The 576,716-nt window shown below is 34.3% G+C and overlaps 21 protein-coding genes and 1 pseudogene across 31 annotated transcripts; 10 read left to right on the top strand and 12 right to left on the bottom strand.

Annotated features, from left to right (window-relative positions):
• Positions 1 to 19,345: 19,345 nt before the first annotated feature.
• smog (G-protein coupled receptor 158 smog) lies at positions 19,346 to 91,569 on the top strand. The gene is made up of 12 exons (XM_077429114.1): positions 19,346 to 19,549; positions 22,927 to 23,148; positions 25,050 to 25,222; positions 27,979 to 28,081; positions 30,760 to 30,902; positions 65,703 to 65,865; positions 67,927 to 67,995; positions 74,476 to 74,667; positions 80,284 to 80,508; positions 80,580 to 80,774; positions 89,795 to 90,055; positions 91,153 to 91,569. The coding sequence occupies exons 1-12, from the start codon at positions 19,376 to 19,378 to the stop codon at positions 91,198 to 91,200; spliced, it is 1,968 nt and encodes a 655-aa protein (XP_077285240.1). The 5' UTR covers positions 19,346 to 19,375; the 3' UTR covers positions 91,201 to 91,569.
• LOC143910243 (ubiquitin-ribosomal protein eS31 fusion protein pseudogene) lies at positions 70,828 to 71,228 on the top strand (annotated as a pseudogene).
• Positions 91,570 to 121,507: 29,938 nt separating the features above from the next.
• On the top strand, positions 121,508 to 144,148 carry LOC143910677 (uncharacterized). The gene is made up of 6 exons (XM_077429257.1): positions 121,508 to 122,033; positions 140,734 to 140,900; positions 140,972 to 141,197; positions 141,290 to 141,548; positions 143,447 to 143,643; positions 143,721 to 144,148. The coding sequence occupies exons 1-6, from the start codon at positions 121,937 to 121,939 to the stop codon at positions 143,996 to 143,998; spliced, it is 1,224 nt and encodes a 407-aa protein (XP_077285383.1). The 5' UTR covers positions 121,508 to 121,936; the 3' UTR covers positions 143,999 to 144,148.
• On the bottom strand, positions 144,144 to 147,917 carry Tango6 (transport and golgi organization 6). The gene is made up of 5 exons (XM_077429256.1): positions 147,768 to 147,917; positions 145,573 to 147,680; positions 144,935 to 145,151; positions 144,576 to 144,727; positions 144,144 to 144,493 (listed from the first exon to the last, which is right to left on the bottom strand). The coding sequence occupies exons 1-5, from the start codon at positions 147,829 to 147,831 to the stop codon at positions 144,185 to 144,187; spliced, it is 2,850 nt and encodes a 949-aa protein (XP_077285382.1). The 5' UTR covers positions 147,832 to 147,917; the 3' UTR covers positions 144,144 to 144,184.
• A 2,342-nt stretch (positions 147,918 to 150,259) lies between these two features.
• On the bottom strand, positions 150,260 to 151,195 carry Nedd8 (Nedd8 ubiquitin like modifier). Its single transcript, XM_077429258.1, has 3 exons — positions 151,068 to 151,195; positions 150,533 to 150,663; positions 150,260 to 150,446 (listed from the first exon to the last, which is right to left on the bottom strand). Exons 1-3 carry the CDS (start codon positions 151,083 to 151,085, stop codon positions 150,362 to 150,364), a joined length of 234 nt encoding a protein of 77 aa, XP_077285384.1. The 5' UTR covers positions 151,086 to 151,195; the 3' UTR covers positions 150,260 to 150,361.
• A 3,994-nt stretch (positions 151,196 to 155,189) lies between these two features.
• LOC143910306 (ubiquitin-conjugating enzyme E2Q-like protein 1) lies at positions 155,190 to 213,619 on the bottom strand. Of its 2 annotated transcripts, XM_077428716.1 has the most exons (6): positions 213,337 to 213,619; positions 161,438 to 161,866; positions 158,831 to 159,014; positions 156,505 to 156,706; positions 156,182 to 156,410; positions 155,190 to 156,097 (listed from the first exon to the last, which is right to left on the bottom strand). In XM_077428716.1, exons 2-6 carry the CDS (start codon positions 161,581 to 161,583, stop codon positions 156,094 to 156,096), a joined length of 765 nt encoding a protein of 254 aa, XP_077284842.1. In that variant the 5' UTR covers positions 161,584 to 161,866; positions 213,337 to 213,619; the 3' UTR covers positions 155,190 to 156,093. The 2 variants fall into 2 exon arrangements, with proteins under 2 accessions (XP_077284842.1, XP_077284841.1); XM_077428715.1 differs by having other exon boundaries at positions 156,093 to 156,410; positions 213,337 to 213,515.
• A 7,079-nt stretch (positions 213,620 to 220,698) lies between these two features.
• Sf3a2 (splicing factor 3a subunit 2) lies at positions 220,699 to 222,871 on the top strand. 2 transcript variants are annotated; one of them, XM_077430276.1, is made up of 4 exons: positions 220,699 to 220,788; positions 221,275 to 221,441; positions 221,514 to 221,777; positions 221,847 to 222,871. In XM_077430276.1, exons 2-4 carry the CDS (start codon positions 221,288 to 221,290, stop codon positions 222,242 to 222,244), a joined length of 816 nt encoding a protein of 271 aa, XP_077286402.1. In that variant the 5' UTR covers positions 220,699 to 220,788; positions 221,275 to 221,287; the 3' UTR covers positions 222,245 to 222,871. The 2 variants fall into 2 exon arrangements, with proteins under 2 accessions (XP_077286402.1, XP_077286403.1); XM_077430277.1 differs by having other exon boundaries at positions 220,739 to 220,810; positions 221,847 to 222,321.
• Positions 222,872 to 224,673: 1,802 nt separating this feature from the next.
• Positions 224,674 to 226,321, bottom strand: RpL27A (ribosomal protein L27A). The gene is made up of 5 exons (XM_077428967.1): positions 226,236 to 226,321; positions 225,792 to 225,855; positions 225,414 to 225,511; positions 225,034 to 225,192; positions 224,674 to 224,836 (listed from the first exon to the last, which is right to left on the bottom strand). Exons 1-5 carry the CDS (start codon positions 226,236 to 226,238, stop codon positions 224,708 to 224,710), a joined length of 453 nt encoding a protein of 150 aa, XP_077285093.1. The 5' UTR covers positions 226,239 to 226,321; the 3' UTR covers positions 224,674 to 224,707.
• A 2,268-nt stretch (positions 226,322 to 228,589) lies between these two features.
• On the top strand, positions 228,590 to 234,238 carry LOC143910529 (membrane metallo-endopeptidase-like 1). Its single transcript, XM_077429037.1, has 13 exons — positions 228,590 to 228,863; positions 228,967 to 229,242; positions 229,345 to 230,275; positions 230,728 to 230,835; positions 230,907 to 231,364; positions 231,520 to 231,612; positions 231,696 to 231,817; positions 231,885 to 232,254; positions 232,324 to 232,430; positions 232,887 to 232,954; positions 233,237 to 233,451; positions 233,555 to 233,683; positions 233,772 to 234,238. Exons 1-13 carry the CDS (start codon positions 228,699 to 228,701, stop codon positions 234,009 to 234,011), a joined length of 3,282 nt encoding a protein of 1,093 aa, XP_077285163.1. The 5' UTR covers positions 228,590 to 228,698; the 3' UTR covers positions 234,012 to 234,238.
• LOC143910530 (waprin-like protein) lies at positions 234,230 to 236,289 on the bottom strand. Its single transcript, XM_077429038.1, has 4 exons — positions 236,241 to 236,289; positions 235,171 to 235,239; positions 234,932 to 235,093; positions 234,230 to 234,537 (listed from the first exon to the last, which is right to left on the bottom strand). Exons 1-4 carry the CDS (start codon positions 236,242 to 236,244, stop codon positions 234,437 to 234,439), a joined length of 336 nt encoding a protein of 111 aa, XP_077285164.1. The 5' UTR covers positions 236,245 to 236,289; the 3' UTR covers positions 234,230 to 234,436.
• A 3,599-nt stretch (positions 236,290 to 239,888) lies between these two features.
• ZnT77C (Zinc transporter 77C) lies at positions 239,889 to 259,415 on the bottom strand. Its single transcript, XM_077428569.1, has 9 exons — positions 259,173 to 259,415; positions 246,939 to 247,429; positions 242,392 to 242,490; positions 241,999 to 242,269; positions 241,739 to 241,927; positions 241,534 to 241,659; positions 240,516 to 240,694; positions 240,219 to 240,449; positions 239,889 to 240,137 (listed from the first exon to the last, which is right to left on the bottom strand). The coding sequence occupies exons 2-9, from the start codon at positions 247,128 to 247,130 to the stop codon at positions 240,087 to 240,089; spliced, it is 1,338 nt and encodes a 445-aa protein (XP_077284695.1). The 5' UTR covers positions 247,131 to 247,429; positions 259,173 to 259,415; the 3' UTR covers positions 239,889 to 240,086.
• A 2,077-nt stretch (positions 259,416 to 261,492) lies between these two features.
• On the top strand, positions 261,493 to 262,922 carry LOC143910541 (RING finger protein 141-like). The gene is made up of 3 exons (XM_077429052.1): positions 261,493 to 261,806; positions 262,013 to 262,438; positions 262,638 to 262,922. The coding sequence occupies exons 1-3, from the start codon at positions 261,634 to 261,636 to the stop codon at positions 262,804 to 262,806; spliced, it is 768 nt and encodes a 255-aa protein (XP_077285178.1). The 5' UTR covers positions 261,493 to 261,633; the 3' UTR covers positions 262,807 to 262,922.
• A 1,772-nt stretch (positions 262,923 to 264,694) lies between these two features.
• LOC143910550 (protein SPT2 homolog) lies at positions 264,695 to 269,930 on the bottom strand. The gene is made up of 7 exons (XM_077429065.1): positions 269,755 to 269,930; positions 268,750 to 269,275; positions 268,301 to 268,576; positions 266,704 to 267,714; positions 266,495 to 266,621; positions 266,267 to 266,352; positions 264,695 to 266,158 (listed from the first exon to the last, which is right to left on the bottom strand). Exons 1-7 carry the CDS (start codon positions 269,815 to 269,817, stop codon positions 266,073 to 266,075), a joined length of 2,175 nt encoding a protein of 724 aa, XP_077285191.1. The 5' UTR covers positions 269,818 to 269,930; the 3' UTR covers positions 264,695 to 266,072.
• Positions 269,931 to 273,715: 3,785 nt separating this feature from the next.
• LOC143910946 (TBC1 domain family member 19) lies at positions 273,716 to 276,384 on the top strand. The gene is made up of 11 exons (XM_077429599.1): positions 273,716 to 273,817; positions 273,895 to 274,032; positions 274,130 to 274,301; positions 274,383 to 274,470; positions 274,600 to 274,660; positions 274,761 to 274,994; positions 275,070 to 275,207; positions 275,291 to 275,453; positions 275,530 to 275,639; positions 275,710 to 275,801; positions 275,871 to 276,384. Exons 1-11 carry the CDS (start codon positions 273,716 to 273,718, stop codon positions 276,124 to 276,126), a joined length of 1,554 nt encoding a protein of 517 aa, XP_077285725.1. The 3' UTR covers positions 276,127 to 276,384.
• Positions 275,040 to 282,167, bottom strand: eIF2Bepsilon (eukaryotic translation initiation factor 2B subunit epsilon). Its single transcript, XM_077429597.1, has 11 exons — positions 282,094 to 282,167; positions 279,067 to 279,295; positions 278,872 to 278,996; positions 278,600 to 278,791; positions 278,340 to 278,520; positions 278,003 to 278,247; positions 277,798 to 277,920; positions 277,417 to 277,724; positions 277,091 to 277,297; positions 276,721 to 277,001; positions 275,040 to 276,638 (listed from the first exon to the last, which is right to left on the bottom strand). The coding sequence occupies exons 2-11, from the start codon at positions 279,190 to 279,192 to the stop codon at positions 276,435 to 276,437; spliced, it is 1,992 nt and encodes a 663-aa protein (XP_077285723.1). The 5' UTR covers positions 279,193 to 279,295; positions 282,094 to 282,167; the 3' UTR covers positions 275,040 to 276,434.
• Positions 281,407 to 287,348, top strand: LOC143910944 (uncharacterized). Of its 2 annotated transcripts, XM_077429596.1 has the most exons (5): positions 281,428 to 282,007; positions 285,209 to 285,367; positions 285,441 to 285,607; positions 285,688 to 286,015; positions 286,103 to 287,348. In XM_077429596.1, exons 1-5 carry the CDS (start codon positions 281,777 to 281,779, stop codon positions 287,219 to 287,221), a joined length of 2,004 nt encoding a protein of 667 aa, XP_077285722.1. In that variant the 5' UTR covers positions 281,428 to 281,776; the 3' UTR covers positions 287,222 to 287,348. The 2 variants fall into 2 exon arrangements, with proteins under 2 accessions (XP_077285721.1, XP_077285722.1); XM_077429595.1 differs by having other exon boundaries at positions 281,407 to 282,007; positions 285,688 to 287,348.
• A 286-nt stretch (positions 287,349 to 287,634) lies between these two features.
• On the bottom strand, positions 287,635 to 297,866 carry LOC143910943 (uncharacterized). Of its 2 annotated transcripts, XM_077429593.1 has the most exons (11): positions 297,663 to 297,738; positions 297,341 to 297,472; positions 293,050 to 296,703; positions 291,447 to 291,616; positions 290,833 to 290,944; positions 290,285 to 290,442; positions 290,056 to 290,193; positions 289,739 to 289,973; positions 289,386 to 289,663; positions 289,127 to 289,309; positions 287,635 to 289,046 (listed from the first exon to the last, which is right to left on the bottom strand). In XM_077429593.1, the coding sequence occupies exons 3-11, from the start codon at positions 296,513 to 296,515 to the stop codon at positions 288,963 to 288,965; spliced, it is 4,824 nt and encodes a 1,607-aa protein (XP_077285719.1). In that variant the 5' UTR covers positions 296,516 to 296,703; positions 297,341 to 297,472; positions 297,663 to 297,738; the 3' UTR covers positions 287,635 to 288,962. The 2 variants fall into 2 exon arrangements, with proteins under 2 accessions (XP_077285719.1, XP_077285720.1); XM_077429594.1 differs by lacking the exons at positions 290,833 to 290,944; positions 291,447 to 291,616; positions 297,341 to 297,472 and having other exon boundaries at positions 297,478 to 297,866.
• A 4,237-nt stretch (positions 297,867 to 302,103) lies between these two features.
• pns (DENN domain containing pinstripe) lies at positions 302,104 to 314,625 on the bottom strand. The gene is made up of 23 exons (XM_077429592.1): positions 314,227 to 314,625; positions 312,010 to 312,119; positions 311,771 to 311,941; positions 311,159 to 311,394; positions 310,496 to 310,640; positions 310,261 to 310,405; positions 310,054 to 310,188; positions 309,769 to 309,959; positions 309,570 to 309,678; positions 308,783 to 308,980; positions 308,396 to 308,577; positions 308,102 to 308,313; positions 307,816 to 308,031; positions 306,378 to 306,540; positions 306,021 to 306,288; positions 305,609 to 305,804; positions 305,290 to 305,540; positions 305,073 to 305,212; positions 304,851 to 304,969; positions 304,219 to 304,439; positions 303,960 to 304,142; positions 303,614 to 303,845; positions 302,104 to 303,500 (listed from the first exon to the last, which is right to left on the bottom strand). The coding sequence occupies exons 1-23, from the start codon at positions 314,384 to 314,386 to the stop codon at positions 303,311 to 303,313; spliced, it is 4,173 nt and encodes a 1,390-aa protein (XP_077285718.1). The 5' UTR covers positions 314,387 to 314,625; the 3' UTR covers positions 302,104 to 303,310.
• Positions 314,626 to 319,503: 4,878 nt separating this feature from the next.
• On the top strand, positions 319,504 to 323,596 carry LOC143910474 (membrane-associated progesterone receptor component 1-like). Its single transcript, XM_077428966.1, has 3 exons — positions 319,504 to 320,012; positions 323,024 to 323,173; positions 323,255 to 323,596. The coding sequence occupies exons 1-3, from the start codon at positions 319,658 to 319,660 to the stop codon at positions 323,362 to 323,364; spliced, it is 615 nt and encodes a 204-aa protein (XP_077285092.1). The 5' UTR covers positions 319,504 to 319,657; the 3' UTR covers positions 323,365 to 323,596.
• Positions 323,597 to 332,198: 8,602 nt separating this feature from the next.
• Positions 332,199 to 344,551, top strand: nej (CREB binding protein nejire). Its single transcript, XM_077429969.1, has 18 exons — positions 332,199 to 332,397; positions 334,215 to 334,426; positions 334,585 to 334,777; positions 334,922 to 335,109; positions 335,187 to 335,628; positions 335,717 to 336,159; positions 336,236 to 336,377; positions 336,479 to 336,885; positions 337,005 to 337,123; positions 337,410 to 339,021; positions 339,108 to 339,265; positions 339,383 to 339,463; positions 339,585 to 340,521; positions 340,630 to 340,866; positions 340,978 to 342,090; positions 342,168 to 342,440; positions 342,533 to 342,697; positions 342,815 to 344,551. The coding sequence occupies exons 1-18, from the start codon at positions 332,316 to 332,318 to the stop codon at positions 343,319 to 343,321; spliced, it is 7,311 nt and encodes a 2,436-aa protein (XP_077286095.1). The 5' UTR covers positions 332,199 to 332,315; the 3' UTR covers positions 343,322 to 344,551.
• Positions 344,486 to 351,993, bottom strand: Oseg6 (intraflagellar transport protein Oseg6). Its single transcript, XM_077429340.1, has 17 exons — positions 351,979 to 351,993; positions 351,690 to 351,847; positions 351,363 to 351,587; positions 351,043 to 351,253; positions 350,613 to 350,899; positions 349,421 to 349,680; positions 349,080 to 349,339; positions 348,888 to 349,010; positions 348,619 to 348,815; positions 348,259 to 348,459; positions 347,967 to 348,178; positions 347,799 to 347,886; positions 346,720 to 346,914; positions 345,413 to 346,635; positions 345,056 to 345,333; positions 344,696 to 344,772; positions 344,486 to 344,620 (listed from the first exon to the last, which is right to left on the bottom strand). The coding sequence occupies exons 1-17, from the start codon at positions 351,991 to 351,993 to the stop codon at positions 344,506 to 344,508; spliced, it is 4,125 nt and encodes a 1,374-aa protein (XP_077285466.1). The 3' UTR covers positions 344,486 to 344,505.
• A 3,613-nt stretch (positions 351,994 to 355,606) lies between these two features.
• Positions 355,607 to 440,800, bottom strand: Prosap (SH3 and multiple ankyrin repeat domains prosap). Of its 7 annotated transcripts, none has more exons than XM_077428511.1 (20): positions 440,305 to 440,798; positions 410,006 to 410,051; positions 382,429 to 382,510; positions 365,825 to 365,992; positions 364,510 to 364,635; positions 364,251 to 364,431; positions 363,847 to 364,166; positions 363,508 to 363,769; positions 362,274 to 362,537; positions 360,862 to 361,059; positions 360,544 to 360,775; positions 360,259 to 360,463; positions 359,853 to 360,186; positions 359,549 to 359,774; positions 359,045 to 359,165; positions 358,780 to 358,951; positions 358,452 to 358,702; positions 358,206 to 358,364; positions 357,957 to 358,129; positions 355,607 to 357,871 (listed from the first exon to the last, which is right to left on the bottom strand). In XM_077428511.1, exons 4-20 carry the CDS (start codon positions 365,972 to 365,974, stop codon positions 356,866 to 356,868), a joined length of 4,380 nt encoding a protein of 1,459 aa, XP_077284637.1. In that variant the 5' UTR covers positions 365,975 to 365,992; positions 382,429 to 382,510; positions 410,006 to 410,051; positions 440,305 to 440,798; the 3' UTR covers positions 355,607 to 356,865. The 7 variants fall into 7 exon arrangements, with proteins under 7 accessions (XP_077284637.1, XP_077284640.1, XP_077284636.1 ...); XM_077428514.1 differs by having other exon boundaries at positions 360,862 to 361,038; XM_077428510.1 differs by lacking the exon at positions 382,429 to 382,510 and having other exon boundaries at positions 440,305 to 440,800.
• Positions 440,801 to 576,716: the final 135,916 nt, after the last annotated feature.

Genomic DNA, 576,716 nt, shown 5'->3' with positions numbered 1-576,716 from the left:
TTCGGGTGAAGAGGAAGCGGAAGTGTCTCTTTCCGGTTTTGACGCTCTCTCGCACCGGAAGCGATTCTTTTCGAAACGGTGGTGGCGCCACAATTGTAAGAGGGAATGCGGTCATCAAGTGGACCAATTTATCCACGAAGAAAAGTGTATGCGCATGTGATGCACGTTCCGAACGGAATGCACCCGTTCTCGGCGTGTTGTATACATATATGTAATTGTAATCGGGGTATCGATGGCGATAAAACCGCCTATTTATAATTTTATTGAGCCGTCATTAATTTTATGATGGCCACGCTTTGGACTGTGTTTACATTTTATTATTGTTATACGGCGCGTAATCGGAAACCACCAGTTGCCGAGCCCCTATAATGCGTGCGATACCCGCGAATTGTCAATGATGCATCACACGCGATGCTTGATTTTTAATGTATCGTGCGAATATTTTTTTTAATTTAAAATCAATTTGTGTTTTGTGAACCAAGTGTAATTAATTGGTTATTGAAAAGTTTGTTTTATTATTTTAGAAGTCGCCTGGGGAATTAGTTATCATCCTATCGCGATTTCTACATAGAAAATTAAAAGGAAATCAGTCCTCAAGGTTTTTTTTTGATACAAAGGAAATTTTGACGAAGGGCGACGAACAAAAGTTTGTTAAGTTCACAAAGTAATAAAAAGAAGACTAAAGAAAACGTGAAAACGCTCCTCGCCTTTCCTCGGAAAAACAACGACGAAAATTCGATGTAGCTAACATACGAAATTTTCCATAGATTCTTGCAAACTTTGCGAAATCGATAAGCAAACGGCAACGGAAAAGCTTCAAGTTTTTACTTTATTTATTTTTGTATGAAATAAGCTTTTTGCCATTCAAACAATTAGATGAAATGATATCGCATTTGTAAATGATAAAAAATGGTTTGATTTTGAATTAATTTACTTAAATATATGAAAGAAAAATATTTTAATAGAATAATGTTTTTTGAAGCAGGTTTTCTCAAACTGTTTACTGCAATGGAAACTTCTTCATCTACTTTAAAATTTAATTCATTTAAGGCAGGAAAACAATAAAAAATTTTAGATACAACTGATGAAATCTAAAATTGTAATTTTTTATCAAACGATTCAATACTTTTTCCTTCTCTTTTGTAATATTTTAATATTTTTTCCACAATTTTTAATTCCGTAACCAATTTCTATTCAAAATCTCCGCCTGTACTTATGTAGATACTTGATGCTATAAACATCAATGGAGATTGACCTTTTAATTTAATTTAATTTTACATAGAATATGTTTTAATATGTTGCGGCCTATAAAAGCATTGCAAATTATTCGCAGTCCGGGAACACCAGTCTTCCGCGGAACATAGTTTGGGAAACCCTGCCTAAAATTATTCTACAAAAAAATATAATTTTCAGATAAAGACATAATTCGATCAACAATTTTGTCATTACGTTCTTTCACTGGGATTTCTGATACTTTTAATAATTTCTCACAATAGTATCATTAGGGCTAACTTCAAAATTGCCATTGATGTTATACCCACACAATTATTATATGGAGAATATAAAATCAAAATATAAACCATCCAATTCAGTCAAACATTGAATAGAAATGTAATTAGCTTTCATGGCAATCTACTGATCTTTTATTCGCTTTATATTCGTTAGCTGAATTTTTGATACACACCATACATTTGATTTGTTTATCCATACAATTTTGATGTGTTATTTTAATACGTAGTTGTTTTTGTATTCTGTCGACTTTTACTAATTTAGACAAGATTGCCCGATGAGTACACCGTTGACAGGAGATGGATGTTGAACACGTTTTCATTAGAATGGTCTGCAATAAAATATTATGGCAACAGCACTAACATATAGCAAACATCCATCAGTGGAAACATCACATTTGAACATGGTCAATTTACAATCTGTCTGCCGCATTCGCATTTAGGCAATGGGGTTGTTGGGACAATGTGTGTGCGGTTAGTATGCACCTTTAGCGTGGAGCACAATTAGCATCAGTCGACTACCCTGCATGCAAATCGCCTATCAAATCGTCATTTCGTGATAGTCCTTGACCACAACTCGGGACCAGGACGTCTCTTGATCCCATCTGACAGCACCCACCGGGAAAATCGTAACCGCGTTATAAATACATATCTAATCCATCTTGAAAATGTATTTAATACATAAATATTTTATATATTTGTTTATTTCTGTCATAGATTACAAATTTAAAGTCCTTCTGACCTTTTGTAGACCTGTGATTCTGAGAGGGTCATAGTGTAATTTAATGTTTTAGATTAACGATCCAATTTGAATGATAACATTTTTGAAATCTGCAACTTCATGTATCTCTTTTGTACAATACATGCAACAAAAATTTTAATTTTAATTTTAGTAAACAATGTACTATGTAGTATTGTTTTTGGTCACCATTAACACATTTTTATGGATATATTAAATATTAAGCTCACTTTAAAGGGCATATATGTATATAGCCAAAGTGTAGCTCACTGGTTAATACCGGGTTGTCATGATACGAGTGCACTAATTTGATCATTCGGGCGTTTCTCGGACATTGCCATTACTCGGAAATTGGCGTACTCGGTCTGAGTGCACTCGTATCGTGTCAAACCGTGGTTGTGGCTTCAAATCCCGGTTGGAATCGAATACATTTATTCGATTTTCTCAATGATAAAGAGTACGTCTATCCAAATATTAAACCCAGATCGACCGTCTCTTGTTAGGGCCGGGCCGCACCGTCCAACTTTGTCGGCCGACTAGTTGCGCGACACGAAAAAATGTATGGAAATGTGTGCGACAAATAAGTTGACGGGTGTGGCATGTCCCATCTACCTGCATGGATTGGTCTGGTCGCCCTCAACCAAGTAGCTCGCAAGTCGCACGGTGCGGCCCGGCCCTTAGAGTTTGCCAATTATTCTAACTTAACGTAGCGTATCTAATAAAATTCCTTCCCGTTCTCAGAAATTAGGCTAGTCTGAGTTTGTTGATTGTTGCAAACATATTTGCTTATGCGTTGTAATTAATATCTGTATACCTACACGATTTAGGATGACCTTTCATGGCACTATGATATGAAATTGTGTTTTTTATTGTCTTTTTCATGGTTTTTATAACTTTTTTTTATTCTTTAATGGTTTTGCTCATGTAAAATTGATATTATATTTTGGTATATATAGTATTTTCAAATCATAAGTGTACACAAAAAAAAAATGAGAAACGAACTAGTTTGTTCACGCACAAACTATTAGGCATAAGTTTAATTATTCTCAATCGTTTGTTTTATTCTCTATGTACATACATATATTTATGTATATGTATTACTCTGTATAGGAAATTTTATTAATATTAAAATGGGAATTATAGCAACGTTGCTATGTGATTTCCATAGGATTTCTATTTTTAATATGGGGCGTTTTGACATTTCAAAGGTTTTGACAGCTAAAAGTTTCATGCGACACCTGGTGAGTCTATGTACTTGAAGATAGCTTTTGACTATCAGCATTTAAACTGAAACCAATAGTTTGTGATAGTTTGTGAATAATGAATAAACTAGTGTGTTCATGAACGAACCGGTGTGAACACATTATTATGTACAAAAGATTAATATGGGTCAAACCTTGAATTCAAACTCTTCGTAATTGCATTTTGTGATAATTTTTTGAGATAAACGTACATCATTTTAATAAAAAAAATCTTATTCTTAATCGTGAAATCTTTGAGCTTCGGTTAAATCAATACTTAGATTAGATTGTATTAGATAATTGGCTTATTAGAAACGGTGAAATAAAACTACGTTTTATATCAAAAAATCACAGTTGGAAACTTGAAGATGGTATCGAAATGACGTGTGGTATCAAAAAATGGTGTCTTCGAGCATAAAAAATTCTCATATTGTTTTTGTTTTCTATTGCACTGAATGATTTATGAGAATATTATACAACCGATGTATTCTTTTCGCTCGAGCGCAACTCGTAAATATAAACCGTTCCTTTCTGTCTTTTCTGACGGGAAGATGCATTTATGAACGATCCTGGGATTTGGAATCCTACTCCGCATGCCGAATGGGTATTTTTAGTCACGCACCGCTCCAGCACTAGATCACGTACCCCTTTGAGTATTTTTGGTCACGTACCTGTCAGGACTTCGATCTAGAGATACAGCGTGCCCCAAAAGTGCTAATGTTACAAAAGTGGGTATGAGCACGTAAAAATATAACATGAAATGAAAAAAAAGGAGAAAAATCTCGTCGCTGAGAAACAGTGCCATATTCAGAATATCGGAAATGAAATGAGGAACGATATCTGCAAGCGAACGAATATCTACACATTTCGATATCAATTCTGTAGACCTTTTTTATGTTATTTTTATACATATTCCACCTTTGTTTTAATTTAAAAAAACCGATTTGCTTTTTTCTTTATCCAAAATTAATCTTTCTTATTAGCATACATCTTATGTACATCGAATGCGAAAATAATAATTTTCTTTTTAAACTTCAATTAAGATTAATGTTTTTGATCAAAAACTATTTGTATACACGTGTTACATGTATATAATATGTTAATTTATCTAGATAAATTTGAATGGGCAAATAGATGGATCTGCATAATATAACATCTATAAACTTGTTACGTTTATAATTTTATGTTAATTTCTTATTTTTCCTCTGCTTGAATTTCTATTGACATTTACAATCTCGGGATTATTTAATCTGCTTTACAATTATGTATTTTAGCCAGTAGCATAGTTTGCTCCGTTAATGATAACTACCGAGAGGTTGCCGGGTTCGATCCCGTGGGTTGACTACAATTTAAAAGAATTCATTCTGGGTATTATCTGTAGTGCTGCTGGTCAGACTTTAATATTTGTGACTCCAAGTCAATTGTTTCCTATCAGAGTTTGCCAATTTATGTGATCAAATTGGAAAAAAACCATCCTACCCATTATATCACCACTAATTGAATATGAATTCAAATTTATATACATATGTACAATTTTAATACCATATATATATATCGCTCAGGGGTAGGATTATCAAATATTCGAATTGAATATCGAATAGTAGGCTTACATTATTTAAATTAAGTTTTGGAAAGGTAAAGACATTATTAAAATTTTAAGAGAATCCATTCTGGTACATCAAAAAATATCAAATGTGTTGTAGAATGAAAAAAAAAAGGATCTCTACTCAGGGGCAACCTGAAAAATGTTATCTTGGGGAAATATAAAATTAAGTCCATCGGCTATGCCGCCTCTCCCAATTATAAATAAATAAAAAATAGTTGAACTATAGGTTCATTTCATACAAATGAATTCAATTACATTCGAAAACTTCTATCTTTATATCTATGCCTATGTATTTACATAGATATAAATGAATAACTATTTATATACGAGTACGAGTAAAATGCGCAACATCTGTCTGTGGTCATGAAGCATTTTAAACAAAAGCGGTGAAAACGATTTTAGAAATTTCATGAAAAGATTATATTGTATATCTCCATATATATTATTTTGGTATGATAATAGGAGGATGGACAGTGAAAAAGGGCTATTTAAGAGGGCTGGATACCCGAAACCTTAATTTTGTTGCTGTTCCTTTCTTCGATATATATATTGAGTGAATGCGACAATATATATCAATATATATGTACATATATGGAGTGAATGCGACAGTTGCGTTTCGACCAGATAATACCTATTTTAAATCGACAAAATCGAGGTTTCGTATTCTCCAGTTTTTTCCTCCGAAACTGGACCAATTTAAAAAAAAAATTCATCATCGCTATAAGAAAGATATTACCTATGTTTGTGTCTTCGTATTTTTTTTAAAAATCAACCGTTAAGTTAGCACGCTGGACTCTTTTCGTGGGTGTAAAAACGAGGTGATTTTATAGATGTTTGGTGGCTCTTAGCTCCTATAAAAAATAATAATGGATAAGTGGATATCCATAGCATATTAAAAAATAATTTCTCTAGTGCCATAATTGAGGAAGGGAGAAGTGTAATACGTTTGTATGGACAAGGCGCTGGTGTCCAGCCCTCTTAACGAAGATTTCAAATTATAAAGAGAAGAATGCCCTGAAGAATAATATATACAATGATGTAAATATGTGTGAGAGAGATGCAACCAGATTGCACACGGCCATAATACAAATCGATTTTTCATTTTTCAATTCTTCAATATTTTAAAAAGCTTTTCACTATTTTCAATTTCATATATGTCATACATACATACATACATACATATGTACATAAGTGGCGCATATAATCAATGTTTAATAATAGCTAAAATAATAAAATAGTCTTGTATAATTTTTAAATATACATAAACATACATTTTACTGTAAAAAAATCTACTACATATATAAATTTTCAAATAAAAAATCGGAATATCATTCTTTTGTTTCAGTTTTTTATTTGAAAAATTCAACAGTAGTGATGTATTTTGCTTGGTTGAAAACTCTTGAAATGCACCACAAACTTATTCCTCGAGTGGAAAAATGGTATTTATGACTGTTTATAATAATTTAGTATGTTTTCGTTAGGAGCGTTTTGCACCGTTACATTTAACATACATAAGTCCTTTGCAATTTTCACTGATGAGGGAGCATTTACAAGAAGCGTAAATTTATATACCATAAATAACACTCATACACAGTGCGATTTCGATGCAAATGAATCGAACGAATCGAAGGGGAAAATTTATTTTACGGCAATTTTATCGGTACATCTTTATTATAATTAATACACAAGCTGGGGCATCTCCAGAGCGCGCGCACGATAGGAGTCTTGCATAGTTCGCAATACGGTTTTTTTCATTTAATTTGTAACGGTTCATCATAAATTGTTCACTGACCTGACGGTGGACCGTTCGCTATAAATATTATTGCTAATGATACGTTTACGAGTCGGAAAAATAAATAAATAAAGCGTTTACATTCGGCACGTGTATATGTATATTGCCGCGAGAGCGACCAGTGGCGGGGAATATTATTTTAATTTTTTAAGCGAAATGCGATCGCTGAAATATTTATATGGAAGTTTTCCGTATGATTATTGCACGCTGGAGTATGCCAACGATGAAAATATTCAGATGTCTTCCGGCATTTGTAGGCTGCGGACGATCTGCGCGCCTACCGCCCATGAATATATTATATTAGACTTTGCCGGCGAAACTTATCCCCGCCGGTTTTGCTGTCGTATAAATATTATATTCGCATGGCTTTTAAATTATGCCATGATAAATAGCCGCACATTATCTAATGCAAAGATTGCGATACGCAACCGCTTCGGTGAAATGTCAATCACAATACAAATAATACCCAGACTGGCTGTGACGTGCGTCACGTTCAAAACGTAGCGCAACTTTGAAATTTTAGTCTTGAATTGTGATGAAATCTAAATCTAAACACTAAGCGATAGTTTAATTATCAATCGCACAAGAAAGGATTTAATTTAAATTTCGGCAACAGTTTAAAGTTCAAGTAAATTACGCACAAAAGGCTAGGAAAGGTAGTGCTATTGATCGATGTAAACAACGGTGACTTGACAAAGCCGCGCTGAACTACAAAAATTAAATAAACATAATAAAATTGCAGGACCGGGTTTTCCGTTATATACATATATATATATATATATATATATATATATATATATATATATAAATATATATATATATATATATATAATTACGCACAAAAGGCTAGGAAAGGTAGTGCTATTGATCGATGTAAACAACGGTGACTTGACAAAGCCGCGCTGAACTACAAAAATTAAATAAACATAATAAAATTGCAGGACCGGGTTTTCCGTTATATACATATATATATATATATATATATATATATATATATATATATATATATATATATATATATATATATATATATATATATATATATATATATATATATATATATATATATATATATATGTTCAAAATTCGAAAACAGATTTTTAAATTTGGTAAGCCAGTTATTATACTAAATATTATACTGCAATATTTTTTGTGGAAAAAAAAGTTTTACGCCCAAAAATGGTTCTTATGTACATATGCCGCTCAGGGGCAACCTGATGACGGCATCATGGGAAAATTATAAAATTGGGTCCATCGCCTGTCCCAAAATATAAATAAATAAATAAATATTAGTAGAATTAGTTCCAAGTTGGCAAAGAACTTAAAATTAATTCCGAGATTAAAATGAGTTCCGAAAGTCAGACTTAAAGAATTCCGAGCAGGAATGATTAAATATTGTTTTAAATTTTTATAGTCATTCGTTGCCACTTGTCAATAAAAATCCACTTTAAAATAGTAAACAATCGTTCAACATCGAACGAGGTTGTTATGGCGAATATGTAAAATAGTTGAAAAGCAAATTAATTAAAACAAATAAGGCTCTTGCAAAAACCTTTTCTTGTTAATGTTGCGCCCACGTGACTGATATCTGTTTATGAATATGTTTCAATTTTTATTATACGTAAAATATAATACACAAAAATTTGCTTTTGTTCTACGCGGCATTGTCGTATGCGGCATTATCGGGGTGCAGTAAATAGCACATAGTACACGTGTCCGGACATTTCATCGCGGTGACAACTCGTTGACAGATTCCATACAAATATTTACTAAACAGAATACTAATTTTTAATTTTTATGTTGACTGTACATTTTGAAATGTACATATATTAAAACCGTTATTCTAATATTTGAAACAATAATTTTTTGAATCATACACATACAGTTTTTAAATAAAATTTCTAGTTTTATTTTATCAACAAAACAATAAATTATATATTTTGTTTGAAAATTTCTATTACCGTAACATATTATAATTAAAATATATGTATGTAGTTGTATGAAATGTCCTAGAATCAATAATACAATAAGCGCTAGTTTGTTGGTAGGACATTGTCGTGCGCGGTTTTGTTGGCACGGCATTGTCGTGCGCGGCTTCGTTGGGGTGCCGTAAATAGCACAATATGTATATATGAAAAATTATTTGCATTTATAAACACCCATATTAGATACTGTGCAAAATTAAAAGCACACCTTTCTACCATTCTTGTTTGAAATAAAATATATGGGTTTTGTGAGAGCTTTAGCGGATTTTGTATGTGTCCAGTTACAAGTACGGCGGCTTTCGGTCGTGTTTTATCGTTAAGTTTTGGGCATAAAAGATTAAATCTTGAGTCGACGTCTGGACTACCGTTTAATAGTGTGGAGGTGTATACGGCTTTTTATAAGCTCTTTTTTTATTGCTTTCTTATGACTATTTCATAATTATGTATTTTTTTTTTGTAATTTGGCTTGTTTTTCCCGTGCGCCCATCAGAGTGTGAAAATTTAACGCATGCATGTGTATTTATTATACATTATAGTGACGTGTTTGTGTGTATTTTTTGCATCTAGATACGATCCAGATATTCTCAGCGGCGTCGCAATAAAAACATATCCGAACCGATAAAATAGCGCCATCGACAATTTCGCGAACGTTCCGATTTTATCACTTCCGATATAGTTTCATTCACCTATCCGTAACCTATCCAATATTCGCATGCTATCATTACATTGAAGAAAATGATACATTTTTTGGGTTTTTCAACTCAATATCTGTTCCCTTCGTGTATATTGAGTTAACTGCTAAGTTAATAGTCAATTATTGTTGATTTGGTCATTGGAACTATGTATGTATGTATGTATTTTGAAGTAGCATAATGAATGTAATAATGTGTCAGTAGGCTCATATTCGCTTCAGTGAACAAACACTATAAGAATTGTTATAAATATAAAATTATTCTTGTGTCAGATTCGAAATTGTTATTCCTATGTTGAAAATGGTATTTATGTACATTTTATTGAATGAATACTCGCGGACTTTCCGTATAAAAGAATCAATTACCGTTGATTTAATAATGTCCAAACTAACAATTGATATCATTAAGTAGTTTTATAGCCCCCTTATGTGGATCATTACTGTTGACTTAAGGACTTTTCCGATAGATTTTTATGGCGGTGTCACCGGCATTTATTTTCTGAATAGAATAGATTGTCATTGGTGGTACGGTATAATCATCGATCGTTTCTCATTCTAAATTATACTTAGAATACCATCAATCAATACGCTTTACGAATTATTAAATATTTATGGTAAGGTTTGAGTAACGATACGACACCGTAACGATGCTTATCGCGTATTTAGATCGGATAATCCGATAGAACATCATTAGTTCAAATGTACTTCGATATTCAGAATCGTGTTTAATGGGAGTGTATTTTTTTTTCTTTTTTTCTGGCCCGGAAATAGTTTGCTTAATTAGTGCTTGAATTTTAATTTCCCCGTACGGAATACGTCGAATCTTTCGAGGAAATTACATAGCATTCGACAAACGAAGGTAGTTATCCTTTCGATAGACATTTCGCATAATGGTGTTAGTTAGAATCTTGCAATGTGCCATCTGCTTGCAAACTTGTAACGTAAGTTTGAAGTTGTTAAATGTGTTGGTAGATTAGTTTCAAATTTGCGACTATACTGAGCGAAATCCATTTACGTCTTCTCCGAGACAATATTTCCCCAAGTAACTTTATTTTAAATCATTGCCGTACACAAGACAGGGTGGTACAGACTCCATTTTAACGCTATAAAACACTGTTTTTCGAAAGGTGGAGAAAAGAGGGGATGAATTTATCAGGGCTGTATCGCCGCTTCAAAATTTACCGACTCCGACTCCGATTTTTACCTAATGTTTAGACTGCGACTACGAATTGGACGATTCTAAGTAAGATCGACTTTTCTTGTGAACGTATAAAATTTATAGTAATAAAAATTATAACGGTTTTCAAAATATAAAAAAATAAAGGAATTCAAAAAATCGCCAAAAATTGATATGCAACCTAATGTATTGAATTATTGGTAATGAAATAGGTATAAATAAATTGTAAATACATGCGGATATACAAAAAAATCAATATTATATAGTGATAAACTTAAAATGGCTTTTTGTACACCGTTTTTTTTCTTTCGATATATTATGTATTTTATTAAGCTGGATCAAAAAACAGTAAAATGAGAATAAAAAAAATGTATTAGACGGAGGAAATAATCGGTTTTGGCCACAGGGCATCAAAATACAAGCTGTATGATGATTTTTTTATAATGTAAATTAAATTCACGATTTTCATAAATAAATTATTAAATTGCAATTTATTGGTGGATTTACTTCAATAAAGTTGGAGTATCTAAGAGTTGGCATATACCGTAATAATATTAATTAAAGAAAATAATAAAAAGGAGTCGGAGTCGGTTTGTTTTTTACGACTCCGCGACTTTGACACAGACTCTGACTCCGACTCCACAGCCTAGAGAATTTTGTTCATATGAATACGTATAAAGTATTTATTTATTTATTCATTCTCTTTTTTAGAACACATTATATGTACATATGTACATACACATAGTAGAAAGAAAACGGTGAACAAATTCCATTTTCAGTTTGGTAGTGAATACATATATGGACATATGTATTTTGTATGAATTTTTTACAAGCTTTTTATTAGTGTAATGATTATGTAGAAAACATGGTTCAATTTAAACTAGGAATTAAATTAAAATGAAACTGGGGCTTTAAATGAATGTCACATATTTATTATTATATTATCTATTGAATCGCGTTATTTATTATTTAGATTATAAATATTTTGGATTTCACGCAGATTTACCATTTTTATTATATTTTTGGTACTGTTAGTAATGCGAGTCTTTATGTATTGGTATATTGTGTGAGGGTGAATTGTTTTTATAAAGAATTTGACAACAGCTTTGTCGAAATATCACGTCTAATGGAGGGAATAAAAAGCTTTAGCTCTATGAGTGATATTCGATACGATCATCATCAATGTAATAAAAACGTGACTCGACAACATATGCGCGTCAATCGTGCAAGTGCCATCGTATGTGACGGTGTCTTTTGAGAGACATTTCAATTTAATATGATATTATTTTATCGTATTTAACCAGCAGTGTTAGATGGTGACCATCACCTCGAACGATAAATACAGTTTCGTGCTGGCAAACGAGGAGCATTCGACCGTGGATTCCTATCACGAGACTGACCGCAGAGTTGGCTCTGACGAGGATCGTGTGCTAGTCGAATCAGTGATCCGTGGTCAGCTCGGGTCTGTCCGTCTGTCCGTAATTGCGATACCATCCAGAGCGAAACCCCAGCAAATATACATATATAATACGATGTAGGTACTGGTCGGTACCGACGCGACGTTCATAGTCAAGGTACGGAAAATCTTCCCGAGATCGTTCAATGAGATGTGTTCGACGTTCTGATAATTGTTTCGGTGAAACTCTGTAGGTTGATCTTTCTCCCTCTCTTTCTCTCTCTCTCTCTCTCTTTATCTGTGTCCCTAGTTAGCCGGTGTTGTATTATATAATAGTTAATCGGATGTTTAAATGCAATGTGGATGCAGCTATTTCAATTACCATAAGACTTTCGCAGCTTTCCTCTTTCAGCCGACGTCGGTTTAAGTCAAAGTTTATGAATGATTAAATTGGTTCGCAACCCCAGCTGAAATAACAATGAGGGACGACTTTGAATGAGGAATTTTGTTATAAGCCGCATATTAAAAATGTGATGTAACCAATGATCGTTCTCATATTGAATTCCTTATTCAATATTAAAATAATTTTTGATGTGAAATTGACTAAGGGTATACATACGTACATAGAGCGGGTAGTGCTTTTTGTATTTTATTCTATTCAAGGGAATGTTATATTTCGTATACATTAATAGGCAGTATAATATACGTATTTTATATAAAATTAATTTATATTTTGAATATTTCGCTTGTTTCAGGCTGGTGAATTTTACATTTCTTTTTATTTTGAAATTTTTTACAGTCTTCTTTGAATGCATTTATTATTCTCGAGAGAATATCTAAGATAGCGTTAAGGATCAGCAATTTAAATAATTGCCTTTGTTGTTCGTAATTATTCTTGAAAAATACTTACCTATATTTTTATATTTATTTATGTATGTATGTGTGTGTGTTTATAAAAAAATGGCTTTCATTTTCCATTTGAATTTTCTTTTGAAATCGCAATAATAATATCACGTGAAATTTTTTTATTATATATACATATATTTTTTTGTATATCGATATTTTGAAGAGAAATTGTTTGTTTGTTAGTAAGTTTGGCTTAATTTGATTTACGATCTCGTCCAAATTAACTAATTCGCTTTTCGTTTTCGGCAGTCGGAAAACTCGCTTCGATTTCCATAATTTCTTGTTCGATTCGTGTCCTCGCCATATAAATTTCAATTGAAATAATTAACGTATCGCGCAGTAACTCTCTGAGCCAAACGTGAAGTCGTGTTTTTAATTGGAATGGCTAAAATGAATACCGGAGATGAAAAACATTCAAGTTTGTCAGCGTGAACCACAACCTAGATCCAATTTAAATTTGTAATTTGGTGTTCGTTAATTTGCAGGAGTCACTATCTTTCTTTATGATTTTGTAATATAATCGGAATGTATTATATAATATATTTTTGAAATACAGGTAGAATGTATGCGGACGGTAAGAATGTTAATTATATTATTCTGTTTACAAGAATCTTGTTGTTAATTTATTTTCATGCGAAATGAAAATCTCTGCAAAGGGGAAATTATTGATGAAAAAAAAACCGAGCCTTAAAGGGAAATTTCAATAGAAAACTTGCGCGCCTCGGGGTAGGAAAAGATCTTTCACTTACCCTAAAACCTGAACAAAGGGTCTGCTTACGGAAAATATCGACAAAAAAAAACTCCGAATAAAGGCTTTCCTGCGAATAAAAATACCGATAAAATATTGTGTCCGACTTTTGCGTGTGTTTGTATATCGCCAGTAACATAATGATATGGAAAATAATATACGAGCCTAATGTTTTCTTTGTCGATATGACTGAAACTTTTTCCTTTTCACATTATTGAATATGAGAAAAATACTTTTGTACACGCTTTACACTCGATATTGAATGTCTTCAGTTACGTTTTCCATCGAAAGTCTCATATTAAGCACAGATACAGTGTCGCGACAATCGGGCTTATGATTGAAAATTTAACAGGTTTTCTGTCGAGTAATCAATAATGGTATTTATGTTTGTACGGTAATTGGAACGGTTCGTGGAATTTGACGGAGACGAACGAAAATATGGCCATAATTCGTACAAATAACGAAAATTTTTCAGATGTTCGCGAAATTGTTTTAAAAATTTATATCAAAAGCTTTTTGTCTCACTAAAAGCACGTCATGCTTTTTTTGCGGAAAAAAGTGAAACTAGTAACCTGTCGGGAGAGTGATAAATTGGCGGAAAATAGATTGGAGTGCTGGAAAAAAAACTTGGTTACTGAAAAGGCAACTTTCGCGTCGGGTTGAATTCATTCATTTTTAAATCGTTCGTGTTTCGGTCTCTGAAAATTGTAACGTTTGAAATAAGCTGGCATTTTTTTGTATTGACTATTTGTTAAGAATGTAGTATATGTAGCACTCCCAATCATTACACTATTCAGTAATTCTACTACGTATAGGTATATTTTGGAATATAATATACATAGTAATTAATTTGTTTTTTATCGTAAGCTAATTAAATAATTGAGAAACAGTTATATTTGTACGTTGTTCGATGTTTTTCAATCTACATATGTAAATATGTATGTACATTAGGGCAGCGTTTCTCAACCTGGTTCCACATGGGAGGCTCAGACCATCTCAAGGGAGGCACAAACCAAAATTCTACTTTTGGGGAGGCAAACCGATCTCTAAGGGAGGCACATTCAGAATAAAATTATACAATTTTTATATTTAACAAATATCGAAAGAATAGCTTAAATATTTTATTTGCCATCAAACTGAAAATACGTTTGCATTTCGGAAAATATACTAGTAAGCTTGTGCAACCGATGGGGCAGCTTCAATGGTTGGCAAATGTCGAGAATCTATCGCATATCTGAAAATAGATGTGCCAAATATTTTTTAAATAAGGTTAGGAATGTGTTTAAATATGTATTTTTATATTATCTAAATAAATATAATAGTCTCTTAATTAAATATAAATAATTTTTGGAGCAGCACTGAAATAGCAAATATATTTCTACAGCTTTGGGAAAAGGCAAGTTTATATTTCACTGCATTTCCTACATCTTATCTCGTCAAATCTGGATTTAGTCGAGTTATGCATCTTCTCTTAAAAGCTCGTAACCATTTTGATGTTGTAAAAAAATATGCGTTCTCCGTATGTCACTAACAATATTTGAGTCGGATATAAATTAGCTCGCTAGTTTATATCAGGCACAAGGATCACTTTATTACTTATTTATACTTATTTTTCAATTTATTACTTATTTTCAATGTATTGTGTTTAAAAAAAATATTACGCGTGTATGTTCTAATTTGTAATTATAAAATAAAGTTTATATAATATAAATTTAAAATTTTTAATATGCACTTTTTTTTCAAGAATATATGGGGGGAGGTACAGACAAATATTTAACGCAAAAGGGGGCCACGGTTCTCAAAAAATATATATCGAAAACAGTGAATTTTGGGATTTGAAACACCTCTAGTTGGAAAATTGTTCTATATTATGGGAAATCCGTAAAAAATAATATAATAATTCTAAAAAATATATTTGCACTGCCGCCAGCGCTTTCAAGTTTGTGAAAATCGTAAATTTCACCGATTTTCAAGGTTTTTTAAAATTTAAGTTCAGTTTTGTTAGTTTATTTTTTTCAATTTACCTCATCTTATAAATGAAATAATTTTACATAAAAAAACACCTAATATGGGATGTTTCGTCAGAACGGCTAAGGTACGAAAAAAATCGAAGACTTTGTCGTGCATACCTTAAACGCCAGTATTTTCGCGTCTCCAGTATATTGTCGATGTTTCTTAATTAAACTTCGTTTCTCACGTCTAGTATTTACTAAAAATGATAATATTTTGAAATAATTTTATATTTAAATTAAAAGACAAATTAAAATTAAAAAAATGAATTTCTGTGACACATCGTAAGTATTTTCCGAATAATGTATCTTTTCTTAGTGAGACTGTAGTAGTTTTCATATATAGTTTTTATAAGGTGCGCGTTTTAGATATTTTTTTCCTACCTTAATAATGTGACGAAGCATCCAATATCAGGTGTTTTTTTTATGTAAAATTATTCCATTTATATGATGTGGTGAATTGAAAACAATAAACTACTAAAACTGAGGTTAAATTAAAAAAAAACCTTCGAATTCGGTGCAATCACAAACTTAAATAAGCTGGACCATGCAGTGCAAATATGTATATTTTTTAGAACTTACGCATTCCCTATAATGGAAAGAATTAGTTTTTATGGATTCCCCATAATACAGAAAAACTTTTATAGCTAGAGGTGTTTCCAAATTTCAAAATTCGCTGTTTTCGGTGCACCCCAATGTACGTACGTATATGTATGTATGTACATATGTATGTACATATCTGCGCACGCCACTGGATGGCTTGAATTTAATTTTCCAGTTCATTTTGCGCCCGTTTCATCATCAAAACGTAAAACTCGTAAAGTGCAGATGTAAAACACCACACTCTCTCTCTCTCTCGCCTTCTCCCAAGACGCAATTTTGCGCTCATTCCGCGAACGAGTCCGCGGCAGGCAAAAGGTTAATATCGGCATAAATTCGGGTGCGAGGCGTCAAGAATTCCGAGCATTGTTGGGCGGGTCGTCGCAAAACGACCCTCGCAGTCCCGGGAAACGGGTCGGGTCGGTTTCGGGAAATCGGCGTCCACACTTATTGAAAATAAAACGACCGGCGCGGCCTGATCGGCGATATTTATCCGGCGAGACCGCACATTTTTAATGCCGCAAATTGCGTGCGAAAACCCTTTCCGACGCACCTGCAAAAAGCGTTATCGGGTCGTTACGATATCAATAAATAAATAAATAGCATGAATGCGAACGATGACATTTGAGGTCGATCCTTGTTTATTTGTTAATTTATTATATTGTAGAACGGCGTTGAAGAGTATACATATACGCACAATACGCGAAAGTTTGGAAAGCTGTGCGTTTAGGGATTTGAAGATCTCTTCTTGTAGGTTTTCCTTTTTCATATGTACAATACAACTTACTTTTAACAAGTTCTCTAAGAGACCAACAAATTCGAACTTCACACTAGACCGAACTTTTCAACACATTTCTAAACAATGTTATTTATTTCTTTTTTTTCTTTATCTATTTCGACTATGTAGAATCGATCTATTTTATTTCGTTCTCGTAAACATCGAAAATATTGACGAAAATTTACTACACACAATTGAATTGTAGAAAATACGTAAAAACGTATGCCATTAAACTGAACAATTATTATTTTAGGTGGGGCGAATATATGTTATGATGCTTATAAAATAAAATATTTGGCCTTATGTGTGAAGTCACTTGTTAGCTGTATCCTGTCTAACCTTTCATGAGTTATTACGGTGTCCATTTTCTTGCACGTAGACCATCTACGGTCAGCAGTTAACAATTTATCACACGTGAGGTATAAAGTGTTTTGGAAATCTTCGCCTAATTTACGACAGTGGGCTTTAATCGTGGTCTACAAATCCGCAATACTAAATTGTGAACATAAAAAGACTTATTTTCAGTCAACAGTTCCTCAACATGTTCAAAACCAATCATTCAAAATCGAACGACTCGAAAAAAAATAGCATGTATCGCTTTCTAATTATGAATATTATATATATTATTTATTTTTATTTTTACATACATATGTACATATGTACATACATATATGTATGTACATATATACCAAGAAAGCCCAAGAGGTAAACCCCAATGCGCCTTCCAGGCCAATTACAAACATCTATACACAATTGTTAGAATTATTTTAAAAAGCATCATAGAAACATCTATTGATATATTTTTGATAAACTTACATTTCGGAGCTTTTTTTTTAATATACATATGTATAAATTGCCAAATTTTGAAATGAAAAACTTAAAATTTGCGAGACATTTATGGACAAATTTGCAGTAGTTGTATACGAATCAGCGAAAATCAAGATGCTGAAAACTCGAAACTTGCGATAAATGGGTAAAGGTTGCTAATTTGTTGGAATCGTTTCAATGAAAATTAGATAAATTGGAAAATCAGAAAACTCTGGTAGGAAACGATTGACCTGGAGTCACAAATCATGGTCTGGCTAGCAGCAACTAGTGGGACTAGAACCTGTGACCACTATGTTCGAAAGCATACATACATAATATGGGTCTACGTGACGAGACAGAATGTTAAATGACAGAAAACGCAAATATCGAAAGGCAAAGATCGAAAATCGAAAGATCTTAAGTCGAAAGATCAAAAAAAAAAAAATGGTGCATGGTAAACGGTACATATGTACTTACTTAATTTGCGCGAGCAGGGTACAACAGGAACAAGAGGAACATGCTTTTCCTCCCGTATTCTGCGCGCGCACATTAATACGGGAGGAAAAGCCTGTTCCTCTTGTTCCTGTTGTATCCTGCTGGCGCAAATTAAGTGAGTATGTACCGTTTACCATGCACCACTTTTTTTTTATCTTTCGACTTAAGATCTTTCGATTTTCGATCTTTGCCTTCCGATATTTGCGTTTTCTGTTATTTAACATTCTGTGTCGTCACGGAGACCGACATAATATATGCTAACCATACTCCACGCTGCTAGTTATATATGTATATATATATATATATATATATATATACATATATATTCTTAAAATGCATGTGCATACTATTCGCAAGCTTACATATGTATATGTGGAATGTTTTCATTTGATTTGAATCACAATCCACATATTATATTTACAAACTGCATACAGTTACAACATCCGCTACAACTGGAGCTAAATCCGTCGCTTTCCATATACATACATACATGTATGAGTTTCTTTATGGGAGATATTCTGACTCGGCTACATTGACTTTTTGAATACATTCAAGGACTATGATCTAGAATGCAATATCCAGAGCTACATCACAAAATTTCCAACATGTCCGTCGAATGGGAAAAGAATATAAATCCGTCGTGCAAGCACTTATGAACGTAAAACTCAGCTTCGCAGTTCGATGCACATGCATCGAACGTTCGCACCTTCGTGCATTCTTGTGCCAGTGCATACCGATTTCACGCATGTCGATCAGTGATTTTATGTATAGATATACAAATACCGGAAATTGAAGAATCTATACATATGTACATATTAACGATTAACTATAATTTTTTTCTGTAATTAATTTTTAATTAAATTACAGTGATGGACGATGAGGTGACCTGAGGTGGCAATGTGGAGAGTGTGGCTGTTGCTGGTGACGCTGCTGGGTGCTGCTGGGGCTCAAGAGGGCAAAGTGGGCCCACAGAAGAAGCCCTCGCCACAAAATGCACCCTCTGGAGCTCCGCCCGGTGCTAAGAACCCGTGCGAATCTCCCGTGCTCGATGTCACACCCAAACCACCACCCGTTAGTATCGATAACATTTATAGCAATATTTATTCATCAGACTACAAAGAATTTCCCATTTCTTCCTAATTATCCAAAAGTGTACGGGTGGTTAGTTAATGAAGCTTCTTTTGAGAGTGCATTGTACATGTGTAGATAATACCCGTGTTATTAATTGTAAGTTAAAAAAGTGTTACAGGTTTTTTACTGCTATTTATGTTTGTGAATAAAAAAGTTGTACAGTGTATTAAATTTCGAAGCGAATCTCTCATGCTTTCATACTCAATATTTGAATAATGATTAATGATCAAATGATTGAAGGAGTTTTTTTTATCCAATGTTATACATACATATATCAAATTGAATTTACTCACGATCGATTCGATGCGCAGACATTTTAATCAAGTGTATATGTATGTACATATATATATATATATATATATATATATATATATATATATATACATATATACAATATATATTTTTTTGTGTCTATTCAACGGTTTCATTTGTGTTGACATATTCGATTTAGATTGTAAATTTTTCTATATTCATTGAAATGGAAAGTGTGATTTAAACCGATGCAAAATGATTTATTTATAAGTGTAGCTATTTTAAAAATTGACATATAGAAATCGAAATTGGATAAAAAAAATTGCTGAGCATTAATTACAAAAATTTAACATAAATTGAAAACTTTATTTTTTTTAAATATATGTATTTACTTTTATATGTTTTAAATACATATATGTACGTATATGGTTATTAGACATTTCCATATAAACCATATATGTATGTAATATGGATTGCAATACCGGTAAACAGGTTTACCGGTAAATCGGAAAAATTTTGCCATTGGTAATTATCGGAAACTATTTTATCGCGAATACATATACAGACGTATTTTTAAATTATATTACATTAGAAATCGGTGCAAATGGGGTATTATGGATAACTTAGTCTGGAATTTGTTTATTTTCAGTATTATATGTACGTACACGTGTAGCAATTTCAAATTGGCAAATTCACTGGCAAAACAGACCAACCAAATCGTAATGAATGCGAACAGACGGTTGTTTCAATTATGATGAAATCTTTTAAATGGTCCAAACTTTAAATAAATAAATATGATTGGTTAAAAAATATTAGTACGAATTTACATATATGGCACTATACACCTGAGATTTATTTTTAATTATCATTATATCTAGGTTAACATTTCTAGGAAAAGTAACCACATACAGTAATTTAATAAAAAAAAAAACCTTTTTTCATTTACTGGTAGTAGTAAAAATCATTTACCGTTTACCGGTTTATGATATTTGACAATAAATTGCAATCCCTACTACGTATTCCACGTACTGCCGTTTTAGGATTTACACTCGCTCTACTATGTCTACAAAAGTAACCACATACAGTCTAAAAAGTACTAAAACTATATATACACAGTAATTTAATCCACGGAAAAAAAGCTTTTTTTCATTTACCGGTAAATACTGGTAGTAGACACCAGTAGTAGAAAAAAATTGCTAGTGAAATTTGACGATAAATCTCTAATATGCATTTTTTTAGTATGATTTATTTTTATTTACTTACGATTCAATTTCGGTCAACGTTTTTAGGAAAAGTAACCACATACTATGTAAATTCACGTATAAAAATTACATTTACCGATAAATACCGGTATACCGGTGATTAAAAATTATTGACCGTTGATTGGTCATAGAAATTTTGACGGTAAATTGCATTGCAATCTAATCTATAATTTGGAAAGAGACTTTGTATGTATCCTTGGTCGTCGTTTTCGTCGTCGTCGTCGTCCGTAGATCGGTGACGTCATCGAACACGTGATTCGATTTTTTTTTTTTCGATCCATGGGCGCCGATTTGTTTTTTTCGTTTCAATGGATTCACCCCCGCGGGGGCGCAAGGCGAGTAGCTTCATGGGGCCCCGCCAGGGGCGCCACAAGGGGCGCAGCCCCGTGGGGCCCCAGCCTCATGGGGCGCAGCCCCATGGGGCTCAAAAGGGGGCGCCACAAGGGGCGCAGCCCCGTGGGGCCCAGCCTCATGGGGCGCAGCCCCATGGGGCTCAAAAGGGGGCGCCACAAGGGGCGCAGCCCCGTGGGGCCCCAGGGGGGCCCAGCCTCATGGGGCGCAGCCCCATGGGGCTCAAAAGGGGGCGCCACATGGGGCGCAGCCCCGTGGGGCCCCGAAGGGGGCCCGGGGGGCCCAGCCTCATGGGGCGCAGCCCCATGGGGCTCAAAAGGGGGCGCCACAAGGGGCGCAGCCCCGTGGGGCCCCGAAGGGGGCCCGGGGGGCCCAGCCTCATGGGGCGCAAGCCCTAATAGGCATTAACTAAGGGGGGCGAAGCCCTAGACGGCAATTAATCATGGGGGCGCGGAGGGGCGAAGCCCTAAAAGGCAACTGATCATGGGGGCGAAGCCTTAGACGGCATTTAATCATGGGGGCGCGGAGGGGCGAAGCCCTAAAAGGCATTAACTAAGGGGGGCGAAGCCCTAAACGGCAATTAATCTTGGGGGCGCGGGGGGCGAAGCCCTAAAAGGCATTAACTAGGGGGGGCGAAGCCCTAGACGGCATTTAATCATGGGGGTGCGGAGGGGCGAAGCCCTAAAAGGCATTAACTAAGGGGGGCGAAGCCCGAAACGGCAATTAATCTTGGGGGCGCGGGGGGCGAAGCCCTAAAAGGCATTAACTAAGGGGGGCGAAGCCCTAGACGGCTTTGAATCATGGGTCGCGGAGGGGCGAAGCCCTAAAAGGCAACTGATCATGGGGGCGAAGCCCTAAACGGCAATTGCTCATGGGGCGTGGAGGGGCGAAGCCCTAGAAGGCAAAGGCTCAGGGGGGTGCCGAGGGCGAAGCCCTAGAAGGCAAAAAAAAAAAATTTGATTTTTTTTTTTGATTTTTTTAAATTTTTTTTTTGATTTTTTTTTATATTTTTTTTGATTTTTTTTTTTTTTTTATTTTTTTTATTTATTTTTTTTTAAATTTTTAAATTTTTTTTTTTTTTAATTAAATTAGCTTAGTCATGTTTAAGCGGTTTATATTATAAACACTGAGCGAAGCCGGGTAATACAGCTAGTCCTTAATATTTACATATATGTACGTAAATAGAAAATTGTTTGAATTTTCATTAAAGAAATTCATTTTTTTTATTTGAATATTTAATTATTATGATACTTTTGTTTTGTGATTGGTTTGCAAGTCCAAGCACCTCGATAACAATGGACGTTCTATTTACATATGTATTTTCTAATCAATTTGTTAACGTGTTGAATATAAATTTGCATATGTACATATGTATGCATGTGCAAAATTGAAATATATAGTAGTTTGATAGTGACAACTTCCTGTGTGCTAGAAGCGTGTATTGTTTTGCAGACAGCTGTTTTGGATCGTGAATCTGCGTCAAATTTGGCGAGATCCATGTCTCGATTGTTGGCTCACCAGCAGGAGCGTTCGGCACAGGACCGTGCAGGGGCGTTGGCGCCCTCGGCCGCCGCCTTGGCCAAGAAGGTCATCGACGAGAACAATGGGATACACGCAGTCGGCGTAGGACTACCACAAATTAACCTGGGGTTGCTCCACTTCAGACACCACGTGGTATTATAATTTATTTGTCTATGTTGTCTTCTTTAGATCTATTCACCCTTTTTCTGTGCAAATACATTTGATGAGGGGTGCCAAGCCATAATGTTTCAAGTGCGAGAAAATTAAGTTTTCAGGAGAGATTTTTATATAAATAAATAATCCATGAATTCATTCTTTCAACATTTATTAATCAACTATAATTCTTCTGCGAGATATTTTAATCATTCAATGAGCAATCAATAAATCTTAGATATTAGAAAAAAAGTAAATAAAAAGAACAAAACGTTTTAAGTGCCGTCATTTGTGTCATCATTACATATGTAAGTGCCATAACAACGTTGTATGTACCATTTTCATAATAATAAATGGAAAACTTCTATGGACGAAATCACACAGCGGTGAATGTGGCACGTGGTTTTTTTTAAGATAGTTTTAAACATATAGAAAAAAATGTGAAGTTCATGGCACCCATGCATTATACACGACCTTTCAAAACGACACTTTCGACCTATGTCGTTGAAATTTTATGGTAGTATTTATCCTTGCTTGACAGTGATCTATACCAAAACGACCCTTTGGACAATTTTCGGCAAATTTGTATCCTTGCTTGACAGTGATCGATAACGAATATGGAATACACCGTTATCGATAACTGTCAATCAAGGATACTATTTTACCGAAAATGGTCCAAAGGGTCTTCTTATTTTCCTCAAATCCAAAGATAAAGTCATGGGTTGGTCACATCCGGATTTTTTTCATTTCGAAAGGTATACGTGAAATCACTCGAGATATAAACCTTTATCAAGACAATTCCACTACATACAAACACTTGAAATAGAGAAGTATAAATGCACTAACGTCGTCGCAAATACCATTTACTTTTATTGTAGCTGACAATAGCGTTTCTACAAAAGAGTTCTGTATCTTGAAAACTATTGATTATAAATACATATATATTTAGAAATTTATTTGGTTATATTGTTAAGGAAACTTCCTCGTTTCTGTCCCAGTCAGATTTTCACACAATCTGCTAAATTATGCTAGGAAATTAAAACATTTGAATGTGTGTCTCGTGCACGATATATGTAAAGTTTCTTAAATACGCTTACCCAGAACTGCACTTTGAACCTAGTTTGGAGTAGAATGGGACAGTTAGAGGGAATGTGTTATGCTGTTAATTTGCAGAGAAAATCCTCTGATGACAACATTTTAGAGTCGACTTTTGAGTATGAATGCTATGCTTACGTACATAGGTATATCATCACGCCGCTTTAATATATATGCATAAACATATATTATATATGTATAAATTTTCCGTGGACAAAAAATTACGTTGTCGGCGTCGCCGAGACTATGAATATGCTAATGAGATATTTTGATGTTAATTGCTTTCGTTTTGAAAACGTCAGTCGGTTAAATTACTTGCAGGTTCTATTTGGTAAAATTCGAGTTCACACAAAGGGTCCAAATATTAATTGCCCTCTCCTCCCCTACCCTTTCACCCTATTCCGCAAAACAAAGGGGCTCGTTTGTCACTTTACTGTTGTCTCGCGACAACGATGTTCCCCACCGCTTTCATTATTAACACAGACCGACTTTACAAATGCGACGAACGCTTTTCATCGAACGCAACGACTCTTTTTACACTTTTTAATTGTAATTGCGGTATAAAATAGCCGCAGAAATGCTCGGTTAAAGGACTTCATAAGTTCAAACATCAAATTATGGTCGGCGTTGAAGACTTTATTCAATTTTATTAACATTTAAAATGTCCTGGTTCTATCCAACGAGTGCTGGATACATTACGGGGATTGACAAACAAAACATAGATATGTCTGTGTACTTGTATCTGCGAAAAATCTGTCTCGCGGCGAATGCACTCTCATACGCCGTTTTTCATTTTGTTTTTCCAGGTGATATTTCAAAATAACAACACTGCGTATCTGGAGCATTACTGGAAGGCTTTGGCACTCTCGTGGAACCACACCAGTGGCGTGTGGGTACCACCGTTTCTCGAGTGTAATCCTCACAGCACTGAAATATGGTTGCACGGTTTCGCCATCGCGCTCACCGTCGAAAAGCAAAGGTAATCCCCTATTAAATATTTATTCCCCCTCAGGATACTCAAGATTTAGCTGTTATTTTTTTATATCTGCATAAGTCAAGTTGATAAATTGGAAACGGCACTTTAAGTCTCAAATATAATTAGATTTTTTGATGATTACATTTTACCTACATACATATTTGTTTTTACACATTTTATTTGTTTAATAAATATAAAATAGAACGTTTGACTATATATCTTCCTGAAATACCAAGTAGACAAAGGCTGAATCGATTTTGTTGTCGTTTTCTCCCGAGTATTGAAAAATTTTCTGAGAAAGTTTTTAACTGTATATCGTTACGGTGTCTACCCACCCCTAAACATTGGCTTTAAAACATTTCATCACATAATATTGAATTTGATATTTTTTTTCTTTAATACAATTTATAAATGTAGTTGACCTTTTAATAAATGAGATTATATTATTTAAAAGTGATTAAATAATTACTTCGATTTTGATTTATACATGTAGGAATTTTTTCCTGTTTTACCTTTATTAAATATTATATTTAATATACAGTCGTGGACAAATGTATTAGGCCAGGGGTTATCGACTGAACTGTAGGGTTGAAGGTTGAGGACTTCCTAATAAGACTGTCTCAATACCAAGCTTTTGGTCAAACTTTATAAAACCTATGTATGTATGTATTTCAATTTGGAACCCTCATTTAAAAAAAATACGTCGTACATATGTTTAGAAAAAGTCCAACGAAGAATTATTTAAATGCCTTCCGAACTTATATCACTTAAATCACTTTCATATGAAATGATATTGAAAAGAATGAATCTTTTCATTTTGGATACGAGAAGAATGAAAGGTGATCTAATTAAAGTATATAAAATTATAAATAACCATTACATACAATTGTCCTCTGATGGTTTCCTTACGTTTAACGATAACATTCATTTGAGAGGTCATACTCTTAGACTCCAAAAATATATTTACTTAAAAATCATTAGAGAATCCTTCTTTTCAAAAATTACGATATTCTTAAAATAAATGAGTTTTTGTAATTCTTCCATTTTTCAATATTCCTCTATTTTGAGCCCTTCATATTTCTTTTCGGATTTTTGTTTCCGATTTATTTTTATTTTTATCTTATTTGATATTTGCATTTTTGTAATATAAATTTATGTATGCCACTTTTCCCAAATATTCTTAAATAAAAAAAAATTAAAATGCAATGCTGTAATAAGTAGACATGGATACTCATCAGGGAGAAATTCTTCGTAGAAAAACCTTTTTCTTGCCTGTTATTTGTTACATGCATTGTCATTTTGGATTCTCCTAATGGGTAGCCTACGTATATGGTAATAAGTGGTAATAACTGTTTCATATACCTACTCGAGTATTTTTGGTCAAAAGCATTTACATTTGTCCGCATATTTCTAATACATTTTTCCACGGCTTAACATATAATATATGTACTTTTAAATAAGAAATGGAAACATGAAATATTTTTTTTAATTCTGAAATTAATTGTTTAAAGTGATTCGTTCCAAAATGGTCGTCTCCCAGATATTTTAATAAAGCTAAATTCTGTCCTATTATATGTTCATACATATGTATGTATGTACACCATTGGAGGTTTTGTCAAGCGTTGAGCTATGGAGCATTTGAGGGTGTAATTTGAAACGCAAGTTCGACGAGTCGGATTCGCCGCAAAGTTTCCCATGCGAAAGTAGTGTTTTCAGGTCTTTCTTCGGCGCAATTGAAAGTGATTAGAACACAAGGTAAATAATTAAACGTTAGCGCGTTATTACGCATCAACTTCAGGAGTAATTTCGGCAATGACGAGAGCGAGTGGTGGCGTAATAATAAAGGAAATAACTCCCCTTCCGTGCTAGTGTCTCTTTGTGTGTGTGTGTGTGTGTATACATAATTGTGTTTCCCTTGAGCTGGTTTTGTGCCGCTTGACAAAAACGTGAGATACGACTGAAGGAAGTTGGAACCGTCTGTCATACGGAGCGTATGTATGTACTCTGAGTTTACTCCGAGTGTGAGCTTTAAGCTCGCTTAATGGACTGAAGCTTATTGGAAATTACACGGTCTCACTGCTCACAGACGGACGACCGACTTAATGAAAAAATCTTATTATTTCCACGTCTGAAAATCTCTCTCTCACTCTTTTCTCGGGTGAAACTTGGGTCGAAAAGTTTTCGTCGCGCTTGCATACTTCCCACGAACGCACACACACACACACACACACACACACACACACACACACACACACACACATATTCAAACCCCAGTGCGTAAATTGTCGGCAGCCGTTTTGATTTCCGTTTGCGCGAAAATCGCTTCTCAGATAAATCTCTTGGCGTTGTTTGCTCTAATTCTGAGGTGAAATTTATCGTCGGGGATTCGGGGTAGGTCTGTATCAGCGGTACTGTCCCGGCTGCAGCAACTTTGTTGAGGGCGCTCTTCCCACGAAACGGAAGTCCTCCGTCTGGGGAGGGTTGACGAGGGTGGGCGAAGGAGGGGTACGAGCGTGGCGGAACCGCCACAGTCCCCCGGGGGTTGAGCGATGGAATTTTGCAATTTGGCTCCATCTGCAGAGCCTGCGAGATTTATTGAGCGCATTTCATACGGATAAATACGCGCTGCTGCTCAAAGGGGGAAAATGTTATCATAATATCGACGCGCGAGTGTAATACGATTGAGACCCGCCCCACCGCGAACGAGGGCTTTTATATCCAAAAATGTACTTTCTTATTTAATTTAATTTTTGTTACAGAGCCGTAGCGGGCATTTTCCGACCTCTGCGACTGGACCAGTGTGACTCGATGATGGCGAAATTGTTCGGCGGTCCACACCGTTGCGACGAAGAAACCACTAAGGTGAGCTTAGGCTTTAATTAAGGAACATTTGTCTCACTTTGACGTAATAGATATACGGAGCCCTCTTACACTGAATACTATATTAGCGCCTGTTTATGTGAAGATGGATTCTACATACGGTGATTTTTATATATTTGCGATCGGTTCCCAGGGAGTGTGGGTGGTAATCAATTGCATCCAAACTGGATGTAGCCACGTCTAGAATGACGTGCGTAAAACGACAAACGTACACCCCCCGCCAGCGATAAATAATAAATAATCCAGTTGTGTTCGGCGGAATAGGATCGAAATCGAGTCCTCCCCCGCCTCATACCACACGAGAGGGATTTAATTTAACTTTAGTCCGGACCGGGTTTATCCCTGGATTACAGAAGCTCTCCTCTCGTTGACCATGCTCGATAGCGTCTGCCAGTTTTCCCTCTGTCTCCCCTTTTTCCGCCCCCCCTTCCCCTCCCCGCCATTGCCGTCTCGCGCAATTAATAAAAATTCTTTATTTTTTTAAGATCTGAAATAGAACGTTTCGCGCCCCCACGGACGAATTAATCAAAATTCCGGACAAATTAATCGCTTTTAATGCCCATAATTCGAATGCGAAATTAGTACCAAGTTTTCTCATTTGACGCGTCTCATTAGGTGAATTACTTTTTTTTGCGCGAAGCATGGCATATTTTATTTATTATTTATTAATGGTTATAAATGCGTGGTTTTTCGGTATCGGTATGATGTTTTTAAAATTCATATAAACCCAATGATATGGACCCAATGAATGATATGACCAGTACGGAGGTCGTGGGTTCAAGCCCCGGTTGAAATCGAGTAATTATTCGATTCATACACACTACTGGCGAGATCTCGGTGGGTATTAAAAACCAGATCGACCGTCTCCTGCTAGAGTTGCCGATTATTTAGCAAAACTATTTAACGGATCCAATAAATACCTCCACTTCAGTTTCTCGCAAATTGGAGTTTTTATTATTTTAACATCTCAAAACTGTTGATTATTACAAATATGCTACCGACTCTGTAAAAATGTGTTGTTGATTATTCCAATTTGTTCGTAGATGACTATATTGTGTGTAATAGTGGTTTTATTGTAATGTTTTGAATTTTTGGTACTTATGTACAAATAATCTGACCACAGGTGTCGCCTTGGGGCAACCTGTCATGGCACCTACATATGGTCGAAATGTATTTTATTTTTATTTCAACATGTACACTTGCCTTTACAGATCTCTTCAAAGCGGCAAGTGTACTAATACAAGCATTTTTATACAATGTGAATTCATACAAACATCATCCATAGTAACATACAATATGGAGAAATTTTTGCAGCATTTTAATATGGGAATTGGCGAACCTCAAGACGTTGAATAACTTGAGATTATCAAGAGAGATTTGAAAGGAAATGCCAATTCACAGAAATTGGCAGAAAATCAGAGAAATTGGCAAACTCTGAAAGGAAAAGATCGAGTCACCAACCAAGTTTTGGCCAACAGCAACTAGTGAGAATCGAACCGTGATCACTTAACTCGAAAGCATAATATGCTAACCACTAGCCTACACTGCTGGTTAGCATATTATGCTATGTATAAAATTAAAATAAAATCACTCAATTTTCTATGATTGACAGTTTTAGCATTGTGATGTGGTGTATGCGGGGTGATTTTACGATGTTGACGTTTTTTATTTGTTTTTAAGTCGGGCCTAACTTTATACATAGTTGAGATCATCAATTCCGTACGCTCGACACAATAAAATTCGGGATGACGGCCGATATTGAATTTTATCATTGAAAGGACTTCAAGACGTTGACTAATGAATTGTCGATCTTGTTTTTGTAACTCTTGCAATCTTGTCCGCGCTGGAAAAGTGGGCCGAACGAAAGGCGTATCAATTTTATGAAGCTTTTGTTGTTAAGATTCGCAAAAGTTGAAGTGAAAATGTTTCAAACTCAGTGCGTGTACGTTTTATTAATTTTTCACATTTTCCTATATGAAAAGTGGATTGTGGGGTGGAAAATTGTAATATTGTTTTTTTTTCTTCAAAATAAAATACACACTTATTCCCTTTTGTTCAACTTTACGAAGAATATAACAGTAGTAATTCCTGTGTATATGTTTTATTTTGTAGTACTATTATAGTGTTTATTTTGCATATATTATGTACCTTTTTAAAATTTCCACGCATATACAGAATTTCAATAGTTTTAATTCACACACGCGAGGAATATTGAATTTTGTATGTGCATATGTAGTTGCCCTTTTTAGGTGAGAAATTTCGTCGTAGCTTTCATAGTTTATAAGAATTTGCATTATGTTTCGAAGCGAACATCGTGTTCCGGTCTCGTTGAACGCCATCACGCGCTTCCGGTTCGCCAACTTTGTCGTCACAGTTACCATACGACCATAAACAACAATTATGGTTAAAGCTATTCGGAACAATTCTGCCAACAAAGGCGATACCCACCTGCTATTATAATTTAGCGTGCGTGCTATACTACCTGGTAATCGTCGATTGTATTTTCTTCTTTAGACGAATTCATGCCATTTGTATCGTATCGTAAAATTAAAGCTATTACGTACATATATATTTTTTTATTTACAATTAGCTATACTTATGATATTATTATGCGTGTGTTCAAAGGCATGGCTAATTGTTTTTGTACGTCATTGTTGCAGTGTGTGAGTGAAGAGGGTCGAGGCTTTAGGAGGGCTGGTTATAGGTGCGAGTGTCGAGATGGTTTCTACAACCCCGGTGCACCACCCTCTTGGAGGGGATTCCCCGGGGAAATAGTGGAGTTGGACCCCAACGATGTTCACAGGTGAGTTATCTTCTAATACTTTCCAACATATGTATTACTATTGTTTCAATTAAGAACGTGCAAATATTACACATTTTATGATACCTACTATGTCAAGTGTTGTTCGTGTGAACAAATTATTCCAGATAAGATTTATAGGTAGTGTTCTTTATAATTGGCAACTGGGACAAATCAATGTACCTATTCCCATGACTTTGGACTATTATTATATAACTAGTTAACTAAAATGTAATGGAAAACTATGTATGTACATAGTTTACATTTAGGTCATTCATATTCGAATACAATTCAACTAGTAAACTATATCTCTACAAGCGCAAATACACACTCAACAATGTGCACCAGTTGTAATATAACAGTTGAATTTTGACATCTTCGAAGCTTTTACGAATGCTTTAGAATTAAATAATGCTAGATATTAGTATTTACTAGGTATTACGAATAAAAGTAATGGGTGCCGCATTACGATAACTTTAAGAATATGTTTAAAACAGTAATGTAGCTTTTCGACTCAGATTGCTAGTCAAGTAATGTGTTCATGAAAAGCAGCACTGAGAAATAAAATATATCAAAATCAGGTCGCTTGAAAGCCTAGGTTCAGCGAATCATATTCAAAAAGTGGATGAAAGAAACGGAATATAATTTATTAACTGATTCTAACCAGTCAGATTCTAAATCCATTGTGTCATATAAAAAAATAGCTTCGTTGGATAGATGAAACATGTTTTAACTACTCAAAATATATTACAATTGGTAATACAATTTGACTGAAACATGTACATATATAAAAGCAACGTCTGTCTGTCGATCTGATACCATAAAATATGAGAACGGTTGTGCTGATTAATATGATTTTCTTCATCACTTTAAGGTTACTTTACATCATAATACATATGAATATTACAGTATTTATTATATTCATTCTAAACTGTACACAAGCTAACCCAAGCATGGTTACTAGCTGGTATATATTTGCGTTAAAAATTTGTTATGAATTTTAGTTTTTGTGTATTTGGCTGCAAAAACCAAATAATTTTGCGCATTTCACGGGTTATTTCCGATTTCACAAATTAACCATATCAACCAACTCCATTTGTATGATGGGAATGGAGTTGGTTCACTTTTATAATGGTGTCGGTGGAGTGATTCGTTCGCTAAATTACGGTATTCGGGTTTCGATCGGTGCGGCGGTGTCTATCGCGTCTCACTGTATTACTGCATAATTAATGATTTTCACTTTGTCGGATTAGCAAATCTGTCGCTGTGAAGACGAGGTTTCTTTTCTCCAACTCTAGCTTCAGCTTCCACGGGCAATTTGTCTTGTGCCCGGAGGGTTGTTAGTGAATTTGTTATCGTTGACAGCGAGTGTACGCTCGCAACTACTGATACATTATTCAACTTGGACTCGTGTCGTATTCAAATTGCTGACATACACCTATACAGCGAGCACACGTCTAACGCCAACACTCGTGCTAATAAAACAGATTATTTTTTAGCATCAAATAAATTACATAGAATATATATATTATTTGTTATATTAAATAATAGACATGTCTGGCAGTAAAGAAGAAGAAATAAAGAGACGTATTAAATTAGAATGGAGTGCGTTTGGACGAATGAATGTCGTTTTTAAATCAAAAATGCCATATTTGATCAATATATTTTTGCAAGTGATGATGTATAGATGTGAAACTTGAAATGACATTGAACACCAAGATGTTACACAAAGTTCAATGCATTCAAAGAAGTATGGGACGCTGTATGATTGGCATAACGAGGAAAGACAGGAAATGGAATACGTGGGTGAGAATTATGACAAGGGTAGTGGATATTTATTTTAAGTTTGGACCATTGTGACATTACATAAGTCTCTAATGCGCCACAATGGTCGAAAAAATACAGAGATGAGAAAAAAAAATATAGGTACATACATATATGCACAGACAAAAATATATTTGTACATAATCATAAAAAAACAAAATCATTATAATAATAGCAGGCAAAGAAAAACTATTAAATTATAAAATATGTACAAAGTAAGGAATGTCTTGCACTAGCCAGTGCCAATATATGTATAAGAACCAGCCGCAAATACAAAACATCCCTGCGAGGCCCAAATGAAAGATAGAAGATCAAAATTCCACTAATACACCACATTCAATTATGAAAATAATGATGAGCGCAGGCTACCAGACAAATAGGTTTAAATAATCTCCTATAACCTACGCTCACTGGGGTGGAAAATATCACAGCCAGGCTCAGCAGCAACGATTTCATTGAGAAGTCGGATGGCTCTCGGAATAGGAGCCATTCGATAAAGTAGTGTGCGGGCAGGAGGTACAACTACATAATTATTATGATATAAAGACCCAGCAGCTCCAGCAACGACGGGCATGACGTATTAACACGTAGAAGTTGGATAGCAAAATATTATATATAAAAGCTGGATATGGTGGATAGAGTGAAGATATTGAAATGGCAAAGGGTGGGTCACGTGGCCAGAATAATAGAAGAAAAGTAGACAAAATAAGTGCTAGAATGGTACACTAGAGAATGCAAAAGGGTAAAAGGAATATAGTTGCGCAAAACAAAGACGACTGGAGGCGTGTTGGAGAGGCCTTCATCCAGCAGAAGATGGTGAATGGCTGTAGATAATGATGATATAATTTCTATTGTTTAAAGTTTGAAAACGTTCTATTATTGTTTATTATACACTTACACTGACTTTTAAAATGTGTCAAATATAATATAAAAATGAGTTATTTAACGCGTACGAGATTTTTCATGAAGATCCATGTAACTGAATATAAAATACTTCATCACGCGAGACACATGCTACGTAATTTATTATAATGCTAAGGATAGGATGTGGACTATGGAAGAGACACGTCAAATCTATATATGAGAGTGAAAAGGGATCCCATGCCGTGAAAAATGGAAATGTAATATATCAAGCACGTTCCCTCATATTATTGATGACATTTTTATGTCTGACTTGGTTTTTCTTTTCGTTACTTTTATATTTACAACGTGCAAGTATGTGCGTGTTTTTATATTCCATGTGTATGTTTATAGTGTCGGTTATGAATTCTAATAAAAGCTTATCGATGGTGTTGGGGGTTGATGATTGTTCACTTTGTGTGTGAGTGCGTGTGTGTGTGTGTGTGTGTGTGTGTGTGTGTGTGTGTGTGTGTGTGACATTAGTTTGTTTAAATAATAAATGGCCACTTTAGGGGCGGGTTTTCCATCGCTCCGCGAAAATGGGTCAAGTTTTACTTTATATTCGTTTTACGCGCCCCTCTCTACGAAAAGTTTTGCCGGGGTAGCATTAAAAGGAGATAAGGGGAGACGTGGGCCGGTTTGTTTTTACCCTATTAGTTGGAATTGTGAACGCTCCCTATTCGCAAAAGTGTTTGCCGGTCAGATTTATTCGCAATATTCGAGCCTTAACCCATTACCGCTGTAAGGCAAAAACGAAAAAATATATTTATAGAAGTAAATCTATCGCGCTAGAAAATAAACCCATTCCGGCTGTATTAACACGCCGAGTTTTCCATTCCTTTGAATACGTGCAAATGTGTGAATACGCGGTTAAATCGTATGAAAATATTAGAGAGGAGATTTTTTTCCCGTAGATTTTGCAACATTGCTTATGAGAATGTGGAATGAAACGTAATAAGATATTATATTTGAATTTACAAACAATAACATGACTTTATTACATATGTATACTCAAATAGTCCTACTTTGTTTGGCGATTAATTTTAGTTGTTATGAAATATCACGGTCGTGAAGACCTGTAATGACTCTTTTAATGCCTATAAAAGTAGCTTTGCATAGTTTGCATTTAGTAGCATTTGTTTATTTGGTTGACGACTTTTGAAAATATTCAATTGCCTTTTCTATTTTTATTTTGGTAAGATTCACAGTGATTAACGCTATATGTATGTAGCTTACTTTTTTAAAAGATTTTATTTAGGATGACTCCTTTGATTGAAATTCCTTTGGACATTGATATTTTGGATGTTGTGGTGGAAAAAATCATCGTAATAACCCGTAGAAACGTTTTCATCGGCGAAATGACTTCGATTTGGTTGATGTTGCCATAGCTATTATTAGTCGATGTCATACGTGTATAATATTAAATCTTTAAATATTTATTATATATGTACCTATATTGTTATATTTTATTTTATTTTATTTTTTACAACATCAATTAATCAAGCAGACTCGTGCAACAGATTGCTCCAAAGCGACGAGTGTGCTAAAAAGATTAAGAAGTACAAAAGGAAAAAATACAAGTTAAATAAACAAATTATATATAAAATATACAAATTAAATAAAAAAAAGATAACAAAATAAAACATGACATAAAAAAAAGAATTCTTAATAAAATCATAATTAAATAGACTAACTCAACCTTTCTAAATGGTCGCGACTTCCATAACTTAGGAAGTGGTGCAGATAATGAAGAGAGACGTGACAAATGTCAATGGCACCATCCAGTGAATTTAAGAAACGGAGGCCACGAGGAATGGGAGAATAACTAAAAGCCACAGTTCTAGGAGTGTGAAAAAGGGGACTATGGCGGGTCCATAAAAAGGGGACTATGGCGGGTCCATATTCAAGTTTCATAGATAGAGATTTAGTGTAAGGATACTCCTAACTAGAGCATTGTACAGCAATCTCAAAACAGCGGAATTATGGTAGTGTCGAGAATTACGAACGACAAACCCAAGCATTCGTGGGGCAGAGCAACACACAGATTCGATATGAACAGGGAAATTTATGTCACTCTGGAATGCAACCCCAAGATCAACAGTTGAATCGATCCAGTTCAATAAAGAGTTACTAACAAGATATGGAAAGGTACGATCGGGGGTGGATCTGGATCTGGAGTAACACATAACCTTGCACTTAGACATAATATTTATTTTTATATTTAATATCATGCGTTGCTGTATAAATAATCGCAATGATAATTATGTATATATTGATCGGTAAACGGATTATTACGCAAATTGCGATCGCGCGCACGACAATCGTTGCCACAAAAATACAGAATACAGAATATCTGGCACTGGAGTTCTCGTTAGTATAATATTTCGCGTTCGCGAATTAGAATTAGACACTAGAATGCGAATCGATCAAGGACTATGGGGTTGCTATAATAGTTTTTACCCATTAATAAATTGGACTCCATATATTTTAGATTATACCGGTGGATGATGGTTTCTTACATTTCCTGTGTTGGTCTTTCCTAAATTTATTCTGACCTCAAATATGTTGATGAGCGTCTGTAAATGTGTCAAATCTGATCTATAATTGAGCGAGGTGATTTTATTCTTCGACAATAATTCAATTTAATCATATTATATTTTATACCTGTGGAGATTTTAGCATATTACAACCTTGTAATAATATACACATTGTAATAATATTGTTTATTGATATTCTATTGTCTACAAGATTCCATGCTAAAATTTGTTACCAATTAAATTTGCTAAATCATTGACCTTTCCTTGTTTTTTCATTATCTTATTTTCCCTAGTACAGATAATTCACCTCCTGGAAAGGTATTCTAACTGAGAGACTAAGCTTTATCTGTGTTTAAAATAAAATAAATTGGAAAGTTACAAAAGGACACTGCAAAGTTCCCAAAAGACAAATGTGGTGTTGTAATATTTGTTTAAAATATAAATCGAATGGTGTTAAAAATCTCAAATTAATGGTTTTCAAATATACATACAGATATATATAAAATTTTGCGACATTAATTAGCTTGTGATTTACAGGTTGATAGCACACAAATTAGTGGTAACCGCTGTATTTTATATACGCAGTCATTTGCCTTTAAACTTCTCGTCGTAAATTCGACCATTCCGTGCAGCATCGTTATGATCCTTTCTCATATGTATATGTATATATGTATATATATATATATATATATATATATATATATATATATATATATATATACGGGGAGGGAGGAGGGGTGGGTACAGGCTCGCGTCCCATTTTCCGTCTCGTTTGCCGCAGGTTTTACGTCGAAGGTTTTTCCGGCTCCATGGGAGAACGAGAGATGAGGTGAATAAAAACCGCGATCCTTCGGTTTGCCCGTGGGTTGGACCTGCCGTTTTTCCCATATTTTTTTTCCATTCCGAGTTTTACTAGCGTGTTTTCTCGAAGCGAAAGTAATTGTTCGGACGTTTATGAAGAGTCTCCGTTGATATATCTCCGGCGAGTGCTGGCGACTCGGGTATGCGATTTTTCAACGCGAACCGTGAAACGTGGCTGTCGTCGAACGCACTCGTATCTACATAGTTCATGTTGCGAAGTGGCACGACTCCATGTCTGTGACAAAGTTCGAAGGACCTAGAGAGTGGGGTGCCGTAGAATATTCCGTCGGTCTTCTATTTACAGAAACCTATTTACTTGGCGATTCCTCTGAGGAGGGGGTGGCACTCGCTGGTAGGGGGATGAAATTGAAAAGTTTACTGTCAACCTCGGCGCCGTGAAATATGTCTCGAAGATTTTATCTGCCGGTCATTATTTAGCTTTTCTTAAATGTATAAACTCGTTTTAAACTTCCGAGGTCGTATATGTATGTATGTAGGTGTGTGTTATACATAGTTGCGCAAACGAGACAAAAGGTACTTATAACACATACATATGTATAATAGTTGTGCCAGCGTTAAGTGGCCCATATGTGAACACACACACATACTCAATGAGTGTAACGTTTTATTAAATATAAAAAAAATATAACTTTAGTTCGTGCCAATTCATGTAGTTCTACTACAGCTTGTCATTTCACTATGTTTGATTATGAGTGATATTTGTAAATACAAAGGATGGTTAAAAATTAAACAGTACTCCATCAATTATTTGTGTGAAAATTATTTATTGACACAAAAGTAAAAGTAAAAGTATGCCATTTTGAAATGTTTATGTACACAAAATTTTATCACTCAAATGGTGACCTTTTTTAGTAACAGCCGTTTACGGAAATTCGTCTCCACACTTCCCATTGTTTTTATTTGTTCGATTTGATTTTGTATTATGGTCTTCAGTTCTTCCAGTGTGGGTGGCTTTCCTTCGCACACGTGTGCTTTAGGTTAGCTCCAAAAATAATAAAAGGCACACTTGTAAAGGTCAGATGAACAGGTCATCATCACGCTCAAACTGTAGCCAGTGATGCTCTGGCTTGTATGGGCAATATAGCAGCCCCGCCCCGTCTCGCTGGAACAATACATTTTCCCTGTTGATTCCTCATCTTTGAAATTCTGATTATATTTATGATTACTGGTATGACCAACGAATGGAATTAAGTGAGGAGTCAAACAATTATCACCACAGGTTTTTTCTTTTTTAGACACTGAGTACTGTAATTCATTACAAAGACGTCTATTTTTTGTGTGTCTATTTTTTGTGTATTTTTTTGTGTGACATATGTATATTCATCATAGTACCATTTTGCTTCAAACAATATGTAGTATCGTTCTTAAAACAGTAATGGAGTTGTCTTTTTTTGAGCTTTGCGATATGAAGATACGAAAAAACTAACGTTTAACGTTGTTTTATGATGTTTCGTTGGAAAAGACAACGAAAGGGGAATGCTCTGATTACGTTAACCCACTCTCATAACCGGCACTCATCTCGCAGCCGCCAGTGAAGAACGCCTAATTTTATGAGAGACTACAAGGAAGGAAAGGAAGTGGAAGGAGAAGAGGCAGAGTGTAGATAAAAGGATTTTTTAGGGTCTCGTCTTCAGCACACGGTATCCTCAAGTATCCTCGCGCCCTCCCGTTTATTGCACGACCTCGGTTCAAGCACACGCGAACCCTCAAATAAACGACGGGATTTGAGGTTTGAACAAGGCTGCGTGCCACTTTTTTTTTCGTGCAGCGTATGATTTTTTTTTTGAATACGAGAGGCTCGAGTTTGAGTGACAGTCGCGCCGAGAACGGGGGGGTCTCACTAAATCGAATGAGATTTTCAAAGGAACGTTTTCGTACGATCAACTTCTATATTTTCCCAAAAATTATTTATTATTAGAGGGGTTGCTTTGGGGAGAAAAAGGGCGATGTAAATGCGAATCGCACTTACGTATGGATGGTTGGAGCTTTGCTGTCAAATAAGTTCAAGGCTCGAACGCAGAAAGCCGTCTATGTAGGTCGACGTAGATTGAGCTCGGTAAACATTCAACGCCACATCCTCGACGTGGTTGAACGTAATAATGCCCATCGGAGTGTGCTCTCGACCCTCTCGTTTCACTCACACCATCGGTGATTCTACTCTCTCGTTCCTCGCTTCCCACCCTTCGTCCTAATCGTCATCGAGGGCTCAGAATTTCAATCGGAAACGGAGGATTCCTCTCGGCGCGCGGACTCTCCTCTCCGCGTCGGTTTGATTACCGACGGGTATCGCGAAACATTAATTTCCCTTCGAGTAACGATCGCACGTATAGATCGTGCTAATATGTTGATTGAAAGATTCGGTGTTGATTCGATCGGAATGAATCATTCAGCCACAGGTATTTCTGAACAGGATAGTTACGGCACGTGTGGATGTTGTTTGCTCGTCGTGCTTTTGAAATTAATTTGTGAACATTAATTTTATATCCGAGATAATTTAAAAAATGAGGTATTAATGTAATGTCGTCCCCTATTAAAAGTTTATTCACACGTATTAGGGACCGTAGCCCTCCCCGGTGCGGTCATCAATCAAGGGTCTGTCAACAGCACGCGGCACATTCTAATAGGCTGTCCAAATAAATATTTTCTACAGCCGCTATTTCAGCGTCATCCAACTTTTCGAATGTGTCAAGTCTTCTTTGCTTTTTTTCATTTTTAAAATGAAACGTTTTAGTCGAAAACTTGCGCTGTAATAAAACGCGAAAGATGTATGTACGTATGTACATATTCAAAGTATTCGAAGAAAGCGACTGAAAGAATGTACATAGAGAACACTTCACATTTCCACGTAACGTTTCGGTTGCGAGAATTCTCGAAATGCCTTTGGACGTGTTCTGATTTTTTCATTTTTGCATTGTCATCTTTAGTTGGAAATTTTGTATCGGGAAGGGAAAATTCCGAAAATGGATTCAACACTTGTGTTCCGTCAAATTGTTTTTTTTTTTTTTTTTTTTTTTTTTAATTAAACTGCAATAGTTAGCAAATAGTGCTATCAACTGAGGGATCATGGGGTCAATCCCTGGCCCAGTGTTGCCGACCAGACCTTGGATATAAGTATGTATGTATGTACATATGTACATACTACATTTATGACTCCAGATAGATCGTTTCCCACCAGTTTCATTGTTGAAACGGTTCCAAAATATTGGGCAAACTATCTTGAATCTCACGTTTGTTTGAACATATATACAATAATAATGTGACAAATGTATAAAAAGTTCAAAAATATGTACAAATTTCGTTATACATAGGTGTTGACTTGGATCAAAACTCGTAATGGCACCGTGGTAAATATGTACTATATGTACATACATATATACATATATTGAAAAAAAAAAATTGTAATCGTGGTCGTATTGTAGTGGTGTATGTAGGACTTAATTTCTGGATTTTGATTGTTATTTTATTATTTTGAAATTTATTTTAATTTTTATACGAAATAAACAACGAAATAAACGTAAATAATTGTCATTCTTTGACTTTATAATCATATGTAATAAAAGTAATTACATTGGTACATATGTTTGTTGGCATATTTATCACTCAAACAAGGTTAACACGATAACCATTTTTATAGTCATTTTAAATCTTCAGATATTTAAAAATAAATGATGGCTTTATCCATTTATTTATATTGTTTTTATTGCATGTGTTTATTTTACCATTTTGAAAAATTCCTCATATAATGGGAATCAAAACTAAATCACTCCGTTTATTACCAAATACAGGTATTATGTTACATATACATATATGTATATACTTACATATGCATATATATATATATATATATATATATATATATATATATATATATATATATATATATATATATATATATATATATATATATATATATATATATAGCAGTTTGGCTTAGTGATAGCGTATATATTTAGCATCACTGAGGTCATAGATTCGTGTCCTCGCCACTGCTGGTTAGATTTGGGGGTTTTGTGACTCCAAATCGATCGTTTCTCTATCAGAGTTTGCCAATTTTATCTGATCATTGCTGAAACGGTTCCTGAAAATTGGTATTAAATCTAATCCTGTTGTCACAAAAATCTGCCTGTGTATAATTTGTATTAATTATACACAGTAATCTGAAATCCATAGATGTCACTATGATTATTATTTCTGATTAATTGTTATATTCTATATATTCTGATTGTATATGTATGTATTACTGTATTTCTGATTTCTGATTGTTTATGTATTTCATTAACGTACACCCGTCGCATTGGAGCAAATCTGTAATGGCGAGTGTGTATTGATTTGTGACAATAAAATAAATAAATAAATAAATATATATATATATATATATATATATATATATATATATATATATATATATATATATATATATATATATACATATGCATGTACTTTTGTAAGAATTTTATTTGTTAATATTATGGCAGACATTTATTTTTGTACCGCTGTGGTATTTTTTGGATTAATATTTAATATTTTCTACAAAAATATTTTTATATTCTCCTGGAGTATGTATGTACTTCATGTCAGAACAAGTACATACATATTATATGTACATACATATGTACATACGTAATGCATTTACAATATCAAACAAACCCACTTTTATATTATACCCACTATTTATATTTTGTGTTTTTATTTGTTTTGATTTATTAATCGAGTCGAGTGTCACATTTGTCATTCGTGTCTTCTTATCTTCCGCATGTCGTCTGCCACTTCCTGAAGGGGTTCGGCCGTTGTGAAAGTTTGAGCGTCGGCGTCGCGGTAAATCGTCGCGTATTTAACCGAGTGGGAGGGGGAGGGTGCGTGTTACTGGTAATTTTTATCGGCCGGTCGAACAATGGCCGTAAAATGACACCAGAAGTTATGCGGACAATAAACAACAGCCATAAGGTGGCGCAACTCGGCCGCCCCTTAATGGGCCGTAATGTGGGGTAGGATGGGGGCATTTTGGGGGAGGTGGGTTGGGGTGGGATCGATACCGAAGCCCCCCCTGGGTCCCACAACGCCTGTCAACTCGTCCAATCTGCACCGCTTCGATTATTTTCGTTCGCTTTTCGAGTTTTGCCACCGACGTCCATTGTGTCCTCGGCCCGGGTCCATTTTTTACGTTTTATCAGGCGAGAAAAACCCGCCGCGGGACGCGTCTGGGGTGGGCCGGGGGAGGGTGAAACCGCCCGCCCACCCTCTATCTCTCTCTCCCGCCCGTCCATTTCCTTACGGACGTGCTCCTTTGGAACGAACGAGAGCCGTTCGATTCTTATGTGCGATTGTGACCGCACCATCGAATTTCAATTTTGCCACATTACGATTGTGTGCATGTCCTGTTGAAAAGTTGGGTTCGCTTATTGTGTTTGAAAAATTCATTGTTTGGATTGAAAATCATGTGTACGTTTGTATGTATTTGGAATTTATCTGATGGTTTTCTTTGTTATCATAATGAGCCAAAATAAAAATAGGATTAATTAGGATTCATATTTGACGGTGTTACTTTACACATTTTCAAGTGTAAATACATAAATTTGTAATTAGGTAAGATCCATTTTTTTATCCGCTGGAAAGTCCCAAAGTTTTCAGTTAAAAAATAATACTATTGTGATCTATCGAAAGTAATAAGCGTTTTTTTTCCACAAAATAGCTTTCATTGACATCATATGAGCGATGATACAAATTTAGAATTTTAATGGTGTTTATAATGAAAAAATCTGTTGGCTGGAGATTACAAACATTGGTCTATCCGTCAAACAGTAAGCAGTTAATTCGTAGTTGTGAGATAAGTTTAAATCGTGTGGAATAAAAAAAATCGTTAAATGTCTCTAATAGCAGCTACATAAAATGGAATTATTTAGAGAATATAATCGTAATATTTAAATAAAGTGAATAATTGAATGCATGGGTTTAAATATAAATCTGTACACGACGTGCGAAATCAATTTTTCGGAGCTCGTACGTTACGGAGTGTTCCAACAGACTGAGAAAGACCGGAAAAATCACGGGAAAACTTGAAGGTAAATAAAATATGCAATATGTGGGGTAAGAAACGGCTATCACTTACAATGGAGGGTAAACTCGGCATCACACCAGCTCTTGTGTGTATTTGCATAGGACGACCAGTTACATTTGCCCACGTCTTGTTTGACTCGCCAAATTTGTACTGTGACGCCCTATGAAAAACACAATCGATGCTTTCGGAAATACCCATCGGAAAATACGCCATTCGGTATCCTTTTAACAGATCGAAACGAAAAAAGTTCGCTTATACTATGTATGTAAGTTAAACCGCCGACGCTTTCAATACGAGACATAAACGTTTACCGTAGCTTGTTTAATTCAATGTATGGTATGCAGTAGATGTGTTAGCAACAATGTGTATTCGATCACAATACGTGGGTTATTGTTATAGTATCGCGGAAGGGTATGTGTTTCGTTCGAATGTCTGAAAATGTCGCCATTTTATTGCGGCAATTTGCCGGTTTGCGGTGCTCCGTGCGCATTTTTCCCGTTCTTACACACAGTAATATATTTTATGTGTATCGCCAAATAAAAGGGAAAACTCCGATATGAAGGCTCGGAAGATAGTAAACGGGGGATGTTAAAAGGAAAAGCCGATTGGATTTGCGAGGGACTCAAAGGGCACGTTGATAAGTCAGCGGCGAGATACATTCTTGCCAGATACAGAACAAGAAGAAGAAGAAGTAGAAAAAATGTGTATACAGTGTAAAGATAGGTAGGGTGGTGGTGGGTGGGTGGTTGGGTGGGTAGGTAGGTAGATAGGTAGGTAGGCACCCACTTCGCTATTTCACTTTGTCGGTGAAAATGTTTATCTTTGAAGATAAGTTCGAGTGCGTATGCTTTTAATCATTTCTCGGTCGGGTTACCAATTGAAATTCCCCAACTCTGTTGGATCTGAAGAGAGGGTGTGAATCGGCTTTACGGATAAAAATGAGTTTTTTTTTCGTAATTTACATGGAATTTTATTTCATTTAAAATGTCAATTATTTCATAAGAAATGTAGGAATTATCAATATTACATTTTATTGTACTGATATTTCAGACGGAAATATTACTATGTATTTTTCTACAAACATATTTTCAGAAAAGTTATCTTCGGTTTTTCACGTTTACTTATCGTAGTTTTTGAATAGGTATTATCAATTGTCACACTACCGTAAATCTCTTCTATTCTATTCATATCATTCAATGGATTCTTACTTTCTTTGTCCAAGTTTGGTTTCCAGCCGTCATAAAAGATAATGCGAATTTAAGTAGAGGTTTTGCCTTCGGAATGCACTAGAATTTCATCATCGTCATCATCATCTACAGCTGCTCACCATCCACTGCTGGATGAAAGCCTCTCCAACACGCTTCCAGTCGTCTCTGTTTTGCGCAACTCTCATCCATCTCACCACACATATTTTCTTACTTCGACTACCCATCTTCCCTGCGGTCTTCTTTTTACCCTTTTCCATTCTCTCGAGTATCATTCTAGCACTAATTTTTCCATCTTTCGTCCATTCTTCTAGCCACGTGGCCCGCCCATTGCCATTTCAATCTCTTTACTCTATCCACTATGTCCACTACCCTTGTCATACTTCTCACCCACGTTTTCCTTCCTGTCTTTTCTCATTTTGAACATATGAGCGTTATATTTGAGATTGGTGTCAGTGCACTTTTTTTATTTCGAGAAATATCTCGCAGAATATTAAATATAATGTTTTGAAAATACTGGTGGCCTGTAATACGTTTATTTTGCTTTTCCGAGATTTTGGAAATATGGAATAAAAATAAGTAATAACAATTTGTGAATTTGTGAACCGAAAATTGGAGTTCCGCCACTTATATAAGGGCTCATGTATTTAATAAAAAAAATATATTTAATATTTACTTCAATAAATAAAGGTTTTGTGTATTATTTTATGAAAGTAAAAAAAATAAAGAAGAATGTTTCAGAAAAGGGTGAGGACCTATTGTGTAACATGGTTCAAGATTTTTCGTTAAAAAAATGTGGAAAAATGGGTTGTGATTGATATGTAACATGTTTTTTTTTGTGCTGAAATTAAGTCGGGTGGCTCTGTAGTATTCCTTGAGAAAAGGAATTATTTCTAAATGTAGTATTTTCTCGAATCTGCGCACATTGTCCCGTTCAAATAAATTGCGCGTTCGATTTAAATTTACTAGACAATTTCCGTACTCTCCGTAGCCCGATACTATTCTCCTTCGTATCTCCCCCTTTCTTGTTTGTATTCATGTTGATATTTTGCCCTAAACATATGAAGACGTCGACGTTTTCTATCGGTAAACCGTTCACCAATATATTTCCTCCTTCGCGAAATTGATTTCTTATAGATTCCGATTCCTCTTCTGTCTCTCCCACGGTTTTCAATACGGCATTCATTGCGAAAAAAGCGTTCGAACGCATAATCGAAAAGCACTTTGAAATGAAATTGCAAATTAGGCGAAAGGTTGTAAATTTGTTAAACGCAATATCCGACCCGCTCCTGTTTTAAGATATGTTGCCAATAAATCGTGAACGATCGTTTCTGCCATAAATGGGTAACAGGGCTATAAATTGCTATAACCGCGCGCCGTTGGCTATAATTACGGTCCGGCTGAAAACAGCGTTTGCTGACCGGGCGACCCCGTCTGCTGAAACGTTGAAAACACCTGCTTCGGTCGCCGTTCAATAAACACCGCTTTGAAAATTTTCTCATTTTCATATCGCAAACGAAAACACATTCCAAAAGATCAAAAATTCTTTCGAGCTTATTTTTTTGCCATTCAATATACACACACAGGATCTCAATTGGAGTAAGTTTCAAAAGTTTGACGCGGTATACATATAGGTAGGTATAATATCGATATCGATACGCGAAAACATGTATGTACCTATATGTACGATAGGCTGGTAGATACATATGTACGTACATACATACATATGTTGGTATAAGATATGGATGAGATGCGGGAGGGAGCTCTCTGAATATATTTTGTGATTCAAATTTCCGTTCGGATGTCTTCACAGCAATCAGGTCGAAGTGGTGAACGGCCACCTAAAGGAAATGATCGATTTCATTCAGGAAAAACGATATATCCTTTAGAAATTTTTACGCTGTTCGTCAGAAAAAAAGCAGCGGTACTCTATTTATTTTTTAAACGTTCGTGTTCGTTAATTGAAGACGGTTAGTTTCGACTAGTCGGCGTTCGAGGCGAATTCATTTGCCTTAATGTCGACACCTGTTGCTGATAGAGCATAAATTCGGGGCAACTTAAGGTCGAGGTTGTCCTCTAGAGCTTTAGGGCCTCGAGTCTTCAGGTCGTCAACAAATCCGTAAAAGAGCAATGCGAAACCCCACAAATTGGCCGAGTCAACTATTCCCCTAAATAATTATACGGTATTAATTTCAACTTCACTGTTTAAGCAATATATTTTATATGTATACATGCAAGTGACCAATTTTTTTTTCATGTAAGCCATAGTGCCATGACAGATTACTATAAAACGATATTATGGCTATCTGTGTACCTTTGTATGTACACATTATACAATGTACATAGATATGAAAATATAGATTACAATCCGTATGCTTTCAACAATCAATCGAATGGATTTAATAGTCATTTAGATCTTATCAGCAGCGATGAACGTATATAAATATACACTAAATTGATTAATTAATTAATTATTCTTATTATTTATTATTATTATTATTTTTTATATATTTATTTATGTATTTTATTTTTTTTATTTTTCAATAATATTGTATTATATTTATTATCTACATATATATATTATTTATATGGGCGTTGGGAATTGTACTATTCTCCCTATCGTCTGGAATAAAAGTTATTATTATTATATAAAACCCTCAACTTAGGGTACCAAGCACCCAACTAATACAGTCTGGAAGTCGTTGGAAAACGCACCAGAAACCAGAATGCAAACAATCAACTAGCTAGATTGCACCAGATCAATCGTACATCACTGCATAGATGTAATCGTAATCATCAAGAAAATCGAATATTTTTTCGATTTCACCCTATGGTCTTCTTACTTATAAACTATAGGGGATATAAGTGAGCAATGGGGGTAGGAGCCATCCGATAAAGCACTGTGTGGGCAAGAGGCACTTCATCAAATGATGATGTCTACATAGAATGCTGGAGGAAACGAATTAATGATAATTTCAAGGGAATTATATCCAAGCATGCCCAAAAGGAAAATATGTAGTAGGGTAGTGATATGGATAATACCCACACTCTTTCCCATATAGGAAACGACTAAATGCTTTTTGGTCTCGGTCAATCGCTAGAGAGTAATTTGCTTTACGTGGGTTCCATCCAATGGCATTATAGTCTAGCTTGCTTTTCACAAGCGAATTTAAATACAAACGGGAAGACAAAGGGTTGGAGAGCTACCTTGGAGAGTCGATGAAAGGAAACGTCAGCGACTGTCTTAATGTGGTTGTGAAAGGTGAGTTGAGGATCAAAAGTGATACCCAAATCAACCATAGATTCCACACGCTTCAACAAAACGGATCCAATGGAATATCCGTGACAATAGAGCAAATGTGCATGTCCAGAACTCGTTATATTTCGGTACTCCTGAAGAAGATGGCTTTACTTATAATGGATGTGACACTCGGATATTAAAACAAAGGGGGCTAGAAATATTTATGTCTGACGTAATAAAAAGCGTAAAAAAGTAGCAGACATAGTGGATCAAGTGAAAATTCTAAAACGGCAGTACATACATACATGGGATACGTAGTGGGGATTGCAATGTATTGTCAAATTTCATTAACCGGTAAACGGTAAATGATTTTTCCTACTACCGGTATACCAGTATTTACCAGTAAATAAAAAATAAAGGCTTTTTTGTGGATTAGATGTGACTGTATGTGGCTACTTTTTTGAAAACGTTTACCTAGATTTAATCGTGAATAATTAAAAATAAATCTTAGGTGAATAATGTCATATAAATGCATTAAATTGAGTTCGTTACAATATATAAATTTAATTTATTTTTATTTTTAACCAATCCTTTATATTTATTTAAAGTTTGGATCATTTGGAAAGTTTCGATCATAATTGAAACAACCACCTAATCGCATTTATGAAGATTTGGTTGGGCTGTGATGCCAGTGAATTTATCAATTTGAAAATAAACAAATTCCAGACAACCTACTCCATAATACGCCATTTGCATCAATGTTATTTAATTACATATATGCCTATATATGGGCCGTTATATTTGAAAGTGGCGGAAGTCCAATTTTCAGTTCCAAAAACAATATTTCTGTTTGACTTAATTCACAAACTGTTATCACTTGTTTTAATTCGATATGTCCAGAATATCGAAAAACCAGAATAAACGTATTACAGGCCACTAGTGTTTTTAAATATTGTATTTAATGGAAAACATTATATTTAATGTTTTGCGAAATATTTCTCGAAATGAAGAAAAGTGGATTAATACCACTTTCAAATATGGCGACTCATATGTACTTAATTCGCGATAAAATAGTTTCCGGTAATTACCGGTAAATTTTATAATTGACTGAATGCAAAATTTTTCCGATTTACCGGCCAACCGGTATACTGGTATATCGGTATTGCAATCCCTAATAAGACGGTTGAAAAATGGATGATGAAAGAAACGGTCGAATGGTGCCCAGGAGGATATAGAAAATAGTAAAGAAGGCAGAGTACATAGAATAAAATAAAATATGTACATACATACATACATATGAATGTATTTGGAATTCAGTAGATGATAACTAAAATATGTAAGTGTGGAAACAGAGAAAACATAATAGTGATTTTAAATTTTAGTTAAAAAAATGATCCTACAATGTGTGTAAGTGCGTCACGTGTTTTAAAGGAGTTCCAATCGGTGTCGTCAATCGACCGTGACCAGTAAAGAAGTGTAAATGCGTTTAATTTGTAATTTTTCCAATGGGACTGTTTTACGATAGCGCTTCATTTTTATTGTGCGAATTTTATGCGGTCGTTCGCTGCCGGTAAAATCATCCCCTGGCGAGATGGTATGGCAGGCAAGTACGGCTCGTGAGGGCTCCAGATGGGCCACTAAGGTGTGAATAATAAAGGGCGTAATGGCGACGGGCCCGGTCCGCTCTTTACCGAACACTCCTCGGGCAGTAACCGCCGCAAACAATGCAATATTCAGTGAACGTCGTCTGCCAGCCAGATTCCCGCGCCGAAAAGGTTAACACACTACACTACATATTTATTGAGGTGCGTGAGCTGCGTTCGTGAACTGCTCAAGGAAATATATCGTCTATGAGAGCGTAGGTGGATTTTTTCTGGTGTCGAATCTCCTTCCCCTTTTCCACTTCAGCATGTCTAATATTCCATATTTTTAGTATTGTAGTAAAAGAGGATGGCGTAAGACTGGCGATTCATTTTTTTTCCTTTTTATAGACTAGAAGCCAGTGTCAAGTGAAATTTTTTTAGGCCAAAGGTCAATTTTATTACATGATGCCACTACGGATTGCCCTTGAGTGACACCTATTGTATTAAACTTACACATACATACATATATAAATTTACCTATATACGTATGTATGTGTAAGTTTAATACAATAGGTGTCACTCAAGGGCAATCCGTAGTGGCATCATGTAATAAAATTGACCTTTGGCCTAAAAAAATTTCACTTGACACTGGCTTCTAGTCTATAAAAAGGAAAAAAAATGAATCGCCAGTCTTACGCCATCCTCTTTTACTACAATACTAAAAATATGGAATATTAGACATGCTGAAGTGGAAAAGAGGAAGGAGATTCGACACCAGAAAAAATCCACCTACGCTCTCATAGACGATATATATACATACATATATAGGTATATAAAAATGAATGTCTGTTTGTCTGTCTGTCTCGAATAGGCTCCTAAACCACTCAACCGATTACTTTCAGGATTTGTTGTATGTCCGGGAAGCTTATTGTAAAAAAAAATAGCTCAAAAACGGGAAAAACGGGAATGATTGGCATTGCAAGGCAATGATTTTAAATGTTTTCGCGTCGCGACCTGCGTTGTTAGGGTAAAATGAACAAACAATTGAATAATTTCAAATGTATTCGCTGCCTGCATTTTTCCGACAAATGGGAACGGGAACGAGAACGGTAACGGGAACGCAACGGGAACGAGAACGGGAATTGCATGCGTTATTGTGGCATTGCAAACGCATGCCGGGTTCAGCTAGTAGATTATAAATTCGAAATCCTGCTCAAATATTAGTTTGCCAATTTGATGAGGTACCGTTTAATCTTTAATTTAATTATCTTCGTTATATAGCCCTTTTTCGTTGTCCACCCTACTGTTATCATACCACAATAATATATACATATGTATGTAGATATACAATGTATGTATTATATATTAAACCCTTTCCATGAAATTTATAAAATCGTTTCCGCCGTTTTTGTTTTAAAATCTTCATGACCAAAGATATATGTATGTATATTGCACATTTTACTCGCATGTACTCGTATATAAATAGTTATTTATTTATATGTATGTAAATACATATGCATAGATATAAATATACAATAGCAGTTTTCGAATGAAATTGTATTCATTTGTATGATGAAAAGAAGCAACAGTTCAACTATTTCTTTATTATTTTTTATACTCCGGAAAGACGGCATAGCCGATATGATATACCCAATTTTATATTTTCCCATGATGAAATTTTTCGGGTTGCCCTGAGCGACATCTATGGTATTAAACTTGTATATATGTATAAATTTTGAGATCATGTTCAAATAGAGGTAGGATGGCTTTTGTTACTTTTTGATGAGGAGCCGTTTTAAAAATGAAATCTGATAAATTGGCAAACTCTAATAGGAAAAAATCGACTTGGAGTCACAAATATGCAAGTCAACCCAGGGCTTGAACTTGGGAACTTCTCGGTGGTTAGCATTACCGCAACCATCGAGCTGAACTGCTGGCGATTTTATAAGCAAATGCTCGCGAAAATATTGTATAATTGTTTGATCAATTGATTTTCGTAATAGAGTATTGTTGTAATACATTTTAACGATCCATTCTTGAATATTTTAAATTTTATATTGAAAGCAGGTCCAAGGGTTTTGATTTATTTTTAAATGTCTTTTCATATTATGTTCGAAATACATCTATGTACATTTTTTCTAATAGCTACTAATCCAGTGATCATTATCTATCCTGCACATTATTTTTAATGCTAGTATTTATAGTATTATCTTATTTTAACGCTAGTTTATACAACATAGTAATATAAACTAGACCATTGATCGATGATCAGTAATCGATTCTGAGTTCGAATCCGTCAAAATCTCGAGTTTGAAATTTCGCATGATCACAAAACATCATATATTTGCTACTACGTACATTGATAAAGTAAAAAAGTCATAAACAAATTGAACAGTTTTGATTAAATGAGTTGAACTAACGTTTTTGGATGCAAGAAAACGAGTTTCAATCATTCAGGAAGACGCGTTGAATGGTTTTATCATTAAAAAAAATTATCTAAATTTAATCTATGGTCACAATTATTTATTTATTTATTTATTTCATAGTTTTGGACCATTGTGGCATTACAGGAAGAACCTAATGCGCCACAATGGCCTACATTTGAAAAATATATAAAAACAAGTAAACTGTAATAAAGGAAAAAAGCAAAAGCAGAAAACATGGTAAAATAAAATAATAAAAAAAAGTAACAAAAGGAAAATAATACATCATTCAGAGAGAAAAAAAAATAACAAAAGTGTAAAAATTAAAAATAAAATCCATAAATCCCATTCTTTGTTTACACTGAACAAAATTAAAATAGTATATAAAAATGTACAAAGGAGAAAGAAAAAGTAAAATAAAATAAAACAAAATATGAATAAAAAATAAAATCACAGCGAGGCCCAAATGGAAGAGAGTAGATTAAGATTCCACTCATTCATCACATTCAAATTAAGAAAGTAATGATGAGCGCAGGTTACCAGATAAATATGTATTATAACAACTCGAGTAAAAAAACCGAATTATTTAGCAGTGATACGTAGTATTAAATAAACAATGAATCGTTTGTTTCATGAAAGCCTATAGCCATCTGTTATAGCAGGCAAGATGTTAAGTTTAAAAATTAATAGATTAATATAGTATGTGAGATTAAAATTACCCAATAGCGAACAGTTACCAGATATTATAAAATTATGAATGCATTATTCTGTGTAATTTTCAGTGGTGTAATATTATTATATTACAATAAAACAATATTGTATAGATATAATAGGATAGTTTATACAGACTTCTCTGTTATTTGTTCTGTCAGAAGTCATTTTTAAATACGTATACACTGTCGCACATAATAAATTTAAATAATGTATTCAAAGCTTGGTGCTAGGACGTATGTATGCACCTAAAAAAAAGTTATATTTCCGACGAATTTTCAAGAAATAATGCGTCGTTTTTATTCAATTCGAAGTCGGTACAAAGCTGCGGATATGTACCGGAAAAATTTGAACATAAAAAAACGGTCTCAGGTGCGATAATCTAATGGCGCTATAAAGCCGCATGGACGTAATGGCGGGAAATAAATAAATATATACATGTACATATGTATTCAAATTTTCCCCGACGTTTCAGTGTAATTGTCTAAAATTGACATCCGCGTCAAACAAAACGCTTTTACGACCGTTGTTTATTCAAAAATTCAGCGCATAAAATCTCGTACGTTTTTTCGACGGGCTCGAACATTTGGAACGTGCCTACAATGGAAGAGTGATATTGTCGCGTAACAAAAGCAATCAAGTGCTGGAGTGTAGTATAAAACGTTCAACTCGTTCATTTGCAGTAGCGAGAGAGAGTTACCTTATTTTTTAGCTCCTGGATGGTGGAGTGTAGAGAGGATGAAAATAAAACGCAAATGTGCCCGTTTTATGCAGATCTTTTAATAGAATCTCGGTGTTTCGCCAGGTGAGAATTTTCCTCCAACTCTGACACACCTCCGTTTTTCGACTCCCTCTCTCACTTCCTCTTTAAAAAACCCTCGCTTAAATTTTAAGCTCTCTGCTCCTTCACTAGCGGGGTTTTTTCTCTCAGTGTGTGCATGGCTTACATTGCCTTTGTCTCTGTGTATGTATGAAAATTGCGAGGAAAATTCACGTCGAGAAAATTTCCGTGCGAAAAATATAATAATTATTTTTAACCGAGCGACACGCTTTTTTTTCTCCTTACAGACAAATAACGTTTGCTATGTTTAATTTTTAAATATTCGTATAACGAAGTAAGCTCTAATTTTTGAATTTCCTTTTTTTTTACATACGACCTTTTTCCCAACCCTATTTACATCAATAAAAAAAATTCATGGGCAAGAAATTGTAATTTAAAATATGTACATATATAAAATTACATATAGCTTTTCACATAATATATGTATGAACATATGTATGCAGATAATTTGGAAGACCGGATCATCACATAATTAATGTGTTCTCAAATAAGGTTAAAAGATTTATTTAAATTTTTTCAATGTAATTTAAGGTGAAATTTGAATTTTTATTAAATACTCATTTTACTAAATTATGTGTTATGTCTTGTTCTATTTTATCTGATTTATTTTTAAATATATCTATATATCACATAGGTGTGTTTATTTTAGAAATGTGTTTCTTATGAGTTTTAAGAAATGATTGACGATCTTTCTTTGGAAACATTCTCATATACATAGACATATACATTAAAATTTATATTATATTTAGGTATATTAAAATTTATTCAAATTTATACATAAACATTACATTTTTATTGCATTATTTCTTGAGCCTTTTTAACAGACTTCTGTTAAGTATATATTTAATTAAGACGACCATATTTCCCAGGACTCAAAACGGGACGGACGCTCCGAATAAAATCGTCCCTCAAATAACCATTAATATTTTCATGGAATTATATTTTTTTTCTGAATGTGAAATTCTTGCAAACAAGGGAAAAAGAAAGAGGTTAAAAAAAATTATATACTATAAGATGGTCGTGCGCCGCAGGCTGATTTTTTTTCTGACACTAAAATTAGCAAATTTTCTTAAATTTGTAATTTAATGTAATTTTTACTAGAACGTTCATTTTAAAAGAAGAAAATTTTATTTTACAGTTATTTAAAAATAATTATGATGAAAATAATATCACAACGTAATTTTTTTTCCAGAAACATGTAAAATTAATCATATTATCTTTAAATGTTTGAATGTTAATTTAAAATGAAATATTTAATGTAAATGCATATTTATATAATAATATTTGTTTTTGAGAAACAAACTGGTTTCGAAAAACAAGGAAAAATATGAAAATAAAACCATATTGAAAAGATAAAAATATTCTTCTGTGGACGGAGAAAAATTTGTTAATTTTTTTGTATATGAATATATAATTCCACAAATAACTCGCAAGCTAAATTAGTCAACTAAAGTGCCCGGAGGTGTACTACATTATTGCTACTCTAGCTCAAATGCATTATAATAAAGGTGCATACATGTAAAGCATACTTGCACTTAGTTAGTCCACACGTCATTTGCGAAGCTACAACTATAAACAACCACTCCATTATTTAACAATGCTATCTCCATCTCGACATGTCACGTGGAAATATTATACAATAGTTTCACACACGTACTGTGTACAACGTATCGATGAAAGGCGTCCCCGTCAGCTCAATTATGTGCTCAGCGAAGTGGGCCTGCTTTTGTTTAGGCATGTGTGAGCTTCTGAAAGACTCGTGTGTACGGTCCGCTTAGTGCACAATACCAGAAAATTGAATATAAAAAATATATACCGACGCGGAGATTTTTCGAGACGAACTTAAGAAGATTACTTCGGTTTAATTTTAACCCGATCGGAATAATGAGTTCGTACATCAGGTGTCACCGTCGGGGGAGATGTCTCTCACGAACCCGTTTGAGTAGGGTTGCCAGCGATCTGTAATTATTTGGAATTTGGAAAATCATTTAATTACTTTTATGTACATACATATCTACATGTGTATGTATACATATATCGTTCTTGTAAAAATAGAATAAATATATTAAAAACATAGCATATTCAGTTAATTTGGGATCACTAAGAAAAATATGTTACTCATATGATATATAACCAGCAACATATCATCCATCAGTGCTTAACGTATAATGCTAACGATTGAGGCGTCACGCGCTCGAGTCTTGAACGAGTGTTGCTGGCCAAACCTTGGAGATATGTGACTCCGAGTCGATCGTTTCCCAACAGAGCTTGCCAATTTATCTATATTTCTAGCAAATTCGAGTTTCTAGTATCTCAAATTTGTTGATTTTCATAAATATGCTATCCACCTACATACATACATAGATGCCTCTACGATAATAGTATAAATGTACGAATTTATCTGATTTCATTGTTGAAAAGGATCCACCAAATTGGTAACCTGTCTCTGTTTCTCGCAAATTTGAGTTTCTAGCATCTTAAATTTATTGATTATTATAAATATGCTACCCACCTACATACATACATACATAGGTGCCTCTATGATAATTGTACAAATATACCAATTTATCTGATTTCATTGATGAAACTGTTCTTACTAAATTGGCCACCTACTCTCATTTGCACCCATTATTTGAATTTGATTTTAAATTTGTAATAATATTATAAATTTATATATAGTACAAATGTACAAAGTAGGCCACAGGTGTCACCTTGGGACAATCCCGTAATTACACCATGGTAAAAATAAATTTAAAAATACATATGAGCCAAAAATACATACAAAAACACTATTTTAGTTTGACTTAATTAACAATTTCCTATCACTACTTTTAATTTGATATATCCAGAGTCTCGGAGAAGCAGAATAAACTTATTTAAAGCCACCAGTATTTTTTTTAATATTGTAAAACGCAAAACATTATATTATTTCATTTTAAAAAAATTAATGTTTTGCAAAATATTTCTCGATATGAATTAAAATGGACTTGGACTTGCTGAATTGAATTAAAATGGCCAATTTCCAAATATAGCAGCTCATATATAGGTACATATATATGTATGTACATACATATTTACATTGGTCAGCGGAGATAGTAAGAGTAGGAATTAATTCCAATACGAATTGTATATTTTTAGTACTGCCATGTTAAATATAAATGAAATTATTTTTAATAATTATTTATTTTCATATATTGAGGAAAAGGAATATATTATATCTACATATAATCTTTTTAAGACGTTCAGTTAATATTTTTGAAACTAGGTATTTTGAAAAAAATAAACGCAAAGTAATTCTCTACCTTTGATTTGTAAATAAGTGTAATTTAAATTTAAATGAAAGTGTAAAATTTTGTGCGTCAATAATAAAATTTTAAAATATGTACATATAAAATGCGGCAAAGCTTCTTTTGGAATTACTTATTACATATATCATCACCCCGACTTAATAGACATAATTCTAGGGTCCTATACCAGTACTTATCCAAGTTATTATATGTGTTATTATATTCCTCCCAATTAGTCAACTTAATCGAGGTTTTACAATATATGTATGTATGTATGTGTGTAGAGCGGTAGGGGGTTTTTATACAAGTTTCGAACGAAATTTTTGTGCGATTTCGTAATTACGAGATACAGCGGGTCTACCCTCGACACTACCACCCTCATCCCCCGTGGATTTTCCCTCACCATCAATTTATCCGGCCGGTGTGGGTCCGTTTAATAAGTGCCCGAGTCTTTGAGCGCGTCACGACATCGACGGACGGGTGAATGCGGCCGGATATCGCGCTTCATATTTCCGCCAATTTCAATTTCGGTACGGCGAAACTGTCGAATTCATTTAATAAGAACATCGTGAAATCCGATCCCCGTTCCCGGGACCCCTGAATCCCGTTCCCGTCGTTCGTCTCCTTAACGAGTATTAATTTTCCGGCACTCGTAGCCGTCACCGCTCGTCGCGCACCCCCATGCTTTTGTTATGCCCGGGCACAATTGAATGTATGTATTCGTGTCGACGGAAAAGCGTTTATAAATTTATAAATGTTTTCCCAACCGATTAGGCGGCGTGTGTATAATAAATTTGCATGCTCAATGTGTGGATTCGCGTACGGGTGAGTGCGTGTTGGTTTCGATGATTTTTGTGACATGTTTTTGTGAAAACACGCCAATGAAACACTCAGTTTGAATATATGTATGATTAAGATATTGTAGGTTTATATGTAGAATCAGGCTAATCCAAACGTAGAAAATGGGATTAATTAAATTGATATTGTACGCTTGATAGCATTACAATATAGATAATATGCCAACTGTACGATAGTCAGTAGCTATGTATATTTATTTGGGACGAACCATTAACGTCGACGAATTAAATCAGGATAGAGTGCATTAGCTTGAATAAATGTTGTCTTAAAATCAAACATTCCAGTAAGATTTTTTTTATTTATTCTCTTTTCTGGTGTCATCTTATCAACCGTTGATAAATCATCGCCAATGATATTTATACAAAGGCTTGAAGTGGATCTTTTTGTTTTAATTGGAAGATCCGCTACTTTCAAATATAGTGGCCCATATACAAACGTTAACTTTTCTTTAAATGAATAGAGATACGTATCTTAAAAAAAGCTTAGTTAAATTACTACAATAAATCGTCATCGTTATTTACATTGTAATATAATATGGCCGAGAGCAAATCATCTTTCATAATTTGTCTTCTCTCGCTTAGAATTAACAGTCGCTTCACACTTGCTCGAGTAGTGGGCATACTTGATACAATATGATATGCTGCTTGAATTCTTTCTGGATAAAAATTATTGGCTTTTTACTTTTATGTACACAGATTTTACTTTTATGTAGTATTGAAGAAAAATATTCAAATAGTACAAATTTTTCGGGCTCCGCTCCGCTCCTGCTTGAGGCAAAACCTTTTTGTTCCACTGCTGCTTACCCCAGCTCCAAGCTTCACTCCAACCCTCGGTATTCATGCTTTCGATCATTTGTGGGCACTTCGGAATCATTACTACGTCTTCCAATATTACAAACGTCTTCTTAATCTCTCAAATTCGGATTACAAACCAACTCATAATCGCAGATCCTTGTGGATCTTTGCATTTTTATCGAAGCGATAGGCATTGGTAAAGATGCTCAGAAATTGATTTTGGTATCTTTGTATGTATTCAATATTGGATGGCTTACTGCACCCCCACAGTTTTATCCATACTGGCTTCATAATGGTCTAGTATATTAATTTTTTTGTACTAAAGGTCTTCCTATTAGCCAGTATATATCTTTTTGTTTAAATCGGATACGCTTTTTTTTTCTTGATACGATGCCTCCACGAAGAATAAAGAAGAAAGTTTTTGATCAATGCGTTTTGCCAGTATTGACGTACCGATGCGAAATTTTGTCATTGAATGCCAAAATGTTACACAAAATCCAATGCATTCAAAGAAGTATGGAATGTTGTATTTTTGGCACAACGAGCAGGGAGAAGAAACGGAACACATACATATATGTATACATAGATATGACAAGAATAGTTGATACAGTGGAATGATTGAAAATGTTTTCGTAACAATAAATGTAAAGAAATACACATAAAGTATCAATCAAAATCACATAAAGAGATTTATGAAAGGTAGGCAAAACTGTGCTCAAATTATACCCAAGAGAGTGTAAAACGGTGCAAGGAAAGTCACAAGCATGATGATTGAAGTTTGATGTATGAACAGAGGCGAATAGAAACATGTTGGCAGGTTGAAGATTGGTTAAAAACGATGATGGTGATGATATAATTTAAACACAGTATGATTGAAAACAATTGGCTTTACTTTTATGTCGTATGTGTATGTATGTATTGGCCTAGGTAGTGAAATAAATTAAGTTAATCCAATTATATATGGCCCTCAAACTAAGCCCTCAGACGAGCTTATACTGTAAGGGGGATAATTTGTTCTTAGTGAGATTCGAATCCGGAACTTTTGCTAATCGACGAATCGAATTTAGCCACAATAATAATAGGATGAAATTCAATTTAAATTTAAATTTCATTTTATATATTATACATACGTACATATTTATATATAAATTATTATGTTTGGCAGTAGTGTTGACATGCCTACCTACATACTTTGGTGCGTGATTATACGTTAGGCATCTATTATACATTAACATTAAGCTCGGTTATATAATACATTAGTTCTCAACAACTTTTATTTTCAAAATAATGACACGAATTTGAAAAAAATTACGATTTTCTGAAAATTACGTTTCCACCATACAAGTATCCATTGCGAGCGCGGTGCGCTTTGTATGAGGTCTTTCTAGCTAAACAATGACTTTGAATTCTCGTTTATCAGTCAAAATTTATCATAATCGACCCAAATGAACTTGAATATTGAGTGTTTATTTTTTTAAATAGTAAAAATATCAAAACTATTCTCGAAAAAGTGATATTCCTACATATGAAATAAACCTACTTTTTTAAATTTTCGTTGAGATAAATTGATTAGTTGCTGGCAAAGGTCATTGTTTAAAATCAATGAAATATTTTATTTACCGTTCTCTTGGTACGACAAAATTTTTCCATTAGGTCCATCGATAAAAATCCAAAATTCACGTTTTTCGTCCTGGTTTATCATACATTGTATGTACATACATACTGAACTAAAGAGATGAAAAATAATTAGGTTTAGAATATCCTCTATTGATATATTCCTCAAATATATATAATTACATATTTTTGTTATGAAAACACATGACTTTTCAAAAAATATATATTTTTAATATTTAAATATATTGATAAAAGGTTGGCAATATGACACAGAAAGTGTTCCGAGAAATAGATGAGCTCAATTTGTAAAATGATGTAGTGAGAGCAGGCTCCAGTGGTAGCACGAAATTGGTTCTCTTGGAGGTTCCTGGTTAAGAGGTTAGGACTTCGACCCACTCTTAGATAAGGGGAAAAAAATATGGAGAAGAAGCTATTTCAACGCTTCAAATAAAAATATAGTTTTTTATTTAACCTTCGTGAAAACTTGTGACTGCTATAAGTATAATAATAAATTGTTAATGTATGGATGTCAAAATAGTATAAAAATAATCAATCGGATAATATATTGAGTGAATATTTCTCCGTACAGTTTACAAAGGTGAATTGAAGTGGCATTACGAAAGGGCTGTTGTTGTTCAGAAAAGTTGAATTCAGATTCGAACGAATCGCTTTGGAACATTTCCGGTTGAACTTTTTCCATTAGGCGAGATTCGTTAGCATTTTAATTGAGTGCAATGTCCGTGAACGATTATACAACCCCCGTTTGTTTGATTGTTATGAAATTGTATTTGGGCGGGATGATTTTTCCACGACGCGCTCGCGACAAGCCAGATTTCCCGCTAAATTTTCCCGACAATTAATTTCCGCACACTCGTGAGGCTCTCTATGGTGATTAACCATTCCACCACGAGTGCAATTTCAATTTAATCACATTACCTTTGACCAGATTTGCGGGTAACCTGTTCGCGTATCGATTCTTTACGCGGAGAGAGGGAAGCAGCGCGGTAGAAGCAGGGGGGTGGCTTGTCTTTTGATTACGCAGAAAGCCATCATTTATATTGTGCGGGGCTGAGGACGCTTAAGAGATTAGACTAGTATACTTAGCTGAAACTCTAACTGAACCTCATATCAATCAACCGAAAAATCAAAGGAAAGCTCCTTCGAAGCCGCACCAGACTTTGTACAAGTTGGCATCGCATGAGGCTTCTTGCTAAATGAAAAACACAGTATATACATATTTACGTACGTATCCATCCAGTCTGCCAGTATCTGCCACATATCGAATTAATTTCATTTCAATTCCCGTCGCAATATTGCTCTGTTGTCAAATAGAGTACAGGTCTCGTGGTAATGTACGCGTAAGCGGGGTGAACCGCTGGGGGTGTTTTATTTGATGAGTTTTCCATTATTCGGCTCCGCGATAGTTAGGATAAACAACCCTTACAGGATTTTGTCCCTGCGGTAAAACTAATTTCGTTATCGGGCTGCTGTTCTTGCATCCCGTTAGGATGTAATTAAGTGCAATTAAATCCGTTTTAAACAATTATTTTCAGCGGTTAAGCTAATTGAATTTGTTTTGATAAATCAAATCTAATACAAAATAATAACCAATTCATTTCGTAATGCAATGTGTGGTATTTAGAATTATATAATAATATGTTTATGTATGCTGTCGTGAAATTTTGGAAGGAAGTGAGATGGGGTATCGTATGTGTCTCAAACATGTTGTGCTAAGCGTCAGTTTTGATAGATGATGTCAATCTCATTGAGATTCTCTTATGCTCATATTAAATTTTGTCTCAAAAATGCTATATTTATATACATAATTATATAGACATTGTTTTTTAACGGCGTTTTTTCCAAAAAAAAATTTATTCCATTAATTCAATTTATGTATGGTATACATTTACTCGAATATAATCATATAATATATAATTAATTGCATTATAAAATGGATAACTTCAAATAATACAATATAGAAAAGATTGTTGATATTTGGGACTCCTTATCTTACCTACTGGTATTAAACTTGTACGTACATAAATTATAAATTTTGAAATCGTATTTATTTATTATTTTATAATGATAATAACAATAAAATTACCAGTGTGACCTTACAGGTTGCCCCAAAGCATCACACCAGTCTTACAAAAAGGAAAATAACAAAGAAAAGAATAAAGAAAGAAAATAAAAATTACCAATCATTCATCTCATTCAAATAGTCTCGTGTTGAATTTCAATAAACTGACCAGCTCATCAACATGACAATTGAACAGGTCCAAATGTTCATCTATCACATTAAGGAACCGGACAGCCTTTACAAGAGACGAGTTATTGAAAGCAGACGTTTTCGCGGGAATAGGTTGGGAAAGTAAATGATGACGCAAAGCTCTACCGCATTCAGGCGCCGAAAATTTAAATTCTAATAAAATCGAAGGGTTGTCGATTCTTCCCTTTAATACTCTAAAGAAATATTTGGAAATGGCAATAATTCTTCCCGAAGATAGTCAGTCAGAGCCTAGCATAATAGAGAATTTAATTTAAGTTGGACTCCAAATTACAGCAGTATCAAATAAAAAATTACAGACGTATCAAATAATAAACGTGTATTCAATTTTCTCAACTTAAACATATTATCAAAAATTTATAAAACTTTTATCAGACCTAAATTAGAATACGCTCTTAGAATCCTCATTTAAAAAAAATGTTATATGTATCGAAAGGGTACAAAGGAGAATTACAAAGATATCTTCTGAAATTAAATCACTTTCTTATAACGAAAGGTTGAAAATAATGAATCTCACTACAATGGAGACGAGAATAATAAGAGGTGACATAATCGAATTCTTTAAAATAATAGATAATCATTATAATTGTCATATGTCCAAACTCATTACGTTCAATGAAAACACTCATTTCAGAGGTCACACTCTCAGAAAAAAAATGAAATAAATTGCTCAGGGATTCCTTCTTTTCAAACAGAGTGGTTACAGTTTGGCGTAGTCTTACCAATGCAGTAAATTCAGAAAACCTTAATATTTTTATAAACAAACTAGATGTCTTTCTTAAATTTGAAGGATTTTTGTAATTCTTCTTTTCCAATATCTTTTCTTTATTTTTATTTTATTTTAGTTATTATGTTACCATTCCAAATATTTTATTTTTCTTTTTATTTTATTTTTTATCAAAGTCGAACCCCGTGGGTCTATCGACTTTGCTGTCTTCTCCATGTATTTTAAATAAATAGTGGTGACAAATAGTAGGTAGAATGGTTTTGCCAACTTGATGAGGTACCGTTTAAACAATGAAATCAGATGAATTGGCAAACTCTGATAGGAATCGATCTTCTAAGAGTCACAAATATTTAAGTCTGACCAGCAGTACTGCAGAAGTACTCCGAATAAATTCTCTTTAATCGAGGTCAACCCAGGGCTTGAACCGGGGATCCTCTCGGTGGTTAGCATTAACGCCACCACTGAGCTTTAATTATAGCAATCACATCATATTTGGCAGTCATCTCAAAGGCTTTTCTAGAATTAAAAAAAAAACTAATTTAATTTGAAAAAATATATAGTTAACAACGATAAATCTTTGTGCGAGGAAAAAACCAATGGAATAAAATGAATGAATCTCTTGTTCATTACAGTGACATAAGTGGGTTTCAAGCTCAGAGCCGGCCCATTAGTAATGTTGCTTTGGGCCATCTTTTTTCCCGAAACGGGTGGCTTAAAGACAATTTATAGGAAGAGCGGCGTAAACTTTTAGTGTTGAAGGAAATGAACAAGTTTTTGTATTAAGAAACTTGCTCTTGATGGCATACCTCATCCCAATAGCCCAAAGTCCCACCCGTTCCTACCTTTAAAACTTTCATTTCTTCGTTGTTACCTTTTTTGCACAAGTTTTTTCTCTTTCCCCGTTCAAAGTAACCCCCCCCCCCCTGATTTCCTCGTTTTATAACTACAGTAAGTTAAAGTTTTTCGCCTTACACAAATTCACATGAAAATGTCGGAATATAAAGCGGCGGAGTTACGGTCATTCCTACACTTTTGAATACATAAAAATACGTTTTATTTGACTCTTTTTAGTGCGCGCCGTTTGCAAAATGTTGCCAAATGACGTCATAATCATCGTGTACCCACCTACATACATACGTATTATGACTATTATTATCGTTATTATATTTTATTCGGAATCGGAAACGTCGCAGACGGGGCTAAATTACAACGACGCGTGTTTATTGTTGTTTGAAACAGTGGGGTTAATGTAGGTCGGTGAATGTAGGTTTTATGACTTCGCCCGAGCGATTTTATGTCGCCAAGGTGGGTAACGCCGCGTAACTTGCGAAAATATTGGCCACAAAGGCTCGGTCGGGCGATTCCAACCCCCATGTCGTTTGGGATAATTAATTCTTGTCGATTTTACAAATCTGAACGCGGTTTCGGTCAAACACGAGCCGGTCGTGACTGTGTGTGTTTACATCCGCTCGGCCTTGCGGTGATCTCGTGGCCACCCGTGCAAAATTATGCCACTGCGAATTAACCCTGATTTATATTCATTTTGTTCTGGAAATTGCGAGAAAATCCCTCAAATTATCTCGCACACATTTAAACGCTTAACTTTTACATCGCAACGGTATCCTTTGTAGGCGACAAAGCACTTCCGGTTGATTTGGTGAATCTTTATATCGATCTTCCTTTTTGTCCCAAATTTACATATATAAGTACCTATTTTTAAACATCACACACATATGACATCATCATCATCATCATTCACAGCCATTCGACATCCACTACTGGATGGCAGCCTCTCCAACACGCTTCCATTCGTTTTTGTTTTGCGCAACTCTCATCTATCTCACCCCACATATTTCTCTAATTCCATCCATCAATCCTTCCTATGGCTTTCTTTGCACCCTTTTACATCCTCTTGGGTGCCTTTCGAGCACTAAATCGTCCGCTCTTCTAGCTACGTGACCCACCCATTGCCATTTTATTTTTTTCTAGCACACGTATTGCATTTTATATCTCTCCTCGTTATGCCAAGCATTCAGCGTTCCATACTTTTTTGATTCCACTGGACCGTAAACAGCATTCTGTCTAGTTACTTCCTCTTCTTTATTACCGGGCATTTGAATGATTTGACCTAGATGTAAACAATTTTTGACTACTTCTACTGCTACATACAATGTACATATGTATATGTATTGTTTAATGCAATACTATCGGGCATGCAAAATACATATGCACATTAATTTAGTCTCATCTACGTTCATTTTAAGTCCTATGAACTTTCATGCTTTCCCTCTCCCAGCTGTGTTTGTCTGTTAAGTGTGTAATTCAGCTGGATCGCGGGATATTAGTACACATGAAGATGACACAAGAGGTGATCGTTAATGTTGAGACCTAATTTGTTCCATTCCAAGTTCCTAAAGAGGCCCTAAAGCACCGTATTGAATAGCTTGGGAGAGTTATTGAATAGCTATGTTATATCTATCAGTATCATTATTTTCCTTTCTAATTGATAAATAAATGCTAAGAATGATCGCACAATGTTTACATGAATTGCAAAAAGTACATATGTCAAATAAAATAAAATTGACACGCGGAATTTTTGCATTGGTTTTTCCGCATTCTAATCAATTATATTTAATGGAATCAATAAAATATATAATAATTGACAGTGTTAGAAAATCAAACGAGGTTAACAATATTGGAGAAGTTCAAAATTTGCTATTGAAAACGTATTTGAACTATTTCGCAAGATATTCAAGTATTTTAATATAAGATATCTATTCATCAACCTAAGATTCAATAGAGAAGCTTAATTAATTTTCAAAAGCTTTGCGAGTATCCGGACCGAATTTATTGAATTTGAACAGATCAGTCTCTTACTGGGCCGCTTACTACGATCACGTCAAACTGAGCGAAGATATGCGAGCAGACATTCCGCAACCACGTAGTATATTTACATATATGTAGATTTCACGAGAACTTAATATACATTTTATTTTAAACGGAATCTTTTAAAATTGTCAAATTTTTGTTGCAGATGCACAGCGTGTCCAGAGCAGTGCAACACCTGCAACAGTGCTGGGAAATGTGGCGTGCAACGAGATCCTCTCGTGCGTGGTGCACTTTTGGCCACGCAAGCAGCATGCATGCTCATCACAGTCATGATGGCCGCCATAGTATTCAAACAACGCAAGTGCAAGGTACATTATGGTTCAACACTATCTGTCAATCAATATACATACATGCATATATATTTGCATGATAGGATATTGCGTCGCAAAGATTTGACAGGTTGATCATTTATCGTGTCAAAAATTTACAACGTCAAATCTCGGTTGTTGATAATATTTTGATTGAAATTTCAACTCGCACTCCATTTTATTTATTTATTTATATTTTATCACGATGCCATTACGGGTTGCCCCTGATTGTAACCCACGGTATTAAACTTGTACATATATAAATTTATAGATTAAAAATTTGAAATCATATTCAAATAGCGGTGACAAATAGTAGGTCGGATAGTTTGTAGACCTGTTTCAACGATGTAATCATCAAAATTGGCAAACTCTGATAGGAAATGATCGACTTAGAGTCAGAGATATCCAAGTCTGACCTGCAGAAATACTCCGAATAAATTCTTTACAATCGAGGTCAACCCAGGAATCGAACCCTGGAACATCTCAGTGGTTTAAGCTATAATGTTGATTATTTGTATTTGATAGCTTGTAAGGTTCTCGTGGGTTTTTTTTGTACAATAGATATACTGGATTCATTTAAAGTCTAAATATTTTAAGTGTACCATATAAGTGATCACTTGCATCTGTCGAGTTTCGAACGTGGGATTTTTTGCTACAAGATGCTACATTCTACCCACCTATGCTTAAAATATTTAAATCTTTCATGTATGTATGTATGTACATACATACTCATAACGTACTTTTCTTCCACTTGAAACTCATATTGTGCAATAAATTATAAATATATTTTCCTAACGTAGATCATACGAAGTGGCTACTTCGTCCACCACTTGAGATATTCGTTATATAAATACTAAAGCTTCATTTTGTATATTTTTGACATGAGATGATTTAGAATTTATTATGGTTCATAATACAATATAAAAAAATAAATTGTATTTCAATTTTCAAAAATACAGATAATGTATACAGATTTCAAAAAAATTACGGGAAAAGAAATTATAAAAAAAAATTGATAAAATACATATGTATTCGTTTGTATATACATATGTTTACATACAATTTATGTGTAATCATAAATAAAGCACACAATTAGTTTTCATTTCTCTCGGGTAATGTCGAATGGTCGGATATTGGAAACACTTTAGAATGCATGTACGAAAACACTTTAGAACGCAATACTGACGCTATCCAATACAATACAACGCTAAGTTTTTGATCAGTATTTTTTTTATAAAATTTTTAATAAAATCAATAAATCGTAACCAATTCCGTTGTATTTCAGCAACATGGTTCAGTTGTTAGCGTGTAGTGCTTTCTACTGAGGTTTATTGGGTTCAACCCCAGGACCAGTGCTGCTGCCCAGACCTTGGGTATATGTGACTCCAGGCCGATCGTTTCGTATCAGAGTTTGCCAATTTATCTGATTTCATTATTGAAACGGTTCCACCAAATTGACGACCTATTCCCGCGTCTCGCAAATTTGAGTTTCTTGTTTCTAGATTTTTATAAATACTACCCACTCCACTCTGTAAAAATATGTATTTCCCGCGGATCCCTCTCTCTGGTAATTACATTCTGTAATATAAAATTAAGCACGATTCACTTGTGTGTGTGTACGTGTGTATGTATAGTCACTGTAATTAAAATCTATATTATTTTGCTCAACGCGGCTCAATGTTCACATGATATTCATTTTCAATTTAATCCCAACTTACGAGCAGATTTAACTTGAGAGCAAGGCAAGTAAAGTGTCTACTTGTTCAACGATTATTATACGGAGTTGTTAATATTTAAAGAGGGGGATTCAACTCGTGAATTTTCAATCAAAGATCCGCTTCTAGTTTTATCGAGCGGTTTCAAAATTGTAATTGTAAATTCGGTGCCGATTTACATCGCACAGTAATGAATCCGAATGATGCTTGAAAATTCTATGCATGTATATCATTTATGTGTAACGATTGCTAATCTATACGGTCAATGAACGCGAACGTAATACACCGTAAGTGGTAATGTGTGATTTTTTGTATATTCTATTCAATTCTGTACTTCTTGTTGCAGACGATCGCATCTGGAATGTGGACTATACTCGAGACCATTCTTCTGGGAACTTTTTTGCTCTATTCGACGGTAAGCACGCCATCGCATTTCTTTGTCGTACATTTCTTTCGATTTTTCTTTCAATTTTTTTTTTGTTCGTTTTCGTGAAGTAACCAGCTAGGTTAACTTCCTCGTCCGAGCGTGTAGCGAACGGTCATTAGTTCTGAATTAGTTACGACCGCACCGATCGTATTGATTACAACAAACCTGTAAACATTTGTGCTTACGATTCGTTAAATTCGTACATGTACATTCAATATAACGCCCGAACTGTATATTCGTATATGTAATTACTGTGATTACGATTCGCGGGCTTTGATCGGCGATTTTTACTGTTAAAACGTGATGGATGTTACGGTGGTACCGTAAAAACTATAGATCATCTTTTTGGAAAGGTATAACGTCGAATGAATTTCAAAATTTTATTAAAGAAAATGTGGAGCGTATATAATGTATATTTATGTATGTACATACGTTGTATGTGTGTCTGTCAATCTTCGAGTTGTTAGAATGCGATGGGAAGTGTCAGTGTTGACAATACTTTTCAACGGGTGAAAGATTGAATGAGGATATGATATGACATGGCCATTGACATTTATTGACAAGGTACGTACGTATTTTTTTAATGAGAATATCGAATGAAAAAATTAAAACATTTACGACTCGGTGTGGATTTTGATATTGACAATGATAATTAAGCACACTTATAATATTTTATACTCACCTGTTCAACTACTTCCGTTTGGAAAACTAAAAACGGCTTCGTTTCAAGTTAAATAATTTTATTTTATACATTTCATTAAGAGGAGACGGTCAATCTGGATTTATATAACCATCCAATTCTACATATATACATATATCCGTATATAAATCGAATAATTACTCGATTCCGGCCGGGATTTGAACCCTCGCCCTCTTTATTGTACAATGGCCTAACCAGTGAACTATGCTGTGGCTATGTATTGTATGTATATTTATATACCCATTCAGAAATGTACAAAATGAAATTTTTTAAAGTCAAAAATATAATTTCTTCACAATGACGAAATTAATTTTAAAACTCAAAAATATGTTTTTCACTTTTAAAACTCGCTAGATTATTGATTATAAGTATTTCAAAACAATAAAAAATCACAATCAATACGAAAAACTTCTGACTATCGATTCCAACACTCACTTTTGGAAAAGAAATACTAGATTTTGAATTAAAGACCACAAAAGCCAAAAATCTGAAAAACTGCCAATTTTTTAAACGATCATATACATTAAACGAGAGCAATCCAACAAAAATCATTGTCATATTCAAATTCAATGGGTCAAATTTAGTAAAGATTGATATCTCCGCTCCAGTAATTTTTACTTTATTTTTTTTTGTTGTTCAGTGTTATTGGTCTTATTGCACATGTTAAAAATCGCAGTCTGTTTTTTCTATTCAGGGTATATCTTCCAAAAATAAAAAAAATATATACGACATTATTGATGATATTTTTATATACCTATGTATGTACATATGTAAATATTGTAATGCTATTCTGAAGGCCACTCTAACAAGCATAAGTACTTATTCATTTAGTAATTTTACTAAAATAAACGTCAATTCAAAAACCTCAAGTTAATTAGTCGACCTTTCGAATTTTTTCATAATGAGTATCTTACGAGGTGATTATCAAATATATGTACCTAATCTTTTAAACATGATATATACGTATATGAAAGTATATATGTATTTAGCTGATATATGTACCTTCATACATATTATATTGTATATAACTTGTGTGTTATTGTACGGTGACACGTAAATCAACCTGTACGAAAGTTCCCATTTGAGATAATACGAACAAGAGTGAACCACCTGTCAGGCAGCTAAATCCACACGAACGTCAGACGACACTGTAATAAAGTCAACGCTAGATTATTGTCATTATGAAGGAAATTTTTTAATACAAAAACCCGGTAATTTATCATGTTATTATAATATTATCATCTAGAAAAACAGACGTTGGACGTGGGTCGTTCGGCGAAATGTGGGTCGCCGTTTCAGTTGCATCACAAGGTCTGCCTACAAACACACATAGATACATAGTCAGGATGCACGCCTCGAAGATCACCAATGTCACGCGACTATCTCTATCCGAGCCTGAGTTAAAGAGTCGGTTTCGCCAGCGTTCGGATATCACAAACACACCAATAACGAACGGCCCGAGGAAGTGCGCGCGCATCTGATAGCGCTCCACTTCCGGCCGGGCTCAATGGCGGATCCGAGGAACCTTGGAGGACCATTAATTCCCGCCAAAGATGTCTATCTGCCACCGTGCCAAAGGCGGAGGCCCCCTCCGTTCAAAATTTAACGAGCAAATTAATTGAAAGTTACGCCAGGGTGTTGTTTTGTTCGCGACTGTGTTATGTCAACGACCATCCGCCAAACCGTGCGTTCAACCGATTCAAACGTCATCATTGTTGAATGTTATGAATTTATCGCTATCGTGTGTGAAGATGAGATAAGGAGATAAATTCAATTAAGAGGAAGTGATTTTGGGCGAATGAATGGTGATATTAAATAAAAAAATGCCGCTTTGCTTGAAGAGGAACGTTTTTGATACATAACTGTCTTAGAAAATTATAGAACGCTGTATTCTTGGCATAAGGAAGAACACGAAGCTCACGTTTGAGATGTATTAGCTGACATAGTTGAGCAAATGAATTACTTATTTATTTATTTAAAAAAAAAATACAGAAACAAACAGCATTACAACGTATAGTATAACATTGACACAAAAAAAGTTTCTAAAATTAATAACAAAAATGAAAAAAAAAACCAAAGAAGAAAACCATTGGATATACATACGTATCTAGGTACTTTTTTTCCTGTGAGCGGCTGCGCCGAGCTGCCACCATGTGGATCTTCGTTAAGACCCTCACGGGGAAGACCATCACCCTTGAGGTCGAGCCTTCTGATACTATCGAACATGTGAAAGCTAAGCTATCCAGGACAAAGAGGGAATCCCCCCAGATCAACACGTCTGATCTTCGCTGGTAAACAACTCGAAGATGGACGCACTCTTTCAGATTACAACATTCAGAAAGAGTCCACCCTCCATCTCGTATTGAGACTGCGTGGTGGCAAGAAGAAGAATTACGCTACTCCAAAAAAGATCAAGCACGAGAAGAAAAAGGTCATTCTTGCTGTATATTATAAAGTTGATGAAAATGGAAAAATCCATAGATTGAGGCGTGAAATAATGAAGAATTACTTAAGGATCTGATTGGAAATTGGAATAGTATCTTACCTAAATAAATAAGGACTATATGTATGTACATGGTGAATGGTATTTTTTTTTTATAAAAAATGTCACTTTGTCTGAAGTTGAAAGTGTTTCATCAATGTTTTGACAGTGTTAATGTATGAATATTTAAATACAAGTCCAATTCAATTATTCATTAGTTAAAGTTTGGACCATTGTGGCATTACAGGCATTCCTAATTATTTTATTATTTTTTATTACATATGTATGTATGTATGAACAAGAACCAGCCGTGTATACAAAACATCACCGTAAGACCTAAATAGAAGAGAGAATATCAAAATCTCATACATCACATTCAATTATGAAAGTAATGATGAGCAAATGCTACCAGACAAATAAGTTAAAATAATGATTAATCTTCTTCTTCTTTTTTATTCCTCTCCTCGTAGGAGGTTGGATATCATGATACATATACATATATCTTCTCTCTATCCATGGTTGCCCTGAAAAGTGTTGTGGAGTCACATTAATAATGATTAATAATAATCTCTAATTATGGAACTCTGTATGTTCGGGGCAACGGAAAGATACAGGAAATCATACAAAAATTTGAAACGTATACTTTCCTTAGCTGAAATAATCGAACAATTAGTAAGTCATATTATGCCTAACAGCAGGAACGATGAAGTATTCAAATGATACCCAAGAAAATGTAAAAGACCATAAGTGAGGTGTATGAGTGTTGCTCATTGAGATGAACGGAGAGGTGTTGAGAGGATTTCGTCCTGCAGTGGATTGCAAACGGCTGCAAATGATGATATAGAAAATTCATGAAACTAAGTACATATGTATGTGTGTGTGTATTATAATGAGTCTATTCTAACAGTTTCTTAGACGCTGATGTGAGTGAGTGAACATCATTACACTAAAATTTCCCGTTTGAATTCGTATTGAATATTTGTGTTTGTTGTTGATACGATACCCGCTTAATCATTGTAAATTGAAATTTCTTTCGTTGTGATTTGTAAATATTTTTACTGTTTACCATTGGTCTGTATGAAGACAGTTTCCAGTGGATGATCAAAAATAGTCTTCGGTATGCATGAATCTTGCTGTAAAATCAATGCGTGAAGTTTGTAGGTACATGCATAGATATTTAATGTTGTGCCAATTTTTTGTAAAGGTTCGATCGCGGTGTCAAAGTTGCCGCGGAACGTTATTTTAATTAGGTTATCACCTTTTTCGATGGCCGCCGTAGTAATTGGTAAAGTGCTGCTTAATAATCGTAATTGGCTTGTGACACGAGCCGTTGCCGAATCGTTCGCCTCAAAAGCTTTTAAGGCCCTGCAGGCCCTTACGAAGACCTTTCGCCCACGTAACGGTGCCCTTTCCGCTCAAAATTCGCATTAGCATTTTGTTTGCGGGGGGTTGAAATTATTGAAACGCAAAAAATCTAATTAACCCCATCAAGCGTGCCGACTTTGTATTTTATGCGTCGATTTGATCATAGAGCACTTTTTCTCTTTTAAGTGGAGTACTTGATAATTTAATTTTTTACTTTGGACCTTGATTTTTTTTTATACTAACGAATCTCATGTCATATATAATATATATTACAGTCAAAGTGTATTTTCACTTGTAATATATGTATTCCAATTGGCGTTTAGGTCATTCATATTCGAATACAGTTAACTAGTAAATTATATCTCTACAAGCGCAAATACACATTCAACAATTTGCCCCAGTTGTATGTAATATAACAGAGTTTTGACAATGTTTTTACGAATGCTTTAGAATTCAACAATGCGTTAATATTTGCTAGGTATTATGAATGATGGTAATGAGTATCGTATTACGATAACTCTAAGAATGTGTACAAAACAAAAACGTGACTTTCCAACGCAATTTACTAGTCGAGTGACATTTTCACGAAAACCTAAACAGCGTACATATGTACATAAACAACATCCGCGAAGACACACACGCACACATACACATTCATTCATCATTTCGAACGAGTGAACGGGTTGGATCGGTGAGCGTGTAATGAGCGCACTCAACTTTTTCTATTGATACGTGCACGCGCGCGCCTATAAATTATCTTACATTATATTTATTTTATTTTACATAGATATACATATATACAAGGAAGGCTTGACAGGAAGACCCCAATGCGCCTTCCCGGACAATTAATTATAAACAATGCAGGATTTTATTATTACATAAATCACTGTATTTCCAGAAGCTGAAGAACACGAAATAACAATTAATTAATTAATCAAAGAATTAATCCATTGAGACATCTATGGATTTAGAGTTTTGTACATAATTTTTACAAATTATACACACAATTGATACAGAAGATTTGTGACAACCGGAAAGACGATTTTTGCCAATTTTGAGGAACCGTTTCAACAATGATAAGATGAAATTGGCAAACTCTGATAAGAAACGATCGATATGGACAGTGCCGGCCTTACACCCAATGGCGCCCTCGGGCAATTTTTTATAAACACCCTTAGAACGAACTTTCGCCTTTGGCGCTCTAATCTAAAATTTTGAATGGCTTTTGGCGCTCTAATTTTAAATTTTAAAGCGCCTTTGGCGCATCGTTCGACGCCCTAACTTATTTGGCACCCTCGGGCGCCACCCGACCCTAAAACCGGCACTGGATTTGGAGTCACAAATACCCCCAAATATAACCAGCAGTATGGGGGATCGAACCCACTGATCACTTGGTGCTAAACATACACGCTACCATTAATCCAAACTGCTGGCTATAACTTTACATATAACTTTATTTTAATTCGTGTATCAATTCCATTCCGAAACCACCCGTTGAAATTAACGGGCACAACACTAGTTATTAAATAAAAAAAAAGTTCAGCGTGCCAACCCTGTGCCGATGACTCACGGATGATAAACGAGCGCAATTTTCTTTTATTCGTCGTTCCGGTTTTATTTTGTTAATCATTGTGTCCGAATTATCGACCAGGTGACGTACCGCAATTAAACGTTTCGAGGGTAAACCGAAAACACGATGATACAACGGATATTCGTCGTCCCTTCGACGTCCACCTTCCAACCCACGTCATGATTGATGACCTTAATTACTCTTCCACTCTACACAATATCCCCCGCACAACACGTGTTTTCCATACGGAAAATTCCTATTTTTCTTCTGCGATTTTTTTCCAAGTCTATTTCTTTCAGCTGTTTCCTACGAGGCTTGAATATGATCATGGTTTGTTTTGATTTTTTTTAGGTCGTAGTTAGATTTTTTGAGCCGTCTGTGGAACAATGCCTGGTCGAGCCGTGGTTTCGAGAGTTGGGCTTTGTCGTCTGCTACGGAGCCATCATTCTCAAACTGTACAGACATCTAATCGAGTTCAGAACGAGAAAAGCTCACCGGTGGGTCGTCAAAGACGTCGATCTTCTCAAATATCTACTAGCGATGGTGAGTAATCAAATTCTTATGAAATTATCTTTATGTGTGTCGTATTAAATCTGCTATGTGTGGGTTTTTTATGCTGAAGTATACATACATACCATTATATTTCGTGTAATTTATTATTTAAATGTGTAATAAGGCTCTTTAGAAGAGAAATTATCAAATTAGCGACTGCAAATCTGTGTACTTGTTGATATATAAATAATTCTCGTGATAGGTGACGAGCGAAATGTTTTACGACACCGTTAGTCGTAACCCTAAATTAGCTTTGCGGTGTTCAAATTCGGACAATTTTTTCGTGTTACAACATAAATTAAACGAAATCTTCGATGACGTCCCATATATTATAATGTAAGGGACGCTGGATAAATAAACGGGAGGGAAAAATGTCCGGAGACATTTTTCATTAAAATTCGCTGTTATACAGGAATTTTAATTCAATTTTACGTGACGTGGCATAACGTTAACGCATTTTCGCTGTTCAACACGACACGTGCAACGGACTCGCGTTTTTTCAGGTAGTTTTTATTAATAGAAATATTATATACATAGTTTATTTTCCGGTACATTAATTTTAGCATTTTATAAATATAAATAATTTAGAAATCAGCATTCAACGTTTTGTTTGTATAATAAACTTACTTTTACTGCCGTTGCAGCGATGCCGCTGATATGGTTCATTTGTCGTTTAATACTTTATCTCATGCGATTTAGTCTGGTTTTATGAGTTCTTCCAAACATTACAATCCATGAATACAAATACACATGGAAAAAATCACAACTATGAAAAGTCACAGTTGAGAAAAATCGATTGTTTTTATTTTAAATATTTTTAACATTATACAGAATGTTCACGAATACCGGCTGGTTATAAATTAAACAGTGCTCTATCAATTTCAAGTGTTAAAATTATTTATTCACGTAGAAATAAAGATGAAAGTATGCCATTTGGAAATATTTATATGCGAAAAATGATATTACTCAAACAATGACCGTTTTTACGAATGCATGTTTGGAGTCGTTTTCGGAAATTCGCCTCCACTCTTCCCAGTGTTTCAATTTGTTTTTGTCTCCAGTTCTTCCAGTTTGGGTGACTTTCCTTCACACATTTAATCATACCTCTACAAATAAAAGTCACAAATGGAAAAGTCAAGTGAATGCCCAGGGGATATTACCAAAGTGTGAAATTGGCCAATTAGGTAACAACGTTCAAACTGCAGCATCGCTCAAAGTTCCGGCTGTATGGGCAGTAGCCCTTTTTACTAACCTCTTCTTAGTTCAGAATCGATTTTGTCGTCTGACGAAGCTTGGGTTCTTATCCGATCGTTTTCAAACTTTGCCATTTTGCTCGGTTTGGTTATAAATATAAGTGAAAATGACGTCCGCCATTACCATGATGAAAAATAATCGTAATAGACACGTTTGAAAATACTTCACCGTTGTCGGTGACATCTATCGTCCAAACTGTCCCATTTGTCCACACTGTTTTGATAGTTATTTCCCTTTTCGCCCCCCTCTCGCTATGGCAGATTGAGCCCTTTGCCATATTCATGATCAAAGTTTACGGAGAGAATCGGTGATTTCTTAATTTGGTTTTTTATATATTGTCTTAATTTTATAAACAAAATATAGAAGAGGTTAGTTTTTAAAAAACATTTTTTTTCCTGTTGATTTTTCGTCTTCGAAGTTCTAGATATATTCATGATTACGGGCATGACGAATAAATGACATAAAGTGAAGAATCAAACAACCATCACCACAGATTTCTTCTTTCTCCAGACGCCAAGTACCACTCATTACAAAAACGTATGTTTTTTTTTGACCATTCTGTGTATGTATGTATGCCGAAATTTCATTGATAATTGCATTGAAGAAAATTTTATTATTATATTCATATACATACATATATTTAATGGCGGAATTATAAATTCAAATCGGTATTGACGTAAGCTTTTCCCCTATTTACAGTTTGTAAAATTTTCATTTGTAAAATTTACGATGAAACTCGATGCAAATAGAATCTTTTAAACCACATTAAAAATTCCAATGATTTCGATGTTTTTCAATATACAATGGCATGCTATTAATATTGTTTATACTACCTGCCATATTTTGTAAACGGTTTCTTTCACGGGAGTGCCTACATAAAACACATACCGAAAATAGGATGCAGCGGCAAGAAACACACGAGAAAATTTCATTTTACGATGCTTTTCCGATATTGTGCTCGTACTTTACATATTTGTCTACTCCCCCAGGATGAAATATAATTTATTACTGTTATTATAGCAATACATAAAGTGTGTTTATGACCCATTTTAATCCTTTGAAGTCTGGCAAAGTAAAAGCTGCAATGTTGTTTTTATTTAGTGTTAAAATTGAACTATCGAACGTCAAAAGATTTTACGCGTCAATTTCAAGTGAAATAAGTAGTTTTTTTGTGATCGATTAACAAAGTGGTAGCTTTATATTATATTAAATATACATACAATACTATATTATTATTCCCATTGAAATACTGTGTTTATTATTGACGCAACGATTAGGATGTTATCATGTATTCTCGATTTTGCCAGTTTTTCCATACCACGCCGCAGTTTCAATAAATATTTATTTCAATAGGTTTTTAAAAATATATGAAAATAAACATTTTCCATTCAATACACACGTGTACAATACAAACGGATATATATTTATAAGATAAAACGCACGGTAAAAAATACATGCTTTTTTCAAAAATATAATAATTGAAATCATAACACCGAATAATAACATCGATTATTAAAATTGTTCTACTCGTGTTTTCCTTACTGTGTACAGATTACACGGTTGAACTAACGCTGACCTGAAAAATCATATTTTTTATGAATCAATTGAATTTTTATTCGATGTAATACGTGTTATTAATTAAATTTTGCATATGTATGTATTCTGATAAACGTAAAATGTTATGCGCAATAAGATTTAACTGAAAGTGGCGTTAGCGTGTTCTAAATCTATTTGTTAAATTTTCTAACAGCGATTAAGTTAAACACGCAATTCACTGCTGAAGAGAAACGAAAGCGGTCACAATATTAGAAACAATAATTCAAAAAGAAACATTCATTATTACTCATTTTTCTAATGTTAAACAAGCATCGAACAAATGAAGAGGAAATGCGTCTCTTTGGGAACACGCTGTATTGGAAATAATGTGTTTAATTATATTATTAAAATTAAATTATGATAACTTATACTATATTTTATTTTATGGTGAAAAGTTACGATGCCTATTGTTAAATCGTGGATCGGCAGCGATTCGCGTAATTCGCACTAATCGAAAAATCTGAAATCAGCACAAAAATAAAAGCTCGATTTCGCTGAGGTTTCTCGAACTTTACGCAGTGAAAACACCTTCATTATTGTTCAAGTCGGGATCTTTTGTGTAGATGGCCACGGTTAAATTTAATTTTGCGAACCGTTCGAGAAAACGATGGTGAAATTTTTCTTTTATGTAACGATTGTTGGAAAACCTTTAACGTCGATAAACGTTTAAGGCTGAATGGTAATCAGTTTGATTGAAGTGTGTACTTCTTGATGTACATATGTACATACATACATATTATACATACATATGCTTTCATATTGAAAACTTCAATTACACAGAACAATGTCACAGTCTTGACATTCACCCGAAGGTTTCGCTGAGGGAATTCAGAATTACTAACTGTTATTCAATAGCATTTAATTGGCTGCAGCGTTCTAACTATATAACGTATTTCATTCATCTATTCATCATAATTAATTTCAGCAGAGTTAAGAGGATATTTCCAGGAACGTCTCCAACTTTACATAAAAAAATTCTCCATTTTTTTCTTTAATTCAATTTGCATTCATTTCAGTCTGATTAATGAGAGAATAATTTAATTTACACCGTCGTACTTGAAGATAAACGACCTTTAAATTAACTTGTCTTAACCTTTTTTAAAATAAATAATACTCGTATATTATTGAGTCTCTATAGTTTATATAAATTAAGGCAAATATATCATTATAGAGAATCCACATACGTATGTATGTATGTATGTATTTGCACATATGTATGATGCTACAGAAGCAATAGTTCTATTACATATATGTACATAAATATATTCCTTTACAAAATGTCATTTCTGATGAATGGGATGGGTGAATGTTTATTTTTAACATTTGACAGTTTTAAAAATACATATTTTTGAAATGTATACCGTTTATATTATCAAGCACTGCACGTCAATAGCTCAGCACAACACTTCATGGAAAAGACTATTTATATCCATACTATAGAGCACTGCCCACTTTCAGCACGTTCATGCTTGTTTGGAACGAGTGAAAAGCAAAATCCGCTTAAATATACATATGTACATTACAAAATGCAACTATACAGCCAGAGAGATGTAATAAGAATAGAGGGGCCCTTACGAATAAATAATTGTTATCAATTTTACGCGGTACGTCTCTATAAATACGCTACATCGCACGGAATACAATCGGATCAATTTACTTATAAAAATGTATCCCATGTTGTTTATTGTGTGTTTTTGAATGTATTGTGCAATTTTTACCGATGCTTGCCCATCTTGCGAGTAATATAAACAAACAGAGATGTTTTTATCGGACATACGTCGAGCACCAAGCCTCAAATACGACTGATGCTAAAATTATTTAGATCTGTCCGTGGACAACTGTCACTTGACAACAATATAACACCTAAAGCCACTTCTATTAATATTGCATTTCTCTGGATACGGCAAAATGTTGCTTGCGTCGTATCACGAGTCAATATTGTCACAATATGTAATTATTTATTTATTTATTTTACACGACATCTATGGTCAAATATTGTTCATAAGTATTGTAGGTATTATTCAAAGCCAATAACAGACATCGATTAATAGTCATAGAGCATTTTATAAATCATCGAATTCGATATGCTATAAATTCGAGCTTCGCAAGAAATAGGACAGGGTTACCAATTTGTTGGAACCGTTTCAATGCAATCAGATAAATTGACAAACTCTGATAAGAAACAATTGACTTTGGAGTCACATATTCAAGGTCAAACCAGCAGCAGAGCTAGGGATTGAACCTGTGTGACCACACAATTGAAAGCATTGCACGCTAACCATTGATCTATGCTGCTGATATGACTTTTCTGGAAATATTCGCTAATACGGATGCACTCGCCACTATCATGCGTGAATATTTCCAGTGGCCAAAAAAAAGCCGGTTCTGCTTGACACGTTTCGGTGAACTTGAATAGATCGCGTCGGTTACTGCTATTACGTATCGCCACGTACATATTACGGAACATATGAATGTGTCCATATACATAGATTGTACAAAATAATATTTTTCGTACTCCTGTTTATGTGCAGTTGCTAGCTTGAGCGGTACTGATATAAACGAACTTTGTAATGAGTGCAACGATGCAAATAGCACTACTCTACTAAACCAAAACTTCCGCAAACGAACTGTCATTCATCATATCAAGTATCTGCATAAAATATGTATTTTCTCTTTTTTTATGTATTTATGTTCTATTTAAATAAAAGGCGTATGTTATGGTTATTAATCTAATATATGTATGTTGTAAATACACAGGTGGTAGCTGTACTCTGTTACCTAGCTGCTTTCACCGCATCAAGTCTGAACTTCATTCGAGAACAATACAAATTGGTGAGGACTGAAGAGACATCTTCGGGACAATTATTCTTGGCTTGCAAGCCTCTCTGGTGGGATTACGTGACAGAAGCTGGTGAAATGCTGATCTTGGTCTTCGGCATACATTTGAGCTACGCCAGCCGAAACGCCTTCACACAATTTCAAGTAAGTTGAAAATTTAAAAATTACCACTGTAAAATAGTTACACATATCTTGAACATATAAAATCTTCGCAGGAGAGGCGTTTCTTGTGTGCTGCGATCTGCGTAGAGGCCATCGTATCTGGTGTATTCTACGTGTTACGAGCCTTCTACGTCACCACGCTACATCCAGACTACATGTACCTGGCCTACTTCGTACGCTCGCAGCTCACTTCTACAGTAGTCATCCTACTCATATTCACGCCGAAGCTGTGGTACCAGCACAAACAGGTGATTTCCAGTCGATTCTCATTCCGTAGAGGTGCCTTTTTCAGAGGCGAGGGGAAAAATTCCGAGATAAAACGGCGCAGGCTGCTTATCGAAACGGAAGTTACGCAGCACGCGTTCTTGGCGTATATTCCGCAAATCCTATTGCCGCGTGTTTCAGATAAACGCAATGTTTGGTTACTGAATTTAAATCACACGGTCGGCCTCGGTTCAAAATATAATATTAATGAAATCTTCTGAATATATTCAATATTGATTAATATTGTGTGTATTCAGTAGATGTCAAACTTGATGTATAATACATAGTGTTTTGGTATGCAAGCCGTTCAAGCAGCTCAATTCTGGCCTGTAAATATGTACATACATATATGTAGACTTTGAATTTTAATTAGATTTTATGATAACTAGAAAAGCTTGTTGCTAGTTGCCATAATATTGTTTTGGGCGCTGGGGGATCCTGGGATGTTCTTCTTCTGAATAATTGTGTAATAATAATCCACGTAGATACTCTTGAAACGTTGAAATTTGGGCCACGATAATTTGTCGACGAAAGGGTATTGAAGAATTTTAATCGGTTGACAATTTTATTTACATATGTATACACAAAAAAGGCGACAAAAGCGATATCAAGAACTACCGACCCATTAGTTTACTTTCAGCGGTCTACAAGCCCTTCACGAAGGTTATTACAGAAAGGCTGAAGAATATCCTCGACGAGAACCAACCTATAGAGCAGGCAGGGTTTAGGGCAAATTTCAGCACAATGGACCACCTCCAAGTAGTTGGCGAACTAATCGAGCGCACCAACGAATATCAACGGCCATTGTGCCTAGGTTTCGTCGATTATGAGAAAGCCTTCGATACAGTTAGTCATAATGCAGTACTTAACGCTCTACAAACACAGGGAGTGCCGGAACCCTATGTGGGACTGTTAGCTGCAATATATTTTATTTTATTTTTATTTTATTTTACATATATACCAGGAAGGCCTTACAGGAAAATCCCAATGCGCCTTCCTGGCCAATTACAAATACAAATGCAGCATTTTTTATTATAATTCGTTGAATTGCAAGACACTGAAAAAACTCGCAAATTAACGAGACATCTATGAATTGTACATAAATTCTTATTGTACATCCATCAAATTTTCAAATAGTGGTGACATAGTAGGTAGGAAGGATTTTTAGCCAATTTTTTTTTCCGGGAACCGTTTCAACAATGAAATCAGAGAAAATTGGCAAACTCTGATAGGAAACGATCAACCTGGAGTCACAAATCCAGGTCTGACCAACAGCATACTCTGAAAAATTCATTTTCATTCAGGGATAGAACCCGGCACCTTCTTGACGGTAAGCAGAAGCTTAACGTCCGAGCTATGCTGCTGGCTATAAGAATGCCACAGCTTCGGTTAAAATTTTTTCAGGTACAGATAGATTTAGCATAGGAAAAGGAGTAAGACAAGGAGATACAATCTCGCCCAAGTTATTCAATGCGGTGCTTGAGGGAGTTTTCAGGAACTTGGATTGGGATACAGCCGGAGTAAGCATCAATGGTCGCTTTTTGAGTCACCTTCGGTTCGCAGACGATATAGTTTTAGTAGCTCGTGATTCAGCTGACCTACTTATCAGACTAACACAGCTGGACAGGGAAAGTAGAAAAGTAGGATTAAAAATTAACGTAGATAAGACTAAACTAATGTTCAATAGTTATTGCATGCCTGATAGCATCCCCTTAGATGATAAACCAGTAGAAGTAGTAAATAATTATTTATATTTAGGTCAAATAATTGACATGTCTGGTAGTAAAAATGAAGAGATAAAGAGACGTATGAAATTAGGATGGAGTGCATTTGGACGGATGAATGCTGTTTTTAAATCAAAAATGCCACTCTGCCTGAAGAAAAGGATCTTTGATCAATGCGTATGCCAGTGATGACGTATGGATGTGAAACTTGGACACTGAACGCCAAGATGCTAAATAAAATCCAATGCACTCAAAGAAGTATGGAACGCTGTATGCTTGGCATAACGAGGAAAGACAGAAAGCGGAACACGTGGGTGAGAAATATGACAAGGGTAGTGGACATAGTGGATAGAGTGAAGAGATTGAAATGGCAATGGGTGGGTCACGTAGCTAGGAGGATGGACGAAAGGTGGACAAAAGAAGTGCTTGAATGGTACCCGAGAGAAGGCAAAAGAGTAAAAGGAAGACCGCAAGGAAGATGGGTGAACGAAATTAGGAAAATGTGCGGAATGAGATGGATGAGTGTTGCGCAAAACAGAGACGAGTGGAAGCGTGTTGGAGAGGCCTTCATCCAGCAGTGGATGGCGAATGGCTGTAAATGATGATGATGATACGTACCAAAGCTTCAATATATATATATTTATATATATATATATATATATATATATATATATATATATATATATATATATATATATATTTTTTTTTTTATTTTTTTTTTTATTCAATCAATTATATACACTCGTCTTACAGATCGCTCCAAAGCGACTAGTGGGCTATACAGATCAAGAAACACCAAATTATATATGTATATATGTAAATGCATAATTATTTTATATTTTTACATTATGCACTACAACTATGGTCAAACATTGCAAAGAAGTATTGCAAAGAAGTTTTTTTTATACAATACGATCAATACCAGCATTTATACAATATGAATTTATATGATCAACATCCACAGAGACATATATAGAGAAGTTTTTGCTGCATTTATACAAACCAGCGTAAAATCTAAATCAGCGTAAAAAATAGAAGATCCTGAATACGCCCAAATAAGTAAATGATTTAAGCTACTATCAAGAATATACTAAAAAAAACTAATGTCTTAATAAAGTCGTGAATAAGAACACTACTTCAGAATGAAGCAGTGTTCTTATTCACGACATATTCTATGTATGTATGTACATATATTAAAATAAGATTCTGATTCACGACAATCTGATACAAATTCATTAGAAACGGCATATCACCATAAAATATCACTTAAAACCATAATAAAAAGTAGGTATAATCAATGACCGATTATGACAGCAAGAGAGGCGCATATCTGTGGCCTCAAAATTTAAAAGGCTTCTAATTCCTTCAAAGAAAAATTAATTATATTTCGGAAATTTACATGCATTTTGCCATAAAGCATTCGAGTTTACGAATACTTTTTTTGTTTTCAAGTACAGAGTTTTATGATAATTGTTCTAGTTATATGTAAATTTGAATAGTGAAAGCGGAAGCTCCCGCGTGGATTAACAACTTGCGATATCGTTTTTTATACTTAAGTAGCTGAACGTGCAACAATTACAAATTAGGAAAAGCCCAATTGAATTTCTGAAAGGCCTTTTGTATGTTATTATAATATTATAGTATGAAACTACTGTGAATAATATTTTATTGGTTTATGACCTGTTCTTTGTCTATTACTAAATCTAAAAGCCACCGGTAAGTGCTGTATCTTTTTTTTGTTGTTCAAAGAAATATACGCCTATTCCATAAGAAAGTGTGGATATATTTTACACATTTTTTTTGATCTTTCATAGAAATTTGAAATTCATAATTGTTAGATTTGAAGAAAAAAAAACATTAATTAATGAAAACCTTAAAAAAAGCCGGTGGCTCGAGCTCAAAGGGCGGTTTTTGGTTTTTTGAAAAATGGTCAAAAAGCCGGTTTTTCGGTTTCGGTTTAAGTCGGCTTGGAAGCCCTTATATGTATGTACATATATATTTGAGTCTGGAATGCAATTAAAATAAAGTAAAAATTCAAATGAAAAAAGGTCTGCCTTAATTTATGGCATTCATTGCGAATGACATCAAAAGATTCTTCGAAAATTTATTTTCAATCGACATATACATACATATGTATGTATATGTCGATTGAAAATAAATTATCTAATACTACTACGCGCTTAATCATAAATTGTTAATATAATATTATATATACATACAATGTGTATATGGGTAATTGTTTTGAAAAAATTAAATCATATTACATATGTTTATATATAGCCAAGGGATAACTTACTGAAAGATTTATTGCTTGTCAGTAGAGAGATCGTGGGTTCAAGTTCCGACCAAATACACTGCTGGCGAGATTTTGATGGTTATCGAAACACAGATCGACCGTCTCCTGCTAGAATTTTCCAATTTATATAGCTTAACTGTTGTGACGGATTTAATAAATATGTATCTTCCCCCCAAGTTTCTCGCAAATTACTCTGTAATAATGTATCAAATTTGCTATATATCAATTTATTTTTGATTTTACCATAGATTATTATCTATCGTATTATATTTATTTTATCTTATTTTATTTCATACAACATGAACACTCGCCTTTACAGATTGTTCCAAAGCGACGAGTGCACTTAAGATACAATACAATCAATATACATAAGCATTTTTATATAAAACAATGCGAATTCATAACATCCAGAGTGATATTTATGGAGAAATTTTTATTGCGTTTTATAACCAAATTGGCGAACCTCAAGAAGCTGAATAACTTGAGATTAGCAAGAGAGATAGGGAAGGAGATGCCAAATTTACACGAACCCTTTCAATAAAAATTAGATCAATTGGCGAACTCCGATAAGAAACGATCGACCTGGAATCACAAACCAAGGTTTGGCCAGCAACGGGACTCTAGTGGGACTCAAACCCGTGACCACTATGCTCCTTGAAAGCATAATACGTAAGGGCCGGGCCGCACCGTGCGACTTGCGAGCGACTTGGTTGAGGGCGACCAGACCAATGCATGCAGGTGGATGGGACATGCTGCACCCGTCAACTTGTTTGTCGCACACGAATATATTTCATCAGGCACAACACGAGTAAAATATGTATAATATTTTCAATTTTTGGTGAATTACCGATTTTGTGACACGTTCAAAGTCGCGTTATTTCGCGTGTCTGATTACCTCATCGTTGACTTTATATTGAGAAATAACTCGATATTCTTCAAAGTGGGATTCCTTCTAGTTGTATGTACCTATTCTCGCACCGATGAATGGTCCTTAATTTGTAGTTATTCTTCGATTCATCGTCGATTTGAATGAGCATCGTTATGGGGAGAACAAAGGCGGCGCCAATTTGGCTTTTTCGGAAGTCTTTTGTCGTCGCCGTCGGCCATTACGTCTGCTAATTCGACATGGCGACCAGGTCGCGTTGCTAATCTGTCATTAGGGCGAAGGGCGAGCACTCGTTTTGCATAACGACCCGGCTGCGTCGAGACAACGTATTAAACGCTACCGTGAACACTTAATTAAATACATAGACTTCACTTGTTAACTTATATCTTGTAGCGTTCACTATGTACATACATACATATGTATTTACAAGCCCTTATTCACTGTGTCCCATATTGTAACATTGGTAATCGGTTCTATTTGGCGAGAGCTCGCAAGATCGTTTACCGCCATTAAGGCTGAAAACACACTGAGTGTAGTGCTTCCAATCCCGGAAGGTTACTTCAGCACCGGGATTGCGGTGCTGGGAATTTCCGATCCCGGGATTTCAAATGTATAAGAAAAAAAAGTTCAATTGCATGTTTTCATATTTCAAAAACGTTCAATTGCATTTTGCAAACTCTCCCGATCTTTCACGCAAAAAATACTCCCATATTGGCCCATATTAGTTGAAATAATCCACCCAATATAAAAAAAACTCCAATTACATTTACTTTATGTAAAAAATTCGGATGTGGCCAACCGAATAAATGTGTATCGATAAAAATTTCAATAACCAATACTAAGTTTCAGTTCGATAGGACGAACAATGTTCAAAAAATCCCCAAAATACATTGACACACAAAAAACATACAGACACTCACACAGAAACACAGACATACACACATCACGAAAACGTAATCAGTCGTCGATTCTGAGTTCGAATCAGTTGCGGTTGAGTACAATATCTGCGACAAAATACAGGCCGTTCATACCATTTCGTGGAAACGGCAAGCCGGCGTCGAAACGGGTGGCAAACAAATGGACTATGTATGACTATGGTTCATTATATAATGTTGTTTTATGTTTTTTCCATATTATTTTTGTAAAAATAATATTTTTAAAGAAATTTCTGCCAGCACCGTAATCCCGGTTTTCAGACTAGTTTCAGCACCGGGATTCACGGTGCCAGAAAACACCGGGATCTCGGGATCCCGGGATTGGAAGCCTTAACTGAGTGGTATGGGACGTCACGTCCCTGGCTTGTAAACAGTCGGTGTTCTGTGACCGTAAACATCAAGTGTTCCCCAAACCGAATTCGGGTGTAGTTGCACGTGCAGAATGCATATGTTTGGGAGGTCGCACGTGTATGCATATTCATATGCAACCGGAAAGTTTCTTCGACCTTTCTTCAAATATAGAATTAGATAGAATCTTTTATCCAATAAAAATTTGTTTCGTCAAATGCACAAATGCTACAATAGACAAATTGCTAGGCTTGTCTGCCGATTTGTCTGTAGATAAATTTATATTTGCAGCACTCTTTTTATATTGTTCTTTTATTTTTATACTTTTATTATTATGGTTCTTTTATTATTACAACCATATATTGTTCTTTAATTTTTTTTAAATATCCACTTTATGTATGAATCCGTTTTTTTCGAATTTTAAATTGAGTTATGTACTTCGCCAGTACTCTTATGAATTAAAATTTCAAACACGGGTTTTTCACTATATTTTTAACTCTGTATTAAACAACGGATGAAGATTGAAAATTTTAACGAGAAGTTTTTCCTTTTTTTTTATTTAACTTTGTATCTTTATATTTCACGTAATTAATATGAACTTGTCAGCCACATCTTGGACTATTATAATATAATTATCTATCCAATGACTAGTATCATCCTTTGCTGTTTACATGTTTCTTTTACATTTTTATATTTGTGAATTTATCTGAACATATGTACATATTTTCACATCAATGAATAGGTACATACATTCGTTATTTTTAATGACCGAAGTTGCTCATGTAAAAGTCCCTATATGAAAACAAATCTCATTTAATGCACGTTCACATTTGTAATGTTGTGATGAGCCGAATCAGAAATAGTTTCTTGTGTAAACACAATCTTTCGAAAATCGTTTCGATCAGATTCGGGATATTTCCCGAGGACTTAATTCCCGTCCATTTCGAGCCTATGTATGTATGTATGTAGCTTGAACCGTTCAATCTGAACCAATTTTCCCATATAAACAAACATCACAGAATGTGCACACGCGTCCGTGTATGTACACAAACACTAGAAACTATGGAGAGAAGTAATTTGTATTTTGAGAATTGTTTGTTTTGAAACAGACGACTCTGGTCGACGACTGGCGACTGAATCCCGTCGTTTAACCCAATGATTCAATTACAAAACCTTCGCACCAAATCGAATCAACTACTGGGAATGGCATAGCAATGCTAAGATTTGGAATATAAAATTTAAATCTAAACGTTGTATATTTTTTTCCCAAAAAAAATTTGACGTAGAACGAGTGGGGAGCTAGAAGTGGAAAATTGCGGTGGGTGAAAAGAAAATTTTAGAAACACCTAAAAGCAAACCAACAAACAAGTTGCGCTCTATTTGATACGGATTTTATTTGTTTGCGAGTTGGTTCGCTAAGCAAACGCCCGTCGGAGGGGAAAACGGGGAGACGCGAAAATTTCTGTTGTTTGCTTATCGCGAACTTATCGCGAATTTCCACGCCTATTTATTTTCCGGCCGTGCGTCTCTGACCCTCGACAAAGAATTTCCCGGTGCGGAAAAATACCGATTCGCTAATTCGACCGTCGTGTCGCGCCCTTTGACCCACGACGATAATTCGAATCGTATTTCTCTCTATTGTGCAACCACGGACGTTTCCGTTAACGAGGGTCACTCCGAAGGTACTTCATCTCTCATTTATAGAGGACTAAATGCTGACACGAGAAATAATATGAGAGGAATTCGGCATTCTTGTTCGAGTGAAATAAGGGAGCGGGCCAATAATTTTCAACATTTTCCTCTAATATAATTATTTATTTTCAGTTGGCTGTATGGCAATCTAATATATTAAAATTTTTATTGAGCCTTATTGATCAATCAAAAAATAGTTTATTTCACTTTCATCAAGGACAAAGTGCATTTATTTGCTCATCCGTTCTAGTTTGACATTTCTTGTAAAAATAAAAATACTCGAGTTGCTGTTTTAGAAAGATCCAGCAATTATCTTGTACATTTTCTTTATGAATAAGGTTGAATAGTATATTAAAATACGGACGGGATGTTTGTGGGTATGTTTGTATGTGGCGAGTGCATCGAAAATTATATTAAAAGATATTTCAAAAATACAAATTTAAGAATTAATTCATTTAAAATTTCGATTTCGATTCCAGTTTCGATTACGATATCAATTTCGATTCCCAATTCCTACTTCAGTTTCTATTCCCTATTCCTACTTCAGTTCCGGTTTCAATTCCGATTCATATTACTGTTTACCTATTTTTTTAAGATCGGAAGATCTTAAAAAAGATCTTTCGATCTTTCGATTTTCGATCTTTGCCTTCCGATATTTGCGTTTTTGGGCGTTTCACTTTCGGGCCCGTGAGGGAGACCGTCTCTGTACATATGACTAAAGCCCGGACCCTGAGGAGGCCGTCCATTGTTCAAATGTTGTAAATGCATTGTTAAATGTTTGCCGAACCTTTTTTACAAAGCATTTACAACAATCGAACAATAGACGGCACGCTTCCGGTCCTACCTCTACATATGACATGCAAAATATTAAAAATTATTATTAATTAAGTTTTTGCATTAGTTAATTAATTTGATTTGTGTCTTCCCTCATCTTACCGTTCACATGAATTTATCCATTTTTTTTGAAATTGCAACGGAATAGTATAAAAGCCCTCCAGATGCTCTAAAAAATAATATTCTCGAAAATTCTCGGTTTGGAGAATATTTTCCAAAAGATTATTACCGAGAATTTTACAACACTAATTGTAGATATATTGATTTTTTAATGTTTATGGGTGCTTAGGTACGGTCGCTAGCGCAAGAATTCTCTTGTCGTCTGCCTGTGGACGCTTTCCGAGCTGGAGAAGCAGGCGCTCTCACAGCCGATGGAGACGTGGCTGAGCTGAACCTGGCTGACATGAACCCCGAGGACATCAGGGCCGAGCTGAAGCGGCTGTACACCCAGCTGGAAGTGCTGCGCAACAAGACGCTGAGGGCTGACAATCCGCATATCTCCAAGAGACGCGGAGGTCGCAAGGTCGCCCATCGGCGCTTCAGCCTACAGGTAAAACCCACAACACAACACAATGCTCACAAATATGTAAACTCATTGTTGATACTTAACAACAAAGAAAACAAAATCAGTGAAGACCAAGGAAGCAAATTTTAGAAGTCTATATATAAATATAATATATAATAAGTGTTATAATCACAGGTTGACTGTGTATGATATGCTAGATGTGTGCTTGATAGAGCTCTTGATTTGCTTCTACGGCTTCAGTTACATGTGTAATAACATTAAGTGGTGTCCTAATTAGATTTTTAAATTTATATTTGATTTGTACTTTACAAGGTTGAATAATAATACCCCTTGATAATTGTACTTTTATAAAATAATGTGAAATATTTTAATATAAATTAAAACTAGCAGTATGCAATTTGAATATTATAGAATAATGTATGATATAATTGAAGCTTAATTTCAACAGTAAATAAAATTATATTTTATTCTTAGTAGAATTTGGGAATGATACATTTATAGCTGATACAAATTGTATATTGTTTATATGCAACAACACAATTTTCGTCTATTAAAATGATAAATTTATTTATTGTAATAATTTACACAATAAAATTTTTTTATTATTATATTTTAATTACAACTAATCGATATGATTGTTAAAATGTTGAAAGATATATTTTTCAATATCGAAATTATTGTATGAAAATTAAATTGTATAGCGAATTTTAGATGAAGGTTCTTGTTTATCGTTCGACAAAAATATTCTGCTTATGATGATAGCAATGCTGCAATTATTTTACGTAAGTAATTATTATAAAATATGGAATACTCTATATTGTTCGTAATGAAATGTGAAATTATAATATAATCAACATTTTAACATGTGAGAATATTTAAAAAATAATGTACAGGCGAAACCTTTTATGTAGTACTTGAACGTTCTAGTAGAGAACGTTTTCCGACTATATATAATACATACTCGTAGTAGCATTGATTAGATTAACCCGAGTCAATGAAACCGCCAAGAGAGGTGCTCTTGTTCTTTCAATTGTCTACAAATCCTTATCCTCTAGTATGTAATGAGCACTTGTGTTTTTTTTCTGTTCCTTGCGCTACGTTTTCTACTTCCTGTCCGGTAGAAAAAGGGAAGCCGAGAGAAGGTAAGGAGACTGGTTTCATTACCATAACAAATCTGACACAATGGCCCCAATCAAACAATTAACGCGCATACATGCATGGTAAGAAGTCGACTTCCTACCTTAATTTTTGCATAATTTCAAAATCACTTGAAATTGAAAAAATACATGCCAAATCCTACTTTTCCAATCACAGTAATAATGACTTTTTTTAGTGATTGCTTCAATTACAGTTTATCGTGTTCAAACTAAACTTAAATGAACTAAGCATGAGCTCCCCTTTGAAAATCCTGCGTGTTGAATGTTTAGATTATGTAGAAATTTTCACTCACACTATTCCTTGAAGTATGATCTCTCATTTGAATACATGTGTACATAATTTGTTTTTATTTTTACTATAATAAATTTTATTTTTCATTGAAAAGTTGGTTTTAATTATATATATATATATATATACGTTTTGAGCAAGCATGGAATCGTATTAATTATAAAGTAATTCGACAGAAACACATCTTTATGCTATAATTTTATATATTGAAAACACTTTCAGTTGAATGTTCATTTTGTCTATGTTGCATACAACCACACAATCCTAATCATATTTGCAAACACACATTTAATTTTATCGGTTAATTTTATTGCGTATTTTTTGATTTTAATTGATTTTTCAAGCAATTTTCATGCTAATTTTTCAAAGTTTTCATTTCAACATTTTATAATGTTTATTTGCTTTGCATTCTCATTCAAAAGTTCTTTATGCATTTGGATTTGGTCAGATTATTTCATTTAACAAAAACAATCACCTACAAAAAAAAAAAATATTATATATATATTTGTTAAATAAAATAATCTCAAACTAAATTACATTTCTTATTTACATAATTTTATCATTGCAAATTCACTGATGCTATACACACTAACTAGTATTATTAGATATTTAAAAAAAAATTAAACAATTCAGTGGAAATTTATATGAATTTACTTGAAAATTCAGTCACACGACACCGAGATTGAATATCAAAGATATATACATTTAAAATATATCTATTAATACTATATATAATAGCTATCGATTGTGTAAAGCATCAGTTCGAATTTGCAATGGCACTATAAATGCACTGCATCCCCGTTATTGTTACGGTGTTCAGGCTCTGCAGCACAAGCAGCGGCAGCAGCGGCATGAGCAGGAGGTGACCGAGTGCGAGCCATCGCGAACTCCTGAAGATTCCGTGTGCTCAGCCGAGGGGCCCTCTGCCTACACTGATGGACCTTCTGTCGCCTATAGCGAGCCCTGCTTTGGCACGCCCAAGCAGGCCAAGTGACGACAACATCGTCCAGTGCGGTTCGCGCCGTCTCCCGATTGCGCTTGATTGCACCATGGCTCGCACTATGACCGGACGCCGTGTTAACAATGTGCAAATGTTTACCGTTTATAGATCAGTGGTGCGCAAATATGCCATACATATATCATAATTTTCATTGTTCACTATTTCATAAACATAAGCGAGTCGAGAGAATTTTAGCTTGTTCATGAAATGAACGGTTCGATCCGTGGTAATGAATTCTTGTTAATTGACAAAAACAGCTAATATTATTTCAACAAGTCTCTTTCAATAACATTATCTTTACATACAAGTACATAAATATGTATGTATGTATAGTAATCAATTTAAATAAAAATTCTGAAAATTGACCACTTAGATTTTTTTTAGGAATACATACATATAATGTCTATTAAGAACATGAAGCAATATTAGTTATGCAAACAATTAAAATCATTTAATGGTTATGTTTCATTTTCAATTACAATACCTGATGATGATTGTCGTAGAAGCATTTATGTATTTAAAATTTTGAATACACTTAACTTATGAAATTCGATACACTTGTAAACATTGCTTTCTTTTCGGATCAGTATTAAAAATACAGTTGTAATTAATAATTTTCAATATTTTTCAAAAATCAGGATACACACAAATGGATAATAAATCCATTGGATTTACATCAAAATATTTATATACAGTATTTATACGCCTCCTCTATTTGAGTAAACTTGTTGAAAAGTAATGATTTAAAACAGCAGCTCATCTACATAATGTTTTAATGCAGTTCATTCATTTTTTTGTTTTTTTTTCTGCTTATACTTCTGTCATAGTGTATGTAGCTAGTCACTAAATATTGATTCAATATGAACATAAACTAACATTATAAAATAAATTGCGCGCCACTGGTTAAGAGGAATAACGCTACTGTACTTTTATATAAATGTGTTTTATATATTAAATAATTACAAATAATAATTCCTATACAATATTGACGGATTCTGTATGATTAAACAAAAAGAATTTAAGTCAAATCATTATTCTAGTCATCTTTTGTATACATTTTAAAGTTGAATTTACTCGACATACGACCAAAGATAGGTGAAAAATGATTGAATTTCATTATTGTGATATAAATTGGAATGCAGGATTGTCTTATTTTAATTTTTGTTCTTCGAGAACATTCGACCACAATTGAAATCACATTTCAATGTCGTTGAACAATCTTAAAATGTGTGAAAATTTTAAAAATCATTAAAAAATTCCATTTTAAACTAAGGGCGATATTATATAAAGTGCCAAATATGGTTTTAAAACATGGTTGTGCTCATATAAATGTGAATCGTAAAAAGTTCACACATAGTGTTTTGAATATTGTCACATATGTATCATCATTAATCGAAATACCCCCACAGTGATTAGTTTTTACCACAGCTTTGTGCCAAAGCACCATTATCACAGCTATTTTTTTATTGTTTTGATGCTGACATTACATGATTATGTTATCCTCACAGTACGAGACTGATATAAATTATCGTTTACTGTTATAAATTAGTATTTTTCAAGTAAATTAGTAAGAAATTTATGTCTCTTCTCTACTTTAGATCCATGTATTTTTCATAATTTTTTTTTAGTCTACAAAAATTCATACACATCGCGAACTATAAATATGTTGTCCGACCATGTTTTCTGGTATGTCATAAACAATGCTAGTCTGAATGCAAAAAATGCAAGCAAATCATTGCATCACATACATACATATATGATAAATTAATTGATTAGTGTAAAATATATATTATAAATAATTTACAATTTGTTATTATATTGCTGTTCATAGTTTAGATGTATTATTTAAATGTTGAGCTTCCCGGTGTGTGTAGATGTCACCATATTTGGGACAATGGACAAATGATAACTGGTTATCTATATTATTTGTTATGCCTTGTAAAGATTATTTGTTAAATTTTTACATAAGTTTGATCAGTGTTTGACATAGTCATTTTTAGATCATAAATATATTTAAAAAAATATATAAATATTTATGATTTTATACCAACATTGCACGTTTTTAAACTTTGTAATATACATACATAATATGGATGTTCTCAACGGGATATTTTTATTTTTTAGCAAATTATTGTAACAAGAAATGAAAATCCGATTTTTATCATTCTTCAAACAATATCGCTTTATTAATTAGTAAATATGTGAATTTCTTTTGTATAATTACTATACTAAAATCTTTTGCTATAATCGTTTATAATAATAGTATTAATATATAATTCGAAAATCATGGTTAGTTTTGAAGTGAGGAATTCATTTTTAATACAGTAGGTATTCCCCCGAAAGCAGTACAAATAGATGAATGTGTTTTAACCGAAATAAGTATATTTGGATATTAAAATAAAAATACATAATTGTCATAGGTTAGCTATCTTAAAATTCACTTACTTTTTATTGTTTTTTAATGTGCCAACCGTCATTTCCATTTTATTTGATGGAATATATATCATAATTAGTATAAATAAAAAAAATAGCACAATTTTTCACAATTAAGCACGTTGTCTTAATGTGTAGCATCTGAACAGTAATCTTTCTCTTAACTATAATAGTTTATATGCCATGAAGTTTAATCTACTTTTATTTTTAACGATTTTAGTTACCCAACGTAATTTATATACATACACGTAAACATTTGTTAAATATTTAATTTTCAATATAAATTTAGCTGCCAAGTAAAATATTTAATATTTTACTAGAATTTTATATTTTACTTAAATATTTTAACTAAAATTGTTTAATTATTTAAATTTTGACGACATTTTGTTAATTATTTTTAAGATATGCATTTTTCATTTTATATACAATTTTTTTATACACAAAAATTAATTTATTACTGTCCATTTTTGAATACTTTGAAGTTATTATTGGTGTGAAAATATATGTAAATGTATATTTGTGCAAATTTTGAGCGCACAATGCCTTTCATTCATCATCACATTGGGACCAAAATCTGTCCTTTCGCTCACTCGCCATTTTATTAAAATATTGGAACATTTGAAAAAAATCTTTTTTTCTTCAATTTGGCGAGATATTTTCTTCAGTTTATTAAAAATAATCTTCACAAAATTACGATTTCTACTGTGGTCATAAAACTATATGATTTTGAAATACAAAATACGTGTGTATAGTAAAAATCTAATTCTTAACATATAAAAGATCGTTTTCAATATTGGATATCAAAATACGCACAGGATTTAATCAATATATTGTGCACAATTATGTGTAACAAATAATGTTAAACGGCCACTGATTGAGCATGACCTTTACATTTAATATTAGTATGATATTTTAAACCCACAATTTCATGAACTGATCATATATAAATTCATAACTATTAATGGCGATATTGTAATGGAATTACTCAAATTACTGTGTATTTATTATTATTATTGAGTGTAATGTTTGTCAAAACGCCACATGTTTGTTCAATATTCTATAATGTTGGGATGTCGACATAAAGAAAATTTTAGCTTAATTTTTACTGATATGTAAGTTAAATTACGATATTTTCAAAGGAAAAAAAAAAGAAATATAAAATATATAAAGCATAAATATGTCAGGTAGCCTTTGATACGGCAGCCGGTGTGTAAAATATAAAATTTAATTAAAAATAAATAAAAATGAAATGTGATAATTCATAGAACCATGAATTCGTAATATTACACATGTAATGTAAGCATATTTATTGAATTCCTATATATTTATTGCTAATATGCGTGCACAATGTTGTTATTGGTAATTGAAGACTTACATGGTCTCGTGTGGTGGTAGTTTTATTAAAACATGTATTTCGATACATTTATTATCAAGTAAGTATACATTTACAACACCCAAATATATATACATACATATATATATGAAACCAAATTTTGAAAATATTTTCAATGATCGCCCGCTTTATGAATTGTTTTTATAAAACATTTCTTTTAATAATATGTAACATTAATTAATGAGTATGTTTTCGCGATATCCCAGCATTTTATTGAATTTTTCGATGTTAAATAATCGTTTCATATTTTGTACATATTTTTTAAATTGTTGATACTTTCTATAAAACACATCATTCTTGTAAACTTAGGCAAAAGTGAAATATTTTTTAAATTTCAAAAAAAAGCTGTAAATTTATGTAAGTGTAAAATTATCAGTTCTCCCACGATGTTAACAAAGGCAATTTATGTTGAAAAATACCCTGTGTTAAAAAATATATGTATATATATATTATAATTGTCAATAAAATGAAAATAACAAAACGTCCATAAAATCAACAAGAACAAGCATGGCCTTTTATTTTTGTTTTGTCATATCTTGCAATTCCCCGTCCTATTTAATTAATTGATTCAAGAAGAACGAACGCAAAAATACAATTTTGAATATACCCAATTTTCATACAAAGAAGCGAAATAAACGACTAATAGAAATTTAATTTGACAATTGAAATAAAACCAGTTATTAATCATTCAAAATTGTATATTTCAACTGTATGTCGACACAAAATCAGCGACAAAAATACACACCGACTAATCCATACACCAAAAATATACAGACAACTTTTGTAATTAATTAGACCGGGTTCTGATTGTTGCCCACTAATTGGGTTAGCCAACTGCGCCCAGATAATATATGTTAGATAGTGGTTAGTGGTGGAAATATCCCTTTTCAATTTTACTTCTCTTGTACAATATTTATACGAATACAAATTTATATAAAGGAAAAAAAATCATAATAAAGATTATTTATTATTATTAAATATAATAACGCCTGAATATATGCAATATGTTTTACCCAACTGATATATCTATTGCTACTATCAGGAGCTACTGTCAACTTACATACAAATGTATTGAGATCAATCCACACACAGGGTATAACAATGGGGTATACCTTGTTCCATCAACTTGCAATGTGTCAAGACTCGAGACAGGAACAAAAGGAACAGACTTTTCCTCCCGTATTCTGAGCGCGCACATTAATACGGGAGGCACCCTTTTTTTTTTGATCTTTCGACTTAAGATCTTTCGATTTTCGATATTTGCCTTCCGATATTTGGTTTTTCGTGCATTTCACATTCGATCCCGTTGGGTAGACCCCTTTAAAATATAATAAAAAACATTTAAAAGTGAATTCTTACTATATTTATGAATAGTTATTACTATGTGAAATATTTTTGTATACGTGTTTTGAATAAATAAAAACTCAACGACGAAAAAGTTTGGAAAACGAGTCTTGAGACATTGCAAGTTGATGGAACAAGGTATACCCCATTGTTATACCCTGTGTGTGGATTGATCTCAATACATTTGTATGTAAGTTGACAGTAGCTCCTGATAGTAGCAATAGATATATATATATATATATATATATATATATATATATATATATATATATATATATATATATATATATATATATTTATATATATATATATATATATATATATATATATATATATATATATATATATATATATATATATATATTTGCTTTTTCGACCTTTTCACTTTCTGTCCCGTGAGGTAGACCCGATCACAATATGCCTCGTATAATAAAGATATAACATACATGTATACAAAAAACATTTGCTTATACAATAGACAAACTCCAGTTTAAGCAGACGAAAAGTTGAGAAAACGTGTCTTGAGATACTACGAGTTAGTAGAACGGGGCGCACCGCTGACGATGTACATACATAATTATAAAACTGGGATTATGAAAATCATACTGAAAAACTTAAACCAAAACCACACTGAAGTTCACTAATAAAGTGAGAAATTTGTAGCAATGTTTCAATTTTCAAGTCTCGTTGATAAAATATCTTGGGATGGAGATGTGACCCGCATACACGCAGCCGTTCCCAATTTCCGGCCTTAATCAATCGTCCTTTTGTTTCATGCCGTTTTTCTCGTTTTATTTTCACGTCTTTTCGTCGTAAATTCAATTTAACAAAGATATTCCACACCCCTCTCCGCCGCGGCCCAAAGAGAAAGCCATGTTTTTTCTTCTTTCGGGGACCCCCATTCGATTTGAATAATGAAAATCGCTAGAGATGCATACGAACTTTGCTCCGCGTATTTACATAGAATCTTTTGAAAGGTCGGAAAAATAATATTTAGAAAATATTATAACGAAATAATGAAAATGCTTTTCTTTGATCAATTCGGACCGGGATCGGGTCTTACATACACACATTTGTATAATTCATGGCTGATTTTAGTATCAATGAAACAATCTAATTTTCCTAAGTGGTCCCAAAGTACGATTTTCGAGGATCCGTGACACATCACCGAACATCATTTGATGCTTACCGATGACGTCAATCATTCTATAGGCTCGACCTTGACACAATCAAATTACCGACAATTTTTCAAACACAAATTTGCTCACAAGCTCTAAATTCGTCATGTATAAATAAACTGATAAAAATAAATAAAATAGATAAAATGGACAAAGGTAACAAGAGCGATGGGCGATGTTGATTGCGCATACCTGAATTTGGGTGCTATTAATTAAACCGTGAATATGGTAATGACTCTTTTGATGTGCATTCTGAATGGTCGAAACGCTATGGTGGGGTCTCTGACAATAGGGGTATTATGTCGTTCAAAACGGATCCGATTTGGATCTTCCTTCCACCCTCTCTCTCTCTCTCTCTCTCTCTCTCTCTCTCTCTCTTTCTATCTCCCTCTCTCTCTCGCTCTCAATGTTTGTAGGAGTGTACATAGGTGTGAATAGAATAATTAGAGCTCAATCCGACAAGTGTAAATGGTGAAACCACACTCTAAATTAACGATAATTCTATACATCTAACCACTTGCCCAATGACGTTCAATATTTGCGACATCAAAGGAGAATGAGATCAAATACCGTGAAAATGTGAAAATTAATATCACCGAATAATTACACACTCATATTATATCTGATTATATACCTACTCATATTATATATGTAATATTAGTCTGCATCACTTATGTATGTATGTAGTCAAAAGTCAAAAATATATACATATATACATAAACATAAGAAAGTTTCAGGAAATTCAAATGAATACAGCGAAGATATCAATTTACATATGTATATTCAAAACTGTACTACGGTTCATTTTCATCGATCGAGATGAGTTTTATTAAAAATGAGGAACAAAAAAAATTATCCGAGCGGAAACTTATCAATCGTTACTAAATTTGACCCACTTAATTCGAATATGACAAAGATTTTTGTTGGTTTTCGCTAGTTTAAGAGATATGAGCGATTAAAAAAATGGGCACTTTTTATAGATTTTTGGCTATAATTCAAAATGTACTATTGCTGTTCCAAAAGTGATTATCGGAATCAATATTCAGATTTTTTTATTGCTTTAAAATACTTATAATTAATTATCTAGCGAATTTTAAAAGTCAAAACTATCCTTTTTTCTGTAATATTTCGAACTTATATCGCTTATTTGTCACTTAACCACGTTTATAAAGATGGGTGAATAGAAATCTGGAAAATCGGATATGAATCAGTGTCAATGGAAAACTCATTAATGATGTGATATGATTTTCGGTGTTTTGTCGGTTTTTTCATTATTTTTTTTATTATTTAAACGCAATAGTATCAGCAGCAAATTATTTTCAATTGAGTTTCATGATTTGATTGAAATTTGAATGATTTCAATTGAAAGAATGCGACGAATGCATATCTCAAGAAAAATAATAGAGAGCGCATCACTCCATCACACTCGCTCACGCTCGCACAAAACTTAAATCATTTACCGCATGAATTTGTACGTTCAGATAAAAGAAAAAATACTGAGATTGAAAACCAACCCTTAAAAATTGGTAAAGTGAAAAATTAACGAAATTAGCTCCTAGTATAACGGAAAAAAATATTTTTGACTTTTAAAATTCGCTTGATAATTAATTATACGTATTTTAAAGCAATAAAATAAAATGTATAAGAACAAATAAAATTAAAGTATGATGCGATCTCTATTCTTTATCTCGCTCTTGACATATAATATATGTATGTATATGCGTATGTACGTCGCATCTTTCATTTCTTTCTTTCATTTTCAATTGAAATCATTCAAATTTCAAATTTTAATCAAAATCATGGAACTCAATTGAAAATCATATAACATTCAAACTAGTGCGTTTAGATAATAAACAAAATGTATCGAGATAAAAAAAAACAATCTTTATATGTAATCGTGGTTAAGTGACAAATTAGCGAAAGAAATAAGTTCGAAATATTACAGAAAAAAAGTTACATTTGACTTTTGAAATTCGCTAGAAAATTTATTGTTAGTATTTTAAAGCAATAAAATATTACCATCAATAGAAAAAACATTTGAATATTGATTCCAATACTCACTTTTGGCACAGTAATACTAGATTTTAAATTAATGACTACAAAAGCCAAAAATCGGTAAAAATTGCACATTCTTTAAATAAGAGTAAGCCAACAAAAATCATTGCCATATTAGAATTAAAAGGGTCAAACTTAGCAAAGATTGATTATTCTCCGCTCCGGTAAGAAGAAAACGTGATTTTTTGTTGCCCAGTGTAATTGAACAAGCCTCAGGGTTCTGTTCTTATAATTTCAAATCCAATAGACTAATTCCATTATCAATCCGAACGGTTCAAAACCAAAACTACCGAAAAAAGGGACCGAAAAAAATTTAGCACATGGCAGAAATGGTCGTTTCAGAAATGAGAGGCCATTTTTTGCATCAATGTGACTGGTAAGCGCCTTAGTCGTTTAGTGTGCCAGAGCTCCATTGTTTCTTTCAGCTGAAGCACCACTATAGCGACAAAGGCTTCTTACAATGTAGCGTCTTCGTTGTTAGCGACCCAGACCCTTGACAAAATATGGACACTTCAGTGCGTTTTTTCCAGCCACTCGCGACGAAGCCCTTTGTCAAGTTTAATTAACGCCCCTAAGAATTTTTCCCACCTCTTTTTTTAATAAAAAAATCTCTACGAAAAATTATTTCGGAATATGTACCTACTATAAATGTAATATGTTATATCATCAAATTTTTTTCAAAATCAAAGTGGTTCCGTAGCAAGTTTTCAAATTCTACCTCACTCATGTACATATATTAAAATTTTATTGAATTAGCATTTCAAATCTCACGACATCCTTTCCTTGCTTAGTTCATATGAATGTACATATGGGTAAACGGATTATTGCGCAAATTTCGCACGACAATCGTTGCCACAAAAATCGCGTATACGGAATATCTGGCATTTGAATTCTCGTTAGTACAATATTTCGCGTGGGTTACTTTCGATTGATAGAGTTTTTGGGTACCGGATGTTCCGTGATCGAGATTTCAGTGACGTGCGCGAGATTGCTTTTTGTATATATGGAATAATCACCGAACCGTACATATGTATGTACATATGTGGAATAAGTAATATAGAATTGTATAAAAAAAACACTGATTGTAATTGAAGCATTTTCAAATTCATTTAAAATACTCGAATTGTTAACCGAAATCACATCTACTAATAAAAAAATGGGTTTGGGGCAAACGATCGACAAGCGCCAGACAGACTGAACCACAGATTAACTGGATGGCTGCTTTAAACGCAATTCTCGACTTCACGAATGAAAAATTGCACATCAGATGACGAGTAACCTTTCGATGTGCACAGATGCAATTATTAAAATGGTAATTATTAAAATTGAGTTGGATCTTTCTGGCGAGTTTAATAAGGCAAAATTCGGAACTAAAGTATCAGAAGCACAGAACGTATACAGGGTAGGTATGTCGGGACTTCGGGTAGATTTTGCTTAGTGTAAGTGCGAGCAGTGCGCACGCATAAGGTACACGTGTCGTTAATCTGTGGTTCAGTATGTCTGGCGCTTGTCGATCGTTTGCACCGCATCGTAAAAAAATATACGTATTTCTATGTTCAGTAAAATAAGAATTATCATCGAGACCATACATATGTACATACATATATCATAAAAGCACAAGGCTTGCGACCAATTATATCTACATATGTACGTACGAGTACATAATTTAATTAGGGGTTACATCTTTACCGTTTCCCATACGAACTTCAATGAGCTTTAATATACATAGTATGTAATGTCTTGGCGACCGGAACTAATTCTTTTTGAGATCGTTTCAGATAGTGCCGACTTCTTAGATTAAAATAGTACCGGTATTAACTGGCCCTAAAACGGATTTCAATTTAAAATATACCATCTGCATAAAACGGAACAACTTACGCAGACAAACGGCATGGGTTTATTAAGCGTTTAGGTCAAAGAAAAACGATAGCGACTAGTGATAGCGCGTGGGACGATCAGGAAATGCAACTGATTAATAACAGATAGGTACATACATATATTGCGAAAAAAAGCAGTTTGACATCTTGAACTTGTTCCAAATAGGAAATGTAGTTAGAGCAAAAGAAGATATGATTTTTTTTCATAAATTATAAATAGAAAACGCACGAATGTACATAATAGTACATACAACCGCAATATGATCCATAGCAGTGGTATTCAAACTACATTATTATTTTTTTAAATACGTATTACTGTTACTGTATAAACGCACCCCCCAAACTTAAGTCCATGTACATATATTATTTATTTATTTATTTTTACATACATATATACAAATATACCAGGAAGGCTTAACAGGTAAACCCCAAATGCGCCTTCCTGGTCCACATAATTATTACATAGATACATGTAAATCTAAACAATATCTGACATTATCGTCAGATATTACAAATATCGTATTAATACGATAAATAACGATGAATAACTTTCATGTAACAATGCGAATTTTTATATTCGATAAACAACCACAGAGACATCTATGGTGAGCAATATGGCGAAACCTAAGATATAACAATAACTAAAGGTTCGCAACAGAAAATTGGGAAGGAAACGCCAATTTTACAGGAATCGTTTCAATGAAAATCAGAAAAATTGGCAAATTCTGATAAGAAATGATCGAACTTGACAAATCAAGGTCTGGCCAATAGCGAGACTTGGCGGGAATCGAACTCGTAACATCAAGTACGAGATAATTCAACATACACCACTAGACCACGCTACTGGTTAATTATTATATGTATATAGTATTGGCAAATACCGAATGTCCCAATGAAAGCCATGATAATTCATTAAATGAAAAAGTAGATATGTTTATTGATAGATAAAGAATGCAAGAAACACAATGGACCTTAGATGATTATGTCTAAAAAGAAAACAAGATTGAGGTTAACACTTTTATTATATTTTATATTTGACGCAAAATTTCGGCGAACTAGAAACTTTTTTAAACTAAATATATATTATGAAAGCAGTTTTAAAGTATATATAATATTTTTTTACATAGATATATACCAGGAAGGCCTGATAGGTAGACCCCAATGCACCCCCCTAGACAATTAATTAAAAGCATTGCAGCATTTTTATTATCGATATCACTGTATTTCGAGAGGCTGGAAGAACACGAAATTAACATTTAATTAATTAATTAATCCATTGAGACATCTATGGATTTGGACTTGTACATATATTTTTAAATACCTTACATAAATCAAATTCAGATATTTGTGACAGCGGGTAGGATAATTTTTGCCAATCGAAGAACCGTTTCAATGAAAATCAGATAAATTGTCAAACTCTGATAAGAAACGATCGTCTTGGAGTCACAAATATCCAAGTCTAACCGGCAGTATTAAAAATTAGCACGAGATCGAACCCGGAATCTCTCGGTGCTAAACATACTGCTGGATATAAAAATACGTATCTACAAACCTATGTTACAGTCAAAGTGTATTTACGTTGTAATATATGTATTTTGAACAGATAAAACATGTTTGATCTATCCCACGTACATACATACATATGTAGTTATTTCATATGACACAATGGATTTACAATCAGACAGGTCAGAATCAGTCAATATGTATTCTGTTCTTTGTTGTGTTCCGTTCCTTATGTAGCTATGCCACTGATCGTGGCACGGGCATGTTCTTGGCCTCCTGTGGTGAAAAATCATGTCTCACACTGCAGATAGGGCCGCCGAGGGGGATGGGTAAGCTGGGGCTAAATTTCTAGGGCCCGGACTACTTGAGGGGCCCCGTGCCGGGACATTGGACTATAGAACATGTATTGCTATAATGCTAAATATTTATTATTTTTCGATCCGCGCATTCTTTGTGTCCATGTGAAATCGTACCTGTCATATCATACTTTGTTATTCGATTATTTAAAAAAAAAATAGCATTTAACATATATGTAGGTATTTTTCTAATAGTTCTGATAGATTTTTCGCGTATTAAAAATATATCTATAAAATTATTTTTTTACTTTATCTACATATGTACGTAGTCACAATAGATGAAGTTTTGTGATCATGCGAAAATTCGAACTCGAGACTTTGACTTATTCGATGAATCAATTACTGATCACGTTTTCATGATCTAGAAAAAATGTATGTGTGTGTCTGTGTATTTTGGGGATTTTTTGAACACCGTTAGTCCTATCGAACTGAAACTTAGTATCGGTTATTTAAATTCTTATCGACACGACGTACATTTTTTTCAAATTTTTAAATTGACTGGAAATGGTACCTCCCTTTATAGGTATCCTCTTTTTTTAAGTTTTTGAATTCAATTATCTCCCAAACCGCTAAATGAATCGGACTGAATTTTGTTACATGTAATAGAAATAATAATCTTTATAACCTTATATTTTTTATTTTGGTTTGTCACAGGGTATGGAATTATTTTTCCAGGGCCCGGGATTCTTCTCGGAGGCCCTCAATGCAGTGGCTATTTTTTCTCGACAAGTACATATCTCCTACATTTCTTCAAATATGGGAATCACCATTATCGATAACTGTCAAACCTATTTCAATACAAGGATTTTTAGCCAGGGTGCCATAGAATAGATCAGGCGTGCAAGCGCTTTTTTTACATGTCATTTTTACACCTCCCTGTGTGTCTGCGCCTTAAGTCTTGCATTTATAATTCACACATATACAGTAGCTGAAATGCATACATCATGCAAGAGACTACATTAATCAATGAAAATTTGCACCACAAAACTATTCACATCAGAAATCTTGAGAACCACCGTTCTATAAACTTTATAATACAAAGTAACACATTTAAATACCGATCGATTTGTAGAACAAACTACCTTTAGTACACGCATAGCTATGTACCTACATATGTACGAGTATATCGTATATCGAGCGTTCCACACTGAACCGAGTGTAGAGCGCACCGTTATCGTACCAAACGCGCTGTTATTGTTTATTATTGCATTGTGGTGCATTACACGTCGGAGACCGACACTTATCTAATGCACATGCACCGCAAACTAGTTATTTGCCCGGAGACGGATATTTAAAAGTCTCGGCGATATTCGCAAGTCATTTATTTCGCCCGCATTGTACATTTGTATGCGCAAAGTTACCGTAAATGCTGGGTTGCACCGGACACGCGAACGCGCCATTACTATGTACTCCACTATAAACGGCGAAAAGGATCGAAAGTGTGCATTTTATTAAATTGTTTAGAATGTGCGATGATGCGTGAACGTAATGGACGTGATGTTAAATTGATATTTGTTGTCGATAGGTTTCAGATGTGGGAGATTTCACTTTAGAAAGTATGAAAAGCGCCCGTGCTTTCCGGTTGATTTAAACCGACCGGAGGTTTAATATGTATGTATGTACTTAACATTTTATATCGTATTTTTGATATTCGTTTTTACTTTCTATGAATTGTAATGTGTACCTATGTATGCATAATAATTGTATTTAACAAGCATATTAAACAGTGTATTCAATAAGTAACTTTTACATTACCGAAAGTGAGCTCAATATGATTGCATATGAAAAATTTGATATGAAAATTTGTTTAAATTGCTCCAATTTTCGAATTTTACACATTGTTCCGCTTTTGGTGAAATTGAATGAATTTGATAATTATTTCTTTATATAAACCAAGCCGATGAAAAAAATACAATCATATTTTTGTACTTGTTTATTTATGCACGAACTATTGGTTTTAGTTTAAGTCCTAACAGTCAAAATTTATCTTCAAATATAATAGATTCACCAGGTGTGGCATGAAAGTTTTAACTCTCAAAACCTTTGGAATGCTAAAACACCAAGTATTTGTATTAAGAAATTTTAAGGAAACTGCATTACAAAATTACTATTAAAAAAACTACATCCCAGGGAAAGCATTCATACATAGAAGATGAAACTAATACTTAATACTTATGCTTGATCGTTTGTGCATGAACAAACATGTTCGTTTCTCAATTTGTTATTAATTTATTTATTTATTTATTTATTTGGAAAATTTACAGTTTATTAAGTTACATAGATTGATTGTAAAAAAAATATAATTATGTTAAGTAAACCATTAATAATTTTCACATATAGGTAAAAAAAAAGAAAAGCTCAAACATTTAAAATAAGAAACAAAAATGATAATAGAGTAAGATAGTTAAAGAAAACAAAAAAAGAAAAAAAAAAGAAATAACAGTATAATAAAAATATCAAAATAATAAGAATAATAATATGATAAAAATTATGAAATAATAAAAAAAATATAATATATAACAAAAAACAAAAAGAAAAAATAAATACATCAAAATAAAAATTCATAATCACAATCGTAAATTTTCATTAAAATTAATCATCGAAAAACAAATTTGCAATAATTACTCTAGCTTGTATAGCATTAATATTAAATAAGTCAAACATAGAAATTGTTAAGATTAGTGTGTTGACGGTGGAGCTTGCACGCCAGATGAATGAGCTTCTTCCATAATTAGAAAAAGTATTAGGTATGTAAAGGAGCTCATTACATCTAGTCATTCTATTTGGTACACGCAATGATAGTCTGCTCAATAATTGAGGACAGTCGATCGAGCCGTTAAGGATGTTCAAAATTGTTGAGATGTCAGCTATCTCCCTTCTTTTGATAAGAGGAAGTAGATGCTGACACCTACAAGCATCTTCATAGGAAGTATAGGTTAATCCAAAACGGCTACTGACGTACCTCAAGAATCTCTTCTGAATGCGCTCCAATCTGTCTCTTGCACCAGAGTACTCTGGGTTCCAAACTTGGGATGCAAACTCAACAATACTTCTTACGTATGCACAATATAGTATTTTGTATGATTTTATAGAAGTAAAGCATTTGGAGGACCGGATGACGAACCCGAGGGCCTTCGACGCTCGAGCTACAACATTGTCAATATGTTTACTAAAGGATAGATCAGAGTTTAAAAAGACTTAATATTACAGTATAACTGTCCAATTGGTTCGTGTGTGAACAAGCTAGTATTTTCATGAACTAACGGAATGTACGCTTGGACTGTAACATAGACACATTCAAATTCATCGAAGAAAGACTCGAATAATTTAATAATCTCATCATAAACTAATTTAAAAGCTATACAAATAATAAAAAAACTAGACGATAAATTAATATTGCTATAATTCCCGTTTCCGCTAATGATACTAAAATAATTACATCCCAGGGAAAGCATGCATACAAAGAAGATGGAACTAATACTTAAACTTATGCTTGATCGTTTGTGCATGAACAAACTTATTCGTTTGTTAATTTGTTATTTTATATACAGCATAAATGGCCAATTGGTTCGTGTGTGAATAAGCTAGTATTTTCATGAACCAATAGAATGTACGCTTAGGCTGTAACATAGACAAATTGAAATTCATCGAAGAAAGTCTCGAATTCTTTAATAGTCTCACCATAAACTCGTTTAAAAATTATACAACTTTAAAAAAGCTACACAATAAATTAATCATTTTGAATTTTATTTTATTCGACAATAATTGATATGCATAACTTATAAAATAAATAGTCACTTTCTTACTCTTTGGATACTACAAATGTATACTACACAATATTAAAAAATCATTCGTAATCCTTATATTGTATGTACCTATATATGTATAATGGACGTAGTTTTATCAAATAGCCCAGTACATTGTTCATGATCAATTATTATGGGTACCATTAAATTTATCGGCCCGGAAAATAAAAAGAATGCCCTTCTCTAAAATAGCTCGCACGACAGATTCGGCTTTCGCAAGGCAAATCAAACGTGAAATGGGTTGCCAGTAACAAAAATAAAATTTTACAAAAATAAATACCGACCCTAAAAACCCAATCTCAAATAAATAGAGCCAACCTTAACTTAACTTAACCTAACCTAGCCCTTAAATAAATAAGTGTTGGCTGCTAAGATATTACGATTACCCAGTGAAAATGTAACTGGTGATGATTTCACTGAAACGTCAAATTTTATTTTTGTTACTGGCAACCCGTTTGACGTCGATTCTGTCGTGCGAGCTATTTTAGAGATATTAATTTGGCTTTAAATGTCGTCTTGACATTTTTCGTATAATTTATTTTATTATTTGTATGCACTTATTTGATTATTATTTGTATGCGCATTAAAGATTCACAAAGATGCAATTGAAAAACGATTTACACATTTTTCGAATCATTATAGTACAATAAAATACAGACTTTGGTTTATTTTGTGGAAAAACTTGCACGGGTACAATTTTCATCCGGTGAGAATTTTTTCGCCAAAATATTCAAATTTTCTTGCAGATAGTAATTGTACGGATGGGCACATTACAGATGATGATACGTATAAGACTTCACTTAACGCCCAAAAACACACGATGACAGTGCGAAAATTTCGAAATGCTTACAAAAGAAAATCACTTTGCGCAAATTGCTTCACACGTCTGCCGACCGGCCGACCGGTGAAAATTTTAATTGCGACCGATTCGCCGCGTACACGTTTTATTTTAATTGCTATCTATAGGCGATTGCGATTTTAGCGTCAATCACGACAAGAAAATTGCTAGAGACATACAACCCGTATAGTAATCATACCTAAGAGTATTGTATTATGTGTATGTATGTATCTATGTATGTACCGAGAATGCGGAGCCATCCTCAAACAAAAGTCCGATGGAGCGCGTCTAATGCAAATAACTCGGATAACGGATTCACGTTGCATAATATATAATATTTATACGAAAATTTATTGCGGAAGCTGTTCATCGCATTTGTGGGAATGTGACCGCACGCGTGCCGAAGGTTGTCGAACGCGAAAATCTTCCGACGTATTGATTCGCGCTCGCTGGATGCACGCGAGGAGTCAAAAGGTTATTTAATTACAAAATGTGCGACCACCTCTGAATAGAGTCGCCTACTATATATGTATATATGTACAATGAAAATATGTACATATAATACATATATATGTTGTAAAATAGGTATGTGTCTATATGAAACTTCAAGTCGCACAGTTATTCGCGAAATGTCGTTTGACGAAACTTGAACGAGAGATTCATTAATGGCTGTGTGGGTAGCTTCTTAAAATTCACTCGACATTTCACAAGTATATAATAATATTTTGTATATTGTGTATCGAGCAAATACTTACATACATAGTACATTTTTACTGCTTTAGAATTTTGTATTAATAAAAATGTTTCGCATAAAATATACATATGTACGTGTACTCTTTCTGTATGAAAAGTACTTATGAAAATAGTCCATTATCTATCAAACTACTCAATATTTATAATTGTGTCCAAATAATAGTAACATCTGTCATTGATGAATTATTAAATTGTTGTTTGTATATGGTACAGTGAATCTGTATTTAGAAGTACACTTTCGCCAACTCAGTCAGTGAAAGCCAGTGGCGTAGCGTGAATTCCAGGCGCCCCCCGCAAAATATTTTAAGGCGCCCCCCCGCCATATATTCATATTATTTCCTTACAGCAAAATAACTCTCTAAATTAATAATTCATACCTTTTTTACGTAGAAAAACTTTTTTCTGGACTCATTGGCAAACACGACTATTTTGTTAAAATTTAATACTAATCATTGCTAAAATCTTAAGCTTAGGCTCAAAATCCAGAGGTCTTCAAACGAGATATATCATCATTTTTATATAAAGTAAATAAATATTTAAAGAAAAATAAACTTTGAACTCCGGATCTTCAAAATTATAAAATAATCGTAAATTCTTCATTTGCGAATTGACTGATTAAACATAATTGGGATTTACGTTGGAATTGTTTAAAAATATATGTTCATTAAAAATAATAACTTGGGCAATACTTATGTAACATTATAACACTCCATATAAATACATTCACATCATCCCAATCCATTAAATAAACGATTCATCTCTGGCTCGCCGTTTGATATTGGACTCTTTATACCATATAATATAAATTCGTTGATTTTTTTTGTATGCCCAAAATGTATCAAATATTTGAACTAAAAGACTATTGGAATTAAAAGGAAAAGATTTATATTATTCTATTTAGAATTTAATATGAAGGAAACTTGAACATTAAGTCCATCGAGTAATATGCAGTCCGCTCATATTCCAATCTGGCCCATCGGCAACTCCTTTGATCTATGAATTTGAATATGAACACACATATACATACATCAGAATTTCCCACATGGGCCTCATCTGCATGAACAGCCATCTAAAGCACACAAAGCGAACGTCAAACGTCAAGTGCATTCAAACTCAAAGTCCCTTAACCGAAACGCAGCCCGTTAACCGAATCAATTGTCATGTAAATTAAAGAATGGAGAGAAAGAAAGAAAACAAAAAAACACAACTAGACCTCTTTTCCAAATGAGTATTTCCATCGCTTTTGTCTAATTTGAGTCGTCGTGTACCCACTGCGCTTAAGATTGTACGAGCAGATCCAGTTCGTATGGCACCACATGCGTGTCGCCGTTGCAGATGCGTCTCCGAGATAACATTCACTCGTGTGAGACCCAAATTGTGACCCAACTAATGGCCGACATTAATGAAATTTTACAAAAAGCACCTAACGGACCCCCGACTACAACGAAACGACACAGTTTGGGTCACTCACCGTTCAATTTTCAATTAGCGTTCGACACTCGTAAAGATGTCACAAAACGACAGCTACATAACTCCTACCGAGAAAAACCGTATGAAACGGAAAATCTAATTTCTTTCGGGAGCAAGAAAAAAAAACGTGACACTTCTACGTATGTCGACAATTAGTGTGAAATCACAATATTATAAAAAAAATATTAAATCGCAAAATTGACTATGAATCAAACGCGAACTATACATACACTAGTGTTGTGCCCATTGGTTTCAACGGGTGGCTTCGGAACGGAATTGATGCACGAATTAAATTAAATTTATATGTTATATATCCAGCGGCAGACAAAATTTATGATAGTAGATAGAGTGAAAACAGACACCGGGAATCTAACCTTGGATGGAGAGGTGATAGAAAGAGTAAAAAGATTCAAATACCTGGGTACCTGGCTGAATGAAGAGATGGACTCAGATGAAGATCTAAGAATCCGCATCGAGATGGCTAGAACAGCATTTGTAAAAATGAAGGCGGCGCTTACAAACAAGCATCTCAATCTTCATACGCGGTTGAGATTCGCGAAGAGCTACGTCTGGACAGTATTACTACACGGATGTGAGACGTGGACTCTGAAAACCAAGATGATCAGCCGCATTGAAGCTTTTGAGATGTGGGTCTATAGGCGTATGCTGAAGATTCCGTGGACCAAAAAGATATCAAACGAAGCTGTCCTCGACATGATGGGGAGAGGCAGGGAACTTGTTTCTGTCATCAAGCGGAGAAAGATGGAGTACCTCGGACACATGATACGGGGTCCAAAATACGAATTTCTCCGTTTGATAACCATGGGGAAAATAGAAGGAAAAAATGGATTGGCAGGAAAAAGTTATCTTGGCTTAGAAACATGCGCATGTGGACCGATATGAGCGCCGAAGAGCTGTTCCGAGCCGCTGAAGACCGATGCGGATATATTCAAATAATCGACGAGGTGGTCGCCAACGTCCGGATGCGGACAAGGCATTAACAAGAAGAAGATCCAGCAGCTCGGCTTTTTCCTAGCCCCAATAGGCGTCGTGTTAGATCCCGTGAGTTGACCTCGATTGAAAATAATTTATTCCGAATATATCTATAATGCTGCTGGTCAGACTTGGATATTTGTGACTCCAGGTCAATCGTTTTGTGCCAGAGTTTGCAAATTTTTCTGGTTTCATTGTTGAAACGGTTCCTCGATTAAATTGGCTAAAAACCTTCCTACCTACATACAATATCACTACCATTTGAATATGATTAATGTACAATAAAATTTATGTACAAGATACAATTTGTAGATTTCTTATCAATTTCAAGTTTTCAGTGTCTTGTAATTCAGCAAATTGGGTAATAAAAATGCTAAATTGTTTGTAATTGGCCAGGAAGGCCCGTTGGGGTTTATCTGTTGGGCCTTCTTGGTATATATGTATATAATAAAATAAAATACAAATATACAAATACAGTGTAAGGTAATTAATAGGCTCGCGCGCGTAATAATTGTAAAAAGTCGAGCGTCCATTAAACTCTTCCCGTTCGACCGCATCGAAATGATGAATGAATGTGTGTGTGTCTTCGTGGATGTGTGTACGTTTGTACGCTCCCCCGCATCTGACGCTGACATCACCCGTTTCACCGCAAGTGCCAAATATCAGGAGCACATGTCAGATTCTCAAATCCCCACTTCCCCGCTTCTCCTCGATACGTATGATAACGTACATACATATATTTCTGGAATTCGAAAATTTGATTTTTGAAATCTACATATTTGTCGGTGCACTCGCACATATGTACATATATACATACATACATCGCGTCCATTTTTATATATGTATTATATAATGTATATTATACACAGTGGCGGCTCGTCCATACGCACTGCGGTACTGCAGAAATATCAATATTATTAATATTATTAAGCCTGCCCGCACACCGATACATCCAATAATGATCATACATCGCTGTACTAATATCAGAAAGTGAGGCATCGTTTATGATTTTGTGCAGTACGGTTTTCGATGGAATATGCCGAGTGGGCGAAGGAGGGGCGCGGGGGTAGCTAGAAGCTTGGTGGGGACTGCACTACCAACAGCACAATACACATTTCTTGTTGCATTCGTGTGCGCGCCGCGCCGCGCGCTCGACACGCTTCTACACGTCACTTTAAGTATTTAAGATGGTATCAAAATCAAGAGAAGCTGAGCCAATGTTTTCAAGAACCTAAATATTCTTCCGAAAATACTGATAAAACAATAACAGATTCTACCAATTTACTGAATACAATTTTTTATTTTAGTGAGAACTTTTTCACAAGTTAATGCCGCATGTAGAAATTATTTATAATCAAATGCAATCTAACATAGTAATATCGATGCATTTTCAATTAAAGAAAACTTAAAAAGTTTTACTAATGTCATTATACAAATATGAGATTCCAAAAATATTTGATGCATATATTATACGCATATATTATCGCACATATTATAGAAGCCAAAAATATGTGTGATGTTATTATTAAGGATATAAAAGAAAGATATACTTTTTCTAATCAATTAATAGCTGTGAAATTATTTAATAAAGAAAATTTTGAAAAGTACTGAAAGAAAATGCCAATGGAAGATCTACTACTAACCGTTGAATCATATCCAATGTTAGATAAAGAAAAACTTCAAACTCAATTAGAAGTGTTTTACTCAAGGAAAGAAATGCATAGTATTAATGATTTATTAATATTTTTAAAACTTATTTTTGCAATCAATTTATGCAAAGTTCGTGTGGAAATAACAAAACTTATTCAAATTCTGCTTACAACTTCAACTACCACTGAGCCAGAACGGTGTTTTTCATCAATAAATAGAATAAAGACATACATATATATGTAAGAAACACAATGGTTCAGGAAAGATTGACGGCTTTGTCTATGCTGTCAATTGAAAAAAAAATGATGAACAGTGAAAAATTTAACGAAAAGGTGATAGAAGAATCAATTTTATAATGAAATAAAATACATATAATGTTTAATTTTCATCATTTTGATGTTAATAGTAAAATATAATCCAAAAAAACATTTTTTTTATTTTTAATCAACCGCAGCACCCCCAGATATCTTATCCACGAGCCGCCACTGATTATACATATATCAGTGTTATTAGGTTCAAATTCGATTCAACACCTGGACGTGGCGTATTAATGAAAACGTACGATGCTCATTAAATGAAATTCAATGAAATCGTCTTATTTACGCTTTCCTCTGATCGTTTCAAAAATTAAGGTGACCAACTTTTTCTCACGACCGAAACCAAGATCTTTTGTGTTGACGTTCCAATTTTACAGCCATTTTAAAAGAAAAACACAGTTATTTATGTTGCGCCGTGTGTAATTTGTTACCTAACGCCTGTAAACATATTTTTCTCCGCCATTTAATTACTTTATACGTACACGTAATACAAAGAAACATTTCAAGATTATTATAGCCGCAGAATGGTATGTATGTACGCCAGGTGCAGATCAAAAGCTCTTTGATATCATGAGCAAAAGTCAACTTCTTGTTGACCCATCTATGTACATATATATGTATGTACATACATACTAAATAGCATGTGGTCTTTTCTAAATACTCCTTTGGGTATCTCTCAATATCTTCCCAGAGACGAGTTTAATAATCTGAAATTAATAAATAAAAACTTCTAATACCATAATATGTTTTCTAACGACATACTTATTTACTTTTACATATAGATGGTTTGAAAACTACCATGTACACATACATACATATGTGGTATATTAAAATTGTTTCAAATTTTGTCATAGTGGCATTACAAAATTACTCCAAGTCATCACTATGGCTAAGCAAAAAATGATATAAGAATATATGTGGATGCAAAATTAAAATAAAAGATGAAACAAATAAATCAATATGTACATATGTAAAAACGAATACAATATTAGAACAAATTTACGATCTCGAATTAAACAATCCTCAACCAGATCAACATCATCATCATTCACGATTCCATTCGTCTCTGTTTTAAGCAACTTTCATCCATCTCATTCAACACATTTTTATGATTTCATCCACCCATCACTTTGTGGCCTTCCAGCACCCTTTTACATTCTTTCAAGTACCATTCGAACTCTTCCTTCGTCCTCTCGAAATACAGCGATTTATGTAATAAAAATTGGCCATGTTTGTAATTAATTGTCTAAGAAGGCGCATTGGGGTTTACCTGCTAGGCCTTCCTGGTATATATTTATGTAAAAATAAAATAAAACATCAAATCAAGTCTAAAGATGTCGACGACCTCATCTTTAGAAACACCAGCTATGTAGGATATATGGGTATGAAAAATGACGCACGTGCCACATACGACCCTCATCCTATGCATTTTTATGCGGCCTGCCACCTCTGCCTTTCAAATATATTGAGATTTATCAAAGTTAAGATATTCGAGATGGATCGTATCATACATATGGAATTACAGTATGTAAGTGATTGGTTGTATAAAAAGTAAAATATTAATATACAATTTTATTGTAAGGCCTCAAATCATATATTGCGCTACAGTGCTCAATTTATTTAGCTGATCGTGTATTGACAAACTGCATAAAGTGCAGAATAGAGCAATGCGTGCAATTTTGAATGTGAGGAAGCGTAAAATTGTTAGAAGTGGGTCTACGTGACGAGCCAGAATTTTAAATTACAGAAAACACAAATATCGGAAGACAAAGATCGTAAATCGAATGATCTTAAGTCGAAAGATCAAAAAAAAAGGGTGCATGGTAAACGGTACATACTCACTTAATTTGCGCGAGCAGGGTACAACAGGAACGAGAGGAACAGGCTTTTCCTTCCGTATTCTGCGCGCGCACATTAATACGGGAGGAAAAGCCTGTTCCTCTTGTTCCTGTTGTATCCTGCTCCCACAAATTAAGTGAGTATGTACCGTTTACCATGCATCCTTTTTTTTTGATCTTTCGATTTTCGATCTTTGCCGTCCGATATTTGGGTTTTCTGTAATTTAACATTCTGGCTCGTCACGGAGACCGGTTAGAAGTATGTTAGATGAATTGAAATGGTTGGATATTAGAAATAGTCGTAAATTAAACACTTTAAAATTTGAATATAAGCTAGATAATAATCTATTACCCAAGTATTTTAATAATTACATAGTCAGGAATAGAGATTTGCATAATTATAAAACTAGAAATAGGAATAAATTAATTATAGGAAAAGTTAAGAAAGCAAGAACTGCAGGAGGTGTTTTCCACAGAGGTGTTCAAATATACAATGCCCTTCCTGAGAGCATTAGAGGTGCTTTCTTGAAGGGTGTTAATGCACACCTCTGTTGAAGATGACGTAATTCTATATGTATAATAAGTTTGATAAAATGCTATGTTGATTTGTATTATATTATTTTTGATCAATTTTGTTAAGTGTGTGAGTATAGTTGTTAGTAAAATTGTGAAATAATTCATTAGAAATTTGCTATATAATAAATAAATAAATAAGTAAATAAGTACTATGCAAAAGTACCGATGGATGCATACGCCTTTACGAATGCGACCGGAAGTAACGTTTATGTCAACTTCCGTTTGATCACATGTTATATTATAATTACGTTATACTCGTACATGTGCGGGTGCGGATTATTCTGCTCGGTTTCCCGCTCGCGACATTCTAATTGAAACGATATTTATTTACGTTCCGCAACCGCGCTAACGTCGAAAAATTCGAGCGCATCTCCGTGACGAAAATGGTGTCCATCCTCCACGTTTCCAACGGGAATTCGCATGTTCCAACCGTGTAAAAAGTGAGGAACATAAATTTCGGAGAGCTTAAGACGGCATTTATCGCGGCCGTTTTGGAAATCGCCGACTTATAGGTGACTAATAGCATGAAAGTGCTAAAAATGGCAATCAATAAAACTGACCTCGTCTGAATGGATTTCGATGACATGTTAAAAGTATTGATTCATTTGTGCATTTTTGGAACGCAACATAAGCAACTAAATTCAACAACTAAAATTCATATCCTATCCATGTTTGTATAGCTAACATAGCTCTGTACAATATGTGTAGGCAGTGCTGTCACCCCAATTTCGGAACAAACGGTTTCCAGAAATACTGTATTAGTTTTGTAGAAAATATTTATTTGCGCAAATAGCCAGCAGCATAGCTCGGTCGTTAAGCTTCTGCCTAACATCGAGTGGCACCGGGTTCGATCCCATGAGCTGACCTCGATTAAAAATAAATTTTCTGAGTATATTTGTAGTGCTGCTGGATATTTGTGACTTCAGGCCGATCGCTTCCTATCAGAGTTTGCCAATATCTCTGATTTCATTGTTGAAACGGCTCCCGATTAAAATTGGCTAAAAACCTTCTTACCTATTATGTCACCACCATTTGAGTATGATTAATGTACAATAAAATGTATGTACAATTCATAGATGTCTCGTTAATTTGCGAATTTTCAGTGTCTCGTAATTCAGCGACTTGTGTAATAAAAAAATGCTGCATTGTTTGTAATTGGCCAGGAAAGCGCATTGGGCTTTACATGTAAGTCTTTTCTGGTATAAAATGTAATAAAATAAATAAATATGTATATGTGAATGACCAAAATACATTGAAATATATACATATAATAATAAAATTTAAAAAAAATCGCCACTGGAGATTTTTTCATCAAGACATGCCAATATTAATTGAATTCAAATTAATAAAAAAAAAGTACGTAAAAATATACGTCGTATCAATAAGAATTTCAGTAACCGATTCTAAGTTTCAGTTCGAGAGGACTGACGGTGCTCAAAAAATCCCCAAAATACACTGACACACACTCATTTTTTTCTAGATCATGAAAATGTGATCAGTGATCGATTCTGAGTTCGAATCAGTCAAAATCTCGAGTTCGAATTTTCGCATGATCACAAAACTTATATTGTATCTATTATTACTACGTACATTGATAAGGAAAAAATATGGATGTCCTATTCAAAATAGAAGAATTAGACAGTAATTTTTTTATGGATTTTATACCAATATTAGTGTAATTACATATGAAAAAGTGATTTTTTCATTTATTATTACCGAAATTTGCGGAAAAAGAACTACGTTCAAGTTATAAATTCATTGATTTAATAGCTTTTTGTAATACAACATAATATCAGCGTCATAGGTGAATTTTTTCCTGAAAATATTTTAATTTTTGGATATTCTTTAAGTATTCGCAGCCTTCCAAAGGAGCTCGCAGTTTTTAAACCTCGGAACTAAAGTAAAATGAACACATACATATGTATATATATATTAGAACTATTTTTCTGTAAATATTCAAAAATATTAGTATTAAAAATAAACCAGTAACTTAATTATTTGATGTAAATCTTCATATACTATTTTTTTTCAAATGGAAATAGCTTTTCTTTGTTAGTAACGTTAAGAAACGATTTTTTTGCTGGGAAACCTGAGTCCGTTAGTGCATATTTCATTTACTACCTGCCACGCTATCAATTGTGAATCTATCTAATCTCAACTATAGATTTTTTCGAAGCTGTAATGCATTTTTTACAAAAAAAAAATTACGGTAATTTTCTAATTGGAACAACGGGTTTTTAACAATGGGTGTCTGGAAACCTTTGGAAAACCGATGAGTGACAGTATTGTCAGATAGTATTGGTATGTATGAACCATAAATAACCTACATGAGCCTAGATATGTATATACTGATACATATTTGCTTGAACGAAGTTTGGAGGTTTCAAGTTCTGAAGATGAATGGTCACAACATCAGCGGATGTTCATTAGCCAAGGCTTGACAAATTGCTTAACGTATGTACGTATCTTTTTTCTCTCTTTGCGAATACTCAGACTGACACTTTGAACGGTCGATACTCCTAGCATTTTTCTAATAATGCACAAAATTAAAAATAAATAGAAAGTTTTTACGAGTGGTTTCGACCTAGTACATAAAAATTAGTAGATATATCAATGCAGTGTATTATTTATATATATGTAATGCTACAGTCCAAGTGTTCACTCCGGTTCATTCATGAAAATTTTGGTTTGTTCATACACGAACTACATACTTTATTTAATATCTTAAAATAGACTAGCCAGGTGTCGCGTGAAACTTTTAGCTGTTAAATCTTTTGGCTGTCTAAATCTGGGAGATGTCAAAACGTCAAGTATTTAAAAGGGAAATTCTATGGAAACCACAGTACAACGTTGCTATGTATAATTCCCGTTTCTGCTAATATTAAAAATATTGCAACCCAGAGTAAGCACACACACATAGAGCATGGGACAAGTAATTGGAAATTCTTATTCGTTCGTGTATGAACAAACTAATATGTTTATGAATGAACGAAATGTAACATATCCATCCAATATACATAAATATGTATGTACTACCTTCCTGGAGGAAAATAAATACTACATGAATAAAGAAAGGACAGTAGAATTTGCATTATCAACCAAATCATTAAGTTGTTAATTCATTATGTTTATCGACATGGTTGTCAACTGTTTACTTATATAGAGAAGGTCTTCGTGATGCACTTTCTAGTGGTTTTCCATTACCTTATAAAGAAGACGGGAAGCAAAAAGAAGAGGTCATTGATTTGCTAGGTGGAATGCATATTTTTTGATGCTAATTTTGAACCGTTTTAACAACTAAATGAGATAAAATCAGCAAATTTTACAGAATTTCAATAAACAGGAATTGAACCCGGACTTTCAGTACAAAGTTCATCCAATTTATTACTACAAGACATGCTCTAATTTATTCCATTATTATTGGTACAATATACCTATAAATATAGCATACTCGATTTCAACATACTGCATCGCGTGAGAAACATGTAAAATCTCTTGGGAGAGGTACTTCTCCAATAGATTTATATAAGAGATTAATAAATATGGTATAAATATTGAAATGGCTACGGTGAAAATTTTATCACACCAATTTTTGTATGGAACTCGTTCAAACTAATTTTGGTTGATATTTAATAAAATATTAATAGGAATGCTTTGACCAGCATTATTTGATATTTACTCTTGTTTGTGTCGAATACAGCAAACCAAAAATATAAAACATTGTTAACAAGACTTTGTGAAGATCAAATAATAGCCTTTTCAACTTAAAATGCACCTGAATTTCCTCATAATTACGTAATATATAATATCAAATATTTGATTGAAGAAATGGTATATCTTACGAATTTATTTTAAAACTTAATATGTACTTTAATTCAGAGGAGTAATATCATATTTTCATATATCCAAAAATTACTACATATTTTCAATACATCTAATATATAATTTCGAAAGAGACTTCAAAAATCAAAGTTTCTATGACATCGATTCGATATATTTTTTTTCGATTCAAATAAGTTTAATAAAAAAACAAATGAATATTTACTATTAGATTCGCCATGTTTACGCTGTTTATATTACAAATACTGAGCGGAGCCGGGTAAAACAATAGTAAAATAAATTACATATAATAGATGCTATTATGTACTATGAAATTTTTTACAGATTGTATTTTAAAGGGAAATTTTGAATTATTTGCAAATTCTACTTAATATTTTGGAGTCAAACTGAACTAAAGTTTATTTTCCGTAATATTTATAATATTTAAAAAATATCTGGAATATTTCTCCACTCGGCAAGAAAAATTAGCTTTGTTTCAAAATCTTAATATCCTATTATAACTATTGCGACTGATACTAATGTCTTATCTCTAGAGCTTTCATTATGTAAACATGTATCATTCTACCGATTGTCTTTATGGATAGGTTAGTAAAACAGAATCTAGAACAAGTTGACTATACGAATAAAATTTTTGCAAGTAATGTGTATGCATGCATGTGGATAAGTTACATGCTATCGAGTTTCATGATTACTAGGGCGAAGATTAAGCAGCTTCTGGTTGCTTCAGAATAGGTCACCGTTGAATGGTAGATGCAGCTTATCTTCAAAACAGGAAGGAGACGTAGCGAGAACTGCTTATACCAGTAAGCCATTGCCGTTCAGAACGTTGAGCGGACAAGCCGCTAGCTAACTCATCTAATCGCCAACACCGAACGAACTTCGATAGAAAATGTGACTGTAAACATTGGACTATACATTGAATTTCGGAAAACAAAGGATTGCGACAGTCATTGGACAGTGGACAATCGAAAGCCGGTAACGTCACCCACTTCCGAATTGAAAGGACACGGTTCGGTGAGCCCGCACGACCATCATCATCATCGTCGAGCTCAGCTTCCACGGCCACAGTTCGCATTTCAGATGACTGTAGGGCAGACGCATACGGTGCGTGCCCGGTCAAATATGTAAGAGTTAAATGTGTGCTTGTGATCGAAATTCATAATACACTCCGCTTCGGGTAAAACGTGATCAAAATACCGACTTACCGACTCGTGAGCTGACAAACAATAGAGAAGAACAATGAAGATGGCTTTTCAAAGGCAGTCGTTCTGTGTTGCGTTGTGTTTGGGATTGTTCGTGGTGACATCGACGAGCGGACGCAGGGAACCCTCGCAAGGTAAATACATAATGCCTTTTATTGTTCAATTTTTTAGTATACAGTCATTGAACTTTTGCTCAATGGATTCCGATACTAGAACTAAATTCGTGTATTGTAATTCTAAAACGGAATTATTGCCTTTAGCCGCTGAAATAGTATGCATACGTGAATACATTTTTTATAAATTAAATTTATGTAGTCATAATTAATAAATATACATATGAGCTGTTATATTTGAAAGTGGCAAAAGTGCACTTTTCTTCATTTCGTGAAATATTTTGCAAAACATTAAATATAATGTTCTGCGTTTAATAAAATTTAAAAATACTGGTGGCCTGTAATACGTTTATTCTGCTTCTCTGAGATTCTGGACATATCGAATTAAAAGAAGTGATAACAATTCAAACAGAAATAGCGTTTTTGGAATTGAAAATTGGAATTCTGCCACTTTCAAATATAACGGCTCATATGTATATGTACATGCTTACAAGTTTGCCGTCATCTATAGAGTATGCATATAAGACTTAGAATTCCCATTTCTGAAAAATTATAGCAATAATGATCAAAAGACGACGTGAAAAATGGATTAAAATACATTAAATAAATACAAACATCTCCAACAACAATCGCACCCAAGAAATACAAATAAAAAGCATATTAATCAGAAGAAAATAACATAATAATGAATCATAAATAAATGAACTTAGATTTTGTGAATAAAAAAAGAGCTTTTGTTTTTTTTTTAACAATTTAAATTCGATGCCTTTTTGTTTTGTTGCTATTCCATGTTCTGGATCAATTCGATGAACTTAATGACAATATTACTTAAAGTTTACTGATTCGATTCTCGTGGTAGTAAAGATCTTCAAGGATTTCGCAATATTTTTTATTTTATTTAATTTATACCAGGAAGGCCTAACAGGCCTAAATATGTTAACAACTCCCAAAAACCTCAAGTGTTAGCCCTAAATTCATAAGTCCAAGTCTCGAATATACCTATATTAAATGAATTCAAATATAATATTGTTAAATTTAAGTTAAAAATTAGCGTATTGATGTTTTCTTGTTCAACATTTCACGCTCGCTTGCCGTTTCTGATGCGGCTGTGACGAACATCTCCGCTGGGTGATACAAAAACTTGAAATCTTCAGATGCGATGTGAATTTGAACAGTTATCGTTTGATATAATTGAGTTTACGAAAGAGGAAACAAAAAGTGTACCCGCAATAATGTATGAAAGAAAGTCGTATGATATATTGACGACAGGAAGTGATTGCATTAACGTGACCGACGCTCGTTTCTCAGGATTGTGAGAAAATAATGTCTTCATTTCAAAGACAGTTCACGACAGCTCTGGGAACTCACTCGGTTTCCGTAAAAAAAGATTCGTCTCCCTCAACGATCACCACTCCAAAATCAACGTGATTGATGTGACTTGATACGTCATAATATGCGGAGAGGAAATAGCTTCCGCATTAACGCTCCGACATTTTGTTTAATCTAATTTTTCTTTGGTAAATTTACGATGTAAAAAGATTTTATTTGTATAGCGACTTTTTGAATTCGTTGAAATTTAAGATGTGTATTAAATAAATTAAATTAATGAAGACAAACAACATATAATAGATATATGCTACAGTCAAAGTGTTTGCTCCGATTCGTTCATGAACATACTAGTTTGTTCATACACGAACTATTGGATTTAGTTAAAAGCTTTTAAAAGTCAAAAGCTTTCTTCAAAAAGACCCTCCAGGTGTCGCATGACGCTTTTAGCTGTCAGAACCTTTGAGATATCAAAAAGCCAAGTATTTAAAATGGAAATCTTATGGAAACTACATACATTACGACGTTGCTTTAATTGCCGTTTCAGTTAATTTTCAAAATATTGAAACCCAGAGTTAGCATACAGACATAGAGGATGGTAAAAACGATTGAGAACACTTAAACTTGTGCCGAAATAGTTTGTGCATGGATAAACTATGTAGTTCGTTTATCAATTTGTTTTATTGTATATGTTACAGTTGAAGTACATTTTCCATTTGTAATATAATTTCACCATTTTTTTAATATATTCCATCTGTCATGATACCAACTACCGTTAAAGTTAATGTTTCTTTCAGCTATAATATATTTTGTTTATGTTTAACATACGCAGTAGCAAATAAAAATGGTACATAATTTATAACGGCTTGTGTCTCTTAAATAAATTGCTCTACAGTAGTGAATTACAAAACCAAGCAAATTCAATTTATCCACTCTTAAAAAAAAAAATATATATATATATACAGTTCAGTGCTGTTTGGCACCAAGAGGCTACCGGGTTCGATCCCGTGCTAATCTTTAATACTGCTGGTCAGACTTGGATATTTGTGACTCCAAGTCGATCGTCTCCTATCAAAGTTTGCCAATCTGATTTCATTGTTGAAACGGTTCCTCCATTAAATTGGCAAAAACCACCCTACCCGCTATGTCACACATATTTGAATTTGATTCATGTACAATATGTAAAATGTATGTATATGGATTAATGAAATAATTAATTAATTTTTCGTGTTCTCTCGAAATACAGCGATTTATGTAATAAAAAATTCTGCAATGTTTGTAATTAATTGTCTAGGAAGGCGCATTGAGGCTGCACCTGTTAGGCCTTCCTGGTATATATCTAGGGAAAAATAAAATAAAAATATAATATATAATGATATTTTTCAAAAAGCTCGAGTACTAAATTTAAAATTATTCATTTGTTTGTTTTATTGATTATTTAATATTTGAAAATATTCGTATTGACACAAATTGAGCCATGCTAATTATAAAAAAAATTATTATTTATATTAATATATAACTTGTGTAATTATAACTATTAATTACACAATTTATAATTGTGAAGATCAGAATTTTCGAAACAGTTTTCTAAAGAGTATGTTTAATGATGTAACATATATTTTAAATAATAACGTTTTTTTAAAAAATAAAACAAATTACAACGGTACAATATTGATCCAAAACATTCGTATTTTGAGAAGAAAAAAAAATTAACTTAAAAATTGCCTTTGGGTTCTAGAGATTACAATAGAATTGATTGTTTCATCAAACAACAAAGTATGGGGCGAGTCGCATACTAATTTTCCGGTCGTATTTTAACAAGCGCTGACATGATTTCCCAGCGGAAATTCACCGTGAAAAGCAGACTGAAAATTCAAACAACGAATTGAAAACACATCTAGTTAATTATATCACCGCTGCGCGCGCGTACCAAATGCATTGGCTTCGAAGCTTCAAAATAAATACCTACACATAACAAACAGAACTATATTTTATTTTATTATTATTTTGAAACGCGGAAATAAATAGAGACGAATTTTCACGATTTATACGATAAGTTTGTACGAGTTCAAACCGTGTCATATGCAAATGCTTGACTCGCCTTGGAATTATTCACGATTCAATAAAACTAACGGCATCTTTACTTAAATAAGAAATAATAATATCGGTTTTTCTTCATATCGCGCACATTGATTATTTCATGCGAAACCAAAATTATGGAAAATACGTAAAAAAAATATATGTATATTGAACTTGCGAGCAGAAATCCACACAGAGGGTTTTTAAAATACATAGAGGCCAGTGAAACTTTCTTAATTTCTATTAATTAATGTACAAATTCGATTTCGAAGCTCTGAAACTTTACTTTTAACCGAAATGAAATTAATTAAACACTGTGTTTGAAAAGTTTCGCTCGAGATTTATTTATGTGATGGCCGTCAGAGCGATGCTACTGATCTGGCTAAGAATTAAATCTCTCAGTATAAATAAATTATGTAGTGTGAAACTTTTTCAGATTTCAGTGGCATTTCAAATCAGATACTGAATTTGAATTAAAAACTCATATTCATTGTTAAGAAGTATATGAAATTTTTCTTCAAATTTTACTACTACGTACTTTTTTCGACTAAAAAAATCGTTTAATTCACTACATTTAAAAAAAATGGTACACATTCACAGCTAATCCAATTACATTTATTTTTTATTCAATTTTTTTATGGTGACATTGTTGCGCTCTACTAGCTTTTATGTCGAAACGAAAGTAATCTCCATTTTACACCGCAAATTCCAATAAAAGTAGTAAAAACACATAATTTGACCGAAATTTTTCAAATTCTAGATCACCACTGTGTGCAATGATTGTTTACTTTCAACCGATTTGCAGTTAGAGCAAATTTAAGCGAATTTCCCACAACATGTGCATCATTGATTAGCATAATTGGGCGATACACAAAATTGCTAATACGAAAAAGAAAAGAAATTACCACGATCCGTGTAATTTATACGTACAATTAAATTAAAACAAGATGTGCTTACTCGATAAAATCAGCACTTATCATTAAGAATTCTTTTAAATCTTTCCAAAGAAGATTATATACAGCGCTCCCTTTGCTTCATTAGCATTGAATGTTTAATCGAATTTTACTTCCCCTTCCAATTTATCGAAACGACTTTGGATATTACAATCGCCTCAAATCCAAATCAGATTGAATCGAGTGCTCTTTGGCGTGAATATGCATTCGCTGCAATATTATTAAATTGCACAGGATGAAATGGTTCACTCCAAGTCCTCTGGTTACTCTTTAACGGTACAGTTAGCACATGCAGTGCCAGTTACTCGTGAGGCTTTGTTCCACACCATGATAATTCATTTTTGCTTCATAATCTATTGCGAATTGAATAGGATGTTTGGTTTTTGGAGATTTTGTTCTCATTTAAATATATGCAGGTGGGTGAGGACCATTTTTATGTCACGCGAAACAATCGACATCAGGTGATGATTCACCATAGTTCACGGCTAATGACATCTCCCAAAACTCACTATTGTTGTCTGCAATGTCAGTCGACGTGTGGCACGATTCATCAAGATCACTCTGTATAAGCAGGATAGATTCGTTTTTAATTGCAGGCCATTTGTCGTATGCCATGTCGGTTTAGATTCCACAACATTCATTTTGAAAAATTGCTCTAATTTCGTTGGATTTCTTCTCCAGATTCATTATTCGCACTACGGTACATATTGGGTTGATAAAATAACGCTTCAATGTTGCTTTTTACTGTTGACTAATGATTAATATCATTGCTTTCATTGTTGTATCATTATAATAATCATAGATCGTTAATCCATTTTTTGTACTTCTTTTAATTATTCGCTTAACGGTAATGATAGAAAAGTCCATTAAGAGTTCATTCAAATTAAAGCGTGCAAATTAAGGTCAAATTCATGCATTCAAAGTACATAGGTACATATGTGATATACAATATGCATTTACCTTTTGAGAAATCCGATACTTTGTATACGTTCGATTGTGTACATACATATGTATCTTTGTATATTTGTACAACGGCTGCTCCTTTTAAGAATGATATAAAAAAATAATGATCACAATAAAAAATATAGCGCTTATAATTCTGAAAAAAGAAGGGTTTCAGCATGACGAAAAAATACAATTCATGACCGGAAAATATTAAAGGGCAATAAGAAAAATTATATAAAATAACTTTAATTTGAGTATTACCCGGCTATCATTCAACTTACCTTCTAAAGCTAACTTATGTACTCGAAATACAAAATTAATTGTGGCTTTATTGTGTAATATTAACCAGCAACATATCTCAGTAGTTAGCGTATAATGCTTTCAACTGAGTGGTCATGGGTTCAATCCTTAGCCCGGTGCTGCTGGCCAGACTTATATATCTGAATATATCTGACTCCCGGTCAGTTGTTTCCTATCAGATTTTGCAATGGACCTAATTTCATTGTTGAAACGGTTCCACCAAAATGGCAAACTATCCCCGTTTCTTGCGAATTTGAATTTATAGCGTCTTGACTTTGTTGATTATTATAAATACGCTACCCACCTACATAATCTGTCAAAATTTATGTACAAAAAAATGATTTAAATCGAATTTGTTCATAGATATGGACAAATTCGATAAAAATAATTATATTTATAATGTTTGGAATTGTTAATACTTACATATGTACAAAAAAAATTGGTTTACCTGTAATAAAAAAAAATAAAGAAATTCACTAGCGTTACTGTCAGTGGTGGCTGATAAGATGCTGTATCTCTATCGCACAGTCCATAGCTGCATGTGTGTGAGCAGTGTTTCCGAGATGCAACTATGTACTGTGAGATACAGCATCTGACCAACCGCCACTGGTTACTATCAACCCAGTAGCTATGTTACATCATCCTTAATCCGATTTGGCTATGGCATGACTCGGAAAATTACAAAAAACATTAATATCAATATTTTTGACACTGCAAAACTACTCGTATGTATATGTACAGAGTATGTAGTTTAAGTAAACATTTATCAGCTAGCGCATAACTCTTCGTTTCATAGTAAATACATATTCTAATTGTACAGCTATATTAAACGGTGTCAACGCCAATTTACGGATGTACTAATACATAAAAATCTAACATGTAAAAAATCTTCTAAATATATATATTTCATACCGGTAATATTCTATTCAGCATGGCCCAAATCCAAAATTGATTGATGTTTACTATTTTTTTTCTTCTCATGACGCCTTCTATCAATAATATGGCTAAGCCGCTTACCGACTGACGTCATCATACATACATATAATTTTTATATTACTCTGTGTACATTAATTTTCAATATAAAAAGTAAATTTATATAACGTTTGTTTTACAATTTTGGTCAATAGACTTGTGTGTGCTTGTCGGCGGTTTTCTTTCTCAAAATTTATCTCACGGAAAAGAAGCAATAAAAACCGGAAAGGCGGATTTGGTATGAATTATGTTGGCACTTAACGCGACGACTGAATAATGGAGTGCACACGTTACGTTTTAATTCGAAAATCTCACGAATGCGCTTCGAATAAACCACTAATTACTACGAAGCAGGTATTGCTCTCGCTTACAGGTACCCGAGTATCAGAGAACCTCTATCCCTATTAATATACGAATGTGACTTTGCAGTGGAAACTATTTACTCAACCCAATTTGAATTTGTATCTCATCGTATTGTATGTCATAATAAGTAAACATTTTATAATTCAGCATTATCACAATGTGTAATAAGAGGGTATATTGTACATATGTACGAGTATGTAACAGTTCAAGTGTTCATGAACATACTAGTTTGTTCAAAAAAAAATGGTTTTTTTTCACAAAAGAACGAATTGACAAACGAACTAGTTTATTCGTGCACAAACTAACATAATTTTAAGTATTCTCAATCGTTTTTACCATCCCCTATGTGTTTATATGTCACAGTGAAATTATATTTCAAGTGAAAATATATTTTCACTGACGCTTTAGTGAAATCATAACCAGTTCCATTTTCAGGGTTCGTTTTATTCATTTAAGATAGGATTGTTAGGGTTGGTATTATTTAAGGGTTAGGATAGGTTAGTTTAAGTAAGAGTTGGCCGTATTTTCACTTGAAATATGCTTTCACTGTAACATATACATATCCTGGGTTGCGATATTTTAAAAATTAGTGGAAACGGGAATTGTACCAATGTTGTAATGTGGTTTCCATTTTTTATTTAGTTTTTTCACTATTGTAGAGCAATTTATTTAAGAGACACAGGCCTTTAAAAATGATGTACTATTTTGTATTTGCTTTAACATTAACAAAATATATTATAACTGAAAATACACATCAACTTTAACGGTAGTTGGTATCAGGTTAGATGGAATATAATCCAAATAGTCAAATTATATTACAACGGGAAGATATTCTTCAACTGTAACCTACCAACCTGTATACCTACCTAACATAACAATAAAATAAATTGATAAACGAATTAGTTTATTCATGAACAAACTATTTAGGCATAAATATTCTCAATCGTTTTTACTATCCTCTATATCTGCATGGTAACCCTGGGTTGCAATATTTTAAAAATTTGCGGGAACGGTGATTATAGCTACGTCATAATGCAGTTTCCATGGGATTTCCCTTTTAAATACTTGGCTTCTTGACATCTCAAAGATTTTGACAGCTAAAAGTGTCATGCGACACCTGGTGGGTCTTTTTGAAGACAACTTTTGACTATTAGCTCTTAAACTAAATCCAATAGTTAGTGTATGAACAAACTAGTATGTTCATGAACAAACCAGAGTGAATACTTGGACTATAACATATACATACATATGTGTACTTTTATAATTGTAACTTATTATTGAACTTGAAGCTGTGTCAATGATATAAGGTCTTAGATAGAAAAGGGAATGTTCATGTTATCTACGATGGCTTTAGAGTGGGTGAAAGATATATGAAGTGGGCAGTTGTTCGGTCTCTTTAAACAAAACTAGTCTTTCATGAGATATATAGCAGTGAATACCTATACCAAGTTTGACCTGAACTACTATTTATGCACGAGTTAAAGTCATAGAAGAATCTATGTAAATCTAACCCTATCGATCAAGACTTGAAATGAAAAATTTAATAAACCTAAACAATACAAAAAATCATTTGATTTATGCCAAATACAAAAGATTTACGAATTAATTTTCTTTCTTGAAAACCATTTACATTCAGCATTTATTTTTTTCATGTAAATGCACCATTATAGGTATTTTCCTTATGTAGAATTCACAATAAACAAAATATTTCCTCGCGCGAAAATCAATATCCCGCAAAATTAACCATGTAGTTTTTTTATTATTTAATTTTTCACGAGCTGAAGCTGTCGTTTTGTGGATTTCGTTTTGTTCCGGGTCATTCCAAACCGTATTTATTTTGTGAACTTGACATCGTATTAAAAAAACTAATATTCAAACATTTACATGTATGTATGTATGTTTGTAGCTGTTAAAAGCTGTGACACTTTTACTAAAATAATATTAGTTTATTAAAACACCACGAATGGGTAGGTATGTCAAGAAACTGTAAAACTCTTAATGAACAATCCGTGATGAAACTATGAAGATTGTTACACCGCTTTGTTGAATTGGTTATAAACCGACCATTATTATATAACTAACTACATAAACGTGAAATTCCCTCCCCAAGAAATTGCGCTCGCGTTTAAACACCTGACTATTTTATTATGATCTAACATGTCAAATATTTTATATAAATCTAAAATTGCATGCATCAATTCTGAAGAATCATAACGGACACTTTTTTTTTACTATACATTGGCAGTGACACGCCGATTTCTTTTTCATTTCAATCACGTATTGATGACACTATGACCAACATTATGTATAACGGATACTGCATGACTTGACGTATGACACCTGAAATATTTAAAATGACAATCACGAAAGACGCATACATTAGGCATGCATTATATTTAGAACCGAAAGATCCCGTGCTAATATTTAATGCCGCTGTTAGACATGGATATTTGTGACTCCCAAGTCTATCACAGTTTGCCAATTTATCTGATTTCATTGTTGAAACGATTCCTCTCAGAGAGATGTAATAAGAATAGAGGGGCTTTACGAATAAATAATTGTTGTCAATTTTACGCGGTACGTGTCTATAAATACGCTACATCGCACGGAATACAATCGGATCAATTTACTTATAAAAATGTATCCCATATTGTTTATTGTGTGTTTTTGAATGTATTGTGCATTTTTTACCGATGCTTGCCCATCTTGCGAGTAATATAAACAAACAGAGAAGTTTTTATCGGACATACGTCGAGCACCAAGCGTCAAATACGACTGATGCTAAAATTATTTAGATCTGTCCGTGGACAGAATGTCACTTGACAACAAAAGAACACCTAAAGCCACTTCTATTAATATTACATTTCTCTGGTTCCTCTATCAAATTGGCAAAAACCATCCCACCCGCTATGTCACAAATATTTGAATTTGATTAATGTACAATATGTAAAAGTTTATGTACAAGTCTAAATTCATAGATGTCTCTATGGATTAATTAATTGTTAATTTCTTCAGCCTCTCGAAATACAGCGATTTATGTAATAAAAATGCTGCAATGTTTGTAATTAATTGTCTAGGAAGGCGCATTGGGGTTTAATGTAAAAATAAAATTACTATATGAACTAGTAAAAAAACATTTTTCGGTGATTTTCTACTACGACGTGTGAATTGTTGCGGAAACAAAAACGATTCGCGCGTCACAATCAATTTTTTGACGTTTAAATTCAAAAGAGAGCGAGCAGCGCGCGGCTACCGCGTGAATTAATTTCCAGCCTGTCGAATCGGCATCCTGCCATACATACCAACACGCCGGAACAACGCAATGCCCAAAAATAAATGTATAAGTAAATCCTATATAGGCTATAGGCGTAGAACATGCTTGCACATTGTCGATATGTCCGTTGTTCAATATTCACCCCCTAGTAGCATCCCCTTCTCTCGTCGGACACGACAAAACAAAAAACTCATCGGCTCCCTCCTGTCTACCCATCCCCCCCCCCCGCCCATCCCCCCATCTAAAATAATTGAAATATATTTTTAGACTCGATAAAAAGCGCACATTTTCGAACGACCTCCATCATCATTGTCATCGCGATGAATGTCAAAAAAAACGAAATAAAAAACACACACACACAAAACTAAATAAATAAACAAACGAACACACGGGAAAACACAAATTCATATGAAAAGGTTCCGTCCTTGAAAGTATAATGGCGCATTACCGATCTCTGAATTATTCAACGTATACATAATCGTGTTTATCCGATGGAGCGGTGTTGCGATCTCGAGACGACAAAATGGCATACACCCACAGGGCTGGCCCTCGACTTTTAAAGAGGAATTTGCAAGGGTGCGTGAAGCGTGAGCGTGTGATGGACGGACGTTGAAATTCCCAAACGTCAAATTTGTGATGTAAAACACCTTCACCTCCACATACTTGTCAGCGTAGACTAGCACAAATGCATTATAAAATTGAGTAACGGAATTTACGAAATCACGGACGTCAAACGGAAAACGCCAAAAATAAACACTTCTTTTTCTCGGATGCGTAATTGGTGACTCTATAAATAATGACATTAACATCACCGATTCTCAAGTTTCATACTTGTGCCGTTTTATTATTTCAGTAGAAAATTAGAATCTGATCCATATTTTGTTAGTAAAATTAGTAAAGCCTATCAGTGATTACAAACCACCATCATTTTAGCATAAAAACAACATAAGTGCTATTTAAATAATCATTGAGTATATTCAGCAGCGGTTTATCATACATAAAAATAAGCGCGCGCTTGGGGGCCCCAATCTTGTGGGCCCCGAAATGGACCTTTTCTACCAAAATTTACAACTTACAAATTATTATCATTGTCCACAATACGTTCGTAAGTCAAGAATAAATGATATTAATACCTATTTTACATAGTATTTTTAAATAGTACCTATTTTATTTTTACCTCTTATTAAGTTCTTCCAAAATCACACAGCGCTGGATGTGCATGTGGTACGTGGAACGTCGACAAGTTCTCTAACATTTTTTAAAACCGTTATCGATCACTCTCAAGTAAGGGTAAATACAAGGATACAATTTTACCGAACACACCCAGAGGGGTCTTTTTTTTGGACGTTTTGAAAGGACTACATATATGTACCTTGTAAGCATCCCATGAACGCGATATTTTTTCTAAATGATTAAAACCATCTAAAAAAAACCACGTCCCACATTCACCGCTGTGTGATTTCACCCTTATTGTTTCAAGTACATATAGTAAATAAATAAAAAAAATATGGTTTTGTAAAATCCTACTTGATCCGCCCCCCCCCCCCCCTTTACTTGATCCGCCACTAAGTATATTTAATTAAAGACGAAAAAATGCACCTTGCGATACATCAATATGGAAACTGATTCAATATTAGGAGTGACTAGCTGTCATCTCCATTTGTTTCATCATCATCACAATTATTATTATATATTCCACATATAACATTGAATTTTTATTCTGAGATTCGTTCCTGTACTTTTGTCGAACTGATAAAAGTGTTATATTAAATGTATATTAAAACAGATAAAGTTTTATGGAACTGTGTGTACACATGTACATACTACATATGTATGTATATGTTTCCTATAATTTGAGCTGTCGTTGTAACACGATCAGGGAAATGTAACGAAATTCGCGTAATACGTAACGGTAAACATATATTATCATACAAACACAGTTCGTATTGATATGTTAAATTTTCACCGTTAATTATGTCGTTTCAAATTCGTTACCGTTGCAATTATTCCGTCGTGAATTTTCGCCGTACGCACTAAATTTCACAGTTGATGCTACGTATTATAAAGCACAGCATCACGATTGTCTATAAACTGTTATTTTTTTAAATATAAAATAAGTTTTGATTGCTCTTAAGTACGCGCATGTGAATATAAACACGAAATGGTCTAAATCGTGACCGAACAAATTTCATATCATACACGTATCAGTGCAGCATGTCTATACAGGGCCGGCTCAAAGGTACAATAGACTAGGCACTTGCCTAGGACGTCATAGACGAGGGGTGCTGCGAGGCGCCCCCCATTTTTCTTTTTTTGATTATTAAATTAAAAAAATAAAACGTAATAATTTGGCTTTCTTTGAACTTATTTAATTTTTCTACTCGAAGTAACAATACTGATTGTAAAATATTATAATTTACGAGGGACGCAGGAAGTTGACTGTCAAATATCAATGACTCACGAATAAAACTTGTAAAACAGCAAACTGTCGTCGTTACAAATAGTAATTTGGAATTGTATTTTATATAAAATACCGTTGAAACATGTGTATGCTCGGTTATTCTCCAACCCTTTGTCTTCTCGCTTGCTTTTCAAATCGCTTGTGAGAAGTAAGCTAGAGTATAATGCGATTGTGTGGAATCCGCATGAACCAAATTACTCTCTGATGATCGAAAAAGAGCAAAAAGCATTTCTTCGTTTTCTTTATAGGAAAGAGTTTGGGTATTACCCATATCTCTACCCTACTCCTTTCCTTTTGGGCATGCTTGGGTATAATTCCCATGAACTTCGCAGAAACTTCTCATTAATTTGTTTCGTTCTCCAGCTACTACGTGGTAATACGTCATGCCCGTTGTTGCTGAAACAGTTGGAACTTTATGTCCCTAATAACTATGTGTGGTAGACATCATCATTTGATGGTTGTACCTCCTACTCGCAGTTATTTTTTGAATGGCTCCTATTCCAAGAGCTATTCGACTTCTCAATGATATCGTTGCTGCTGGGCCTGAATGCGATATTTTCCACCTTGGTGAGCGTAGATTATTGGATACTATTTTAACATATTTGTCTGGTAATCTGCGTTCATCATTATATTCATAATTTGAATGTGATGTATGGGTGGAATTTGAATCTACTCTCTTCCATTTGGGCCTCGCAGGGATGTTTTTGTATTTGTAGCTTGTTCTTATTTATCGGAACAGGCTGTAGGTGCAAGACATTCCCTTCTTTGTATTTTATTACTCATTTAACTCTTCATTTATCCACGATTTTATTACTTTACTGTATTTTTTTATGATTGTGTTTAAATGGTTTTTTTTTCTTTTTTTCGTAATTTTTTTTATCTTTTTTTTTTGCTTTTGCTTTTTGTTCTATCTATTATTTTTTTTTTGTTTTCTCCATCTCTTGTTTTATTATTTAGGCCATTGTGGCCCATTGAGTTCTTCCACAATAGTCCAAAACTTTTTAATAAATATCAGGGATGGATTTGCTTCAAGAAATTAAATATATTAACCAATCATATTCGAAAAAAGAAATGTCACTATAAAATTCTTCAATTCATTGTTGAATATAAATTGATGTCTTCATTACCGAATTTATTCATATTTATCCGTATTTTATTTTATTTTATTCATTTTTATACATAAAACGTGCCTATTTTGAATAAAAAATTTAAATAATTTTTTTTTGTTTTTGTCCTAATATACATATTTTTTTCAACATAAAATTTTAAGAACTTTCATGAAATTTACTGTTAAAAATTTAAGGGGGGGGGCGCTGAAAGCAATCTGCCTAAGGGCGCCATATACCCTCGGGCCGGGCCTGTGTGTACATATATACTTTTTTGCTACAGTAAAAATTTTAATATGATTAATGTTAGTGTGATTGAAAAAAATGTATGCTATACTGTTAGGTAAATGCAATAAAACCAACCCGAATACAATAATATGCTCATAAATAACAAAAACTTTCGATCGAAAGAAGAATAACGGTTAACTGAAAAAACAAATTAGTATTACTTGCTCGTGCCATCAACAATTTATTAGTGCGAATGAAAGCACTTGATTGCATAAGAGCTCTTAACGAAATTTAAGACAAGACGCAATAAAATAACGGTTTTTTTATATCGTGCACGGGTGGTCCATTTAGACAATGAAGTCGTTAGAGGCCCTATTATAAATTCTGAAACCGTTCTGCTCGATCCTGAAAGTGTGAGAGCCGCTGGTCAGACAGTCGATTTAACATTATGCTCTCGTAGCTAACTAACTAGTCCATCGCCTGTCTATCAATTATTTTCAACCGTAACTGGGTAATGTTTAAACCGCTAACTAATTGACTTGATGGGCGAGTTAACGCTTAACTGGAACGCCTCTACCATATAGTACATATGTACATACATATGTAGTTCCTCTGTTAAAAAATCCATTTTGAATACGCATTATGATAATTGCACCAGGAACGTACTATTGTTAAAAGTGTGTAAAAAAATACAGAGCCAACAGTACAATAATATGTGGGTTATTTAGAAATGATCTTCATTTTACAATAATGCGGATGACAATTTTAAACAATTTAATTACCGAAGATCTCGTTTCACAAAAGGTCGCTTAATTGCATTAAATTCGATGCGCAATTGCTTCAAATTCTCCACGCCGTATTATTATCTTAAACAGCATGACGAAAACGGTCTAATCCATTTATGCACGAACGCAATGATGCAACTGATGATGAGCTGATGACTTTGTGAACCGGTTTCTTCGATCTGGGTTTAAATTATATAATAACCCATTATGCTTAAGTCTCAAGATATTTAATAACTGAGAAATGATCATTTTTGTATATTTTAAATAGAGAATTACAATAGTTTTATTTAAAATTATTTTTATTAATATATATTTGATTTTTAGTTGCAAGTTTAAAAATAAAATTGTATTCTCCTATCAGTTAGAAGTACATACATATGTAACTAAGAACACCATTGTGAGTATAAAAGTTTCCCACTGATTTTTTTTTTACTATTTTGGTATTTAATCGTAAACATCTTTTCTGTGCAAAAAGTTATACAATTTATCTTTTATCTATATATATACATATATATATATAAATGAATACTGTGTGTGTGCCTCGAATAGGCTGCTAAACCACTGAATCGATTACGATGAAACTTTCAGGATTTGTTGTGTGCATGTCCGGGAAGATTACTGTGAATAAAAAACGGGATAAACCGGGAACGGAAACGGGAAAAACGGGAATGAGTGTCATTGCAACGCAATAATTTCAAATGTGTTCGCTACCTGCGTTTTTCCGACAAATGGGAACGAGAACGAGAACGGGAACGGGAATTGCATGCGTTATTAACGCATGCCGGGGTTCAGCTAGTATTATTATACAAACTTTATCGTCATATAAATGCATACACCAGTAGGGATGTATGTATACAACTCAACCAGTAGCGGCTCGTGAGATTTCATAGTGGGGGGGCTGCAGAGATTATTCAGGCTGTAGTAGCTCGTTAACCAAACCGGTGATCGAATGAAGAGAAAAATAGCTTGAATATGTACTATACTGGGAGGTCTGCAGCCCCGCAGCCCATGTGGATAACAAAAATAGCATGCATTTGTACTGTACTGGGAGGACTGCAGCCCGCAGCCCATACGGACGAGCCGCCACTGAACGCAACTGTAAAACAAAGATTTTTATTATGATAAAATCATTTTAAAAAAATCTATCATCAAATTATGTTAAGTTAGGAAACATACAAAACCCTGAACCTCTACATATGTCTCAACCAATATATATTCATATGTATGTATGTATATATGCATAGGTCAAGCGTGAACTAGCGATGTGTATGTAACAAGATTGACAATCTGTTGGAAGGCATTATTAAAATTTATCGACACAAATTGACTTCCCGTTATTCCTGAGTGCGCACGCTGGTCTACCGATTAAATATTGTACGAAGAAAATAATTTTCACAAGTTGTTTTTCACTGGAAGATTTTCTTCCTTAGCAAATATCCGCTTCCGGGAGCAAAGGAGGCGATACACAACCAGGGATAGCAATTACGCCTACTTTATGGGGTTTTTATCTATTTCGACATAACTCTAGTGTCGAACGAACACGACGGGACGCTATCAAACCGACTATAAATCCATTTTACAGCCTCGCGAACCCTCGCTTCAAAAAGTATGTAGTTCCTATACATAGATCTAAAAACTTTATTGAACTTGTAATAATATATTCACGTTATGGAGTATTAAAATATTAAAAAAAAAACTTAGCGGTTCACTGTAGTTTGATGTTATTCTCAAGTGAATATTGCTTTGGGTCGTAAACGTCTGTAATTATGGAGAGTAGTGTCGGAACTTCGATAAGCCAGCTAAAATTCAGATAAGGAAAGCTGAAACGATGGTTGGACAAAGCCAGGACTATAGTTTGTCTCGTGTAAGCCAGAACCGGTCTTCGGCATCACGACAAAATGATCTCGTCTCGCACGAGTGTCGTAATTGAATCCCCAGACGTGAAGTACTGTAAGGTTGCCTGGTCAAAATGGGATTTGTCTAGGTTTTGAATGTAGCAAACCGTTAGTTTTATGTGTCGGATTTTGATGCCAAAAACTTCAATGTATTGATGGCGGCTTTTTATATGACATTGAAGAATTTTTCCTTCATACATAATGTGACCATTTATTTTTGTCCTCAAAACGGGACATCTACCAATTTTTACGTAATACAATGTGCATTCAATAAAACGCGTATTTTTCATAGTTTTTCTTTATTAATAAAAAGAACAGGAATGTTGATGGAGAAAAGAAAAGAACAGGAATGAATAATATAAATATAAAATATTTATGTTGTTTTATATTTTTCTGATGATCAAATATTCTTAAGTATTGCTGGGTTTGCTTTTAAATAAGAATGAAATTCTTGGCAGAATTTCTTAAAATTGATTTTAATTAACAGCATCGCTTTAAGAACTGCGACTTGCAATTGCGTTTTTTCGGTCGTCCATAACTTGTTCATCTGTGAAAAGACTCTTTCTATGGGTGCATTAGTTCCGGGCAGGCATAAAATGTATTCAATAACACTGTTCGATACTAAAAATGGTTCCGAGACGAAATATGACTTTTCTTATAGATCTATGCCCAGTAAACACGAATCTGGTAATAAAAAATTTTGATTGGCTCGACATTCGGAGATATATGTGTTTTTTAAATCGCGCGATTTTTCTATATCTTGGTGTTGTTCGGTCGATGTCTCAAAATCTGTCAATTTCCTGTTCAAAATGAATATAGGAATCTATAGTCGGGTATCTAATTCGGGTTTTTGAAAACGGGACATTTCGACGTCCCGAAGCTGTGCTAGGGGACAACGGGACAGGCTACCTAAAAATGGGACGGTCCCGTTCAAAACGGTCACTTGTCGACGTATGGTCACTATATCATTTTTTCAATTTTTGTATAGTACAAAAGTACTGTGACTGAACAATATTCTTCAGAATTTTTTTTTTTTTTTTTATTTTAAATATATACCAGGAAGGCCTTACAGGTACCCAATGCGCCTTCCTGGCCAATTACAAATTAACAAATTACAATTCAGCATTTTTATATAAATCACTGAAATCACGAGACACTGTAAAACTCGTAAATCAATGAAACATCTATCAATTTGTACACAAACTTATTTATTGTACATTAATTAACATATAAGTAGAATGCATAGAATGGTCATTGTTAACAAAAGTGTCGTCTAAAAGCGAGCCATCGAAGAGAGAGACGGAAAGTCAGAAGAGAGACAAGAGAGAGAGAGACGAAGTTTAGCAAACAATGAACAAACTCTGCCGCGCAGAGTTATTGTAGCAACATTTTTGGAGGCTGAGAGCAATTCTATGCATTCTACTTCTATGTTAATTAATAACAAATTATAGGTGACATATCGTATAGGAGGGATTTTTAGCCAATTTTTTTTCCGGGAACCGTTTCAACAATGAAATCAGAGAAAATTGGCAAACTCTGGTAGGAAACGATCAACCTGAAGTCACAAATCCAGGTCTAACCAACAGCATACTCGGCCCGGGCCCAGGGATCGAACCCGGCGCCTCTCGACTCAAAGCAGAAGCTTAACGACCGAGCTATGCTACTGGCACTGCTGAATATTAGATAAATTTGAGTAAATCATCTTCACAATTATGTACATCTGAGAAATAATTTCTTTACAAAAGTACTAAAAAATATCAGTTCGTCTTTGAGCATATGGGAACAAGTGATTTTTCGTAGGAGATAAAATACACAATCAATGAAAGTTCATCCCAGTAGATGCCAATTCAAGTTTCGCGTTAGACCCCACTATAATTGACATGTTAGCAGAGCATCCTAGCACCATTGTCAATTCGAACTCAATTATCTCGATTCCACGGTCACGACCGCTTCAATCCACCACAAAATAACTGAATTTCCTCTGAGAAAATACCGAAACTGTATTTCTAAAATTTGTACTATTTCTTTGTATAGAAGTAATACATTTGATTGGTGAACCAGACTTCAGAGATGTCACGCTTCGCTGGGAGTATGATGAAAAAGCAGAAGAAGTCCCAACTGAAACGCAAATACACCCTCCAGCATTTTTAGTGAATTGCTGCGAGCTGCAAGCATGGGGTTTAGCTCGATGTCGTTCAACCGTAAGCTGCTAACATTTTAATTTTCAAAGTGGCGATTTTACTTCTGTGACTAAAATTTGTTGCATTTATAGGTTGTTACAAAGCCGGAGCAATTGACTAATGAAGTATTCGAAACTCAAAATAAGCGAAAGAAGATCAGGCGAGGTCGCATTTATTCCACAAAGATCAGCGGTCTTCGTATGGCTACGACTTATTCTTTCGAAGTTCATCCAATGAAATCAGCCAGGGAACAAAAATCAGAAAAAAATGATTCCGAATTGAAAAACATAAAGCGCATAGTGCTACCTACCAAAGGATGTAAGTTATTTTATAAATAATATGAAATCGTTTTATGAAACTAATTATATTTTAATTGAGTTAAAAAATAAGTAATTCGTTAAATATTTCAGTTTCTGCTCGAGCTACTCAATGTCTGCCTCACGCCAGCGAAGTGGAAGTGTCCACAGGACCTTACTTTGGAGGAAGAATTGCCGTCGAAGCTGCAGATGGCGAAAGATGTGCCGTCTCAGGAGACCCCACTAGTAGTAGAGACACTTACACTCTCCGAATAGATCATGAAGAATGTGGTAGTGATGTGAATGACACTACTGTTGCCACATATGTAATAGTACAAGAAAACCTGCCTATACTTACACATAGTACGCGAAGGTAAAACTTTTAAAGTATATATGTATGTATTATTTTAAATATATGTATATTATTTTAACATATTCATCTGGTAACCTACGCTCATCACTATTCTCTTAATTTGAATGTGATGTATGTGTGGAATTTTAATCTACTCTCTTCCATTTGGGCCTCGCAGGGATGTTTTGTATTTGTAGCTTGTTCTTATTTGTCGGAACAGGCTGTTATATATGTATATATACATACACAAACATGTATATGTATATATGCATATATGCTCGGTTATTCTCCAACTCTTTGTCTTCTCGCTTGTGAGAAGTAAGCTAGAGTATAATGCGATTGTGTGGAATCCGCATGAACCAAATTACTCTCTGATGATCGAAAAAGTGCAAAAAGCATTTCTTCGTTTTCTTTATAGGAAAGAGTTTGGGTATTACCCATATCTCTACCCTACTCCTTTCCTTTTGGACATGCTGGGGTACAATTCCCTTGAACTTCGGAGAAACTTCTCATTGATTCGTTTCGTTCTCCAGCTACTACGTGGTAATACGTCATGCCCATTGTTGCTGAAACAGTTGGAACTTTATGTCCCTAATAACTATGTGCGTGGTAGACATCATCATTTGATGGTTGTACCTCCTGCTCGCACAGTTATTTTTCGAATGGCTTCTAATCCAAGAGCTATTCGACTTCTCAATGAAATCGTTGCTGCTGTGCCTGAATGCGATATTTTCCAGCTTGGTGAGCGTAGATTATCGCATATTATTTTAGGGTTGCCGTAGTTTTACAGAATTTATTTTTACAGAATGTTAAATTACAGAAAAAGGCGTGGTCAGGGGCGGAGTGATGCTTGGAGTCAACGAATCCCCCCTCATACCCCCCATACCCCCCCAGTTCGAAAATTAATTAATTAATTCGAAAAATATTTTCCATTCTCCTAGGAGTACACGTACAGGAAGGAGATGGATACGATACGATTAAAATACTACGTGTAGTACTTAAACCATATGTTGTAGTATTTAAACATGCGTAATATTGTCGAAATTCGTTGTGTGTGTATCCGGATAGCAGAATGGTAAGAGAGCTAGCCACATGCGTGCGAAGAGTATATCCGAGTATATGTGTGCGATAGAGCGAGAGATGCACCTAAACCTGACCTGCGCACTACAACCATCTTTTACAATTTCGACAATATTACGCATGTTTAAATACTACAACATATGGTTTAAATACTACACGTAGTATTTTTATCGTATCGTATCCATCTCCTTCCTGTACGTGCACTCCTAGGAGAATGGAAAATATTTTTCGAATTAATTAATTTTCGAACTGGGGGGGTATGACGGGGGATTCGTTGACTCCACCCATGACTCCACCCCTGACCATGCCTTTTTCTGTAATTTAGCATTCTGTAAAAATAAATTCTATCAAGACAGGTAGACCCATTATTTTAACATATTTATCTGGTAACCTACGCTCATCATTATTCTCTTAATTTGAATGTGATGTATGTGTGGAATTCACATCTACTCCATTTGGGCCTCGCAGGATGTTTTGTTTTTTTAGCTTGTTCTTATTTATCGGAATAGGCTGCAGGTGCAAGACATTCCCTTCTTTGTATATTTACTTATTTTAATTTTAATTATTGCTATAAAGTTTTTTATGATTGTGTTAAATGCTGTATTATTTTTTACTTTTATTTTTTTTGTATCTTAATTTTTTGCTTTTGCTTTTTGTTCTATCTATTATTATTTTTTTTTTTGTTTTCTCCCTCTCTTATTTTATTATGTAGGCCATTGTGGCGCATTAGGTTCTTCCTCTAATGCCACAGTGGTCCAAAACGTTAAATAAATAAATACATTTTACAGGAACAAAAAGCCCATAAAATGAATAAAACCCATTGTTTTTCTCAAATTCAGATTTTTGGTTTTATGCTCATACAAACCAGAAACTTTGACAGTGAGAGCTGGAATAAACTTACCAGCGAGTGGATCGTCTTCAAACATCAGATATTACAGACCCCATTCAGGCACTATAGAGCCTTACGATGAAGATGAATCAATTAATGAAATAACTCCACCGAGATTAGAAGCGCGTGTGGCTGACAATAGCACTCGTATGTGATGAAATTACTTCATTTAAAATAAATGTTTAAAATTTATATTATATAATATAATGCTTTTCTAATTGCAGAGAACCTGACACAAAAAATCTTGACGGTAATTTTGGTGGTAGCAGGGGTGGCTGGAATAGCTTTTCTTATGTGGAAAATAATCCCTGGAACAAAGGTTGATTCGGATACAATATCAATCGCATCATATGGCTCTTCATATTCCAGAAATTCCGTTGAACTAGCAGATAATCAATCAGATACCGGTTCAATATATTCAATATCGCTGTCAGAATGCGGTCACTGCGGCGACAATACCAATAGCAAAAAAAATAATGATGACAATACATCAGAAGCTTAATTCCTGTGATTTATATTATTAAGTACTCGTAGTTGATATTGTTTGAACATTGAAGCAATTTGGACTTCAATGCAAACTAAAATCATAATTTAATATGTAATACAATGTTGTTTTAAACTATAATAATTTATAATAAAAACAAAATGCTATAAAAAAGTCATGTTTAATATTCGAAAATATTTCAGATTACAAAAAATTGGGTTTATCCAGAACGAAAATTTGCTTTTCCATTTTAATAGGAGAAAACAGTACACCTCTGACTATACTGTTAAGTTCTTCAAGACCAATTTGAGCATGTAGTCTTACTGCGGAATCTTCCGCTTCGTTGTTATACAGCTTTTTAAGTGTTTTATAAATTGGAAGTAAGGTTTCTCGTAAAAAGTACAACGCCTCCCTTCCCAGACCCTTCAATAAACTAGATATAACTAGTACAGAAGCGCGTCGACACTCCAAACATTTATCGGTTTGAATAATACTATCGATGCAATTCAGCAACTATAAAAACAGAAAAAAAAACCATTACACTAAACAATTACATACACATATATTCATTAATAAAGTTATATTATATCATTACCTCATACAAAACAGACCCTAATTTATATGATAGGACCCTACACACTTCAGCTAAATTAGATAAAGACGATGCTCTGAGTAGATCGTCCTTGTCTTTACAACCGACTAAGAATGTGTTCAGCAGTAAAGCCTTGTGTGTTGGAGCTACTTCCCCTGAAAAGAGTATATAATGTATACGCCTGAATCGACTAGCAATTAGTGTGAGGGTGAGGCCTTTCCCTGTAATTAGTATCCAAACACTAATCATAGGTCATACAAAAGAGGTAAATGCACCTATTTAAGCGTGTTTGGAACACAACAGTCTCTACCTATTATATACTGTTCAGTTTTGAGCCACACCCTTAAGAAAATTGGGTATACCTAATGTTTTGGTGACCTTTACAAGAACTTCTCCGACTTTCATCCGTATCTGAACATTTTCTTCTTTGTCAACGGTGATGTCATTGGACGCGTTCTTATCATCCAAATATTCTTTAGTTAAAACTTCAAGTACTTCTTCAGTTTGCAGATTTGCCATAGCTGCTAATCCGTTTATTGCAGTTAAATATATATAAGAATCGTCGCTTTTGAGATTTTGCTAAACAAATTACATATATTTTTACAAATTACATATATAAAATGTACAAAAATACCAATTTAACAAAAAAACATCAATGTTTTTTAAAAACATACCTCTTCTATAATTTGTAAATAAAATTATTATTTTGAATAAAAACAATAATTTTATTATACTACCGCCATCTATGTTTAAAACTTATAAACAAACGATGGATAAACGTCAACGACTATCTCGCCGAGCAGATATCAAACGCGTCTTACACGATATTTTTGCACCATCGTAATGGCGGAGGATCCATTTACTTATATTGATGACCAAAATGAGCAATATGGCAAAGTATGAAAACGATCAGATAAGAGGCTAACTTTTTCCTGAATTGTAATCGTAAGTGAAACTTAAAGGAGGTATGTAATAAAAATATTGCATTTAAATAAATTACCTCAAAAATACACTGGACATAATGCTTCTTTGATATTGTTTCTGCGTCTTTTTGCTCCAATAACTTGGTCAAGTGCATCAATCCGTGGGCTCTTACAGGTAAGAGTGGATCGCAGATTTCAATAACTGCTTGATCGAATTCTGATTTTGATTTGGAAGGATTTTGAAACCCCTTTTGGGTCATAATGTTACTGATTTCTTTACACAAAAAGACAACAGCTGCATCAGAATTACTGTCTATAATCTTTTTCAACGGATGCTCAATCGGTTGTAAGGTCAATTTTAGCATATCACTATCAGAGCTGTTTGAAAGCAATACGGTTATTAAAGTCAAACATATGACAACGCATTCGTTACCGGCAATGTTAGTATTATCCACAGAGTCGACACAATAGTCGTTTAAGAATTGTATTATAAATTTAACTATTAAATTTGGATTCTCTTTTAATGAGTTTAGTATGGAATCCATTGTTGATAACTTTTCCAGAGCTTTCAATAAAATCAATAAATTTTCCGAACTTTTATTTATTAGATCGTGTGTTTCGTCTTCGTTTATCAGAAGTTCTTTAGAAGCGTCGTTTCTTTTCTTACTATGCATACTGAGCAATTTTGTAAGACAATAAACATAAAAAGACAATGACAAGTCATTTTTATCAGGATTTTCATCAATCAATTCCAATATGCAATTAATTACGACTCCTACATTTACATTGCAACCATTTTCTATATAATTTACTTGAACTCCATCTGGCTTGCTTTCGTACGCAACATTTTTATTTACTATTATATTCTTGTTGTCTTCCATGAATATCAATGTATCGAACAATTTATCAGAAGAAAAGCATTTCGATTGAAAATATTTAAATAGAATGTTGTTGAGTTCAAGTCGCATAGGAATGGATGGACAAAACACTCTTAGTGAAAATATTGCGTGAATTATCGGCGTTAAATATTTAGGTGATAGACATAATTTTGGCGTATTGAAACAAAGATCTAAAATCATCACAGATTTGGCAACTTCACTTGATGATAGTAACAAAGGTCCAATTACAGAATTGTCATTGAATAAAAATTTATTCATAGTGGAATTAATCACATCTAAAACGACTTCATTGTTAGGATACTTCTCATTTAAGTTCGCTACGCATGCAGCTGCAACAATGACATAATCTTTCCTATTGCACGACAGAATAATGTTTTTAATTTGGTTGCATATATTATTCAAATATTCTTCTATAGACATTGAACCATGTTTAACAGATATCAAGCGTTTAGCTATGTCGATTTGTTTCCATTGATTTCCAATATCAATAGTATCATCATCAAAGAAACACCTCATTACACACAATACGCCATCTTTTGATATTAGGATATTACTCAACGCTTTGCTCAATTCTCTTTTCATAAAAAAAGGAGGATCCGGTTCTTTGCAACCCTGCAGTATGATTAATTCCTTCATAATCATAGGCTGAAAGGTTTTGGATAGAATAGTATTTAAAATAATCCTATAATTGCTTTGATCTGTTTGTAACTGTGCATACAGTTCATCGTTCATAATGAATTCGAGTGATTTATTCGCTTTAGATATATCCGGTCTCATTATGGGAGCATAACACAACTGAAATAATACTGCTAAATAATCTCCGAGAAAATGTGTGAATATTATTAACTTAACATCTGGTTCTTTGCACAATGCGGTCAACAAATCGCACGTTGTTTTCAATCTAATGTATTTTTCTAGAATTGGAGTGTTTTCTCTTTCATAAAATTGCGCAAATTCACTTCGTTTCTCTATCGGTACTCCGACTCCAGGTATTATATTTGGTAAAATCCCCATCGAGACAATAAATTGTAATGATGATTTTATGCATTTCTTATAATTCACACTCATCGTATAATCCGTTTCACTTTTAATAGTCTCTACCAAAGAGAGCAGCGTGTGAGCAATCGTTGCTATAAACTTCCATTGTACACTATCTTCTTCACATACAATAAAATTTAAATCACTTAGTATATTGCTTTCCGATATGTCATTAAATGATAAATTTAATATTTCTAGGCATTTTGAAATATTGTCATTTAATATCGTTCCAAGATTTGAATTTTCACCTTCAAAATAAAAGGATACAATTGTTACTAAAACTCAATTATTTACTTAATAATTTGATAATAAATATGGAAATAACGGCCACTTACAAACTGGAGATGATGAATGTGTTGAAACTAAAGCATTTAAAGCACTAAATACCGTTTTAGACATGACTAAGGTTATTGCACGACAATCACCAGTTGTTAGTGCTTTATAACCTAAAACTTACTTTGACAGTTTGCCAGTGCCGCCAATATAATATTCTCACGGGCAAAAATTAGAAATATTAAGTATTTTTGGATTCAAACAGACAAATAAACCAATTTAATTGAACAAAATATTGAAAATATATTTTTAAAACATTTTAAATGTAGTACGAGAACACAAAGATTTTGAATTTAGAATTTTTTAATGTAGGCTAAATACTACTAAAGGAAACGCTATAGTCGTTGGCAGTGAATGGTTATTAGTAAAGGCCGGATAACCAAGGTGCCGTCTTGAAAATACGGACCCAGAGGGTGCTGTGTATTGTTCATTGCATTGTTAAAGGTTCGCCGAACGTTTTTTTTTTTGACTCTAGCTTTGTAAATAGAACTAAATCACCCCGATTCCTAGAAAAAGCACTGTGACTATCCGGTGTCTAGTTATTAGCCACTTAAATATTCTAAAAATACACTACAAACGAATGTAAAATAGACAATACAATTGACAGCAAAATAATATATTGTTATCAGTAGGGGTAGGACCGGAAGCGTGCCGCTTATTGTTCAATTGTTGTAAATGCTTTGTAAAAAAGGTTCGGCAAACCTTTAACAATGCATTTACAACATTTGAACAGCCCCCTCAGGGTCCGGGCTTTAGTTATCAGTAAAGGGAAGCGTTAGGACGATGTTTTAAAGTCTGTTCATACCTATCCAGCACGACCCGTATCCTGCAGGTGTCCTGCAAGTGCGGATAGTATTCTTTGATACATTATATGGACGTGTTCATACTCCATCCGCGCATGCACATTTACGCATTCATGCGCGTCCATATAGAATGTACTAGAGAATACTGTCCGTACTTGCAGGATTTGGGTCGTGCTGGATAGGTATGAACAGAACCTTATGCACAAAAAATGGTTCACTATTGTCAACAATGTTTTTTTGCTCTTTTGCTTTGTACGGTGATGGACAGGTCTATTGTAATTTAATGACCTCCAAGCCAACGCTGAAATCCGGTTATCAATTAATTCAAAGAAAGACCTTCAAAATGCTTATAAATAAATAGATTATATACGTTTATAAGTAGGTACTGATTTAATATACATATATCCAAATGAGTAGGTAATTGGACTATTCGTCACATTGGGGTGGTCACAAAGACAATTTTTGTCATGAAAATCGCGAATACACAATATTTGGCACTCAAGTTCTCATTACTATGATAGTTATCGTTAGTATGATGGACTTTTCGGCTGCCAGATGTTCCTTATAGAGATTTTAGTGACTTTGTGACGAGTAATTTGTGACCAGTAATCACCGAACCAAGTGAGTAATATAACAAAGAATCAAATTCAAATAAACAATAGCGACAGTTATCACTATTATTATTACCAAACAAATAAAAATTATCGATTGATTCATATTTGTTTTTCCTTATTTGTAAATAGAACATTCTTTAAAAATAATTCACCACAGAATGTGAATCTATCGTGCATAAAAGGATATTATCCGAGTCAGTCACGTGTACATGCAAATATAGGACTAATGTCTTAACTAGTATCCATCACTGTCAACACAATCGTAAAATATATATTAATGATTTTAACGTAAAATATATATGTATTAACCCAGCGAGTAGCCATATTTAACATGGGCGACCGGCGACAGAATTTTTTACATTCGTAAACCCATTTTAAAAATAGCTATGCATAATTTCGCTCCCTGTCTTTTTACTTACTCTTCCCAAATCGTTCCAGAAGATTCCTGAACCAGTTATTTTTCCTTTTACTTGCATATATATTCATGTTCAATTTTTTTTGTTTGTGCAGTCAAATAATTCCTAATTTTAAAGGTTTCCACTTTATACCTAAAACTTCAGTTAGCGTTTATACATATGCATGTACGAGTATATTTACTTCACACAAGATACAAGACTATCATAAAAATATGTATAGCAATTTAACACGTAGCATCATCTGGTGCAAAAATTCTCATTTACAACCAAAATTATAGGTGTACAATATATGAATGTAGTTACTTATTAGTCAAAATCAGTCAAAGCTAGTGCAAAAAAAAAGGTTGACTATAGAAATTGACAATGGTGAACTCATTTTTTTGTCCAAATAGAAACCGACCACCTATCCTTAGTTATGATCAGAACGCGGATAGAGACCGTGCTTTTTCCAGGAATCGGGGCGGTTTGACTCTATTTATAAAGCTAGAGTTCAAAAAAAAAACGTTCGGCGAACCTTTAACAATGCATTTACAACAATTGAACAGTGATAGGCGCGCTCTGGGTCCGCTCTTTAGTTATGATGGTTTAACAATGGCGTAAATATGTATGTATGTCAATTTCTACAAACATTAAACATTAAACTACAAAAAATAAATAATTATGAAATATTAAATCATTTTATTTGACTTATATAAAATAAACAGACTTGAATATTTATAAATATAAAATTAAAAGATCTTAAAATATTGTTGAATTTACACAATCAAACTCCACCTCTGAGTGCCAAAACTAAATGCAATACTGAGCCACCTTGTACTTTATAATCTTGGGCCGTTTTTTCATCGTTCCTATAAAACATAAAAATATATATAATCAATAATTAGTAAAAATGTACTACTTTCATCGTAAATTTGTTCACCGATATGAATATTACATTTGCTTTCCTGAGAATATAAGCCGTTGCTGTTGTGGGGGTATTCCTTCTTTTTCTTCCACCCTCTCCTTGATCCTTTCTACTTTATCTGTGGGTTCTATATCGATTTCGATTTCTTTACCGGTGAGGGTCTGGAAAATGAAATATAAAACATTAGAACATTCATTGTAAATTCAAACTTATTATAGTTAGAGTATAATTATTGCACAAAAGAAAGCAATGACGCGAAACTATTCATTGAATTGTGCAATGTCGATGACGAATAGCAACACATATATATTATATATATATTGATAATACACTGTAAATATAGAAAATGCATCTCATACAATGTGATTTAAGAATAATTTCGCTATTTGGCTACGTTCGAAGCTTTCCCATGTATTGAGATTAAATGGATATATTCCAAGCGAAAATGCAAGGTTTGATGACAGATGAGTGGGCTGTAGTTATTCCGACACGTTTACCAATTTCGTGACGTCGACTACCAAGAGGTGGGGTGGTGCAGATTGGAGTCCCGAAAGTGTCGTCTTACCTTGACTTTGATGAGCATCTTGAGAAGGGAGGATGGAGTACAAAAACCTAACCGAAACCAAAAGCGAGCTCAGCCGGCAGACCGGCACCGACAGCTGCTAGTGCTACCACACAACCACTATTGCCAACTCTAGACAATGTCGATGACTCATAAAAATTTAAACAATGCCCAAATAAATAATAATATAAACAGTAGCCACTCTTGGGAAATACTCTTGCGATTACTACATGTACGCAGTGGCGTAGCGAAGGGGGGGGGGGGTTCAGGGGGTCTGGACCCCCCCCTTGGCGGAGTGCAGTCGGCGGCAAAATATCCCACTCCTGTCGCAATTGATCGTTTGTACCATTTTTGGATAGTTTTTTATCCCGAATCCATGACAGATTTTTAGGACATAAACATATACTTGAAAATTTCCAATGTTTTAAAAAATAAGATAGAGACTTCGGGGGAAATTTACAACCAAGATATAATTTGATGGCCTTGCATTCTAACTGGAGAGTTGGAAATGTGGTTTGCTTGTGACTTGCTTTATTAGATATTCATAGGGATATAAATGTTAGTGCAGAAAAAATATTAGATAAATACGCGAAGATTGGATATGTGAATTTCGTACTTTTTTAAAGTATTCATTATTTTTATTTTATTTGAATTTCATACCATATGTTTATTACGTATTTACTTTATTTTTATATGTTGTGATTTTATATTAACTAAATATAAATTATCTTGCCTTTTTTCCTGTCAAAACCCCCCCCCCCTTGACAAAATCCTGGCTACGCCACTGCATGTACGTGTCTATAGTTTGTTTCGGTCTCCCTCACGGGCCCGAAAGTGAAACGCCCGAAAACGCAAATATCGGAAGGCAAAGATCGAAAATCGAAAGATCTTAAGTCGAAAGATAAAAAAAGGGTGCATGATAAACGGTACATACTCACGTACATACTTACTTAATTTGCGCGAGCAGGATACAACAGGAACAAGAGGAACAGGCTTTTCCTCCCGTATTCTGCGCGCGCACATTAAACAAGGCTGTATGGCAAAAAGAGAGATAATTTCACCGCATGCCACTCATATATATTATGGTGAACGGACTACTAGTCATATGTGAACTAGTCACAGGACAACCGGTCGCTCTAGATTGGTCACACATGATCACCCGTCACACTAAAACTGGTCACAAGAAAACTGGTCACACCCTAAAACTGGTCACACCCTAAAAACGGTCACGAGAAAACTGGTTGACCGATTTTAGGGTGTGATCAGTTTTCTCGTGACCGGTTTTAGTGTGACGGGTGATCACGTGTGACCGATCTAGAGCGACCGGTTGCTGTGAGCGGTTCACATTTGACTAGTAGTCACCGAACCATATATTATTTATACATACATAATACCGTTTACCATGCACCCTTTTTTTTTTTGATCTTTCGACTTAAAATCTTTCGATTTTCGATCTTTGCCATTCCGATATTTGCGTTTTCGGGCGTTTCACTTTCGGGCCCGTGAGGTAGACCCAGTTTGTTTATACGGAAACAAATTTGGTCGAGGTACTGCAATATCTCAGTCCCTATGTACAAACAGATTATTTCGCACATTGCGCACACGAAAATCGTGAATACGGAATATCTGGCACTGTCGTTAGTATGATAGTTTGCATGGCTAAGGGCGAAAACACACTGAGTAGTATGAGCTTCCCGCTGTGACCGTAAACAGTAAGTGTTCCCCAAACCGAATTTGGGCGAAATCAGACAGCGGTGAATACGGCACGTGGTTTTTTTTAGATAGTTTTAAACATATAGAAAAAGTGTGGTGTTCATGGGACGCGTGCATGGGATAGTCCTTTCAAAACAAAACATTCGACCTCTGTCGTTGAAATTGTATGGTAGTATTTATTCTTGCTTGACAGTGATATATACCAAAACGACCCTTTGGATAATTTTCGGTAAAATTGTATCCTTGCTTGACTATGAATATAGGATACACCGTTATCGATTGAGTGTACTTGCATATGCATAATGCATATGCTTAGGAGGTCGCACGTGTATGCATATCCATATGCAACCGACAAGTTTCTCCTACATTTTTTCAAATATGGGATTCACCGTTATCGATCACTGTCAAGCAAGGGTAAAATATCACCGAAAACACTCCAGGGGGTGATTTTTGGGACTGTGTACCATGTATATGGGATAGGGGTGCTTCGTTTTTTCGCATGTTTAAATGTATCTAAAAAAAACGCACCAAGTCCCACTCAGTATGTTTTCGCCCTAACTATCGATGGAAGGAATTTTCGGGTGCCAGATGTTCTATGATCGAGATTTTAGTGATGTGTGCAAGATCGCTCTGTGCGGAATAATCACCGAATTGTATAAACCGCATCTGAATAAAAAAGTCTACTTAGACGTCCATTTACATAGATGTCCGTTCAAATCTAAAAGATCGAATAAGAAATTTACCGCAATATCTATGGGGACATATGGAGTGAAACGACGGAATTGTTAAGACACGACTATTTAATGTGACGGGTGAGAAGGAAGTAAAGTAGCGATGAACCAACATAACCGAGTTGGTCCCAACTCGCAGGATGGTGACCGAAACTCAACCATATCGTAAAGCTGCCACACATATTTAGTGCTCTCCCTGTTGCCATTTTTACGTGTTGTATTGGTGTTGTTCATCCCCTATAATATATTAACATCGATAAATTGACGTGTAATTAGCAGCTATGCAATTTAAAATTAGTTTTATTTACATAAAAGCTTTACAAATTTACAATGCTTGGGATTATTTTAGAAATGTATGAATTATTTATTTTATTTTATTTATTTTAGAAATGTATGTACTTCGGAATATAATATTTATAACAAAAATTCGATTGTATCATAAAAATTTGATTTTTTTCACGAATTTTATTTGATTTTATTTATCTATTTATTTTCTTTCGAATATTGGACGTTATACTTAAAATATTATTATACCACTATTGTATGTGAACATTTTCATTTTTTATCTATTTAACCAAATATTTTAAGTTGTTCGTGTAAATTTGACCTCACTTTCTAACAAATAATCATACCTTTGTACAGACAATATTTATTTTATGAATCTTTATACACACAGATATAATATTGTAATGACCTGATTTTATTATTTAAAAATTGCATCATATATTTATATTTTATGTATCTAATTGACAAACACTATCACATATTACGGTAAATTTTGTCATTGAACAAATATTTCAATTTAATAAACTCTGATATGTATTTTAAATGATAAAGAAAACGCATGCTTTAGTTAGGAGTAATTTATTATCACTTTTATACATCAACATCATATATATTTAATATTTTACACTTACACATATGCTTGTGTATATATAATATCGAATTTAAAATGGTTTAACTAACTCTAAATAACATCATAAGAAAATTCAACTAAGACATCACAACATTATGTTTACCATAAGGAATGCGTTGATGAATCAGACTTATGAATGAATACATAATGACCAAACACACAAAAAATATACCTTCTTTGTGAAGTATTCATAAAGATAATGAGTTCTTCGGGACTAGAATATGTATGTATAAAGAAAAACTTGGCAATAGAAGTTCATCTCATTATTAGGATGGGTATTTAATTTCATAAGAACTTTATGCAGCTAATTATGTAAGAATACCATTCCATATTATATAGAATAAGTAATATCAAATCAGCATATTTTTGTGTCAATTATTTTGTATTTATTTGCACAAATCGGGGAATTGAAAAAATTATGAGCAATGTGAAAAGATGATCTTGTCTTATGTAAATAGAGGATAAATAAAATAAAATGATAAAAGGAACAGTTTTGATGAAAACTATGAAGCACACGAAGATTTTAGACACTACTATTAAGCTTTAATAAATTAAAGCAATTGATTTTTACATCTACTATATATATATATATATATATACATATACATATAGGGAAAGTTGGTGGTTTAAAACGTACATACATATATAGATATTTTCATTATATTATTATAAAATAATAATTAAGTTTTTTATATGAATTTATTCAAACGTTAAATTCAGCGAGACTTTAATTTCATGACATTTAAAAATTAATTTATATTAATTGAATTTGATTATATTTATTATACATACATGAAAATGTACATTCATATAAAATCTTTATGGCGATAGAATAATTCATAATAATACCATATGACAAAATATTACATGGGATAAAATAAGCGGAGATAAATGTTTTAAACTTTTTCCTACATCACAAAATTTTGGCAAGTTTTATTAGACAAATATATTCTATCGTATATATGAGTGTAATATACTTATATTAATCCAATGTCAATTTAAAATCAAGACGTCATTAACATCAAATTTATTCTTAAATGGGAAAGGAAAATTTTTATGATAATAAATAGAAAGACAAGAAGGATTCACATTTTTCAATATTTTTAAAATGAGTATTGTATTTTCTACGACATCGAATTAGGTATATTAAAATATTAAATTTATTTATGACTATTTGTATATTACATATATAAATAATGTCTCCGTTTTATAATATCTATAAAACATATTGTTATGTTTTTTTTTTTTATAATTTGATTTAAATGGGACGGAAACACGAATCAACAACAAAGTTTTTTTAACAATCCTTGAGTATGTATTAAAAATACCAAATAATGGGTTGTTAACAATAAAAAAATATAAAAATTAAAATGCATTTGTACACATGAATAAACATAATATATGAGAATATACAGCTTACAATAATTTCATTAAAGTTTTCTTTATATTGAAAAAATTGGAGTTTGTCACTGTTTGGTATTTCAGATTCAATACATTTTTAAATTGAGCTCCATTACACAATCTTCACACGCGAAGATAAAACATCACAAAAGGTGAAATCAAATATGTTACACCAATTAGCATTTTTGTCTTACAATTAATCATAAAAATAAATTTAGCTAATAAACTAGGTGGGACGATCATTTAGCCGGGATCACCATGAATCAGTTTATCTGTGAACGAATAAATTTTTATTAATAAACACGAGTATTCATTCCTCGAACTATAAACGTTGGAATATAAAATTTTAAATATACCCATCGCTCAATGCCGGTGTAACCCATCCATATTTTTCGTGAGTCTTGACCAGAGATCTAAACGACTCTTCAGCTGTCCTTTTATTAAAATCTTTTGAACCTTTTGCTTTTCTAGAAACTCTACCATGTCCCTTTACAAGAGACGCAGCAAACTGCATAAGAACGGCTTCTACTGTATACGCACTAGCCCACCCTCGTGGTGTGAGTAACTCCATACAAATTGCTCCACCTGAAAACACCATTAAACGTATTACAATCAAGATTTAAATAAACATATATAGGTACAATTTACTGACACTAAATATAAAGTGTCTCAAATTTACCCTCCATAACGAAGCCTTTCTCTATTCGAGGCTCGATCACTCTCATAAATGGTGGTGCAAATGGGAAATTTTCTGGGAACGTTAAGTGTAGCAATACACAAGGGATGCGTAATTCCTTCAGGTCACCAGCTAGTTCACTCTCGGGATCCACCCGATGGAGACGAACGTGCCATTCAAAAAGGTTGTCATTCACTAATTCCACCTGGAAATTAAAAACATCAAAATTTAATACATGGAATCAATCACATGTGTAGTATCATTAAAATTAATCAGTGGATGATTTTTTTATTAAAAATATATTTTTATTTCACTTAAAATGTTTGGTCACGCAAGAAACGCGGTGCCCTAATTATGTACACGCACGTTTCTTAAAAAATGAAAGATGGCATTTTTTGAGAACGCCTTCAAGGAAACCAATAAATCATGATGAAATAAAATTTTGATTGTATAGATAATTTGATATTGATTTTCATGTCATAAAAGAGTTTTCAGGCAGCGAAATAATGTAAAACAGAATATGATAAGGGAATCGTATGCACAATATTATGCAATATATGTAGATTTTTTTAAATTTAAATGAGGCCAGAGTTTACTTCGTATCACTCACTGTTTGTTTTTAAAATATTTTAGAAATTACTATTCGATTCGTGATTGCATTTATCCCTTTCATCATATGATTAATATTTTGAAAGATGAAGGAAAAATTATGAAAGCCACGTGATAAATATTTTGAAAGATACAAATTTCTAAAACTATTTTCTACAATTCGAAAACATACCTATAAAATTTGGTAATATTAGACGGTGGAGAATCATCATACTATTGATCACCATTGTTACCATTTTAGTGAATAAAAATGTTCGTTATTTTTTAAATACTTGACATGTGGTTTTAAGTCATTTTGTGTAGAGCTTTAGCCAATCATATATGTACATACATATGTATATATAATATCGCAATTCTGTGTGTCTGTGTAGCTCTGTAAGATAACGCTCGCCGTACTATATAGTCGTTTAGATTCAACATACATATGTACGTCACAGCTAAAACACTGCCAACAAAATGTACGAATATAATAACAAAAGAAAAAACTTCTTTATATATTGTTTGCTACCAATTTTTCCTCTAGGAAAGTCTCTGAAAATTTATTTAATTTTTTTTCTATTGGAGTTTTATATTGTTTATATACCTATATAAGTAGGTAGGTAGTTTTAACGATTTTTTTCATATTTAACAATTAAATATAAATATTAAAGGTATTTGAAAAAAATTCGACCGCGTGCGGATCAAACACAGGACCGATGGTTCGGTGATTACTGGTCACAAATTACTCGTCACAAAGTCACTAAAATCTCTATAACGGAACATCTGGCAGCCGAAAAGTCCATCATACTAACGATAACTATCATAGTAACGAGAGCTTGAGTGCCAAATATTGTGTATTCGCGATTTTCATGGCAAAAATTGTCTTTGTGACCACCCCAATGTGACGAATAGCCCAATTACCAGGACCGATATACTTCTTTTAATTTTTTTTATTATTTAATAACTTAATATGCTAACACCCATGCGATGATATTTCATCGGGTACAACACTAGTCATAATATAATCATGCTGTGTTGAAAATAGAATATATGTAAATATTCTGTCCGGATACATTTTTAATACATACATTTATTTAATACTATGTAGCTGAATCCGGCATGCGTTGCAATACCACAATAACGCATGCAATTCCCGTTCCCGTTCCCGTTTTTGGGTGTATTTTTTAAAGAAACCATCGCAGATATGCACACAATAACTCATGTAAGTTTCATCGCAAACGGTTGAATGGTTACCACAATAACGCATGCAATTACCGATCCCGTTCGCGTTTTCGGGCGATTTTTTTTTTTTTTGACAGAAACTCATGTAAGTTTCATCGCAATCGGTTGAATGGTATAGGACCGCATACGTGACAGACAGACATACGTTGATTTTTATATATGTATGTATATGTATATATAGACAAAATATACAATTATGTATATTTTAAATATAATTTAAACATTCTCATATATAATCCTACCTCAATATAAATTTTATATGTTTATTACACACGATGTTAATTAATTTACCCTTCATATAAACTTTTAACGAATAACAAAATCGACCTTTATATTTGGTTCAACCGATTGACGATTAGATCTACATAGCGACCTATCGACCTAATATGACACAATAGACTTGTACTGTATGTCATTCAATGGTCGATTTAAACATTGGAAAACATTGGAAGTAGAAAAAATCGATACTACGAAAAATATAGTATATGTGGGTTCGAACTGTAAATATTGGGTCTGGTCTGCTTTGCTGTAATCGTTGCATTTCCTTAAATTCTTTCATGAGACGACGAGCTCGCACACTTTTTGGAGGTGGTGGAGCCTCAGCCCCTTTCTGCTTGCCAAAAGCAGCGGCTGCTGGACTTGCTGGCATGCTGGCTGCACCCTCAACAGGGCGCACTCCATCTCTGTAAAACAATTTGAAAAACATTTTGAGCATTTCAACTAGGTTTAATACTGATGTTAATGGTATTTATGTAGTTCCAAAACAATAGAATTAACAATTAAAAATTTGAAAGTATAAAGTTTGTTTGGAGTTAAAATTACGAATTTTGTCACTAGGTAGTAAAGCAAAAATGATACTACCTTTTTTATAGCTCTTTTAAGCTTTATGATACCAAATTTTCACAACGTGTACATATGTACAATACTTAAACTGTGCCTTTATATATTCACTTAATATTTTATTAGAAAAACAAAAAGATTTTGTATATATGCCTGTATGCCACAATCCAAGTGTTTACTCCAGTACGTTCATGAAAATTCTAGTTTGTTCATTCATAAACTACGTATGCGCTAAAAATCAAAATTTCCACCAGATGTCGCATGAAAATTTTAGCTGTCAAAGTGCTAAAATAAGTATCTAAAATGGAAACCGCATTGCAACGTTTCGATAATTCCTGTTTCCTAATTACTTATACATATTTTATACACGAACAAACCAGTATGTTCATGAACGATCGAAATGTACATTTAGACTGTCTCCTCCACCTCTGTTTCTTGCAAATTCGAATAATTAGCATTTCGAATTTGTTGAGTATTGAAAAAGCCACCTAAATAATATACATACTGTTACATTCGTGGGTGATGTGTATTTTGTTGTTGTTAATATTTCCGCTGCCACCAAGCGTTTTTGCGGAACGCTACTCCGTAAATAAAACTCACTTTATTTTATAAGATAATTATCTTCTTTAATAGTAGTAAGTATACACGAGATAATTTTGTATTACACGTTACTAGTTAGTGGTTACTAGTTAAGTCGTCTAATCGCGAATCACTAGTTAGACGGTTCAATTGTAAGTCAGTGATTAGTAAGAGACGGTTCGATCGCAAGTCAGACGGTTCGATCGCAAGTTACGGTTCGATCGCAAGTGATCTTCCATATGTTTTACATCAGTATATATTTAATAAAGGTAACAATTTGGACCAATCATAGTTCGTGAGAAAATATTTTTAGGGGGGAACTCGAGTTAAGTAAAACAATATCTTAAGACTTTAATACTTTGACCCTTGAGTGTATCGAGAAATGGTTTACACACAATTAGTTACACAATTAGCTACGCAGCTTTAAAAGGGTTTTTGAGGGAATACGATTCGAGTCGATTCGTGTGAAAAATGCTGGTAAACTAATTTAAGATAATATTTTTAGTGTTTGCATATGTATCCCTTGAGGGTAGATTTCACGCAATTCATTGTGCGTATTAAGAGTCGTGAGAATAATGCAGAAAAACGTTAATTGAAAAACGATATTTTTAGTGTTAACATATGTGTCTTGAATGTATCGAGAAATGGCTGAGTAGATGCACGCAATTTGTTGTGCAGGCTTAAGAAGGGCTTTGATATTTTTGGGGGAAACATAATTCGTCTCGCAGATTGATTTAAAGGTCGTGGGAATAGAATACAGCTAACATAAAACAAATAAAGACTTATGTAGACGTAACAATACATACTTCTCGAAAACTTGTTGTGTATCGAAAATTTGTTGATTGTCCATACATTTCTCTATTTGTATTCTATGAAAAATTGTTAATACTTATGTACAAAAATTTATTTATCACTTTGAAATAATTTATGTTATGGCACATATTTATTTTATTTAAATAGGCACACATACAGAATAAAATATAAAAAGAAAGTTGTATAATGAGACAAAAAATAATAATAAACATAAATAAAAATATAATATTCCATTTACAGTGAGCACCACATGGTGATATAAAAAAGTAAAATTACAAAAACATCAAGATTTAAAAAAAAGATAAAGAAAAAGATACAGATAAAGTAAAAAAGAAAAAGAAAAAGAAAGACTATAAGGGTGAAGAAGCAAATCAACCACATATTATTTTCTTCACATTTGTCCTAAAAATACTAAAAGAGTCACTAAAGAGGTCAGGACAATCATCTAAGCTATCGTAAATACGGCATATACGAACGATTGCACTATTGAAAGAGATGTTGCTTTGACAAATTGGTGGATACAAATTGATTGGATGATGTATGTAAAATAAAATAAAGTATACACAGTTAAACATACTCTAATAAAAACCCATAACCAAAAGCAGACGTTTGGGCGATGCTTTTCGCACAAAATATGGTTTACTATTGTCAACGATGCGTTTTAGCTATCTTGCTTTGTTAACTAATTGAGAGGTCTGTTGTTATTTAAAGAGCACCAAGCCAACGCCGAGGTCTACTAAGTATACATATAATTAAATACGAAATAGCCTTAAGAAATTCTTACAGGAGTACTTATTATTTTGCTTATACATACATACAACTACCCCCTTCATGGAAAATTTCAAAAGTGGTTGTTAAAGTTAAAGATAGTTACCTATGATAACCATGTCTGAGGATTCCCCGACGGGCTGGCGATCCGCTAGGTCCCCCAGCTGCACCTTCGCCATCTCCGATCTTCTCCGAAGACCTGAACAACTTCCTGAAAGCCGCGGTGAACTTCTCCTTTGAGCGTGACGTCATGGTGAGGTCCTGACAGATAACAGGTGCCAACCAGGACTATACAAACCGGTCCTACCAGCTTACAAGTCGGACATTTCAGTGTCGAAACCTCACACTTGCTGAAAGGTTCCGCTCAGTTAGAATACGCGACCGTGCTGGTCGATGACGCCAAGTGCAACTGCACCAGCAGGTTTCACTGATGCAAGCCGTTTAGAAGTTTGTTGTGCACCTCTCTTCAATCGTCTTCCGCAGTGCAAGTTACACACTAGAACCGTGTTCCAAAGTGCAAAATTTCACTGCTCGACTGAAACAAATTAAAAATACCATCATTGTATGTACATGGAAATATATGTGAGAGTGAGAAATTTCGTATATATAATTTAGTGTATGAAGTGTAAATGACCGTAAGGGCGGACACACAGAATCGTACGACACGGCATGCCTAGGTAAACTCCATCTGTCATCGTCCGATCATATTATTTCGACAAGTTTCTCCTACATTTCTTCAAATTTGGTAATCACCGCTATCTATCACTAAGTCAATACAAAGTGTGTGTATGTGTATGTGTCTGCGCCCTAATAAACGTTAACTCCGATGATATTCACAGAGGAAATTTTGTAAAACAACAATACTGGCATACGTTTTCATTTCCACGAGAACCTAATTTTCTTTTAAATACAGCGACCAAATCCACTTCGATCGCCATTTTCAGACATACCTATCGTATATACATATATTTATATTATTAAATTAATTGCTTTGTACAAAATAAACATATGAAAATACATTTCTGGGAAAACTTCTCGAGACCACTTGTTGTTTAGCAAAATATTGTTCCAATACATATTGTGTATACTGAAATCAGATAGCGAGCAAGCAAACACAACAAAAATAACGGCTGGCTTATCTTTATTATAGGAATAAAGCCAAACCTTCACGTTAAATACATACATATGTACCAGTGGTGTGCCGTGAAAATCTCCCTGTTATTGTCGCACAGTCTTACTTACATGTGCGCGAGCAGGATACAAGGGGACTCGGTATGACGTCACCTAGTCTCCTTGTATCCTACACATAAGTAAAGCTGTGCGACAAAAACATGTAGATTTTCACGGCACGCCACTGATATGTACGTAACTAGAGTTATAAGATTTTAAATTGCTCAAGCTAAGCCAAACGAAATTAGATGACAAAAACTTGTATTTTTTTTCCTCTCAAATTATGAATACTAGATTGTTCTAAATTATTATAGGCATTTTAAAATGTACAGTAGACATTTTTTCTTAAAGTTTAATGCAAGACTTAAATTTAACGCAGGATTTGGGAATCTCACTTGGGGAGTGTGACTTAAGTATAATAATAATCTAATTAGGCTCATTTATTAATTAATTTACAGCAGGATGAAGGCCTCTCCAACGCGCTTCCACTCATCAGTGTTTTGTGCATCTCTCATTCACCTCACCACACATTTTTCAAATTTCGTCCACTCATTTTAATCCTTTTACACTTTTACATTCTCTCGGGTACTATTCCAGCACAAAATTTGTCCTTCTAACGTTCGTTCTTCTAGCTACATGACTCGCCCATTGCTACTTTCTTTACTCTCACTGTTACATAAACCATCTTTGTCACATTTCTAACCGACGTATTCTGTTTTCTATCTCTCTTCGTTATGGCGAGCATACAGCATTACATACTTCTTTGAGGACATTGATATGTAGTTTAAAATAAATATTGCCTCACCCTTGCACACATATCAACTTGATTCAATATGTATCGATTAATATCCGACATTTTTGCGAACTATATTTTCAAATTTGCCCTCGAATACGTTGTTTAATTATAACTAATTACTCAGAAGCATATAATGCAGTACAGTTGATATAGACATGTAGTATGTACTTTAAAATCAACACAGTATAAAGAAGATAGCGAGCAAGGTCATAAATGGCTCACACACAAAACGTCAAACCATTGTTTTGGAAAACAAAGAAAGATTTAACATATTTTAAATAATACATGTATCTACATTTACATATATGTATATATATATACGTATAAAATATTATACACTCTGAATATGACGCAAAAGATCTGAAATAAAAACGGAAATGGATATATAAGGAAAACACAGACTGTTTGACAAACAATCATATCGTATTCCTCATAAATGTAATTCAAGATCACACTCGTTTACTTATCGCAACTATTATATTATATTTAGTTTGCTAAAGTACTTATTTTATAGTCTATTTGTTTACTTCGGTTCGTTCATGAACATACTATGTATTTACATATGTATATATATATATATATAGCTTGTTCATACATGAATAATTTGTTTTAGCTTAAGTGCTAACAGTCAAAAGCTATCTTTAAATAGACTCACCAGGTATCGCATGAAATTTTTAGCTGTCAAAACTTTTGTGATGTCAAAACGGCGAGTATTCAAAAAGGAAATCCTATGGAAACCGCATTACAGCGGTGCTATAATTGCCGTAATATTCGATAATATTAAAAATATTGCAAACCAGGGTAAACATACATACATATGCCAACCATACATAAGCCAGCAGTTTGGATTAATGGTAGCGTATATGTTTAGCACCATGCGATCACTGGTTCGATCCACCAAAACTACTGGTTAGATTTGGGAGTTTTGTGACTCGAAATCGATCGTTTCTCTATCAGAGTTTGTCAATTTCATCTGATCATTGTTGAAACAGTTCATCAAATTCGCAAATAAATCCTTTCCTGTTGTCACAAAAAATCTTATGTATTATTGTGTATAATTTGTAAAAATTATGGACAAAATCTAAATCTAAGATGTCTCAATAATCATCTGTATTTATTATGTGTATAAATTGTAATAATTGTGCACAAAATCTAAAATCCATAGATGTCTCAATGGATTAATTCTGTACTTAATTAATTGTTAAAATTAATTCAATGGTCCTTGCGGCCGTATATACATATGTACGTAAAATAAAAATGTCTGACCGTAAATTTCACGTATTGTTTCGAATTATGTAATGATTGAAAATATATATAATTTTTTGATGTGTATAATACACTCGTCGCATTGGAGCGCTCTGTAATTACTAGTGTACTTTGATTGATTGAATAAAAATAAAATATCTACATATGTAAATAGAGGATGAGATAAACGATTAATAATACTTAAACTTACAGTTTGTGCATGAATAAACTAGTTCGTAATTTTTTCTACACATCATAGTTACGCAAAATAAAAAAAATAGTATTATTTCATGTACATATAAACAAACTAGTACATATGTTCATGAACGAACGAAATGTACACTAGTACCGAATCACATAAGTACATATTATACATTTCAATGAAAGCACTGAAAATCCAAGTGTAAAAGTGCAACTTCCGATTGATAAATACAACATTTAACGATGGCTGAGCTAATTTCGAAATACATACATATTTATCAAAGACTATAAAAATATTCACACAGAAAGATACACTCAGCCAAAATCTCACGTAAACAATTTTTTTGATTTGAAAACAATACGTTATAAGTAGAAGTAGGACCGAAAGCGTGCTTTTTCCAGGAAACAGGGAAAACTACAAAGCCAGAGAGCATAAAAAAAGGTTCATCATAAAAATGAACAAAGCACGGCGAAAAATGAACAATGAACTGCGCAAAGTTGGTCCGCTCTTTAGTTATAACTTACAAATAATTAATATACAAGTAAAAGTCGGGCAAATCAAGAAAGCATATAGAAATATTGATCATTTCGGATATCTTTCTCTTTCTTTGACAACGGTGGTGCAACGATCAGCATACGTGCATATTTTAACGATCGAAAACAACTACGAAATAGTTGCAACGTTAGTTTTCTAAGCCAATGCGTAAACATTTCGCAAAGTGTGGTCCGTGTGACCTCAACCACATGTACTGCGATTAACGACTACACGTGTCCGATTAAGTTGACTATCGACAATCAAAACACGTATCAATTTTACAAGACCACAAACTGAGCTCGCCTAATTCTGTTGTCCTATATAATTGTTGGACTATCGCTATCGCAACTATGTATGTACTAAAACCTATACGACGTTTTTACACGTTGAGCAAGTTTGCCCAGCTCATTAATTTACACATACCTACATACATATACATATACATGTAGCTCGAAAGCCATATCACAATATTGTAATATAAAATGACCTACTTAATCATCTTGAACTGGCTTTAAATAGCCTAACGATAATTACTCGGTTAGAAATTCTACAAGACTTGATAGGCCGTCGAAGCTCATAATCGTAGATCGGCGTTCTATGGATACTATTCGCACAAAAAATGGTACACTATTGTCAATTTCTTAAAAAAAAACATTATTTTTTGCACTCTGGCATTGAACACTAGTGGAGTGGGCTATTGTTATTTGAAAATCATCCATCGAACGCATATCTATTATTAATATATCCATTATAATGAGGTTGATCACACAGTTCCGTTTTTTGCGTGCTTTACGTTCGTCCCAACGTTTTCGTAAAATTGTTTGATTTGTCCCGTTATGTTCGTCCACTGAGGGACAGAAGATTTTTTTAATGATATTGATTTAATTTCCATATATTTCTTTGTTTTTTCCAAACCAATTTGCTTCCCAAAAACAAATATTTTTATATAAATATTTCATTTTAATGTATCTGATAAAATCGCTTTCTGCTATCATTTTCATCATAATTATTTTCAAATAACTGCAAAATACAATGTTGTACTATATTTAACTTTTAATCTTATTTCACTTTCTTCTTTTAAAGAAATGTACGTTTTGATAAAAATTATATTACTTAACAAAAGAAGAAATTTAAATTAAAGAAATCAAAACTTTCAGTCGCACATATTATATTTGCGATTAAAAGAAACCGAGAATATACGTTTTTGGAAAATTTGTAGTTATTTCATTTGTTCCTGCGGCACATGAGCATCAAATATTAGATTATTTTAATTGTATATTCCGAAAAAAATTATAATTCTTTTACGATATGTATGGCTATTTGAAGGAAATTATTATTAACATTTTTGGACGTGCAAGCACTGTTTTTTTTTATATGGGGAGACAATTTTTTTGCGGGGCATCCCGTTTTGAGTCCTGGGAAATATGTATATATAATGGACTGTAAACAAGGACTTGTAAAAGTCAGTACGGCGTAAGAAAGCGTTTCGTAAAGATACTTTGTCCTATCTGGTAACAAGAATAAGAAGCAAGAGTTAGAAACTTCGTATGGGTCGCCGTGAACGACAATATCGTATGCCTCATTAGGTTTAGGGAAAGCCTTGCAAGTAAGTTCTGGAACGGTTGGATAGTTGTTACTATGGACGGTTTATTTTGTGTATCTTAATATATGTACATATGTATATACATATGTATGTATATACATATGTATTCCGTTACTAAATTTATTAGTTGATAGTCAGATTAAGGATTCTAATATTTTCCATTGGTCTGGATGATAGTATAATCTATGTAGAACCAATATCTTCACTAGACGTTGCATGCTTGGTACAGAATATGCACAAAAACTTTAAAAAAATCTTGTAGCATTGTCGTCCTGCCTAATTTGACCAATATGTACATATGTATGTATAGATATATGTTGCAGTCCAAGTGTGCATTTCGTTTGTTCATGAACATACTAGGTTGTTCATACACGAGCCAGTCTGGTCAGTTATAGTGAACACAAAATAATAAAAAAAATGACAAACGAACTACATAGTTTGTGCATGAACAAACTATGTATGTATGTATTAGGCATAAGTTTAAGTATTCTCAATCGTTTTTCCCATTCTCTACGTAGGTATGTACATATTAATGCTTATCCTGGATTTCAACATTTTTAATATTAGCTAAAAAAGGAATTATATCAACGTCGCAATGTGGTTTCCATTGTATTTTCCATTTAAATGCTTAAAGTTTTGACTGCTCAAAAGTTTTGACAGCTAAAAGTTATATGAGACACCTGGTGAATTTAATTTAAGATATCCTTCGACTGTTACCACTTAAACTAAAACCAATAGTTCGTGGATGAGCAAACTAGTACGTTCATGGAAAAACTAGAGTGAACACTTATATTTGAAAGTGGGGGAAGTCCAATTCTCAGTTCCAAAAGCACTATTTCTGTTTGACTTAATTCACAAATTGTTATCACTTATTTTAATTCGATGTGTCCAGAATCCGGGAAAAGCAGAATAAACGTATTACAGGCAACCAATATTTTTAAATATTGTTTAAAACAGAACATTTTATTTAATGTTTTGCGAGATATTTCTCGAAATGAAGAAAAGTGGACTTATGCCACTTTCAATTATAGCGGCTCATATGTATGTATAATAGTAGCTGTGCAAAATCAGCCGAGATGAAAAGTTCGTCGATAAGACATGCATCGCAGCAAGTACATACGGATACTGAAACAAAGCCATGCACAATTCCCTAGGTGCCATTAGTTTTAATGTATGTAGAGCTAAGCTAAGAACAGCAAGTGGGTAGCATTCCACTCAGATAAGGAAAACGATAATCTAGGATAACATTCACAAAATATACGGTTCTAACTTCCAACCGTTGCTACGCTGCAGCAGAATGTATATTTGTATGCATACATATACCATATGAAACAAGATTTGATATACCTATAGTCATCACCCTTAATCAATTCAATGACTGTCGACTACTCTCGTAATCACAGTGCTTCGAAAATCATCAAAATCGTCGAATATAAATCAGTTTAAACGAGGCCAGTTCATCTCCGAACGCTTCCCAACTGAATATTAATTCATACGCCGCGATAACGACGTGACATTTAATTTTACAAGGGATTGAATCGGTTAAAAATATGGGTAACTTCATTCTTAACCGCTTAAATAATATCTGTGGCATTATTCAAGTAATTTTAGAACGGACGACGACTACATAAATTTCATTATGCAGATAAGGCGAGAAACGTACGTAAATGCAAATCGTCAACGACCTCCGAAATTACCGACATTCATATCCCTCCTACTCTCCCTCTCCAACCCCTCGTCAACGACTGGATAAATACGCTGGAAAAGGGCCAAATCATATACGAGCACGACCCTGTTTTACTTCCCTACCGTGAAATATTAAAAGCGGTCAAGATACGAGCGCTGAATAAGCAAAACTCTTAAAAAACACACACACACACACACACACACTCGGGTTGGTGGCATTCTAGAAAAAAATACGTTTTAACATGTGAAATATAAAATATGTCTGTTTTTTCGTGGACGTGGAGAGATTTTAATTTTTTAAAGCGTCATAACTAATGGTTACAAAACATTTGTACCCAGCGAAATTTTTTGCTGTCCTAAAATATACATAAATAAATGTTTTAGTATATTTGAATTCGTATCCAAATATTAAGCTATTGATACAAAAAAGTATAAAAGAATGACGAGAGATGCAGATGAGATAAATTCCAATTTAACGCTGAAAAGGATACGTTCCGACTGTGAAAGAGTTTCCACGATTTTGAATCTTCACGATTTTGCCCACGTCAAATATAAATATACATAATACGCAGAAAGGCGTATATTTGAGACGATTTTTTTTACAGTGAAAATGATCTTACAATTTTATTATTTTGAGTATTTATATTAATAAATAATCTTCTTAATTATTAAGAATCAGAGTCGTGATCAGGGCTGTGGAGTCGGAGTCGTAAAATATCAACAACTCCTGTTTATTTTTTTATTTAATTAATAGCATACATTATGCGTCAACTAGATTCCACTAATAAATTTTAAATCCACTAATAAATTTTAATTAAATAATTTCTTTATAAAAATCAAATATAAATTTTCCTTTTTATTATAAATAAAATAGTTTCATTTTTGTTCTCTTTTTTTATTAAATTGTTTGTTTGTGTATGAAACTCATACACATACACTCTGAATGCCCATATGAATTACATGTCAATTTTTAGTGATTTTTTTTAATTCCTTTAATTTTATATATTATATTTTGAAAATCACTCTTATTTTTATTACTGATTTTTTTTTTATTATTTTTTACAAACATACATATATAAAGCAGAAAGACCTAACAGTTAAACCCCAATGCTAATTACAAACATCGATATACAATTTTTAGAATAATTTTAACAAAGCATCATAGAGACATCTATTGATAAATATTTGATAAAATTACATTTTCGGAGCATTTCTTATATGTAAATCGTGAAATTTCGAGATGCTGAAATACTTGCTGGAACCAATTTGTCAATTTGGAACCAATACCAATTTGTTGGAACCGTTTCAATGAACATCAGTTAAATTGGCAAACTCTGATAGGAAACGATGGACCTGGAGTAATAATTTTATACGTTGGCAAGAAAAGTCGATCTTACTAAAACCGTTGAAGTTCGGAGTCAGAGTAGAAAAATAAGATAAAGCCGGAGTCGGAGTCCGTAAATTTTGAACCGACTCTACAGCCCTGGTTGTACATATGTAATATTATACTATATTCACCTTGAAAAGTTGTATTGATGGAAGTGCTTTAGAAAAAGGTTGTCCTTAACGATTAGTTTAATTATGCCAATTTTGAATGAAACCATTGCCAAATGTTGTTTACAGTCACAGAAATACTTCTTAAATAATTAAATTTCTTTTGAAAATATCAACCTGAATTAATCCTCACACTCAACTGAGATACACTGTGGATCATATTATAAAAAAAATATAGGATACATCATTGGGTCTTTTCCAAGTATTCTTTAATAAATAAATCATCCTAGTCCAACGATACGAGGTAGCTGAGCAGTTACTTCTTACTCTCCATTTATCTATTTTTAATATTTTGTATAAAATAAATATAAACAACATACGATGTTTCTTTTATATTACTAAATAATTTAATATTACGCAATAATTCTGCATGAAGTGCTCCACTGAGACTCCTTCATGAATATTCTGAAATAAATTCTGTTTTTATTTAAAAATTGCACCCCATAGTGAACACCATCTCAAAAAGGTTTCGATAAAACATACAGCTTTCGAGGGCGAAATATTTCTTATGCGCATAAAAATAAGGCGAAGTCATGTCGACGAGCTCGGAAGCTAAGTTTTGGAAAAGCGTCGTTGTAACAAAACGTTTGGGAAGACGAAAGTTTTACGAAGAATCGTAAAAACGTAGGAAAACCACACACACACACACACACACACACAATATCACATATGTACATACATATATAAATATGTACGTATGCCAACCGAAAGATCGGAATTGCGGATGAAAAATCCGACATTTGATGTTGGGTAGATATTTTTTGTTTTATTTTCGGTTGAATTTAACATTGGCGGAGAGTTGAAAATCGATTAAGAAAGTGTCATGAAAGTGGAAAGATAGCTCGTTTGAAGTAGCGCCGCTATTGACATTATCGGATCGCGTAGATTCGATTTATCGGCTCGTCGTTATATAGGACGTAGGTTGAGCCTTTAACTTTACGTATACGTATGTATATATGTATGTACACACGTCAGTACTATGTACTTGACCCATATCTTGGGGAGCTAAAGTAACCCACACACGTATGATATCTTGTTTATAGGTAGGTACATATGTGTGCACGGAGACGATGTGCAACGATGCTTCATGAATTCGTGATGCACCGCAAGGACATACTGCATATACATATAATCTTCATCTATTTTGCACATGCACAGGGTGCAACAAACACTATCCAATCCAAAGGATAAATAATACACTTAAAATTTGTAACGATTTATGTATGAATTCATTGTATTTTATTACCAACACGCAACTATAAATCTGCTCCCTGCGACGTACATATTGATGCCGAATCGTGCCTTTTTACATTTAAATAAAAAAAATGTTATAAGTAATTAAATAATTGGAGAATAATGTAAATAAAATCTTTTGAAAAAATGTGAGTGCTTTTAATTATTAAATTTATATTCTTCCAATGATGCAATTACAGGTTGCACCTAAGCAACACAAGATGTTAAACTTGTGCATACCTACATATAAAGTTTATAGATTATAAATTTTGAAATCATATTCAAAATTGGTGAAAAAGTGGGTATGATGGTTGTGCCAATGTTAAGAGAACAGTTTCAACAATGAAATCAGATAAATAGGCAAACTCTGGTAGGAAACGATTGACTCACAAATATCCAAGTCTGACCAGCAGTATTACAGAAATACTTTGGAAAAATATATTTTAATTGATTCCGGGAACTTCTTGGTGGTTAGCATTAACACAACCACTGAGTTGTACTAATGGCTAAATATAAATACATACATAAAGCCTTGTCAAGTAGCACTACCTATAATTGTGATTACATATAACTTTTCATCCGAAAAGTTCAAAAACATTTCATATGCTGGCGATAAAATTCCGTTGAGACATCCTCTCTTTTTCATTGATGCAAATTTCAAATTAACAGCAGTTAAATTATAATTACACTGACATTTTAGTGAATGCATATCCAATTAATTACATTTTCACTGGTTATAATTATATTTTCACTACGGAAATTACATATTCACTGGCCCCTATTAGTGAAATTATAATTTTTGACAGTTTCTATTTACGATGACCCGAATGGCACTTTTACATTCACCACAAATTGAATTAAACACACATATTACTCTCGAGATAATTATGTATTTCATAAAGTAAACGACTTTCTTGACAAATTGCAATTTGTCATATCAGTGTACGATGTGCAATATCTCATGGTGCATTGGCGTTCGAATTGCAAATTCACTGATATTGAGAAGTGAATTTTTAATTCTATTGTTACATCCATACTCACTACGTGAGTGAAATTATAATTTCACTGACAATAACTATTTCACTATAATATATATATATATATATATATATATATATATATATATATATATATATATATATATATATATATATATATATATTGAAAGAGAGTACATATGTATGTATGTATTATATACATATATTTCATTTAAAAATAATAACTACAGGTAATTAAACTATTTAAATTAGGCTGTTTTGAATAATTAATAAATATATGTTTGTAATTTCAATTCAATTCAACGTATTGAAATCAATTTTATTCGTAATAAAATACCTAGTTTATTTTTATTCCATAACACGCTCATTCTTATAAAGTAACTTTAACTCTCATTATTTTATCAATAAACCTACTTAACAAGTTGTCTGTAATATAATCATATTTATTCAATACATGACTCATTGCCTACAATTTCCCAACCAAAAATAGATTTAAATTTCTATAACTTTATAACGATATAAGAAACCATTAAAAGTAATAAGTAAATCTGTTTACCTTATTAAGAATCCGAATTGAAATTCTTAGGCTATTTATTAGACACGCTAAACTATGTCAAAGGTCCGCTATAGAAACTACGAATTGTTAGGTTACATGCAGAGATTTTATCTCCGCAAAACTATGTTTCTGGAACGCGAAACTTTAAGAAATATTATATCAAACACTTACTCGTATAATTCAATATGGCATATATGTATAATATGTAGTATTAATAAAAGAGCAAAATTCAACAAACAAAACAATACATCGGTTAGACTTTACGCAACGACGCTATTCTTCCAGAGCGATTTTGAGGTCAACGCGCCATTACAAAACCGATAAATAAAATTGCAACTTTCCAGTTTGCAACTACATACAATATACATATGTATTATATTATAAGAAGATATATGTACACACATAAATGGGTGAGTACGTGCAACTTCTCGCGCACGAGAGAGTCAACTGGACGCCATTCAAAAACATAAAACAAAGTAAATTTAAAAAAAAAAGCGTAATCCTTCATAAATGGTACTGGCAAAATTAAACATGCATTAAAAATGCAAATGAATCCAATAAAGAGACACTGCTACGAAACAATGGACGATTCTCGGAATGCTACGTACGTAAAAACGGTCACGCGAAACTTTTAATGTGCTAAGATTACATAGCAAAAAACAGCCACTACTCCATTCTGTCTAGAATAGTAAAGTAGTGAGAGCAATTTTCAGCATTTCCATGACGTTGGTTCGACGTAAATATTTATTTAATACTTGCAATTTTCGTAAACGTCGTCGTAAATTCACTTTGAGACTAGCCATACCATATTTTATAGTACTAACCATATTTTATAACATATAACCATAGTGTTATAAAATATGATCAATGAAAAACAAGCTCAATGATAACAATTTGATTTTTAATTAACTAAATTCCATTTCGCCTTAATTGAATTGACTTTCGATCGATTCACACCCACTTCATAGAGTTTGCAATCATGGAATACTAAATTCGGTGACCCCCTATTCATTGTGCTAATCCCGAAATCCGGAGATTGAGAAAGACAGAGTTCGGGCCTCATTTAGAAATATGATATACTATTAAAATAGTGTTATACTGAATACTGAATTAAGATACGGCTTAGCTCACTGATTAAGCCACTGTTTACCTGTACAGAAGTCAAGGGTTAATATCCCGGCCGGAATTATTCGATTTATATTCGCTGCTGGTAAGATCTGGATGGTTATTAAATCCAGATCGACCACATCCTGTTAGATTTCGCCTTTTCATTTAACCTAATTGTTGTGACGGATCTAATAAAATCGACATCCCCTCCCACTCCATTTATCGTGAATTCGTCGCAAATCTGAATTTGTTGATGATTAAATATACATTGTATGATGTGTTTAGTATTGTAAAACTTAGGCCAAGGGTGACGCTTTGAGGCAAACTGTCATGACAAACTGTCATGGTAAAAATTAAATAGATAAAAATAGTAATAAACTGAACGTAATGAAACCTGTTTTCTTTTATCAGGCAGTAGCGTAGCTGGAAATCAGTTGTTCCGATAAGACTCAAATAGCAGCAGCTGTAACGCATTAATTAGACTTCACGCATACTTATTTTATCGCATAGATCAGTGGATAGCGTGTACTGCTTTCAACTGAGTGGACATGGGTTCATTCCCTGACCCGTTGTTTTTGGCCAGACTTTGGATTTTTGTGACTTCAGATCGATCGCTTTGATCAGAGTTTGCCAATTGTTCCACCAAATTTACAAAAATCTTTATTGTTGCTCACAACTTTGAGTTTATAGCATCTCAAGCTTGCTAATATTATAAATATGCTACCCACTCTGTAAAATGTATGTATTTCTTGAAATATTAGTATTATTGAATTTGTCCGTAGATGTCTCTATATATAACTGTATGTATAAACATATTTTTTTTATCCATGTTCGTAATGTACGTACAATACTTATGTACATTTAATGTTAAACCATATAAATAATTTAACCAGCAGCATAACTCAGTGGTTGCGTTGATACTAAGCACCAAGAGGTCACCGGGTTCGATCCCGTGAGCTGACTGCGATTGAAAATAATATATTCTGAGTATAATCTATAATGCTGCTGATCAGACTAGCAACCTAAATTTTCTCGGAATATAAAGCGACTTTTACATTATATGACTGTAGAACTAATATTCATTGGCTATGTCCACACTACCGATATCTACACCCGATATTTACGAATTTTTCCATAACCAGTTCCTAAATAGCAACCACAGGTTGCAATATGGGAACTCGATATGGAAAATTCGAAAATATCGGGTTTAGATATCGGTAGTGTGGACGTCGCCATTCAATACATATAATTCCTACAACGACGCATGACTATAAATTAATGTTTATTTGAAAAGTTAAATATATAATGCCTTTCCCCTCAGATGCCTTCAACGTGCACTTTAGGAAGCTCGGTCGTTAAGCTTCCGCTTAGCGTCGAGAGGTGCCGGGTTCGATCCCATGAGCTGACCTCGATTGAAAGGAATTTTTCTGAGTATATCTGTAGTGCTGCTGGTCAGTCCTGAATTTGTGACTTCAAGTCGATCGTTTCTTATCAGAGTTTGTCAATTTGTCTGATTTCATTGTTGAAGCGGTTCCTCCATCAAATTGGCAAAAACCATCCTACCCACTATGTCACCACTATTTGAATATGATTTCAAAAATTTATTATCTATAACATAGATGTCTCGCTAATTTTCTAATATATAGTATTTTTATTATGCTTATATGTCTGGTCAGAGTATTCTATAATGTCACTGTGGCTAATATGTAATTAAATAAATAAATATAAAATGAAATATCATGTATTCCAATTACTCGAAAAAAGATATTGATATCAATCACTAATACGATTCCAATGTGCAAGTATTCGTTTCCTATACATTTAAAGCTTGCTCAGTAGAATTTTTAAAAAGCACCTTAGTTAGGTGAAAACAGTATATGTACGTTAGTGCTATTACGCACTACGGCTCGTAATAATTTATTGGTAAAACGATTCACACCGAGCCCGAAACGAACCCGGACAAAGCTGGGTGTTATTATATTTTCGTACGCAATGCTATTTTTGTAATCCTTCTTTTTCCACAAAATCCTTAATTTAATCTCACGGAAGGATTTCACGGAATACGAATTGCGGAGTGCTTATTGCGAAATATTGTATATTAATTCTTAATTAAAAATTTGATCATGAATCGCAATATACATATGTATGCCACTCGGTGTAATAAAATAATACATTTTACATAGCAAATGTTCGAGCAGATTTTACGGAAACGTTTGTAGCCAAGAGAGACGTTCAATATCTATAGAAACACGCTATTTACATTTCGAAGCGGTTATCTTCTGAAGGCACGTGTAAATAATTTTCCGAGAATTTCCAAAATAGCACCTCCATTACATTCGCTCGCGTCGTTACCGTGGAAATCCGAGAGCGACATCCCAAGTCGATAAACCTTTTTTCGCAACGATTCTGAGGGTGCCTGCCCGAGTGGATTGGTGGGTCCTTCGCTTCCAAAGGGCGTAAATACCCCGATTCAATGAAAGTGTTAATGCTCCCATAAAAACTTCCTGGATTTCGATTCGGAATGATTGTGTAACGGGAACAAAGGGAAGTCTTTCCTATACGGAAATATTTAGCCGTAGTACACGCGTATGTATGTATGTTCATATATACATATGCATGTACATACATATGTAGGTAATGTTTTTGGAATTATTTTATTTTATAAACACCTTATTTCATTGGTCAAATTTAAAATTACCTCTTACCAGTCTTTAACACTTACATACATATCTCTAACTGTCCTTTGTATACTTTTTGGTAAGATTTTCGAGAGAAATCTAGATAAAAGATAATACATAGAGATATTACATAGAGAATATATTAGCATAGATGTATAGATATCACTTGTAGTACTAATAGTAATAGCCTATACTAAGATAATTGTAAGAAAAGTAATAAGAATTGTAAATATGTAGGTTTTTGAGCTCTTTTTCCTATTATGCTGTACATTAAAGTTAGAAAAATATAATACTATGATTACTAAGAAAATTAAATTAAAATTTTAAAATTGAAAATGATCAGTAGATCAGTAGCTATTAAAATATATATAAAATGTATTATGAATATAATTTTGTAATAATAAAAAGCATTTAAAAATCAAAAAAAAAAACTAAAACATGATCACAAAACTTCATATATTATTACTGCGTACATACACCAAGCAGTATAGCTCGGTGGTTGCGTTAATTCTAACGGCCGAAAGGTTTCCGGTTCAAGGTTCAAGCTCTGGGTTGACCTCCATTGAAAATAATTTAATCGGAAGTATTTCTGCTTAGTGCTGCTGATCAGACTTGGATATTTGTGGCTCCATATCGATCATTTCCTGTCAAAGTTTGCCAATTTGGCAGTTTGAAACGGCTCCTTATCAAATTGGTAAAAAGCATCCTACTTACTACTTATCTCCACTATTTGAATATGATTTCAAATTGATATATGTACAAATTTAACACAAAAGGTGTCGCACAGGGGCAACCAGTATAGGCGGGTTTCTTGGGAAAATAATTTTATTTAAAAAAAAAGTGAAAAAAAAGATTTTGAATTTTTAGAGAAATAAAATAAAAATAATAGAAACAAAGAAAGGTTTACATTTTTAGACATAAAAGAATATCTTTTGGGAAAAAATATTTATCTCGTTTAAAAAAAGTCAAAAACATATTTTGATCCATCACAGATATAAATACGAAAATATTTCAAAAGCAGTAAATTGCCTATTTATACACCCACTCAGTTAATCTAGGTTTTGGTTAGATGAAAACATTTGAATGAAACGAAAATTCAATATCATAATCTCGTTGTGTTACAAGCTCTTGTTATAATATATACATAGACTGAAATATTCAGAGATAAGAAGATTTCAACGAGAGGAGGTAAACGAGCACAATATCAAGGTTGAAAGTTAAAATTTGCAAAAAAAATACTAATAATTAAGACTCCAAATTGGCGCAATGCGGTCGAAAACTTTTTAATTAAAAAGTACGCATGATTCAATAGAAAAAATAATCACGGAAAAGAGTGAAATATGTCCTTAGCACAATCGTCATTTCAGATGTCTGACGCGTGAGGTGAAAATTTCATACTTAACCAACACGCAAAAGTCAAACGCCAAAGAAAAAAAAAGGAAAAATTCTTTCGTTATCTCAATATTATTTCGAGGCTATAAAATCAAAGGTGAATAACCAGCTCAAACTCGTACTGAAATCATATGTTGTGCCAAAACACGATTAGCGCAATGAAATTCAAAAATGACTTGCTACACAAGAGCGTTCTGTTTATCTAATTACACTACAAAAGCGGGCTTAAACGCGTAGACAAACAAATCTCGCGAATCAAATGATTTAATGCGCGCCGACAGAAATGACGATTATGATCAAACGGAGCTTCAGCCGAGGGTAATCATTCGAATCTAACGAAGCTTATGAGCACACAGACGCTGATAAGAGCCTATAAATTTAAATTTGTTAATAACTAGATGGAGAAGATCATAATTTGCCTTTTCAATGCGCCGTAAACATGACATAAGCTGTGGACGAGTTTGCTTTACATACATCAAACAACAAACTATACTATACACACCCATATATATGTATGTACTTCAAATTACTTTCGGAACAACGAAAATTTCCACCAATTTTACTGGTTTTGTAAAACGCAATTTATCCTGAAGAACCAAATTTGAATGTAGCAATGGTAGCAGTGCTCCTAGTCACTAGGACCTAGTGACATACTCGTATTCATCATTGATTCGGTGACTGTGATAAACTAACAGAAAACAATACCAATGCTTTGAATATTTAATATACCTATATATTTGAAAAAGTGTAAGATTCTAAGATATGCTTATATCCAAACAAAATTTTATAATACTAGTGTCGTTCCCGTTAATTTCAACTGGTGGTTTCAGAAAGGAATTGGTACACGAATTAAAATAAAATTATTTGTTATTTATAAATATAGTGTAAGGTAATGTATAGGCGCGCGTGCGTATTAATAGTAAAAATTTCAGTGCGCTCATTCAACGTTCGCCGTTCGCCCACGTCGAAATGATGAATGAATGTCTTCGTGGATACGCATCTGACGCTGACGCCACCCGTTCTAACTCAGGTGCTCAATATCATGAGCACATGAGCGCACACGCTTTCCCACGTCTCCTCGACACGATCGATCGTCACGCCACATCCCTATGCATAATGTATACTCCTAGTATTCTAGAATATACTCCTGGTATTTGTTTTTTTGAAATCTCCATACTTGTGCACGCACTCGGACATACAAACATACATACTGTCATGTTCCAAAACGCAATTTATATATTTTTTTTAAATTACTTGATTAACAAACCAAGATTTCTTTATTATCATAAAAACGTTACATTTATGTTATTGGTAGATACATACATATATTCGAAAACTACATATCTAATTATGGAACGATGATGAATTTAAAATAAGATACGTAGAACTTTGTTTCACTAATTAACTTTGGTTCACGTTGTTCTGCTGCTGTGCTGACCGTCACTTGCTGGGTCGATATTAATGACTACCACTCTCGGAGTCTCGATGGTGATGACTGAAACTCTCACATTCGATGATGATGACTGACTAATGTGATCGAATCATGATCTATATATTATAAATGATTTTTTTATCTCTTGTGTTGGGCAAAGACCGGCATTCTTATCTTATGTGACTATCCTTTTACAGGTTGAGTCGGATGGTAACTGACTGACTAATGTGATCGAATCGCGATCTATATAAATGATTTTTTTTTATTTCTTGGGTTGGGCAAAGTCCGGCACTCCTATCTTATCTGACTATCCCTTTACAGGAATTTTAATGGACTTGTTACTTACGTATATGAATGTGAGAAAGTGAATTCGATTAATGTGGGAACTACATTGATAGTTAGCGAGGTACATAACAATACATACATACATCTCGTCCGTTTTTATATACATATATATTATAGCAAGTAATTGGTTTAAAATTGCATCGATAGAGGAATTGATAGGATGCAATATTGTTATAATAAAGGCCGTAATCATATCAAATTATGATAGATGTGATGCAATTACACCAACGCCGACAGCTTGAAGTGTATTAGTGACGTAGATGACCACAGCGCCAGTGTGGTGGTTGCATGTCATACGCACATATGTACATATATGAGCGTACGTACACTGCAATGTTTTTATCTAGCGATAAAATCTTTGCAAGATTCCCAAAAAGATTTTCATATTTATTAACTGCAAATACTATTACTGCCTTTATATGTATGTACATCAGTGGAGTGCCGTTTAAACATCCCCGTTTTTAATCGCACAGTCTTACTTACTTAAGTAGGATACAAGGGACTAGGTGACGTGATACGGAGTCCCCTTACATCCTGCTCGCGCACTCGCAAGTAAATCTGTGCGATGAAAGCAGGGAGATTTCTAAGGCACGCAATTGATACGTTTATTTATTACTTTATCTATGTACATACGTAGTAATTTTTATCTACGAGCAGGTCTGATATTTTTTCACAGAAGCACCACTTTGCTACGAAATTGCTTTGTTGTATGCACATAGGTATACATGTTCATAACTATCGCATAAATCAAGGAGAGGTATATTTTTGCGAAGAGTTTCAATGAAAGGTTCAAACATCAAACGAAACGTGTTTTGATGTTCGTAAACACCTACGAGTATCATTTCAGGAAAGCACAAATGCGCACCCCCTCAAAGTGTGGCATCAAAATAGCCTCCCCAATCATCTCATTCCACCCACCACTTTCTACGCACGACTTACAATTCATTTGAGACATTAATACAAATTAAATGGGTATAATTTATACAAAGTCTTCTAGCGTTGAAAATTCAACACCAGCTTCAATTATGTATTCAAATCCCACATAGGTATACATTTGCATCAATAGTAAATACTACGTTTATATAGTGAGCTGATTATTCAAATTATTTTTATTTCAATATTTTTTTTATTTATGAATACAAACACGAAACTATGTAATTAAATGTAAGCAGTAGTACAAAAAATATTATTTAGTACATTTTATATTGACACATTCATATTTTCCGTAATGTACATATATGTATGTACATATATTATTAGCCAGCAGTTTGGCTTAATGGTAGCGTATGTATTTAGCACCACTGAGGTCGAAGGTTCGAGTCCTCGTCAAACTGCTGGTTAGGTTTGAGGGTTTTGTGACTCCAAATCGATCGTTTCTCTATCAGAGTTTGCCAATTTTATCTGATCATTGTTGAAACGGTTCCTGAAAATTGGTATTAGTTCATTTCCTGTTGTCACAAAATCTGTGTGTATAATTTGTAAAAGTTATGCACAGTAATCTGAAATCTATAGACATCTCTATAATTTCGTGTTTATTATATGTATAAAAATTGTAATAATAATTGTAGACAAAAATCTAAAAATAAATAATCCATAGATGTATCTATGATTATTATTTCTGTACTGATTAATTGTTATATGCTATGTATTCTGATTGTATATGTATTATTGTATTTCTGACCGTTATCGTACACTCGTCGCATTGGAGCGATCTGTAATGACGAGTGTATATTGATTGTAACAATAAAATAAAATAAAATATATGTGTCGTATCCGAATCGGTAAACGGACTATTTCGCTCATTGTGATCGCACACACGACAATCGTTGCCACGAAAATCGCGAATATCTGGCACTCGAGTACTTGTTAGTATGATAGTTCGCGTGGGTAGTTCTCGATGGAGGGAATTTCCAGGTGCCAGATGTTCCATGATTGAGATTTTAGTGACATGTGCGAGATCGCTTTATGCGGAGTAATCACCGAACCATAGAAACAGCAGCTACCGACACGATATATTCATATTATACACCGATATATAACCGAAGCGTATCAAACAGACCGGTTTCTTTTGGCCATTATTTTGGTGAGTGCCCCCGTACTAATGAAAGTGTTGAATATGTTTTAAAACGTCAGATTGTGACAATATTGACTCACGACACAACGTAAGCAATGTTGCACTGTATCGACGCGCTCTGTAATGTATGTATTTATATGTAAGCCGATTTTGCCTTGCACTCGTTCAAAATAAGTATAAACGTGTCAAAAACGGGCGGTGCTGTATATTATGAATGGTAGAAGTATTTTCTATGCAGTGCTGTGCCAAGCAATTGATGTGCAATGCTGTATAATATAAAGGGACCTATTAGCGTAACGGATATCAAACCACTGCTCAATGAGACCTAAGCATGAGAAAAAAACAAAGATTGAAACACTCAGATCTGCAAACATACATATGTATGTATGTACGTATATTGGGTATTGGTGGGTCGATCTTACTTTAGGGCTGCCATAATTGTCAAGATGCCGACCCGGACGTTTGAAAATTTAATGATAGAAGGTAGAATTGAAAAACAATTAATAAAATTTCAACTACAATCAATAAATTTGCAGCTTTATTTCAATATTCTTAGTCCGCGAGTTATTTTGACTAAACTATGGGAGCATTTTTTTGTTTTGATTTTCTTTAGTTGTTTTTGTCTGATCACTTATGATTAAATGATAGATAGAATACCGGAACACCTGACTGAAGGACCGGGAACATAGATCTTATATGTATGTATATGTATATGTATATATTTATTTATTTATTTTAAACAGACCATTGTGGCATAACAGGAATTCCTAAAGCGCCACAATGGTCAAAAAATATAACACAAAAAAGAAAAAAAACAAAATAACAATTAAACTTAAACATAAATACATCCATACATACATAAAAAATAGCATTTATAATAACAGATAAAGTAAAAATATCAAATAAAATATAGCATAAGGAATGCCTTGCACCTACAGCCAGTTTCAATAAATATGTAAGAAACAACTACAAATACAAAACATCCCTGTAATCCCTGTACTGATATATGTACATATCAGTGGCGTGCGGTAAAATTCTCTCTCTTTTTGTCGCACAGCCTTACTTAATGTGCGCGAGTAAGATACAAGAAGAACAGGCCGTTCCTCTTGTATCCTGCTAGCGCACATTAAGTAAGGCTGTACGACAAAAAGAGAGAGAATTTCACCGCACGCCACTGGTACATATATGTACATATGTATGTGTGTATGTTTAATTGTAATTGGCCAGGAAGGTGCATTGGGTTTACCCTATAGGCCTTTCTGTTACAAATATATAAATAAAATAAAAATAAACCGGGACGTATGGCAACCCTATCTTAGTAATTCAATATTAAGTAAAAACAAATAAACACCAAATCGGTCGATTTTCAACGACTTCGATTCCACAACCCATTTGGAATAAAATTCATAGACATATAATAGGTATACATAGGTTAAGGTTAAGTTCAATATGAAAATCAATAATTAAAAAGACATCAAGTCACTTATCGTCAAATACTAAAACAACTTAAGTGAAACACTGAAGTTGTGGATACAATGTAATAACCTGCTTATGAAACTGCAAAAGTCCATTTCGGCAGTGGCTGAAAGGCTGGGGTTTTAGGGACAGGTCCATAACGAAGACGCACGGTCTACCAGGGCAGTCGGTTCTCATTATCAAGACTCGGGATCAAGTTTTCAGCAGCTGTGTATAGGAAAGCCGAGCGAAACGAACGACCGCAAATACTAGTTCAAAAGCTCGCTTGAACGTCTCGTCACGTACCTACGTACATACCTACATACATATATATGTACACATGAATGGAACCTCCGCAATGACGCAAAGTCGATCCAGCCTCCCCAAAGCTGTATGTATATGGTGTGGGATCAAATAATTCGAGACGTTTTGACCATTTGCTAAATTAGTATGCGCACTTCGAATTATTGAGATGGCTCGGAAAGTTTGGAGAGATACTTTACGGAAGGCTTTCATTGTACAAATTAAAGGCCATATCATTTTGACCTTTTCTCTTTTTTAATTAATTTATTTTATGTAAATTTTTACTATACACATACATAATCCTTTTATATACTTAAATACCTAGAATTTCAATTTTATGTAAACTTTCAACTATATGGGATTTTAAAACAGTGACAAACACGTTCTTCGAGCTAACACGATACGAGTGCACTTAGACCGAGTACGCTAATTTGGTCACTCGGGCGTTACTCGGATGTAACGTCCTAGTGTCGAAATTAGAGGACTCAATCTGAGAGCACTCGTATCGTGTCAACCCGGTATAAAACGTCACTTTTTCCAATTATGCATATACTTACATACATATGTACATATACGCAGGGCTCATAAGAGGGGGGAGGGGGGACAAATTCCTCAGGAATGTTTTATTTGAAATGCCCCGATTCGGGAAAAATATATTACAAAATAAAAACGAATCTACATTCACTAAAGTACCCCACATTGTAACTAAAGTAACTTTAGAAAGGCCTTTTTTAATCCAAAATAAGGAATTTCTTTAAAATTTGTCGGTAAGTAGTGTTTATTTTGTCATTTAAATAATATATTTAATAATAATATTATACATTAATAATATTAAAAAAATGTTTTTAACTACGGCGCATGCTTTTCTTTCGTAATTATTTAGCACCTCAATAAAGAGGAATATTTCATTTTCAAAATTCCAAAATAAGTCTCCTCCAACAAATAAGTTGTAGAACTTTTGTTTTCCAAGGGCCGCATTCATTCTCGACAACCCTGAATATACATTTGTATGTATGTATGTGGGATTTGGTTGTCAGGAGACATAGACGGTAGGATAAAATGAGAGTCGTTGGGTGGTATACAACATTATTTATTACTCGAAGAGCCACAACGAACTTAACTGTTTCGACACATGTTACCAACCTCATAATTCACTCTACTCATGCATTCCAACCTTATCATGCATACATGCATTATTCTAGTTTAAAAAACTAAATCCTGCATGTATGTATGTATGTATTTATTACAATTTTGCCACAGTGATATGACAGATGTTCTCCATAACATCGCTATGTGTACTATATTTTATTACACGCAACATTTATCAAGAGTGTTATACATATAATACAATCAACGAATGCAAAACACATATTACAATAGTTGGGAGGTATGCCAGTTTTGTAAAAAACCATGTCAACAATTCAATCAAATTTATATATACATTTTATTTTTAGAAACCATCTCAGGTTGTTCCAAAACGAGACCTATGACCAAACTTGTACATAAATACTAAGCAGATTCTACAATGTAAGTGTATTTACTATTTAACAATCAACAAAATCGGATTTGCGAGATTCATCACAATAATTAAGTTAGATAGAATGGAATACTCAAACAGGAGACGTATAGAAATCGAATATTTATAATATATACAACTCCGGCCGGAATATGAACCCTCTATCTCTATACCGATAAATAGTGGCTTAACCAGTGTGTTACGCTGTGGCTCAATATGATGTTGACGGTAGATTATTCTACCTACATATACCTATATAATCATTAAAATCTTGCCAGCAGTTTTAGAAACATTCAAAATCATTCATAAAATCAGAAATAAAAATGTCTATCATATCCCATCGGTGGACATCCATCATTCGAAAGAACCTGATTTCCAAACATAGATAAAATATTTAAAAAATCTGATTAAGCACGCATGTCGATTAATCTCAAAGCTGTCTAGATACGAACGCACTTTACTCGATTCTAAATGTCACTTGTACAAGCTAAAGCAATGACGGAAGCTCTTCATTTCTGTTATTGCTTTACACGAAAAAATAACATGTATACGATTGTCGACATGCGATGCTTCACTTAGAAAATAAATATCCTATTCTTATACGTAAAATCGTAACGATCGTCCGCGAAAATACTATTTAATAAAGTGAAATGATTACAATTACAGTGAGTGTCGTGTCATACGTGACGTCGGACATTTATTCACCGGCGTGTTGATTTAATATAATAGCTTGTAATTGCTTATAACGTGTAATGTATTAATTAATGTTGTATAAGCAAACGTTTTGTTAGACAAATCTAAATGAAATATGCTTAAAAAGGTTTTTTGTAACATCATTTTTCGTGTTGGTCTCTTTGGACGTGTATAACAATGTCAACACGCAGAAAGTTTCGTACAGCCTTAACCATATAAAAATGGTGATAAATATGTATGCTTCATACATATGAAAAAATATTGTATCTATTAAGATGATCCATTTATGTATGAAGTGGACTGTTTTATACACATATATACAATTTAAGCCAGAGCGGAAAATACGAATTTTATGAATAAAAAAAATTCATTGATTTTAAACAATATCCTGTGCCTTCAACCGATCGATTTATCTCGATAAAAAATCTCACCTATCGAAGTCTATTTGAATCGATTATGATAAATTTTGACTGATTAACGAGAATTTAAAAACGCCGTTTCGCTGAAAGTCCCATGGATGTTTATATGGTGGAAGCTTCATTTTCAAAAAATCGTCATTTTTTAATGTTCCCGAGATTATTTTGAATAAAAAAGTTATTCAGAACATTCTTGAGTATAACTATATTCACCTTTAATTTGGGTAGTGGATATAGTGGATAGAATGACGACATTGAAATGGCAACGGCTAGAAAGGTGGAACAAAGTGCTAGAATAGTACCCGAGAGAATGCAAAAGGGTAAAAGGAAGACCGCGGGGAAGATGGGTGGTCGAAATTAGGAAAATGTATGGGATGAGATGGATGAGAGTTACGCAAAACCGATATAAGTGGAAGCGTGTTGGAGAGGCCTTTATTCAGCAGTGGATTGTGAATGGCTGTAGATGATTATGATGAATCCGGACACAAAATTTCTGAAAAAATTAAGAATTTTAAGAAATTTCCCTTTTTAAAATCTATTATTGCGTCATCTCATCAAAAAAATCCAACTTGATTTGATAGTGTGTAATGATATAGCTCAACGACGACGGAAATTTGAGAAAATAATCGAAAAAATCATCATGAACGCCTACTACGACAGCTAAGAAAGTATGTATAGGTCTAACATAAACTTTCACTATACACCCATTTTGATTTTACACTACATATATGGTCAAACATTGTACATATGTATTGTAAGTATTAAACAAATTCTTCAAATGTATCTAGGAAAACATCAAATTTGCGAGAAACTGAGAGGAAGGATTTTATTGGAGCCGTCACAACAATTAAGTTAGATAAAAATCGTAAACTGTAACAGGAGATCTGGTATAATTAAAAATCCAGATCTCGTACCGGCCGGGATTTGAACCCACGACCCCTCTGACAAACAATGTCGTTAACCAGTAAACTATACTGTGGCTCGTACATTGTACGTACATACGAAAGTATGATGCATTGAAATTTAGTATGAAAAACCTAGGTATTATATAAAGACATTACCCGTTCTAGAATTTATGGCTTTAGAACAATACAATTTTTATAACATCTTAAACAATCGCCATTGTTTGGAAAAATTCACAAAAGTAATTGATATCATCCGAAGACACACGTAAAGAGGACATTTTTCGTCGCCGTCGAAAAACAAACAGCAGTCGATGAGAGAAAGTGCGTCATCGGCGAGGACGGGAGGAAAATGGGGGGATGCAAGAAGAGTGAGGAACGAAGAGTTTCAAAATTGAATCAGTTTCCGAAGACGTCGGCCGTATTATACGAGAAACTTTATATTCGCGCAATAAATATACGTTATATTCGTTAGAGACGGGAGAAAAATCCAAGAGCGCTGACGTCACGGGGTGGATGGGCGGGTAGGTGAGAAGGGTTGGGCGCGTGAGGGGCGAGATCATCCAAACGTGGTGTGGGACAGCGCGGGGTGGAGATTTATCTCTGTCTCGCACAGCTTTCTTTGTCGACATTACATTATCATGTGTACCGTTATCGCCTTAATGGGCGATCCGTCGCCCTTTCGACGAGAGGGCCAATTATTTGGTCGGCCGCAAAGAGATCAGCCCCGTCCGAAGGGTGCAAATAAATATAAATGAAGTCGTCCGACCGAAACATTGCCAATAATCGAATTCAGTCCGTCGAAACACCGACTGAATCAACGTTTCACAAACTTTATGTTAGAAAAGACGCCCTTCTGTTTACGAATAAAATATCCACCCAATCCCTACATACATACATACATACTTTGTAAATATTTTTATAGGCTAAAGAAAATGTATGGAATATGGTTGGGCAAAATGGCGAAATTTTGATGATAAGACACTCTTCCTTAAATAAAGTTTTTCGGTTTATACGGAATGGATGACGCAAAACGATAGAAAGTGACAAAAAGTCATCGAGCTACCGATGCTATGTACTATATACTCCATGTCAGCTCATTGCTTTGACATTGCCATCTCGCATCTGCAGCATCATTCTGCGGGTAATCGATCTCGATGACGGTTCTTAATTCCGTGTCTGGTTGCGTTTTAATATTCTTTGAATGTCAAATTTAATTCTTTCATGTATTCGATACCTGTGTTAAATAGAGGTCGTTCTATTTACGAAGTCCCGTTCACCAATCTTCGGAAAAATCAACGGTCAGTACACCATATAGTGTGAGTAAGCCCTCGTAAAATAAACGACCTCTGTACAATATGCAAAAGTTTTTGAAGTCGTATATTTTAAATAACCAAATACATATATAAATGTCTAAGCCATCCGTCCGTGACGGGTTCGACATGAATACTTTTAAATAAATAAGTAAGAGTGGCAACACCGACCAACCAGGTCGTAATAAATGCGATCAGACAATTGTTTCAATTATAATTATTAATTACTAGTTGTTTTACCCGGCTTCGCTCAGTATTTGTAACATTAACAGCTTAAACATGGCGAATCTAACAGTAAATATTAATTTGCTTTTTTATTAAATTTATTTGAATCGCAAAAAATATAAGATTCAACCAATTGAATTGTGGTCATAGAAACTTTTTTTTGTTTCCGAAGTTCCCAACCAAAGATACTTACATATACATATACGTACTTACATACAAAGTCTCTTTCGAAATTATATATTAGATTACGAATGGACTTTCTGTATTTAAGTGACTAGGTTATCTTTTATAGGAAAACTAACCACATATTATCCAACCAAAGGAGGAGTGCGAAGTCCAGCAGTGTTTTGTGTACAGCTAACAAACTACAAGCACGAATTGTTTAAATTTATTTATTTATTTATTAATAGTTTTGGACCATTGTGGCATTACAGGAAGAACCTAATGCGCCACAATGGCCTACATTTAACAATGATATAAATACAAGTAAAAAACAGAAAAATTAGAAAGCAGAAAACATGGTAAAATAAAATAATAATAAAAAAGTAACAAAAGGAAAATAATAATACAATTAAAATAGTACATAAAAATGTACAAAGGAGAAAGAAAAAGTAAAATAAATCAAACAAAATATGAATAAAAAATAAAATCACAGCGAGGCCCAAATGGAAGAGAGTAGATTAAGATTCCACTCATACATCACATTCAAATTAAGAAAGTAATTATGAGCGCAGGTTACCAGATAAATATGTTAAAATAACATCCGATAATCTACGCTCCCCAAGGTGGAAAATAACACATTCAGGGACGGCAGCAACGATTTCATTGATAAGTCGAATAGCTCTAGGTATAGGAACCATTCGAAAAAGAACTGTGTGAGCAGAAAGTACAACCATTAAATTATGATATCTACCACGCACATAATTATTAGGTACATAAAGTCCCAATTGTTCCAGCAACAACGGGCATGACATATTACCACGCAGTAGCTGGAGAACGAAACGAATTAACGAGAAGTTTCTCCGAAGTTCGAGGGAATTATACCCAAGCATGCCCAAAAGGAACGGAGTAGGATAGAGATATGGGTAATACCCAAACTCTTTCTTAGATAGAAAACGAAGAAATGCTTTTTGCACTTTTTCGATCATCAGAGAGTAATTTGGTTCATGCGGATTCCACACAATCGCATTATACTCTAGCTTACTTCTCACAAGCGAGTTGAAAAGCAAGCGAGAAGACAAAGGGTTGGAGAATAATCTAGCATATCTCAAGACAAGTCCAAGTCGACGAAAGGAAACGTCAGCGACTGTCTTGATGTGTTTGTGAAAGGTGAATTGAGGATCAAAAGTGATACCCAAGTCGACCATAGATTCCACATGCTTCAAAAATACAGATCCAATGGAATATCCGTGACAATAGAGCGAATTCGAAATAGGTTCGAAATAGGTTTTTGAGCTCTTTTTCATATTATGCTGTACATTAAAATTATAATAATATTATACTATGATTACTAACAAAATTAAATTAAATTTGTAAAATAGAAAATTATCAGTAGATCAGTAGCTATAAAATAGATATAAGATGTATCGAGAACATAGTTTAGTAATAATAAAAAGCAATTAAAAATCAAAAAGCACGAATTGGCGTGCACCGAGGTCGTTAGTTCTTTATATATATATAATAGTACCCATTTTTAAGACAAAAAAAAATTAAATAGAATTTTTGATTTCGAATACTTCATAGATATCAATCTACGTAAGACTCCCACATATAGCACACCCCTTAAACCTAGTCTATAGAAATAGATGACGGTTAACGACACACTTGAAAAACACAAACACAGGTCTAGCAATAAAATCAATACGTATATACATTAAAATACCCAATTATATCAGCCTTTTCCACCCCCCGATACTGAAACTTTGAAACAAATAACAAAAACGTTCTTCATATATGTACATATGCACATACATACGTGTGTATGGAAACATCACGTTTTCCACATCAATCATATGTAACGTATCAAAAATTTTTATTACATTACACCAACACGTGTGAGATACAGATAGCGTGTGCAAATCGACCGATAAATTATCCCAAAGTTTTCTATCAAAAATTGCGCATCGTAATAACAAAATTCGATACCGTTAAAAAATATCGTGATTCGATTACGTAGCTTGTGCGTGGCGTCAAGTTAACAAGCGTTTGATAAACTATTCTCTACGGAGGACAAGTGGTACAAAATACAATAATTAATCGATTAATACGGAGAGTTTGACGTGTTTGCTTAGCGGTACGAGCTCAGCTCTAAAATCTACATTAATTAATTTATGAGAAAATTCAATGTTATACGAAGGGGAAAACGTTGACGTTGACGTGGTGTTATGTTAGGCCCGCAAATAGAAAACCATTGTTGACTTTTAGTTATTATAAAGGATTTTCCAAAATCTGCTCGTACGTATACATACATATGTATACTCAAACCTTTTTTGGACGAGGGCCAGTAATGAAATGTACGATTTTTCGAAGAGCCGCATAATTTTTACAAAGAAAAAATATTTTTATGTACTCTCCTCCCACTCTTTTGAATATTAAAACGAGATACACATACTTTTGTATTTGCATATGTTACAGTAAAATTATCACAGCAGTGAGATCATAATTACATTGACGTTTCAGTAAATTCATATCCAATTACACATTCACTGGGAATAGTTATATGTCCCTACCTACCTAGACCCCTAGTGATATTATAATTTTTGACAGTCGAATGATAGTGAAATTTCAAATTAAGATTATTTTATAGAATGCTTTGTGATTCAACAATTAATTGATATTACGTGCCGTGAAAATAAATTTTCTGATTACGACGACCCGAATGACGCTTTTATATTCACCCCAAACTGAATGAAACACACATGAAAATTTTATTTTCATTTAACATTTTGAGTTTACTTATATCAAAATTTTCTAAAATCTAGTTTTAATAATCAATAAAGCTTAAGTCATATAAACATTCCCCTTTGTTAATATTATATTTTTCAATTTATTAAATTATGCAATAACACTGTTCGACAAATGACGATTTTTTTTTGGTTCAGAGACGAGATATGACTTTTCTTATAGATATGTATATGCCAGTGAACACTAATTGATAACTGGCTTACCTCGATAAAATAAACGAATTTTTGTTATTAAACCACAAGAATAGTCGAAACATGATTTTTCTAAGTGGGATTTTATTTAATTCTCATATAAAGATAATTTAATATATTATCCCTATTAATTAAATTCAGATTCGTTTAAATACGAGTAAATACTAGTACGAGTTTTTGCTCGCAATTTTACCGATTTAAAGTTCAGCACACTTCCAATTAACCCCTTTAAACCAAAACAAAAAATAGTGTGGTCAGAACACTATCCCAATAAACATGTTTCAATAGAAGAAACACAATATAAAATATTATTAACAGTGGGAAAAAATCCCAAGTGAATATACGTACTTTTGACTTTTGATTTAAACTAGACGACTACTTAAAAATATTTGAAAGTTGAAAAGTACTACAAATCGAAGATAAAATACCCGACTATAGATTCCAATATTTATTTTGAACAGTAAATTAGCAGATTTTGAGACATCAACCGAACAACACCAAGATATAGAAAAATCGCGCGATTTAAAAAAACACATATATCTCCGAATCTCGAGCCAATCAACATTTTTTATTACCAGATTCGTGTTAACTGGGCATAGATCTATAAGAAGAGTCACATCTCGTCTCTGAACCATTTTTCGTGTCGAACAGTGTAATTAATATAATTTCACTGAAACTAAGAAGTGAATTTGTAATTATATTGTTATGTATGTACATTCGTGCTCACAACCAGAGTCAGTGAAATTATAATTACAATTTATTTTTATTTTTTAATAAAATTTATATTATGGTGCCATTACAGATTGCTCCAAGGCGACACCTACATACATACATATGTACTATTTGTAAATTTAAATATTATTATGAATTTGAAGTTACATATATTCAACTAATAGTGACAAATAGAGGGTAGGTAGGTTTGGAGAAGAACCGTTTCAAAAATAAAATCAGATAAATTGGAAAACTCTGATGGGAAACGATCGACCCAGAGTCACATACTTTCTATTTATTTTATTTAAAATAGGGAAAGCCTCAAGTAAACCCAGTGCGCTTTTTTGATCATCGATAACTATTAATTTGATAAAATTTTATTTACACAGTATCATAGACACATTTATGGACAATTTTTAAAATACTAATATTTCAAGAAACATTTTACAGACTGGGTAGTATATTTAAATCATAATCAAGAAATTCAAATTTTCAAGCGATAGGTTGTCAATTTCAATTTATCAATTTCGGGTCTTGGCCCAGCAACACCACTAGGTGAGGACCCGAACCCTTGACCCCTCAGTTGTTAGCATTATCCACTAACCACTGAGCTATTTCGCTCGTAATACATACGTACATAAAATATAGTCGTGAGCCAGTTTAAACTTGAAATATTAACTAACGAGTATTCAGTATCGATATCTGATATTTAATGTGTGCGTGTATTTTAAAAATATTACACTGAAATTTCAAATTGGTAAATGAAATGCTATCGTTTAATATTGCAAATTTTTACAAAATTTTAGTTGGCAGGAAGTAGTAACTCCCTTTATTTGCTAAACCACTAAATTGCTTAATTTGAAACTATGTACAAAAACTAATAATTATTGTGAGTGTAAAATAACTTTTTATCCGAAAAAGATTTGCTACGTGAGTTTCATTTTTTAATTAAATAGATTTCTCCATATTTTTAACACCGAATGTATTAATCTAGTACTAAATTATATTTCCGATATGATAATACAATACAATTTAAAAAACGTTTGAGATAACGCGTCAATTGCTGCCTGTACACAAATTCTACTAAATTTTAAAGGTCACATTTAAGATTCAAAGGAAAACCTAATTAAAGAGCTTTAGCAGTTTCAATATGTACATACACAGAAATTGTTTGTCTCGATTTACAAAGCCCACGCAAGTCTTCAGTCGTTGAATAAACGGAATATACATACGTATGTACATACATATGTAGATAGGCATATATAGGTACATAAATACACTACATCATTGTGAGACGGAAATTTATGTACAAGCCAATCCCTTCAATATGAGACATAATTTACATCACATATGTATATATGTATACATATAGAATCCCAAATCCGAAAATCAAACTTATCTGAAAAATTTATTACGAAACAAATTGACAAAACAAAACCCGTCCTCTAAATTACACAACCGTTAAGAGGGCCATTCGAATGTCCCAAATTAATTTTTAGGGCTGAACATAAATACCCGTCGCTTTTGTTCGATAAATTTCCAGAAGAGTGAATCTTCCGAAGTGGGTGAGATGGCACCCGCTCCGTAAAAAGGGGGTGAGTCGGGGGTGGCTTGCCGCGACTGCGGAAGGGAGCGTTTGTGAATTAGCTCGGAAACTGCAATTAATCACAGTATCCAAGCGAACTAATACACCTTTAGGTGGCGAGGTGATAAATATTGCCCGATGACCCTGTGCCAAAGCATTCCTGTGTCAAACTTTTTGACGTGCCGCTAAATGATTACCCGAAACTGTCATGGGGTTAGCGAAACTATATCTATATGTCATTGGATTTAATTTTCACAAATTCACCACCAATATTTGAACAATCACGACTATAATCATAATAATTTTCATATAAACATATGTTTTAAATATTATATGTATATGTAATAATTAATATAATAGTGTGAACAATAACAATGTTCGGTGATCATATATAATTTTCACATTATAAGTAGGTTTCCCCTACATACAATATTATGTAATATGATATATTACAAAGGTTAATATATCTAACAATAATTAGGTAGTTAAATACCTTTTTCGCCCTTCAGCATAATATGTAACTACATATGTTACATATTATAAAGCTGATATATGTATGTACATACATATATAGATCAATCATTATATAATACTAGTGTTGTACACGATGAAATATCATCGCATAGGTGTTGGCATATTAAGTTATTAAATAAAAAAAATAAAAGACATTTTTTCAAATACCTTTTAAATATATTTAATTTAATATTTATAATTATTTTTTTAATATGAAAAAAAAATGCCAAAAACTACCTACCTACCTAGCATATAAACAATATAAAACACCAATAGAAAAAATTATTAATTAAGAAAATTTTCAATAGATGGCGCTAAATGCTCAGAGACTAATAAGCCTAGAGGAAACATTTTGTTGGCAGTGTGTTAGCTTTGACGTACATACATATGTACATATGTCGAATCGAAACGACTATTAGGGCGAAATCACATATCAGTGCATGTGGCACGTGGGCTTTTTTTAGATAGTTTTAAACATATAGAAAAAATGTGGCATGCATGGCACGCGTCGTTTCAAAACGACACTTTCGACCTATGTTTTACAGAAACCATCGCGGACATACACACAATAGCTCCTGTAAGTTTCATCGCAATCGGTTGAACGGTATAGGAATGTATACGTGACAGATAGACAAACAGACAAACATTGATTTATATATATATATATATATATATATATATATATATATATATATATATATATATATATATATATATATATATACATATAATATATAGATAGATTACTGATTGTGAAATTATACGTATGTACATATGTATGTACGTACATAGTTTACACGTTCAATTGAATTCAATTAAGAGGCAAGTTCGAAATACAATTATGATATTCAATCTCGACGGTGACGTGATGAAGGATTTCAAATCAGTCGAGAGGAGGAAGGATGTAATTTGAAAGCAGTGGCGGTCGATTTCCTATATTTAGTCGAGGGTTGAAGACACTACTCCAGAATGGCTCCAGATTGGCCATACCCATGTCAGCAAGGGTCGAATATAGCAGGAAGTGTACGCTCAATTTTCAATTATACGCGATTTTTACTTCAGCGCGGGCTAATAAAATTACCCTGGGTACAAAAGATAAAAATTACCTCGTTGCCCAAATCTTATTGTTCTTTTCAAAGAAAATTTCAACAAGAGAAAAAGTTCACTGCAGTAATATTGCCTTTTGAACGTCATATACTTACTTAACTTATACAACTCGAGACTTTTTCCGTTATTTTTCTCCCACAGAAATTATTTCGTATTATATTTCATAACGACGATAGGGTGAAGGTCAATGTGGCTTTTGTCTTCGTTGTTTTATCCTCATATAATATTATAGAATATCAAAATGAAATACTAACGCATTACACAAACTGTTTCGATTTCGTTTAAATCACTCGCATACATTTAAAACCAAGATCAATTAAAATACAAATGTATTGTAAGAGACATTTGAATACTTCTCAACACTAAGAAAAAACTTATTTATGAGGAATTTAACGATCAAATTTTAATACGACAAAGTGGTAGCTCCGCTTGAAAGTATGAAAATTATTACGGAACGTTCGAGGCAAAACGTAACTACAGAAAGCTAAAAATTTATGGAAAATCCATAAATGTGAGTGTAGTTTCAGATAAAAATGCGTAGGTATAAGTTTTGATGATGCAATATACATACGTATGTACAATATGTATGTAGATAGTTCAAAAGTTATTGACTACACTTAAATCATAACGATAAATGCAATTGGACATTGGAAACACATGCGCCATTTTTTGATATCCGCAATCTTTTTTGCACGTTATACATAGAAACAAATTCATAAAATTTAATGATATTATTTCCATTACTGTCAACTGTAAGTGGTATCTTTTAAGCAGAACCACGTTTAATTATTTTCACATATTCCACAGGAGGCATCTCTGAAATTTAAGTGCCTACTAAATATTCGCATTGGGTCGAAAGGGCCACCATTAATCAACATAATTGGGAATGGTGATGGTATCCTACAACCAAAAAAAACTCGATTAGCAATTTGTTTTTTCCGTATTTTAGCCAAAGTCTTCTACTATTGGGTCTCTACATATACACACATACATACATATACCTCTAAATCCACACCAATTAAAATATTTTTAAATTATTGCCTCATCTTCCTAAGATCTAATCATTTAAGCCTAGACAGTCAAATACATAGACAATCAATTTTTAATAGATCAAAAACTATTCAAAACTGCAACTTGAACTAAAAAAAAGTTCTGTATATTTAGCAAAGACCTAACTAACAGTATACAACGGCACTCAAAACATTCTCATAATTAGACATCGGAGTCACGTTGGCGCAAAATCAACAACAAATATAGTTATGAAGGAGCCTAATTGGACTATTATGTATTTTATACATACACACACACCTACATAAGGCCTAACAGTTAAACCCAAAAGGACCTTATAAAAATCGATAAACAATTTATATAGCAATTTCACAGAGCATCACAAAGGCATCTATGAATAAATTTGACAAAGATTTTTGCAGCATTTTATAAATCAGCAAATTCAAGATGCTGAAAACTTGAATTTCGTGAGAAATGAGACAAGGTTGCCAATTTTTCGGAACCGTTTCAAATAAAATCAGATCAATTGGTAAACTCTGATAGGATACGATCGACCCGGAGTCACATATCCGAGGTATGACCTGCAGACCACTCAGTTGAAAGCGGTAAACAGTAATCACGCACACGACAATCGTTGCCACAAAAATCGCGAATACGGAATATCCAGCACTTGAGTTCTCGTAAGTATGATAGTTCGCGTGGGTAACTCTCGATCGATGCAATTTTCGGGTGTTCGATGTTCCGTGATCGAGATTTTAGTGGCATGTGCGAGATTACCTTGTGCGGGATAGTCACTGAACCGTTGAAAGCACAACACGCTAACCACTGATCTGTGCTGCTAGTTTTATAAAATAAACATGATTTTAAAAGAACAATTCGGGATTTAATACCATTAAAACAAATTGATTGCTCTAAAACTTAAGATATTAATACAATACGAAATTTAGGTATTTTAAATATTCAGCAACAACCTTGGTCATTGTTGAACACTAGTAAATTTCTATCGATAAGCAGTCCTGCAAAATCTAATGAAACCAAAATGAATTTCTGTTCCCTCTCCACTGCACAAGCCACCTTTTAACGCATCTCTCAACACTTTTAATCTTTTCTCATTATGTATTTCAAACATTTTTCCATAAATTTTACATGGCGCTCTTTCGTTTACATCATCATATACATAAGTATCATTGCCAGCAAAAAGCTTTCATTATTCCTCTTCTAGACATCCACTCATACTAACAACCTGACCTAAATATGAATATTCATCAACCACTTCTATGTACGTGAGATGGTTTACAATTACCTACTTCTAAACAAAAAATAAACTTTCCACATCTCACTGAACGGTAGCTACATACATATGTACATATGTACATACATACATACATATTATAGTTTTCAACTCGATGCACCCGCGTCATCATTACGCACACTCGCTCAACTTTCAGCTTGCGGAAGCGAGAGCTTTAAGTGAGCACTCGCGAGGCTTTTCAGTGCACTTTTTGTGCAACGTTGCACCATGTACAAACCTTGGCACAATGGTGAATCGTGGCCGAGTGCCGTAAAGTCGGTTCGACGACTTTACGCGGCTAAAAATAGTCTCGGGAGAAGAGCCTTCCAGCATCGAGAGTGCACTTACCACGAAAACCAGTATGCAACGTGCAGAAAAGTATGCATGACACACTGCAAGAAAATGCGACGACAACAACTAGCATCAGACATCGAACAATGGTCCAGACATCACGCTCTAAGTGGAACACAACGACATGACTGAAAATCGTACGAATGAACAATGAATAATTCAGTTGAATTTAATATCAATATATGTATAATAAAAAGCGTCCGACTGTCCTCTTAAAAATCGTTAAAGATTCAACCGATATTGACGTGATTTTATTCAGCATATTGTAAATTATGCTGCGAAGGTTTTAAACTATACATCAGGCGTCGGCAACATTCTATGGATGCGGGTCAAAATCAACCAATATGTGATTATTAAGAAGATGTTTCGGGTGGATATTTTCATTTTAAACATTATTTTAATAAATAATAATGTTGCGTAGAGATTGGATGATTGGTGCTCGTCAACCACTGATCACCTGATCTCGCGGTCGGGTCAAAAGGCCTCAGCGTATAAACGAGCCGTATACAACAACCAATAAGGTCTCGCGACCCATCGACCAATGATCTCTCTGTGTGGGGAGTACCCGATGGGTATACATATTCGGCGGTTTTTATCCGTGCTTCATTCTGAACTGACAGGCCGACGGGTCAAGAACAGTAAACTACCTCTACCACGACTGCTGCGTCTCTCACATCGACATTGGAAACCCCTCAACACTTGTGAAGTCTTAACCCGTTAACTCAAGTGGATAGACTTTCAATGCGACCTGATTTTTATGTTTTTATTCACAGTACTGCTTTTCATGAAAACATCACATGCATAGTAATTTCTGTCGGAAAGTCACCTTTTTTTAACATATTCTTAGGGTTATCGTAATATGAAAATATTTTCTATCGTTCGTAATACTAAGTAATATTAACGCATTGTTAAACCCTAAAGCATTCTGTGAAAAAATCTGAACTGTCTAAACTTAACTGTCAATGTAATATGTATATGATAAATATCAAGCACCGGTGAAACTGTATTTTCGTTTGTGGAAATATAATTTATGTGTATTTGCTAGTTAATTTCTGTTCAAATATGAATTATCTAAAAGGCCCGATAAAATATATTACAACTGGTAATACACCTTGACGGTAACATATGCATACATATTTATATATGTATATCACTACGGTACGACTTCAATAATGTGAGCAATGAAGATGGACTTGGTATTCGACTGCAGACAAATATCTAACAATATAAATTAGCTTTTTCTGGGCAAATAGCAACTTATCTGCCAAAAAATACCCCTTTTGTTCACAACATAATACGAGAGATTCTAGTTGTGATGGTTGCTACAGATATTTCAAGAACTCGAAATAATATTAAATAATGGCTGAACTTAAAAAAACTTAATACTATCAACCAAAATTATTTTCATAACAATAAAATAAATAAAAAACTACTAAATCGCAATACCATCTTGGCAATGAGCATTATGATTAATTACAAAATCGAATTTGACAAAAAAAAATTTATCCGAAACCGAAATTGAAAGATTTGTCTTTCGATATGACTACGAGATACTCTTTCACACTAGTATGTTAAGACAAAGATTTTTAATTCTTTGAAAAGTGTAATATTTAAAAATACATATATCAAAACGATAAAGAGAAAGTAATGGGTGTGATATTTTTCAACTAAATGTCATCGTTAGGAAATAAATTTTGTATTATATTGGTAAAATGATTTGCACCAAATCCGGACAGTGCCGTCTGTGACCATTATTTATATGTATGTATTAATAATACATCGGCGACAGAATGAGATGGCTGCAAAATATCACACCTGTAAATATGTTGAATTTCAATGCGAATTCTGACACTTAAAATAATCATGTTGTCGAAACGCGCCGCAGTTGCGTAGCCAAACAAAACGTACAGATAAATAATACATGAGAAAGCCCACGATGAGGGGAAGAGATCTAAATAATGTGCAAAGCCTATTTCTAGGTAACGCCCTGTCCAAATTTAGAAACGTTATTCCGACAGCCCACTCTAGGGAGAGAGTATTTCCGAGATGCTTGGGAAAAACCTTTTCTTCGAATTCAACGTTGATTTAATTTCGTAAACCTATGTACATACATATATACATACATATATACATAAATGTACATTTATTATACATATGTATATATAATATATGTACATTTAAACGCTGTACTTTTAATTTTCACATTTCGCATTTCGTATATATGTATACATATGTATGTATGTGCATAGGTCTACATACAAACATATGTATGTATGTACGTTTCAGTTGTTTGAGTTAAACATTAAACGATAAAAATAAAAATTTTCATGTTGAATAATTGTTAGATTATTCAACATAATAATATTCAATTTATATTATTGTAAGATTAAACAGTTCGTTAAAAATAAATCGGCTATTATGCATATGCGAATAAAGACATACATACATATTATATACGGGTCTACGTGACGAGACAGAATTTGAAATTACAGAAAACGCAAATATCGGAAGGCAAAGATCGAAAATCGAAAGATCTTAAGTCGAAAGATCAAAAAAAAAAGGGAGCATGGTAAACGGTACATACTCACTTAATTTGCGCGAGCAGGATACAACAGGAACAAGAGGAACAGGCTTTTCCTCCCGTATTAATGTGCGCGCGCAGAGCGCGTTGAATTCGAAAAATATTAAAAAAACCGAAAAATATGAAAAAAATGAAAAAAAAAAATTGTTCCCCATACTGGTTGATGGTTGATCGTCCGTCACATACAAATATACAAATATATATATTTAGCGACAGTCCGTTTTTATATATAGTATAAATCAAATAAAATATAATAATTCCAAAGCAAACAATTTGAAGAAAATTACATATATTTTTTTTGTTTTGTATGAATTACATACAAATTGGGTAAGTATTCGTCATTTGCCATATTTATACAATTATTTTGTTATTCATGCACTACAATGAACGTAATCAAATATCTATCTGTTTAAATTGAATATATACAAATATACAAATATATATATTTAGCGACAGTCCGTTTTTATATATAGTATAAATCAAATGAAATATAATAATTCCAAAGCAAACAATTTGAAGAAAATTACATATAATTTTTTTGTTTTGTATGAATTACATACAAATTGGGTAAGTATTCGTCATTTGCCATATTTATACAATTATTTTGTTATTCATGCACTACAATGAACGTAATCAAATATCTATCTGAGTAAATTGAATATAAAATTATCATAAATAAATATTTTATCTTACGCAATTGTATATTATGTATCTTTCAACCTATGCATACATACATACATACGTATATTCATTATTGCATAAATAAAAAATGGCTTACCTACTTATCTGAATATTGCCTTTTACATATTACATATTAAGATTATAAATCTAATCAACCTTTCAATAGCATCCCTAGTTATTGATATGAAATTGTAACATATCATATAATCTGAAAGAATAAGAAAAAAGTAATAAAAACGATTTTCCCGAATCTTCCCAACCCATATACAGCCGTGGACAAATATATTAGACCACTTGTAAAAAATGATTTTAACCGAAAATACACGAATATTTGAAACAGCCTCTACTTGCATTGAATCTTACAAGGAATTCCTCTATTGTTTAACCATAATTTCTCTTTATTGAAATTATTATTATTTAATAATAATAATTTATTATTTCAAATACCCAATATTTTCAGTCAAAAGCATTCTTTACAAGTGGTCTGATACATTTTTCCCCGGTTGTAAATACACATATTATACATACACACAGTACAATTTTTCCGACTAAATTCACATGAGCTTTGAGTAATAAGTTACAACATATTGAAAAATCTTCTTCACACAATAAGCAATACGACTTATAAGAAATGTCATTCGGCAAATAAATACAAATGTTAGCACTTGATGACTCCGTGTGGCCCAAATACGCGACACAAATTCAGTCATCCGTTTTATTTACATAAATATAACAAAAACGTGAATCAATATTTGTTTCCTTTTTTTATTATTTGAAAACTTATTTATTCATCAACTGTTTATTTTACCGGCATTAAGGTGGTCAGAAAATCAACAACACCAACAACTTGCAACGTCGTCAGTAATCTAATCTTCAATCAAGGCGTGTGTATAATATATAACGTCGTTCACATTATATTACATTTCAACGCTAACGAATCACTACCATAAAAGTATAAACTAGTAGAATTTATTCACAAACCAAATGAACGATGTAAAAATTCTGAAAAACTATTATTATGTAGGTAAACAGATAACCTCCATTAAATCGATCCCAACTATAATATTATATAATGCACTCCATAAATCAATCAATCAAACGATTTATCTACTGTAAACCATTATAATTGATTGTCTTTTAAATGACCAACGACAATAATAATACATATACTCCAATATTATTATACTTATGGCATTTCACTTGAAAATGTCTGGTTCGATTAGTTTGTCCTCCTTCCCAAAGCGACGCCAAGTGGACATATCCGTCAGTGAATGCATTATCATACATTAGAAACACAACGCCATATTCTCGCCTAGACAATGCACTTTAGAACCACTATTTTTTCAAAGAGTTGCCCACATATAAATATCAAACGAAAAAAATGCATCTCATCAGACCATTTTTATAAACGAACGCTCCAATAGAACGCGTCGATTCGTCTAAATTTAAGCGATAACCTTTTGTGCATCAATTTGTTTCATTTTTATCTAAAAATAAATTTTAATTCAGAGCTATTTTTCAATGCGTACGATGCAAATTGAATTCAAATTCAATTTTGTGCTTCGCATATTTGTACGTACATATACGGTGCATTCAACTCGTTGTCGAGATAAATACGTGCTAACGCCAATCATTTATTAAAACTGTCATCGAACAAAACAAACAATACCTCTTGCAAATTGATATTACATTTTACTCAAACAACGTGACAAAGCATTAATCTAGCAAAGTAATAGATATGAATGAAAATAAAATGCGTTGAAAAAAATAGTGCAGAAGTTAATTGGATTTATCAACATCAATTTTCCGATAGATGTGATCCTACTCGCAAATAAAATAAGCGAGAAAATAAGATCACATCTCTTGTAAACATGTCAGTGTAACAAGAGATCTGATCTGATGTATAACATTCCTATGCAATACCACCCACTAGTTCAGCGAAATGCAGTTTATCTAAACTCGATTGGTCGACACTTTCCTAATCACTAACAAAAACTGACATAATTAAACTTTTCGGAAACTTCAAAGCAATGAATTTACTATTAAAATCCAAAAATAGTATTTCGAGTTTATATCAAGTCTACGGTAATAATTCAAACTATTTCATATAAATAATTAAAAATCATGAAGCTATAAAACGCCAATGAAATTCCGTTTAAATCAAAAGTAACGTATTATATGTAATTACATTACAAACGATGTGTTTTGATACGTCATATGTAGCTATAGGTACAATGTAAGCCATTCTCCAATAAATATTGTAGCAGTGTATTATTTATTTATTTTTATTTGCGTCATTGAGGTAACATGATATTAGCAATTTTGTGTTGCGACTGAAATTTCTGCTTACAGTGCATATTTCAGTAATATCATATAATACATGCAATCGACAGTTCTCTATAATTTTCCCATATGGAAATTGCCAACTCATTACTTTGCCAAGACTTCTATTTCTGAAGATATTGCCTTTTGTATTATATCATGCATGCCGATATTATTAGAAGTGAAAATCATAATTGCATATTTATGTAATCAAAATTACATATACACATGGTTGTTATTACTTGAAAGTGGAAGTACTTACTTACTATGAAGTAAAACACTTTTGCAATCAAAACTAAACCAACAAGGAAGCCCTTCAAGTTTACATACATATATACATACATGCGCTGATAGCCCATATAACATTCTTAGAACAAATCTGCAACCTTCTTATTCCGATAAATACCTATACTATTTATAGGTCTTTCATTGGTTATTGCACCATTTGAGATATGAATGAATGACATTGCCATAAAACTAGATGAAATTCAACCCATTCATACATACTATATGTACATATAAACATACAAACATACATATATACATAAATAGTAAGGTCACCATTTTCATTTTTTGACTTACGAATTTCTAGATAATGTCTTCTCGCATCCTTGTCTATACCTAGTTATAAAACCCTGAACGACACCTATGGTATTATTATGTAATGTATAAATTATATTTTTGAAATTATACCTAAATAGTGGTTACATAGTGGGTAAAATAGTTGTGCAAATTTGAAATCAGATAAATGGGCAAACTATGATAGGAAAAGATTGACTTGAAGTAACAAATATCCAAGTCTGACTAGCAGCACTGCATAAATACTTCGGAATAAATTATTTTCAATCGAGGTTAGCCCGGGGCTTGAACCTGGGAGCCTCTCGGTGGTTAGCCTTAACGATACCACCTAGAGCTATGCTACTGGCTAAATTTTATCCTTCCCGCATCGACATTTCCTTCTTAATTGTTATTACTTAAAAACAGGCTAGCAGCTGTTGACTAGCGCCATACAAAATTGTATATAGGTATAAGCCACCATATTTAAATTCTAACAAAGATCCTACGATTACAAAGATATCTGTTTCTACCGAAAGCTTGTTTCTCCCAGTCCTTTCTAGGTCACCCCACAGGACTTTCGTCTACGAATACTGAAAATGAAATCCTCTTCGATAACCTTTCCTCGGGCATTCTGAGTACCTAACCCGGCCAGATTAATTTAAGATAATCACCTCTTCAATTTAAAGTTCATCTCTGACCCATTTTTAAACTGTGCAAAGCGAGCCCTTCCGTGAAATAATCATATAAAATAATACGAGTCTAATTTCTACATATACATACATATATTATGTCTTGTATTATCAAAGGTTCATAGACATGTACTAATGTTTGAAACGAACCAGACCAAGGCTAAGTGTATGTTATATTTTATTATTATACAAAAATTATCTCGCGGAAGGATTGTCTTTGTGCGAGATTCAATGTCAAATAAAATTTTCGACATATGCATTCAAGGCGAAACGACACTCGGCACAGTCAACGAGAGATACACAGCCAACAATAATATACCAAATTTGCAAACGATCTGAATTCTATCTCGTCACTGAAGAGGGAAATATTGGAAAAGAACCAATATTCAAATCAACCACAATAATATGCGAATAACTTGTGCATTAACCCTGCCCCAGGCCTGGGCGAGGTCAACGCGTCGAATACTAAATTGAAGGTTGCTTCGTTCTTTTACCGATCAGATCTTGAATCTCGTAAACGCTGACGTACTAAAGTGGACTTATTTACGGGTCCACATAGCCAAAAAGTAATCTTTTCGACCGGACGATTTTCCGAAACAAGGTCGACCGTAGTACATAACTACACACATACATTTCCTACATACATACATATACGAACCATGTATATAAATGCTGTTTATGTACAATTCGACTAACTATCAATTAGTCGCAGTTTTAGCAAACACACTGGGCTTTAATATTGTGTTTAAGACGACACGTTCAATAAATTATTTATGATGGAAGTAATGGGACGCTTTGATCCATTAGACTGTGTTTAAGTACATAGATCTTTGTTTACCGCGTCCTAGGTTCGCAGACTTATAAATAATGCATTAGTTTTCAGGGGAAAAAAGTGAATTAATCAAGAGTGCTGAGAAAAGGTTAAAGGCTGAAGATTGAAGCTAGTGAAAGAAAAATAAATTGAGGAAGGAAACTTTGAGGAAAAAAATGGTTTTCAATACTGCGAATACATTATGTGCGGGTAAAAGTGCCAAATTTTCTTTGTAAATGAACGATACGAACATAAAAGAAGATGAAAGGGAAAAATCACATTGTTCGAAAGAGCTGTTTACGACGCGATAAGAACATTACACGCGAAAGCTCATATCTATGAATTTATTCGTTCTATAAATTGCCAAAAAAAAAATTTGTTTTTCTACGCGATCGCTTGATTTTTCCTAACAAAACCAAATCGCAAAATCTGATTTTTTTTTTTAAACCCACAACTTTTATGCATATATAATTTTGAGCCATGTACTTTATCATATCAAACATTTTACTATCCACTATGCCTCGAAGAAATATTATTCTCAAAAACTTGCTTTGTAAAGTACAAAATGAAACGTAGAAAAGCGCAATGATTTTGGTATGAATTTTATATGTAGCTTGATTTTGGTATGAATTTTATAAAGCTACAAGCTACATATATGTAGCTTGTCAGCAGTATAGCTCGGTGGTTGCGTTAATGCTAACCATCGAGAAGTTCCCGGATTCAAGCCCTGGGTTGACCTTGATTGAAAATAATTTATTCCGGAGTATTTCTGTGCTGCTGCCTGTCAGACTTCGATATTTTTGACTCCAAGCCGATCGTTTCCTATCAAAGTTTGTCAATTTTCCAATTTGAAACGGCTTCTTATCAAATTGCCAAAAGCCATCCTACCTACTATTTACCACCACTATTTGAATATGATTTCAAAAATTATAATCTATAAATGTATATATGTACATACAAGTTTAATACCATAGGTGTAGCTCGGTGGCAACCCTTATTGGCATCATTGTAAAAAATAAATTTATATAAAATTAAATAAATAAAAATGAAAAATCGATAAATCCTAAGGTAATATTATATCTCAATACTATCCTATTATTGTTAAACATAGAAATTCTTCAAGCGAAAATCCTATATTAACTATACATATATGTATGTATGTATGTAGGATCTGAACTCTGGACCTGTCGAAAGATAAATTCAACACAATAACCATTGTGCAAAACCGATTAAGTTCTGTCACATCATATTCCGAATTCTGAAGCTATACAAAATGTAGGTACATTTAATAATTTATAAGTACATACATACATATGTGGTATATATCCCATCGGTATGCTATAGAACGGATAACGAACCTATAGAACGCGTGTCCCGAGTGGCCCACAAAGCCCACAGAATATTTCAAATCAAGTCAAGACCAAATTTATGAAATATCATAAATATAATACAAACATACATATCCACAGTATACCGACAGCATCTTCAATTTCCGCTATTTCTTTTGACACTCCGACCTCTGCGGAGTCCAATCATTTTATGACACGCAAACTGAAAAACGTTCCCCGTCCTAATAACAGACACTAGCTATATGTATATTAATATACAACCAATCGATACTTTCAATTTATAATACCAAACGAAGCCTTGTCCTAAATATAATACGCGAAGAAAAGTACTTAAAAGCAACAGCGCATTGTGCATCTATCTATCTTCATTGACAGCATTTGCCCATTGTGCGTGCAGAAGCGTCCATTAAACGCGCGACGACATTAATTGGAATTAGAGATGAAAAGACCGCTAACGTCAAAATTTTAACTGGGAATTCGTGCAACAACAAACACAGATTTATATCGGTTGAATTTGGCAATTTCTAAAAGAATCAACACAAGTAAACAAGAGTTCATCGGGCATCTAGCCAGCCAGACGATAGCTGAAAGGTCAACAAAATCAATCCAATCCAAATATGTACATAATAGGTGTGTTTATATGTTTAAAAAAAATACTAATAAAAGACGTTAGTACGTATAACATAATATATGAGAGTTTTTCATCAATTTGAAATTTGACGTGCATTGTTCAATCAAGAAGATTGAGAACATACGTATGAATGTAGACAGCTAAAAATACAATTGAAATTTAGTCGTAAAAATTTGCATTTAAATGTCTCTCGCCTTTATTGATTAATTCGAAGGGCAATAGTATCTTAAAGGTTAAGAACTATCGTAATTTAAGATCTGTGTGACCTTTTTAAGAAACTATGTACTTACAAACAGCTAAGAGCCTCTTACGTCTATATACATATGAATGCAGCTGACAAAAATCACATATGTATTCAGAGAAAATAATACGTTCATCGAATGATAAAAAGTAGAGCGTGATTTCAGTGACAGTGATAGAAGTGATTTCAAAATGACGCATTAACAGTTACGTATTCCCATTCAATTTAATCCGGTTCATATACTAATGAAACAATCCAGTCAACCTTCCGAGATAAATGCACCGCATACGAAGGTTATTCGGTTAAGTTCTTACACGAGAAACGAAAACAAGACGTGAAAGACAGATTCCTGTATAGTGTTTTCCGTATTTAAGAAATTTTAAATTGTGAAAACGTTTTGCTCTGGATATAATTTGTCGTGTAGATTTTATTTCGCTTTGAAAAATTATTGTGTAATTTATAAAGGAAGTAATGGCACGTGATAAAAATGAAACGAAATATAAATGAAAGAAATTTTCCGACTTGGGTGGATACAATAAAAATACAAGTTTTTATTACCAAAAGGAATCGGAAAACTTCTTTCTACTGTAGTTATTTGCGGAAATACACAATCCCTACTATACTAAATCAAGTCACTTTATTTACCTCTTAATTGGGTACGGAACGAAGAAAATTGCACATAAGGAAATCGTTGGATCCGACAGAAAATTAAATTAATTGAACATGTACTTGCTTATGCTAATTTCATACATTTATTTATTTCTTTTTGTTTTTAACACGAACATATAATTTTACGCACAAAGTAATTAAAATCTATAATTTACTCGGTTATTAACTCAACATGCATAAACAACACAACCCACAAGAGCAATTTTGGATATGTGATAACTTAAGGGCGGCGGTAAAGTTTCCATTGCCCACAAAAAATGGTTCACTATTGTCCTACAAAGCAAGAGAGCAAAAAAAAAACGTAGACAATAGAAATTGGCAATAGTGAACCTTCTTCGGCAGTGAAAACTTGACCACCGCTCTTTAATGATAAATTATGGTAAGAACCAGGACTGTGGGATCGAAGTCGAAGTTAAAGTCCTTTTTACGGGCTTTATTATTATTTTCTTTCATTAATTAGTACCATACGCACCATTTTAGTACCATACGCACCACTTTGATCTAAAGCGTGCGAGCGAAATCGCGTATGAGGAAGAAAACCGATTTTAGTTAACGTTTTGTCACCTATATATGTACATATGTAGGGACTAGCTAGCGACTACCTATAAAATATATAAATATGTATGTACGTAGCTGACAAACTCTACGAGTCGTAAACATCGTGTTCCACGAATACCAAAAGGTTGTATGGATATCCACCATTGCGTTGCATCTATCGTTTTATTTTTTTGATTAGCTATTTTTTATAGAAGCTAGGAGCCACCAAACATCAATAAAATCGCCTCTTTTTTACACCCACGAAAAGAGTCCAGCGTGCTTATTTAACGGTCGATTTAAAAAAAAATACGCGCATAGTTGCACAGAAAATATCTTTCTCATATCGATGATGAAATTTTTTTAAAAATTGGTCCAGTTTCGGAGAAAAAAATAGGAGTATACGAAACCTCAATTTTGTCAATTTAAAATACGTTTTATCTGGTTGAAGCGCAACTGTCGCATTCACTCAATATATATATATATATATATATATATATATATATATATATATATATATATATATATATATATATATATATATATATATATATATATATATATATATATATATATATATATATATATATATATATATATATATATTGATATATATTGTCGCATTCACTCAATATATATATCGTAGAAAGGAACGGCAACAAAATTAAGGTTTCGGGTGTACAGCCCTCTTAAGGCGGGAGGATTACTTTCGCGTCAGTAAAATCGTAATTACGAATATTATTATTATGAGGTTTTTTCACGGTAATCTTCCCGGACATGCATACAACAAATCCTGAAAGTTCCATCGTCATCAGTTCAGTGGTTTAGGAGCCTATTGGAGACACACAGACAGACAGACATTCATTTTTATATATATATAGACTAGTGTTTTTACTCGGTTTCGCTCGGTATTTGTAATATAAATCACTTAAACATGGCCAATATAATATCAAACATTTTATTAAATTTATTTGAATAATTTTACTTTATTTAAATTTATTTGAATAATTTTACTTTATTTGAATATTCATTTGTTTTTATACGAACCAACAATATTTACAAACAAAGTCTCTTTCGAAATTATATATTAGATAATCTATAAATTTATATAGGTATCGCTCAGGGGTAAAACGCGTAATAACATTATAGGAAATTAAATTTTAATAATTACAACGAACGTCTAGGAAACAATATTTTTTTTGTACTGAATATTCGTTATTATGAATCTGAAATATGTATATAATTAAATATTTTTTCAAGACCGTGAAAATATTTACTGGAAAATTCGTCATTCCACTGTTTGATATAGCGGACTGTATTAAATTTTATGAGTTTTCTTTTATGCTATAAAAAAAAGAATAATGAAGTTGCGAATTCCAAAAAGTTTACTCATCAGGCTCAACCACGTCTCCATACATGTGTGTGTGATTAAATCCATATACATACATCCATATCAAATTAAATTTCAAACACTGCATGACCCATAAATGAAGTGTGTACTGCTGACCCAGTTTCACAAAAGGTTGCCAACAACTACCATAAGCCACATGTAACCAAATCTGAATGAAACATGTGTATTATGCCAATGGTGTTTACTCTCAAAACGATTCTCCAAACAGATACAAACGTGTATGGAAGACAATCTGCATTCAGATTCAGGTATCGAACAGAACTCAATATAGTCAACGTATGTACATATGTGTAACATACATACAATCATATACGGCTTGATTGGATGTATTTAATACATCGATATATAGTTTTATAGATAATATTGAATCGTTGTTTGAAATACGACGCATTCAGAATACGTAATTACTATGGAAAACAATGTCTAGGATTTGGTTGGAATAATAAAATAATTTCAAAATGTCACCCATTTGGATATTACCAATGCTGAATAACTTCAGATGTTGCCGAGCGAATGTAATTTTCCCAGGAATGGTTGTCTGAATTTGTGAAAATATGTATGTTTGTGTCAAGTAAATGGTGGTATTATAATGTCGAGAGGAAACAATTCTAGAATCGCAAGTTTTCATCGGATAATATCCTCAAGCAAATAAATTACAAGCGATTTCTATTCTCGCCCGACAAAGGCGAAATATTTCCTACAACAAAGTGAAACCGTATTTTAGGGAGTTTTGCCAATAAAATTTATAAACGTACGCAGAATTTCACCCTAAATGGGCTGCGATGTAATAAATAAAAATTATTCCTATAAATGTATGTATGTATGTATAGGAATAATACGCACGCACGTATAAAAAGAAGAATGTAACCATCCCAAAATTATATATTATATAATAGGTATAGTATATAATGATAATACAACATTATTACATATGAGAATGTGGGTCATCTAGGTTGACGTAGTACATATCGATGGCTTGGTGCACAGATATTGTATGTCCATATTTGAATTTGTATCGAATTTTATGTTTCTGGTGGCTGGAACAATTCAAGTTAAAATTGAAATGTATGTAAATGCTGGAATAATTCGGATAATAATTCAAATTACCTCGAAAGGAAAAACCTAAAATATTACAGCATCTACAAACTTAAAATTCGATACAAATTCAAAAATGGACATACAATATATGTGCACAAAGCCATCGATATGTACATCCATTTGTTATGTACATAGATATTCAATGTATTCATATATAATTTCAATACATTATTAAAATATTTAATTCAAACATGGGTTTTTCATTCCAAATTGACTCTTTTTCATTTTAAATTGACATTGAAAAGGGATCAATTTGAAATGAAAAAGGTTTAATTTAAAATGAATAAGAAGAGGCCTTGTAAAAAAGGAATGAAAAACCTGTATTAGCTTTTACATTCACATTCCTTTTTAATGAGCTACCGTAAAAATAAGTCAGTATAATGAAAGAGACTTCATTACACTGAATATTCTTATAATGAAGCTGAAAACTGCTGTTGAATAATTTTGTTCGAAATCGCGGAAATGATTCGTTATATTCAATATGTAAAATATGTATTGTATATAATAGCCAGCAGTTTGGCTTAATGGTAGCGTATATATTTAGCACCACTGAGGAGGAAGGTTCGTGTCCTCGTCAAACTGCTGGTTAGGTTTAGGGGTTTTGTGACTCCAAATCGATCGTTTCTCTATCAGAGTTTGCCAATTTTATCTGATCATTGTTGAAACGGTTCCTGAAAATTGGTATTAGATAATTTCCTGTTGTCACAAAATCTGTGTGTATAATTTGTAAAAATTATGCACAGTAATCTGAAATCTATAGATATCTCTATAGACATCTCTATAATTTCGTGTTTATTATATGTATAAAAATTGTAATAATAGTCTCTATGATTATTATTGCTGTACTGATTAATTGTTATATGCTATGTATTATTGTATTTCTGACCGTTATCGTACACTCCTCGCATTGGAGCGATCTGTAATGACGAGTGTATATTAATAAAATAAAATAAAATAAATAAAATAATAAAACAAAAAATCAGTTTGTATGAATTAAATAGAATGAAAATCAGTTCATTCGTTTTCTGTTTTTATTCAAAACAAAAATCGTTCATACAAAAGAATAATCAAACAAATGAAGGAAGAATAGTTTCAGCTGATTTTGACATGTATAGGTTTCCATGGCGAAAACTTGCACCCCTCAAGTTTGAAAATTCGCCGGGAAACTTTTTGCACGAAGCCATTTAGCAAAAAGTGTCGGAAATGATAGATCGCGAGTTTGATGGGCATTCTGAAATTCGGTCACGTACATAGTTGATGCAAGTGCAATGAGACACTCACCTGGGGAGGAGTGCAGGTGTGGATGGGAGGGCTCGAGAGGGCGCGGGGGCGCGGGGGATCCCGGCCGCCCCTCCAAACAATGAACTAGTACGGCGGACGTACAATTTTCAATATTTTGAAGTGGGCAGAGCGCGGCGCCTGCGAGCAGACCTCTCGGAAAAGCGACCCGCGGGGGACTGGCCGTGGCTGTGGCTGTCGACTGCCGGTTCTGCCGCCCGGGGACGGGGAGCCACTCGCTATTCGCCATTCGCCATTCTCCATTCGCCATTCGCCGCTCGCACCCGCCCTCGCCCCGCATCGATCTGTCCTCTCTCCCTGCCCCCCTTACCCTCTCATCCCGTCTCCCCCAACGCCTGCGCCCCCACGCCTCCTGAGCCCCCATTCCTTGGCCTCACTCGTCCTCGTCTGGCGCGCGCGCCGCACGCTCCATGGGTCGTGTCCAAATATGATGACCTGCTAATTCTAGGACAGGCTTTAATTATTCACATTGTGAATACACTGTTTATACATACCTCACAAAGGCGTATTCCATATCACGATTCACACTAATGATTCCGCGACTCTCATTTATTTATTTATTTATTTAATAGTTTTGGACCATTGTGGCATTACAGGAAGAACCTAATGCGCCACAATGGCCTACATTTGAAAAATATATAAAAACAAGTAATCTGTAAATAAAGGAAAAAAGCAAAAGCAGAAAACATGGTAAAATAAAATAATAAAAAAAAGTAACAAAAGGAAAATAATACATCATTCAGAGAGAAAAAAAAATAACAAAAGTGTAAAAATCAAAAATAAAATCCATAAATCCCATTCTTTGTTTACACTGAACAAAATTAAAATAGTATATAAAAATGTACAAAGGAGAAAGAAAAAGTAAAATAAAATAAAACAAAATATGAATAAAAAATAAAATCACAGCGAGGCCCAAATGGAAGAGAGTAGATTAAGATTCCACTCATTCATCACATTCAAATTAAGAAAGTAATGATGAGCGCAGGTTACCAGATAAATATGTTAAGATAATATCCGATAATCTACGCTCCCCAAGGTGGAAAATATCACATTCATGGACAGCAGCAACGATTTCATTGATAAGTCGAATAGCTCTAGGTATAGGAACCATTCGAAAAAGAACTGTGTGAGCAGAAGGTACAACCATTAAATTATGATATCTACCACGCACATAATTATTAGGTACATAAAGTCCCAATTGTTCCAGAAACAACGGGCATGACGTATTACCACGCAGTAGCTGGAGAACGAAACGAATTAACGAGAAGTTTCTCCGAAGTTCGAGGGAATTATACCCAAGCATGCTCAAAAGGAAAGGAGTAGGATAGAGATATGGGTAATACCCATACTCTTTCTTATAAAGAAAACGAAGAAATGCTTTTTGCACTTTTTCTATAATAAGAGAGTAGTTTGCTTCATGCGGATTCCACACAATTGCATTATACTCTAGCTTACTTCTAACAAGCGAGTTGAAAAGCAAGCGAGAAGACAAGGGGTTGGAGAATAATCTAGCATATCTCAAAACAAATCCAAGTCGACGAAAGGAAACGTCAGCGATTGTCTTGATGTGGTTGTGAAAGGTGAATTGAGGATCAAAAGTGATACCCAAGTCGACCATTGATTCCACGCGCTTCAACAATACGGATCCAATGGAATATCCGTGACAATAGAGCGAATTCGCACGTCCATAACTCATAATGGCACATTTACTAGTATTCAGTTCAAGTCCTAAACTGGAACTGAACTCTAAAACAGCGTTAATATCAGCTTGAAGGAGAGAGGCTTGCCTCTCATCCTTAACAGCAAAGAATAGTTAAACGTCGTCTGCAAACAAGAGACATGAAGCATTGCGTAGTACTTTAGGGAGGTTATTAATGACTATTGTAAATAGTAAAGGGTCTAAGGTGGACCCCTGAGTTACACCAGATCGCGTAAAAAATGAAGGAGATTCATAAATACCATATCTAACAAATTGCTTCCTATCACTAAGATAAGAAGCAAAGAGTTTAAGAAGACGTGGAGAAAAGCCCACTTCAGCTAATCTGATCATAAGAGCGTCATTGTTGGCAAGATCAAATGCTTTTCGAAAGTCAAAGTAGGCTACATCAACTTGTTGTCCACGGTCAACTTTAGACATGGTATAATATGAAAAGCAGGCAAGATTAGTGGTAGTGGAACGACATGGTGAAAAACCATGCTGCTCATCACACAACAATCTTTTGAACTGCAAAAGAATCAAACGGTGAAGGATATTTTAAAAAGGAATATATTTTGCACGCCGGAATTGGGCACTCAAAGGAGAATGGAACGCTGTATGCTCGGCATAACGAGAAAATACAGGAGTGGAATATACGGGTGATAAGTATGACAAGGGTAGTCAGGGCTGCTCTAAGGGTAGTTGCACCTCCCCCCCCCCTCCCAAATAGTAAAAAAAAATCAGTTGTTGTTCATCTCGCTTATCATCAGAATATATATATATATATATATATATATATATATATATATATATATATATATATATATATGTATGTATATTTTTATGGGGATATTTTGGTGCGCCTTCCATACGATTGATGACTCATATACGATCTATTCCTTCACCTTCACCTTGTTATTCAAAATCGAAGTTCTTTCGTAGTTATATTTATATTTTATCTTAAAGTAATAGCCATTCACCATATCCACTGCTGGATTAAGTCCTCTCCAACACGCTTCCACTCGTCTCTGTTTTGCGCAACTCTCATCCATCTCACCCCACACATTTTCCTAATTTCGCCTACCCATCTTCCCTGCAGTCTTCCTTTTACGCTTTTGCATTCTCTTGGGTACCATTCTCGCACTTATTTTTTCCACCTTTCGTCCATTCTTCTCTCCACGTGGCCCACCCGCCCATTTCCATTTGAATCTCTTCACTCTCTCACATATTCCGCTTCCTGTAATTCCTCGTTATGCCGACCATTCAGCGTTCCATACTTCTTTGAGTGCATTGGACTTTGTTTATCAACTTGGCGTTCAATGTCCAAGTTTAACATCCATATAAATATCTCGCAAAGTTTAATATTTTGCAGGATATTTCTCGAAATGAAGAAAAGTGAAATGACGCCAATTTGAAATATAACGGCTCATATGTACAGAATGAGGAAATTCAGAAATGGGCGGGCCACATGGCTAGAAGAATGGACGAAAAGCGGACAAAAGAAGTGCCAGAATAGTACCCAAGAAAATGCAAAAGGGTAAAAGGAAAGCGTGTTGGAGATGCCTTCATCCAGCAGTGGATGGTGAATGGCTTAAGATGATGAAATCTTTTAGTATTTACTTGCCATTTTTTTTCATTAATGTTTAAAAAGAATTGTCTATCACTTTTATCTTCTCTAATGTGAATAGTGAGAAAAATTCAAAGATAGAAGAAAACCCTTCGAGGAGCATTCACAATAAAAATCTGATTATTACAAAAAATTACAATACCTATTGTTATTTGTATTGGATTGTTTATCCGTTGCCATGTAAATTGAACGACACTACCAGAAAAATGCATTTCTCTGGACACTGCTGTTCATAAATATCATTATGCACCTGAATTACCCGGCGTTGCTCGGGAGAGTGAAAATCGGGAAAACGCAACATTTGTAGAACGCAACATATTTACAAATTCACTAAAATTTTAGCGGAAAGCATTGAACAATTACAAGGCAAAACCACAGACTGACTATTGAGTCAACAGGTCAACGTATTTTCACAAAGCATCGTTCTCGTATCCAGCAATATACAAAAAAGTGCTGTTGATTTATAGCGATTTTAAAGTAGACACGTGAATACAATAAAAAAAATGAAAAATTGTTTTCTTTTAACGTACTTATCCAAATAAAAGGATTACAATATTATATTCGATATTATCGGATACAAATTAGTAAATATTTATGAGTTACAGTCATGGTATATAATATGTTTATAAAACATGAAAATGTTTTTAAGATATATACAATAATTAGAAGTAAGCTTTCCCATTCATATTTCGACGGAACTGGCAATAAATCGATATATACATATATAATATTAAAGTTGTTTATCATTCAAAATATTTCAACCTAGATTATCGCGAGTGGAACCTTTTTCCAGGACCGAGCTAAGCTGTCAATAATGTAAATTTATTTATTATTCAAAATATCTGGAATACGTTGACCTGGAACGTTAGCCTTGCTGACTAGACTTTGATATTTTTATCCTCTAACATTATTTTTTGACGTGATGTTTTTTTGCCGTTTTAAAAGAAAATTTTTATCCATCGCTATTTTATGTACATGCATTATTATCATTTCTAATAATATTAAATTAACGTTGTATGTATGTATTCTCATATTTACCGAAAGCTTAATATAAATACAATACTGTATATAAATTAATCATATATGTATGTATGTACATACATATATTTTTCGTTTACAATTCGGCCCTCTGTGTTCCATTAGTTAGCTTTCCTGAATATTTTAATTTTTATAGTTGGGCTTTTTTTATTATTTCTGCAAATTTTAAAGCATATCCATTCTATCACTTCTATGGATATCGAAGTACAAACTGGATATACATACATATGTTCTTTTTTACATACATATTGAGTATTTGAAACGGCGTCATGGAAATGTGAAATTTCGATAAAAAGTGATACCGGTAACTATAAAATATACCAAATTGGGCGATAGATTAAGAATGCAAAAGTCGAACATAAGCATACTCATATAAACAAAACGGTAAACGGATTATTTCACACATTGCCATCGCGCACACGACAATCGTTGTCACGAAAATCGCGAATACAGAATATCTGGCACTCGACTTCTTGTTAGTAAGATAGTTCGCGTACGTAACTCTCGGTGGATGGAACTTTCGAGTGCCAGATGTTCCGTGATCGAGATTTTAGTGACGTGTGCGAGATCACTTTGTGTGGAATAATCACCGAACCAAATAAAACGATATGTGATGACTTGACTCTTCACATTGCCCCCACTTTGTGAAAAAGCTTTATGCGCAAATAATGCATGTGTGTGAACAGAATACGCATTGCCTAGCGTTTTGTCAGGACGATATTCGTTGCTACTCGGCCAACATGATAAGCTGTTCACACTGCTGCTCCCACATACGCATTCACCTACGCACAAAACTAAGATAAATGAATAAAATCGGTCAGTTATTAAAATGTATTAACTATAAACTTGGAGCTATGACTACAGATGCACAAAATTGACAAAGCGGAACTATTGTTATAAACAAGTTTTGAATGTGATACTTTCAACTAAACACACGTTTATGGTTGACTTGGCACCAATTGGTACAAAATAACAAACTAAAACACAAGATAGCCAGAGTGTGGACACAGCCATGTGTTATTCACACACCTGTCCGTATACCTGGCGGCTCGTGCATAGGAACTGCGGCGCTGCAGCACCCCCAGAAAAATTACAAAGAAATCGCATTTACAACTTGTATTTAGATATATTTGACATACTCATTAATAATGGTTATGTCAAATATCTAATCATTCTTATTTAAATTATATTCACAAGTTGTAAATGTATAAAAATGTGATTTTTTTGTATTTTTTCTGGGGGTGCTGCAGCGCCGCAGTTCCTATGCACGAGCCGCCACTGTTTAAGGTCTGTTCATACCTAGTCAGCACGTACCGACTTCAGCGGGTATCCGGCCGTACTAAAAGTATTCTTTGGTACATTTTGTATGGGTATATTCATACCAACCGTCACGTTTACGCTACGGCAGGCTTACAGCAGTACTCGACATTTCCTGTTCATACCTTACAGCAACATCCGTCAACGTATCGTATCCGTTTTTTTGGCCATCGTGGAAATATACACGCAAATTACGTGCCATGAGTCTGCCGCTTTGCTGTTTTGGACCAATTATCGATAGTGACAGTTGACAGCTGTTCAATCTTTCGACATTGTTTTTGCGCAAATATTGAAAAAATATTTAAAAAAAATTTTTTAATTTTTTACGGAAATATTTAAAAAAAATTTGTCCATCATCCACAAGCTCCTTATACAGTGTCCAAAACTCTCCTTCGGTTTTTCTATTTTTTAACATGGGATGCACATCAAAACGCCTCCGTGCTTTTTTATTGCCTTCTTGAGCTTCTTCTTCCAACAACAACGCGATTATACATAATTTTTCGTTTGATAAACGCCGAAACATTTTTGCTGACTTGTATTCTGACGCGTAGCTACGAATGCGAAAGAGTTCTCGACAATACGACGTAAGCAATATTGCGCCGTATCGTCATGGCCTGTAATGTATAAGTAAGCGGATTATGCCTTGCACTCGGCCAAAGTGCTGTGAACGTGACATCACCGCGACGTGCAGGTAGATATGAATAGAAATGTAATAAAATGACATATTTGAAACGGAGTCGTGCAGTGCTGTTAAGTATGAACAGACCTTTATATGTTTCATGCACAAAATTTTGTCGAGGCATTGGTTCAACAATTAAGTAACCAATGATTGTAGCCTTCTCCTTAAATCAGCGGTTTCCAAACTTTATGCTACTACGCCTCCCTAAAAAAAAAATTTTTTTCCGCGCCTCCCTACCTTTTATTTTTTAATAGATATAATAATATAGAAACGTTTTAAATAATGAACCTTTATTTAAAAAAAAATACTGAACACTACAATAGACAGAATAATAAAAAGGTTTTGCTATAACATAAATTTATACGAACACGTATATTTATTTTTATATTAAATTACTAATTAAACTACATCTAACACATGTTTTTTATTCGCACAAAGTTTATCAAATCTTGGGTGCAATATGGAGAGTGCCACTCGTAACTCCTTTTCGACTATTATCCTGGTTGGATATTTGGTTTTCATTGCAGCTAGTGCCGAAAAGCCCGTTTCGCATAAATAAGACGTTACAAACAGTGCCGGCCGGCCCGATGGCGCCCTCGGGCAATTTATTCTAAACACCCTTAGAAAATTATTTTTTTAATAAAAGTTTTGGCGCCTCCCCTGGCAGTAGTTCGCGCCTCCCAGTTTGGAAACCGCTGCCTTAAATAGTAATTAACTATAATATTAAATGAGCGTAGTGTTTCCCTTAAATAGTAAAAAAAATAGTGTAGCTCTATGCCTCACATTATTTGCACGTTGGTACAAATGTAAGTATAATATAATATCAGTATATAATATAAGTATAATATCAGTAGTTGAAAAATGTTTGTTTTAATTTATTGGCATTTCACTTTTCATTATAATTCAATATTTTTCATATAAACTTACACCATCATGCCACATAAAGTTTCTCTTCGAAAATTATGTACAAATTAAGTGATTTAAGATATTTCAAACATGGTCGTAAAAGTTGGTACTACAACCATCCAGTTGGCGTCTTGGTCGGCGGCTGACAGTTTGTAAAGCCGTCGACAAAAGGTAGATTTTTTGTCTTATTTGGGTACAATTTTATCTTTGAATATCACAATCCTATTCAATTCATATATGCTAATGTACTCTTCAAAATCTCCCATAAATAATATGCAAATGGATTAGAAAAATCGTATCAAAACGTTTATTTATAATATTAATATCTTAACAATTAAACTAGGTTTTAGTATATATTTGCCTAACGTAATTGCATTTCATTTTTAATTACATATCATTCAAACGTTCGACTGGAAATATGTAATATAGCTTATCGGGACAAAGCACATAACCTAAAATAATATATGTGATATCCTCTTTAATTATATTTGTTATAAATCACATGATTTTGCAATTGTATTTGAAAAAATCACCATAACAGTGCCTTCGTATGAATTTTTGACACATTTCAATAGTATCATATGCGAAATGATCACAGACAAAATAATAAGCATTCTCGAATGAAACATCAATTTACCTCATAATAAATTTTTGTAGATACTTTTTCATCATGGACTTTCAAAATCGTCCTGGTGGGAAGACAGGCGGAGGAGGTGTCGCATCATGGTCGGAAAGCAACCGTGACAGGAGAGAACGTCTTCGACTACTTGCTCTCGAAACAATAGACCTCAATAAGGATCCATATTTTATGAAAAATCATTTAGGTAATTGCAACAGTTCATTTTCTTAATAGCTCTTAATTTCTCAGCGAGATTCTTATATAAATCTGTCGACAGGATCCTACGAGTGTAAATTATGCTTAACGCTGCACAACAACGAGGGAAGTTATCTTGCCCACACCCAGGGTAAGAAACATCAAGCTAATTTGGCTCGAAGAGCAGCCACTGAAGCTAAAGAGGCACCACAACAATTGGCTCCGGAGAAGCCCAGAATTGAACCAAAAAAGTTCGTCAAAATCGGTAGGCCTGGATATCGTGTCACAAAACAACGGGATCCTGAAACGGGCCAGCAAAGTTTACTCTTTCAAGTCGATTATCCAGGTATATTGAACACCTATATATGTAAATGAACCAAAACGTATTGAACCTGACCATTTTATATCATTTCAGAAATTTCTGAAGGTGTTTTGCCCCGACACCGCTTTATGTCTGCTTACGAACAAAAAGTCGAACCTCCAGACCGCAAGTGGCAATATTTGCTTTTCGCCGCCGAACCGTACGAAACCATCGCATTCAAAGTTCCAAGTAGAGAGGTGGAAAAACACGATACTAAATTTTGGACCCATTGGAACAAAGATACCAAGCAATTTTTCTTGCAATTTGCCTTCAAAATGGAACTTCTTCGACCACAACAGCCCCCGAAATTAATGCCACCTCCTGGTCTGCGTCCACCGCTACCTCCTCCACCTATGATGGGTGTTCCACCACCACCACGTCCCCCTATGTTCAACCCAGTCCCACCTCCCCCACCATTGATGCCTGTTCCACCTCCTCCACCAAATATGTAATTTCACAAATGTTTTCTTAATAAATTCATTTCATATACAACTTGTATTTATTTTAATACATTCTGGTTATAACAACAATGTCACTCTTTCACTAATCACGATTTATAAGCATAGAATGGTCATTGTTGACAAAAGTATCGTCTAAAAGCGAACCATCAAAGAGAGACGAAGTTTAGCAAACAATGAACAAACTCCGCCACGCAGTTTTTGTAGCAACATTTTTGGAGGCTGAGAGCGATTCTATGAATTCTACTTCTATGATTAGTCTTAATGATAAAACTTCTATCTAGATAAAGCCAATTTTTTCTTCATGACAATCTGAATAAATACCCATCAACATCCAAAGGTGTCAACAAAAAAAGAACGGAATTCAGCTGATACTCAGCAATGACTTAATCCATTCAACGTTTAAATTTCCGATTACTCACACAAATGCATTTTTCATATACAGGCTGTTGAAAGAAACACGCTAATATTTATATATTTTATTTCAACCGATCGTGTAATGTTTTTAAGATCTATGATATAGTTTGGATGGCATATTTATTTAATATTTGAATACGTGCCACGAATAAAATGATAAATAGCATTTTTTTTAAATTATAAGTAAAACAAACGTACGTATGCAAAAATTAATACGAATTAAAAAATATAGGATATAAATTATATTAAACAGGAAATAAGTGATTTTAAAAGTGTTCGAATTTTGATAATAATGCAGTCTTTTTCATTATTATGTATAGACATTCTTCTTTGTCGGCTAGTATTAAGTCCCGACCGTTACAAAGATAATAAAATAAATTCGCAAAGAAATCGCTACACTTTTTTGTTTATTTGCTCACTTCAAATTTGTTTACTGTTGGGTGCCTAGACCATCAAAATATTTTTTCATTATTTTGCATAGAATTGTTTGTCGGCTTCAGAATTTTGTAGCTAAGTCAGAACTTGTCATAAATAATCATTGAAGTATAATGTATAGAATAGTCATTCCTAACAAAAGTATCGCTTAAAAGCGAGCCATCGAAGAGAGACGGAAAGTCAAAAGAGTGAGGAAAAAAAATTCGTGGAAGTGATCGTCCCTTACAACAACTGGACAAAACAGCTGACATCTCCGGGCACACGGATTTTTTGTGGCAACATTTTTAGGGGCTGAGAGCAATTCTATGCATACTACTTCAATGTAGATATAAAGTAATAATAACTGTTTTTCAATGAGTGAGGCTGATCCGAACATCTACCACGTGCACATACAGATGTTCGGACTTTGTCGAACTAATACTACCACACAATTTCACTAGTAGAGCCTATTTCAGAGATCCTACTGCAACTGAGAAAAACAGCCGAAATCTCCGTCTGCACGGAGTTTTAGTAGCAACATTTTTGGAAGCTGGAGAGCGCTTCTACCCATTCTACTTCAATGTAAATAATAATAAAATAATCTTACAAAAAAAATATTGCGGCGATCTTTGGATAATGCCGCAGTACATTTACACCCAGAAAGTCTACCCGAACCGGAAGTGTTTCTAATCTAAATAAATACATAGTTCGTTTTATAATCTTATTTTTGAATTTCAATTTCAAACTTTTCTATTATAAGACTTTACTTTTACTACTCTACTACTAAACGTACTTCTAGTTTTACTAACCTTTTCTGATTTTCTTTAATTCGTTACTTCTTTGTCCCGTTAGTGTTTTCCCAGATCCAATTTTATTATCATATATCCACTAATTCTAATGAACTAACTCCAATTAACCAATTAGCAAACAATATAAGAACGCGTTACGTCAGTTTGTGGGGGTTGATCGGTGACTGACCAGTGAAACTGGAAAAAATCACAAAGTGGTAGTGCACACTTTGAGCAATACAAAAAATAATTGTTATTTCTGTCATGCTCGGAAAGTGGGTGCGTATGAAAGGGACCAACTGATTGTCCTAGAAAACTGATACAAAAAATCTTATTCATATCATCATGGACACAATATACGTGTTTGTATTGGTACGTGCCAGCTTTCGCTGCACGAGCTATACATCTGCAGACTATGTAAATGCCACACCAGCTGTGAGTTGAGAAAAATATTCATCTTTAACGTTTACCTTTGAAAAGGATTCATTTCAGCAGTCTTAATCTTTCAATGTTTCCTACTCACCATAAACTACATACTTTCTAGTGGATCTGCAGAATTGTTATCAATAACGGAGACAAAACCCAGCGATCATTCCTCAAAAAAATGAGTCGATTTTTCTTTGCAAATTCATTCATATACACTAACACGCCTATGTAAATACTCCACCTCCAGTTCCTCAGTAAGAGTCAGACTTAAAATGCAACTAATGTATGTACATAAGTGCTCATATTTACAAATAGTTTATTTCTCAATTATATGTATGTATGTGAAAGGAATAATTGCAGCCAAATAAAAACAAAATATAAGTTATTAAAAATATTTTATTAATTTTACACGTTAAGCTGACAAAACACAGGCTCCTCCGATCTTCTTGATTTTCCTTTCAGCCTTTTTTGAGAAGAATTTTGCCTTGACGATGATTGGAATATTAGGAATGCGACCTTTGCCCAAAAGTTTATAGTAACCCTGAAACAAACAAAAGCTACATCAATACATATCAAAAAAATACAACATACCACAAAAAAAAACACATTAATTTGATCAGAAAAGAACAATCAACACGGGAGATTGCATTTGTACGATGCTTTAAGACCGCCCGTTCACAAAATCATCATAAAAATAATAACCAAAATTAAAAATCAAAACTTAAGACGAATACTTACAGATTTGACAATGTCGATAACGGGTGCCTTCTTGGTTCTTGTTTCCTTATCTTTATACAACTGCTTTGTCTGTTCGCCAAGCAACGACCAAAGTTTGTCCAAATTTAAGGTAGGGCAGAAATTCTTGTTTTTTCTAACGTGATAATTTCTCATACCCACCTGAAACACGTTAAGCATAAAAAAAATTAATAAATTTTAACAAACATACATAAAAAAATTTAACGAGGCTAGATACATCCTCTGAATTAGAGGCAAATTTTAATTTAATCAGTTTTGAACATTTCAACAGGTATATTTAGACCGCCCGTTCAATAAATCATCATGGAAAACTAGTATAGTAAACAATTAATTTTTCGCATTATATAAACAAAAAAAGTCACCTTTCCGAAATATCCTGGATGATATTTGTCGAAGTTAATACGGTGGTGGTGCATTCCACCGGCATTACCACGACCTCCGGGATGCTTACGGTGTTTACCTGAAAACAAGATTCATTTCTCATCACTGTCCTCATCAATACGTGGAAATAACTAATATCAGATCCAATCCATGTGGATTCACAACCTCAAAGGCGAAAGGACGCTTGAACCATTAAATGCATTATAAATACAATAATTTGATTGCCACTTTCATACCACAAGTAAGCACTATTGAATTGATTTTACTATTACTAAGGTTACTGTTGGTTAGCTTCAATAATGCTCATCAGTTACGGCGATGCAAAATAAAATAAAATTAGGAAAATTGTTATTACTCACCAATACGTCCGTGTCCATGACTGACGTGGCCTCGCAACTTCCTGGTCTTCTTTTTAGCGGTAGACTGAAAACAGATCACCGATTAACATAACCTCAAAAGTGTCGACATGTGTCAAAGCTCGCAGTCTCGGGCCACTATAACAAACCAGCAGCGCTCATTTCGATAGTGAGACAGTGAGATTGGCGAGTCAGACACATGCAGATTTAGCGGATAGGCTTATTTGGCAAAACATGGCAGAATGTGAGATTCGTAAATAGCCGAGAGAAAGGTGGCGCGACGGCGAAGGCGGTGAGGTGTGGTGAGGGAAGGAGGGAGGGCGAGGGTGGGGCTGAGGACGGGGGCGGAGGCGCCGGGGCTTTTGGGCCCCATCTCGGGCTCGGATGGCCTCCAACGCCGTCGCCCCTCTCGGATTTAATCGGCAGACGCTGCGCACGTCAACTCACCATGGCGCCGGCACGTTCAGAGACCGAGCAGTGCAGCCAATCGAACTCGCGATCGGCTACCAACTGCCCACTGCAAACTCTCAGCCGCTACTACCAATTGCCGATGCTCATACTACAAAAATAAATCTCTCTAAACAACTTCTTGCAACATGGGTAGGTACTTACTTAGGTAAAAAAAAACAAATAACAGCAAGTACGAGTTTTTAAATTAGTAAAAATAATATACAATTGTACTGACTCAACATTTTATTAATTAGACTCAAATGACTACACTGATGGATCCAGGGGGAGGGAGGGCATGGGGCTAATGATTCCCACCCTTAAGAATTATATAATGTAATCGTATACAATTAAAATTATGTATTTTGTGTTTTTATAATTCAGTTAAAATAAATAATTGATAAAATGTTTTATTATTGAAAAAATTGTATATGTGTGCGTGTGTGTATCAATCTATTACAAATTATGAATGGCCCCACCTTGCCAATTTTCTGAATACGCCCCTGTACCACCAACTAATTAATAACTATAAAATATCTAATTAAAGCTACAATATAAATCTCTTTGAAAAATCATTCACATTCCCAAGTACAGTAAAAGGTTTGAACTCTTTTACATTAATTAATGACTTACAACATAATTTTCACTCACAAAGCTTTGAACAATAAATATATTAAAGTGTAGCAGAATTTTACGTTTAGAAACAAATAGCTCTGCAGCTACACACAGCAATAAAAATTCATTCGCCACAGCCTCAATATAATTGGTTTTTAAATTAGTATAATTATTCTTCTTTGTCATATTCTTTAAGTATATGTTGAAAATCATAATATAATTTGATGCACTTAAATTTGAATACAAAAAAAAGCTTCTCTGTTATAAAACATTGCCACTCTTTATGGTCTATTCATACAATCCAGCAGTTCACGGCTAGAGCACAGCACAGCATTTCACGTAAACGACAGTTTCTATTGATACTATACAGTAACGCACTATTCGGCACAAGACAAGTTCTGGGCGAGTGCAAGGCAAAATCATCTTACATATGTACATATGTACGGTAAACGGATTATTCCGCAAAAAGCGATATCGTGCAAGTCACTAAAATCTGGATCATGGAACATCTGGCATTCGAGTTCTCGTTAGTACAATATTTCGCGTGCTTTCAATTGATGGAGTTTTTGGGTCTAGATGTTCCGTGATCGAAATTTTAGTGACTTGAGTGAGATCGCTTTTTGTAAACCGTATATAAATATATGTATGTACATTACAGAGCGTAACGATATAACGTCAGCTAGCATGTTGAGTCCAATGTGTATATAACTTATTCTAAAATTGCGTAAAAGGAGCTCACTTTCTGTTTCACTTTCTTGAAATTGTCTGGGCTTGAGAAAAAAATATTGCTGTAATTCTATATATAACTTGCATATATGTATATGTATGTTCATATATAAAAATGTTTTTTACTTAGCCATATAGCCCGAAAGAAAAATTAAGAACATATATGTACATACATACATACAGTGGTGGATCAAGTAAATGGAGGACCCCAGGTGCATTTAAAATATTTTTTGGAATAAAATATGTAGTATTTAAAAATACTATGTAAAATTGGGGTCTACCTCACGGGACCGAAAGTGAAACGCCCGAAAACGCAAATATCGGAAGGCGAAGATCGAAAATCGAAAGATCTTAAGTCGAACGATAAAAAAAAGGGTCTCTCCCCCCGTCGTACATACTCACTTAATTTGCGCGAGCAGGATACAACCGGAATAAGAGGAACAGGCTTTTCCTCCCGTATTCTGCGCGCGCACGTTAAACAAGGCTGTATGACAAAAAGAGAGAGAATTTCACCGCATGCCACTCATATATATTATATATACATAGTACCGTTTACCATGCACCCTTTTTTTTTATCTTTCGACTTAAGATCTTTCGATTTTTCGATCTTTGCCTTCCGATATTTGCGTTTTTGGGCGTTATATTAGTATAATAAGATTTTTTCAATCTTACAACTTTTAAGATTGAATAAAATTTCAAATTATCAATAAGTAGAACCTACTAGTAGGTACATATTTAGCTTGTCCATATTAAATCTTCTATACTAGCCATCTCAGTTATATCGTTTATCAATAGTTAGCCCATCAATAATTCTCATGTATGCGTTTTAATAAAATAATTACTTAAATTGATTCAGTAACAAACTGATAACCTTACTCTATCAACCGAGATAACGAGTCTCAGTAAAATAATTATTTGGTAAAACAACCGCATAACATTTTTATTAAAAGAAATCAACGGAAGTTGTGGTTTAATTTGTTTCCTGTCGAGTGGGAAACTAAAATTAAAATATGTTATTTGTATTCAGTATTGAATATGGTACAGGAGCGTTACATTATATTGTATTCAAATTTTCTGCTTACAAAATTAAAGGATATAGTGTTCAGTTCAAACAAATAAAAAATGACAAGGGGTACTTATGATTTTCAAAATCCACGCAGAAGAGGGACGGACGACACATCTTGGAAGACTTGCACTTGCACACTTTTAATATTTGCAACACTTTGTGGATTAATTCTGTTGCTAACATGGAACTTTAGACACCCATACGATACAGACAATGCCCAGGTATACATACATATATGCACATATGATACATATTTATAAGTTATTATATTAAAGAGAATGGTGTAGTTTGATTTTAAAATATGTAATTACTTTTGATTTTAAGGGTCATTCTTCTAAAATCATAAAAGATACTGAAATTGTAAATGGCACACAAAATATAAACATTAAAAATAATAGCAAAATACTGATGACGACTTATGAAATAGAAACAACTACAGTAGTAAAATCTAAAGGTCATTCTGAAGAAATCTTTGAAGAATTCGAAATGATAAATGGCACACAGAATACAAATGCTAAAAATAATAGCAAACTAGAAATAGAATCAACCACAATAGCAAAAAATGTGCATTTTCGTAGTAGCACTGAAAATGTTATCTTGGTGAGATTATGTAAAAATAAAATTGCCCAAATTTAATCAAACAATGAATTTTTAAATTTTACATTTTTATCAAACATAACTTTTAACAATCACTTTTTCCAGGCTCAAACTACAGAATTTATCGATTCTGATTACATCGATGAGAATAATAATATTAATAGTTTAAATACTTCACCTGAAATCAATTACTCATCGCCTGCACCAGTAACGGAAAGTTATTTTATGGAAAATACAAGAACACCCAAAATCGATCGCTCATCATCTACATCACAAAGAGACATCAATTTTATGGAAAGTTCAACACCTGAAATAGATAACTCATGGTCTGAACCAGCAACGGGAAGCTATTTAGTGGAAAATACAAAAGCACCCGAAATAGATTACTCATCTACTACATCAGAAACAGAAATCTCATTTATGGAAAATTCAACACTTAAAATAGATAACCTATCTGTACTAGTAACGGGAAGTTCTGTAATAAAAAATACAGATTCTGAAATCATCACTGAAGATTCTGTGTCAACTGAATATATGACAGATAATTTATATTCAAATATAGAAACAACTACAAACGAGCCTGAAATCATATTAGAACAAACTACTATTTCACTAAAAATAAGTGAGCCAATTAAAAATGTGACTAACTATTATGAAAACACGACTGACAATTTTGAAAATACGACTGTTACAAAACTATTATACTCAGGGCACACCATTTCAAATTATTATTTAAAAGATGAAGCCAGCACTACCTCATCATATTCAAACATCGGTAATACAACTTCAACCAAAATTTATCGATCTTATTCAAATCCATACACAGCAACACCTGCAACAAATATTATATTCAACGAAGACGACGAAAAAACTTGCAGTACAACATCTTGTCGATTAAGAGCCAGTAAAATTTTGAGTTTAATGAACCACAATATATCTCCCTGTGACGATCTTTATCGATTTTCATGTGACGGAATTCAAAGTGAATATATTGCTGAGCCAAACTTGAACTCTAACGTCTGGAAACGTATTGAAGGTAAGAAAAAAATACTTTATCATATGTATGAATTAAAAGAGTATATGTATATATAATATATATCGATGCGGTGCAAACGATCGACAAGCGCCAGACAGACTGAACCACAGATTAACGACACGTGCACCTTATGCGTGCGCACTGCTCGCACTTACACTAAGCGAAATCTACCCGAAGTCTCGACATACCTACCCTGTATACGTTCTGTGCTTCTGATACTTTAGTTCCGAATTTTGCCTTATTTAACTCACCAGAAAGATCCAACTCAATTTTAATAATTGCATCTGTGCACATCGAAAGGTTACTCGTCATCTGATGTGCAATCTATCATTCGTGAAGTCGAGAATTGCGTTTAAAGCAACCATCCAGCTAATCTGTGGTTCAGTCAATCTGGCGCTTGTCGATCGTTTGCACCAAACCCAATATATATAAATATCGTTAACACCTTTTAGATGAATTTAATAAAATAAATTCAACTAGTCCAGAATACATGCAATATTTCAAGACTTACTACACATCGTGTTTCGACTTTGATCCTATACGAGAGGAAAAGTCTAGTGGTAAGAAATTTATAACATTTCAATTGGGTATGTGCTTTAAATAAAATCTTATATGGCTTTACATGTTTCAGTGGAAGCTTTGCAATCCCAAATAAAATCCATTGGGAAGTTTTATGATGAATCTGCCGATCCTGGGGACATTCCTCGCCTTTGCGAACTTGTGACTGATTTATTGAATAGAAACTTCATTACTCTTTTCGATGTTCGTCTTGAAATAGATAAAGATGAGGGTACTTTTGGTTTGGCTATTTTACCGACCAGCTATGATACCATTCTGAAATCTGTCATGGGCAACAACTTGTACTCTGAAGAATGTTTGTTTAAAATTAGATCTACAGAAAACAACGTTGATTTAAATGAAATGTATTCCAAATACAAGGAATGTGAATATAATTCAACTTCTTATATTGCAACAACAAAAGCAGCTCTGGAATACGTAAACGCTTTTGCTGAATCAAGCAATAGTGCTTCTCACATTAAAGAAGTTTTGAATACACTGGAAAGAAATGTCATTAACGTAATACAGTCGGTATGAACATATACATTTATTATTATATAATGTAACATGCTTTTTTTTCAGAAAAAAAATATTTTCTAGTCTATTGTAATCATAATTAAAATTGAAAAAAAATACCTATAAAAGATTTATGCTCATAATAATTACACTAAGATATAATTTTGCAGTTATCACCTCGTCCTTCTGAATATATGGAAAAATTAACAGCAAAAACTTCAGAATATATTACTCTGGAAACATTAAAAGAAAAATTACCATTTGTTAGTATATTTCTGAATGATAAATAGTAATAAAATTATATAGTATAATAAATGTGTTTATATACATATTAAGCTACTTTCAGCTTGATTGGGATCACATGTTTATAACAATATTGGGATATACAAAAGATGATTTAAGAATAGAAGCCTATTTTATAGAAAATCTTCATGATATAATGCAAAATATTTCCGTCATTGATAAAAGGTATGCACCAATCGATGTAGCAGATGTATTTGTTGTAAGTATATTATCTATATTATAATACTTTCAGGCAAATTTACAATGCTGTTTTAGCAATGTATACTCACAACATATACCGAGATTTCATACTACACAGACGACAAGCATTAGATCGACACATTTACTGTTTGAAAACTGCCAGTAGTTTGATGAGCGACGTTAGTTCATCACTATATATAGATTCATTTGACAATGAGGACATTTTAAAAGCAGACAAAGTTGTAACTTATGTTTTCAAAAAATTGAGATCAACTCTGGAAGCCGAACTACAACGTGGTGATATATTAGTTGAAGATCGAGATCGAGCAAGAGCCCTGAAAGAAATACAAAAAATGATGACGTTTACAATTCTAAATAAACCTTGGCAAAATAAAGTTATATGGAACAACCAATTTAGAGAAGTAATCTAACCGTATTTTTTATTTACTTAATGTATTACATTTTCTGATTTATTGCTTTGATTCTTTCAGGTGAATTTAACCAACTGCTTTATTCACAATGCTGGAGAGCTACAAAAACGTTATCGCACATTGATGTATGAATCGTATGGAAGCATTCTAACAGAATCAGAAAAAATGTATGTGCCATTGTTTCAATTAGTTTATTACCAATATTTATGGTTGTGGCTATTTGCAGGTACTATATCTGCGAATTATTGGCTATTTGCAAGTACTATATCTGCGACAGGCGCAAAGCCTTCTGCGCATGCGCGTGAACTAATAATCCGATTATAATTTCTTACATTTAATGTATGCTAGACTTGTTTGGTCAATCGTTCATTATTTTAATCTTATATGTTTAATCAATCGTTCATACTACGTCACTTAATGAGTTCGAACAAAATTTTAAGAGGTTTAAAACAAAATATTATCAGTAAACACGCTGACAGTGACAGTTAACGCGCATGCGCAGAAGGCTTTGCGACTGTCGCAGATATAGTACCTACAAATAGCCAATAATTCGCAGATATAGTACCTGCAAATAGCCACAACCAATATTTATTTCACTAAAGCATGCATCAATTTGTTTTCAGGTGGACCTATATAAAGCTCCCATACGATACAGATATTAAAACTGTAATGGAACGCCGAGCAAATATAGGTATGAATTTTCTTTTTACATATATGTTATAAAGCATTCACAAGTTATAAATAAAGTTAATAAAAAACTTATTTAATAATATAAAACATCCTACATGCTCTTGAATTTAATAACAAATTATACAAAAATACATTATCAGTTTTTAAATTCAATAACACATTTTAAAATAGAAAGGCTCTTTAGAGAAAGAGCTAACAAACATGAATGTTGTTAAAGAAAACAATTATACCAAACATTTTTAATCAAAAATAGTTTCAAAATTACAATTTATTTTATTTTTAGTCGTACCAATGGGTGCTATAGAATATTTCATAATGTCACCCGAAGCACCAAAATATTTCTTAATGTCTGATATTGGATTCAAACTAGCCAAAGAAATGATGTTTTATTTAGAAACTATTGGCATAAAAATGTTCACGAACGATAGGGAAACTACAAATAAAATCATGGAAATGAACATAAAAGACAAATTTCATGATCGAAAAGTCAAACTCAATGTAAGACACTCTTAAATAGTTATAAATATTAATGAAAATTGTGAAATTATAAAGACACAAATTCATAGTGAAAAATATAAGTCAATACTTAAAAATGTTTTAGATAAACGTTGACCAGTTTCTAATAGAAAGAATCACCGATTCCGCTGGAGCTAAACTTGCTTTTATGACATATAAAAGATTATTGAATGACGATGTTCCAGTTTTATGGGTCAACAAGACTGCTTTTGAGGTGAAAACAATTTAATGAAGATTTTATATTATGTATTTACATATGTGCTGATCCAAAATTTAATTCTTGATATCATATTATGTTACAGTTGTTCTTTATTCACTTGACCCAACAATTTTGCACAAAGCGTCCAGTGTCAACATATATAATAGAGCTATTTGAAGATTTAAAATTACATCCACTCATCAGAAGTAATACTATTGCAATAAATTATAAACAATTCTCTGAAACATTTAAATGCAGTCAAAATTTACCTATGCAAGGAGTAATCGAATTTCCATGGCAATCTGAAGACTATGGAGCCAACGACGTAACTGATATGGACTAAATTGAACAATTTATAAAACATATATAATATATGTATATTACTTGTGTGTTTTTAATACAAAATGTATGAATCGTTGTCGTTATATAAATGAACTTGTATGTATTATGAAAAAATGAATGTGTATTTGAATGGTTTATCAAATTGTGATATAGGATATATGTATGTATAATACGTAATACAATTCAATATTGACGTATCGAAGTAAATGAAATAAAAAGTAAAATATCAAAAGCACTTTTATTTCATGCAAACATATAATTATTAATTATTAATATTATAAACACTAAAAAAAATAACAAACAAAACTCAGAATGCACACTAAATCAAAAATTCAAGAATGTGTATTGCAAATAACAATCAAATGAAAAATATCATATTTCATGCTGTAGTGGTGTCGGATTGCAATTTGAAAAAGAGCATACATCTTAAGATCTTACACATTTCATGCGTTTAGTTGAACGGTCCAATTCGCATTTTTCGTATGAGTTACATTTGACATTGTTGCAATAGCTGCCAGATCCACCAGCTAAAATATAAATCGTATAATTATTCGAAATAGGTTTTACATTGAGGAAGGTAATTTCGGTTACATCGGCGAGCTCAAAAATTTTGCAATAGAGAACGGTTGACCTCAATTTACAAACAATCCTTGTTAAAGGTCATACAAAAGGATATATGTACTTGTCGATTCAAACAAGTTCACCTCATCTTCACCTTGACGATGATAAGACAAGTGAACTACTTTGCGAAATAGCGCAATATTGTATTTGTATATGTATATTCATTCTAATAACTTAAGAAAACATGAATATTCAAAATTATTATAAACATATTTACATTGAAATATGTATTAAAATTTATTCAATGAAAATTTTACTCGCTATTAAATTCCAGACATTAAAACATTCAATATAACTTACATGAACCACCCTTGCCAGAAGATGATCCCGTGGTTTTTGGTTCAGCACATGACTTGGTATTGCATGAATTTGGACAACACTTCTTTCCATATGAACAATCGGTATCCTGAATGCATTTTGGACTGCACGAGTAAATTTGTGCGGTTCCAGGGCATTCTCCGCCTGTAAAAATTTTCATATAAGTGGACCTTATGGCTTTAATTTTTTTTAATACAAAAGTTTTTAAATGAATGTCTTACTGGCTGCATTCGTTTCAGTCAAACATATCGCCAATACGAAGAAACTCAAGATAAGGAAAAATATTTTAGCTGTAAAAAAAAATGTGGAATTATTATCAATAATTTTGCAAATTACATGTTACATTATTGATTATACAATAAATATTATAATTAAGTGGAGCAAACTGTTGATATGAATTGCAATTATCAATATATTATTGTTATTAAAACATAACATTCTTTGTATCATATTAATAGATATTTAAAATGTAGTTTCATAAATATGTACATACATACATTTATCAAATTAATTTTCAATGAAAGCAAACTTTCTATAAATTCATAATGTAAATAGGTTTTTGAGCTCTTTTTCCTATTATGCTGTAGATTAACATTAGAATAATATAATACTATGATTACTAACCAAATTAAATTAAATTGTAAAATAGAAAATTATCAGTAGATCAGTAGCTATTTAAATAGATATAAGATGTATTGTGAACATAATTTCGTAATCATAAAAAGCATTTAAAAATCAAATAAATTCATAAAAGTGAAAAATAATTTTCTTTACGGAAAATATTTTACTAGCTCTTTATATAAATGTAATTAAAAAAAAATATTTGTAAAATAGAATCAAAGAAATCTAATACACATCAACTGGTTCAAGCTACTCGAAACAAGTTTTTTACTTGGATGACCGGTTTTTAAAAAAATTAAAACGAATTCAAATATTTAGATTGATATCAACATGATGTAATATTTACGTAAAAAAATGCACTTAAATATGATAAGTGTTGTACATAAACATTTCTTTAAATCACAGCGATTGATGATGACCTTTCAATCAAATATATCTGAGGTGAAGCTAATTAATTATTTTAATTTTAAAAAATCAATATATGTAATTAAATTGAATTTTTCAATTAATATAACTGTCGAAATTGTATGTAAAGCACAACTGCATATGTACATATAGGTACATATAATAATTTGTGTAAAATATAATACAAATAAAAAATTTTAATGGTAAATATTATACCTATTTATAAAAAGCAAAATAATATTAGTTAACATGATAATTTACATACCCATTTTTTTTCGTTGATATAGATTGCTGTCTAGTGCGATGATGTTGAGCAACTGAGATGATTTTTCCACGCTGCCTTATTTATAAGCTCGGCTCGTAAACGTGTGATCAAGAACTTGTTTTGAATTACTTTAAAGACACTTAAACTTCTTGATTAATCAAAAATTTTATATAACAACTAGCTGAACCCTGCATGCGTTGCAATGCCACAATAACGCATGCAATTCCCGTTTCCGTTCTCGTTCCCGTTCCCGTTCCCATCTTTCAGAACAACGCAGGCAGTGAACACCCTGGTCGCGACGCGAAAACATTTCAAATTATTTATTTATTTTATTTATTTATTTTATTTTATTTTATTTCATACCAGGAAGGCATTACAGGTAAACCCCAATTCGCCAAATTACAAACAATACAGCATTTTTTATTATATAAATAAGTCGCTAAATTACGAGACACTGACAAACTCGACAATTAACGAGACATCTATGAATTGTACATACATTTTTATTGTAATATTTACATTAATCATACTCAAATAGTGGTGACATAGTAGGTAGGAAGGATTTTTAGCCAATTTTTAATCGGGAATCGTTTCAACAATGAAATCAGAGAAAATTGGCAAACTCTGATAGGAAACGATCAACCAGGAGTCACAAATCCTGGTCTGACCAGCAGCATTACAGATATACTCAGAAAAATTCTTTTTCAATCGAGGTCAGCTCAAGGGATCGAACTCGGCGCCTCTCAGTGTTAAGCAGAAGCTTAACGACCGAGCCACGCTGCTGCGAAATTATAGCGAATGACACTCATTCCCGTTTTTTCCCGTTTTTTTTCACAGTAATCTTCCCGGACATGCATACAACAAATCCTGAAAGTTCCATCGTAATCGCTTCAGTGGCTTAGAAGCCTACTCGAGACACACACACACAGACATTCATTTGTATATATAACAATTTAATTTATTAAACAATTAAATTTAATTTAATAGACATTCATTTGTATAGATATCTATTAAAAAATTTAATTTAATTTAATAGACATTCATTTGTATATATATCATTAATATAACAATTTAAGATTTGTAAAAATTCAAATAACTACGAATTATAAAACTGTTCAATAATATATATAAAAACGGACTGTCGCTAAATATATTTGTATATTTGTATATTTGTATGTGACGGACGATCAACCATCAACCAGTATGGGGAACAAATTTTTTTTTTTTTTCATATTTTTCAGTTTTTTAATTTTTTTCATTTTTTCAGTTTTTTCATTTTTTTCATTTTTTCAGTTTTTTCATTTTTTTCATTTTTTCAGTTTTTTCATTTTTTTCATTTTTTCAGTTTTTTCATTTTTTTCATTTTTTTCATTTTTTCAGTTTTTTCATTTTTTTCATTTTTTCAGTTTTTTCATTTTTTTCATTTTTTTCATTTTTTCAGTTTTTTCATTTTTTTCATTTTTTCAGTTTTTTCATTTTTTTCATTTTTTCAGTTTTTTCATTTTTTTCATTTTTTCAGTTTTTTCATTTTTTTCATTTTTTCAGTTTTTCATTTTTTTCATTTTTTTCATTTTTTCAGTTTTTTCATTGCCGGGGGCGCTGGCGGCGCAGGGGGCGAAGCCCCCGGGGTGCCAAAGGCATCGGGGCGCTGGGGGCGCCGGAGGCGTCGGCGGCGCTGGGGGCGAAGCCCACGGGATGCCGAAGGCATCGGGGACGCTGGGGGCGAAGCCCCCGGGGTGCCGAAGGCATCGGGGGGGCTGGGGGCGACGGGATGCCGAAGGCATCGGGGACGCTGGGGGCGAAGCGCCCGGGGTGCCGAAGGCATCGGGGGGGCTGGGGGCGCCGGAGGCGTCGGCGGCGCTGGGGGCGAAGCCCCCGGGGTGCCGAAGGCATCGGGGGTGCTGGGGGCGCCGGAGGCGTCGGCGGCGCTGGGGGCGAAGCCCCCGGGGTGCCGAAGGCGTCGGGGGCGCCGGAGGCGTCGGCGGCGCTGGGGCCGAAGGCCCCGGAGCGACGGAGGCATCGGGGGCAAAGGCGTCAGGAGGTCGGCGATGCACAAAACGTAGTTCGTAATTCGTAATCACTTCGTAATTCGTGCATCAATTTCTTTCCGAAACCAGTCGATTCAATATCTTTAACTTTATTTTTATTCGAGTTTCAATTCCTTTTCGAAACCACCCGTTGAAATCAACGGGTCCAACACTAGTCAAATATATTGCCCATTTCTATTAGCGAAATTGGTCAAGGTCGTTCTGTTGTTTATATACAAGTAATAAATGTAGAATTAAATAAGATAATTTATTCATTAAAAAAATATACGAGCAACTAACAAATAGTCGGTCATGGTTTATAAAGATTCAACATATTCCTATTGACCATATATAATATCTACATGCACTATGTTCTTGTATGTACATTCATATACATATATGAACATATATGTATGTATATATTTACAATACATTACATTTTTATTTGAAAACTTTTTATACATATTCCTTATTTGGCACTATATGTAAGTATTATGTATTGTCAATGAAGACTTTGTGAAGGTCTGTAAGAATTTGTAAAGATGTATGCTAGTTATATTAACTACACAACAATGCGACGGTATGTGTGGCATCCCACGTAATCAAAATACATATGTAGAGCTCAAATAAAATTTAAGAATGATGATACATACATTTTACCAATACAATTTACTTTTAACTAAAGTTTTTTCATTTTAAATGCAAATATAATTTAATAGCAATTCCTTTCCAAAGACACCTGCTGATATGTGGATGGGCAAAGCACTAGTAGAAAATAATATCCAAAGGAACTTACAATTGAAAGACAATAAATTGTAATAGATTATCATTTAAAATTCGATCCCCCTAATTTATGGCAATCTTTAAAATGCTGCCCTGATTATTTTTGCTAAAATGCTGCCCTACCCACTTACTATTGTGCTCTAAAAATGGAAAATAAATGCATACGTGGATAAATTGGTATTACAGATGTAAAAAATATATACATTAGTAAATGTGGAAGATTTATTTTACCCAACTTTGAATATATGTACATATATTATATATTATAATACAACAGTGAACAGAACCTGTTTCTCTTGTTAATTGTTTTTCTAAAAAAATATTTGCATACATTCATGGCATTCAAGTCTTGTATGGTATTTTAATTGTAGAGTACAATGTATGAAGGTAAACATGCATATGTGCATAGACTAAATAACCACTTTAAATATGTTTAGGCAAAACTATAGAATTTTGAAGAATAGCCTACTCGGATATTGATAGATATTTATTACTGAATATACGACTTGTTTTTATTATCATTATATATAAATGGCAACCAAATACAGATTGCATACACCAGGCTAGTTTAATTACTTGCAAGGTACGTATACGAGGTTTAATTAAATGGCAATTTGCCATTGTAACTTTATATACCATTTTACAATATACATATGTTCAACTTTTTTAAAATAATATTTTATAAAATAAATGCTTTGTAGCTTAGCGGTATCTTTAGGCATTCACAGAAACAATTATTTAAAATTGAATATGTTTTTTGTAGATGTCGTAATTAATGTGATTCTCCAACGAAAAAGTTATCCATTAAAACTATATCCGAAAAGAAAAATAAAAGCATTTGCTTCTTCCAAATTATGTATTTTTAGACATCGTACATCGTTCAACAGTCTTATAATATTTACAAATAAAATACGCCTTAAAATAATCACAGCTCATCTACAAATGATTTGTACATTTTTGACCAGAATTACGGTCAGTGCTTCAGTCGATATTTATTTAATACATAATGTCCTTGCAAACTATCCTTAGTTATTAACTAAGAACTGCCGGTGTTACTTTCTATTTGCTCTGTACTGGAAGACTTCGCCTGAAAAACCACAATAAAAAATGATTTTTTATAAACCTTAGAAAATATATTTTTGATATTCTGTAAATATTAAAAAGAAACCTTAGGGTCAGCGGATATTATAGAAGAAGGCGCATCGCTGCTGATTGAATTCCTGTTATTACAACAATGTTTACTATCACAACCTTTTCCTTTACATTTCATAAGACATTCGTCTTCAACAGAATTACACGAAGAGGTGTTTGATAACTTAAATTCGGGTTGTATTGTCACTTGTGTAATACCTTGTTCTAGTAAAAAGTTTACAATTGGATCGCATTGACTGATGTAATCCTAAAATAATTTATTTTATTATATTGAAATAATTATTATCGATTTAAAAAAAAAAACAGTACTTACAGATGGATTTAGAAATATAATATGGGCAGTCATAACAACTTTTGTTGTCGTTAGCTGCCACACATGAACATCATGTATATTAACAATGGTTGGAAATGATTTTAGCATATCGGCATTTAATGTTTCCATATTCATGGTGCCAGGAATTGTTTGTAACAATATTAAACCAGATTCTTTTACTATAAACAAAAATCAATAAACATACATACATACGTAATATAAATAATAGCTTCTTCTGACTTATTGGAATAAATTGAAAATAAAAAACCAACTGGGTTGTGTATTAAAATTGAACTAGATCTTTATGTATGTATGTACATATATACATATGTTACAGTTGAAGTGTATTTATAGTTGTAATATATTTTGACTCGTTGGAATATATTCCGTTTAACCCACGTAAGTTAATTCATATGGTGAATTACATTCCAACTGGTAAAAAAATATATTACAACTGAAAAACATAATTCGACTGTAACATATACATTAAAAAATAGGTTGTGGCTATTTGCAGGTACTTTATCTGCGAATTATTGGCTATTTGCAGGTACTATATCTGCGATAATTGGCTATTTGCAGGTACTATATCTGCGACAGGCGCAAAGCCTTCTGCGCTTGCGCGTGAACTTATAATCTGATTATAATTTCTTACATTAAATGTATGCTAGACTTGTTTAATCAATCGTTCATTATACACGAGGCAAATAAATTTCGCACGTTATTATAATAGATTTACATCATTTAGCTAGTTCGCGGCTTGTACTTGTATGTAGGTATTATACGTTGTATATAACAAAATGTTAACAGTAAACAAATATACGTTGTTTAAAACAAAATGTTAACAGTAAACACGCTGACAGTGACAGTTCACGCGTATGCGCAGAAGGCTTTGTGCCTGTCACAGATATAGTACCTGCAAATAGCCAATAATTCGCAGATATAGTACCTGCAAATAGCCTCAACCTAAAAAATATTACATTTTTTCCAATAATTAAAATTATAAATCAGTCAATCTTACAGTATGGATAAGTCAGAGCTAAAAGTATCAGAGCAGAAAGGATTGCCAGTGCTGGATCTAAATATTTTGCTACATCTGGATTTACAAAATATATTATCAAAGAACATACGATCACAAAAAGACAACCTAAAACAAATAAACATTTTATAATTACAAAATACAGACATACATAATGTGTTAGTTAAAATTTAATAACAAAGCTCACTAGTCATATCTCTAGTTATTTCAACTATTCCTTGTCTTTCGTGTAATTTAGGCTTTACTTGTATTGAACGCCGAGAACGTGATAATCCTCTTTGTCCTTGCCTTACAGATTCTACAGTAGCCACGCTATCCAATACTACATCTCCACTTTCAGTCACATGTAGAAAACTTCCTTGATGGAATGTGTATCCTTTAAAATATACAATGTACATATTATTAAAAATATACATAATATAAAATATAATATAGATTTCGTCTTACCGCCAATGGTTAAATAACAAAATATATTAAGAAATAATCCAATTGTTCCAATGGAAAACACAACTCTTGGATAATGCATAGCATCCAAATGATCGATGTGTATCAAAGTTTGAAGAGCTTCAATCAAAACGGAAAAACACAACGATCCAAATAAAACACACACAACCAACATCATTAGTACTTCAATTCGAGCCCATCCAAAAGTATTTCTCAGTTGCCTTTCGTCATTTCCTTTCGATGCCCCTTCCTTTCCTTTGCTGCATGATTTATCCTTACGAAAATAAATAAAAGCCATGTAAATTTATTATTTATATTTTTAAAAAATAACGAGATGTGTACATACATTACACGTACATATTATGTATATGTAAGTAAAAATGTAAATATGTTTACCTCATTTTCTGGTGTGACTTGTGAATTATTTTCTTCAGTTTCATTACCGTTTTTGTTGTGCGGACCAGAATTTGAAATCTTTGGATTTTTAGTTTGATACTGAAACAATTATAAAAAGTTTCAATACAATGCATTTTTTATATATGTACATTATAAATAAAAAAAATACATAAAAATAAAAATGACCAACAAGTTTCTGTAATACATAGAATTCTTTATATGTGCATTTGTACATTTAAATATATTTTAAATTCAGAAGTAAACAATAAAATTGCTTATATGTATTATACATACATATGTATGTATGTAAAATAAATTTTATGAGATATGCTTGCATGTAGTAAAAATCTAAAAAGATTTGCTTTTTAATGTTGACACTTTCTTTTAAAAACCGCTTATTTGAATATTAAATGAAAGTTTTAGATAGAAAAATAAGCACAATAACAATAATTTAAAAACTCATTTTTACGCTTTATTCCACAAATTTTAATGAAAATTGATAATAAATTTTGTTAAAAACTTTCACCAGAATAACAGTCGTTTATTACGTTTCATGCCTCAAATCCAACCTTAAAATGTTACATCCTCTAAAATAATTTCTCGACTTATTTTAATATTCTAAAATATGGCATGATAAATTATTTTTAAATTACAAACTAATAAATTGGCAAATATTTATACCTGCCCAAAATTATCAAATCAAAAAATAAACATACATATATACAATGAACTGTGAATGAAGAAAATGAAAAAAATTTCTATAACGATGATATCAATATCAATTCCGATTTAGTTTTCGATTCCTTGTTAAATTTCTGTTCCGGTTTCTTTATTCAGCTCCTGTTCCGGATTCTTTGTTCAGTTCCGGATCACGATTCTTTTTACAGTTCTGGATCCCGATACCCTTTTCAGTACTGGATCCTGTTACGTTTTCAGTTCCGGGTCCTGATTCCTTTTTCAGTTCCGGATATGGATTCCTATTTCAGTTCAGGATTCAGATTCCTTTTTCAGTTCCGGATACCGATACCTTTTTCAGTTATGGATCCCGATTCTTTATTCAATTCCTGTTCCAGATTCCTTTCTCAGTTCCAGATCCCGATTCCCGTTTCAGTTCTGGATCCCGATTCCTGTTTCAGTTCCGGATCCCGATTCCTTTTGTAATTCAGGATCCTGATTCTTTTTTCAGTTCCAGATCCCGATTCTTTTCTCAGTTCCGGATCCAGATTCCTTTTTCAGTTCCGGATCCCGATTCGTGTTTCAGTTCCGGATCCTGATTCTTTATTCAGTTCCTGTTCCGGATTCTTTATTCAGCTCCGGATCCTGTTTCAGATCCCGATTCCTTTTTCAGTTCCGGCTCCAGAATCCTTTTTCAGTTCCGGATCCGGATTCATTTTTTAGTTCCGGACCAGGATTCATTTTCAGCCATGTTTAAGCGATTTATATTACAAATACCGAGCGAAGCCAGTCAAAAATACACTATAATACACTAGTGTATTATAAACTCAAGTTCGTGCACATTCATCTTGAATCAATTGATATTACACATAAAATGAGATGCATTTGATATTATCCCGGACAAATAAATGGACATGATATTTGTATTATTTCTATTATGAAATATTTATTCAACTTATGTATTGTACTTATAACTTTTTGTTATATGTACTTATTGTAATAAGTACTTATTGTAATTATATATTAATATATGGGTGATATTATGCACTATTAATTCGGAGTCAATGATTAATTTATTTTGCGAATCCTGAAGTACATTCATAGAATGTAAACAAATGAACGATTACATATGTGTGTACATATTTCTATAATATTATTAAACTTATTTTCAACAAAGTAAACATTCTTACCACATCGTATTGTGACCACAATCTTACATATGGATATCTGGAATACTTTTGAATGTATGCTCTTATTTTTGTCGTTTGTTTATTATCATACATAATACTTTTATTATTTATATTTCCATTTTAAATGTACGCAGTACCCACATGCACACAATAATAACATGCACATATGAGTTCATCAACATCACCAAGAGTCGGTACCCCACTGAGTATATGATTGATATTCATAAGAATGCAAAATAAACAGACCGAAAAAAAAATGCAGCGGAACAACAAAAAGATTTTAATCAGAGTCAAATTTAATTTATGACAAGGATAAAACGGACATGTGACATGTTTGATATTTCTTTGGATAAGAATTACGGATCAAAACCTATTTGGTCTAACAGACGTGCACCACTTGCGAATACTTAAACAGTATTGACATTGACACGAAATAAGAAGTGAACAACTTCCAATTCCATTTACAAAAGCACTGTGGAGCTTCACGCCATTGGTCAATATTTCAAAAACGACCGCATTCACTCAAATTTATTACCTTACTTAATTATAATAATTCAAGTGGGACAAAGTCGAGTGTCCCTCGTGTCAACATCCTGCAGACCATATTCATAAAAATTATATGTATCGCATATTAAATAATATTATAATATTAGGTAATACGAATAAATTTTCTTGTCGTATTGGTGTCAAACTTACATTTAAGGTATGTAGAAGGCCCAAAAATGAAAGCGACACGAATACAACAGGACTAGAAAAACGTCACTTTCGATGTTTGAGATGAGGCAAGAGTTGCACACGCTTTTTATGGGAATTAGCTTTTATGGAATACATTAAAAAATTCACAAACTTTTTCAAATAAATCGATAGTCATATCGCAATAAGTTGGCATTTATCGCAATAAGTATACAAGCAATTATAAAAAAATATATAATATTTATTTAAGTTTGGACCATTGTGGCATTGTGCATTATCTTGGCGCCTTCTCAGTCAGCTCTGAATCGCCTCCTGGAAGTTTGCTCGAGTTATGCTGCAGAGCATAATATGCGGTATAATACGAGTAAATCCATGGTATTGATTTTCCGATACGGTCGAGGTCCTCATTTCGTCCCCAACATTATTTTAGATAGGCGTAATCTTGAAACCATTAGGGAAGTCAAGTATCTGGGACACCTGCTGACGGAGGATCTCTCTGATGACCATGACATCGAAAGACAAAGAAGAGCTATTTGGGTAAGGGCAAATATGCTGGCTAGACGGTTTTTAAGATGGAAGATAAAGGTACAATACAACAACTGCTACTGTGCTCTTTTCGGGCTACCTAGGAGCTGCAGCGCGTCGCAAATGTTTGTGGAAGGGCATGTGCCTCACTTTGAAGCCATTCTCAGGATGAGAGCGGCCTCTCTACGTCTTCGTATATTTTTATCGCCTAATTGTCTTCTTGCTGCTGCATCTTCTCATTTGCATTCTTCATTCTACATATGTTCGATGGATGGAACTACTCCACCGACCGCCTTGAATAGACATTAAATTATTATTATTATTTATTATTAGTACTATTTATATATTTACTTATGTATTTATTTTTTGTTTACTATTTTTCAATACTCTTTTTATTATCTATATATTATTTATATGGGCGTTGGGGATTGCACTATTCTCCCCCATCGTCTGGAATAAAAGCTATTATTATTATTATTATTATTATTACAAGAATCCCTAAGGGTGAAATCACACAGGGAAGAACGGCACGTCGTGTGCTTGGCTCCCCGCTGTGGGGGTTCTCCTACATTTCTTCAAATATGAGATACACCGTTATCGATCACTGTCAAGCAAGGATAAATATAAGGATACAATTTTACCGAAAACACTCCAGGGAGTGGTTTTAGGACGGTGTGTGCTGAGAGATGAGAAAAATAAAAATATAAATGTATGTACATACATATATATACACAGAAAAAAATACATTTAGACATATACATACATACAACCACCGAGCCAGCAGCGTGGCTCGGTGTTTGGGCTTTTGCCTAACACCGAGAGGCGCCGGGTTCGATCCCGTGGGTTGACCTCGATTGAAAAGAATTTATTCCGAGTATATCTGTAATGGGGTTTGGTGCAAACGATCGAAAAGCGCCAGACAGACTGAACCACAGATTAACTGGATGGCTGCTTTAAACGTAATTCTCGACTTCACGAATGAAAAATTGCACATCAGATGACGAGTAACATTTCGATGTGCACAGATGCAATTATTAAAATGGTAATTATTAAAATTGAGTTGGATCTTTCTGGCGAGTTTAATAAGGCAAAGTTCGGAACTAAAGTATCAGAAGCACAGAACGTATACAGGGTAGGTATGACGGGACTTCGGGTAGATTCGCTTAGTGTAAGTGCGAGCAGTGCGCACGCATAAGGTACACGTGTCGTTAATGCTACTTACTATGTCACCATTATTTGAGTATGATTAATGTACAATACAATTTATGTACAGGTTTAAAATTCATAGATGTCTTGTTAATTTCTAGTTATTCAGTGTCTCGTAATTCAGAATGTAATAAAAATGCTGTATTGTATGTAATTGGTCAGGAAGACGCATTGGGGTTTACCTTTTAGGGCTTCCTGGTATATATGTATATAATAAAATAAAATAAAATAAAATTTATAACATAATATGTACACTACCTTCAGGGTGAGGATGCAGCCTACGAGGGCTACAATATTGCACAGCATATGACATGAATCAACTAGCAGGGTGAGTGCATGAGTCACATGGCAGATGACCATTTGGGCAATGAAGTGAACCACTGATAGCACCAACACCAGATATAGAGACGCTGGCTGCCGCTTCTTCACCCACTTTTTCACGTTCATCATTGTATTTGAGCAAAGTTTACAATCACAGATGCACTGCTAACATGCAAAGCATAACGTTAGACTTGTGATGTTCAATTACTTTTTTTTTTTGGTCTTTTGTCACGTTTTCACTGAACTTCTGATAGACTTCCTGGCGACAAAACTTTCACTGGTTCGTAAGCGGCACTACGCTTATTATTCAATAGAGTTTCTTGATCATTTTCCGTTTGCTGCGTGTCCAATTCCGGTCGAGTTTTCACCATTAAATTTTTTCATCACTCTAAAGCAGATCAATTTTTTTACTTCTTATGATGTGCCCACTGAAAATTCGAAAGTAAAAATATTAAACAATCACACATACATATTTACGAAGCAAAATAATTCATAATTCATACAATATACATACGTACGTACATATGTATGTACATAAATACATAATTTATCGTGGGTATGCACATTGTTCAAATATAATTGCTAATTCAAAATTAGTATCAGATGAATTTATTATGTTTGTTATTATTTTACTGTATATGTTCTCATAAGAGATGTATGTCAATAAAAATGATTTACGTGATTTCTTCAGGTTACAATGGTTTGTATTAGATTGTTAGTAATCTAAGCCAAACATTTAAGGGCAAAGTACCAACATTTTATGTAATAATTTAATTTAATGTGTACACTCTTTATCAACAGATACAAAACAGTCATTATATGCTTACATGCATCAGAACAGTCAGATGTCCTTGGAGCAAATCTAAATTTTATCGAAACCCTCATACTGACTGACAACTGTAATTAGACAATCTCGATGAAAACTGACATAAATACCAAACATTTTATTTAGATATGAAATTTGATATGTTTGTACATATGTACATTAATACATATATGGATGAACATACATTTAAAACTTTTCTTTTCTTTCCTTAAAACTTTTTTTTTAATTATTCGGAATATTTGTTTTTTTCAATCTGTACAAAACATGGGTGGTATAGACATGGTGACAGTTTTACGATGCCCTTTTCAATTTTATCCTGCTTAAATACAAGTATGTATGTATGTATATATCACAAAGTCTTGGTCAGGGACGTCATTTCAGCTTTTTCTAAGGTGTGGCAGGCAAAAATTGGTCAAATTGATTTTTTTTTATATCGGAATAAAAATGGAAAATATTCTTTGCATACACCTCATTGAGTTTTAAAATATAAAAAATAAGCTTATTTTTGAAAAAATAATTATAAGAATATTATGTAAAAAGTCAAAAAAGCGCCGCAGGCGAAATTTTTTTTCAAAAATCTTCACATGGTCAGCAAAAATCGTCCATCAAACTGTGTCACTAAAAAACTATCAATTAACTTAATTTCTACCGACTGTCTTTATCTATGTACATATGTACGTAATAACAATAGATGAAGTTTTGAGATCATGCAAAAATTCAAACTCAGAATCGATCACTGATCACGTTTTCATAATCTAGAAAATTGTGTCTGAGTGTGCGTTTGTGTGTGTTTCTGATTGTCTTTTTATTATTTTTATAATTTTATATATGTATGTACATATGTATATTTAAAATTATTTTTATCTCAACTGGAAGTAGTACTTTTACCCTATAAGATCGAGGTGTTTTTATGTTTTTCTCGGAAACTTTTTGGCGTATTGAACTGTTATTTCATAATTATAAACTTAATGCCAAGTTATATATAAAATTTCGAGAACACCCGTTAACCGGCAGTGGCAGTGTACCGGATTTTTCTTCCACTATTTTAATCGACCCTTTAAATATCTGTGCTCTTCACGATTTCAGGTATAATTCCTTGTATCAATGTGATGAAAATATAATAAAAAAATCATTAAATTTAATTAACCAGAAGTGGGATTTTTTCCTCTTAGAAAAGTCAAAAATATTGTGAGCACACGGCTTTTTTTACCACACCCCTGAACGTATTAAGCTGAAAATTTATATTTGTATTCTTTATGTACTAACATTGATAAGGTTTTGGTCAGAAAGCAATTTTATTAAATAACTAAAAGTTTTTTTGGACCGAATTCGTTACACATGAAGATTAAATCCATCTCATTCGTTGTTTTGTGTGAGAATGAGAAATAAAATCGAGACAAATAAAAATACGAGAAATAAAATCATTTTTGATTGACCTTTTTTGAAAACAAAAAACAAATACCTTTCTAACAATTCGCTCCACAGGTCGATCAATTTCTAAGAATTTTACCCAAAGGAATACCATTTAACAAAAGAAAATATAACCTTTTTTTACATAGGCTTTATTGCAGCGATTCTATTTTTGGCCCAGTTTATGCAACTCAAAAGTAACATAACATAGCAATCATATTATTTCATTAATCTTTAAATTCTTATTGTTCTCTAAATTCACACTATTCCAAAACTAAGGCATGGCAGCTGCCATGGCATGCCCCCCAAATGACGTCGAAGGTGAAATATTTATTAGAGAGCTTCCAGAAAACTCAATGAGTCCAATGATGTTTAGTTTATTTTTATTTTATCATTTCGAAAGAAAAAATTGAACTTTGAATAAATTTAATTTACTAAAATTTTAATACCTACTAAAATGTGATTTTTTAAATTAAATTGAACAATTAAAACATATATGTACGTAATGCAGTTTCCATAAATTGTAAATTATGAGTTATTTTATTTTATTTTTAACATATTAGCCACAGTGACATTACCGAGAGCTCCAACGCGTCTCTGTGGCCAGTCATTCAATTATAACAACATAATAATAATATAATATCATAATAACATAACATAATATGGTCCACACATCGTAATATCCATCCAAACACATCGTAATATCTTAGCAGGCAACACTTATTTATTTCAGGGTTAGGTTAGGTTAGGTTAAGTTAGAATTGGCCCTATTCATTTAAGATTAGGTTGTTAGGGTTTTATTTTTGTAAAATTTTAGTTTTGTTACTGGCAAACCATTCGACATTTGATTTGCCGGGCGAAAACCGAATCACTCTTTTTATTTGCAGGGCAAAATGTTTTAAAGATGGGCATTCGCGTATAATGTCGTGATAAATACATAATTTGTCTGGAAATAGGGCTATTAATGGGGGTCTACCTCACGGGACCAAAAAGTGAAACGCCCGAAAACGCAAATATCGGAAGGCAAAGATCGAAAATCGAAAGATCTTAAGTCAAAAGATACAAAAAAGGGTCTCTCCCCCCGTCGTACATACTCACTTAATTTGCGCGAGCAGGATACAACAGGAACAAGAGGAACAGGCTTTTCCTCCCGTATTCTGCGCGCGCACATTAAACAAGGCTGTGTGACAAAAATAGAGATAATTTCACCGCATGCCACTCATATATATTATATATACATAGTACCGTTTATCATGCATCCTTTTTTTATCTTTCGACTTGAGATCTTTCGATTTTCGATCTTTGCATTCCGATATTTGCGTTTTCGGGGGTTTCACTTTAGGTCCCGTGAGGGAGACCGCAATAAATGTTACCCATTATAATATACATATGTACATAAACGCACTAAATTCAAACATTATACATACATACATTTGTATCTAAAATTAATTTCTAGGGACTATGGAAATATAATATAAACGCTTTTCTTGTAGTGGTTTTAATGCGGCCCAAATTTGCTAACCGTTTCAATGAAAATCAGATAAATTGGCAAACTCTGATAGGAAATGATCGACCTGGAGTCACAAATCCAAGGTCTGGCCAGCAGAAACCAGTGGGATTTGAACACGTGACCATTTTGTTCAAAGCATTATTTATTTATTTATTTAACGTTTTTTTGACCATTATGGCATTACAGGAAGAACCTAATGCGCCACAATGGCCTACATAATAAAATAAAAAATTAATAGATACAACAAAAAGCAAAAGCAAAAAATTAAGATACAAAAAATTTAAAAAAAGAAAAGTAAAAAAAAAATAATACAGCATTTAACACAATCATAAAAAACTTTATAGTAATTAAAATTTAAAATAAGAAAAAATACAAATAAGGGAATGTCTTGCACCTGCTGCCTGTTCCGATAAATAAGAACAACCTACAAATACAAAACATCCCCGCGAGGCCCAAATGGAAGAGAGTAGAGATTCCACTCATACATCACATTCAAATTAAGAAAGTAATGATGAGCGCAGGTTACCAGACAAATATGTTAAAATAATATCCGATAATCTACGCTCACCGCGGTGGAAAATATCGCATTCAGGGACGGCAGCAAACCACTGGCACAAACCAAACCACATTATATACTAACCACTAGTCTATTCTGCTAATTTGATATTTGAATTAAAACATGTTTCTAGTGTTGAAATGTACACTTGAATTGAATTGGTTCAAGTTGAATATAATTACATATGTATATTTACGTGATGACACACAAAACGTAATACGAACACGGACACTCGAAGAAATGTACGCGGTAATGTTCATATGAAAGAAAACGGAATTCTTTCCAGTAAAGGCCGTTATCGACTAACCTACATAATTACCTGTTTTAACTAACTTGCGCCAATGAAAAGTGCATTTTATGTGTGTACGATACGATCGCGAAAATTACACCGACTAGAGGTCGAGTCCCATTGCGTATCCTTGCAATTACCGTACACCGTATCAAGATGTGTAGCTGTAACGAGAGCGATGTGCAATTACGCGCGGCAAATTTGAATGTCGTATTTGCAATGAAAAAAGTGCTATCCCGCGGATGTAAAGAATGTGGAGAATGCTCTGAGGTCAACAATCCTCGGAGACGGTTCGACCTTTTGCAAAGTTATCTGTCCTTTGTTTTGCTCGGAGAAATGTATATGCATTCGATCAGGTCGTCGACATATTTTTTTAACCCTTCGAATACCGAACTTGAATGCTCGATAGTATATATACATATGTACATATCGCATATGTGACATGCGATAAATGTGGCATACCGACATCAATTCCGAATACTTGCATACCTCTTTGCTTAGGTATAATTATGAAATTATAAAATAAAATTTTATAATCGACTAGGTATTTTAATATATTATATGTATATTCAAATACTATCAAAGAAGCATAATACGTTTGTATTATGAAGCATAATATTTAAAGCTAGGTCGTAAAAGAAATTGAGTACATAGTGTATAGTAAGTAGGTCTTCTCGTGATTTAAAATCGTGAAACATTTGGAAACAACCACATCCCATAAACAAGCGAACAAATATAATCCCTAATCAAGTCGAATTTCTGTCAATTCTTCCACATTTTTGGAAGGGCAAAGAAATACATAAGATATGTATGTATGTTGTAACTAGTATTCGGCGGTGCTTTTTCCAGGAAAAAAGGGCGTTTTGGGGCTATTTTCCAGGAAACAAGGCAAACTTTAAAGCTAGAGAGCAAAAATAAGGTTCACCATAAAAATGAACAATAGTGCGCAGGGTTGCGCCGGCCTATGGTTATAACTAGAGGTAGGATAGTCACAGTGCTATCCATTGTTCGACAAACCTTTTACAATGCATTTACAACCTTTGAACAATACACGGCCCCCTCAGGCTCCGGTGACTAGTTATAACTAAGGGACGGCGGTCGGTTTCTATTCGGACAAAAAAATGGGTTCACCATTGTCAATTTCTATTTTCAAACTTTATTTTTTGGTCTCATGTTTGTAGAACAATAGTATTTGTTAATAGTAATTGACAATATTCAACCGTCTTTCCTGGGAAATGGAAACGCCACCGCCGATCTCTAGTTATAAACCACGCTTTTTTGCAGTCTTGCTTTGTTAACCAATGGAAAGGTCTATTATTATTTAAAGAGCACCAAGCCAACGCCGAAGTCTAGTTATAACCAAAGATCGGTGGATAAGTAGCTTTTGCTCACAAAAAATGTATCGAGAACTGAGATTAATTCCGACGTTGTTTTCAAAAGAACTCAAGCAAATAAATTATAATTCAAAATAGTGCTTGGTCGACCATCTTGAATTAATGTGAAAATTATAAATGATTTTCGACAAATCCCATTAAGGGGGCTGGATACCCGAAACCGTATTTTTGTTGCCGTTCCTTTCTTCGATATATATATTGAGTGAATGCGACAATATATATATATATATATATATTGAGTGAATGCGACAGTTGCGCCTCGACCAGATAATACCTACATATGTATATTAAATCGACAAAATCGAGATTTCGTATTCTCCAGTTTTCTCCCCCGGATCTGGACCAATTTAAAAAAAATTTCATCATCGGTATGAGAAAGATATTTTCTATGTTTGTGTTTTCGTATTTTTTTTTAAATCAACCGTTAAATTAGCACGCTGGACTCTTTTTGTGGGTGTAAAACCGAGTCGATTTTATAGATGTTTGGTGGGTCCTAGCTCCTATAAAAAAATAACTAATCAAAAAAATAAAAAGATAGAAACATGCCTGTGGTGGATATCCATAGCATAATTAAAAATAATTTCTCTAGTGCCGTAATTGAGGAAGGGAGCAGTGTAATTCGTTTGTATGGACAAGGCGCTGGTGTCCAGCCCTCTTAACATGCTAATTAATGTACATACATATGTTACCGTCAAAGTGTATTACCAGTTGTAATATACATATGTATTTTATCTAGCGTTTTATATAATTCATACTCGAATACAAATTAACTGGTAGATATATGTTTCAGTGCTCGCCAGTAATTACATATATATTAGTTTTGACAGTTCAGATTGTTGATTTATTTATGTTTTAAAGAATCCCTTAAAATTCAAATTCAAAATTCAACATTACGAACTAAAATTTCCACTTACACGAAAACCATGTGAACTGTATAAGAGGTATGTAATAAAAAAGAGTTCCATATTACGCTAACAATAAAAATTTTACTTTCCGACTCAAATTGCTAGCCAAGTGGCGTTTTCACGAAAAGCAGCACTGTGAATGAAATAAATACATGTGTGTATGTAGAAATCCTAGGTTCTGAGAATGATATTCAAAAAGTGATTGAAATAAATGGAATACCACGAAGAAAAGAATACGTACATATGTATTGGCTGATTCTGACCAGTTCGATTGTAAATCCATTTTATCATACGAAATAACTACGTGGGATAGATGAAACGTGTTTTAACTAGTCAAAATATATTACAACTGGAAATAAACATTTATGAAAATGTTCCGCGAATAAGTACAATTCAAAGGTGATTTTTTTTACATTTATGTAATATGCTAAAAAAATTACATAATAAAATTTCTTTTTACTCAATTTTCTATTACGAAGTATACAATTCAATTCTCACCAGTATTTAGTCACAGTTCGTAATTGCACACTTTCATTCCAGCAAAAGAACATTTTGCAACATTCGGACAAATGTCAATATTCAACCGAAATTAAAATGCACAGATTTTTTACGTAATTATCATTTAATACAATCATTATATTGTAATACCTTGATTGCTACTAGAACAGCGATTGATGATAAACGTTATCGCAAATACATACGTACTTATTGTTATCGTATGAAACTACATATAATTGTAATAGATTACACTCTTTCACAAGTTGCGATTTGGAACAATGTGAAGACACGATAATCTTTTCCGATTTCAGAACATATACATACATACATATGTATGTATGTATGTACAAACATATGTAACAATTGGATGATGTAGCGGTTCAATTTTCAAATTGACATTATAAACGAGCGAATTCCTGTCGAGGGAACTCATTGTGAACAGACAATGGCGTCGACAGTCTGGTTCCAAGATTTAAAACAGAATACAAACGCATATTCGAAATGATTTTTAACAAACTGATTACTTTATCTTATCATATATATAATATCGCTATTCTGTCTGTGTGTCTGTCTATCTGTCTGTCTGTCTGAGGTAATGCTCGCAGTACTACATACACATAATCGTTTCGATTCTACATACCTACATATTTTCATATGTACGTTACAACTAAATCACTGCATAAAGTAAATACGAATAAAATAACAAAAGAAAAAAAACTTCTATATATACTATTTCCTACCAATGTTTCCTCTTGGCAGCCAAATGACCGCCATCTATTGAAAATTTATTTAATTAATTAATTAATTTTTCTATTTATGTTTTGTATTGTTTTCATGTATGTAGGTAGGTAGGTAGTTTTTACCATTTTTTTTTTATATTAAACAATTAAATATAAATCGAACACAAGACCAACGACACATTTCTTTTACTCTAGAGAATGGAGGTTTTTTATGTTTTTCTCAGAAATTTTTTGGTTTATTGAACTGAAATTTCATATCTAGAAGTTTAAGCTTTATACAAAGTTATGTATAAAATTTGGTATGCATCCGTCAACCGGAAGTGGCAGATTACTCTTGTTCGATTTTTCTTCAACAATTTTTTTCGACCTCTTAAACATGTTCACTTAAAAGTATAATTCTTGTATCAATGTGATGAAAATAAAAAAATCACTAAATTTAATAAACCGGAAGTGGCATTTTTTCCTCTTAGAAAAGTCAAAAGTGTTGTGACCACGATTATTTCCACACCCCTTAACGTATCAAGCTGAAAATTTATATTTGTATTCTTTCTGTACTAACTTACAGCTGATAAAGTTTTGGTCAGAATTTGTAAACAGGAAGTAGTATTTCTTTTTAAACAATATTTCATTATTTTATTTTGTCCTTTTAAATTATTTTTATTTTATTGATATTTAATGTGTATAATATTTATAGTGATTTTACGTAATAAAAAAAATTGAACACAATCCGACAACCGGAAGTAGAACTTTTGTCTTGTGTAAGTTTCCCTACATTTGCGCTCAATTTTCATCAGGTACGTGTATGTATGTTTAATTATCCAATTTTGTTTTGTGACCTTCTTATATTCTTCAAATACATAGATAAAGTCATGGGTTGGTCACACCCGAATTTTTTTAAGTTAAATACATTTAACCCAGCAAACACTATGTATGTATGTTATTTAATTCAACAGAACTTTATGTATTTACTTGTAAAGAAATAATTGCTCCTTTTCATAAATCCTGTGCTTTATTTACTTAATTTGCCGCCCCTTTAACTATGCGGCCCGTAAGCAGTGTGTTGTTTGCTGGACGCCGCTGTATTAATATTTAACTTAAACCGTAAATTATCGTACCGAGTAAACTAATTTCAGTTATCATAAATTACACGGTATTATATACACACAACAAATAGAAGCGTCCACTCAGCCACATAAACGTTTTTCTTTATAACCATTATATTACATGTATACTTGGCCACATCACGGAATCATTTTGCATATAGAAAGAGTAGCTCAGACGCAACACAATGAGATAATTCAAATGTTCAAATAATACTTCTCAGGAATATTGATAGAGCTTTTTATGACTTTCTTCACTTTCTACTTGTGTAATTATCCGTACAGTGCGACAAAGACTAAATAACAAACTGGAATCGACCGAGAACGACACATGCATATTAACAACAAATTCGTAGTTGTGTTTCAGTGGGACTTTTCAAAATTTGCCAACTAGCTCACAATAGACGAACCCCCACGTCTATTATGTCCAACATTATTGTCCTTCCGGTTCGAGGTTCACAATTTGAGTGCAATTTGTACTCTCGAACAATAGCGCAATATAATTGAATCAGATATTACCAATCTAAACCGAATTAAATTTCAAATAAAAATATCTTATTAAGAGGGCTGGACACCAGCGCCTTGTCCATACAAACGTATTACACTTCTCCCTTCCTCAATTATGGCACTAGAAAAATTATTTTAATAGATATGCTATGGATATCTACCATTGGCATGCATCTGTGCTTTTATTTTTTTGATTAGTTATTTTTTCTAGGAGCTAGGAGCCGCCAAACATCTATAAAATCGCCTCTTTTTTACACCCACAAAAATAGTTCAGCGTGCTTATTTAACGGTCGATTTAAAAAAAATATGCACAGAGTTGCATAGAAAATATCTTTCTCATACCGATGATGAAATTTTATTAAAAATTGGTCCAGTTTCGGAGGAGAAAATTGGAGAATACGAAACCTCGATTTCGTCAATTTAAAATACGTATTATCTGGTTGAAGCGCAACTGTCGCATTCACTCAATATATATATTGATATATATTGTCGCATTCACTCAATATATGTATATGTACATTCACTCAATATATATATCGAAGAAAGGAACGGCAACAAAATTAAGGTTTCGGGTGTACAGCCTTCTCTTAAGATACGTTGCTTAAAATCTTTAATTTTTCTATTGAACACATTTTTCTATTGAAATCATTTCTATTGACTATTGAACACACACTTCAATGTGAGAATTTCAATTAATTGATATGGTAACTAAGTAAACAGAAACCATTTTCCAACATAGCTGATATCACTTTCGGTAATGATTCAAAGTCTTTGTAAATATTTTTTTAGAAAGGGATCAACTTAGATTTTCAAGAAAAGTCACTGAGATTAGCACTTTGAATGCTGACGTTTGGCGTTTTGCCAACAAATCCATGGGCCTGAAAAACGCCGATAGGCGTTGTATTTTGAGCATGTACAAAGTAAACAAGAATACTACCCGTTAAGCCTTTCCGGGTAGCATTGAACATGGGTCGTGTAATCCGTGTCATTCATTTGTCAACGTTTATAAAGACTGGTTTACATCGGAATTTCTGAATTTATAACCCTAGCAAAATTTCCCGTTGGAAATCCCTAACTGCTGAATATTTTAGATTGTGGCTTGGCATGTACATTGCGAGAATTACATTTTAACAACAATGAAGAAGATGGAACTAGTTTTGGAAAAATACATTCATTAAGTGGATCAACACAGTGGGGCACGTTCCAGAAGTACCAAAAGACAGATTAATTTATAAGATTCTAACAAAGACGTTGCTACCCGAATCCATTTGTAGATAAAGGAAAAGAAAAATAAGAGTTTCATCGATCATTAGCCAGTTTATGTACAAGTTCATCGTTGTTAGACTCCAATCGTACCAAAACGGCCATGAAAACTTTCAAATCGTACATTGTATGTATATGTATTTGTAAATTAGCTCTTGCATTACAATAGCATCTTCACAACCAAGTCCCACGAAAATTGCATGCAATTTTGTAGCCGTTTTTTTTTTGCATAATATATTATGACATTAAGAATTGTGAAACATAAATCCCATAAAAATCTCAATTCTTGTATGCACATGCGAACTATCTTCATCACTCTAACAGAAAGGTGTTTGTGCACAAGCATTGTATTTGTCAATTGTGAGATCATCGTATTTCTTTGATCACACCTCATTCTATGAGCTCAATCATTATTACAATTTTTTTCTTTGTGGCAGATTGAAATTTAATAATCTTATCAAAATTGATTGGAGATTAGCAGAACCAGCGTTCTGAAGCGAGAGTGCGCCAACAAAAATTACCTCGCATCGTTGCCTATCTAGGGAACTTTCCTAGAATAGGAACAACAAAGAAAGTATTGAGATATTCAATAACTATGAGAATACAATCTCCTCATGCACAAGTCACGCAATGTAGGTATTAAATAGCACTCAGCTAAAATAATATACATATATATAAAATAATGCTATAGTATCGGACGATCAGTGGGTCAATGGACGAGCACTTAATAGATAATCATTTTTCAATTTTATAAAATAAATTCTGAAGGTTGCTATGTTGATAAAATGTAGGTTTAGTAGATATTGCAAAAACATTTATCTAATATAAAAACAACATTTAGTACCTTTATGGGAAGATCATCTCACTGTTTTGTTTGAGAGTAGCATCAATGAAAGAGGAAATAACAAAAGCTATGAAAAATAATTCCGTTAAATGTTTATACTACCTACATACATACATCATATTTAATCATGTGTTAATGATAAAAACAACCTCTACATAAATTTCAATCGAACATATGTATGTAAGTGCATGTTGATCATAAAAATAAATAATTCAAACGTTGTTATTATAAAATCACCGTTCAAATTTTAAATCATGCCGATTTGAAAAAACCGATATAAAAGGCATTTATTACGATATTTTCTTTTTATATCCAAATTTGTGACTCACCAAGAAAAATTTTCTTCGTAGGATTAGTTTTCGTTGTAATTAGCCGGAGTTCCGCGTGTATTACAGAAATGATTATCTCTACTGCAATTTACGAGCTAATTGTATACACTTCACACATAAAACGAGATAAAATTGAAAATCAGTGAAAGCCGACCGAGATTGATTTAGCCGGTGATGACGACCAGCCCCGACCAAAACGATAGTATGAATGAGAGTTCAGCTCAGAACAACTGCTGTATCGTCACGCTACATTTCCGTGCTCTTATCGCATACCGACCAACAAGATAATACCAGAAAAGTAAGGAAACTTTCCAATTCGTCTTAAATGGATTTCATTACTGAATATTACAACATTGTTGACAAATTTGACTGATTAATGGAAAGTGTGTGGGTTAACTATATAATGTTTACCCATACGTTAACTAATAATATCGATTAAATGTCAAGTATAATACTTGTAATGTATAACGGTGAAAATGGTGATAGAAATTCAATACATATACGTACTTATTTTATAAAAAATTTCAACTTAAGTTCAGCATGAAATGCCTTCATTCTTGTTAATCTTATGTGTGCCTGTAATCTATCCCATTGTTATGAACTTTGTTCCTTCTTTGATACTTTCAAACAGTAAACATCACTGTTTTTAATTTATTTATTTATATAAAGAAGTGTTTCAGAAAAAAAATATTGCGGTTTCCCTTTGTCATTTGAGTGATAGGAGGAATGGAAAATACCTTGGTAAAAAATTTGGTTGTTCCAATTTTGTACATAAATCAGTAAATTTATTATTACATAAAATAATGCACCTGGATTTTAAATCTCATTTTAATGCCTACTTCTGTAAGAATATTCAAAATCAACCAGAAGTAGTTGAATAGGTATATTCTAGGTATATCTGGCACCCAAAAACTCCATCAATCGAAAGCCAGCCACGCAAAATATTGTACTAACGATAACTCGAGTGCCAGATGTTCAGCGATCGAGATTTTAATGAATAATAATAATTTTGAAGAATAATCCGTTTACCATTGCATTATATGTAGCTTAAAATTGGCAAATTTCCCTATTTGTACTGTATATGTTACAGTGAAATTATAATTACACTGACATTTCCGTGAAATGTCAGTGTAATTATATCTAATACATTTTCTCTGGGTATAGTTATATTTTCAATACGGTAATTACATATTCACAGGCCCGTGTTAGTGAAATTATAATTTTTGACAGTTGGATGATAGTGAAATGCCGAACTCGTGCTCACACGCCGTCCCCGCAAACCCGCTCCTGTCCATTCCCATTCTGTATAATATATTAATACACATCATAATATCTTAGCAGCTAACAATATTTTATTTAAGGCTAGGTTAGGTTAGGTTAAGTTAGGGTTGGTTTTATTTATTTAAGGTTTAGTACGTGGGACAGATGTGTTGACCGTGTCCCGGTCTAAGAAAACACCGTTTGTGTTTGTAAGAGGATCGTTTATTTTTGATCAATCGTTACGATGGTTATTGTATGTACGAAGAGGTTGAGCTTCGGAGAAGTGAGCTGGTTGAACTCCAGAGGTTCACTCTAGTGTTGGGAGCTGGTGCATCGCTTTATATACGTTCTGGCTTCAAGCGTCCGTATGCAGATGCTTTGTCTTCGTTTCCAGGACACGTGTTGACCTATTTTCGAGGCGCGCGCTCGGTACACGTGTGGTTTATAGCTATGGAGTCAGCGTGCCACGCGTAAACGCATGTGTCGCGGTTGCCTGATGACATCACTGTTGGGTTTCGTTCGTTTTACGATCAAGCGATGAACTCTTTCTTCTGGAATGGTCGAAGGGGTCGTTGCCCTTGAGTTATGCATGTTTGTACAGGATGGATGATGAAATCACTGGTTTTGATTCGTAATAGCACAAGTTGTGCTATATTCCTACAAAGGTAAGGTTAGGTTTGGAAGTTAGGGTTGGTAGTACGACGTGCACTATCGTGTGGTGCATTAACGTTCGAATTACAAATTCACTGACATTGAGAAGTGAATTTGTCGTTCTATTACTACAACCGTACTCACTGCTTGAGTAAGAGAAATTATAATTTCAGTGACAATAACAGTTTCACTCTAAGATATACACAGTTTTCATTTGTAAGAACTTTTTCGATAAAAGTGCTGTAAAAACCTTTAAAAATGACGTAAGCAATTTCTCCAGTTCGTTGAAATTTTTAAATTACATCAAATTCAATTTCGAATAGAAATAACAAACCTAGGAATATCTCGTTGATACATTTTCAAAAATTAATACTGGTCGAAATTGATGGTGTTTAGAATATCGAAACCCATTCCATGAACGCTGTGATAACACGCAAGTGCCGATGACAGCTTTTACGGCGATAGTGTAATTCAATAAACATTTCAGTCAGACTTAAAAATTCATCAGGGTTGTTAATCGTGTGGTATATAAATTTATATAATTCCCACAATGGGGCAGGGCTCAAGCTCCAGTTGCGGTTCTGGAACCAACCATGAGGATCTGGGATCCTTTCCCGTCGAGTTGGTCCAAGAAGACCTGCTGCGACATGCCAGAATCTTCGCCGAGATCGCTGCTCTATCGTACGAAGACTTTGTCCGGCAAATGGGAGAACTCAACAAATTGTAAATAAACATACCATCCCTCTAATTTATAAATAAAATGCATAATTTATTACTCATAGAAATTTAATCGTTTGAACCATTGCACAAAACAATTATATTGTTTTCGTTTAAAATCAGCTTCTCATGATAGAACCTCTTAGTTCAATTAAGTGAGAAGATCAATATTTCTTTATTCAAACCTCCGTATCTGATGATATTATTTTCAGGTCAAAAAAATGTCTGGATTCGAATGGGAAGCAACTGGTCTTTGCGGTGAAAAAAGGCACCGATTCGACAATCCTCTGGAAAGGCACCGTTCGTATTGGTTGTGTCAAGATTGATCCGTCGACATCATCCGTAGAAACTTATCGTCTAATCAATCTGGCAGAATTTTTGCAAGTGTTTAAAACTCTTCAAGGACATATCAAATGCATAGAAGCAAATGCTAAAAAGATCACGATAAATGCAAGCACTTCAAGCGATACAAATTCAACGCCATATTTGACTGCTTCGATTTTATTACAAAAAATTGATGATATTGATAAATGTAAAAATTTTGACAAACTTACAGAATGTTGTATTTGCCTAGAAAGAAAACCAGAAGTGAGTCTACCTTGTGCACACTCATACTGTCTTACCTGCATAGAACAATGGTAAGCATTATACATACATATGTATGTACATATCAGTGGCATGCGGTGGAAATTTATGTCTCTATCGCACAGCTTTACTTCGACGTGCGATAGAAACAGAGAAATTTCCACCGCACGCCACTGATACGTCCATATAGTACATATAAATTTATAAAGACTGTATGTTTGCCATTTTCTTAATATAAAAATTCACTTTTAGGAACGTTAAATTGAACAATAAAACGTGTCCAATATGTCGAGAAAGGCTAGAGACCACCGACGATACCTGGGTGATTTCCGATGCTCCCGATACGGATGAAATAGTTGCTGAAATATGTTCCAATTTGGAAGAATTATCTCAACTATCTCCAAAACACATGCCAAAATAATTATCAATTTTTATATGTTTGTGCAATTCTTTAAATAGCTCATCAAAATATTACATATACATATGTATTTATAATATATTAGTTTTAATCTATCAATAATAAATCATTTTTAAATTATATTATTCTAAAAGATATTTTATGTGTATATAACCAGTGGCGGCTCGTCCATACGCACTGCGGTACTGCAGCACCCCCAAGGAAATTGAGAAAAATTTAATATTATTATATACATAAATGTATGTATGTATATTATATAAAAATATCAATATTATTAATATTATTAAGCCTGCCCGCACACCGATACATCCAATAATGATCATACATCGCTGTACTAATATCAGAAAGTGAGGCATCGTTTATGATTTTGTGCAGTACGGTTTTCGATGGAATATGCCGAGTGGGTGAAGGAGGGGCGCGGGGGCAGCTAGAAGCTTGGTCCGTACTGCATTCCCAACAGTGCCATGTAAACACATTTCTTGTTGCGTTCGTGTGCGCTCGACACGCTCCTCACTTTTCTTCTGCACCTTTTGTCTTTCCTTCTACACCTTCTACACTTTCTACGTTTCTACACGTCACTTTAAGTATTTAAGATGGTATCAAAATCAAGAGAAGCTGAGCCAATGTTTTCAAGAACTTAAATATTCTTCCGAAAATACTGATAAAACAATAACAGATTCTACCAATTTACTGAATACAATTTTTTATTTTAGTCAGAACTTTTTCACAAGTTAATGCCGCATCTAGAAATTATTTATAACCAAATGCAATCTAACATAGTAATATCGATGCATTTTCAATTAAAGAAAACTTAAAAAGTTTTACTAATGTCATTATACAAATATGAGATTCCAAAAATATTTGTTGCATATATTATACGCATATATTATCGCACATATTATAGAGGCCAAAAATATGTGTGATGTTATTATTAAGGATATAAAAGAAAGATACACTTTTTCTAATCAATTAAAAGCTGTGAAATTATTTAATAAAGAAAATTTTGAAAAGTACTGAAAGAAAATGCCAATGGAAGATCTACTACTAACCGTTGAATCATATCCAATGTTAGATAAAGAAAAACTTCAAACTGAATTAGAAGTGTTTTACTCAAGGAAAGAAATGCATAGTATTAATGATTTATTAATATTTTTAAAACTTATTTTTGCAATCAATTTATGCAAAGTTCGTGTGGAAATAACAAAACTTATTCAAATTCTGCTTACAACTTCAACTACCTCTGAGCCAGAACGGTGTTTTTCATCAATAAATAGAATAAAAACATACATATATAAGAAACACAATGGTTCAGGAAAGATTGACGGCTTTGTCTATGCTGTCAATTGAAAAAAATGATGATGAACAGTGAAAAATTTAACGAAAAGGTGATAGACCTTTTTTCAAGGAAAAAAGACAGAAGAATCAATTTTATAATGAAATAAAATACATATAATGTTTAATTTTCATCATTTTGATGTTAATAGTAAAATATAATCCAAATATACATTTTTATTATTTTTAATCAACCGCAGCACCCCCAGATATCTTATCCACGAGCCGCCACTGTATATAACTATCATTTAGTGTTAATTCAAAGTTTTAAATACTTGAATTTTTCATTTATTTATTATACTTGGGGGGTGGCAACATAGTCGACGATTATAAAAACTGAAAAAAATCAGAGAAATTCAAATTAATACATACGTAATGAACTGCAGTGGTAAACTCTGATATTTTATTTTGAATCTACCACCATATGAATCATGATAATATTGGATTATCAGTAAACATGATAAAAGTAAACTTTCATCGTTGACAAAAATCTAGTTTCAATAAAAACAAAAAAAAAGATTATAAATAATATGTTAAGGGACAAATAAAATGACATGTGTTAAGTAAAGTTTATCGTTTATTTACATATTTATATAAAATGTCAGATATCTCATGCCATTTGTGATAACAACAAATAATGCTTTGTTTATTTGGTGAAATTTGGAATTGTCTTACTTTCATAAATTTTCCTTTCAAGTATATATGCATGTATGTACATATATTTAGAACATCCAAATTTCACTTAACGCTATGTATCAAAATAATTCCGTTTCTATTAACGGCTAATGAGGCTAGTGTGGACAGCATTGATTGTAAAATAATTTGAGTAACACTATTGTAGAAGGCACGCACATTTTAAATGGAAGTATTGCTTACGAAAGCTCCAAATCAATTATTTATTGCGATATTATCACTAATTTACAGAACCACTCTAGATTCGAGTAATCACATTTTAAATTGCTTTAGTTAAATATATATCTTTATGTATGTACAAACTGTATGCAAAGGGTAAATGGGGATCATTTCAGTATAAGATCAAAAGTAAAAAAACATTAAACCAACCTAATGTTCCCACTTAATATTAAAAATAAATAAAATTATACAAAATGAAAAGAAAAAAAACATGTACGCCAAAATATCTATTCTAAGGTTACTCTAACAAAAATCGATATCACAAAGCAGACTTTCACTATCTTCAGTTCATTAGAAGCTATTTTTATATGTAATTATTTTAGAGATCCCAATGGAGCTACATATATATGTATGTACTTAAGTATATAAATTACAATTCATATATTATTCAGGTGTCAGATGTCCTGCTAATTATAAAAATTACTTTTTATATAAAAAGATGGGTTATACATATGTTACGCAATGCATATATAATAAAAATACAAGTCTAAAGATGATATTTTGGTATAAAAACATACCAATTGAATGTTCAAATATGAACTTCTTTAAAAATGATTGAAATTTACTATCCATATATAAATTTTATCCAGACAAACACACTTTCAAACATGACATAAAAATGGAATTGAAAAAACTCACAACAATGGTAAATTCCTATGAACAATAAATTTATGTAGAACTATCAATATATGTAGCTAAAGATATCCATACCAATCCATGTTAATTAAGCTATAATCAATTTGTTAAAATATTTTAAGAATCACTAAAAATAAAAACATCTAAATACATTAATTTAGATCATGAGAAATTAAGCACATTCATTTCCGTAAAACTTTTGGAATATAAATTCACCCTTAATTCAATCGAATGAAAAAGGAATCATGAATTACAAGAATAAGAGAAACTATTCAAACTAAACTGGAATGGTTTGGTCTGATTTTTCTTTTTATTCATAATTTGAAATGAAAAATTAATAAACAAATGAGAATCACTGGATAACTAAAACTACACATAAAATATATAATTTAGTCGATTCTTCTTTTTTTCTTTCCCGACTTCTTTTGTTTCTCTAATGCCTCCATTCTCATGTCTTCTAAATCTTCCATTATACCTGAAAATAAAACAATTTATTTAACGATACCAATATTTTTGCTTCTATTATAAAAATATGCGATTAAAAAATATATTCTTAAAGTAAAGAATGGATAATTAATCATACCTATTTTTTTACTAATATATTCTTCTCGCATAACCTGGGAATAGTTCGATTCCATGTTTGCAACATCATCTTCAGTATCTCGATATCTAAAAAAATAATAATTGAATAACATATGTACTCATGTACACACATAGGACCAATATGAGAAAATATAATACTAAGCAATGTTAAAGATTATTTTTTTACTCGAGTGATAAATATAAACAAAAATTTCAATTCACACTATACCTTGATTTATCATAGCCAAATATTTCTTTAATGTATTTCGATACATCATTTCCCTCTTCAGGACCATCATCTATAAAATCTTCTAATGAAGAATCATATTCAGAATCATCGTCGTCTATAATTCTCCCTGTAAATAAAACAAACAATTATATTTAAGAGTTCAATCACATTAAAAAATTAAAAAAAAAACAAAGACAATATGCACATACTTTTTAAAATTGGTTTTTCTTTCTTTTTTCTTATATCTGGTGGAGGGAATTGACGAGCTCCTTTAACATCTGGTGGAGGAAACTGGCGTATTCCTCGAACATCCGATGGAGGAAATTGACGGACTCCTTTGACATCTGATGGAGGGAATTGACGTGCTCCTTTAATATCTGATGGGGGGAAAGGTCTACTTTTTTTAACATCATTTGGTAAACGTTTTGCGTCTTTATTAGGAGTTAGTGTGTTGAGCTTTCCTGGCTTATTTTCGTATGATGGAGACGCTTTTCTTTCTTGCACATTCAATTTTCCCATTGCAGACAATCTGTTCTTACTCACATCTTTTTCTGAAACTAGGTGCTTTGCTTTTAAATCTTTTGGCCCTTGACCACTTGCACTAGCACTCGTTTTTTCATTTTGATACTTAATTGGTCTTTGATTTCCAATATTGTTTTTAGAAGTTTTAGCACTTAGAGATGAATTAGAATTGGAAGAATTGATAGGATGGTGGCCATTAACCTTCGATGTGGATAGTGATGCTTTATGATTTGCATTACTGAGAGATTTATTTGCGCTTTGGTGTGCAATGCCATTTTTAGAAGATGTATTTTGTGAGTCGTTCGATTCTTTTGGAATTCTACTACTCTGTGACGTATTTAATGGTGTTCTTGAATTATTTATATTATGACTCATATTCATTCTATTTCCCCCATCATTGAATCTAGATTTTTGTAAATTAATATCTTTAGTACCTTTACTAAGCGATTCCCTATTTCTATCATCTTTCTTAATGAGACTTTTCTCTCCTTTATTTCCATCATTTTTGATATTTTTGGGATTGCTGTTATTATTGCTATTATTACTATTATTATTAGACCTATCACCAATTTTTGGAATTCGCATACTAGTCACACTATTTTGAGATTTTGATGCCTCAGGTTTTTTTACGTGTGATGATTTTGATAGAGATTCTTCTCTTTGGATACTAGAGCGTGGTGCTGAATCTTGCTTTTTACCTAAAAAAAAATCTTAGTTAATATTTTATATATCTAGTAATGTATGTATATTCAATCGGATTAAGTATCAACAGTCGTCTCTTGATTCACCTTCGGTTCGCAGACGACATATTGTTAATAATAGTAGAATCGATCATTAATTATTTATATTTAGGGCAAATAATAGACATGTCCAGTAGTAAAGAAGAGGAAATAAAGAGACATGTGAAATTAGGATGGAGTGCATTTGAGGAAATGAACGCCGTTTTTAAATCAAAAATGCCACTTTGTCTGAAGGGAAAGATCTTAAATCATGTGTTTTGCCAGTGATAACATATGGTTGAGAAGTATGACATGGATAGTGGATATATGTAGTGGAGAATGAAGAGATTGAAATGGCAACGGGCAAGTCACATAGCTAGAAGAATGGATGGTGGACAAAATAATGTAAAATGTAAAAGAGTGAAAGGAAGATGGAGCGAGTTGAGCAAAACAGAGACGAATGGAAGCGCGATGGAGAAGTCTTCGTCCAGAAGTACGTGGTGAATGTCTGTAAATGATGATGATGGTATATTCAATTATTATAAAACAAACAATCGAGACAAACCTGTTGGAGCCATTGCTCGTTCTTTTTCCCTACGTAGACGAGCTTCTCTGAAAGCCTTTTGTTCCTCGAATTCCCTCTTCTGTTTTTTAGTCATTGGTCTTTCATACTCTTCACTATATTCAACCTTTTTTGTTTCGACAACTATTGGTTCAAATTGCTTTTTTTCAGCAATTTTCAGCAACTGATTGAAGTCAAGAGGTGGTGGTGCCGGTGGTCGTTTTGGTTTTGGTTTCTCTTCTACCCTTTCTTGCCGTCTAGTAGTATCATCACTATGACCTAAAAATAACACCATTCAATTTGTTAAGTTTATATATTAAAAAAAAAAACAGACATCAATTGAATTCAACACCCTATTTATGGTAATAATATGGCATAAAACATATAAACAAAAATTAGACATCATGATATTTGATCATATGCAAAATAATACGCAACATAAAATTATTTACCATCATCATCTTCGTGTGCATTGGTATGAGATTTCCTTTTTCTTTTATGGGGCATGGAATCCTCCTCTTGCTGTCGGTTAATAGCCGCTCGGACTCTATCTTTTGTACCCAACAAATCGTGACTGATCTTTTTCTTCCCGGTCGGAAACTTCTCTTCCTCAGGTACACTTTTATATCGTTCCATCATTTTCGAATAAAACGCAGACGCCTCCTGAGACACGTAACCGTAATCGTCTTCATCGGGTTGATCGGGACCGTGCATCGTCACCGCAGTATTAACATTATCCACAGCTTCATCGAGCACCGACTTGTTTGCAGACTTTATAACTTTCAACATTTTCTTAATTTTATTTGTAGCTTTAGTGTCTCGCATCGCCAACAATTCATCTCTCTTCCGCCGAGCCTCTTTCGACTTTTGACGTTCCTCTTCTTCTTTTTTGGCAAGAAATTTTTGTATATTTGAAGATAATGTTTTCGATTTATTTTCTTTTTTGGGCGGCTCAAATTTAGTTTTGTAAAAGTTACTCTGAAATTGAAATAGATAAACAGAAGCATATTATAAACATGTATAGATACATGATACCTATATGTAAATCACGTGTATAGATATATGTAAATCAACTAACGTATGGTGTATACCATACGTTAGTTGATTTACAATATGGTAAGTCAGAAAGATATGCGCATATGGAATACTAGCATTATTCAAAATTGAATAGTTATTTATAGAAGTGGTAATTTAAATATGTAAAGAAAAACTAGCTTGAATATTTAATGCAGATAAAATGTTTATATTTCGACACCATACAAGTAAATGTCAGTATGGTGCGAAATATGGAAAATTTTAGCAAATTCGGTGCACATGCGAAAACCTTTTCGAAGTAGATGTGAAGTATATGGAAAGAGTGCTCGAAAAGTAACAGGTAAAATAATATAGGGCATGTTTATGACATGTGAATGCGGTCAGTGTCAATCGAAGAAAGGGTGAAAGTGAAATTGACTCACCTCAGGACGAGCAGCGACGCCTTGGCGCGACGCTGCCGCCTGCAGAACGGAACCGAAATCCATCGGAAGACTCTACACTCCGCGGCCAGCAACCAAGCGACCCACCAACCCCTCCGCGCCCCACTCGCACACTGACATATGACGTACGTCGGGTGGCCTAAGCTCGCCTCTTATACAGCCTTATCCTACACGTGCTTCACATGCTCGCCAGTGCACGCTATATTTGTGTCATTTTTAATGATTAACGATTTGACAAATTTACCGTGTAGGCGGGGGTAGGGGATGTTGACCGTATCCCGGCCTAACAAAACAAGGTTGTGTTTTGTTGGAATTGATTTTGATTTTTAAATGATTTTTATTATTACGAAATTACATATGTTCACAATACATCTTATATCTATTTTAATAGCTACTGATCTACTGATCATTTTCTATTTTACAATTTAATTTGTAGAGATATAGCACGACTTGTGATATCACCTATTTCCCTCATCGAACATAATCTGTACAAATGACATCATCGTGTCCTCTTCTCGTACACGAAAGTTAGCCGTGGCCGAAATACTTCGTCCAGCTTACCCATAGAGGCGATTCGACTCGCTCCAGATACGCAATCACGAGTACACGGGAAATCCCAAGGAGCTACGCAACTACGCATCAAACATCGAAACCGTCGGAATCTTCCAGAACGTGATCTCACCAGCCCAGCTACGCGTTGCTCAAGCAACACCTTTATAAACCAGTGCATCGTCCCCAGATGCCAGTGAGCTTCAGGAACTCGATCTAGCTCGTTCCAGTGAATCCTTTACCTACTTCGCTGTACATACAAATACACCTGTATTAATCGAGTAATAAAGATCCTCTTCAAAATTCAACTGAATTTCCATAGGCTGGGAAACGGTCCAAAACCTTCAACCCTCCTATAAATTTAATTTGGTTAGTAATCATAGTATTATATTATTCTAATGTTAATCTACAGCGTAATAGGAAAAAGAGCTCAAAAACCTATTTACAATCCTTATAAATGCTCATAATACATTTAATCAGTGGCGGCTCATCCGTATGGGCTGCGGGGCTGCAGTCCTTCCAGTACAGTACAAATGCATGCTATTTTTGTCATCCACATGGGCTGCGGGGCTGCAGACCTTCCAGTATAGTACATATTCAAGCTATTTTTGTTTTCATTCGATCACCGGTTTGGTTTACGAGCTACTACAGCCTGAATAATCTCTGCAGACCTCCCACTATGAAATCTCACGAGTCGCCACTGCATCTAATACATCATATTAATTAAAGAATCACTAAAGTCGATGACCTAAAGCAGATTGTGTTTAGGTAAGCTGTGTTTATACCTAAAGGGTATAGAAATTTTGTTGTAATCACCGAGACTCTTCACAAGTGTGTTAGTATGGTTATTAGTGATTCTGTCATAGAATCCACTGGTTAGTTTGTTAGTAATGGTTTTGTTGGAATAAATTGTTTTTATTATATAGCTTTGAGTATACAAGTGTATAAAAGATTATGTTGATGAAGCGGGTATGTTCTGGAAGCTCTCGAAGTGGCTGGATTCGGCTGTGTTTTGGAGCGGTTCTTCCATGTTGGTTGTTGCAGGTTGAGTGGCTACGTCCACACTACCGATATCTACACCCGATATTTGCGAATTTTTCCATAACCAGTTCTTAAATAGCAACCACAGGTTGCAATATGGGAACTGGTTATGGAAAATTCGAGAATATCGGTAGTGTGGACGTAGTCAGTGAGGCTGCTTCTAGCTGACTGGTTTTTAGTGTAGCATGATGGTTGCTGGCAATTTTTCTAAACACATTTAGAAAAAACTTTCGCCTTTGGCGCTCTAATTGAATATTTTATATGGCTTTTGGCGCTCTAATTTTAAATTTTAAAGGGCCTTTGGCGCATCATGCGGCGCCCTATCTTATTTGGCGCCCTCGGGTGCCGCCCGACCCAGCCCCCCCCCCCCCCCCCTAAAACCGGCACTGGGTCCAACTGGGTCCGCTGTATGCGGCTCGTGTGCAAGGAATGCGGTTCGTTCCGTTTGATTTGGTAGGGTAGAACGTTCTCAAATATGTGGCGTCGTTCCACTTGATTTAGTTTTTATTACCCTTTGTTCCAATGGGTTACAATGTGGCCGTTTGATGTACAACTGTACTTTAATGATGCAGGTGGTCTTCGACTTCGCGTCATTCCGCTTGATTTGTTAGGGTGGAACTTTCTTGATTCGAGATGACGTCAATGGTTGAGCGTGGGAAATGGGCAGCCGAAAAGTCCATCATACTAAAGATAGCTATCATACTAACGAGAACTCGAGTATCAAGTATTCCGTATGCGTGATTTTCGTGGCAAAAATGGTCTTTTGGGAGATCGCAATGTGCGTAATAATCCAATTACCGATTATTCTTTATGTCTTCGCAATTTTCGTTGAGGAAAAGTTGTTTATCTAATCCTAGTGTAGCTAGGTAGAAATAATTTAAGTATATAAAGTTAGCCAGGCCAAAGAAACAACCGATGCAAACATAAAATGACTATTTTTTAAAAGTTTTTTACAAATTCAAAACCAGGACATTTTTTCCAAATATGTTAATGTTTCTAAAAACGGAAAACGATTAGATTACTGCGCAAATGCGATCGCGCGCACGACAATCGTTGCCATAAAAATCGCGAATACGGAATATACAATATTTCGCGTGGATAGCTTTCGATTGATGAAGTTTTTAAGTGTCAAATGTTGCGATATCGAGATTTTAATAATCACCGAACCCTAAAAACTTCACTCACGCGTCACAAATGCACGTGCACGGCATCAACGACAACATTCTGTAACTCAGTTTAAAATCATTTGCCGTTTGAATTAGTACGTTTAGATCAAATGAATATATTGAGATAGAAAACCAGACTTTTAACGTGACATAAAATACTGGCCAATCAAACTTATAATAGCACGAGAAAAAAAAATGTAAAAATTAAATTTATTTTTGACTTAAAATTTGCTGGATAGCTAATCATAAGTGTTTTAAACAATAAAAAAAATCAAAATCAATAGGAAAAACATCTGTCTATTGATTCCAATGCTCACTTTTAGAACAGCAATACTAGATTTTGAGTTATAGACTGCAAAATCCAAATAGCTGGGAAAATTGCGCATTATTTTAAAAGCTCATCTCACGCAAATGAAAGCAAGCCAACAAAAATCATTATCATATTCGAGTTAAGTGAGTCAAACTTAGTAAACATCGATCGGTCTCCGCTCTGGTAACTTAGCGTTATTTTGTGTTGCTCGGTGTTATTAAAAACTAAAAAATTAATTAATTTTGTTGAATGCTCTTATAAAATTGTATACAAGATTAGTCAAAATTATACTTAGTGATAAACAAATATTTTTAAGTTTGAATATTCAATTGCGCTTTATCACTGGACCACATATTGATCATCGAAGAAAAAAGTCCTTAGGCAGGTGCATTTGTTCCTGGTAAACGGAAACAACATTCGATCAATTTACAAATATTTTTGTAGGAGACATAATTTTTATTAGATACTATCAATAAAGAAAGCGCACCGGTTTTATTACACGACTTACCACAACAGATACCCAAAAAAAAAGTACTACTGTATTAATAAAATCAGTATGAATGGTCAGCTTACACAAGCATCAAATCAATATTCAATATTAATGATAAAATATCGTTAGTTTATGGCTTTAAAATTAATAACGCCTTTTAATAAGAATATGTAAAGATATTTTCTTAGTATAATATATGCACTATAATTTTATTCTTCTCATTTACAAAAATAAATTTGCACTTTTTTTAATCTTAATTTAATCTGATTTTTAAGCTCGATTTTCACATAGCAATTCATTATTTACAGTTCATGATATTACATAATATTTTGTTTCCATGGTAATGTAGTTATTGTGATAGAAAATGTCTACTAAAGCTTAATCACAATGGATGAAATCAACGAGAAAAACATCCATCAAAATGCTTTAAAACTGGCTGAAGAAATATTGCACATGCCAATGTATAAGCCATTTTTTAACAAAATACAGGTATGTATTTATTTTCAACCGCGAGTCTTTGGAAAGAAATTTAGAGACCCATTATAATGTGAAAAAATTATCTATAGGAATTGGTGGCATCTTCTAGTGTCAGTAAAAATGAATTTAAAGAAACTGTGCAATCTTCAATGAAGGAAAGAGGATTGGAAACAGAACTCAGAAACACTGTTTTTCAGTGGATGAGTTCTAAGCAAAAATCTGAAAAGGTTATGCTCTATTGTACTACATACTATTTACTATGTACTACTATTTACTAAACCAATATTCTATTGGTATTAAATAATCTTTGTTTTAACGTTGTAGGGGGATCGTTTTTCTTATTTGAAAAAAGCCAACATGCTGTGGGAAAAAAGAATACACAAATCTCTCAATTCAATGTGTGCCGATTTGGGTATCCCTTTAGGGAAATTACGATCTTCTGCTGATAAAGAAGAAATGACTGACAAATGGAATGAATTGAGCACATACGATTTGGGTATATCATACGAAAGAAAAAAAAAACTTCAATATTAATATCAATAGAATATTCTTACCTAACTATATTTTTAATTTTTAGACCTCAGTAAATATAGACCTGTTTATGCATCTAAAGACTTCTTGGAAGTGTTATTATCACTATCGGGACCGGGATATGAGAGATTGGAGTATGTATAAAATATTTATGTTCTCTTTTAGTTGCAGCTATAAATTATATTGAAAAAACGACAAATCTTATATTTCCACTTGGCTTTAAATTAAATATTTAAAGTTTTTTGTTTTCCTTTTATTTTAAGGGGGGAACCTAAATGGGAATTTTCTCACATACCATTGAAAGTTAAAACATTAGATGAATTGGTAGGTTAAATATTTTACGTAACAACTTTTTTTAATACCTCATTTACATACATATATCATAAAATGAAAAGACTTGTTAACATAATAAAATATTTTACAGAGAGCTCAATACCCCGAGTTGTCTCGAGGTGAACCAATGTTGGGTGTGAATCCATATCTAGCCAGCACAATGACAGGCTTCTCTTCATTGGAAGCAGAACATATGGCATTGGGAATTCAAGTTGCAGCCCTACAATATGCTCCCATTTCAAAAGAATATTTAAAAAAGGGTTGTCCAAAATGCTTACGGGCTCAGTTGTGGGCACAAGTACTGGGCACCAATGTTACACAACAAGTACATATAAAAACGACATTTTCATATTAAAAAAAAATAATTTTTATATTAATTCATAAACTAATTAAACCGTAGAATATCAATTACTATGAAACACTGAAGAACTCTGTTCTCCAAAACGATTTGATGGTAGATAAGTTAATATTCAAAGATGTTCAGTTAACAGCTTCTAATGATGACCAATACTTTGTTTTTGAAGATTTATTATATCAGGTGCGAAATTATTTTGAAATGTATCAATAATTCTGAAGCTAAAATTTAATTGTCTGCATGTATAATGTGTTTCTATGAATCAGGTAATGCTGTGCTTTTCGAGAGATTCTGAAGTACAAAGTATATTAAAATCAGTATTGGGAGCACCAATGAGTACTACAATTAAAGGAAAACAATTGGGAGTTGACTGTACCATTAATTTCCCACCGAGTGGTGTTATTCCATTTCACGGATTTACAATGTACGGTATGTTATCGGGAAATATTAAATAAAACATCATAATACAATTTAAATGCAATTTTAACTGTATTTATAATTTTAGCTACCCCATTCTGCTATTTGTATGATGATCCTATAAAATTGTATTTCACTTTCCGTGCATTTTATACCAGATACTGGCATCGTCTTCATACAATATCAACACACCCACAGGTTAATATATTATATTAAAAAATATGACACATTATAGTGGTAGCAAAAAAACATTCACATTTAATTTCAGGGAATAGTTTCATTGTGTTTGCTGTACGAAAGATTACTACAAGCTTATGAACCTGACTTATGGTCACACTTCAGAAATTTAAATGTTGAACCGTAAGTCATTTTTATTAAAAACTTCTATCATAAATGACAGCTTCCATTTATTTTTCGTTTTCTTTACAGCATTCGCATAGTTTTAAAATGGTTGGTGAGAGCATTCAGTGGTCATTTACCACCTGAACAGTTACTTTTATTGTGGGATCTTGTGTTGGCGCGAGATTCTTTAGAGCCTCTGCCTTTACTCGCCGTCGCCATTATCTCTTTTCGCCGTGAAAACATATGTCAAGTTCGCACTGCTCAAAATATTGAAGCCATATTAGCAGATTTGTCAACAATATCAGTAATGACGCTATTGCAACTTTCGCTTATGAAGGAGTGAGTACTTGTACTCTTAATATAATATTATAACATGTGTTTATGTAAAATAAAAATTTATTATTACAGTATAAATTAATTGTATTTGCTGAAAGTATTTCAGAATATCACTTGTATAAAAATATATTATATTTTGAAATGTTTCAATACACACCTCAGAAATGTGCTCATTTTGTGCATTTATTTAATCTACACATATGTATATTATAGTTGCATGTATCTCGTAATATGTATGTCAAAATGAATAAAACAATCTTGATTTAAAAAACAATATTAAACGACCACTTTATTTAATGTTGCATTAATAAAAAATTAGTCACTTTCAGATTCTTCGCTGGCTTCGTTTAACCACTCAATGAGTTTATTCAAGGCAGGAATTTCACTTAGAGGATTCTGTTCTTCGATCAAGCTTTTATGCCATTTCAATATTGAAAATTCGGTAATAACATCGTTTTCATAAAGAAAGTGTATTATTTTTGCGATATTCTTCTTTACTTGGATATCCACACAGCTCTCCTAATTAAAAAAAGAGATAATGAAAATAGTATAATACAAGTACATGTGCAATAATATGGAAACATGAGAAATTAAAAATTACCTCAACTGCTTTTAAGCAATCCACCATTGCATCTATACCTTTGATGTAGTTACCAATGATAGGTTGGAAAATTTTGTATATTTCTTCAAAACTTTTCATTAGATTTGTAGTCGATTTGATGGAAGGCAAATTAAACAAAGCTAGAATAACATTATAGTTGACTTCTTGCAGTGACATATTGTAAGCGTAGCGAGATGAATTGATTTCTAGAATTAAGCAGTCGCATTCTAATTTTTCAGCGTAGCCTCGAGCCAAGCTATCTATAACTTCTTGTAGGAATACTGAAATACAACATAAGCACAATAGAAATAAATATTTCATCTAAAATAAATGAAAGTCGAGATTCAAATAATGAGACGACTTTTCTTACAATTTTCATCTTCTGCGACGAATAAGTTCTGGTCACTCGATTCCTCGTCAGATGATGAAGAAACAACATCAGATTTTTCATCCCACCATTTGACTGCTAAATTTCCACGAGTTTCGTTGTTTTCATCCTCGGAAAGTTCAGATACAGACTCATTATCAACCACATTTTGAAGTATAATATACGCCTTTTCACTAATTTTTTTAGTTTCTGCAAAAATATGAATACATTTCAAAAATGTATTTTCAACAAGTTATACGGCGCTACTTTTTTTATTCAAATTTACATATATGTATGTGAATTCCAATATATATATGTTTATAGCTTACCACCGTCATTGTCATGGCACTGGATGACCTCATTTTTTAAATGAGTATTTGCATTCAACTCCACAGAAGACCCCAAAACAACTTGTTCTAACGTCACTTTCTTTTTTAAGATACAATTTGAGCTTAATACTGATGCGCTTATGTGAGCATTTTCCTCTATACGACAATTATCCAATATAAAACTATCACTTATGTGACAATTGTTTCCAATAACACAATTTACACCTATAACGGACCGTTCAACTTTTGTGTTTTCACCGATTGAGCTTTTTTCACAAATTATTACATCTTTTTTAAGTTCGCAACCCCTAAAAATAGAGAAATTTAATTTAACTACCCATAAAAATTACAAATCATATGTTTAAAAATGTTTATACATACTTGGCCAAATTAACATTTTTGTGCCTGTAGACGTGATTCTTTAAAACAACATAATTTTGATGTTGCTTAAATAAGCCCATGTCAGGAGCGAAAGGAAATACCCATCTATTGATAATATCCTGACTAACAACAATTCAAAAATACATATAATGTAAAATATGTGGTAAAACAAAATCAATTAATTTACTGTATTGTGCATAGTTACCTAATTGTTTGATACATTTGCCAATTACTAATCTTAGCTGCATATTGATCACCTTCCAATTGATGATAGTAAATTGTATTAGACAATATTTCTTCATTCATAAGGATACCTTTAATAAAGTCATCTCTGGTTTGAAAATCAAAATTATCAGCAAATAATGGCAATACATCCGGAGAACATATCGCTATATTTGTATCGATCAAATCGCTATGAATTGCTACATCTGCATTGTGAAGAAATATTTCCTAAGAAAAAATAATAAGTTATTGTTAGTAATGCCTATGGATCTACACATGTAAATGAAGATGAATTATATAAAATGGCAAACAAAACTTACAGTGGGAAATACTAATCTCGATTGTTTACTTCCTAATAATTTTTGATGATATAAAACTCTATCATTTTTAGTATTGGAGACTAATAATAAATTTTCCCCAGTAGATTGTGATCTATGGCCAGGATATGCAGTTTTAAAAAGGAGAGTCATAACAGCACCTCTGTCTTTTTTACATACTTCCCTAATAAACAAAACAAAATAAATCATCTGTATGACTAATCGTAAAAATGTATTAAATATCAAAGACATTAAAATATTACTTGTGTTTCTCCAACAATGGTAATAATTTCACATTTGAGATACTGTCAATACCCATAAGAATGAAATAACCTCGAATAAACCCTTTGGCATCCAAGTCTCTCAATGCATCACCGAACGAATGACAGTTTTCTGATATTATTATGCGTAGTTGCATACTCACACTCCAGGGAGCTTTTTCTTCTTTCGCTTTCCTATTCAAAAAAAAATACTCAATAAGTTTTTATTCATAATAAAAGTATATAAAATGAATGACATTTGAATAAATTCATACTGAATGTGTGATTTGATTATATCGACGTGAGAAGAACAAAACAAAAACGTTTCTTCGACTCCAGATTGAGCGAGAGATTCCAGCGTATAGTCGATAATCGCGACCCCCACTAAGGGAAGTAGAGCCTGAAATATAATGTACAATATGTCACTGATGTAATGGAACGCAACAGTTAATTATAGACGAGATATTTACGAAAGGCTGAGAGTCGACGGCAGGTGAGAGACGGTCGTGAAATACATCAGCTACCACCACGGCTTGCAATGGCGGCGCCTCCGCCCCCGAACGAGCGCCCCCATCACCAGCTCCGGCCCCCGACATGTCACACGTGCAGACAGCCGACAGCCAAACGTCACATTACAGTATTACCAATTATAAACACACAAACGTACATTATCAGCCTGTAACGTTGTAAACCATCACTCTGTAATACAAATTTGAAATTTAAATTCAATTGCAATAACAAACTCAAATTTTCATGTACAAGTACATGTGTATGTATGCCGAAGAGAATATAAAAAAATCAGTAACAGAATAATCCATAGGAAGCACAGCTATTGAAATATATCGATTAAATACAATTATGGTGATTATATTTTGATTTAAACGTAAAAATTTATGCAATTTTAGGAATATAACAACTTGTACTATTATAAAACTAGGTCGATGATATCACCTATTTCCTCCATCGAACTCGAGCTGTACAAATTACATAATCGTCTATAGGGTGGGTGGTAGCTTTCGACCGTTTCCTGGCCTATGGAAACTCAGTTGAATTTTGAAGAGGATCTTTATTGTTTGATTAAAGGTCTGTTCATACCTATCTAGCACGACCCGTATCCTGCAGGTGTCATGCAAGTGCGGATAATATTCTTTGGTACATTATATGGACCTATTCATACTCCATTCGCGCATGCGCATTTACGCATTCATGCGCATCCATATAGAATGTACCAAAGAATACTACCCGCACTTGCATGACACCTGCAGGATACGGGTCGTGCTGGATAGGTATGAACATACCTTAATACAGGTGTTATTGTATGTAAGGCGAAGTAGATAGTTGCTTCGGAGAAATGAGCCAGGTTGAGCTCCCAAAGCTCAATAGCCTCAGAGGACGATGCGCTGGTTTATATAGTCGTTGATTGTGCAACGCGTAGCTCGGCTGGAGAGATCACGTTCTGAAAGATTCCTACGGGGTCAATGTCTTTTTTTGTGTGCTGTGATTGATGCGTCGTTAGTTGGTTCTTTGTGAGTTTCCGTGTACTCGTGATTGCGTATCTAAAGCGAGTTTATGGTGTATTTGCCCTAGTTCGAACGAAGGTACTTCGGTCAAGGTTGACTTTATGTGTTCGAACAAGACGCGATGATGTCATTTGTACAGCTCGGGTTCGATGGGGGAAATAGGGGATATTATCGACCTAGTTTTGTAATAATACAAGTTGTGATATATTTCTACAGACAGTGGTGCCAACAGGTTTCCAAATTAAAAAAATATATATATATTTTGAAAATATGTACATTTCTTTTCGTCCAAGGCACTATTAGATGAAAGTTCGTTAAATTTTCAAGATTTGTACAATTTTTGATAAAAATTACATGATTTTTAGATTAAATAACGGGTTTCCGGAAATTTTTGGTTTTCAACAATGGGTTTCCGGAAACTCATGGAAACCATTAGGGTGATACCACTGCCTACAGGTCGAAACCTATCTATCAAACACCCTACACAATCATAACGAAGTATTTTTTCGAACTTTAAAGTAGCTCGCTTCAGAATTTGTTCGATAAAAATTTTCATTTTCAATGATACAATGTATTCCTATAATTGCAAGCCAAATGATCTTTAAAAATATTTATTATCCATTTCACATACGTATACTGTTTATTTCTCGTTTGGTTCGGTCATATCTATCTATATGTATAAAAATCAATGTCTGTCTGTCTGTCTGTCACGTATGCGTTCCTATACGTTACTATAATTGAATTTGATTATTATGTATTAATTTGAAACTGAAACATTCACTTATCGAAACACATCGAGAAACGAAACGGGAACGGGGGATGGAACTTTCAGGATTTATTGTATGCACGTCTGAGAAGCTTAGTGTGAAAAAAAATCAGCCAAAAACAGGAACGGAAACGGGAAAAACTGGAATGAGTGGCATTGCAACGCAATAATTTCTGATAAAATAAAAAAAAAAAATTGAATAATTTCAAATGTGTTTGCTGCCTGCGTTTTTCCGACAAATGTGAACGGAAACGAGAACGAGAATGTGAACGGAAATGGGAATTGCATGCGTTATTGTGGCATTGCAACGCATGCCGGGTTCAGCTAGTTCAATATAAATAAGCTTAGCGACGGGCTTAAGAGAACTAAAAATTTAGAATAAAGCCTTTCCGAAAACCTACCGGACGGTGAAATTTGAAAAGTCGCGCACATTCGAATCAAATCGGAACGAAACAACGTAGACAGCGAGCATCGCCCGCACCTCCGTCCGATTTGAATCGATAAAATGAAACGCAAATCGAAACGAAGAAAAACAACCGACAGACAATAGAGTTGTATCGACGGAAGGGAGCGTAAAAGCGTCGCACATTCGATAAAATCGCTAGATTTGTTGGCGAAAGAGTTGCCGGTGGGTGGCGGCGGGCATAGTGTGGCGACACTGGTCGAAGGCGAGGGCGAGAGCGAAAAGCGCCGACGAAGGAACAGGGCGAGAAGTACATAGGCTAGTGCAGGAGTCGCGAGGACCACATCGGCCGGAGCCGCCGCCCAGCCCGCTCGTCCGTCGCCCCTCGTCGCGAGTCGATCGCCGGTCGCCAGACGCAGGTCGCAGGTCGCAGGTCGCCAGTCGTAGTCGCAGTCGTCAGCCGCAGCCGCAGTCGCCTGTTCTGCCTCAACATGCCGGCCGCCGCACCGGGAGACGCGCCGCCCCCCAACCACCCCTCTCCAGCCCCCTCCGCCGCCGCCGCCCCCCCGCTAGCGCTGACCTCCGCCCCCGCCCTGGCCACAGCCCAAGTGTCGCCCCCGCTCTCCGCGCTCGCCTTCTCGCCCTGCGCCACCGCCGCGCCCGTCCGCTGGGTCGTCAACATCCTCCAGGGACGCATCGCCGCCATCGAGAAGCAGGCTAAAGTATGACACACACCACACCCCACCACACCACACCACACTCCTCACACTCCTCACATTACACACCCCACACCCCGCACACCGCTCACCACGTGCAACCTCCTGGGTAGCCTCCCCGCCCCACGTGCACGCGAGCGTCCCCTCTGGTGGCACCTGTTTCTGCTTTCATCACTCGTCACTGTTTAACACGAAATTGTTGCCATGTTCGTAAACCTCATCCATCTATCCTACTTACTTACTGCTCACTAAAAGTGTGCACCCGAAACGATTGTCTTCTCTATCAAACTAGTTTAAAAAAAAAAAGAATATTTATTTATTTATTTATTTAATAGTTTTGGACCATTGTGGCATTACAGGAAGAACATAATGCGCCACAATGGCCTACATTTGAAAAATATATAAAAACAAGTAAACTGTAAATAAAGGAAAAAAGCAAAAGCAGAAAACATGATAAAATAAAATAATAAAAAAAAAAAGTAACAAAAGAAAAATAATACATCATTCAGAGAGGGAAAAAAAAATAACAAAAGTGTAAAAATAAAAAATAAAATTCATAAATCCCATTCTTTGTTTACACTGAGCAAAATTAAAATAGTATATAAAAATGTACAAAGGAGAAAGAAAAAGTAAAATAAAATAAAACAAAATTTGAATAAAAAATAAAATCACAGCGAGGCCCAAATAATATGTATATGTCTTTCGTGCATCAAAACTGGTTGCTTCAGTGCGTGGGCAAACTGCTGACTCTGCTGAATTTTATTTTGAACCAATTGGCGTTGCCTGTTGTAAACAGACCAGAAAAAAAAATGTAAAAATTGATTTGGTTTTGCAGAAAAAATTAACTTTTTTTTTTCATTATATTGTTGGAAGATTCATGTAAAAGGCCAAAGTCGTTTCACAGCATTTTTTTTTGGTGGTTAAGGAGATACATGCACTGCCAGTGCTCCGTCCAGAATGTCTTGATATCGCCTAAGTATGTACCGCCTTTTAACGGATGGGTCATCCTCAACGTCCGGTTATTTATTTATTTATTTAAATAGGCACACATACAAAATAAAATATAAAAAGAAAGTTGTATAGTGAGACAAAACATAATAATAAACATAAATAAAAATATAATATTCCATTTACAGTGAGCACCACATGGTGATATAAAAAAGTAAAATTACAAAAACATCAAGATTTAAAAAAAAAAAAAAAGACAATGAAGGTGAAGAAGCAAATCAACCACATATTATTTTCTTCACCTTTGTCCTAAAAATACTAAAAGAGTCACTCTAACGAGGTCAGGACAATCATCTAAGCTATCGTAAATACAGCATATACGAACGATTGCACTATTGAAAGAAGGGTTACTTCCCTATTGTTTAGGCATGTGCCCGGATATGTATTCCCACTAGAGGTAGGATAACCACGGTGTCGTTTATTGTTCAAATGTTGTAAATGCATTGTTAAAGGTTTGCTGAACCTTTTTTACAAAGGATTTACAACAGTTGAACAATTAGCGGCACCTTGGGTATCATCCTACCTCTAAATCCCACGCTATCGGTCACTTCTGAGAAGGGGCCAATTCGGTGGCCATTGTTTAGCCTACTTGCACTTAGTCTGGAGATAATCTTTGAAACCAATTATAACGGTCACGCAGTCTCTGGGATCCGGTGTACGTAACAATATGTATAGTTTGTAAAAATAGACATAAGACCGGGGCTACGGAGTTGAAACGTTTCGGGCAGAGTCTTGATGGAAATCGACTGACTACTTTTTATTTTTTCTTTGTGTGTCAACTAGTCTCCAAATTTACTGAAGTAAATCCACTAATAAGTCTATAAAAATCATGAATTTAAATAAAATCGTTAAATTGCATGTATTTTGATGCTTAGTGGCCAAAACCGATTGTTTCCTCCGTCTCATACTTTTTTTTATTACATTCATTTATTTGTATATGAAATTCATACACATACACTGTAATTGTACTTAATTTTTAATTTATACTTATTATTATTACTAATGATTCAATAAATTGGGATACATGTCAATTTTTGTAATACCTTTATTCTAATATATAATTTCGAAAGAGACTTTGTATGTAAGTTTTGTTGAGAATATCAAAAACAAAGTTTCTACGATGTCGTATTTTTTTTCGATTTGAATAAATTTAATAAATGAATGTTTACTATTAGATTATTTTGCCATGTTTACGCTGTTTATATTACAAATACCAAGCAAAGCCGCGTAAAACTACGAGTTTTTTTTTATATTTTGAAAATCGCTATTGTTTTTATTACCAACAATTTTATACATTTAAGAAAAAAAATCGTTCAATAGTTGGAGTCAAATCATGATATAAATTCAGAGTTGGTAAATTTTTAACCACCTCCACAACCGTGCATAAAACGCATGTTCACTTATTCATTACCTTTAAAATGCATATATTATATTAAAATTATTTAAAAAAAAATTCTATGAAAGACCGCTTACCTTTTACATAAACGCACAAGTAGTACAATCATAATCAAACTAAAATAAAATCAATTCTGTCTCAATTTTTTTAAAACTGCGCTTTTTGTCTTTGTTTGAATTCGATAAAGCAAATGGTCGAGTCAAATGCCGACAACGGTTCAATCTCGTATAAGTGTGAAATAAATTACACGACATGCCGTCTATTCGGAGTGAATTAATTTCCCTTACATTAGTTTCCTCTACAAAAAAAAAATGTTACAAATCGTGTTGAAAGAATTCCAACTTATATTTACATATGTGCTTTGTAAAGTATCGGGTTAAAAGTCGCATCTACATATATCATTGTACTACATATATATTCACCATTTGATATTGTAATGGGTTCACAGTTTTATCACGATTCCGTTGGAAATGTTTCAGTTTCAATAGCAGTTCGATTCGTATCGTATTACTTCGTCCAGTCTCTGGTTATCATAATGATTCATCATTAATTCAAACGATTTAAATGTTATTCAATTAAATAGTATAACATCTAATATGCATACATTTACCGTATAATTGCACATGTATGCAAACTCTAGAACAAACTATTGTTCTATTGCTCAAGTGTATCATTTGAAGATTATGCAATTAGCTCTCATATAAAAGTGCGACTGTCTGAGGGGATTATAAATTAATCTTTTCTATTGCATTGTTAAATAATGTTTATCCTTGCGTGGTTGTTCATTGTATTTATAATTTCAGTTGAAGGCGAAGCCAGCTAAAGATCAAAATGACCAAAAAGTGCCGAGTCCGAAGCCGGAAGATATCTCACTACTTCTGGAGTTTGCTTGGGATCTTACGAAGCAGGTGATGGGGATAGCCGTTCTATCGGAAAACGAAGCGAAGAAACAAGCCCGAAAGGTAAATATTTTGCATGTTCATTTAAGTGAATATTGTAATCGCTCAAATGTAATTTTTTTTTTTTAATTAATAGGACACCGCGTTGCGGAAATCACAAGACTTGCAACTGGTACACGAAGTTTTGGTCGTATTGGCTTGTTTAGAGCAAATCAACAATCCAGCTAATCGTGCGAATTTCATCTCGGGAACTTGCGGAACACCTCCAATTAGTCAGGAAGATGTCGAAGTCATCGATAAAATGTACGTCCGATCGATATTTTAGAAAGAATCTTTACTTGTTTAATTTTTTATTTAACATTGTGCTCATTGCCACTTTGCAGCTGTCCGGAACTATCGGCCAAGCCTGTCACGGAAGAGGGAAATCCTTCGTTTCAGGATCAAACGATGAACGCAGCTAAGCATCTACTTGCGATCATCGAAGGTGACACTAAAGAAGTCTTCGGGACTACCTATGCTCACATCAAAGAAGTAGTGTCGAACGTCCATGAGAATGGATACTTTGACCACCCGAAAGAGCCAGTCGTCGAAGAAACGGAAGAACCAGATCTGCCACCTCCAGAGGACACGGTAGAAGACGCTGAACACATGGCCCCTCCGCTCGCTGCTCCTATCGTGGCCGTAAACCCACCTCCACCCGCTCCCCAAGCGGTACCTACCCCGGCATTCTCTATTTTACCTCCGAGAGCTCCCCCAGTAACGTTGCAACAAGTTGAACATGCTTATTTTGCTCAACAGTATGGACAGCAACAACAACAACAACAACAACAACAACAACAACAACAGCAGCAGCACCAACCCGTACCTGAGGTGTTCGGCCCGCAAAGTTTCATATTCATCCAAGATTCAGAGTTAGATAGTGCCGATATATCCCAGCAGCCCACACCGAGACCCACATCGCCAGCAGCTATACCCTCGCAGACCTTCACGAACCAGAGCTTCACCATACCTCAGCACTTCCCACCGGAGATGCCACCGAACCCCCATCTTCCTTTAGGCGATATACCACAGACTGTCCACTATCCTGCTAACGTTAACGATGTACAAAATGCTATCGCTAATTTTTCTACTGCCAACCCCCCACCTCCGATTCCAATGCCTCCATCTCACCCACCCGTACCTCCACACGTGGCCGTACCTGCCGTTCAAGTTGTAACTCACCCACAACAAGCCTTGCAACAGAGGCTCCCTTCTCCGTCATTCCAGCAAAATATGCCATTTAAACCGCAAGCTATTCACGCGTCCGAAGCTTTAACACAAAATCAGACCGACAGTAATCCAGACGAGAATACCTCAGCGACCCCCATAGAACAAGAACCTGTCAATCTGGAATGGATTGACGACACTCAAATAGAAAATCGATCCGAACAATTGGAAATTGACGAATGGATCCCCGAAACTGCACCTTCCGATCCCACTACTCAAACCAACGGCCCAACTACTGATAAATTCCGTCCAAGAGGTCGAGGGCGCGGCAATGGTTCCAGCAACTTCCGCGGTCGTGGCGCGTATCAAAATGGCCGATCCGGTTCGTACTACAGGAATAACGAAAACGGTCAGACAAATAACGCAGTCAATGGCGAAAGAAACTATGAAAACAACTACCGAGAAAATCGTAACGATGGAAATCGTTTCGAAAACTATCAAGGCAATTACAGGGGGCGCGGTTCTGGAGGAAACGCCCGAGGAATGCACCGTCAGAACGGTGCCCCTCGGGGTGTTCCTCGCAACGCGCAGTCTCGGGGAACCGGCGGAGCACGCTCTCAATACATACGCAAACCAGCCAACACTAACAATCAGTTCGAAGCTCGGAATGGTATCGCTGATACTAATAATAAACAAACCTTTGCACATTGACACTATAGTGAGCTTGGTGAATAAAAAAAGTATTAATTAAACATAATGTGTGGCTTAACATATAGCAGTAATTGAAATCTTAGCTTTCTCCAGTGCTTGATTTACAGAAAGTTACTTCGATTTTATATATATAATATAAATAAATATATATATATGTGTATATATATATTTGTGTATATATATATTGCTTATTTCAACTGGTTTGTAATGTTACGTTCACCTATCATTTTGATTTGTCAAATATCAAATGTTAAAATGTTTTTTATATTGAATTTTGTAAAATGATTTAAATTACACAAGAGGTATATATGATATTCTTTGTGTATTTACTCTTAAATCTTAAATACATACAGATAGCAATTTATTTGTAATAAACTATCTCAAAACTTATTTTGGTTAATATTTTTTTTTTAAATATTTCGAATACAAGCTTTAGGGCTTCGTTACCTTGGATCTTTCAATTAATAAAAAAAATATTGATTATTATTAAGTGCTTTATATTCATATGAATGTATCAATTACATATTGTATGAAAAATAGCATTTATTTTTAAATAATATTAAAAATTAAATCTCAGCTATTCTTTTAATGTATACAAGAAAATACTCTTTAGTTTCCAAACAGCTATTTCCGGAAAGCCTGACATAAGAATGTTTTGATAGACATGTATTTATTCCAATACAGATATTCCATGCATTATAGATAATAAACATGTTCTAAAGTTTAAGATATTTAATAAAATGATTTTTCTATATATTGTAAATTATTCAAAATGTTAGTGTCGCACACGATCTCTATCGAGGCCATTAAACTACAGACCAACACACTGACATTATACATTTTGTTCTTCCAAGCTAAATATGACCGTCCACTAGTCAACATAACAATCATATTTATACCAGATCGTTTACCTCATGTCTACTACATGTAAGAAGCACCATTAGAATACTAAATGTAGTATTATACTAATCGGCAGGCATACGTTGCTTTCATAGCGTTTCAATGCATTAAAACTCAACGTAGTTTTAGCATAACTTTCACAATGCATTTTCAATCAATCAGTGTTGCCTAATTCAGGTTCAATTAAGCAGAATCTAATAAAAATTTGCAGGGATTTTGAAATCGGGTTTGAGATGTAAAACATAACCTTTGCTCATAATGTCAGCATGGTAAATTGACTTGGTTGTATGACACAATTAATTAAATTCATAATATGACAGCACTGGGAACAGGCTGTCCCAATTCATTGTCATCACAACAGCATTAAGAATAATGAATATCATCACTCTCAGGGTATTAAGTTATTATTTATATACAAAAACAGAAATTACTTTAAATACTGCTTGAAATGTTTATATTCATATGAAAATCATATTCAAACAATATTAAATAAACAAGTGAAAGTATTAATTATTATTGCACTTTTCAGCCATGCGATTGGAATGTTATGATTTAGATTAAACCATTACGAGTTCTGTTCCATGAATACATTTAAATGATTATTGAAAAAAGTCGATGCCATGAGTAGTAACCTAATACTGAAGTATAAAATTTATTGTTAAGTGATTGTTAAAATACTATTATATTTTCAAATAATTACACTTTTATTAAAAGAAATTGTCTTAAAATAAGTCATGTATTCAGAGAGCAATAAAAATTAAATCTGAATATCACTTTTCACAGTTTTGTTCACTATTATTTCACAAAATAAATTGTTCAATATTCTGGTCAAATGAGTATTTTATATGAGTTGTCTCGCGACCATTTGCCTAGACCTTTCTAAAAACTCCGCTTCGGCCCAAGACTGGCGAACATCTCGGAACAACTAAAAACAACAAAAAAAAACCACGATTAAAACACGCACGTTTCAAATACGATTAAACCAATAAGAAAACAACATTATACCTGAGAAAGCCAAGGTTCATCGGCGAGTAATTCATTTAATATAAGTGTTGTATCTTTGTGTGGATCGTGGAGTCGCTTTTCGGCCACACGTTTATTACACTCCCCAAACATCAAATACTTTTGGTGCGAAATACGACTGAACAATTCAACTTTGTTTGCACATGGTCGGCACATCACCATTTCCTGTCATTTCAACAACATATTAATCATTGCAAATCGATAGACAACATCATAAATTCAGAATAGAACAAGCATTAACCTTCTCATACGCCATTCTTGGATCGGGTTGACAAGGCTCGAGCGTGGCGGGGTTATACGGTTGCCCGTAAAGCTGTAAACGATGCGTTGCTCGAGATATTCTACAAGACGAGCAAAGTGAAGTGGTCGATGGGGCCAACTCCGTACTATTCAAACAAGGCCACGTATTCAACGCCATTTCCAGGCTCCTACTCCACATCAAACCCGTCCCTGCAATCCTTCTCCGTCTTTCTTCGGTTATGTCGTCGACTGTTTTAACATTCGAGAGGAAATATTCATCTAAAAAATATAACATTGTCAATATCAATCCAAAGGATATTACATACAAACACTATCAAAAAGAAATATCATTACCTTGTTCTTGAAAAATTTCTGTTAAAAAATTCGGATCTAAAGCATGAGATATTAATGTCTGTATATAAACTTCAAAATTGTCTTGATATGTAGCCGTATCTTGCATACGCTTTTCGACAAAATCATCATCTTCGTTCCTCATCAATTCGACAACAGTTTCAGTGTGATTTTGAATTCGCATCCTAACAGGAACTTGTATGTATAATTTTTTATTTTCAGAATTCCATGCAATATACTAAAAACAAAATAAATAATTTCAATCAACCCCGTCTTCCGTTCAAATTATGTCACATAACGTTTAATAATAAAATACTTACAGTTGAAATGCTTCGATATAAAATATTACCATTTTGATCAAAAGGTTCAAACTTCTGGAGCAAATTTTTACCATCCACTCTCCAAATAGCTGGCCACGCTTCGCTGAGTTCCGCTTTGATTGCCAAAAATTCGCCAGCCTGTAAACAACACACAAATAAAATAAAACCCATACGAGTTTCATACTATTCAAGAACTCGAATTCAATAAAATCGCAAGCATTAATTCTACCTGATATGGAATTTCCTCACCGGGTCTCGGATTCATAGTTTGCTGGATTATGGGAGTTGAATGATGAAGAGTTCTCTGTTGGTTTAATTTCTTTGAAATACTATTTTCGTCCTCTGATGAGTAATCGGTATAATCTATTCCAGCTCCGTGAGCAGCCGCTACATTTGAAAAAATAAAAAGAAATAAAACACACCGGCTAAAGCAAAAGCTGTGATGATGCAACGTAAATAAATGATCGGCCTTATCAAACAACTTACCAAGAACAGACGAATATATACATTCAAAAACATATAATGTGTGATAACATATCAGATGAGGGAAAACACCACAAGTCTAAGTATTTTTATAAAAGGATTAGGAAATGGGACGACATAATTGAACATATCACATTGTTAGTAAGTGTCATAATGCTGTGTTACATTAATGAATCCATGACGAGTACCCCATTTTTTTTAGATATTGATGAATATCAATATGAACATGATGGTCATGTGCAATATTTTTCCAGCCACACAATAACATATAAATAAATAAATTTTATAGCATACCAGAAAGGATATTAGACATGCTAGTGTTGCGGACACGAGATGCTCCAATCACTGGTCTGGACCGTTTCAACTTCTGCTTCATGGTGACACCAATTCCATCGTTCTCATCCCCCTAAATTAAGACTTTAATGGGTATGACATCAATCTACTTATATTAAAGGCCTATATTTACTTATCTTGAACTAATATGTTTCCATCTTTTACTAGGTAGAAAAAAAATTGAAACAAAAGCAAATTTTAATTTCTATGCTGAACATACATACTCTTTACCTTTAATGATATTTGTCTATATCCGTAATATTCAGCACTACTTATATATTTTCTTAATCTCAAAACCACCTCAACAACAATGCACGGCTCAATATTTGAGAAACGGCATTAATGAACTTGATATATATTGCACTTACCGCAAAAAAATCAACAAGAAACCAATCTATGGTTTCAGATTCGAGTGTTTTATTTGTTTAACCATTTTATGAAGCATAGCTCGTATCATAGAGAGTCAGATACATTGAATACATGCAAAAACACACTGTCGGCTGTTTTACTACATATTGCCCGAGTTTGAGATCAACGGGGGTTAATAAAATCAACTCTGAAAGAAAAATGTTTACCTTTAATGGTGACCAAGCTGGATCAGAGTCTGAATCGACAAATTCTTGGAAGTCTTCAGCATCGTCCATATCTGTCATTCCATGATGGAGAAGCAGCGTAATGTTGGACTTCTCTTTAGCTTTGCGATGCGACGTTTCACGCCGTTGTGGAATCATCAAAGGGTTGGAAGCTTTACAAAGTAACCATAAAACACTATCTACTGAACTGTACTATGCCAAGTAATAAATTTTAATTAACTAGTGTATTTGGAAAAATATTATGTTCTTTATCAACCCGATCATCATGTACCATTTGTCATCCCTCATTTAGTAGAAGATTAAAATGAATAGTAAAAAAAAGTACTATCAAGTAACTCAAAAAAAAAAATTGATTGTAAATGAAAGGGAAAGGGGGAAATAATAAAAAAGGAAAGGAATCGTCAACGTAGCATTACTAACATAACTACGATGTATGTGTACACTGTAAAACTATGCACATGTGTTACCATGAAATATTTCAATATACATAAATGTGTATATTGTATACATAATAAGTACGTACAGTTAAATTAAAACAAGATGTGCATAATAATGAAATTTGACAATGCACACATTAATTCCTACGATAGGCAAAGTAAGGGGTGCTACCAGGACACATTTCAGTAAAGCAGCAATTTGGTAATATACTTTAAAGTTTATTTTCCTGATTTTAACTATAATACAAAAGTATGTATATATATATACATGAGAATTGTGCATAACCAAAATAACAATATTTAAACGAGTCATAAAATAAAAATTATATTTTAAAAATTGAAAACTCTCCTACATATCACGTGAATATGCAACTTATCTTAGTGTATTATGCAAATAGCTCATTTAATATTAAAAAAATAATTTTACTACACATTAAAAAATAATAATATCAATTTTTAATATATTTGCCGGCCATATTAAATTCCAATTAATTTTCAGCCAATATATGTATATATATAATAATATATAAATGTATTTTATATATCAGATCAGATTTAATTCCTACACACTAACTAAACATGAATACTGTCATCATATTCAACATAATAATGTTTAATAATTAATACAATAGAGTTCACTGGTTGGTGTTGGTACACATTGCAATACGAAAGACAGTATTATTGCGTATATATAAAAAAATACTGGAATTTGTTATTGGTAGCACCCCTTTGTGAGCTGGTATGACAAGAGTCAAAAATTATATTTCTATATGTATATTTATAAATATATAAATTAAAATGGCACTCGAATGGTGTCAATTTACATCACTTTTTATCGCCACCGGTGAAATCTTGTTACAATCCAACTAATTTACAGTATATAATATTGTCCTAACACTGCCTATCTTACCCCCATTCACGTCAGCTGTCATATATTAACTATACACACTAATCTAGACAGCCGCACGACTGCCTATTACAAATTCTCATTAATATCACACGGTCAAAATGTAACAAGTTTTCACCACAATGGCTAAAAAAAACCTAAGGCATTATATTTTAGCTCGCTCCTGTCATACAAGCTTCAGGGCTAGCGTTTCACCACCGTTGCCTGTTTCTAAAGTGAAAGTCTAAGAAGTTAAACGCACCTTCGTCCGGTTGCTGATAATAGTATTGTTGGTGAGACTGTGCCTGCATTGCTGGTAGCGACGGCTGCACTGCAGGTCGAGGCTTTTTGGGTGCGGTAGTGCCCTGGGGCGGTGCTACTACGGCCACTGCTTTGCTTACGTTACTTCGCCCCTTTTTGCCCTTCTCGTTTAGCGGGGTCGATGGCACGTTTAATACTGGTTTATTGAGGCGTCGTGCTTCGTCCTCGTTCGCGTCGTATCCCTCCTCCATGCCGTCAAACTTACGCTTTCTGTCTTTTGGAAGTGGAAAGTACCGAGAGTCGTCTTGGTTGTCGAGACTTTTCGTAACCGACGGCAGCGATATCATACTGCTCGGCAGGCCCATCACGCCGAGGGCGTTGATACTGCCCGGCGCGGAGATACTGCCCGGCGAACTCATATTACTGACAGGACTTAAAACACTCGGAGTATTCATAGAAACACTAGAATTTAAAGACCCGGACGTGGGCATTGTTCCGTTCGAATTTTGAATATTTTGTTGTTCACCAGTCTTCGGGTTGATTTGTTCATTGTACGTTTTGTTATTAGTACTGTTAGACCGTGACCAGGTTGCTTTGCGCCCTCCTCTGCTGGCAGGGGGTGGCGATGTATCACGTTCGCCTTGCAAGAATTTTAAATAAGACGCCATAAAACTAGATCCAGCAGCAGGCACAGTTAATTTTTTTTCCGGAATCTTGGATGAAGTTTCTTGCGGACTCGATATGCTAGAAGCGGTTGATTGGTGTGAAGCGGCTGTTGGTGTCGGCGCAGTAGAGTTTGCACGTTGTTCTGCAAGGAAACCAAGTTCTTCTTCTATATTGGGCACAACTACCTTAGGTTGCTCACCATCGCGTATCTCGGACGTGGACGTGGTAACGGGTGTGGAATTATTATAAGGCGTCAGAGGTGCGAGTTCCACAGACGATTGAAAATCGGTCGGGTGAGGCTGTAAATGGAGAGGAAAATATGACAGAGGAGTGTGTGAATGGGGATGATGGACCATTAGACTCTGATGCTGCGTCGAGAAATTGCTACTGTGTAAAGGGGATTGGGAACTATATGCAGTAGGTCCCCCTGCAAACATTTTAGGAGGTGGAGGAGGCAAGTTCCACCGTTCCAGCTCATAATATGTACCATTCTGCTGTTGATTACTAGTCGAACTATGTGCGGGGGGCGGAATTCTGCTCGTTAAATACTCGGGCACCGTTACACTGACTGCATCACTCTGGTTGGAATGATTTACTTGTTTCTCACTACTTTTTCTACGGACTGAATTTTTTGGAGCTACACTAGTCGGCGCAACGACGGGGCTCAAATTTGCCTTTACGGAACTTTTAGTTTGTTCTTGTACTTGACAAGTTTGCTGTTGTAAAGTTTGCAAATTTTTAACTATACTCATTGGGTCGCCGCGACAGCTGGCCAAGTCGCGCGAATTGATTGGATTATCATAAAAAGATTGTTTCTCGGTTGCATTAGCGGACAGAGGTCGCTGGGATGGCGATTGCTGCACGAAAGATTGAACAGCTGCATCGTTGCTTCTATTAACGTTATCCATTACATTGTTCGAACTACCGTTATAGTTAGCATTGCCAGGTGGAAATTTTCTGGAGTTTTTATTCTGCTGCCTATCGTCATCCCAGCAATTCTGCTGTGATTGGGGTTGAGAATGCTCAAACCTGCTCTCGTGATACGGCTTGCTAGTTTGTTCAACTGTCAACGTCCGAGTTATTACAGATGGATATGCAACCTGATTGCCTTGCGATGCAGATCGAGAGACAGTTACGTCAAGGGGAGATCTAGGTGCGACGTGAGTTCCCGATTTATACGATATTGAATTCTGAGAAGAGTCAGAGTGCTGTTGGGGTGACGATATAGAATTCATTGGACTATTGTACATGGGATATGCGGGACTTGGGACATGACCCAAAGGTGACGCTTGAGAATGCGCCTGCAACGGACTAGGTCTACGCGGCACTACCACTCCACAATCTGGTCCGTTTTGATTATTACTACCAGCGTAACTAACATCATTGCTATTTGAATTTTTATTTCTAGAATTATATTCTGTTTCAACGTTGCTAGGATTCTGATAATGTCTGTACGTTACGTTTTGTTGATTTAAAGCGTATTGAGAACCATTTCGGGCCGGCGCTGATTTAGCCGTATTGTTATTGGTGTTATAATTAACCCTACTGGACGGGTCGACGATAGAATAACTAATCGGGGATGACTGCGGTTGGACAGTATCCTGAGGGGAATTATCAGAGTTTCTTCGATGTTCTATATGATTCACTTCGGCATAAACTTTCGATTGAGCCTTTGTTTGAATTTGAGAATTTGAAGAAGTTTTCGAAGGAGGCGGAACGAAATTGGAAGACGGTGATTTTTCTGACCGAGGAGCGTATACGGCAGAGGAAGGTCTCGATGGTGTTATAGGTAAACGGTATTCTTTGCTAGGAGACGTTTCGGAAGCGGATATGGATACTATACAGGATTGTTGATTAAGATGCGATGATGAGCTAGTTCCTGTACTTGAGAAAGACTTACTTCCACTAGGAGTGTATTCCTGCTGGGCCGAAATTGGGCCAGTTTTCGCATTAGTAGTGCTATAACTGGAAATATTTTCTGAAGAATTCCCGAAAGTAGCAGGTGCTTGGAAGAACGTTCCGGTAACGGAAGTGGGCGCTTGCGAAGGAACCGGTTTCACGGGCGGTGTCACTTGCGGAGATGCAGATCGGACGACTTTGTTCGCGTTGGCCACCAACTGTGAACTCAGATGATTGTTGAGCGTCTGGGCGGCTGCGAAGTGAACGTTGAAACCTTCGTACGGAGCGGAAGACGACGACTTTGTTGTAGCCGGACTCGGAGAAGAGGGTACCACACTCTCGTGCGGTAGTATTCCAAACGGACTGGGCAATTGGTTGTTTCCTTGCCACGCCAGTCCTGAGGCACTTCCCGGCGCTGACGATTGATCGAAGAACGTAGATCCTTGAGCGGCGGCTAAGCTCTGATGGTGTGAATAAGTTTCGCGAGACGTCGACAACTCGGATTCGGTGGCCTGTTTGGACGCCGCCGCCGCCTGAGCTTGCACCAAAGCCTGCCTGTGTTGGGCGTTAATAGTCGAGCTGTAGTGAGCGGGCTTGGGATTCGCATGGTGAAACAGCGGCGAAAATATGGGGTCATATCCTACGGGCGACGGGGACAAAAATCCACCGGGATTGAACGGAGAGGCCGTAGACGAGCCCAGCTGACCCAACTGCGAGGCGGTCGTGTGCGCAGCCTGCAACAACAGCTGACCGGTGGTCGACGGCACTCCGCCGGCGGGGTTGTGTCCGGTGAGAGCGGTGCCGCTGCCGGTCAGATGGTGGTGGAAGTCTCCGCTGGCCGCACCGGCCTGGACTCCAGCGAGTCGGTTGTAAGAGGCGTACCATGGTCCGACGGGATCCATGCCAGGTTTTACGTTTATCGAATTGCACTACTACAATGCGATAAGGTCATTATAAAAATATATAGCAAAAGTTTCACAGTTGCACTACATCAAGTCACAATCACTTAAATCATTGTCCTTCTTTTTACAATATAATCTTATAGTCTCGGAGAGAACACCACAGTCGCAACGAATCAACAGCATGACATCTGAAAACAGACAACAGTAATGTAAGACTCTAATAAGGTAGAAATGTAAAGTTTATTACTTGACAGAATCAAACGAATAGTCTCGTGTAATTGATCTAGCTCTTATAAGTGTATAATAATATGAATATGAATAGCGTGAGCATATTTAAGGTATAAGCACCATTGAGGAAAATATGCCGATAAAACCTTTTAAGTTTATTTTTTAATAAAAAATAAAATGGCATCGACTGCAGCAAATGCAGTTTGAAATGAGCATTCGCTATAAACGATTAGTATAATATATATATCTATGTATATACGAAAGACTGAAATAAAAATTTGGAAAGATGTCATTTTCACAGATGATAAGTTGAGAAGACAATTCATCGATTAATATTTGAATCTCGATCGATATTTAAAAACAAAAGAACATAACATCCATTTGACAAACGCAGTGCGCATTCGAACGTTAAAAAAAAAACAAATGAAAAAAAAAATTGAACATTCTTCTGTTTTGAAGCGTCGAGTGTGACAGAAGGTGGGATGCGTTAGGAGCAGACGCGAATTTGAGCCGTGTAGGAGAGCACGAGCACTAGTGAGAGGCACAAAGATTTGCACAAAGCGCGCCATTCTGGGGGGCGCCGACGAAACGTCGTACGGTTTGCCGCAGTCAGGGGCGCCCCGACGCGGGCCGGAGAACGGGGGCGGCAAATGCCAGTGAAACGGCGGGGCCATCAGCGAGCGAAGAGTGCAGTGGCAGTGGCAGTGAAGAGTGAGTGGGGCGGAGCGACTCACCTGCGCGGGGTGCGGGTTGCGGGTGTGCGGATGGCGCGTGTCGCTCGGCGCGTGACGAGGGCGGCCGCGCTCACCGGAAGTGGCGAGTCGGGGGGCGGCAGCGGGCGGCGGGGCGAGGGGCGGCGGGTGGCCGAGAGCGGGCGGGGCGGGAGTCGTCGCGGGTGGTTCAGGTGAGTGGGCCGGACGCCGCTGCGATGTCCGCGCCCGCCGCCATTTTGTTTTACACAACAACACTCGGCGCGCCACCTATCGATCGCCACTGCAATCGAGGCTGAGAGACGCCACCGCAACGCCTGCGCCCCCCGAACTCCCCGACACCCCTCCAACCTTCCGACCCTCCGACGCTCCGACCCTCCTATCCACTCTTTCCGTCCGCTCTTTTCTCTTTCAGCTCGTCTCGATCCACTTTCGCCATAACCCAGCTTGATTTTTTTTTAAATATCTCAATTGGGCTATATTTTACCAGATTATATTGTTCATTCTTCTCCTAATATGTACAAGTTTGAAATTTTTTTTTTTGAAAAAAAAAATTTCTTGCTTAAGTTTAAACTATTTATTTATTTGAGGTATGAGCTCTGTTTATTGAGTTCGGTGAGTTTTACGCAAAGAGCGATCTCACTCACGACATTAAAATCTCGATCACGGAAAATCTGGCACCCAAAAAATCCATCAATCACGCGAAAGGTTTTACTAACGAGAACTCGAGTGCCAGATGTTCCGTGATCGAGATTTTAGTGACATGCGCGAGATCGCTTTTTGCGGAATAGTCCATTTTCCGTTTATGGTGATATGGGAGTGCTTCACCTCGAGTTATTATCATTGCAGAATTGTTTTTTCGGAATAATTAAGTGATTTTAAAATTGATACATTTATTATTTCTACTTTTATTTACATATTATTATGAATAAATAAATTTATATTTATTATAAATAAATAAATGGTAAACGGACTACTGGTCATATGTCAACCAGTCACAGGACAACCGGTCGCTCTAGATCGGTCACACGTGATCACCCGTCACACTAAAACTGGTCACGAGAAAACTGTTCACACCCTAAAATCGGTCACGAGAAAACTGGTTGACCGATTTTGGGGTGTGACCAGTTTTATTGTGACCAGTTTTCTCGTGACCAATTTTAATGTGACGGGTGATTACGTGTGACCGATCTAGAGCGACCGGTTGTCCTGTGACCGGTTCACATTTGACTAGTAATCACCGAACCAAATAAATTTACTCTATTTTTTTTTTATTGTTTAAATTTTTTTTCTCACCTTTATGCGAAAATTTTTAAAATGGTTTATCTTCTAATAATTATATTTTGTTATCAATTTTGTAATCAATAAAACTGTAAATTTTCTAAAAAAAAATAAAATAAAAGAAGCGGCTCGGGGTTTTGCGCCTTCCCCTAGCAAAAAAATAAATTGACGAATAAATGGCCTTATGTAAATTGTCAATAAATAAAGACAACTTACGAAATAAATATAGAAATTGATTCTTAACTGAAAATCATACATTAAAAGCTAAAGGAAAAATAATAAAAAAAGACCAATTTTTGGGAAATGAATCTTGACCACCTAGAAAAATATTAATGACTTGGATATTGAAAAAGAAATATTGCATTTTAAACTATCTAGATGGGAGTGAGAATAAAATTTTATGTGAAAATGATTTTTTCTATGAAAAAAATTTAAAGCGCGAAGCCCACGATTGAATCCCGAAAAACTGACGTCTGAGCTGGTTCTGCACATAATTTAAAATTAGTTTTATATGAACGATGGGAATTGCACTATCCTTGCTATTGTCTGGAATAAAAAATATTATTATGGCTTCCTAAAGCGGACGTTGAAGGCATTATATATTTAATTTTTCAAATAAATATTAATTTATGGTCGTGCATCGTTGTAGGAATTATATGTATTGAATGAATATTAGTTTTAGAATATAATGTAAAAGTCGCTTTATATACCGAGAAAATTTAGGTTGCAACGTCCGCCTTTATGTTGGCCCTACTCATACATGTATGAGAGCAAAATTCGTACGTCTTCACATTTTGTCACAGCGGTGTTCTTCGTTTCTCAACATTAAATTCTTATAGCGAAAATAATGATATATCTTGAAAAATAATCTCGAGGGATTGCGTCCGCCGTCCAGATATACGTCTCAGTTTGTTCCTCGTCTCCTCATATTTCCCTATTTGACAGAACGCCACATTCGTTCTATGTATATGTTGGATACTTTCGAGATTTATGGATTTCATTATTATTAAATATTAAAAAAAACGTACGTATGTATAAACGCCAGAAATGCAAACGAATACTGTTTCTTTTCACACTAGATATCTGTTAACGTATAGTCGAAACGTGACGTCGCAGTGAAGCGTAATAATTGGATTTTGAGCGCGAAGCGTGAGCCTCACTAGTGAACAAGTAACCATATTACGTATGAATTAATGTGCAATTTCATTTTGTCAAATCGTTTTATAATTTCAATTTCAAGCTATTATTTTTAATTACATGTTTAAAAACTACTTACACATATGTAGCTACAAAATAAACAAATGTTTTGATAAAATTAAAAAAATTAAGAACTCGCTGTACAATACTTAAGATCAGTGGCAGATAGTGGAACTCTCTAAATCTTCATTGCAGGAACAAAAGAGATGAAATTTCTCCAAGGAAAGGTACTAGGAATCAACTTTATAATCAGTCAGTCAAATCAGATGTCGCTTCATTGAACTGTGCCAAACCATATTTTAAAAATATTTAGAGTTTATCTTAAATTAATATTAAACGTAAGTACATATGTAATCAAATCAAATATTAGAATTTTTTAATGCATAATATGGACAGTGTACATACATACAACCATCTCTTAAAATTGTATTCGAAAATGAAAACTAAGAATTAAAAAAATATATATATAGGTAGTGTGTGTTTGCAAATACATAAGAAAAACTGATTAATACTCTTTTATTTATAAGAATACAGTTTACATTGTTAAAAATTCATACAACAAATACAATTGACTAAATTATTTGGCTTTAGCAGCCATCACATCTTAAATTAACATAATTTGGACAAGTTACAGATCACAAAATTTACTTAAGAAATTAAATTGTTTCATTTATATATTTTGGCAAGAATTTAGTACATTCAATCCAATGTATGTATGTTACATATACAAATACACGTATAACTCAGAAGTGTAATGCTAGAGTTTACGAATTTAAAATAGAATATTCAAATTCCAAAGTTACCTTTAATAGATATATGTACATAAATATATGTTAAATGAAACGAAATAAAATAAAATATTTTCAAATGAAAATAAAATAGTAAAATTGGAAATGGCAAAAGAAGTTTGCTGGACGGACGATAAGTCAGCAGATTTACCAAGACCGTTTCAAAAAATTTAGAATGTCAATAGCTTAAAGTTATAGAAACAGGCATTTCAATTTAAGACATTTTTATGAATTGGATTTCCTTTTAAGGTAAAAGAACAATACATAAATTATTGATATTAGCTTTTTTGTAATCTCATGCTGAGTATTTATTTTGTAAAATTTATAAAAATTATATTTAAATACATTTAAAATTGATAGATAAAAAATGATGTAAATCATGCACAACTGTCCACTCCTATGGGCACAACAATTTAAATATTAATATGAGTAGAATTAATTTTAATAGTATAATTTTAGGGTCTATAAATGTTCATTAATAATTTTCACTTATGTATTTCCCTTTTTAAATATGGTAACCAATTAATTTTTATAAAAAAAAATATATGTATGATATTTTGAAAGAATTGCTCTTTCAATCGAAAAATATAAATATGTATTAATTACATACATACATATATATGTACATCACACAAGCCAACTATTACATACTATAAAAGTGTTTAGACAAATATTAATCGAATTCATCAATCACAATATTACAGGTAAACAAAAAATCCAGGTACTACACATCAAATAATACGATAAAATATAACTCTTATTTTAATTCATTTGCAATCGAGTATAATTATTTATGATATCAGATAATAAAATAAAATGATAAATCAGTAAATAACAAAATAGTTAAATTTATATAAAGTAAATCATAAGTTTTAATAAAATATAATAGACTAAAATTTTATATGAAAATAAGCCCAGTCCCTTAAATATTTAAATTTTCTCTTCAAATATTGTGTGAGAGATGAAGAGATGGCAAATCTCTTATTATTATATTTTTTGGTTAAAAATATCTTTGGCATATTTGAACTAAAACTAATACATACGCATGTATATCACGGAAGAACAACAGGAATATCTTTAAAGGATCCCTCATGAGTATTATTCAATGCACATTACAAGTAAACTTAAACATAACAATAAAAATGTTTTCGCTGGGGTTTAGAATTATAGATAAAAAGGAAAATATTTTCCTGATTCCACTATACTTTCACTAAACGAAAATAAAAAAAAGTGTAAAAGAAATCACAATAAAATGACTAAATAAATCACCTAAATATAGTAGTCATATGAATATCAAACTACTATGAGTTGAGCAGAATTGTAATACATAAGAATGTCGTTAGATCAAGCAGTTTTTGTAATGATTTTCAGTTAAAATGCTTTTGAATATGTATTAATAATTGTAATTTAGATCATAAATTCAAGATTGGATCGATTTTTTTTCACAACACAAATAGAACATTATCATTTTGACAATAAAATATTCTGTATTAAATGTTCCAATAAAAATTGTTAAGAGTTTAATCATATATGATGATATATATCTAGTCAAGTTTAAAACTGGTTACAACAACATCTATACTTATGGCGAAAATTTACATACAAACACAGAAACAGATATGAGATGTCACTTTTCAAAATGCAAAGGCATGTACGATTTTTTATGACAAGTATAATACAGTGTACTCTCGATTATCCGGGTGCGGATTATCCGTGTTAATGTTAATTATTTTTTTTAAATTAATTAAATTTTGCTCTTATACGATAATGAGACGCACCGATTGATTGCGACCGTAAACATGCGTGTTATTTGAAACAAATTATGTCACACAGAAATGTTTATCGTTCCTTTTTAAATGTATTTTAGTATTGCGTCAATTCTTTCAGTCGCTTTTGATCATCGAAGAAGTAAAAAGTGCATGTATTCAGAGCAGATTTTTTCGAACATACGCACGTTTAATTATTATCAATTATAATACTTTGTGTGTGAAATTATTTTCTTTGCTATTAACTCGAAAATATTTCAGATTTACTGTTCGAAATATAGTTAAACACAAAAATAAGTTAGATGCGTTCGCTAAAGATTGTTATAGTTCTGCAGGTCTTTCGGAACGAAAAAGTATGAAAATGTCAAGATACGAAGATTTGGTTGCAACTATACTCATGTAGTAAAATCAAAAATGAGCAGAAGGAATACCAATTAGCGGTCAAATGTGTATGGAAACAGCCAAGTTTTTCCATGAAAGGTTAGGATTATTAGACAACTTCGATGCTTCGTCTGGCTGGTTGACTAGATTTTTTTGAATATTTTGGCAACAGTAGTACTAATTATAGGTACTAACGGCCACACATCTGCTTAACTATAAGCGTTTTTCTTAATAAATAATGAGTATTAAAATGATGAAACAAAAAATTATGTTGTTAATATGATATTATACTCGAAACCAAGTCAAAATTTGATGATTCGGATTATCCGTGTTTTTCAATTATCCGTGCCCTACCTCCCCAGCATTAGCCTGGACAATCGAGAGTGTACTGTACTTTTAATGTCAACATATTTTCACTTGTCTTTGCATACTTTAAAACAACATTTAAGGATAAGATGAGATACCCTGAGTCAACGAATTTTCTAGAACAATATTAAATTCATCAAGTGGCTCCAATATTTGTCGCAAAAATGTAAGTAGTCCTCGTTTTCGCAAAAAGCTTTGCTCTTCATACATTTCAGTAGTAACCCTAGTCACAGACATCGGGACTAACATTCGGTGTAGCCAGTGCTCTCTTGAAAAAATAATATATTTATTACCATCTGTCATAGTTACACACAGAGAAATGTTATCTCTGATTACACATGGATAAGCTTTTTAAATGCTAATTTAAAGTAAAAAATATACCTTAAGCTGAGACAAATAAAGAGTTGAAATTTTCCATCTTTTCCTAATGCATGACCTGCATTGTTAATTTCATCCATCAAATGACAGTAACAACGCCAGATAGTCGTATGCTCCTGAGATCTATTAGTTGAAGCGTTCGATGAATGATAACTATACACACCACTTGAGCTTTCACTTGAACTATCTAAACACTCTTCTGTTAAATTTTGTTCAAAAACTTCTTTGACGCGAACTAAAAAAGAAAAATACATGAATATAATGTATAAATGAAACAAAATTATATAAAGAAATATGAAGTAATTTTTATATACACAACGCAATATAAAATTAACAAACGTATACTAACCAAAGTAATCCCAAATAAATAAATTTCTTCCAAATAGACGATTTGATTTGAAACCACAAAGGAATGCCTGTTCCAAGCACTTGACTAAACCATTTTCACCACAAAGCAATACGCTCAATGAATTCACATCCTTTTCTCTTTTTGAACGATAGTGCCATTTCACAATTGCGTTAACACAATCACCTGTAAATATAAGTAAAAATAGATTAAAAAGGTTTTTATAATTCTATACATATTTTAAACGATCAAAATTAAATACCGATCATATGTTGAACAGTAGATGGAGATAAGTGTGTAGTAACGGGAGCAGCTGGACTAGCTGGTGTAGCTGTCGATGAAGTACTAGCGAGTTCTTGCCCATATCGACTACCGCTCATTGTGTTATTGTGAGAACTGCGAGCAGTCACAAGTTGGGCGACAAGTAGTCTTTCTGTCGAACCATCATCAACACCGCGTCCAAGCCAACGATTGCAAGGAAACCTTTAAAATAAAAATGTGGTTATTTACTTTAAAACATTACTATTGTTGCGTGGACGTGAAGAGGGGGCTTCCAGGTTAGGAGAGAAAGACGAAGAAGGGTTTTAGAAGTCGTTTATTGGTCTGCTCTCGTCGGCGCTCCAGGTCGGAATGGTTTCCAGGCCGAGAGCGCGCCATATTTATACCCGTTTGGGCTCAACAACTATTGGTCGACGAGTCAGACGATCCCATTGGCCGTTGCATACGGCTCATTCATTTGTAGAGGCCATTTTGGCGGGAACGAGAGATCAGGTGATCTGCGCTAGTGAACCATCGGTCCACGAGCGCCACTCACCTAATCTCTACGTTACATTATTTTAGAAGAAAAATATTAAACTGTAATCTAGTATATTTAAAATAAATTTTAAATTATACCTATAAGTATGCCCAGTTACTTCATTTCTGACGTACACATTTTCCAACATCCATCTTGGTGATAGTCCTGAATTATCATGACCAATTCTGAGAGTAGTAAGAATCCCCAAATTTTTGTGCTAAAAACGAAGATTCAAAATAAAAATCTATAATACATGTTTTAATTGATTTTACACTAAATAAATGCAGCATGCTAAAATAAAAAAAAAGATATTTACTTACATGGAAAACAAACTCTAAGGTATTTCGCGGAATAGGAATTTGTTGGGTTTCTCCACTTGTTCCTGACATGGATATCCAGCAATTCGCAGTAGTGGCACTTGCTTTTCGGGATGGCACAACAACAACACGATATGGTAACTCTATAAAGCCAGAATTTCACTTTATAAAATTCATTACGATTGAAACATAGGTTAAACTTTTTAATATAAAACTTTACTCGTCATAGGATAAGTATTCGTGAAGCAATAATAGTCGACAGCATTCAAAGTTAATAAATGGTAAAGGAATTGTTCTCGTTCATCTTCACATCGCAAAAAGGCAGTCCTTTTGTATTGAGATTTAAGCAGAGCTGAATCAGCCAAAAGTGTCTTCAAATGTTTCGATAGTAATTTTTTTTCAAGAGAAAGTCGAACCCATGCCCTCGCATATCCTATCTCAGTTTTTATATCTGACATGGCTTGAATGTTTCTGAAACACCATTTAACTATTAGTTACACATCAATTTGTCAATTTAAAACTTACAAATCATTTAATACCTCATATCGAAAGTCAGACTCTCTGTTAATGGTCTCAATGGTGAAGTGTTCTGTTTACGTTCAAGAGTGTTTGAACCACTGCTTAATCGATCTCTGGAACTATCACGGGAGCTAGAGCGTGAACTGTCACGTGATCTGTTTGGTGATTGCCTTTGTTTGGCAGCACTCTCGTTCTCTAAACCGACAGTTGACAAATCTGAAATAGTTCAATTGATGAAATTAATACAATAAAATGTAGCTACTTTCTCATATAAACTTTTATTGTTTAACATACAATCTAAACGTTTCCTTAGTACACACCAAGCGAGAGCTTCATAAATAGCAGCGTGAAAGTTACAAACATTCATGAAATACATATTCAAAAAAAACCCACCAAGCCACATGAAATGATCCAAATTATTTAAAAAGTTACCTGGAGTTAAGAAATTCGGATCGATAGGTTTCGATGTATCATTGCACTGCTCTAATTCTTGAAAATTAATTAAATGCATCCAAAGTGCAGATTTTCCATACTTATGTTGCAAGCCATGTGACCAAATTCTTTCGAGTAAATCGCATAAAGATGCGATCATCGTGTTTTCTTCTACACCTACCACTGATACTTCAATACCTAATCCTAAATCAACAGCTTCAGATCCCATTTTTTCTAAAAGCATTTTCTTTGTTTTGCTTTTACAATCCTAAAAATTATGTAAAATAATGTGTAATTTGAAATTTTTTTAAGTACATAATAATATTTCGTTGAATTTCATTAATTTCCATAACTTACTTTGAGAAGCTTTTCAATGAAAGCTTTATTGTTTGGTGCGGCTGTATTTGTTGGCAATTCACTGGATGTTATACGAGACACATCAACATTTGTAGATTCTATAGAAATATCTTTTGATTGCCATCTCACATTAGAACCTTTAGCACGACGCAAACTATTTGCCCTAAGAATATAATCGAAATAATAATCAAAGTAATTAATTATCAAATAACATTAAAATTAATCAAATTCATATCATTATTGCGATAGAAAGTTTAAATATAAAAATGATTTTGATATTCTTTATGTGGCGATGTGATATAATTTATTAAGCAACGACTGAGCAAAAAGAAATAATTCCCGAATATATTAAATTATTTAAATTAGAAAGATAACCCAAAATAAATTTTATGCGAATTTATTGCACTCGAAATACATCTATACTTACGCTCTGAAAAATTATTTAAGCATAACAGCAACATAGCATAAACAGTAATCGACAAAGCAAAAACAATATGTATGTATAAATGTGTAAATAAAAAGCATTGATATTATATGAATTTCTTTATTAATTTATATATTCATAAATAATAAATGTATTATACAAACACATGGAATATATTATGCATGTGTGTGAAAAGCCTCTATGTGATTAAGTGTAAGTATATATAAATATGTATAATATATAAAGCAAATAGACATGCACAAAATATGGTGAGATAATATTCCACAATGTGTTTAAAATCAAATTTGATATTTAAAGTGACACATGTAAATATACCAAAAATTAAAATTAATGTTTCAAACTTGTACAAGATGAATGATTAACTCAGTTCTAAGAAATTTTAAATCAATTACGTTTTCAGAGCAAAGTCGGCATTCTTCATAAAAACCAATGTATAATAGAATATCTAATTTATATATATGTATGTAATAATTATAATATTTGCCACAAAATAAAATAAACATGCAGTTGAATCATATCAACAATTTTAATTCATTTAAAAATCCAATTCTAAGGTTTTCACAACTTAAAAAACAAAACAATATAACATGCCATAATGATTGATTTAACAGTGGATCATGCACATTCAACAAAAAGATTACACGATTGTATTAACGACGAGACATGCAAGATGAATAAAATGTATAATACAAAGCAACAATTAACAAAGATTCATATTGTAACTCATTTAACATTTCTTTTCATCGATATGAAAATTGCAGATAGACTATATGATACTAAATTAGAATCTCAATAGTTTATTAATTAATACTGAAAACTTTTCCACTGTATCATGCATTAACTGATAAAATCTGACGAATAATAGTGTTTTTTAAACCTTATATTATACATTAAAATAAGCAAGTTAAAACAAAATAACATAAATGCACATCATGTGATGTTTTAAACATAAAATGTAAAATTAAATTTTACTAATAGATTAAAAATTAGCACCTTTCTCCATATGTTATGAGTGGGGGTTCCAACAATTTTGCATCGAGTAATGGGAATGCTCTGTAGTATGCGGCACGATGAGGATGAATTTCTTGGGGTGGTATTATTTCATCAATGTCCAATCTCTTTTCACCTCTCAACAGTTCATAATTTCTAGATAAATATGGTTCATAGCAAGAAGATCTAACAGTTAACGAATCACCACCACATCGTTTTCTTAAAAAACAAAACAAAAAATTAAGATTCTACAAAACGGTTGTATAAATTTTATATGAGTCAAATTTACCTGAGTATTTTAATACGATTGTCAAAAAGTTGAACATTTTCGTCTATGTCACCCCAGGATGACATAATTTTATTATCAATGAGTGTGGCAAACATCTGACTTTCAAGAAATCTTGAAAGAAAAGGTCTATGCTGTTCTGGCTGATCTGATAAAAAGGCTGCCTTATCAAAATTTTGCATCGATTCCCGTGATGACAGCCACGACTCCTTATCCTAATAGTAAATTATATGTGTAAGTTTTTTCTTAAAATAAATACATTAAATAATATGTAATAAGTTAAAATAAAATAAAAACCTGGTCAGGAAGTATAACGAAATGTTCGTACGCACTAAACATATGAACAAATCTATTAAGGAATGTTTCTCTCATAGCATTATTGAAACGTAAGTCTTCTTGATACTGTTCATCATCAGTCAAAACTTTTTTTTTATTTGTTGGCATTACAGTTTCAGCATCCAAATCATCCAAATTTACACCTGTTATTCATTAAAACAAAATTCTTTAATTTACATGTACATACATTTGTATACTTGAAACTTCATTCAACCATGAAAAATCATTTATAAATATTAATACAAGCCCTTAAGTATATTTTATCACTTAATCGAAATGTATTTACATTATACAATTTTAATTATAATAATTAGTAATTTAAAAAAAGTCAAATTTAGACACACATACCAGTTCTCCTTGCAATATCAACAATACGTTGCAATGCATCTGATCTGGGAGGTGTTATTCTATTCATTTGATGAGAATGATGGGAGTTATGATAGTAAGAATGGTGGGTGGGAGATGAGGGAGGGGAATTGGCTAAAATATGTGACTCATCCCAATCCAAAATATCGTTAAAAGAATGTTTACGCCTTGACCCACCACCTAAGATATAATAAACAGACACTTTGACCAAAAGCACATGTTTACAAAATGAGTTGTTTTTTTTTCATATAAATTTTAAGAGAATATAACTAAGATATTGATTTGAAAAATAAAAAAAGGTTTTTAGTAAAATATATACCATTATGTAACATACATATTTACAGTAACCAGACCATTGCAGGCTTACAAAAATCGCACAATAATGGACGTTCGGTGAAACGCAACTACAAAGATCACGCCAACGCGATTACAACAACACAACACATACTATACATATGTTAATGATTATATATGTATATGATTTGGGTTTGTTTAATGTTTGATGATGTTTGTAATTTTGTATCGCCGAGGGCCCAACATCGAGCGCAATTTAATGCAAGTGCGAAACAATCATGGAATCCATATTTACATAAATGAAATATGTGTTACCCAACACCAATTAATATTTATGAATTGTAAAGAAAGCTTATTGAAAAACACCAAAGATATGCAACAAAGCAGAATGATAATCATTGACCAATCTTAGAATATAAGAAAAACTGTTGAGGAAATAGACAACACAATATGTTAATATACATTAAATAATTACCAGTTGGTAGTGTGCAGCTGCTCGACATTGGATCATGATAGTTATGTCTTTGGTTTAAGCCATTTATCGGTGTATAGAATTTTGATTGATCTACATCTGGTTTACATATCTGTTGAAAATAGATTTCATGTACTTCTTGTAATCGAAAGATACTGTGACTAATACATAAATTGGATTAAATATTGTAAATCTATAAAACCTGAAATTTATCCAATAATTGAGATATTTCTTCTTTAAAAGCATTTCTATAAGGAAAAGTGGGAAGTTCTTCAGGCAACTGAATGCTCATTTTATCAATATCAACTAAACAAAGGGCTGCTTCTGTACCAAGAAATATGTTTTTATTTATACCATTACCACCAATGCATGATGTATTTTCCAAATGCAAACCTATCGAATAAAAGTAAACATTACATTACAATGCGCACGTGCACATACAATTTACAAATAAAAAACACGAAAGTTTTTAATATAAATATCTTACCCATCACAAAAGGTACGGGTGCATCCAAAAAATGATGCAACGGTAATGGTAATATTGGCACATATACATGAGGCCAACAAAATGGAAATAATAAGCTAATTATACATTCGGCGACTAGCATAAGTCTATTGTAATCTGTAACAAACAAATAGCACCATGAAATACACCAAAGTAAATTTAAATATAATTATAGTAATATGTACATACCTGAAGATCTCAATAGCACTTGATTTTCAAGTAGAACACAGGTAAATAGTTGTATAATGCATTCGGCTCCAAGTAAAACGAACATTTCTCTCAATTGATAGTCCAGTAGCGGCAATTCATCAGGAAGACGTGGTCTATATATTACCTGTTAACATAAAAATTGTTGTATTTCATACTCGTACAGTGATATTATACAAAATAAGTATAAGAGACATATCATAAAATATTAACATACTGTAGAAATTGGTGATAGATGAGATTCAAGTGGTGGTAGAAAAAATTTAAGAGTTTGACCTGGTGATGGTAAATTAACTTCATACAAAATATTATAGACAAAAGCTTCAGGAGATAAACCAGGACCTGGCTGCCTTGGTAGACTTCTATATCAAAAACATAACAAAACCCTGTAAGATCTATTATCTTACACATATTAACATATTTTACATATCTTCTACTTTGTCTCTATGACACTGTAGAATCGTTTGTAATTGGCCAGGAAAGCGCATTGGGGTTTACCTGTTAGGCTTTCCTGGCATTTATGTATATCATAGAAGTAGAATTCTAAAAGCGAGCCATCGAAGAGAGAGACGGAAAGTCAGAAGAGAGACGAAGTTTAGCAAACAATGAGCAAATAATGAACAAACTCTGCCGCGCAGAGTTTTTGTAGCAACATTTTTGGAGGCTGAGAGCGATTCTATGCATTCTACTTCTATGATGTATATGAATAAATAAATATGTACATATAAATGATATTGATTCTCAAGTCATTAAATACATGGTTGTAAGACATATGTATGTATATATGTATTATACATGCATTTTATAAATCAATAGAACTCGAACTTTAAAATACTTCAATTTTTTTCTAATAAAAATTCAATAAATAATTTATACTTACTTATATAAATTACTTAAGAATAATCGAGCTGCTCTTACATATGCATGTCGACATATGAGGGCGATACTTTTAGAAACGTATAATTTATCTTTTGTAATATCATAGTAACTGACAGCTGCACCAGATACATGGGGTGATAGTTTGAATGATCGTGGAAGTGAACGACAGGTTTCTTTTACGATTTTCCTATTACTCGGAGGAGTTTGTCCACTAGAAAGCTCTGTGATATACATAGCCTGGAAAAAAAATTTCAAAACGTTAATTAACGGCAAATGAGAATTTAAAAGGCTCATATGTAAGTTTATGGTAATTATAAAAATTACATTTTCACACTTTCATGTGAATTGTAAGTTGTCAACAAACAATTAAAATTGTGCGTTAACTAACAATAGGAAAATTAAGGTATTCATATATGAAAGGAAGCATACTGACCCAAGTTCAGGTGCATATTAAATCATCGTTTTGTTAAACTAACGTATTTGAATTAATTTACATTAATTTAACGTGCTGCTTGACATATTTCCTTATACATATATGTATATCAATGCAAGAAAAAACCCACAAAGTGAATAAAAAAAAGGCTAGATTTGTATTACTTGATTGATACAATACCTGTAATGTGTGCATTGCACTGCAAATATTTCTGTTTCGCACTTCTTCATAAAATACCAAAGAAAATCCATAATAACGGCTGGCATCTTCACGTGTAATAACAAAAGAATGAAATTGAGGATCCAATACGTGTTTTTGCGTTCGAAATAAAAGTCCAGTCGGAAGACAAAACTGCAAGTTACAATTGCTATAAAACATTTGACAAAAGGAAAAGTATTTAATCGTTTCAAGATTCTTACCATACACACGGAGTATTCGTCGAAAGGGTTGGTCAAAACATTTGTTGGATAGTGAGCTAAAGCCTTTCCTTTGTAAGGCCTATCCAATGGTGAACAATGCAAATTATCACCTATAATAAAATAAAAAATTCTTTACCTAAATGCTTCATATAACAAACACTACAACTTTATGTTAATCGCATAGGTCATACAATTCAAATAACCAGAGAAGGGATTTCATTATGACTTTAAAAAAGTGAGAAGTGAGACCGCTAAATGAGGAATATTTTAAATTAGATATACACAGATACATGGCAGGCAGATATGTATCAAAAATAAATCATCATCATCATTTACAGCCATTCGTAATCCACTATTGGTGAAGGCGTCTTCAACGGACTTCCATTCGTTTCTGTTTTGGGCAACCCTCATTCATCTCATCCCACTCATTTTTCAAATTTCATCCAACCATCTTCTCTGTGGCCTTCCTTGCCCTGTTTACATTCCCTCGGGTACCATTCGAGCACTTCTTTCGTCCATCCATCATCCATTCTTCGAGCTACGTGACCCGCCCATTGCAATATTTGTAACTCTCTTATTAACTTCTCTCTCAAAAAGAAATATAGGTACAAAGGGCATCAAGCTCCTCAACCAGAAATATGATAACTTGGATTTGTTAAATCTAAAATATGCTGATCTGGATACAGAATTGTTTCATTTAAGGTTATAACGTGTTCTGTTATTGTATATGTTTATATTGTTTTTTATTATGTTTTATTTTCTTATTATTGTATATATTTTTTTGTTTAGGCATAGTAACGACTTGGAACTACTTTGTAATGTCACTATGGCAAAATTGTAATAAATGAATATATATGTATGTACATATTATGCATATTGATAAAATAGTAGAAGTAGAAGTAGTCGATAGTTATTTATATTTAGGACAAATAATAGACATGTCCGGTAGTAATGAAGAAGAAATAAAGAGACGTATGAAATTAGGATGGAGTGCATTTGGAGAATGAATGCGGTTTTTAAATCAAAAATGCCACTTTGCCCGAAGAAAAAGATCTTTGATCAATGTGTTTTGCCAGTGATGATGCATGAATGTAAAACTTTGACGTGATGACGCATGGATGGACATTAAACGCCAAGTTGCTACACAAAGTCCAATGCACTCAAAGAAGTATGAAACGTTGTATGCTTGGCAGAACGAGAAAGAAACGGAATATGTGGGTGGGAAGTATGACAAGGGTAGTGGATATAGTGGATAGAGTGGCGAGATTGAATTGGCAATGGACGGGCCACGTGACTAGAAGAATGGACGAAAGCTGGACAAAAGAAGTACTAGAATGGTACCCGAGAGAATGCACGAGGGTAAAAGTAAAACCGCAGATGGGTAGACGAAATTACAAAAATCTGTGGGGTGAGATGGATGAGAGTTGTGCAAAACAGAGACGAGTGGAGGCGTGTTGGAGAGGCCTTTATCCAGCAGTGGATGGTGAATGACTGTAGATGATGATAATGATGATGACATATTATATAAAATAATAAAGCTAATGCTAAAGATTTTTTTTATTTATAACAATTTGTAACCATTCCAAAATGGACTTGGATGAAGTGGTTTACTATATTTGTGGTTAAAATCTATAAGACCTTTTCTTTGAAGACAAAAATTACCGTGTGATTAAATCTTATAACGAAACAACCGAATATCACTATTTTTTACTAAAAATAAACTAATCATACATTTTATGTATACAGTAATAATTGAACAAAATAATTATTCAATGACCTAAGAAATTAATTTCAAACATGAATTTAAAAAATATAAAATTTTTATCGGAATAATTTACATCTACAAAATTTTATATATATAAAAAACCCTTTGTTAATTCAGCCATTATTATAAATACGTTTCACTTCCTCAAAAAAAAAAAAAAAAGTGAAAATATTATATTATACATTCAATTCAAAATTCATAAACCAAATAGGGGGACACCTATAGTACGTAAACAACACTATTTTCTTAAAATTGCAATACGAAAATTTTTTTATCAGAAATAAACATTACACAAAGGGGCAAGCATTCAGTCTTTGTTTACATACATTAATTGATTGATTTCTGCGACACAATGAAATAAACGCCAATTTATTACATATCTAAGTAAATATTTGCACACTTTTAATAACGGAATAATAAACATCGCAAGTGATAAATAAACATAGTATGACCTGCAAGTCTGTCAGGCTCCAGACCAGACTCGATGTCGAGTCCGCACACGACGAAGTAGTCGACGAGCCTCGGCGCGGCCAGGGGATTCGCCCCCGGAGCCGGCGCCCCCTGCGCCCCCTGTCCCTGCCCCTGCCCCTGTCCAGCTCCAGACCCGCTCATCTCCCGATCCCGTTCATAGCTCCATCGAACATTCCCCGTGCGTCGGCCGTCCGCCACTCGCTACTCGCCTGACACTTTCTCGCCGCTTGCCACATAGCCCACTCTCGACTACGTACTACTTTTAACACATTATTTTGCGTTTGTGCGGCGATATATGATGCGATAAATCGCATATCAAATTGCAGATTACAATATAAAGGAATGCGAAAATGTGCTACTATATAATGCGCAATCTGTATGTCTCATCAATTAACTATAATCGTGGAATTCCGTCTGTTGAATCGAATAGGTAATAGAAAATAGTTTTTAGCATTGTACCCAGAGAGAGGAAACGCTACAGTCGTTGGCCAGTACAATAGACAAAAACTTATATCGTAATCAATAAGGGCATCTTCAAAAGTACAAAACGTATTCAATAATTATTCTTATTTTTTTATTATTACATACCTCCTTTACGTTTCACTTACGATTACAATTCAGGAAAAAGTTTGCCTCTTATCCGATCGTTTTCATACTTTGCCATATTGCTCAATATAAGTTAACAAAATTATTACGATAGAGATAAAATATCGTATAAGAAGCATTTCAGGTCCGAAGATTTTCAATCTCGGTGACAGTTGGTAGTCATTAATTTTATACATAGATGGCGGTAGTAAAAAAAAAATATTGGTATTTTTATTCAAAATAATAATTTTATATACAAATTATACAAGAGGTATGTTTTTAAAAAACTTTTTTTTATGTGGGTGATTTTTTTACAAGATTTTTATTCAACTTTAAAATCCAAGAAGCCAATATGTGGAGTTTCATCTCTTCAAATGGCACTAAAGTCATGGGCCGCGTTTATTAGATACTGGTGATAAGCCCGATGACATATCATTGCATGGGCTATGCCATATTAATTTATTCAATAAAAAATATGAATAAAAGAATCAAAATCGAAGGTGAAATCGGAATTGAATTGACGTTGGCTTAGTGACTAACTTCTTCAACTCAGATACACCTATAAGAGGATACCTTGGATGAACACGAGTTCGACACGCAGCCAGATCGACGAATGAAATTATACCAAGTTTAGGCTTTTTATTGACTTATTGTGACTATTTAATTTTAATTTAATAATATAATAATTGTGTGATCAGCAGTGGCGGAACTAGAAAAATTTGGCCCCACATTTTTTTTTCAATTAAATAAATAAACTTTCAAATTTTAAATGTCCTTCTAAAGCCTATATGTTATTTTGAAAATTTTGCAGTCATGTATTTTAAAGACATTTTATGAACTCCTTAGTGTTAATATTGCAAGTTCGCCAAGTCAGAATTTTTTTAATCATAATTTTGACTGTTTTCAGTTAGTGTGAATTGATTTTCCTAATTTTTTAAAATTATCATTTGGAAATTCTCCCAAGGCCCTACCAACCCTAAGGGCTCGCATGCACCGCATACTCCGGCGTCATAGTAGTTACACTATTGGTGACCAGTAGTGTAGTGCTAAAAAAAGAAATACCGGAGCGCTGAACTTATGTATCAACCCCCCCCCTCCCTCCGCTTTAAATTTTATGAATTAGCAAATATTAATTTTTCGTTTTTATTTTTTGAAAATAAAAAAAATATATTAGATAATACAAAGCTGGGGGAGTTTAAATAAATTTATTATTTGTATAGTCTAAGGATTTTCGAAAAATTTCCCTCAAAAAATATTTCGGAAAGTGATAGCTAGGTACAAAAAAAGTCGAATTGATGCTAAGTTACATGCAAATTTTAAAAAGTTTTCTTAGTTATATTATAATATTGTAATTATTCAATACTAACTAACAGCAATATGTTAGTTTAAATAATAATGTAACGTAGAGATTAGGTGAATGGTGCTCGTCGACCACTGATTTACTAGCACTGATGGGTGTGTAAATACTAGGAGATGTGGTCCGTGCATTCATTCGTAGCTGGCAGGCTGACGGATCAAGAACAATAAACTACTTCTATCACTACTACTGCGTATTTCATTCCGATCTCAAAAACCCCTCTACACGTCCACGCTACAATAATATAAATAATGAAAATAAGCACCATCGAGAGCATATTAGTATTATCCAAAGTATAACACATCAATTAACACCCACAGAGACATCTATGGTAAAACTGCAGCATTTTTAAACAATTCAACGAAATTTAGTAAATACATACATATCAATTAGAAATTAGAATCCACAGAGACATTTATGGTCAAATTTGTAAATTTGCAGCATTTTAAACAATTCAGCGAAATCCGAGATTGATGAAAACTCGAGATTTGCGAGAAAATGGGTAAGTAATTTATCTTTAAAAGCTTCTCAGTAATTCAAAAAATTCATTAAAATTCAATTAGCTAAGGGCTTTAACGTGGTACTTCCCTTTTCCTATGTATGTAGGTTTAATTATTAACTTAAATTGAATGTTTTGCATGTAGGTACATTTGCATGTAGCTAATTTATCAAAATTAAATGAAATAGGTTAATAATTCCAAAATTCGCTTCTTGATTCATATATTATTCATATATGAATCAAGAAGCTTGATTCATATATGAATTCTTGATTCATATAATCAGCAAAATTTTCTAATTATATAAATAATAAAATTTATATACATCATATTCAAGATTAATACGGAATTAAATGTAGCTGAAAAAAATATCTCCATTTTTTTTTCTAAAGAATGCATATTATATAATTATAGTTTGTCATACGTGGGCGCTATAAAATCAAGCAATGGATTTTATTAAATAAATGTTGCAATTCAATTTCACTTTAACATATTTTTTACAGTCACTTTCAATTGTACGTAATACATATGTACATATATAATATTATCAGAAAAACCTACAAAGTGCGTTTCAAATTAGTAATAAATAAAATATGTAAATAGAAAAAAATCAATAAAGATTAGAAATATTTTATGAAATTGCGATAATAAATTGAAAAAAAAAACATAATGCATGGACGTATTACAAATGTACGTACAACAAAATTGACGTGCAAAGGTTGTTTTCTCAGTTACATTTTACGTTCAAATTGGAAATTATCAAATTTAAATTGAAATTTTTTGAATAACTTATTGTAATTGAGGAATTTAAGACATCAAATTATGAATATTTCGATTTTATGCAAATTAATGTAGTATTTATACGGCAGATGCGTAGTTTTACACACAAATTATAATAATATACATGTATGATTTCGACTACTTGATTTGTAAACGTTTTTTTTTTTCAGGAACATTTTGTCGAGGATATTATGTCGTAAGTTTTTGTCGTAGAACGTTTTCTCTGTAAGCTATTTGTCGTGGAACCGGTTTATTTTCAGTATTAAGCGAGAACTAAACACTCATTTGTGTAAAGGGGGGAGGGGAAGGGGAATGAGAAAAAAAATTGTCCACTTGACAATAGAGCGCAGAATAAAAAAATCCAGGAAAAAATAATTTATTGTCGGAAAATCACTTATTATAGGTGCGTATGGACGTTTTGGTCAATGAGTGGCAATAATAGACAATTCATTTCCAGTATCGGTGCAACATATGATTGGCAATCAGCTGATGGTTTAAGTTGACGTAATTCTATTGCGTCAACTTCATAGTATACAATTTTACTCATAGACCTGTCAGTGTCAAAAAACATATGGTAAGCTTACTCGATCTTTCAGCTGGTTAGTTATTGTAACCTAAAATTTTGTGACGTCTCTAGAAAAAAAATATAACTAAGGTATAAAAATACGAGTATGTATGTAATTTTTTTTGAATATACATTATATATTATATTAGTTTAATTTTCATGCTATTATTAATTTTACATCGTTATTATTTATATTGTACGTATAATATTTTATGAATTACACACGTGAAAACATTTGCTCGGCTTAATTGATACCAGTGGCCTGTGTGCACATTCTTGTGCACTCCATTTGATCAGACGATATAAACAAAAGAATAAAATAAAAATACGAATTTATTTTTTCCAAAAAATGAATTATATTTTAAATATTATTATTATATGTCCCGTCTCTTTCCACGATTCCAAGGGGAGAAAGAGAGACGGAGCATGGTGTTAACAGCGAGTAATTTGTACACACGCACGCATTAGACAATTATTATTAAGGGACGGCGGCCGGTTTCTATTTGGACAAAAAAATGGGTTCACTATTGTCAACCTTTTTTTTTGCTCTCTAACTTTGTAGGACAATAGTCAACCCTCTTTCCTGGGAAATGGAAACGCCGCCACCGAACTCTAATTATTATATACATATATGTACAAACAATACTTCGTACATACGCACGCACGCAAGCAATTATTATATACGATAGATATGTTTGATAAAAAGTTGTTAGCTCTCAAAATAAAATAAAATAAACAAAATGTTTATCGGGATGAAATGGAATAGGGGAAACACTACAGCAATTAGCCGTGTTAAAATAATCGAGCACTTGGATTTTAATTTTAAATAAGAGGCAAACTTTTTCCTGAATTGTAATCGTAAGTGAAACGTAAAGGAGGTGTGTAAAAATAAGGACATCGTGACATCTGTCGACTATTAACTGATACAATATCTTAATTTTCCGTAAATTTGGATCAATGTAAAATACAATATATTTTATTATTAATGTATTTTATTTTCTATCTAAGTGGCCGAAGGCTATTGTACAACTTGAATTTACAAAAAAATCAGCAGATATGACGAGTCCGATTTATTATGCGTAAAATGGACACTGAGCGCGGCTAAAATTGGTTCGATGATTACTAGTCAAATGTGAACCGATCGCAGGATAACCGGTCACTCTAGATCGGTCACACTAAAACTGGTCACGAAAAAACTGGTCACACCCAAAAATTAAAAATTGGTCGAATTTTTGAGTGAGTGTGACCAGTTTTAGTGTGACGGGGGATCACGTGTGACCGATTGTCCCGTGACTGGTTCACATATGACTAGTAGTCCGTTTACCGCAAAAATTATAGCATTTCGTCGGGAAAGGGTTAATCTGACGTTTGACACGAGCGTCCCTATTCATAAAATACATGCTCGCGAAGCGTCTCGCTTAGATTCGTACGTAGCGTGTCGCGGGTGTGTGCGTGCGAGTTTTGTATTAGCTCTGCAGTAGGTGTGGGTGTGGGTGTGGGTGTGGGTGTGGGTGTGGATGTAGTTGTAGGTGTAGGCGGTGTTCGCTAGCCGTAGCGCAGTCGAGTAGTGGCCGAGGAGGTGTAGGGACGGGCGTCGGGCTAAGATCGGGATCGGCATCAACACTAGCATGGAGCCGCAGCAGAGCGAGGTGCCGGATCTGGCGGAGACGGGGTCGGGGTCGGGGGTGGAGGTGGAGGTGGAGGTGGAGTCGGGGTTGTTCGCGTCGCTGGTGTCCGAGGTGATCTCGTCGCCGGTGAACTCGCTGCTGGTGGCGCTGATCGTGGTGCTGGTGTACAAGATCCTGAAGCCGCGCGACCGCACGCCCGTGGAGGAGCCGGCGCGCGAGCTGCCGCCCCTGCGAAAGGACATGACGGTGGCGCAGATGAGGCCTTTCGACGGCACGGGCCCCGACGGCCGCCTCCTCGTCGCAGTCAACGGCATCATCTTCGACGTCACGGCCGGACGCCGCTTCTACGGACCCGGTGTGTCATTCGAATCCAATTCCGACCATTACCATTACCATTACCATATGCTTATGAGTGCGCTTCCACTCACTCCTCCATGTTGAAAGTCAAAGTTCACATTCCGATGCAAAACGGCGCGCATCGCCTCGCAGTGACATCTAACGTCCTCCGTTCGCAAGCACTGGCTCGTGGATCTTGTTTTTGATTTCGATTTAAGGCTGTCGATCGAGTGTTGTCGGTTGTTTCAGTTGACTCGATTGATGCGCGATTCTTGGGTCGACCAAGAGGTTCATAACAAAGCTCTTCGACTAATATAAATAGAGGTCTTCTACTTAGGTAGATGAAACAAAAAAAAACTCGTCGTTCTGCGGGTTAGAAGTTCGAATAGTTCGAATTATATCATTTCAAAACTTCATTTGTTTGTTGCAAAAAAAAAATGAACAGACTTATTTCTTGATGAGTATTTTGTTTGAATATTCAAATTTGTTTAAAATTATTATAGGGCAAATCCTTATTTGCAAAGTTCATCTCCAAGCATAATTTCGAAACTTATTTTACAACTAGTGGTTTTAGCCGGCTTCGCTCGGTATTTGTAATATAAATAGCTTAAACATGGCAAACAATCTAATAGTAAACACTCATTTGTTTTTTATTTAAGTCATTTGAATCGAAAAAAAATAGATGTTTTCGATGCTCCCATCCAAACCATTAAATCTTACATACAAAGTCTCATTCGAAATTATATATTAAGAAGATAAATAAATTTCGATTTTTCAATTTGAGATAATACTGTCTGATTGTACATGGCAAAATTATCTCATGAAGAAACTACAAAGTTTTTCGTTTTATTTTTTCTAAACTAATATATACATACTAGCCAGCTTATCCATAGTATTATCGATGGATTAGATTTTGATTACTGTTATTGAATCATACTTAATCCGTCTCGGAAAATATGCAACATCACTAGTTGTGAAATTGTTTATGCAATTCATTTTCTTTTTATGAAATATTTTTTCATGCTTACGTCATTTCGTTGCAGTTGACCTTTGGTTAATAGTTTAAAAATTTAAAAATATTTTCTTTTATTTACTTCATTGCGTTAGTTAACCCTTTGAATGCTGATCAGCTTTTTGCCAACAAATCTATCAGTCTGAAATACGCTGATGGGCGTTATTATTTGAGTATGTAAAAAATAAACAAGAATACTACCCGCTAAGCCATTTTAGGTAGCATTGAAAAAAAATGCATTGAACATGGGTCGTGTATTCCGTGTCAATGTTTATAAAGACTGGTTTACACCAGAATTTCTGAATTTATAACCATAGCAGAATTTCCCAGTGGAAATCCGTAACTGCCAAGTAGTTTAGATTGTGGCTTGGCATATATATTGTGAGCATTACATTTTAACAATGAAGTAGATGGTACTAGTTTTTGAAAAATAAATTCATTAATATACTTCTTTTGCTTATTTTATATTGTTGCATATATTAGAGTTTAAACACACCTTTACAAAACTGAAATCCTCGGCGGTAGTTATCCAGGGTTTCTTTGGATTAGCTACAATTTTTATACCCGCTTTCTATTGGATTTCTGAATAAGTCTAGTTGAAAATGTTGGTGAAATTTTTAACCTGACTTGCTTTCAACAGAAAAGATGTCAGCACTCAAAGGGTTAAATTGACCTAATCATCAATTAAGAAAGTTTCAAAATATAATTAAAACAAGAATATTTCATTATATTTGCTACCCTGCGACATTTGAGTTACTTTGAAAAGTTTGTCAGAATATGTAAAAAACAGTGTACCAATATATCGCCATGTAAATTCGAAAACCATTTGGAATCCCTGAATTGTATTATGCAAATAAAATCGTTTCCATATACAATTTTTTGCATTAAACGTTCTTTGGTGGCATATGGAAATTATTTCGCACCTACAATTGATATTCCAGAAGGTCAAGGTCGATCGAGGCGTTGTGTAATTGACGAGTTTGAGGCTCTCATTGACGTTACTCCACAATTCTATCCGCTGTTTAACCTTCGATTTTAATTTATTTGTATGCACTTGTTATAACCCTGAACGGTAGAAGCAAGGCTGATAGTGTGAGGTCAATATCTTGATTCAAGACATTCATGGGGGGAAAAAAAGATGGGAGTTAATAATTTGCCGATTTGCTCAGCTATTATTTCAGTTTACAGCTAATATGAACTTAGTTATTATTTCCATTTTAGTTTATTTTAAAAGTTATTTCCTAAATTTGTATTCTATGAACTTTACTGATTAAGTTACGACGTTAAAGATAAATACACACTATCTTTATCTTTAAGTGCTAGATTAAAGTTTGATTTTATAGAACTGTGTAACTTTTTCCTCAAATAAATTTTTATATTTTACTTTTTTTTTATGTTTCTTACGACTTATTTTCTTAATTATTATATTTCATAACATCTAGTAAATACGAGTATTACACAGAATTTTGACATGCTTAAAAATTATTTCACATTGTATGCAACATACAGTTAAACTTATTGCGAGAATTATCATGGATTTACTGTGATTTATTATTTCAACGTGAGATATTGTAACAACGTGTGATAATAACTTGAAGTTTATTCTTTGCTAAATATATGTACTTACAACTTTCCCTTTGCAAGTACATACAATGTAATATTCACTGAACGCAATATGCATGTACAATATGCAGTAAGCAAAGACTAATTAAATGTGGCGTGACAAGACTCGCTTTCTAAAGTCCACAGTTCACCCATTTGTTATTAGGTTGATTATATATATTTTTTATTGTTATCATAATTCTCTTATACTTTGACTCAATTGGGAGTTGCTTATATTAATTGGAAGCCTGTCTTTTAATTTTAATGATCTATTCTTCCGTATAAGAAGTTAACGAAATTGAATTAGTGGAAAATTTATACCCTATAATTTTTATGATGTTTAATGGTCTTATTTTCTTATTATATTTATTTTGTTGTTAATCGTTTTTTATCTTTTTTATATTTGCTATTTTCAGGTGGTCCATATGCTGCATTTGCTGGTCGGGATGCATCAAGAGGTTTAGCTACATTTTCCGTTACCCCATCTGAAAAAGAGTATGATGACCTCAGTGATCTAAATTTCCAAGAAATGGAATCTGTGAGAGAATGGGAGGAACAATTCCAAGGTTCATAATTCTGTTTAGACTTAAATAAAAGTACTCGTATCAAATATAATTTTTTTACTTATTTTGTAATGTCATTTATAGAAAGATATAAAGTAGTTGGTAAGCTGTTGAAACCTGGCGAAGAACCCACAAATTACTCGGAAGAGGAAACTGAACCTGAAACTCCATCAATTGGAAAGAAGAATGAATAATTGAAATGTCAATTTCGAGCACCTATTGTATTACTTTTATTTCACATTTTTTATATATTTTTATATAATAATTATGTATATAGCTTGAGAAGAATATAAATAAAACGTTTATGTTACAAAGTATGTTTTTCAACCTCTGCAACAATAAATTGCAGTTTGGTGTTGTTGTTTGTTATCCATTGTTACTTATAGTGTGAAAGGCAATTGAAAAAATAAGAAAGACTGAATTTATTTTATTTGTTTTTAAATTGAAACTGATTTCACCCTGTTTTATCCATATCCTTATCATTTCTTCTTGGAGCATAGATTGGAGAAATTAGATTGCACAGCAAATGCACTGATTAACACAAGTTAAATATATATTTTTAATCATTTTAGGTGCAATAATGAATTTACCATTCCAAAGTAAAATTTTCCCAAGATGCTTTTATTTGTTTTATTGCTTTGCTTATTATATAAAGGGTTAATATTTTTTGTTTATATATATATATATATATATATATATATATATTGTTTTTTTTTTAGTTATTAAATCGCTAATTATTTTTATAACAATTTGCACGACAAACAAGAAATACTTAAAATATTTTGCAAATACAAGAAATCAAGGTTGGGTTTGTTAAATAAATTATTAAAGCATTTTGAACTTCGTAGTTCATTTTATGAATTTTTAATAAATATATTGCACCTATGACTACTATCTGAGAAGCCAAATGATTCTTTAAAATTTATGTATCGAAAATATATGGTACAGCGCACACTGGTGGACAAAACCCAACAAGGAAAATATAATATAACATGTCTTGTATATTATATTTATGTAGATGGGTTTGTATAGGTATATTGTTTGTTTACGTTTTACATCTAAGATGCAAACATAAATTAATCTCATTGACTTTACATAGGTCTTCCTTGTGTTTTGATTGCTTTGTTATTGAAGAAAAGATTTCTGCTAAGCAATTTAAAGAATACTTGTTTATTTCTCAAGGCAGAACTTATTTCGTTCATTTCAAGTTGAATAGAATAATTCCAAAAATATTTCACAAATTAGATCATCGCTATGTAATTGATGAGATTTAGAAATATTTCTTTGTTTAAAAAGAGCAAATATAATATTTCTATGCCACTACATTTGTCTCGTATTGAGCGATTCTGAGAAAATCTGGGTCCTGGATCATCAGAATTACGGACCCGCTCCGTTTTTTTTTTAATTACACATACGTAAGACAATTTATTAGTGTTAGTTGTTTTTCCGGGTTTATTATTTTATTTTTGCATAAAAATACACTATAATATAAATTTTATAAAATATGACCTGGGCCCTGGTTATTAGCATCGGCTAGAACCCCCATCTCATTATTATTTTCATATACTATTCAACATATAAAAATGCATGTACATACATATATATAGAGCTAATAAATACATCTAAACAAACAAAATATAAATACAATTTTTTTTTAGATAAAGTATATATAGTTCTACTTGGATACAAGAATTGACTTACTATCAAATATTTAATAGAATCAAGTATGTAGGTATTAGCTATATGGCCATCTGATGAATGTACTGGAAGTCAATGAACGTTGGTTTATTATGTTTTTGTGAATGACATACAATATTTCGTAGACAATAATCTTTGCAGAAATAGTGCCTCTGATGATTGGTAAATGTTAAAAGCATCGAAAACTCATACTCTTCATCCTAACGCAGACCGACTGGTTTGCAATTTGACATCAGATGCCAGCCGCCACACGACACACTGTTGCCACGCGTATAATGTAAACTCGTTCTACGCACCAGGTTGACCAATTACCACCTCGATTTATTATTATTCAAAAATTTGTATTCCCAACTAGATATTTATCATATTATTTCGTGATTAAATTCAATAAAATCATATATTACTCCAAAGCGTTTAATCTTAACAACCTTTTATTTTGGTACTAGCGTATATTTATATTTTTTGAATGTCTTATTTTTATATTTTGTAGATAATTATAATGTAGGTATCTGGTGCTATTTATTTGGACAAGTCAGTTATGAAATAAGTAAATAATTAACGAAAACAATTTAGATAAATATCAATACTAGTTGTAAATAGAGTAAGAAAAAATAAGACAGCTGGGGGTGTTTTTCACAGGGGTGTGCTCATGTATAATGCCCTCCCTGAGTGCATCAGGTCTGCTAAGACCATGGATGCATTCTTGCGAGGTGCGAAGAGACACCTCTGTGACGGACAGTACATATAAGTTAATTATAATTTTTAGAGTTAAGTAATTAAGATGTATGTGGCGGCTCGCTTATACGACATGGTCGAGTTTGGTTGCCTTCCTGCGAGTGGGGACCAACCCGGCTGGGTTCGGAGAGCTACTACTCACTCTGTCTTCAGCTGTCATATAATAAACACGTGCATTAACATGCCAGTCGTCTCATTCGTTCATCCTCCATACTGGTGACCCCCGACATCGAGCCACGCAGCCTCGATCAATTTCAACATGCCGCTCATCCCTGCCTCGCCGAGTCAGGCGGGAGAAGCTACCCGCCGCGCCCCCATCGCCATCAACAGAGCGCGTCGCGGCCCGCGGGTGACAATAAACGAGCAGACACGGCTACCTACCTACCTACCTACCTACCGACGTCCAGCCACAACGTCGACGACAGGTGCTTTTAAAAAATGGGGGAGCGAATGAGACGACGATCGTGACAGCTGGATGTGGAGTCATGCGCGATCCACTACACATAGAACGGTCATCCAGCACCACAAGACATACACCACCTCAGCACCATCATCATCATCATCAAGGCCCCGTCCGTCTCCACGAGCGTCGTCACGCCGAGACGGGCGGTAGCGCTACAACACCTCCACGAGCCACAACGACTCACAGTCCAGCTCGGAGTATCATCAACCACATCGATGCCCCTGCCGCCCCCGCCGCCCCACCAACCGACATCAGCCTCGGAAGAGCGCCGCCGCCGCAGCATCGCATCGCGCGACCATCGGACCACCCACCGTCCTGCTCGCGACGTCACCGCCCTCGAATCTACCGACCATTCAGGGCGGTACACCTATGTACACAGCGGATGACCCACGTCAACATTTTTTTTTCTCCCCACGTAATAATTTTTTCTCTTTGTGTAACAATAATTTTTTTCTTTTGTAAAATTTGTTTCTTTGTAATTTTGGTATCGCTGATGCTGGGGGGGGAGTGATGTGGCGGCTCGCTTATACGACATGGTCGAGTTTGGTTGCCTTCCTGCGAGTGGGGACCAACCCGGCTGGGTTCGAAGAGCTACTACTCACTCTGTCTTCAGCTGTCATATAATTAACACGTGCATTAACATGCCAGTCGTCTCATTCGTTCATCCTCCATATGTATTTTTTTAAATTAGCTTGATAACTAAGATATATATAAATAAATAATACAACTGGGACATAAAAAGCATGTAAAAAAATTGTAAAATTGAATGATAATATAGAAGAAACACTACATGTAATAGTTGATGATCACTTGGATTAAAATGAAACATTCATGGAGTATTTCCTAACCTTTTTTGTCTCATGTCCCACTTCAATGCTTCAAAAATTTCCATGCCCCCCTATCATAATTATATGACATCACATTAACAAACGGTGGATAAACGTCAATGACTATCTCGCCGGGCAGATTTCAAACGCGTCTTACACGATATTATTGCTCAATATTAATGGTGGAGGATCCATTTACTTATATTGATGATCAAAATAAGCAATATGGCAAAGTATGAAAACGATCGGATAAGAGATATAAAAAAGTCGTCTTAATGTGAAACGTAAAGGAGGTTTTTAATAATAATAAAAAAATGCTCGTAGTGAAAACTATATTTCATTTACTGTTAAGTAAATATGCATGTTACATTGTCTTGTAACATGCATATATACACAGGCAAAAAACCTGTCGTTTATGGTTGATTTTTTACCAGTAGATTTCTTTGTCCTCAAATTTTCAGTAAGTTATGTTTATACATCCTTGGACATCCCGTCTATTTTATTACTAACAGTATTGTTGCCTGGTGCCATTTCTTTGATATATTTGTCATCTACATATTTTGGGAACTTTTTTGAGAAAATGGTTTAAATTAATTCTATAACTGGTTAATTAATTAAATTATTGATATAACTGGTTTAAATTAATCCTCCCATATAGTATGATTTTTAAATTATTTAAATAAATAAATTTGAAAAGTTGAATTAAATTGATTCGTAAATAGTATACAATAAAAATAAAACTAACGATACCACGAATAAAAAATATCTAAAAAACGTAATGTTTTGCTTCACCCCTCCCCCCACCCCCTAAAACAATCAAAATGACGGTAAATTAATATATTGCCATCAGATAGTATTTAGTGAAATGGAGTACCACTGAGGGTAGAAGGATGCTCATTTTATGTTACAGAGTTCTTAAAAAGCTTCAAACCCAATCGGCCAACGATCTTAGTATGCCAACAACTCTAATATTTCTCATACTCGCGTGACCAAGATTTTTTTCTAACTAGTTTAATGCTTTATTCGACATTTAAAAAGAAATTCTGTTTAAACATATTTAATCAAACTCGTTACAAAATAAAAAAAAAGCTGGTCAAAATGGAAATTTTTATTTCTCAAAATATTTTTATTTTATTCGTTCTGAGGAAAGTATCGGCTTTGATTAATATTTTTGCATTTTTTTTAAATATTTTTGACCATATCCGAGATATTTGTTTTTCAGATTGGTCTTTTTTCGTTTTCATTTTTGATTTATAAATTATGCACCACATCGAGCAAAAGAATCAACTGTTCTTTTCATTTAAAACAATTACTAACCAAACTGTTATATCTTAAAAAATAATAATATCAAAAAACAATTATCAGTCTTTGAATTTTTATTTTATTTGTGATCTCGCTCAATCGCGTGATAAAATTATTCTGGAACTGATTAAGTATGAAATTTAAAAATGGTGTAGTATAAAAATAACATTAATTTTCCAGTATTTACTGGTCATTCAATTGTATAGGTACACATATTTGAATTTAATTTTTCCAAATTTTTACAAGAATTCTATTGATTTGAATATTTCAGCCCAATGACACGTGTATTGCTGAGAAGGCATTCTACTATAAGTTTGAGGTCAGTCGAAGATCATCCTTTTCGAAATGCTTATCAGTTGTGCATATGTTTACTGTGTTGTTAATGTAATATATGATATTGTGTTGAATGTATAAACTTGGACTGAATAGAAACATTTTATTATGAGACGTACTTACTTACATTTTAGAAAATTTTAAAATATGAACTGAAACCGGAAATGAAAAATTTTGCATATTTTAACATTTTTCAATTATATATATTTTTATTGCCATTTATGAATACGATATTTATTGCACATGTTAATAATACATAGTTCTCGATATAATATTTCGATCGTGAAAAACTAAAAACAGTAGGCTATTTTGATACCAAAATTTATTCATTGACATTTTGAAGTGAACAAATGACAGATATCGCAATAGGAAATATGTATAATAATTACAAATTTTTCCTTAACGTCAATGTATATTGAAAATGTTGCAAGTACATACGAGTATGTACGTAGTTATATGTATGCATACAAAAAGCATTTCAAATTCAAAAAGAGCACATTTTTACGCATTTATCCCGATAACGCGATAGCAACAAAAAAGTTTAAAAGTAAATTATCCTCATGCCTTAAAAATAAATTATTCCCAGTACGATATTTATTAAAGTTCATTATTGAATTTTGTGTTAACCCTTTTGGGTGCAAAATAATTATATATTTATATTTTCCCATGATTGCGGGTCGCAGTCGCGGATTGAAATCGTATTCAAACATTGGTTTCTCTGATCTCTCTCACATTTGAATTCTTCTATTGTTAAATAGCATATGAGCATTAGATAAAATAAGATTTCGTTGACAATTTATTCATTTCGAAATATGATAAAATGTTAGATATACAATTTTGCGGTTTTAAGAAAAATAAATTGTGCAATGTGGTTTCGATTAGGTATTATTGTAGATTATTTTCGATATACATATAAAAATGCATGTATTATTTATGTATGTATATTAAAAGAAGATTTATAATTAGATTCAAGGTAAAATTTGAGATATATAATATAAATCTGTCAGCGTAAAATTATAAATAAAATAAAGGAAACCGAACGATACGAAAAAATCGAAAATATTGTTATATATTTATTACAAAACCAAATTTCCTTAATATCGTATATAGGTATAATATTTTATTATAAAATATTTTTTAAAAAAATTCGTTTTAAATATTTTAAAATTATTTATTGAATAGTGAAAATTTGAAAAAAAGGAAGGGAAGGAAGCACAAGTTCGTTACGGGTTCAATAATTTTTCTCGGCCCGTTCGTATCTAATGTTTTAGTTGTAAATTAAAAAATAATTATTAACTATAAAAGTTTTTAGGCGATTCGTTCGGATAGTGACGTACCCGAAACCTAAAAAATAATTAGGAAAATAACCAAAGAAAGTTATTTAGAAGTTTTTTAATGCGAAAAAGCTGAATTTTATTTTATGTTTTTCATCCTTTCCCTTCACAAGATTTTAAGTTAGGGTTCGCTACCGAGTTGAAAGTTATACTTATTTTTCAAATAATGAAAATAACGACAAAATTTTTCAATCGAGGCAAATTTTTACGGCAAAACTTAAATACCGGCAAGAATGATTTTTTGAAGTAAAAATACATCATTTATTCAACGGAATTCTAAAAACGAACATCCTTTCTAGAAGACGGTTTATCGTAGTTTCAAACTCTTACGGGCATTTCTTCTATTCGAGCGGACATACGTCGGTTCGTGCAATATTTTCAGGAATCTTCCTCTGATAAATCGAATTTATGAGAGGAAAATGATGTAAAGTCTCTTAAATTGAAATTGAAATTGAAAATGATGTAAAGTTTAAATAACTAGCGGCACGTCGATGAAACATTTAGTCGAAGATTCTCCAGCACAGCTTTTAAATGGATTCATTTGCGAACTCTTTCATTGTACTCCAATATCGCCGTCTACTCGGCGACAATATTAGTTTGATTATTTAATTTTGATAATAATACCTTATTTAATAGTACAATTGTAAGGATATGCCGTCTTTACGATTGTACAGATGATTGCCCTGATTTATTTTCTAGCTCTATCAGTACTTTTACGACTAAGGTGAAGAAGCAAATCTGTGGTTGATTTATTCGCATCCATTGTTTAATTTATATTTACTGGTTTTGTAATTTAATTTCTTTTTTATCACCGCACATTACTGTTCTATTAAAAAAAACCGCAATTTACCTACCAGTACAAATATAGATCACAGATAAATAAAAATCACTCACTTTAATAAGAATTTAATTTTTTTTTAAATATTCGCACCTATTTTATTTTACTCTATTTCTCTTTTATTGAATTTTTATTCTGTACCTGTGCCATTATATATGTATATATAAAAAAAATACAAATGTATCTCCAAAAAGAAAAATCGCATAAATTGATCAGAGATTTCTTCTTTTCAAACAGAGTGGTTACAGTTTGGAATAGTCTTCCCAACAATGTAGTAAATTCTGAAAACCTTAATATTTCTAAAAATAAATCAGATGTTTTGCTTAAATTTTAAGGGTTTTTGTCATTTTTCTTTTCTATACTTTTGTTTTCTTTTAGTTGTTATTTTACCGTTTCAGATACTTTATTTTTCTTCTTTTAGTATTTTCTACTATTTCGTTTACTTTTTTTCTTCTTTTATATAACAAGAAAGAAGAAAAAAAGTAAACGTTTGAATGTTTTTGTTTTCATTTTGTCATTTTTTTAAGTCAAACTTCGTAGGTCTATCGGCTTTGCCACCTTCTCCATGTATTTAAATAAAAAAAAAATATATATAAGAAAAAAAAATACAACAAAATGAACAGTTTTTTCGGTCATGTTTTTAATGTTAGCACGCCGTCTTCTCAATCTATCGAATAGTATCAAAGTATTATTCTATCACTTGGGTTTTTCTTTATTAAATACCAGTGGTTTTACCCGGCATCGCTCGGTATTTGTAATACAAATCGCTCAAACATGGCCAATCTAATAGTAAACATTCATTTGTTTTTTTATTAAATATATTTGAATCGTAAAAAAATACATTTCGTCGTCTTGGAAATTTGATTTGATTTCGACGCTCTTACCCAAACCGTAAATAGTTACAAAGTCTCTTTCAAAATGATATATTAGAAGAAGATGCGAGCGTATTTTGGGGGCATAGGAATATCGTTCGACGTTCGAGTGCCTGCAAAAGAGAAACGATCAGTGAAAACAGTACGTTTTTAAGGGTTTTTATTATATAAACGAGGATGTGAGCGTGTCGGGTTCGAGTTGTGTCGGTTTCGTAAAAGTGTAAATATAATAGTCGAGTCGGCGATTCGAAAAGAGCGGCGCGGAGGTGACGCGGTGGCGGGGCGTGTGTGCGCAGGCGCGGTGGCGGGGCCGCTTCCGAGGCACGTGACCGAGCCGGCCAATGGCGGCGCCGCACACAACATTAGGCCTACATTTTCTGACAAGCGTAGTATTGGTTTTCATCAACAGCCGCCATCTTGTGCGGCCGCGGCGACACCGAGTTCTCGCGCTGCGGGCGCGCCAGCGGGGGCCACCGGCGCCACCGCCGCCGCCGCGCCCTCTCCGCCCCTCTCATGGCGACTCTCTAGCCGGCGCCCCCGTCTAGCGCGAGTCTTCGCCACAGTCTTCGCCGACACCCGCGCCCGCGCCCCGCGCCCCTCGCCCGCGCCGATCGCCGTTCGCCGTTCGCCGTCGCTGTCGCCGTCGCCGCCGCCGCCGCCGCCGCGCACTCGACGCTCCGGCCGCCGCCATCGCTGCCGCCGCCGCCGCCGCCGCCAACACCAGCAGCGCGGCCGCCGTCGACATGGCCGACCACTTGGTGGACGAGCCGCCCAGCAAGCGCGCCAAGCTGCGCGACCCCTTCCAGGGGCCCTCCGACTCGGCAGGTGCGTCCCCCCTCCCCCGACCCCCGCTCACCCCCCCGCCCCCCGCCTCCCCCCCGGCCCCCTCCCCCCCCCCGCCCCCGCCGCACTCTCCGTCGGCGGCTCGCGCGCCCCGCCCGCCTCCCCTCGCGCCCCCCGCTCCCCCTCCCGCACCAGAGAAATCGTGCCAATGTATGTTGTGTCGTTTTCGTTCGGCGCGCGTTGTTGTGTTTGTCCTGTGCTGTCCGTGGCGTTCGGCGCGTTGTTGTTTTGCGTGGCGCAGCCCCGACGCCTCCGCCCCGCTGCGGCCGACGCCCCCGTCCCCCGCCCCCCGTCCCCTTTCACTCATCTCGCTCTCGTTGTTGTCGTTCGCGTCGTCGTCGTCGTTCGCTCGCTCTACAGCCTCACGTCAAACTCGCGATTGCACATTCGACTTCACCACCGCTAGCTCGCTCGCCCCGACTTCTCTCTTCTTTTGTTTTTTTTAATTTATTTATTTCATCTCATTCAAACTTTTGTTTCTAATTGACATTTTGTTTTTATTTTTGTTTCGAATTATTGACATTTTGTTTTTATTTGAATTTATTATTTTCGTTTCGACGAAAGTTGGATGCGTTCAATGAATTTGACGTTTTTTTAAATGACACTAAAGTGCACGTATCGGGACTCGCTCATTCATAAACATTCCCATCGATTCTCTATGTCTATTTCTGTGTGAAGCGACCGATTTGTATCCGAGTTATTTTTTGACAGTTTCTGATTTTTTTTTATTTTTTTATATACATATATACATAATTTATAAACTCGATTTAAGCAAATCGAATACGACCGAATTTGTGCTATTGTTAAATTGCATTTAAAAGATTCGTAAATGTCAGTTCTGTGCGAGTTCCATTTTTTTAATTTTGAAAAATTTTTTTAAATCGTGTTTTATCAATTGTTTTCGATACGCGCGATATCCGATTCTTGTGACACATACTTTGATGCGTTGAAAATTCGATTCATACTATCGTGAATGGTGTTCATTCATAATGAATCGAATTGCTGTTGAAAATGTCGTAGAAATAAAAATGTTTATGTGTGTGAATTTCGATGATTAAAATTGTATAACTTTATAATATCGATAAATTTTGTCAAAAGTTCTACATGATATTGACCGATTTCTATTCGGTGTTTCGTTCCCGGTAGAAATTTCGGTAGCGAATTAACCGGCTCCGTATTTTATGGTTCTTTTCTGTTTCGACTGTCCCTAAATTTGAGTGCCGTTGCCGAAACGTTCGATTGAAAAGTTTTCGAAATTTCGCCTATGTTTTGCCCTTGGCATACGCCCACTTTTTAATGCTCGCTATTCACCGTTCAAAGTGACACTTTGTTTTGTTATAATTAAATGTCTGTCTTACACGCCGGTCGTGATCTAGTGTTTGTAAGGTATTTAGTGAAAGATTTAAAAATATTCGCGTTTAAAATCGAGTGCACATTTATAGTTTTAATATCGGCCTTACGCCGATTTTATTGCTCGCGATAAACGAAAATTTACTTTTCAATTGCATATGAATAATAAAGTAACGTATTGTGAATCGTTGAAAATGTCGAGATATGAATTATCTGAAGGCAATGAATAACGTAGTGAATTTAATAGTAATACTAAAAATAGTGACGGAACCGTGAGTTTTTGAATCGTGTGTTGCAAATTGATTTTTTGACATTTACATTTGCGTTCGCCAGCTTCCTTTTTTCATTTGCGATCGATAACTTTTTCTCTTCACATTTATAATTATTTTTTAGTTTAATTTTCAACAGAAATTTTATTACGTTTAACGACATTATTTTTTTTGTCATAGATGTATTCTCCAACTTAGACATGTATGATTTGGAAAAAGATCTGCCCGATGAGTTGATATCTAGCAATTCATGGGGAGACCAACCGGGCGGTGGTATGAGTAGTAAACCACCTGCCCAAGGTCCTGGGCCCGGGAATCAATCGCAAATCAATGGAGACGATTCCGCTGTACTACAACGCCAAATGCAAATCAATCATCATTTAATGCAACAGGTATATATCTCGCAACTCATTTTTATTGTCAGTATGTTTGGCAATAAATTAAATATTATTGAATGATTTTAACTTGAATTACTCTGCTACTTTTTTTTTAATAATATATCAGCGAAATTGTGTGGTGTGGAGTTATATATCGTTACATTTTGTTTTAGGGCAATAAAAGTCAATTGGGTGGTCATAATGCTATAACAATGGCTGCTTTAGGAAATAAAAGCCCGAATTTACAATCTCCTCCTAACGTTGCCGTTTCTAAAGATCAAATGGCTGGTATACATCAGTCTCTTTTATCAAATGCGAACCATCCAAATCAACATCATTCTCCGATGCCTATGAATTCGATGCAAGGTAATTATGGTAAAAAATATTTTTTTATTTTTTTTATTTTGGTTTTTGAAATAAATTCAATTATTTCACGTACAAAATTATCTCAAGTATTTTTATCGAAACAATTCAATTAATGTTTACATTATGTATTTATTTCTGTTTCAGGAATGAATGTGAATACTGTTGGTGGAGGAGCCGGAGGAATGATAATGACCAGCAGTAATATGGGAGGCGGTGTAATGGGTGTAGGAATGGGAGGAGGAGCTTTAGTTGTCAATAGTGTAAATAAACAACCGCTTACCGCTCCTCTCATGGGCTCTGTTCACCACCAACAGCATCATAATGTACCTCAGGTAAATTGACGATAAAAAATTTACATATATTATTTTCAAAATAACGTTTTCACCTAATTTCTTTTCAATTTTTAAAGGGAGCCATGCAGAATGGACCCATGCTTGCTGCCCGTGCTGCTGCAATGCAACAGCAACAGCAAAAACAGCAACAGCAGCAGCAGCAACAGCAGCAACAACAACAGCAGCAGCAGCAGCAGCAACAGCAGCAGCAGCAGCAGCAGCAGCAGCAGCAGCAGCAGCAACAACAACAACAACAGCAGCAGCAGCAACAGCAACAACAACAGCAGCAACAACAACAACAACAACAACAACAGCAGCAGCAGCAGCAGCAGCAGCAGCAGCAACAGAATAGTGGTCACCTCGGACCAGGTGTGGGGGTTGGTGTTGTAGTAGGAGCCGTACGTGCTGGCCCTCCTCATCATCTAGCTGGACAGCGTTTGTCTGGCCCCAACCATCCACTCACCCCATATCACCCGTCTTATACTCCTCCCCAAGGCGCTGCACCTACTCAAATGCCAGGTAAATTTTGAAATATTTAACGATTTAAAAATTATTTTGATAAAATTTGCGGAATAGTTAATAATTATTCTATTTTTGTTTTCTTCAGGAGTTACGCCGACCCAAAGAGGTGTTGGAGTTGGAAGTATGGTTGGAATTGGTGTTGGCGTAAATGTTGGTGGAGTTGCCAGATTTGGAACGCCTGGTGAGAGTGGTTCGGTTGGAGGCAATGCTGGTGGAATGGCTGGTCAGGCAGTTCCACCGGCGCCGTCACCACAACAACCCCAATCTGGAGCTCCTGCTAGCTCACAGCCAGGACCTCAGGCTGCGACGCAACAAACCGCCCCGACTGCTTCAACCCAACCCCCACCACCAGCTTCGATTGCTGATCCAGAAAAGAGAAAACTTATTCAACAACAGCTGGTGCTGTTGTTACATGCCCACAAGTGTCAGAGGCGAGAATCAAATATTAATAATGGCGAAGCCTGGCAATGCACGCTGCCGCACTGTAAAACAATGAAAGGTGTCCTTAACCACATGATCACCTGCCAAGTAAGTCTTCCATTGGATATTTGGGATAGTTGTTTTATTTTTCATTTGTGCAAATTACATTTTTTTTTATTTATAGGCTGGAAAAACTTGTCCAGTAGCACATTGCTCATCATCAAGGCAAATAATAAATCACTGGAAACATTGTACTAGGAATGATTGTCCCGTGTGCTTACCTTTGAAACAGGCTGATAGAAATCGTAATAATAATTTAAGCGGAGGTTAGTATTGATGTTGACAGTTGTCACATTGATGTAAATTTTTTTTTACTATTATGCAATATTGTCAAGTTGAATTTGTAATTAATTTAATGTCTTTTTAGTTACAGGCACGTTGTCAATAGCGAATTCTACACCAAATCCTTCACCGTCAGATATGAGACGTGCGTACGATGCTCTGGGAATCCAATGTCCTACTAGTGCCGGTGGACCTGGTAGTGGCTTAGGTACTGGTCCATCTCAATTGCCTACTGTCGTGGGCACAACTCCAGGTGTTGCAAACAATCCAATGGTGAGAGCGGCAGCTCCAGCTGGAGCGGCCGTTAGATGTCCTGGCCCTCGTCCTGTTGGGGTTGCTTTACCTCTTAATTCAGATTCTTTACAATTAGCATCGACAACGGTGCAAATATTTGGTATAAATCAACATCAACAGCATCCCAATAATCAGGCAAATCAACCGGGACAACAAAATATATCGAGTCTTAATCAAGACCTTCAAAATCAGCAAATGGTAAGTTATTGTTTATTTTTAATGTCATGTCCTTTTGTTTCATTATGCAGGCATTATTATTCTCTCTTGCTTAATTGTATCACAGAAAAAATTAAAATGTTGGTTAATTTTCATTTCAGCTTGGTACGAATAATATTCCTCTGGGTGGTGGACAAGTAACAGCTAATCCAGCATCTGGTAGTAAAGAATGGCATCAATCGATCACCGCTGATTTGAGGAATCATTTGGTGCACAAATTGTAAGTACAATAATTAATAAACACTTTTTTGCACTGTCCAATGATGCTATCAAATATAATACTTAGTGATCCTTCTAAGAAAAATAAAGCCTATTCTAAAATGTAGATTTTTTTTTGTATATAAAACATTACAGGGCAACTGAATTAGTTTTATAAAATTTATTGTTACTGAAAAATATATAATATTTTATAACAATAAAAAAAACTTTTTTATTGTTACTGAAAAATAATCGTTTTAATTAAAGACATAAATTAAAGTATGCGTTTTTGCTTTTACTCATTTTAGAGTCCAAGCAATATTCCCAACACCAGATCCTTCAGCGATGATGGATAAGAGAATGCATAATCTTGTTGCATATGCACGTAAAGTAGAGGGTGATATGTACGAAATGGCTGCAACACGATCTGAATACTATCACTTATTAGCAGAAAAAATATATAAAATTCAAAAAGAGTTGGAGGAAAAACGCCAGAGAAGAAAAGAGCAGCAAATGCAGCAAGCTCAAAGTAATGTTGGAGGTGTCAGTGGGGTTACAACAGCGATCCGGCCTCAGTTAGCAAGTGGACCTGCTGGACATCCGCGACCAGCGTTGACCCAACAAAATACTGTCATGCGTAGTCATTCTCCTGGAATGGGCTTAGCTCATCCTAATAGAATGCAATTTCAATCTAACCTTGTCGGTCCACCCGGACCCAGTCCAAATGCATTACCTCAAACGCCAAATTCTAATATGGTTGTTTCCAATCCTGGGTTATCTCCTTTCGGTCAACCAATGACATCGCCTGCTTCTAATATGCCAAATAATAATTCTGTTCCAAATCAATTCCCATCACTTAATTCTAATGGTCCAAATATAATCGGAGCTTCACCAAACCAACAGTATCCCGATCTTATGAAAGCACGTCTCGCTGCTGCGCAGCAAATTGTTTCTAATGGAACACCAAATAGTCAGGCGACGAGTCCTTATATGAATCAAAATCAATACAGTAATAATAGAATACCTTTACCTTCATGTACCACCCCCAATGCTCCAGATCAAGTGTCTATGACTTCGCAAATGAGTTCAGGACCGACATCTGTTGGTTCTCAAAGAGGCGCTTCTCCAGGTTTAACTGGCGTGGCTTCCAATGGACCAGTACCTCCTAGCACACCTTCAACTCCACTTATTCCGCCACCTATGCCTAGTCCCCTACCACCGTCATCTCAAGATCAAGTACCTAGTGTACCTGGCAAAGGCATGGCAGTTTCTAGATCATCATCTACATTATCGTCTCAAATGGCTGCACTCAATGCTGCAGCTGCAATGGACCAAGAAGACAGTCCTCGACCCCCTCAAAGTCATCCTGGTATATCTGGAGGAAAGATGGAGATGAAGCAAGAAGATGATATCAAAAAAGAAGATCCCGATGACTCTGGCAGTTATGGTGGGAAAGGTGTGCATAATGATATTAAAAAGGAAATCAAAACCGAACCTATGGATGGCAGTGAGCAAGAGATTAAAGAAGAACCTTCTATTAAAGAAGAGCCAGTTTCTCCTTCTTCTGATATTAAGCCGCCTATACCCGAACCTATTCAAAATCAAGCTGCTGACAAAGTTCGCATATGTGTATTTAAGCCAGAGGAATTGAAACAAGCTCTCATGCCAACGATATTAAAATTATATCATCAAGATCCAGAAGCATTGCCATTTAGACAGCCAGTTGATCCACAAGCTCTCGGTATTCCAGATTATTTTGATATAGTGAAAAAACCTATAGACCTGTCTACAGTAAAATTAAAATTAGAAAATGGAGAGTATTCAGATCCTTGGGAATACGTTGATGATGTTTGGCTCATGTTTGACAACGCCTGGTTATATAACCGAAAAACTTCAAGAGTGTATCGTTACTGTACAAAGGTTTGTATTTAGAATTTTTTTCTGAAGATGTAACTTTGTTGTGTAACTTTGTGACTTTGAAATGAGTGTTATTGTATAATTTTCAGTTATCTGAGGTATTTGAGCAAGAAATTGATCCAGTCATGCAAAGCTTGGGCTATTGCTGTGGGCGAAAATATACTTTTAATCCTCAAGTTTTATGTTGTTATGGAAAGCAACTTTGTACTATACCTCGTGATGCAAAATATTTCAATTACCAGAATAGGTAAATAATATTCAATTTTATTTTTGATAAAATTCAGTATTTACATTTTAACAATGTTACAAGTATAATATGTATTAAAATATGTGAAATTTGATTAAATAATTGTTTTTGTTTCAGGTACACATTTTGTCAAAAATGTTTTAATGATATAGCTGGTGACACAGTTACTCTCGGGGAAGATCCCATGCAAACACCCACGTAAGTATATTTAGAATTTAAAATCGTTCATATCGAAAGATAATAAAAGATATTTGTTGACATAGAGTAGTAATATTTAAAAAAAATGCTGAAAATTAAAAAAAAATTGTACATTTTCTAGACTTATCAAGAAAGATCAATTTAAAGAAATGAAAAATGATCATTTAGAGCTAGAACCGTATGTGATGTGTGGGGATTGTGGAAGAAAGCAGCATCAAATATGTGTCCTTCACTTACAACAAATTTGGCCCCAAGGTTTTGTTTGTAATAATTGTCTTAAAAAGAAAGTTGCCAAGAGAAAAGACAATAAATTCAATGCCAAACGCTTACCCACATCTAAGCTTGGAATTTACATTGAAACTAGAGTCAATAACTTCTTGAAAAAGAAAGAAGCCGGAGCTGGAGAAGTGAGCATTCGGGTAGTAGCTAGTTCGGACAAAATAGTTGAAGTGAAACCTGGCATGAGGAGTCGGTTTGTCGAAGGAGGAGAATTACCCGGAGAGTTTCCATATCGTGCAAAAGCTTTGTTTGCGTTTGAGGAAATCGATGGAGCAGATGTATGCTTTTTTGGTATGCATGTTCAAGAATATGGAAGCGAGTCTCCAATGCCCAACACTAGACGAGTGTATATAGCTTATTTAGATTCAGTGCACTTTTTCAAACCACGGCATTGCCGTACAGCTGTTTACCATGAAATATTATTAGGTTATTTGGATTATGCAAAGCAATTGGGATACACCATGGCGCATATATGGGCGTGTCCTCCTTCTGAAGGTGATGACTATATATTCCATTGTCATCCTGTAGAACAAAAAATTCCCAAACCCAAAAGGTTACAGGAATGGTACAAGAAAATGCTCGATAAAGGAATAATAGAAAGAATTATAGTTGATTATAAAGATATCCTTAAACAAGCAATGGAAGATAATATATCGTCTGCTGCTGATTTGCCATACTTTGAGGGCGATTTCTGGCCAAATGTATTAGAAGAGTCCATAAAAGAATTAGATCAAGAAGAGGAAGAGAAAAGAAAGCAAGCCGAAGCTGCCGAGGCTGCAGTTAGTATATTTATTGATTTTTATAGAACAACTTAAATTTTAGTGGTGTGAACAATTTTTCTTTGTTTAAATGAAGCAAAATATTTACATTTCATTATTTCATTTTAGCAGATAACTCAATTATCCGAAGACAGTGAACAAGGTCCCGATGGAAAAAAGAAAGGACAAAAGAAAGCAAAAAAATCAAATAAGTCTAAAGCAGCCCAACGTAAAAATAGTAAAAAACATAGCGACCAACAGACTGGTAATGATCTCAGTGCTAAAATATTTGCAACCATGGAAAAGCACAAAGAAGTATTTTTTGTAATTAGGTTGCACTCAGTTCAGTCTGCCGCAAGTTTAGCTGTGAGTAATAAAATAATTATACAATTTTTTTTGTGATTAATAATATGAATATTTTTGAGGTTCTACATATTTCACCATTCTTAAACAACGCATTTTTTAAAATAATTTTAGCCTATTCAAGATCCAGATCCACTAATCAATTGCGATCTGATGGATGGACGAGATGCATTTTTGACGATGGCTCGTGAGCGACATTACGAATTTTCATCAATGAGACGAGCTCAGTTTTCAACATTGTGCATGTTATGGGAATTGCATAACCAAGGTCAAGACAAATTTGTATACACTTGCAATAATTGCAAAGGTCATGTGGAGACTCGATATCATTGCACCGTATGTGACGATTTCGATCTTTGCATCGTGTGCTACGATAAAGACGGCCATCCTCATAAGATGGAGAAGTTGGGTCTCGACTTGGACGACGGCTCATCGCCTGGAGACACCAAACAAGCCAATCCACAAGAAGCAAGAAAGCTTTCCATACAGAGATGCATCCAATCTTTGGTGCACGCTTGTCAATGTAGAGATGCAAATTGCCGATTGCCATCTTGCCAAAAGATGAAACGTGTGGTCAATCATACCAGAATTTGCAAACGTAAAACCAACGGTGGTTGTTCTATTTGTAAACAGTTAATAGCCTTATGTTGTTATCATGCTAAACATTGTCAAGAGACTAAATGTCTTGTGCCTTTCTGTAGTAATATAAAACATAAATTGAAACAACAACAATTAGAACAGAGATTACAGCAGGCTCAATTGCTACGGAGACGTATGGCTGTTATGACCACACGCGGGACGTTAGGCATGGGTGGTACAGGAAGCAGTCCTCCACCGTCTGCAGCACCTCCAGCGCTTGCGTCTCCACCTCTATCTGGAGCGAAACCTGCTCCCGCAACTCACACACCTCCACCTAACGTGCTTCAAGTAGTCAAACAAGTGCAAGAAGAAGCAGCTCGTCAACAAGCTCCGCACTTTGGCAAGGCTGCCCAACAAATGCCACCACCACAACCCCATACGCAGCAAAGACACCCGCTACATTCGATGGATCAATGGGGAGCGCAGCGATATCCTGGAAAACCCCAACAAGCTTTGAGGACATCACATCCAATGGCTCAGTCACTCAATCATCCACAGCTGTTACAGATGCATCCTCACTCACAGCATCCGCAACATCCTTCTCATTCTCAACAGCAAATACTTTTGGGTCAGCCGAACAACCAACAGGTAGGTCCATTGCATACAATTTTAAAAATGTTTGTTATGTTTGATTTAAATTAATTTTTTGTTATTTTTGCGATCAGATGATGGGCATGGTTACGCAACAGCAACCGCAACCTATGGGTCAGGTGAATAACATGGGGGGAATGGTCGGTGGTTCAGTTCGTCCGCCTGTGGCAGTCGTAGAACCGTCGAGAGTAGTACCTGGCGGTGCTGCTACCCAAAATCACCACAAAGCACTCCAACAGCTTATGGTCACTCTTCGTTCTCCAACGACGCCCGATCAACAAGCTCAAATATTATCGATTCTTAAATCTCATCCGCCCCTCATGGCCGCATTCATCAAGCAACGACAGGTTTGTATTTGTATATTTAGATCACGTTTTTTAATTTTCATCATGTTTTCAGTTCGTATCATTGTTTTCATTTTTACTATTTGTGGGTTTAGAGTGCTCAACAAAACCAACAACAAGCTGCAGGAGGAGCACATATGATAGGTGGTGTTAATACAGCAGGTGGTCCACCACCTACAGGTCTATCACAAGTTCCGTTGCCGCCGCAACAGCAACAACTGCAACAACGTCTACAAATGCTCGGCCAACAGCAGCAGCAGGTAGCACATTCAATTTTGAAAAACATTTATCAAATTGACTCGTCGTTGTTTACATCGACTTTCAAAACATCTCACAGTTGGAATCAATGTAGTAATAGTGTATTGCGTTCTTTTTAGGTTGGTGGAGTGTCCGGAGTTGCTGGAATGGCACAGTTGAACAATGTCGGTAATATGAACCCGCAGCAACATCATTGGTCTTTTAAGCAACACCAAATAATGAATAATATGCAGAGAAATCAACAAGTGCAACAGCAGCAACAGCAAGTGCAACAGCAACAACAACAACAACAACAACAACAACAACAGCAGTTGCAGCAACAACAGCAGCAACAGCAGCAGCAGCAGCAGCAACAACAACAGCAACAACAAGGATTTTCAGCTCCGCAATATGGTGGCCGAGGTGTAGGTGTAGGTGTTGGTGGAAATGCTCGTTATTTTACTCCAGGCATGCCGATGCTGCAGAGATCCCCGCCCCAAGCGCCTTCCCCCCGTCCGCAGTCGACATCTTCTGAAATGATGCTGCTGCATCAGTCGCCGGCGCCTCCCACATTGCAACCGCCCGATGATCAGTTAACACCAATGACCCCACAGGACCAGCTCACTAAATTCGTGGAGCAATTGTAGTGTAAATAGCATGTATATACTATACATATATAGATATATTTCTTTCATTGTAAATATATGTGAATTGTATTATGTAGGCTTTATTGACGACTCGTTAGGGAAATGTGACGGACCGTCAGCTCACGGCTGTGTTATATTGACACTGATTGATCGGAGTGCAGCAACCGATCATATTGTGTTGTTTTAAAATTTTATATATGTATATTTGTAAAACTTTATGTACACAGTATGTGTGTAGTTTTTAATCTTTTAGTTTTTTATAATAGTTTTCTTTTATATTTTGTACATAGGAAAGGTAATTTTACATATTTGATCATGAAATTGTTTGATATAAAAATATTTATCTACAGTGTGATTGTCTAATTTGAGTGAAGTGCTCCATGGAATGTTTTAGACCAATTTGCTATCGGTAGCTATATGATTGTTATTTTACCAAATAAAATGTTTGGTGTTACGTAATTATAAGTGAATTTTATTGTTTTTATTTAACTCAGTGGCGCAAGTGACAAAAAGCATTTAAATAAATTATAAATTCAATGCGTATATATGTTGTGTATATGCATAGTCTATGTATGAAAAGTAAAATAAGGACATTGACGAAAATCAAGTGAAGGTTCGGGAGGTGACACTCGATAGTGTCACCCGGGAAGCTGTAATGCATAATCACTCGTAAGGTACAGTAATCAGATCGCACAATTTAACTGCAACATTATTTTTCATCATATTTATTTACATAGGTAATAATGAAGTATTACATTCCAAAATATATTTTTTTGGATATGCGACGTTAAGTATTGCGATCTGGTGTGACTTGTATTACCTTATTAATTGTTTTTAGATTTGCACTAACCATATTTATTAAATTAATCGATAAGGTAAATGAAATATTTAGCATAAGTGTAATTGGTAAAGCGCTCAATGTACAAATGTAAATATAAAAGGTACATCCTGTCCGCTTGTGCATAGATTAAGTTGTTCCTAGCATAGTTATATTATGATACTTATGCTGTTTATTGTAATTAAATCATTTTATAATATACAAAATCGTATTTCATTTCACCTCATTCACACAAATCTCACATTCACTCATGCTGCCATCATTTCTATTTAAAACAACACAAACTTTTCAAATTGTTTATTTATTATATTTTTTTTTATTTCTTTAAATATGTGCATTTTATACTTTATTCTGTATCATTATTGTCTTCTAAATACATTTGAATGTTTTCAATCTTTATTAACTGCTTAGCATCAACTTGTTCCCAACACATAGGACATTGTATACCTTCTTCTGCCAATCTGAAAAGTATAAATCAAATTTATAAAAGCAAGTGTAGTCTGTAAAGATTTGCAGTTTAAGTTTGATAAATTTACACAACAAAGTCTTTTCTTATTGCAGGAAAATTGCAGTTAGGGCAAATTGTGAAGTCAGATTTGATGATGTGACATCCCTGAAAATATAATCTTGATGAAGCAATATATATGTATATATGTATATATATATATATATATATATATATATATATATATATATATATATATATATATATATATATATATATATATATATATATATACATATATATATATATATATATATATATATATATATATATATATATATATATATATATATATATATATATATATATATATATATATATATATATATATATATATATATATATATATATATATATCGATTTTATTATTAGAGTTATTTTATATACATACCGTCGCAATACAAAACGGTAATGACATTTTACACTGATTACAAATCAAATTAGTTTCTGGGGTGTCGTTGTCGCAGTAGGGACATGGAGTCAATTTGCCCTGATTTTCGGTATCTTTTGGAGGATGTCTCACGACAGATTCAATTTTTTTCGTATATTTGGTGTCAATTTGAGATCTATATTCAGGTTTCATTAGAGTTCTGGCATAAAAGTGGGCAGATTTCTTCAAACCAGCTCTCTGACACTCGATCACAACAGAGGTGAGGATTGAAACAATATCTGTTGCAAAAACCATTTCAGAATTCAATCAAATCATACGTAAACATTTACAAGGACACAAGAAACTGGAAATACTCACGAGACGGAAATAGTGATATATTTTCGGCAACCCTGACGAGCATGTTAGCGCATTTAAGATGATCCCCTCTTTTAAGATGTAGTCTCACGAGGATGTAAGAATGCAGAAGAGCTAAGCTAGCTTTCATTTCGGCAGGTATCGTAAGATTGTTACCTTTCAACTCTTGGTACATAGTGAACAACATGTCGTGAGCTACTCTATAATTGCCATTCACTTGCTCTTGGTTCGCAATTATGAGCGCAGTTTTTGCAGCCTCCTGAAACTGTTTCCGGGCCATGTACAAACGGAACAGATACTTTGGATCCTTCGGCAAGCCGTCCGTGTCACCGAGTAAAAATTCTATTAGAGATTTGGCCAGTTTTTCATTATTTGATGATGCGATTGTGTCTATTGCTAGAGACAGGGCTTCGCCGTCATTAGAATTATTTGCAGCGGCTTTTAACAAGTAAGTCATGGCTTTTGCATAATCTCTAGAATGAAAATAGAATTTGCCAGCCAACAGGTAATTCTTTTCGTTTTCAAAGTGCAATGCGAGACTCTTGAAATCCTCCAACCTCGCATCTGCATTTTGTATCAAGATTTCACCGAATAGCTGAAGTTTGCCGTGTTGTCTGGCGAGTTGAAATGCTTCTTCATAGCACAATGACATTATGAGAAATTTTATTGCCGATGTGTAATCATTCAATTTTTGGAAAAACGACGCCACCAATTTGGCGCCGTGAATTGATTTCGTCTCTTGTACAAGTTGAACGGCTTCGTCGGGATTATTTAAATGCTGCAAGTTCAGCCTGATTGCAGAATCAAAGTCTTTTGCTATTTTATAAGACTTCAACGCGTCGGCGTATCTACCGTCGGACTCTTTTGCTTTAGCATATTGTAAATGAATGTAAGGTAAAGTAATTTTTGGAAGCAATTGTTCGACTTTAATCCACGATTTCAATTTTATATACAACAATGCAGCTTTATCAATGACGTTAGCCTGTTCATAGAGACTTGCGGCTTGTCCGTATTGCTTAGAATTTTCCAAAAGTTCAGCACATTCTATTATAAGACCAATATTATCAGCCAATTTCGTTAAAATAGTCAGTCCCCTATTGAAATCGCCACACTTGATGGAAGTACGAGCCAATCCGGCGAAACACTTCTTATTGTGCTCAATTTGATTTTCATCATTTTCTACTAATGCCTTTTCATAATTGCTTAAAGCCTCATAGCTATCACCCCTGAAATATTGTAACATTACCAATGAAAGTCGAAATTTTTCTCTTAATCTAAAAAAATTAGGTTGCAAAGAATATAAAAATTACACAAATTCGAGATGTTGTGCATGATTGCGCTGAATTGAAGGTAGACGCTCCGGAGCAACAGATTTTGCAAGTTCTATTGCTTGAGGCCATTGATGTAATACCAAACGTAAGGCAAGTTCTTCTTCACCTGCACCACCACCAGCCGTCCAAGTTGCAGCAGCTTCTGCCCGCCCCAAGCAAACACATGCTCTTGAACTAAAACATACACATTTTAGTATACTGTAGGAATCTAGCACGACTTGTGCTATTACGAATCAAAACCAGTGATCTCATCATCGATCCTGTACAAACATGCATAACTCAAGGGCAACGTTCCCTACGACCATTCCAGAAGAAAGAGTTCATCGCTTGATCGTAAAACGAACGAAACCCAACAGTGATGTCATCAGGCAACCGCGACACATGTCCTGAAAAGTCGTTTACGCGTGGCACATGACCCCATTCTCAAATGAACGACGTCCTGGCGCTGACCCCATAGCTATAAACCACACGTGTACCGAAGACACGTGCCTCGAAAACAGGTCAACACGTGTCCCTAACACACGTGTCCTGGAAACGAAGACAAAGCATCTGCACGCGGCACGCTTCAAGCCAGAACGTATATAAAGCGATGCACCAGCTCCCAACACCAGAGTGAACCTCTGGAGTTCAACCAGCTCACTTCTCCGAAGCTCAACCTCTTCGTACATACAATAACCATTGTAACAATTAAACAACAATAAACGATCCTCTTTCAAACTCAACTGAGTTTCCATAGGCCGGGAAACGGTCGAAACCTTTAAAGGTCTGTTCATACCTATTCAGCACGACCCGTATCCTGCAGGTGTCATGCAAGTGCGGATAATATTCTTTGGTACATTCTATATGGACGCGCATGAATGCGTAAATGCGCATGCGCGAATCGAGTATGAATACGTCCATATAATGTACCAAAGAATACTATCCGCACTTGCATGACACCTGCAGGATAAGGGTCGTGCTGAATAGGTATGAACAGACCTTAACCCGTCCTATAATACCAATAAAAATCATTGCTACCAGTAGCACTCAGTATTAGGAGTTGATTTGAAAAACATTACCATAAAATAGAAATATTTTCAATATCCACCATGTCTTCTAAAGTCCAAACCATAGCAACATCATTCAAATGTGTGTAAACTCGTATAGCTAAAAACATAGAATAGCGTTAAAATAGTAGATTCAAAGGACATTTTGAATATACATATTTCAACATAACATGTATGTACCAAATGAAATATCTAAATTTGTAATAGCCGCTTTTCCAAGTTGAATCCAACAATCTTCCTTATCTACGATACCACACAATTCGTACGCCTCGTTATATCGTCTCAAATTAATCAACTTTTGAAGGTGAGTCATCTCGTTTGCAGATTTTTTAAGAGGATCGACATCTAAAAGGCCGTACGTTATATGCGTGGACAGTGTGATTTTGTTCAATCTAAAAATAATGATAGCATCTTTTGATTTCTCACTTCAAAACCGTTTTGACGAAAGATATTTATAAAACAATCTTTGCACCTGCCACCGTGCATGTGTAAATATAAGTCACCGCTGCAAAACACTAAGGGAATCTGGTCTTTCTGTAACGCAGTTTTTCCCAAAAACTCTACATAGTTTCCATTCACCGACTGATTTACATAATAATAGGTTAAGATTATATCATCATTCCACACTATAAATATGTTCCTATCTGCTAGGCACGTATCCCACAATGCACCTCTGAAATATGGACAGCCATTATATTATTATATCAGTTCAAATAAAATGAAATATATTAATAAAATTACACAACTGTGCAGATATCATTTTAATAAACAATAAATTGAGACCTATGTAGTATGAACATTGTACATGAACATATGGGTGATAAATACTAACTTATAATTCGAAGGAAAGTCTGGTATTTCCGTCATACTATCACTTATTGGATTGTAAATGTAGCCGTTATTCTTCACATCTGCAATGATGATTCGTGTAGCAGGTGGGTCGCAATAAATTGACTTGAAACCAACAGAATGACGAAATCTTATGATTATTTTCCATTCTTCCAAAGCGAAATATTGCAAATGACCGAGCTAAAATATATGCGACAAATAAATACAATTGTAACACTTCAACTAAAAAAGTGAATATGTCACATTACTTACATCAGTTACAAATACCAGAAAGTCATTACTCAAAGCGTGAGATGTAACGGTGGCGTCATGAAGCGCCACTTCAGGAAATAGACAACTTTCTTTATCCTCATGATTGACTTCGGGTTGATCGAGCTGATCGAATAAACAATTAGAATGTAGGTAAAATGATTAAATAATTAAAACAAAATCATACATACATACCATGTGCAACATGAGTTTTCCCTCAAATAGGACAGCAGCATATTCAGTACCAATTTTAATACTAGTAACAGCTCCGGGATACTGACGGCGACCGAAAGATAAAGAAGTTTTGGTTGATGGATTTGAATTGGAGGTTTGATACACGGTAGTGTCGTAAAACCAAGCTGTGTCATTGCTAATGTAACAAACATGGTAAGGTCCAACGGCGATTATCAATGGCTCAATGGGAAATTTTATTTGCATCAACTCAACAGGATTTCCTATTAAAAAGGCGATTTAGTTTGTAAGTAAACATATTTAATAATCAACAAAATATTGAATTATTTGATAATAAATAATACCTTTAGATTCAGATATTACATTTTCATCGATTGGTACACATTGATAGAGTGTGCCTTCGGTTAGGTTACTCAATAAAAATGCACGTGTGTTGTGAGCACAGCACAATGGTGCTAGTTTCATTAAATAAACCGATAAACTAGATTTACCAGATATGCTCAAAAGTTGTCCATCGTTACTCCAACAACATTTTTCAGCGCCGCTTTGGGGATAAAATGAACTACTGCTGTCCGATGAGTCCCATATTGAACGAATTTTTATCCTAAAGACGTATTTAACAACATAAAAATTGATTTTTATCAATATTATTATACACTAGTGTCGTACCCGATGAAATATCATCGCATGGGTGTTGGCATATTAATTTATAAAATAAAAATAAATTAAAAGAAATGTTTCGGTCCTATGTTTGATCCGCACGCGGTCGAATTGTTTTCAAATACCTTTTTAATATATTTAATTTGAAAAAAAAAATGGTAAAAACTATCTACCTACCTACATATAAACAATATAAAACACCAATAGAAAAATTAATTAATTAAATAAATTTTCAATATATGGCACTAAATGCTCAGAGATTTAGCACCGTCTATCAGTCTAGAGAAAACATTGGTAGCAAACAGTATATATACAAGTCTTTTGTTATTATATTCGTACATTTGTTGGCATTGTTTTAGCTGTGACATACATATGTATGTCAAATCGAAAAGACTATTATAGTATGGCGAGCGTTATCTCAAATACACACACAGACAGATAGAATAGCGATATTCAGTGGCGTAACTAGGAAAATTGGGCCTGCATGCAAATGTTAGAAAAAGGCCCCCTTTAATATTTTTGTTATTAACATTAAATTGGTACTTGGACTCACATGATTTAAATGTTCTTTTTTCTCGCCTTCAAAGTCGCAAAGTATGCAATTACATATTTCAAAGATAATTTATTTTAACATAATTTTTATATATAATTGCAAACAATTAATTATTATTACTCTAGCATTACAGAAAACTATTGAATGTCGTGTCGTGAAAACTATTGAATGTGTTGCGTATCAAATTTGGAGCATCAAATTTTAAATAGTGTTTCCTATTAGTCATATGAATAGTTTTAAAAAGGCTTTCCAAAATTTTATTTAAAAAATGTCTAGTATTTTTTTTTATATATGATGATATAATGAACGGAACACAAACTTACATGCTATCGCCACAAGTTGCAACTTCTCCTAGTATTTGAGAAAGTGCTAAATCTAGCATTGAATCTTTGTGATTTTTTATTTGAAATAGTTCTTGTCCTACTTCTTTAATATGTGTAGATATAGCAATCAATATTCCTGCTGTAAAGCCAATTAGAATATACCCATCACCATACCATTTGTATGCAACGATTGATCCATACTTTTGTTGGAATGCTAATTCTATAGGGTTTTCTGGATCAAGTAAATTGTACAAGTACAATGTTCTTTTGCCCACGACAAGACTTATCTGTGAAGAAAGTAAAAAACAATAATTATACAAAATAAAATGTATTCAGCAACCATTGTAGCTCTAATTAATGTAGATCAAATGTGAATTAGTATCACAAATTGGCTAAAAGTAATTGTATCATAAAAAAAATTTATACAGACTGTATTCTCTCCTGCAACTCTTTCATCAGTTTTCATTTCTGAAAATTGCAGATCATTTGGTTGATCTCTCAATGAAACAATTCTGAGTGTGTCTCCATCAGAGTTACTTATGGAAAGTGTTTTGTCCTCGGCTACAAGAGCAAGTATGTTGTCGCTATTCCAAGCCCCACATATAATTTTTTTAGTATGCTTTCCAATAACAGGAATCCTTCTATGAGAAGTGTAATATTTTATTCCACATGTTTTGAATAATATATTTTAGCAGGAGCAATATAAGAAAATCTTTTGTAATGAGAAAATGAAAACAATAGATGACTAACTTTGATGACTGGTGATTGTAAAATATAACATTTCCTCGTTGTGTGCCGATGGCTAAAATAGGTTCTTGTTTTGCCCAAGTGATGCATGTGGGAGATTCTCGTAGTCCGGTGTCGATAGTTAATTTCTTTTGCGTATGACATTCCCATATTGAAACTGAGGCATTAACTGGAGTAATTGCTGCGAGGAAGTCACCCTCAGCATCCCAATCCATCCCACAGCAAAGTCTGATTTGATTATAAAATATTCAATAAATAGAAATGCTAACTTGTATATTTAATTAAGAATATTTTTAATTGTAAAAATTAAAAAAGCAAGTATTAAGATACCCGGGCAATTTAATTTTCTCTTGTATTTGTCCATATCGATTGAAAATACTAATAGTTGAATCAATTCCAGTTGTTGCCAATAATGTACCAGAACTACCCGTTTGCCAAACCATGAATACATCTCCTATTCCATGTGGTTGTTCCACATAATATATCAACTATAAATGAATTAAATAGTGTTTGATATGTGTCAGATAAATAAGTAGGTATTAAATGTATTTATATGAATTATTTCGTGATTAGTTATGTAGAAATCATATGATAAATAATATAATGAAGTAAAAGATACCTTAGGATTGTCCATGTTGACTCAAATATTTGTATGTAGTAACTATAGCAACAGATGACATTGCATGCATGTTTACCACACATGAATTTTACAACGAATTTTAGTCACTCTGGCCGTTGGTTACTGGATATATATTTAGTTATTGGCCACTTGAACTAAAAAAATACATTATAGCTAATTTAATGGCAACATATTCGTAAATTTTTCTTAGTTTTAAAATTTAAGAAACCAATGACTGTATGTACATTGGCTAATGATTGCAACGTTTTCCCGTTTTGAAATGTATATAATATTTAGTTGCTGGATAACAAATAATTGGATGCGGTGCAAACGATCGAAAAGCGCCAGAGAGACTGAACGACAGATTAACGATACGTGTACCTTATGCGTGCGCACTGCTCGCACTTACACTAAGCCAAATCTACCCGAAGTCCCGACATACCTACCCTGTATACGTTCTGTGCTTCTGATACTATAGTTCCGAATTTTTCCTTATTAAATTATCAAAAACTCGCCAGAAAGATCCAACTCAATTTTAATAATTACCATTTTAATAATTGCATCTGTGCACGTCGAAAGGTTACTCGTCATCTGATGTGCAATTTTTCATTCGTGAAGTCGAGAATTGCGTTTAAAGCAGTCATCCAGTTAATCTGTGGTTCAATCTGTCTGCCGCTTTTCGATCGTTTGCACCAAACCCCAAATAATTAATTAAAAAAGTATATTAGTCTATTTTACTAGTCTATGACCACTAGTCTATTATGTAACCATCAGAATAGACTTGTCGTTAGCATATGCTTTGAACCGAGTGGTCAAGGGTTCAAGTCCTACTGGTTTCTGCTGGCCAGACCTTGGATTTGTAATTCCAGGTCGATCGTTTTCTATCAGAGTTTGCTAATGTATATGATTTTCATTGAAACGGTTCCAAAAAATTGGCAACCTTACCGATTTTCTTGCAAAAAACCTCGAGTTTTCAGCAATCTCGAATTTCGCTGAATTTTATAAAATGCTGCAAACTTACAAATTTGACCATAAATGTCTCTGTCGATATTTATTTATTGAAAAATCAACAGACAACAGATGTTGAAATGCATAAAAATAAAGAATAAATGTAACAAAATAAAATATCATCTGAGCCCAATTATAGATTTTTACAAATTAAATAAAATGGTACATACAGACAAACAAATGAAAAAGAAAAGAATAAAAACTATATATATTGTGAATATTGATATACATATGTACATATTTAGGTTCTTTGTATAATATAATACTAATAATATTTGTATCAAATGTACAATGTTTCTGGCCAGGAAGGCGCATTGGGTTTACCTGGTAGGCCTTTCTGGTATAAATTAAAGATAAAATAATATAAAAAATATAAATTAGAGAAATGCTGTTATGTTTACAAATTCTACAATTATGAATATTCAATGTTCGGAAACATTGCGATATAGTGAAATGAGTATTTGGAAATTATTAAGTAATATTTAACCAAAAGAAATATTTTCTAGAAGATATCATGTACTATGTACATACATATGTATAGTGCAATCTTGATCAGTTTTCAGATTAGATACTGGTCAGATTTCGATACAGAATTGTTGAGCTCTTAAGTATCGCCATATGGTCTGTATTTATAGGTACCAGTAAAATGAATATAATTTGAATTGAATAATAGGTAGACTTACCATTATATATTTTTTTAAAACCGGGACAATTTTGAGAGTTTGCTCAAAATACAATTTCACACCTGATTAATTCATTGTTTAACAAAGTAAAAGATTCCACTACACCAAAACTGTTTTCTCATAGATCAAAGTGTGAAATACATTGTACATAAAATTTGTCACCCTATTTCTCAAGATTTGCTTTTAATTTTCTACGTTCTCTGATAATATCAATGCACTCGCTTGTGTACTATCCATAATCAAGATATATTTTTTAAACAAATTGAGTTGCCCTCGCAGAAACCACAAATAAATTTCACCACAATAATTATCAAAGACCTGTTTTATCGTCACTGGATAGTGTTCTTATGAAAAAAAAAATATGATTTCAGTCCCTCAAAGATTTCAAGTTTTCTGTCAATAGCTTGAAATCATTTTCCGAGGCGGCCCTTTTTGTACTGCGTGTATATTCCGCACTTTTTTAATTTTTATCAAATAGCAGAATAAATAACAAACATATCAGTTATTGAGAGATGAATCAAGTTAAGTTGACTCAACTGTGGATCTTGGCATGCTGTTTAGGAGTGACTTAAAATTTTCGACTCGTACTATATATTTCAACTTATACTCATACTGCTGTTAGGTTATTATTGTTAGGACTTTGTTAGACTTCCAAATTTTATTGGGTTGCTTTATTGTTCTCTTATTCGGAGTATTTTAGAGGTTGGGTCTATCATATGGAGTCCTAGTGAAATTAAATTCTCTTTCTTGATTGAAAGAGTACAAAATAAGTATTTTTGATACCTACATATACATGAAAAAGAATTTGTATTACCCTTATTTATTTCCCACAGCTTTTCTATAAACAAGGTATCTTAGGCTTTGACTCACTATCTTCGAGAAGGATTCTTGTAATTTCCAAATACTTCTTTGGAGAGTTATTAAAGGTAAGTACGGATAACCCTTCGATTTTACCAGAGCTTGAAATTTGAACGTGGTAAAGCTTTGTGTCATTGTCGATTTTTTCAACCTCCATACTTACATATGTACATACATATTGCCGCGAGAAAGTCTGCTTTTTGCAACTCGTCTCTTATAGAGGCCGTCCGGTTCCTTAGATGTGTTAGGAGAACATTTAGACTTGTTTGATTATCGTGTTGATGAATTAGTTAATTTCATGAGATTCAACACGAGTCTATTTGAATGTGATGAATAATTGATAATTTTTTTGTAATTTTGCTGTTACGCATTGGGGTATTAATTTGTTATTTTTATTAATTTGTTATTTTTATAGCGTTTTTATTATAATAATAAATAAAATATCAATAAATATGAATATAAACTGGCTGGGACGCCGGGACTATGTATACCTTGAAACTAGGACAGTACCGGTCAAACTGAGCTTAATAATGAGTCCAATTTATAAATTTTGTGATGTCAAGATTTATATGTAAAGAATTCAAGATTTCTTGGGATTACAACAGATGGTCATTTCTGTTTTAATTTAAAAAAAATGCATATCAAGCGAATATGTACATAAATACATATATTTTCGATGAAATTATTAAGAGTATCTACATATGTACTTTTAATGATTTTTTTTACCTTTTGGTAAAGCTTTATCTCATATGAATTTGTTTGTCGCTTAAATACCTATCATGTAAAATGTTTACAAACTTCATACCCAATAACCCAAAGTCAATTCAAAGCTGATGCAAATGCGTCTCAATTCATAGCACCCTCAATAATCCTTTTTATTCTCGACAGACACCGAGATCAACTGAATGATCACATGCTAGTTAAAAATACTGTTTTTATTTCTTTACTGGATAATACTAATACTGGATTCTACAAGGTATTCCCAATGTTATCATCTGTGTTGGTCGCAGGCGAGTGAAGTGTCGGATAATGTTGAAAATAATGATGATAAGGAGAAGCAACAATAAGATTGTCCTCTTCAGTAATTCCATTATTTAAATAATTTATTACGGAAATGTAAGACTTATATACTAGCACAGGACTAGTTCATTAAATTTGTTGAACAATACACAGTTTCATAATAATTATATGTTTGTAGATTTTGAAAATGATTGGGAATTAAAAAATAAATATTTATAATGAAATTCTAAGTTTTAATGTTTCATCATATATTCATATATACATATTGCACCAGTCATTTATAATAAATAGATAATTATAGGAATAAAAAACAATACAATAACATCAGAACAGATGCACTTTATTTATGGCAGGAATATTATTTGTGTTTAGTGTTCACATGATTTTCATTACTAAATTTTGAATTGAAAAATAAATGAACTCAAAGGTACAATATCAATATCAGTAAAGAATTTGATTAAATATTCAATTTGCAACATTATGCAATTGATCCATCACATCTAACATGACATACATATACATACATACATATATTTTGAAGGTGATTAGAGAATTTGTCTATTAAATAATTTAAATGATTTCAAAATGTCAATGTTGCAAATCGAGGATGTAAATGGTGCAAAACAAATTTGTAACATATTACAATGAAGGTCTATTTGAAAAGTTTGAAAATGAAATAAACTAAAAATAAGGGATTCAGTAAATCGCAATACAAAAAAATCACAGAGTTCATTGATTTTTTATTGCAAAATAGAAAGCTGTGTATTCACAAAATGGCACTGATATAACATTTAATATAACAATTTTAAATTCGTTTAAATGAGCATTATAAAACTTACATCGACAAAATGTTCATCCATGTTTATAAAAATGTACATATTAAATTATGAGTGAAAAATAAATTAGATTTAAAAATTAGAAAGTATACGCAATTCTTTTATTATATTTACACAACAATTGTACTGTGAACAAAGAATACTATAATATGTATATCAATGTAGAAATTGTTTATTCATATATGTATAACTAACTTATAATAAATACTAAAACCTAATTCGTTATATGTTGCAATAAAGAAAACCTATCTTTGGTATATTTCATATCAGTTAAAATATTATTCATTACAAATAAAACGTAAGAAAAGGGTATTCAAGCAGGAATAATATTTCAAATGAAGTTTTATCTATGACTAAGCACTTACAATATTTTATAAACAATTCTAAATAGTAAATATGTGTATCAAAATATTGACAATTTGCAATACCTAAAAAATTTATGTCTATTTATTTATCAAACACGATAGAAAAGTACCACCCGCCTATTGACTGTGCAGTCGGCTACCTTGTTTAGGCAGTGCTCCAACGATTCGCACACGATCACTGAACTGTGGCGGAGGAGCCAAAGGTGGGACTTCTTCTGCATTGTTGATATTGTTTGCTATATCAAAGTTTGACATCGGAGGTGCAAATAGCTCGCCACCTTCTTCAGGTGGTGGAGGAAGTTGTGCAAGGGAAACGGCACTGCGGGTCAATACTCCTCCTTTTGTATTTGGATCTTGACCTGTTCTTACATCTTTTTTAACTAGCGACGCTCCTTTGGATACGTTCACTCCTAAACGTTCAGCTGCCGATTGGCCGATTTTCGTATCTCTTTTGAACATAAAGCTGGCAGCTTGTTTTCTAGTCAAAGAGTTATGACGCTGTAGCGTATTTGATGGTGGTAATGGATTCAAAACTTTGATAGTTCCACTAGGTGTGCTGACCATGGAATAAGTAGTGGTATTATAGCCGCTGTGGCTGACAACGCAACCTTTCGGTTGGTAGTTTGTCGGCGAGGTTATATTTTCTGATGAACTGTTCAGGTGTACCGGTTCCGTTGTGATCACGTTATTTGACGACTTAATCATTACATTATTATTAAATGAGACTTTTTCTTTCGTATTTTTCGGAGGCGTTTCATTCAGCTTCGAGTCTTTTAAAGATTTCTCTTTATACATTATCTTTTCAGCGTTGACTAATTTTTGATTTTCGTGCATATATTTTCTATTATCTAAAGCTAATTTGGCATTTCTGTGCTTTTCCGGCTCGTTATCGTGTGGACCAATGGTTAATTCTTGATCTGAACTAACACCTGATGATGAATTATCGCCATCATCATTACTCCCCTCGTCTTCAGGATGTTCTGGATTGGGCAAACTGTTTTCTTCATTCTTCAATAAGAAATCATTGGGATATGATTTTGAGCTCTTCAATTGAGTTCTAATTTTTTGTATCTCATCAACGGAGAAAGAGTGATGCATAGATCCTGAACCTGAACTGCTGCCACTGAAATAATTCAATAAAAATTATTCTACATACAACTTGAGCTTGGAAAATTTTTGTCAGACTTGAAAAATATGTAATTAATTACCTTGCATTACTATTAGCACTAGTCTCTGCGACTATATGTAACGCATTTATATTCGTACAAACATCGGCAGGAATATCTTTTGACCTCGCCTGTTTGTTATCATTTTCATCCTCAGATTCACTCATACTATAATCAGGTTCTGGAATTGGAGGCGGTGCTGTATTTGTAGAATTCTAAAAATCAAGAGTAAAATTAAATTTAGAACATTGCCTTTGAAAAGTTATCGATAAAATTAAAATGAATTTTTACTTGTCTATTGATGAAAGCTACTTTGTTACTGGCACTAGAGTTACTGCGGTGTGGTTTAAAAGGTTGAGCATATTGATTGGCCGGATCATCAGAATTCGATAGGTTCTGTGATTGGTATGGAGATCCGTTTCCAGTTCTGAGACTTTGTGACTTTCGAACCTAATTTGAAATATAAAGATACAATGATAAATCGTAAAGAAATTCATGATGTAAAGTTATGTTGAAAAAATAATGAATTTCACTAACGTGTGATTTGTTCGGCAATGTCCTCGATCTGAATGCAACAGAGTTGACATCTTGAGGTGATGCATATAATTTTGCATTGTTGGCAGGTCGGAAAGATGACATTATGTTATCAGGTTGGGTGTTAAGTAAATCGGTAGTTGGCGGTGGTTGTTCTGACCCTTCAGCACCAATATCAACAGCTACAACCTGTCCAGATGTAGGAGGTGGTGGTGGAGGATGTGAAGGTGGTGGTAGGCCACCAGTTCTCGATACTAAAAGAAAAAGTTACAGAAAATAAAACACAATATTTTTTTATCGTCATAAATTATATAAAATATAAAAAAATTACCGGTATGAGAGTATATTAAGTTCACATCTTCTTGTGAACGACTTCCTTTGTATTGATGTGTTAAAGGCATTGAAGATGGAATAGCGAACAGATCTGGAGTACTATGAAAATCTCTACGTAATTCACCCATGCCCGGTACCCGAGGACTATTAAATCGCACACGTGTCCAACCCTTAATTTCAAAAAATAGAAGCACGTGTAAAATTCATGAAAGTTAATTCAAATAATAATTGCATTTTTAAATAATTTCATTGGGTATTATTACCTTTCCTTTGGATCTTTTCATTTCGGCTACGCTGGCATACACACGACCAGAGGCATTTTTAGCAGGTGAGTTGTGACCCTCTTGGAAATTAGAAGTGCTCATCATAGTATTATTACCATATCTAAAGCAAAAAATGGAAATGATTTTTTTTAAATTATATTTACCATGGTATCAATTTGATCCAAATTTTTACATATGTACTTTATATAAATTTAAATCATTATTATTATAGATTTAAAATTCTATTCAAATAATTGTGACAAATGAGGATAGGATACCAAATTTGATAGAAACTATTTCAATAATGAATTGGCAAACTCTGATAGGAATATATTGACCTGGAGTCACATATATCCAAGGCCTGGATAGCAAAACCGAGCCAGGGATTGAACCCATGACTCATCAGTTGATAGCATTATACGCTAACCACTGAGCTATGTTGCTGCTAATAAACTATCACTATCTAATATTGTTTAGTACACACATATGTAAAACAAAACAAACCCATGAGCTGCTTGTTTTTGTTGCCTTTGGAACATTTCTTCAAGTTCAGTTGCGGTAATACGTGAGGTAGGTGGTCGAGAACGGATCGAAGCTGTTCTTGGTGCCACAGGGGTACAAGTTCCACTGCCTCCTCCCGAGGTTATACCCTGTTGTTGGATAGATTCAGCCGATGATGATTTTGTATTTCCTAATTGATCGGTGCAATCGTCCTTTTCTCCACCATTTTCTGTAATATCAGTCGTAAAATACATTCAAACTGAACTACGTACAATATTAATTTGAAAATACATAGATATGTTCGTACCAAGGCCAGCGACCATTGATTTGGCTCTCGCCCGTCCGACGCTGAGAGTCGTTCGTGGATCTCGACGAGGAGGTGCCGGAGCTGGTGACCTACCACTAGAAGCTCCACCAGCTTTACGAGGTAACGTAGCATATTGCCTAGCACCGCTGCATACGGAACTTTGCACGTGAGATAGTTGGACAACAGATTTACTAGCTGGTAGGATACCACTTCCATTTCCACCAGATCCAAATTGATTGACCGACACGACAGTCATTGAAACGTGCGATCCAGATTTTCTAATAAGATCTATTACATGTTCATGAGATGCAGCAGATACATCTTCATCATTAATCTGAAATGATTTAAATTGCTCATTCAAAAAACATTCAATATTATATATGTGGGAAAAGAACTATGATCATACAGCTATTAAATAGTCCCCCTTTTTCAATCCAGCTAAGTCAGCGACACCACCAGGATCAACATCGTCAAGGTATTGTAGTCCTGGACACCGTTCTGAAGGTGTCAAGTCCATGAGAGCCGAAGAAGCTTTTGCACCTCGAAGTACAAAACCAAAACCTCGACTCGCCTTATGAAGAAGAACCGTGCGATACTCCATATTATTAGTACTGCAAAATGAATGTTTATTGAAAAAAAAAGGATTGTTATAATTAAAAATCATATGTAAATATAATAAATTGGCGCTTACGTCTTTTTTAATCTTGGTGCAGTAGCACTATAACTTTTACTGTAATCTCTTCGATTTAGTATTAAACTAAAGGTATTATTAGCATTCATAGATGCAGTGGGTATATTTAACGAAGCTCCTTGTCTGAGTCGAACTTCTTGGACGCAGTGTGGTGGGAAGATTCCAGCTGATGACCCACGACCAGCACCCCTCACAATACCTTCAAGTAATCCGCAGTCTGTCGCACCGGTAACTAGGTACAAATTAAGATTTAAATGAATAAAAAATGCATAAAAAAAAAAAAACAATAATTACAAAGCAACGAATGAATGTAAAAACCTTCTATAATATCGCCTTGGCTAATTCGGAGATGACCAGGCATGCCAGAGTCATAATTTTCTAAGCACACAACGGTTGATCCTGGCATTGCAAGAGAACTAGTTGTGGTGTCTGAGGTCGTAGTTCCAACACCACTCGAGTCGGAAATGATATCACTAGTATCGCCCAAACTTTTGTCTGAAAATGAATATCCAACAACTAATATGTTATTAGATGTTAAGTGTCACTGCAGATTAACAGAATTTCATATATGTATATTAAGCAAAGAAAAAGCGGAAAAATATACATATTTGTGATTGTCGTTGAATTTTGTTTACCAGTATTTAGAATAAACAAAAACAAAGACAAAAAATACAGGGCTAATTTAAACTAAGATTAACCGTTGCCTTGAGAGTCAGCTATTATATAATATTAAAACTATACATATGTATGTACACATTTTTAGATTTTAAATTTCATTCAAGCAATGAATTGTTGTGTTAATTCTAAGATTTGATTTGAAACCATCTTCAATATTTTAATTTAATGCGGATATTTGCTGCATTCACCAACTGGACCTTGATTTAAGTTAATCAGTATATTTTGAATACAAATTAATATTTTGAATAAGAACAAATAAACTTCTGTCTATTTTGACTTTTTCCCCCCCGAGATTTCTTTTTTGTTATATGTATATTAATTCAATCAATTACAATAAAAAAAATATATGCATCAGCAAATTGATGGTTAATTTTGACTATTTTGATTAACATTTATAAACAAAAAGTTTTATCACACATGTAAGCATGCTAACATTTTACACTCAGGTCAGTGCTGGATGCAAGATCAAATTTAGAATTATTGAGTTCGATCAACGTTTGACTTTTTTGCAACATCTTTAGTTATCTGCTAACCAAAGACATCTACATATATATGTATGTACAATTTCGTCATAGGTTAGGAAAATCTAATAATTCGATCTTACAGCAAGTATTGCCTTACACCACAATAAAGAAAAAAAATCAATCTGAAATAAAACTTTTTGTCTATTTTATATGAGATTTGCTATATATTTCAGAGTATCTACGTACGAAAAAAATATGTTAACGATAACATAACCCTGAACACTACCATTTTAAATTGCCTAATATTTATATTATATATCTAGATTAAAAGTATTAAGAAGCTAATATTCATTTAACAGCCAAACATATAAAAATGCCAATCTTAAACAATCAATAAAATTAATTTCTAGACAATATGCGCATTAACAACATGCAGATTCAAAAGTGAAATGTTTAAAAAAAACAAGAATAAAAATGAAGATGGCAGATGGTGATGGTTGTGATTTTAAAAAATCGTCTCGTTTGTCCACATTATATTATAAATAACAAAAAAAATAAATTATAAGTTGTTATAAATGTTGAAGATACCTGTGACGATGCTGGCATTATCTTCGTGACTTGGATGGCTGCCGTCTGATACACTTGAACTGGCGGAGCTGAACGGTCTTTCAGATGGACAAGGGGAAGGAACTGGCCGCCGAAGAAGACTTAGTGTGTCTAGCTCGCTGGGCACTATTGGAAGTGACGAAGCCATAGAAGAGCGATCTCCAGCCCAACCCCAGTTTAAACCTAGTCCAATCGCTAGTCCAGATCGCCTCTTAGGGTTGTAGCGTGGTGGTCCACGAAACGGTACTGCAACGTGGCGCCAATTATCACTTTTGTCAATCACTGAAAAGGCTCTTAGTCTGTGCCTCGGAACCGTCCATTTACATTTGCCAATTAATCCAAAATGTGTTGAACAATCAATTGAAAAAAAAACTAACTTGTTTCACGTAAGTATTGATTTTTATTTCATTAATAAAAGTGAATGAATGTGGATGTTGAAATTTATAAAAATTATTCAGAAATGGATAGTATAAGAACACTGAAGTCTTTTCGTCATAAAGTATAAGCAATAATAATAATAACATATTTTTAATGCAAACAAAAAAAAATTATACACAATTTGTAAATAATTATACATTACTTGATATGTAAAAAATAAAATTTACTTATAAGCTTTTTAATTACAAATACTACCAAAGCACCAAATTAATTCAAAAAGAATACAAATATAAAAATGTACGTGAAAATACAGTCATTCACATACATTTATGCATACTGGCCCACGCACTCGGAATATCATAAATATAAATTTTACGCAAAGGCTCGATGTATATATATTATATATATTATATAATACAACCATCACCATGAATTAAAAATGAAACAGTACGTATATAAAAAAGAGTTTGTAAAAATCTATTATATAAAAAGCTCAGATGATGGATGATAGATAAATTTCATATCAACATATGTATGCCATGCCATGTATGTAATTATATTCAGTCAAAACAAAAATCCATATACTAATTTTTCACTGTTATGACTAAGAAGACTAGATTGAAATTTCACAATCGAACATTCGATTATAATTAAAAAATATATTTTAAATGAGCAGTTTTAGTATTTTCGAAAGATATGTAAAGCTTATTAGTAGTTATTTACAAGGGCAAGAAACACCAAACATTTAAGAAATATAATATTCTAATAATCATGCGTAGTAGTTAGCAATGTCATTCTCGCAATAAAAATGAAAAAACATCTTCGAAAAAAGACTCACCAACTTCATCAGGTTTGTAATTTTTAATCACTTCTGCCAATTCCATGTTACCGGCAATGACGGCCACTTGATAAGGCGTTTGGTTGGCGAAATTCAACGCTTCGCGATCACAACCTCTGAATAGCAACTGTCGGGTGCAAGAATCTTGCCCGTTGACAGCGCAAACATGCAAAGGAGTATTACCGGAAGCATTTTTACCATTCATATCAGCGCCGTAGAAAAGCAGATGATCCAAATGCTGAATTAAACCATTCCGGCAGGCCTATCGAATTCAAACATTGCTTTAAATTACACACAACATACACACACTAATTTAGTTTGAATTTCAATTCTATTTACCTGATGAACTTCTTGCCATCCTTGTAAATCTTTCGCACCGATAGTCGCATGGTCATGAAGAAGGCATTCGCACAAAAGTGGATCAGTCTTATTTGTGACAGAGAGGTAGAGTGGTGTGAGACCTTTGCCATCTTTATAATTAGGTGAGGCCCCCAACTCCAGGAGTGTTCTTACTGCTTCGAGGGAATTTTTTTCCACTGCTTTATGCATTGCAGTACTACCGTCTCGGGTGCGATAATCCAAGAGCGCTCCGCCATTCACTAGTGATATTAAAACTTTTGAAGGCTTCTTTTGAGCGGTGGCTATGGTTAATGGTGTTTCTGTGGAGTACAAAATACAATTTTAGACATTTTAAAAATAAATAAAAAAGATTATATTGAATAAAAAATAAATAAATTATAAACCTCCAGTGTCTTGACAGTGAAAATTTGGATCTAATCCTTTCGAGCACATTTTTGTAATTTTTTCAACCTGTCCATGATTGACGTAATCTATGAATCTACGAAGATTGGTTTTCGTATGTACAGCCTTAAGTTGTTTTTCATCTAATTTTAGCATTTTGTATACACGTCTTTTATATTTTAACTAAAAAACAATTAAAATATTAATACATATTTAAGATAATAAATCAAAAAGTTAAAGCAAACATTAAATTATGCTTACCTCTAAATACCCAACTGATCCATTAAATGGATAATCACCCAACCTTCTCTCTTCATCGAGAAATTTTCCCGCTTTGCCATTTGCAGGTGGGCAAAATAATCCATAGTTGAAACTTTCTTTCAATTCCTAGAAAAAAAGGCACCATTTCAATAAAATGCAAAAAATAAACAGATTATTACATACAAGAGAAAAAGATTGATTTCTAAAAAATCAAAAAATCACTAAATATCAATTGAGATAAATAATATCGCATAGTTATGTATTTTCATATGGCATTCGTTAAGACAAACAATCACTAAAACAGTGTATAAATGTAAACTATCGATAAATTAAGATTTCTTCATAGAAAAGTATAATGTTCATATGTTATGGCAGTTAAACAGAGCAAATAGAGTTGTCGATCAGAAGTAGGAAAGGTCATAATGTTTGATGATGAGACTGAAGTCCACGCACATGATGATAAAAGATGATAAATTACACTGCACTAAAACGCGAACGTAAAATGTATCGAACAGGGATAGATTGTGCACTAAAACTACAATGTATAATATAAAATATGCATTTTGAATTCTCCATGAAAAGCACATGATGATGCATTTTGAAATCGATCATAAGAAAGTAGCATGCCAACTTTTAGCATCTCAAGAATATACGTATACACATACCCTGTACCAGGTGGCCACCTTTCGTGGTAATAAGTGTAATTGAGCATAACGATGATGTGGCACGATTTTATTTACAGCGTGCCATCAGGTTACGTTTAAATGGATTCACGGACAAAATATTTATCGGTGTACCAAAACACGGCAGGATCGAAAATAATGGAAAGCGGAATTGTTTCAGTTGTTTGCAGCATAAGGTGGTCATGTTAAATAAAGCAAAATAAAAATAATTTAAAATGGTTAATATAAAAGCACTAGAGATTGTTATTTATATTCATGAAAAATATTCAAATGTAAATCTGAATGTATGCCTTATTATATATTTTTCAACATAGTACAAATATTTTCATTTAATCTGTTTATATAGTTTATAAAATCACACAAAAACATTACAATGGTTTGATTAGATTATATTATGTATTAAAATATATACAAAATATTATTGCAGATCTTGCCGCTGAAAATATGCAAATTTTTTCTCATTTGGTTTGTACCAATATTGTTTTTGATTCAAGTTGTGTTGAACATAATTTCGTTGAGTTTATTGTGTTATTTAATAATATACATAATACATGTTAAATGAAATTTTATAAAATTTGTATGTAAGTCTATATGTTCAAATTTTGGAATTGATACTAAGCCAATGTCAGTACCTTGGGCAAAGCGGCCAAACACTGCTGCTTGACGTCCCAGACGAGCTGGTCTTTTGGGAACTGGAGGCTCTTGTGCACGTTCAGCTCAGGCACGTGCACGCGCACCACCAGCCAGCCTTCGGCCGGCACGCCGCCCGCCGCCCCCTCCATTTTGCACTTCACTTACATCTGAAATAAATCAAAGATCAAAATTAAAATCATTATAATCATCATAATAATTGAAAACAACTAAATTGAAATCAACATATAGATTACATAGTACAGGTACATAAAGTGGCCTTTAAACAAGATGTTTTTCTTAATAATGTGACTTGACATATCAAAATGAAAGGTTTGAATTTAAGTAAGAGTATTAAATGAGGTTTATAGTCAAATGAAACGTGAAAATACGGAGAAATATTGAAACTTTGAATCCGTAAAACGTTTAATGAGTTTCAAAAAACACTGTGTAGCGACTTTGTTGTCTAGTAATAATATTTATGTATGTTTATTACATAGATTTGATTACATAAAAGGCTTAGCTATTGCTATAATATGATATTTAAAGAATTCTCAGTACCAGTGTAGGTCTATAGAATAGTAAAATATATATAAATGTGGTAAATTTGGCAGGACATGGAAAAAAGGATTCATCTTAAAAGACTAATATTTTGACTAATGAAACTTTACGAATCTTTTTTATCCACAGCCAACATAAAAAATCAAATACTAATTAAAAATATTTTTGTAGGACAATGTTAATAAAATGAGGATTTTGTTATTAATTTCATACATTTCAAGATATCCACAGGGAAAATTCAATTTGTTGATATTAAAAAAACACAGTTGAATTCATTCTAACCATCAAGAGGTTGCCGGGTTAGATCTTGATTGAAATGAATTTATTACGAGTATTTCTGTAGTGCTGCTAGTCAGACTTTCCTATTCCCATCAGAGTTTCCTAACTTATCTGATTTCATTGTTGAAACGGTTCCTCACCAAATTGGAAACTAGCCTACCTACAATTTTCTAAGCAGTATTTGAATAAAATTTCAATAAATTTACACTTTGTGTCACTTTGGGGCAACCTGTAATGGCACTATGGGAAAATGTAAAATTGAGGCTATTGGCTATGTCGACTTTCCCGAGTATCATCATATATATGTATATATATACATATATAATATCGCTATTCTGTATGTCTGTATATCTGCGATAATGCTCGTCGTACTATAATAGTCGTTTCGATTCGACATACAGATGTACGTCACAGCTAAAACACTGCCAAAAATATGTGCGAATATAATAACAAAAGAAAAAACTTCATATATACTGTTTGCCACCAATGTTTCCTCTAGGCCAATAGTCTCAGGGCATTTAGCGCCATCTATTAAAATTTTATTTAATTAAATAATTATTTTTTCTATTGGTGTTTTATATTGTTTATATGTAGGTAGGTAGGTAGTTTTTACCATTTTTTCTTCATATTAAAAAATAAAATATAAATATTAAATTGAATATATTTAAAAGGTATTTGAAAAAAATACGAATGCGTGCGAATCGAACACAGGAACAACACATATTTTATTTAATAACTTAATATTCCATAACCCATGCGATGATACATATTTCACCGGGTACAACACTAGTTAAATAAATATGTAGGAAAGATTTTTGAACGTGTAGAGTTAGCTGTTAGTGAACGTGCATCATAGTGTTGTATAGGCGGAGTGTTTGTGGTTTGTTATTGAGAGTTGGCGCGCTCTCGTACGCGCACAGAAGTGCGCGAAAGGGACAGAGCGTCTTTTTATTATTGAATGCAGTGTGATGGTCCGTACGCACCAAACCAACGACGATTTTGGGCCAACTTTTAAAACCAGTAGCGTACAAAATATTGAAATAAAAATTAAATAAAAAAATTGAAATTAAATATCAAAATTAAGCTAACGAGCGAGATTGAGCTAAAATTAGATCATCGTTGATGTTTTGAATTACAACAATGTTTTGAATTACGACGATACGCATTACAACCAGAGAAATATTATAATTACGAGCGAAAAAAACCTTGTTATTGTTTCTTATAAGTCGTCACGATACACTACTGTGTTTCGCCGTCGATGAAATATTTAACAAAAAAAATGTCGGTGATTTGTCAAAGGGTTTTTTTTCTTTCGTCGAAATAAAATTAATAATCACACATTATCCGATAAAATTTACCTCTGAAATGATTTAATTAATTGATTTATATCGACGAGAGAAACAATTGAAGACTAAGAAAATTTCGTTTGATAAGCCGACAACGTTCCGGGTTGGGACCATCGCTCGGTCACCCATACTAACACATGATATATTCTCAGTAATATATTTATACATCATTTTTCGATTGCAAGTATGGCAAAGGACTTGACTCGCAAACGATTCCCTCGGAACAAATCAGTTATTCAATCAAGTGTTCGAAAAATTATTCAGAAGATTAAATTTTGAAGACAAACAAGATGTTATTGAAAAGTATGTATGTACATACGTATGTATTATGGTGCTTACGGACTAAACCAACGACGATTTTGGGCCAACTTTTTAACCAGCAGTAGCGTACAAAATATCGAAATAAAAATTAAATTTTAAAATTGAAATTATATATCAAAATCAAGCTAAAGAGCGAGATTGAGCTAAAATTAGATCATCGTTGATGTTTTGAATTACAACAATATTTTGAATTACGACGATACGCATTTTAAACCAGAGAAATATTATAATTTCTCTGCTTACGAGCGAAAAAAAAATATTGTTAAAGTCGTCACGAGATGTTACTGTATTTCCACGTGGATGATCGATAAAAAAAAAACAATTCATAAAAAAACGCGGTGTCGGATGTCGGTGATTTGTCAAAGGGTTTTTTTTCTTTCGTCGAAATAAAATTAATAATCACACATTATCCGATAAATTTTACCTCTGAAATGATTTAATTACTTGATTTATTTCGACGAGAGAAACAATTGAAGAATAAAAAAATCCATTTGATGTGACCGACAACACCCCGGGTTAGCAAAAATCGTTGGATCACCCATACTAATACATGATATATTCTCAGTAACTGCGCATTACGGGGAAGTAAAAATAATAATTCTTTGATTTTTTTTCGATCTTAGTGCGTATCTTCTTAAGTCAAAACATCCTCGACAAACAAAAGTCGAGGATTACCTGTATGTGATTGTTGATGATCTAATTTTAGGTCAATCTCGAAAATTTATTTAAATTGGGCATGTTCTGTTTTAACTTTCAATCTTTTATTTTAATTTTAATATATTGATTATAATTTTATTTTGATATTTGAATTTAATTTTAATATAATAATAATACTTTTAGTTTTGATATTTAATTTCAATTTTTAAATTTAATTTTTATTTCGATATTTTGTACGCTACTGGTTTTATCCTGCTGGTTAAAACGTTGGACCAAAATCGTCGTTGGTTTGGTCCGTACGCAGCATGACGGAATGCTATACACCTATTCACCGACACAACACAAGTGCATTTGTGCGCGCCAACTTTCGGTAACAGACCTGTACCTAGCATGCCTGGCAGGCCTGACGAATAGGCATGAAATAAAGACCGTTTGGTATATGTAATCCGAATCCATGTTTACATATGTACGATATAAAAAAAATTAAAGGGTGTTTACTATACGGAACGCAGCTAATTAAATGAACGAAATATCGCATTGAATCAGCCTGAATAAATAAAATTAAAATTCTGCATGCGACCAAAGCCATTTCAAAAGGCAAACTAAATTGTAACTTATTTGAATTGTCGGAGTGCACACATTAAAATGTGTGTACGCGCAAAATAATCGCCATGTTGGCCGTCTTCTAAAACCGTCATCGGGTGAATTATAACAGCCAGTTCGTGGCCAGTGATCGCAAACCATTAACAACCGACTATATTTCACTCTGGCGAGAAAAAGGAGAGGATCTGGCGACAAACGGGCGTTAATTGGCTCTCGTCGTAGCCGGTATAAGAAGTCGGCGATAAATAAATCAAGGCGCTGAAGGATTTATCTACGCGAAACGGGGGTGCGATGATATCCAATGTCGCTCTCGACTGGATCGATCATGGGAAATTGCACGTGTTCCCATGGATCCTTTCAAATATTCATTCGCAAGTGTCCGCACTGCGGTCACACGGTCAAGGACGACACTTGCATCATCAAATTATTGATTTATTTAATCTTATATTATAAAGTTGATTTAACAATGTATAAAAAACAAGATTTAAAAATAAGTTTTATTTATAGTAATGGTATGCTAGAAAATTTATTGTAATTTCAATGTCGCAATTTATTCAACACGATATTACAATACAAGTTTATCTATGTCAATATATGTATGTACATAAATACAATTTTAATGCAAACAATATTTTCCTTATCACATTACATGGATTTTTTTATACATAAGTAAGTCATGAATTTTTAATATAATATTATATACATATGTGCCGTTATATTTGAAAGTGGCGGAATTTCAATTTTCAATAACAATTCACAAAATGTTATCACTATTTTTAATTCCATATGTCCAGAATCTTGGAAAGGCAGAAAAGTCTTATTACAAGCCACCAGTATTTTTAAATATTGTAAAACGCAAAACATTATAAATAATATTTTGCGAAATAGTTCTCGAAATGAAGAAAAGTGGACTTACGCCTTAATTTCAAATATAACGGCTCATATATTGACTCAAAACTGTGTAGATTTTTAGTACATACATATGTATATATAAATATTTAGTACATGAGTACATATGTATATATCAGTGGTTTGTAAAAATATCATCTTTAAAATTGGTATACATTCGAGATTATCTCTCGCATAATAATTTAATATAGCAAGAAGCAATAATAACCAGTCAACGTAACTAATTCAGTAAATGTACGAAGTAAAATAAACGAACTTATTGTTAATTCCAGTGCTGACAAGACAATGGTAATAAATTAACCTTTAATAAATAGCTTTTTACTTACATACATATATGTACATCATCATTCACAGGCATTCGTCATCCACTGCTGGATGAAGGCCTCTCGAACATGCTTCCATTCGTCTCTGTTTTGGGCCACTCTCATCCATCTCATACCACACATTTTTCTGATATCATTCACCAATTTCCTCAGTGGCCTTCCTTGCACCCTTTTACATTCTCTCGGGTACCATTTGGGCACTTCTATCGTCCATTATTGTAGCGACGTGACTCACCCATTTCCATTTAAATTTCCTAACACTCAACAATATGTACATCAACCACTCTTTTCATAGTTCTACTAACATACGAACATACGTACATAGTTTAAATTAATAAAAAAAATATTTTAAAATTGGCAATACATTCCGAAGTTAAGATAAAAGATAATATGTATTACGTATACGACGAGAGTTGACATGAAATACTGATTAGTAGCTAGCTACATTGTTGTCACTTTTACCGGAATTAGTGTGTCAGAGCTAGTTGTAAATTCAAAATGATTATTCATCACCATTATTCGAGCGTGACTTTTGCATTAATACTATCAATACATTTTAATTACACTAGAATTACACGAATTTGGCGCCAGTGCGCGTGTATTTGAAGTGTGTCATTTAAATTAAAATTACCGTAGAGCTCCAAAATGTATTTACAATACATACATACACATATAATAAAAAAAATGATTCATTAATACAAACAAGATGTAACAACTGTTTATATTTGTGATTCGCATTATAGTAAAAATGTTTATTCAGTCGGTTCAATCTGTCATCGAGAAATTAGAAAATGATTTTTAATTCTGATAGTCGATTACAAAATTGATGTTGAATAAGTACAGCATCAATATATCTGTATAGGAACCCTAGTATGTATGTAAGTATTATACAAATGTAGGTGTCGTAATGTGTAGTGTGATGCAAAAGTTGAAAAACAATGACGTTGTATACAAACGTACATAGTTAGCGTAGAAACGACAATCACGTGTTTAATTATAAGTGAGATGGGAAAATCAAAAGTAGATCACGTGCAAAAGAAGTCAACGAAAGTTGGTGGGAAAAGTGGAATAAGAGTCGAAAGTCCCGAGAGAAAAAAAACAGGGATTGCGGAAAGTTACGCAAATTAAAAGTTTCTTCAAATGTTCTTTGAAATGATTTCATTTCTGCGTACTTCTTTTGCTCGACTGACGAATTCTATACCGTTTCAAAAGGTCGTTTTTAATCAACATGCTTCCTCTTCTTAAGTGCCTTTGATAGAATTTATGTTACAACGTTAATTAAGAAATGTTCTGAAGGAAGTTCCAAGCAGTATTTAGTGTATACAGAAGCTGTCAATTATATCTATATAATACTTACGATATTACCGAACGAATCAAATAAAACGGAAACCAGAGAAATGTTTCATTAATTAAAAATAAATTTAGTACATTTTATCATAGCTGTGTATCTAATTAAAATCTCAACTTCTACTTTAGATTCCCAATTCTGACTTTTCATCGCGTTTTTTATTACTGTGCAAAAATCCAAAATCCAAAACACCATCCATGTCATTTGGAATATACATATTTTATAGTTTCAAAGATTTTATGCGTTATTTAAATGTTGAACCGAAATAAATTGTGAAAATTCGGAGTTCAACTCAAGGTTTCATTAAGAAAATATATGAAAATAAGAACAATTGGAATATATTACAGAACATTTTAGATTTTCCGGTTTGGGATTAGCCGGATATAATAATAAGTATATTTATGAAAAAGTTTCGATTATAAATTAATTCTATAAACAAGAACATACAATACTCGTGTGCACACAATATTTAACTATATATGTATGTATGTATGTACATAGTTTAGATGTTAATTAACCGAAAAATCGATTTTTTGCTATTTATTTTCACCACATGTCCTGAAAAATCAATTGTATACGTTGGAATCGATTATAATGGACACGTCGTATTTTATAATATGCTTACTATTTTATTTCTAAATTTTCAAATAAAATCAAATCGGTTTTGAGTGTGGTTAGAAACACACACTTGAGAGGTGAATAAAATACAAGATATTTCAACAATTTGACTAACTAACAAGGATTCTCAGAACGTAACCGGTCACGATTTACGCGGAAATTTTAATCATTTAAGAATAAGCCAAAACGAGTTGTCGAACGCGAATGCATTTTTTTTTAAAGAAAATAACACCAGTCGACCGCAAGCGAATACCAAACCAAGGCTGCACACGATTAATCATTCGAAATAAAAATTCGCACAATTAATTCAAAGCCAAAAATTATCAACACCAAACTTTTACATCGGTAGAAACTTACACAATATGTCACTAAAAACCAACACACAATGCTTGCACTTGAACTTGGAGTAAACGAACACTGTAATAATAGCCGGGGAAAACTGTTTGATGAAAATAGCGTCGGAAAAGCGTGGGAAAGTCGTCGCACAGGTGCGCTTCGGAGCGGCTTTTGTGTGGCACTGATGTGCTCCGCGCTCTCGTGTCTACAGGGTGTGTCATAAGTGTACGACACTTTAGATAACGGCTGCTGTTACGTTATCTGAAACGGCATGGCATTGGCATTCGAACTTTTATCAGCAAACAATTGAATAATATGTCAACATTGCGAAAGCTTAAATCAGTGATGGAAAACGAAACGGTGAGAGTGGCGAGGCACGCGCCAATAAACTGACAAATCAGTGCAACGCTTATGGAATAATGGAAGTAACATTATCTTAAATGCATTTGAAAATAATGCACGCGGGTCTTATCGCGGAGTAATTAATTCCTTCCGAGTATATGTAGTGTGCACCAGATAAAGTTCATCGTATGCATGGTGCGGAATATTGTGTGATAATTTTAATTAGATTTATGGCGTCCGGTATTCGAATGTAACTTAAATCGTTGTTAATTGTTCAACAATAAGCTACAAAGCTGTACGTGAAATGGAGGAATAATAGTGATTTTATTGGACTTTGTCAGAAATGTCTAAGCAATACCGGGTAACGGTCCGTTTATATTGTACAGTGGTTCTTAACCTTTTTGAAGTCACGGCGCACTTTTGACCATGAGAAAAAATGGCCAAAAATAATACGCGGACATAATTTTTATTACAAATTATATAACAGTTTAAGAGAAAAATAATTGGAGAAAAGATATATACATACTGGTACATATACATATATGTATATGTACATATGTTTACGGAAAAACCGTTACTAAAATTACCCTTAGCAAAATGGAATTTATTTGATGTAAAAATCAATTAATGTGAGACCTTAGCTTGTCGGATTTTGCAGATTTCAGAAATATTAGGTCGAATATTATACATACATAGCTACCCTCAATTCTTCGTATTAATTCGTCTTTCTCGTTTTTTAGTTTTTATATTAGTTTTCATCCGATAAAGTCGAATGTTCTGTTACAGTGGAAATAATTCCCTCGGCAATGTTTTCATTCAGAGAAGGAAACGTGTATGAATCCATACTCGATTTTTTTTCTATATTATTCGATTTTTCCAAAGAGGTATTTTTTCCAAAATCCTTTCAATTTGTAAGAGGATGTCAAAAAATTTGGTTTATTCCTTGAACGCTTGTATCATCCATACCTTGCAAACATTCGTTCTTAGCCCACAAAGAAATGCAATTTTTTTTAAAATGCTCTTTTTAAAGGTCTCGATTTGATTAAATTTACCATATTTACAACTTGGTCTAGTACAGGTTTTAGTGCTGCTGGTATTTTTTTCGAAATTAAAGATTCGCTATGTAAAAAACAGGGCGTAGATATAATATTAGGGCTTAATATCTTTGCAAGGGTAACAAATCCATTAAATGAGCCTATCATTGACGGAGCACCATCCGGTTAATTTCTTACACATAACTCTCATGATATTTTAAATTGTTCTAAATATGAAGAAATATGTAGATTTAAAAACCTCTTGTTCTATTGTATGGTCGGTAAGTTCTTTGCTGCCTATATATTGATTCACTATTTTGTTTTCATTTGTGAAACGAACGAATCCTAATTTCACTACTTCGCAGATTTTTCTGTTTTTACCATTTTTTTCGCGGTGCACTTGCAACAAGCTCGCGATGCACTGGTTAAGAACCACTGATATATTACGTCAACAGCTCAGAACAAGACTGCCTCTATTCATACTATACAGCACCGCAAGTTCGCACTTGTTTTGAAAAAGTGCAATTTATTTTATTCAATCAATCATGCACACTCGCCTAACAGATTGCTCCAACGCGACCAGTGTCCTATACAGATTAAGAATTATTTTTACTAATTATTTAAACAGGTGTACATCCATTTATTAAACATGACATCTATGGTCAAGCAGCTATAGAGACATCGACAATTTTTTGCAGCATTTTTATAATTAGCGAAAATCGAGATGTTAATAACTGGAATTTTTGAGAAAGGGAAATTTTGGAACCGTTGAAATCAGATAAATTGGCAAACTCTGATAGGAAACGATCGACCCTGGATTCATTGAATTGAATTGCAAATTTGTCCATAAATGTTTATATTTGTCCATAGAGTCTTTTAGTATCTCAAAATTTGAAGATTTATATAAAAAAAAATGCTCCGAATATGTGAGTTTATCAAAAGTTTATTCATAGATGTTTCTATGATGCTTTGTTAAAGTTATTCTGAAAATTTTATATCGGTGTTTGTAATTGGCCAGGAAGGCGCTTTGGGTTTACCTGTTAGACCTTCCTGATATATGTATGTAAAATAAATAAATATGTATTTAACATTATGAAAATCATTAGTCGTTCAAGTTAAAATTACATAGATTATTCAAATTGAGTAATACAAATATTAACTCAATTATGTAGTTCAAGTAGGAGGTCACTTGCGATACATTCAGGTCATCGTATTATATGTTTTGCAATTTTGAACAGGAGTTGATTGAACTTCGAGAAGACGATCGAGTCAAAAATTGAGCCAGTCTCCACATGTGACTCAAACACACAAAGTAAATGAGCCACTATAATAAATATATGTTATAATACTATTGTTCTATTATTGTATTATAGTTATGTCAAAATAATGAACGAAATCCATTATTTGACAACGTAATAGTACAACCGAAAACAATACGTTAATAATAATTTATAGTTGACTCGCAATCGATCGTATTTTATTTAGAAATATTGATGCTATTGTTTCAGCCGCGAACGTATTATATTATACATACATGCGGTTTTTTCTTATCTCGGGAATTACCAATCATGCTTTAATCCGATTTAATTTCATTGGCGAAACTCATTTTTATTGACGTATAAATGGTTGTCAAGGTAGAGGTTTCAAGTGGTCAGACACTGTGCTGCAGTTGTGCAAGAGACTGCAACTGGAGCTCGTTTGATACGAACATATGTACATATAAGTGACTTTCTTTCGACAGTTGACTTTATTGATTGAACTGCTCTCAAAGATCGCGTGCTTGATCAATTCAGATAAGATCCAATGAACCGAATTGAACGTTGCATTTCTCGCACAGTCGCTCTCAAGTTACCAAGTCGATGTGAAATATCGAAGATCTGGAGCAAAAGCTTCAATTTCAATCGTACATAATAATTCAATCACTGAAAAGATGCACCGCACTAAATTATAGAATTGTAAAAGTAGACTGCATTCGATGCAATGCACGGTAGTTTTATCTTGCAATTGCGACTGCAGTCAGCTGCAATACGAACCGAAATTGGAGCAGACTCGATAAATGAGTGAGTGCACTTAAAATTTCCAATGAAACCGTAACTCGAACTGTCATCATATAAAATTCAGCAATGAAATATAAATGAAGTGTCACATTAGTTATTATCGATGGCCTACATATGTGTATGTACGTTTGTATGCAATCTTCTGTTATATTAAAAAAAAAAATTACACGAAAATACACTTTAATTCATCATGTATCAGATAAAATTGTCGATTTTTTCAAAAGGAGTAGTCTTTTTACGCCTAAAGAGTATAAATCGTTTAAGATAGTGTCTTATATGTGTACCTACATACATATATACAGATTAACGTATTACAAAACAATGGGAGATTTAGTATGTAGGCGCAAAAGGTCACCGATAAGTGATATTGTTGGCGGTTTAGTACGAATTTGTGATCAAATTGATCTGACGCAGATCTCGATCGACGTATCTTATCTAATATAGGTAAAATTTAAATATAAATATGACATAAGAAATTCCACAAAAAAAAAACTTTTTCTAATGTAATAAATATATGAATTTAATGACTAAACTCATTAGAAAACATATCCAAAATCAAAGAATGATATGAAATGAACAAATATAACATAAAAATATTTGAAGGTAAGATTTTCCAGATCAAAGTACAAGATTAAGACTAGATTATGTCTATTCAATATAGCATCAGGACACGTTGTGGTAAAAAAAACGCTATCGCAATACCGTTATCAACATGTAACTGTCAACCAGTTCTTACTTACATCACTCAAAAGGAATCTCCTATTAATTTTTCTCACGTATATACACAAGGTAATTCCGCAGGTAAATCACACATCATTTGCGATCACTTCAAAGGAAAAATCCTGCAATTTGTTGGCCGAAAGTCAAACTCGCATGTTACAGAGCTCAAGTGAGCAGCAAACAGTGTTTATCATCCAATCAATGAGGAATGTGGCAAGTAGGGTCTATACAGGGATGCCCAGGATGCGATAATAAATATTTAGATAGGAACGGTACATAAATAAACGCGTGCCGGCACAACGCTGGTCATCATCATCATCATCGGCAAATCGTGAACCGCTTGGCGTGCACAGATGGTATAATTTACTCAAGAAACAAGTCGAAAGGGTTCAAACGTACAACAAAAAAAATAGCGTTATTATATTCGAGATTACAATAATAAAAAAAACCGTTCACTGTCATCAAACATTACGCGTTTATGTTGTGTATGGCACAATGATGTGTGGACAAGTGTTCAAACAAACACGTTCGTCGACACAATACAGTTGTTTTTTCACTACAGAGTGCAAATAAAAGTGAGTGGTTTTTATTATGGATATCGTTTTTATTATATTTCGTATGCTACGAAACTCTTCTGCTTGTTTTGGACAGGATGAGAGAGAAGCCTGACAATGAAAAACCATCATACACGATACATACAAATGTAACTACTATAAAATTATATGCTATAAAATGTCAACGAGAAAATCTATTCTACTATGTATGTATATGTAGTTGGTCCGTTGTAGGAATACACTTTGATTGTAAACATTCCTTTTTAGAATTTCATTATTATTTCATATGTGTACATAAATGAAAGTGATTTTTTTTAATTTTTGTATGGCCATATCTATCACTTCTATCAGATAAACCTATTATAAAGCACTAATGATACATAAGTACGTATAAGTTAGAGTAAAAAAGGAATAATATTCATTGATGCATTGATTTCCCACAGGTAAACCCCAATTATGAACATCGATAAATAATTTATAGAGTAATTTTAAAGTGAATCATAGATACACCTATGCATAAATTTGAAAATAATTTCACAAATCAGCAAATTTGAGATGATGAAAAATCAAATTATGCAAGATATAGGACAAGGTTGCCAATTCGTTGGAACTATTATAATTGGCAAACTCTGATAGGAAACAATCAACCTGGAGTCACATATACGAAATCTGGCCTACAGCACCGGGTCAGAGATTGAACCTTTGACCACTCCCTTGAAGTGATTACACTTCAAATACTGATCTATGTGTTTAAAACTAAATACGTAAATAAATTTGTATCCTAAACATCTTATGCAATAATGTATGTAAGTATGTATGTGTGTGAATCTGCATCGATAGTACATATGTTCATAATATGTAATAATTTATTTTATATTGTTTTATTACATTTTATACCAGGAAGGCCTTACAGGTAGACCCCGATGCGCCTTCCTGGCCAATTAAAAACAATACAGCATTTTTATTATACAATTCGCTGAATTACGAGACACTGAAAGCTCGCAAATTAACGAGACATCTATGAATTGTACATAAATTTTATTGTACATTAATCATACTCAAATAGTGGTGACATAGTACGTAGGAAGGTTTTAGCCAATTTTTTAAACGGGAACCGTTTCAACAATGAAATCAGAGAAAATTGGCAAACTCTGATAGGAAACGATCGACCTGGAGTCACAAATATCCAGGTCTGACCAGCAGCACTACAGATATACTCAGAAAAATTATTTTCAATCGAGGTCAGCTCATGGGATCGAACTCGGCGCCTCTCCACATAAGCAGAAGCTTAACGACCAATATTCAGACTTGAATATTTGTGACTTTAAGTCGATTGTTTCCTGAGTTTGCCAATTTATTTGAATTCAATGTTGAAACGGTTCCTCATCAAATTGGCAATATGTCAACACAATTTGAACGTGATTTCAAATTTATAATCTATAAACTTATATATGTACAAGGAGGTAATACCATAGGAGTCGCTCAGGGGCATCTCGTAATGGCATCATGGGAAAATATAAATAAAAAATTTCAATTTGAAAATCGTCAAGTGCATACATATGATACTCGTACTTACGCACCCAACGTTCATACCCAGGGCATCGAACGGCTGGAAGTGATGATTATTGCCTGGTACCAATTGCGGTGGGCAAGCGGAAGTGGGGCTAGAGATGTGGGTTTTAAATTGAAATTAAGTTTATTTCCATTAAACCGGACCAGTTGGTGCATCCGGGGATTTGAACCCGGGGGAAAATGGGTACACGCGCTCTCACGTCGAACCATTCGACCGCGTTCACACTTTTGCATTGTCTAATTCTATTTTTTTTGTAATTTAAGCTAATTATCCATTCCGAAAAAAATACTATATTACGTCACGTCAATTTGAATCAATTGAACGGACCGAATTGAAGACGCAATCATCGTGAATGCCATTATTAATTCGGTTTCCTTGAAAGTGCCACAGCGTAAAATATGGATGAGGTAAAAAAAAAAATCACTTAGCACGAATTTTATTATTTGAATTTTATTATTGCATTGAAAAATGCATGGATGTACATATGTATATAATTGCCAAATAAAGGCGTTCAATTAGCGAATTTTTATTAGGGCAAAAAACAGCAACCTTCGATAAAGTTCGCGAAATCGTAAAGTTGTCATACGTCATGATTATTAGGTGCAAATGACGTGAACGTTACAAAATGACCGGTAGTTTGTATAATGAGCGAATGCAAATAATAACCGCTCGTTGGACGTGGGCGGATTGAAATTTCAAATTGAATTATAAATGTTGGATTTCAAGGCTCGAACGAAAAGCGATTAACATAATTTTCTACGCAACACTTTGCGCGCAAATTGACATTTTATCTAGAGCGGCCGGCGTGAAAATTCAATAAGATCGAATTGCGAGAGTGTTCGCTATTGAATTATATGATTAATACATCAGCAAACCTTTCAGAACGAGAACGCTGTGATAAATTGCAAAAAAATAGTGGACCAACTTATCGGCGAATTTGTAAGTAAATGTCAACAAGATGCGCTGCAAATAATCAATCAAGAGCCAGCTTCGCCGTTCCCATTCGATAAGAAATGTCATCAAGTACGGGAAAAATCGCGACCCAAATCCCGAACAAACAACCGGCATTGTATTATGTAAATTCAGCGATATTAATAAAACTAAGGAACGTTTTGTACGAGCGTTTGAATAACAAGCGCGGCTTACGCAAGTATTATTACTTGACAAAAAGCTCAAGCATACGCAAATTGTTTGTATGGCAGTGCTCTTCAAAACAATCCTAGAGAGGTATATCTCGGAAATAAATGGAGCAAAAGTTCCGCCTGTGTGTTTTTTTTCTTTTTATTTTTCTTCCCGTGTAGACAGAGAGAAAGAGAGGAAAATATCTGAACAAAAGACACCATTTACTTGAGAGGAAAAGAAAACTTTCCAACGTTAAATGAGAGAGAAAAGAAAAGACGAGCTCAGATGAAAGGAAACGAAACTTACAACGCAACGAACTATGTACATATGTATTTTACTCACAATCAGTATAAAAATTCGACGAACATAAATATTGCATATTTATACACATTTTTTACTCAACAAAAATTTTGCTCAAATAAAAGTGACGCTAGAATTAATTCATTCGTTATATATTAAAATACTCATTATCACTGTAATAAAAGGAACGAATGGTTTTCCAAAATACATATGTTATATTTACATCTTATACATATGCAGTGCTGAGAGGGGAGGTAGGGGGGGGGGGAGATGATATAAATTCCCGGGGATCGGCCACTTTTAAGAGCCTGGTCTGAAATGGTAAGCGATGTAAACGAAGCCAAATTCCCGTCTGCCAAGCGGTAACGAATTCGTCGACAAAATTCGGCATAAGCAGTCAAGTGCTTATTTTTAATTTAATTTTATCAATAAAAATACACTCGTCATTACAGATCGCTTCAATGCGACGAGTGTACTATACACATCAAGAAATTATATATTTATATATTTAATACATAATTCTAAACCATACATACGGCCATTGAACGGACCATTGAATTAATTTTAGCAATTAATTAAGTATCTAATTAATCCATTGAGACACCTATGGATTTTAGATTTTGTGCACAATTATTACAATTTATACACATAATAAATACGGATGATTATTTAGACATCTAGATTTAGATTTTTGTGCAAAATTTTTACAAATTCTACACAATAATAAAAACTAACAAGAATATTTGTTAATTAGTATTTGATTTTATTTATAAATATTTGAACCACCAATATCATGATACTTTTTAAGTGATGAAAAAAGAGCGAGGGGGGGGGGGCATAAAAATTAAATACCGCCCTGGTTCTTTTTTATTTAGCACTACACCACTGCTTATATGTACAATGTATCTTCAAAATTAATATAGCACTCGGCTGATTCAAATTAGTAAGAATCTTATTGTTTTTATCTTAGCTGTCATGCAGCTTACGGCAGATAGTAAATTGAAGATTAATCTCCGTGTGTAAAAGAACATTGTACGCACTTATTACAATTATCTACAGATTTACGCGATTCTAAATTAATGAGTACAAAAACAAACATATTTACACGTAAAAAAAAAACAACAAAGCGCCATTAGAAAAAAAATGACGAATAGGCATATCAATAAATAGTTTTAGACGATCGAGACGATGAGTCAAAGATTAGCAGATATAAAATATGCAGGCATTTCGGCGATGTCGGAAATTTCCCGATGATGATTAATAAAATATACCTGTCGTAATTTAGGCGGAAACACGATCGTATTGCATTATTGCTCAACGGAATTATGCAAATATATTATTTTGAATTCCACAGAAAATAAAATACCGCATTGGCGATATATTTGTGCATACTTATGCATATGCAGGTATATTTCTCAGAATAAAATAAAATAAAATAAAATGAACAGGTAAGTGAGTGGATTCAAGCGTAGCACGCTTTTGAATACAACGATACGGATCGCATTCAGTGCGAATATTGATTTCAAAGAAACTGATACTTCTTATGTAAGAAATAAATCGGATTACTTTTACTGTGTGTAATTACATTAGAGATTCTCAGTACCTGTACATGTCTTTTGAATTCATTTTTTTCGAGAGCTTTCCTCGCCGCGGCCATTCGATTCACCACTCCATGGTTCGATTTTCTGCAAAAAATATAAAACCGAAAAAACACGTTAAAAACTAATAAGATTTTAATTATATATGTACATACATACAGGTCCATTCATTATACATGTATATGTTACAGTCCAAGTGTTCACTCTGGTTCATTCATGAATATGCTAGTTGGATCATACACGAATTATTGGTTTTAATTTAAGTGCTCACAATCAAAAGCTATCTTCCAATTAACTCACCAGGTGTCGCATGAAACTTTTGAGCTGTCAAATTCTTTGAGACGTCAAAACGCCAAGTATTTTATGAAACCACTTGACAACGTTGCTATTATTTCCGTTTCCGCTAATATTAAAAATATCACAATCTAGAGTAAGGTTACATATATGTAGGTACATAGATAGGACAAACGATTGAGAATACTTAAAGTTTGTGCATGAAAACTAGTCCGTTTGTAATTTTGCGTATGTTATGTATGTTCATGAAACTAGTATGTTCATGAACGAATGAAATGTGCACTTGGTCTGTAACGGTGATCAAGAGAGCCGCACTCTCGAGACATCCAAACTTCCAAAGATGCTCAAGAAGACTTAGCGCAATAGAATTCCAAAATGTTATTCGGGGGTGCTAACCCTTTTTCGAGTAATTCTATTGCTAAAGTTCTTTTTGAGCGCCTTTGAAAATGAGGATTCCTCGAAACTGCGCCACTATTAAGTGCAATTCCGTGCATTCTTCCAGACCGACTGTAACATACATATGTATATAAACAGCAGCATCGATTAGTAGTTAGCATATAATGCTTTCAAACCGAGTGGTCACGGGTTCAATCTCTGCCCGTTGCTGCCGGCCAGACTTTGAATAGATGACTCCAAATCAATAATTTCCCATCAGAGTTTGCCAATTTATCTAATTTTCATTGAAACGGTTCCAACATGGCAACCTTGACCCATTTCTCGCAAATTTTGAGGTTTTCAGCAACTTGAACTTAATGATTTATAAAATGCTGCAAAAATGTAAATTTATCCACAGATGTTGAACACGTTAAACGAAATTTATCCACAAATTTATTCACAGTTTCTATGATGCTATAAAAACTTATTTTTAAATTGTTTATCGTTGTTTATAACTGGACAAGAAAGCACATTGAGGTTTACCTGTTAGGCCTTCCTGGTTTATTTATTTTTTACATATATACTAGGAAGGCCTAATAGGTAAACCCCAATGCGCCTTCCTGGCCAATTACAAATTACAATTACAAATACAATGCAGAATTTTTATTACAAGTCGTTGAATTACGAGACACTGAAAAACTTGCAAATTAACGAGACATCTATGAATTGTACATTAATCATACTTAAAATAGTGGTGACATAGTAGGTAGGAAGGATTTATAGCCAATTTTTTAAACGGGAACCGTGTCAACAATGAAATCAGAGAAAATTGGCAAACTCTGATAGGAAACGATCAACCTGGAGTCGCAATATCTGTCATAATAAGTCTGACCAGCAGCACTACAGATGTACTCGGAAAAATTATTTTCCAATCGAGGTCAGCTCATGGGATCGAACCCGGTGTTAAGCAGAAGCTTAACTACCGAGCTATGCTGCTGGCTATATATATTTTATATTTTATTTATATTTTCTATAGGAGCATCCATACAAGTCACGTGTGAACACGCCCATAGACAATGTACAAATGATATTTCCACGTCAGACGATAGCTGTATATACCTTATGTTTATAAATGTATCTTGATGATGCACTCGAAGCAAAAAAGAAATATGAATCTCAAGGGTTTTCACGAGCCAGATTCGCGCCCGATTACGATCTCGGGTTCTCTTAAGTACACTCTAGAACCTTTTCCCGACGAAATTTGAGCGAAATCTGACACATAATCGATAGTGTGCGTGTTCTTTGTGTACCCTTGGATGTTTGCGAAGGTGACCGTGCCCCGTCCGTGACGAACCGGCTCCGTTAACTTTCCGCGAAAGCCTCACACGATCCGTCACTGTGACGTTACGGTAACCGATTCAAACTGGCATTAGGCACTTTTTTCAGTACCCGGTCGATCTTGCGTCGGTAATTACCGGGGTGTGCTCCACAATGGCCGGACTGAGAAAGGCATTCGATGATGTGGCGCTTTCTTGGCAATTATATTCGACCGGAGACGTGACCGTCAAAAGCTCGCCGAGTACGGAAGGTCGTTACGTGGCGGCCATCTTTGTCGTTGGCGGCGTTACGCAATACGTCAAGCCGAAAATGTGTTTATATATATTTCATACGTATGACTGTGATGCGAATTCGTATCAAATTTCAATAGAGATTCGCATTGTGTCCGTTAACGCGGCGTTAAGTGAGGGCATTCAGGCTTTTGCCACAGGCTGTCTGACAGATGACACGTCGGGGATATCCATCATAGTATCTTACAAAAGAAGCTTTTCGCCCTCGGTCGAAAGCCAATTTTTCAGGTGACATTGTATTCGCTGAGCTTTTGTAGTCGATAGTCTTATGTGTGTACTTTATGTATGTATGTACATATATGATGGGTGAGAATCGAATAATTTATGAAAACTCTAAGATATGTATGTAAATATACGGTTTGCAAGACATACGCGCTCTGTATTCCAAATTTGAATATATGTATGTACATATTGGAGATTTTCGACCAAGGATGGTTACTTATATATTTGCGGTTTTTTGGATATAATCTTAGTGTGAATTAGATCGGAATTCTGACTATTCCTTTTTATATTGCTCTTCTTTCGACAACATTCCCCTTCATATTGATCTTTTTGGTGGATCTTCTTGCTTTAAATTTCTATTGTTTGATCAATTTTCTTAGCAATATATATGTACATACATACATAATTATTTATATCCCATATTTACCATTATTCAATGCTCTTCTTTTTTGTTTTTATTTTATTTTATAATTCATTCTTGTTATTGATCTTCAGAAGCATTTTTTGTGTAAATGCTACATATATACATAGTAATGATGTTTGTTTCTGTTTTTATTTAAATAAATCAGTGGTTTAGTGAAAATTTCGTATTTCAGATAAAATTTGAACATGCTAAACGAAACTAATGTAAAGCTTGTAAAAAACGAGTCATTTCAATACACTGTCTTAATCATTTTGAATTCTTTGTTTAAAATAGAATTCGAACCATTATGAGAAAAGTTCAATCGGTTTAATTTTTAGAAGCCTTTTTCTTGTTCACAAACAATAAATTATGTTTAGCAACAAAAAAAAAAAATTAAGGACGGAGAGATTGGATCAAATTCATTAAAAAGGTTGAGTCTTTTCAGTAAATAATTTGACTTCGTTTATTTTGCACGATAAGAATATCAAATGCATTCTTTGTTACGTATTTTCATTAATGGAATAAAAGTAGCCGGTTAGTCAACAGTATAGCTCGGCAGTTGCGTCAATGCTAACCACCGAGAGGTTCCCGGGTTCAAGCCTTAGGTTGACCCCGATTGAAAATAACTTATTCGCAAGTATTTATGCATTGCTGCTGGTCAGATTTGGATATTTTTGACTCAAGTTGATCGTTTCCTGTCAGAGTTTGCCAATTTATCTGATTTCGTTGTTAAAATGGTTGCTCATTAAATTTCAACTACCATCCTACCCATTATGTCACCACTATTTGAATATGATTTAAAAAAAGTACAATCTATAAATTTATATAGACATGTACAAGTATAATACCATAAGTTTCGCTCAGGGGCAATGGGATCATGGGAAAATATAATAGTAAAAAGTATGGATGCTAAAATACATTGCAATTGATGATTTTAAATCCAATCCATTTTCTCATTGAAGAATAGTTAATAAATTTCTGCTTATCCAAAAATAAGTTTTCTTAAATCAGACACTTGATACGATATATATGTAAGTGTATTATTTTGAAATATTTTAACGACTATATGCACATCCAAAAACTTCTCCATTTTATACCCAAATATGTTTGTTGTTCTTGAACTTTGGTATTAGATTAGCTATTAAATACTTAACTATGAAAAAATATGTGTTATTGAAATACAATTATAAGAATAGGTCATAAATTTTTATTTGCAGCATGTAAAATCAAAATAAATATTGATTGTAACATAATTTTATACGTATTGTATTATGATTCTTACAAGGCTCTTTATTAGTTTACATTATACCTATACAAACACAGAAGGAATAGAAAAAATAAGATAAGAAAAATGTACAATAAGTATAAAATTAATTTGTAATTTAAGAAAATGGAAAATTATTCCAGGATGTCTACCGATTGATCGAAAGAAATCTTTCGTAACACTGACTTAACACGATTACATAAATGCACTTTCATTCAATTCTGTAGATATAAAACATTTTAAAAATAAAGACATACAATATATGTAGTATACCCATATCGCTTTTTGTGCTTTTCGAACACGTCGCTTTTTGTGCAAAGACTTTAGAAAGTCCTATCGCACATTTACATTTAGCAAGTCCATTGTTTCCCAAATCGAGATAGAGTCTAATTTATCGACCAGTCCGGAACGGCAACAATAGTCCACGACCGATTGAGATCTAATCGTAGATTCATTAACGTCCAAGATGAACTATGCTTCCTTTTCGCCAACCGCAAATCGTCAATGGGTTGACACAAAACCGGTCCCTTTGCAAATTTTAATCCACAGAAGCGAAATGTACATATTATATGTATGTAGGTATGTATATGGCGCTGAACACGTGTCCTCGTACGTAATCAAAGGCACTTCGAGAACGTCTGACTAGGCGAGATACAGAGAAAATCTCGTTCTCAGAGCTGGATTTTATACCTAGATATATGTATATCCAATGTAAAATATGTCAGGTTATATAAGTTCAATACAATTATGCCACCGCAAGTTGGCGAACATAATCAACAAAATGACTTAATTGCTTCACATGAAATTATTCCGTAAATTTACAATACGAAAGAATACATGAATCTGAATTTAAAAATCTGGATATATGTAGATATACATATGTATGTAAATTTAGCGACAAACATATGTATGTACGATAATAATATACAATAACTGGTTTTACATAAAGTGAAGCTAGATTATAAAAATTAATGCGTGTATAAATATGTACATTGTAATCTCTATAGTTCATCATTATAATTTCAATGCGAAAATGCGGCTCTATCAATTTGTTGATACAATTCAGAAAATTTAATCTGACTCCATCGAAAAAATCGGTTTACGAAATTTTGCAACGCATTTTCGGATTCATGTGTATATGTACATATGTATGTATGTAGGTATTATCAATCAGCCACTCTCGACATGACCGATAAGGCTCTACAAATACCTATTGTAAAATAGGATTGTAAATACGAAAAATACGTCAGAGATATGTATGTAACGTTCCATGAAAATCTCCTTGTTTTTATCGCACAGCCTTACTTACGTGTGCGAGAGTAGGATTTCAGAGAACTCGGTATGACGTCACCTAGTCTCCTTGTATCTTGCTCGCGCAAACGCAAGTAAAGCTGTGTGATAATTAGTTTATATGAAATAACAGTTGTGAACGAGTGGTAGAAAGCTGTGTTTGGATAGCTAGATGTCACATCGGAGCAATGACTTCGACAAAGATTCCGATGTAAATTTTAATGAATTCTTTAACGATTAAACTCCTCTAGCTTCATGTCGGATACATTAGCTCACTTCAATATTAGCTAACGTATGTAAGTAAGATATCAAAGCCACCTGAAGAGTGCAAATGGTTTAAAATCACATCACAAATTTTTGATTGGAAGGAATATCACTGAACTAGCAGAGCTAATAATAAATAGCGTGGAAAAAACAGAGAGATTTTCACGACACACCTCTAGAATACGTAGTTACATAAATACGTAGAAACATACATACATATATACATATTTATATGATACAATTTAAGCAGTGCTTTCAAATTTATGTTCTGTGGAAAAATTATAACCAAAAGACACGAAAAGGTTAAATAAAAAAATATATATATATGGTTATGTGCATATATGTACATATATCAAGAAAAATAACTTTCTAATTATTTTTTCCATATCTATTATACACAATGTCAAAAATATCGAAATATATTTACAACAGCGTGACATGATTGAATTTCCGATACATACATATATTAACTAGTAATTAAGAAGAATTGTAATTAATAAAGATTCATTTATACTAATACAGCATAGACCGGCAACTGTACGTAAGCAGCAGTACGAAAAATATTCTTTAGTACATTATATGTATATGGAAATATTCACTTGTTCCGTAATGTGTATGTGACGTAGCCGAAAAATCAGTAACCGATACGATCATATTACATATGTATATAGCAGTAAATGTCACTAAAACGTATTAAGGTCTGTTCATACCTAGTCAGCACGTACCGACTTCAGCAAGTATCCGGCCGTACGAAAAGTATTCTTTGGTACATTTTGTATGGGTATATTCATACCAACCGTCACGTTTACGCCACGGCAGGCTTACAGCAGTACCCGACATTTCCTGTTCATACCTTACAGCAACATCCGTCAACGTATCGTATCCGTCTTTTTGGTCATCGTGGAGATATACACGCGAATACGTGCCATGAGTCTGCCGCTTTGCTGTTTTGGACCAATTATCGATAGTGACAGCTGTCAGCTGTTCAATCTTTCGACATGGTTTTGGCGCAAATATTTAAAAAAATTTTAAATCTTTTACGGAAATATTTAAAAAAAATGTTGTCCATCATCCACAAGCTCCTTATACAGTGTCCAAAACTCTCCTTCGGTTTTTCTATTTTTTAACATGGGATGCACATCAAAACGCCTCCGTGCTTTTTTATTGCCTTCTTGAGCTTCTTCTTCCAACAACAACGCGATTATACATAATTTTTCGTTCGATAAACGCCGAAACATTTTTCTGACTTGTATTCTGACGCGTAGCTACGAATGCACGTGTATGCATTCATATTTTAAGTACTCGACAATACGACGTAAGCAATATTGCGCCGTATCGTCATGGCCTGTAATGTATAAGTAAGCCGATTTTGCCTTGCACTCGGCCAAAGTGCTATGACCGTGACGGCGACGTGTAGGTAGATATGAATAGAAATGTAATAAAATGACATATTTGAAACGGAGTCGTGCAGTGCTGAAGCCGTGCAGTGCTGTTAAGAACAGACCTTTAAGCAGAATCAGTCTTGAAATATTCGCGCATGACGTGACGTTATAGTGGAGAGTACGCCCGTAGTAAAGAAAGTGTTGCCATGTGCATATTAATATTTACGGAAACTTCATATTATTATGACATTATTGCGCCGTATTGTCGCGCTCTGTAATGTCACTCCGCTACAAATCGCTGCAAAACACGCGGCTGCATGCTAATTTCCATTTCGGCATTTTTCGTCTCGACGAAATTTGCCGCTGCTTGACGGCATGTTCACTCGAACTTGTATCAATGTCGAACGGGTTTGGTGCATCCGCTCTAAAATCGCCAGATTAACAGAACGGCAGCTTTAAACGTAATTCTCGGTGCATCTGTGCACATCGAAAGGTTATCCGTCATCTGATGTGCAATCTATCATTCGAGAAGACGAGAATTGCATTTAAAGCAGCCGTCCGTTAATCTGTCGTTCAATTTGTCTGGCGATTTTAGAGCGGATGCACCGCATCCATGTCGAACGTATGTATGTCTCTTTCGCACGCATATATTTTGCCAGGTTACCTGACAACTCGTTCACAGATTTTCCGTAAACCGATGATGCGCTCCAGGCATTACGTATACGGCCATCTCTTTCTCACCCCGTCTGATCACCATGATCTCGTTTACTCTGCCATTACGTATGCAGCCATCTCTTTCACAGACATTTTTTCACCGATAACAGACGGTCTGTGAAAGAGATGGCCGCATACGTAATGGCATAGTAAACAAGATCATGGTGAACAGACGGGGTGAGAAAGAGATGGCCGTATACGTAATGCCTGGAGCGCATCATCGGTTTACGGAAAATCTGTGAACGAGTTGTCAGGTAACCGGAATATACGGGTGAGAAGTATGACAAGGGTAGTCAGGGCTGCTCAAAGGGTAGTTGCACCTCCCCCCCCCTAGTAAAAAAAATCAATTGTTGTTCACCTCGCTTATCATCAGAATATATATATATATAAATCCTATACGATCCTATACGATCTATTAACATTAGAATAATATAATACTATGATTACTAGTCACCGGAGCCTGAGGGGGCCGTGTATTGTTCAAAGGTTGTAAATACATTGTTAAAGGTTTGCCGAACAATGGATAGCACTGTGACTATCCTACCTCTAATGATTACTAACCAATTTAAATTAAATTTTAAAACAGAAAATGATCAGTAGATCAGTAGCTATTAAAATAGATATTTATTTATTTTTACATATATACCATGAAGGCCTTACAGGTAAATCCCAATGCGCCTTCGTGGCCAAATGGCAAAATGGTGACACGACTACTGCTCGCACTTATGCGAACTCTATGTCAGATTCCCAATATACCTCTCCACTCGTCTTGTGATACTTTTACTTTTGTCTCGACTTTTGCCTTTTTAAACTTCCCAGAAAGATCCAACTCAATTTTAATAATTGCCATCAAAATGTCATCTGCGCGACCCAATGAATATCTCGTCTTTCGTACATGATTAAATTCAAACAGTCGCGAATTTCGTCGAGACGTCAAATACCGAAATCGAAATGAGAAAGCAGCCGCGCTGTTTGCAGCGATTTGTAGCAAACCCCTGTAATGTACATGCATATATGTAAGCTGATTTAGCCTTGCACTCGTCCTAAACAAGTATGGACGTACCGAAAACGGGCGGTGCTGTTTTTTATGAATAAAAGTAGTATTTTCCGTGCAGTGCTGTGCCGACCTGTTGACGCCCAGTGTTGGTTAATATAAACGGACCTTAATACATATGAATACATTTGTTTGTCATATTGTGCAACCGAAAATTGATTATAGCCATTTGATATACAAATACATAAAGTAGCGCACAATCATGCAACAAAAACAAAGCAATCAAACATAATATATCACCGTTTTCAATGGAAAATTCAGCCACGCTTACGACATCGGACTAATATGACATTTCCATGCTAAAATGACATTTGAAATTCTTTATTCCTACTGCACTCCATACAAGCCAAAGGATATTTGAATGCTTATTTACAACATTAACATGAAATATTCGTATTGAGATTTACACAGACGGCGTTGTGGGCAAACCCGTTTCGCAATTCAAACTGAAGAGATTATAAGCACCTATGCATTATTAAATAACACTCGAGAGAGCTTTGGGGGATGGATAAATATAGCACAATTTTCCCAGTGAGAACTGCCTACTTCCTGAGTTCGAATGAGGAACCTGTTGCGATGCTTAAGAATTATAACGCCCATCGGCTCCCGTGCATTAATTATGCGGTCACTTCGAATTAATACGTGCGAGTAAACAAACCGCAAATATTGTACGTTCAGAATGCGTGTATACGTAATAATTGAATCTATTTTTAAAAAAGAACTACGAAGGCTAGTGTCTGATGCTGGATATTTTCCCGATTCGAGCGTTAAACGGCGCCTAACGGAAAAATCCGGTTGTACGTATGTTGTTTTAATTAGTTGTGCGTTTAACTAAACCTGTAATCATCGCTGTGGATGAGCCACGAAAGTGAGATAATGTATTTATCAAGAAAAAAATACACGAACTCTTGCGTTCACGACTAGGGATTGCAATACCGGTATATCGGTTTACTGGTAAATCACACAAATTTCGCCATCGGTTGGTACCGGAAATTATTAAAATTTACCGTTTATTACCGGAAACTATTTTATCGCGAATTAAGTACAAATCGATGGCTTGGTGCACATATATTGTATGTCCATTTTTTAATTGGAATCAAAATTTAAGTTTGTATCGATTTTTAAGTGTGTAAGATACTGGAATAATTCAGGTTTTTCCTTTCAATGTAACTTATGTGGTCTACCTTAATTACATTGAAAGAAAAAACCTGAATTTTTATTAATTTTTATTTTTTCATTGGCTTATCCTTTATAGCAAGTTACATTTTTCATGGTATCTGAAGAAACTTTTGATTGGCTTATGTTTAACTATTTATTTTATTATCTTTATTTTAGCTGTAAGTATATTATATATTATATAGTATCTTATTTAATATACTATATAAGTATATTATATATTATATTAAATAAAAGAAAATAAAATTATTCCAGCATCTACAAACTTAAAATTCGATACCAATTAAAAAATGGACATATATCTATGCACCAAGCCAACGATATAGTCATATTATTGCACAATGTCGCATTACAAATCGATGCAAATGTCTATTAAGTTGTCTGGAATACGTTTATTTTTAGTATTAAATGTGGCAATTTCAAATTGATAAATTCACTGGAAAAACAGAAAACCAAATCAAAATAAATGCGATCAGACAGTTGTTTCAATTATGATCCAAGCTTGCAAATGGTCCAAATTTTAAATCAATAAATACAATTAGTTAAAGAATTTACTTAAATGTACATATTTATATGACATTATTAACCTGAGATTTATTTTTAATTATTTGCGATTCAATCTAGGCTAACGTTTTTAGGAAAGGTAACCACATACATACATACAGTTATGTAATTCACGAATTTTCTTTTCATTTACCGGTAAATATCGGTAGTAGGAAATATCATTTACCGTTTACCGGTTTATGGAATTTGACGGTAAATTGCAATTCCTATTCACGACTCACTTTGGTTCGGTCTTTGTTTACATGTGTGTCCTGTTTCGATTACTAACTAACAAAGCGACCGGTTAAAGTGCGGTTGGTTAAGTTTAACCGCAAGCGGAATCATTGATCTTGTGATCGTGACGAAATCCTCTTACAACACGTGACATAATATATAGGAATATTATGAATAAACGTTATTTGATTTTAAACTTAATTTTATAATCTGAATACTTTTCCTGATATAAGGTTATAAAGCTATAAAATGTTTTGATTTTCACTGCTAACATTTACAAGCATACTTTGATAAATATTTCGATTGCTACTTATTGATTAAAAGTCACAGCTTAAGGTTTCTTTTGTAACTGAAAATAAAAGATTTGTACATAAGTATTATCCATTTCATTCTAGTCACCATTGTCTTGAACAATCAATGGAACTCACAATAGTTTTGCATTTTACGGTCATTCACAGGATTTCATACATTTTTCAAATAACTTTGACACAATTTGTACTACGGATTGAATGTCATCAAGCCATGCACTTATAATTACTATCAGTGTTATTTTTGATATGTGAGACGTAATATTGTGTGTTTATTTATGATACGAACAATATTTCATAAAGAGGCTACTGCAAATGCAAGTACATCGATCTAAGTCAAAGCATATTTCATAGCTGATCAGTAGTTATTAAGGCTTATTGAATATGGGTGCATTTAGTGAAGCTGTTGATATTCTGAAGTCAAAATGCTACCCAAACTCGTAATAAGGAGGTCGTATGAGCCCGAGGCTACTTCGGGCCAGTTTGTATCGAAGTCGAAGAGCATTCTTCACATAACATCCATACAGACTTACATAATAACGAGTGAAGAGCACGCAATACTATGACTTAACAAAAACAACACAGTGGGGGGAGGGGCTGCGATAAAACTCTTTCTAAAGTGCTTTTTGGTAGGTCGATGTGCGTTTTGTCACAAATGTTCAGTGGGTCGAGTTTGCAATGCAAAAATATAGAGTAGGCGATGCGGAAAAGCTTCTACGTTCCAAAAGCAAAATAAATGGCCATATTTGTATGTTTATGTATTCTTGCATTTTGCATATTGTGTATCATATAAATCTGTGTGGAAATAATTCAATGTTATTTCGAGCCGTGAAAGAAAATTTGTCTGCTCGTTAATTCGTAATGTAAAGTTTGAATACCTTATATCGGTTATTCAAAACGAGTTTTTTTTTACGATTCGATAGAAACGGAATCTCGCCGGTTCCACAGTATATATGTATGTACGTATGTATTATAGAAGTGTAGTCGTTCACGTTCAATACTCCAGTGAACTCCGCGAGCGATTGCAATAAAATGACGGAAAAAAAGCCCGCGAACGACCATTTTTCGATAAGATAAACAAAGCGAAAAAAAGTTGACAGCGCAAAAGTGTACAGTTAATCGAAGGTTTTGTGCCGCTCTCGGAGCGTACAAATCGATACGTCATGAATTCAATGATAATTTTCTGCTTCGCCGGCGAAATTTTCACAAACGAAAGAAGTCATTTTTCGACGTAATTATAATAATGACGTAAGATATTTTTCGTTGAAGAGCAGCTTTCACTCTTCAAATCAATTGAAGCTGCGATAACACACATAAATAGATACATATTTCGACAATTAATTCCGATAAGATTACAAAACAGTTCGAAATGAGAAGGTACGACATGTAAAATACATATAATCAGTGGCGTACTGTGAAAATCTCCCTGTTTTAGTCGCACAGCCTTACTTATGTACGTGTGCGCGAGCCTGTCCTGCTCGCGCACAAGTGAGGCTGTGTGACAAAAATAGGGATATTTTAAAGGCATGCCACTGATACATATCTATACTATTACATATGTACATACTTAATTTCGTTATATATTTTTTTCATGTTAACTTTTTTCGTCTATTTTATTTTTTTATTGTTATCTTGAATGATTTTTTTTCTCTTTTAATTTATACACAAGTCAAACTCTTTGGATCTATCGGCTTTGCCGTCTTTCCCAAGTATGTTATTCAGTAAATAAATTAAATTTATCATATATATTTGTATAAACAAATCCGATGATATGATTCTGCATTAGCTCAGATTGTTTTGACTAATAGGAACATGAATCACGTATTTACATATTTAGATGTCCATAAAGTAAGACGACCAATAGGAATCAAGAAATCTGAAACTTGGCTATTGTCAAATAATTTCATAACTAGTCTATAATATTTATTAAATTATTATTCTGTAATATATTGTACATATATAACGTTATACATATGTACCTACATATTTATTTTGCAAAGTAGTGAGCATTGTTTTCAATCAGATTTCCACCACACCTAATTATGACGGGTTTGAGTAGTGCCAGTGCGTTGAAGTTTCTTTCAAGAAGTGTTTTAAGTAAACGTGGAAAATTAAACAACACATGTATGTACATAAATTTAAGTTATCATTCACATGATTTTCATTGAATTTTCCACAAACATTTCAACAAAAAATAAACGGTACAATATACATAGAATTCCATATCAGTGTACTCGACCGGTCGCATGTCGTGATTTTTCAGCGAGGATGTTTTACCGTATGGTGAAGATGTACGTGCACGATTGGGCACGAAGGGAAGCTGTGAGCTTGAGCATTCTTGCCACTTGCCGATCATTACTGTGCCTTTGGGTAAGTTCGCCTATTTTCCATGACATAACGGCGACTCGCCGTTTGATATTTCAAACGGTGTGAAACGACACCAGCTCTTTCAATGCAACATAAACACTAATTTATATCAAATTAAAATTAATTTCACTTTTAATCACTTTACATTCGAGACAGGGGTGAAAATATAACGAGACAGCATCGAAACCGAACAATGAAGTGAAGTATGCACGTATGTGGATAAGACAACGACCCAGACAAATACATAAATATGTGGCGCATGTGCTCCATTGTTTCGAGAGAAATTCACAAGACGCGGAACGCGGAATGATTGATTTTTGTCGGTTTTACGCAACAAGAAAGAAGAGATTAGGATTTTATTTGAACGAAACGACAGCAGACAATGGCTATTGGGCAAACACGGGAAATCGCGGGGGCGTGTATTTGCAAATACTGAGACGCGTGCGTATATCCAATTTGACAGTAAACTGACGGTAACGACCCGTTGGGAAACGATCAAAATTCACTTACATATCGATATTTGGAATTCATTTTTTGAAACGTTTTGGCGATATTTAAGATCGAAATCCAAATAATTGATTATGCTAACTTTTTTTATTATTACCGTTGAAACATTCAAAATTGATACGAACGATAATTGTTTGAAGTTATGCCTGATGGAATCAACCCAGATGGGATTTTTTTGTACAATATAAAAAAAAAACGCATACATTTAGATTGACTATCAATGGACTTAAATATTCTTAGCCTAATCTATCTGTAAATTGACAAATAAGCGCTTCAAAAAGAAGTTTATAACACTACAAAAGACGTTAGACTGTACCTTATATGTAGGTATGTATGTATGTATGTGTTTTAAAAAAAAAGCACCAAATTTTGGAATCATGTGATCACGCCAAGGATCCAGAAATGATAGCTGTTGTATCCCAACTTAATTTATGTTAAGTATTCCGAAAAATTTTCCATAAAACAAAATCTTCAGTACCTACCTATAGGATAGTATCACAAAAGAGCTTGTCATTTTATGAGTACGCCATTTAAAAAAAAAATTCAAAACCCAAGTACACATTATGCATGGATTGAACGCGCACATGTACTTTTTTTTATTTAAGCGCAATTTGAAATTGCCCGATGATTAATATTTGCGCCTCATCAATTCAGCATCATCCCGACGAGAGGAAATTCTCAACAGGTGCAAAAAACTCAAATGAAGTTTACTGTTATAATGAATAATACGATATAAAAAATAAAAATGTGAAACGCACGTATTCGGATCTTAGGTCAGTATTCATCAAATTAACTTGCGCGTTCTTACATTACGTAATAAGAATCGAACTAGCGGTTCTCAAATGTGGGAGCGGCCGTCACGCGCACTTTCGACAATGAAGGTGCAATAAAAAAAACTACTACTCAGATCTATTATTATCGATCGTTTTTTTTGCAATTGTCACCGTTAAAAACGTTGTCGCTTTTTAAAGTATATTTGTATACGTTTCGGGTAAATTTCTAGACCTCCTCGATATGACATATGTACGTCATATCGAGGTGACCTGTTGTTGTTATTATTATCCAATTTAAATGTCCACATTTTAATGTTTTTCGAAAAAACAATAAAATTTAATTTAAATGATAGTAATTAAAATTTTACTACCTTACTATTAACAACCAAGAGTAGAGTAATATGACGATGAAATTTATCAACAAATTTATTGAAACTGCATTAATGACTAATAATTGTTTAAACCTTACGTATGGCTTCAGTACAGCAGCATAGATTAGTGGTTGTAATGTATGTAATGCTTTTAAACTAAGTGGTTAAGGGTTCAATCCTTGCCCGGTGCTGTTTGCCAGACCTTGGATATCAGGTCAGGCCAGGTCAATCATTTCCCATAAGAGTTTATCAATTTATCTGATTTTCATTGAAACGGTTCCAAAATAATTGCGACCTTGTCCTATTGCTCATAAATTTCAAGTTTTTATATATGTATGTATCTTGAATTCGCTTACATAATAATAAATGATTCTAAAATGAAAATTGATCCATACATGTTGCTTTGTAAAAAAATTAAATTATAAATTGTTTATCGATGTTTATAATTGGACAGTAAGGTGCACTCGGGTTCATCTGTTAGGATTTCTTGGTGTATATGTATATGCACCGTTATATTTGTAAGTGGTGTAAGTCCACTTTTCTTCATGTCGAGAAATATCTCGGAAAACATTATATATAATGTTTTGCGTTTCATAATATTTAAAAATACTGATGGCTTGTGATAAGTCTATTCTGCTTTTCTGAGATTCTGGATATATCGAATTTAAGGTTTTGTAACAATTTGTGAATTAAGTCAAACTGAAATAGGATTTTTGGAACTGAAAATTGGACTTCTAATACATGTATGTATGTATTACTAACAGCCTATGATAGGGCGTTAAACTAAAAAAAATACAAAGTGTACGATATAATAATAAACACTCTGCTTTCACTCCCCAAAACAAATGAAGCAATACTAAGAAACAATTTTAGTTTGCATATATGCCAAAGAAAGCAAAGTTTGAGAAGCGCTAGTACATCAACCGGGTTTAACTGGACCGGTGTGGCAGCCTTCGGTATGACGGATAAATGGGCTTTAGAAAATACGCCACGCTGGGTAACGGTATCCGGCCGGCGGGCTCCACCGCTTGAGAAGCCCTGGTCACGACGTTACGCGCAATATTGTGGAATACACGTGATTAAAATGGGACAGTCTCCGGTCCCTTTGGCCAAACGGTGTCGAATTGAAATTGACTAAACGAGTCCCAATTGAAGTAATGGTCCCTAGGGACGAGTAACCCATATCTCTCTCTCCCCCCAGCTTCCGATACCAGCGCGCTAAGGGTCAAATTACTCGTCAAAAGCACTATCATTAATACGTATGTGGGTCTAATTATATAATGGCGTGGGCCAACTCGACTTCAATGCGAACTGAGGCGGGGCTTTTAAAAACGAGACTCCCCCCGGTCATTAAAACTAACCCCAAAGAGATGGGTCAGTATTTATGCGTAAAATACGGAGCACTAATGAGCGAAAAGTTCTGTGATCGTTAAAAAGTTTTTTGACGAATTTTTGCGTTACGAAGTTCTGGAATATTTGCAAAGATTGTACTTTCGTTTAAACTTTTTCATAAAGTAGCGTACTTGTTAGATCTGATTTGAAGCCTCTTTAATTTTAAACATCACTGCCGTATACGTATGTATAACTTCATATGTAGAGATAGTACTATTTCTAAAGGCCCACACCCCAATCCATGTGAAAGATGCGCACGTTACAATATTGTATACTGAACATTTCTTTTGCGCATCTTTTTCGAGGAGTGGGGTTAGGCCGTGACATATGAAACAAACTCTGAAATTACTTTCTTAGTGGGAGCGCACATACATATGTATACTTATTCCCATTTTCGAACTCAATTCTCAATATTTCACAGCTAAACTACAATCTTATTTTTATCGAAGCGAAGCTTTCAAAAAGTTGGTTTACGCACAATGCTAAGTAACTAACTAACATAACAGGAATTGTTCACTTCATGTACAACCGGCCTTAAATGAATTGTTACAACTGACGTATTCTAGATTTTATTGGAAGTACACAATAAGCTTCAAAACATGAATTATAAGCGCACAATAGTTTACTTTCACAAATAAACAAACAAAAACAATATTTAATCACAATCATAAATTAATATTACAGCGATAAAGATAATATAAACTACTGACATAAATAATCTGATGAGAAAATAAAAACAATAAGCGTTATAGATCATTTCGAAAGATGAAGGTCGACTAATTTATCGAAGAATTTAATCAATTAATCGCAAAATGCACAAAATAACACACACACACACTTACATCAAAAATAGTTTCAAATTATACACATTTAATTCTACAACCTTGGATACCTTTCAATTTAACAGGCACATTAGGTACTTACATACATATACACAAATCGATCGATGATGCAATCCCAAAAATTAGATCATACATTTTATTCGCGAAAAGCCTTAAAATTCGAATCGTGCACTTCGTATCTGAAATCGACGAATCGCAATCTAAATCGAATTTCGCGCGTTTTTCGACACACGCTTCAGGAAGAGAAGAGAGAAGTTTAAGTAGGCACATACATACATACATACGTATGTATGTACATGCTCACATATTATTCGATGGGTGTAACGGCGATAATTGGATTCTAGAAAACGTATCCGATGTAGCCAAGAGAACATGACTGAAATGAAAATGAGTTGTGTATACACACACTCAACATAGTACTTTGGTACACATTGCATATACATATGTATGTACTACGCGAGTATATTTTGACTTTTAATTAAAGCCACACGCCCGTTCGCCATTTACGGTTAAGCAGATTTTCGTCCATGACTACCCGATACATGTACACACAGAAAGCAGCTCACGATAATAAGCATCTCATTTGAAACGCACATTTATTTATAATTTACACATTGTCTAGATTTGGGCCACCGTTTTACGAATATTCGTTCATTAAGCCGATACGGATAGCGGGTCGGAAATCGAAAAACGCACTTCATTTAAACATGACACAATCGCGCCGCCATTGTTCTGCAGAAGATCGAAATGGAAGTCGCCATTACCGATAGAGACGTGACTTTTTGTTTTTTTTTTTTACCTTTTTGAAGAATTAAGCTCGTCGTGTGTGTGCAATGCAACAATGGGCGAATGGCTTCATTAATCATTTTGAATTTATTTTAAATTTATTATACCGATGGGTCAAGTCGTTTTTTACGGGTCGATGGGTATTTGTTAGTTAGTGCACATGGAGGCGATTGTTTTGTTGAGTGATAAATCGAAAATTATTTTGTATGCTGGTAGTAAAGGTAGAATTGATTGAAGGGAGGCTGTAATTAAGAACTCGGATTCTCCGTGAGAACAGATGATGCGACAAATGTAACGGGAGACAACAGAGATTCTTAAACTATGTACATTGCTGCAACATGTACACACGTCAGTGGCGTATGGTGGTGTTGATGTTTAGTCGTTTTGTGTATGAAGAATGAAAAATAAATGATATTTTTTAAAACAGATGTTATTATTATTTAAATATTAATTCGATTCTTTAGACATGAATTGTTCAATTACGCTTTCTTAAAATTAATTTTTCATACACAGCACACCCAAACATCAACACCCACCGTACGCCACTGATGTATGCATGTACATACAATTGTTAAGTTTAATAGTACATACAAACAAGTTGCCTGTTTGTTTAGTCTATGAGTTTCGATCAGTTTAAGTTTACGAGGTCAACCTAGGGCTTGAACTCGGGAACCTCTCAGTGGTAAGCATTGACGCAAACACCGAGCTATATTGCTGTCATAATCCGAAACAAATACATCTGATTCGTATATTTATTATATATATATATATATATATATATATATATATATATATATATATATATATATATATATATATATATATATATATATATATATTATATATAAGTATATTTCTAAAATTTTTTAAAATTCTTAAATCTTTTTTTAATTTTACAATTTTCCAACTTTATAATAGACATACATACATACATATGTGCATATATAAAAATTGCATACGGACATCAGAAAACGCAGATACATACACTTATACATGCATACATACGCATATGATAGTACAGATAACATACAGTAAATGGATTATTTGGCATATTGCGATAGCGCACACGACAATTATTGCCACGAAGATCGCGAATACGGAATATATGGTACTCGAGTTCTCGTGTAGTTCACGTGGGTAGCTATCGATGGATGGGATTTTCGGGTGCCAGATATTCCGTGATCAAGATTGTAGTGACGTGTGCAAGATCACTTTGTGTGGAATAATCACCGAACCACCAGAAATATTGATTAGTAGTTTGCGTAAAATGCTTTCAATAAGGGGGTCATGGGTTCATTCCTTGGCCCGGTGCTGCCGTTCAGACTTTGGATATTTGTGACTACAGATCGATCGTTCCTTATCACAGTTTACCAAATATCTGATTTCATTATTGAAACAGTTCCAGCAAATTCGCAACCTATCCCCGCTTCTCTCAAATTCGTGTTTCTGGCATCTCGAATTTGTAAATTACTTCAAATATGCTATCCACCTACACACTTTGTAAAAATATATGCATTTTTCGCAAAAAAATCCGTGTATCGAATCTGTCCATAGATGTCTCTATAGTATTGTATTTTGTAATGTTTGTAAGGAGAAAATGGGTTTATATGTAATAAAGATAAAATAAAATAAAAATTATCGCTTCTCGGCCTGTTGGCTAGGAAGACTTTAAGGAGTTGCCAGGATGCGCTTGCAGTAGACGGTCGTGCTTATCAACCACCCGTGTCGCCACAATCGCTACCTGCGCACCTGCGCACCTACGCGCCTGCGCTACCTGCGCCACCCGCGCCACCTGCGCTACCTGCGCTATCAAACCCCGAACGCCAAACCTATGTAATTGAGGTTCAGCTCTCACGGACGTGCCCTCTCTGGGAGCGTGATGCTGACAGTGAAAAAATAAGTGACAGTGACAGTGAAAAACCCACATCCAAGATGGACAGTGAGCGTAGTTCCAGTGAAGTAGCCGCCAACACGCACACTGACGCTATCCCTGATGGTAGGTATGCAAGCCTCATGAAAGAACTTCTGACTCTAAGGGAAGAAAATGCAACCCTTAGAGATGTCCTTAAGCTGCAAACAGCGAGTCACGAAGCAGAGCGAGCAACTGCCCAAGAAGCCTTCGCCGTCAAATTGATGAAACTTACAAAATCGACCACATCTTCTCAGAAAACCACCCGCAAAACAACGAAACGTAAAAAGGTAAGTCCACCAAATCCACCTAAACCACAGTCGCCCAATGCCAACAGATTCGCGCCACTCTTGAACTTAGCCCTCCCCGAAACTTCCGATTCCGACTCAAATGACATCGAGCCAATGGAGGTCACCGTCAAATCCCCACCAGGAACCACACCACAAATCCACTCAAGTCAACCACAACCGAAAGAGAATCCCCGCCCCGTGGGCATCCGTAACTGGAAAAATTTCCGACAATCTCCACTTAATAACTCCCCCACAAGCACACACACGAGACAACCGTCCCAAAAAACGGCCCCCAGCACCCCGTCGGCTGACAAGCCTCATCAAACCCTTCACACATCTCAACCCCTCACCCCATTGGCAACTCGTGCCACCGCCTCAGCAACACAAAACACACGCCCAGCCCACCAGTCCACGAACTCGGGCTCAAATGCTCCCCCAACAACTGGCCCTAAGCCAAAAGTGGCCCCAATTTTCCTCAAGAACCCATCGGATTACAATGTAGTATACAGAAAACTTGGTTACAAGAATCACAAGTTTACATCCGTATATTCCGAGAATAAGGTGAAAATTTCACCTCTCACCATTACCGACTACCGTAACATCACCAAACTGCTCGTAACTGAGAAGTTTGAATTCTACGCTCATCCCCTAACGGAGGATAAGCCATTAAAAATTGTCATAAGGGGCATTAACCCAAACTTTTCCGAAAATGAAGTCCTCGTTGAACTGAACCGTCTTGGCTACAAAGCCACAAAAGCAACGATAATGAAGTCACGACGCAACTCCCAAAAAATGCCCATGTTCACTATTGAGACCACACGCGATGAAGAGGGGAAGAAACTCTTCAACCTCCCAAGCATCTTCGGTCAAATCGTACGCACAGAATCACTTCGCCGCGGTGACACTGTACCACAGTGCCACCGCTGCCAGGGCTTTGGACATGGCTCTTACAACTGCCATGTCGCCCCTATGTGCATCAAATGCACAGGTCCTCATCTGACCACCCAGTGTGACGTAAAAAACCCCACTCCAACTTGTACCAGCTGCAGAGGCCCTCACGTCTCCAGCTACAGAGGCTGCCTTGCAAACCCCAACAACAAAACCAAGAAAAACGCCCGTCAACCCCGAAACCCCACGCTCCCCCCACCTCCAAAACCACAGCAACCACATTACTCATACTCCAAATCCAACTTCCCACCTCTAACTCCCACCACCCTAGACACCCCGCCTAAAATAGTCACCCCCCCTAAACAAATCAACACAACACAGAACCAAAACTCAACCCCCTGGACGACTGAAAGCTTCAATCAAATGCAGTTTATGATGGCGTCCATCCTAGCCCAACTTACACAACTACAAAAATGACTCGATACCTCAAGATCGTTTACTGGAACGCCTGCAGTATACTCTGCAAGAGTGTCGAATTCGAGCAATTTTTGCTCCAACACTCCATTGATATCGCGCTAGTAAACGAAACTTGGCTCAAACCTGGTAACCGATTACACTTCTCAAACTACACTACGTACAGAAACGACAGAATAGGCAAAGCCGCCGGCGGCACAGCCATATTCATCAAACACACAATCCAACATAACTTGGCCCCGCGGCCGATCACCACAGGAATAGAACTGACGTCGGTAGAAGTTTGGACTAACACAGGCACCCCACTCATCCTCCATGCAGTCTACAACCCACCAAAACAACACTTACTCACCGCAGACTTGGACAACATTTTTAACACCAACAAACCCACCATTGCCGCAGGTGACCTTAACGCCAAACACCCCAGATGGAACAGCCGAACCACAAATAAAAATGGGAAAACTCTTTTAAGTTACTCCCAACTCTCAAACCCAAAACTCTCCGTCACGGCCCCAGACGAACCCACAAGAATCCCTACTAACCTCAAGGGCAGACCCGATATTCTAGACATCGTTCTAACCCAAAATTTTCCAGGCGCGCAGTCCTTGACTGTAATAAACGATCTCTCTTCCGACCATCATCCGGTCATACTAGAACTCACCAACACCCCCGTCACTATAAATCCCACCCTCCGCAGCACCATATCTTGGGAAAAATTCTCAACTCTTCTTCATCAAACCGTATCTTACCCCCACTCGATTCACACCACCCAAGACATAGACTCCGCCATTAATACCATCACCGATGAAATACAATCAGCCTTGGACGCCAGCACCACTACCACTCCTCACTCCCCTCTGCACCCGCAAGCTTTACCCCCAGATATTCGCGATCTCATTCGCCTCAAGAACAGAGCCAGGAAGGCATTCCAAAGGAACAAAGACCCTATCCTTAAACAGCGAATGAATAGACTTCAGCAAGACGTTAAAAACGCCCTGTGGCAACTACGTAACGACAACTGGGATACTAAACTCAGAGCGCTAGAAGACGGACATAACGGTTTCTGGAAACTGTCTAAAATATTCAGAAGCAACGGCAATAGAATCGATAGGATCAAAGTTGGTGACAACTTCGTCTACTCCACCACCGAAAAAGCAGAAGCCCTAGCAGACAGTCTCCGGGAACAGTTTTCTCTCTCAAACTCCAACCTACATAGCGACTTTTGCCAAAAGGTGGAAAGCTCCGTCAATAGCTACCTTGAAAATCCAGCCCCCGTACCCATTGTCGCCACTTCGCCGCTTGAAGTCCTAAAAATCATTAAAACTATCTCTGCTAAAAAGGCCCCTGGCCCGGATGGAATCTCCAACAAAGCTCTAAAAGAACTCCCTCAAAAAGCCATCGCTGCACTCACAGCAATACTAAACGCCACCAACAGAATCTGCTATTTTCCAAGTCAATGGAAACTTGCCAACATCATCCTAATCAGAAAACCCTTTTCGAACCCCTCCCTCGCAACAAGCTACAGACCCATCAGCTTGCTCTCCTCACTGAGTAAAATCCTGGAACGGATTTTAATCTCAAACCTCAACAACGAGATCGCTAAAATTGACCTCTTTCCCAAAACACAATTTGGCTTTAGACCTCAACACTCTGCAGTTCACCAGATACACAGAGTCGTTGAAACCGTAATAGACGGCTTCGACCGAAACATGTCCACTGGAGCAATCTTCCTAGATATTTCCAAAGCCTTCGATAAAGTTTGGCACGCAGGCCTCCTTTATAAAATGATTGCCGCTAACATCACCCCCCACTCAATTCGATCCATTGCATCCTTCCTAAGAGAACGGAAATTTCAGGTCAAATTGAAAGACCAAATGTCAACCCAGCGGGACATCTCCGCCGGAGTTCCCCAAGGCTCTATCCTCGGCCCCACACTATTCAACCTATACACACACGACATACCCACTCCCACCCATAGATACACAAACATCGCGCAATACGCCGACGACACTGCCATCTTAGCAAGCTCCATTAGCCCCAAGGGAGTCTCGCTTGCCCTCCAGAAGTACTCGGACCAACTTGTAGCGTGGTACGATAAATGGCTGATGAAAATCAACCCGGATAAAAGTCAGGCAATATTCTTCTCCAGACGTAAAAAACGGCGTAAACCAGGTAAGCCAGTAATCATAAATGACAAACCAGTCAACTGGACCAAGTCTACCCGCTACCTGGGGGTAATAATCGACCAGAAACTAACCTGGAAACCTCACATCACCAATGCGGTGCGTAGAGCTAGGGCAGTTACGTCAAAGCTTTACCCACTATGTAAACACAACAGCAAACTCTCGCTTAAAAACAAGTGTTTGCTGTACAAATCCATCATCCGCCCACAAATCACATATGCGAGCCCCGTCTGGGCTCACACAGCCATCTCCAACAAATCAATACTCAAATTACAGACTGTCCAAAACAAATTCTTGCGTGCCGCGGGAAACTATGACTGGTACACAAGAAACACTATTATTCACAGCGACCTAAACACTGACTACCTTGACAAACACGTACACAAACTTGCCGTGAACTACTTCAAGTCTCTCGGTAAGATAGACAACCCCCTGATCAACTCCCTCAGTGAGACCAAACTCACGTTTAATCAAAGGCCCATCGACATTTTGAAGACGGGCATAGGCTAAAACTAGCATTCAGTTAAATTAAACAAATCACCACCGAACGGTCCCAAACCAGCTAACCACCCACTAACACACTAACCCCGACAATATCCCACAGATGATGCACTAATTTTGCTTAGTGTTCTAGCCTGACAAACGATCAACAAGCGAGCAGCCGCCAGCCCGCACTACAATATCAACGAGAGATCGATCTTATATAAAACGTTCGATAGATAGGTCAAGGGAGTGTCACTACCCGAGAAAACTATCGTTAAAATGTAGCCACAAAGAAGAATAAAAATTACATACTATATTAAGAGTTGTAATAAAACCTGACACCCAGTTAGCACGATACGACTGTACTCAATATATGATATGATTTAAGTCCGAGTGACTCGGTCTGAGTACACTCGCATCGTGTCAGCCCGGTATGACACGACGAAATCATCCAACCGATGTTGTTGTATGTAATTTTGGAAGAATTATTTGACGCTGTCAAATTTTTCACATATACATACATATATGCATATGTAGGCACGGTCAATATTGAACGAGAGTGCATTCTGTCGATCATTTCAGGTCAGTTTAAAAGCAGGGCCGGTTCGGCCCTGGGCGATTTATACTCCTTCATCATTACCGTTATCGACGGAATTCGATCACTATATGGTAGTTGCGTAATTGTTATACCACTCATAGAAAGGAACACGTCACGAACTTGACGCAACACACGACGGCTACGGTGAAAAGCCTTTTTTTACTATCTATCCTACGGTTCGATTGGAATTTGACAGTCTATTCAGTTGGAAGTCGTACCGTGTAATTTGGGTAAAATTCGAATGATACGACGATTGAAAAAAAAAAATACCGAAACGGTACGAATGTATTTAATCGACCGCTGGAATTCGACAGCGCTAAAATTTAGATCTTATCGAATTTAAATATCACAAAATGACATATGATACTATTGGTCAATACATATCTTGTATTTTTCACGTGGGAAATTTAAAACTCATTTGTATCTATTGTCTCATAACGATAAGTTTTTATTTAAAGTACTAGCTGAACCCGGCATGCGTTGCAATGCCACAATAACGCACGCAATTCCCGTTCCCGTTCCCGTTCTCGTTCCCTTTCCCGTTCCTATTTGTCGGAAAAACGCAGGCAGCGAACAAATTTGAAATTATTGTGTTGCAATGACACTCATTCCCGCTTTTCCCGTTTCCGTTCCAGTTTTTGGGCGATTTTTTTTCACTGTAATCTTTCCGGACATGTATAAAACAAATTCTGAAATTTTTATCGTAATCGGTTCAGTGGTTTACGAGCCTATTCGAGACACACACACACAGACATTCATTTGTATATACATATGTATATATGTAGATTAAGTAATTTCATTTCACTTTTATTAAAAAGAATTTTTAATATTTTTACATTAACCAGCAACACAGCTAACAACTGAAGGGTCTCGGTTTCAAATCCTGATCCAGTGTTGCTGGCCAGACGTTAGATATACGTGACTAAGTTCCATTCAGAGTTTTTCAATTTATCTGATTTAATTGTTGGCCAAATTGGCCGCCTACCCTAATTTTCCACCATCATTTGAATTTAATTTAAAATTTATAATATTATAAATTTACATATATACGTGTAGTACTTATGTTCAAAGTTGGCCCTAGGTGTCGCCTTGGGTACAATCCCGTAATGACCCAGTGGTAAAAATAAATTTAATTATAATTATTTGATACAAAGTAAACCCTTGGGGGCCATAGGTTATGTCACATTCTTAAGCATGATTAAATAACATATTACATTACTGTAACGTTCTGATTTTGAAAAAAAATCCAAGCTTTCAAAAAATATGTTTCAATTTTTGTACCCACTTTTAATGTATGTAATGTAAATTGTAACACAAAAAATAATGTAAATTGTTTTACATATTATAAATTTGATGCCAGCATGTAAGCAAGTATTTTCTTCATTTTTTGAAAGCTATTAAACATGAAACGTTTGCTATTATTTATATAAAAATCTAATTTGGAGCATTTAACACTACAAAGCCGATTATACCGATCGAAATCTCTATAAATATTTATAAACAGCGCAAAAGCGACGAGTGCAACGATCTTTATTTAACAAGACAAACACAGCAGCCACAAAATGAACAACACGAAAGGATATTAATTTATTACGTTCAATTAAGACCGACAGACTAATTGTACGCAATACATATAAGAAGGGATGCACACAACGAAAGAATTTTACGTAAAAAATAAAATAAATTCATTACATTTCATATGAGATGTGTACATAATTGATTTAATGCCAGGCATTTCCAAACAAATTTAAATGTTATAATTTGTTCCCATTGTAAACGTCGAGTTTACAAACAAACAAGCGTGAAATACGTGACTCGAGCGCAAGTTAACAAAATGATATAACAAAATTATGCGTTTTTACCCGGGAGGCTTTTGTATGTACATACGTTACAAACGTTAGAGCTGCTCAGCACGCGAGAGGTCAATTTAATTAATTTACCGATACCTATCGACACTCCTACGACTCGAAAAGTATTCTCAAACACGGAAACTGCTCTCGTATGCAAGTCTCGTGTGCAAGCGAAACAAATCGGAATAGAAATTCTCAATGTCAATTTTATCGATATGCATATTTGGCTGCGCTAACCTTCGCTGTTCGAAAAAAAATCATATAAATCATCGTTTAATGGATTAGAATTGGGAAGAAAAAAAAGTAGCGGAGGTTCAAAAATAACTCAAATAAATGGTGGATCGATTCGAGAGCCGGAAGTCGAATCCCGCTAGTTGAGATTATCCCATTACGTTGCTCACGTCTATGAGTTTGACAGTGTTTACGTCAAGTTTAGGCCTCGTCTTGTGCAATCGTGTTTTCCTGCTACGCAGCATCGTTTACGTCGCCGAACACCATTATTCAATCATTATTTTCGACATTGAATTAACCCTGCATTGTCTACCGCGACGACTTCTCAACAGCGGTGTCATCAAGTCATTACACGCGTTGATTTTATTGTCGAGTTGACTTTCAAATTGAAAATTGAGCTGAATTTTCAATGCGATTGTTTCGTTATAATGTAGCAAAATTGATTCATTTCATATAAATAGCAAATAATAATAGTAATTGGCAATACCTCAATTGACAATCTTGAGAACCATCTTCGACGCTGCTTGCATAGTCTGGAAGCAAAAAAATAAAACATTTTAAAAAACATTAGTTTATAAAAGCTTTTACTTTTATTCGAAAATAATTAACTTTCAAAAGCTACTCATGAAAAATATTGCGTAAATAAAAACAAAATAGCAAAAGTTCATAGCATAAAACAATGAAATGATAATATTGTATCTATCAGATACTTTTGTACATCACACCTACTTTTGTACGAATATTCTGCTCACGTCTCTGGTGACAGGAGGCGTTAATTTAATCAACCGAGTTATTGTTTTTGTCCAACCTTTTTAATTGAATACGTGGACGTGGCTTAGTTACGTATGTATTTCCTAATTATATTATGTTTATTTTATTTCATCAACCTTATATGTACATATATGTACTAGGGATTGCATGGTAACAATCTCTCATTACCGGTTTACCGGTTTTTACTAGTAAATGAAAAAAAAAACCAACACACAACTTCGAAACAAAAATCCTCCGAAGTTTTGGTTGGTTTTAAATAAAAAAAAGCCTATGAATTTCATCAAAACGTTTTTTAAGTTGACTTTTAAGCTTTGAATAAGCTCAGATTACTATTCGGTTGTGGCCACCAAATTTTAGAACGAGAGTCTGCTTACAATATTTGGTATAAAAAATTTTATATGACATATTACCCAAAATATATTTTTTAATTGTACTCGAAAAACAATTTTCATATCAATCAAAGTGCCAGGGCGGCGACCTGGTTCGACCTGGCCCGACTACACCACTGGTTGTAAATCAATGTACATACTTATTTATGTATGTAGATATGCTATTTATCAACTTCACATTTAAATATAGTTTAATTGCGTATTCAATAAAAATAGTAATATTCAATCGAATTAAGTGTGCAAATGAAAAACTTGTTAGTTTCGCTTTTAAAATATTAGTTAGTAGACTTTTATTTATAGCATACTAGTGGTTTTACCCGGCTTCGCTCGGTATTTGTAATATAAACCGCTTAAACATGGCTAATGTAATAGTAAACATTATATTAAATTTATTTCAATAGTTTTATTTTATTTAAATTTATTTGAATATTCATTTGTTTTTTTATTAAATTGAAAGTCGGGGATTCTACGAACCAAAACATACATACATAGAAAGTCTCTTTCGAAATTATATATTAGATATAGGTACATTGTATATACTTAGATAGGTTTCAATCATCATTCTGGTGTGTATTTGAGTGGAAAATGTAAGTGGAGGAGATTCGTGGAAACCGCAAAAGGCATTTGTATCCTCCACCGATAAAATGGTTATGCAGTAAATCAAGATCGAGATTCAGCGTTTGGCGAGGTCGTTATATCAGTCGCAATGTTTATGTGAGGTCGAACCCGGTGAACATTTCCCTTATTTATCGACGATCGGTATCGTCCTAACACCGTTGAATTATGTCCGGGAAAAAGGGATAAGAGCTAGCTCGTGATGGGAAACGAAACCCAAAGAAAGATATTGGGTGGGGCTATCAATGCAAAGCATCGAGCTCTTCCCAATCACAACACATACACAAAATACAAATTAACTAATCCTCATAATCGACAAAATCCAGGTCGACTATTAGTCTAAAATACAATATATACATAGGTATATTAAAATTATTTTGAGCATGAGATTCAACCAACTCGCAAGTTCAGCGTCGGAGTTAAATTGAATTTGAACCGCTCTAAAGTAGTATATTTGAACTGTCCGATAGCAGTTTGGTGTTTACAACGATGTACCGTTAACCGGTTAACCGTCCGACCGCTCCTCTGACTTTCTGTTATGTAAACGTTGTGCAATGTCGGTTCGATCGCTAATCGATTCGCCACTCTTCCATTTTTATTAATATTAAAATTAATATCTGTTTCGAAATTAGTAGCAGAATCTTTTGATCGGTCGAACCGCAGATGTTTGTCTGTTCAAGAATACAATTTTGAAGGTTATAACTATGGGGTAATTTACTATGACTCAGTTTGTATACATACATACATATACATATATCGAATAAGTTTATTCAGTGGTTATTAATGAAGATAAAACCGTTGGTTTTTATTTTATTTATTTATGAATGATTCAGATAATTGTATAATTGATATAAAATAATTTAATCTTTATTGAAAATTATTAAAAAAAGTAAAGATAATAATGTTTTTAAAAAATTAAGGACAAAAGTTTTAAGCGATTACCACCCAGAACCCATTCCAGCATTCCAATTAAACTTTTTAGCACCAATTAAAATCTCAAAAAACAAGCGATTTCTGAGCAATTTAAGGAATAGGAAAAATATTTCCAATTACTACCGTCATGTTTTAGAGAATGATTAATTACTAAAGAGCATTCTAAATTGGTCCAAAATGCTATACATATATACTTCTACTTCGATATGATTTATGGAAAAATATACAATGCACGATCTGATAGATAGTCAATCAATCCGTTTTACAAATTTGTACATCTCAATCAGAGGTGTATCAACCGTAATTTAATTACAATATCAAGATATTACAGAAGAATCATCATTATTATTCATCATGAACAGACATTCGCCATCCACTGCTGGATGAGGGCCTCTCCAACACGCTGTCAACTTTCATCCATCTTATCTCCCCTGTGGCCTTCTTCCTTGCACCCTTTTACATTCACCCGGGTACCATTCGAGTACATATTTCATCCATCTATAGTCCGTTCTTCTAGTTACGTGACCCGCTCATTGCCATTTCAATTTCTTTACTCTCACCATACATCAACCACTTTTGTCATACTTCTAACCCACGTATTCCGTTTCCTATTCCTCCTCGTTATGCCAAGCATACAGCGTCCATATAGAAGAATATCATGATACATTTAGTTCTCATTTCCACTCACCTTATAAACAGGCACTCATAAAATGCACTTCCTATATTTAGAAATCTAAGACCACCTATGAACTTGGGCATATTACATACATATGTATATGTGTACAAACCTAGAATGAAATTTATTTCACAGTATCACAACGACATTGCAATTTAATCGAGTGAACCAAATGCAACTACGGTCAACGTTTGTGTAGTGTCTGAGAGAGCAGGTGACCCGCAGTGGCACGAGATCGTGACACTCGTGAGCCATGATCCTGAGAGTTCGAGAAAAAAGTGTCCGGCACGATAAGCTCGGCGAATCTTCAATAAGCCGACCTGAAGTGCATTTCAGCATCGGCGACCTTATGCACATTGCACATATTGAAATTGCATCGTCGCCGGTCACACCAATTACAATCGACCTCAGACGATGCATGTACGTACATAGGCACATGCTTTTAAGTCGTACGCACAATGGCGAGAATGAAGTCGTGCACGTTTATTCATATTATATGAATTGAAAATGCTCTTTGAATGCATTGTGCTGGCTCGAAAAAAAGGACAATGGGGACCAGAGGAGGTCCTTGGTTAAGAGACCGCAATGTAAATTTACACAATCCATAAATGGATAACGTCTTTCGTATGTGAGAGACAACATAAAGAAAATCTCCCGTTGCGTTTGCATATGAAGGAAAATTCCACGCAGATTTTCTTTATTAGCTATTGATAATGTAATTTTCATTAAATATGAGTGTGCATATTTTATTTCAATCAATTATGCACACTCATATTAACAGATGTCTCCAAAGCGAGGAGTGTGGTATACATATTAAGAATGATTAATTATATATTATATATACAGGTATAATTTAGTACACCCATATATTTACATTAAACACGACATCTATGGCCAAACATTATACAGAAATATTTTAACTATTATACAAATTAAATAAAAACATCGATTAAACATAAAACATCCACAGAGACATACATACATATATGGACAAATTCGCAGCATTTAATTACAAATTAGCGAAATTCGAAAAGCAGAAAAACTCGAGAGAAAATGGGTAAAAGTTGTCAATTTGTTAGAACCGTTTCAATGAAAATCATATAAATTGGCAAACTTTGATAGGAAAGATCGACCCAAAGCAACATATCCAAGGCCTGGTCAACAGCAATATACGTAAATATGAAGATTAAAGCTGTGTTATTCGCATGTGTTGTAGGTTAAGAAGTTCCACATGTATTGCCATTAATTTTTTTTAATATTGAAAATTAAAAACCTACATATTATATATTTTTATAAGATGAATAATATAAAAGAAATTTACGTTTATTGAAAATATATATAAATTTAGATAATACATTTTTTATGTCATATTCAAATAGTGGTGACACATTGGGTAGAATGGTTTTGGCCATTTTGAGATGAGTAACCGTTTCAACAATTAAATAAGATAAAATGGCAAACTCTGATAGGAAACTATCTACTTGGAGTATAAGTCTGACCAGCAGTACTACAGAAATACTTCCGAATAAATTCTTTCCAATTGGGGTTAACCCAGGGCATGAACTTCTCGTTCGTTAGCATTAACGCAACCACCGAGCTATTTATATTGATGGCTGCATTGAATAGCTAACAGAACCAGCATTATATATTATTACCTTAGGATGTGCATATACTACTATAACATGCATTTTATATTTCTACTATGTCTACTATGCAGTTAAATATTTAGTATCGAAATGTGTAGACAATCCAAGCCTTGAGAATAAACACTGAACACTACGTAATGTACATATACATATAAGATATGCCATGGTATTTTCATAAGATTCGAGCGTGTAACTCTTGACCCTTTCGCGCGGTTCGCACGTAGCAGACCGTATGGCGCGAGAAATCTCGAGAAATATAATATGCAGTATGTACTTCGGTTAATTTACAGACAGCTATTACCGGTGTGCGGTTATTGCGCAATCCTACGCGACATGGCATCTCTCTCACTCTCCCACTAACATTACCGGTAAATTACGAGTTATCACGGATTAGCCGCGGATATGCGGTCACAATCCCAGCTTCCAGTCTTGGGTCTAGAATACATACAATGTACATATTACATGCACATAAATAACTCAAAATGTGCTTAGAAACGAAATCACTCGCCTCACTGGATTTAATCTACAAAGGCTTTCCCTTTCTATTACAATCAACACATTCGTAAAATATGTATAAGCTTTATGGTCAAGAGGATCCTTTCAAACCCTTTGATTGAGGTAGCGATGATAGGAGTGACAGTTAAAGGCAAGTCCATTAACAGAACTGTCATTTTGGAATAAAAATATTGCAAATCCGACTCATTCAATCAGCAGACTGACAATCATATGTCAATTGATGTCACTCAAACAAAAAAATCACTCCTTTTTTGGTAAAAAATATTACGTTCATATCTACATATCTACTAAGAGGTTTTGATAGAATAATAAAATTTTAAAACAAATAAATAAAATTTTATATTTTATATAAAGCGCTATTTCATATAATTTTTCCATTTTAATTTCAAGATTTGTTTTATAATGAAACATTTAATCATTTTTTATCGTAAATCTTATACGTATGTATGTATGTATGTATGTATCTGTGGCGTGCGGTGAAAATCCCCCTGTTTTTGTCGCGCAGCCTTACTAACATGTGCGCCAGCAGGGTACAAGGGGCTAGGTGACGTCTTACCGAGTCCCTATTTTTCACGTTGGTGCAAAATATACTGATTGATATTTGCTTGGGTTGATATTTGTATCCTGCTCGCGCACACGTAAGTAAGGCTGCGCGACAAAAATTTGGAGATTTCCACGGCACGCCACTGGTATGTATGCACATATGCATGTGTTATATAAAAATGAGTTTCCGACTCTAGCTGTGTTTCATTTAAGAAATTTATTTTCTTTAATTTACAAAATCAGTCAAAAAATTGGCCAAGCCCGAGACATACACATTCCATAAACATGCCGACTTTATAAACAGATAAATTGAATTATAACTTGAAATAAATAATTATTTTTAAAAAACAAAAACTACATACATATATAAAAACTTAATTATGACTTATAGCGAGCATCGTAACCTGAGTGCCGCGGCAACGTAGAAGCGTATATCACCATATATGTATGTAGATCTAACGCGTGCGAAGGAGATGTGTGAAAAGGTTGCGATGCTCTGACTTATAGGACCTTTAATTGGAAGGTCGAGGAGTAACAAAAAGAACAATCCGAATGTCATCGATGCTGCGGATGAATGACATCTGACAGGTTATTTGATACCATTATGACAGCATTAGACCCAAATACAACTGGAATAGTGAAAGGAAAACACTACTTAAGAATGTACTATTAATGGTTCATTCAAATAATCAAGATCGACTGGTACGTATACATACATAGGTATGTATGTACGTATCTCACACGTAAACGATCGACCGCCACTACTCGGCGAGATGCCACAACTTGTTAGTTAGATATAATCCGGGAGATGATCCGTCTCGTTAACTTTATACAGAAGTTAGGGGTTGAGTATCGTGGCAAGTCATTAATTTCGCTTAAGTCGACTTTTCCGCTGACGCAGTAGAATCACTATAGTTAGGTTCGGTGTTCAACAGGATAAGTGTTGGCGCACGCGATGCTCGGCGCTAATTGCTCCTCTTGACGACGACGATGATGATGGTTAGACACAGACCGCATGTGCAATATAATGGCTCTCTCGAGACCCAAGTGCACCGTAAGCTTCGCAAAAATAATAAAAAGGGCAGTTTTCATAGCCGAGCGGTTATAAAGTTTACAGCGGCAGTAAACGATCCGTGCTGTGTGCTTCAAGCATCCCAAGCATTCGTTGAGTAATGATTATGCTCGCGGAGCGGCTCGCCCAATCGCTGTAAATAATGCACCAGGATACTTTCCAACGTGCTGTTTTCCTGAATATGAAAGTTTAGGACGTTTACTCATATCCAGACATTTTATGAGGGAGTTTTTTGTACCTATGAAACTCATTTGACTATGCGTTGGTGATGAAATCTACAGGAACGTTAGCATTGCCAATGATGTCAAACTAAGCGTGCTGTCTTGCATACATGGGTTACGTACATGCAGTATAGCTTGGTGGTTGCGTTAATACTAACCACTAAGAGGTCCCAGGTTCATGTTCTGGTTTATTGATTTCCTCGATCGAAAATAGTTTATTCTGGCTGCCGGTCAGATTTGATCGTTTCCTATCATAGTCTCATCTGATTTCACTGTTGAAATGGTTCTTCAACAAAATTGGCAACCAACCAATCTAAAATTTGTCACTGCTATTTGTATCAATATAATATCAAATTTATATTCTATAAATGTATCCATACATATATGTACAAGTTTAAAACCATAGGTGTCCCTTTGGGACAACCTGCAATGGCACTATAAAAAAAATAGATCGATTGACGGAAACACATTCCCCATTAGATATATTTTTACAAAGAAAATAATTAATTTGCAACTAAGCTATACCCCATTATTTTAATTTAACTTAGTGGTAAGGCCAACTTTGGATCTTGATTCATATTTATTAAAGACTTTTGTACTTCTAGCATTCGAAAAACTTCTAAGCCAGAACATATGAGCTGACCAATAGGAATTGCATTCCTAAATAAATATATGAGGTGTAGGAATGTGAAACTTTTTAGTCATTTGTACATGAAAAAGAACTTGTTTAAAGTTAATCCAAATAATTTTCATGAGCGGTCTTCGGCGGTGGAGTTTCCATTTCCCAAGAAAAAGGGTTTACTATTGTCCTACAAAGCCAGAGAGCAAAAAAAGGTTGACGACAGAAATTGTCAATAGTGTACCCATTACTTTGGGCAAAAGCATCCTGACCACCTTTTCGTACTCATGAGTCGAACAGCGATCATTAAAGGGCGGAAAGGAAGCGTGCTTTTTCCAGGAATCAGGGCCTTTTGCGTCTATTTACAAAGCTAGAGTGCAAAAAAAAGGTTCTTCATAAAATTGAACAAAGCACACCAACAATTAACAATGAACGGCACGCTTCCAGTCCGATCTCTAGAGATCATGCTCATGCATGAACGTACATATAAGGGCGCAAGCACATAGTGGTAAGCAGCACGTGTTTTTTTTTTTTTTTTAATAATTTTGAACATGTAAAAAACTCTAGCACGCCCAATATATGCTATCGCAATCGAGGTCATTACTCACCTCCTGGAGTTTTTTCGGTGATATTTTATCATTGTATTGACACAGAGTTTAAAGCGAACGATAACAGTGATTCCCATATTTGAAGAAATGTAGGAGAAACTTGTTGAGATTACGAATTAATAATGACAAAAGACACGCCCATTCACAGCTGGATTCCACCTAGGCATGTCATGCCGTACGATTCTGTATGTTTGCGTCTTAATGGTTGACTTAATGTTGATCTATTGTATATGTATATCCTAAGATGGGATGCGGTGCATCCGCTCTAAAATCGCCAGACAAATTGAACGACAGATTAACGGAAGGCTGCTTTAAATGCAATTCTCGTCTTCTCGAATGATAGATTGCACATCAGATGACAGGTAACCTTTCGATGTGCACAGATGCAATTATTAAAATGGTAATTATTAAAATTGAGTTGGATCTTTCAGGCGAGTTTAATAAGGCAAGATTCGATAAGTTCCGAATCTTGCCTTATTAAACTCGCCAGAAAGATTCAACTCAATTTTAATAATTGCATCTGTGCACATCGAAAGGTTACTCGTCATCTGATGTGCAATCTATCATGCGAGAAAATGAGAATTACGTTTAAAGCTGCCGTTCTGTTAATCTGGCGATTTCAGAGCGGATGCACCAAACCCCATAAGATGGGGATATAGAACTAATTTGAGCTACCTCTGATAAAAACACAGCGAAAACAAAGCTATCTATAATTGGGACACCATAAAACATTTATTAATAGATAAAATATAAGTTCATAATATAGATATGTAGATAAAATACAATAAAAATACACTAAAAGCGAATTCTTCAATTATACCTATACAATACGACATTTATGTATACTGCATAATTAAATAGGATATCTGTAGCCAAAAGCCATTAGAAAACTTATAAGATTTATTTTACGAGTAGATTATATTAGTCGGACACTTTATTGGCAGAGTGCGTTCACTTTTATTGCGGTAGGCCGCAGGAGCGACCGTAATGATATATGCGGACTCGTCCTGCGGATTTTTAAGGACTTATCGATCCTTGAACGTGAGACGTTTCGAGGTGAAACGCACAGTAAAAAGTTATTATATTCTGGAAAATTATTCTTCATGGGCGGGTGGCACGTTCGAGGGTTTCGAGCGGGGGCGTGCGAGATTACAGGCCAACACAATTACGAAACATAACTTTATTTTTATGTGTCTGAAAACAGTGAACGTGCACAAGTGAAATTACTCGTGCAAGAAAAAAAAAGTGAAAGAAAACGTATCAAAGTATCCGCAAAGCCGCACTGAGCTGTCGTATGCTGCATGTGCGGCGCAGACTCTTCAGGGTCGCCAAATATTATCCAGATCATTACTGGATAAAATTTGCACACAATAAATAGATATAGATAGAAGTTAGATGGCCGCAAATTTACTACGATTTTAATTATAGCAGAATAGACGAGTGGTTAGCATATAATGCTTTGAACAGAGTGGTCACGGGTTCAAATCCCACCGGTTTCCGCTGGCCAGACCTTAAATTTTGAGAGTTTACCAATTTATTTGGTACTCATTGAAATGGCAACCTTACCCATTTTCTCGCAAATCTCGAGTTTTCAGCAATCTAGAATTTCGCTGAATTTTATAAAATGCTGCAAATTTACAAATCTGACCATTAATTTATGTTAATTTATATGTATTTACTGAATTTCGCTGAATTGTTTAAAATTGCTGCAAATTTACAAATTTGACCCTAGATGTACATATCTGTGGGTTTTAATTGATATGCATTTACTTTATATAATACTTGTATCAAATGTACAATGTTTTTGGCCAAGAAGCGCATTGGGGTTACCTTTTAGACCTTCCTGGTATATATTAAAAATATAAAAATAAATTACACAATACGTTTCTCTTTCTTTCACTTAATGAATTTTTCTCTATCTTTTATCACGAGAATGAAATTTGCTGTCACAAACGGAATTGAATTTAATGTTAAGATACACAAAAAGTTGAAACTTGAAAAAATTATCCGGTCGCCATTCAGTTCAATTCTGTTACAATTGAAGTTCAGTTATATCGCATCAAACCATTACGTTATAATCAATGAACGTTTCAATTAGCATTCCATACGTCATTTCAAATAATTGCGTTAATTTATTTAAGAGAAAAAAGGCAATAACGGATTCTTTAGCAGGCGATTTGTAGGGCATACGTACATACACATTGTTGCAATTAATCTATCAATATGCCCCGGTAAACGCGACCGGTAAGTGCCGGGGCTTCGAGCGAAATTAGCAGCAGTATTAAGTCATTACAGTTAGGCATATATATATATATATATATATATATATATATATATATATATATATATATATATATATATATATATATATATATATATATATATATTCTATTTTAATAGCTATGATTCATATCGAAGATTATCCCTCGAATAACGTGACTTTTAATTGCGTAATGTAGCACGATGCAATCCGACGTGCAATGCGAATCCGGATGATTATAGCGAATCATCCGTCGATTGATGAAAAGTCACAATTTTTCATATCCCGAGGATTTTTATATTTACTGTTTAGATTTGTAGCAAATTACGACACAATTTCAATTTATAGAACGATTGTAATAGCGATGACCTAAAAGCGAGAATCAGCCATTACGACCGGTGCGCGGTGATATCATTGTTTTTCGAAATTAATTACACACGTTTAATATGTATGACTGGCTATTCGCAGGTAAATAGTACAAGCTAATATATACTTAAGAGAACTTTCATCGTCATTATGACATCATCCAGCATCGAACAGCATGATACAGGTTGTTATCGTCATATAATATATGACACATACAAACATACGAAGATTCAAAACTTCGGATTGAATTTTCAGTAATAAGCTTTTATTACTTCTTTTTTAGATATATATATTGAAAAAAAAACTGTTTCTGTGTATCGGACATAAGAATAATGACCCATTCGTTTAAATTGACTCGACATATTCTTTTAAATACATACACATTGTTCAAGTTAGCCCAAAGCATTTAGGCAAAGTCAGGGGTCGCTAAACTCTGGGACCAAAAGAGCCAAATATGAGTAGCAAAACGGTTTACAACTTTTTTGAGAGCCAATGTTTGAAAATGATTCATTAAAATATGTTCATATGCATACATACATAGACCCGAATATATTATAGTGAGAATACCAAATGCAAATACCAATGTTTTCAAGTGGAATTCGGAAGGCTATTCAGATTATTAAAAATCATAGTATGTGTCTACCTTCTGTAGATTTTTTAGACCACTCCGCTTGGTCTGTAAAATTAATTTGCTTTTTAAAAGCTTTTTATTCACTTCACTCTGTTAGTACAGCGACATTTCTGCCCGTCAAAAAATTGTGATCTGATTTTGGGCCACTTCCACTCTTCAGGTTGCTTTAATATCTTCCAACATACGGGGGGGGGGGGGTTAGCTAATTTCTCTCCAAATTTATTCAATTTTATTGGCAAGACTTACATATTTGGAGCTCCAAATTTGTTCTTGTTTCCTTTTAAATTTTTCGGATTTATTCCAAGCTGCGTCGTATTCAATTCAATCTGATTTACTCCACCACGTTTTAGCTCAGTCGTACTTTTCATCCAAGTGTTTTGCTTCCTGTCTATTTTTGGTATGTAAACTAAAATTCCACTATATACCCATTTCCATATATACATAATACATATCATAAAATATTCGACATGTAGAAAATTCATATGAAATTGTCAAAATTCTAGTTTACAATAGTTCCTCCTTCACACATGCTCTCCTACATTCGTCGGGATGATGGCTTTATGTGAGATCCTCGAAGAGTGAAGCCGAAAATATGTATATATGTACATATATATATATATATATATATATATATATATATATATATATATATATATATTCCCTATCAAAACTATTAAAACTCATATGAAAAATAAGATATATAAAATTCATATGCTGTTTAACAGCGGCATTTCTGCTTTTGACGAATGATTGCCAATTGTATTATTTCCGGTCTAAAGCCTTGAATATGTACTCAAAAGGTTTCCTACAAAAATAAATAATTGAATTTGCGTTTGATTTTAAATCTCCATAGAAAAAATATAATAAATTGAAAGACTGATTTTGTTTAATTTCACACAGTAAAACAATTCATAAAAAGTCCACAAAGACATATTTTATAATAATAAAAAGCTTGTAATGAACCTATAATACCTACACACAATTCACGCAATTTATTATTCTCTGGTTTATTAAATTCACCTAGATTTATTACCGCAAAAGAAAGTTCATCTTTAGTGTTTTTTTTATAATTTTACGACACAACCGACTAACTCCTATTAGAGACACCACACCGACATATTAACCTTTTCCCGAAAATGGCTATCGTTTATTCAATATTTGCGGTATGTATGTATGGACGTTGACACGCGATGTGCACCATCTTAATGATTCTGACACGGTTCACACAGCACCTTGAAAGTGTAACGTGCGGTTGCATACACTAACCATATTATACAAATAATAAAACAGTGTGTACGCGAATCGTATCGATGCCCAGTTTATTACATTATCAAACGCTTCATATAGATAGATATGTATAATAAACAATTCGATCCGATCGAAAATGGCTTCTGTGCTCCGGTGCAACTTTACGATCGTGTTCGGCGAATTCGGCTCTACGCAGATACAATTTTGTGGGTTGTCACAGATCGAACCCGACCAAACCGCAAATATGTGGGCAAAGCCTGGGCATGGCCTGGTAATTTGTTCACGGATAGTACATACTACCTACTTTGGATATGTATTATAGTTATATGTACGTTGTAGGTGATACGAGCACTTGGACAAAGAAACGGTGGTAGATCGAAATGTAGTTCTCGCGGTTAGATAGCGAAAACGTGGGAGTCGAACATGCCCCACACCCTCATCGACAGAATCACATGAGAGTAGGTACACGTCATTATGTGAATCGGTCTCTTATGGTGTCTGCGACTGTCTGGTTCTGGCCTCGTATGCAAATCGGATGCAATCAACCTCAGAGGTAAAACTATGCAAAAAATCCGTCTCCATATTTAGTTCATGAAAAGTGAATCACAAAGGAAGGTCGAAGGAAGTGTTCGAACAAAGAATATTCGACAATTTGAAAAAACTAAGGTAAATCTGAAATATATACGGATTAAATTAGATGAAAAATTGCGTATGATAGGTAGAAATAGATTGTAGCGTAATAATATTGGAGGATGTGAAGAAATCACAAAGAAAAAAGTTCTGGAAGAAGAACATTTTGGCTTTTAAGAGTTGGCTTGTAGAGCAATATTGTTCATTAGAGCTATTGCATAAGTGTTGACCAACATCCGATAGGAGATAATAGAGAGAATATTATGAGAATGGTTTTCAGTTTTTGTATCCAATCAATTAATCCCAAAAGCGTTTGTATCTAAATTGAACAACTTTTATTTTCAGTTCAGTATTATTATGATTAAGATTTACGTACATACTTGAATATTATGCAAAATTTTGGCAATGACGTCAGCTACATACATATGTATATGCGTGCTGCACTTATCTATGTATGTAGATATTGAATCACATTCGCCGACGTCAGAATGGCAGATAATTCTCTCTATCTATAATTTTATTTATCGACAGATCCAATTGATCTCTAGAAATTTAGGCATTCTATGGATACATTTTGCACAATATCTGGTTTTCGCAATCGGTCATTGATGTGCTTGATAACATCTGAATTTCGATTATGTGAGTTAATACTAGGATTAAGCTAATACAACGGTATGTCAAACAGAAGAACAATACTTGAGTATGTATGTACATATTTACTTTACTTCATTTTACAAGCAATCTTACAGTGCACTTGGCACGTATTCTTACAAGTAATTTAGTTTGATTTTCGTCACACTCCACCAAACAATTTTTTTGCAGAATTGAGTCGTTAGGAAAATCTAACATTAACAATACAATAATTTCATAAAAAACAAAGCAAATAGCTTTAGACATTATAAATCGGAATAACCACTTAGATATGCTATAATAAATTTTTACCATATATTTTTCAAAAAGTATACAATAAATTCATATTCTAATAAAAAATAAAGTAAAAAACATCCGATATTGGAACGGAAGTGGTTTATTACTAGCAATGAAAGAAAATCATGAAAACTCAAATCGGATGCTATATTACATCGAAAATGTATGTCAGCGAAATTTTAGGTTACGCATTTGTTCTACCAATAAATACAAAAAAAAATACTTACCACAACAATCAATTGCTTATCGCAATATTTTAAATTAATTTTTGCCGCCGGATCCGGATCTCGACCGCATAAACGGACACTGAACCCCTACACGTTATCATTGGAGAATATTGAGGAAAACTCCGTGTCATTGTTGTTTGGCGAATAAACTAGGAAATCATCGTTTTTGCCTTTTTTAGGACTAATCGCGTGACGATAGCTTTTTACCTAAAGCGATTGTCTCCCTTACATAGACGAAGATGTCGGAAGTCTACGAGGTTCGATAAGGTTCGATTCACACGAGGCCACTTAAACAAGACAATATGTACTTTTTTTAAAGATACAAACAATTCCATTCCTTTATATGTATATATGCACATTTAATGCATACGATAAAGAAGCAATAAATACGCATAAATGCATGTTTTATTCGGACATTTCTAAAGGCGAGAGGACCTTCCTCTCGAGTATATCTATATATTTATATGGTTGCAAACGAACGTGTGTCTAATTTACAATAGCATACAGATAGATACAGCCAAGAGCACATGGGGGTAACCACACGTCAACGTCAACACTGCTTTATAAATATCAAGGTTGTGCAAACAAACAAGGAAACATGGCACAGCGTGTGTTCGACCGAGTCTATGTGTATATTATGTACCTGAGAGAACTCTCCGAGGAGAGCACATGGATCCAATATTGATCGAGGTGTGTAATTATCTCTTAAGCGTGGGACGACGATTTTACATACATACGTATATTATAAGTGTGGGGGATTACGAAATGGAAACGCACATTTTTCTATCGAAGTATTATATGTACATATGATGTGTGCAATAAATAAAATATTTTCGCGCGAAATTGCCTCGCGAAGACGAGCAAATAACACCATCGTGACGTGACGCGTTTTGTGTGACGTCGGGTAAAATAATCCGTTATTTTCTTCGAGCAAGTAAGTATCCGTTTGAGAAATATCAAATAACACTTGTCTGGCGTTCAGGATAAAGTTCGACGAAAAAAAAAGAATTCGAGTAGGTGGGTATATCAATTCACGCGAGACCGGTTTTTCGTTCGAATGAATTTGCATACTTCAGTGGACAAATTAAGTGATTCGATGGGAAATAATAATCAAACTTCGTCAATTACATTAGCGCGTGCCTAGTTTTGCTAGGTTTTTTCAACTTGTAATAAAAAGTAATTTAATTTGTGCGCCGAGTGAAGGTTAGAAACTAGCATATGTTTTCAATTTGTTAACGCCAAGCTATCTTAAAATTAAAAATTCGTGAATGGCACATTTACAGGTTGTTAGCGCACAATAGAAAATAACGATATATTGCGAGTTCAACATTGAATCTCTTACTGAAAATAATTTATCTGGCAAAAAGTGTATCGTACATGTGTGTGTTGTTAAAAAAATCTAAAACAATAATTAAAAGAAGTTAGAACTTTCATCGAATTTGAGCAAAAAATAGGAATTATATAAAAACTGCTCTTATTACCTTTTAACTAGTAATTTAGGCAAATAGCACTAAATTTTAGGATTCAACTCTACTGCTTATAGATGATTAGGATTAAGAATTGCCAATAAAAAATACGGTCAAATATAATAATAATAACATTTATTGCAAAAGACAAGAGTGGTGCAATTTACATATATCGTCCTTATAAAGATACATAGAATACTCTACTTATACAGGTTCGTTGATTATCTCGCACACGTCATTAAAATTTCGATCACGGAACATCTAGCAACCGAAAATTCCATCCATCGAGAGTTATGCGAACTATCATACTAACGAGAACTCAAGTGCCAGATATTCCGCATTCGCGAATTTCGTGGCAAGGATTGTCGTGTGCACGATTGCAATGTGCGAAATAGTCCGTTTACCACTTATACCTGTAATTAATGGTACCGCGACATTTCCGCGCGGACAAAATCACGTCGACATTTCGGCGCGTGGCATTTCAGCGCGATGAAATTTCGACTCGTTTGCAATACATTTTATTATTATTACTTATATTTGATACATATTTTTGGCACTAGAATTAAAATCATAGAATTTTGTGTTATTCGCCTAAACGACTTTAGTTATAAAGGTAACGACGGGACGCGATACCATAATTAATACTCAATATCGGTTCAAAACGTGTCTAAAACATTTTGTACTTATATAGTTCACTGCAGACCTCTTCAAAGGCCTGTCTGATCCGCAGATTGATATTGTTTTTACTCAGCATGTACATATGTATATAATATGTACAGTCGAGCGCGTGAGAAAATAAGACACATTTGCAAATTATGTCTTTCGGACACCTTACGTAAGGACGCAATGACGAGGACTTATTCGAAAAATGTAGACTGTAAAAAATAGTGACAAAGTAAACCAGATTAAACAGGTAACCTTTAATTTAACGACTTGGATTTAAAGCATTTGAGTCAAGTCTATTCATTTATCACATATTACAACTGAGAAAATTTTCAAAGTGTTATAAACTATATAATGAGTGTACCAAGAACTTTGCTTTGAATTCTTTACATTTTACTTAAATTTGAAGAGAACATGTGTGAATGCGTACACAGTTTGAAACCTACACTACCCCTTAACGAGTACATATACGTTTACAAAACTACATAGGGGACAAACGCCCAGAGCGCTGGGGAGCGGCTCGGAAGTTGCGTTATTAATGTTTACAAAGAAGGGTGGGTTTTGGCCACGTTGGCCTTTGTTGATGGCGACACGTGGTTGGGCCATTCACTCATTAGCCTCTGAATTATTAATAATCACCAAAGTGTAGGCGGTAGGGGTGGAAATTATTAGGAAATCGATTCCATTTTCATTTTGGGACCAACTTCTTTGTATAATATGTAATTTGGGCCGGCTTCTTTGTATAATATGAAGATTTATCCCAACAACGATAAGCTTACGGATCAATGAATGAGATTGTTGTAACCAAAATAGCTTTCATTTAAACGCCACGATTGGACTACCCGATATGGAATCAATACTTTTGAGTGTATGGGTACATATCGTATACAGTATAGAGTACATATAAAGTTCAAGTACATAAACAATTAAATTAATAAGCCCTGTATACATATAGCGATAGCCGATATTGTGTTCGAGTACGCCACTGACCTCACTACCTGTTGTTTCAAGTACCTGGTCGGTTATCAGCGAAATCCGTTAGTGGGCTATCGTGCAAAAGCAAACAGAACAATCCACTTTTGTATGCGGTCGCTAGAGAAAACGCAACCGCATCGGTGAAAAAAATAAATAAAAACATATTTATAAATAAAATCAACCGAAAAAGTGAAAAATGAGCACAGAGCGTCAAATTAAGGCAAGTACATACACACTATTTACTTACGAATGTACTATACAGCACACTGACCAATGGTAATTGAACAAACACGCAAAAAAGAGCCGGATCAATAGTGTGCTGTGTGCGTAATGAAACTAGCCGCAATTACAACTAAGAAAGTGTGTATATGTTACAGTTGAATTGTATGTTCCAGTTGTTATTTTAACTAGTTGGAATATATTCCATCTAACCTGGTACCAACTACCGCTATAGTTGTATTTTCAGTTGTAATATACATACATATATTGATATTGGAATATATTCCAAGCCCACATGAGTTGATTCATATGGCGGATTAAATTCCAACTGGTCAAAATATATTATGACTGAAAATCAGTGGCGGCTCGTCCTAATGGGCTGCCGGGCTGCAGCCCCTCCTATAAAATTCTAAGATATATATTTAATAATACATTTAATATTTTATTTATTAATGATATTTTTTTTATTAGTTGGATGGACTTAACTATTGGGGCCTTCGACAGAGTAAATATTACTTACAATATCACCCATATCCAAAAGGGTGATATTGTAAGTAATGTTGACCGTTTTGAAGACCCCACTAACTTGTATGGTGACAGATGAATTAAAATGTTGCTGTACTGGCTGTTAAGTGTTACAGCGCCGAGCTGAACGCTGCGCAGCCCGGAGTTTCGGAACGAGAAAGAGAAAGAGCTATTTGCAACTGCAGATAGCTCTTTCTCTTTCACTCACTCTGCCATTTTGGGCTGGACAGTCGGCAGCCTTCGCCTGTCTGCCGTCTACAGTCGGCAGTCTTCGCCTTCGACATTCATCTGTCAGTTTGTTTAAGATTTCGCGCGCTTGATCTTACATTTGATTAGTTGAATCGCACGATCACAGCTTTATTCGTTTTCGTTACTCTTAATTGGTTGTGTATGAGCCCTCATCAAATCTTCGGTGAGTCGTTTTCATTTTGATAACAGCAAACTTTTTTCAAATCTGTTTAACTTTTTCTCGTAATTTTTTATTTAAATATATTAAGATTTTTTTTCTTTTAAAAATGGAAGAACAAAAGAATTCAGTAAAATATTTACAAAATTTGCACTTTTCGCGACTAGAACTTACCGAAAAAGTCGCTATAAAAGCATTAGGCTGCCTCACGCCCAATTTAATTATTTCACAGCCTGCAACCAGTAGATCTTTTAGTTACTCGCGAAAATTTAATCCAGACATTTATAAAAAATACAATTGGTTAACGAGATGTACAGAAAAAAAACGCGTTATTTTGTTATCCGTGTCTTTTGTTTGGAGGCGAGTCGCCAGGCGAAGCATCTTGGACGAAAACAGGAGTTATTGACTTAAAACATTTAAACGATAAATTTAAAAACACGAGGGAAGTGTCGAACACTTAAAAAATTTGTGTAATCTCACGATTTTGGGAAGCTTGTCGGCGGGAAATAGATAAGCATAACGAAAACGTCAAAAAAAATCGGGATGTTTTATTTAAAATTATTGATTGCGTTAAATTTTGCGGTAAATTTGAAATGCCAATGAGGGGACACGATGAAACAGAAAATTCAAAAAATCCAGGAGTTTTTCGGGGGCTTCTAGAATATTCACAAAATTTCGACGATTCTTTAAAAAAACATTTTCAAACTTCTTCGGTTTTTAAAGGGACATCAAAAACTATTCAAAATTAACTTTTAGATTGTATTTTGAACGTGTGTAGGGAACAAATAAGTGCTGAAATAAAAAAAAAAACAACTTATCTAGCTGTTATGGCAGATGAAACAACCGATGTATCGATGCATTGTCAACAGGTTAATGTTTTTCGTTACGAATTAGGGGGTTAAGTTTTTGAAAGGTTTTGGGGTTTTTTTTAATCCGCGTCGCGAAACCAGCAAGAACGAATTTTTTTTAGCAATCTTACTGGAGTACCAGCGTATTTTTCGAAATCTTCATCGCGTTTGGACGCACCCCTTTAATGGGTGGTGAATTTTGCTAGTTTTTTTTTCAATAATACTTAAATCCACATGTAAGTGGTCGTACGCCAAAAATTGTGCTTATTTTGTCCTGTTATGACATGATAGAATAATTATGGTGACATTTTTTAGACATATTTTCAGTGCAGCCCCGCCACTAAAAATTATCACGAGCCGCCACTGCTGAAAATACAGTTCAACTGTATTGGTACCAGGTAAGATGGAGAGGTTAGATTTTCGTGAAAACGTTACTCGACTAATAAATTGAGTTGGAAAGTCATATTTTTGTTTTGAACACATTATTAGAGCTATCGTAATACGGTACTCATTACCTTTATTCGTAATATCTAGCAAATATGAACGAATTATTGAATTCTAAAGCATTCTTAAAAACATCAGAGCTGTCAAAACTCAACTTTTATATTACGATTGGCGCACATTGTTGAAAGTGTATTTGCGTTTGTCGATATATAATTTACTAGATGAATTGTATTCGAATGTGAATGACTTAAAACACCAGTTAGAATATATTACAACTGAAAATACACATCGACTATAAAATATATAAAGCAAAGTTTATAATAAAAAAATGAATTAAATAATAAAAAGAGAGATGTTGTAAACGAAATGCGGCCTCCAAAGAGCGCGACCTTCGTACGCGAGAAAATATCCGACTATTGCCAGTGCGAGTGATCATTTTAGTTATGGCTCAAAACTGGATCAACCCAAGTAACCCGGTAAGTGTTATACATATGTACTATGTATGTACATACCATGTATAATAAATAAATTTGAAAATCGGTAAAATTGCGTGAGTTTCGAGTTAACGGGGGTTCGCTCACGACCTATTACACTCTTGGGTAATCGATAGTACGTAAGTAACGGATATATGTATGTAACTTCCAGCCAGTCCACCAGTAAATATTTTACTGAATCGATGAAACGACTTCTATAATAAAACTGACGTTTATCGTAAATAAAACAATCGTTGGCCGCTTTTCCGCTGGGTAAAAATACGGTTTTCCAATTTGACAAAAGTAGTCCGGATAAACGGAAATCAATCCGGCAACGCAAACAGTGCTTAAATAAATTATAAACTAGACACGCACATCTAAACTAGTATACACGGTACTTAATACTTTCTGGTTTGTTTCGAGGATGTAATAGTTTTAGAAATATGTACATATGTACATACATACATATACATATTTTAAAACATTCTACGTAGAAGCAGAGCAGTTTCCTTCTATATATATATGTACATATACAGTGGTTGTTGAGGAACGCCATTAGTTGTTTTTAACAATTATAAATGTGATGTTATTATTATTATTATGATGATGTTATGTTATGTTATATTATATTATTATTATATTGTGATAATTGAATGACTGGCCACATGTGTTGGAGCTTTCTGTAATGTCACTGTGGCTAATATGTAAAATAAAATAAAATAAAATTACATTATATAATACATACATATGTACATACATACTTTTCAATAACATCTTGTTTGTCTTCAAAATTTAATCTTCTGAATAATTTTTCGAACACTTGATTGAATAACTGATTTGTCCCGAGGGAATCGTTTGCGAGTCAAGTCCTTTGCCATACTTGCAATCGAAAAATAATGTATAAATATATGTTATTTCAACAAAAAAAAATTCAGAATGATGTTTGATAGACACAAATCAAAATACTTAAATTGGTGAAAATTCCATAAATGCCATACAATTGACATCAACGGAACTTCGGTAATTCGCCAGTACCACGAAGGGAACAGAGACGGCGACTCCGTGCAAGTGAACGACGCGGCGGACCATACCATAACAATCCACTACCACTACCATTACCTCAGGTAAGGCCAATTCTAGTTTTTGAATTTAGCTAATCCGAATGAACAATATCAATATGGACAAAGATTTGGATTTATTTTAATTGAATTGTTTAGGTATAAGATTTTAGGTATAAGACTAGTCTAGTCCCTCTAGTCCAAAGACGGTACGCCACTGATATGTACATCTTTTTTATTATCAATAGGTCGAATTTCCCGGCATTGCTCGGGCGGGTGAAAGTTGAAAAATTTTGCATGGACCCTCTACATAATCCTTCTACGGTCTTACTTAGAGTACTATGCGAGTAAATAATAACAAAACTCGGTGGGTTTCAATTGAAAACTGCAAATTTTCAGAGCGGAAAATTGAACGGTCCAACTTGCTTCGGCGTTTTTGAATGGGGCACTCGACCCCACGATCTACCTAAGTAGGGATAGCATGATATGGTATACCAAAGAACAAACTACATTTGTACACACACACACATACATACATAGGAATAAATGGGATTTTTACGAGTTCTATTACCTTCATATAATACACATAAATGTATCTACAATAGTTTAGTCAAATGGCGCGGAAATAAAGGAATTCGCATACTTAAATTTAGTTTTACGTGCGTATTAAAGTGGATAAACCGTTAACTATACCAATAACTGCAATAAAATCACGAGATTTATTACGGACTAAGACCATACTGCGAGTGTAATCAAAATAAAACGAATACAACACACAATAAAACGAATTATATATGTGCATAAATATGTACATGTGTACTTCCATATATGTAAATTAATAATTTGAATTAAGTGATGACCCAAAGCGATTAGAAACAATCATTTTCAAGAAGGAAAAATTCTAACCACAGTAATTAATCCATCAAAACGTGCTTTTCGTGTAGTCTCAACAACTATCGCGTGAGCGTTTAACAAAAACGCTTTCCCATCAGCCCTTTTTATTACTTTTTATACCTTTTTATTATTTTTCTTTCCGCCCTATCTTTGTTGAACCGCACTAAAAGGGAGGGCGTTCGCTATAATTTGGAAATCTCAGCGATGGCGCAATTTGGCCGATAATTTTTTTCCGTGAAATTGGGAAACGTAAAGAAAACGAAAACATTTTCAGCGGACCTTGGCTTTGAGTCCGTTGCCAAATCGTCGCACGCAGCAAATCGAAAAGTGAAAAGACTTTTAAGGGTAATTGGTTTCTCGCACACTGAAATACGTATGTATGTATGTACATACATATGTATGTACGATCGATTTAACACAACAACAAACGGAAAACAAGATACACATCACGTCTGAGAGAAGAAAATTGGTAGGGATTCCATTCGACAAATGGAACGAACGCAAAGCACTCGTACACACAAACGTAATAACGAACGGTAGAAACTATGGGACATTTACCATTTAGAATTCAAATCACGTTCTCGAAATAACATCATACCGCTTTAACTGTTCTCGGGGTGGGATGGGTTCACACATCTCGTTAACTCGAATCCTCTCTTCGGGTATTAAAATTGCGGGGATTTTTTCCTTCAGTTTTTTTTTTTTTGGATAAAGTGTGTGATCTATCAATCCGGTCACGTCTACCATACGGCGGAATAACTGCATGCGACATCTTTACCCTAGATCAGATTAGGATCGTGATCCTGAACTAACTGTTACGTATGACCGAGACGAGACGCGCACTGCGACGAAAGATCAAAACGTGTGCTCGGCTTGTACAAAGGCAGAAGAGTCTTGAAAGTCTGTATGTATCTGGTTTAGACGCGGCCTAAGGGCGGCAACTTTGTTGATTAAAATGAAGTTTACGAATGTACCAGATCTTTGTTCGTAGACAGTGGAGTGAATAGGTCTGTTGATAGGCATAATTTATTGTAAATGGTTACCAGCTTTCCTCGCTATGAGATAATTTTAGAAATATGGGCAGGACCAAATTCACCGAGTTGGAAATAGTCTGTAAAATTATGTGAAAGTTTCACACCCAAGGCTTATCTGATACTAACTGAAAATTAATATAATATAAACCTCTGGAAGCAGTTTAGATACGATTTATCACGTTGAAGTGCCTACCATTGATAGTACAATTTAAATTAATTTTTATTTGATTATATGATTAAGAAGATTGGGCCCATAGTACATACGTACATATGTATAAGGAAATTATTCCACAAAAGTTGTCTGCAAATACATTTCATTTAATATTATAATCGAGCTCAATTGGCAACAACTTCTATTGACAAATTGTTAGGGCAGTCTTTGATCTACATATGATCGTTACGGCTTGACATATCCATATATTTCAAGTCATAATAACATAACAAAACGGGTTGCAAGAGGATTAAATATGACGCTAGGCGTGTTTTATTACTCTTATCAAATTTAACCGATGCAGACGACGTCAACAGACAAACACTGGAACAGCAATAGATAAAAGATAAGAACGCGTGCACTTGAAACCGGATATTTAAATTTTCATAACGAAAACGAAGATAAACATTGTGGATACCTGAGTTGTAAATATGCTAATATTGTTTTAGCAAATTCGTGTCAAAACTGATAATACTATAATATATAAAAGAGGGTACGTCATATTTGACACATTACGATAGCACAACTGGTTGCGATTCACAATCGCTCCAGTTTTGTTCTGTTGATCGAGGGGGGAATTCTATGTGTTCTTTAAGATCTAATCGAACGTCATTCAAAAATCTTATCATTGTATATATTTGCCCAGCAAATTGAGATTAATTGGATGTAAAAAAAAATCAAATTCAATACACCTGACATGTTGCATTCCGCGAAGGAAAACACTGGAATATTTTACACGCGCATTTGCCTTGTCTTTGTAAGCGAGTGCACAGGTCATGACATTGTGGAAACGTGTGTCTGTAAAAGGACAGCAGGTTCTCAAAGTATGTATACGGCAATGAATAAAAAGACTACATAGGTATTTATTTCAATTCAATCAATTAACGAATGCATTAGAAATAAAAGTGCAATCGGATTAATCAAGTCGTGAACATATGCTTCGGTTTGAACGTTTTTATTTTGCACAAATACAGCCATCAATGTCAGGATTAAAAAAGATTTATTGTAATAATCTTACATTATGAAAAAAATAAACATATGTACATATGTACGTACAATATATAAACGAGCATTCATATTAAATGCACTTATTTTTTAATTGATCAATTTGCGTATAAGGTTATTTGCATTAGGCAAAAAAGGTTAACAATCATCAAAATCATTACTAGAAACGCAATAAAGGAAATGGTATGTAATTTAAATCGCTCTTAACGGAATAGTACGAAAAAATCTATTTATTATTAAACAATAGCAATATTTGTTTATTAATGAAGTACAAAAAAAATACAATAGTAAATTCTCAGTTCCGGTCTAATCTTACGTGCCGATTCGATTCGGACAATAATCTAAGCTCCATATATAATCTCTTATTCGTGTAATAGCGTTTTGTACGAATTTTTTTTCACACACAACAGGTGTGTACAAAAGTCACCGACCGAGAGAGCAGAAAAAAGGAAGACATAGAGAGCACGATAAATAAAATTAGTTGGACAGGTGTAAAGTTTGGCGGAAAATTACACGAGGATGGGTGCCAAACGGAGCTGAAAAACGGCACTTGACCAAATTGTTTACGCGCCGCGGAGCACACTGCAATTATGGCACTCCACAACATCCGAATTCGATACGGCCGGCGAAAAGGAAGTGCCTAATTCGAATTTGTCAGCACTCGTTGCGTTTCGTTTCCTCGTTTCGTTTCATTTTCTCTTTCGTTGCGAAGGATGAGGCTAAAAAATCTGTAGAAAAAGCGGTCGCGCGCGGATTAGCAGATGCTGGGTCTGGAGCAGTGTGCCTCTCCACCGTTATCTGCCGCCCACGCGGACTAGCTACGTATACACATGCCTCCAATAAAGGAAGAGATTTAACACGCGATTGCGTATACATACGTGGTATATTTGTTCATGGGCATGTCGCGGATTGAAGCTAAGCACTGCTTCTTGGCCGCTTTTAAATGCGCACGTTCGTTAATACAAAACGTGCTCTAAGCCAAAAGCTTACTCAATGTGTAACACACGTCAAGAAAAATTGCACTTTTACTGATAACAAGAGAAAAAAACACGCACGATTGGCACTTTTTCTATCATAAGTAAAAAGTCGAGAAGACTACAAGGCAGTGGCGTAGCTACCGCATAGCAAAGTCATGCAATGCACGAGAGCCCAGATTGACAGGTGTCCGAATTTATATATATATGTATATATGTACATTGTCGAAAATATCAGTAATAATAAAAATGACTCGAGTCATACACTTGTACGTATATACTATTATTTTGCTTCACCTTTATTTTAAGAGGCAGAAATGTGAAAAGGTCCATGCAACTATTTGGGCGTTGAAGATCATAAAATAACCATTTGGCTTCAATTGGAATAATTAATTACGTAACGCTATTATTAAAAAAGACTTAATCGGAAATATATCCATAAGACACGTCATAAAATTTCACTAAAATTAATTGGAGAAAGATGAATTTATAAAAACGGTCAGCTTAGTAAAATTTATTTTTCTGTAGAATTATTATAATAATAGTCATATGTAAATATGTATCAACAAACAATTTGAATTATTTAATCTTATATTTTTAAAGGGGGGGGGGGGGCATGAGGGGGCCAAAATTCCTAGCTACGCCACTGCTTCAAGGAGAGCTTCAATAAAGAGGATCAACGAATACGTTCACATTTCACACGGAAATACTATAAGGCGAATTGATTTAAAAATCATGCCACGATCCAAAGTTTAAATGTGCTAATGACCAAACGGAACTAAAGCTTTAATTATTGTAGTAAAAAATACGTTTTAATTATAACATAAATAGAATTAGGGAACTTACGTATGTATGCTATTAATTTAATAAATAAAATTTATCGTATAAAATCGAGAGTTACATATTTGTTTAGAAATTGAACAAAGTCATAGTTGTATTACATAGGGGTCTGCCAGTCGAATAGAAATCCCATCCAGATCGAGTTACTCCAAATGACAAATAAATGCGTTGACACGTTGATGGTGTGGTCCTGGAAACAAGCTCCACCCATGATATATTATAATCGTTACAGCTTGACATGTCCCTACATCTAGTCATCACTATGCGTTGTGGGTGTCCACTTATCTGTCGACTCAGAGTTTATCGACACTCGATTCATCGACATTTTTTTACTACAAGATTAGGTTAGGTTAGGTAGGTAAAATTTATCGATGAGCCAGGCATCGATACACAATCTGTGGAATTAGAGATGAGCAATTATATAAGATGAGTTCATTCAATTCAACGCATCCCTAATAATATATACCTAATGGGGAAAAAAATCCTCGGATTTAAATCACTGTTATTAGCAAAAAACGTCGATAATGAAATCGCCCGATTTTTTGCGACCATAAACAAGCAAAATTACATACCGAACGAGATAAAAACTCGTCAAGTGTTGAACTTTTGTTCGAACCTAATCGTACTAATTATATGCAAAGTTCACCAAACGCAAAGTGTACGTACATATATACATATATGTATATACGAGCCAAAAAAAGATTTACAATGTGTATGTTCAACATTTTTCCTTTTTTTTTTCTCCTCTCCTTCTTTTCTATTTATTTATTTATTATAATTTAAATATTCGGCCGGTCGATTTTTATACCCAGACCATTCAAGCAGATTATAAAACGAAGGCCAGCCAACACGGCTTTTTTTGCAAAGTGTGCAATAAATTACGTAAGTTTATTCCAAGTCGGCTTATTTGAACAACCATGCCGGACTGTATAATAGCTTTTAAATGGTAATATGTATTATACGTGTGTGCAAACACGTCGATATGCGTGGTATGGGTGCATCAGCGTTCCGAAAGCCTACACTTTCAGTAATTGAACAAAATTCGTAGCGCGGTAATTGAGACAATATGACTAAATTTCATACGTAACGTATCCCGAGGGAATCCTCCGCTCGCGAATCGCAAGTGAAAATTACAAGCAACAACTCGGTAATAATCGCCTATGAAATTACTACAAAAAAATGCAATTTGTTCCATTTATGTGCCGACAATCTTTTTTGTTGTTGTTGTTTCGCCGGAGAACGGTCATCATACGCGGACGGCAATTAGGCGATGTATTTTCAAAGTCAATCGTTGTTAACGAAAAAAAGGAAACTTAAATAAAAATCGTAGATGTAAAGTGCCGACATTTAACACTGGTTAATATTTACATACACGAGGATAGCTCTAATTGGTAATAGCACACCTTGACCGTGACCAAGCCGATGCGATGCGATGGGATGTTTGAAGTTATTGATGGAGTGTGCAATGTTTGCGTTTCGAATATGCGGGAAACAAAGCGCTAAAAGGAAGTGCGATAACCGAAAACATAACAAGATTTGAGATAAAAATTGTGTAAACTGTTAAATCATCAACGAATCACTGCGTCACCGCGTGAAAAAATAAAAATTACAACTTTGGAAGCCATGCAATACAGTGCCGTATATTGTGAAAAGAAAAACACTAAGTTGAGTGTCATTCGAAAAGAGGGAGGGAGAATACGATTAGAAAATATAAAAAAAAAACAAATAAAATTTAAAGGGAACTTTCTTTTGAATGTCAATGTTTCGATATTTAAATCTTACGAACTACTTACATACATATGTGAGCCGTTATATTTAAAAGAGGCGGAAGTCCAATTTTCAGTTCCAAAAACACTATTTCTGTTTGACTTAATTCATAAATTGTTATTACTTATAATAATTAGATATGTCCAAAATTTCGGGAAAGCAGAATAAATATATTACAGGCCATATTTTAAAATTTTGTTAAAGGTAAAATATTATATTTAATGTTTTGCGAAATATCTATTTCTCGAAATGAAGAAGTGGATTTATGCCACTTTCAAATATAACGGCTCATATGTACATACATATGTTGGACTGGGAATTAAAATTATATACTCCTTTGAGAATTTACAATTTTATAAATTCAGATACTGAAATTGAAATATGTAAGTTGGATGAAATTGACATTCCATGGCATTGTTGCCGGCCGCCGGATGAGTAAATTTGATTCTGGAAGAGGGTAGATTCAATTTAACTTTCGTGAGTACACATACATACATAGGGACTACATACATATGTACATATGTACTCATAAAAGTGAGGATCTCAGCTAGAAATTCAAACAATTTATAAAAATACGAATTATATGTACTACTCCGCACTCAATAGCGACTGACCAAATTTAAAGTAAAAAGTTTACCCTTGAACAGCTAGCTCGAAGTCGAAGTACATACATACAGATGATTAATAACATTCAACGATTAATTCAGACAAGACAAAAAAACGAAAAGTGTCCGATATCAATTGTGTTCGATTGGAAGATTTGAAGAATCAATCGAGAAAAAAAAAGATTGCCATCCAAGGTCTTGGCTAGTGGAAGATGTGACGCAATTAATCGAATTTCCAAATTTTTCCCACACACACACAAACAAGAAAGCCTCGCATTTAAAATGCCAAGAGGTAAAAGATCGCATAGAGCGAGTTCAAACACGGTGAATCATAACCGATTGGACAGGTTGGACGGAGCCTGGAGACGGTTGCACAATAGAAATGGAGAGGAAGACGGAGAGTGCTCGGTTTCTTCTACGCCACCACCTATCTTCGGCGATGCGACAAAGCCAATAAATACCAACCGTGTAGTAATATCTTATTTCAAAACGCATTCAATACATATTTTTACGGTTGGTCGGCCATTTGCACTTGTGCAACACCGTCGAGTGTATGTATGTAGTAGACATGTTCGAGCGAGCCGCTGACCCAAGTCGCTTTTAAAACGGTTCGCTATATAGCCGATTGCGGTATGACCAGATAGATATTGAAAAAAAGCCGCTAATGTGGCACAATTGATATATTACACGGCATCGACAGAGAAAAAAAGCCCGCTAAAAGCCGAAGAACAACTACGACGTATCACTAAATAGACGCACGCAATCACTCACAAGTGAGATAATTAAGTTAGGGATGTAACTTAGCAACACACCGCAAAGATTTAGTGGAGATATTTTAGGGGAAGTCTTTCATTCAATGCCGCTATGGATCAATACGAACCGGTACGTTCGAATTACACACACACACACACACACACACATTTGTCGCGCATTGTTTATGTTATCTACCTGCAAATTATAATTGTCACTGATACCGTGCCGAATCAATACAAATAAATATAAATAAAACTCGGCAAACGGATTATTTCACAATGCGAATGCAATGAACGCTTTTATCCAAACGGTAATTTATCTCGAGAGTTATCCACAAAGCGGTTTGACAAAATTCCTATATATGTACATACATACATATGTATCCAAATAAAATAAATGCATGAATTATTCAACGAAAACACACACATACACACACACCCACTAAGTATCCAATAATTATTTAGACAGAAACGACGCGGTAAACATGCACAAAAAAAAAATCAAACACGAACGGCTAATATAAATCAGTGTCAACCACGATAGAAGCGAAAATTGGAGTTAGTTTATAATGTTGCAATTGAAAATTTTATCTAATCGTTCACACGTACAATGTACGAATCGACGATATGTACGCGCATGACTATGCTCAGTACGCGTGCATTATTTATGTGTTGAAAATATGTACATTGTATATATATGTATGTGTTGAAAATATGTTGTTGACATACCTTGTTGATGCGAGCGCGGGTAGGAAAACAAACAATCCAAGCTTCAGAAGAAGAGCGTGGACTTGTACGGAGAAGTCGAGCAGAAACGGCAGTAACACAAGTGCGAGATAGATTTAAACGATGACGATGTTGATGATGATGATGACGGTGATGATGATAATAATAATAATAATAATAATAAACACACCACACAAATAATAATAATAATTCCAGAAAAAATCGGGACGGGATTCGGCGAAATAAAATGTATAAAAACAAACACTGCGGATTTGGAATTGGGGGGGTGGGGCGGGTCGGTCGGATGCACTTGTCGCTCGCGGGGGGATGGTCGGACGTCGCGCTGTTTACGACCGCGGCGCTCGCGTTTTTCCGGTTGATTGACGGGGAGAGAGAGGGGGTCGGAGGGGGGTGGGTGGGCGGGTGGGGGGTCGTAGGCGACTTCCGGCGAAGAGTTGCGCAATGCGTGCGTCGTCGGCGGATAGCCGGCAGCGACTGCGGCGGGGGCCGGCGCCGGTATCGACCGCCGGGTGGGGCGGGGTGGGGTGCGAGGGGGGTCGGGGGGCGCAGCCGGGGGCGCGGGCGGTCGCCCCCTGCAGCCACCGACCAGACGACGTCTCCACCCTTCCTCTCTTTTATTCCTCCCTTCTCCTTTACGGCCACGTGTGATTTGCTTATCGCAAAAATTAGACAGTCTTTTGAGGTTCGTTCACGTCGGACGAACGAGCGATTGAATGACAAAAAAAAAAAATAGCTTTTAAATAGTGTTTAAACGTAGAACTACATACGCCCTAGTTTAATATTTATTACAACGAGCTGCTATCTTTTTTATTTTATTTATTGAAAAATCGGGTTTGGTGCATCCGCTCTAAAATCGCCAGACAAACGAACGACAGATTAACAGAAAGGCAGCTTTAAACGTAATTCTCGTTTTCTCGAATGATAGATTGCACATCAGATGACGAGTAACCTTTCGATGTGCACAGATGCAATTATTAAAATTGAGTTGGATCTTTCTGGCGAGTTTAATAAGGCAAGATTCGGAACTTATCGAATCTTGCCTTATTAAACTCGCCTGAAAGATCCAACTCAATTTTAATAATTACCATTTTAATAATTGCATCTGTGCACATCGAAAGGTTACCCGTCATCTGATGTGCAATCTATCATTCGAGAATTGCATTTAAAGCAGCCGTCCGTTAATCTGTCGTTCAATTTGTCTGGCGATTTTAGAGCGGATGCACCGCATCCTGAAAAATCAACAGACAATAAGATGAAGAAATGTCGTAAAAGGAGGAATTCTCGACAGGGCGGACAGCGAGGATCGGACGACCCACTCCTTCCTGTCTCTGGTTGCTCTTTGCGAGTACTTTAGTATTGCCGTGCCCTGAATTAACTCGACTTTTACCTGATGAAATACTCTGGCCAAGTCTTTTTTGATCAAAACCTAATCATGTGATATATAATATCGCTATTCGGCAGACTGACTGCATGTCTGAGATAACGCTCGCTGTACTTTAATAGTCGTTTCGATTCGACATACATATGAAACAAAAGAAAAGAAAAAATAAAAAGTTTCTATATATACTGATCGCTACTAATGTTTCCGCTTGGCAGATAATTTACCGCCATCTATTGAAAATTTATTTAATTAATGAATTTTTCTATCGGTGTTTTATATTGTTTATACTTAGGTAGGTAGTTTTTACCATTTTTTTTTCATATTAAACAATTAAATATGAATATTAAATTAAATGTATTTAAAAGGTATTAGAAAAAAATCTTACCGCGAGTGAGAAAAAACACCCATGTGATGATATTTCATCGGGTACAACACTAGTAATAAATATCCAAATAGTACATAAATAAATTATAAGTTCACCGATTTTAAATTTTCTTCTTCCTTGCTTTAATATTTGCGAAATCTGGTATGTAATTTAAACATGCCACTGATTTAAATGTAACTTACGTCACCAGGCAAATTAATTTTGCCTGGTGACGTTCAGTCAGGCAATGGTTTTTGCGTTTTGAAGGGAAAAATTAGCAAAATTTGCCCATAATATTACGGAAAAAATGTGTTAAAATATATATTATATATTTTTGACTTTTAAAATTCGCTAATTAATTTATTATACGTATTTTAAATAGAAAATAGAAAAAAAATCCTACTATTGATTCCAACAATCAAGTTTGGCACTGCCATACTAGATTTTTATTTAACGCTCTAAATGAGTTCTATTACAAAATTGACACGTTTAATAATATAAAATATGTATATGTATGTTTACATTAATAACTCACTTCAGTGGTGTTGGTATGTGAAAAGTTGATTTTTTCTTGGGGCATTTTTTACGAAGCTTTTTACTGGCTTCACTTTGTTATTTCCTATGCAAACTGCAGTGAAGTCTGAATTTTGGTGGAAACGCCTGGGGCTGTAAGGGTTGGTTGCCTGTTAAATTGAAAAGTTCGTTAGATCTGAGTGAAATTAAAATAGCATATAGTACATACATATATTATTGTAGATTCAGCCGGCAGATTTTTGATTTATTCGACTCCATATATTCATAAATACATACATATGTATTGTATACCTGAAAATTTTGACAGTCTACTGTTTTTCACGCGGGCGGCCATTATTGAGTTCAGTTATTGTATTTGCCGTGCAACGATACGATTCCTTTGTTTTATTTAGTTTTTTCTTTATTATTTTGAATTTAAAATATTGTTCATTATTTTTTTTCTTTTTGTATTGAAATTCATACAATATATTGACACTTATGATTTTTTAAATTTAAATTTGTCTAATGGAACCAAAGCATATGTCACATGGGTCTACCTCACGGGCCGGAATGTGAAATACCGGAAAACGCAAATATCGGAAGGCAAAGATCGAAAATCGAAAGATCTTAAGTCGAAAGATCAAAAAAAAAAGGGTGCATGGTAAACGGTACATACTCACTTAATTTGTGCGAGCAGGATACAACAGGAACAAGAGGAACAGGCTTTTCCTCCCGTATTAATGTGAGCGCGCAGAATTACCATGAATTACGCAGAATTACCAGAATTACCATTAAGTTGGTATATTAGATCGATAGCAATAACATGCAGCTCGTACACGCTTATTTCAGAATTCATAATCTCTCTATGCCGGTCGGTTAACATGCACCCTTTTTTTTGGACCATGTTAGTTGGAATATATTCCATCTAACATGTGCCAACCACCGCTATAGTTGAAGTGTATTTTCAGTTGTAATATATTTTGGCTAGTTAGAACATATTGTGTTTCACTAACGTGAGCTCATTCATATGGCGAATTATATTCCAACCGGTCAAAATATACTATAACTGAAAATACAGTTCAACTATAAGTTGGTACCAGTTTAAATGGAGAGGTCAGGTTTTCGTGAAAACGTCACTCAACTAGTAAATTGAGTTGGAAAGTCACATTTTTGTTTTGAACATATTCTTAGAATTACCTTTATTCGTAATACCTAGCAAATATTAACGCATTATTGAATTTTAAAACATCATAGCTGTCAAAACTAAATTGTTATATTACAAGTGGCGCACATTGTTGAAAGTGTTTTTGCGCTTGTAGAGATATAATTTACTAGTTGGATTGTATTCGAATATGAATTACCTAAAACGTCAGTTGGATTATATTACAACTGAAAAGACACTTTGACTTTAACATATATGTATATATATATATATATATATATATATATATATATATATATATATATATATATATATATATATATTATATAAGTAATGTTGTAAATTATAATTATGTCGGTATACAAAAGGGCATTCAGGTATTCCTTTCAAGATGAAATTGAATAATCCTTACAGAGGAATTTCGTCTTAGTAAATATGAGGGAATTCTGCGTTGAAAAGGTACAGGTATTGAATGAGTACCCGAAGCCAGGTAGGTATGTTTGTAATGAAATGCGAACAAATCAATTTAACCAGACAAATTTCGAAAATAAATAATTATTTATACCAAATGTACACCAAAATAATTTTTCTAGCATGCTTTTAGTGTGAGCGACCCTTTGGAAATATCTCTCGAAAAAACTTGAAGGCGTGATTAAGGGAGAAGTTCACGAGTGAAATTTTTTTAATTAAAGGTCACATCGAAAAATATCCACCTCACCGGACGCAAGGATATTAAAGAACTCCACCCCAGAAATAAACTTTTATTAAGTGCAAAGTAAAAATTTAAATTTAAACTTTGCGCAAAAGGCACAAAGCGTGCGCAATTACGCACGATTTTAAACGTTTCGCAGAACTGCGCTCACCACAGCACAGTAGACGAGAAGACAAACGGTTGTCACTCATCAGAGACATTTGATTTAGCTCTCGGTTATTATTTCAACGCCACATAAACTAATGAAATAATTGCCGATGCGACAATGACAACGTTCAAGTTCAAAACAAGAAGCGGTAACCCGGTCGGTTGTCGGCCTATGTAATGACAAACCTGTCCCCGAAGAGGGACATCCTGGTAGCGGGACTTCTGAGCAAGAACCTCACTGACACAGTGCCATGGGAAACCGTATGTCCGTATGTCTGTCTGTGGCTCATCATAAGCACCCAGGCTTAGACGAGGATAGGTTCGATTGCTCGCGTGACCGTTGAGCGACACTGACTCTCCAATTACTGTGTTGACAAGTTGTGGAAAAAGCTACGGCTTTATTTGCTCATTGAATGTTGAAAGTTTCACAGGCTAAGGCTTAAATGGTTGAAACAACTGTTTTTTCACGGAATGTTTCCATTCTTATGAACAATTTTCAAGGAAGTAAATTATGAATTCAAAAAATACACTATATTTTTTAGTATTCCTATATATGCAGATAAGATTGGCACATTTCCTTTAAACATTTCAATTGAATCTGTCTGAATGATTGAGACGGGAACCTAAATGCGAAGCATTCGCTGAAAAGGGACTGCTCCCGAGAGATTTAACATAGACGCTCGAAATAAATAGCATCTTCCGATCAAGTCGATCTTGTTTTAAAGGCTTTTTTCTTGTTTGTAAGGTAGGTCACTAGCTCACCTTTCAACACTATGTATGTATCCAGATTCAGTTGATTTAATAAATGCATTGATGCATTATAATACGAGTAAATGATTGATCTTGATTTTCCGATACGGTCCAGGTCCTCATTTTGTTCCTAAGATAATTTTGGATGGATGAAATCTTGAAACAATATGTGTAAGAGTAAATATGCTAGCAAGACGGTTTTACCACTCCAGTATGTCAAGAGGTAAAGAGACGATTATTTGTCCTTTTGTACTAGCCTCTGTACTGGTGAACTATGGATGAAATACAAGCAGGAGACAATGAAGAGGATAAAAGTATAATACAAGAACTGCTACCGGGCTCTTTTTGGGCTACCGAGAGGTTGCAGCTCTTCGCAAATGTTTGTAGAAGGGCATGCGCGTCACTTGGAGGCAATTCTCAAGGTTGAGAGTGGCCTCCCTACGTCGTCGTGTGATATGTATCGTCAAATTGTTTGCTTACTGCTGCGGCTTCTCATTTCCGCTCATCTCTGTATGATGCAAGCTACTTCTCTATCCGCCATAAATTGACTTTCTTATTATTATTATTTATGTAATATTATTATCATGATATTATATTAATTATTTTATCGTATTATCTATATATTATTTATATGAACGATGATGGATTGGTCTATTCTCCATATTGTCTGGAATAAAAGCTGTGAGGTAATATCAAACATATTTTTGATCATATCATTATATCATATCATATATGTATATAATATCGCTATTCAGTCTGTCTGTTTGCCTGTCTGTCTGAGATAACGCTCGCTGTACTTCAATAGTCGTTTTGATTCGCATACATATGTACATACGTCACAGCTAAACCACTACCAAAACGTATATAAAAATACAATAACAAAATAAAAAAACTTCTATATATGCTGATCGCTACTAATGCTTCCGCTTGGCAGAGAATTTACCGCCATTTATTATTTAATTAATTTTTCTATCGGTGTTTTTTATATTGTTTATATGTATGTAGGTAGGTAAATTTTACTATTTTAAACAATTAAACATAAATATTAAATTAAATATATTTAAAAGTTATTTGAAAAAAGTTCGACCGTGAGTGGATAGAACACATGACCGACGACACATTAGGTTTAATTTTTTTTTATTTAATTACTTAATATGCCAATATCCATGCGATGATATGTCATCGGATACAATATTAGTATAATATATTATAATAGTGCAACTTTTGTTCATAATAGGAAGCAGCTTCATACAATGTTTCCAAGCTCCAAGTAATACAAAATAAATCCCTAAAAATAATTTATAATACACCCATATATACTAACCTGAAAAAACTGCATGCCACATATAATATTCCGTTTATTACAGACATTACTAACAAACTAACCAGTAGATTCTATGACAGAATCACTAATAACCATACTAACACACTTGTGAAGAGTCTCGGTGATTACAACAAAATGTCTATACCCTTCAGGTATAAACACAGATTACCTAAACACAATCTGCTTTAGATCATCGACTTTAGAGAGTCTTTAATTAATATTATGTATTAGATGTACTATGAACATTTATAAGGATTGTAAATAGGTTTTTGAGCTCTTTTTCCTATTATGCTTTAGATTAACATTAGAATAATATAATACTGTGATTACTAACCAAATTAAATTAAATTGTAAAATAGAAAATGATCAGTAGATCAGTACCTATTAAAATAGATATAAGATGTATTGTGAACATAATTTCGTAATAATAAAAAGCATTTAAAAATCAAAATCAATACAATGTATTATACATATGTACATATTGGTGAAGAAAAGTAACGATTTTCCAAAATAGGCAATGCTTCTCTTATGTCAAGTTTGAGAGATGTAGTGTGTTTATGTATACACATTAATATTAAATAAATTATTGATATAGTGACGAATCATAAGTCATAATTCAAGCGCATATAGACATTTAGCGATTTCCGTCACTGTTGCTGGCTGTATTTACGACAACAGGTAGGTTTCAAATCAAGGTTAGTCTAGTTATGATAACTGTATTGAAAATTGGAAAAACGCTATGAAAACATCGAGTGTAACTCGACCGCTTGAAGAGCACTGTCATACTTACATACTGAACGTTTACGTAATTAACTGGATCGATTGACCGACTGGGTGTTGTTTATTTTTACCATTCGTTTGGTTGACACAATTTTGCCGGCGCTGAAGATTCACATGGGTCTGTCTATATTTTGGATCGTATCACACAAACGTGTTGGATTTCGTTTAAGGAAGCGCGTACGAATCGGAAAACGGGTAAAACGTGTGACATTGACATGAAAGCAAGACAAGCGTAAAAATGTCGAAATGTGATCTGGGTATTGCTACAGTGGCTTAAGAATACACACATATTCTATATACAATATTTAAGTATATAATGCAGGTTTTTTTTGGAAAAGAAATTTATACATGAAAAATACACGGTTTTATTTTTTACGAATGTGACATATTATAAGTGAGTTTATACAAATATCTACATATGTAAGTAGTACAATATTAACATCGACTTCACGTGACTGTATATAATGTTAATATTTCAATTAAATTTCATTAGCATACTCGCATTGGTATAATTGATGCACTATCCTAAGTAGTTTATATATTTGGGTTACGGAACATTTGATAAATTGGATATTCAAGCAGTCGAGTTAATGATGTAATTAAATTTAGAGATGAAAAATAAAAATGCCATTATTTTTCCCATACAACACAGAATGCGAAGAAAATGTATGGCAATCATATGTCATACATACATTTATACATCAGTGATTAGCGTATAATGCTATCAACTGAGGGGTTATGGGGTCAATCCCTCATCCGGGTTGCTGGCCAGACTTTCGATATATGCGACTCAATCGTTTCCTATCAGAGTTTGCCAATTTATTTGATTTCATTATTGAAACGGTTCCAAACGAATTGGCAACCTTTACTCGCTTGTCACCATTATTTCAATATAATTTTGTAAAAATTTGGGCATAGTTAGACATAGCAAAGCCCGTAATCGCATCAGGGTAAATTTTAAATAAATAAAAAATAATAATATTTATTAAAATACTAAATTCAGTGTTTATATATGTACGTAGATTCAAAAGTTTTTAAAATATAAATGCATACAGGATTAAAATTTCATATATGTATGTAAGTTAAGATCTATTATTATATTCAGTAACACAGCTTTTTACAATCTTTTTTATATTTTCGTATGCGTAAATACATTCATCACCGCCATAAAATATATTATATTAGTAATGACCGGAAATTGAGACATAGTCAATGAATTGAAATAAAAAACCGATAGGTCGAGCGGAAGCCATGATAGGTATGTGTGAATTTGAAGTTTTATATTTTTATCCTAATTATTCAAACAAATGAGAAAAAAGGTTCAATATTATATGCGCATCAAATATTTGCTCGAGTTATTCTATTTTTACCACAAAATAAAAATTTTCCGCTGTATCATTTATTTGCTCATTAGGTCAAGCCCCATAATTAAGACCATCACGCGAAATATTTTAATAATATATAAGCTTTTCATTAAAAGCGGTTGGGTTCACCGACCGGAAAAAGGGTCTCGCCGAAAACATTACCGGATACACACCCTAATAGAGCGTGTTTATCAATAAAGAGCTAATTAAAAAAATAAATAGAACATTGTAAGCGTCGTCCCTTTAAGTGGGCCTCGGACATAAAATATCAAAAATAGAACTTTGCGTCTACTTTGTGCCAAAAAATAAACGCACATGAAAAGAAGTCGTTTTGCTATGTGATTGAAGCAATATGCAATATTTTGCCATAACGGAAACCGAGCGGGGGAGGAATCATGGCACGCGATCGCCATAACAGTCCCTTTAGATCCATAGAATAATTTTGCAATAAAAGAAAGTTGGCCAAAACTGGCAAATGTGTGCGGATTTCACGACCCACGCAACTGACCTACAAATCTACAGAATATCAAGGCTATTTCTTGAATTTCAATACCTATTGAATGCAACTAATCGATGTTGTACCTACACGCATTGACGCGTCACCGAAAAGGTCAAAGTGAATTTATTTTAATTTTTTTTTTGGGTGTTTCGCAGTTGGTGTTCATGTTATTTGGTTATATAATTGCCGTTATATTTCCCGTTTATTTATGCAAAATTCGTATGTACAGAAAATGAGACGTTTTTATGGTGTTGTCGCATGTTCAATGATATTACCTTACTATATATAGAATGGTGTTTATGAGTGTTTTTATATTACATATACATTTTATTTATTTATTTATTTTTTATTTTACATATATACCAGGAAGGCCTTACAGGTAAATCCCAATGCGCCTTCCTGGCCAATTACAAATACAAATACAGCATTTTTATTATAAGTCGTTGAATTGCGAGACACTGAAAAAACTCGCAAATTAACGAGACATCTATGAATTGTACATAAATTTTTATTGTACATCAATCAAATTTTTCAAATAGTGGTGACATAGTAGGTAGGAAGGATTTTTAGCCAATTTTTTTTTCCGGGAACCGTTTCAACAATGAAATCAGAGAAAATTGGCAAACTCTGATAGGAAACGATCAACCTGGAGTCACAAATCCAGGTCTGACCAGCAGCATACTCTGAAAAATTCATTTTCATTCAGGGATAGAACCCGGCACCTTCTTGACGGTAAGCAGAAGCTTAACGTCCGAGCTATGCTGCTGGCTATATATGCAGATGGGGAATAATATACGAGGACGAGTGTGGAAATATCAATAAAATAAATAAACACGTGATTTAGATTCTTTGAGTCCTTTTCCTTGAATAAATTCTAAGTATTCCTTATTAAGATGTTTTTGTAAGGATGTATTTTCCTCGTTTAACAATAAGATATTTTTCATAGATTTTCGTTTTATTTTCAAACTCGGGATGTGTTTTTTGATTTATTGCTTTAAATTCACATTCAGTTTGAGGGTTTTGTTATTGCTCTTTTGTTAATTTCTTCTATGAAAGTAAGAGGAAAAAGCAAGGCCGACGTACGATCTATGGTCGTTTTTCGACCTCAGTTGGTGCCAAGTGGCGCAAATATTCTAGTGATCTTTTGAAATGCAAGGGTCGACTTTTCGCAGTTTAAATTGGAATTAAGTTCCGTCTAGACGGGGGCGTCACAGTTAAATTGACATTCCCCTGAATTATTTGCACGCAATGGCGGAAATTTTATGCTCGGTCTGTAAATATTTTTATATGTACATATGTTAATAATAAAAATGGAATTGAACCCAAACTAAGAGAAATCTATTATAAACAAAATGTAAGAAAACACGCCTACAACTCCGACTAAACATGCATCATCAATCACTACTAATCTATTCTTCATTTTAATTGTTTTCAATACGTTTCCTTGGAATTTTTACGTTTGAAGGCAATCCGAATATTGAATTCTACTCAATATATTTAGTGTCCATAAAAATTTAAAGGTTAAAACGTCATATTTTAGTGTAAGGTCAGTTTTTATTACGAATGTTCTTACTATCAATTTACGTTTATATGTACATAAATATAGTCAGTAATGTGTAATGTACATAAAGAAAACTTGTTTTTGTATTTTGACCCCAATAATTAGGGTATACCTACAAATGTACCTATATATAAAATTAAAGACGGTTTTGAGTGTTCGGAGAGAACTTAAAAATGTCTACCTTTATTTTCTATCTACATATGTATATGTATCAAACATGGGAAAACATCATGGCTAAAGAATCTTATCTTAAAAAGCACCCGAGCACTATTCCGAGCAGCCATTAATAAAGTACGAATGGGACATCTAGTTGCCGACGTTCTAGGAGGACATGGCACATGAAGAAGAAGATATGTATATGCTTATTAGGCGTTCCTCATTTTCTTTCATTGTTGAACTTCAACGGCTTCTACATATGATGATTTCCTGTTTCTTTAAATAAGGAACACTATTTTCATTTCGAAAACATTTGAATTGATTGAACAGATACATATTATATATATATATATATATATATATATATATATATATATATATATATATATATATATATATATATATATATATATATATATACATATATATATTCATACATATAATTGAAAATAATATATAATTGAAAATTTAGGTTTCAGTACATTTCCTCTAAAATCGTCATCATTCAAAGCTATTCGCCTTCCACTGCTGGATGAAGGCTTCTCCAACACTATTTGTCTCTATTTTGAACAACTCTCATTCATCTCATTTCAAACATTTTTCTGATTTAATTTTTTTTTATTTTATTTGAAAAGGCTCACTAACAATGTACATACATTACACAATATATTCTTTACACATTTATGATTCTGGTATATACATCACTAATAGGTGTGCACAACATTATTTAAGTATATTACAAATTATTTTTAAATGTTAAACAATTAATCAAGAATACAGTAGAACAATTAAGACATATTTGTTGATTACAATAATAATAATAATTTCTTCCTAAACATCATAATGGAATCACTAAAAATATCTATATTACATCGTTCAGATTTTACTTCATTATAGGTTCTACATAATCTTGCAATAGGTGCATTTAATCCGAGATTAGTGTTACAGACAAGTGATGATTAGTGTAATGATTTCATCAACCCATCTCACCTGTGTCCTTCCTTGCACCCCTTAACATTCTCTCGGGATATATTGTCCGTTCTTCTAGCTACGTGACCAGCTTATTTTCGTTTTAGTATTTTTACTCTTCATTCGAGCACTTCTTTCATCCATCTATTATTCGTTCTTCTAGCTACGTAATCAGCCCATTTCCATTTTAGTATTTTCACTCTTATCATTACATCAACCACTTTAGTCATACTTTCAACCTCCACGTTATGTCAAGCATACAGCGTTCCATAGTTCTATGGGTGTAGCGGATCTTATACAGCATTCTGGCATCCAATGCCCAAGTTTCGCATCCATACGTCATCATTGCAAAGACACATTTATCGAAGATCATTTTATTTATTTATTTATTTAATAGTTTTGGACCATTGTGGCATTACAGGAAGAACCTAATGCGCCACAATGGCCTACATTTGAAAAATATATAAAAACAAGTAAACTGTAAATAAAGGAAAAAAGCAAAAGCAGAAAACATGGTAAAATAAAATAATAAAAAAAAAGTAACAAAAGGAAAATAATACATCATTCAGAGAGAAAAAAAAATAACAAAAGTGTAAAAATTAAAAATTAAATCCATAAATCCCATTCTTTGTTTACACTGAACAAAATTAAAATAATATATAAAAATGTACAAAGGAGAAAGAAAAAGTAAAATAAAATAAAACAAAATATGAATAAAAAATAAAATCACAGCGAGGCCCAAATGGAAGAGAGTAGATTAAGATTCCACTCATTCATCACATTCAATTTTATATTTGAATACGTCATTCATTCCCTCAAATGCACCCCATCCTAATTTCATACCTCTCATTTCATCCTTTTCTTTATTACCGGAAATTTTAATAATTTCAGGATTAAAACCATTAGGATTCAAAGTTAAACATAGCTGATCATACATCTAATGTAAAAGCAGTCTAAAAATAATATTACCAAGCTGCTGAAATATTTATATTAATTTTTTTTTTAATTTATAACAGGAAGGCCTTAAGAGGTAACCCCAAGGCGCATTCTTGGCCAGAAACATTGTACATTTGATACACATATTATTATATTATACAAAGTAAATACATATTAATTAGCTTCCACAGAGACATCTATGGGTAATTTTTTGTAAATTTACATTATTTTTTTTTAAAAATTCAGTAAAAACATATCAATTAACATCCACGGAGACATTTACGGTCAAAGTTATAAATTTGCTGCACTGAAATTCGAGATTGCTGAAAACTCGAGGTTTCCAAGAAAATGGGTAAGGTTGCCAATTTGTTGGAACCTGTCCAATGAATTGGCAAACTGTGATCTATCTGGAGTCACAAATCCAAGATCTGGCCAGCAGAAACCAGTGGAATTTGCACCCGTGACCACTTTGTTCAAAGCATTATAGCGACTAGTCTATTATATGTACTACAGGTATAATCTTTCATAATGTATGCATATCAAATTCACGCCAGCTTTAGCCCGGAGGAAACTCACCAAGGTCTGAAAATTGATCGAGCGGCAGAATTCTTTGAGGTTGTGACAAAAACGATCCTATATTTGGAAGAGCATCCCAAAATCGAGGACCGGTCGTGTGCGCTAATCGAAAGTCGTCGGACCGGGCAGGTGAGTCACACTTTGCGGTCAAAGGCACGGACAGACAGACGGATGGAGAGGGGGGGGGGGAGGGAAACTTCAGACCCCCCCTCGATATGAGATACATGTACCCAGCATCCGAGTGGGTGAGATTCGGAATCATAGCGTGTCTGCACGTGTTACGGTGGCCGGTGGGCGGCTGCAAGGCCCGGGGGTGGCGAGAGGTGTGGCATTGTTTGTGTGATATGACTGCAAAACTTGCACAATGCATATAATTAATAATGCACCGGAACGAGTGGTAACATCGGCTATTACTGCGCAAGGTGGAGTAATTGAACGCGAGCATGCATGTACATATGAGCCGAGACTTGTAAGTAGTCTCTCTGAGATATTTTATGTGGTGTGCTCTGTGTATGAAGTGGATGCGAGGTTGGAATAAATAGTAATGTTCCATGGGAAGATTGTCTACCTATATATGTACATACATACATACTACTGTATTTTGCGTAATGGATTTTGTTTTTCCATTTATAAGTTTGTGAATCTTTTTTTGAACGTCTAATTCACAGAAATATGTATATACATATATGTTCGGGTCTACGTGACGAGCCAGAATCTTAAATTACAGAAAACACAAATATCGGAAGGCAAAGATCGAAAATCGAAAGATTTTAAGTCGAAAGATCAAAAAAAAAGGGTGCAAGGTAAACGGTACATACTCACGTACATACTCACTTAATTTGCGCGAGCAGGGTACAACAGGAACAAGAGGAACAGGCTTTTCCTCCCGTATTCTGCGCGCGCACATTAATACGGGAGGAAAAGCCTGTTCCTCTTGTTCCTGTTGTATCCTGCTCGCGCAAATTAAGTGAGTATGTACCGTTTACCATGCACCCTTTTTTTTGATCTTTTGACTTACGATCTTTCGATTTTCGATCTTTGCCTTCCGATATTTGTGTTTTCTGTAATTTAACATTCTGGCTCGTCACGGAGACCGATATGTATAGGTAGATTACCAGGGCGGCGCCTAGGAGTTTGTCCGCCTGTGTACAAACTTAAATCGGCCGCTCTTTAATTTTATCAGCATTTGTACAAATCGCATTAATATTTTTACTTTATCTAGAAAATTATTGAGAAATTTTAATATAATTTATTTACTTCTTTATGATTTTTATTAAGGCTTATTTTTTTTAATTAAAGGTTTATCTTATTCGAATCATTTCAAATGTTTTCTATTTGATTTTTGACAATAATTATCTTATAACTTGGGAAAATAATCTTCTTTCTCTTTATATATAGAAGCAAAGATATTTGGGTCGATGAAATTTGGACAATTTTTTCACACAGCATATTACTAAAATTATTAAACATAGAGTACAAGTACATGGAGAGGTATTTTGAAACATTTTCAGTTCTGTAATTTGGGTAAATACAAGAAGAATAGATTTTGGGTTGACACGATAAGGAACGATATGATTGCCAGCATTTCGTATACCGGGTTGACACGATAGGAAAACACACGGACAAAGTCCACTAACTCAGATGCTACTTGTACGTTACTCCGACATTGTCACGTTACGAATAACGTCCGAGCGACTCGGTCTGGGCTTACTCATATCGCGTCAACCCAGTATTATCATATCATTAGCTGAATCCAAATACATATAAATATATACTGATGTACGAAACAAATCGATTTAAATACGTAATCAGTAGTCTGTGAGAGTGATTATTGTTATCACCGATAGTGTGATATCAACAGATTAAGCACTCGTAAAGACAGTAGATATCGGCTTTGCAATTGATACACAATGAAAAACATCTTAGTTTGTCGTCACATACTAAAATCGCCTTCAATAGAAACAATCGAAAATTTAAGGTGAATGGTAAAGTTACAAGATTACATTCACTAAATATTTATTGTGTGCGGTACGATTTCAAATATTTTATTACACTCTCATCTAATCTAATACACAATAATAAATTAAATAATTTCTGGCACACAAAACGATACTGTGATCTAATGAAATTTTTCCACCGCATATAATGACCCCTTACGTTACGTAAATTGAATAATACATTGTGAAACTGTGAACTCTGCTATAATACAACATTAGGTACGCCAAATAATGCGGGATGGTATTTAAATTTTATGTATAGCCGGGCGATTATTCATATTGCATAATTAAACTTAATTTCGCGAGTGAAAGTGTTCCGCCGCCGTTACAATAGGTGTCTCGTTATTTAGACGTTAATTAACGAGATGTATTACGTTACATTCGGCTCACCTACGACCCTAAAATAATCTGTATGAATATCGAGACACGCTGTGTATTATTTAAACTATTAAACTATACACAACGCTAAATTAGCACTCGATTTATTATCACACAGTCTACATACATATATTAGGTACATACGTATCGATTTGTTAATGACTCAATATTGGATCGATCGCGGAATGATGTATGTGAGTGGCGTGTTCGAACTTGAATGTTATGTAATGGAGTGGTAAAATGTAATAGGTGTAGACCAGATACTGTTTGCATTATGTGAAGTAGTAAAATAGTAGATTTGCAGTATCGGGTATTCAGATGGAAGTTGTCACCGAATTCCACAAATCGTTACGATTCGTTCAAGTCCTCTCTTTATCATTATACCTATATATGTATAACCAGCAGCGTGGTCTAGTGGTGAGTGTTGTATTCTTTCATGCAAGGTGTCACGGGTTTGATTCCCAGTAGAGTCTCGTTGTTGGCCATACCTTGGTTTGTCGAGGTCGATCGTTTCTTATCAGAATTTGCCAATTTTTCTGATTTTCATTCAAACAGTTCTTGTAAAATTGGCTTTTCCTATCTAATTTTCTATTGCAAACCTTGAGTTATTGTTATATCTCAGGTTTCGCCAGATTTCTGTCCATGGATATCTCTTTGGATGATTATTGAATGTAAAAATTTGTATCGTTGCATGAAAAATGTTATTGATCGTATTGTAATGTCTGACCATAGATGTCAGGTATTGTTTCGATGTAATAATTATGTATTTAATATATGTAATACATCATTTCTCGACTCTTAATATGTTTAGCACACTCGCCGCTTTGGAGCAATCTGTCAGGCGAGTGTGCATTATTAATTGAAATATATAAAAAAATAAAAATAAAATATATGTACATATGTGCAATGATGAGTTATGGACGTGGACATTCGCTCTATTGTCATTTATATTCCATTGGATCTGTCTTGTTGAAGCGTGTGGAATCTATGGTTGAGTTGGGTATCATTTTTGATCCTCAACTCACCTTTCACAACCACATCAAGAAAATCTCGGATATGTCTTGAGATATGCAAGGCTATTCTTCAACCCTTCTATTAGCTCTTATTCTCGTTTGCTTTTCAATTCGCTTGTGAGAAGCAAACTAGAGCATAATGCGATTGTATGGAAACCGCAAATTACTCTCAAATTAGTGACTGAGAAAGTGCAAAAAGCATTTCTTCGTTCCCTTTATAAGAAAGAGTATGGGTATTACCCATATCTCTACCCTACTCATTTTCTTTTGTGCGTGCTTGGATATAATTCCCTTAAACTTCGGAGATCATTATCATTAATTCGTTTTGCTCTCCAGCTTTTACGTGATAGTACGTCATGCCCATCGTTGCTGGAACAGTTGGGTCTTTATGTCCCTAATAATAATGTGCGTGGTATATATGATCGTTTGATGGTTGTACCTCCTGCCCGCACAGTGCTTTATCGGATGGCTCCTACTACAAGAGCTATACGACGACGAAATCGTTACTGATGTGCCTAAATGCGAAATTTTCCACCTGAGTGAGCGTAGGTTATCGGAGAATATTTTAACATACTATTTGTCTGGTAGACTGCGCTCATCAATATTTTCATAATTGGATGTGATGTATGAGTGGAATTTTGATATTCTTTCTTATTTTGATATTGGGTCTCGCAGATATGTTTTGTGTTTGCGACAGGTTCTTATATTTATGTACATATATTGGTGCTGGCTGTAGATGCAAGGCATCTCTCTGAAATTTTATTCCATTGTGGCGCATTAGGGACTCCAGTAATGTCACAATGGTTCAAATTTAAACTAAATAAATAAATCATTGTGGATATATTGAAGAGTCGCTACCTTACTAAGACTACATTTAAACGAAGTCATAGCTTGCCTTTAAAGCATAGATGTAGAATACATCTATGGTTGAGAGTAAATATTAGAAATAAATTTGTTCTTTCAATTTCAATTTGTCTCGGGTATGACTTTCAATTTTAATTTCCCATTCATATTGAATTCAAAAGCGTGAAAGATTTACATTTTTGTATGTAACATACAGACCCCCAGGGTATTCTTAAGCCACTGATTAAGAAACTTACGATTTACACATATACGAGTAGATCAAAATCCAGAATGTTGTGTTTTTATCGGCTTGACGGCGTGGCACTAAAATATTTTAATTCCACGTTTCGACCACGTCGTCGACTGACATCTGACGTGTGGATGAGTGCGATTTGATTTAAAATCTCCGATGCAATAGGTTGTGCAACAGTCATCTCATCACCGAACGCATCCTCGGGCATACATAGAAAGCGTGGGCGAGCTCAACTCGGACACTGACGCAACATCAACCCTCGCACATCCACATTTTATCGCAGGGATATATATATATATATATATATATATATATATATATATATATATATCTGTTTTTGTGGTATGTGTATGAATTTATACATAGGTACATATATTTGCGAATGGAGCGTGGTGTGTATTGGATTATTGGTTAGCTGTAAATTGCCGACCGTGTCGAATTCCTGAGAAACAATGAACGAGTGTCGCTAATTACTTTGTGCCGCCAATAAAATGCTCTGCTCGGAATAGTGAGCCAATTTTGAAATACGCTCCTGGCGTGCCGGCACTGGCGATACAACATCCTTGTCCGACCTCGCAAAGGTGAGCTCGCGTGCCAACCTAAAACGTGGGGTGACTATACGTTCAAACCTTTGAAGAATGCTGATGAAGGCTCTTGGAAATTTCAATTTCAATAAATTCTAGTAGAATCAAAACTGAAAATCATTACATTGCCTTGGTTCTCCAGAAAAATGGTGGTGCAATAAGAAGAACTATAAGCTTGCATGCACAATAATATTCTAATATGCATACTATCTATATTATCCAATATTTCAATTTTGAAGGAGTTGCATATTAAAGATGCAATGTCTCTCAAAAATATGTTTGCGACGAATTCTCCAGTGTTTTGGATATGTAACGAGAAGAGCTTGTTATGGTTGCTGATGTGGAGGGGAAGAGAGAAAGAGATCTCCTATACGGTGGACTGATCAAATTAGGTCGGCTCTTGGCTGTTCTGTCGTCGATGCACTTCGAAATGCCGTTTCCAGAGAAGATTGGAGAAGACTCGTTAACCACACCCCAGCTTATGAAGGTCACGATCCTAAATATTGTGGGACTGATTATGAAAATCTATATCATCGTCACATATAGTCATTCGCCATCTACTGCTTGATAAAGGCCTCTCCGCAACGCTTCCATTCTTCTCTGTTACGGACAACTCTCATCCATCTTATCCCATCCATTCTTCTGATTTCATCCACCGATTTCACCTGTGGTATTTCCCGAACCCTTTTACATTTTCTCGGGTTGAGAACTTTTTCATCTAAATATGTGTCGTCCGGTCTTCTAGCTATGCGAACCGCCTATTATTGTCATTTGAATCATTTACTCTCACAATTAAATCAACCACTTTTGTTGTACTTCCCACCGACGTATTCCATTTTCTATCTCTCCTCGTTATGCCAAGTAGACAGCGTTCTATACTTCTTTGATTGTATGTCCAAGTTTTGCAACTATACGTCATCACTGACAGAACACATTGATCGCAAATCTTTTTCTTCAGGTACATTTTCATTTTAGATTTGAAAATGGTATTCATCCCCCCAAATGCTTTCCATCTTAATTTCATTATTTTCTTTATTTCCTCTTCTTTATTACCGGACTTGAATATAAATAAATTATTTATTTATACATACATGGATGTATTCAATTTTATATTTTCCCACGATGTCGATATTGGGTTGCCTCTGAGGGACATGTATGATATTAAACTTCATACATATGTACAATATATCGGATGGTTTTTGCCAATTTTATGAGGAACGGTTTCAATAATGAAATCAGATAAATTGAAAAACTCTGATAGGAAACGATCGATTTGGAGTCACAAATATTCAAGTCTGACCAGCAGCACTACGATTATACTCGAAATATTATTTTCAATCGATGTCAACCCACAGGATCGAAACCGGCAACCTCTCGCTGGCTAGCATTAACGCAACCACAAAGCTATGCTGCTGGCTAATTTCTAACTTCTTCTTTCTCGCTTGATTTATGTTGAGTGTCATATCGTAGTCATTGGTGTCATCATGGATACGATTGACGATCCGTCTCAACTCCCCACGGCTCTGTGCCAAGTTAAAGGCAGCGTTAAGGGATGATTCCGCCAGTTCCTTGATTTGGTCAGACCTATTGAGAGACCGTCCTCTCGTTCGCCTTCTTTCCAGCGTTACAGTGACTACCAGCCTCTCCAGACTATCCAAATTCTTCCTGGCTATATGGCCAAAGTATGAAAGTAATCTTTTCCTACATATTGTGGAGAGTCTCTCTGAGACTGACAGCTCTTTGAGGATGGAGAACAATGGTATGCGCAGCATCCGTCTCCAGCACTACATTTCGAATGAATCTATTATGTCCCTTTCTCTCTTGTACTTTGTAATTTCTAACTACTTGTACTGTAAAATGGTTATTTTGTCACATTGAAAATCGGTTGTTACACACAATGTGATTGTTATGGCACTTAATTGTAACTCTGGCTTGCTTCAATATTGTACTAAAAAGATTTATTAAGTTGTAGATGTTAAAAATTCGCTCATGTGGGTTGGTCCCAATGCAAGGAAAGGGCATTTTCAACCTGGAAAAATTTTCACTGACTTATAGTCATCCTAATTCCTGAGCTCTAAGTCACACGGTATCCCCGTTCCGCTAATAGAATACAAGGCGCCAATTGGCGTTTTCATTACGCAATAAAGATAATGGCGTTGTCCGACTGTCCAGTGAATCTAATCTATTGGACAAGATAATAGAAAACTTGGACCTTAATTGTGGCACCGTTGTCTATCGCATTTCCACAACAAACTAACCGTCAAACTTTTAGAAAAAAATACCAAAATTCAAAACAAAAAATGTATAATTATATAAATAGCACACATACACATATTGAAAATTAGGATTGACGATATTACGGTTCACATCGAGTGATCGATAGCTTATAATATTAATTTAGATAAGATATGCAAACAAATGAAAGAGATAGATTGCTTTCGTTATCCTCGCAATTTTCGATGCGTCAATAGTATCCGTACATATTTTATTTAAACCGAAACGGACCATTTATTTATTGTAATGCGTATAAATATAAACAAATATATAATTCATCGTGTGCGTAAAACGCGTTTCCGCGTTCGGATAAGTCACCCCGTAGATGGACGACTTATCGGTGTTACGATCGGCTTTTCCGATATAAAAGAGCGTGTTTGCAAAAATGGACGGCAGTATAAAATGTTTTATTCGCAATTATGGCAATATTTAGCGTGAGTTATGCGCTGTTGGATACGACGTTTATAGTCGTGAGAATAAAATGCCAGATTTTTTGATAGTCCGTTTTATGGACCAAACCTTCGAATTGAAAATTCCTCAATTTTTTTTGTAACTTTTCGTGTGTAATTTTCATCGAAACACCGTTTAAACTAATTATATGCAACGTAGAATTTTAATAAAAAATAACAATAAAATTATATGTAAGAGACAAATGTAACTAATGATACACCGAATATGCTTAAAATGACAAAACAAAACCTTTGGAGCCATTAATATGTATACAAAATAGGCAAAAAAGGATTGTTCATACAACATATTATATAACACGTATTATTTTGTCGTATAAGTTAGGATGTTGTACCTAATGAATCGGAAAACAGCCCAACAAGATCGCAAGATTTCAATGTCTTTCTTTGTTATTTGCGATATATATCAAGTCCATTATCAAGTAGTACCTAAGCGTGCCTTTTATCGACCAAATCCCGTATATTATCATTCAAAGGATTACGTCCTACTAACTATTAGCAGCGTGGGATAAAAGTTTCCATATTTGTTCGGAAAATGGTGATATATTCAGTGGTTCTACAAACATCTATCGTCGAGGCTCGAACAAATAACTAACTAACTAACTGATCGATACGTTAGTAACAGCCTTGACTGTGGGGCGAAGGATATCCGTCAGATCATCTGTCTATCTCTGGCGATTGTGTTGTGGGATGGATTATATATAGATTTACTGAAAATGTCAGGAATGTCTTTTGTTACTAAGATCTCTAAGCTGCACCGAGTTGACGTGTCTCTGTGCTACGGGAGAATTTTCTCACTTTGAATATTACGCCATAAATCTCTTCGAATCGACAATGAGATAGACAGATATAAACGCAGTGAGACGTATTTTGAGATTTGGAAACCAGTTTAGAGTAACTTCTGTATTATTTGCTCGTTTTGTTTTGTGGCGAAATCAGACTGTTAGGTTTGATTCAACATCTATCATATATTGAATTAGTGACTACATATAGCGAAATATTTTTACTGTTGTTAAAGTCTACTATATAATGATATAATGTATTCAAAATTATACTGAAATTTCTGTTCAATTATAAGGCTATAAATTATTTTTCACTGCCTCATAATTTCGCCGGTATCAAAAGCGCTGTGACAAATCGTTGACGAAACTGATTTATAATGTATGTAAATAATGTTTGTAAAAATCGACGTGGGCCTGTAATTCGTGCGTGAATGGCATAATGATAGTTTTACCGCCTAGTTATACGCACTTTATATTTGTAATTTATTAACGGCATTGTTGCAACAGTTTAACAGCTATAAATTTTCCCCAAGTCCGGTACCGAGCTTCGAATTATCATGATTATTGATTTGAATAAATACGGCCAACACGTCGACAGTCGAACGATATGACAAATTTGTATTTCACACGCATATAAATAAATATATAAAACATTTCAAAAAAATATGAATGTATTGTTAAGTTTTCGGCTTGAATGCATCTTTTGTACGCAAGATGGATCATTTCTGTATTTGACGTACGAGATATTTTATAATAAATAAATGCTTCCTACGAACCCCTATTTGTTATTTACAAAGAGGTGGTTTTTGACTAACATAAGAAAGGATTTGCAGTTAAAATACGGCCTTGTGCCTTTGAAAGCGGTTATGGAACGGAAGGATCTGTTCGTAATATATTTAGGAAAATTTAATGCTAGGATCATGCAGGTTTCTTATAAAGCCAGAATCTCCAATTTTATTTATGTTAAATTTGTACCATACACAACTTAACCTTTTTCCGGATTTGTGTCGAGAAATAATGTAGAGTATTTTTTTCGCCAGACAGAATTTCATGAGGATAAATTCATACACGTATACAGGTTTGTAAAAAGTTAACTGGGTCTAGTTATTCAGATTGGTAGCGAAAGACTAGAACTGAGGACAATACAAGTACGAGAATGTTGTGGCTGTTAATTAAAATAAAATAGTGGTTCCAGTGCAGTGGTAGTCTGGTTTTCTCAAAGTTATTTATGACTGCGACAGTGATATATAAAATCCAATTAAATAAATCCAAACGATGGAACAAATTCGTCTATTTTTTAATGACGATACAATATTCTGCTATCGTCTTTCGTACGATTCTCAGAAATTCTGCAGAATAAAAACGATGCTATTAAGATAACTAGTGAAAGACGTAAAAAAATGTCGCATCGCATTACTTTTATATCGTTTATTTCGATTTAGGTCTGGATAGAATCATTGTAGACTTTCCAAACGAGACGTACAACAATTACGTTGGTACGAGTTTTGCACTTTTATTTTAAAACGTTTTTTAGTTCACTGAACTGTCAGATAATATCGAAGCAAATGCAATACTCACGAATAAATCGAACAGATAGATCTTTCTAAAAAAATCGATCTCGGATCACAAGTATCACTAGGAATGATAAGCAAAATATATGACGAATAATATCAATTTTGATTAAGTGTGCAAAACACACAGTTAAATCAAGCAGTCAAAATTATCGATAGATAATACATAATATCATATGGATTTAATGATAAATATTTTAACCGTGTATTGTAGTTATGATAAAACAAATTCGTGAAATAGATATTTTTATGTAAATGTAAAAAAAAAGCTTAGTACGGTGAAATCCTGTTGCTTTGTTCATGAATTTGTAAGTGTGTAGTATTCTTATAAATAATACGTACATACAAATAGTTTTAAAGGGATCTGTAGAGGGAATTCTAAGCCGATTACTTTAAAGGTGAGCGGAGCCATTAGCATTTAAGCAACTTACTAAAAAGCTGGGTAGGAGTTGAGTGTCAAGAAAATTGGGTTGTTGCGGCGGGTTCAACGAGTAGAAAGCTCTATTCTGGTTTGGGTCGGTCCAGGGTTCAAAACTCCATTGTCTATAGACCGACCTATTCATTCAATCAATATCCAGCCATGGAGCTACTAAACCGAGAGAATAGGGCAGTTTGCCACGTCACATAACGTCGAATTCAGTTATAGCTTTTGAAATACAGCAGCTCTATACGAGATTTACAGCTGAAAGCTTTATTATATATCGACCATAAAAAACCCACGGGATCTGGTGAAAAATATGGAGTAATATATATATTTTACATTTTTTAATGGCGAGTCGGTAGTTAGCTATGTACATAGCGAGCGTTGGTTACAAAGGAAAATCCATACCGTTCCGAGATTTTATCGCGTCTGATAATTCTCTAGATCTTCTGGATCTTAAGAAGTGTGTCACGAGTAAAGACAAAAGCATCTCGAGTTGTAACAACCAGGGTTCATCAGCCGGTCTCCTGACGTGATCGGTCGTTTAGTGGCGCCGCTTCAGCATCAGCTCGTTGCCAGCTTTATACTCCGAGTCCAGCAATTACTAGATAAATGTGTATCTACCTAAGTGTCTGCGAATGTATATGTATGTATATCAGTAGGTATACCCAGGTTGTATCGTGCGATATACTGAAATTACGCAACTTACCTACGTTTCGTCGGCCAATATAATAATAAACACACACAAAAAATGATGTATTTCCGGGTCGTCAAACTCCGATCAAATCGTTCGAAAACTGCATTAAATTCCATTCATAGCAGTATTTGATTTGTAGTTATTGAAAATTTTCTATTATACCTGCGTAAAGCAATTTTGTTAGATTAGATATACATCACGAAATACATATGTATATCATATATACGTATGCATGTAATGGTTCGGTGATTATTCCGCACACAGCACTCGTCACTAAAATTTCGATCACGGAACATCTGGCACCCGAACATGGCACCCGAAAATTCCATCCATCGAGAGTTTGAACTATCATACTAACGAGAACTCGAGTGCCAGATAGTCCGTATTTGCGATTTTCGTAGCACCGATTGTACATAGTGGGCGCGATCGCAATGTGCAAAATAATTAATTTACCGTATGTTATTATTGTACTAGCATCTGCGCTTTCTGATGTCCGTATGCAATTTTTCATATATGTTCATTGTGAGGTAGGAAATTTAAGATTTAGGAATTTAGAAAATTTAAAAATATATACCTACGGGTACATACATATCATATGTATTTGTTCGGTCTCCGTGACGAGCCAGAATGTTAAATTACAGAAAACACAAATATCGGAAGGCAAAGATCGAAAATCGAAATATCAAAAAAAGGGTGCATGGTAAACGGTACATACTCACGTACATACTCACGTACATACTCACGTACATACTCACGTACATACTCACGTACATACTCACGTACATACTCACGTACATACTCACGTACATACTCACGTACATACTCACATACATACTCACGTACATACTCACTTAATTTGCGCGAACAGGATACAACAGGAACAAGAGGAACAGGCTTTTCCTCCCGTATTCTGCGTGCGCACATTAATACATCAATAAGATCTTTCGATTTTCGATCTTTGCTTCCGATATTTGTGTTTTCTGTAATTTAACATTTTGGCTCGTCACGTAGACCCGTATTTGTTTCGTATTATGTGATTCATTGGTTATTATTAATTATAACAGAATAATTTAGCCAGCAGTATAGCTCGGTGGCTGCATTAGTGCAAATCACCGAGAGGTTCCCGGGTTCAAGCTCAGGGTTGACCTCGATTGAAAAGAATTTATTCCGAGTATTCCTTAGTGCTGCTAGTCTGACTTGGATATTTGTGACTCCAAGTCAATCGTTTCCTCTCAGACTTAGCCATTATATCTGATTTCAATGCTGAAACGGTTCCTCATCATATTATCCAAAACATTCCTATCCACAATGTCACCACTATTTGAATATGATTTAAAAATTATAATCTATATATGTACAGGTTTAATACCAAAGGTGTCACTCAGGGACAACCCGTAATGGCATGGTGGGAAAAATATAAAATATATAAAATAAAAATTGTTTGATCAATTAGAAAGGGGTTAGGTAAGGTTGGTTTATTTAACAATAAACACATACATATGTATGTTATAGAAAGAGTGTAAAGCTCGAATTAGTATACACTGACTAGTAAGTGTATGCATCATCAAAATCACCCATTAACAGTATACATGCGAGAATTAATGAACACGTGTACCAGTTAATTGATACACTAGCTATCAGTACGCAGTAAATGTTTACGAAAGGAATAACAATTTAATATTTTTTACAAGTAGGTATATAGTCGGCCTATGGTGGATTAAACTAATGAGCGAAATGAAATATATAAGAGCCTTGTAAAAAATTATTATTTTCAATAAAAATACCAATTATTTTATTTTACTACCGCCATCTATGTTTAAAACTAATAACTGGATAAACGTCAGGCACTTTTCAGAAATTCAAATTTCAAACGCGTCTAAAACGATTTTTTTTCTCCATCGTGATGGCGGAGGATATATTTGCTTATATTGATGACCAAAATGAGCAATATGGCAAAGTATGAAAACGATCGGATAAGAGGCAATTTTTTTCCAGAATTGTAATTGTAAGTGAAGCTAAAAGGAGGTATGTAAAAACTGAAAGAATATGACATAAAAATAAAATGTAACCTAACCTTACCTAACCTAAAATCGTAGGTAATACGGATGTACGTAATTGTCATTGTTGAACCTTGTTAATTATTGTCTATTTCCTATCAATTCAACAATAAATTAGTTGTTTGAACACAACCAGTTATATTCTCGAGCATAAAATTCATTGGAAGAGCAACGTCAAATTTTGGTCAGCTGTCAAACCACTCAAATTTCATTCGTTAGCAAATTTACTAGTGCATGAATTTGCGCATAAGTGTATTAAGTCTATAAGAGTATACTTTAGCTAAAAACGAGTGTACACACTTACTAGTCAGTGTATACTGATTCGAGATTTGACGCTTTTACTGTGACATATACACAAAAATAACGAGAAAATATTGTGTCAAACTTGAACGGAATCGAAAGATGGTTTGTTAGAAGTTTGTTCGAAATTGAAAGAAAAAAAACCCTACATTTATGTAATTGCTGCTTAGGAAAATCCAGGTATTTACAACCAGTAGTAAAAGTAATTCGATATTTAAAGTCATTAAGTTCGTAGAGGATATGTCAAATTATAGCCGACTTTATATTATAAAGCCTGTACATCATTTTGTATCACGCGATGCTTTACACTTATTGAATAAACGTTTCATATATTTGCGTAGGTCTATGTATAATATGTATGTATGTACATATACATACATATAGCACATAGTGCGAGAATTCATTCAAGGAGCTATGGATCAACATTGCAAAGTATTATATAATATTTTTGGCGAATTTTCATTGAAATCGAAAGAGCGCGTGATACAGTATTGTTGGCAGCAAATGAACACATCCGTTGAAATACAATAAATCATAAATTGAACATCGTCGGATCGAATTGATTTTATTCAACGAAGACGATAATGTTTGTCGATGGATGGTACGTGATTGATTGCCTTGTCCGATTGTCGGATATCTCAGACAATTTAACGAAACGAAAAGAAAAATGTAGTACAAAAAAAAATAGACTGAAAAAAATCGTTGTTACAGGTCACTCGGTAAATATTGATGGAGCGCAGTAATTGATACGTCAATGCTGAGCACTTGACATCGTGCATTTGATCTCTGGTAAGTGCTGTGTGTATTGAAATGTATACATATGTACACCTGTTAATAAATTGCTGACATGTGTGTACGTATGTAAGTAAACGTTGTTTTGAGTCGAGAATTTTAACGAGCGTCGTATATTTTAAAAGTGCATTAAAAATTATATGACGACGCGTTTGCGAAAAGTGCACTTTTCTGTTTCGTGAGCTGCATAGAGAAATTCTCGCATGAATGTAATTCACGCTTAGAGCCGATTTAAAGGGCAAGAAAGAAAACAAGCTCACTTAAATTTTTTATATAAAGTCCACTGTTTTTCAAACGTTTTTTTAATCTATCATGTATACGCGTCATATCGTCAGGCTTTCATTTTATTTTTATAACATTCATCAGCTATTTTATTGGGTACTGTTTTAATACTATTGAGATGATTGTTTTGAGACAAATATATATACAAAGACACAATAAAAACGCGATACAAATCATCATTATTGACAGCCGTGTAGAGTAACCAACAATTTGCCCTACCCTCTTTCATTTCACTCATTTTCTTTGGTAGCATTAAAGTATGTATCTTGTTCATTTTTTATTGCATCTCCTAACCACATGTGCCATTTATTGTCATTTCAAATTCTGACTCGATATACTGTGTCTATTCACTTACTTGGCACCCATTCGAATTTTATCACTGTGTAGAAATGAACGTATATTCCATGCATACTATACTAATTTTAGTATTAGTATACATCAAAATTCATTATTATATAGTAAATAATTTTTTATATTTTCTCATGATACCATCACGTGACACTTAGGGGTTCCAAAACACCACCCAAAAGAAAAAGCCTATTTTCGGTTTTTTTACAAATAAAAAGCCGGTTGACCGGCTTTCACCGGTTTCAGAAAATTAAGATTTTTTTTTAGTTTTAAATTTTTATATCGAAAAAAAATTGTAAATATATGTACATATTATATTATGCAACAAAAATGATTGCTTATAAATTAAATTAATAACTAAATCTCAAAGCCAATTAATAATTAATTAAATAACTAAATCTCAAAGTCACCGCTAAGTGCTGTATCATTTTTTTGTTTTTCAAAGAAATATACGCCTATTCTAGAATAAAGTTTGGATATACACATTTATTTTGATCTTTCATATAAATTTGAAACTCATAATTGTTATTTTTGAGGAAAAAAAACATGTCGGTTGATCGAACTAAAAAGTCCGGCTTTCGTTGAAAAATGGTCAAAAAGCCGGCTTTTCGGTTTCAAATTGACCCACTATGTCACCAATATCTGAATTTGATTTACCTAAAATATGTAAAAATGTATGTGTAAGTCTAAATCAATAGAATTTTTTATAGATTAATTCATTGATTAATTAATAGTTAATTTTGTGTTCTTCAGCATCTTGAAAATCTTTAATGTTCGTTTGGCTAAGAAGGCGCATTGGGGTTATCTGTTAGGTCTTCCTGGTATGTATATATCTATGTAAAAAAAAATAGTGATGACAAAGTGGTTAGAATGGTTTTGCCAATTTGATGAGGAACCGTTTCAACAATGAATTCAGACAAATTTGCAAACTCAGGAAAAGATCGACTTGGAGACACAAATATCCAAGTTTGACCAGCAACATTGCAGAAATACCTGCGAATAAATTCTTTTCAATCGAGGCCAATCCAGCGCTTCAACCCGGGAACCTCTCGGTGATTAACGTTAACGCAACCACCGAGCTATACTGCTGGCTATATACACATATGAATTTTTCCCAATTTAAATGTGTAAAAAGTGTAATGATATTATAATTTTAGTAATTGCTTTGTGAAGACTAGGTGATCCAAAGTTTGGAAAACGCTGCGCTGTAGCACCCGCTGAACGATTACGCTAAATACCTAGTTTGTCGGTGGTGATTTAGAAAAATCACGATCGAATGTAAGAAAATCGTGATTGGGAAAATTCGTCGAATTCCATTTTATCCCTGCCTACTTACATAGATATAGCGAACCTATCATTTGATACAATGAAGGCCCGCAAGGAACAATCTGTCGCGAGTACGGCGTGAAATCGAACACTTTTGTTCGGCACAGGGCGCTCTCTATTTTTTTGATTTTTTTCGCAGTTCTCTTGTCCCATCCATTGTGCGTCGGCAAAGGCGATTGACCAACGGTCTCGAGCCATCATCATCGTTGTCGAGATACCCTCGGGTTAAGCACAAGAGTTGAACGACCAATCTCGCGTTCGCTGTATCGCCGCGCGATCGATACCGGACAACAGAGTTCGCCGCTCGTTAGGTACTTGTCTTTTCGACAAAGCACTTTGAAAATGAACGCCTCGAATCGCTTCAGAATTCCATAGATATGATAACCGAAGGTATGGCCTATCACAACTTTGATTTTGAGGCACGAGGTACTATGAAAGTTGCGCATACCTCATATCTATGAACCATACATACCTATATATAATATAAATTTCAGGTATTATTATGAAATGAAAACGTATTGCATAATTATTATCCATTATATTGAAAAAGGATACTATCTAGTGATAATTATATTTATTTATTTATTTTATTTTATTTCATACCAAGAAGGCATTACAGGTAAACCCCAATGCGCCTTCCTGGCCAAATTACAAACAATACAGCATTTTTTATTATATACATAAGTCGCTAAATTACGAGACACTGACAAACTCGACAATTAACGAGACATCTATGAATTGTACATACATTTTTATTGTAATATTTACATTAATCATACTCAAATAGTGGTGACATAGTAGGTAGGAAGGATTTTTAGCCAATTTTTAATCGGGAATCGTTTCAACAATGAAATCAGAGAAAATTGGCAAACTCTGATAGGAAACGATCAACCAGGAGTCACAAATCCTGGTCTGACCAGCAGCATTACAGATATACTCAGAAAAATTCTTTTTCAATCGAGGTCAGCTCAAGGGATCGAACTCGGCGCCTCTCAGTGTTAAGCAGAAGCTTAACGACCGAGCCACGCTGCTGGCTAAATAATAAATGTAAAACGCCTTTTGGAAGAAGGTGAGGGAAATTAGGTGGAAAGACAAAAAACGTAAATAAGTTAGATATAATCGACTAATTACAATTATTTGGTTGGTCAAAAGATTTCAACAACAAATTGTTAAATCATATGAAATTTATCGAAATAATGTGACGTAAATTTTTCCAATGTGAAACTTTGAGATTGTACAACAAGATACTACACAAAGCCCTCACTCAAAGATGTATGGATCGCTCTATGCTCGGCATAACGAGTGTGAGAAGTATGACAAGGGTAGTAGATATAGGGGAGAGATTGAAATGGCTATGGGCGGGACACGTGGTTAGAAGACTAGATGAAATATGGACAAAAGAATTGCTAGAATGGTACCCGATAGAATTTATTTATTTATTTACATGTGCCAGAGTGACATTACAGAATACTCTAACGCAGAGTATCGTAACCTGAGTGCCGCGGCAAGATGCATGAAGAGGTTGCGATGCTCTGCTCTAACGCATCACTGACCAGACATGAGCATAATACAATTACTATATACATATGTATAAGAAAATTAGCGAGACATCTATGTTATAGATAGCAAATTTTTGAAATCATATTCAAATAGTGGTGACATAGTGGGTAGGATATTTTTTTTTTGCCAATTTGATGTAGGAACCGCTTCAAAAATGAAATCAGATACATTGGCAAACTCTGATAGGAAACTATCGAATTGTAATTACAAATATCCGCGTCTGACCAGCAGCATTAAATATTATTATTTTCAATCGTGGTCAGCTCACGGGTTCGAACCCAGCGGCCTCTCAGTGCTTAGTATCAACGGAACCACCGAGCCATGCTACTGGCTTGGAATGTAAATGGGTGAAGGGAAGAGTCACAAAATAGATGGGTAGAGGAAATTAGGAAAGTGTGTGGGGTGAGATGGATGAGAGTAGCGCAAAACAGAGACGAATAGAAGCCTTGAAACAATGGATGTTGAGTGGCTGTAGAGTGTAGATGATGGTAGTCTACATATTGATATTATTATTATACTAAATATAAGCATTTATGTATGATACTGTCAACTTTTGAAAAAAAGGTAGAATATTATGAGAGTTGTGAATACATACATATGCCAGTTATTCATTAAAAATCATGCTTTTTCAGCATGATCTTCAATCAAAAATCAAATCTCGAGCGTTTCGCAGGCTGTCACAACATGCGAATCATCGTGATAGCAACTCTTTGACTAAGTGACTGACATGTATTCACAGCTTGAAGAATGAGTGATCTGCATATATGTACATATTTCAAGCTGAAACATGGCAAATGACACGTAATGTAATCTGAAAAAAAAAATCGTATTAAACATAGACGTGTAATCGTCTGAAGTTATAGCTTACGAAACCATGCTCTGGGACTCGGGGAAAGTTATAATTTCACAGTTGTCTAATCAAAGTCGAAAACGTCGTATGTTCGATTTTCGATGTGAGTTATAATTAAGAGCCGTAACCAATTGAAATAGATGTAGAAAGGCGTTTGAATTTAACGTCTCGGCACAATGTTATCGCTGTCAACCCCGAGTGACCGGGAAGTGGCGTGACCGGCTATACTATGCTATTTTATGAATAAGCCATTTCGTGAAAGTGTATGAAAGTGACCCATCATCGACCGCAAGACCTTCGTCATTCCTGACATTAAAAGAGGAGGAGAGAAAAAAATAGAAGAAAATATAACGAAAAACTGTCAGCCTTTCAGCATAAATATACGATATATCACTTATTCCGCTAATAGATACATTATTTATATTTATTTTCTACTCGTTTCGTTCGCCAGGTAATAAATTATTCTGATGCAATAAATAAAGCGATACCGTTGAAAAATATTTACTCTTTGATAATAGAAATTTGTGCGATTAGAGGCGTAATTACAGGTATTGAAATACGAGGCTAAAACTTTTTTTTCGCATGGTAGAGGTTTCGTACTTTAATCGCCCGAGCCAAAGTATAATTTAGTGAAATATAATTTGGTTATTAATTTCGTCGTCTTTTTGAGTCAAATTATTGGCTACGCGTGTTTCGCCTTCGAAATCTGAATATTAAACAAGTCGAAAATACACGTCGAGCATAAATTACTGGAAATTCCCGGAAAAAAAGTCGAACGTATTGGAATAGAGTCAAAGGAAGGATATCCTGGCGGTAAATAAATATCCCGTTGAGAATATTCGGCTTAGCATTGAAATAGCGCCTATAAAGCTGCGCTAATTTAACGTCTCTATCTTACGAATGGATAAATGTCTATCGAATTGCAGCAAATGAAATTATTTTAAACGCTAGGTATCTTTAAAGCACCCGAGTGCCATCATATTTACTGTCGTGAGATTGCTCTGCGGATAAGCAGATGCTTTTTTAATGACATCTTTATATGCGAGTAGGCGTCAATGGGTTAATGTGCACCGATTTATTACTACGATTCCCACACACCTACCATCTTATTAAATAATTCTGCAGGCACTTGCAACGTTTTTTTTTGCATTTGCGAAACGATGCAGTTGATTTTTCTCATATAATGTTATGAAGCGCCAATTATTTCGAGTCTCACATTCAGCGTAAAGTTAGAGAAGTACCTTTCTCAAAATATTTCGTGTATTAAATTTTATTTTCTTTTAAAAATCAATACCATAGTGACTTGACAGGTAGCCCCGATGCATAACTATGTAAATAATACATTTGACATAGACCCCAAAAATCTTAATAATAGTCACCGTAAAAAGAAATGTGTGGGTAGGAACCAGTTATGATTATCTAACATAAATCATATACGTACTTATGTGTACTGGATTGAATGAGGGCTTGTCTCATTATTCAAGTAGCACCAGATTATAACAATGATCGAGGTGATAAGACACTTTCACCGCTTGATACTCGACAATGGTTCTGGTGGGTCATCGGAGATAATAAGCCCAGATGTGACATAATAAATAATAACACTATATATGTATGTATGTATGTATGTACATAGGGGTTTTTTTAACTTACTATTAAAATTATTATATACTATTAAAAATCAATAATTATGTTAGTGGCTTATGGTAAAATTAAATTAAAACTTAAGATGAGAGCTCGCACTTCAACCAGACAATAAGTATAAATCAACGATAAGAAAAATAAAATCGATCGAATAAAAGCTTTCTTGATCTAAGCGTCAACATTACACTTCGTTGCAAATAGCATATTACATTTTTATTCCGGACGATAGGCTGAATATCGTCCATATAAATTAAAAATTAAAAGCATGATACAATATTCAAGCACTTAATTCAAAAAGTGTACAATGAAAATTTTTATAAATGTAAAAAATAATTGAGTTATATTGTACTTACATATGTATATGCTTGTGGGTAGGCACATACAGTTTAAGGTTTATTCATACTAGCATAGCACAGAACGGCAACAGCACGCAAACAGCAGTACGAAAAGTATTCTTTGTTACATTCTATATGGACAAATTCATATTTATTTATTTATTACAGTTAAACTATAGTGACATTGCAAATATATTCCAAGGCGTCACTATTTAATGTATATAGCTAGGCATATATACATGAAAAAACAATTAAAAGATAAAAAATAAAATATCAAAATGTTGACAAAAGAAAGCATGAAATTAATTTAAAGTAAAGAAAAAAAATGATATGAATATATAAAATGGAATATGAACAATTAAATATAAGAACATATTCACACATTTATGTTCCGTAATGTGTACGTGGCGTAGACGTAACAACAGTAGCCAACAAAATCTTTTCATATTATTCAGCATTTAATGTCACCGTAACGTATCAAGCAAAGCCGGCTTCTTTAGCCTTAAGTTATAGTAGCGAGTGCACGCGTATTCATTAAATAAATATTGTGCCGCATTGTCGGGCTCTGTAATGTACATACATATGTAAGCCGATTTTGCACCTTGCACTCGGCTAAAATTTGTCTGAAAGTGCGCTGCTGTATCGTATAAATAAAAGTCTTTTCTGTGCACTGCTGTGGCGGACTGTTGCCTTGCAGTGTTGGATAGTATGAATAGACATTTATATGGGTAAACGCAATGCACAATGTGCACAGCCAGCCCAGCCCGCACAGGGCATCAAGTACGACGCACTATGCATGCATATTGCGCAGTGAATTTGCATTATTTAATTTTATTTTTAAAAACAGAAACATACAGTATTTCAATATTTTTTTCATTGCATTGACATCAAAAAGTTTCTATATGTTTATTTATTTATCCATTATATGTTGATCTCTATTGTAGGAACCACTACAGGTGGCCCAAGGCGACATCTATGATAAAACTTTTGTACTTATTTATGTACCAAATACCATAATGTTACATAATGATTATACACAAAACACGAATTGAAAACACTGCGACAGCTCGCATATATAAACAAATCTTACATATAAAACACTAAAGTTTTTCTTGTATTCTTGTATTTTTCGTCATTTTAATTAATACTCGAGTCTATTCTACTATATAAAACACTAAAGTTTGTTAGTATATGTATGTATTTATGTACTTACGTATTTTTCGTCAACAGTCTATTGTTCTGATGTCATCGAACAAATAATTCGCTTTTTTCCGATTCAAAGGATTCGAAGTTCACGGGGGCGTAGGCGCCGAGGGCGAAGCCCTAGGGCTTCGCCCCCTAGGGGGCGCAGACCCCGGGGGTGTACATATCATTTTTTATAAGAGACTTACTATATATGTTTGTTTGTTCGTGACAGTCAATTTAATAAAAAAAACAAATGAGTATTCAAATACATTTAATAAAATGTTCACTACTAGATTAGTCATGTTTAAGCGGTTTATATTACAAATACCGAGCGAAGCCGGGTAATAAAGCTAGTATTTATATAAAGTATGTACATACATATGTCCATACTGAAGAGTATTCAAAGGTAAGTGGAGTCAGGTCGAGGTACAAGAAAACACGCAGGCAGGTTCCAGGTCTTTATTGCTGCTCGTCCGGTGGAGGTCAGGATCCGAATGCCACCGTTCGAGAGCGCACCATACTTATAAAGATTCAGCGCTCAGCGCATACACGTTATGACACGTATAGTCATTGGTCAAGGAGTCGGGTGTAGCCATTGGCCACAACGCCCGACTCCACCATTGGTCGGCGTCACCATGACGTCACCGGTCTACGGGGCGTCTCTCTATGTAACGTTACATAACCCCCTTCTTAAGAGAGATCGTCCCGATCGACTCATTAATTTACACTTAAACAATTACACAATAGTTACATACAATTACAGTCAATATTCGACGGCCTTATACCTTGCGAGTCTATCCAGGTGCACCACCATTAATCGGTTTGAGCCGTCGAATTCCCTGCGTATCCTATACACTACGTCACTAAGTTTGGTCACTATGGTGTACGGTCCTTCCCACAGCGATTGCAGCTTTGGTGAAAGCCCTGGAGTCTTGGCAGGGTTGTACAGCCATACTCGGTCACCTGTTTCGTACGCCGGTTCGGTTCTGCGGACGTCGTATCGCGTCTTCATACGGCTATTCTGCATCCGGAGGTGGGCTCTGGCGAACCGATGTACCTTGGCCATGTCTTCGGTCAACTTCGTGGTATATCGGTGTGGATCCTGAGGTTCGCTGTCTGGTGGAGGGCCCCCATATAGTAGGTCCGCCGGCATGCGCAGTTCTCGTCCGTACATCATGGCTGCTGGTGATGCTCCTGTTGCATCGTGTTGGGCCGCTCTATATGCCATGAGGAAGTGCGGAACCAGCGTGTCCCAGTCGTCCTGCTCGTCGTTGACGAACTTCGTCAAGTGCGCCCGCATGGTTCGATTGAGTCGCTCGACCATTCCATCGGACTGAGGTCGGTATGGTGTTGTTCTCGTTTTGTGTACGCCCAGCCGGTCCAGTGCCTGACGGAACAACTTCGACTCGAAGTTTCGTCCCTGGTCAGAGTGCAGCTCGTTCGGGACGCCTAGCCGCGTGAACACTTGTTCTACCAGGGCGTCTGCTACGGTCTCTGCCTCCTGGTTTGGTAGCGGAATCGCTTCCGGCCACTTCGTGAAGTAGTCCATGGCCACCAGTATGTATCGGTTTCCTCGTTCGGTGGCCGGGAGTGGACCCAGAATGTCGACTGCCATTCGTTGTAGTGGCGTCCCCGAAAGGTACGGTTGAAGTGCCCCGCGATTCCTTCGGTGTGGTCCGTTGTGGGCCCCGCACTGTGCGCATCGTTCGCACCACTGGGTGACGTCGATTCGACACGTCGGCCAGTAATATTTTTGGCGCACGTTTCGGTACGTTTTATTGATACCGAAGTGGCCCCCCGTGGGCGCGTTGTGCATCTCCCACATGATTTCGGGTATCTTCTCAGTCGGCACCACCAGCTGCTTTGTGTGACGTGTTCCCGCGGTGTTCTCCCATCTCCGGTACAGCTTACCGCCTTCCACCTCCAATGCGTCCCATTGGGTCCACAGTATTTTCAGTTCCTGCTCCTCAGCAGATACTGTTTCCCACGGTGGTCTCGTTCCGGCGTTCTTCCACTCGACGATTTTGTCGATCGTCGAGTTTGTCATCTCGTTGGGCAAGATCCCTACGAGGGCTACTCGTGCTTCCGGTTCTGCGGGTTCTACTGGTTCCGTTCGGGCCGAGTCGTTTTCTTGATCGGTTGTCTCTGCGCGTGAGCATTTGGGACACTCTTCCGTACACGGCCTTCGCGATAGTGCGTCCGCGTTCCCGTGCTTTATCCCCGGTCGATGAATGATGGTCACGTTGTACTGGCCCAGAATTTCCAGCCACCTCGCCAACTGGCCCTCCGGTCTTTTGAAGTTCTTCAGCCACGTTAACGCTGAGTGGTCGGTTCGTAACGTGAACTTCGAGCCCGATAGGTAGTGGTGGAAGTGTTGAATGGCTTTAATTGCCGCCAATAGTTCTTTTCGGGTCACGCAATAGTTTTGTTCGGGTTTGTTCATTGTCCGGCTGAAATACCCGATCACTTTCTCCACCCCCCCTTGAACTTGAGACAAAACTGCACCGATGCTATGTTGACTGGCGTCGGTGTCCAACACGTATCGCTCTCCCGGCTGGGGATACGACATAATTGGCGTGGTAGTCAGCGCTACTTTCAACTTTTCGAACGCTTGTTCGCACGTCGGTGTCCACTTGAACTCGCGCCCTTTTTCCGTTAGCTGATGGAGTGGTTTCGCGATCTCGGCGAAATTGCGCACAAATTTTCGGTAGTACGTGGCCAGTCCCAGGAAGCTGCGCATTTGGGTTTGTGTTTTCGGAGTCGTCCAGTCCCGCACGGTTTGGACTTTCTTCGGATCTGTCGAAATTCCTTCGGCTGACACTCGGTGTCCCAGAAATTCGACCACGCGGCAGCACAATCGACACTTGTCTGCATTCAATTTAAGGCCGGCTGCCTGTATCCGTTCGAACACATTGTTTAAATGCACCAAGTGTTCGTCGTAAGTTTTGCTGTGCACGATAATGTCGTCTAGATACACGAGGACATTGCTTATGTCACCGACCACTTTTGTCATTAACCGTACGAACGTCGCTGGCGCGTTACACAACCCGAATGGCATCACTTTGAACTGAAACAGACCGAACTCTGTTACGAACGCTGTCTTCTCGCGGTCTTCCGGGGCGACCGGTACCTGCCAGAATCCGCTCTGCAGATCCAGTGTGCTGAAGTAGCTCGCTCCGTTCAACTGGTCGAAAGTGTCGTCGATCCTCGGGATGGGGTGTGAGTCTATTTTGGTGACGGTGTTCAGTTTCCGGTAGTCCACGCACATCCTTAGCGACCCGTCCTTTTTGGCGACCGGAACTACCGGTGACGCCCACGGCCCGTGCCCCGGTTCTATCGCGCCCTGCTTCAGTAAGTCGTCGATCATAGCGCGTACTTCCTCTTTCCGTGCTAGCGGTATCCTTCTCGGCGGCTGTTTCATCGGCTTCGCGTCTCCCACGTCGATGGTGTGGACCGCCTTGGTGGTCCTTCCTTGGTCCTTCTCGTCCCGGGCGAACGCTTTCCGATTTTCCCGAATCATGGTCTCGAGGCGCCGTTTCTCTTCTGGCATAATATCGGCCCTCTCGAGTAACGCCGTGATCTTCGGGTGGGGTACTTCCCCGCGGATGCTCTTGACAGCAGGTGCATTTTTCTTGCCTTTCTCGCGTTGCACGCCCCTGATGATACACTTCTCCTCTCCGCCCAACTCGAACGTAGCTCGGACATGTCTCAGTGCGTCCAGTCCCAACAATATGGGATCCTGGATATCCGCCACCGCTACGTTCCACGGAAACTTTTCGCCCTGCAGATTAAGGGTCACCCGTATCCATCGGTGGATCTTGATGGTTTGGCCCGCCGCTTGCCGCGCTCTGCTGTAATGGCCCTTCACGACGGTGTAATCTTTAGGAGAGATCTTCGCGAACAGTTCCGGGTTGATCACCGTGATGCACGCCCCGGTGTCCCCCACCATTCGACACGGCACGCCTCCGATCTCTCCTTTCACGACAAACGAGCCGGCCGTGCCGCTGCCGTCCAGTTTGTTCACTCCGGGTGTTTTGCGTGCACCGGTGATCGGTCTGACCCGTAACAGGCCGATCACTGCTCGTTTCCCGAAGCCGCCTCCTCCTCGTCGTCTTCATCCTCGTCGTTCGTTGGCTCCAGCTTCCGGACCCTCTTCTTGCGGCACAACCGGCTAATGTGTCCCGTTTGTCCGCAGTTCCAACACGTTGGAGTGGTAGTGGCTGGTCGCGCTGTCTGGTCCGATGACACCCATCGTGGGGGTCGCACGGCCGGTCGAGATGGTCTGAACGCTCCCGCGTCGGGACGTACTGTTCTCGACGTTGGTTGTGCCGACCGTTGTTCCTTCGCTTCGAAGATGACGGCTTGTCGTGTTGCGTCGGCTCTGGTTATCACGTCCGCTGTAGTCGGGGTGATCCGGAGCGCGCCAAGTTTGGCCCGTAGACTGGGATACGTGAAGGAGTTCGCCGCTATGCACACGGTCATGCGTTCGACTGCTTCGGCGTTCGTGTGGACGCCCTCCAGCATGTCTTCGCAGAGGGCTCGTATCGCGTCTACGTGGTCCGCGGCTGGTTCTTCCGCACTCCATCTTCTCTGTTCCGCTGCCGCATGGCATGCAATCGGTGTGCCCTGTCTTCTGAAACGTTGTGCCAGCTCTTCCGTCAATTCGTCGTAGCTCAGCGTCGATGGCAGCTGACTGGCGAAAATGGCGGCCGCACCTCGGAGTTGGCAGCACAGTCGGTCCTCCAGGTTCGTCGTCTCCTTGTTCAGCCGTGCAGCAAACTCGAAGTGGTTGAGGAAGTCCTTCCACCGTTCAGTACCGTCGAACGTGGTGTAGTCGTACCGGTGGGAATGTTGCCGCACCCCGTACGTGTCTCGCTGTGTGGTCCGCCTGTCCTCGTAACATACCTCTGATCTCCTCGGTGGTTCTGGATGTACGTCGGCTTTCGGCTGCGTTGGTGTCGCAGACTTCTCCCAGGACTGCAAAAACGTGGCGAAGGTGTTTTGCAGGGACTGGACCTGCTCTTGGCAGCTCGCCATTCCCTGGCTTAGCTCCTTGTAGCTCGGCTCCGGTGTCCTTGGCACCCGGCTCCTCGACACCCGGTTCCTCTGCTCCTCCCGTCTCCGTCCTCCGTTGCTCGGCTCCCCAGGGCTTTGTTCTCGATTCGGCTCCATTTCTTCCGGCAGCGATGAAGACCCCGAATCCGCACCTTTGTGGCTCCTTGTCTCAACCATGTAGATCCCACTTCTGACACCAGTGAAGAGTATTCAAAGGTAAGTGGAGTCAGGTCGAGGTACAAGAAAACACGCAGGCAGGTTCCAGGTCTTTATTGCTGCTCGTCCGGTGGAGGTCAGGATCCGAATGCCACCGTTCGAGAGCGCACCATACTTATAAAGATTCAGCGCTCAGCGCATACACGTTATGACACGTATAGTCATTGGTCAAGGAGTCGGGTGTAGCCATTGGCCACAACGCCCGACTCCACCATTGGTCGGCGTCACCATGAAGTCACCGGTCTACGGGGCGTCTCTCTATGTAACGTTACAATACCATACACGAATCCAAATCAATATTCACAATTCACCTACTGCCAAGTCAAATGAGAATTTCCTATATACTATTCTCAATGGTCTACCCGTTCTACCAGACTAGATGTTAGTTATTTTTCGTTAGCGCGTATTCTCTAAGTGGCCGAAAGTAGCATTATTATTATATCAAAATGTGAAAAGGCTTTTCGAGAACGTGTAAGTATATACATATACATAAATACATACACATAATGTAGGTAAGGGAATTGAGTGATTCCATTAGCGCTCTTGATTCGATTCGATTTACGGTTGTTTCAACACGCCTGCGCACATTTACTTTCTAGGTTCGAACAATAGACCCATGTGTCACGTATTTTATCATGTATACATATACATATATGTATATACGGCGAATAAAAGTGTATTCCGGCGAAAAACAACATTCCTTGCCCCCGAGCATACGTCGGCGTATGCGGGTATGGGTTTCGTCGAGCGCTGAAGAATGACCATTGAATCTCTCGTCCGAATTTGCACAATTTGCGGGCAATTTTTCATTTCGTCGTGCAGACACAGAAACGCTTCTAATTTATCCCCAAGAATTCCATACTCTGCCCCACAATCTTACGTTTTATAATGGTTCGAAGAGTGAAAGTTATCCAAATGCGTAATATTCAGACACATCGTGCGATATATTCAGACTGATATGGCTATTTGGAGCGTGATTTTGTGGAAATTCTGGGAAATTTATGAATATTTAACGAAGCATTTGAAGCACTGTCCAAATAAGTAATTTCGTTGCAGTAGGTATATCTATTACATGCTTTGCGTCACTTTTAAGTAGATTTATTTAGTTTCTTATCTGGTTCTTAGGAAATATCAGAAGTTTCCTTGTATTTTTTTTGTGAATATGCTACTATGCATATGCATCGACCATTCATTTCATCACAAATTTATATACCTTCAATATAAAAAAAAAAATTATTAATAGACATTTATTCGTGCCTATAGTACCTATAAAATAAACCAGACATTTTTGTTCCAAATTGAATATTTATCACTCACACGGTATATCGAAATCGTTAATTAGTACAGATAATGTTAAATTCATAGTTTATTAACTGGAAATAATCAAATATTAGTACCCATAGTCAAGTGATAGATATATTTTTATTATATATAATAATATATATGTATCAATAACTGAGATGTAAGGACTCTCCATGGACCCGAGCGGATCAATGAATCAGTGACCCATGCGAGGATATCCATTAATTACTAAATACGTAGTAACTTCTGGTTTGGTGAAGTCGGTCTGAACAAAGCCCAGGAATATAAAAATAAGCCTATAAAATATGGTGGTGAAGAAGGATCGTTAGACGTATTTCTTCGAGTAGATGTAGAGTGAGATACAGCTTTCGAGCTTATGGCAAGGATCCCGCACGTTTAATTGCAAACAAGCAAATTACGATCGTTTTTATGGTCGCTTTCTTATGTGGAAAGAAACTAGTGCCAATTAAAAAGTGATACGATCCAGACACGATGTGCGGCAAAACTTCGATTGAAATCGCACACCCACACGGTAAAAGAAGATAATGCAAAAAAGCAGCTTTTAATAACAGTCACTCGATGAGTAAATAGATTTGCAATTAGTTTCGAATTCGCGTGTACTCCTAATAAAATCAAATTATTGTTCTTTACGATGTAATCGCGATTTTATGGTCGCCAATTTCGGCTGTTTGAATTTATCATGAATGGCTGACGTGAAATAGATGCGGATCTTATAAAACGAACGTATTTTATAGAGACTTGACGTTTGATGTTTCGTAGGATGTGAATGAAAGTTATGCTTTTCGATACGGTTGTAAATATTCAAACAAATTAGAATTTTTATCGTTTTGGTGCTACAACATTTAATAAAGATTTTGTAATTATGTAAATCACTCGCAGTCGAAAATTTTTTTGATATATTAATTATAATTGATAATTCAATGCGGTAGGCGAAAAGTTTTTCCACATTTAAGTATTAACATGTAAACGAATGTATTATTTTATAACGACATTCTAAAATCACATTTTATGAGTGTGAAAATTTATGGGGCGGATGAAATTTGAATATTCTTTTGACACTCGAACCATAAGTGAATATGATAAAAGTGTGAAATTTAATAAATGACTCATGCATTCATATGGTATATAAAATAGTCGAGGAGGATAATGAATACAAACAACATTTTTATGCAATTAAAAAAAAAAGTTGAATACAGCTTAAGGATGTCGTTATTTTTTTTTTAATAAAATTGGATAGAAATAATAGCAAACAATTCTCACTAATTATATTCGAAAGATTGAAATCTTTCAAGAAATTGTTTAAAAATATGTTAACGTATTTATGAGTAATATAATAAAAAAAAGATGTTGACAAAAATAATATTAAGCTATAGAAATATTTTTATATTGGTTGAAGATACTTAAAGATTACTTTTTTGGATACTTAAGATAATCTTTGTATTTTAGTACTATTATTATGATGAATGCTAAATAGGAAAAGAAAAATTTTCGAAAACATATTTAAATAAAAATAAAATGAAAGGTGCTGCCACCAGATTGTTAATTTCGGGATTGATCAGACCATACGCATTAAACTTAGTAAGTTGATATGATAATAATTTTTTTCAATTATAAAATGAAAAGAAAAAAAACGGATGTCACCAACCCACGACTTTATATGTACATATATGTATTTGAGGAACATACGAAATATATAAAACATAATTCGATATCGAAAGTTACATACACGTTCCTACATACCGGCTATGAGAGCATTTTCGATACAAATTGAGCGTAAATGTAGAGAAACTTACACTAGATAAAAATTCTACTTGCGGTTGGCAAATTTTATTCAATTTTTTTTTATTACTTAACATCACTATATATATTATAAAAATAAAATATCAAGTAGATAGAAATAATTTCAAAGCTCAAAATAAAATAATGAAATATTGTTTTAAAATAAATTATTACTTCCTAATTATTAATTCGCGAATTCTTACCGAAACCTTATCAAATCTAAGTAACTACACAAAACATAGATATAAATTTTCAGCTTGATACGTTCAGTGGTGTGGGAAATATCGTGTGGTCACAACATTTTTTACTTTTCTAAGTACCACTTATAGTTTATTAAATTTAATGATTTATTTAATGAAAAATACACAGACACACACACAATTTTTTTCTAGATCATGAAAACGTAATCAGTGATCGATTCTGATTTCGAATCACTCAAAATTGCGAGTTCGATTTTTTGCATGATTACAAAACTTATATTGTTACTAGGTACATACATACATACATATGTACATAGATAAAGTAAAAAACGTTACAGCTACGTGGCATCTAGAATTCTGTATTCAACAAACATACATATGTATGTATGTATGTACATTGTAGGTTGCTCGAGGACGAGATGGAAGTTGCAACAGGCAAGTCATTTGAAACCATTTATTGCCAAAAGGGACGAGCTGATTTTCAACGCTTTAAAAACTACGACCGTCAAATAAAATAATGAATTTATATAGAATTAAATACACGGCATTAGTCACAATATAATCCAGATATGTTTTAAACAAAAAATCCGATTTCAACTGTATCAAATCTAGAAATTTGTATTGGCCACAGATCGATTACACGAACGGCAATTTCGTACTCGTAAGTTATCATTAGATTTTTTCAGTACCGTCAGCATCAAATTAAACAATGTATAATCGGTCGCCAAGATAATAGTGTTTTATTGTCGGTAATAATATCATCTTTTTTATTGTTAACGCGGACGGAACGTTGTGATTTGTTGTCGGACGGGTTTCTTCCTTAGCACAATGGAACACAATTCGAAAATATCAATATTTTTTCTTCGCCATGTTCTTTTTTATTTAGTACAACACAACCAACAATAACCAACCTTGAACTCTGCTTCCAAACGCAATCCGTATTAGAACTACCAATCAACCATCACGAGAGCGTTACGTTAAGAGAGGTAAGTGGATGTGTTGCACGCACTTTTGTACGAGTCGCACGTGAGTCGGTACATATTTTTAATTAAAATTAACATTTTCTATTGTGTTACGAGTTCGTTAAGTTAAATTAGATTTTTGGCACACAATCCATTCGCAGAATGTCAAATTAGATTAACGAAATATTTAGGAATAGCTGATTGGCTTGGCTAGCCGTTTGCTATATGCATTCACAGCATTTATGCCATACGATGATATTGAATCACGATCAAATTAAATTAATCCTTGCTCGCTGTCCTAATCTTGTTAGACTTGAAATGTGTCTGCACTCGCTTTTGCCGCAGATAATTTAATTTTGGATGTACCATTCATTCTATTTAACCCTTGCAAATTCGTATCGACTTAAATTCTTATCCAAATATAATAATTATTTATATTATGTATATATTCGATTTAGAGCGACGCCCTTTGGAACGCATAGTGTACATATGTAATAATTTTATATAACAATATTAAAAGACAGTTAAATCATATAAAATTGACACACTCTACCAGGAGACGGCCATATTTAATATTTTCATTCAATTCTAGCTCTTTCCAATAGCAATAGACATACATATGTGCCAATAGATTCATAGGCTTGTATAAAATTTATATGTAATTAAATTTACCTCAACTGTTAAAAAATGTTATCCAGTGAAATAGTAAATATGCAGAGACTTTCAATTATGTATTACTAGTGGTTTTACCCGGCTTCGCTCGGTATCTGTAATATCTAATATATACCGCTTAAACATGGATAATCTAATAGTAAACATTCATTTGAATCGAAAAAAAAATTTAACGACAAGCAATAAAAAAAAATAACTTACACACAACAAATGGTTTTTTTTTATATAATATCTGAATCTGAACTGAAATTAGAATCGAAATAGATGGAAATAGAATCGGAATCGAAATCGTCATAGAAAATTTTTTTTTCGATGACGACACAGATTCTACGAATCAAACCTTACTGTCCTTACTTCAATATGTAAGGACAGTAGGGTTTACTATAGTTACATTTGTAATATTTCATATGTAATATAAAAACTTCAATATTGAAGTCTTTTTCGAAATTATATATTAGATATATACATAAATAGGACTAAATCGAATTGACTAGATATCAATTTCCCTAATTAATACTAGAATTTAATGGTAAGGGCAGACAGGGGTTTGAGATGCGCTGTTGTTTGCAAATTGTTAATTCAAAATGCGAACGACCTCATAAATTGCACTTATCTCAGATACGAGGTTGCCAATTGCTCGTTATTGAACTGATAGATTGATCAGTTACTATTTAGTTTACACAATGGTCTATTTAGTCTTGAAAATAATTTAGAGAAAATTTAAAATTTAGAAAGTAGGAATGAAAAGGAAAATTTTCAACATAATGTAATTTTTTGAGTGCAAACGAAAAATTTCTGAATTGATATGATTAAAAGGAGATCATATTTAACAGACTGAAATCCAACTGTCACGTATGAATTTTTGTCCTTTTTCGTAAGGTTTTTTTGCACGCAACGTCCAGTAGGAGCTTCCAATGTTAAAGGGGACTTCATTTGAATACGGGATTTTTTTTAGTGAATGCCTAACTGTTTGTGTCACGGCATCATGAATATAAAACGAAAAAGGGATTTATATTAAACAAAGCATTTTTTTCCTCTCCGAAAAGTTTAATTCATCAAACGGAACGATGTCAGGTCAAATATATTATGATTTTTTTTTGCGAGGTCACCTTCGCCCGAACCCGTACGTGTTTCGTGTGATTTATATCGCGTATAAAAATTAATTGTTTGCGCTACATTTTACTCCCATAATGGTCTTTGGAATGATTAAATTAAAATTGAAATAAACCAGAGCGAGAGTTGGAATTGAAATGTGATTTCATTCCGGTCGGTTAAAAGCACATCGCGAAATAATATAAAAGTTAGACGACAAAGCAATGAAAGTTTGATAATCTATTTTCATCGGTCGGTGGCAACAAAACGATTAATCATTATTCGCGAATGGCACTTTGAAACTTTTTGCTTTCGATAAAATTTTTGATGGACACTTAAATAGGAAAAGGACATGTTTTCCGCAATATAAATCCGAAGCTGTGCAAGTCCGAGCACACGATTTCTTTATTTCAGGTCAATCGATACGACCGGCGATTCATATTTAAAAATATCGATATTCGAATCAACTTTATGTGCTTTTGGATTGTTCTTTTGATAAAAACTGAATCGTAGAATTCAAACCACGAATCTATGGCTCACGATTTTCAGTCTTCTGTTGACTAATTGTAAGCTATGGATAGCTTCGCTTCCTTTTAAGTTTATTGCGTCGTTCTTCTTTCATAATTTCCCTACTCTACCCTTTTCTTTTCATCACCATTTCACCTAACTTTGGTATAAATAAATTCAAAAACTCGCGATATAAACATTTATATATGTAAGTTACAAACTCCCCACTTAAATAAAACTTTCTGAATTTAAATGTCATTGACGATTATGAATATTTCAAATGTGCCACTAGTGAAATTTAATTTTTAGCAAAAAAATACTATTAATATGTAATTTTATAATTGAAGCATACATATGTTCGTATTTAGGTAAAAATTTTATACTGTACATAAGCATAACCATCCACTGGGAAACTCTGATTTAAATTCAATATCAATACTGATGACTACTGAAGGATATCCATTAACGAGATGGGTTTTTCCTACTAGAACTTTAGACTATCTCTAGCCCATTATATTCTAATGCAATAATATGTACATTAGCCATATTTTTTGTGAATATGCAGGCATCCCTATATGTAAAATCATACTTGAACCAAAAACGAACGTTTGCAGCACAAACAATTTTAGAAAAAACTGATCTATATCATATACATTAAATGAAATAAAAGCCACCAGAGTCTATTAAGTATTGTAACATCAGATGGGGCTTCGCTGACAACATTGATATGATAAAACCATCATAGTCCTTGCGGAAATGATCCGGTATTAGTAGAAGATTTTCTCGTTTGACCACATCATATTGTGTATAACTAGCCAACATCATCGCATTCCTGTTACTATTGACTGATGACCATAAATAGTTATCCTCGTGCACAACATTGATGCGATTTGATCGACGATCTCTCATGCGAATTATTTAATAATAACGTTAAATTATGCATGCGCGTGTTTAACGCTACTACATAGATACATATTTATTTACGCGCAAAAGTTTACTCCGCACAAATTGCGCTCACTTTTTCCGAGCATCAATATTCATCGGAAAAGGTGGTTTTAAAATGTGATAAAAAGTTATGGTGCGGGATTACCTCATCAGGCGCCATTATGAATATTAAAAATGTGCATGGCAGGTTTAGGGTTAATACTTGAGGGCTTCGCGTGATTAATATGTCATTCAAATGATTGAGGACGATGTCGTCCGATAAATGTTATGGTAATTCAATCCTGAACAGTCCCACAGGTATTGCGTACATCTATTTCGATCGCGGCAATTTGCAATATACACATTCGCGTAGGTGGAATGTATGCAAATTATATGTATGTACATGCACTTTTATAGGGACAAGTTGGCGCAGTATAAAATTGAAAGTGTTTGTTTCCATGTTTCTTACACTTTCCCACGTCCATTTCACTAACCGAAACTATTCAAAACTATTCTTTCTATTCCCGCACATTATCAATGTATACATGAGTAGTCCAATACCTGGTAACAATATTGTATAAAAATCCTTTTTCACTTCTTCCTTGTTATTTTAATCTTTTTTTCATTCAACTTTCGGGTCGGGACTGTGACTTGCTTGTTTCTATCCAGTGTTTAAACGACTTGACAAGGACAATAACTACATATGTCTTTATTTTGATGGATCTACATACAAACGTACATAGATGTAAGTACAATTCAAAACAAACTCAGTATTTTTACTTTCACATGTACAGTTTCAAAATTTTCATATCTACATGTATGTATGTACACCTTTAAATATATTTTTTTGCCTTGTATAGTGTCGTGTCATGGGAAATTTAGATAATACTATGTATAGGTATAAGAAAATCAGAAAGTAGCTGGAGAGCTGTTATATGTAGCTCCTCTTCAAGCGACCAAATCTGAAAGCAAACTCTAAAAATTAGACGGCATGTCTCCGAATAGAGTTCTTTCCATTTATTAAAAAAAAGAAAACATTTAATTACACTTTTTATAAAAGGAATAAGTATATTTTTGTCTATCGAAAAATATATGAAATTGGATTTACATAGATATTTAAACCTTTCATAATATGTGCCCCAATTATTCTTTCCTAAATAAAATGAACTTTTATGGATGGTTAAACGCCAATTTTTCAACCGTCATATATGTATGTATGTATATACATATGTACATATGTCTGAAGAAAAGATTTTAGGTCAATGCGCTGACGTATGGATGTGAAACTTGGACATTGAACGCCAAGTTGCAGTACAAAGTTCAATGCACTCAAATAAGTATAGAATGCTGCATTCTTGGCATAACGAAGACAGACAGGAAATTACAAGGGTAGTGGATAGAGTGAAGAGATTGAAATGGCAATGGACGGGCTATGTGGTTAAAATAATGGACGAAAGGTGGACAAAAGAAGAATGGTATCCGAGAGAATACAAAAGGGATAAAAGGAAGACTGCAGGGATGCTGTGTAGCCGAACTTAGGAAAATGTGTGGGGTGAGGTGGATGAGAGTTGCGCAAAACAGAGACAAGTGGAAGCGTGTTGGAGAGGCCTTCATTCAGCAATCGATGGTGAATGACTGGAGATGATGATGATGCATGTGTGTACATATCAATATATTCTAGAAAGACCTAACAGGTAAACCCAATGCGTTTTCCATGGTTAATGTCAAACATCGATAAACAATTATATTTATACATTATCATAGAGATATCAATGGATAAATTCGATAGTACTAATATTTCGAGAAATACATACATTTTACAAAGTGGGTAGCGTATTTATATAATTGTAGGCCATTGTGGCGCATTAGGTTCTTCCTGTAATGCCACAATGGTCCAAAACTATTAAATAAATAAATAAATAAATAATAATCAGCAAATTCAAGATGTTATAAACTCGAATTTGCGAGAGACAGGAGAGGTTGCCAATTTGAAGGAACGGTTTCAATGAGATAAATCGGAGAATTCTGATTGGAAACGATCGGCCTGGAGTCACATACATATATCCAAAGTCAAGCCAGCAACAACCGGCCAGGGAATGAACCCATGACCACTCAGTTGCTGATTGAATTGATTGAATTCTTACTAAGTGTTAATAAATAATAAATATAAAGAAGCACTACACAGTGTATGCGAATCACACTATTTCTTAGTGAGATCATATATGAGATTCTCTTAAAATAAGCTAAAAGCAAATATTACCTATTAGCCGAATTCCTAATCAAACTTTACAAAAAAAGTAAGAGACAGAAATTTTCAGAAAATTTTGTTTCGACCCAAAGCTCCGACTTCTAACATAAACAGTATGCGGTATATTACCTTGAAGTATGTACTATTCCAAATTTGGGGGAGGGGTCCTAAATTGAAAATTAGATTTGCATAGCTTATAAACAAACAAACAAACATTCACCTTCATATATGTATGTATGTAGTAGATCAATTCAAAGATAGGACTAAAGTTTTCGCAGGTAAACTTTAAGCACACATAATATAAATTTCAGTGTATTTAAAGCACGTGTCGCTTTTTGCGGCTCCTGTTTGTGAATACGTAATAAGATTGACACTGCCTGTATGAGACGATATGCAAATGTTTCCTGTGTCTATAAATATATTCCCGGATCCGAGCTCGATCCGGTCCGTGTCCATTCCGTCCTCGCGCGATAAGAGTTAAGTTTTGTCCGTAACATTGATATTGTCGGCGGCAGTATTGCGCTTATAATTGGGAAATTCACGATTCGCGCCAATAATACCTATCGCAGTTCTGTATCGCATAATTTACGAGCTCGGACCGGTCACTGCAATCCTTTCACCGGCGGATAGATGAGATATCAACGTATGTATGTATGTACGTATATCAATAGGGCCATAAATTGCCATATATTGATCAGACTGTTGGTTTTAGACATCGCAGTGCAAAGGTCGCGAATCGTAGTCCACATATTTTTATTGCGGTTTCGAAACCCGCGATTAATTTTTGTTCGCAATGTGGTGCGCCATTTTCTAGCGACGCGGTTCCACTGAAAGTGGGGAAAAATATGAGTGTTTTAAAAAAGTAATGCTGAGGATTTTTGGTCATTTGCAATTTTCCAACGTGGCAAAGCAGTAAAGTAAGGATATTACGCTAGCGTGCTAGTACGGCGCTTTTTGTACGTGAGTTGAAAAAGTGAGCAAAGACATCTAATAAAAACAACGCGCAGATGGGTACCTGAAAAATATAGTACTTATACCGGTGGGTATTGAAATTTCCCTCACTTTTCTTATTTTATTTTAAATTCCCTTTTTAGCTACAAATTTTGCTTTCAAGCATTATCGTAAAATTAACTTTATGAAAATGTTTGACTTTCGACGGTTTTCAGTGGCTAATTCCTACATGTTATATAACTTTTGAGTACATTTCAACAACATTTGAGCAGGTTTCGAATAGCTGGAATTGTTTTGAAGATTCGTAAATAGCTCTCAGCGTAGAATAATTTAAGTTCTAAGTGCAATTTGATATTACATAACAAAAAGTAATATGCGAATAGTAAATTGTATTATATGTACATATGTATACATTCATTTATAAACTACAAAGGAGAGTTTTCCAATGGAATTAAAAGAGGAAAAGCACACATTCACACATACTTATGTACATATATAATACATACATACATAGAAACAATGTACATAAATAAATAAGTAATAAAATTAATGTACGGTTTAATTTTTTTATTTAAGTAGTTGAAAGATCACACTCTACACACATACATATGTATCAGTGGCGTGCCGTAAAAATCTCCATGTTTTTGTTGCACAGCCTTATTTGAGTGTGTGCGAGCAGGATATAAAGAGTGACCTCATACCGAGTCCCCCTTGTAACTAACTATGTATAAGGCTGTGTGACAAAAATAGGAAGATTTTCACGGAAAGCTTATGGTATGTACATAAATACATATGTGTTTATTTTTAAATGGAATAAGTTTTCATACCCGGATTGTTCAATTTTTGTAAATTGTGTAAATTTACAAATACGTAAATTTAATATTATGAATTACTGTACCATCTACAAACTGGCTCGGTGATTTTATGTAAACTGATTTTATTTACTACTAAATTTTATGTACTACTTCGGAAACTGATTTTTGCTAACACTGATTATTACAATAATGCATTTAAAAAAAAGTAAATGTTTAAATTGTTCAACCGCCGAGTTAATCAGTTATTAACGGAATAATCAGTGTCCACAAAAATCATGTATGAATAAATCAGTGTCAGGAATAATTAGTGTCCAGAATAGACAATGTACGAAAAGTTCACAAAGTTTGGGTCTGGAAAACACCTTGTACGGAAAATCCGAGCACCGTTTATGGCTAAGATGTTTATGAAAATTTATCTGTCGTCAGAATCTGATACATATCTAATGAGTAACCAGTAACAATTTATCTATAGTGGTTTTCCATACATATAGACATACGTATATATACTTTGATAAATGAAGAATTGAACAAGGTTTAATTTTTTTCTATGCTTCCTAACGGTTCCCGGAAAGACGCACTAAATTGCACTGAATAGTAGCGCAGTTTCAAGAAGTCCTAATTTTCAAAGGCGCTCAAAAAGAACTTACGCAATAGAATTCCACAAAAAAAGGTTAGCCTCAAACCCTCGGATAGCATTCAAATACTCCTTGACTAAATTCTATTGCGTTGGTTCTCCTTGAGTATCTTTGAAAATTTGGATGTCTCGAGAGTGGAACTTTCTGGAATGTATTTTTCCGATCACCCTTCCTAACCTAACCAGCAACACATATCAATGGTTAGCGTTTAACGCTTTTGATTGTGTGTTACGGATTCTATCCCTGGCTTTGTTGCACGCCATACTCCAATGTCGATCGTTTCCTTTTATAATTTGCCAATATATCTGATTTCATTGGAAACAGTCCCAACAAAATGGAAATCGTGTCCCATTTTTCGCAAAATTTGAGTTTGACACAGCATATCTCATAATTTGTTGATATTTAAAAATGCTGCAAAAATTTGTCCATAGCTGTCCCTATGATGATTTTAATGTTTGATGATCGATGTTGTAATTGGCCTTGAATAATACTTATGAACAATGGTGACAATAGATGTCGTATTAATAAAAAAATGGATAAAATACAAATAAATATCACACATAAAAAACTAGATCATGAAAACGTGACCAGTTATCGATTCTGAGTTCGAATCAGTCAAAATCTCGAGTTCGAATTTTCGCATGATCACAAAACTTCATCTATTGTTACTACGTACATAGATAAAGTAAAAATATACTGTATTAAAATATCGATCATTCCACAAGACACACGTTTCCAAACTTCACTGTCATTTTCGAAGAATGAATACTTTGTTTTGAGAAGAGAGGAGAGAAGCATGTAGAGATTCGCTGGTATTGGAGGCAAACAAGAAAGAGGAAAATGCTCAACACGTTAGGCCGATCAAGACAAGACGGCCACGGACATTTTCCGGTGACAGCTCCTCGCGAAAATATTGGAGACAAATCTTCAACAACACCCCCGTCACGACCTTCAGTCATGAGCGAAATAGAGATATTTCTGAGAGATTGGTCCACCAGTTGAACACGAGAAGACCAGACACTGAAAAGACGAACATGGAAAATGCTAGTAAGGAATTTCTCCCACGATTGCATCGCGATTTTAGGGTCCGGTTCGAGGGAACAAGGAGAGGGGCGATCCACGGGTCCATTGGGTGCATAAGACAATGCGGCCCTCTAGCTGGCCGCAAGGCTGGCCAAGGTTGTCTCGGGTGCGGCTCTCGTATGTGCATTGTACTGCACCCACGCTTAGTGCACGTGGGCGTCTGTGGCCCGCACGTGCACGCGATTGCATAACGGCCGGTGCCATCGTCTTCGTCGCTAACGAGACACAAAACTCGGTTACGGTTAATTCTTTGAACCTAACTGGTCCGGTCTCTCTCTCTCTCTCTATCTTTCTCGGTACCTTTCGAAGGTAACAAACGCCACACGTTATCTACGACGCAGTTGTGTATCTATTATACACTATCCACTGTGTACCGGCATTCCTTGGAATTTGCGACAGAACGAGAAATCCTTGGGTTCACGAACGACTCTACTGTATACATACATATATTATTACTCTAGTTGGGTTTTATAAAAAAAAACGCGACAATTCAGCAGATAGGTGATTTTGCGAGGGGTGCAGTTTTGCTGAATCGTAGTTTTTATATTACAAATGCATATAATATATGAAAGATGCTTATGCAAGGTAGTGTGTGTTTAAATAGGGCTAACTGTTCGGTGCCTCCGGAATAATGATAGTAATGATTTGTATAAAATGTTTCTACTTCTTTCGTTCCAAGCTATAATAAATGCTAAATAAATGCTGAATCATTGAAAAATCGTTGCTGACAAAAATTTTGTCTGATGGATTAATTTCAACTGATCTGCCACGAAGCTCATCGTCATATATTATCATTGTATTATTGTATCAGAAGTGCTCGAATGGTACCCGAGAGAATGTGAAATGGTACAAGGAAGACCGCTGGGGAAATTTTTAGATGAAATTAGATAAATGTGTGGCATGAGATGTATGAGAGTTTTCTAAAACGGAGACGAGTTGTTGGTCTTCATCTTCAGTGGAAATAACAAGTGGAACATACGTATTGCAGCCTGGACGTATAGAGATCGGAGTACCACAGCAGTGTGGTAGAGGTAGTTTATTGTTGTTCTGTCGACGATCCAGCTCCGAATGAAGCATGGAACAGATCCGCCTAATGTTTATACTCAAAGTGTACTCTCAGAGCAGATAGATCATTGGTCGATGAGTCGCGAGACCTTATTGGTTGTTATATACGGTTTATTCATGCGGCAAGGCCTTTTTGGCGCGAACGCGAGATGAGGTGATCAGCGCTAGTAAACCAGTGGTTGATGAGCGCCCATCACCAAATTTCTACGCTACAGTATCAATTGGTAAATTGATTTAAACACAGGCGTCTGACGGCTGCGTCTCAAATCTTCTGTTGGAATTCACAGCTGTTTTTATTTGCATGAGAAAACATTTTCTTTAATTTTTGAATTTCATTTACATATATATTGAAAAATAAGAGAGGAGTAATAGATAATGTTTTTGCCAAAATTAAAATGTTTACTTAATAAAATGAGACGAAGACAAAAACAAATCCACGCATAAAGAGCATTTTATTATACAACAGGAAATTGGGCTCGGTGAAAAATTAATTGCTTTAAACCGATTTTGTACAATGAATTAGAAATTTGGCGAAATCAATTCAACGTTAGGGTTTATCTAACAAAACATAATACAATAGGTATTTTAGAAAGTCACTTTAGAAATGACCAGCATCACTATACATATATACATATATACATACATACATACCCGCATCGCAATAAAATCGAACGATATATTTGAATTATCGGAACGACGCTGTAGTAGTAAATTACAATTCGATGCATTCACAAAATACAATACACACCGATAATCGTCGATCAATTCAAATCGGCCAATGCCGGAAGAGGATTAATAGAAGCCTACTCGCGATCTGGTAAAAACCAACAAGCAAAAAAAACTGGTACGAATTTAAATACCTACATGAGCAACGGTAGCGAAAAAAAAACGTCATACCTACCGGATAATTTGTCAAACGAATCACTGTCACACAATGCGATAAGATATCGATTGTACTTGAAAATTAGCATAGCGTAAGATACGACCTGTGCATATGTTTATGAATTTAAATGACAATAGTGTGCATAATTAATATGCACCTGGGATTTAATTTAGACACACACGAGTGCATTGTCAAGAGTGATTTTTTTTTTCGGATTCACTTTGATTTAATATTATACTTGCGTCTGTTTGGATTTGCACTCAAGGTATAACACGAGCGTCAAGCTCAGCTCCAGGATTTGCTTTGATGGTAAGCTTTCTATGGAATAACTTCAAGTGCCGTTCTGGTTTCCTTTATGTATTGAATTCGAGGATTCGTTTTCAAGTCCAGGATATAATTTAGACGCTGACAATTGCCATGTAGTGACTCGGTCTCTATTATATTCATATTTTTTTATTTAAATAGTCAGGCATTCGGGTTATCTTAAGCATCTGTCCTAATTTGAAATTTAAATATACTTTCATCAAAACAACTAATGGGAAGTTTTCTAATATACACAATCATCTGAAGAATAGAAAGATAATCGATTTGTTGAAATGCACTGTCTGTTATTCTTGATATATGTATCTGGAAGATTTTATCCCTGTTTTTGGTGGCACTCTATTTTGCAATGAATTGGTTAATTATGATAATATGATCTCATCTTCACTTGTGCAATACACTACTGTCACATATCAGTTTAAGGCGTAGACTCACAGAGTGGTACGCGGCATGTTTTTTTTTAGATAGTTTAGTACGTACATGCAAACAACCGCTAGCACGCCTAATCTATACTGTCGCAATCCTTGGCAAAACTCATCCCCTGGTGTGTTACCGGTAGTATTTTATCCTTATATTGACAAAGATCGATATCGGCGATTCCCATATTTATGTAGAAGAAACTTGTCGAAATAATAAGATCGTACGAATTAACAATGACATAAGGATACGATAATCTCAGCTGAAGTCTACCTATGCATGGCGTGCCGTACGATTCAGATGCGATCCTTGGTAAACCTTATCCCCTTGGATGTTTTTGGTGATATTTTATCCTTGTATTGACAGAGGCTTAACAGTGATTCTAATATTTGAATAAATGTAGGAAAAACTTGCCGAAATAATAAGATCGTACAAATTAATAATGACACGATACGCCCACTACAGTTGGAAACCACGAGCACGTCTCTCGCCACATTTTTAAATGTGTTCTTACAATAAGATTTTCATCATTCCATTTCATTCAAGTTCTAAATTCCTACGCTTTGACATCAAAGATTCATCACGGAGAAGCGCATTCGTTGCACTCACATTAGCCAAATCGCCGACAGAGACGCGTTGCATAATGGTAATGTGCAATTTGCGGTAACATTAAATATTATTACACCTTGACATGTTTGCGCCAGGTCGGTCGGTTTCAATAGGGGAAGCCTCGTAAATTCAACACGGCACAATGCGCGACCCGAGCTCAATTTATGGCTTCAGTCGCAGCGGGCGCATCCGCACACTATAGATTTTATGGGTATTTTTAGCCGTATAATCCCAAGAAAAAGAAGAAGTCCTATGCACTTCTGTACGACTCTTCGAGTGCGCTTATGCACTTTGTGGCGGTGTCGTCGTAGCGTCAAGGCTTTTGCAATACGAAAATACGCGAACTGAAGCACGTAAAAGTGTACCTTCTTGTATGTTACTTGCTCGAGGAGAACAACGGCGATCAATAAACAACGCTGACAGAGTTTTGATAGTGAATTGATGTTTATTTTCTCTCTTTGAAGCAATATATGTATGTACATATGAGCAGGCATAACCTGCTTTTAAATGGTCGACACTTTTCTATCAGATTCATTGAATTCATTCGGCAATACATGACCTTAAAATTAAAATAAATTTACATGTTGCATTCTTCTGGAAAATTGTAAATGACTTGGATATTTTATATCTACATATTCAAGTCACTCGTATGTAAATACATATGTATGTATGTATATGCATATAAAAGAAATCACTCACATGGCTAAGACATTCCTAATTCTATTTTTCTCTTCTGTCATTTATATTTGGAGCTGTAGGCTTTTGGTGATCATATTATATATATTTTTTTGAAACAATTATTATTTTATCGTGTTTCTTGGAAGACGAAAAGCATTTTTTTTGTATTTTATTTTTTAGTTTTCCATTTTTAAATAAATATATACGTACAAAATGTATTTGTCGAAAGGAATATTTTTCCAATAATATTCTTGGAAAATTATCAAGCGAATGAAAGCTTAAAGTATCAAGCGATGGAGAGTTTTCAGAATGTCTTTAATAAAAATTCTCCAGTAAAAAAGGTATTCTGCGGTTAAAATATTGTATATTCAAAATTGTTTCCAATATTATGTCTTTGTATATTTTATGTACATATGTATGTATATTGCATATGTATATAAAATTTAAGTCACAAATAAAACAATGCCGGAACACTTTACTAAGTGGAAAATTCAAATGAATCAAATCAAACAATCCCCTCTGGTGAAAGTCTGAAATGGCAATCAGTAATAAAATATCTAGGAGTAACGTTCGATAAAAGAATGAGATGGGCACCTCACATTGAGGCAGCGAAATGCAAGGCGATGCGGCGTATATCCTCAATATACCCAATATTTAATCGCCATAGTTCTTTATCAACTCAAAATAAAATAAAATTATATCACGCGCTTATTAACCTATGCTTCACCTGTAGGGAATAACGCCTCGAATACTAACCTTTCCAAGCTCCAAATAATACAAAATAAATCCCTAAAAATAATTTATAACACACTCATATATACTAACTTGAAAAGACTGCATGCCATAAATAATATTACGTCAGTTACAGACATTACTAACAACTTAACCAGTAGATTCTATAACAGAATCACTAATAACCACACTAACACACTTGAGAAGAGTCTCGGTGATTACAACAAAATGTCTATACCCTTCAGGTATAAACACAGATTACCTAAACACAATCTGCTTTAGATCGTCGATTTTAGAGAGTCCAATTAATATTATGTATTAGATGTATTATGAGCATTTATAAGAATTGTAAATAGGTTTTTGAGCTATTTTTCCTATTATGCTGTACATTAACATTAGAATAATATAATACTATGATTACTAACAAAATTAAAATAAAAAAATTGTAAAATAGAAAATGATCAGTAAATCAGTAGCTATTAAAATAGATATAAGATGTATTCTGTACATAATTTAATAATAATAAAAAGCATTTAAAAATCGAAATCAAAGTCACAAATAATAAGCGACTTCAAGAGGTGTATTTTTTTTTAAAGAAATGAGGATTATATGTGTAATAATATCTATATACGTCAAATACATGTAACATATTTTATATAAAATGGGAAATTTTATTTGTAAATATTGTGCAACTTTGCGAGGGGACTGGAATCGCGACAAATCGGATAGAAACAGCTTACGCAACATAAAAGCGAAAAAAATATCCTATAATATTGCATCTTTTAACTCCCGCACTTTTCTCCAGTTTTTCAATTCATCCCGACAAAAACCATATTTCCATTTTCAGGGTAAGTGAAATTTCGACGCAGTACGCAATGTACGTACTCTTATTTTGATGGTAAAATATGGCGGTCAATTGCGCATTACGCGAATAAATTGAAAAACGTCTTTTTATTTTTTCGCCGCGAATTCGGTTAGAATAAACGATTACCGAGTGACAGTGAAAAATTGTAAAACTTCGCGGGGAGCATTCATCTCCGTTCTCAATTTTCGCGCCCCGAGACAACCACACGAGGTGCTCGGAAAAGACTCCACTAAATAAAGAACAATAAAAGGGACGTTTGAGGGATCCTTCGCATGATTTATTACAACGATACACTTTATAATCGAGTTATTGTTCCGCAGAAGTACATATAAACGGGCATGCAAACCGAGACGCGAAGACCTTTTGCAATGGAATTGTGAAGCAACTTTTAAAGCTACAGGAAACGGAAACGAGGTGGCTTTATTAGGGTGCATCCTGTCTTACTTAACCACTGTCGTATAATGTTTCTAATTATTAAAGTACGTGTATTTTGTGAAATTTCAAATATATTATATTATATAAGAAAACTTCCATTATTTCAAAATTTATTTATATTGTGCCAAACACAATGAAGAGAATTAAAAATCATGATTAATTTTCAATTTTTCGTCAAATAATGGAATTTTTATTAATCAGTTTTACTCAAAACTTTCTTTTGTTATAAAATATACTCCCTTCTTCCACTAATTCCGGGTATAAATATGCTTTGTATTTTAGCTTCAGGCTCCTCTTCAATTTTGAAGCAGCATGTAAATGTTTCAATAGATAAAAAATACTTTTAATATAGCAGAGTTTAATATGATATTATTTTTTAATATTCGGACATATGTAATAATAAATATGTACGTCATATTTGAATCCGAATATTATATTATAAACCAAACAATTCAATACAATATGCATTATTGCATCATCGAGTAAAAAAATCTTAGAGTTAATTGTAGGACTTTTGAAGGACACGAAGGTCATGAAAAATATAAAAATAAGAACTTCTTTTCATATTAACAATTACTCAAATAAATTTTGCATGCATTATTACGTTGTTTTTGTTTAAAACAAAAAAAGCATAATTTAGAGTTTGTAATTTAAAGGTTGAGTGGCGAATTAAGTGTGAGGTACCTAAGCTCGTTTATCAAACTTTTTTATTTGGACACTTAAGTGCCAAAGCACTTTAGAAATGAGAGGGTTTCTCAACACTCACAGCGTGACAAAATTTCTGTATATCTTTCAACAAAGCTTCCATTTTTAATTAACAACATAGTATCGAATCAATCATGACTTTATTGTTATTAATTTGTATCGATAAAAATAGACGTTGTGAAATTACATATTATCGAACAACATGGGATACAAATTTCTACACAAGTAACTATCCATACGGTTAACCGGAAGACGTAAACAGTTAAAATCGTGTTGAGGTTCGGTTTTATTGGGCTGCGGTTTTGTAATATCCGCCAGTTGTATTTCAATGTATTTCAAATAAAAAAATCGACTGGATTTTCAAGGGTTAACTGTGTGTGGATTTGACTTTTGGTTAGGTCGTGGATACGGACGCCCACATTGGGGTGGGCGGAACAAGGATTGGAACGATTTGTCGTGGACTTTTTGTGGTCCAGGACTCCTTGAATATCAAAATGCAGATAGTAAACTCACTGGTCACGGATGATATATGCATTGCGGGAAGTCAAGTTATGCAAAGCGCAAGTCTTCATTTCGTCCTCTTCGTTTGAGACGTTTGCATTTTGCAGATAAAAATAAGTGCTGTATGATTATTCTCAAAATGGCGTACTTCAGATTGAATCCATCGAGTCCATTATGTCGAGTGAATTATTCTTTCCAGGATCTTACGATAGAAGAAAATGATATGACGATAGAAGAAAATAATGGTATGACCGAGACAAATTTTTCAATTCTTTGAAAGATAATGCGGAAAAGGGAAGACAGTTTGGAGTGACTGGCTGCAATTCATTTCAGACTGTCATTAATAGTGACTTGTAATCAAGAGATTCGTTCCGTGACAAGCTGTACAGCTTGTGACAGCTTTTTGTGGCACTGTTCACAAAAAAATTGAGAACCACCATCAAAGGTCTTTACTAGTTATGAGGTAATATTATTAAAAATATGTAGAATGTTTAGTGTTCCTTTTTTGATATACTGATCGATCCTGGTTTGGCAACAATGCTTAAAAGCATGATATTTTTCAAAGGTCAAATCAATAAGTCGACGTACGACATACGCATCCATTGTAAAAGCAATAATAATAGTGTCATCTCGGTTTAACCGTATAATAAATAATTCAAAACTTTGTTTAATAATACGATAAAAAAGTTCTTGTACTTTCATGTGGCGTATTTTATGTTCAGGGCCATAGGGATTAAGCTCTGAAACGTTTCGTTTGATATTAAAAGGGTATGAGAGTGTATAATAACAAATTGAATATAAACCAAAAATTACAAATACATATAATAAAACAAAACCTTTACTTCATACTTTCATCAAAGATCTTTTGTACGGGTAAATATATTCGTACACTTAAGAGACTTGGTAAACCCTTTCCCAACTCTCAAACGGTTGAATAAAGCTACTTTTCCCCGGAGGAAACTCGCTACACATGGCCTGCATTTTCATCTAATTAAAGTTCCCTTTGTGTGCGTGATATTCAATACGAGTGAGGCTGTGTGCGAACCGAAAGGGCGGATGGTGATGAAGGGTCTCGTTAAATGTAAGCCCGAGGCACTTCTTTGTTTTAACCGAACCAAAAGAAAGCGTGCTTTCTTGTTTTTCCACCATTATATTTTCGTAAACGATTCTGTCGTACAAAGATATTTTTTATATAATATTTTATTGTACGATTCGTGTTGAAATATATAAATATACCGCAATACGGCGATTCTATGAAATAATTTCATTGAATAATTCAAGATGAAAAGCCAACGATTCAATGCAATATACGTACACAATACCAATACACAATACGTACGCTAGCATTCATCTCTCTTTATACATTCTGTCCCTTTTATCGTTTTATTTGAAGTGCGCGTGTGTGTAAAAATGCATTTTTCGCAATATAAAAGCTGGATGGGATGAAAGAGAATCTGCGAGTATGTATGTACATACGTAAAAGCACCTTTCAATGCGAGAGTCTAGATTATTCCTTTTTATAACTATGAATGTACATACGTATGTATGAAAAAAAAACTATCTAGATACAAATGTATGCATATACATATACTATTCTCAATCCAACTACATACATACATAAGGTGGTGAAATAAATAAAAAATATATACAAACAAACGGTCCGAAAAAAATTATGACATCATCGACTTATTTCATGAAACGATTTTGCCTTTGAATTAATTAGCGATTATAAATTTCCATTGAGATTAAAAGGATTTCGTCCCACTAATGTGCCTCGGCAGAACATCGACAGCCGATATTCCGACCGTTTGCGAATGAATAAATTATTCATGTTTGTTGGCAACGCGGATCGAGAATGTCCCTAAATTTATAATGCAAGTTGCGTACTTGCGGAAAATTTTCATGTATATTTACGAGCGTTTCTATGAATTTACATTTGAAATTATCGATTTCACTGATTGCAACCAACATTATAAAATCCATTATATTTATAAAAAAAATATTTTTCAGAAAAATTGGTGTAGTAAATCAGGATTTATTATATAGCGTTACTAAATACGGCACATGGTCTGAACAGGTAAACTGTGTAAGTACTTACGGCTCGCTCGCTTTGAGGAAATTAATTTTCGCAAGGCAGTGTTCTGAGGAAATTAATTTTAGCCAGGCGACGAGTGTGCGTATTGTAATTGCAATACATCACTAAATCACCGTTTATTAATTACTACATATTGTATCAGACAATTTAATATGCATATATATGTACTTTAAATATCCTATTAGTTTAAATATCTATTATTGAATATCATACGAATATTGTTCATTATATATAGATATTTTTTAATATTATGTCGCACAATAGCAATTTAAATATTAAATATCAAAATCAATATTAAACTAAACCATATATGTACAAATAAATGTACATCGTACATGTGTAAATATGCTGTACAAATATGACAAAACGATTTTCATCATTTAAAACGGGAATTGTACGTGAAATAAAGCCACGAAATACAGAATATATACCTTTTACATGACACACGTGTATTTACATTACTTTAATGAAAAATCTGATCTATTTTAAATTGATCACTGTATATTTACATAAGGATTATTTATACAAGGAATGAAGGGACAGATTTAGCCTATTGTATAATATTGTATGCTATAAATACAAACATGATTCAGTTAGTAGAACGTTTGGATAAATGATGAGCCTCGACGATTGTATTATATGTAGTTCAAAAATAGGAAATTGGAAAAAACCGCAAATATCCCAATCCCTGGATATCCGCAAATATCCCAATCCTATTCAATGGAAAAAATATAAGCAAAACATTGTAAAAAAAAGAAGGAGCTTCATTGCACGAAACTAAGAACAAAGAAAAAAAAAACAATGACTTGACATTTGAAAAAAATACGATTGATTTTCCTCTTTGACTGATTTCACATATTTTATTTATTTTTTTATTTTATTTTATTTAAATAGGCACACATACAGAATAAAATATAAAAAGAAAGTTGTATAATGAGACAAAAAATAATAATAAACATAAATAAAAATATAATATTCCATTTACAGTGAGCACCACATGGTGATATAAAAAAGTAAAATTACAAAAACATCAAGATTTTAAAAAAAAGAAAAGAAACAGATAAAGAAAAAGATACAGATAAAGTAAAAAAGAAAAAGAAAGACTATAAGGGTGAAGAAGCAAATCAACCACATATTATTTTCTTCACCTTTGTCCTAAAAATACTAAAAGAGTCTCTAAAGAGGTCAGGACAATCATCTAAGCTATCGTAAATACGGCATATACGAACGATTGCACTATTGAAAGAGGTGTTGCTTTGACAAATAGGTGGATAAAAAAGATTTGTGCATCTGGTGAATCGGGCATTAACGTTAAAATTAATCTCGCTTAAAACAGACGTGTCAAGAATACCATTAGCAATCTTATATAAAATTAACAAATCAGAAACCCTTCTACGCTGAGACAAACTTGCAATATGGAAAAAAGAAAGTCTGTCATTATAAGATGGTAACAGTTTTTTAAGACCAGTCTTATAGGATAAATGGCGCAGAAAACGCTTCTGGATTGTTTCTAAGTGCTCAATGTGAGTTTGGTAATAGGGAGACCATATGATTGAGGCATACTCCATATTACTACGAACTAAACTGTAATAGAGTAGAATCAGAGTATGGGGATTCTTAAAGGGCTTCGCAACTCGGCAAATAAATCCCAATAGTTTATAAGATTTAGTAACAATATGATTAATATGTTCATTAAATGATAGTTTGGAATCTATAAGTATACCTAAGTCTCTGGCACAATTTTTTGCTGTAAGATCTACGTTATTAATATTGTAAGTAAAGTCAATTAGGTTACGATTTCTGGAAAGTGTCATTGAGAAGCATTTAGAAATATTGAGATGCATAAGGTTTACATTACACCATTCAGATATTATATCAATGTCGGATTGTAATTTTAAGCAATCCGACTCACTATTGATAGGATGGAAAACCTTAAGATCATCGGCATAAAGTAAGCATTGACACTTCAGTAGGGGGATTAGGTCATTAATAAAAATAATAAACAGAAGTGGTCCAAGGTGAGAACCTTGAGGAACTCCTGAAAGGATTATTTTAGGGGCAGATGAGAAACCCTTAATTGTAACCAATTGACTTCTCAAATTAAGATAAGAAGTTAACCATCTAAGTAAATTTCCATGAATTCCAAATTTAGATAATTTACGAATTAGCAAACCGTGATTAACCTTGTCAAAAGCCTTTTGAAAGTCTGTATATATAACATCTACTTGTGTACGAGTATTAAGATATTTATAAATTGTGGTAGTGAATTCAATAAGATTAGAAACGGTTGATTTTTTTTTAACAAATCCATGTTGTTCCTGTGCAATTTTAGGCACTACATGAGAATAAATATGATTATAAGTTAAACATTCAAAAATTTTAGCAAAACAGGATAAGATACTTATTGGTCTATAGTTATTACAAAGTGATTTATCGCCAGACTTGAAAATAGGTACAATATTGGCTAGTTTCCATTTAGAAGGGAATACACCAGCAGATAAAGAATTGTTAAAAATTATAAATAAGGGTTCTACAAGTTCCAAATAACAAGTTTTAATAAAGTATGGAGGTATGCCGTCAGGTCCAGCACCCTTATTTACATCTAAATTTAATAGGACATAAGTAATCTCCTTTTTTTCAACATATATTTTATCAAGGCAGTACGAGCAATTGTCAATGTGAGCGTCCACATATGAAAGGGAGCAATCATCATTGTTATGCACAGATGAAAAATATTCAGAAAACAATTCACACATATCTAAGCCGGATGAGGCACAAATGTTATTAAATCTTAAAGTTGAGGCACATATGTTATGCCGGATAAGGCACATATGTTATATTGATGTCTTATTTCATTTATTAGATAGATTTACCAGATTTCTTTTGTTTATTTATACATATTTTTATTTAAGAATAATTAGGAAAGGTGACATAGCTAATGGACCCGAGGGTTTTATAATATATAATATATAGTTGTAATTCAGGAATACAAATATCAAATAAGATAGAAAAAAACAATAAAAACAAAATAAGAAACTCAAAATAGAGGAAAATTAAACAATAAACAACAAGAAGAGAAAATACAATAGATAAACTGGAAAAACAAATATATTTTAGGAGTTTAACCTCTCAGATGGGTGTTATTGATAAACGCAAGGAGATTTATCAGAATACAATTGTATTGGCCATTTATAATTTTTTTTTTTCAATTAATTAATTTCGTCCCCAAAATAGATCAATTCTTTTCAATCTCATATCATATGAAAGTGATTATAATTCTTCGTTGGACCTTTTTTAAACATATATATGTATTATGAGGATTCCAAATGAAATAAGAAAATTCTAGTTTTGGTCTAATATATATGTTTTATAGATTTTGGCCAAAAGCTTAGCATTGAGACAGGTTAAATAACATGATAGAATTTTGGTTTAGACAGATTTAATAACATTATAGAATTTACATGAGTTGATCATTTTAAATCGCAAATGATAATGAATCCAAGATCGGACTGAGCCTCTACTGGAGTAACTAAATTTTAGTCTAGATTATAATTCAATTTCAAATTATTGAATCCTAGTCATTAACCAAATTTTTGACCATTTAATGATAGAATCAAGATCATTTTGTAAAATATTAGAACCAACTTCAACGTTCTTGTGATATTTTCCATTGGAAAACGAATAGCATTTATTTTCACCACATACTGAAGTATAATATATAATATGTAGTTCCGTATAGCTTTCGAGCTTTAGTTGTTCAGAAAAATAATAAATTTCAATTAGGCGTCGAAATGAAAAAATCAAAGCTGAATTTTCCAACAATGAGGTAAACTTTTATTGTGAAAAAGTGTCGATTAAAGTTGTTTCAGGGTTTCGGCTGCCCTTCGAGATTCCATAGGCGGCGCGCGGTAGGATCGCTTTCGTTTTTCTCTGGCCATATATCAAAAAGGCGATCGTAAATTTGTGTGTCAGGGCGGCGAAGCGGCCCAACCCGCAAAAAGGTCGAAAACGAGGAGGATCGCATTAGCTGAGAAGAAAGGAGGAGAACGAATTACAGGAGTCGAAAGAACGGGACGAGAGCTGGCGGCGCCTTTCGATTATCCTTCGAGTTCAACGGCTGCCCCCCACCCTCCCGCGCTCCCTTCTACATAACAACACAGTTCGATTCGATTTCTTCAGTGGAATACCTTTGATCCTCGCAAATACTTGACAACTATTGTGTTCAACCCTTTTTTGTGTAGCTCGCAGTTTACAGTCGATGCTTTGTTGCTCGAATCCCTTCGATAGACCTGCGGTAACGTTGCAATCACGTTGTTCCAATACATTGCTGTATTCCAACTAGTTTGATAGTTTTAAAATTGATTTTATATATTGTGAAACATGTGAAATCTATAAGGAGTTTGGTACATATCTGAATACGATGTAAGTGGGTGTCCTTCATCCATTCCCTTCCTGTGTAGTACATATGTACATACATACTATTGATTTGATAATATGCAAACATTTTATATGTAACTGTCACAAATCTAGATAAAATCAGTTCATTTCGATACTCAATTGGATGTGTGTGTGTGTGTGTGTATTATAATATTGTATTTATATTCAAGGCGTAGGAAAAGGGAGTCCGTGGTTCGGGTTGGTTGAACTTTTTCATCAGATAACCGCAGGTTTCGACGCGTCAGTGATCGATCCTGATGTCTGCTTGAGCTAATTTTTTATGGATTCTCCGCCAACCCAAATCGACATAAAGGACTCATCATTTATCCTTTAGCTACGGCCTCTCCGCGAGAAGCAATTTGACGAGATACCAATTCCCCCAAGACGGCGTTAAGTACATCGACTTTTTGTTCTCATCTTCAAAATCGCTTTACTTTAACGCTGGAATCGAAAACCAGTCGATTAAATAGTATTGTATAACAGTATAATGTATAAACACACGGAATATACGTACATATTATACATATAGAGCTAATACTAACGATTAATGATTTCCATAAAAAAATATATAAGCCGTTAAATTTGAAAGTGGCAAAAGTCCGCTTTACTTCAATTAAAGAAATGTCTCAATAATATGCGTATAACAATATTTTAAAATACCGGTGGCATGTAATACGTTTATTCTGCTTTTCCGAGATGCTGGACATATTGAATTAAGATAAGTGATAACAATTTGTGAATTAAGTCAAACAGAAATAGTGTTTTGGAACTGAAAATTGAACTTCCGCACTTTCAAATATAGCGGCTAATATGTATTTATAAATATGTACAACTTATTCTGTGTAATAAGTATGCGTTTATAAACCCATTTTTGAATATTTATATATCAAAAGTGAAAGTATGTATACAAGATACAACCTCTGAATACAACCCCGTCCAAAAAAAAGAGCTCAATTTGTAACCATTAAAGAGAAAATATCAGTTTGTTCGTAATTATGGGTGCAGTGCTTGGCAAAACAACCACCATATCCGATCTGCGGTTTTCATACAAAAAAGTTCGAGAAAAAATTGAGTTATTTGGAAAACGAATTGACGTCGAGCACGATCAAACACATGCAACCACAAATCAAACACAAAATGTGTCATGAGTGACATTTTTCAGACTGATTAACCATACCATGCGAAAACGTACTCCCGAAAGGTGAAAACTGAATCTCGAGTGCTTATGCAATATCGCTAAGTAATTCTCATACCACACAAAAGAGAAAAACTACGGTACTAGATAAAATTGAAACGCAAAAAAGATTTTAAACCGCACGAGCGAACGGAACGCGATGCTAATGGAATTAAAATAGCGTTACGTCAAAACGTGACATACCCCAGAGACGTACTCGAGTAAGGTAAACGTTATCCGTCACCATCGATCGTTTTATTAATCAATAATAAAACGGTTCACAAACAACACCCACACACCTGGAGTACTTAATCGTAGCGTTTCGGCGTTTTCTTTTGCCGACACGTTCTAGGTATGTATAGTTAAGAGATACAGCTTCGTCAGGTGAGTCACGTCGATACGATCTGCCAGACAGGTATGCCTACCACTAGAAGAATCGACGATGTTACAAAATACGTACGTATGTACAATGTACATATGTACATACATTATTACTTTTTTATGCATTAAATAATTATTTACGAGATTTTGTGTTGCACAATGTTAAGTGTCTACAAATGGTGATGTCAAATCGAACGCTGATTGTTTATTTATTTTATTTTTTATATCGAAAAGTCATGTATCGTTAGCTTTGAAGAAATAATTAGATGACCATATACGAGCGTCAACGTTACAAAATGAAATTCGAGGAAAATTCAAACACAGATTGCCTATTTTAAGATATTGGTAGGCTTTAGCAAATAGCGATTGATTTTTATTTTATATATCAATGGTTTCGAAACCGCTTTTTTTAATGTTAAATACAGGGACGCGACAATTGGTGCAAGTCCAAAAGGTTCAACGACAAAATGTACCCGAAAATTAGTGCACTGACAAAATGTACCCGCGACAAAATGTTCACGCGACAAAATGTACCCGCGACAAAATGTTCCCGTTACAAAATGTCCACGGAAATAATGTTCAAGTGACAAAATGTTCAAAAATCCTAAATTTTCCTTTTTTATTGGAAAAAGTAACTTTTTATTGTATTATACATATTTATCGATGTATATCTATATGTCTGTCCGTGTGTCTCGAATAGGCTCCTAAACCACTGAACCGATTACGATGGAACATTCAGGATTTGTTGCATGCATGTCCAGGACGATTACTGTGAAAAAAAACGGAAAAAACGGGAATGAGTGTCATTGCAACGCAATAATTTCAAATGTGTTCGCTGCCTGCGTTTTTCCGACAAATTGGAACAGGAACGGGAATTGCATGCGTTATCAATTATAAAACAACTAATTTTAAAATTAAAATATGTAAAAAAAATTGAATAAATAATTTTATGTCTTTATCGATCGTTGAAACAAATGTTGAGGTGATTGATTTTATATTAAATTTCTCAAATATTGTTCTGCCTACTTTATCAAATCATTGTGCATGGGTACCTTTATTATTCTCTTTATGTCCCATTTCGAGAACAATGGAAACTCATTCGAGAATAAATACTCTTTCCAAGACTTTACCACACTGCAGACGCTAAAGTGTAATAAAATATGAAAGAACAAGATATTTGAAAAGGAGGCGAATATGAACAATTGAAACAGTAGCACAGTAAGTCAAGTATCCGTTAAATTATACAAAAATACAAATATATCACATTAAACAAATAAAAAGTAGATTTCAGCCTATTTGAATAGTTTGACATCCATTATAACGGGCGATGAAGTAAAAATATATCAATAATATAATATAATTGATTAGTATGCTTAGTATGTATGTATGTATCCAAGAGTATGAAGATTGTGCACCAAACCAATCAATCAACAACCTGTATCGGAGATATCGCATAATATCAACAAAACTCAATCATCACGTATGCGCTTCAGTAAAAGAAACTTGTCCGAAGGTTTCGTCGGATCCATGCAGAGTGATAATCAAAAATTTCTCAACCCGTCATTTTTGACGGAACGATACACACTGCATTATAATAAATATTTATAATTAAAAACTATTCCAGTGCGATGACCGAGGCCCGTCCGAATACCATTACCTAACCGAAATGCGTATCATTGAAAATCGTATCACTCAAAAGTAACATAGATACACCTATTCGAGTGTGTTGATTATTCTTTTTTTTCCGTGGCAAAAAAAATGTTGAAGTGCAAAATCATTGGCTAATTAGAGTCGCGTCGATTTTAATCCATTAAATACCGGTGTTGCGGGCTCTGAATGCGAATTCTGATCGCGCACCACCGTTTTAAAAAGTGTTTCAGTTCGTAGGAAATGGGTGGTGACGTTAAAAACTTCGAGAATTATCGCTTTGCTAGATTACTTTTTTTATTACATTATCGTCGATCGCTCTCAATATCTGATACATAACACCATTGTTGTCCTATTCTCACGGTCGTAATGATGGTGAATGTTTGCGAGGAGTGGTCGATAAAAAAAACCCGACAATTAAATTTGCCATTTGCCCGATAATTATAACACACACACACGATTGATCGGTTACATCTCATATGAAAAGTGCCGAAAATTATTTTGTGATTTTGAATGTTCGGTAAAATTGTGTGATTTTTCATGCTCGTCATCGGAATAGAATTTTCATACTGAATGTGTTAATTCCAAATGATAAATTGCAGATCTTCGGTCAGCGTTTAATCAAATTATAGGAAGCCTTATAAAGCCTTTGCTTATACCAGTACTGACTGGATAAGATTTATTTATACGCGTCTTGACATGGACTTGCGAGAAAAATTGACCATGATCTTGGCAGTCGGTGTTTATAAATCCAATTAATCTAAGCTAACATGATTTTGCATTCATTTGACCTTAACAATTTATCATGTATGGGATGAGATTTTAAACATTTTCGTAACATACATTTTTTTTATTTATAAAAATTAATCAAACAATCAAATAATAATAAATATTCAAAAAAGTTACGTAAGATAGCTTTATATGTACATATGTACATACCTATATATTCGCGACAACTATGTAGGACTTTTTATTACTAACGGTTTATTTGTTGATGTAAAAAAATAATTTGAAAGGTATATTTCAATTTAATACTATATGTGAAGAGAAAATCGTCGCATTTAATTAAAACTATTGAATATTTCGTAATGACGGCGCATTTTACATGTAATTTTTGATAGGCGGAAATGTGGTCTGGATAGTGATTTAATTCATATAAAAATTAAAGCATCACAAGAAAACAAAACGTATTGTTGAGATAAGGAAATAATTTGCATAACATGTTGTATAAAAAAATCTAATTTAAAGTATGTACATATTTTTGACATTTGACCTGTAGTTGATGTAAACTTGGAAATATTTGAGTCTTAAAATATAATTACTTTAATATAAAATAATCTATGCAAGAGCAAGAAGTTACCCAGAATGGAAAATGCAAATGGAAAACACTCATATATACAAAAATAAAAATTTTATGTGAGAAATGGCTAAAAACAAGTACAAATTAGTTTTCACCTGACTGTGCACAAGAACTGTTTTCTCCGTGCACACATTTTTCAAAGATATTGCAATTTTTTTGAAGCACATAACACCAATCTTCCACGGAACTCAGTGTGGGAAAACTTATTAATGGAGGGAAGATCTCTTCTAACATTTTACAGAATATATAAAACAACGAAGCAGAAGAAGAAGAATAAGACAAAAACACATAAAAGTTGCAACACTGCACTGGCAGCTATGTAGAAGCGATATGAAAACAAACACCGACGAACAAATTAAATTTCAATAAAATTAATTAGACACCAGAGCCGCATAGCTATTTGATTTTCGATCCGTTGCCAGTAGATGGTACATACGAAACTTGATTACATCGATTTTTTGTCGTGTATAACGAGCGATGAGTCTCGATTGAGCAATGCACGTATCAAGCGGCAATATACATACACATAATATACATATATATATACATACATATATACGTGTGTCATTTAATTACGAAGCGAGTAAGCAGGTAGACGTGTGAGCCGATTCGTATGCATAACAATGTTGTGTAACTTCAATTCCTGTATCGACTCGATCGCATGTCGTAATGTGAAGTTCAAGGGCGTACATTCGATACGTGGATGTATATAATAAATACATATATTGTACGGATGAAAATAAGCGAAGACTGTATTCAAATAGCCATATTGCATTCAAGGATCGTGGTGTACCTATCCCATGCGGATATAATCCGGGCGTGCCCGGGAAAATCTATTCAAAATGTGTATGAAGTTTATTAGACTGTACATATGTTAAAATTAATATCAGATTTTAAATTATTGTTAGCCAGTTGTATAGTTAGCCAGCAGTAGGTATATCTTGGTGGTTGCGTTAATGCTAACCACCGAGAGATCCTGGGTTTGAGCCCTGGTTTGATCACGATTGAAAATAATTTATTCGGCGTATTCCTGCAGTGCTGATGGCGAGACTTGGATATTTGTAAGTCCAAGTTGATCGTTACCTGTCATAGTTTGCCAATTTATCTGATTCCATTGTTGAAATGGTTCCTCATCAAATTGGCCACCGGCCTATCTATTATTTGTCACCACTATTTGAACATAGTTTCAAATTTATATGTGTACAAGTTTAAAACCATAGTTGTCGCTTTGGCGCAACCTGTAATGGCATCATGATAAAAATATAAATTAAAAAATAGTAAAATGGTTATCCATTTTGTTGTTATCACTTCCAGTTACAGTTCCAGAATGTTTGTACTTTTGACGTAAGACTACGTATTCGAGAGGATACCTACACATATCTACACGGTAGCCGCGATGTGAAAATATGTATGCCGCTTTTGAAATAGCCAAGATTATCTTAACAATTCTCCTGATGCTTACAAAACAAATGCATAAGACATTTAAGGTGAAGACACACATACATATATGTAGGTATGCAACCACGTGTTTTTTTTTAAAGGTAACAATAAAAGCGCTAGACGTACTCCGGTACGCCAAATCTGTACCACAGCGTCCCTTCGCAAGCCTCAACCCCTGGAGTATTTTCGGTGATATTTTATCCTTGTATTGACATAAGTTTGACAGTGACCGATAGCGGTGATTCCCATATTTGTAGAAATGTAGGAGAAACTTGTCGAAATAATAAGATCATACGAAATAATAAGATCATTAGAGTCCACGTCTGTGTCCCGTGCCGCACTTTTTGAGTGTGTTCTTACCATTAATCTTTCCTTGAATAAATTTGGTTACTCTAATGTTTGCAAAGGTGTATGTCGTGCTGCATTTAAACGCAGCGAGTGATTTTACTTCGGGTTCGGTAATTGACAAAGTACAATGTGCATTGTACGTAAAAGTTATTCAGTGTACAGTAATAATGTGCATACATATTTATGTACATAAATACAGCGAATAAGTTACATATGTATGTATGTACATACATACATATATCAGAGACACGTTCCTTTCGGGATTTACTATTGAAAAATGAAGAAATGTGATAGCGAATCTTCCGGAAAGCACGTGCACCACGTAAAACATTCAATTTCCGTTCATTGTACACACACATTATGTCGCATTGTTGTCTCAAAGTTAGTTAAACTTCAGAAGTTCTCCCCCGACAAGTTTCCTTGGAGTTTTGCCCCTCGCCGATCGAATGTCGAACGTCGATTCGAATGGTAGTCCAACTTTGAGGATATTAATTTCAAAGTCCAAGTATTTGACGGGGCGTGACTCCGATCTCTCTAATTAACAGTTTTGAAGTTGTCTGAACTTTTGCGAATCTTGTTTTGTGCAAGTTTCGCCGAATTCGATTTGATATCGATATTGTATTTCTGTTGATATAAGCGAGCATTGAAACGGAACGTCAAATTGTTATGATTAATTTTAAAAATATAATTAAATTTAAAATATATAAACATATTTAAATTGACTATGCAAATAATGAACTGCTATTTCATAGCTCACTAATTATAAATAATGTTTTGATTCTTAAATTTGACAAATATTAATACTGAAATGAAATTTTACTTTTAAAATACATTTTTTAAATTTAAATGAAAATCTTCACTGTCTAGACGGCACCGAATCCTTCTTTAAACATTATACATACAAAGGGAAATTTTGTTCCTTTTATTGCTTACATTTTTTCTTACTGAATTTGCAATTCAAAGTAGTTTATTAGCAGTTCATTGAACACTTCACCGAAGTCCGTTTGTTTTATTTTGTTACGATTACAATAATTTCGCATAAAAAATTTCATATTTTGATTGCTGTATAAAAAATACAAAACATGAATGTGTTACTTCAGAGTGTTATTTACGTAGCACAAAAAGCAAGTAAAAAAACAAGCTTAAAAAATTCGTATTGCACAATTCTAACAAAACGTTACAATACACAGTTAATTATAAAAAATTCTTATACACACGCCCTGCACGAATTAATACCAATAAAGAATAATTGTACAAAAAACGGTATCTATTGTAAATGCATGCACGAATGATGCTTTTTTTATTTATACTAATTTGCATTTTGTCTCACACAACAATAACACCATCAAATGCATCGACAAGCAGATATTTCTTTTTTTTACGGAACCGTAGTGTTACAAGTCAAAGAATTATTCGGGAACATTTCCGACTACACGTCGTTTCACCAGCGATTCTCAAACGTAGTTCGCCGACCCGTGATGGCGCATAATGTTTCATTAGGTGTCCATTGTACGAAGTTAGTGCACACACGAAGCGAGGCAAACTTTCATTTGAGCGAATATTGAAACAGTATTTACTCATTAAATAACGAAAGCTCGAAAGTACATTTTGAAATAAAATTCTACCCGTCTGAAAGTACGTATGTGGAATGTAATTAATTTTGTGCGAAGACGTGATAAAAAGGAATAATTAAGATGCAATACATATGTACATATGTACATAAATACATAATGTATTATGTAATAATTTGAAAAAAAAATTAAATTGAAAGCACATGCTCATGAAAATATGCACGTAAGTTAGGAAATTTTTAGAACTTGAATAGCCGTTAAAATATTGATCATTTTTTTTCATTGCCTTATATTCAAATATGTCTCCTTGTAGAAGAGATTCTGATTTATTGCTTTTAAATAAAATAGTTATTGATACATCTGTTTTGGCCGATATTAATTTTACTGTCAATACTCGATTCGTTTAAAACATTTTTTACTCGCCAAATTTTAGTAAAAATACTTCATTTAATGGCACAATTGCCCGGATATTTACGATTGTACAGATGATTGCTCTGATTGTTCCCCAATCAGTACTTTTAGGGTTAAGGTGAAGAAGCAAATCTGTGTTTGATTCATTGTTACTTTATCTATGTTTTTTTTTTCATATTTACTGTTTTTCTGATTGTTTTTGTTATATGTATAACCATTAGGGATTGCAATTTACTGTCAAATTTCATAAACCGATAAACGGTAAATGGTTTTTCCTAATACCGGTATACCGGTATTTACCGGTATATGAAAGAAGTTTTTTTCGTGGATTAGATTAGATAACTGTATGTGGTGACTTTTCCTAAAAACGTTAACATAAATTGAATCAAAAATAATTAAAAATAAATCTCAGGTGAATAATGTGATATAAATATGCATGAAAGTTAATTCGTATTAATAAATAAATTTTATTTTTTATTTTTAATCAATCGCATTTATTTATTTTAAGTTTGGACCATTTGAAAGTTTCGATCATAATTGAAACAAGCGTCTGATCACATTTATAACGATTTGGTTGGTCTGTGTAACCGGTGAATTTATCAATTTAAAATAGCCATATTTAATACTGAAAACAAACAAATTTTAGACAACATAATCCGCAATACGACATTTGCATCGATTTTTATGTAATGTAAAATTATGCAATTACAATATGCCTATATATGTACTTATTTCGCAAAAAAACAGTTTCCGGTAATTACCGATAGATTTTAAATTTTACCAGCATTTACCCATGGTTAATTTTGGCGATTTACCGGTTAACCGGCATTTAAACCCCTAATAACCACGTGGTGCTCACTTTAATAGGAATTTAAATATTGTCTTTTACATGTATATATTTTTTGCTCCATTTGTCTTTTTTAATATTTTTTTATTGTGTATTTGTGCCATTATATCTATATGTGTACATATATAAAATTGAATGTCTGTTTGTCTGTCTATCTGTCTGTCTCGTAGGTTCCTAAACCACTCAACCGATTACGATGAAACTTTCAAGATTTGTTGTATGCATGTCCGGAAAGATTATTGTGAAAAAAAAACGGGAAAAAACCTCTTAATAATAATATTAGTAATTACTAGTCACCGGACCCAGAAGGTGCCGCGTATTGTTCAAAGGTTGTAAATGCATTGTTAAAGGTTTGCCGAACCTTTTTTTGACAAAGGATTTACAACAATGGAACAATGGATAGCACTGTGACTATCCGGTGTCTAGTAATTACCGACGCAAAAGTTTGAAGCGCCATTGTGTTGTCAAGGAAATGCGTTTGTTGGTAACCACGATACCAGTTGGTTTGAAGATACTTTAGGCTTTGAAGAGACGTTAGTAGAGCTCCAACCATCACTTGAAACGGGAACGGGAACGGGAACGGGAATTACATGCATTATTCTGGCATTACAACGATGCCGGATTCAGCTAGTTGAAAATAAAATAAAATATGATGGTAGCTAAAAGTATACTGATAAAATTTAAAATGACAGTCTGTCAGGAATATAAAATCTTCACCGAGGGATGGGGGTAGGCTTTTACATGGAATACCTTCGATAAAATTACATCGATGATATATATATATATATTTCTTTATGCGGATTGAAATTTAAGATTGGAAGAAAGTCAAAGAGGAGACTTTCGTCGCGTTGGAGATTTCAGCATTACAAACGTCATCAAATCGGGTCATCACGCGCGGTTTCCTACATTTCCCAAGTTGGGCACACGCGAGCTCAGCCAATAGATTGCGTTCAGCCGGCGCGTAATAGTGACACAATATCGTTATGCCTATTTCGGAGCCACCAGATAGATAACCATACGTTTCCTCGCGGAGTCGAAGACGTACTCCGTCGCGACCAGTTTTTGCAGCAGCCGACCGGACCGTCAGTCAGTCAGTCAGTCAGTCATAGACTCTGACGCAATTAGACAGTCCGCCTCATTAGAGGCGATTGGCGCTGATGCGAATATCAATTTGCAGTGGTATCATAACTCACCCAAGGGTCGGCGAGTCGGCTTGCGAAATTTGTGGGTGGTGCAATTTGCAACTATGTACAATGTGTACGCCGGACGAGACTTCGACGCGCTGCGCTCTACCTTTAACATCAATTTTAATCGATCGTGCAGCTATCTATGCATTGTGCTTAGAATATATGTATACTTGACGATGTTTCGTAACGTGTGTGTTTATTTTAATGCTACGTTTCCACGTGGGGCGAAATATCCGAACTCGAATGTGTAGATGACTCCCTGTCGGCGCTGGAGATTTGGGAATGGGCATCTACACACTCGACGAACGCATCATTACTACTGGTTATTCTCCGAGCATTTTTCGGGAGGAAGTTCTGTAATGTTTCGAGTTCGTGTTACCTACAAGTGGAGATTTATCCCAAGAGCTCATTAATGGTTTGATTCGGAAATTTCTCAATTGAAGCTATAAGTCAAGTTTACAATGACATGTCGCGAGACAAGATAATCCTTATAACAATGAACTTTCATGTTATTGATATTTAGAACGGCCTTTTCCTCCCATTCAGAAACCAACAGAGGAAACTACGATGGTCTTTTCTGAAAACGTTTTTTTAAGGTTGTTTCGCTGATTAAAACTGAAAAAAATTGAAATGACAAACAGTGTAAAAATCGATCCACGTAAATGAATGGATTACTGTCCGTACATATTTGTTTAGCATAGCTCATAAATCAATGAAAGGATTACGACAAAAATTTTACGCGAGCGGAAAAGGTTAATGCCAACTACACACATGCATACCTACCTATTTATATACGTACAATTCCTCGTCAATATTCTTTCCTATCATTATTTGCTATATACATATATACTCGTACATATACATAGGTATGTATACCTACATATGTAGACTTAAGCATTTATTAATTCAATTCACTCAATCAACGGCTTAGATGGAATTATGGATTTATAATCTACGTATTTTATTTTAATTTTTACATAGATCTATACCAGGAAGGCCTAACAGGTAAACTCTCATGCGCCGTCTATGACTATTAATTACAAACATTACAGCTTTTTTATTACATAAATCGCTGAATTTCGAAATGCTGAAGAACACGAAATTAACTATTAATTAATTAATTAATTAATTCATAGAGATATCTATGGATTTAGACTTGTACATAAATCAAATTCAGATATTGGGGACATAGTGGGTAGGAAGGATCGTGCCAATTTGATGGAGGAACCGTTTCAGCAATGAAATCAGATAAATTGGCAAACTCTGATAGGAAACGATCGACTTGGAGTCACAAATATCCAAGTCTGACCAGCAGCATTACAGATTACCGCGGGATAGAACCCGGTAACGGTGCTTAGCATAAACGCAACCACTGTACCATACTTCTGGCTATATATGCACACATACATACATACCTACATATATACGTATAATTCCTCGCAAATATTCTACCCTATCATTATTTGCTATATGTACATATGTAGACTTGAGCATATATTAATTAAATTTGCTCAATCAACGGCTTAAATGGAATAATGCATTTATGATCTACGTACATATGTACACACATCCATACGTATATTAAAACAATCACTTAAAATCTCGAGGTTCAATTTTTGAAACGTCTTGTCACAACAGGGCACTGAATTTATGTATATTTTTAAATTTAAAATATAGGCAACAATCACGCATATTCATACGGAATATTAATCGCTCGACTTGCAATTATAATTTAGCCCAAAAGTAGCCCACGTGTTAATATCGTACATATGTACGCAGGTACAGTACATGCACGCAAACTGATGATTTAGCGTTCCGAGTACAACAAATACCCGCCGCGTTCGCCCTTGAATTGGCAATTTTCGCGAAATTATGCCGTTGCGAAATTCAATAACCGGGTCGTCATTTTTGCACCACAGCCCAGCAGCACTCGCGCTAATTTGTCGAATTAATCATTTCGACCGAAGAAAGTCGTGAGAAGGTCGCAAACACGGTGTACGGGGAGACCATGACTGGCTCTCGTACATTGTATCATATGTAATTGTTCCGATATGTAATGGGCCAGCACAATAGTCCTCCAAAGGTTGTAGCCGGCAACAGCATCCCAATAAATATCGTCTCGCCAGGAACACAAATCACTTTCTTCCCACGCGACCGGACCGAGAGCGGCCCGCCTGGTTACGAAATGCACACAACTGCACAATGGATTGCTCATATTATCCGATGCATAATGCGACAACCCTTCCATGTGCGTCTTAAAAAGCGCTAAATTAAAATTGCACATTTGGAATTTAATGTTATCACATTAAAAAAATCGGTCATAGTGAAACTTTCAAGTGTCGTGACAGCGTTATACGTAGCCATAGGGTGGGGGGGGGGGGGGAGTTGGGATTTGAAATATCTATTGATGAAAGATATCTATTATTAAACATATCGGAATATTAGAAGATCTCTAGGCTAAGTTCTAGTATGCACATACTAGAACTTTACCTAAAGATCTTCCAACCCCCCCTCCATCGGAACAGAAAACTTGTCCCAAGAATATGTTTTATGTTCTTGTGAAAGCAAAATATATATACACATATGTATGTGTGTATGCAATATGCATGCATTTTCAAGAAGCTGTTGATTAAATTTTGAATTTTGACATCAATATTATATGTACCCACGTAACAACTATACCACTTAAAATAGCAAAACATGATATTCAACTACTTTATAATATTTACTGATTTTTAACAATGTCAAAAGACAAATTCAAGACAAATATAGTTATTCGATTCATAAATAATATTTGATTAAAAATTAACACTTGTTTATTTCGTTTGTGCTTTTAGGCCTTGCACACCTTTTTGGGAGTTACGGTAGTGAAGTCTAGACACGTCGATATCTAAGCAATCTCAATAAGCTACACGATAAATTTTGAACGTGTGAGCAAAATAATCAAAAGAAAAAAATATACATATGAGCCGTTATATTTGAAAGTGGCAGAAGTCCACTTTTCTTCATTTCGAAAAATATTTTTCAAAACACTAAATACAATGTTTTACGTTTAACAATAATTAAAAATACTGGTGGCCTGTAAATACGTTTATTCTGAATTATATGCTGCCATTATATTTGAAATTGGACTTCCGCCACTTTCAAATATAATGGCTCATATGATAATAGATTTGTGTGGAATCAGCGGTGATCAATTTCATAAATATCATATGAATATACCGACGCCAAAAAAGACCACGTAAAATTGTGGCGTTAAATTCATACTTTCAGGTTATTAAACAATCAGTGAGCTTTGAACATTTTATATGTTTATTGACCATTCTAAATAATGACGAAATATATGTAGTTTGGCTGTAAAATTATTAAAATCAAAGAGAGAGTAGGAGAGTTATATACATAGTTGCTAAGATATTTCTTTTTAAAAAATTATGAGTCCTTGGAAAATTCTCACATTTCAATAGCAGTTCAAATTAGAAAATGAGTTCAAAAAGGTTCGCCACCGCTGGTATGAATGTTTGTAAAAATTGACAATGAAAGTAAAAGTTACGAAACGCGCGTTCGTGAGACTTCAATACGATTTACCGAGTGCGTATTAATTTCGTTGCATTCATTCTTGATTCTTCATTGAAGGTAATTTATGATGAAATTGCGCACCGAAAGTTATGTCGGGCTCCATTGAATGAACGAAATGATATTCACGTGTCTATTGTGATTGCGCGGCAAATTTTGCTATTAATGAGACTTTAACGTCGGATAAAAATTCAAATTTATTCCGGAGCGATTTATTTGAATTTAAATTGGTCACACTGTACGTCTAATGAAATGAATAAATTGAAACGAAAAGTGATCTCGTTGTAAATGGCAAATGTATCGCTTACCTATTTTCCATACGCCGTAAATAACACCTACGTTATGAATTAATTGGATCGTTCTGTATTTATTTAATTTTTTGTCGACTACACTTAGTGTCTTTATTCTTTAGTGCACGGAATCAAGGAGAAGCTATACAGACATCGTTCTCAAGGTGATATATATTTTTTTATTCCCTGTTCATTCATTGTATGTACATATGTATGCTGATTTTGAATGATATAAATCAATTCGATTGTACGCATTATACGAAAGTAACAACAGGGTTTTAATGGCGCGTAAATTAAATAATGTAGGTGAAAATTATGAATGCAATTACGCAAATGAAATTGTCATTTGCAAACATATATCTCTTTAATGGTTCATTGCAAAAAAAAATTATGTACGTAGGTATGCAATGAAAGTGCGGCGGTTTTTCAACTAAAGCAATAAAATTAATTTGAATTGGGGTAATTTATTTCGGCAAAAAAAGCGCGATCCACCTAGTAGTGGTTTTAAGCTGTTTTTCCTTGAATTAAACGAGATCCATTTCAAAGAAGACACAAGGAAAAGCGAATAATTATTGTTGTAATCATTTTAAATCACTTTCCTGCAGGAGAAACAGGGAAAAATGTAAGCATTTATTATTTTGTGATTGAAAATGTATGTCAAACATATTTATCAAAAAAAAAGTAAAGATACTATACATAATATGTTTGTATGTTTGGCTAAGAAAGCGTATACAAAAGTTCCAATTTTAAAAAAATAATAAAACAATTTTAATCCTTGCAGAAAGATTGTCAATATCTATCATCTCTTTTTGATTGATTGATTACAGAAAAATCATGAAAGCACTTCTGTAGGGGATTGAGCAATCGCCTACGTCATCGTCGCGACACTGACAGACAGGCCTGCTCGTAAAAATGTCAGATTGGATATCATATGGTAAATCGGACCCATTCCATCAGCTGATTGCCGATCATCTATTAACCGAAGACGCTGAAGTGCCTGTATATGATTAACAAACCGCTGATGGAGCGAGTCAAATTCACAACACATGTACATCTATTAGAGTATATTTTCATGCATACCATATATTAGGTCTGCTAAATTTATAAGATAAATACATTGCGACAGTCTATCTAAAGATTAGAAGTTTTGCGGATTCAACGGTTTTTTCTGGAGGATGTCCAAGATTAAGATTTTTTCAAAACATTCACGCTGTTAAATTTAACAAAAATATAAAACGGATAGTTTAATATGGAAGTGGTTAAAATCCTAATCAAAAAAGTTACTAAAAAATTGCACACACAATGCTACATACAAATATTTATTAGCTGCACTACTCTCGATATAATACAGCCATTTTTTTCCCATTGCATTGTGCAGCTATTTCCAGATCGTGATTATGTGATTGCGCACTAAACATATCTTCGTTTTTCCATATCACTGTCTCGTAGTGGAGCGATCGCATTCGACGATAGATACCCAGCAAACAAGACATGATTATTAGATAGACGTACATACATTCGAAACGAAGCACTCACTAAAAATATAATAAACACACTAGCGTGAGTGCTATTTATGCCACACGAGCGTCTGAAATATTCACCATAATTTATTAAAGAACAGAAAAAAAAGTACATGTTCACAGGGTGTTTGTGCCTCCAAAAGTGAACGTGTCGTTATTGCACAATTCGTACGTATTATACATATGCACATTGTATGTGTATGTGTATGTAGTTCGAGCTTTTTCGCGTACATTATTATATTATACTGTCGCGTTGATCACGAACGAGAAATTTGGCGAATTGCTCGCTATCAATCATGATTTGTATCGAAATCGAAATGGGAATTCCTCGGTGATTTATTAACAGTATATTTTACGTCGAATCGACCATTTAACTTTGAGGCGACGGCAATTTTGACGGAAAGTGAAAGTGATACGGAATACAATTTTATAGAAATTGATACACTTTGCGATAATATAGGATATCAAAAATTGCCGATGCGTCTCTATCTTTTCCAAGGAAAATGTTTCTTTCGCCCACGCCAGCCCTTGAATACGAAACATTGTGTCGAAGAGGAAGTCACCGACTCTTTTACATTATTTATGCATACGATAGTGATTCTTAAACTGTGAAGTTGTCGATGCATATGAAGAAATTTTATTTTATTTATTTATTTTGTACCTAAAATGTAGATGGAAAAACATTTAAAAAATGTTCTAGTCGAATTGATGGGATAATTTAACGAGCAAAGATGAAGGAACGAAGAGCTTCAACGGCAAATCATACACAGCTGTCTGAATAAATATAATTAAATCCTGTATCAACTAGTCAAAGTGTCTTAATTGATATTAATATATATATATATATATATATATATATATATATATATATATATATATATATATATATATATATATATATATATATATATATATATATTAATATATATTCAATATTAAATAAGAAATGTTGGAAACTTGTATAATAATCCAAATAATTGAACTTTTGCTAATCTTATTTTCCGCATATCTCATGTGGCACGCGGGCCGCAGTTTGCGCAGTTTCTGCAGACAAATAATTCAACAGCGAACGTTGAAATAGAAGAGCTATATACTGTGAAATTTCGCGTATAAAGTAGACCGGTCGACTGCTGTAAAATTTTACGGCGCATTATCGGATTAGCCGAAGTCGAGATGGAAATGTGCAGGAGTTGCAACGGTCATTGCAGTTCCCGGCAGTAAGTGTGCAGCTCGATAATCGATGAAAGTAACCAACGACTACCATATAATAATAATAACATAGTAATGTTAATTTCCCCCCGTATCGTAGGTATCATTTTATTATGCAAACGCTGCAATTGACCGACTTTTTTCCATTCGGTGCATTACTATTTTTACCGATCGCTCAACAATGTAATTCTAAAACTGTGCGTCACATTGTACACATAGTTGTAATCAATTGCACTTTAATTTGAACATTTTAAAAATTTTTTTTGAACATTTTAAAATTATTCACAATTTCATTTACATATTCAAATGTATTGTTTACTTTTAATAAATTTATTCCACTTCAAAAATATATATTTCAACATAGAAGAATCATATTGCCTAATAATTATGTGTGTGGTAGACAACATCATTTGATTGTACCTCCTGCTCGCACAGTTCTTTTTCGAATGGCTCCTATTCCAAAAGCTATTCGACTTCTAAATGAAATCGTTGCTGCCGACCCTGAATGTGATAGTTTCCACCTTAGTGAGCGTAAATTATTCTAACCTATTTGTCTGGTAGTCTGCGCTTATCATTGTTTTCATGATTGAATGTGATGTATGAATGGAATTTTGATTACTCTCTTAAATGTTGACCTCACAGGGATGTTTTGTATTTGCAGTTGGTTCTTATTTATTGGAACTGGCTGTAGGTCCAAGATATTACTACATTGAATTTTATTACAAGCCTCATTATTTGATATTTTTGTACTCTATCTTCTATTATTATACAGCTATTGTTTTTTTTTATTATAATTTATAAATGTATTTTTGTCTGTGTATATATACATATGCACATATATATTTTTATTTTTCTTTCCCTATTTTTATGTATGTCACTTATATACGTTCAAATTATAGTTGTTGATGATATACATATGCATACATTATAATCGAGCCGTAATATTTGAAAGTGGTGGAAGTCCAATTTTCATTTCCAAAAGCACTATTTCTGTTCGACTTCATTCACAAATTGTTATCACTTATTTAATTCGATATGTCCATAATCTCGGAAAAACAGAATAAACGTATTACAGGCCACCAGTATTTTTAAATATTATTAATCTCAAAACATTAAATTTAATGTTTTGCGAAATATTTCTCGTAATGAAGAAAAGTGAACTTATGTCAATTTCAAATATAACGGCTCATATGCTAAAATAATAACCTTTTAAAAGTGCAAACTGTCCGAATTAAAATAATGATGTTTCAAAGTTTAAGTAATCTTTTTGCGAGAGGAGTATACCAAGTGCATATGATCTAATCTAAAGTGCAAATATTACACACACATGTATATTCCCTAATGTCATATTGTATGTACGTACTATGTACACTATTGATCGCGAAACTTTTCCTTTATATATGGCGTGGCCAACTGGCGCGATTTTATCTCGGAAAGGAAAATCTCGCGCGGTCATAATTTTTCAACTTCATACCACACGTACGTGCGCCATAATAAAGCGTCGATAGTTCACGGGGGTACGTACGTAATTCAGGGACGTGCCCCGTCTCATGTCCGACGGGTGTATCGCACCGGGGCGGTCGTGACTTTGCGATAAATTCGTAGACAATAAAATCGGCGAACGGGGATTTTTTCCTAAGCAAGATCGTTTTAATTAATTTGTCGCTTGAACTCGTGAACCCAGTCGCGATTGTAAATTTACCACTTAGCGCGGATAGAGCGCAGACTCCGACGGTCGTTAAGATGTGTTGTTTCGATTTATGTGCAAATTTATTCGAAAATTTGCACACACGTACGTTTCGTCTGATTTCAACGAAAAAAAGTGTAATTAATGTTTTTATTTTAATTTATTATGCAATAAATCGCGGTGGATAATATTGTACGTTAATAATGTCTGTTCGGTCGTTTAAAATTCATAAATTTATTTATAGTATTTTTTCTTATGCGTATCCTAATCAAAACCTTTTTAATAGGATTATAAATTTCAATCATAATTTTTTTTAACTTTTATTTTTAGTATATACATACAAGAAACTCGTAAAACTTTCGTCGATAATGAATATCGCGCTATTAAATGCTAGGAATGATGATAATAATTGAATTTCATTATCGAGATTTTGATGTTTGCAATAAAGTTAGATAATTCCAACTTCACGTTTACAAGAATAAATATGTATGTCAGATTAGCTGATAACAAAATCTATGTACATATATATATATAAATAAACGGTTATGTGACAACTATGCCTTCTGGAACTGGTTACCCATGTCAATAATAATATTATAATAAGTCGATAAGAAAATATAACATAATAAAGAGATAAAGGAGAATTTTACGAGAGAAAACAAGCAAGCGTAAGCAGATAACACTAACGAACCTGACAAATCTGTACTTACATTCATATGTACACACATACACACCAGCCATAGACAAAGGATCCTACTTATGTTAATGTATTTGTACACAGATACAAATTATTTATGTAAATTTAATTACTTTTGGTAATTAGCTTATAAAATAGTCACATAAATTTATACAAATATATTATAATTGGGTATCAATGGACTATGACCCCAGAAGTACATATATAATAGACTGAATAAGGCGAAATAAGAAGAGGTATGTAATAAAAAAACCTAATGAATTAGCCTGGATAATTAATTGATTTTGCTTTCGGGGAATAATCACAAATAATGAAACTAAATGCCGATAATTCGTACGAATGTAGTACGTAAAAACTTATCAGGGAAGCTACAGAGAAAAATAATTTAATAATCCGTTGGAATGTTTTGTAAGGAGCACTAGATTCTTTTTCTGAGCAAACAACGATCTCTAAACGTACAAATTGTCAAAAGTTATGGAATTTTCATTAGACGCATCAAAAACTAAGATACATATGTATACATACATAAGTAGACCACTTCGGGATAGAGTGCGCTACCGGAGAGACAGAAATATTTCGTTCAGCGTTAGGTGAAAACTCAATAGAATACACAGAAAATAGAAATTTTTCATAATTTATAACTATATATGTTTAAGAATTTCCTGTAATGTTTTCTTTTTTAAATCGATGAGAATCCGGATGTGGATAAGTTGAACTTGTCGTTGGTACCAGATGAAAAGTGCGAGGTTTTCAAAGTTTACGTCCAAAAAAACAGGTGTGTCGACCCATACAGAACCCATACTCTCAAGTTGGGTTTTTATGTCGTTTCGTACGAGAAACAATTTTGACCTTGAAAGACATCAAAGGCAAGAGACGCCCATCGTACCACGGCCAAATGGACCGACAGGTTTGTTAACATGCTCGCTACGATATATGTATATACATATGTGCATGTCTTTTCTGGTTTCCTCTTTCATTTTATTTTATTATTATTATTTTTTCAATCACATCTCACGCGCCTGCTTGTCACGTCGCGATCTCCTTCTTATCGGCAAAATTTTCAGCGTTTTTACGACCGCGCAGCCACCATTCGCACACTTTTACGATCGGTGGCCTTTGGTGGGGACTAATCGTCGACTACCGTCTAATTGCTGCTGGAATAAGGACGTTCTTGTCCTTGGTAAAATGCGATTCGTGATGATGTACACGGGACTGTTGAGCAGTCGTGTCGCTCGCGAATCATCCACTTTTGTTACGCTATGCAAATTAGGAGACATCAACGCACGAATTTTTACCTTGTATGCACGTACCCACACGACGAAAGTTTTTTGTACGTTAATGAGGGAAGCAAATATTGATTTTAAACAATAAATAAAACTCACACAGCTTACGTCAGCGTTAAAACGAAATCTCAAGCAGATAATGGGCGCGTAAAAATAGTAGATAGATTCATATTTGCAGGGAAGTAACCGAGTCGATCAAGTGTGCCAAGATAAGACAGCGTCACTTCCTTGAACCCGATATGATGTGAAGGGAGGGAAAATTTCGATACATACATAGCATAGCTCGGAAGTTAAGCTTCTGCTTACCGTCATGAAGGTGCCGGGTTCTATCCCTGAATGAAAATGAATTTTTCAGAGTATGCTGTTGGTCAGACCTGGATTTGTGACTCCAGGTTGATCGTTTCCTATCAGAGTTTGCCAATTTTCTCTGATTTCATTGTTGAAACGGTTCCCGGAAAAAAAATTGGCTAAAAATCCTTCCTACCTACTATGTCACCACTATTTGAAATTTGATGAATGTACAATAAAAATTTATGTACAATTCATAGATGTCTCGTTAATTTGCGAGTTTTTTCAGTGTCTCGCAATTCAACGACTTATAATAAAAAAAATGCTGCATTTGTATTTGTAATTGGCCAGGAAGGCGCATTGGGATTTTCCTGTAAGGCCTTCCTGGTATATATGTAAAATAAAAAATAAATAAAAAATATGTATGCATAATGTACGTACATACATACATATATCAGATGGGGTGAACGGTTATATATGTATGTACATATATAGGTATAATATGTGTTGGTATAACTTCTGTTTATACAGAGCCAATCCAAATGTGCATACGTATGTACCTTATACACGACAGGAAATTTCGCCAGTAGCATCCAGTAGCTAGTTGCTTCACACGTCTCGGCTATATTGATCCAGTAGTCCATATTTGAATATCAAGTCAAATATTTGAACATTGTGCTGGGCGTTCCAGTTGTTCTCCAACCGATCTGAAACAATCAATACCGTTTTGATTAGAAAATTTTACACTTAACTCTTTAGATTTAGCTAATGGCTATAATATATATGAAAGTTTTAAACCAAATATCATTTTACAAAGATTTCAAACAATGCCAGAATACACATATGTACGGAAGTGGGTATTATGGATACTTCGATCATTACCCATAAAAATAAAGTTAGCTTGACTCTTAGCCTTTTTTCTTTGTACTAGAAATTTAGATACGCAATTACTTAAAATAATATTTATTAATAAGTAACTTCGAATAATTTAATCAAAGTGCATTTTCAAATCCAACGGTGCGTTGTTAGCCCAGAGACGATGATCATATTCAATATTGCAATTTGCCTGTCAACTTAACGTTAATTTGTTTCAATATCAAAAGGTGCACAATGGGGAATATTTTGCAAGGGATTAAATCGAAAGCGGTAACACCATAATGGCGATGGACCAAAGAGGTCGATGAAAATCTTAATTTATGAGCGAGAACGACACTGGACAACGCGAGCCAAACATGGTGGACAATCGATTTTTTTTTTTCAGAACGAGCAATAAATGTTGGTAGTGCTCGCACAATGCACGATAGTTCTCATGAAATATTTATATCTCTGAATGGAAATAACTTGATAAATAAATATGAGTAGGTGGGCTCATACATATTTATTAATTAGATGTAGACAAAAATTAGTCGCAATCGACGTTAATTAAAATTTCAGTCCGTCGATTGTGCATATCAAAAGCGACACGATAAAAAAAATCACTACTTTATGATGCTTAAACACCATGTCTATTAAATACTGCAATGTTTTTTATGCATTTTTATGGGAGCTATAATAATTTGATGACATTATCGCACATAAAAAATAAACGGGAATCCGCTTCTTGATGAAATTCGATTGTCGTTTTTAACTATGATCACATTTGATGATCGAATATGTAAATTTGTATAAGCGTTTGTTTGATGATTTTTTTGTGTAAAAAATATACAATAGGTCCTTCGTATGGAAAATCCATATTTGGTCAATTCGCGTTGGTCGAATTTAAATAAAAGAAAACGTTTACATAATTTATATAGCTTAAAGTGATCAAATTCACCCAAATAATAATGGTTTTAGAATAAGATTGATAGTGAATTCAAACATATGTACATGTAGATATATATTATTTTATTATAACCAAAATAGCAACACATACAATTTTATACAACGCACCATTCATTCACTAATGTATTCAAATTAATAAAAACTTAATAAATTCGGGAAAAAATCTTCGCACTTGTCAGAGTTATTTTTTAAGATTTCGTTTCCACCAAAATCCACATCTGTGAGTTCACAACCCTGATGAACTCCATTCAATTTTATGTACATACAATATATTTTTATTGTAGCTACTTATTTTATCATTCCTAAAACGTTTCGCAATTTTCCTCTCTTCCTACATTTTATTATAAATAAGCCAATAGTTTATGTATTCCACCGATAGAATACGCGTAATAAAATGCTAATTATATTATATGGATAAAAACAAAGAATATTCAAGAATAACATTACATATTATTTATCATCGAATCCAACTAAATCATTATAATTAGACAACATAACGAGGAAATAAAACCGCGAATATGTGTGTGTGTGTGATTTTTTTTCCCAACTGTTGATATTTATACGTGCGTGTTTCTAAAGCGACTTCAAATTATATTAGGCGTTAAAATTTATTAGACGTGCTTCTAATAAGAAATATTTCGAGTCGATTAGATTTAATCAAAAGGTGAGTACACACACACACACACAAATAGAAAATTATAGGTTGGGTTCGCTAATGCAATATTTGCACGTTGCGGTAATAACGGTAGGAGCAATAAAGCTTACAGCGTAATACGAAAGGTGCTGAAAATGCTCCGCAAATGATGATGATGAAGACGATGATACTTCCCTCATCTCGGACGAGAAAGCATTAGCCTGATTCGTCTCATTTGTCGTTCGTTTATTTACTCGATCTTAGCACCCGACCGTTCGCCCCTCCTCCGGTCCATTAGGGGTTTATCCTCTGTAGACGAACGAACGCCACATTATAATAATATAATACACAACCTGCGGATAGATTTGATTCGACCCACGGCACATCGGCGATGATTTACTTTCGTATTTTGACGTGTTCTCAACCGAAAAGGTTGTCCCTACGGAGTCTGGGGTGTGGGTGTCGATGTAAGATTTACGTCTATATCTTATCGACGTTAACCGCGAAGCCACTATAAAACATTTCAGTTCCGTCGTTAAATATAGATCCGAGGTGAAATTTTCCAATGGATAGAAATTGAACAGAATACACGAACACTAAAAATAAACAACAGAAAATATGTTTTTTAAAAACTAACCTCTTCTATATTTTGTTTATAAAATTAAGAAAATATATAAATAACCCAATCAAGAAATCACCGTAAACTTTGATCATGAGTATGGCAAAGTGCTCAATCTGACATAGCGAGGGGGGGCGAAAAGGGAAAAAACGATCAGAACAGTGTGGACAAATCGGACAGTGTGGACGATAGACGTCACCGTGAACGAAGATGCAGTATTTTCAAACGTGTCATTTCCACTTATATTAATGACCAAACCGAGCAAAATGGCAAAGTTTGAAAACGATCGGATAATAACCCAAGCTTCGTCAGACGACAAAACCGATTGTGAACTAAGAAGAGGTTAGTAAAAAGTAAAAATATCTAAACAATATTTAAATCGGCATAACCTCATTTTACAGTAGAGTAATTAAACGCTATTATGACTTGTAATTGTATAAAATGCGAATTAACTCGATTATTTCTTATATACATACATATATGAATGTATGTTCATATATTGCAAAAAAATTCACCGTGTTTAAATGTTATTCTGACGATATTGATTAATATTTCAAATTGTACTCTATTAATGGTCCGCGGAACACAGTTTGGAAAGCGTCTTATTAATTGACTTATGTACCTTTGCATCTATACAGAAAATATCGCATACATAGTTCTAATTTTGAATTAAATCAGATAAAAGTGACTAATACGACAGGAGATGGCCAATTCGAATTTTTATTACAACACATTCAGCAAGCAGCTAGAGCAATACTTACTTGAAAAAATGAATAAATCTTCTGATTGTATCACCGATCTAGCCGCAAATCCTTGTTTACGAGTCGATAGCTATATTGAATCATATATCTAAATTCAATAGTTTATGGGATTGACATATTCCTTTTTATAATATACATAAATGAATCTATGGTAATTTATTAGGCAAGCGGACGCCATTAAATTGATTAATCTCCGAAGTATTGAAATTAAGACACAGTCTCATACGTTGTCTATTTTCTTTCTGTGAAATTTCGATCTCGACACTATCGTGTTGCAATCGAACGAATGATACACATCAAACACAAATAGAAATACAAAGCACACATGCCAAAATCGCATATTTCATTCTGTTCAATTATTGTTGATCGTCGGGCGATTGTGGATAATATTTCTGAGGTCGAATCTCATTCGACAGTACTTTTTCTTTCGAAATAGCGTAGAAAAAAAGCCAAAACAGTTATTACAAAAATATGCAGCGAATTGACCTTCTCTTTATATCGAAAGGTTTTTAGTACGTAGGCTTGTTTCTAGTAATATGTAGTTAATGTTCTTTTTTTCTCTCCTCGTATAAGTATATAATATTTATGTGTTTATAAAAATGTATTGATATAACACATTTGAAAGAACAATTAATTTGATGATCGCGTGATCACACATTCACACCATACGGTAGTCTGCAATACATCAAATAGTTTTTATAGATAATATCAAACAACAGAGCGAGATTGCTAAATATATAATACGTACTGTAGCATTAAGGATTCGATTTAGATGACCCGTTTCTTTTTTGTCCGTATATTTTTATATAAAATGTAAATAAATTACTCCTTTTATATTTTCGTGTCGTAATTTTCACAATTAACCGGCTAACTTAACCGGAATGAAGCGAATTTCACTTTGTGTGAGGTGATCCTTCTAATGGAGACTTTCCTACCTTTGTGTTATCACTTTCGCATAACCAAATTATTCACTTTGAAGTATAAATAATTGAGATAAATTAAACTCGCACGTACAAGTGCGAAGTTAACGTATCATTAAAAATTGTCTCTGTGTATGTATATTAAATAAATTACACGCGTTCATTTATCTGTTGATTTATTAAATTACAGTATTTAAATCAGAGTCACACTAGCTAAATTTTACAGGAAGAACCATTACTGAATAATTTATGTCGTATGAATATCGCTGGAGGCGTTGAATTTTACAAATATTTTTTTTTCAATACAACGATCGAACATTTTAAAGGTTATATCGAAATTTATTCGTCGAATGGTTTGTTAGTAAAATATATACCTAATTATTTCGATCGAAATTAATGCTATCAAACTAGTTTGTATTTATTTATCTACGATGTATCGAAACGTAATTGTCTGAGAATTTAGAACAAGTATCGTTTATCAGATTCACTTTCAGCCGTTACATTTATTTACAATCTGGTTTAAAATTTGCGTCACAAAAAAATAAATTAAGTCAACAGTTTCTTGTACCTACCCAAATGCGCACAGCATAATACATATACATATAATGCGAATATGTAAATTTGGCGTTGATTTACGCCCGCTAAAAAAACAATCGGCTGTCATCGAACGTGTTAATATAAACGTTAACAACGTAAATAACGTTAATGCGATCGTCGATTTTTCGCCAATGCGCGTATAATTTTAGCATAGCAACAAGTGACCGGGAAAATACGGTCGGTCTATGCATGTAGTTTTGAATATGTCACGTCATGACATTTGTTTGGTTCGTCACATGAAGTTTTGGTAACGAACGTGAACAGGACATTGTTTTCAGAAATTAATTGGATCGTTTGTTGCACGAAATTCGTCAGCGAGATTATCCGACATGAAATTGCTCGCATGTGCGTAAAGCGAATTTTACATGAAAATTTGACAATGCCAACTAGGCCACGTTCGTTATGTTCAATTTTAAATTTTGCTTACTGTTTATACGTGCATACGTACATATTATATGTATAGGTAATAGTGCTTCTAATCCCGGAAGGATTAGAATCTTCAGCAACGGGAATGCGGTGCTGGGAATCTTCGATCCCGGGATCACGGTGCTCGCACCGGAAAATCTAATGTATAAGAAAAAAAATGTTCAATTGCATATTTTCATATTTCAAAAGCATTCAATTGCATTTACAAACTCTCCCGATGCTTCACGCAAAAAATACTCCCATATTGGTTTCTTCAAATTTTCGCATCTATGTCTAGATTTCTGTAAGATTTAACAAAACCCACCCTTTAATGTAATTAAATAAAGTAAAAAAAAAACATCACATTGATCATTGATTCGTTTTTTATAATTAGTTTGTACCGTCTAGATTTAATAATGCAACGAAGCAATCGTTTATGTAAAAAAATATCACACCGATGAATTTTATTTAATAATTAATTTTAATATAGTTTATAGTATATATCGAAGAACTGGACATATAAATATTATAATAAAATGTATAATAATTTACTGATAATCTTCGTACAATTAACAGAAACAACAGCTTCTTCACACCGCGTAACGAGATCTGAACACTTGAAAATCTACAGTGCGACTGAGAAACAATGGATCATGTTCAATCCTGAATGGTCTCATAAAAAGAAAAATTTCAATATATGCTTCAAATATCACTGTATTTGAGAACAAAATCTGCGACACAATTCAGGCCGTTCATACAATTTAGTGGGAACGGCGAGCCGGTGTCGAAACGGGTCAAATAGACTATGACTGTCATTGTTCATCTCACCATTTTTCATTATATACTGTTGTTTAATGTTTTTTCCTTATTATTTTTGTAAAAATAATATTTTTAAAGAAATTATTGCCAGCACTGCAATCTCGATATTCAGACTAGTTTCTGCACCGGGATTCACGGTACCAGAAAACACCGGGATCCCGGGATTGGAAGCCCTAATAGGTAAGCATACGATTATCTATTATACATATGTACATATGCAACATACTAAGCAAATGCACGACATGAACGAGCCTTTGTAATAATACTGTGACAAAGTCCTTAATTTTTTTACAAAAATATATTAATTATTGGAAAATAAGTTTATACTTGTATTCGTGCAAAAGTAGAATATAGATACAACATTAATATATTATAATATACTAAATATAGTCTGGATAAATTAAACATCCCTTGAAGAGCAGACAGGCTGTGGTGCTTTTGAAAACTCGTCAGGAGAAAGCTTCAAACCGGATTACCGCGTAAATAGAGTTTGTAAAAGTCAACGAGTTAAGCGTCTTCGATACAATTTCCAAGACGAATCATTCAAATTCAATAAATCGACCACTACAAGAGCGAATTCAATTAACTTTGAAAACATTTTCGATCGCAAAAAATGAATAAATAACAGACTCGTTCGCGACTAGAGCCTTTTGTCAGATTCGATTTTGTATGGTTCAAATTAGTACGTGCGTTTTTCCATTTCGACCATTTAAAACGTGTACACTCGATTCCATTTACTTTGTTTGGTTCCGTTGAATGCAAACAAATAAAAGCAACTGATACGAAAATCTATTGAACGAATGCAAGTTTGATGTAACGGCATTCGGCACTGTTGTACCGTAAGGTCGTATTGATATTCGACTTGGGTACGAATTTTTTCGTTCGATTGAATTCCCCTGCACAATGAAGTCGTAAATTTTCACATTAAGATATGAATATGCAATAAATAAATGGGTGGCAAACACGTCGAATGGAACGAATTATTTTTAACCCACGAACGACCAACTGGGTTAATTAAATTCCTACTCCAGAGTTCGAGATTCTCGCCTTGATATGCTAAGTAGGTAAAGTACACGTTGCATTTACAATAAATGGCTGTCGGGAAACAAAATTATTAGATCGCGAATTTGCATTTTATCCGTATAAAATTGAAAAAATGCCTGCTTCATATTATTCCTTTATCCAAAAGGATTTGAATTAACAGAAAGAACCCCATGATTTTGCAAAGCATATAAAACGCAAATTTTAGCACAGTTTAGTTTCCTTTGTGTTTTCAGAAAAGAACCACAGTCTTATGACAGAAACCCATTTAAGTCTTTGGTCCATTTATATTACAGCATTTCAGAGCTGGTACAGGATAGACTCTTTGAAAGAGCTGGGAGGAGGCCCTATAAAATCCTAACCCGAGTAGGAATAGGGGTGAAGTGATTAATTGATGTACTGAAGCATCAGTAAAGCGAAATTGCTCACTGTGTTTAAGTCTATACATACATAATATGCCCTAGGATATCTTACGGAAATTAAAATATTGGAATAAAAACACATAATTTCATACATTTTTCGCATAGCTTCTGCAAACTGTCTGTAAATCATCAGTCGAGTATGTACATAAAATTTTATTGATCAAAGCGAAATTATTGTCTCATTACTATGCAAGAGATAATTTCAGATTTAAACGACACTTTTTCGTATCGCAACTACCGCCATTACACGTAGTTCTACTTCAATCAAGTCTCATGAAACTATTACCTATATTAAGAAACTTAAAACGCCACTCGAAATCAAGCACACCACTCACACAAAAAGTCAACACCGATCCTCGAGATCACTTTCGACGAAGCGTAATCGGATCTATCTCGATGTTTTGAACTTCTAACGGGAGTGCATCGGAGAGGGAGCTTTAATTTACAAAGATTGAGACCAATCTACATACTACACATCTACATATGTATGTAGAGCGCATACGCGCGGAATCATCCCACTTAAACAAATTTGAGCTAACGGCTGAAGAAGCTGGATATTGAATTACAGTGCACGTATTTTATAATATAAGCATTGCGCCGGCGCCAACACGAGAATGAGCTTACATACCCATACATATACATATGTTTGTATATTGTAATATGGAGGAAGTCGAAGCTCGATTTGCATTTCGAGCTGGTTGCGTGCTTCTCCATCGCCAGCATCTACGGGAAACATCACAGGTGGTTCACCTTCGACTTCCAAGAGTCTTGGGTATCTATCCACCGCGAGGGTGCTATCTATCAACGGACTATGTATGTAGCTTTGCAAACGAGCTGGCTGGTTGGTCCACGAGAGTCTGGCGTTGGTCGAATTTGATACTCGACGACCACCTCTGGGATATTTGGTGTGTAAATTACGAGTGCGTGATGAACGAGCTCTTGTAATTCGTACTGTAATTACAGTCTACCGTTTTTTTTTTCGTTTTCCTAATATGATAATTCGTGTGTAATTATTGTAACCGCTCATTACGGTGCCAAAGCAGATTTATTGCGCGAGAACACAAAGAATTGTTTTTCTACGCACAATTTTTTCTCCGGATGGAAATATATGGGATTATTATTTGGTCGTATTAATAATACGGATTTCATCACGTTTTTACAAGAAGTGATTTATTGATATGTTCACGGCGAGCTTTTGTATTCGCATTCTCGTCCGCGGCGCTCTCATTGTTTACCTGTAAGTTTACTAATGCTTTCCGATAACGATCTTCAATTATTCCCCTGTCGTATTAGTTTGTGAAAAAATTTGATTTATCTTTTGAATCACGTGGGGCTTATTAACGAACATAAATCGAGCGCGAAGGAATTCAATCGTGCCGATGAGAATCACCGAAGAAAAGTACATACATAAATATGTACATATGTTTGAAGAATGCTTTAAAACTAATTAGATTAGTGTAATTACGTTATTCAGGTTACACTTGCTAATACACCGATTGAACATTAATCTATTACGGGTTAGAAGCCAAATAAATGCATTAATTAATTTATACGATATATTGTAGTTAAGTCGCACTAAACTACGGCAACGATTCCGACACCATTGGATTTCAGAAATAATTGGAATTGGAGGATATTATACTTTGCTTAGGATTTAATTTGAAGGACATTAAATATTCAAGATAGCAAAAATTGCCAGAGCCGAATTTTAAACTTAAACATATGTACGTGCGCCCTTCCTCTGCTAATTTTTTTTTGCAGAAACCGGAAATACCAGAATTATTGTTATTGATTCATTAATTTAATCGTTTCATTAAAAACGACATTATTTGACATAAGCGACAGCAACCACTAATATATATTCTCATGAATAGATGTAGTTTTAAATTCGTATATTATAGATGGTCGGACGAAATAAGTACTCGAATGGCACCCGAGAGAATGTAAAAAGGTTCAAAGAAGACCACAGGGCAGATGGGTGGATGAAATTATAAAATATATATGTGGGATGACATTTATGAGAATTGCCTAAAACAGAGACCAATGGCAGCGTGTTGGAGAAGTCTTTATTCAGCAACAGATGACGAATGATGATGATGAGACAGCATTCGGGATCGTAAGTATTAAAACGTTATTTTTGAAACTAGGAATTTTAAATGACAAATCTACAGTTCAATCCAAATTTTGGAGAATAACTTTGCGCAACCAGCAACATAGCTCAGTATAACGCATTCAACTGATGGATCATGGGTTCAATTCCTGGTCCAATGTAGCTGGCCAGACTTTGAATATATGTATGTGCTCCAGGTCGATCAGTATCAGAGTTTGCCAACTTATCTGATTTCATTGTTGAAACAGTTCCACCAAATTGGCAACCTATTCCTGTTTCTCGCAAATTTGAATTTATAGCATCTTGGATTTGTTGATTATTATTTATTTATTTAAAAGTTTTGGACCATTGTGGCATTACAGGAAGAACCTAATGCGCCACAATGGCCTAGATAATAAAACAAGAGAGGGAGAAAAACAAAAAAAATATAAATATGAAAGCAAAAATTATTATAAATATGTTACCCACCTATCTACTTTAAAATGTATGTACATTTAAGAACAAAAAATGGCTTAACCTGTAATAAAATAAAATAATATCTATGAAATGTATTAAAATTTGACCGACTATAAATCACTAAGCGAACTAGTCATTAAAGCATTATTATCATGTTATCATACCATAGATTGAATTTATTGTGATTAAAAGACGACATTTTTTCAAAATGAGACTACCGTTGGTATGTACCCTAAGAAACATACATACATATGTATCTCGTCAAATCATTTCTGAGCTTTTGATCTTTTTGACTCAAACCGAAATCACGTATGAGATCGCTTCACAGGAAAATCCCCACAGTGATGTGACAAAACGCGAACCGTAAAAAATGCAATTTTCGAGAGCTTTTCGCCGTACACTTTAACTGCATGTGGGTTTGTGGGGATGAATGAATGCGCATGTGCACCCAACGGCGATTGACCCCGCAGAGCTTTTCGCCAAAACTTTATCTCGCAGTTATATTCACGGGAATGAATTTCCATCCCTTCCCCTCTCTGCCCCTCTCATCCGCCGGCGAGCAATAACGAAACCGTTATTTATTATCATCGGATGTTTTCCGCGTGCCGTTAATGCGAAAAGCGGCCGCACGTGCGTGCGCGTCCATTCGAATTGTGTTATCGTCGATTTCTGTAAACAAACCGAAAGCAAATAATAATAAAACAAATACCTATGTGCGTACATATGTAAACATAAACATATGTAAGTACACTGTGCCAAATTGTGAGATTTTGCCGCAGTGTCCATCATGTCGTACGTCTAGTTGAATATTCATTTTTGTACATATATGTATGTATGTACATATGTACATATGTATGTGCACGTATTGCATAGAATTTCGATAAATCACAGGTTTCCAAATTCGGACCCTCCTCCGTCAAACTACTAGCGAAAGTGTTGATTTTTTTATGAAAATATTTTCATGCATACATATCAGTATGGCAGAAATAGTTGTGGAACTTCAAACGGATAATAAAATATCCATTTGCGTGTTTTTTCGTCGGCACGAAAGTTTCTGTCGTTTTACAAGTTTTTATTCCGTAGAATATGCTTATATAATATTTTATCGGAAGATTTACTCACCGCCAGAAGCATATTGAAAATATTTACGGGAAAAACATTTGAACAGTTTTTTCCATTAAGATTCTGAGCATAGGATGAGGTTGAGAATAATGCGAAAAAAATTTGAGAGAAATTTTCCTGAAAACCGGTAGATATATGTATGTATTTTGCAAAAATCATTTTATATTATTAAAAATACCTTTTAAGATTTTTGGATTTTGCTATTTTTATGAGACTTACATCGAAATGTAATCACTTTTAAAGCAAAAAAAATATTTAATTAAAATCACAGACATTTTACAAGGTCAAATCTTCAAGCAGTTTTGATTAAAATTTGATTAAAATTGAAAAAAACGAATAAAAGCAACTGAACAGCGCCTATTAAAAATATCATACGAGAGCAAATAGTACGATATTATCGAAAATACATACATATGTACAAAGAGCAAGCACACTGTAGCTTCTATCAAGCAATTAGGAATGATCTATCCTTTTTTCGTACGTACAGACACATGTATGTATGTACATACATACATACATATTATACATATGTTCACATATTGAATCACCCAGCAAATTTGTGAATCAAGCGGGATACAGAGTACAGTTTTGGACTGAGAACTGAAAGGTTATAACGATCTAATTAATTATTAAAACTTAATTCAATTTATCATTCAATTACCTAAGCAATTGAAATTTATTTCAATAGATTATCTGATGTCGGAACTCGTATGTGGCTAAATATGTAGTTTTACACAAAATTTGTACTTAGAAATAGAAATCTCTTTTATACAAAAAAAAAAGTTGGAGTTATTAGTATTATTAGAGTTTGCCCGCTGAAATATGTAACATATTGTATAAATACACATACATGTAATTCAACTTACACTGAAGCAGTTTCAGTGTGATGGAATTCACACTGCAAACATACAAGTATGAGATTACAAAGTACAAATAGAAAATCTAAGGGATGCTCTTCTACACGATTCACACATGGAGATTAAATGCCATTTATTTCTTACATACATACATGTTGATATTTCATCTAATATACATATAATTTCAAAAGAGACTTTGTATGTAACTATGTATGTATGTATGTAACTATTGTTGGTTCGTAAATCCATGACGTCATCGAACAAATGAATATTCAAATATATTTAAATAAAATAAAACTATTAAAATAAATTTAATAAAATGTTTACTATTAGCATGTTTAAGCGGTTTATATTACCAATACCGAGCGAAGCCGGGCAAAAATACTAGTAATATATAAAATAACTTAATATTTACGAGTTGACATGCTAGCGGAAATGCGTCGCTTTTAAAATCAAACAGCAGTATTGTGTAAAAGTTGTGCGAAAAATATTTGAAATTTGTATGATGTCTCTCTAATCAACAAACTATTGTTCATTACGAATACCTTATTAAACATCAAGAAGAAAATCACAACAAGCTTCAACGAGCAGCAAATAAAGTTGCGAAAATGAAAACAGCGCGCGTGAGTAACACCCGGCAACTAACCCCCCACCCCTCCCACTTCCCCCGTCGAAGTCACGCACAATAATTATCCAAAAAAAGTCTCATCCGCTGTTTTCTCAACAGATCCTTAACGACATGGCGTCTCGGCAGTCCCGCCGGACCGCCGCGATAAATAATATAATTCGAGGTTGCACTTCGGAGGGTCAAGTGTTGGAGAGGGCGTTGTGCGGGCGCGTGCGGCTCCCCGGTATCGATTGGCGCCGGTGGGTGGCAGGTGGGTGTGGGGTGGGTGGGCGGGCGTCTGTCGGGTCGCCTGGCAACGGATGCTGCAGTCGCCTGGAGGACGCCGCCCGCCCATATGATGCCGGATCGATCCGTTACGTAACGAGACCCCACCGACAACCCCACACCCGCCCAACCACACCCACCCGCCCACCCACCCGTACAACAACCCCTACGTATAAACAAGCGTCGCCGCGAGACCACGTGCATCTCTTAAATATATGTATGTAGAGCGGACGCCTGCCCAATAAACGGGAGATGCCGACTAATAAACGCCGTCGTTACTAACACGAAATGCGAATTTAAACGAAAGATCGACCGTTAACAATCACCGATTCGTTCGCCGTGCTTAAACGTAGAACTACGGAGACCCTGGCGTGGAATTTCCTACGGAAATCGAAATAGCAAAGTTGCTGTTTTATAAAGATTACGTTATTCAATAGTTATGCATTTCCTTCATTGGATTTAAAATGGTTTCATGTATTAAGATTACATTCGAACTTTCCTACAATGATGCATTCTAGACCAAATTATTATTTTTGATTTGAGGATATCAGAGCAGTAAAATAAAACTCGATATAGTGGATAAATGTAGGCGAGGTGGTGTCCGCTATACATATGTACACATGTAAAATAAAGCACTCCATATAACCGGCCAGCTTGCGTCAAAACTGCTGCAGCCGTAATTACGTGATAATATTAACCATGCGCAGAACATGGTTAATTAGGTGACACGACAACTCGTTCACAGATTTTCCGTAAGCCGAGGATGCGCTCCAGGCATTACGTATACGGCCATCTCTTTCTCACCCCGTCTGTTCACTAAGATCTCGTTTACTATGCCATTACGTATGCAGCCATCTCTTTCACAGACCGTCTGTTCACCGATAACAGATGGTCTGTGAAAGAGATGGCTGAACTTGGTGAACAGACGGGGTGAGAAAGAGATGGCCGTATACGTAATGCCTGGAGCGCATCCTCGGCTTACGGAAAATCTGTGAACGAGTTGTCAGGTAACCGGTTAATTATTATCACATCCATGACATCAAGCCAAGTGCTCACGATAGACTTCTTGTTGAATAAGCCGGGTTCAATCCAAATTATCTAAATATACATATATTTATTTTATGAAAAAATTATATTTTTCCATTATGCCACTACGGGTGGCCCTTGAGCGACACCTGTAGTATTAAATTTGTACATATTATGTACATACATATATAAATTCATAGGATATAAATTTTAAATCATATTCAAATAGTGGGGACAAATAATAGGTAGGGTGGATTTTGTCAATTTTTTATGAGGGACCGTCTCAACAATGAAATCAGATAAATTGCCAAACTTAGATAGGAAACGATCGACTTCACAAATATCCAAGTCTGATCAGCAGAACTACAGAAATATAATACTTACGAATTAACTATTTTCAATCGAGGTCAACCCAGGTCTCGAACTCGGGAAACTTTGATGCAACCACCAAGCTATATTCTAAAATAAGTCGATTCTATGTATATATGTACATGTACATATGTATGTAGGTGCTTAGCCTAGCAAGATATTCTAATGATTATTATTACATTTGACCGGTAATTTTGTCCGTTGAATAGAAATCAAACTGCATTGTTGTTATGAATGAGATAATTTCGAATTTATATCGATTTTTTCGCGTCACGAATGCGCCCTCACTAATACGTGTTGTTCTACGTCAATAATTTTCGCCCCATCGCGTTCCTATGTTTGATGAAAGTTTTCGTGTGAATAATTCACGACGAGTCATTAGCCATGGGGTGGATTACATGCCAGTACACGACCTAACAACCCAACAATACGTCGCACACAAACGACAACTAAAAATCGTTTTTATAAAAGAGAAAGAGAGAGAGAGAGAGAGGGACGTTTTGCGATTTTCATTATGGAAATGTTCTCGCAGAAAATTTTCCGACGCGCCTTTGACTTTATAAATCGAATCAAGAGCACATACAACGAAAATTAAATAAGCATACACGAAAAATTATGATGCACAGTGGGCCCATTAAAGAACGGCACAATTTATCGTACAAATAAATACGTACATAAAGTCCATTTAATTATCGCCATATTGTTAAGTGCAAAATTATTCGTTCCGTAATTTCCGTTTCAATACAAAATTGCCATAATATGCCAATTAAATTAATTAGAAACATATAAATATAATTTAATTAGTAAAAAATAGCCACACGATTTACAGCCATTAATTTGGTTCACCTTTGTAATGCAATTCAACGGATTCGATCGAAAATATTATAATAACCTTACCGTTATTGTTATCGGTTCGGGATTATGTTCTAAGTAGGATTCGCAATATCGGTTAACCTGTGAATGGGTCGAAATTATGTTACTGGCATTTCAATGTATTCTATGCGTAATCCCGTTATTGTTTTCAATTAATAGTCGTTGTTTTGTGTTAAATCTGAATATATATATATATATATACATATTTTGTATTGAATGTTTTGATTTCTACGTTTTAAGCCAGGGATGTGGAGTCGGAGTCGCGTACTTGTAGCATTTCAAGCAAAATCGTAGTCGCATTCGGAGTCGTTAATAAAAAATCAATCAACTCCGACTCCTTTTTACCATTTTATTTAATTAATAGTATTACGTAATGTGTCAACGAGAGTCTCAGATTTTATTGAAATAAATCCGCTTATAAATTTAAATTTATTTATAAAAAACTAGTGGTGCTGGCCGGTTTCGCTCATTGGAAATTAAATGAAAACCCACGAAAAATCTTAATGACGCAGTTTCGATTTTATATACATATGTGTAAGATATGAATTTAAATTACATTATAAATAAAATTGTTCAATTGCACGCATTTTGATGTGTTGTGGCCAAACCGATTGTTTTATCCGTCTCATACTTTTTTTTTATTCTCATTTTTATTTAAATTCATATACATAAACGATGAGTGTTTCTACCTATTTCATTACCAATAACACAAAGAAAAGAAAAATGTTTCAGAGACGAGATATGACTTGATGTGAAAAATTCGTTTATTTTATCGAGGTAAGCCAGTTATCAATAGAATTTTTGTTATTAATCCACAAGAATAGTCGAAATATGATTTTTCTAAGTGGAATTTTATTTAATTCTCATATAAAGATAATTTAATATATTATCCCAATTAATTCAATTCGGATTCGTGTAAATATGAGTAAACACTAGTAAGAGCTTTTTGTTCGAAATTTTACCGGACAGGAAATTAACAGATTTTGAGAAATCGACCGAACAACACCAATATATAGAAAAATCGCGCGATTTAAAAAACACATATATCTCCGAATCTCGAGCCAATCAACACTTTTTATTACCAGATTCGTGTTCACTGGGCATTGATCTATAAGAAAAGTCATATCTCGTCTCTGAAACATTTTAAAAGTCGTCATTTGTCGAACAGTGTAATTCAATAAATTAGGTTACACGTTAACTTTTATTGATTTTTTGAATTCCTTTAGTTTGTATATTTTGAAATCGTCATTATTATTATTAAAAATGATATTTATTATTTAACAATTATTAATATTATTAACGTTCGTAAGAAAATCTCTCTAAAATCGTAAATCGATATTACTAAAATCGTAAAGTCGGAGTCGGTAAATATTGAAGGGACTTCACAGCCCTGGTTTTAAGTGGTTTTAAGTAGCACACGTTTATTAACAAAATCTTAAGAAACATTCAGCTTTGTATTTAAACCTATCATTACTTTTTTTTAAACTTTTCAATACTGTTTGCTACAAAGACAATAGATGGAATTAAATGTGTATGTACTTAAGTTAATTATCGAATAATACTTAGAGGCTTTGGGCGATGGGCGCTTTCAAAAACACGTGCTGTTTTTGTTTGGGTACCGTGTACTACGGTTTATTTATTTTTTCCCTCCTGTTTCGTGTTTAAATAGATCTAATCTCGGCAATGGGAAAACTAAACACACAGTTCGGCGAGGACGAAAACCTCGACGAAGACGAGAAAACTAATTAGCGAGGATTTCTGACAAAAAAAAAACAGAAACCTCTGCCAGTTTACAATCCAATTTTGTGAACTTGATCGTACAATATACATACTAATTGTACATATGTACATATATATATATATATATATATATATATATATATATATATATATATACGATTAGCGAGACGATTTTTTTTGAATTCGATATAATGTTATGCGCGTAGAGTGGGAATTGTGTACTTAAAGAAATTGTCCTATAGTGGGAGAACTTTTTAAACGGATTCGATTAAAGCTTTCAATACGGAGAGCTTTCTCGAAAAGTTGAAATGTATTGCGTTTCTTTTGTGTCGCACCGCGTTTCTTATTTATCTCGCATCCAACTTTTCTTTTAATCGCGTTTATTTATTTATTTATTCATTACAAATTTATTACACGCCCTTTTCAAGATTTATCTGGGATTACCTAATCTTTTTAAATGGAAAATTTTAAATCGATTTAACTTAAATGATTAAATAACCAGAAAATCTGTACTAGTCGTATGTAATTTTAATTTGTATTATTTATAATTTATATTATACTAATCTTGGTCTTAGATTAATCTGAAGAAAATGCTATAGTCACTTTATTTATACAGGAGAAATAAACATAATTAATATATCGGATGAAGGTTGTTCAAAATTGATAAAGCTGGAAGTGTTGAAGATGATGATGATGACATTGGACTGAGGCGATGATGGTGGTCGTTTAATTTGATTGCCAATGGACATCGTTGTGTATATGATTACAAGAAAATAAACGTAGGAAATGTATATGTGCCATTTACCGAACTAAAATTTTGTACCTTACACATTCCGATGTAGCTCGACTATTTTTACAAAAATCATTTCCAATGATGCAGTGATGCAGAATACTTCTTGATAAGATGTGATATATTCTTCCAAGCCCAACTATTTTCCATCTATTCCGCACTATGCACAATTTCGATCACGCCATATCTTTATTGTACGGAAAATATTTTGTTTTAAAAATATTTTCTCTTATTGCACGGAAAAGTATATTCTTTTGTTTAGTTTTTTATTTGAAATTTAAACAAATCGATCGTTTAAATTTTGTTTGTATACGTTTGATCCTGAAATAACCTCAGAGATGTGAGCCTGAGGGAAACCAAGCTCTAAAAATAGTACAATTGTAATATTTCAGAAAATTTGAGATGGATTTAATCGCAAAGGGGAGGAAAATGCGCGGAAAACCTCTGATGACAGTTATACGTGCGCATAACACTTAAACACGAAAATTTCCCCTCAAACGCTGAAACTCACCCCTCCGTTCACTATAAGGGTCGAAGGTAAATCCACCCCAACTACACATAGCGTTAACGGCATATACTTGGTGTCGACACTCTCCTCGGATTGATTCAATATTCAATTGCGCACTCATTCGCTCATACAATGTACGAGACCTCGCATAAATTTCTTTTGTATATTATATTATTTATAATGTATATGTACTCGATTCAAAGAGTAGCTGATTTCATCATTTCAAATATTTGAACCATTCGCTTAGTAAAAGTAGTTGTGGCTTATCTTATTGTATAATAAAATAGAATATAATGGATTATGCATTCATCATATCACGTCACGGCGACAATGTGCATGTTTGCACCAGTCGTATTATATTTTATGTATATTATATTTTATATATAATACTTAAAACTTAATTATGTTTCATACAAATTACATTATATGTATATTGTTTGTCATTTTTGAGAAAAAAAATATTTTAGCTCGCATTTTATTTCAATAGAGACGAAACATACGCTCACTTCCCCTTTGTTTTCATCCTCGTTCAGCGTTTTCAGGGCTCGTTCGCTGAAAAATAAAGATAATGAAAAACGACTTTTCAGCGACACAAAAACGAGTCGGCCCTGCAGCGTCCGCTACAATTAACTGAATAAGCAACGTTCGCCCCATGGCGTTTTATTCATGAATCGCTGGTAGAGGAGCACTCGGGAGGGTCGAATACTCGACACCTATAATTGGATGAGAGACAAACAAGAGGAGGGGATGTGGCCGAATCATTTGCATTTATTGTAAAATCTATATACACAACATTCAGTAGCTTGTGTATGCACCGTTTTTTTGGGTACTTTCGTAGTGGAAACGTAATGCCTGGGGCGAATTGCACCCCTGTGAAAATTTGCACAGGAAATAGACCGTTTGCATCGTTGAGGATACGATTTGGATTGAAAGTGTGGTATTGAAAATTGAATCGTGCTCATTTGATATAAAATTCAAATTCCAATCTGGTAATGATGTAACCGCATTTGTTGTAGGCATATTATATTAGTATATTAGTTTTATTATGGGTATATTTACCGTATATAAATGTATACACACACGCTTCCATTAATGTTATTCCATGATCGAATATCCGTATGAGTATAATGGCACCTGTCATTACTGTGATATGCGTACTATTGTTATATATTGACAGTCACCTATATATTTTTGACAAACACTTTTACCATGTATCAAAGGACAGAGCACGTGTAAAAATATTGTTATTTTGTAGAACTCTATTGAAGACGAAAACAAAAACGAGTATGAAAAATATATATTTTCTTATATTTTATGGAGATGAAGGCCACGAAAAAACAGGTGGATATTCATAAAATAGCAAGTTTTCTTAAAATCTATTTTGTATGTATGTAGTAAAGGTGTCATGTAGTAAAATATCTTGAAAAGGGTGCGTGTTGAATATAAGTTTAAATGTGACTAAAAATGAAGAGCTAAATGTATGTTAAGGTTTAAAGATCATAAATCAAGGGGGATATTATTTATAGAATCATAATCTTATATTTTTAAAAGTTAAATAATTATAAAATTAAAAATAAGTGACGTCTTTTTCTTTGTGGTTTATGTTGGTTCAATTACTCTTCAATCATAGATAGTTTGACTAAGTGATACTTTATATTCTGACAAAATAATGTAAAAATGTAAATATAATTTATTTTGTAAAAAGAGTAAAATAAAAATTCATGTAGTAAAAAATCATAAAAGTAAAAACCCCATTTTTATTGCTTTTTAGATGGATCAAGATTGAAAGAAGAATCAAGAAATATTACAAGGAATATAATAAACGAGTGGGAGGAATAGACAAAGCTAGCTAAAATCGATACATTCCAGAAGCAAACAGGCGATGCGAATTTAATACGACAATTATATAGTAAGCTTTCGAAAAAGTAAAATAAATTATTCAACCGTAATCGGAAATCAAGCTGCGACTATTCAGCTAATTAGTCAAATTCTTTATCGGCTCGGATAAGGTTCCTATATTGTGTTCTTTGTCAAATCATAAAATGCAGTGAATACACATTTTTAATACGACATGCAAAGAACGCTTGCAGTGTTTTCCATTGGTTGCGTACAAATGCGTTTTAACTGCAAAAGCTTGAAAAATGCAAGGGGTTGGTTACTTTGTGCCTTGGGGAGGATCCGAGCTCCAAACAAAGAAGCTGGGTCGAGGGGAAACCAAACCAGAAACAGCTTTAAACCATTAAAATGTCATTCCCTTTGTTAAAATACATAAAACATACCCGCTCTCTCTCTCTCTATCTCTCTCTTTCTCTGTATACACACTTGTGCAAAATATTGCGACCGGGCAAAAATCAATATCGTATACATACTTTATTTTGTATTTATATACATGAAGCAGATATCGAAATTCAGCAGCAGGATAGTCTCTCGGGGACTATCTCCGCTATTATTTTTATTATGCAGACAAATGATTACCATTAAGGGTCGTAAGCTGAAAATCCTCAAGGGCAGATCGTCCAAACTGGGAAGGGCACATACCGGTACGAGTCCGCGACTGGCGATAAGGGTGCTTTCATTCCGGGATGGGGGTGCAAATCCCGTACATTCATGCGAAGCACGGGGATAACTCAATCGTCCTAGATGAAAAGCGTCTACGGGAAATGAATACAGTGTGACGGAGAGATACACATACTACAGGAAATTGCGCAAAAGGGAAACTCCGCCGGCATAAGTAATTTTCCCCGGGTTATAAGTATCCATCAAAATAATTAACGCCAGTTTTCCGCATGGGGTGATGTCTGAACCACCCTTCTCCCCCCCGCGCTCTAATGAAGAGTTTTAACGGGGGCCAGGTCGGAAGAGTCGTTATGAACTCGGTAATGTTGATATTGTGTACCGAAAGAATAATGAGAATGCATCGTCTGGGAGCAAATCCCCCTCGGAAATTAAAAATTTTGTAACCATGATAAAATTTAAAATTGAACGACATTTTTCATTTCAATTACGTCGTTAGTATGTGGATGCGAACTTTGAAATGTTGCTCTCTCTAAGAAATATAGTGTTTGATTAATTTTTTTGATTAATTTTAATTGTTTTTCTTAAGGGGATATATTTAGCTGTTTAATTCCAAGCGCTGCTTATTTATTTTAAATAAAAAATATTTACTACCATAAGGGACAGAAAGAAGACCGAGAAAACAAAAAAATCACTTTTTTGACTTACCGGAGCGGACACTAGTCAATCTTTACTAAATTTGACCCATTGAATTCGAATATGACAGTATTTTTTGTTGACTTACTATTTATTACATACATATGTTAGAATATAAGAGTTTAAAAAATGTGCACTTTTTACAGATTTTTAAAATACTTTTGTAGTATTTAATAAAAAAACTAGTATTGCTGTGCCAAAAATGAGTGTTGAAATCAATAATCAGATGTTTTTCCTATTGATTAAAAAAAATTATTGCTTTAAAATACGTATAATAATTATCTAGTAAATTTTCAGATTTTTTTTTTAAATCCGCTGAATTAGTCAGTTTATAACTTATTTAACACTTTATTTGACGTCTGGAAATGTATAATATATATTTGAATCCACCTGAGATACTTATAATTGTTTGCAAACTGTCATCTGCTATAGACAGAAAAGAAAATATCGTGTTTTGCTTTTTCTTTCTTCTGCTGAATTATTGTATTTTCTGTCGGAGAACGTAAAATATTAAAGATCCATATACTATTTATCGAATCGAGGCTCTATCTAGGGTTGCCACAATACGTTTAGGTATTTATTTTTATTGTTTACCATTTTTAAATATATAGTGTACGTACACACATACATACATATATAATATGTATATCAATGTCTTTATAAGCAATACGTTTGCAAATTATATGCTTGATTTGAAACGTACAGTTTTCCTAATGTTATGTAGGAATTGTTTAGGGAGGTATACTCTCCAAGGATTCACTTTATTGTGTAGTAGAAACAAAGGGAATGGAAATTAATTAATATTCAGGAAAATGTGAGCACTCATGACTATATTTATGTACATACACATCAAATATGAGAATCAAACCTGTGCTATACCTTAATTTTATAACGACATCTATGCCGTTTATATTTACTGATACATTGAAGAAATCTACATTCTTTGACAAAATATTTTTAAGTTACCATTTCCACATTTAAATTTGAATACTTACATAAAAAGTTGAATATTCATGAAACCGTTTATTAATGATTACTGCGCATGCTATGACACTAATAGATATAGTTACAAAGAAACGGATGTGGAAACGCGAAAAGTCGAAATCATAAGAGCTTTTCTGCAAGACTCACGAGACAAACAAGTCGAGAAAAAACTTCGAAATGAAATATTACAATGATAAAATATTTTACGTAGACACGTCATGTATCCCCCACGCGACTATTGGGGAGCATCAATCAAACGGCTCTGGTAACAAACGGAGGCTTTGCGTTGACGCAACAAATTCTTCGAAGAATTTGAGCGAGACTTTTCCAGAGCCCTTTCATCCCCGTAATATCTAAGCCCTCGACGGGGAGGGTTGCAGATGAGAGGTAAAAATACCTCGGAGAGCTGGGAAGAAAGATCGATACTTCATATCCCGGTGCAAATTCAGCACTCGGGGACAAGTCTGCCTTCCGGCTACCAATCAAGTATGCAACCATTTCAAATGGCAAAATTTTATATACGAGATATTTCATTTGTATTACGCAATGTGGGAAGGGAATAAAATGAGAATACGGCGAGGAGGTGCAATATTCATTTAACGCGACAATAAAAAGATCCCAGCCCCCGATGACCGTTTCTATTGTGCGAGTGAGCTTAGAAAAGAGGGGACTTTTTATGGAAAAAGTAAAAAAAAAATGAGGATGTGAGCTGCGGGTTTGGTGAAACTTCGTCGGTCACAAAGGGACGTTGGAAACTGCCAGGAAAAGCGCCAAAAGTCGATGGAGTTTTGCGGTTGAAAAGTAGGAAAGGAAAGGGAAATCGGTGTGGTCTCTTTCTAGAGGACGAAAGAGGATAAATAGAAATTCGTCAGAATGTGAACTCTGAAAACGACGAAAGCTGGAGAAACGTAATAGTTTTTTATTATTTATACGTCCGGTTGAAATCCTATAATCCTAGAATGTCTTATAAAGAAGTCTGTGAAAATACGCAACTTTCAACACAAACAATTCGCCGCAATGTAGCAATAACGAGAATGATGACAATTTCATACAATTATATATCTTTAACACTTCCACTTCTATCAAATAGTACACCTACATACGTAAGTGTTAAAGAAACAAAAACGAAAAACTATTTTCAGATATGTATGTAATACGATATTTTACGCCGATTTTGTATGAATGCGATGTTTGAACACATTATCCGTTTTTTTATCGAAGAAATTTCAATTCTATTCAAGATAATATCATATATTAAACGTACACAAGTTATGAATGTCTCAATTTGTGCCAGTTTTATCGTTATGGAGCAATATCATTCAATTTTCATGGAATTTTTATTAAAATATGAGTGAACTAATAAATATGTACATACATACATATGTGTAATAATATTGCAATATACGCCAACCTTCAGCTTAGTGGGTTTTAACGGTCCTTCACTCTTTATGGTAAGAACACACTGAATCGTACGGCATGGGTAGTGCTCGCGGTTTCAAGCTGTGATGGACATATCTTCGTGTCATTATTTTATTTTATTTTATTGTCACAAATCAATACACACTCGCCATTACAGATTTGCTCCAATGCGACGGGTGTACGTTAACGAAATACACAATACATAAACAATCAGAAATCAGAAATACAGTCATACATACATATACAATCAGAATATATAGTATATAACAATTAATCAGAAATAATAATCATAGTGACATCTATGGATTATTTTTAGATTTTTTTGTATACAATTTTTATACATACAATAAATACGAAATTATAGAGATGTCGATAGAGATATCTATAGATTTCAGATTACTGTGTATAATTATTACAAATTATACACAGGCAGATTTTGTGACAACAGGATTAGATCTAATACCAATTTTCAGGAACCGTTTCAGCAATGATCAGATAAAATTGGCAAACTCTGATAGAGAAACGATCGATTTGGAGTCACAAAACCCCCAAATCTAACCAGCAGTGGCGAGGACTCGAACCTTTGACCTCAGTGATGCTAAATATATACGCTACCACTAAGCCAAGCTGCTGGCTATTATCAATTCGTAAGATCTTATTATTTCGATTAATTTCTCATACATTTCTGCAAATATGGCAATCACCGATATCGATCACTGTCAAACCTATGTGATCTGAAAACACTCCAGGGGGTGCGTTTTGCGCTGGATCGCGATGACATAGGTCAGTGCTACTCAAACTTTTTCAGCTGGCGGACCAGTATATATTTTTCAGTATTTCTCACGGACCAGCATCATATTTTAAAATAAAAAGGTTATATATGTATATGGTTGAAAACTTGTATAAAACTCCCGCTATCTATGTATAAAACTAAAGACTACATAGACGTCACCCAGATTTCAAATTTGCAAACTTCAAACGCGTATTAAACGATATTTTATCTCTATCGTAATGGCGTAATCATCAGACCATAATGAGCAATATGGCACAGTATGAAAACGATCGAATAAGAGGCAAATTTTTTCCTGAATTGTAATCGTAAGTGAAACGTAAAGGAGGTTTGTAAAAATAAAATAAAATCTAAGTAGTAAAATGTGTTTTATTGAATTCAAAGAAGTACAATATGTATATGTATATACTTAGACAAAGATAAAAAATGAAAATACAAAAAAAACTAATGAGACATACATATGAGTTTGTTTGTTATTAGATAACTTATCCAGTCGTGGTTTAATTGAAGACAATGCCAAACGCAATGGATCATAAATATCCACACTATTACGATGTTTTGTTTTAATTATACTCATGGTTGAGAAACCAGTCTCGCAAAGGTAAATTAATGCAAATGTTAAAAGAGTTTTCTCATTATCTCTCATATACATGGCGTTAATATCAACTTGAAGAATCTATTAATGTAATGTAATGATTAAGTACCTAAGGCAAAACTAGCTGAGGCAAATATATTTTTTAAACATAAACTTCAATTAAAACGTCTGGTCAGCGCTTGCCTCCCATTCATCCAAACCACTACCTTTGCACGCCCCGCACCACAACCCCCTGCATTTCCTTCCATAACCACCCAAAATCCCTCTCAAGAAACAACGCTAAAGTTTAATTCCACTGTGTGTGGCCTCACACACACATCGAACACAATAATGTATTACAGACACCAGTTCCTCTCATTTGTTATGTCTATTTTATGTGTAATGTGTATAAGTTGGAAAGCCCTGTATTGAAGTTGTAAGTCGTTAAAAATCGACGCGAACGACGTACGGCAGGATAGTATTGATGTTCTGCAATCATTTTGATGCAATTCCTCCGAACGGGAAGAGTGCCCTTTGCGATGGGCCCGAGAGCAAATTCCAGAAGGGCTCGAAATAAAACGAGCATTCTTATCGATCCACGCTCCCCGCGCTATTAGCGACTACCTTATTGCCGCCTTTAACCAGATGCCTAAATATTATTGTTGGCCGACGAGGCAGGGGCGCGCAACGCAAACATTCCGAGGGTCCGCACTCTCGAATCCAATTTCCTACTTCCGTATCGGCAAATTAAATCGAATGGGATCGGCGTAGGGGTGAATCAACAAGAGCCCAGTTCCGCTATACATATAAATCAGAGATCCTAGACTAAACTAGCACCTTTGGTAATCAGATGATACATAAAATATATGTACATACATACATATATGTATGTATGTACTATGAATAATACTTAAATATTATGTGCATGTACATATATGGGAATATGTACATACCTGTGAATAATACTTAAATATTATGTGTATGTACATATATGGGAATATACATATTTATGAATATACATACATATTATATGTACATGTAGGATTAGGATACAGGGGGTTTCAAATGATGCAAGTGGACTTGACATAGTGTTTATTTTGCGTCTTTACGTCAGGCCTGCCAAAGGGAAAGTGTACTATATCTTGATATGTATTGTTATCACTTATTTTAATTCGATATGTCCAGAATCTTAGAAAAGCAGAAGAAACGTATTAACAGTATTTTTAAATATTGTTAATCGCATTGACATTAATTTTTTGCAAAATTTTTCTCGGAATGAAGAAAAGTGGACTAATGCCACTTTTAAATATTACGGCCCATATAGATGATGCAATTTACCGTAAAAATTAGTTGGACTATTTATCATAGTGGCAGTCGAATTGATCTAATATAAAGAGTTTTTAAAAGGACTCAAAATATTATTATTAAAAAGATTATTATGCACAAAACCTATTTGGCCTATTGTACATTTTTGCTTAGTTTCAATGTCTTATTAAATAATCAGTACGTATAATACAAATACAACATACATATCGTATGTGTGATCTACTTTAGTCACTTGCATATCGTATGTGAGATTCACTTGTGAGCCACTTTAACATCTTTACACGAAAAAAAGAGGAAAACCGTTCGATTTTAATTTGATTCATTAGAAAACCATATATAGTAATTGTAAAATTTTAAAATCATATTTGTGAATAGTGTGGTCTAAAAAGGCTAAAAAACATATCTTGTATAGTCTAATACGTAACCTTTCACTTCAATATCGATACTGGATCACAGCTGGAGTTGGATACTTGAAAAAATACTCAAATCGGTACCTACCGATAGACCGTAGGCAAATTCTACATTCAAGATTAAATGAGCCTGTCTGGCCAATAAGCGTTTAACAACAATTCAACTGCGAAATGTTGACGACATCTGAGAGCTGTTGGTTTAATCGAAAATCGCATAAATATAATGGCAACCGCTGTAATACTAAGCTACAGCTGTGATATAGCGCAAAAGTAAGGTATTAGCCGAGAATTATAAACATTATTGCAACGTGTAACACCTACACAAGGCATTAATAAAAACATAGGTAGATAGGTAAGTATGTACATATAAACGTTACATAATTCAATTTTCAATAAATTTTTAACGTGAACGTTTCGCAGACTGCATTCATAAATGTAAATTGAAAATGCATCACCAACGAGTGAAATTTTTTACAGGATCCGCTGTAAAATAGTGCTATTGCATTCATTACAAATAAATTATTGGAGTTTTATGTGTATTTTACGACTAAATTTATTAATGTCAAAACGGTTTTCTTATAGTCGACTTTACGATATAGTTAGATTGCGAATACTTTTTTACGAACGCTCGGATCGTATACCATCTCTATAAAACCTTCTGGAGAAATATCGTAAATAATAAACATGCATTTTGCGTTTGAAGGTTGATTATAATGGTTCGTGTTATTTTTCGGTGTGGAGCGATTTCAGATCTGCTCGTGTTGGATTAACGAGACACGGGCATCCCGGAATACGTGATGTGGTTACAAATGAGAAGCCACACTAAAACAGTAGAATTTGCACTGTGATTTAGTGGTCGGTAATGCAAATGATCGGTGCGGTGGCACGCACGATTATGCAAAAGTATGCGCCTCGGGAAAATCCCGGGAAATTGCATCAATTTCAGACGAGATGATCGTACATCGAACTCCGCACACTGACGAAAAGTACCAATGCGTCGAATTCGAGCTTAGTTTTCATCCACTTGAAAGGGATGCCAGGAAATCACTGGATATACTATAATGAGATATGAGAGCGCTTGATATAGAAAGGTTGATATCATTAATTAATGCTTTCTGATGAAACACATACTCCGATGAAGCAACCATTGCATCGCTTTACAGTATCGAGTTCGATGGAAAGGATCGTGTTACGTTTCTGACTTTTTCAGGTTGAAATATTTATATTTCTCTCTGCAATAATATTAAATTATAATAGTCGAAATGGATTATATTTTGTTACAAATTTTCGATTGTACATATTTGATCCTGTGAACTTTCGTAATTATTGAGATGATTCCATACTGACACACATTTTAACAGAACTGATGAGAGTGTTATTGATCTTAACGATAAACATCACATGATTCGATGAAAGTAATTATGTCGTTTGTGTGTATTTTTATGAATTGAAATTTCGCTGACAGCTTGAGTGATGATCCATAATTACAATTAATTGATCAATTTATTAATGATTCTATAGAAATTATGAATTTGAAATAATATATGCTAATAAGACAAACAACTTTTGTATTTTAGATTAAACCAATGAGTGAGAGGTGACTACGAGATAGTTAAAATACAAAGTGTTCCAAAGCCCAGGTCACGCAGGGTTATTTTGGTCCTCGGGACAAATGCATCTTCAGACTTCGGAGAAACGTATGCAGTTAGATACAGCGTTTCACCCCGGGTGATTTCTTAGTCTCTCACATTTTCATATGTACAATTGGTCTGGTCGGTGAAGCCTAGAGCTATGTTCTGGGACATGTGTAATGAAATTAAATATTTATAATATAATACTGATTCTTCACAAGGTATAAAATTCCGACTGATAAAATATTGATCAAAATGTATAAAAATAGCATTAATTTATGTATAAGTTATATGAGATCATCGAAACATATGTATGTAGTCATATTATACATAATAATACGTAAATTAAACATCCTTATTCAGCTGTCACTTTGACACTTGTCCACGCTGTCATGTTCTAAAAAACAACACCAGAGCGCTGCTGTCTATCTGCCGACTCCACGCTTTGAGCAGACAAATTCTTGCCGGATACACGCATTCGGCAAAGAATTTGCCGAATCCGCGAACTGGGCAACGTGCTTATATGATATATATATATATATATATATATATATATATATATATATATATATATATATCTTATGTGTGTATATATCTTGCTCTGCTTTTAACAATATTCCCCCTCATAAGGAACCTTTTTGTTGTTCCTTTTCTTGCTTTAAATATCTATTGTTTTGTTTTGTTATTTTTCTTAGTAATACATATGTAAATATATTCCGTATTTACCATTATTCAATGCTTTTCTTCTTTTTTTATATATTTTTTATTACATTGATGTTAATTAATCTTTTGATACTTTTTTGGTATTAATGTTATATAAAGTTGTAATGCTGTTTGCTTATGTTTTTTAATATTAAAATACTGTTTTATGAAATTTGTAAATGAGATGATACCGTAATTTTTATTACTGATATACTGAAATGTTCAAGATAAAATACTACCACTTAAATTAAATTTGGAATGTTTCAAGTCGTCGAAAATGTTTCAGAACAAATGTTGTTTATTACGAAAAACAAAGGTACATACCCATTCAATTATATTTTAAATTTTCCTCTCCATGTATTTTTGTCCTTAACAAAGAAATTGAAATTTACAATCGTTGTCTGTATATTTAATACGAGTGAAAGTAATAATATTTGTCGGAAGATGAAGAGACAACGTAAAAGGCAAGAAGACTAACTTTAGAAAATCACCAGAAGAGTTGATGAGATTAAATACGAAAATAGCCAGATGAGGGGGCGCCTTTGTCCCGCATGCTGGTTCTATTATGTAAATGAAGTTGGATATTTTTAATTTAGGGGTGGTTTTCGAGTGAATTGATACGGCGTATACAAAGTAATGGATAATTCAGTGCCTATATTCGCCCTGGGCTGATTGATATAGAGCAGTGCCGATAGTTATAGTGATCGCGGGCCATTTTGCAAATCCGGCTGCATGTGAAATTTTGCCCGGAGACAAGTCGTGACGTGAACGAGCACGAGTCCGACGTATTATATAACGATGTAAATTAACGTGCCATCGAAATGATTCCAGACATTTGTAAAAATTTCAAATCAATATGATAAAAATGCCTAGTTACGTCGATGTCCCGAGATAGCTGAGATCATGATAGTCAAAATATTGTATCATTTTGGCAGACAAACATAATTGTTGACTATCTTGTTTCATTATATATATGTATGTAAGATTTCTTGGCTAACATTTTAATAATTTTCTCAATGAACTTCTAGCCAATCTTTCATATGCTACTTTCATCATACATCTCATCCAGCTATTTTTCTTTCTGTCACTTTCAATTCTACAAAATATTTTACTACTTTTACACCTTATTTCACTTATCTTGACAGTAGATAAGATCTCGATTCTAAATGATTGATGTAATTTTCTTATGATTTGCAAAGGAAATTTTATACTTCATTCATTTTTCACTTCTCCAGTTTATTTAGAAGGTGCGTTTTTGGGATTTTTAAATACATATGTAATGAGGTCTTGAAGAGTGTTCTCTTCATTATTCTTTCGATCGATTTTTAAAGAACCAATCTAAGTATATCCTTTTAACTTTATTTGCACTGCAAATCATGATCATTTACATTATTTAGTATCTATCTCGTTACATTATTTATCTAAATGATCTGAGCCCTATTTCCTTCACTGGATTGACGTGTTTTTGGAATAATTCAATTATAGAAGATGCATTTCATTTAAAAAAAAACAAAAAACCGATAAAAACGGAAACAAAACACTGATTTGTGAAAATGGGCAATTTCGTATTTTTTTAAAAATAATAAGCAACATAAGAAAGAAAAAAGTAGTTTTAAAAAATATATGAATCTTTAGTAAAATTCAATGCAAGTAGCGGCTGTTTCAAATATCCGATTATATTCGGTAAAAACCATTTTTTTTACAAGTTGTCTAATTAATACCTTTGTCGACGGCTGTATTCTCTGACGATCATTCAAGAGGAGGATCCTTTCGGGAAGCCTCTTTACTATAAATATATTTGATTCGTGAAATTCAAGAGTCTTTGTCTTAGTTATTTCATATAAGCTGTAATCCCTTTTGATGTACAAAAATAAAAGAGGGGATTTAGCGGAGGCGTAATACTTCAATGGGCTTTGAGGGCCGATGCTTAAATTTCATATTGAAAATGTATGAATTAAGTCAATACGAAAAATTAAGATAAATTTAAAATACCGTAACCTCGGAACTAGTGGGAAAATTACTCGAGTTTACATAAATATATAGATATGTACATGCTGGTAAAGGGGGCATGATGAAAAATTGATCCAACGCGGATGCGTTGCCATAATAAATGCGTTGCAGGATTAGGGAGCTCGTCTAGCTATCCTTGGGATACGGAATCGATGTCGATAATGATGATGTATGATAATACATACATGCGAACAATTACTATGGAGATGCGCCATTTTTCACCGTCGCACATTTCAATGGCGTCGGGGCACGCGAGCTTTCCGACAATCCACAGAATGTTTGCGCACACTCTCGCAAACGTGTGTGTAATTGCATCTTTATGCAACATCGGCTACCAAAGGGACGCTTAATTGTGATTAATCGCGATGCACAGCACATTCGTATTTGCATTCTACGTCGACCTCTCTTGATTGCTCTGTTATGCGTCGATCTGAATCGCAGAATATACATAATATGCATGCATCTCTAATAAAGTCCCATCGTAGTGCGAACTAGACAATCGGATGCGGAGGTAGTACATACAAATTGAGGTTATAATTTTATGCTGATTTATCATTAAGCCACCTGTGACTCGATACCTGACATTTTGCTTGTATACCTACTAGTAAAGTTGTTTTTATAAGGAGCGCTGCTGATGTATTAAAGGTATGTATGTATGTCATTCAGAAAACAATAATAATATAATATTATTATAATTTATTACAAGTAATTAAAAAAAGGACATGTGCGAGGCGACATATAGTAGAAGTGAAACTTTTCACGGTAACAGTGAAAGGGTTCAGAATCATCATTGTGGAATATAAACAATTATAGCGTACTTTTGTTATCATTTCAGTAACGGCAACGGTTCCCGGAAGGATGCATTAAATTGCACTGAATAGTAGCGCAGTTTCGAGAAGTCCTAATTTTCAAAGGCGCTCATAAAGAACTCACGCAATAGAATTTCACAAATAACGTTTTAACACCCTCGGATAGCATACAACTACCCCTGCCGAATTTTTGTGGAATTCTATTGCGTTATTTCTCCTTGAGCATCTTTGATGTCTCGAGAGTGCAAATATCTCGAGTGCATTTTTCCGGTCACTAACGGCAACTTATATATCCAGATACATACATAAAATTAAGGGGTAATAAAGTGTCTTGAGAAGATAAACCAATAAAGAAATTAGAAATGAGACCGTCATGTTATGATTGTCGATTATTTCCACCAATATGCCAATACCAATTTTTATTATCCGGCACTATTTTAATGCTTTATTGTTTTTATGATTGTGTTAAATGTATTTTTGTTTGTGTGCATAAGTTTTGTTTTTGTCATCTCTAATTTCTATAGTTATTATTTTGTTTCTTTTCCGTTATATTTTTTACCATTGTGGCGCATTAGGAATTCCTGTAATGCTACAATGGTCCAAACTTCAAATAAATAAATAAATAATGAAATATGATTATACCACTAAAGCCTAACAGGAAAATTCCAATGCATCTTCCTGGTTAAATATAAACATCAATAAATAATTTATAGAGTAAATTTACAAAACATCATAGAGACTATGGATCATAATTCTATGGATAAATTTGATAAACATTTTTGAATTCTTGCAACCTTTTATAAATCAGCAAATTTTATATACTGAAAACTCGAATTTCGCAAGAAAGAGTACATGGTTGTCAATTTGTTGGAACCGTTTCAATGAAATCAGATACACTGGCCAACTGTGATAGGGAACGATCGATATGGAGTCACATATCCGAGGTCTATCCAGCAGCACCGAGCCAGGGATTGAACTCGTGACCACCCAGATGAAAGCATTACATGTTACCCACTGATCTATGCTGTTGCCGATCTATGGATATGTACGTGTTTGTGTCTATTATGCATTTGAATTCAATGTCTATTATGCATTCATTTTGTAGGCTGTCAATCTTATCAATAGCTTTGACGATTTATTTTGTTTTTTCATAAATATTATGTTTACCATGCATAATAACAATCTTGTAATCAAGACTTATAATAATCTTATTAAGATTATTATCTGACTTAATTAATTTACATTATAGATATGAATAGAACTAAATTAGCCAAAATGACAAATTGTGTTTTCGGGCATATTTGATTTACCATGAATGATTGCTAATTTGACAGCTTGACAATAAGGCTTGCCTAATGTCTTCGCAACGACCTTGTTTAGTCTTTTTATTTTAAAAAATTGCAACATTTTATTTATTATAATTGTTTATTGTACATATATTCATTATATTGCACAAAATAAAAAGCATCCCTTAAACAAATGGAAATTTTTGTTATTTATATACCAAATATTAAACACCGAGCTATTTTCAAAATACTCTATTTATTCAGAAGTGTAAATAAATATGTTTATCTATTAAAACAAATTCAAATGATTTGTCTACAAAACGTAAATAATAATACTGAATATAAAATTATTTGGCTAGACGTCCACAATTTAGGTGATTTTACTTTATTTTTCAACAGTTTACTATACATAAATACCTTTCAGTTTACAATACATACATAGTTTACTTTATATTCCTTTTAAAGCCGAGTGGATACGCAAACTTATAGAAATGCTAAAAAGGGTCTCTCGTTTTAAAATAAACGATTCTGTCTGTATTTATATTTGAATAATAGTGCCAAATATATTTATTTTGAAAAGTTTCTATGTATGTACAGTTTTAAATACGCTCACGCTTATTTACACACGCGACAGACATTTCTCGAATGCTAATTTTGCAAATTCAATACGTTGCCGTAGCGATAATATTTCGGTGGTAAAAATATCAAAACGTACACGTAATATTTTCGCCTTCCTCGTAATTGGGGTATTCCATTTAAGCGAAACAGGATAGGCATTAATTAAGTTGTTTACGAATCCCCGTAATGTGATATGGTCGATGAAAATTTATACTTCGCATGTATCTACCATAATTTTACTTTTAGGGATTATCGTAGCGTAATATTGCAATTTTGATGTTATTCAAGAGAATAATTATGTATATACATTATGATGCTAGCTTAGAAAAACAGAATTATAAAGCAATAAAAAATTTATAGCCATAGCATATCTATGTAAACAGGTACAGACAGAAAAACGGGCGGTTGCTATAACTTCAAAAACTAATTAAAAAATAAATATTATTATTCTTATTTAACGAGTGTACATAAATATTGTCGCTCGAAATGAAAATTATGAAACAACCCATTATAACAATCCTTAACTTTTTAGAGCCCTATAAAATCTCAGCAGGTCAAACCAGATAATGTTGTTGATCAATTAAAATCCACGCAAATTAATTAGGAAGAAACTAGCCTAAGTCGATCATTAATATTTAATCTTGGGAAATTTTCTCATACTACTAAATGCCCCATCAAGGAAATTATTTTTACTGATATTGAAAATGTATTGGCTATAAATGGCTTTGCATTTTGCCCCACATATTTGAGCTATTTTTCACAATATCAAAATTTTATTACAATTCAATCGAGATGGGATACACTTTTTTTACTTACGAAGGCGTATTTTATAGCACGATTCGTGATAGTAAAAGTGATGTATTTTTTTCTTTCAAAAAAGTCTCAAGTACGAGTACTAAATTATTTATAATCTACATATTAGTCTCTAATAGAATTCCAAATTTTAAAATACTTATTCTAATGGTTAAAATACTATATGTATATATGTATGTACGTAATTGGTTGACCCATCAAAGCCGCGCACGACATAGCCGCAAAGACAAACCCGCGCCGACTATAGCAAATATGCCGCACATAGCAAAACTACAAAATTAAATTATATTTCATAAAACAGCAGGTCTTTTAAGAAAGGTATGAAGATAGGATAGGTCTATTTAAAAACAAAATGTGAAGCACTGGTTTGATTCATTATGTTTATTCAATCGAATGCAACTATTTTAAGAACTCAAAATACTGAACAAAAATCATCGAACGTTCTAGGCTAAAACTACGATCACCATAAAGCTTCATTAAAGTCTTGCAAAAGTTTAATTGTTGCCTTTTTTCGGCGTTTATTTTGATTTCAGTGTTTTTGATACATTTGAAAAAATATATTTTCAGCTATTTTCATTGCAATCGTTAACTCTCAAATATTATTTTATAATTTTTTGAAAAGTATGAAGCCTCCATCAGGCTCTTGCAAAAACCTTTTTTGTTTTTAATGCTGTACCCACGTGACTCTGATGTCTAATTATGAGAATATGTTAATTTTTATTGGGTATAAAATATAATATAACGGAATTAGGTGCGGCATTGTCGAGAGCGGCTTTGTTAGAGTGCCATACATATGTATAATTGTGTATGGTCAAAATAATTAAACGAAAGTTGTACTTTGACCACACATTTATACCACTTCAAGAATTACAATTCACATGCGTAGATATACCATATGTGTGTGTATTTTAATTATAATTTTCCACATAGCTCTGTAATTTCTCGAGCTGTATGTATGTATGTATGTATGGTACCCATGCAAGAGTATAAAGGTATTATATTGTATTATATACATATAAGAGAAGCTTGGAGTTGAGCATGGTACTTATATTATGGTATTAGTCCGTGCTCAGAACAAGAGCACCACAAGAACGAGAACATTCTTCAAGTTGAGAGCGGCCGCCCATTAATCCCAGCACTAAAGATATGTTGCAAATTAAGACATATTTCCACATAATTTAACGGCCGCCGGTGAACGGTGTGAGGCTGTAAATAAACCCAGGGAATCCCGGTTGAAATTTGTGTACGTGTACTTACACATCCACCGACAATGCATCCAGTTTCGATCAAAGTAAATTTCCTATCGCTAAGCTATCCTATGCGAGCAAAACTCCCCTTGGAATGTGGAGATGATTTTTCGAAATGGTCAGGTATGTTACAACGTGTGTACGAATAGCGAGATGCGCATGATAAATTGCTCGCTTCCGGAAATGCAATTTCAGTCGCAAATCAACAACACGAGATCCGTCGCTCAGAGGCGCATCTCGAACAATTGCATGTCGGCCAGCTGCACACGCAGTGCAACGCCGACGGCCACCAATGCACTCCAATACTGCTCCAATTGTTGTTGCCAAACGAAGCTAAATTCATTTTTGATCAAAGATCAATAGTATCGTAACATTATCGTCAGTTTATTCGTACGTTTGGTATCTGATAACAAAGGGTTATGTTTGAATGTTTAAATTTGTCATTTATTTAATGACATTTATTTAATGATATTTTTCAAAATATCTATTATACATAACTACATATATATATATATATATATATATATATATATATATATATATATATATATATATATATATATATATATATATTATATAAAAATAAAAATATGAAACATCATAATATCTAGCAACACGATTTGAATGATAGTTGTTACAGTAAAATCACTGGTTGTTTGTTTTGCTGTTGGGGTTGGAATTTGCACGACTTTGCCGTCCAGTTAAACTGAGGGGAATCGAACTCTGGACCACGATTTTGCAAAAGATACTGACACCTGTGCAAAAACTGATTTTTAACGTTCATATTATTGGAATTGCTTGTGGAAAATTTTCTATGAATATACACTATACTATTACATACATATATTCCAATAACCAATAAGTAATTATTCTTATTGGCTATTGGAATATTAGAATCATATGTAATTATGTATATTGGAAATTCATGTTTCGATGCCTAATACTCTTTTTCCTTAAAAAAAGCAGGAAATTGTTGTATTATATCGTAATTCAGATACATACTTGTTGCTTTACAAAAAATTAAAAAGTAGCCGTTCTCGAAGCAAAAAAAACAACTACATATTATAAAAAAGAATGTATTAAAGAGTAAAGCGTAACTATGAAAATATATTGATTTATAGTTTTTTGAGACTAAGTTTATTACTAGCCTCATTATCCTCTAAACCAGAGTTTTCCAAACCAAGTTTTATTCGCTCCGACACATTTAAACATATTGATAGGCGAGTGATGGTTAATCTTCACTGATGTTTACGTCAAGTACCTACATACATACTAGGTGCAGGAATCTAATAATTTTGATTGTTTTTCTACCTTACATGAATGTTTGAACGAATTAAATTTTAAAGTAGATGAAGAAGTTTCTTGTATTTTTAGAACACCCTATGTACATAACTTGAAAACAACTATTTTGCAATATATTCCGAAAGTTAGTGAGGACGATTCCTGGGCTCGGTATCCGTTTTCCGAGACGGCTAAACCAGTGAGTAGGCAAGTGATTATAAAAATCTAATTAATTTAATCAGTGACTCTGATTTGAAACAAAAATACAAAGATCAGATAATGAGTTAGTCAGAAGAGTATCGTAATGTATCAAAACAAGTTATTATTGTTTTACTTCCGTGTTCTACAACCGAAGCAGGATTTTCTTATTATGCCGTAATGAAGTCAAAGTACAGAAGTAAAGCTCGTCGACAGACCAGATATAAGAATCCAACTCACCAATATTATGCCTGATATCAAGAAGATTTGCGATTCAAGGACTCAAAATCATCAAAGTCATTAAGAGCTTTATTTACTCATATTTTTATGTGATATGTTTTAAAGATAATTACTAAATAAATAATAAATAAATGTTTTAATAACATTATATTTTTACTTTTACTATTATGAAATATCTAACCTAAAAATGATCTTAGTGTTCCGTTAAATTTTACAGAAAAAGTTTTGGGAAGCCCTCCTCTAAACAAACAAAATGTCTACAAAGTAGTATATCTGTATATAATATGAAAAAATTCAAGTATACATACAATGCAGAATGCGCATAAGCCATAAGATGTGTGCATTGATGCACTGTAGCTGCAATGACATCCAACGGCAATCGTAAAATGTCCTTCATTAGCAGCATCGGCGAGGCATTTATTGCTGACGATGTTGGTCGAATAATAGCGAGGAAACAATGTTAAGAGTTACGCTTCTCCTCCGTAAACAATGAATCTTTTCAAAGTGAGCACATTGTGGATCACGGGTGGCCATGCCTTGCACGGCTGCATTCATATTATATTTTATTGTCTATGCAGTTATGTGCATCGCGTAACCGATACACAAACAGACGGGGATCGTTGCACAAACAATGCGGACTTCATATGCCTTGTAATTGTTGGATTTATACGTGCAGCAGATTGGGGGTGGCAGATGTCAGCGACGAAAGTTATATTTCTATGTACATACTTTGTATGGATGAAAATCTGATTGAATAGGGGTCAGGCTATTATAAATTGTCTATTAGCTGTATAGACCTACAGATTTTCAATAATTTAGAACCAGCAAATGTGGTATATACATATATCCATGGTTTTTTAAAGGAATCAGAGGTCTCCATACTAAATTTTCTGATCTATGTACTACATACTTTATAAGAATGAATGTTTACAAGGTAAACAAATCTACAGATGTAATTTAGAATTATTAAATTTTGTGTACCATCTCGCAATGCTCTTAACTTACACGAATAAAGTATAGTAACAAATTTCCACTCCCTACTTTTTTATCCAACTTTCACTCGCTCGAGCAACGCCGGATGAATCGGCAAGCTATTTATGTATTGGTAAGGTATTTGTATTCCTCTTTAGTAGATAACGATACGTATATGATAAACTTTTTAAATTTAAAAAGCTGTCTTTATGTTTCTGCATACGACCCAAGAGTGAAATACACTCATAAATTGTAAGGAAAACTCGACTTTTTTGACGAACAGTAATTTGTTTTTCAGAGAAAATGACGTAGTATAAGAAATAAAAATACGAGCCAAGAGAATAATAAAAGCCGTCGCAAGAAAAATATCCACAGAGAGTTTCCTCCATTTTCTCGGAAAATTGTTCGCGAAAAATGTATGCTACCTACCCTTTGTATACACCACGTGAGTAAATATTGTCCAATTTGTTTTTTGTTCTCCTTTTTGAGATTAACTTTTTCTAAGGATCGTACCGAGCGTGGGACAGAATTAAATTTCTAGATTGATGGGACATTTCCTCCGGAGTCTACCAGGTTCTTGTCATCCACGGGACCACGAGATAAAGGCCTAATTGACCGGTGCTTCATAACTGATGGATCGCGAGCACTAGCTGAGCTACTACTACCACTTAAATTTCACTAGCAAGCCTGCCTAACACAGGACTTTAAAAAAAGAAAATTGCCCAACATTGAATTTCCATGACATTAGGAGATATCAATCGAACCGAATCTATAACAGGTTCAAATAATTTTAAGAAAATTTTGCTTTTTTTATAATATTGTTGCGTAGGGGTGGGTGGAGGATCCAAGTAAAAGGCCAACAGTCGTTTCACAGCATTTATTGATGATTAAGGAGATCCAGAATGACATGATATCGCCTACGTACCGCCTTATAAAGGGTAGATCTCTCAGGACGCCTTATCTGTTTACCTGTTGTATAGTCACGTATTCGGATATGTATTTCCACGACATTGGGTCTCCCCGTACCGATTCTGAGAATTTTTTTTTTTTTTTTTTTTTTTTTTTTTTTTTTTTTTTTTTTTTTTTTTTTTTTTTTTTTTTGGTGCCATCTTATCGATTCCCGATAAATCATCACCAGCGATATCGTTGCTCTTCAGATCATGTACGGGCACTACGGAATCATCACTCCGTCCCCAAAATTGTGAATTGGGCTTCTGAATCTCTCACATTCAGAACACCAATTCGTGAGGCTTTTTTCGCTTTAAACGCCTCTGCTGGTGAGTTGTGTCCAATAGCTGCAACGCTTCTATGTTAGGGTGACGGTGCAGTCTCAACTCGTGCCTCCCAGCGCATTCTCGGATGACTTCTTTTACTTTTTTGATTTTAAGGTCCTTGTGGATCTCTTCATTTGTGACGAAGCGATATGCATCGGTGATAATCCTCAAAAACTGGTTTTGACATCTTTGCATTTTTTCGATATTGGATGGCTTACTGCATCCCCACAGTTGTATGCCATATGTCCATATTGGCTTCACGATTGCCTGGTATATCAGTTTTTTGCATTGTAGGTCTAATTTGGAGTGTCTTTCTATTAGCCAATGCATTTCTCTTTGTTTAATTCGAATCTGTTCTATTTTTTTTTTAATGTGATGCCTCCACGTAAGCCTTGAGTCAAGATGCAGTCCTAAATATTTAGCTGACAAAGCTTGTGGAACTTGGATTCCGTTTATGAAAGTCTGAGTGCTGACACTATTTCGTCGCAGTGCAAATGTGACCTGCATTGATTTTAGCTCGTTGAGTTTCATTTTCCAGTCCTTGGTCCATTTGCTGATCTTGTCCAGTGCACGCTGCAGGCGTTCAAATGCTTCCTTCTGTGACTCGCTCGATGACATAATGACTGTGTCATCTGCAAATGTTCCAATGAATGTCTCTTCGCTTGTCGGGATGTCAACAGTGTATATCAGGTACAGTATAGGCCCTATTACGCTTCCCTGTGGTACTCCTGCAGAGGCTGTGAAAAAGTTAGAGAATGCCTCCTCATGAGCAACTCTGAATTTGCGTCCGGATAAGTATGATTCCAGTAATTTGACATAATTTCCAGGTAATGACTTGCTGATTTTGTGGATAAGTCCTTCGTGCCATACCCTGTCGAAGGCCTGTGAGACATCAAGAAATACAGCTGGACAATACTTTTTTTCCTCTAGCGATTGCTCTATTTTTGAAATAACACGGTGCACTTGATCGATGGTAGAATGTTTCGACCTAAATCCAAATTGGAAGTCGGGAACATCGGTTAAGGGCTTGAGTCTTTTTAATAATAGTTTTTCGAATAGCTTAGAGATCGCAGGCAACAAGGATATTGGTCTGTATGATGTCACTTGTTCGGGTGACTTTTCAGGTTTCTTCAACATTATGATTTGAGCAGTTTTGAAGCACTCTGGCACATGCTTGAGCCGGAAACATGCATTGTATAAGTATGTTAGCATGATAATAGCCTTTTTTGAAAGTTCCTTGAATAGTCCCGGTGAGATTTCGTCAATTCCAGGTGCCTTTTTAGGATTTATATTGTCATCTATTTCTTTAGCTACTTCCATAGGGGTGACAGTTTTGATTAGTTGCTGTGGTTGATACATTGGTGTATAATCAGCATCAGATTGAATATTGTGTGGTTGGAATACTGTCTCTAAGTGTTGTGCAAACAGCTCAGCTTTTTCTTTGTTGCTTCTTATCCACTCTCCTTGCGCATTTTTCAGAGGTGGTATTTGTAGAATTGGTCGTTTGAATTTCCTAGTTGCTTTCCATAGTGAGTGATTTTTATCAGCTGCAGGGCCCAAACCTTCCAAATATTTTTCAAAACAATTTTGTTTATGCTCTTTAATAAGTCGGTTAACTTTGTTACTTATGTGGTTAAATTCTCTTTTGTCTGCAATATTTCTGGTTCTATGCCATATTCGTCTTGTTCTACGTCTTTCTTTAATCAATTGTCTAATTTCCATGGGGTAATTAATGATTTGGTCTGGTTTTTCTTTTGGTACAGGTGTAGCTTCTTTCGCAGCCTCTCGTACAGAGTAATAACTAAATTCTGAGAAATAACTAATAACGGTCATTGTTTAGCCTAAATGCACTTAGAGTCCAGATATAATCTTTGGAAGTAAGTGCATGCATTTAGTTAATCCGATAACAGATATCCGTTGGTCTAAGTGCAATTCGCTCAATCCGCGGCGTACGAAACAATATATTAGTGGTTTTACCCGGCTTCGCTCGGTAATTGTAATATAAACCGCTTAAACATGACTAATCTAATGGTAAACATTTTATTAAATTTATTTGTATATTAATAGTTTTATTTTATATAAATTTATTTTAATAGTTTTATTTTATATAAATTTATTTGAATAGTTTTATTTTATATAAATTTATTTGTATACTCATTTGTTTTTTTTTTGTATTAAATTGACTGTCACGAACAAACAAACATATGTATATACTGTCACTTTCGAAATTATATGTATATACCAGAATCCGGTGCCTGCGCCCCCGGAGCCTTCGTCCCCTAGGGCTTCACCCCGGGGACTCCGAATCCTTTGAATCGAAAAAAATCGAATCGGCGCCTATGAATCGACAAAAAAAAATCGAATGTGACATTCCATACCAACCAACCAACCAATGTTACATACATACATATATGCAAAATCTCTTTCGAAATTATATATTAGATATTTTTACCGTGGTGCCTTTATCGAATTGCCACAAGGCGACACCTATAGACAACTTTGCATATATGAAAAATATATAAATTTATAGTATTATTATGAATTTGAAACTAAATTCAAATGATGGTAACAAATAAGGGTAGGTGGCCAATTTGGTAGGAACCATTTCAACAACAAATAAATTTAAAATCTCTGATAGGAAACGATTGACGTGTAGTCACATATATATATATGTACATATGTATATATGCAAGGTTTGGTCAGCAACACTGGATAAAGACTCCCTTTAGCCCTTCAGTATATAGAATTAAATGCTAACTACTGAACCTACTAAACACTGCTATTTACCTCAATGTTGGATTTACACGATACTAAAATCATTATTAAATCTGGATGACTACAAATCTGGAAGACTTTTATGACAGTGTTAGAAAAATTGATTTTGTAGTCTAATATATAATTTCGAAAGAGACTTTGTATATATGTAACATTGGCTGGTTGGTTCGTAAACAACACACGCGATTAATTTTTTTTCGATTCAAAGGATTTGAAAGCCTCGGGAGCGAAGGCCCAGGGATTGAAGTCCCCGGGGGCGAAATCCCGAAGGGCGCCGGGGGCGAAGGCGCCTTCGCGCCGGAGGGGCCGCCGGATTCTGGTATAAATACATATAATTTCGAAAGAGACTTAGTATATACGTTTGTTTGTTCGTGACCGTCAATTTAATAAAAGAAACAAATGTTACTATTCTAGAAAAATGTAACTATTCAAATAAATTTAATAAAATGTTTACTTTTAGATTAGTCATGTTGAAGCGGTTTATAGTACAAATACCGAGCGAAGCCGGGTAAAACCACTAGTATTAAATAAAATTGAAAACTCTTTGAATACTAAAAAGGTTGGGTCGTACTGCTGTTCTAGAAGAAGAGTAAAGAACCGATGAATTGCACTCTAGTTCTTTTTATAGGCTCGTCCAGACGGTCGCGCTAAACCTCAACAAACGAGTTTCTTCAGTTTCCGCCGTGCAAGATCACACTTTTGTTTATTGCAATTAGTAGCCAACAAATGGATGAAATTTGATTCGAACGCGTGGGTAGGAGATGGTTCTTAAGTTGACAAATCTCACAATAAAACGCCCATGTAAACACAACACTGCTCATTTGTAGGAGTTGCAACTCGAACGGTCCATTCTAACCCACTCTATTGGCAATATGAGACCAGAATTAATCTGGTATGTTTGGGTATGGGTACTTTACGACGGCGTCGGCGCTTGAAAGGGTCCTAACACGCGATCGAGTAGCCGTCCTCGAGTGGCTCCCACAATTATCTTAAATGTATCTCCAATTCGGCACTCACTCGGGCCCTCCTCTGGAGGGAAGCGTGGGATGGGCACGTGTGGGAGATGCAGTTTGTCGGTAGTAAAACACGTCGTATCCCACGAAAAGAAGAAGGCACTAACGCGCTCGTAAAGCATCCTCGCGAGCTTTGTTTCCGTTTGTGTTTTAAACCTTGGTTTTTGTCAAACGAAATTGACTCAATTTGGCTTTTACGGTTAGTACCTACCTCTTGGCGGGTTATCGCCGGAGTACTAACGTGCCATGTCGCCAGTTCGTCATAATTTATGTTAACTACTCTGCTCTTGCGCTAAAAGCTCGGTGACTTGCTTTTATGAAATACGTGTTGGCTCGGTGTAAAGTTCTTATATACATGCATACATACATACATACGTAAAAACACAGGTGAACCTGGGTTGGAAATTAGAACGCATTATTTTTATCTGAAATTCATCATCAATCTGTAATCTAATCTAACCAGTAGGATTTCATTGAAACGGTTCCAACTAATTGGCAACAATCGCAAAATTCGAGTAAAGCATCTCGAATTCTCTGATTTATAAAATGCTGCAACTTTTTACATACATGTCTCCCAAAATTCGAGTCTTTCGTCATCTCGAAATATATAATTATAAAAAAAATGAAAATGTATCAAAATCTATCCATAGATGCGCTGTAAAATTAGAACGCATATGTAGAAAAAAATAGGCCAGTAAGATACTACTGGAAAAATGAAATACGCCCAAAAAAAGCCCGAATAGTAGCCACTGCTGTACGTTTAGCTTGAATTTGTAAATAATTATTTAACGAGATAAAAATTCTACCAGAAGTATTTACCTCTTTTTACAAGGTTTTTATCAGTTTCACCTAGTGCGTTCGCAAGACATTCCTTCCTAAATTCTTACGATCGCTTTGAAACTTTGCCATTTTGCGAGGTTCAGCCCCCGATAGAGATTTAAATTGTTTCCGCTTACTCGATAGTGAAATATAGTCTTCATAAACGTGTTTAAAAATTAGAAAATTTTGGAGAGGGCGACAGCTAAGCCTTTGCGAATAGCCTTATACATTTATTTGACTCTCCACCCCCTACTGGTTTGTCAGATTTTAATTATTTAAACGCCTATAACTTTATCTTTTTTCCTTATATCTTATAAAACTTGCATTAAAGGCTCTCATTATCTCTCATATATATGTTAATACAGATATATGTTTGCTTCACTAATATATTATATAATTATTGACTTCACTCGGATAGTTGCTTGAAATTGCTGCCAATTTGTGATCTGACTTTGAATTACTGTCATTTGTATGTCATCACATTTAAATTTTATGAAATACGAGAGTTAGCTGGCATTGAAGTTAGCTAATGTCTTAGAGAAGTTTAATCATTAAAAACGACGAACTCATTAAAAATTACAACGTCTTGTCTTGTGTCAGATCGAAGCGATGACAGATAGCTGTCCAAACGCGGCGTTCTACCACCCCTTCACAACTCACTTGAACAATGGTAACAGTTACTTTTTTCATTGATCTAAATTTTGTAACCCTTTCTTCTCATTTCGCTTTGAAGATAGTTCGTGTAACAATGGCAACTATGACCAAGGAGTGGATTGCATGTCTCACTGAATCACTGCTCGCATACACAATCAATTCTGTGCGATGGAGGGTTCCCGGAAAGATGCACTAAATTGCACTGAATAGTAGCGCAGTTTCGAGAAGTGCTAATTTTCAAAGGCGCTCAAAAAGAACTTACGCAATAGAATTTCACAAAAAAAGGTTTGCACCCTCGGATAACATACAACTACCCCTTTGGATGTATCGAGAGTGCGACTATGTCGAGTGCATTTTTCAAGATAGAAATAATTCCGCTAGCCGATACATTCTTGTACTTTAAATCCTTCCCCATCAAATACCCTAATTTTTGCAGTCGAATATTAATTGACATGATTAAAATGGAACTATAATACTTCGAGAAATTCCAAAACTGTGAAGTGAATTAGAACACTGCACTACATTTGACCTGTATGATCAACCAATCGGTATTATAAAAGTATGTGTGCATTCTACATTGAGCCAAATATCTTTATTTATTTCGATTTCGCAATTACAGTTGGCGCCAATGTCAATGCAATTCACACGCACACACCGATCCAGTCGACAGATATCTCTAACTGGAAGGCGGAATTTACAAAAGTGCATGCACTCTATGGCAATTTGCAGGATAAGTGACTCGGCCCGTTTATACGCGTTCGCGTAATTTATTGTCGTGGCAGGGAAACCTAGAAGCGTTGCAATTATTTATATCACGTCCCGACATCGGAACTGTGCCGCTATTTACCGAGCGTTTTGCCTTCCCCTGCAGATTCCGATCGTAAGTAACAATGAAGATGCGATACCGGTCGATGGACCGCGAATCGATCCCACACTTTGCGATATTACGCAGAACTATTAAACGCGTCCAATACCTGGAAGAGCGTCCTTGAGGTCCGGTCGATCCGCATCAGAAGCCCTAAACCGGTAATCCAAGGCCTATCTGTCGTACGTAGACACCGAATCCCTGAAGTTCTCAATCGGATAAAGGGCTCGTTTGAATTGAAAACTGTCTATTACGACAATTGAAATTAATCGATTCCGGCCTAACTTGACAGTTGAAGTGGAATAGACGCAGTTCTAAAGTTTATACATTTTAAGTATTTGAGATAGAGCACTTAGTGGACTTTTTTGGGAGTTTTAGTTGTTTTAGTCTCTTGAGAATTCGTCGTGAATTTAATATTTGACTACGACATTTATTGTCACAAATCATACATATCTATAATATCGGTCTCCGTGACGGGCCGGAATGTGAAATGCCGGAAAACGCAAATATCGGAAGGCAAAGATCGAAAATCGAAATCGATTATCGATCTTTGCCTACCGATATTTGCGTTTTCCGGCATTTCACATTCTGGCCCGTGAGGTAGACCCCTATAATATATATGTAGATATGTATGATTTGATTAGCCAGCAGCATAGCTCGGTTGTTAAGCTTCTGCCTATCACCGAGAGGCGCCGGGTTCGATCCCATGAGCTGACCTCGATTGAAAATAATTTTTCTTAGTATATCTGTAGTGCTTTGACGCCATTCTCAGAATGATAGCAGTCTCCCTACGTCGTTTATTGTTATCATCAAATTGTTTGCTTGCTGCCGCGTCTTCTCAGTTCCGCTCGTCAAAGCATAATATACTAACCAGCAGAGTGGACTAGTGGTCAGCATATTATGCTTTTGAGCAGAGTGGTCACGGTTCGATTCTCATTAGTAGCTGATGGCCAGACCTTTGTTTGTGTCTCCAGGTCGATCGTTTCCTTTCCTATTTGTTGAGCTTGCAATTTTTTATGATTTTCATTGAAACGGTTCCTGTAAAATTGGCGTTATTCAGCGTCTTGAAGTTCGTCGATTTGTATAATAAAATGCTGTAAAAAATCTCCATAGATGTGGATGATATTTGTATGAATTCACATTGTATAAATGCTTGTATTGATTGTAATGATCTTATTGTATCTGTTTTTTAATTATTTTAAAGCACAATTTCATTCGAATTCAAAATATGATAAAAACACATTTCTATTGCTGGTTTTATATATATATATTTTTAAATATAATGCATATAAAGTTTGACAATAGTCACTAAACCAGTAACTATTAGAATATGTGTACCCAGACATATTGTTAACATACTTCGTGAACAATGAAATGATATAAAAATAAAATTATACATATATTGTCTTTTTGAGAACACG

The sequence above is a fragment of the Arctopsyche grandis genome, chromosome 4, assembly GCF_051622035.1.
Source record: "Arctopsyche grandis isolate Sample6627 chromosome 4, ASM5162203v2, whole genome shotgun sequence".
NCBI lineage: Eukaryota > Metazoa > Arthropoda > Insecta > Trichoptera > Hydropsychidae > Arctopsyche > Arctopsyche grandis.
The sequence above is the reverse complement of the archived record's forward strand: the minus strand, read 5'-3'. Positions and strand labels throughout refer to the sequence as shown.

What these genes read in the sequence shown, in the direction of transcription:
- RpL27A (XM_077428967.1), bottom strand. An exon ending in TCATGGACACGGACGTATTG is followed by an intron (nt 225,512 to 225,791) that starts GTGAGTAATAAC and finishes TCTTGTTTTCAG; the next exon opens with GTAAACACCGTAAGCATCCC. An exon ending in TTATCGACATTGTCAAATCT is followed by an intron (nt 224,837 to 225,033) that starts GTAAGTATTCGT and finishes TGTTTGTTTCAG; the next exon opens with GGTTACTATAAACTTTTGGG.
- Nedd8 (XM_077429258.1), bottom strand. An exon ending in ATATTCTCAGGAAAGCAAAT is followed by an intron (nt 150,447 to 150,532) that starts GTAATATTCATA and finishes TATGTTTTATAG; the next exon opens with GAACGATGAAAAAACGGCCC.
- LOC143910529 (XM_077429037.1), top strand. Translation starts at nt 228,699, where the DNA reads ATGACAAGGGGTACTTATGATTTTCAAAATCCACGCAGAAGAGGGACG. An exon ending in TAAAAGAAAAATTACCATTT is followed by an intron (nt 231,613 to 231,695) that starts GTTAGTATATTT and finishes AGCTACTTTCAG; the next exon opens with CTTGATTGGGATCACATGTT. An exon ending in ATCGAAAAGTCAAACTCAAT is followed by an intron (nt 233,452 to 233,554) that starts GTAAGACACTCT and finishes AAAATGTTTTAG; the next exon opens with ATAAACGTTGACCAGTTTCT.
- LOC143910944 (XM_077429595.1), top strand. Translation starts at nt 281,777, where the DNA reads ATGCCGGCCGCCGCACCGGGAGACGCGCCGCCCCCCAACCACCCCTCT. An exon ending in CCATCGAGAAGCAGGCTAAA is followed by an intron (nt 282,008 to 285,208) that starts GTATGACACACA and finishes TTATAATTTCAG; the next exon opens with TTGAAGGCGAAGCCAGCTAA. An exon ending in CGAAGAAACAAGCCCGAAAG is followed by an intron (nt 285,368 to 285,440) that starts GTAAATATTTTG and finishes TTTAATTAATAG; the next exon opens with GACACCGCGTTGCGGAAATC.
- LOC143910946 (XM_077429599.1), top strand. Translation starts at nt 273,716, where the DNA reads ATGGATGAAATCAACGAGAAAAACATCCATCAAAATGCTTTAAAACTG. An exon ending in CATTTTTTAACAAAATACAG is followed by an intron (nt 273,818 to 273,894) that starts GTATGTATTTAT and finishes AATTATCTATAG; the next exon opens with GAATTGGTGGCATCTTCTAG. An exon ending in GCACCAATGTTACACAACAA is followed by an intron (nt 274,995 to 275,069) that starts GTACATATAAAA and finishes ATTAAACCGTAG; the next exon opens with AATATCAATTACTATGAAAC.
- LOC143910943 (XM_077429593.1), bottom strand. Translation starts at nt 296,515, where the DNA reads ATGGATCCCGTCGGACCATGGTACGCCTCTTACAACCGACTCGCTGGA. An exon ending in CAGCTTGGTCACCATTAAAG is followed by an intron (nt 290,945 to 291,446) that starts GTAAACATTTTT and finishes GTCTTAATTTAG; the next exon opens with GGGGATGAGAACGATGGAAT. An exon ending in TATATCGAAGCATTTCAACT is followed by an intron (nt 289,974 to 290,055) that starts GTAAGTATTTTA and finishes TTTTGTTTTTAG; the next exon opens with TATATTGCATGGAATTCTGA.
- LOC143910541 (XM_077429052.1), top strand. Translation starts at nt 261,634, where the DNA reads ATGGGGCAGGGCTCAAGCTCCAGTTGCGGTTCTGGAACCAACCATGAG. An exon ending in ATGGGAGAACTCAACAAATT is followed by an intron (nt 261,807 to 262,012) that starts GTAAATAAACAT and finishes TATTATTTTCAG; the next exon opens with GTCAAAAAAATGTCTGGATT. An exon ending in CTTACCTGCATAGAACAATG is followed by an intron (nt 262,439 to 262,637) that starts GTAAGCATTATA and finishes ATTCACTTTTAG; the next exon opens with GAACGTTAAATTGAACAATA.
- Prosap (XM_077428510.1), bottom strand. Translation starts at nt 365,974, where the DNA reads ATGGAGGGGGCGGCGGGCGGCGTGCCGGCCGAAGGCTGGCTGGTGGTG. An exon ending in GTTTGGCCGCTTTGCCCAAG is followed by an intron (nt 364,636 to 365,824) that starts GTACTGACATTG and finishes CTTTTTTTCTAG; the next exon opens with GAATTGAAAGAAAGTTTCAA. An exon ending in AGTGCTAATAGTAATGCAAG is followed by an intron (nt 357,872 to 357,956) that starts GTAATTAATTAC and finishes GAATTATTTCAG; the next exon opens with TGGCAGCAGTTCAGGTTCAG.
- pns (XM_077429592.1), bottom strand. Translation starts at nt 314,386, where the DNA reads ATGAGCGGGTCTGGAGCTGGACAGGGGCAGGGGCAGGGACAGGGGGCG. An exon ending in AGTGCTATTGAGATCTTCAG is followed by an intron (nt 310,189 to 310,260) that starts GTATGTACATAT and finishes TGTTTGTTACAG; the next exon opens with ATTACAATAGACTTATGCTA. An exon ending in ATTTATTTGGGATTACTTTG is followed by an intron (nt 303,846 to 303,959) that starts GTTAGTATACGT and finishes TTTCTTTTTTAG; the next exon opens with TTCGCGTCAAAGAAGTTTTT.
- LOC143910550 (XM_077429065.1), bottom strand. Translation starts at nt 269,817, where the DNA reads ATGGATTTCGGTTCCGTTCTGCAGGCGGCAGCGTCGCGCCAAGGCGTC. An exon ending in TGCACACGAAGATGATGATG is followed by an intron (nt 268,577 to 268,749) that starts GTAAATAATTTT and finishes TGTTATTTTTAG; the next exon opens with GTCATAGTGATGATACTACT. An exon ending in ATATATTAGTAAAAAAATAG is followed by an intron (nt 266,159 to 266,266) that starts GTATGATTAATT and finishes TTTTATTTTCAG; the next exon opens with GTATAATGGAAGATTTAGAA.
- Sf3a2 (XM_077430276.1), top strand. Translation starts at nt 221,288, where the DNA reads ATGGACTTTCAAAATCGTCCTGGTGGGAAGACAGGCGGAGGAGGTGTC. An exon ending in TTTTATGAAAAATCATTTAG is followed by an intron (nt 221,442 to 221,513) that starts GTAATTGCAACA and finishes ATCTGTCGACAG; the next exon opens with GATCCTACGAGTGTAAATTA. An exon ending in CTTTCAAGTCGATTATCCAG is followed by an intron (nt 221,778 to 221,846) that starts GTATATTGAACA and finishes ATATCATTTCAG; the next exon opens with AAATTTCTGAAGGTGTTTTG.
- LOC143910306 (XM_077428715.1), bottom strand. Translation starts at nt 161,583, where the DNA reads ATGACGTCACGCTCAAAGGAGAAGTTCACCGCGGCTTTCAGGAAGTTG. An exon ending in CTCAGACATGGTTATCATAG is followed by an intron (nt 159,015 to 161,437) that starts GTAACTATCTTT and finishes ATTGTTTTACAG; the next exon opens with AGATGGAGTGCGCCCTGTTG. An exon ending in GACCAGACCCAATATTTACA is followed by an intron (nt 156,707 to 158,830) that starts GTTCGAACCCAC and finishes TTTAATTTCCAG; the next exon opens with GTGGAATTAGTGAATGACAA.
- smog (XM_077429114.1), top strand. Translation starts at nt 19,376, where the DNA reads ATGTGGAGAGTGTGGCTGTTGCTGGTGACGCTGCTGGGTGCTGCTGGG. An exon ending in CTTTTTTGCTCTATTCGACG is followed by an intron (nt 67,996 to 74,475) that starts GTAAGCACGCCA and finishes GATTTTTTTTAG; the next exon opens with GTCGTAGTTAGATTTTTTGA. An exon ending in TCAAATATCTACTAGCGATG is followed by an intron (nt 74,668 to 80,283) that starts GTGAGTAATCAA and finishes GTAAATACACAG; the next exon opens with GTGGTAGCTGTACTCTGTTA.
- eIF2Bepsilon (XM_077429597.1), bottom strand. Translation starts at nt 279,192, where the DNA reads ATGTCGGGGGCCGGAGCTGGTGATGGGGGCGCTCGTTCGGGGGCGGAG. An exon ending in GTGCCATGACAATGACGGTG is followed by an intron (nt 277,298 to 277,416) that starts GTAAGCTATAAA and finishes ATATTTTTGCAG; the next exon opens with AAACTAAAAAAATTAGTGAA. An exon ending in ATTGCTTAAAAGCAGTTGAG is followed by an intron (nt 276,639 to 276,720) that starts GTAATTTTTAAT and finishes TTTTTTAATTAG; the next exon opens with GAGAGCTGTGTGGATATCCA.
- LOC143910530 (XM_077429038.1), bottom strand. An exon ending in GACTGAAACGAATGCAGCCA is followed by an intron (nt 235,094 to 235,170) that starts GTAAGACATTCA and finishes AAATTTTTACAG; the next exon opens with GCGGAGAATGCCCTGGAACC. An exon ending in TTCTGGCAAGGGTGGTTCAT is followed by an intron (nt 234,538 to 234,931) that starts GTAAGTTATATT and finishes TTTATATTTTAG; the next exon opens with CTGGTGGATCTGGCAGCTAT.
- Tango6 (XM_077429256.1), bottom strand. Translation starts at nt 147,831, where the DNA reads ATGTCTAAAACGGTATTTAGTGCTTTAAATGCTTTAGTTTCAACACAT. An exon ending in AAAGGTCACCAAAACATTAG is followed by an intron (nt 144,728 to 144,934) that starts GTATACCCAATT and finishes TACTCTTTTCAG; the next exon opens with GGGAAGTAGCTCCAACACAC. An exon ending in TAGGGTCTGTTTTGTATGAG is followed by an intron (nt 144,494 to 144,575) that starts GTAATGATATAA and finishes CTGTTTTTATAG; the next exon opens with TTGCTGAATTGCATCGATAG.
- LOC143910677 (XM_077429257.1), top strand. Translation starts at nt 121,937, where the DNA reads ATGAAGATGGCTTTTCAAAGGCAGTCGTTCTGTGTTGCGTTGTGTTTG. An exon ending in ACGCAGGGAACCCTCGCAAG is followed by an intron (nt 122,034 to 140,733) that starts GTAAATACATAA and finishes TTCTTTGTATAG; the next exon opens with AAGTAATACATTTGATTGGT. An exon ending in AGTGCTACCTACCAAAGGAT is followed by an intron (nt 141,198 to 141,289) that starts GTAAGTTATTTT and finishes TAAATATTTCAG; the next exon opens with TTTCTGCTCGAGCTACTCAA.
- Oseg6 (XM_077429340.1), bottom strand. An exon ending in GAGTTGCAGGAGAGAATACA is followed by an intron (nt 350,900 to 351,042) that starts GTCTGTATAAAT and finishes CTTTCTTCACAG; the next exon opens with ATAAGTCTTGTCGTGGGCAA. An exon ending in TACCGTTTTGTATTGCGACG is followed by an intron (nt 344,773 to 345,055) that starts GTATGTATATAA and finishes TTATATTTTCAG; the next exon opens with GGATGTCACATCATCAAATC.
- nej (XM_077429969.1), top strand. Translation starts at nt 332,316, where the DNA reads ATGGCCGACCACTTGGTGGACGAGCCGCCCAGCAAGCGCGCCAAGCTG. An exon ending in AGCATCATAATGTACCTCAG is followed by an intron (nt 335,110 to 335,186) that starts GTAAATTGACGA and finishes CAATTTTTAAAG; the next exon opens with GGAGCCATGCAGAATGGACC. An exon ending in GATCCCATGCAAACACCCAC is followed by an intron (nt 339,464 to 339,584) that starts GTAAGTATATTT and finishes TACATTTTCTAG; the next exon opens with ACTTATCAAGAAAGATCAAT.
- ZnT77C (XM_077428569.1), bottom strand. Translation starts at nt 247,130, where the DNA reads ATGATGAACGTGAAAAAGTGGGTGAAGAAGCGGCAGCCAGCGTCTCTA. An exon ending in GCTGCATCCTCACCCTGAAG is followed by an intron (nt 242,491 to 246,938) that starts GTAGTGTACATA and finishes TAATTGTTTCAG; the next exon opens with TATCAAACTAAAAATCCAAA. An exon ending in TTGTTATTTAACCATTGGCG is followed by an intron (nt 241,928 to 241,998) that starts GTAAGACGAAAT and finishes TATATTTTAAAG; the next exon opens with GATACACATTCCATCAAGGA.
- LOC143910474 (XM_077428966.1), top strand. Translation starts at nt 319,658, where the DNA reads ATGGAGCCGCAGCAGAGCGAGGTGCCGGATCTGGCGGAGACGGGGTCG. An exon ending in ACGCCGCTTCTACGGACCCG is followed by an intron (nt 320,013 to 323,023) that starts GTGTGTCATTCG and finishes TGCTATTTTCAG; the next exon opens with GTGGTCCATATGCTGCATTT. An exon ending in ATGGGAGGAACAATTCCAAG is followed by an intron (nt 323,174 to 323,254) that starts GTTCATAATTCT and finishes TGTCATTTATAG; the next exon opens with AAAGATATAAAGTAGTTGGT.